The sequence below is a fragment of the Larus michahellis genome, chromosome 3 (genome assembly GCF_964199755.1).
Source record: "Larus michahellis chromosome 3, bLarMic1.1, whole genome shotgun sequence".
Taxonomy (NCBI): Eukaryota; Metazoa; Chordata; class Aves; order Charadriiformes; family Laridae; genus Larus; species Larus michahellis.
Genome location: NC_133898.1, coordinates 27,736,874 through 28,313,589, shown reverse-complemented (window position 1 = coordinate 28,313,589; position 576,716 = coordinate 27,736,874). Strand labels below are relative to the sequence as shown.

Here is a 576,716-nt window from a genome sequence, read left to right as displayed (position 1 = left end):
CATCTTGAACTGATACGTAACAACTGCAGTATTACCTACTGGTGGGGCTGAACTGTAAGCGGCCGTTGCGAAAGCCAGCACATCCTCACCACAGCAAAGCAGGTGAATGCTTTATAAGTGGCATCTTTGCCAGCCTCATCAAATGTTTAAGCAACCATCTCCGAACCTCCCACCATGGTCAGCTTTATGCATGAAGTGCCCTTCTTGAAGAGCTTGATCTCTGCCATCCAAACCTTATTTTGACATGTTAAAACTGCAGTAATGACACAAATTATACAACATCTGACAACAGAATAAATATTTGGTGGTGATCAGGATGTTAATACTTCCTTCTCACTTACACAGTTAGGAAGAAATGGAAAAATAATTAATTGCGTAAGTCAGAGACAGGCCAGACGTGACGCTGTCTGAGCACATATTAAAAACTGTAGAAAGAAGTATGATGATATCCAACAAAGCAAAACTTACCACATCAAATAGATTGTCTTCCAATTTCCTTACCTGGTTTGCACTCATTACACCTTCTCCCCTGACGCTGAGGCAGACAGACACACTGTCCAGAAACTTGGTCACAAACTGTTCCTGCCAATGTGCCCAGAGCGTCACAGTCGCAACGCTGGCAGCCGAGGAGGTTGTTCATGCTGAGGTTGTACGTGTGAAGCATGCACTGACTGCACTGAAGGCCAGTGACACCAGCTTTGCAAGGACACTGTCCTGTTGATTTGTCACAAAGCAGAGAGCCGTTTACTGTACCTGCCTTATCACAGTTACACGGCAGACAAACAAAGGAATGATTTTCCTGTACTTTGTGGTAGCCATCTAGGCATTCGTCGCATTGTCTTCCTCCAATATTTGGTTTACATGGACATTGCCCCGTCTTCGCATCGCACACAGTTCCAGAAAACGACCCTGCAACGTTACATTCACAAGCCTTACAACCAGTTACATCCAGCCCGTAAAAGTTGTCCATGCAGGTGTCGCAGTGAAGCCCCTTCACTCGTTCTTTACAATTGCACTGCCCGGAGAGAGGGTTGCAGAACTGGTTCACTGAGCCGTGGCTGTGGCACCAACAAGGCTCACATCCATCTTCATTAGAATATCTGAGAGCTTTAAATCCAAAATTGCAACTATCACACCTAAGACCTGGAAAGAGAAAAGGTATTAATAAAAAAAGCTGAAAAGCTATTGATTTCAATTTTAAAAAAGGACAAGTATACTACGCTTGGAAAAAAAAAAAAAGAGAAAGGAAAGGACTAATATTCTTCACGAGCATAATTAACAGGAATGACAGCGCTGCAAAAATCAATTGAATAATAGTGGCATCCCAAAAATCTGTTTACTTTTCCAATTTGTTTCAGAAGTGATGTGTTTCTGCTGGCTTCTCAACACAATTTAAGGTATTTCTGCAGGAGATTCTTTGTAACATTTCTAAGACAACACAGAATTAATCTCTTTGTCCCCCAGAACAGGACCTGTTGCACAACCGATGCTTATGTGAACTCTTCACCCTATACTGTAGAAATGCAATATACAGGGAATTGCACTGGGCTCTCAATCTGTTCTGATATCAGATTTATATATTATATTAAAAATATTAAATATACTCTTGGTCAACACAACTCAGACTAATTATGATGAATGATTTACTTAACACTGTACTCCCATTTTAACATTGATCACATTTATGTTAGTGTTTATTGTTAGCCATTACTGAAAGCAGAAAATGTTTCCCACAACCCAAAATGAAATATTTTTATCTAAATGTATGATTTAGTTAAGTCCTGCAGTATATTAAAATCTAAACTGTTTTCTTCATACTTCATCCTGTAGTTTTATTAGCTTAGTTTTCAAAGTCATCGCTTGCTTTATCCCTGCCCCAAGGGATGGCATTTGTATTTTAGTTTATAAAATGTACATTACAAGAAAGCAAACTAGATTATTATATGAAAAATGCAAATTCAGTTATGTGTTTTCCCTTGCAATGGGAAAATCGCTCACTATGAAGCCATCACTTAATTGTTGCATACAGAAAAATACAAATACAGTGTTTTAGCAAAATATTGTCTGCGTTTAAAAAATACAAAACCATATAAAAATACATCTAGCAACTTACATGTAGAAAAATAAAACTAAAAATGGTAGGAAATGCATTATACATATGGATAAAAACTCAAAAACTCCAACAGAAGGCAAGTTCCTTTAACAGTGATGAATGACTCACCTAAGGCATATCATTTAATTTCAATAAGGAAAATAAAAAAGGACCACTATTGCTGCAAATTTTAAAAATAACTGTATTGTTAACAAGAATTATGACTCATTTTGAACTATTAAAATTGGTCTACATGGATTCATATCATATCAGTTTTAAAAATATGCGCAGTGCTTATTTGAATATGCCATACATATTCCTGACAGGTAATCTATTCCTAACGATACTGAGGAAGGCCTACAGGGCATCACATTCAATGTTAACAAGTACAGGGGAGTTAGCACGCTTGGCATTTAATTCACATTCTTCTACCTTTTTATTCTAGATGAATGACCTACTTTAATAAAATTATTGGTGCTAATGTATTTTACTGGTGATAGAATCATTAGTAAGATTTAACAGTTGTGTTAACTCTAACAGTTCATGTTTCATAACACCGCAGTCCATAGTTGCATTTTTCTGTTATCGTGTTTGTTTAAATAGATAAAATGGCAATAGACAGATTGCTCTAAAAACCAATTTAGAAATCCAAAGAGGAAACCTCCTTGTTAAAGTTTGCTGCACACGTTCCAATACACAGAAGCTTACTTAAAATTGGTTTGGGAAACCAAAAAAGAGAATCCATTCTGGAAAGAACTAGGTCTTTAGCCCGCGAATAAACACTTGCATAACTACAGCCCCCCACCATAGTTACAGATAAATTTGCAGAAAGCATACATTTACACATTTTTTGTATTACTACTTCAGTGGAAATAAAAATAATTCTTCTTGTTTTCATCAAAGATGTGAGAACCAGACTGTGCATTTCTCGTATACCAAACTCCCACTGAGTTAAGGTTTTCACAGATGCAAACATGAAATGTAGGCAAAGCATATATAACTAAGAATGCTCTGAAGTCATTTTATCGAATGTACGGTGTGGTTTTAAGATGCACAGAGATTATATTTTACTCCTAGCACCGCTTTTATTGTATAGAAAACATGGGTACTTGGCATTCCACAGGGCGGAGGACAGAAACTGTTCAGGTTTACGTCTGCTTAGAGTCATTTTCATTATTTTTTGTTATTTTGTATTTGCTTTTGGAAATTAGAAGAAAGAAGAAACAAAGACCCACAATATTATAAATAAATCAATATTCACAAGTCAGTGAGACTTGCAAGTTAACATATACTTGAACATCATTAATACAAACCACAACCACGGTTAGCTAAAGAAAAAATGAATTACTAATTGTGTTAATAACAAAGCAGAAAATGATATTTTTTTTTTTTTTGAGACACATGTATAGTCTGAGACATGTACAGTTACCATGCAAGGCTCACTTTATCAGGAAATTCTCCTTGCATAATATTCCCATACATCAACATTTCAAAGTGTATTATATATACTGTGTATTTTGGGCACTTGATAAATTTTGTCCTTATGTGGCTGTGGCTCCCCTCAAATATGCTGGAAGTAATAAATTGCTATAATCAAATCTAATTTCTGAAAAATACCTGTGGGAGTAACAAACAAAAAAGCACGTCTTGTAAAAAAATGATAAATAACACAGAAGGTAGCAGTTTATTATAATCAGCTTGGCATTGAATTACAAAATTAAAATTATGTGGCCCTTGATAACTAACCCTAGCTATGTACATGATCTGTGGAATTATGTTGACTTATTTTGCATTTCATAGGAACAGTTCAAAGAAATATAATAGAAAAAAATGGATAGATTTATCACAAAGGACCCTGTAGCACAGAATATTTTGAGAAAAAAATCCATTTATTTTGGTCTATTAAGAAAACTAGCATGGAAACGATTTGCTTAGAACTCATTAAGTATAAAACATTTTGAAAAAGTGTTAATTTCCTAAAAGAAACATCTATGCAGTAAGCAAATTACATTATTTCTGTGACTTATTAGTGTGGAGCTATGTAGGCTAATGCAGCTATGCCGTAAAGAAACTTCTAAAGGGTTGATTAAACTAAGCTTCAAGCTGTAGAATTATTAAATTAATAATTTTTCAACAGTTAATTTCATTCATTTTTATAGTCTGCCTTCAGCAAAGAAGTTTACTACACTTTTCATTTAGGAAACAACTGTGTTTTATTTCCAGAGATAACAAGAAAAATGGCTCCGAACTCTTGCATTACACATACCAATAACATTTGCTTTGCACTTGCACTGGCCTGAATTTTGGTGACAGGTAATATCTCCATTGACTGTCCCAGAGGTATTACAGTTACAGGGACTGCAGCCATCAGGGTTTGACTGTTGTAGATTGTAGAATCCTTCCTGGCACTGATTGCATTGTCTGCCAGACACATGTCTCTTACAATTACACTGGCCTCCAATCTAGAAAGATACAAAATATTATAGAATGATGAACATATCTATTTTTAGATGATACACTCATTAGCAACAAGAATGGGAGTATGAGTAGGGGAGGAGAAAACTTTAAATGGAACAGAAAAAAATAAGTCTGTGTAACACACTTTTTTCATTTGTTGAGAGAGAGAGAAAAAAAGAAATATTAAACAGAGTAACTATTCAATTTTTAAATAGAGTTTAAAAGTCCTATTTTTTCAAAACAGAAGGAAAAAAGAATTGAGTAAACAATGTAGCAATATTTACCATCCGGACAGAGAAAACTGCAAAGAATAATTACAAAATTGCATTGGATAAACAGGGACTTCTATTAAAACAAGCAGTATTTTTTTTGAATCACAGTAACTGCAAAGCACTTTATCATTTTCAAAGGTCAAATTTTGCTTTTTTTTGTTCAGACCATATGCTTATTTATTTTAGGGAAAATGTTAGTTAAATAAAAACTAAGCAAAGTTGAAACATTTCCTTTATGATTACTCATCCAAGAGTTAATTTTCTCTTCCTTTACAGAAGGACATGACCCAACAGCTCTCCCTCTTTTTTTGGTTCAGCTGGGATCCAAGCATTCCACTTCAGTGGTGGGATATAAAGGTCCTCTCCTACTCCCTAAATGAGTAGCATTGCCATTCAGAAGGAGCTGAGGCATCCTTTGTTGTGCCTGGGCCATGATCTGGGAGTATTTGTCTCACATCTTGAGCAAGATTAAAGGGCTCCTGGGAAGCTACTGCAATTTCAAACCTCTGAAGCCAGAAAAAACCCCAATATCTATATTCATCGCTTTCGCATATGGTGGGAAAACTGACCCCATATGGGGAAAGGGCAAAGGCACAGGGATGAGGAAACGAATGGAAGAGATCAGTCAATACACAACATAGACGAGAAACGGGAGTCAAAGCAACAGAGAGACACAGGAAGTGTGAATTGGCAAAAGGTTTGGGATTCATAATCAAGGAACAAAACCTAACTAATTTTTCTAACTCAAGTGTTCTGGGGAATGCAGAGATGGCAGTAAACAATTAAACTCTGCGTTATAAGTAATTTTTTTAAGGTCGGTATTTTTTTCAGTGCAAATATTTAGCAATATGAAAACGTACAGTGATTCAAAACTAGTTATTCATCTACATAATCAACAACTGTAGTTCAACATAGCCTGCTTTAAATTAGCTACCAGAACAAAAATTTCTCTTAACAGTTGTCTTTTTCATCTTAAACCTATGTGCCAGGCAAAGCTGAATCAGGATAGCCCTGTGGCACTAGAGGCAAAGCTACTTGGAAGTTCCACTTCAAATAAGTGTTATTATCACACCATCCCATCTACAATAAAGCTATAAGCTTTATTAATACAAAATAGAGTATTTCAACATCTAACAGTAAATTCTCAGTGCAGAAAACACTGAATGAAAGTTAGAGAAGCATGTATTCCTACCCCTTCCTCATAAAAGGATTCTGTAGTCCAATAAAACCTCTTCAATATGCTTTCATGATAGATATCTATTACTGATGTATCAGCCACATTTTTCAGGAAGATGAAGATATTAAAAAAACAAGAAAACAATATTTTATAAACAAAAGGAAAGACAACAGCTAGTAAAAAAAAGGTAAGAGTTAAGAGACCATAATAGCAGAAAACAAGGCAACAAGGATTTTCGAGTTATTCCCTTTTAGATTGGATTTGATCTAGATATTTAGTTTATTATAAGAGACCCACTCATGCATCACAGCCATTTATCAGGGAACTCACATGTGAAAAGCAACTCTGAGTTTAATCCTAAATGAAGAAAAATACCTAGTTTAATACATAACTGTAAAAGAAACATTTTGTGTTAGCGATCTTAGCATACTCAGATTACCCAATAGCAAGTATTATATAAAGATACTCCATTAGCACTCAACAAACGCATAACTCATGCCCCAAAAGACTTTAAAGTTACTTCAAAAGCTACAACATGAAGGAAAGCATCACATGCAAAAAGTCATCTTTAGAAAGTGGAAATCAGATCAAAATAAGGAATTTAAATAAGATGGGATAACCACCACCAAATTTTAAAACCAGAATAAGGCAATACAAAAATCAGCTTTTAGCTAGCAACATGCTAAAGGCATGAAGGAAAAAAAATATACTTTTCAAATGTCAGAAACAAAGGAAGACCACCAGAGAATCAGTGAGGTTGATAAATAATTAAGTGGTATGATTAGCAAATTCAGATTGGACATCAGAACTTTTCACTAAGAGGGAAGTGCAGCATCAGTAACAGGATGCCCAGAGGGCACGTGGAATGTCCATCCCCAGAGGTATCAAGACTCATCCAGACAAAATCATGAATGACTGGATCTAGCACCAACAATATTCCTGCTTTGAGCTGGAGCAGACAGCCAACTAATGCTTCTATGATTCTGTGCAGCATTCAGGAAAGACAGAATCACAACAGAGATCGCAAAGAAATTATTTCACAGCTGTTCACTATAAAAGAGGTGTTACCATTCCATATTAGGAATGATTTTCAAGACTGGTTTCAAACCAAAATGTCAGAAGGAAAAGATTTTAGCAAAATCTCATCTGTTGAAAAGTGACTACACACGAGTCAAGAGTTCTAGACGAACTGAAGTATAAAATTACTGAGTTATTAATTGCTTATATTAACCTCAGTAAAAGAGGAATAAAATTATAAAAGTTACGTCAATCTCCTTAAAAGGCTGTAAGGAAGCTCCTAAGATCTACAGACTTTTTCTGTACAGAGCAAATTAATAGAAATGAAAACATGAATTTGATATACTGGAAAAAGACCGGTACTTTTTTTGCAAAGAAAAAAATCACACTTCATGATTCCACTGCATTGCTTTAAGTCAGTAACATCTGGAAATATCACATATACTGAACCAAATGGATGATCAAAAAGTCAAATTAATTTCTACATGAAGAAATACAAACTTAATGCCTGGAGAAAACCAATCCTGACTATATGGAGACAGTGATGAGTCCAAAATTAGATATTATCACTCAAGAAAGGAGCTGTTAAAGCTGCTCCATTCCCCCTAAAAATCATTTGAAAGCTCTGAGGCAGTTAAAAAGGCAATAGGAATTCTGGAATTATTAGGAAAAGAACTGAAAATTATACAGAAAATGTCATTCTGTCATAAAAATCCATTGTGTATCAACATTTTGCACAATTTGTATATCTGGTTACCCTCTCTAAAATAAAAGAGGTTGCAGAGTGAGTAGATAAAGCAAAGATATAAATGAAAAGAGACCCCAAAAAAAATACTTTTCAGTTTGGAAAGAGATGAATAAGATAAAGAGAATACATGTCTATAAAATAATGAATGGCTTACAGAATAAATATTCATTATTTCTCACAGTATAAGGAGAGAACACCCAGGAAATTATCAGAAAGCAACCTTAAAAGAATGAAAAGGTACTTTTTCTATACGCTTCAAGTGTATAGAAAAACACACTGGTTTTTTGAAGTGCATTAAAAAATGAGTTGAATTAATTCCGTATGTGGACACCTAACATGACATTTCAGATGAAACCCCTGAGTTTGGCTCAGGTAGACCCAAAACCATGGATAACTGGTATTAGTTAAAAGTAAAGAAAAGTATATCACAGAAGGACCATGCTTCTTAACATCAGCTTCTGGTAACTACCAGAGAGGATACCGTGCTATATGAAAGTCTCATTTCATCCAGTATGGCTGTTCTTACCATAAATACACGGAAAGCAAAGTCTAATTGTGAGCAGATGGTAGCCATTTCCTGATGCAACAAGTGAAATGTGTAGATTACTGAGTGCTAAGAGAAGCAAAGAGTACCAGTATCTTCAGCAAAATTTTAAGTGTCAAGCTATTACAAGCAGCAGTAATTTCCATCCCATTCAGTTGCAGAAAATGGATGTCCCCAAATTTTCTCTTAATAGGGTAAAAAATTATGCCAGAAAAATAAATATAACTCTTCAGAATGAGGGAGAAATATCTGGCTAATTGAAGAGTATAATATAAGTTTTCTCCAGGAACCAACCAATAAAAACATCTGGAGATCTCCCTCTATAAATTTCCTCCTACCTTGCTGTCATATAGAAAAAAGTTTTCCATCTGTAATCAATACAAGTGGAAACTGGCTTCCTGGTTCTAAGAAGTGTGAAAGTCTTCCATGACAGTCAGAGGAAGGTATAGGAAACTAAAGTTTCTTGTCAGAGAGGGAGGCTTATCATACTGCTTCTTAATACATTGGAAAATAGGTTTCTATGTACCAGATTAGAGGATCTGTAAATAATGCACTGACCTTCTTCCATAACACTGATTTAAAAGTCTTGTGAAAAAAAAAGTCAAGCAGAAAAAAAACATTCTAGAGACAAGACAAAAAGGAGCCTCTGATTGTATTCACAAATGACTACTTTGTTTTTGTCTTAGCTATGTGTGATTAGCTATATGTGACAAGAAACCTTTCCATCCTGCTTCTGTCAATACAGGATATCAAGATGAAATACATCTATTGAAGTTTAGCCTCCGAAATACAGAATAACAAATTCAACTATATAACTCCAGTTTTACCCTGCCTTCTATAGTAAACATGGCATTATAAGAGATATGAGTATCAGATAAGGGAAAGATGCCACTGTGATACAACCCATATTACACAGGTTTTATTCTTCATATACAGCTTACACTTCAAGTAGCTGTGCAGAATTTTAGAGAAGAATACTTGGCCATGTTTCGATGCTGCAGGACTGTGCTTTGTTCGGGGCGGGCACTGCTGTGCTGGGATCACGCTCAGCGGGTTGATTTTCAACATCACTTTCCCTTTTTGCGCAAATATTCTAAGATCAGTAAAGGTGAAGTAAATTCAGAAGTTCAAAACACAACACATAGCATGGAGACAGCAAACGTGAAATAAAGAAAAACTGTGAAGAAACAGTAATACAGAATATAACCTGGAAGTGATACCGGGCCACCACAAAATAAATATGAACAATATGATACTGCTCCAGAAAAGGTAAATGTAATTCTGCTACGTACTAAAAAGGAAACTCATATTTAAGACAAGAGAAGGAAAGGTAAGGCTTCATCTCAACAAGTTGAAGGGTACAACACACAAATTAGAAAAATCACAGTAAAAAGCAATAAAATATAGTTTTAAAGAACTGGATTTTTTGCTAAAAGAGAAAGCAAAATTAAGGTACATACGCACTCCCAAGTTGATATGAAAATTGGCTACTGTGTGAATTTAGGAAAGAAACTGATAATTCAACTTGATTTGGGGAAAATAGAAAAATATCTTTAATTTCTCTGTACAGACAGAGAAGCACCAAAATAATCCATAAACACTGCAAAATGCTTGATAATGGATACTGTTACAAAAAAGTTGTACAAGGTGACAAATGTTTATAATGCTGCAGAAATAGGTGTACTACATGTTATAATACGGAAATCTACATCAAAATAGGTAGAACAAACCATTTCCATAACTACATAAAAATATAAGTGAATTATGAAGCAAAGCGGTGGTTGCTGTCATTACTATTTTTATTTCTGTAAATCTAGCTTACTCTGGTATCAAGAACACTGGTAGCAATTAATATTTAGAGATTTTTATTAACCAGGATTTCACCAATTGTGCACTGGAGATATTACTGAATCTTCCTCTCCTCCACTCGATCCAAACGCTATCTGTCATTTGAAGAAATAGACTTTAATTATACTGATCATAGAAGAGCAGAAATCGACCTGTTTTCCTGTTCCTTATGCCCAACAGGCCTGGTTCTGACCCAAACAGTAAGCGGACAGAAACAGCCTGTCTATTAACATAACCATCTTGGTACTAAATCACTTATGGAAACTATCTGTCTAGACTGTTCACTACAAAAATGAGTCTAGACGGGCATTACTACCAAGTGGTGGTGTATCTTGGGACCTCATAATTACAGTTGTTATTTGATACAGAAAATCATTGATGCTGAGTTAGCACATATCCCTTTTGTCATTTATAATTTCCGTATGAAATACACATTAGTCCCATATCCTTGAATATAAACAGTTACAAGAAGTATGCAAGCAATTTTCTCCTGCACAAATCACAAATATAAAATCATTGTCCTTAATCAGAAAGCAGACTGCTAGAGATTTCCGAATTTTAGATATACCTAGCAGTTCACGCCCCTTTAGACTGTATTCATACAACTCTTTAATTAAGGGACACTAATCTAAATCATCACATCTAGAATCACAAAATGAAAGAGGAGCCTGTTCAGGAACCCTCTCAGTGTCCAGTTAATAAGCTGATATGAGGACCTAAGAAGATATTTAAGTACCCAGGACAAAGGGTGACACGTTCCAAAGAATTGTCTTAATTATTGATTGATGTACAGCTAACTATTTAGCCGTAGCGCTCTTCTAGTGGATAATCAACACGTACTTATCATGGTCTCAGAAATACATCTTCTGACTACTTAAAATCTTGTTGACCATATGTATTCATGAAGTATAAAATGGAATTTCCTAAAAAAAAAAAAAAAAAAAAAAAAAAAAAAGCTGGCCTAAGCCTTTCTGAAAGTTAAAACCATCTTTTTCTCCTTGGATATCCCTATAATTTCAAATAGCTATTCTTTGGCATCTGTAATAAAATAAACATACTGCCAGAAACGTAATCAGAAAGTCTCTACAATTCTGGAGAATAAGTATGAGTTGTGACTTGATGTTACTAAATAAAAAACTAAAGTTGACACTTTCTAAGTTTCTTTTACCAAAGTTAACTTCTGGTTTTGAAGACCAAAACACATGACAAAAAAAACCCCACAAACTTTTGTGATTGTCTGAGTCATGACTAATTTCAATTAATTACTCTTTACCAGGATAGAAGCACCTTCCCTTGACCCGCTGGCAATGCCCTAAAACTCACATTTTAAGACCCATGGGTATATTTAGTTCCTGCATGAAATTCTTTCTGTTCATCCTACCATTGCTGGCTTTGCAACTTATTGGTACTAATCACGATGTTCTGCCTTTTTGATGTAAATGCTAATCATACTCTTCTCACGACCTCCTCACTTGATGCAAATGTGGCAAGGACCCCAGCATCCAGTTGACTGCAACCTCAGGAAATGGGAGGGAGGAGCAAGAGGGTTGAGGACTTGTCTTTTCCTTTTCTTCAGTTCAGGAAATGAGAACTGTAAAATGTGCTGGCTCACACACATAGGTTAATGGTCTGACCACCAAATACCTGAGAGTATTCTCAGTATGTCAGCTTTGGGAACTGAAAATTGAATAAGCAGCAATAGTAACTTTCCTATTCACTCCTTTGCTATCTCTTCTTGTCATCACATATGATGACTTTCAAAAGCCAGTACCTTTCTACCACTTCTACTCAAAATGTAAAATAAACCGTTTACCCTTTGCCCATGACACTCCAAAGCGTAGAAGTGGACCAAATGCCCAAAATAACTGACAAACTATCACAGAAAACCAGCTATGGTACAAAACCCATCAGAAATGAAGCCATGGAATTATTTAACATAAAAAGCTCACTTGCCTTCATTTTAGCAATAAGATTAAAGGCCTTCCATGAAGGAAATCCAGGATTCAGAATACACACAGTGTTTTATAACTCGATTTTATTTACGGACTCCATTATGCACGTGAGCTTTTCATTGACATGTTCGCATCCTTTATATTCCTTATTCTATTTAATATATCTGTTAACTGAAATTCCCTTAATTGACTGCTTTACCTATGTTCTTTCCCTTGTAACACACATTCCAGTTATTTATTTATTGTCAATCAGAATAAGTGGGTTGAAAACTGTGTAGGTGGAAAAATGAGAACAGAGGAATGTTCATTCTAATTTTAGGTCAAAGAATTTATTCACTCAGAAACAAAATTACCAGAAATAAAGATGCTACTTTGGTTTAAAATACATATACATACACAGCTATTAGCTAGCTTTTCCATTCTGCATAAAAAAAAATAAAAATCAAACATTCAAAATTCTGAGGGGAAAAACGAAGAAATTCAAAAGAGCAATATTTAGGGAGTATACAGAAAAGTGAAATCTGAAGCCTATTCAAAAGCTTAGTTGGTAGCACCAGAATCTATGTTTTCATTTGACTCTTCATAGAAACCAGTAACTAACATTTTGTTCGTCTTCATGCCCTAAAAAATTTTCTTGCAACATGAGACAATACAGCCACCACCTTTACAGAAGGCAATTAAGCCTTTGCAACTCTGAACAATATCCTCTGCAGTGAAGTACAGCTTCTTTGCACCAATAAGTATATGATACATATTTATTTGCATGTTAAGAGTAAAATTTTAAAAATCAGCAAAAGCTCAGTAAAGAAAGATGCCCAAATTCACTGAGACCAGAACAGTCCAAAGACTAGATAAAAGCAATAGCAGCACTTTCAGCTTTGCCTAGAAACAGATGCCCTGGAAAAAGAGTGCTTTTTTCCCCACACCATTATATATGGCATATTATAATAGAATCATGAAAGGACTACAAACTGCTGTGCCTGATTGAATATGCAAGCATTTGTAGAGCAGTCTGGGTAAAAAGCTGCACAGGAAAATGAGTCAAGGATTGTGGTATAAGGGCCAGAAGAAATTAATCTCCAGCTTTCCATACAGAGCAAGAATGATCACATCAGCAATATTCTGGCAGAATTTTCTCATGTGTGAATGGTTAGGGAGAAGGGAAGAAGGCAGACAATTCTTCTTTCACTCTCATAAAACTCAGGCCCCTCAAATAATTCATTTGGACTTTCTGGTTGGTTGAAACATTTTGGGACAAACGTTCACAAAGGGGATGCGACCAACGTGTATCTTTTCTACACTGATTAGATGTCAATAAACAGCACAGAAGTGGAAAAATTTTATTAGGCTGTAGCAATTCTCTCTCTCTCTTGTACCCACCAGTCTCAAGGGAAGACCTCTCTCTACAAAAAAAGTCTAATGAAGTGCTCACGGATGCACTGACACACCACTCTTCTAAAATTCCACTCATTATTATACGCCATAAAGTTATAATTTTGACATTTTTAATATTTTAGTTAACACTTTAAAAGATAAATGAAGTTACACAGTGATCTGTAAGTGGGCATGATCTACAGATGTACGAGAACTGAGAACCTATGCAAGTGATAAATGTTACACACCTACATGTATTTATCACCAAGGGTAGAGTGAAACAGGTGAACAGAACAGGCATAAGGTTTTCATGATCAGTCCAAAGAACTGGCTTGGGAGTAACTGTTACAGTAAACTCTTCTACCCATCCTGTAAACGATCTACATTAATAATACTTCATTTGATGGGTAAATATTCTTTCTGTGTGATTCAATAGATTAATTTGTTATTCGATGGATTAATTTTGGAACTCTGTACCTCTTGGAACTCAGTGACAGAACTGGCACTTTGCAGAAAGAAAAAAACACACTTGATGAACTGCAGAAAATGGTAAGTTATGCAGTAAAAGTGTATTCTGCCCCAATTTTGGCATATTTCCTTGAAAATTATCATTGTGACGTGCCAATTAATTTTCATGAGTAGGGTCCTTATTCCTTACGATTCCATCTTCCACAGGTCAAATTTGGAAACGCTTCCTTCAATGATGCCTTCCTATTTCAGGTAATTCATTTCAGCCTTTAGTCCCCAGCCTTATTAATCTGTTCTTTAATGCCTCTTAATCATTTCTCCCTGCTCTGCTTCTACTGCAGCAGTGAATTGATGCTTTATTGAGCAATACGGTCTCCCCCATTTTTCCCGTTTTATCTCCCCACTTATACTTTGATAGCCAAACTTCATCAACATTCTTGTATATTTCACTATAAGGCAGTGATTTCTGTAAACTACTCTTCCTCTGCTTATTAATCACAGCTAAAGCTCTTTTAGGTTAACATTTCGCCACCAACCATAGACGCACAAATCAGCATTTGCTTTCCTTTTCCCTATACCTTAAAAAATAGTCCTATGTGATACCTATTTTTCAATGTTTATCACACAAGTCCTGTGAAGGTGCACTGAGTCAAACTGGGCATGTATTTGTAGCAATACAGAACCAAGGATGAAAATGTAACAGGATCCACAACGGCTTACTGTTAAAGAAAATGCAATGGCAAAAGACATCATATGAAAAATGCTAGAGATTGTTTTATGAAAGAAGTTTGGAAAAAAGAAGAGACAGGAAATGTGGCAACAAGCTGAAGAAGTTATAATCTCAATTCCCTGAAAAACAAATTCTACCTTTAAAATACATTTCAGACAAAGAAGCTATTTCTTCCCTATTCCTAAAAAAATTTGGATTTTGGCAATGGACAGGACATACGTGAATAGAACATGAACCACAATATATTTTTAATATATGTTCAAGACTTCAGTCACTTTTCCTGTTTTTTTTCAATACGCATGTTTTGCAAGTGACAGATAGATTTATTACGGGACTATATGTCTGCATGTCAATGAGGTCCATAGGCTTAAAAAGCATAGCTGATGGTGTTTCTCTTTTCAGCATCACTTTGTAGGTTTCTTTTTTTTTTTTAAATGGACTTTATGAATTAAAAGGGAGATCAATCCTTGCCTTTTTACAGTGAAAACTAGCTTCATTTTAGCTCAATTTCAAGCTCAGCTTATTGCCTGAATTTTCTAAATTTGTTTGTAATTTTAAGACAGTATCAAGACCTTCAAAAACACTTAAATCCTGGATGTTTTAACATTACTGAGTGCACCTGAGTGTACCTGTTAGTATTCCAAAAAACTCCTATTCACTTCTGAAAAATTGTACAGGATCTTTTATGTCTGTTGCTGATCTAGACAAAGAACTCTTCAACAGTACCTCTCAAATTGCTTTCTGTGTTTGCTTGGCTTTCAGTCTGTGATGTAAGTCAATTATCACCTTGAAAAGGCTGAACGTAAGCATTTTTTATAAATTAGTTTACCATCTAAATACACTTTGTACAGTCTTACTACTGTCTACCCAGCTGATTAACATGTTCTGTAATTTTTCTGTATTGAGGCTACTTACATTGTCACACAGGAGGCTCTTATTTTCAGTGCCTGTTGCATAGCATTCACAGGGTTTGCAAACATCGATGGCTGAAAGATCTGCACCTGCTTGTCTGTAATGAAAATCCTTGCACAGCTCACAGTTCTTTCCTGCATGAAAGAAAGGTTATGCATTATGGCTTCCAATTCATTAAAATTAGCTGTATAATTCAAAATTAAAGACTCTATTCCTTTGAGAGAATTCTATAATTTTCAGGACGTCCATTTTAATGCACCTTTCATCTCTACCTGCCAATTTAGTGATCCAGAGCATATGAAACAATGAACCTGTTACAAACTATGTTTTACTCCATTAAACTTCCATCTGTTATATAATACCACACTTATATAAAAGCTGTGCCATGCAAATGCCTATACATTTTTTGGAAAAATTATCGTTGAACCTGAAACTTTTCTTTTTTCCCTTTGCTAGACAAAGCCAAGAAAACTGAAATAGAAGAGAACTGTAAAAAACAGCATGCAAATATAGTACTTACACAGAACAGAAACCTTTACTTAATACGCAGGAAACTGACATTAGAGCAAAAGTTGACAACGTTTTTAATGTGTTATCTGTTAACCTGGTTCAATTAGAAAGATGATATTCTGTATTTAAATGCTCTAGCACATGTAATGGAAACACCTTTGAAAGTATACGTTCTAATTATTTATTAGAATGTGTTTTGCACAGCAGATTTTCTGCAAGATTGGATCAAATTTTAGCAGTTTTTTCCTGTAGCTTAAGTATTGACACAATTGTAATTACTGCACTATCTGATGGTTTAAAAATACATATAACATGAGAATTTATCGGAATGGCAGCCATCGAGCATTACTAATTTCAGCTGACACAACACTTAGTCAAAAAGTGACTGTAAAACAAACAGTCCATTCTCTTTTGTGCGACTTACCGGCGGTGTTGTGTTGACAGTTATCACACACTCCACCGCCTCCTCTGTAGTATTCCTGAGGAAAAGGGTCCATTGCTAAGTCATAGTGGCAGCTTACTGCATGGCTGTAACATTGACAAGGTTTGCAATTATAGGCATGAACTTGGTCACCTGGACGAAAAGGCTTGTCATTGTACAATGGCAAACAGCGATCACACTGAAATAAAAAAGAAGTTAAAAAAAGAGAAAATACTATTTATTTACCTTACAAAAAACAGTATTATACTCTACGTTCATGTTTTGTTCTACATGCCTTCCCCCATTTAAATATTAAAAATATTGGTTTTAGACAAGAAGTGAGAAAGCATATAGGAAAACAACAAAATCACCTTTTTTTTTTTTCTAATCTTTCTAAGCTACTTTAATAAGAGATTAAAATCAAGGAAGGGGAGCAGAAGAATAAAATTTTAAGTATTTAGATACTCAACACAGGCTAATGTTCTGAGATTCAGATTTAGTTGAACCTATAAAGGTGCAAAATGTTGCCTACTTTGTTTGCGGCACAGAAGACATATTCACCTAATGCATCCATTTGGATGCATTTTAAACAATGTCTGTTATTGTGGTTTGTAGTACTGCAGTAACTGTAGTTTGTACAGTTACCATTTGACCCCGTGAGTGAAACAAAAGGCATCCTACGGGCAAATATGTGATGTTGTATCTGAAATATCAGCACTTCTTAATATGCATTTATCTCATGAAACTTTCAAGAAAGAAACTTTAAACAAAAAACGTAAATCTCTACGTATATTCAACTCTGTCAAGTTATATTTTAAATATGACAATGCAATACTAGGATACCAGGTACATTGTTTAAATAAATACCTAAACAAAATATCTTGTTTTCTTCAATTCTTTTCAAATTTATTAGATACAAAGACTAATGATATTCAAGTACTTAATTAGCTTAAATCCAAACCAGTAAAAATATTTTTAAGTAGTTCAGGAGCACCTCATTTTTTATTTTGATGAACTCACAATATTACCTTCTAAGTAGCGCTTTGTGAAGAATGTGAAGTTGGAATAATCTTCGGTTCATAATAGACACTACAAAACTTAAAGGAGAAAATTTATTGTGCCTACTGTTTCATCAAGAACTAAAACCAAATTGGATTTCTTAAAATTAATGAATGGATAGCATTTTGGACAATTACATTCTCTTAATGGTGAACAATCTAACTAGTTTTTATGAAACTGACTCAAAGAATGGCACATGTTGGCACTGGAGAGATATTTGTTTAGAAGAATTTTTTTTATTTAACTGGCATTACACTAAAAGTCCATTCCCAAAATACTGGTGCCTTGCTGGATCTAAGAGACAAAATATGTTGCAATTATAACGTACAATGTCCATCTTTCAGAAGGAATATAAATGCTTAAAAGGAAGTTGCTTCTGTAAAGCACTTGAGCAACTTCTTTCTTAAGTTCCAGAAGTGTGCTCATCTTTTTTCATGTCTATTATTCCAAGCACTATGATAATTATTTAGGCCCAGTGTGCCTACATCACCTATATGCTGATCATTAGGAAACTATACTCAAGTTTCTAAACTGTTTCACAGCTCATGCTGGGAAAGAATCAACTGTGGGTGAAATGAGAAACTGAATAAGAAAACATAAGATTAAGACAGCCCAATAACTGTGGAGCAGTCACAACTCATAACAGAAGCAACTTGGGAGAGAAAAATCAAAGTACAAGAATTTATCTGCTGAAATTTAGTTTTCGTAAATGAAACTAACAGTAAGAGGTAAAATAACAATAACTACTACACCTTTTTGCAATCTGTTACAAACAAAACAACAAAAAACCACACCAGCATGACAGTGAGAGGAAAAGGAGGTTTCAGGCTGAAAATGAGCAGGGTTTCTCTTGAGACCTTGAACTCCGACCTTTGTTTATCAGGAGAATCACTGCCTAACCGTGATTAGCCCAGTTTAAGTACACCAAGGGGAATGCCTTCACCATAACTGTTACACAAGTTACACAACTTAAAAGTTATTTAAGTCTTTCCTTCGTTCACATCCATTTTTCCTCTCTCCAGTCACTCCCTTTGTCTCTACGTGGAGGACAACCAGCATCAGCGTCATGAGACAAGAGGGTTCATTCAGACATTGCACAATTTGGGAAGTGCAAGAGAGAAACCAGAGCTCCCAGTCAAACCATCCCACTGATGCAGCTTCCACCTCTCAGCATGTCTATAGAAATACGTCCTCCTTGAAAGGAAAACAGTACAGGAATCGCTACCAACCTGCCAGCCCTGAATTTCCATTTGTGCATGGCCAGCCATACAGCTGCTGAAAGCATTCATCGTTACATTTCAGATTTAATCTTAGATCATGCACACCTGTGCTTGCACCTATTGTTAAATGACACACATACACTGAAGAGTAAGACAGAAAAAGATGGCATTTGACTTTCAGAACTTTGACAAACTTTTTAAAAGCCTTGGCAAAAAAGTAGTCATTCGAAAGTTGGCAATGACTGAAAAACAATTGCTGTTCTAGTAGTTGTCACACCTGTATGCATTAAAAACGTGTACTGGACCCCCACCTCATCCTGCTGAGTTTGTCACACCTTTATTAGGTTAAGAATTGTGTTTAACTTCCAGACCTGCTGTGTTTAGCTTTCATTTTTGGTAGCATGATGGTGTACATATGGTAATCTTCAGGTCTGTGTTCACCAAATGTAAGCTCTCTATTTGTCCAAAAAGCAACAGTTATGGAGATTTTCAAAGGTATTGAGAGATTCAGGTTTCAATTCTTCGCTACCACATGCAAAATGGATAGGTAAATTCCCAAAAAGCCTTTGACAAATCTGAACAAGGTCTAATGGGTTTACAAAGAATGTTAGTTCTTGACAACACTAGCCTTCCTCCATAACGATAAACCCCACAAACATGGAGATGTCCTTATTCTCAGTTACATCTAGGCTCTTCAGAAAAAATGTTAATTATATGGCTTTCCCTATGGACAATAACAAACATGTCCTCTTGATATATAGTATCTGAACCACCCACCTTCTGTGAAAACAGTTTTCTGAGACAGCATTACATGGAGCCAGAAGGTCAAAATGCCTAGCTCATCTTGGTCCAATTCATTAGTCTAAAATTATGATTAAAAACTTTTTTGCATTAACGAATTCAGGACTTTAATTTACTAAAACTGTTATTAAAAACTTGCCTTCTCAAAATTCATGAATCCTGCAATCTTACAGAAAGATCACCAGTGACTTCAGCCTAAGCCTTTATGTGCCAAGTACCTTACTACTCACCAAGAATGTTGAGGACAGTGCCTCTGAAGAAACAGTCAACAAATATTCAAAGAAATACTTCGGAAGGCAACTGTAACAATACTTTAAGGCTTGCAAGAAGTCATGATCAACTAGAACCTTCTACTCCAACACTTTTAAAATATCCCGCTGCTTGCCTCTGGGTGGCATCCTTTTTTTTTTTTTTAACGTTATGTAGAATATTCTGTTGTTTCTTTTCCTAACCTGTGTAGAAGTTCCCATCTCACACCTGTCAGCCAAAGTTCAGTTGCAACAACCAGTGTACATACACAGTTATGATACATATATTATACATATGCTTCTATAATATACATATCCCATGCCATGAACAGTACAAAGATTTAAATATCTGCTGAAGTGATATCAAGACTAGAGTGCCTCAGGCATTTTGAATGCTCTCTTGTCTTTGAAAAACTCCATATGTGTACCACCCAACCACAATGATTTATGCTGCCCTGTAAGTGTTGACTAGAATAGTATAGTTAATCCCATACAATTTTTTCCTTCCTACAAGATCCCAGTCTGTACCCAAATGGACAGTATGCTTTCACTCCATTTAGCTTCATTCGCCAAATAAATATGGCTTCTAGGCAATATCTATTCCAGTGTAGCTTAGCCCTACTCTGAAGACAGTTGTCTTAATATCCCCATGGCTTTTCCTCAGCACCCTCACTACAGCATTTCACGATCTATCAAGACTGCGTGTTAGCAGAGCTTTGAACCATATCTGTCTCTTGTGAACTCCCCAAAGACCTTTTAAACTCAAAAGCCAGGTTTTATTAGAAAAAAAAAAAGCTAGAGCATTCTAAGTGACTCCAAGTGACTAAGGAAGACAGAATAGAAATGAGGAGTGTCTTACAGAGTTCCATTGTAACACTTCACGTACCTTAAAAGGATGCAACATAATTTTAGAAACTAAGCACAGCCATAACAGGTGATTTACAAATGCCGTATGCCAAATAGCATTCTAAGAAAAGACACTACTGCTGCTTTGCAATGGCAAAGTGACTGGCAAAGAACCTGACTGGCAAGGAACATAAGATCTACCATTCTGAATGCCAGATTCCAACAATGGGACACCACTGAGATCTCAAACACTAGGATAGATGTTGTCAGGCAGCATAAGATATATTTTTACTCAACTTCTCTTTCATTTATGTTTTTTTTGGTGAAGTTATATGAAGCAACACTAAGTCCTAAAAAATCAAAGCGTATGCAACCGCACTAATTCTGACGATCAGGCTGCTCAGTAAAATAATTCACACTTAAATTCTCCAGGATTAAAATTCAAAGACATTTTCAAATCAGGCATCCAATCCATTTTACTCATTTAGACTCCAACCCTGCAGGACTTCTGTAAAATAAAAGAGAGGGAGAAGGTGTGTTTTGCAGCTGATGAGTTTGGCATATGTACTGTTTTACCAAAGCTCTGACTTGCTCAGGATATTAAATTATAAGAGATCTTGTGCTTATTTTTCCCTCTTTCTACCTTGTCTATTTGGAATAAGCCTTTGAATTCCATTCTCCTGTAACATTAGAGAGTGCTGTAGCCACAGTCACCAGGTATTCTATGGTTAATTTCACTCCTCTGGGGAAGTTATTGCATGGGATATTTTTATTTTTTTTTAATAATAGTTTTAGTGGGGTAAATGAAGAAAAAAAAAACAGACTGGCTAATTACTCAGGCACTTACACAGAATATGTGAAAAATCATAGAAATTCAATAAATCTATGTGGCACTATGATTTACAACAGCTACTTACAACAACAGTGAAGTACCAGCCCAGTTGTGTCTCAGGTTTTTTTCCACATTAAATGAAATAAATATCCTGCATAATGCATAAACCTCTGAAAATCATTTTCAGACTGGAACAGCCTTCTTAGTTCCTGAGAGGTAACAATAACAACCATAATGCTAGCTGCCATCTGCCTACATCTTAAGTAAAACTTACAAACTTATCAAATATACTTATACAATTATACAAATAATACTTATCAAAATGTATAAGGGATAATGACCACTTCACAATTCCTTCAGTATGTCATCACCAGTGCAACAAATATGAGGTATCTGAGACTGCAACAAGTTCTTTCAGGATTTCAGCAATGCTTGTACACAAATTGTTTTAGAAGTTTGGATCTTTGAACTGTGAAATTACACCAGTTTTCCAGGGATGGATTCATGGACAAACTTCCACAGACATGTCAAAAGTTACCTACAATTTTCAGGCACGTAAGACTATTGAACTAGGTGCCTTTCTGCTTGCTCTTTCCTAAAACTCCAGTCAACCATCTGCTTGCTTGACTTCCTTTCTTTTTATTCTGATATAAGCAGCTTCCACCCAGGTCTATCCTCTGGACACGCAAATTATGGCACAGAGCTTACCAAAAAGTGCATTTTTTGCCTGCTTGCTTTTGCAAGTTAAAAGTTCTTGAGCAACCACTTACTATAGCTAATATTTACAGCTCCTCAGGTACTATGTATCATAAATTCCACCACCTGACATGATGACACAGATTGACCTTTAACTAACGTTTAGATAGATTCTTCTGTAACAACATAAAACCCCTTATTTATCCAGTTCCTGGTAAATCAACAATGCCATATCTAGTTTTCAGACAGCAGATGTTCAAAACCATTAATTATTTGCATGGAAAACTACAAAGACCTGAAGCCTTTACTGTATCCAGTTATTGTCTCACTTCCATTCATACCCTCTCAAGCATTTATCAGAGTTGCTTTATTTATTTTAAATTCTATTTTTTATTATTATTTCTACAATTATTGCTGTATATTTTGCCATTACCTTTCTATTAGGTTCTGTATGACCAATTTAAAGGAGGCTCTGAGGTGGTACGGTAAGGCTGACCTTGTTTGATTACCTTGTTTTTTCATGGGCTGCTTCCAGTTTTTCATGTGACACTGTGGAAAGTTTTTGGACGTACTAATCTCATGTCTATAAGTTAGTCTTTGCATATAAATGTTACCAAAATCCGGACTCCACTCTTGATGCCTCAGTTTCCATTTGTAGAAGGCAAAGCTATTTCCCAAAGCAAGACACAAGGCATTTACAGCATAAATTTGTAAATTAAGAAGCTGAACGTTTTTTTATAAGATGAGAGACAAGCTCTGTGAGGAATTATTTGCTCTTCTTTCTTAATCTGGCCCCTCAACACCGGCAAGTCATTCTTAAGCATTCCCTTCTTCCCATCATCTCAAATTTCATAGTAACATATTTCTTCATCAAAACAGAACTCAGGAAAAAAAAAAAAAAGGAAAAAGAAATTCCATTTGGTATGTCAAATTTCATAACATGCTGATACAAATAACTAAACTAAGATTTCTATTTGTAAAGAATTATGCAAATTTTTAGTTTCTGCTGTTGCTTTGCTGCGCAACAGCTATCCAGATGTATATGCCAGATAAATTCAAGATGGTAATTTTAGTTGTATTAAGCATAAATGTGACAAGGACATACTCTGCCATACGCTAAGAGCTTGTCAAGGGATCTCTTATTTCTCGTCCAAGATACAAAAAACCGGAAGCCTTCTTATACACCCTCCCTTGTGGTGACTTACTCACTGCTAGCCCATGACAAAAGTTAAAAGAAGAGTTTGCTGACAGTGCAATTTCTTCTCAAAAATACTTGCTCCCTCCCTGCCAAAAAAGTTTATATTTGGAAACTTTCTTCATCAAATGCTTAATTGAATCCCAAATAATAATAACAACAACAACAAAATACCTAATTCACTGGGGTGGGAGCCTGAGAAACATAGGCGTAAGTCTGTAAGACAGAGTTTTATCAATGTCAATGACAGTCAAAAATCAGGATGGATTTTGGTTTTGCCTTACAAAAAAATCAAAACCTTTGGGTTTCATATAAATCCTTGATGAAATTCAAAGTAGTTAGTGATACACTTGCAAATATTAATTCTATTTTATTACTACTTCTATTTTATTTCATATTTAGTAGATACTGACATGGTCATTAAAGAATAAGGAAAAGAATTAAACAACATCCTTACTGTACTCTGAATGAATACGGTTAATTCAAGCATTTCAATTATAGTTACAACGCATATATGCCAAGTCAAAATGTGACACTCACTGGAACAACCCATTAACATTGACAGAAAATATCTGATAAGGCAGATACATCATTAAAATGTATTTGGTTTGTTTTCATAAGGTAGCATAAGTCTTGCAACAGTGCTTGGTGAACTTCCAGATCTTATTAAATATTTATAATTAATCCCTACAAAGTAACATTTCACAATATGTGTTCTAATTAAAGGGACATTGTCAGTTTGAATTTTTTTTTCTAATTTGACCCATCTAAAAACTTCAAATTTCTGTTCAAATCCCATTTAGTCTGCAGACCGTACTCTTCTGCTTAAAAAAAAACTAGAAAACTTAGATCCCCTATGAAATTTTACAAAGATCTTTCAAATGATCATAAGCACAATATCAAATGCTCTCAGGTTAACACTTCTTGCTCTGTTCTAGCAAGCACCAACTGTTTGGAGGGTTTTTGATGTGAGATTAGCCTCCCCTTTGCTACTGCTGTTCCTATTCCATAACCCCTTCTTAATTTTTAGAAAGCCTATTTCCAAAAGGCATAAATGTAGCAAAGAATACAACATGTACTCATGACGGAAATCTAGCATTCAGTGGGACTGCGGGATTCGTTCCTTTGATGCAGCTCATTCTTTCTTAACCTCAATTTCTTTACCTCTTCTTCTTTTTTTTTTTCTTTTTCTATGAGATAAATAATTAATCTAGGGACAGGACATTTTCTCTGAACAAGTTTTCTTAACTCATACATCATGGTTCTGCTTTCCCTAAGTTGTATGTGAAAGCTTCCAAGAAAACCAAAGATTGCATGAAATAAGTGAGAACTGACACCATTACTCTAAGCTCTCCTCTACGTATTTCTCTAGAAGACCATGACTTATACTAAACAACCCCATTTTCATTCTCCTATGGCCAAATAAGAAAATTACACTTTTGCAACATGGTAAGTTTCAACTACACACTACACTTCACAACACCCCTCTTTATTGAGAAATGCTGTTATTAAGAGCAAAGCAAAGATAAAAACATATTTTCTAGACTGTATCTAGATTTTTTTAAAACAGTCTTTGAATTAATTCAAAGAAATTTAACCTTAATATCAACTATCTGAAAATACGGAACAGTAAAAAGTAACGTTAAGTTTGTTCTTTTATTAGAACAATCACGTTGCCACTACAGATAATTTTAAAGATAACCAAGTGTCATATATGATTGTGAAAAGTATGGGAAATTGACATTTACAGGCTGTCCTTAAATAAATAAGTTCAAAGCTCTATTTTCAATGTTTTAAAAAGCCACTACACAAATCACTGGTTTAGGACCCCCGAGAAAATAACTTCCAAATACATATGTATGAGCATGTCTCAGTATCTTCTTAACTGTGCTCATCTATGCAAGAGACACTTAAAATCAAATCCAAAATGTTTTAACTCTTTGTATCTTAAACATATTTTGTAAACAATTGCATTAAAAGATCTCATTCTTAGCTGAAGTCAGAGACCGCAGCCTACAGATGCCCCAAGTATCTACAGATGCTCCAAGTATCAGAAGGTAAACCTATGTTACTGTTTTACCTTGGATTAGACATGCAGTTTTGAAGCAAATCCACAAATTTTCTGCATTTACTGTGCTTTGGTTTACATCATGGAGCTGTCCTGTACCACTTGAACTGTTCTCTTTCGAATGAAACTAAATTAGAAGCTAAACTCCAGGACTGTTGCCTACTGCACTCTGTCTACTGAATGGGTCTGGAGTCCATAGGACCAGACAAACTACAGTAGAGTAAGAAATAAAAAAGAATAAAACAAAACCTCTGAAGCATATCTGCTGTGAACATTGGGTCTTCATTACCTTTTCACTCTACAGATCATTCGCTAATTGCTACAGCGGGGAGATCCATAATCTTTATTAGATGCTGACAATCTAAATTCAGGTTTGCATCTAATGTTTCAAAGTGGCATAATCCTCTAACAAGAAATCAAATCCCTGAACACAGCACTCCTGGTGGTCTGTGGTGGAATGGCTCTTGGCAGGGGGTGGGGGGTAGGGGGTAGTTTTTTCTTTCCTTATTTAATACCAACCCTGCTATGGAAACTTTCCCTGTAAAAGCTAGGACAACACTAACACACGTATGCACACACTCTCCCAAGACTAAAATCCCGATTTTGAGGCTGTTCGTAGGCGATGTAGATAAACCAAGGAGAGACTAACATTATTTCCTTCTGTGTAGCTTTCCTTGACGCACAGGCACTTATATGGTTCCATAGCTGCGTCGCAATTATCAGCATGGCCATGGCAATTACACCTGAAAGAACAATAGGTAGTGAAGAAAAAATTGTAACATGGAAACATATCGGTCCAACAATATATAACATGGTCACAAAGGCAGTTTTGTGTATTACATATTCTAGTTCTTTATTAAGAACTAATAAACACCAAAGAGAATGTTCTTAAGTGCAATAACCTACAAAAGACTATTTTACTCAACATATTTTTTAGTATCAACGATTGCTTTCCAAGAAAATAAAAACCAGCACGTAGTAGAGTTACTGTTACCTTATATAATGTGTAATGAAAACTATATTTCAGTATGTAACATTAATATGTAAAACTTTATTAAATAAATGGCAATTATTCATCAATATTAAGCCTTAGAGTGTGGCTATAGCTTTTCAAGAAATCTTAACCGCATCAAGCATAATTTTCCAGTTTAACCCATTTTGATGTCAGTTAAAATGTTCATTTCTTACTAAAATAAAATCTTTATAGAGTATAAGTTAATAGGCAATAATTATCCCACTCTGCTCTTCTGGAAGCATGGCAGAACTTTGCAAACTACAGCTGAAATAATGTTACTGTTACATAGTCACCAAGATTGTAGCTATTTTAGTAAAAGCATTATCCAAACACATCTAAATCAATAATCAAAACATAGCAGTGTAGAAAATTTTAAGGTAAATAAGACCTCTAATGGGGTGCTTTCTCTCAAAATGAGAACCACCAAAATAATTTCAGGAATAATACTTATTAACAAAAATCTGCACCATATGCTTCTTGGAAACTATTTCATTGCCAAATTTGCATATTATTTACAGGGCATAATTAGTTCTTTCACAAGACAGCAGACTTATCATATGCAATAAAGTTGTCAGTCACAGATAATGTAACACTTTTACTGGCAGCTGCCCAGTTTTAAAAGGAAAACTACAGATAAAACAAAGAATGAGCTCTGCATTAAGACTGTTAAAATTGCCATGTCTGGGAATCTATAATGAAACTTGGAAGAGCTACTGAAGTAAAGCACAAGCCATGGTTTCAATCATAAGCCTTTGCTTAGAGACGTTGGTAATTCCAAGGAAAGGACTCCTTTTGACAGATTTGTGTAATAAGTATAATTAATTTTAAAATAACATGTGAGCAAGTGTTTTAAAAAAAACAGTACACCAGTCATTTCAAACTTGATGCACTGCTTCAGACCAAATTCCCTTCTCATTCATAAATGTAAATGCAGAACAACTTTATTAAATTTTAGGCAGGTCATTATACATTTTGCAAAGCTGTAACAGTCAGGAGGCAGTGATAGGTCAGGGAAGAGTTCCGAAACACCTACCTTCCGCTGACTGTAACTTCATTAATTCCATAGTATCTATGCCTAAAATTTACCCAAGACTCATTAGTATGATATTGGCCGTGGAGATGAATCCTCACTTGTGTAGCTTTTACAAATTCTTGGAGAGATGGACTATTGTAAAAATCATTGTAACCAGGCCGGTGATTTGGTTCCGGGGTAAGAACACTAAAAGTTAGATTACCACGGGAATATGGTGTAAAGCTGTTTAAACAGAGAAGAAGACAAATGAACATGAAAATTTCACATATTTTACAGATTCTATCTCCTAATATCCTTTTTTTCAAAGAGGATCCCCACTTAAGTTTGTGTCTTTGAGAAACATGAACTATGCTTGAACTACATAAGGAAATCATTTAGATGACTAACATGATAATTAACATGCCCATACTGTTAATTATATACCTGCTAAACATATATAAAAACCGTATAAAAACAATTATATTTTGAATTCCAGAGTCACTGGACTGTATCATCTCATTCGATGAGTGCGCAGAGTTAGAAACACATGCCACCTTCCAGTGAGTGAAGTGCAAGAGAATTAAATGGAAAGCAGCAGGATTGAGAGGAAGACTGTACATTTAAGCCCAAGAACAGGAAGAACAGTCCTGAGAATTCAAGGAAAGGCTGAGTAAACAAGTATATATAAATTGCACGTTTGCACAATTTGGTATAAATCATATCTCATGTTAACATATTTACTAGGCAGAGTTTAGCTATGAGGAGAACTTGCCTCCACCAGAACTTCCCCTCCACAGAAAGTTAAATCAAGTATTTTTCCTCCATGACATATAGAGCTGTAATGAAAGTGTTAAGATGGGTACAAATGGCAGATGAATGACACAACTTTGTATGGAAGCAACAGAAGGAACAGCACAAGTACTTTAAGGCTGAAGGTCCCTACATAAGCAGGTCATCAAGATATTAGGGCACACATCTTCTCAGGAAACCAGGGAAACAAAGGAGATCCTAAAACAAGGGGCAGCCAATATTCAGACTAATCAAAGACTCAAGTCTCTGATAAGGAGATAAAGGACAGTGAACAACTCCTAATTTACAGAGGTGATACAGGATGGAGAAACAAAAACCTTAATCACTTTCATCTCCTAAAGGACACAAAAGAGTCAGTTCAGTACTAGCATGTGGTCACCAAACCAAGAACCCTCAAGGCATGGTAAGGTTTTCAAAGGAAAGGTCAATTGCTTTCCATGTCAACCCAAGGACTCCTGGCTAGGCCACCAGGATACAAGCACACTGGTGTCTAAATCCTGGACAGACAATTTGGACATGTCTTGGCATTTACAAGTACATGCCTATGAGAGACAGAGAGAAACCCGTTTTGTTTTACAACAAGCAAAGGTCTCAGCAGTGAGCTCTGCCACACTGCTGACGCAAATCTGGAGCATTGTTCCAACAGTAACTTCTCTTTTAGGTACACAGAATACTCATCGTTACAAGATATATTTCCTGTCTTTAAAACAAAGCTTTCTATACATCTGCTGCACCCAAAATCATTCATTCATATCACTTCGTATCATCATTTACATTGCAATCCAAGGGCAGAAACTACTTACAAAACGTTTATGGAAACGGTTCATACTTAACTCCTCAGTTCTTTTTAGAAAATATATAAATACGTATTTCTGGGATGAAAAGGGCATTACACCTCATTTGGGTTATTTATCCAAAAATGTTTGGCTTACTTAAGAGATTTCCCGTCTCCTCTACCCTGTGCTCCAAGGATTAGCAATAAAGCTCAAAGTCCTTTGCTGAAAACTGGTTTAACTCAGATGACTGTATGCTCCTCTCCTCAGAATACCAAACTCCTGGAGAACAAAGATGCTGACTCTTGAAAAGTCTTAGGAAGGCAGCAAAAGTGAAACAACAAAAAAAGCAAAATGTCTACAGCACCTGGTAGTGTATTTTCTCACTGATTCCCTGTCAAGTACTAAACAAGCCTAATATTGACTTGCATCTGAATTCAGGCAAGAGATAGTGCATTTGAATATATGTAGCGGTATAGATTCAAAAATATGTATATGTACATACATCCATGCGCAGAAAATGATAACGTGTATTAACTACATAAGTTACACGCTGTATTTATGAAACGTATATTGTATATATTATATATTTTTAAATTTGCACATGCTAACTGTCTAGTAAAAAGGCTTGCAAGATGCGTCTAAAAGGTAATGATCCTCCCCCAGTTTTGTTTTGGTTCTTGCTTAGAAAGATTAGAAAGCTTCAAGACACAATTTTCAACTCATTTCTTAAACTTTTTGCATGATTAGTAGTAGGGTTGAAAGATTGGCTTTTGTACTTAAGTTTGGCCTCTCTTCTAACCTTCAGAACAAGTTGCACTCTCAGAGATCAGAAGGTATACTTTCACACTCATTAGATTGTTTAAAACAATCTGTTACATCAGTACCTTCCTCCACTCTTCAATGTTCTGTAATTCCACTGACAATAGTCCCCCAAAACACAAGCATGCAAACTTTCAAAAGTCTAGCTCAGAAATAACAGAGGAATCAACTGTGTCACATTCCTCAATGTCTGAAATCTGATAAAAATGGCAGGTGACCATTTGGCAATCTTCAATCAAAAGGTCAGATTTGGGGTCTTTTACATACTCAGCAGCCCATAACAAACGAGTACATCAAATTAAAAGATTCTATCTCATTGGGACATAGAAATTAATTGTGTCAGGATGTGACCTGTTCAAAGCATCTGTACTATGCAGATAATACCCATTCATACCTAGGAAGCTGGAGACAGTTGACAGAGTCTGGTTTTTCCAGAGATCCATTGTTATCCATTCCAAAAATACTGCAGTTTTTAGCAAAATACTGCCAGTCTTCCCAGTTCAGATCATCTCTTTTTTTCCTTTCAATTCTTATTGCTTCAGGGTGTGGGCTAAAGAACTGCAGTATAATATAGAATACCTACAAGAAGATAACAAATTTATAAACTGATATTAATGCCTAAGTTGTAAAACAATGAGAATGTAAATTTTTGATGTGACAATATAATCTGTTTTACCACTCACAGACAGAAAAAGAACCAATATTTCAGTCCACATACTCCCAATTAAAACCAAAGATAACCTTTTTTGTTAAACAAGCTCTTTGATCTCTCAGACATTATTACACAGCCAAACTGTCGCATCAGAACTCCACTTTTTCTTGAAGAACATTTGAAAATACACTATAAAGTCAAGTCCACGATTTGTTACTGTAATATTATTTTGGCAGAACTGAATGGCATAGCTTTTTATTGCCAAATATTTGATAAGTTCTTTGATAACAGGTGAACTTAATTTATTTTTTTTTTTTAATTAGGAATGTCTCTATTTGTAGCTTGGAATCTCATCAAATACCCCGTGTTGTTTTAAAGACCACTTGACCACTTCCACTAGCATGCTGCTTATGCAGAAATGTGTGTTAAATAAGCCAAGTCTTAAAACTTCACAGGCATTTGAACTAAGTCTTTCTTACATAGCCAAAACCTGTCATCGTATTCTTTCCCTTCTCACCATTAATGACTAAAAAGAATAAAAGATAAGCTAGCAAGAATACATGGAAATTTGGTGGAACCCCTATTATGAATGCAGCCCCACTACTGATCTGTCCCTTCTTCCAAAACATCCTGATACTCTTCAACAGCATACTGAAGCGTTAGGTGCAATCTGGCCCCTTGGGGAACCTTGCCTGCTTATTTTATTCTCCTTCCATATTCCTCAGGAGGCTAAATTACCATCTCCAGAACATCAACAAAACAGAAATCTCATCTGATATGTCAGTGTACCCCAGACATATTAAATTCCATTTGACTGCAGTCAGCCTTCTACCAGAAGGTATAAAACAAGCACCTCAAGTTTTAATAGAAATTAAAATTAAAGTTGAAATTTAAAAAAGTAGACTTAAAAGAGAGCAACCAATTTCTAAATATTGGTGTCTTCACACAGGATATCCACTCTGGTATATCTGTTCTAGATTACTCCTTGTTAGAACAGCTGAGGCACATCAAAAGAGAATGACAAGCACCATAATGCATTCTATTGCCTTTTGCATTGTTTCATGCTGATAAAGGAAATTTTCTTCCTGGTCCTCTAAGGATAACATCTTAAAGCACAAGGTTTGAATTTCCTCAAAATTGTAATAAAATGTCTACAAAAATATTTTCCTAGTTTTGATTTAATAAACACCAAATGTAAGCTTCTCATTACCTGATACTGTCCATTTTGTAAATCTATTGTGATTGAAACACCACGATCCAGACCCACAGTATTAGCAAACACAGATGAAATCCAGGTGGTCCCAATGTCATCATCATTGATGTAATACAAAGGATGGGCTTCTGCATCCAACCTCAGCACTCTGTCATTAGTGGTGTCATCTGCGCCATTAGGGATGCAGTACCGCTGTATCAATGGATGTACCCGAGGATGACTTCCAGGACAGCGGCACTCAGATTGGGTATGCAGATGAGGAAATTTTCCAGAGAATACTTCCAAAATGTCTCTGTCACAGCATATAAAAAAGTAATTACATACATGATAAAAAAGGACAAGTGCCACTTTGTGCCTCTAAGCTCATAGATTAAACAAAATTCAGCTTACATTATAGTAGAAGCCCTAAAGGCCTGGTTTCGTCCCACATAAATGGGGCAATCAGCTAGGAAATCAGGCCTCCCAGGGTCCCTATGTAATCAATGGTAAGCGGCAGGCACCTTCAGAAGGTATCTGTGAAGAAGCACTCTGGAGTTGCTTTCATTGCTCCACAGACATATAGAGAGCCAAGGGAAATGAGGTCCTTGTTGGGGCGTCTAAAGCTGGGTAGGATGAATCGAGCCCTAGATGGAAGGATTTTTCTCCTTTTCTCTTAACGTTTTATTATGGCATCATATCTGATTCCAATCAGTGACCTGGACACTGGTCTTAAGCACACCATAGCGTTGGCACACTGCCTGTAACCACAGATGAGTTGAACGTTTGCACTCAAATCCTCCAAAAAGACCAGCTTGAGCAATATCACACTGCACCTTAGAAAATCTGGATAGAAATATTTTCACTTTTAACTAACTTTAATACAAATGCCCACTTTTTTAGCTGCCCCAGTCTGTGATCACTCTAGTTGCTTCTTACAGCCCACGTCAAAGCCATGGAGTCACTTTAGTTCCCTCTGACATCAGCAACTGAAATAGATACATAGATAGGTAGGCAAGCAGACAGATATATGAATGACACGGGCAGGTTACCTAAACCTTTATCTGCTCATCTCTGGTGTAAAAGAAGGATTTTGTAAACCCAAGAGATATTGGATTTTTAAATTATAAAACCCCTTACTTTTCCCATTTTACTATTTTATCAGGAATAACATAATTTTTGTACACTTATTAAGCAAATAGATACTTGCTAGCTGCCACTACAAATTCCACGGTACCCAAAGTAACAGAACCTTTTAGATAGCCATAGACTTAAATTAATTGATATGTAGGTAAGACTTTCCTTCGTAGTTTATCCCAGATAAACATTTTGGACCAAGTTATTTGTAGATATAAAACTACATCTACAAAGACGTCATTAGGTCACAACACTGTAAAATACCTTGTCTTTCAATTTTTAAACTTTATTAATTTCACTGACTTCAACTGTAGTTCAAAGAATTTGACAAGAATTGCTCTGAAAGAATACAACCAACATGATTTTCCTATAACTTGGAATTCAGATTCATATTTATACTTTAAATTCACAGGAGCTCAGCTCATAGTAATGTCCTGCAGACAGCTGAGCTCCTAGGAAACTGCTCTACATCTTACTGAAAGACTATCATTAAGTAGCCTTAAGGTCTGCAGTCACGAGTGTCATTGCATGTAGCCTACCCAGAAGCACCACACAGACAAATAGGACCTGACTACTTTTGGCCAGCTTGAATTGACTACATAAATCCAGCATGAGCTGGATAACAAAGGTAACATTTCTCTGTAATGCACTAGGAAGGGAGGCTGGAGGGCAACAGAAATTGCAGTGGCAACCGTAATTTGGCCTCAGGAATGGAGGAAGTCAAAGCAATTGCCCAGGGCTACACGGGCTGAGCTCGTGAAATCATTGGCAGCTTATGGTGACAATCTAATATAGAAAGCAATGAACAGTTAAGACAATAGCACCTTGGGGTAGGGGTGTGCGCGTCCATGCGGGGAGCATCAAGAATACCTGACATGGATGTCTGATACCATGGGTAAGCTGAAACCAGAGGAAAAGAACTGCTAAGCAAGGGAGCCAAGCTCACAGCCACGAGGCTGGTAGGCTGACCCATTGGAGTGCCTGTCATCTTAATGTGGATCACTGGTATTTGCATGGTCTAAACTGGACCAGCCTGCTATGCTCCCTTCCTAGCCCTACAGTTTACATGGAGCTCTGGGAAAGCTTGGTAAGTCTCATCCAGCAGGACTAAGTTTATCAACACACATGATTATGTCAGAATTATGATGAGTTGATAACACCTAGACAGTTTATAAGCATTGAAATCTAGCAACTGGATCTACTCTCTGCAAGAACACTTACTAAGTCAGGTTGTAACAGGGACAACAATAACAAGGAAAGCACCCATTTATTACTGAGTGTTGAGTTTTGCTACATATATGCTATATATACTGCTACATATACTATCTATATTTAAGCAACAGTTCAAAAGCAAAACATATTAAGTTGTTGAATTTATTTTAACTCAAGATTTTTTAGATTAAAAATCATCTTTGAAAGGAGTTTCAGTAAACTACATCATCATAAGACATGTGAGAAGGATTCTACTTTGGGAAATAAGCATATTGTTATCTATTGTTTCTTCTCACCACACCCTTAGTTTTTTGCAAAAACGAAGGTTCTTTACCTGTTTGTAAGTGCCACTGGATAAAATCGAAAATCTTGCATTCTTCCAACAAATTGCTCTAAACCTAAGAAAATATACTATAAATAAGTAATCTATTGAGCAGAAGGCAGCTTTGCACTGCATGAGAGCACCTTTAATTCAGCACTGAGAGATCTCTCTTGCACAATTACCCCTCCTGAATGAAACCATCTTGGACCTGGACAAAACTATAGAGGGCAGTGACTTAATTTTTTTGATAAAAAAGAATGATTTATAATAACTTTATAAGAACATTTTGTACCTATCTCTTTTCTGATTAGAGAGGTGGCACAAGGATCGGCTCATTAGACAGAAGTAATGAGCCAGTCCATGTGCCACCTCTAATTAGAGAAGAGATACAGTAGGTACAACTGTACCTATCAATTTATACAATAAAGATAAAAAGCATTTAAAAATATTCCTTTCTTTTAAACATTTATCAGTTATCCAGTATTCAGAACCAAAATCACAACAAAACACATTTCCAAACAGAAGCTTTAAGAAATGGGGCACAGCATGACTTACTTGCCTAAGAGCACAATGAAGTGACATATAGTTATATTTAGAAGTTAACTTCAAATTGTGTGTGTTCCTGAAGAGCAACAGTCAGTGTTCTTACATCTGCAGAGCCAAGAATTTGTGAGGAGCAGCAAAACATCCCCCAGCTGTAATGCAATGATCATGTCATGCTGTAGTACATATAAAATTTGAGATGTATACGAAGAGTAACGCTATCAGGCATTACTAGAGGCTGAGGGATTCTTCATTCTGCTAGTGGTTTACATGAGTATTGATAGAACTGAAGAACATGAACAGCCAGAGGTCTATTCCTGACTCTAGAGAGGAGTGTAGTCTAGTGGCCATGCACAATCCCATTCTGAAACAGTTTCATATATCTACTCAGAAAAACTATGATCATAAATAAATGGAACATGTCACTTTTCATACCTATGTTTTGGAGAATGCAGGAAAACCTACATATATGCAGTAACACATAGAATAAATTATGATGCTACAGGATCATCTTCCAAACATCTATCTTTCAGACAACCTTTTGAGAAAGCTAGTTGTACAACAGGAATTTTCTCCTGCGGGAAGATACTACTTCCCAGCATATAGGTAGCTTAAAATGACACACATGTTCTTTAACCACATTGCGCACATCTTATTTTGAATATTCCAGTGCATTCCACTCAAATACTACAAGATTTACCTGTGAAGCTTTGTCCAATTTGCAATGTACCATCACCATCAGTATCTGCAAGTGTTCCCACAAGAATCCTTGAATCAAAAGGTGTGTTATCATCTTCCCAGCCATTCAAGAAGAAACTAATTCTGCTGTGATGCACCTATAGAATCAATGTAAGCGGACAAACACAAGCTTCATTATGCAATCACTTTGATTTCTCTACATATGGTGTCTATCACGGATTAAATGCTAACATTACTTCAACCTACTTGCTGCGTGTCTTTATTTTCAGTGCCTGCTGAAAATAGTTACCTCTTTCTCCGTCCATCCATTAGCAATCCAGTTAATACGAGCATCACTCAGATGTACAGAGTATAAAATTTCCACCTTGGTTAAATCAAAGAAGAAACTACAGTACAGTGATCTGGCGGGGAGGGGGAAGAGAGGAGAAGGAGAAGGGTCTGTTTCACAAGATACGAGACTGGTTACAGCTACATCACCACTTCAGGCCATGGGCACATGTTACAGCTGTCAGAGCTCTTCTCATACACATCAGCTCATACAGGCCTCAAGGGGTTATCTACCATACTCAGGATAACCAAACGCAGCACGTTTCAGCCAGGCCTCTAACACCCCTCCAAAACGCCTCCCTAACCCCAGCATATTTCTCTCTACAAGAGCTGAAGGGAACGGTATAGGAACTGGCTACATCTGCTTTACACCCAGTGGGTATTTCCCTTACATCAAGGGAACCCTTGGCTAGGAATATGCACTCAGCCAGCACCCCGCAGTACTGTTTTCTGCAAGCATTCCCTTGCCTGCCAATTCATTTTAAATTTGACCTAACGTTCATAGAAATACTTTATGGCATTCTCCCAGCTCCACAAAGTCACAAGATGCTGAGCTTTTACAAAGTACTTTTTTTGCATTAAAAATCGTCATGTTTTGGTTACGTAAATTAGAAAAATTCAATAATATGGGAGTGCCTTTCCGCCTTTCATTTTATGAAATCCAATACTTTCATTTAAAAAACACAGGCACATCCAAAATGAAAACTGGAGGCACTGTGGCTATAGTCAGCTTCCCATTAATGAAGTTAATTATAGAAACTATGTTCAACTTGTTCAAAACTTTGGAACTCTGTTGAACTGTTTACTGAATAAACAGTCAGTCTCGTTTTTTTCAGAAAGTGATTTATTTGCCAAATGGAAATTACTTGAATTTTAGGAATAATTAGCTTGCATAAGGCTTATTTCACACGAGAGCTCGGTAGCCTTCAGATAGTGAAACATCCTTTTGTTGAAATTTACAGAGTGTTATTTTCATTTTGCACATATAGATGCCTGGTGAATCATGTCTGCAGAGGCCAAATAAAACTTGAATGCTTTAGCCTGTCTTGATACCCACGCTAATCAAAACAAAATAAACCTGGAATAATTGCTTCCATAAGAACAATATATATGTGAGGACAACCAGAAGGTTTACAAGCCAGAATAATTTGTTGCAAAGGGGCAAGCCAGAACCTGAAAAAATACCAGTTTGAAAACCACAATATAAGCACTCACAATGCTACTCCACCAATAAAGTCTTTCAAATTTCAGACCAAGATAAACAGACACAATTAGCTATAAATCTGAGCTCAGATGATCAGCACCAGTGCCTCGGGCAACATGAGTCTATCAGTATTTTAAGAAAGAAAATATGAAAGAAGATGGAGAGGTTTGTTTATTGTTTTTGTTTTAGTTGGGGTTTTGGGTTTGGTTTTCCTTTTGTTCTTTTTTTTTTTTTAGGGTTCACACCAAATTGTACAGATGAATTTTTCTCCTTAAACTTCACTTTCAAACATACACATGCACGCTGAGCTTCATTGCCATTTCTAGATTCAGTCAATATTTCCTAAATTTAGATAGGAATTTTTATTGCCCTTCCACTGATGGAAATTTGAAGGCTATTACCATAATTACTAAGCCTTGAGATTTGTTCAAAAAGTTATTGCATATGAGTTTCACTGCTCAAAATACATCTCTCCATTTTAAATTATCTTTTGTGTTGACACATCAATGACCTAAATACAACAGTTTTTTATTTAATTTTAATTCAAAGCCCTCTAAACATCTGATGCCCTATTTGCAAGAGCCTAAGTATATGTGTATATTGGTGGTTACATTGCATTTTTTTTCTGCATCACATTTTTTACAGCCTGTTACTGTCATTTGGTGTTTGACTGTTATCATCATAAAAGATACAGGCTTTTCTACTTTGTTATTTGTAGCATTATCTCATGTTTTACAACATCTTTGCACAACATGCCCGCACATGAAATATAACTAGTGAAAAGTTCTCAGTGGTATTAATGCATAAAAAAGAATGTGGTTCCATCTCTACTGTCTTTACCCAGCCAAAAGCTGATGAACAGCCAATTTTCCTTTATCACATTAGCACAGCCATGAGGGAAACACATTTGTTCTAGTCAGCTACACTAAAGATACTATTACCAATCTAACATATACATGTTTTATATCAGCAGTATTCTCAGAGTATGAAGGAGCCAACAATATATTAACACTAGCATGACAGTTTATTTAAGAAAAGAAAATTGTCTCTGTAGAGGGACAGAAGTTAGAAATGTATGGCTAAAGCTCAGTGTCACTGGTCTAATAAAGGTAATAATTCTTAAGCTTTCTTTATAGCAGGTAACACTCCTGTGGCAGCTCTGTCATATCATTCAAATAAAAATGTTGTCTTTTACAAGTTTAAGAGTACCTTTATTTTTAGTCAGATATGAAGCATGTTTCTGCTTTCCTGTTTTCACTGTAAAACATTTGTAAGTGGAATTCAGAAACGGGTGCACTCACCCCCACCAGCTCCTTGCAAACTTACTACCTCAGCTGCAGCTTCTACAGGACCCAATTCTGCCTCCCCCAATGGTAAGGAGAGTGCTTGCCTTCATGCACCTCCTATCAACATCAGTGGGGCTATTTATGACTTTAAGAGTGACAGAATTGGGCCCTAAATGACCAGGTGTTTTTACTTGTTGAAAATAGGTGACTAATGACAATTTTAAATCTCCCGCCCCCCTCCCCCCCCCAATCTCTTTGTATTAAATAGGATTTAGAATAGTTGGGTTTAATATAGCACATCCCCAAGGTAGCCCTAAGCACTTTACAATGCTGAATTGGATATCAGTAGTGCAGTGACTGTGTAAGGCAAAGGCAGCAGTCATTATGCATTTGGCAGTAGCTCAATGTAATGATCCCCCTGCTGGTTATTAAAGGGGGTATGAATATCTGACATGGGAGGAAAATGTAGGAGGGAAACCATGTGTGGTATAAAAAAATCCCAGCGGCTCTCCACTGTGGGAGGAGAGGAATGTCTCAAAGTTTGGTGTCAGTTTAGACTAAGCTAAATAAGAAGGAAGGCTGGCACCGAATCGGCTGTTTGATGTAGTTATTTAAGGTCTCCTGACCGTTAGCATTAAATTGCATACAATACCACAGCAATAAAAGACGAATTTCCCTCCTGACTAGGACAATAAGATTATTCCCCTGTTGTCTTTATTAATAACGTTCTATAGGAATTTGCCCCAAGAGAGTAACAGAAGATGGGTAGAACGGGCTAGCCTCATGGTTGTGCAGAGCACAGGACCAGAAGCCTAGGACATCAGCGTTCTAATCCCAGCTCTGAAGCCATCTCTCCCTCCTGTGCTTCCCCATCTGTCAAATACTTAGCAAATCACCTCACAGGAAGGTGGCAAGGATTAGTTACTAAGATAAATTCACTCTGCAACCACATTAGCCTCTGCCAATGCAGAGCCTAATACCAATTCCAAGCAATGGAAAATCCATTTGATGGTGAACTGAGATGGTGAAAGATATCCACAATCTTTCCTCTAATAGCATTCTTGTTATGATCCAGAAGAGTTTCAAAGATAAGAGGTGCTGGGCCAATAAGTTGATAGGCAAGTTCCTTCAGTGCATCCCGAATGAAGTTCTTAACAGTCCTCCGACACAAGCAAATTGCCCATCAGAGCCAGAAATACCAAAACCAACCACTGCCCACCTAGGAATAATTCCCTACCCTACGGGCCAGTGTAGTGCAGAATGAAGGACACATTGAAGGATGAACTACCACTTATAAAATGAGATAGGGACAGAAAAGGCATTAACAAACTGTAGTTTCTCACCTAAAGATCCGTACTACTCAGACCCCATCCATGAAGGCATAACCATGAAATTTAACATGAACTTTGCCACTTGGTTTGGATCAGCCACAGCTGTCATGTAAACAAAAGCCAGTATTTTCATGTATTAACTGCTACCAGAAGCTTCCACTATATTGCAGTAACCTGTGTGGCAAAAAAGAAGCATCACAATCGAACACTGTACTTCAGAGCAGTTGTACTGGCTAAGACTGAGCAAAAACTGGCAAAAAGCAGAAACATGAACATGGTAAGCACCTATGACACCGCTCCTGAATAATTTTTGAACCTCAAACCACTTCATCAGCCAGCCATGGTTTCCATATATTTCTATATATTTAATAACTTGCCATGGATTTCTCTTCCACGAATTTGTGTAGCTGCTCCGTGTACGCAAAAACTGATACTTCCCAATGCCATACACCGTATAGACTGATTCAAGAATGTGATGGGGTTTTTCTTTCTCTCTCTCTCTTTTTTCTTTTAAGCCTCTCACTGAAGTGTTATCTATAGGTATAATAGTATAATAAATATGTAATTAAACAGTATAACAGGTATAATAAAAATACTTAACTTTTCAATAAAAAATTATCAGTATGAATTAAAAAAAAAAAAAAAGCCTAATATTCCTCTTCATTAACACAAAGGCAGAAGACATTTGGGGTATCAATTAAAGGAACAGTTATATTGATTGCCCCTTTTGAGATACAATGGCATTTTCCAAGCCAAAGCCAATTTGGGGGACTCCTGAGACCTCAATCTACAAAGTTTTGGCTTTCAGCTAATAACACATGCATATATTACATAGCAACATACACGTGTGATATCTGACACATTTAAGCGACATACACTTTTTCTTCACACATTAATTATCCTGTCATCAAAATGTCCTGTTACATATATATAAAGGCAACTGAGACAATTTTAGTCTCTTCCATATAGAACAGAATTGTGTCATTTCAACAAAATAAACGAAGAAAGTGAATTCTTCTCCAGTGGACGCTATGATCTTTTTGCATCAGCAGATATTATCCACATACCTTGTGCAAAATTATCTCAAATAAGATAGGAAGGAGAGACATGGAAAAAGAATCCTTTCTGTTCCATTAAAAATAATAAAGAATACACAAATATATCATAGCAGAGCTCAAGATCGCTAACCAGAGATTAAAACTCCACTGCACTAAACGAACACAACCAAAAGATGCAGCAGTCTCTTCCCCAAATGTTTTAGAGTTTATAATTATTATATGTTTCAAAGACCCACCTGTTTTTTAATAAGTACAATTGTTCCCTTTAGGTTATTTTTCCTATCCTAATATTTAATCGCATGGGAAAAATATATTAAAATATAATAAAAATATTAAAATATTACAGATAAACTAAGGGGAGTTCTTTCAAGACAACATGAATCTTTTCCACTAGTTAGATCTTTTTACTCTTATTCATCATAGCTTCTAGTAACCATAAAATACAATTTAATCTTTGTATGAAAGTTTCTTTTCATCATCCATTGTTCTAACAGCTAGATCACAGTGTCTGGCAAGACAGATGAAGAAACCAGATGGATTTCTTCCCAGATTTGCAGGCCATAAATGAGGAGTTCCACAATAGAGAGACTCTGGCACCAAAAGTGAAAGAAAAAAATCTTTTCCAATCATTCAAGCCAAATGATACCAACCCTGGCCTATTTAGTTATCCGGACAATTTAGTGATGGCAAACACTTCAACTGTAACTTCAGCTCTTAAGGCTATTTATACCATCAAAGAAAGTCTCAGATGGCAGGGGCAGGAATGACCGACATGTAGGAAACAAGGACAAGGACCAAAAATTCATCTTCAGATAAATACTAGGAAATTGAATACATTCCAAAACACATAATGGACACACACCACTGTTTTCAAACAAGATGAAAAAGCAGCACTTCAGGAATTTAAGATATGGACCAGACACTAAACAAGATTCTTCCAAATATCAGGTATCTGCAAACTAAAATTAAAAAAAAAAAAAGAACAACATTCAAGCTAGTTTTTAAGTTACAGATCCGAATTTTGCTATCTGTAAATGCAAGCTAAATTTAAAAATTAAATAAAAAATAAAACATAAAGCTTATTTCTCAAATATGAGAAAACAAGCACATTCTCTTCCAAATAACTGAACAGAAAATAAGCTGTAAGAAAACTCAAACAAGTCTGCATTAGTTCATCCTTTAAATAAGGTCTATTTGCACAGCAAGAAGTTTCTCAGAAATAGAAATAATAGGAATGATTATTATAAAGAAGGTGACACCCAATATGAAGAATTTTAAAGTGCTTTATGAAAAGCAATTAGGCAGCTATACAATTTACCTGCAAGGCGTAAAAAAAGATGTTCCATTTATTTTCCAGATCAGCAAACTGGCAGAAATGACCCCTCCCCTTAGTTGCTATAAAAGCTAAAGCAACTCCAGAATCAATAAAGTTACACAGGCTTTACAGAGATGTAAATTAAAGCAGAATTTAGCATAAATGATTTGCTTAATCATTCAGAAATAACGAGGAATCAGAGATTATGAGAAATCAGGAGAAGTTGCGATTCACCCAGCTCAAAAATTACTGCACAACGTACCATTACAATTGCTTACAGTCACTTAATTTGGTATGGTTTTTATAAAAGTTGCTACCTAAACATAGCTAGCTATCTGTGAAAATAACCAAGGTTCAGAAAAAAAATCCTTTTTTTCTTCTAAATGTATTGCAGATTTGTTCCATCAGGAACTTTTTCGATGAGCTCAGTCTATAGAAACAGACAGTGTATTAACACATTTTCTCCCAAGGTGAGAAAACAGATTAAGGTTATGACCAAAATGACAGGCCTGTGGCTTCCTTGAATACTTTAATAGAGTCAACAAATCAACAGTGGTCACTGATGACAACAGATGAGGGAAGACAATAGATGGAAGGAGGGGAATTAGCGATGCTGCTGTAATAGTCTAATCAGAAACTTGAGCATAAAAATCTTTTTCACCTTCAACCTGTCTAAATATGCTCTTTTTGCCTGCTCATATAAAGATATACGGCATATTCTACCACTGGGGGACATGTGGGTTCACATCTCTACTCTGGGAAAGCAGGCGTGGAACAGAAGCGGAACAGTTAGTGAAAGATGCAGTAAAGGGCTTTTGCATATCAAAGATGAGACGCACACAGGTATGTATTTTGGTATTTTCTTGCATAATTGCAAATCTTGCTGAAGCTGCAGTTACAAAGGCTTCCACGCAGCCTTTGTAAGTGAATTTCTGTAAAGAAGAAAGGTCAGTGATATGGACTTAAACAACACAAATTGGACAAATGGAATTTTGGTGAAAAAAACAGGATGAATCCACTAGCATGAATCCAAGTTTACTTTCAGCTGTGATTTAAGCAGAGCTAGCAACCAAAAAGCACAATGCTGCATTTTACATATTTTTTAAAAATCTGTCTGTGTGTCCCTAAATTTATGCATCAGAAACAGCAGACAACTTTCTGACACAATTCAAAAACTTCCTTCACTGAATAAATTAAAGAATTTAAACATCTTGAACATCCACCTCAAAGGTTCCTTTCCTACCCCCAGTTCTACCTTATTCCTCTTATTTTGCATTATTCTACCGATTTTTATCTCTCCTTTTTTGTTCTAGTATATTCATATTTAGCTTTTCTTTTTAAATACAAAAATGTAGTGAATACAGGTGGGAGCAGATTTCATGCCCCCAAGGACTATTTATCTCAAACATTAATAAAAACAGGGAACAAAATAATCAGTTTATCCCAAAATTCCTCTACTCTTTCCAAGCCTTCAGGCAACCTTATGACTGCTTCAGAAAATAAAGAGGTGTGGTAGTTTCCACAGCTTAACGTCTGCAGATACGTCAGGATTCCACGCCACACTCAACTACCTCCTACTCCACGCATTACTCATGGCACTGGTGCACAGCCTCTTTGTACAGTCTTATATTGTTTATCTCTCCTTAAAACATACCATGTGCAGCCTAACCCAAATTTAAAACCTTAACTGAATGGATAACTCTGGAATAAGCAGTACCATACGTTTTTGTAGTGTACATTTGTACATTTTGGCAGTGATGACATTATTGCTAGGGATGTTTGGGCAGATGTCTTACATACATCAAAATCCCCTCTGCTCTTTTCTTTTTTTATTATTTTTCCCCGTCTTAGAGACAAAGCTTACAACCCTAAGATAATAAGAGTTCAGTTTTAGTCTTTTGCTCTTCGCATTTTATTTTTTTTATTTGGAATTAAAATTGAGACAACACAGAGGCAACTTGGCAGATCTAAAGCTTGGCAAGAGATAATGAAATTATGTAGCAAACATATGAGAACAAGAATATGTCAGGAGGAATTTGTCTGGGGTCTTGTTCTCAAACAGACCAAAAAAAGATACTAATAACCATGTTAATAGGGACAGGGGGATGGGGGGAGGGAGGGCTGTGGAAATTAAAGAATAAAATCCAGGAGGACAAGCCAGCTCAAATAATTTATCTGCATAACACTTGACAGACAAATGTCACCTTCTATACCAGGAAAAGAACTTCCTGATGATCTTGCTAGTGAGCTTGGTGCTGCTTCAGCTAGAACCCTGTCTTGATTTCAAATGCATTTCTCTTTCTTAGCACGTACAGGAGAAAAGGAATACTACCTTATACAGCCAGTGCAGTTACTTAAAATCTTCAATACTATTTTTAGATTGGTTGCCCATTATCTTAAAGCAAATGCAAAGGCTATAGAAATAATAAAATTTATTTTTCCTGCCATTATTAAATTACTTTTTCACATTTCTAAATTCCTGTGTTTCTATATTCAAATCCTATACTACCCTCACATGGCAAAAAATGAAGTTTTTAAGCTATAAGAACTCTGCATTTCTGAGCAAACTCAAACCTACTACCCACCCCTCTGTATTTCAAGCATTTGAAGCAACTTGGCTGCAAGCTTGAAGGAAAAGAGCACAAGAAGATAGAGGCAAGCTGCAACCCTGGCATCTATGTAGGTTTGGATGTGATGCTTTTCACACATCTTTGTTCTCAGGCTAAAGAGCATTTTACAGGAAGAAAACAAAGAGGTCTTGGGGCATTGCAACCATTGACTTAAGTAACAGCATGATCAGGGACTTTATTATGATGATTTTAAAAAAGAAAGTGCTTATCTTAGCATTCATATCTACCATTCTGTGATTCATGATTAGGGGAGATTCCTTTATTTCCAACTGTTCTGTCATTTTTAAAAGGAAACCATGCAAACGTCATTCTAGGCTGAGATTCATTACCTAACCATAACCAAAAATCTAAAGTCAACTGGCCTCTCACCAAAGCACGCCAGCCTAAATAAAATATGCAAATAAAAGTGTTTTAATTTATTAAGTATTTTATTTTTAGTTCAATCACATCAGAATTCAAGGATGCTGCATTCCTATTCTTCACTGAGAAAAGGAAGTAAAAACTCCAAAATCTTCCTGTGATAGTCTCCTTAGGAGACTCCTATAGGAAAATCACCTTCAGCCTTTAAAAACAGGAACTGAAGTTGTGAGTGAGCGGAAAAGGTATACGCTGAGCTATTTGGCATTAAATCACTGATTTTTTTTCTTCAAAAATCAGGATGCTGCTTTAAGATGACTAGGCACCTGCATGGGGAAATGGTTTGAAATAATTCAGAAGTTTAATTCTTCTTCAGTATGCTCCAAAAGAAGTTTCAATATACATAAGTTCACCGTAAGCAGGATCAACTAACCAAATCAGTGAATTAAACTGTATTTTAACCCAGACTATTTCAGACTGTTACAAGAAAAGACCTGGAAAGATGCCTTTCTTTACAAGATTCATAGGGGATGTGCACACACATCAGTATTTGATGACACTATGCACAATCTTGTTGCAGCATTTAAAGGATTTTAACTTTTACTAATATAACAGGGTAAGAATGCCTGTGTTGAATATATTTTCCATCAGGCCGGCAAACTGGTAGAATACCAGGAAAACATTCCAAAAGGAATAATACTTTTTCATCTTTGGCTTTACCCTCTACTTTTTTCTTTCTTCTACTCTTGTTGTTAGACTTTGACAGACACTTTTCCAGGAGTTCCTGATAATAAAAATCCTCGATTAGATGACTTTTGAAATTGTAACTGCCTAAATGGGAAAAAACACCTTTTTTTAAATACTGAAATTGACTCATCACAACATTCTGTCCAGAGATAACAAGTAGACTGACTAGTACTTCAGCTGTGAATTTATTTAAATGTAGACATACACATGCAGTATTAGGAAGGCAAAAACAGGATATGAAATAAACATAAGGCATCATCTCTAAGCTCACTGTCAAGAGTATACCAAGGCTTCTAACCACAGAGTTCAGCTGAAGGTAACTATCTGTCAAATGTAATCTGTGCAAGTGAATATGCTTAAGCTGGTGCTATGAATCAACCAAAATTGCTTTGGTCTTATTGACATTCAATTGCAAGAAGTTGCAGCTCATCCAGTCCAATAGACATCTGACAACACCAAGAGTGCTTCGGTGACAGAAAGCTTTAAATATAGATGCAACTATCATCACAATACACATGGAACTAAACTTTATGATCCCTCATACCATCTTCAGAAACTGGTCATCAGCTGAGTGCCATAAGACCACACGGTCATCCTCTCTGCCTGTTGCAAATTTCTCCAGCTAACAAATCACTGTGACTTAAAAAAAAAGAAAAAGAGAGAATACAGATTGACTGACAGAAGAAGACCACTTGATCTTTCACCACTGTCCCATTAAATCTCTGTCCGAAATCCACTTTTGCCATTACCATTTTTGTTCACCTTTTAAAAATAAAATGCCAGATCAAAATTTGTTCAAACTGTTTGCTTTAGTTAAGGACCAGATCTTCAGCTACTATAAACTGCCTTCAGCTTCAGCAGTGCCATTTTACACCTGCCGAGATTCAGACCTCATATATGTCAAATTTATTTTCTTCCTCACAGCTGTTCTTTATAGCCTGAAACAAGATGTCAGATAATGGGTGTACGTGGGATGTTGGACAATAAAGCATCTTGCATACTGGGTCCCAAAAGAAGATCTGATTCGTGTCCTAACTTTGCACAAAAGAAATGAACACCACCTGCAACCATCCATGTGCTTGTTTGACCCTTCTCTCTCAGAGAACTCCTGCCATTTCAGTTTTTTCCTGCCATTTTCAGTGCAGCACAGTGCCTTTTTCTAAAAATTTTCATGTAGCCCCACTGTCTACGTGATTTATGTACCCACTTGCTTGGCCCCCCCAGCTCCTGCTGCCTCATTCCTTCCCTCACCATACAGTGAACTGAAATCATCCCTGAGCCACAAACAGATAAAGGAAGTTGGGGAAGAGGAAATATGTTGACTACATACAGCTTGCAACCTTGTTTACAGGGAAGTATTTTGTAAGTATTTTGGAAGTGTTAAGTATTTTGGGGGGGAAGAGAGACTCACACCCATCTTATGAGCACTCTGAACAGTTACGCCCATGCTCTGAGAAATCCAGTGTACAAAAAACAGGCTAGAGGAAGAAACCTCATCGGGGACCACAGTGACAGAACTGTCTTAAAACAGAAGGGCTGGAGAGGATAAAGGGACAGTATAAGAAATGGTAAAGAACAGCGAAGGGGAAAGAAAAAGCGTAAGGTCGGGAGGGGCAAGTTGTCTCTTTGCCTTTCCTTCTCTTGCCTCAGGCCCATATCGGCCTTTCCTTTTCTTGACTTAACTGGGATGAATTTTAATTGCAGCCTCTCTACGTGTTTTATACACTATGTACTCTCTACTTGTGTGGAGTGGATTTCCCATTCATCACAGGATTGCAGGCAAAAATCCCGGGAGCATTTTGCTTTCCTTCAAAGTTAGCTTTGCTAAAATCAATGACTTTAGGGCTGCTTCCTCTGTCTAGCACATACCCCAGCCCCACAACCATTTCAAATTTGGCAATTTTATGATCATTTGATTTCATTTCTTACCTCCAGATTTATATTTGCAATCTTTCCATGATAAGAGGGATAATATTCTATACTGTTTCAGTAACAGAATAAAGGCAACAATCTTACAGCAACAGTGGAAACATGGTCTCATTTGTAGTTTTAACAGTCAATATCCTAACTGATCTCTAACAATCTCTCTTCCTGATCTCTCTTCCTACTGTCTCCTCCTCAACACTCCAGCATTCTTCAAATCAAAGTTCTGTTTTCTTAGGGACCTGTTTTATGTCTTAAAAGTTTTTACTGCTTGGGTTTTTTTTCCAACAACCTACAAGTCTAGTGCAACAGCTAGGAATCACAACTACATTAAATTGTCTTTACCTTGTATGCAAACCACTGAACTTAGGGTTTTTTTTAAAAAAAAAAGGCAAAAAAAAGGGGGCTGGCAGGGGTATGGGAAGCAGGGGTGTTTCCTGCTGCAGATTGTGTATCATCCCTCAGCAATATTGTTACATCGCTTCCAGCTTTATATTAGCTCTGCCTTCACTAAAACTGTGTATCTTGGCATTTTAAATCCCCCTTCATTTTCCTGGTTGTCTCTCTTATTCCAATAATATCTTTCTTATCCTTGAAAACATGTCACTCCAATTCAGCAGTCTTATTACATATGCTCCTAGCATTTGTATAAAAGATATTTAGCTTTTCCTTTTGCCCTCCTTTACTTTTCTTTTTCACTATCTCCTACAATGTTAATCCCTTCTCAACAGGAAATGGTTTTCCTTCAATCTAAGTCTTTCTTTTTGTGCATAGATCCACTAGTTCAGCTTGAATTCCCTGAAGGACAACATAAATTTAACAAAAAAAAAAAAAGAGATGGGGAGGGGGAAAGGGGAAGAAAAACATGGAACCCTGGAGTGATCCTGAAGCAATTAACTCTCTGTTCAAGAACAAACCATGTATTAATACAAATTTGACCCCAAACAGTGAAATCAGAAAGTAACTGGAATTGCAGACCAACCCATAAAGTGGTTTACAGGCTTAAGGCAAACTAATAGCTATTTCATGAATGAAGCCTTCAAGATGTAAAAAAGCAAGTAACAGCACGCAGTAGGATCCAAAATAAAAATCATGTATGTCATTAATTTTTGGACAAGGGTAATTTTAGTACTGTGTTAAAAACTGAGTGATATAACCCACACTGTCAATTATCTGGTAAACAAGGCTGAAGACAGAAAGATCAATGCAAAAAGAGACAGTTTTTGAAATGATCTGTATTTTTGATGAATTAGTATTTAAATAAGTAAACATTGTTTTAAAATAAACAGTTGAATAGGAGATTAGTAATCCTTCAGCCACAGAGTATGCATTCCAATTATGGACTGGCAATTTTCATTTAATCTTTTGTTGGCAAGTACTTTACCCTTATTTCAGTAGTATGAAGTAATATTAAAATGGTTAACTACAGCTCTGCCACTTTCTACCCCAACCAGCACTGTATTCTTTCTTCCTGTGTTCTTTATTGCCTGTGTCAGTAGAGCTCTATCAATCTATTACTGATGCCTCAGACAGAATAAATGTATCTGGGCAGGGGAGTGGCAGAGAGAACCCAAGAATTCAAGATTGTAAATACAGATTCCGTTAAAAACTAAAGTAATTAACAAATAAGCTTTGCTCTAACTACTATTTTAACCATTGATCAATCTCTGTTCTTTTTACATGGAAAGGTTTAACAAGTGACTCTTGTGCTGCAAATGAGTTCCAAACAATAAAACATAATACGAGGATCCTAGTCATCAGATCTGAAAATATATGGAGAACAATTGCTTTCTTGCTGCATAATGACTCTATTTTCCCCAAGTCACAGAACAAATCAGATCCAAGATCCGATGATCACTATAGTAACATGAAAGGAGACAAGTATTAAGGATTCAATGAGCTGCTTTTTAGCAGCTAAAACGGTTACATAAAATAGACTTGCCAAAATTAATTGAAACAAAAGGTCTGAAAGTACATTTTAGATAATGTCATAACAATGCACATTTTCCCTCTGCCCCTCCATTTAAAATACAGCACTACCACTGATTCTGAATTTTCCTGAACTACTTGTAATCATGTAAATTAGGGATGAGATGTAGATGTCAAATGAAACGTCCCTTCTGAATAAAGTCTCTGTTCTTCACTAGTCAAAGAATAAGCAGATACCCACACAAATGAAGGGAGCTGTTACTAATGTACAATTATTAACCCTGTATTACACTATCAGCTGTAGATTAAATTCAAGTCTTTTGAATTGATTACATGTGAAGAATTTTGCAACACTTTGCACTGTTCAGTACTGGGACTTGTAAGTCATTCCCAAATTTAATGCAAGAATACATTGGTTCTACAACAGCTGAACAGCTCTGCTGGGACTAGAAGGCTGAAAATCCATCCCTCTGCCTCTTTTTGTGATGATTTACATAAGAAGAAAGCAATTATTCTTGCCCTCTGAATGCCTCGCCACAACAGTTCCATATATCCAGTTAAGGGATTTTTGCAAATAAAGTCTAATCTTTTCTTTCAAGGCTTAGTTTCTCTTCATGGTCAAGGATTCACAAAATTCTGCCTTTGATTCTTTTCATATTCCTCCCACCAACCTTACTTCAAACCCTTCCCTCCTCCTCTGTGCCCTGCTTTCTTCCTTCCATCACAAAGTCCTTTAGAAACGGTCATTCAACTGTTCCTTTGTACTGTAACTCTCCTACACTCTTTTTGGTGGCAATTCACTGTAAGCTTCAACTTTCATTTGTTAATAATAACTGCTTTTCTCCAGAGTTACTAAGCATCTTACTAGCAAAGCTCAGCAGTAGATCCAAACTGTGCTGTTAACTGAACATAGACCAAATCTGACTTTGGAGGACTGTATTTTAGTAGCTTACCATTGGTAGCTTATTTTTGGAAATGGCTATAGGAAAAAGTTTATGCAGCAGCTCCCTCAACCACATTTTGTTGAAGATGGGCCAGGAGAGGACCAGGGGAGGCTCCTCAGCCTGGTTTCCTGTGCACTTCAGTATACAGACCTTGAGTTAAGGGGCAGACAGGCCAGGGAGATTACTGATAAACAGCAAAGATGAGGACGCCAATAAACACAATTTAAGGAAAAGGATAAAAGCCTTTCAGATATAATAAAATACACTTGGAAGTCCAGCAGGAGAGCAGTAATCCAGTTTACCAACCTGTTACATACATAATTACTTGCATTACAGACGAGAGGTACACACATAAGGCACAAGTAGTAACTTGAAAAGACAGAATATCTACTCAAGCAGGCCACCTAGAGAAGCTCAGAAATGAGATACTTTTTCTGTTGACCAGTCCTGACTCCAAGAACCACAAAAGTCCCATGGGACGTGGTCATCAAGCTAGAAAGAGAAAGGCACATATGTTGAGTACTGAGGATAAATCTTCAGAGTAGGAATTTCAGTGGAAAGAAACAGAAGTTTGCAATTCTGAAATGTCAGACTAGGAGCAATATTGATAGTTTAATCTATGCTGCCACTGAATACCACATGCTGATTTGCCTACAGGTGCAACAGCGATGAACCTCACAAGATACATAGGCCATCTACAATCACAGTCAATAGCAATGGTACACCTAAATACCACCGGAAAGGAGACAGGAGAGGTTCAAGACGAAAATATTTTGGCTTTAATTCAGGAGGCAGAGGATCAAAGCCAGTGCCTTTCTTTGAAATGCTGTCAGTATCACAAAGGGTCAGGCAAGCAAGGTTGCATGATTCTGCACACAACTGAACAAACAGTGCGTAGAAAAAAGACTTAGTTTGGAATTGAGACGCTTTTCTGGAATAGATAGAATCAAAGAAGGGTAAGCTTCTCCTATACCCGAGCAGGGACAGTTCACTTTTTATCAAATTAAGAAAGAAACAAATCAAGTTGTCCTAACTAAACATGCATGTAGACTGTGACAAAATATGCCTGTCTTTAAAATCTAAAGCCTAAGATGTCTGAACCTGAATGTCAGCAATTACACAGGTCACACCACTGAAAAAGTGCTGCTATACCTTAAAGAAAGTTCAAATTTTCATAAAGTAAATGAGCTAACCGTATTAAAACATACTACAGAAGCTGGCATTCCAGCCCGGTTTTTTTTTTAAATAAAAAAGAAAAAGCAGCACCTTCAGATTCAACGGGAGATGAGAAAAGCAGCAGAAATAGAAAATGCAATTTTCAATTAGCTCTGCACAGACCAATGAACAATGCAGAAATTAAAACTATGGACATGACGCGTGACCAGGTCTTGAGTCAATTGTTCTGATAAACCATCAAATCAAGCCTATACAGGGTGAATTGGTTGGAAAAGCACATGGATAAATATTGTATACTGGAAAAGACAAAGTGGCTTTTGTGGGAGGAAATCAAGGTACAACTTAGAGTTCTTTGAAGCAGTTGAGATGCATGTGGATAATGAAAAACTGACCAATATAACGTCCAATATAACACAGACACAAGTTTATCAGTAGGTAACTCTAACAATCTCTGCATTTAACATTTTGTATAGGCTTGAAAACAGTGGTTAGTGAGGTGAAAAAGGATGTAGTTAATACTTCCAGTCAGTAAAAGTCAAAGCTTACTTCAAGGTTACAAAAGGATTTCAAAATGGTTGAGGCAGAGGCAATAAAGTAGCAGACTAAATGTATTAACCACAAGGTCGTAGATATCAGAAAAATGTTCTTAACTATGTAAACATAACATTAAGTTCTGAAGCGTCACTGCTCAGAAAAGGTGGTCTTGGAGTTACTGTAGCCATCCACTAATGAGCAAAGAGCTCAATGGCAAAGAGGAAACACATTCCTTATTGGGGAAGAAATGAAGAACAAAACCACAAAACTTCGTTGTTTAGAAGTTTATGGTGGAAAGTATCTGGAATAACAAGTAGCGTTCTGACCCTTGTATCCCCAAAATTATAATAGTATAACCCCAAAAGTTTCAGAAAAGATCAGTGAGGATGACCAAACTGCAGAATGCCTTCCATGTAAGGAGAGATCCAGTTTATAAACAATTATATCATGTGATCAAGTTCTATAACCAAAATATCAAATAGCACGGGAATGATAGGTAGAAAGCAACCAACAAAAGAAATTTGCAAAAATAAATTAGCAGACAGCAGATTTAAAATAAAGGATGATTTCACATATCCATAGTTGCATGAGGAACTCACTGCCACAAGATAGCAGCAATACCAAAATATAAATTATAAAAAAAGAAATAGACTATTAAACTAAAAACAGGTCAGTCAGTGGCCATTCAATACAGTCTAGCTTAAGAAGCTTCAAAAACACTGATTGTCAGAAAACAGGTCAGTGATGTATCTAAAAGAAAGCTGTTTCTGTGCACCAACTCTTCTTTCATACTCAGAGTATCTAGACAGACTGTCAAGTCAACTCAGCAGTTCCTAAACAATGCAAAAAATTATGGCATTATTGAGCTGAGGTATTGTAACGAGATACATGGACAAGAAGAGTTCTTCCCCCTCTTCCATCCCAGAATTCACAAGTTTCCAGCCAAGCTGATGACTTGTTCAGTGCCAATAAATAGTCTTTGCTTCCATGAGAGAAGGATTCATCAAGACTTACCAGAAGATTCCTCCTGTGGACCAGCACGTAACAGATTTTGCATTGTACACAATCTACACATGTAATTTATGTCACCTTACATTTGCTGCATGCACAGCTAATAACGCAAGATGTACATGAGAGAATTCACACATAAACAATGGAGGTTTCATAGAAGACAATCTGAAAGTTTCATCTTCCATTTCTTGATGAGACTTCTGATTTAAGTCTCTGTCTTTAAGCTACAGAAACCCAAACCAAACAGAGTAAATACTTGTTTTTTAAATAACCAGGAAAAGCAGAAGCTTCTCTATTTGGCTGTACTCATGGAGTTTTTAGACTCTTATCAAAAGAGTGTCAAGTGTCTTGTAAAAACATCTACTGTGCAACTGGCACACCATAAAGAGGGAAGGACAATAGCTCAATATCTGTGCTCCGTCTTTACCAGCAAAGAAGTTCAAACCAGTTGCCAGTTTTCTGCTCACATACTGTGCATGCCAAGAACTACTTGCTGGACGACCTTCTGCCCAAATTACAAATGGTATGCTTTAAACGGTGATACTCCAGTGTACAACTTCAAGCTTGGTCTCCCCAGAAAGGAATCAAACAGGTGTATCAGCAGTGCTCTTTGGTAACACAAGACTCCAAAGAGACAGAAGGCAAACCTGTATCAAAAAGAACTCTACCTGTAAACAAAACTGATAATGTAGATCTACCCTGTGTGTTTTTATGCTTTACACCAACAGCCATATCAAGTACACACAGCTACTTCCAATCTTTCAAAGTTTGCTCTCTACACAACTCAAGGGCACACAAACATACAAATGGAAAAGCAGTCATACAGCTGCAGAAATGTACCTAAAGGTACACTAAGCAATGCAATACATATCTGGTAACCCACTTAAGTGGTGTACATAAACATGCATTTAAGAAATTAGTTCAGAATCAAGGGCTATCTAGTTAAAACAATATTTTTTTGCTTATGTTTCTCCCAGTAGGACTCCAGATTTCTAGCAATCTGAAAATGATTGATTCCAATGACCACAGTTCATTTCACAGGATGCTGTTAAATGGCACACACCTCTTTCTCTCAGTTCTTCCAAACCCAGCTTTGCAATTTTTACCATTATTCTTAACATTGAATTTGAACACTTGAAGAACATCTTTTTTCTCTTCACCTTCCAAAACATTGTCCTCTAAGAAGTACACAAGCTACTTCTGCATGGTATGATATACCTTTTAGATTCATATGCCACCACAATATTAAATAACAATTTTTTCCAACAAAAAATAGGCTTACAAATGATATTTTATGTACTGTAACTACAAATGACAGAAATAGCTGTATCGCATTGGTCACTAGAAGTTTGATTCACAGGTATTAATTATCCTGAAAAAATTATGGTATGCTTAGGAAGAAGACTGAAAGTCATTTTTTAATTTAAAAAAAAAGAAGAGAGAACAAAACCCCCCACCCCCTACAATTCCAGAGTACCACAGATCATTATTCATCTCTCCTTTACACATTTTCATCTAAAAATAAAAATCAAATTAAAATAGAAAAAATGCACCAGATGCCAAAAATACAACCTTAAGAATTGCAGGACATTTAAAGACTTGAGACTAGGGGGAAAAAAAAAAGAAGGCAAATCATTCTTAACATAGTGCTTCCATTATTAAAAATACAATTTAACCGGCTGCCACATATTTTTGTATAAGGAAACAAACTGCTTGTAAAACAAATCGAAACTTGATAGATTTCAGATCTCATCTGAAACTCTCCAGGAAAATCAGGCATAGCTTCTGCAAACCTTCAATACTACCTCTTCCCAGCATTGGTCATACAAAGGCTTAGTTCCATTCCTACTGTATATAATATAGAGTCTGGACAGACTTCAGTGTGATTTGCAATTAAAAAAACATAATTGCAATTACCAGAAGTGTAGTCAAGATGGCATTGACAAAACCTGTATTTTTGACATCCTCTGAAATTAAGACCTCGGCCGAGATGAAGTTACTTGCCTTGTGTTCCCAGGCAGCTGTTATAGACTATAAATCTAAACCTGCAAATATGCAAGAACTTGTCTGAACTCACAGTCAGGCAAGAAAGGAAGTAGTTCAAGAGATCGTATAAGTGAAGAGAAGACAGAGGCATCTAAGAAATATCGCAGTTTTCCAAGGAGCTGAGGTTATAACAACAAAGAGCTTTCAAATCAATGCAAAGTCGGCATCCTTAGTACCCATGGACCAGAAGAGGCAAGCACCACGGTAGGACTTCTGGATGCAGCACAGCAAGTTACTAATATCAAAGAACACAAGGCTGCAAGTTCAACAGCAGTATCTGAATGGCCTGCAACCATAGACGATTAAATGATGAAGCAGTTGCCAAGAAGCTATGCTCATTGTTTCCATGAACAGTTCTCTAAAAAGACACTCAAATACATTCTACAGATTGTGGCACATGTTTTATTTCTGCCGTCTATTGGGAGCACAGCACCAACCATATGGACAGACTGCATTCTCCTAAATATTTTCACCACACAACTGCAATTAATAGGCAAGAAATTCTAATAAGTAGAATTGATGCAAACTCTCCTCTCGCTTCTTAGGACTGACAAAGTACTCCTAACAGATAGTAAGTGATGACTTCAAACAGGAGATCAAAGTGATCTGTTAAATTAAAATGCTTCCTTGCTTTCTCACGTCCTTACAAAACTTAGGGAATATACAGTTTACAATACCTTGTATTTAGCAATACATACACAGAGAGTGTATAGAGTAAATGTTTTCCTCTCTGCTTTTAAGTCTCAGATTCTTTGCTTTTAATATAAATTTTAAAGTATGCAAAAGCTTGTGCAGAAAATAAAAGGATTTCACAAATTGGAAAGGACAAGTTTTCTCTTGATAGTCAAACAGTTATGATGTAAAGCGGTCTCATTAAATCATAAGTACTTTAACCTTTTCTTGAAAGAACTGGAAGATTTAAAGATTTATAAAGAAATTTTGCCTAAACTAGGAAATGACTCATATTTGACATGTATTGAAATGATAATGCTGATTTCAATAGGCACTCTAAGAGCATTTTCCTCCCAGGAGAGTAATTCAGTCATGGTTACCTCTCTGCATTTAGATTTTAAACTTACTTTCTAAAGCTTTTAATGTGCTATAGTCTGCCAAAACATGGCAGAGTTACATCGATATGATCAGGCAAAATAAAGGCTAGTAAAAAGATTATTTTTATAATTCCAGACACTAAATATGAAACAAATACATCAATCTGACATGTTCTCAAAGAATCTCCTGTTTCAGCAGCCTTGGCTGTATCTGAAAATTCCTGTTTAAATTCCACTCTTCTTAATTGCTTAAATAAATTCTGAAATATCAAAAGGAAAGTGAGAGACCCTTAACAGTGAATCTGAAAAAGAAAATAAATAATGGAGCTGTTGTTACTAAGTGGCACGAATTTTATATTGGTATCACTATGCAGAGATAATGAGGTACACAATTGGCCTTAATTATGCATTGCCACGCTTTCAAATTTTTTATTTCTTTAAAAGTTAATTTTTTAAGACACCACTTTTCCTGAGGTTTCACTTCAGTGCATACCAGATTCTGTTAAGTTAAGGCTATCTATCCTTTACTCCACCATGTACCTTCAATCAGAGTCTTTGCTAATATATACCTAAAAAGATACAGTGATAAATTTCATTAAATCAAGATCAAACACACGGAAAGGCTCTAAAACTTTCAGAAGCCTGAAGGACTTGATCCTCACCAACTGAAATTAACTAGAACAGTGGCAGTAATTTCAAGGAAACAGGATCCACACTTTATGGCCTTAAAAAACAAACAAATAGACAAACAAACACAAACTAAACTGAAATTGCAAAACAAAAAGAGTAGTTCATTTACAAAGTGTAAGCAGTGGAAGGCAAAGGCAGACATCATTAGAGAAAAATAAGTCATATTAATTGGAGAGCAGAAAATGATGGTAAAAATCCACTTTTTTTTTGCAAATCCACTGCAACTTACTCAGTGGAACTTTTCAAGGATGACTTTCCTCAAATGCTTATTGGGTATAAAGAGCAAAGAAATGGATAGCCAATAGCTCTGTCAGCAATATACCGCATATTAAGACGGCTGCATAAACTATTAAAAAGTATGAAGTTACTCTTAGACTGATGCTATCTAGTTTCAAGTAGCTTTTTCAACAGTCCATTCCACGACTGTTTGTGACTCATGTCCAACATCCTGCTGGCAGCAGTTGTTAACAGTCATATTGCAGGAAAAGGGGTGGGGGGAGAAAATATCCCACAGTCCACCTACATAAAAATTTATTTATATGAATTCCCATCTTTTCCTGTTGGATGCACTGTATCATATTGCCCTTTTAATGAAGGTTACTGAATTAACATAAAAAACCCCAAACATTTTCGTATTCCCACTATTCTGATCAGAATGCTTTTTCAAAACCACTCTGCTGCAATAGAACAGACTCAGCTTCCAACTTAAATAGTTTCTTCTGTCTGGTGTTTACAATCCAACAGATTTAGGGAAGAAAACTGTATGACTTCCTACTCTTCACTATGGTTAAGTCACAAAAGAAGGTTCTCCAAGTCATCTTCTGTAAGACCTGCATAGAGCCTTTCACTGTCATCATAGGCTTAGTAGCTCCATTCTGAAGTATATTCCTTAAACACGAATGATGGAAGTTGTACCCAGCATTTTCCACGAAATCTCACCAGAGTTTGGAGCAGCAGCAATGATGCTTTCCTCTCACTACTGGGAGTGCCTTTCCTGATACATTTCCCCAATAAATGTCTCTTTTGTAGCCATATCATGCTAGTAACTCATCATTACTACCTGTGACTACTACTTCATCAATTTTCTAACGATTAACTACTTAGCAAAAGATGTTGTGAGGGATTTCAAGTTCATTACTTTGCATTTTGTAACACCAATTCTTTTTTGTGCCAGTTACTCTAGTCCTTTTGATAATGCCATTCTTCCTGTATGACATCTTACTGTTCCTCTGCTGATGATGACTCTCCACATTATGTTACCAGCTAGTATTATCAGTATACGCTTAATATTTCTGCCACGATCATTCATGAAAATATAACACAAAGCTGGTTCAAAAACTAATTCTCAAGGAATTCAATTGCTTTTTTGCCTCCCTCATCCCCCACCCCCAGGATTATAAACAAGTTCCTTTGAGCAGTATCTATTGCCAACCCTCCCCATGAGCAATCCCTTTGACCCTACAACTTCTCACGGGTTGTCACATCAATGTTAAACTGAACTCCAGATAGAGGAAATCTGACACATTTACTTTGCCTGAAAATCAGTTTTCTCATCAAAAAAAAGCTAAGAGGTTAGACAGTGATGAGCTATCTTTAGTAAATCCACACTGCATTTTATCCCCTTTTTCATTTAGCTCCACATCTTTATCTATTCCTTGAAAGATCTTTTCTAAATCCTCATATGCCACTGTGTCAAGACAAATAGGTCTGCATTGCCAAGATGCTTTTTCCTTCCTCTGGCTGTGGCTGGGATGGAGTTTACTTTCTTCACAGCACTCTGTATAGTGCTGTGTTTGGAATTTGTGGCTAAAACAGCATTGACACCACACTAGTATTTTGGCTATTGCTGAAGAGTGCTTGAATAGCAGCACCCACTCCATCCCCCCTTGCCACCTCAGTGGTAAACTAGGGTTGGGCCAAGGCGTTGGGAGGGGACACAGCCAAGACAGCTGACCCAAACTGACCAAAGGAATATTCCATACTGTATGGAATACAGTATGGAACTGTATTGCAACTGTATATGCAAACTAAGCAATAAAAACTGGTGTAAAAGAAGTACTTTGGGGAGACAGGGGTTTACTTTCAAGGTGGCCGCTGCTCGGAGACTGGGTGGGCAGTGGTCTGCTTGTGGGAGGTGGTGAGTGATTGCCTTTGCATCATTTGTTCCCCTCCCACCCCCCTTCCTTCAGCTGTTAAAACCGTCTTCATTTTGACCCATGAGTTTCCTCACTTTTGTTATTGCTGTTCTCTCCCCTGTTTCACTGGCGGGGATGAGGGGGGCCTAGGTACTTGGCTGCTGGCCAGTATGAATGCATGACACTCTTCTTCCTAAATGTAAACATCATAGCTCCTCCTCTGACTTGGTAGATTTGCATAAAATACCTCTTTGTCAAAGGATTTTATGTACCAGTTCTTTCAGAATTTTTGGACAAAGACCATCTGATTGCATCAGCATGTACACAATAAGCTTGCAAATTCATTTTTCTAACTCTTTATGATCATTTCTGTTTCCATACATTCATTTCTGTTACCCAGCTTACTTTTGCTCTGTGACCATTATCATTATTCTTATTGAAAACAGAAGGAAAGTATGTATTTAGTTTGGAGAACATACTCAAGTCATCCTTACTCTCAAGCACACCTTCACTGTACACAGGTCTTGCCTTTTTTACACAAAAAAAAATTCTCAAGAACTTTTTACCATTTAACAGTCATTGCAAAGTCTAATTCAGCTTGACATCTTTACAGCTTTATTTCTATTCCTATGTAGCATTCTCTGTGAATTTTCTTCCCGATTAGCCAGTGCTTGCAGACTCTGCCATCTCTAACTGCAAGATAAGCCTGGGCACTACAGTTCCAATTTTTCTTTGTAAAGGCCAGGCATTCCTCTTAACTCTATTATCTTTATTTTTAATAACCTCCAGGCCTTTTTTCCATTCAATCTCTGGGCTCCACAGTTCATCTTGTTTCATTGAAGTAGTCCTACTTGTTTGCTCTCTTTGAAATCCAAAAGTGTACCTACACAACCAAAGAGCTATTTATTCTTCTATGTCATCTGAATCTAGTTATGAATACGCTGTAATTACACATCTGTAATTACACATCTCTAATAATGTACTCATCACTTAACAAAGCTGGTATCCAGACTTTCTAATTCAGTGACTAGTTGATGAAGAAACCTTTCATGCAGAAAATACAGAAATGTTTGGGCCCTGCTCTTGTTAGTAGAGCTTTAATTTCCCACCTATAAACTGGAGAATAAGTCTCTGCAATGACACAGTTCTTAGTGGTAGTTCTCTCTAATGGATTAGACATCTAAATCCAAACCCAAGGATTTAAATTCCTAGATTACCTCAGTAGAATTCATTTACTAGCCTTCTCTTCCCCTAGAATTATTTTATTCCAAAGAAATTATTTTCAATCTGTGCTGTTCTTTCTTCTTTCTTTCCCTCTTATCATTTAATTACTATTTGGTACTATTCCACCATTTAGCTTTCATTTTTATCATTCCTGAATGGGCATATGCTCCTATACCTGAATTCCAAATGTAGCTGCCATCCTAGCATGTTTCTGTTCTCTCTAAACTCAGTTTCAATCTGCAATCAGTACTTCACACTCATCTGTCATAATGTCTGCTGCCTAAAGTTTATGCACAAATATTTAAGTTTTTTCTACCAACCGCAGCAATTCCCCTGTTTGCAGGCTCCCAGCTCCTACTGACTGCTTGGCTTCAGAGAACTCGAGCCGGAATCAGTCTCATATTAGGCATACCTCTGTTCAGAGATGGACTTGGACCCTAGCTCCTTGCCAGAGTGGCCTCTCTCACGGTCACCGACATCACTCACACACACACACTTTTCACAAACTACAACCAACCTGCTAAAAAACAAACATAAAAATTCACCAATCTGCCATGAACACTTAGCAAAACTGAATCCCACAGTCTCCCTTAGCTATTATTCCTGTCACCGACTTGGCATGCAAAGCCTTGTGCCTCAATCCCCAATTCTTTGGTTGCAGCCACTGGGTGTGCCAGCCAGCTCCCCCCCTCTCCCCCCTGTCCTTTGCCCATGTGCTGTCACAAACAAGATGCATGAAATCCCTGTGAGCCAACCAACAAATATTGCTTTTTTCTCAGGGGTAGGACCCATTAGATACCCCTATTTGCTAATTCTATTAATAAGTGCTAACATTCAGTAAAAAACTTTCGTCCTGAATCAGACTCACCCCAAATTAGACGTATCTGTAATTTGGTCTGCAGTCACTGAGCAACAAGACATCATGCCAAAAACACTTTTTCCTCCTTGTCTACCAGTCAAACATGCAAAACCATGCATGGCTTTGAACAATACTTTGCAGCTCGCTATGGAAAATATCTGGCGAAGTTTATATCAATACAATTTACAACGCAACTATTTTGACTCACTGTTGTCACCAGTGTTTCCTACACAGACCTAAACCACCACAGAATTTAAGAGAAAAGCCACACTGTTAAAAAGCTTTGTAGTCTCAGGGAAAACAAGGACCAAATATGCTTCATCTACCAGAAGTGTCATCCATCTTGAAGGCCAGGGATACTAATTGCAGCATTTAATGCTTCTGACTTAAATTTTTGGGAAACCAAACCAACTGTCAATAGGTTAGATACCCACACCTCTAGCATAAAGTTAAAAAATTTTCGTTTAAAAAAAAAGGAGCTGTTACCACACACATCTTCAGTTACCACTGTTATCTGAATTATATTACCTAAAAACTGTAAAAGTACATACTTTTTTAAAAAAGAATACTAATAGCTTGTGCCTACTATGCTTCATGCATAGAGAACATAATTTCTTTATGTAAAATTTTGTTCAGTATAGCAGCATCGCGTCCTAACTTTCTCCATCTTAAATTCACAGATAAGCTTTTCAGAGGTCCTACAACTCCAAATATGGCAATGCTACTATTTGCTCCTTTTTAAAAAAAAAAATAATAATTACCCTTTTTCCACATATACAAGTTTCATTACGTGCATGAAAATATCCATTGCACATTTTCAACTGTCTTATCAGGAACAGTACTTAGTTAACCCATAAAAGAACATTCAAAACCAGTATTTTCTTTTAGTTCAAAATGCGTATCAGGCAAGTTGTCAAACAAGTCTGAAAAGATTTTTTTTTTTTCATCAGGATATGTCACCCAGCTCTGGCTAGATGCCCAATAAGAGTGCCAAACAATGTTCCAAATTCTGCAAAGTACCTAAAAAAGGTGCTGAATCTACTGTCAGCTTGTGGCTAAACATCACAGCCACATACATGACATTTCACATCCAACAACAATTTGTTTCTGTAGAAGGAGGTTATACAGCAGCTACACTAATAACACCATACCTACTCCAAAACCAGCATGGCTGTAGGATGACTGCAAGCTTTCCTAATTTACTGGCCACTTATCAGCTTGTCTTTGCCAGAAAATAAAGGTTATGCCTGCAACAGTGACACAGAGCTAAGACTGTTAATCCTTTACAGGTATTAGAGGCAGTTTCGCCTCAGGACAGCATGGAAGTAAGTCTACATGGTCTGACTGACTTGGAAAAACTCGAAGTAGTGGTAGACCACGATTGATTGGACTCAGCCCCCTCTGCTGCCTGTACCCCTCTACTGCCAAGTAGCTCAGCTACAGTTCACAGAAGGGTCTCTCCTCCACACTGCAGTGCCCATACCTACCCATAACCTAACCAGAAGGCTGGTTAGGCAGAGAAGTCAAAAGTCATACTTGTGGTAAGATCAGGTGATTCGTACTTTCAGGTGTAAACTCCAGGCTCTCACACTGCCTTTAACTAAAATTACTAATGCCTCCAAATCTACATAGTGCTTTATCTTCAGAAGACTTTTTCATCATCTTAAGAAAAGACCTATATTCAAGTACATATCATCATGATATAGAAAGATCTATTATCACCAAATACTACTACTGTCTAAAGACACAGACACTTTCACATGAATGTTACTTTTGCATATTTTTGTATGGTCTCTGTCATGCTCCTTTTCCATTTATTTCTCCATTTATGGAAAAAAATGCTTTTGGACAGATGTTAAAAAAAACATCAACAAACTTTGCCTGAAACTTCATAGCCAGACCTAGTGCTAAATGGATCATGCTACAGCTGCTATCATCTTTAATGGAAAGTTGAGTCCTACGATACCACGAATCACAGAATGTAAGGTTCTACCCTGAGCTCAGAGACTTGGAAAAGATATTAAGCCTGCAGTCCCTTTAAGAGTCTAGAAGCTACACTTCTTTACTCCTGCTATGCTTTGAACAACTTTCCCCAGAGAAACAAAGGGCCGATCCTACAGAGTGCTTGAGGGTTCTTTGTAATACAATTTAAGATACATGTGTGTATTTAAATCCAGCCCTTTCGCTCTTCATTTTGCTATCCCAGGCTTTTGCAGTTTCTGAGGCTAGAACAAAATGTGGCTGACAGCAGCAGCAGTAATATAGCACCCTTGGAGTGTTTGAAGTGTAAAGTTCATTAGTTCTACCTTAAGGTCACTCTTTTAATCCAACAGCCAAAATCTTATTCGCACTACCATGCTGTTATCCTGGAAAAAAAGAAAACTGCAAAAAAATCAAGACGTCAGCTTAGATACTTCTTACAAGTGACAAGATCAGCACTAAAAATCCAAATCACAGTCAATACCTTTTAGCAAGTTTCAAGAAAGCAGCAAAACTATTCTTGCTTGTGCTTTAAACCAAATGAAATCTAATAGAACGGATAAAGGAAATGAAGGAAGGAGAAGATAAACATTTCAATACCTGATAATTGCGTTTTATAATTATTAGTTGAACTTGGCTTACAAATAGAATTTACTAGAGAGTCTGTTGGGAATTACAAGACATGCAAATAACTGAATTTTAATTTCTTCTGTGTTTGTTTACTGATTTTTGCACATACAGTTTAAATTTTAACAAACTCAATTTTGCTTTATCCTCAGTGGATATTTGTACACTTATTAAAAAGTTATGTCAACAAAAGACCTTTAGAACACAAAGATTGTGTCTTAACAATTCTGAATCATATTTTTAAAATAAGAGGTAATAACTCTGTAACTTACTAGCTTGATTGAACCTCCAAACACTCATACACATTTACTTATGTGCACTGTAAGAAGTTTTTAAGATAAGTATATTAGCATGTATAGATGAGGATGAGATTCTCTTTTTTAGGAAATAATCTTGGAGACCTGAGACTTATTGATAACATTGGAAATAAGTAGCTTTTCTTCATGTCAAATACTTGTGTTCTTAAGGGTGAGAATTTTCAGTCTTGGTTGTTCAGAATGGGCACAGCATTTCTTTCCAGTGCAAAACTAGCAATCTCCTCAAAATAAGCTCCCAAATTAAGATACTTACCTAGAAGACTCAAGAGCTATCATTTACATCCCCCAGTTTACCCTTTTATACAGTTATACTATTCTCACACAAATGTTGTATTTCAACAAATATTAAATGGTTTTTATTTTACTCACCTGCACGCTAAGATGAATCCATTTCTTCACAAGAATTCTCCCCAGTGTCATTACTTTTATTGGCGGCTGCAAACCATTTACTGTGCGATAATAAAACATGGTCTCTTTCTCAGAGATTGTGAGTTTGAACACAGTCTGCCCATCAATAGCCTTTTCTATCACACACCTTTGGAAATAACCAAGAAAAACAACATAAGGTCAGAAGCACACACATATACACATTCTTGCCAAGGTGCTATCCTGTAAAGTGATGCTAACCAGAATGCATTAAAATAAACGTTAAAAATACAGCCCTTGAGAAGATGCTCCGTGACAGTGAAAGTCACAGGATGTACTAAGTGTAAAAGAACTTTAACAAAGATATTTTCTGTCTTATTCTGTGAGATTATTATTTTTTTTTTAATTTACTGCGTGCAACCCCAGTTCACTTGGGAGTGGAAGAGTGGTCCACTTTGCCTCATGTCTTCAGGGTTCCATGACAGAAACCACAGCGGCTCACCAGCACTGCGCCAGTTTCCATTGCACTTTTTGTACAAAGCTGTGCAACATAGTATATCCCGTGGAGGCACTTATTCTTTTCTTACTCTAACAAGACAAATGTAATATAACCACAAAAAACAGTATGAACAACATGTTCTGGAAATTACTCTTCCATCTTTCCACCAAATCTGTCCAGGTGAGGTAGCAACGCCACCAGCTTCCCCTACGCTCTCCCTTTGACGCAGCCTTTCTTTAACCTAAGAGAACCAGAGCAAGGCAAGAAGGCTATCCAGCCACTTGTTAGGGTTTTTTCCCCCCTTGCAAAGACTTCACCTCAGTATCAAATGCAACACAGACATACAAGGTACAAAGAATACCATCCATAGCAAGCCATGTTGCATATCTAGCTGCTGAAATACTTTTGCCAATCCAATCACCATGATGTCAAGGGTCCTGAGAAAGCATAGGCTATATATGCTTGTGAAACAGCTATGTATTTTATTAAGGTAATCATCAGCATGACAAAAATTATAAAGTTCTGCACTCCCATTTCAGCTGCTTGAGAAATCCAGGCCCCTGTTTACTGACCCGTGAAAAGCCAAATATTTTAACAGTTACACCAGACTAAATTAGTGCACTAAGTCACGAGAGAGAAGCATATAAAATTTGTATGAGACCAGGATTTACTTAGACGCACTTCAGAAAAAAAAAACAATGCACCTTATCTACCAATAAGCATCTTCACCTACTATGCATTTAATAAAAGAAAAGTATCAAAAAGGCTGTTCTTTGATACTGCTATTATTCACTAATTCACCTTTAAATCCAAAAGAAAGATTAATTCATTTTAACTGTTACCATTTTAGCCTGCTGGAATAAAACAACTTGCAAAATGCAGACTTCTGTTTTCCAAACCTTACTAAACACAACTTACTAAAAACACACTTCTTAATATATTGTTGACTGGTCTTTTCAATATTTTGTTTGCTTGTAAACATGCTAGTTTTGCTAGATAATAAATGTGAGGGAAGGCTCAGCTAAGTAGCAAAATATTTAGGAACTGGATTTACTGAGTTCCTGGATAAACAATAATTGGATAATCCAGTTTTTTGTTTATTTTAGTTATCTAAAACAAACATCCTCACATTGTTTTTATCCCCAAAGGTACCATGACTTTAAGAAAGGAAGTGACCTTGATGTACATCACTTTGAAAACTGGAAAGAACAAATGTGAATTGTGACTCACTACCGAAGGAGGAAAAATCAAGAGGTAGAAAACAGAGGACAGACATGCAAAAAAAAAAAAAGAAAAAAGAAAAAACCCCAAACTAGTGCTAATATAGGTGAAATAGGCATAAGCATTACTTCTGACTCTGAGCACAATTTTCCATTCCAGACATGATTACAGAGAGAAACCACTGTTCTTTATGAAGTTTCCAACTTCTGATAACCTGCAGTCCCACATTCCTGAGTGTATAATTCTCTGTGTTGGGGCTGGAGAAAAAGCAAACAATACCAGTCTGCTTGGTCAGCTATCAAAAAGAAAAATATTCTAGACAATTTAACACAGCTACATGGTTGATCCCCACACATTAACTGGAGCACTTGCAAATGGGAACATCTACACGAGTTCAAAAATCGGATATATGGTATCTTAAGGAAACTTCCCCTTTCAGTCCAATTCCTGCTGTAAAATATCTGAATGGATATAAAGTAATAGAATATGATTTTAGTCTTTAGATAAATAAAGTTAAAAAAAATACATCTCTACTGCCCACTTCACAATCAGGCCATTCCCCCTGACCCTTTTGCATGTAAACGGCCCTAGCTCATTTCTCTCCCACCACCAACTTCTTCTGCTCATCTAACTTCCAGCTAGCCCAGTTTGTGCTAAATTGATATAAACTGCCGTTAGTAATTACTCATATACGCTAAGCTTCTATTCTTATCCTATTCCATTGCGAAGGGTGATCATACATACAGTTTCCTGTGTTGTGTGCTAAGGCTTACTTACAGGCTACACACAGGCTTACTGAACGCATCTATGTTAACTGATGAGAACATGCAGTAAGAGAGGGAACATGGAGAAAGAAAAAATTCAAGGACAAGAGCTTTGCTCACTTATTGCGCTTACTGCCTAAAGGGAAAGTAAATTTAAAGACTGGAGTACAAAATGTCAGTGTTTTCTCACTATTCTTTTGCTTTTCTTCAAGATTTCCAATATGCAGTGACTTAGAAGCATTCCTACAAATATCTATACCATAAATCTTACAAGAACATTAAGGCTTAAAATAAATCCATAACATGACCTGACTTTCCTCTCTCTTTGTATGAAAGTATATTCTTTCCCAGATTCACATAAGAAAACTCGGTATATGTATGAAATTGATAAAGAAAATCCTCAGTGTCTTTGATTATCCACATATATTTGCTCCCACAGAATGTTACAATTTTTAAAGGGCCTTCAGACTTGGGATCCTCCCATCAGTACCTCGCACTTCAGCCAGCACAGTAACTTCTAGCAAAAATATCCTGCTATTCTCTTACATGGGCACATACCTAACAGAGAAACGTCACAGTCTTTACAAGGAGGCACTGGGATATGATACAGCATCTTTCCGAAGCACTCTCTAACAGCAAGACCATTTAATATTCAGCACAAAGAAAAGCATTAGTATGGCATGTCCAAAGTACAGCATGTCTGCGGTACTTGATGTAAGAGGCACATGTAAGATGTACTTTGCCACTAAGCAAAATACCCAGTTAAACTTTCAATTATTCTACTGGTAAAACGAGCAGCTGGTTCTGGCTCATCTTCCTAGTGTTTTGATGGCAGTGCAAAGACTTTGTTCGAATAAGTCCCAGTTCCATGAAGTCCTTCTGCTGTGATAATGGGGTTTAAAAAGTCTCACAAATGACATCCAACAGGGACAATTCCCCATCAGGGACTGTAAAATGTAGGACATCTGGTAAGTCAAACTCCTTCTGCCAACCTGAAGGACTCACTAAACCAACACAGTAAAAGCAAAAACATCTTAGTTTGCTGTTAAACTATTTCTCTTTTGTAGGATGCCTTCTGAGTTGAGCTTCATTGGCTATTCACATGCAATCACTGTTTCACCAAATCTGGAGCTCTATATTCCTTCTATGAAGAAAGGAAAATTAACACACCTCTTTCTGTGAACACGGGCCGGGGGGGAGGCGGGGGGAGGGAAGTCTGGACAGTGGCATATCATCCTGTCCACTGGAATAACTTTTGTCCAACTTCAGTTTTCAGGACTGGGCTCTAGCATTGTCATTTCTACATGTTGATAACAGCAATCTCACAAGGCAGAAGAATGAAGTTTTCTATTACAAAAATTGAATGAAAACATTTAGATTTTAAAGGGATCTATAAAACCCACTGAACAGGAATATGTACACTGTGTAGTTATTAACACGGTAGCAATTGGAGGCTAATGTTTCACACTAGTCCATGGATAATCAGACATCGGTAGAGTCTGGTTTCCGCACAGCACTTAATCATTTGAAACCAAGGACATACATCTCATTGGTTTAGGCTCCATGCAAGCAAAAGCCTAACCCATTAACAAGAGAGTTTTACAGATCTCACTCAACACATCACTGTAACAGCTTGCTTGGAAATTAGCAGGACATTTCTGCTTCAAGTTAGGCATGTGCTCCGCTGAAGAAGACTCTGGTATGCCCACATGGATGTGGGCAGGAACTCATGGCATAGGACAACCCCAGGAATGGAGTCTCTTGCATTCAAGATTCAAACATACTATAGGAAATGCTGGCTATAAAAGACACTAGGCCAAAACTCCAGAGACAACTTTGCACATACCTTCACCTGAGCTGGTTTAACTTAAGATCAAACTAAAGTCACTTTTGCTCTGCAGATCTCATTTATTTCCCTTCCATAACCACAAATTCTATAGCTAGGTTGATTTTTTTAAAGGTAATTATCCTTGCATAAAGCATACTATAATGTTACATATGTCATTATAATTTTAGACATTTCTATTGTTTCTGATGATTTTCACACCCCTAGACAACTTGCTATTTCACAGCAGCATGCAAAATAAGTATCAAGAATGCTACAACAGATCATTATTTTCATTCTAAGAATAAGTGATGAGTACAAGTACAAAAACATTTGCGACATATACTCTGTAGGAACGTAGTATACTTTTTGTGTGCCTCACTTTAAAGAGGACCTGCACAATCTCTGCATTTGGTGACGGATGAAGGGAACTTTTTTCGCAGGATTTGTGATGCATTTTTTCAAAAAGCAAGTTTTTCATTATAGCGAGGGCCCAGTCAAGCTGAAGGGACACTTATAATGGCAATATTTGCTAAAAATGTGACATGTAGCAAATAAGAGAGGGAGCATGCTCAGCCACATCTATTTTGTGAACAACTAGCAACACTTCACTAGCAGTTTGAATAGTGGAATCTTTTGTTAAAGTAGCAACGCGATCTCTTGTTCACTCAACATGCCCCAGATCTTCCGGAAAAACTATGACCAACCTTCTACAGCTCTGAAGCATTAATTTGGGAAGATCTGGGTGTTTTCCTTGTTTGTTCTTAAGGACTAAACTTGTGGTGGGGGATTCATAAAATTTTAGATAATTTTTTTCCACCATGAAAGCAGCAACAGCACAAACCCCTGACAAGATATTTTTTTTCTAGCAGCTTTTAGAAGAAGGAATATGAATTAGAAATAAAAATTCAGATTTTTAAGAAGACACACACATTATGTATAAATAGTTCCCACTGAAAGCAATTGAACTATCCTCTGAGTCAACACCACTGAAACTGAACCTACTTGTCTTGACATTTGCAAAGACACCAACCTAAATACGTCTTTAAAACGCCACAGTTTCTCACTGTGCCTTTTTAAAATTTTAAATAGCTTGCTAATAAAGACCATGACTACAATGATCAATTTTTTTAAGAGCACCAGGAAAGTAAACACCTTCAATACTACTTACATTACACCTTCTTGCTCAGGTTTCAACCATACAGTTAACGTAAATGAAGCTGCAAGCCTCAGGGAGCGGGGAGTAGAAAAGCAATCCTTGTGATTATGAAAAATAAAACTGGAAGCGTTGCTGAAGGACCCTGGATGCAAGTCCCTTTTGTCCTCTGTGATACAGGTACCGAGGCCTTCTGAAAGAAGCAGTTTGTAGGAAGAAGGCGATGACCTGTATGGACATTCCTGAACACAAAACCTCTGGGTGCAGGACATAATACTTTCAACAGCTACTGAGCTATGACAAAAAGTACTTCGGTCTGGCAGCCCACAAGTAGCTTCAGTTGGCACGATTGACACATTCTTGAAAGCTCCCACATTTTCAAGCCTAGGGAAATGTCCCTGAGAGCTGACCAACACAAAGCAGTCATAATAAGTTAAGATTAATGTTTCAATAGCATGAAACAAGAAACGACACCTCAAGGAAAGAGCCCAGCAATTCATGTTTACAAAAAAGCTCCCCCTGATTAAAGCATCTGTAAATAAATAATGATGTCCATGTCGGTAGCAATGTCCTCAGGTGGTACACTTTAAGAGTTTATGTAGCATTTCATCTTCAACACACTCATACAAGAACTCAGTCGCAGGGGACATCTATGTCTTCTGGCCAGCGAAACACACATGGGTGGCAGCCGGTATCTGCAAACCACAGAAAACAGACACAGTCTGTGGGAGGAACAGGCACTTTTACACCAGATACGATGCCCCGCTAGGGAATTTAGGGGTTCGAATTCTCCTTCCAAATTTCCACCAGCAGGCCCACCTGCACCTTCCCCGCCTATGGCCAAGGCATCTCCCGAAGCACGGGCAAGGGGACTAGGCCGCTCCAGCCCACACACGCTCGCAGCTGAGCCGAGTTTATCCCAGATCTGTTGCGTCACACCAGGCTGACACCAGGCTTTACGTTCGAAGGTAACAAGCACAGGAACTGCTCGCAAACCGTGCCACTTCAGCCTCCGAACCTCTTTCCTGAGGCGTTCAAGCTAGTTGGTCGAATCTCACATTTACAAACCCTCCGGCGCTTACCTCTCAGCGTCACGCCGATACCTAGGAGCTGCTGGGCACCGTCCCCACCGCACTATGTCAGGGTACGCCGAGGGACACCCCCCTGCCCCCAAGGCCCACCAGCTGCCCGTCAGCGGCAGCCTGAGCCCCCCGGCCACCTATCTACCGTCCCCTCAAGTTGACGGCCCCGCTTCGTGCCTTCCCTCCCCGCCGCCCACCTCACGCCGCTCCTTTCAGCGCCCGGCAAAGCCGATTAGAACAACGCTCCCCATCTGTCCCGTGTGGGTCTTTCCCACAGCGAACACGCCTGCGCTGGGGCTCACCGGCAGCCTGGGCAGGGGCCGGCGGCGAACCGCGGGGCGGCAGCCGGTAAATAAGTTGATTTACCGTTATTTACCCCGCCCGGCAGCGGAGCGGAGCGAGGAGAGCGGCGCGGCGCCCGGCGGCTCCCCAAGGCAACGCCGCCCGCCGTCGCCCGGCAACGCCGCGGCCTCCTCCCCGCCCCCGTCGCCTGGGCCCCGCCGGCCCCCGCCCGCCCCGTTTTAAAGCGGTAGCGGCGGTACGGCGCGCACGGCTCCTCCTGTCGTCCCCCCCATGCGGCTTAGTTTTACGCGCGCTCCTGGGGTGAGGAGGGCAGGAAGCCATTTCGCTGCCGCTGAGACCCGCGGTATGAAATATTTAAGGCCGCCCCAGGCAGCCGCCCGCCGCCTCAGGAGGAGCGGAGCGGGCGGCCTGCGGCGGGCCGGCCGCGGCTCTCCTCAGGCCCGGCGTGGTCAGGCTGCCTTTTCCGAGGGGTGCGAGGCCTTCCGCGGGGCGCGTTTGTGGAGGTCTGCCTTGCGAAGCTTCAGAAGCGACGAGTTAGTCAACTCTGGGTCCGATTTTCTCAAGTTTTAGGGCCAGACTCTCCATGGGTAGAGAAAGAGGAATGAATTTCTTTTACGAGCTGCAAGTAGGGTGGGACTCTGAAGTCAGGGGACCGACAGAAGAGCACGAACGAGAGGGGAGAAGTGCCATAGCTACGCTTTCCAGAGCAAGGGGCCGAGGGGAGACCAAAGAAGAAACATTGTCAGGAGCTTCAGCCGTTTTTTTGACATGTACCTCATTTCCCTCTTTGGTCTGACTATGTAAAACAAACACAAGCTGCAAAGTTGTCATCAGTGAGCTGAGCATGAGCTACAATAGGTTGTTTATATGTATTTCTGGGCAGAGAAGCGCCAATTAATACATCCCCTGAGGCTATATAAAGCATCTATAAATTTCATCTTTATTATGGAAGTTGCATGAGCTGCAGCCTGGCTGGTATCTTTCCTGACGATTTTGTTGAAATAGCCTCCAGTAACTTGTCACCTTAGCATGTTTGGACTTTTACTAGCTACATATTGACAAAATTCTTTGGCAACGTATACAATGGCTAAGAAATCAGCTTCTGTCATAACTCTTAATGCATTTTAACAAGCCCTTCCATCCTGCATCAAACATGCTCCTCGACCGTTCCTGGAACATCTCTGCTTTAATACAGATCTCTTTCCTAATGTCACAAAAGATAAATAGTAATTCCTGCTAAAGTGTTATCAGTCACTTTGCAGCGTTTTCATGTTCCAGTAGTCACAAAACCTCATGGCACTCTTGTCAAAATTACCTTCCCGAAAGTATTCAAACGTAAATGTAAAGAACTTTGTTCACCACGGAAGGGATGGGAGGAAAACACTGGTCTGAGGCATGGTGCAACACCACAGCACATAAAGCTTTTCTCGATAAATACGGTTAGACCACGGGCTACCACAGTACCATCAACAGTATGACAGCAAGAGCATTTGCACATCAAGAACAAATTGGGTCTTACAGAACACGATGGAGAGAGAACAGACAGAAAACAACACAGTAATAAAATCCCAGACATTAGCTACCGTCTCAGGACATCAAACAAGATGGGAACAGCAATGAGTCATGGAGCATGCACCTAACAAAAGTGGAACTTACTAAGTGGCCACTGTGACTTGTGTATATTTCTTGGCATTCCTGAAATATTTAAAAAAAACCCAGATTTTGCTCTGTCCCACCTCTTTCTAGCAACCAGCAAGGCCTGCTTCGAGAATCCTTGTGGGTCTAACAGGTATCCGAAAGGAAATTCAGGGCACATTCACCACAAAATGCAATTTCTGTTATATTCTGCAAATAATTGACAGCCTAACCACCTCTCAAGTGCACCATAGCATCTTTCATAGTGCTCAGTTTAGGAAAATGACCCTCACTCATGTTACACCCTCTGTCCCCGAAGATAACCAGCCCAGCAGAAATCACAATTTTTCCCTTTACATATCTCGTCCAAATACACAAGGCAATAGTACAAACCTTGCAAAAACACATTGCAGGCCAACAGCACAATTACCCAGGTCAACGATCACTGTATTTTTCTCAATGACACCATTGTTCATCAGGAGTATAACAAATAAACTACCTGCAGGAGACTGAATAGATGAGGAAAGCATCCAAAGGCCTTTGCAGCCGGGATGCATGCAACATAAGCTGTACCACAAATGAAAAACCTACAGTGATTTTGCAGGGTGTTATGGATCCTGTTCACACAAGTGTTTTGAAGGCTCTCTAATATACACATAAAAAAACCAGGGTATCCTACCAGGCAAGAAAGTGTGCTAGTATTACGCAATGAATTCTCGTGAAGAATTCCTTATGCCTATTTAACGGAATTAGAGTTGCAGCGCAAGGAAAATGACCTAATGCTTTAAGCTTTTAGTTACAACTGTTCATCTCATCAGAAAAGAAAGCCTTTCAATAGCCACACGGATGCCATTGGAGAATCTGACCTGCATCAGAAAGTTGTGACATAACCGGGAGCCTGATCCTAATGATTCAACACCTTATCCATAGCAGACAGCATCATCCAAAAAGCTTTCCGTACAAGCTGTTTTCTTAACCCATGGTTAGCAGAGTCTCAGGACCCACTTACTGCTCTAGAAGGTTGGGGCAGGAAAAGAAACCATAAAGCCTAGTTTGTAATACATCAGTCTGGGCCTTAACTGGAGAATTTTGAAGACTACATGTCTGAAATGTATATGCTCTGAAGCAGGGGTTTGATATGAGAAGACATCTTTCTATAATCAAGTTATAAGCCCTCAAAAATACCAATTTGCACATGCTCAGTGGAGTTCAGTGGAGCATCTTGTTGGAGATGGTAAAACCACAGGGACTAATTGAATTTGCATACAGGGCAAACGTAACACTACCATTTCCAAACTTCAATGTGCTCGACTTTGTAACAATGATAATCTGGTAGGAGACAATAAAGGATGAAGGGGGACAGGGAACGCAGCAGTACACTTACTCAAAACTCCAATAATACAAAACTAATCTGCACAAACAGCATACAATTACATGTGTGTGTTTTATACTTGCACAGCGCAATACCAATTTAAGACTTAAAATAATTCCTTAGAATCATAAATCCTGGAACTATTGAGGTAGAATTTCAGAGAGAATTCATAATTTCTCTCCCCAAAACACCATCAGTGTTCTGCACTGTCACAATTGCTTTTAAATAATATTTTATTTAGTGGTGAGGAAAGTCTTGACAACTAATTTGTTCCTCATTTTTCCTTGTCTTCCGTTCATAAAAAGTTATGAAAAAATTAAGAATTTTGCAATGTATTGAAAGTTTTCATTTGTATCACGTTTTGCAAACACCTTATACCAATATTAGCTTGTATTTGGGCGGTGTTGACTAGTGGCATGCTACTATTTTTGCTATTGCGTGAAGTGACTTATGTCAACTACGCCACGCAGCATGACTTTCAAGGATTAGGCTCAAGTGTACAATTCAAAATTCACTTTCAGTGAATATTCATAAAGACTTGTTTTTATGAGTGCTTTTTCTCGTAAAACTACGCCATTTGAATATTTGCAGGAAATTATCATAAAAGATCCATTTGCATAGCCAAGTCAATATTTATTTCAAATTTAACTGTCTAGCAAAATTATTTTTTCCAATATTTTGCAGGTAATAATAAAACTACAATGCAAGTACATTTTAATAGCTGGAGGGGAGTTGATCATGACAACCCAGGAATAATTAACAACTTATGTTTTAGAGGGGAGGAAATTCTGTATAAGCCAGTGAAATAAATATTAGAGTAAAATTTTCTGAAAGCACAGGAGGAGGCGGCAAGTATTATATAGAGCTGTTAAGAGCCTTTTAACAGCTTTAGAAGTACAGTACATCACATCACTTATTTTAGCACCAAAAACTTTCTTTGTTACTAGAAAGGCAGAAATGAAAAGACTTTTAAGCAACAAGTTCTACAGGCTTCTTTCACTTGAAAATACTGAGCTAGACTGTACATCTCCACATGGTAAATCCAGTGAAAGAAAACCTCTGCAAGGACTTCTTTACACAGATTTTTCTTTTGCATGGCCATGGTAGGCTGTTGTAATGGCCTGTCCAAGCAGGCCATCCTATACAGGGCTCTAACCTTTTCACTCCCTACAGCATCTGTTGTTTCCTCCACACCTTCGCCTACCCCAATCCATCATATGTTTTACTGCCAATTCCCAGCGCAAGACACGTCCAAATAACAGATTCTCTTTTTCTTTATTAGCCCATTCTCGAAAAACCAGCCTCTAATCCATCCTCTGGCCCCCAACTCTTTCAGTACATTATCTGTATTTCATTAATCGATTCTCTGTTTTCATCTGCTGATTATCAACACCTTCTTCAGACTCTTAGTTAAGTGCCTGTCCCTATTCTTCATTTTCATTTAGACCTGCTCCTTTAATCCCCTATTTCATGGCTGCTTAATCCATAGCTGCTTTACCAGGGAACCCCTTCCATCCTCTTCTGCTTTATCATCATTAGGCAACAAGCATCCTACTCAACCTTGAGCATTCAAGCTGATCGCACTTTCCTTTCCCCAAGTCTTCTTTCAGCAAAACATGATTCCGCATCTTCTTCCAACTTTTCATTCCATCCCAAAGGACAATCTTCCAGCTCTGCAGCTGCCTCCTGTTCTCTGTTTGGGTTCAGTTACAGTCCGTGTGTCTTCAGCACGGTCTTCAGGTAACAACAGAGGAGGGGGCTGCTTCCTCCCATGCCAGGAGAAGCAGTCAGCAACCAACCAGCAGAAATTCTGTGAGGAGACTTGCACTTGAGACATTACAGAAAAAGGACAATCCTGATTTGGCATATACATGTAGACAAACTGGAAAGCTACATCAGGATTTGTCCAAATTTCATATTATTAGGAATTTTCTGAAGACAGGTGAACCGGGTATTTGATTGAGGATTGCACCATACAACGTGAGCATAATAATTTCCTCCTGTAAATGTTCAACTTTGCTTTTTTTTCCCTGAAAATTCCTATTTCACGGTTCTCAAAATACTTCGCCTATCTTTATCATGCTCCAGCCCTCTGATCATCCTCCTGGCCCTTCTCTGGACACATTCCAGCACATCCATATCTCTCTTGTAGTAGGGGCTCCAGAATTGGACGCAGTACTCCAGGTGGGGTCTCACGAGAGTGGAGTAGAGGGGGAGAATCACCTCCCTCGACCTGCTGGCCACGCTTCTCCTGATGCAGACCAGGATATGATTGGCTTTCTGGGCTGCTAGTGCACACTGACGGCTCATGTTGAGCCTCTCGTCTACCAGCACCCCCAAGTCCTTTTCTTCAGGGCTGCTCTCAAGCCAGTCACTGCCCAGCCATCATCTCCAAAGCAGAGTCACCCTGCCGTTCTTTCCTGTAGAGGACACATTCAAGGCCTCCCCATGCCAGGAGGAGCAATTAAACCCTTCCCGCTGCACCACCAAGCTCCTACATGAGCAGCAAGACATAGGGGAGGAGCTGCTGCTTTCTCCCCATCTGCTGCCCTCTACGAGGAACTAAGAAGCAACCAAGTTGGGTGTAGGCCTGTTTTCTTCCCTTCCTCCCACACCTTTACAGCTCAGCTGTGCCAGCGCAATGCAGTATTGCCTTCTCAAGTAACAGTTATCTCTTCAAATAATTTCCAGCAACCAGAACCAATTTAGTCCTCCAGCCCTGATAGGACACAGCTGCTTCAGGAGCAAAATGCAGTTGACGTCAGGTCCTCTCTCCACTTCAGACTGATATAGAGCAAGAACTTTACCATCAGTACTGTTTTGCCCCAAAGTTCCGTCGTTATATTATGTGCCATCTTTCAAATGCATGCAGTGCCCGTAGAAGCCACATGCTTTACTTTAAAGTAGTGATTCCTCTGCTCCTGGCACCACTTTTCTTCAAGAATAATTTAAAAAGTGTGTTGCATTTAAAGAGACAGCCATCTCCCTAGAGCCACTGAGTGATTATTCATCATCCTAACTTTGAGATGTTCATTATTCCCAGTTATCTTCAACAAGTATTATATCTGCTGTAACTGCATACACATTTTTGCATAAAGTAATTTTGTGTACCTTATTCTAAACTGTAAATTCTGAGGAGCATTAGCATATACTGTAGGATTTTGTACTTTTCTAGATTTGTAGGATAAGTGTAGGCTAGTTAAAATAAATACACATCCTTCTTGTAATAAAATTCAGATGCTAGATTAAGGGAGGCTACCTGAAGAGGAAACAGAACAGTTAGAAAATCCAAATTCTAATCAGAGCTCAGAAATGAGTAACTGTGCGTGTCTGTGTCTTAGTTTCCTTATCTACAAATCGAGAAGATTGATAGTCACTTTAGCAAAGGGCTATGAGATGCTCAGGAAGGAACAAAATACCAAAGAATTATCAAATGCAGTAAAATTTGTGAGTTTAACTGTCAAATGTCAAAATGAACCCTTTATCTGAAGTTGAAGAAAGTGCTTAACTTAGCAGTAAATCTATTTTCAGTTACTAACAAAAAGATCTACTATTAAAAGCCGAAAAATTGAAATTTTCATATGATGGACGAATGCTTCAACAGGCTGGTCCCGTGATGTGCTAGAGGGCAGTCAATAATTAATATCCTGTGGCAAAAGAAAATTGATAGTTGGACCCTGCATCTTTATAAATCCTTCCTATAGGATCAGCTAAAATAGAAATAGGATCAATAACATGAAAATACAATCTGATAGTCACAGCAAGGAATCATGGATTTGCATCTCTCCTGGAGAAGATGCTCGAAAGGAGAAAGTCCTTCAAAGCGCTGGGTGACAGCAGAGGAGCCTGTAAAGGAAAAAGTCCTTTTGTTTTTCTCCACAAAACTCCCAGTGGAGTAGCTCTTTGAGGAAAGGTTGATTTAACCTCCTTCTAGTTTGGTGATAAATGCAGTTGAGAAAGCATGATAAGCAAGTCCAGTGGGAGATAAGGACACAGCATAGGAAGTGTGTCAGGACAATCAGAGGGAAAGGGTGCTGCTAGAGGTTGCGGCAGAACCAATCTAGCAGCTGACTGCTGCCCAAATGGGCAGTCCCACTCCGCCCAGAGGATTTAGCGGATTGAATCCACTCACCAAGGAGTCAGAGTGGTGCCAGAATTGGGTACAAGGGTATTGGCAAGAACAGGATCACCCGTGCTAAACACAGCAAGCTTTTAAATGGTCTCAATCTGCTTGGAGGAAACGTATCCCAAGTTGGGTATTTATTTGATCCTTAAAGTCTCCTTCCAAGGCCAGAACTAGTAACAGTTTTTGAACCAGTTATGTAGAGTGAGGCACGACTTGCTAGGACATTGTTCTTCCTAGTGTCTTTCTCCTTCTCAGGAGTTTTAGAGGGGAAGAAGTCCCAGAGAATTTTAAGTGTCTACAACAGCACTCAAAAACTACTAGCTAAGTCAAAGAGGGATATCTAAATTAGTTATACCACTGGTGGAAAAGGAGGCAGAACTCAGTCATGATACATTCTCCTTGGCTGTACTCAGCCCACCTGTAATTACAGATATCTCCTTGACAAGGCACAGCACATGATGCCCATGATCTTAACAGATACATCAGAAAACAGGAAGAGGGACAGAGTGTGTGTGTGTAAGAGAAATAGGACATCACTAAAAAGACAAAAGCATAGGAAAATGCGTTCCATTTGTTTTGTGAGAGGCAGAACTACTTAATGCCATTATCACTGCATTTTCATGACCATCCTAATGAATATGCACAAGTGTCAGTGCAATTTTTATCAGGAGTATGCAAGAAATGCAAACAATTTGATACAGCCAAAGACCAATTGACTCCTCTTTGAAATCTCTGAGGAAAGGTAAATCCTAATATCCCAGTTTCCCTAAGGGAAGAGAAATAAACTGTGTGTGCGTCAACATGCTTATACTGTTATAGCTGAAGACTGGAAAATGCACTGCTTTAGCTTTATTAACATTGCTAAAACAAGGCAGCCTATGCAGATATAGATAGTTTAAATAGCAGGCAATGATCCCCTTGCACTTTGCACATAATTTATATTAAATATGATATATGTATATATTTTTAATCAAGCTCATTTGCTTAATACATATTTTATAAATCTCAGAGATTTTTCTTGCAGAGTTGGTCTCAGAGCAATGAAAAAACATTGAGCTCAAGTGAGAGATGCTAAATAGCTAGGGGTTCCTATAGCCTCAGCTACACATCCATAGTCTTGGACAGGGACTGGACAGAGAAGTCTCATCCCATCAGGATTCACTGCAAAGGAGAGTGACAGCTGCATTCCCAGGAAAAGCCTCAAGACCAATGAGGACACATGACTTGGCTTGGGCCCAAGCAACAGTGTCGAGGTTTAAATCCTCTCATTCAAGGACACCTTGACAAAAATCACACAAACGTCTATATTTATGCCTGTCAGCATTTGGATATTTTGGGTAAAGAGAAGTAATTACCATCATCTTCCACACACTTGATGTTAATTTATTATATACATTTCACAAAGTAACACTAAAGATACCAGCATTATATCAGCATAACATGAGTATAACTGAGTATACATGAGAAAGTGGGCTCACATTACAGTTCAGTTTTCAGAGGCAAGATGACTATTAATGAATCATCTTATTTGGATATTTAAAAGGTGTCATTTGCTTCCTAGTCACCAAAAGAGGTTCCAGAAGCTCTTCAAATGCACACAGCTTTTGTTGAAACTAATTTCTAGAAGAATTAAATTATTTTTCAGTTAATCTTTACAAATTATTCAAGAAGTAGTTGTCTACCAAAAAAAAAGAACCCAGAAACATTCACTTTAAGCTTTTTAAAAACTTACTAAAAATTAACTCATATAAATATGACAGATGTATCCTTCATGGTTTGCATTCTAAGCATTTCACTGTACTTTCAGCCTTTTGACAATTCTGTTGTCTACTCCAGAAATTTTCAACAATTGAAATGATTTTCAGTTTTAAAATCATTTTTACTTTTGAAATTTATCCAGTTATCTCCATAGCAATCTAGTGTTCATACAGATGGAAAAATTACCAAGTGTTTGAAGGTTTCATGCATAAGGCACTGTATTTAGAAGAAAGCAAAACCTACTGACTTCAGTAGTCCATCCTAGAAATACATTGGTTATTAGTTACAAATGACTAGTTTCAGTTAGAAATAACAGATTGTTCGAAAAATAGAATTTGATATTCTGGAAACTTTTTCGGATACATTTCAGCTTATAAGCTTGTTCACAAAGATCCATCACAGCTGTAGCTCTGATCTTGCCAGCCTTCCTGGGAGGACTGAACTTTGATCTTCTGTTGAGGCTTATTAACTTTTCAGGAGAGCTAGTAATAGCATCAGGGTTCAGAAGAAGAGATAACAGGTTTGTGGTTCTTCTACCTTTGACAGTTCATTATTTGTGGCCAGAGAGTGCATCATCTAGACCACATCATTGCTATTTTGCTGGGAAAATTTTCTCTTTAAATAAAAAGGAGAAACCTAAGTGATTTGAAAACAGACATGACTTTCCACGATCATTCTTGCAACCAAAATCCCTGTCTATTTAAGGAAAATGCTTTAAAAGTTTCTAACGCCATCAAAATTTGTTGCTGGCTTTTAAGCCCCTTGTACCAGTTGAATTCTTTGTACAATTTCTAACTTGGTTTTACCTAAAATCAAGGCATAAAGCAACGTTAAGTTATTTTTTCCTCTTTTTTTAGTGAATGCAAAGGACAAGAATGTTTTAGAAATACAAAAATATTTATATTTACTCATATTGGTGAAAATATCGGTAAATACTGCAGTTTCTCTGAGGCCCAGCAAAACTAGGACGTCACTATCATCATGAGTGGAGCATTAGATTGCAGTTCTAATGTTATTTGCTCTCTGTGGGACAGACCTAAGGCCACCCCATTTGTAGATATGGCAAGTGCACTTTGAAATCACATTTTTCCATCACGAAATGTGTCCTCAACCTGCTGCACAGGTTGAAGGAGATATCCTATCAATCCATTATGAAGTAGCATACTAAAATAAAGTTCATAGTTAAGATCCATCCTTCTCAGTTTATTTTATACAATAAGGTATTCTTTGCCTGGATATCCAAAAAATGAAATTTGAGACTGAAACGGTTTTGTTCTTCACAATTCAGTATTACAGAAGTGTGTCCCATCTTTCAGCCTTATATGAATAACCTGATTGAAATCTGCAACAAAAGTTATTCAGAAGGGCTGGGGGACATAAATTGGATATGAATATCTGTAGCAGCTCTAAAGAAATTTTAATTTGGAAGTCATGATCCAGGAAGATATGGTTGAACTCAGAGCGGCTGTACAACAGAAGTAGAATCTGGGGAACCCTGAAGCTGACTCAAGCCTTCAAGGTCTTTGGAGGTAGCCCAGGGTATTGACCCAGGACCTCCAGTGTGACTCAAAACAAGACAGCTCAGGTTACCCAGCTTAACTTTTGTTTCTGTTTTGTTCTCTCATTTCAACTGCTGAACTGAAATGTTCTGTGTCAAAGTAAGATTATGTGTGCAGTCTAGGAGATGTATTCTTTCTCTTTTGGCAGATTCTCAAATTAGCGTGACTAAGCCCCTGACAGCATAACTGACCAGATGAGGAAGCCCGCAGTCAGCTGCTGACAAAAGTTCCAGCTTTTTTCCTGGTCAAAATGTAGGATTCTTTCAAACTACCATGTGCTGACTTAAAGGAGACTGGGTTCGTTCCTCTTAGGATACTTTAAATGCAATTTTAGGAATTGTTCTCATCTTCCTTGCTTCCAAGATGTTTTTGTGATACTTTACCTTATGTAAAGATCATACTCAATTTGTAGGACAATTAAAGCAATAAAAATACCACGGACAGTCTTCAAAGGCTTTACTTCCAGGAAAAAAAGCTAATCACAAATAAGTCCAGAAATTAACAAGAAGAGGGAGAAAACATAAATCTGCAATTTGAAATTTATTCCTGCTCTACAATGCTGTAGTGGAGCCTGCTTCTATAAAGCTGATTCATACTCTTTCCTGGGCATCTGTTTAAGGAAAGGGTAACTAAAACTGAATTGGGGTGAAGTGTTCATTCCCCATAATACATGCATTATCATACACATCTTCCTTCATCCAGTACCAGGCTTGGCCTGTCTTCCCTTTGCCTCTGAAGAGAAACATTTCCCATTGCCAGTATTCTTTCCTACTTGAATGAGGTGAAATCTCCTTGTAGGCAAATAGAAGAAAAAGGAAGCTGACAAGATACAGCATCTTGTCTTCCCTCTGCTCCATTGCCCAACTCCCAGTCTTTTTATTTTGAGCATTTTCTATAAAGGCTTTTGTGTGGAAAGTGCCTGCTAGTCTTCAGCATCCGTGACCAATGTGTCAATCTCTTATAATCAAGAACTGGGATTCTTCTCCCTGCCACGTAAAGCTCCCGAGGGTGTCCTGCTGATACATCAGGGAAGCCTGAACTAAAACCACCACCAGCAACACATAAAAAGAGAGCAGAAATAGCATGAGGAGCAGGGACTTAAGGCTGTTTGTTTCACGTGATGCCATGAAGCCAAATACTCCTGGCTATAAAAAGCATATGCGAAACACTACTAGTCTGATAAGTAGGACACATTTTTACAAATTTAAACAAAACACTGAGCATCGCTGAAATCAGCTGGAACCTGTTTGATATGTTAGTCCACAATGACGGCTGGACAGCAGTGATAGGGAACTTCAAAGATGCTGAAAACCTTCCTTTTGAAGCTGCCAGGCTGAACACTACCTTTTTATTACAGAAACTGCCTCCCCTCCCCAAGTGGAGAGGGCTCATTTGACTGGATTGCAGATTAATATAGAAATAAAATATTCATGGCCGGGTTGACAACATACTTTAGCCTGGATGTGGAGGGTTGATCTCTACAGAAATAACTCTGTCCGTGGGTTCTCAGCCTTTTACTCCTCTCTTTAGAAAGGCAACAATGGGAAGAAGTAATAGCAAGTTCTGTGATGAGTAGATCTGCTCAGTGGGAATTGCTTTATTTGGATACTTAGATTGCCTCTCTTCCTGACATAACTTGACTGAGACAAGTTTACCTTTATATAAGCACCACACAATAACTTTGTTGTCATCAAATCAAACGGGACTGAGTTGAACCAGTAGACAAGGAATGAAGTATTTGCATCATCTAATATTAAATTCCAAAAATATATACATAGGAATGAAGTAGTATTCTCATACATTACTTTTTCCACTTGAGCCTTGCTTTAAACGTTAAGCAACCTGACAGCATTTACCAGTACCCTAATTCTTGAGGGGAGAACATTAAGGACTGTGGAATAAGCCTTAACTAAGCAATTGCAGGTAGAATAAGGTAATAAGAGTTTTAAATACACAATGAATAGGTTTATATGCCTTTTGTACTGAGTGCAGATAGAGAGGCTTTTCTCAGGGCTAATTTAGTCCACCTAAATTAGGTTCCTTTGGAGAATAGTTCAAAGGAGGAGCCAAGCCACTGCTTCTGGTCCTGACTGACTCTGAGATTTGTATCTTGATTTCCTCATGTGAATACTAATGTGCCAGAGGTATATCTTAGATATAAGAAATGTTCCAAAACCTTATGGCTGTATGAGATTTCCCTGTTCTCTCAATCAACTGCAAAATTCTTCAGTGTGTTTCATATTTAAATGTTTACTACTGTAACAAATATTAAATAGTTTTCAGCCAACTATTCCAGATCAAAATAGCAAGCAGCTCGTTTATGTCTAATTTGACTATACTGAAGTGATACTTAGCTACATTCAAGGTTTTTGGCTCCACAGTTGAGTCATTTAAGTAATTTGGATTAAACATTGTTAGTATTCATAATTCGAAACAACTTATTTTGCCTAGTTACAGGCCAGTTCTTCAACTAGCATGAAGACAATATAATGCTACTGTTCTCACAACATCACGTAAACCATATCCACTGGCTTTGAAGACTCCTACTGACTCAAATCACAGCTGAAGATGTAGCCCACAATTTAAAATTCACTGGAAAACATTTAAGCCTTCAAACTTAATATTTGCTTGTGTTCATGCTATAAAGCTCAATGACTATAATAGTCATGGAAAATTAACGCTGAAGGGGCACAGACTAATTTAGAATGAATTTGTTTTAAACATGGATGAAGACAATTCATTTGCCTGATTGCCTAGAGAAATGAAGTTTTGGATGATGAAATTGAGGCCAGCTGTTGAGAGAACAGGAAACTCAGAAAAACCTGTAAGAATATGAGGGTGAAGACAGGAGTCAGCAATAAGGAGAAAAATGCCCAATATTTATAGGGAAAACATCAAGAAAGCAGGCAATCTGGAGGTGAACCTAAACACTTATTCTTATGAAGAACTGTAAATTAAGTTATTAGAAATTTTCAGCATAAAAAGCATGAAAAAAATATTTTTAAAATCTAGTTTATGCTTCTGCTTTATAGTTACTTGGGAACCTTTGAAAATAGACTATCACAAAATATTTTCTGGGTAAAAATTATTTTTTCTGCCACGTTTTTAATTTCTGGAGCCAGACCTACTCTGCTGCTGTGTTCTCACCAGTCTCCCGTACGGAGACTCAGTCTCAGCACCCGCACTAGGAGGATGCCATATGCACACGGACTGGTCACGTCATCAGTTCTTTTCTAGACCTAGGACTCCAGCACACATGGATAGGTTCAGGTCTGTGTCAGGCATTTTCAAAACTGGAGTTAGCCGGGCAGCTATCTGCAACAATAGGGGCTGTCTGAGGAACTCAGCTTTCCCTTTGCAGTCTGCATTTACAACAAAACCCATCAAATTGACTGCAGCCATTATGAGCTTCTAATTAAACCTCTCTGAAGACAAGGTCACAGACAATTAAAAGGAGAAAAAAGGTTAGCAAAAAGAGTAACAGGTCAAACTACAGCAACTTTGCTTTTGAAAACCCTCAAATACCACAGAGCTTTTAAAACAAAAGGAGGCACAAGATGCACTGTGCTTAGGGTGGCCTCTTCCAGCTTGGCATAGAAAATACACAGCTTAAGGTCTGTTTCTCCCAAAACAGAAAGCTTGCAAGAGTCTATACCTCTGAGATAGGTGATCGAGTCAATTACATTTTGGTGACTATGTCTTTGGAAGAATACTCTTCCATTAATGTGTCTCAGAATCATGAGGCAGTTGCTTTACACTGTGACAGCCTCATAGTACAAACAATTTATAGAATTCTAGAATGATTTAGGTTGGAAGGGACCTTAAATATCATCTAGTCCCATCCCCCCTGCCGTGGGCAGGGGCACCTTCCACTAGACCAGGCTGCTCAAAGCCCCATCCAGCCTGGCCTTGAACACCTCCAGGGATGGGGCATCCACAACTTCCCTGGGCAACCCGTTCCAGTGTCAGAGTGAAAAATTTCTTCCTAATATCTAAACTAAATCTACCCTCTTCCAGTTTGAAGCCATTACCCCTCGTCCTATCGCTACATGCCTTTGTAAAAAGTCCCTCCCCAGCTTTCTTGAGGCCCCCTTCAGATACCGGAAGGCCACTGCTATTGAAGGAGAAAACACTCAATAATGAGGTTTGCAAGCCAACCTGAAAACACAAAGCCTGGCTTACGTGTGAAACAGTCTGTTAAATCCTTAACAATAACTTAAAGGAATAAAATAACGAAGTAAAACTACGTGGAGGTTAATGCAGCTACCAGATGGGAGACTTAGAGAAATGTCTGCAGTTAGCAGCTTGCGGCATGAGGAAATCTGAAGGCCAGTATGTGCAGACATTATGGCAGAGAAGGTAGTGGAAAGTAATCCTCAGCAATGAGATAATATAGCTTTTTCATATAATTATGATATTTGAAAAATGTAACTTCATTTGAAATATCGACATGTAGTCAGCATAAGCTATAACATTAATAGGCTGAGTAAAGAGAATAAATAGTTTTATCCTATTTAATCATAAATTTGGTTTAATGACCTTTATCTGATTATATGAGCAGCCCAAGCAACAATATTAAATAAATAAATAGAATATTAAAAGATTGTTAGCAGATAAGCTGCTTGCAAATTTCCAAATTAAATGTATTTGGGGGGAGGGAGCTCTGCCATTTAACAGTATATACATTTTCAAAATTAAGATGACTGCACAGGTGCTCCAGCTGAGCCCCAAGCCTGTTGCTGCCCCTGCCCATTGCTGTGAAAAACCTCTCCTTGGCACCCTAGTAGGAACTAAAGTATTTTTCAGGAGAGCTGCTGGTTTGGCCCTTCATCATGTAGAGTTAACTTTGTCTTTTGTTAAAACCTGAAAAACCCTCATAACTAAAAGATATTCTCTTTCTTTTGTTATACACAAACAACAGTTAGTATCTAGTTTTCTAATGGGCTTGACCTTAAGAATTAAAAAAAAATAATGCTAAGTGTGCTCTTAAGATTGTATTAAACACAGGTCACAAGTTTCTGTTCCCAGGTGGACACTGCACTACTTCACACACTTTGTTCCACTTTGCCTCAACAGTCCCATATACATGCCTCAGCAATAGTACCAACATGAAAGAAATCACAGTTCCTCCCTTCCACCACAGTTTTCTCTCCTCTTTAATTTTGTTTACACTCTTCATTTTCCTAGCTTTTTGTGCAGCCAAACCTTGAACTGAATTGGAGAACCTATTCACCTAGAGCAGAATTTTTTACGACATTTTGGTTTTTTTTTCTTTTTTTTTTTTTCTAGGCAAGATCAGTTCCCTAGTCGTGTTTCCAGCATTACCACAGAAAGCTCTGCTGACATACCAGAACAGGCAAAAGATTTAAATCAGTACTTCTGCCAAAGACAGACCTTCACCGTAAGTCAAGGTGCCTGCTAACTTTCTAAACAGGCTTGATTAGTAAAGCAAAAATAATATATTATAAAGAAGTTCTCAAATGCAGGTGTTATCCCAGAATGACACTGGCTGTGTGATCAGGACAGATAATGTTTTATCCTGGCTTATGGATATATTTGCGTCTAGAGATCAAAATGAGAATTTTATCCCATTGACAAGTATAGAATCCATTTTTTAATGGGAAAAGAAAGTTACAACATGGGCCCTATCTTTGTAAAAGATTTATATACATATATATCTCAGACACAGCAGAAAAATAAAATATTGGTGGCAAATAAATGAGCCTTAATATGGGTTGAAACAATACTTTTGTGACTGACATTTTATCCTTGCAAGTTTCCCAAGTCTAAAACACTCTACGGGCAATTCCTCTGCCTTGAGATTTTCTCCAGTCCCCTGAACTTAAATTTCCACTCTTGGAAAGCTACTGACTCAGGTCAAACAGGGAAAGCAACCACTTTCCTCCCCAGCTGGCGATTCCCTAAAGGACGCGCACCACGAAGCGCTGGTCAGAGGTAGCTGCTGGCAGAGCTGGGCTGGGTACCCTCAGCAGCAGCAGCTGCTGTGCTGCCCTAAGTGATGCCACCCCCACACCTCCATCCCCACTGCAAGGCTCATCCTACCCAGCACCCTAAAAGGAGCTCAGCTGAGGTTCATCATTGTCTGTATACAGTTGCTTTTGGTCTTAAATTACGTCCTCAAGTCTGTATAACCGAGTGTATGACAGACACGTGGTATTTTGCTAAAGAATTTTTGCTTTTATTGGGGTGAAACAACATCTATATTGAAGATTCAACCTATACACATCCGTCTCACAAAACAAATTATGTATGCAATAAGAACCAGAAAACATTATGTATTTCATTATATATTTCATCTTGAAATATATATCATATTGAAACTTACAGGTATTCATGTTTGCATAGAGGAATGAAAAAATTAATTCTGATATTCACAGAACAATGAAATCCAGATTTCTATAGAGCTGCATTCCCCTACCCTCCTTCTCACCAATATCCCTGGTTTCCCCTTCCATATCTTTTAAGTCACCCTGACCATACCTTCAGCCACCTTCCCTGACTTTGATGAGAAGTTTCTCTGAAACTTCTCGTGCACCAATTGCCAGTCAAAAAGCCAAAGAGAGTAACACTGATCTTCGAACGTTCTGTCAGAGAAGACATTATTTTGAGCTTCTCCATCTACCTTTCATGAAACTTGTCAGAACTGAATATTCCCCAGATTTTTATCCTCACGTCCTCCCCCTGCCAATTCAGGATGGAATAGGACAGTGGGTTACAGAAGAGAGAGGTGGAAATTGCTACAGCCTAAGCCTTAGAATTTAAGAAAGCAGAAATTCTCCCTTACACAAACTGCAAGAACAAATGCTGAATGCTTTCTAGCCACCTTTGCAGCCTACTGAATGTATTTGTTTGGGAAAATATAAATGACAAATTGACTTTTAGATTAATGGCCACCATATTGGTAATGTACAAATCACTTTTAACAGCCACTATTAACTTGGTAAAGAGAAGCTTGCTAACTGCTCTTTAATTAAGTGCACTTAATGACCTTAAGGGGATTAGTAGTCTTGTCTGATAATCAATAAGCATGGCGAGATTGCTGCCCCATAGACAGGGGCTAGAGAACAAAATTAATCTGTGCAGATTAGTTCTACCTAGTTTGGTTTGTTTGCTAAGACTATTTCAAAATTATTTCTGTTTAATGTATTTAATGGAAGATGTTTTACACAAGATTTTTCCTCATTTAGCGAGCGTTAAAATGGCATATGTGCTTGTTCAGAAAATCCTGTATTCTAAGCAGGAGCTAGCGCGGATTAGTTTAGAAGAAATTAAAAAAAAAGAACGAATACCCATGTTGCAGTCTCTAGAGAAAGCCAGAGACTGAAGGAAAGGACACTGAACACGGTGCCTAGAAGACACAGGGTGAAGCATTGTCCCCATAAAATGATCCCCAGAAGTGGCAGAATTCTTGCCTGCCGCTTCCCAGCCTGTGCCTGCCTGCACCTGGGTTTCCCTTCTTCCTCTTGCTTGGGCCCCGGCCATTCCAGCGGCAGCCGTGGCAGCACTCGATCTCAGTGCATGGTCCCTATTCAACAGCAGCAAGTAGCGAGCTTTTCAGATGAAATGCTGCTTGTTTTCTGTGATAGATGGAGACGCTCCACCCATCCATAAACACATACACCTTCCATAGCCTGGCCTTCCTCAGCTCCTTGGAGACAGCCACTGTCTTCTCCTCCTCCCCCCTTCACTGCCCTGCCTTCCCTCTTCAGCCCTCCGCAAAATTCTTACAAATTCAGGCTGTAGCAACACCAGTTCTGCCCACCTTAACCTATTAAATGCAATTATTCTGTCCATTCCCCAGCAGCTCACCTTTCCATAGCCAGAACTGCCGTCCACAAAAAGGGTGTGAAGGACTCAGAGCACCAGGAACATCCACCCTTGGTAGCCCAGCTCTTCTGCTCAAGGCTGCTCAGAGGGCGTGGTGTCCCCACTCAGGCAGGTCCCTCTACGCAGTGAGTGACCTTGGGCTCTCCTTAGAGGGAGCTGCAAGTGTTGTGCTCTTCCTTCATAACATAAAAGAGTTTGTTTTCTGGTTGTTATTGGGTATAGAAGTTTATCCATACTCAGGGTTTAAGAGAGACGGAGGAGGTGTTCCACACTACTGATCTGTGTGCAGGACGTACTTCAATCCAAGACAAATTTTGGTCCTTTGCATAATGCATGGTAATTTTATTCTTCCCATATGCTTGGCAAATAGGAGGGAGCTTTTCATGAAAGATAGATATGAAGGTACATATTTTTTTTCTCTTATTTTTAAGGTCTCTGTGTCCACCTCAAGATAAATGCCTCATCCCAATACAAAGATTCATCCCTTCAGTTTGAGGGCTGATGTTCGAATGGTTCAGAAGAGAAGTCAGCAAGCTTTGCACTGCAATAACACTCTAAGTGTAAAATGCAGAGAGAAGTCTGAACTGGCAAAAATATTCTCCCTTCCAAATGATCATCTTTCAGGCACAAAAATATACTTACAATTTGCTAAGAATTCATGTGGTAAGAGAAATAAGCAGTTATGCTTAGGAGTAGTTTATGAACGGTGTTGTTGATTCTTCCCTTTTCCCTGAAAATAGAACTCCTCCCCAGCTCTTTCAGTTCAGATGTCATGCCCGCAGTACATCAAGTGGCTTAATTGTAAGAGAAGCCTCTGTAAGACACGTATATGGTATATTGACACTTATGCTACCAGAGCCATAGGGATATTAAAATTGATTTCCAACAAGCTGAGGCCTTCTGCTTTCTAATCCTGTGTCCCACAAATATATATTAACCCGACTCCCTAAACAGGGGTAATTAGCTTCCAAAAATAGCTGTTCATATAGAAGGTAAGACATAGATGTTCATCTTGCCTTCACATAGTTCAGCTTCAGCTGCTGAAGTGCGCGGAACAGTTTGCAGACTGACCAGGATGAAACTTTATTGCTCTCAGCTTATAGGAAAGCCCTCACACTTGATTAAGCACTTGGTACATAGTGACCTGATCAGGATCTTCTCACTGGTATTTGTACCTACACACCATTTTTTTCTTAATTATGTTTTACCTCCCATCCAATACTTTAGTTTTTAAGGTCTTTAGATTAGAAGTATTTTCATTGTACGTGCTGATGGAGTGCTTCATCACCCGCTCAGTCCAAACAACCATAATCCACACAGGCTTCAGGATTCCCAGGCCCATAATCATAGTTAAAACAAACTCCCAACCTGGTGTATTTGAAGTAGCTCCTGCTTATGCCAGCATTCCTTTTGGGCAGTAGCAGGACAGGGAAAAAGCTGTTGCACCCCAGACTGGATCTTGTACACAAGCTCTAAGCTACACCTGACCCAACCTAGCAAAAGACAGGCTTTTTTCTTTCTGCCTTAAATACAGAGGGATTGGGACCACCTGTTCCTCAGGCTCAGGCATCCCAGGGCATCACTCAAAGTGATGGCAGCTGAGAGCCAGTGAGGGTAAAGCACCTGGAAGCCTCGTGCTGGGCACAGGTGTAAGTGAAGACCCAAACAGCCCCATCAGCTCCAGAGAGGAGTCTGGCTCAGACCCCCCTTCGGTCAGGACAGCAGCAAAGGAGGAAACGGGGCAGGGGCAGTACGGTTCTCCACACCCCCTGAATTGTCCTGCTGCCTAAACAAAAGATTGGGTAGATCTGTCACTCCCTACGACAAAATCAAAAAAAGCAGTGTTCTCATTTTTCTGTTAAGATGCCTCTTTATCCCAGTACCTGCTTGCTGCCTCCTTAGCCTTGGGGGCCCAATTCACATTCTGCACTGACTGAATAATAGTAAATGAATATAACTCTTTGGACTCCAAGAGGGGTAGGCTGTGATAAAAAGGACATAACAAAAAGGCAAGCTGGAGTCTTTACCCTCTTTGCTGATGAGTACTCCGTTTCTACATATATTCTTTCTTCCTGTCCACATTTGACTCGCTCCCTCCCCCAGCTGCATTTTCTGTCATTTGTAGGTCTCTCTTCCTTTCTGCGATTTTGCTTCCCTCTTCTAACGTGGACGTGGCCTTTTCATCTTCAGATTCGTCCAAATCCATGGGCGTGCTTGATGAGTACTGTTTGCTACCCCTCCCAGCCACTGTAAATCTCTATATTAACCAACCTCTGCTCCAGAGCCCCCTTGCTGTTGGCATGGGCTGTACATTTTAAATAGATTTTTTATGCATTTGGTAAATCCTTTCTGATACTCATTGCTTTGCAGAAATGAAGTCTATTGAAAGAAGTGCAGTTTGGCTGGGCCACGGTGCCAAATAATTTATCTTCAAGCTGGAACATCTGTTAAGGTCATCTGACTTCATGAACGGCAGTGCTAAACTGCTTCAGCCCAAGAAGTGCGTTGTGCTTCACAGGTGTTGAGTCACAAAGCTCCTGTCACCTGCTTTGCGACACTGATGGAGCGAACAAAGAGGAATAAAGACTCAGAGCCGCCTGTTGTAGGAATTTGGTTACCAGGTACCATTCACTGCAGCGTGACCCAACTTGATCCACAAGTGATACATTTTCTGTGAATCACACAATGGTCAACTACCAGATGTTCTCCCCGTACAAAAATACCAGTAAGCAAATGGAAGTAGGCAGACAAGTTAGCTTTTCTCATATTTAATATCACCTTCCTCTCCCCAGCTGTTTCTATTGTAAATCTATAAAGAAGTGTTACAGTCCTAAAAGGATGTTGTAGACTCCCTTGTTTTTCTTGGGTAGATTTGTGGGTCCTTTTGTTATGCTGCTCTTGTGAAAAGGTTTTGTAGTGTAAAGTGACTGACCTTAATCTTTTCACATTGGGAGCTGAAATTTTTTTTTCCCCTGGATCTTCTGGTTGTAAGGCAGAGTCCATTTATATGTAAGATATAAGAATAGCCTGGCTCAGCAAGTCATTTAGAAAGACATTTGGTCAATGTAAAGGAGCAAGGGAAGGAGGGGGAAGGGATCCCCCTCTCCATTGTACACTTTTGTCATGGTCACCTTGTGAGTGGGTCTCTGTGTCGAGGTGACAAAGGAGCAAGGGAATCAATGTTGGAACTATGTAAAACCTCATATATTGCAAGTATAGGCACGTTTACATCTTACAGCATTATCAAAGCCCATCTTAACAATTTGCCCGAAATCCATCAACGTACCACAATCTCAAATATATCAAAGACAAATTTTTTTTTGTTGCTGTAGTCAGAGGATAAGATATAAATGGGAGAGGACGAAGAGTCACGGAAAGAAATTGAAGAACTTGTTCATTCTGCTCCAATCTGAGATGCAGAATTGGCCTCAAGAAGTGACCTATTCCCTCCCAGAACAGTTTATTTTATCTGTCTGTAAGGAATGGAATATACAGACATAGACAATAGTAGTCCTTGCATACCTACATGGACTGATATTCATTATTTCCCACAGTATTAGTGGGATGCGGGAGCTGATCTCCATCCCGTAGACGGAAAAGAGCCAGTAACCGCATGTCCAAGTTCACATAACCAAAGCAGAGCAAGACAGCAGCTTGTTATTAGGGATTTGCATTCCTTCACCCCATTGCCATCCATTGGAAGACACTCATGGCTGGCTTGCTGGTGCTGCTGTAAGCGATTCACATTGCACTCTGCAGGTTTAAACTCCGCAGAAGCAGCCACTGTTGTACGAGGCTCGTGCCGCAGCTTTTATGGTACCTTGAGCAGAGAAAAGGAACCAACTCGGGATGTTCCAGAATATGGCTGATCCGAGTCTTCTGGAGCAATATATGACTGCCAGGGTAGGCTGACACTGAGCCAGTCACCTGGGAATGGGGAGAAACCGAAAGTGTTGCAGGTCACGGGGAATGGGAGAGTGCCACCCTTTTCGGGAAAGAGCCCTTTCAGAGAAAGCTGATGGCACCCAAGTCACACGAAGACTGCCGTGACAGCCAGACAGAAAGGCTAAAAATACGTGTCTAGTCAGACTATGTTACAGTGTTGTCTTTTTTTTGTCTTTTTTTTTTTTTTCTTTCACAGGGAGGGGAGGGAGAATTTGGTAATGCAGCCTGTAGGTTTTTCTACAGCATAAGACTTGGGTTGTATCAGCCTTTTCCGTTATTAACAAGCAGGACTGCTTTCTGCATTTCTAGAAAGGTTGTAAGAGGTTGTAAATCTAATTTGTAGATTGTAATGCCCGCTCTCAAGCCTGAGATTAGAGCGTCTGTCCACTAAGTACACCCCTATAAACTTTATGCTGCTGCGGTAGGTACTTCTTCCAGGTGAAAACAATGGTGTGGGCTGGGGCTCTGAGCACAGAGCCACAAGCCAAGAGCTGTGCCGGGCAGCAGGCTGGGGAAAGTACACTTTCTGCAAGGAAATTATCATTTACCCTCTCCCCCCTCTCCTTAAATCCAGTGTTTTGGGCCAGCATTAGTAACACAGTGCTGGTCCTGCAGAGAGGAGGAGCAGGAGGAGCCTGGAGAAGGAGAAGCGCGAAGGCTGGGTGGGGGGATTTTCTTTCCTATCACCTCTTTTGTGATCACGGAAAACTGCTGTACTATTACACTGGGGTTTGGCGGCAGAGTGGGAACAACCTGCCGCCAATTAACTAATTAACTGAGGTGGAAACCGTGGGCATGACCTGGGACTCAACCCCTGCTGGAGGAGGTTATTCTATGCCTGCCTCTAAGCCGAACACCTCAGCCTCGGTGGGCTGTAGACATCTGATTCAGTGAGATGTTTTTGTTACGTAGGAAGGGACAAAATACTCAGTGAGGGTTCAGCTGTGGGTAAGGAGGGAGACCTCTGCACCTGGCAAGTCTGTGGGGCAATAAGCTTGTGGGCCCCAGGGAAGCCCGAAGCACTTCAGTGTCAACATATAGAGATGCTCACTGGGATTCAGACCCAGTTTGTTGTTGGTTTTGGTTTGTTTTTTTTTTAAATTTAAATTGGGTTAGCAGTGAAGAAGGAAACTACCGAGGATGTTACTGAGTTTTTCCATTCAGTCCCATCGAGGAACCCTATAGACCCCAAGTTAACCCCAAGATAGCAAATAATACTGGCATTTCTGTGACTCCTTCACAGCCTGGTATGAGAATTGTGCCCTTATTGACTTCCTTTTACTGCCAGTCCCTCACCTTGTGGACATTCCCAATGAAGCTGTGAAATTAGATAGAGCATGGTAGATTGAACTGGAGAGTGTCAGGAGTGTGATCCGTAAAGCTCTTGTGATTTAAAAATATTTTTTTCTTTTAACCCCTTTCACTTGCCGTTCACCCTCTAATTCTCTCTCTAAAAAGCATGCTGAGGGGCTACTGCAGCTGGCTCCCCAGCGCCCAGCCAGGAGAACATCTGCAGTTTGCAAACCTTGCCCGTGTTGCCTGCGAGGAGAACCTGTGGAGACTCCCATCCTCAACCACGCCGGCTCATGGCCCTGGCCGCAGCGGCCCCCGCTCGCTGCCAGTCAGCCCAGGGCTGGTGTGAGCTGCTGGCAGCTTGTGCCAGGGGCTGGGAAAGGCAGTCGAGGGGGGATCACTGCAGGGAAAGCGTAGCCGGCAGTCCTCGCCTCCCCACTAAATGTTCCTCCTTCTTCAGGAGTGTGTTAGCTCCTCTAATAGATGTCTGACATTTCGAAGTGGGGAGATAACCTGCCCTCGCACCGTTAGCTCCCAGGTGGCGTCTTGCCCGTGCTGAGATGCTACTCAAGTGCCTCCCTGGGTAAAGCATCTTTCAGCAAAGCAGGGTATTAAAATCACCCCCTGATCTTGAGATGGAGCAGCTTTTCCCTGGCGTGAGCACTCAGGAGACAGGGAAAAAGGCAAACCAGCAAGCGGACAGCCATGCCAGCCCGCTCCCCGACTTGAGCCCCATGAATGAGAAACGCGGGGTTGGAGCCCGTTTGTAGGGAGACAGAGATGCAAACCCAGAGGACATCGCCTGTCCCCTCCCGGCTCTGGGGGCTGGATCGAACAAGGCAACCCCGGCGCTGCCCGGCAGCTCGTCCGTCCATGGGCAGCAGCGGTGTCATCGGCTGACGAGCGAGGAGAGGCCACGAGGCAGTACAGAAGTAGAGGATTTGTGTTAAGGCTTCGGGACTGTCTTAAATCTCCGACATCTGCCAATTTAAGTACAGCTGAATCGCTGGATAATTCTGCTGGTGGCGCTCCTGGGAACACCCAGCCTGAGCAGAACAATTTTGAAGGAAATTACATGAGCTGGGATTTAGTGTTGTCTCTTTAGCTTGTGGAAGAGATAATCTGGCCCATTTAATGTGGAACAAAATTTGCTCTGTTTCACTGGCGTAAGGAGATAGTTTTGCCTTGAGAAAGCAGCAGTAAATGACTCTGAAGTCCTGCTGTCACTCGTTCGCTGAGCTGCTGTAATATGGAGTGGCAAGGGCTGTTTTCTTGGGCCGCTTTCTACATATAAGTAACGCTCTTTATAAAGAACACCACTTAGTCTTATGACAAAATTCCTCTAGTGTGACACAGAAGAGCATTGACATCATTCTTGAAGGCCGGAGAATTTATGGCACAGTTAATTATTAATTTGGCTGGCATTTGTAAAGTAGAAGGGAGTTCTTGTGCTTTTAGGCCATGCTCTCAGTGTGTAAATCTCTTGTATGGCTGCCATAATAATATTCCTGCAGCTATGTTGTCACCTATTGTAATTTTTCTGCTAATAAGAAAATTTAAACTAACCAGGAATCCTAAATTTGGAGACTAGTTGTTTATTTCAAATATACTCTAGAGAAATAATAATGCAGTTCTGCTCTGAATTTAATTTAAACAGGAACAGGCAAAACAAATCTCTGCGGAGGGCATTTGACAATAATAAAATATTTCTCCCAGCGGGTGAGCTGGTAGCAATTGTATTGTTGCCATCAAAGCTCACGTTTCAGCAGGTCATTACCATCATAACAAGCCCTTGGACCAACTGGCATGGACATGCAACATTGAGCTCCTGATGGGCACATTATTTCAGACCTTTAACTTCATGGAGAACAAGACAAATACTCCTGGGAACGGAGGATTATATTTTGAAATTCCTTTCTTTTCTGTTCTGCTTAATAATAGGAGCCTGCGCGTAATCAATCTACCGCCACTTGCTTTTTTATATTAACGGAGATTGCAAGGAGCCAGGCTTGGCAATCCGAACGCTAAGAAAGAGCGGCCTTTAATCTTACAAAATCCTAATGATTAGCATGGCCGGGATGTGGCAACACCAACGCTCCTAAACACTCCTGAATAAAAATCTTAAAAGCAAATAAATGCACCCATATTCTTTTCTGTGGTTACTTTTTTCCCCCCTTCTTTAATAGCAACCACAAGGAGAAAGTTTATGTTAGAGACACCCTACACACACAGAACCAGCATCTTATCAGCCAGGGAAAACCCACGCCTTGCGATGCAGCTACAGCAGGCAGGCTGGATAACGAAGGGTATAGTAATTAGCAAAGTGCCATGTGAAATCAGAGGCCTACATTACGCAAGACCTATGAAATGCAAAGTAAAGGAAAGGTGCAAGTGAAAAAAGCTGTTAAGGAAAATAAACAAAGGCTGTAGAAAAAAATAAATCAGACAACAGATGGAAGCTGTCCCATTCTTGAGTTTAGTGCAGGAGCCAGGACAGGTAACGTTAAAAAAAATAAGAGGTGTTTTCTGCTGCAAAAGCCTGTACACACAAAAAAAATCTCAGGTGCTTTTGTGTTTAGGGTTTTGCGGTTTTTTCCCCTGTAGGGTACTACCAGGCAATGCTGCAGGAGGACACTTAAAGATGTACAGCACTGGGGCTTGTCCCACTAAGGGCAGTATTTCCGTCCCTGTTCTCTTTCAGAATCAGTCTTTCTTTTGTTTTGTTTTTGGTGGCTTGGTGTGGGTTTTGGTTTTTTTACAAATTTAACCTCTATCAGGATTTCAGCAGCATCAGCATTCCGTGTTGAGAAGCACAGGTAACTGCCTGGGTAATAGCACTGACTGACGCGCAGTAGTCACGCCATTTCTTCCTCTAAGGAAGGGTCAGCTGGAGGGACCACACCGGGCTACTTCCATTGGTGTTTGCCAGACCTTTTCACACTGTGATCTCCTAAGGTCAAAAAAACCAGCCAACCAAACAAACCCACCAAGCGAGGCGATTACTTGGATGTGAAGCTCCAAAGAAAGCTTGGAGCCTATCAGAAATCCCATGCCAATTAGTAGCCAGCTCAGCAAGAGACACATTTTCCTTTTGCATCCATACCGTTGGCATCCGCCAGCTTGCGAGGGGGCACGGGTGCCAGTGGGGCAGTGTGGGAGGCGCGGAGCACTCCACGGCCAGGCTGGCGCGGTGGTAGTGGTAGGAGGCTGTCGAACAAGCAGCTACGGTGGAGACACCGTGCTCTTACATTGGGACGGCTTCCTGTCTTGTGGGGGGGACGTGACTAGGGGCGGGGAAGGGCGATGTGAGCCGTGTCAGTCCAAGTCTAGTTTTGCTGAGCAGAGCCATATCCACAACGGGAAGAGGCTGTCGCGTTGCCATCTCCTTATTTGAGCTGAGTGGGGCTGCGGCAGTAGAGTGCCGTAGCAGGACGTGTTGGTCAAGCTACAAACGCCACCGCCCCAAGACCTTTTTTAATTTTCTTTACAGATTAAGTAGCTATTTTCATAGTTTGAGAGAGATTTGTGCTCCTAGCCAAATCGCCCACAGATACCTACTGAAACCTTTCTGCCCACCGGAATGTTTCTGATGGATTTCTGTGCCTGTCCTGGCTCTACTGCAGAGACAGCGTAGGGAGAAGACAGAAAGAAAAAAAACAGAACAACTCTGCAGAGTTGCATCCCTCAAAGCGTTCCCTGTATTTGCGTTTCTGTGATGCTAAATTTATGATTCTATGGTGCTTCGTGATCTCTCGCGGGAAGTGGTACAGAAATATTAACTATGATTTTTTTACTTGCATGTGAAAACTTTTAACCAGCGAGTAGATACAATCACGCGTTGAGGAAGACTGAGTGCCACTGCTGACAACTGGATTTTTTTGCCTTTGTGTGTGAAAAATTTGTAACGCTACTTGTTTCGCTTTTAAGTTATGGTGCAGTGTTACATTTTCCTTTGAAGAGGTACTTTGCAATAGTTCAAAATCAGAACACTAAAAAAGGCGGGGAAAGCAGTTCTGTGCATGCGTCCGTATGTGCGTATGTATGTATGCCTGCGTACACAGCAGCGGCGGCACCACAAAACCGGGGCTGACCTCCTCTGAAGAGACCGCGCAGGGTTCATCTTCCTATTGTTCTGCCACTCCCTTTACTCAACCCCCGCCATGTCCTAGGACAGTTAAAATACAGGCAGTGCTGGTAGCAGGGAAGAGGCGCCCTCCCGTTCCAAGGCATATTGCTAGTGAGAGTGCGAAGCACAGAAAGCCCCTGGCGCTGCCCCGGTACCTTGGCTGAAACAATTCCCGTCCCTGAGCATCACCGTGCTGTGCAGCAGCCTTTGCGCCATCAGCCAGAATCTCCAGAGAGCGGCCAGCAGCGAAGGTGAGAAATACGTTGGCAAACACAACGACAAAATACTATCAAGATAGGCTAAAAAGCAAGAAAAGCACACATTAGCACTTCTGTGATGGTTCCAGAAGGGTCCAGAGGAAAGGGGCTGACCCCGAGCGAGCGACGGGGGCTGCAGCCTTTCAGAGGTAAAAGGCTGAGAAGCCACTTACTGCCAGTTTGCCTTTAACCCCCCTGGATCTTGACGGCTTATCAGTGCTCTTCGTTAACACCAATCTATATTATTGCTCCAGTGGCTATTTACTTCCATTCAGAAAAGCTGTATCAAATAATACGGATTTTTAATATTTGGTTTTTTTTTTAAGCCAGAACACATAAAAGGAGCCTCCTGCAGTAGGAAAGGAATGATAGACTCGGTTGTTGATGGAGAAAGCAAATAAGTAACTTCTAGATGATATTAATGCGGTCTTAAAATAGTGGGAAAGTTTTCTTTTATGACATTGACGGAGAGGCAATGATTTTGAGTAATGCAAGTTGATGTGAAGATGCTTTAAGATTAAATAAGTGCTATATAAAGGCCTGCCAGCCTGAATTCTAATGTGCTATGAGACATTTTGCATATTTAAGAGTATGCAAAATGTCTTGTACCACACTGGAATTCATTCTGACAAGGCTTTATATAGCATTTATTTACACTCATATTGTACTTTAAGGGAGAAGGGATAACGTTGGCTCCTCTTTGAATGGAAGTAACAAAAGGTAATGCTAATTGCTCCGTTTCCTTCTCCGAAAAAGAAAATAAAACCAAAAAAACCCCACAACACAAAAAATAAAATAAAAGCAATCAAAAGTGGAAGCTTGTTTAATATTGCTCTACCATCATCCTGAAAGGCATAATAATTTGAGTTACACATCTGAACTGATTGGAGTTACAGAATCATATCTCCTTTTTGCATTTAACAATATATACAATATAAAATAAATACATTTACACAAATGGACATTGGTTGGAGCACACGGTATGATACACATCACAAAAATATACAGTTGATTGCTATACAGATGTGAAGCCCATCTACAGCTATAGACATGTTTGTTTTTATTTGTCGTTTTGTTTCATTTTTAACTACTGGCTATTATGCAACTCCTGGATTATTATAAGCAGTTTAATTTCTTTTGTCCTTTTGCGATCTTTGCACGATAAGACTGCCATAAAATGTTTTCCTAGGCAGGTAAACAGAGACGCTTAAATAATTAAAATACAATCACCAACACCCATTTTCTCTTCTATAAGAAAAATAGCAGTTTTAATTTTTTATATCTTTTTATGTTATCATTTAAATGCAAAATAGTGGAATAAATACAACAATCTGATCTGATTGAAACAAATGTGTAACTTCTGGGAGTTACACAATCATATTGCTTTAAATAAGAAAAAATTAAAAAATGAAGCAAAAATAGAAATTAAATCGTTATGGCTAAAACATACACCCTTTGAAATTTTCCCAACACTTCACATTAAGTAAGTGGTCTTGAAAGAACTCTTCTCCAGCAAGGTTTAAGATGAACAGCGTTATAAAGCCCGTGCAGTTCTTTTAGCTATGTTTCAGGTAATGCTTTTACAGTCTTGAGATACTTGTTCTTTTGCAGCTCCAAAAACTTACGGAAAATGAAAACGAAAGTTTGCACCGTGTGCCTTTAACACATCTCCATTTTTTGTGTGTTTTTGTATACTTCTAGTCGATTGGCTTTTGACCCTGAAGCCCAAGTTCTTTAATGTGATACAGCAAAAACAATATTTATATTATATATTTATATATATATAGTGTACTTGAACAGTAGCAACTTAAACCCTGCACAAACTTTCTGGAAAATAAACTTTTTTTTTGCACTCTTACATATATAAATAATCTTATAGAATCAGCACCTTTTTCCCAGGAGTTGTATTTTTTTTTTTTTTGACATTTTTCAAAAGGGATGTGCCAATTTCTGAACTCCTATCACAGCTATAAATTTCAAGTTATTGACCATCTGAATGAATTGCTAATGATGATTTACCTAGAATCACACTACAGTCACTTCTCTACTGAGAAAACACAATCTACAATATAGTCCCATATAGCTAATGATAGATACACAGTTTTTTTTCCTAGCACGAGGCCGATGGAGCATCAGCCCATTGTTATTTTGTTTAAAGCACACAACGTAGCAATAGTTTTGGAAACTTTTCCGCACCAAAAAAGTTTTGCAACAACACAGAGCGAGTTAATAACAACATCTGAGAGATGATTGAATAAAAGCTATATTTACAGCGTTTAAAAATTAGACTTATCTATAATCTTGAAATATTCAAAGTTTTATTTCTAAGCTATACATTGGTATTCTATAATAAACTGTTACAGAAATTATCCCTTGTTTTGAAAATATTATGATTTCAACGTGTATCTGTTCATAACGAGTATTTGTTTGGAGTTTCGATCTCTTAATTATTACTAGGAAGAACCTTATTACCGGTAAGGAATAGAACATACTACTGTAATCTCCTGAGGAATTGTACATCCAATATTGTCTCTAATTCTACCCTGTGTCTATAAGCACACACCACAAGAATCCAAACACCACAAGAAGAACAAGACAACAGTCTTTGAATGCAACATAAAAATTCAGAAAAGCACAGCAAACATGAAACATTGAAAAGCTGAACTACATTTCTTTTGTTTGTTAGGATTACAATTTTAATTACATCTGTGTACATAGAATAAGGATGTTCACATAGTACAGGGAGCAGCTACTAACACTGGTACATTGGTATAGCATTTGATGGAGGTTATTGTTTATTGGTTATTTAGCGACTGTAGTTTTCTGGGGGCATCTAATCGGTTTATACATTAGATTACACCTCGTAACAGTCTTGAAACTGACTGACTTTCATGCTGTGACAATACCGGTTGAAAAGCACGTATACTGGTTTAGCTACTTGTTAAAGACTGCCATTTACAAAGTAAAATCTAAATCAATAAATAAGGTACAGAAGTGTTAAATTCTTCAATTTGGTCAGAACTCTACTACTCTGATTTCTTAATTTTGCAAACGTCGGCGTTTGCCTTATTGCCTCTAAGCTACTACTGGTTCATAGGGTTTTTCTGCGCGTGAGGTTACAATTTTGCAAACAGGCAGTATCTCGTTCATTTGCAACTGAAGCAGTTAGAAATCACGTAGCAACTATACCTTTGTACAGTCGCTGTATCCTAACACCGTTACGGATTGGCATTTGACATGGAGTATTTCTACGTTAGACTACTCGGATATACTGTAGGTGTAATCTAATCCTTTGAGTCAGTGAACATTTAGTTATAAACTGGAGCTCATGTTAAGAAACTGGATGTTTTGGACCAGACTGGCACACAACATAAATTGCATCCGTGATAATATGCACCTTCCCTTCAACTATTGCTTTAGTAAGATAAATTCCCACATTAATAAATGGCTGAAAACTGGTAAAGCTGGTACAAAAAAATCTCCGTTAGTAAGAAGAAACAAAACATTTAAAAAAATCTTCCTTCAGGATTCATTTGTCCTTCATTATTGTTCATCATTGTTCAAGCCAGCACAAAAATGCAGTATTTCTTTCTCTTTAGTATTGCATGAATGAATAAAGCTTAAACTATTCCCTGAAAAAGTTACATCGTAGCTAACCTAAGAAATATCTGGAAGACTTGAAAAAACAATTAAGGAATCAAATGGCTGTAACTGATCTAGATGGAAAATGCAATGATAAGAAGCAGCCGATGCATCGTCGCTTAGTCGTCTAATTAGAGACTGCTCCTATGAAATCTAATACTGCATTCAGTCAGTTCATCGTGTTGTACTGTACTGCTAGGTACGGTGGTTCTCTCTTTGATTCCTTTGTCATTGGGGACATTATGGTTCATAATAAGTTCACTGGCATCCATATTATGGATTTCCATCCTTTGGCAGGCCTGGCTTCCATCTCTCTTCAATTAGAGACCTCTTTTAAAAAGTTCAGCAGCAAAGAAAAAAAGAGAAAAGGAAAAAGGAAAGGAAAGAACAGAAAGGAAAAGAGAGAAAAGGAAAAGGAAAAGAAAAACTGCATCAGAAAGACACAGAAGAAAAAGTTGAAAGCTGCTTCACAGTCTTGCTGCTAAATATCAGTGCAGTCATTTTTTCCTTAATTAAACACTAAGTTTCTTTGCCATTATTATCCTGTTTAGTTTCCCTTTTTTTTTTTTTTTTTTTTTTTTTAAAACGTGCATGATGGGAAAGCCCATGATGCTTTAGTCAGACCTTGGCCTCCAGCATTTCCAAAAAAAGTTTGTGCATGGGGACTTTGCCTTCCAGTTTGATGTTGTAGAAATGCTGCACAGCCTTGGTGGAGGTTTGCCTCAGAAGCGGGAGAGTCATCAACATCTTGCCCGCGCGACGTGGGTCTTCCATGTGCTGCCCGGCCTCGTAATCCTGCAGAGCCTCGTGTAAGACGTCCTGAAGTTTCTGCACTGCCTCAACATCCTCTATGTGCATTGAGTCTGCAAAACAAAGGAGCGACAGGGGGTTTCAGTTTGGTGTGCCGAAAGCCAGGTCACTCTATGGCTGCACGAGGCTTTCACTGGTTCTGTCCATCCTCTTTCACAAAGGGAGATAATTACCCGCTAATTTCTATATTGACCTTCAGGAAAATATCTGAAACCGCGGTGGAACTACAAATGTATAATTAACTCTTGGGTAAGCAATCCTTCTCCTCAACCACCTCAAACTAGTGAAACAGTCGCCCTCGCTGCTCCATAAACCATCTCCTACAGTTACTGCTTTGAAGAAATGATAGTGCCGAAGGGCGGTATGAATGGAGGCCTGCGTTTTATCAGGGAAGCAGGAACGTGCCCTGCTACGGAAAAGCTCGGTAAAATTCCGTGTCAGGCTCCAAGGTTGTGGAGTCGGAAGCCATGGTTGTTACCCACTGCCCAGGGACGCTAATCACGGGACTAGGACCACAGCACCGACACAAGGGAAAAGTGGGTTTGATGTGATTTCCTGATAGGTTTAGCAAATTTTTTCTCCCTCAGGCACATGTAGACAGAGAGGCAACACTTAATACGTTCCCAAACAGCTTTTTCTCTGTGAAGCTAACATCTCCTACAAGGTGTAATCCTCCTCTCTCACCCACTCAGAGGGTGGTTTATCTTGTTATTGTCGGGGTTTTGCATTTTTTCTCAGTCACTCAAAGTAAGCACCTTGCCCTGTACCTTTCCAGGTGAGATGTTTTGGTGGTGTAAGTATTGAGTGACAAGCCTAGACACAATGCACACGAGGAACTAAACTAAACTGCTACGTGACCTGGAAAGATCAAAGCAACGGAAGTGTGAAATAAAAAGAAAAGATCTAACTGAAATAACTGTAAAACCCTCAACAGCAGAGACACAGAAAGGGAAGATGTCCCTGAGAACTCGCAGTTACTGGACCATGCTGAGATGACTTCGGACGAGCAGCCCTAATTCTCTGACTTTTATGTAGTCATAAATGCCAAAAAACCCCTGATGTGGTCCAAAGTGAGGTGAACGCAAGTAAGGAAGAACAGTCATAGGTGAAAGAGGCCACCAAGCAGCTCCTATCAGTGACCAAAATTTGGATAGTCCACAGAATTTACAAAGCCAATAAAACACCCTATGAAAATATAACTGCTGCGAGGGGGTACCAGTCCTAGGGAGAGGCTACACTGTGCAAGCTTAGCTCAGGGTGAAACTGGGACGTGGCACTATTAAAGTATATCCTTCAAAACTCTAGTTACTACAATGCTGCTTTGCATCTTAATTTTCAGTTTTGGAATAAAGCTCCTGTTCCCAGTCAGAATAATGGCTGAGGAGTTGGATGGTGAAGAACCCACTTCCATCATCTTTCCAAGCCCTGTTTTAAGCAGTCTGATGCCCCGGATCAGTATTTTGACAGAGTTTTACCCTGTTGATGATAACAACATCAAATTTTGCACGTGCTTCAAATATCTGAATTACATTCAGAGAATTAAGATGCACCTAAGATTCATTTCTTAAAAGCTGATGTGCAACTGTTTCCTCAGATAATTAGGACAGACAGTAAATACCTCTTTTCAAACACAAACATATTAACTAAAACACAAACCAGTAAGTAAAAGGTTAACAAAAACGTTCCAGCTCCTATTGTCAAAACAAATGTGCAAATTGAAAAGAAAAAAAAAAAAAGTTACAGCTCCTGCTCTAAAACAGACACTTAATTATATACAAGTTTGGATCATTTAGCACGTTTTATTGATTCTGATGACAGTTTATCTGTTAATTACACATAATGGAGTCCTATGGGAATTTTACATGTTTAATAATTCTGAGTCTTAGCGAATACATGCTCTAAGAAGCACGCAGTTAAGACATACGCTGCAGGGATGTGATACTGCACATCAAGGTGCACTGTGCTGAAAGCAGAGCAACGCAAAAATATCTCTCTCAGGGAAAAAGAAGGCTACAACATTTTAAAAATGATGACAGGGAAATCTTACCTCCAGCAAAATTTAGTTCTAATTAACGTTAGACCATTCCCCAAATCCATACATTTTTGATAGTTTTCTAATACGGCAATTCTATTAAATAATTCCGTGTCAGTAAGAGAAAATCCCTGAATTTTGTGTCCTACAAACAGATGTAATAGATACAGACATGCTAACACATTCATAAAAATGTGACTGATGTCTTAAGCATAGTGTCCAGCCACCGGGCTTAATTTGTAATGCAAATTCCAAACAAACTGTCATCTCTGCTCCCTGACTTTTTACCAAGTCCTTGGATATTCACTGTTGTGCTATCGAACACACAACGTGCTACTCCAAATAATGCTTCCATAAACCACGCACAGTTTGTGCAGAAATGACACATCTTTTCCTCCTCTCCCGAGAACCACAGTGCCAGCGACAGATTTGATGGGGATCCAAATAGGAGCATTTTAGCAGCAACGAAGCGCTTGGTGAGTCAAAGAATCTGTTCTTCAGAAAGATTTTTTACCCCATACTGCATAAAGAGGCAGGTCTTTCTTGAGCACCTCAGTTCTTAACCCTGGTCTGATTCTTCCCAGAATCAGCATTTGTAACTGTGACCATGTTTGAGTTTGCAAATAGATGGATGGAGTCCAGACTAACATATTTTTCGCACAGAGATGAAACTTCCCTGAGATCTTTAGCTGTGCAGTTTGGATAGTAGTTTACCCTACAGCATTAGGAATATATACACTCTCTGTTATTTCTTACACAGAAACTGAGTGAGGATGGAAAAGAGGAAGAGAGCACCTGCAGAAAACGCAAGAAGAATCAAAACCTGCCCTCTGATACAGCCATTAGTCTCCACGCTCTCAAACTCTTCCACTGTGTGGACAACATCTTAAAACAAGGGATCTTATCCTCTCCTTGCAGGGGTGATTGTATACCATCCCTCTGGTAAACAGAGCAATTGCTTACGCGGAAAAGTAATAATAGTAAAGCATTTAATGTATTTGTTGCTGTCTTTGAAATCAATTTAGCAGCTGGGAAGAACGTGACCAGCCAGCTCTCCACTGGCCTGACGCAGGCACTCCACTGCCGAACAGCGGCTCCTGGAGCAGGGTCGAGGAAGCCGTGCCTTGGGAAGCGGACTTTGTCACAAGAAATGGGGTAAGAAAAAATAGCAGAGAGAGGGGCACTTCCAAACAGTGATTAAGACTTCAAACTGTTCTTTTAAAATGGCGATTTAACTTGAAAGATTTAAAAATGATTTAATCAAATTACTATGACAATTTAAGTTCCCATTTACAGAAAAGATTCAAACTCATTTCAGCTTTAACCATTCTAGGGTCTGCTAATGTGTAAATGCAAACTCACTAAATCTGTGCTATTTAATTAGACCATGATTCAGCTCGCAGGTTGCTCAGGAAAATATTAATCTCTATACAGATCCTTCTTCAAGTTTTAGCCTTGCAGTCTGGAACTTCCACTTTATTCTCGATATTAAACGAATGTAGATCTTAATCCCTGAGGCGTAAGCCTTTGAAAATAAGGAAAATGGTTGAAAACGCTGAACTAGCCAAGGGGAAAATAGGAGAAAAAACAAAAGAAGAGAGAACTCTTTTCAGTAACTACAGACTGGCAGATGTGAATTCAGAGCAGGTTAACTTATTGCTGATAAACCCAATCCACACTAGTAAGAGAGGGCAATGTCAACAAGAACCACTATAATTTAAGGAAACGCAGAGTCTGTGTGACAATCTAGAAATACAGGAATAATTCCACAGACAATATGAAACTGAATTATAAGTTAGGTACACAGATTTTGAATGTTCTTTCTATAACCAAGAAAAACCCTTTTCTTTTGTTTTTGGGTTGGTTTTTTTTAAGTGGCTTTGTAGACAGTCTGGATAATTTACAATTACCTCCTACACAGGTAATATCCAGAGGAAACTTATACCCACATGTAATACACTTAAAAATCAGTACCTATATAAAGAATAAAATTAAACAGGGTAACTTGAAAGTGGTGTCATTTGAAAGCAAGCAGGATTTGATCGTAAATGCCTTGCAATAAAAGGATCCCAAGCTGGTGAAACTGAAGAGCTCAACAGATAAACACAAGACTTCTTGATACAACGCACAGCCGAGAACATGGGATTTCAGCCTAGAAGGGGGGAAAAGTTGTTCCTGATCAGTGCTGCAATGGGAGAGTGTGAGATGAACAAATGAGGACGTGGACTCCTTGAGCTCTGCTTTGAGAGTCTCGTTTTAGCCTTGCGAATGCTTTGTTTCACCATCACAGGATGGGAAACTTGAATTGTACCTCTTCTGACCAGCCAATTGATTGTATCATTGTGCAGAAATGGGAGAAAACTAAAGTTCTCGTCCAAGAAAAACACCACAAGGTCCGGACAGAAATTCAGATTACAATCTACCTCGCTTAAAATACAAGCATCATCTCAAATGCAGCAAATAAACATCCAGCCACCCAGGAACCATTTACAACACACCAGAAAGGGTGACAGCTAGCTCAAGACTGGGAAGCACCTGATCGGAGGGCAGGGAAACCTCTTGAAATACTTCTCTGAGGGAAGTTAAAGGCTGGTATGTATGTATTTTGTATATAACATCACTAAGAAGCGGTAGAAACCCAAAGGTCTCAAATGAAGTATTTCTTCATGTCAGAAAAGTCAGGAAGCATAAAGGAAGAAACTATTATAGTGAATCAAGCAGCAGGGAGTATGCAGCAGTGAACAGACACACTAAGATGCTGATAAACCACATCAGAGAGGCAAATATCAACAAGTACTTGACTCACAGCAATCGCTGTGACGTTTGTGATTCCATATAGCTGAGCAGTTCACAAACCCAAATCAGATACATCAGTTTAGAAAGTTGTAGGATCCTGGAAAAACTGGCTGGGATGAAGAGTCAGAACAGCAGGCAAAATGGTTTTTGCTTTACGTAAGGACAACAAAATCCTAATCTGGATTATGTCTCGAATAAGAAAGTAAGAGGTATTTATTATCTAGATTGTACTGCCAATCCAAAAACTCCACAAAAAACACCTCAGTGTTTATTGACAAGTGAACTGTTCTCAGAATTCCAGAACCCCTTCCGCTCCTGCCTGTAACGTATGCCCAGATGTACACAGGGAAACTCGCATTTTTGCAAAGTGCTTGCCCACACTGTGTTTCTGTATAATTTTTAGGAGAAACACAACACAGTGACATTTTGAAAAGCACACTGCTTAACATAGAAGCAACCCATGGGAATTGTCCCTCACCCAGCAAGAATTCCCATCCTTTTCCAGTCTAGAATTGAAATTGCCCCAGACACTTACTTTGGTCCTCCCTGAGTAGGGTCAACAAATACACCCAATTATGACCACCTATTTGCCCGTCTTTCCTAAACAGAACTATCTGCTGGCGTCTGCATGGTTAGGCTAAGAGACAAGCACACAGACAAAGGGATTATCTTCCCTTGCAAAAGAGTATGGCAAAAATGGCATGACATCTGGATTATTTTATTGGAAACAGACACTTCAATCGGAATGTATGTTGGAAATGAAAGAGGAAATAAATTAAGAATTCCTTGTCCATAGGAATTATAGGCAGCAGAAACCAAAGAAGTAAACCAAAGGCTTGTATGATTGATTTTAGTGAACAAGGTCTTATTCTGGATGGCACTGGTTTGGCCTGCTTTTAAGGACAGACATAACACTGAAGCCTCAAAACAGTTTTTAAAACACAGCAGGAAATGAAGATGTAGCAAGAAAAGAAATGACTGTACAGAACACACCTATTTATTTCAGGGGCTAACTGGATTAGCAGTGAACTAAAACCACAGGCATAAGGTAAATTAAAGGACAGTAAACCACCTATTTTTTATTCCTGAAATGCCTTACTTTCCACTAGGATAGGAAGTCAGCATAGTGAATAAAGGAATATTCCTGCAATGCAGAACAAATTGCATACTATGAACTGGTCTGAATACCTACTCAACAAGGCTACTAAAACTCTGGAAAAGGAGAATTTGAATGATAGAGCTGGGGTGGGGTAAGATACCAAAGACAAGAAAATATTGAATGAGTGCTTCAAAATCCTTTTTATCCACTACGAGATACGAGTAATTGCCATAATTACCATCGAGAGCCACTAGCTTAGTGCTGTGGAAAAGCAGGATGAATAAGAGCGAACACTAGCAATTGCACTGGTGACACAGCGGTTCATACCGTTGTTTTCCTGCCCAGCAAATCCGCCTGTCCGTACAGAGGTGGCCCGTGGCAGACGCAGCACAGTCCTGCCCCAGCAGTACGGAACCCGGGGCTCCGTCCTCCTGCTGACCACTGGGCTGGCCTCGCTCCTTGCCCTTCGTGAGTCCCAGGCTGCTAACGCATAAATAATATCTACCTATTTCGTAACTAGATAAGGAATATCTCAGACTTATTCAGTTATTAGACTAACTACCAGAAAAAGAAAAAAAAACCCAAAACATTAATTAAATCTGCTACCATTTGCTTAATACTATTATTAAGCAAATGGTAGCAGAGTTATTTGTTTTCTCTAAGAATTGTGGGTGCCATCTATTTGATTACATAAAAATGGAATATGAGGAAGAAACTGTGTTCAAGCAACATGAAAACTCTGGACTGTAGTGGCATCTTCCTTTTCTAAAAACTTGTTTCTATGCTGTACCACTCTCTATACAAAATTACATGAAAGAGTTAACAGACCTTGCTGTTTACATTTGGCAAAATAAACACTGGTAGCACACCAATAACACACAGGTGTGTGTATATTTCATATACCCCTAGTCACCATAGATACATTTTAATCATGAATTCTAACACTAACAAGATTAACTAAATAAATTAAAATTTAAAAAACTGACATTCTTAGAAACTAAATACAGTATGTTATGACATAAGCCACAGTCTATACTGGGACGAAAGATGATGTCCCGTGGAATAAGTGATTTATAGGGTTCCACCAATTAATTTTTATTATGATAACATTATTTAATGGTGATAGCCTAGTGCTCCAAGTACACTCTTTTGGTGGCTGGAAAGCTAAATGAGTTGTAAGAATGAACTAATTTTTTTACCAGGATAAATGATTGTGTAACTTTACTGGCTTCAGTGTTGATCTGCACTTCATTATGCTAAAATGCACGAGGCACTTCTTGGTTCTCACTCCTTCAGTACTGCAAGGGTGCTGGGTTCTTTTTTAGGAGAGTTCATAAGAGAGACCATAAACTGTGATAGCGAGCAGAGGTCCTTTTCTCCTTCTGTGGTACAGGCTAGACAGCTAGAATTAGTGTTTAAGATTAAATTTTCAGCAGTGCATAGGGTTATACTTTTAAGTGCCTAGCATCCACATTTGGGTCAGATTTTTCAAGATGCCAGCAGCCTATTAGGCAGATACACGTGGATCAGATTTGCAAATGTTCTAATGTATTTTGACACTCTAGTTCCTTATGTTAGGTCTCAGATGGGAACTAAGCTTCTCTTCAAAATCTGGTCTCAGTTGTGACTCCGAAGCTCTTCTGCAACATTTGGCCTGAAGGCACAATTTAGTCCTTACTGATTAGGCAATTTCAAAAAAGCTGCTCACCTGCAACTCCCTGTTTAGTATTACCTCATCGATACACGAAAGCATTTTCTAATACAAAAGAGACAAGCAGGTCATCTTTTATGCGTTGGAGTGTGCGTGTGCGCACTTGTGTGCACTTAGAACTTATTTTGTAAATATTTCACCTTCCCTTACGCACAAGGAAATAATTGGTACATGCACGTTTTGGAAAGCATTCCAAGTCGATTTTCTGCGTGGGTAAACAAAGTGCTGATTGGTGCCAGCTTGCTTCATTTGGGCGGCACGAGGTGGAATGCGGGGCAGTTCCACCCTGCAGCTTCAAGGCACCTACTTGCTTTTGTGTGGAGAAGGTAAAGAAAGGAGGAAGGAACTCGTGATACGGACAGGACGAGGACAACGCCGTGGTGAGAGAGACTTCTCCGGAGTTCAAGCACAAAGGCTGTATTAATTACTATTGAATCAACGCGGACGTTTAACCTGATAAATTCCATATTAAGCACTACAAACTAAACGTGACTGTTGAAATCACTCCTGTATAGACTTTAACAGACACGGGACTGAAATGTCTACACAAGATTTCTGCTCTTTTATACGTATTTAAACTTCTCAGATGCTACATGCACTCTGTTTGAAAACAGTGACAATCTACAAGGCTGCTACTTCTTGCATTTCTGGAAATTTATAGAAGCGGTGTGGCATTGGCCAACCCTGCAAAGGGAACATTTGATAACGGCTGTCAGAGAATCTCCCTGAAAAACGGCTCCTCCTCCCCACCCTTCAGAGACCAAATGGCAGGATTATCTCAGATTGCGGACTGCACAAGTAGACTCTGTAGGCCTGAAGAAAAGTTAGCAGTCGGGGTGTTTTAATGCTCATGCTACTGGGATTTGTTGGCCAAAACAAAGCTTGTGGTATTTATTTAAACAAAACACAATCAATATGAAGACAAGCTACAGTTCCTTTTTCTGCTTCTATACACCAGCAGGGAAAGTACTATGACACAGTATCATAAATCACTAACGCAGGTACAGAGCTATAAAACCATCTTTGTCTACTGTTTACCGTAGAGGCAACCTGGGAATCTTTCTAGACAATGTGGATATGGCAAAAATGTCTGAAATGCCTAAAATTTCATATTATACTTCATCCGTTTTCTCTGCAGCTATAAAAAGGCTAATATATTTTAAACCAGAAAAAGAAATAGTGGAAGTTTTAGAAGAAAGCAGATGTAGTGACAAAATATATTAAAAAGTGAATTGCTAACTGATTTGATTTTATAATGGCATTTTATTTCTCTTTTCGGATATAGCTGCATTTACATTAATAAGGTTCACGGTTATGTGAAAATAATCTATTTCTTTTTTTGTCGATAAAAAAAGACAAAAACTTTAATTTTACTTCAATTTTAGCAGCATTTGTAAATTAAAACACCAGGGGTCTGATATTTTTTGATGGGCTGTAATTCTGCAGGTGCTACTTTACACCTACAGGTTAGTGTAGCTACAGCTGATAGAAGTTTGGTATCTGCTGCATGTACAACCTGAAGCTGAAATGTTGAATGTCAACAGTCAAAACATTCTGTTGCAAGAGAAGTCGAATGGCTGGGCTGCTTTTTAACTCCTCCTTGCAATAGTGTTTCATGTTAAAACAGTGATTTTATTTCTTTTTAGATGGGGGAAGGAAACGTTTTCACTTAAATGTGCCCTGAATTCTAGTATGCTGAATTGTATTTATCTCTGACATTATCCTGCTTGTAATTCCCAGCGAAGTTAATGAAGCTACAGATGATTTTCATACACTATATGCACAATGTATGACTAAACTCTTTTTGGCAGCAGTATCTTTTATTATTAGTTCAACACTGCATGTCTTTTTAGGGGGAAAAAAAAAAAAAAGGTTTGAGTGGTATTTACCACCATATCCCTATATTCTAGACCCTTATCCTTTTTATCAAACTATAGAAATAGTTCTAATTCAGCCTTTGAATTACAGAATCAAAATAAATACAAAACCCCCTCTTAATTTAGACTCCTAATTCCAGACAATTTTCTTGCTCTGTTCATTAAGCATGACCAATTCTGAGAAAAATCCTTCTTGTAGCTGCAAAGCATCCTCAAGAGTCTATTTACAATGGTCAAAAATTATAAATAAATCTCCAATTAAAAATAGTTTTGAACTTTGAGCGGCATTTCAGCATTTTGTTTATTCTGGAAATAAGATAATATTCTAAAACTAAGGGCAGAGTTAGTGGGGTGGAGAATATTTTATAAAGAAACTAATAAGCATTTTGGCTTTGCATGTTTTTGAATTATATTTCCAATTAAAAATGCAGAGTGCTAAATCACATTACAAAGACAAATAGGAAAGTACAACTTCATTGTTGAAAACAATTTCCCTCCTATCAATCTGAGGATTCACGCATCAATATTGTAGATGAACTGTTAATTACAAAATCAATTAAAAAATTATTTCTAAAAACAGTCACGCGTCCTGGCTCTCAGGGGGGCAATTTGGGCAGAAGGTCTCATCTCACTAGGACCGCGCCAAATCACAAGTCGTCATCCACAAGTAAGCAAAAGCAATCTGGTTTTTCATTTTTCAGCGCGGCTGAGCCCAGCCTGAGATTGATCGTCACATATGGCCCCAGAAAACAAACTGTCAATACCTTGAATGCTGCAGAATTTGAACAAATAGCCGTCCGCCCATTCAAGCCACTCATTGCATCCCATTTAACAGATTTTATTGACAGTTTCCTTCTTGTAATTAAAGGGAAAACTACTGGCCAGCAACCAAGATAAAGTTCAAAGATAGGGTCAAAACAAAAGCAGATGGAGGGGCACGGTGTGACTGTCAATGGAACATAGCATCAGAGCATGTTATTGACACACAGGTATCTAATGATCGGCACGTCATTAAAGAGGGATCTATCGTGAACTTTATGCAAATGCTAAAAGGGACTTAAGACCACAATAAAGCATTAAGGAGACACAAAAGGAAAAACAACAAAGCACAAACGATTTTTACTTATCTGACAGTATTCACTGCTTCAGCACTTTTAAATTCAAATGCAGAAAAAAAATTCTTTCTGAGATTTTTAACCCTTGCTGCACAGGTAATAATTTTTGTAGGAGCATTCTCATAAATGCAGAGGATCCGTAAGGTAAGGTGTCGTCCTTGTGAGATTAAATAAGAATTTCCTCCCTCCTCCATACCTTGAACTCACCCTATCAAATAAATCAGCAGTTGCCTTTAAAGAGATCATATATAGCATATTCTCATGTACCCTTTCTGTTTGTTTTAATTGCAGTCATTAGACTTGCCTGGATTGTGGAATGGATTTAGGAGAACAGCTATATTCATGTGAAAGGATCTTTGCCTGTAAAATACTCTCCAAATCATACAGTGCAGTATTCCCCACTTCCTTAGGAACTTATTCCACAATTCTTTGAACCGGAAAGCTCTCCTCTTAGTTTGAACTGCTTTCTTTGTTGCCTTTTAGGCTAAGGTCTGATTAACAATCTCTTATTCTAAAACCATGTTTAAAATAAGCATGCAGAAAGTATTGGGGGGGGGGGGGGGGGAGGAGTGATATTAAAAACGTAGCAACCGTCATGCCACTCTGCCAACCTGAATTAGCAAGTGCTATAGCTTTGAGGGTGACAAACTCTTCTTTCTCCAGCTTCATGCTCTTGTATTTCTTTACCAGCTGCAGTATGGCATTGTTAAGGTCAAGAAGGCCTGCCAATTTGGACTGGTCTTCATCCATAATATAATCTTCAGCATATACGAGCTCATCCTCAAAAGAAAGTGACCGGTATACAACACCGAGAATCAAAATCTCCATCCAAGCGCTCTGCAGAAGGCTCATCTGGTCAGCTAGAGACAAAGTGGAGAATCCTGAATAGGAAAAAAACACAGGAAAAATATTAAGCATGTTTGGATTTCTCAGAAATCCGCTCCTCTTTTTGATTTATTTTTACATATATTGTGATAAAACACGTACGTACTCTGTTATTCTCCCTTCTGCTTTTGTGCCTCTCGTCCCCATCATACTACAGGAACGTAAATCAATATAAAATCAAATGTTTTCTAATCAACATACGAAGTTATAAACAACTTGGAATTTCCAGGCTCTTTCTATAAGAATCATATTAATTTGGGGAGTATTGCAGTGATAGTCTGCAATTTGTATGATGTCTTCTTTGTTCTGAAACACTCATGCTTAGTTCTAAAACCTGATGCTGTGAAACAGGGATCTGATGACTCTCTCGTCATTACCATAAACCAAGAAGGATAATTTAGGAGAGAAAACAAAACAAAACAAAACAAAACACAACAACTTTTTTAAAAGGGAAGATTTGATGTTTTCATAGGATTAAGGTGTTTATCACAAAGAGGAAAATTCTCTTTGAACTTTAACCTCAGGGGAAAGAGAAGTAACGCCTACCCTCCTCAGAAGAGATGCTAATTACTCCCGCCTCTACTACACTTGCTGAAATAACAGCGTGGCATATTAAAGTGCCAACTGAATAGCAGTCACACCACCTTTTTTCTGAGGGCAGCTAAAAATTTAATAAATGCCTCTTAACGAATTTAACTTTTGGTCTTTTTTTTTTTTTTTTGCCCTGCTGTCTTTCCTAATGGGATCACTAAGGACAAACATCTTTACTGTCTTACCTTTTCAGACTCTTGTTCACAGTACCTGTTAATTTATTATATCTAACTGCTAATATCCCAATCACATTATGAGCTACGAAACAATACAGGAGAGGAAGTGATTTTCCTGGCCTGTTGGTGAAATGCAGTAGTTTGCCAGTTGGCACCATCAACCACAAGTACTTAATAACATCATCAAAGGGGATTAGTCAAGCTTTTCTTAAAGGGTCTTAAGACATGTCTGAGGCTTTCATTTAGTTGTTTATGGAGCTGCTTACATGTCCTTTGACAGGGTTCCCTGCTGCAAGAACACCCTTTTTGGCGTTCAATTACACTTAAATGCATTTTTCTGTTTTGAAAGTCGAGAGTTGCAGTCAAGCAGGAATATATCATAAACTAGCAAATCTGCAAGGCATCTACTCCAAACAAGATTTTCTCTATAAGCACTAAGCAGCAAAACTAATACAATAAAAAAGAAAACCCCACATCCAAACCACCAGGCATCCATAAAAAATGAAACATAAAACTGGCTGCATGCTCGCTCTCTCTCATTTTTCTCCCCCTCCTTATTTGTTTTCATTTTCTCTTAGTGTCTTTTGAGTCTTGTGATAGAACTGTGGCTCTCTGCCTTCAAAAAAAAAACCAACAAAAACTGAGCCAACAACAACAGGAAACCCTTGAAGAGGTGACAATGGAAAATAACACATCTGCGATTAAAAAAAAATGAGGGAAATGGAGAAGAAATAATCATTTGAAAGGTTATAGGGAGGAATTCATGATTTCAATTAGCTTCAACATTTCTGTTCCTTCCCGTCTTTCAAGAACCAGTTTTTCTGCAGCAGCAGATGGACAGAGAACGTAGCCTGCAGCACCGTCCTGTGACAGCCCCATTCTCCCTCCCAGACACTGCTGTTAGTAAATAGATTTACACATTCTCCAATCTCCACACATCTTTCTGCCGAATAATTAAAAGCAGGATGATTAGTTTATTGAGTGGAAGGAGGAACTTTTTTATTGAGGTCCATCCACGATTTTATCAGGGCCAGCACTTTTACGGTTGTCATGAGGGTGCAGGCATCCAATTTTTCTTATCTGCCTGATTAATACAAACGCTGTTTCAGGACGCATTAATTAACAGATACAAATCTACGTTCTCATGGAAGGATCAATACAGAGAAGAAAAGAGGCATCAATGTGAATTTAGTGCTGATGATGGAGAAGGCACTCTATTGACATTTACGTGCATAGAAACTTTAAAGTTGCAGTGGAGCCCTTTTGTCCCTGTGATTTACAAATTAACAATTTTTCAGGTATAACAATGTTTCACACACTTCTGAGGAGTTTAATTAAGCGAAAAGCAATAAAATCAGTTTTGATTAAAAAAAGTTTAACCTGCAATTTATCTTTTTCTTTTTCTGAAAACTTCCAACTTCCTTCTTTTATTTATGTACCTATTTTAGTACAAGTTTGCTGGGGGTTTTTGTTTGGTTTTTGTTTGGTTGGGTTTTTTTTAATAAATAATGCCATGTTTCAATAACGTTTATTGTGTGCCACAGTCAAAGGAAATTACATATGCCCTGTGAAGGGGAAAAATGGGATGTTGCCTATAATTTATTGTACTGCACTCTCAAAAAATCTGTCTTCTGGTGCAGTAAGTACACTAATTGTTTTTATATGAAACATAAAAAAATCAAAAGATTTTTTTACCTTATAGAAAAACTGGCAAATATAAACCACACTGTTCTGCTCTCCAATAATAAATCAAATAAACACGATTATTTTCTTCCTGATCGAAGTAACTTTCCCTTGAAAACCTGCCCAATGAAAGCATGTTTTAACTTTTAAAGGCATCCCTTGTGGGAATGCAAAGCTGCATCAAGTTGTAATTAATCTGGTTTGGTTTGGTTTTGATTTTTCAGAAAATGTGAAAGCATCCAGCATATCTTTCGTATCACACCAATGCCCTTCTAGTAGCTGTTCAGCAAGTCATAGTTAAAAGAATAGATTACACAGGCATATGTATTTACACACAGAGATTTACCGTTAATTATTTGGAGGAGGTTATACTTATTTCATGCCAAACTGTGCTCTGATTCTCTGGGCTTTTGTTATATGAATCCCCTAGGTCAGCCATGTTCTGTGACAAGTGGGCATGCTGTATTTTAAAACGTAACTATTTAAAAAAAAGTCTCTAAATGAGACATAAATACACTTCCAGCTCTCTGGACCAGTGGCAGCCTTCCCAGTCACAATTGTAAGCTCTTTCCAAAGCGCCCTGAGGTGCTGCATGACAGCGTGGTTTTGAACTTTGTCATGCATTGTGTGGCTCCTTAATCCTTAAGAGTCTTGCAGGTCGTCATTTTAAAACGTAGAAATGCATAATGGCTTTTTAAAATACAATGTTGTGTACCTTTTTCCCCCTTAGCATGTTCCATATTGGTGACAACTTTGATCTCTCTCCATCTCCCTCCCCAAGTCAATGCCATTTAATGTATCTCAGGCGTTTGCTAGCAGAATGACTCTGTACCTTGACCTGCAGTTAAATAGCATGTTTATCTGCGATACAGCGCACTCCAAATAAACCAGATGACAGTTTGCAATAACGTCATTTGGAAGGATTGAAAGGCTTCTCAAGAGTCAGGTACCCCTGAGGTAAGAAGCTTGAAGGAAGCATGTTTTGTGCCAACCCTCCTGCCATCTTCTACTAGACACTCGTGTGCTTGACAATGATGCCATGGGCACTTGTCAAGGGGTTTTTTTGTGTTTTTTTTTTTTCTTTTTCTTTTTGCCTAGCAAACTGATGCACTTTGCAGTCAACTTACAAAAAAGGCTAAGCATTTGAAAGTGTGAAGGGCAAAAAATATCTGACGGCTAGTCTTCAAAAATACACTTTCATTTCAGAAAGCATAAATGTTTATTTCCTGAGCTGAGTGTTGACAGAAATAGGCTGCAGCGCAGGCATATGAATTTAACCCCTGGTAGGCATTCTTTTCAGTGTGCTTTTTATGTGGCTGAATGCAAGCATTGTAAATCTTACAGGGTGTCTCGTAATATCAGTTAACAATAGCATCGATTTACTGGTTACAGATTTTCTTCCTTCCTTTTTTTCTCTCTTTCTCCTCCTTTCAGGGACTGTAGTGTTTCTTCAGCTAAAAATAGATACTTTTCTACAAACAGCGTATCACACTCAAATTGTAATTATGCCGTAATGACTCACTGAGATCACCGAGTGTGGATTGAGAAAAGGTTGATTGAGCAACCGAACATATGCTTGTTTTTTTTTTTCCTTTTGCATACCAGTAAACCCAAAGCTCAAAGGAAGCAGAAATAAATAGGTAAAAAGGCCTTAGCATTTTTATTACAGGAAGAACCGGCCACGAGCTGACCGCGCTCTGCAGCGCTCAGCACTCCAGGTCAGCTCCAAACACAGTTCAGAGTCTCTTAGACGGGGCTGTTTAAACCACAGATCTTTTCAAATACCAGCACATGCACTACTTGCTCTCTGTTTCACATTGCACACAGCTCCATGCTAAACTGGGTAAATCTTTTATATTCCTGAAGACCCTTTCCTCTACTTCATTAAGATGGACTTCATGGACACTAACTCACTAGGGGCCAGAGTGAAGCAGCTGCAGATGGTCAAGTGCCAAAGTAAGATCTGTGCCTCGCACACAACACTCCGAGAACTATTGGACCAAAAAAAGAAAAAAAAAGACAGTGGCTGGACTTATCCCTACCATTATTTTCAGCCTTAAACATTTGACGTGATGCCTAAATCGGGCTACTCTGACTTGAATCCTAGTTTATTTCACTTTGCAGGGAATGAACTTCCCTTCCTCTCTGTTACGTGTTTAGAAATGCGAATATTTGATCAAACCAGGTATGAAATTGCTGGCAAATCTGGGAGTCGCTTGCTTTTTCTGATAATCGGCTCCCATTTATTTTACCAGTTGTTTTTGTGATTGTTAGTTTTATGAGTAAAATATTCCTCTCGCTTCCCCTGGTTTGTACTTCAAATATCTTAATTTACATTTTGTGTAATCAAAGCTGTGCTTGAAAATGACATGTTCACTAGTGTGTTGCAGATTCAATATATTTACACAGTTGAAATATCAGAGTTGGATTTTTAAATTATTTACACTTAATTTTGATAGATTAACTTTCTTCTAAATGTTTTATGGGTACTGATGTTTCCAGTGCAATTTCCCTATTTCAAAAAATGATGTACAGTCACCACTTTCGAAAGAACAAACTGATACGGTAAACACTTTTTAAAAAAACTTTTCTTTTGGCCCAGATTACTTTATTTAAGAGAGTGCGTGGGCTCATGGTCGCACGACAAACAGTGGACCAAAGGCTCGTCCCGGCTGCACGGGAGTGAATGTAAAGAAACTGTGCTGCCTTCCAAGATCAGACCCAGGCCCAGCGCGCTGTCGCTCTGCCCTCCTCTCCCTTCCTGGCACCCCCTCAGCGCTTGCCCCGGATCCATCGTACAACTTCAGCTGGCTTCCAGGAATGTAAACAAAGGCCAGGGAAATTTCAGCAGTGGAATTTCCACTAAGGCTACGTAATGTTTTCTAGGCGTGATCACGGTGTTTGCATGAAGGAAACCTTCATAGCCTGACTGACACAACAGTACCGTCTCAGAAATCCGAGGAAGAGAACGGCAGGATTCATTTTTTTAGGGTACATCTAGAGCTGAATCTCCCACATAGATCTGAATTAAGAGATCCTTTTTACTATATTAATCCAAGAGAAAACGTATTTAATAGCATTTCAAAATACTCTGTAGTCTGTATCAAGACCCACAAACATTTCAGCCGTTATGAAAACCATTAAACAGAAGGAGAGTGCTCTCACTAATCACCAAACATATTTCACAGATTATGGATGAAATTTGGTGAAAGCTGGAACAGAAACAGATACAACTCATTATGCCAGGGCAAACACGTTATTTCTTTTTTTTTTCTTTCTGTTTTTTTTTCATACCCATTTGCTTGTGGAGCCCCTGGTCAAAGGGCTAATAACTGCACGTGATGCCATAGCAAGCTGAAATTTAAGTACGACTGAGGATTTTCATGTGAAAGGTGTCAGCTCAGGAAACAAAAAGCACAGGTATTTGCCCAAACTTGAAAATCACAAATCAAATCCCAAAGCACAATTGACCAGAATTACAGCCAAAGGCTCAACATAGACTATTTGCTGGATTCAGCTGCCAAGATATTTAAAACTGATGTGCTACAATTAAAGTTATGTTTAGAAATCAGCGTCATCCAACAACTTTCACACAGTAAAACCACCGCTTTCTCCAAGTGATGCTTTGCTATATAGCATCTCCTTCTGCCCCTATAGCGGAGCACTGCAAAAGCAGCACCGGGGCTCTGTTGTGAGCGGCGCGCTCTGCGCTGCGAGTTGTGACTGCCATCTGTTAGCGGTGCGGCCACGGGAGAGGGAAGATCAGATTGCATACGCAGAGGTGCCCAAGAATTACTCTGACTCCAGGACAAAAAGCAAAATGCATTTGGAGAGCGCTGGGATGTCTTCAGCCAAGCCTGTGCACTTTGTCAGGTTTTACTTTAGTGTGTTTGTATTCCTGACTCTTGCTGTCCATGTTCTTATAAAATATATATATATATATTTTTTTTATCTTTTATAACACGGAAAAATGCCTACGATAAGCACTTTTTCCACTAACACCTACCAGTAAGATGGGAAATGCCACACAGAGCACTAAGAAACCCAGCGCTTTTATCAAAACGCTATTTTCGTCTCACTGAAACAACAGCAGAGAGATGGCACGGCAATAAAAATGCATTCACACTGCATGTCCCTCTCAATCCATTACGAACAATGGCTTCTCACTAAGCAAATATTCGCTTGTCAGAAGTATTTGCAACACTGGATTCATTCAGCAGGACTAAGTAAGTGAAGTTCACAGCAATTTAAAAGCAGCAAATTAGACATTTACAAACAGTGGAGATGCTGCTTGTCTAGCGTGACCTTTCACTCAAGCTATACAAAAAGGTGTTAATGTAATTTAAATACCACTTAGAAATATTTCTGGTTTGTCTTTTACCCTGTGAAACCTTACACGATAACACTAAACAGGAGCAATTTAAGCTTGTCATTTCTTCCCAGGGTAAGATGCATATAGTGAGATGTAACTCACTACAGTTCAAATTGATTTCAGTACTTAAATCAGACACCCCTCTCTCTATCCACCCAAATATTTCTAGGCAGCTACTTTTACATTTCTTATTTCTAGTTACAGCACGAGTTCTTGTGAGCTGCTTCTTTAGCAGTCATAATGGAAAGGAGCTGGAAAATGTGACTGATTAAGACTGTCTCCCTGACTTCACATAACCGCCTTCAGTTGCCAATACTCTGCAGTGAAACATTAAAGATGAAAAAATCTGGTGAGCCACCCTTGCTTCAGGATAGATTTGGTAAGACCTCCATGTATGGAGTACTTTATAACGGCATTTCTGGAAACATGTGGTTTGAAGTACTGTACTCTTTATTTCCATTAATTTTCATTTCACACTTTATTATTTCAGTATTCATCGAGAAAATAAGACAATAGATTTAAAGAGATTAATCCTCGATTTTCCCTTTGGGCTGGTTTTACCACTGGAACTTCCACAATTTTGAATAGCTTTACTGCGAACTCATAACAACCTTATATGAAAAAGAAGCCAGGCCGAATACATTTTGATTTATCACTAGGTGCTCTGATAAGCAGTAAATTGCTTGCCTTTTTTTTTTTTCTGTACGTTAGACAGTTGGCATTCCTTCTGCATTACGTTCTCTGCAGTGAGATTTTGAATTCTAAGATATGCACAATGAAAAAGTTTTAAAATTTAGACTAGCAGTCCAATATGGCCTAATGTAATTGTAGGTCTCCTGAAGTTCAGCAATATGAACTTGCAGATTCCCGAGTGTGATCTTTTTAATGCACTACATATGCGATCTGATCTGCTTATTTAAAATTAACTCTTGCAGTTCTTTAAATTGCAACCTTTGGACATGGTTTGTTAGACTGTGGGGGTTTTTTTGTCCTCTTACTGAAGATAGCAGAGGCAGATGACATGACATGGTGTGCTCCTAAAACCATCTTTGCCCCTCGACTTGAAAAATCTGCGCCTGGGGTACAGCATTTTATATGAAATCTGCTTTTTAAAATGTCTGGCGTGTTTTGAAGTATCACCTGTGTGCCCAGAAATTCTCACGGGAGAAAATGGAGCAGGACTGTATCCCTGACCGTTTTCTTTCACTGAGCCTATATTAAAAAAAGGCCAATCATATTTTCAACGTAAATATTGATTTCGCACAAATTTTCCTTCAATCTGTTGTGGACTTATGTATTCAAGTATGGGTACACTAAAGCCAGATTTCTGTGTGAAAAAATAAAATATACATTCTGTCACTAATAAAGCGGCTGTAGATGAAAAACAAGTACCATGAATAGGGCTGAATCTCTCTCAAAATCCAATCCAGAAAATGGTAACGCAGTTCAGCTTAGAAGAATCATCGCTATATGTGCATATCCTCTGTGTGCATGCCTTACCTAGATCCTTCAAAGAGTTCAGCTAGCAGAAATGAAACTACGATCTCACATAATTACACAAAATTTAAAAAGACCCAACTACACAAACATGAGAGAGGAACCTAACTAAGCTAATAACATTAATCAGCACTGGGTCAGGTACTACTCACTTCGATCTTTGTACGCGTCAAAGATGCCACCCAACAACTGCGAACACAGACGGGGAATATCAAGAAATTTAGAGTTCAAGCTTTTTTACCCTGGTGCCCATTAGGCTTCAAAAACAAGTTTGTTGGATTATTTTTTATCAGTTGTTTTTCTTCTCAGAAAGGAGGAATTTCTTGTGCATTTAGTATTTGCTGCCTTTTATTAATAACCTCTCCTGGTCTGCTTTGAGAGCGCTTTTCCTCAAAGAGCGCTGGGTCACCGCTGTTTGCCTTTTGCTCCCCTGGGGAAGCCACCAGTCATTTCCTCACTGAGAGCTGTGGCAATCCCTGCTCCCTCCATCTTTCCATCAGGCAAAGTCAGGTTTCCAGGAATTCCCCAATCATGTTAATAATATGAATCCAATACTGGAATGTATTAGCATATGGAGACAACCATGCTTACTATCCAATCAACCTATCTGTGTTAACCCTGTATGTGCTGAGCTAAAATCTCTTCCCATAGACAAACCAAAAACTTCAGGTTGCAAAATTTTGAGTAAATATATCCTTTTTGCCCTCTGGCAGGATAAGAACAGCTCAGAATCCTGTCCTGCACAGCTACCTTCTTCTTCCCAATTTTTAAAACTTTTCTACTGGTTAGTTGATTTTCTTAATGTGCTGCAGATGCCAAAAAATTCGTATGATATTTACAGTCTCCCTTGTTTGGGGAAAGAGAGTTACACATATTCTCCTACATGAATCTGAAATTTCTAGTTTACCTAGTTGAGTGTATATGTACCATTAACATAATCTCTGGAGGCTGTATCTTAAGTCTACAACAGTCCACACACAGAAAAAAAGAAAAAGAGAGAAAAAAGAAATTAAAAAAAAAAGAAAAGGAAGCTGCCTGATTCTAATACACCTAATTAGCCATCGGCAGACTCTTAATTGCATACATTAGGATGATTCCATAGTGGAGATTAATTCTAAATATACCCAAGCAGCTGGTTAAGATGCCATGGATTACAGTGTGGACTGTACTTTTCCACTTAATTAGATATCAAAATTAAGCAGCAACAAGCATTTTGACATAACGGGGATCAAGCCGCCGCTTGGCATCCCAGAGCTGCACTAAAGTGACCGCTAAACAGAGCCGCACAGATGGAGAGATATTAAATGTCGCACTGGAAAGTAATTTCAAATAATAAAATATCAATATTTACATTTTAATTACCCCTACTGAGAGCCGCTCTGTCATTTTCACTATTGCCGACGCAGCAAGGGGTAGTGGAATGACATTGCGGCTCTGACTGCAATGACTATTTTGTTTCCATTAAAGAATGACAAGTGTTTTAGAGGCAGTGACACCCAGTGTGTGAACAAGAATGACAGCAGATCAGAAAATTCCTATTAAGGGAATAAATGACTCAACAAGAGAATTTACTTCAAGCAGCCAGCTCCTCCTTGAAACACATAATCCTTTCTAAATTTTCTGCAGAAAGTTTATTATTAGAGGTGCCTCGGGGAAACCTTAGCTTCTCATAAAATATTTAGAACGATAGGACCTTACATGATGACCGGTCAATTTAAAAACAATAATACTCAATGCTCATCCTATCTAAGAGTTATAGCAAGAGTTTGTATGAATCAAAATAGTTTGAGGGGGAAAAAAAAGGCACGTAGCGAAAAGGAAATTCCTTCCCTTAAGACCTGAAAGTTTTGACGGTGTGTGGAGAACGCCAGAATTATTTTTGCTGTCTTTTCATCAGTTTTACTACCATTGGCACAGTGAGTACTCCACACCCCGTCTGGATCACAATTTGCTGGCCTTCAGAATTACACCCAACGACTGATCACAACAAGCAACGGGTACACGGACAGGTTCAGGCCTCCTGTTTCTCCCTGCGTATTCCCTGCACATATATACATACTTTTTTCTTTCAGTATGTACATCAGAAACCCGTGAGAAACCTTTGCAGCACCTTAGGAATCTAATTACTTCTGATCAGGTCTGAGGTCGATCTCATGGAAAATATTATATTACATCCAACATGCTGCATTTACAAAGAAGAAAAGAAAGGAAGAAAAATATCAAAACAGTAAAGAAAAAAAAAAAGTCTTCCTTGGGGATGTCTGTCAAACTGCAGAGATCTTCAAAGAATTTCAATGGCTTCAGACACGAGAAAGTGCGTAAGAGAAAATCCTTGGTCAGTACACCCCAATACGCAGCTAAGTGACCCTCCTAAGTCATGGCATGCATTTATTTAATAATGTGCAGAGCTCAACTTCTATAAATGTGACAAATGGCTAGAACAGAACACGGGGGAAAAAAGGCATGAAAATTTTTACAGAACAGAAAAGGAACAGCTTTATGGCAGTGACTATCGAAGGAGTTTTAGAACCAGTTTTGACATTAAGAATTAGCAGTAAAGTACAAAAACGTTACTCTGACATTAGCTGCTTAACTAGTTGATCTTCTTTTTCTTGTCTTTTTTCTTCACTTCTTTTTCTTTCCCCCCCTTTTTTTTTTTAAGTACGCAGGAAGTACTTCTTAAGCATCCCTAATGCTTTTAGGACAAGACACTTCCCCATTTCTCAGCCACTAGCACCTTTTAATTTCTGAAAGAGCCACGGTTGAAAATCTTAATTAATTGTTCCATACTGCTTCAGGATCATTATGCAATGTAATAAAGGCCGTGTAATTATGAAATTTTACAGCCATTACCAAGGCTGATGGCTCGTATTTCATCCTCAGCTGGACCCAATGGCTTTTAGCCACTCAGCTCCCCTTTGATGAACTACAGACAGATCTATCAGGCCCAAACAATATCCAGGCAAGGCGGCTATAATAGCTACCTACAGATGAAGCCATAGATAAAGATAAACTATAAATCTACACACAAATGCAGGCACATTGCCTCAGGATGACAGAGGGGAGAGGATGAGACACTTGGGAAAGCTGGCAGCTTGCAGAAAGGCAACCCTCTCTCTCTGTCTCTCTTATTCAGTTTGGAATTTGTTTGGTTTCTTAAAGATGTAAAACCCTCTCATATTTCTCCAAAAAAATTACAAATTTTTTAAGGACTATGCATTTTTCTATGGGGGGCAAGGGGTCACTTTATCCATCTGTTAAATTTGACAAAGGGGATTTGTACGGACAAATCAACTCATCCTCCAAACGAAGAATCGTAGTCAACAAGTTTGCAAATCATATTCTTAAAAGTGAATCCAGGTCACTTGCTTCCGAGACTGAAAAAAGGAAAACATCCCTAAATGCATTACCCTGAGCAGATGAACAGAGGTGAAGTTAGATGATAGGCTTTCACTGGAGGCAGCACCGGAGATGCAATTTCATGCAACATTGTCCTACATCATTTTATTTTCAGTTTGAAAATGAAAATACTTCTCAAAATTCAGGGCAAGTTAAAGGAACAAGGGGATTATATACGATCTCGGCACCTGCATCACCAGAATGTACTTTATAGAGGTGACCTCCATCAACGCCCTCTTTAATTTAAGACAGAGGGCCTTGCAAGTATGTATTGTTAGTCCCTCCAGAGTGAGACGAGGCTGACTAAATGATCTCTAGGTGAGAAAAAGAGATGGAGAGCTGCAGCATCCTGACCAACTCTGAAAGAGTCCAGGGAAGACTGTGAAAACATTAGCTTGAAAACTGCATCGATTAGTACCCCCTTCCAGTAGCCCGAGTTTAGTTGTGAAGCTGATGTCATGCTCATGGCTGAGGCTAAAAACACCTCAGAAGACAAGAAAATTTAAAAGGAAAATATCAACAGTACTCTCCAATATTAACTACACAATGGTTCAGCCCTTTCCAAAGAAAATACGACAGATTTAGAGGAGGTTCAGAGAAAGTAAAGCAGAACAATGTATCTGGGAAAACTGCTATGAAAAGAGACTCAGAAAGCAGGAATTGTTTTCCTCAAAATAATCATAGAATCATAGAATGGTTCGGGTTGGAAGGGACCTTAAAGATCATCTAGTTCCAACCCCCCTGCCATGGGCAGGGACACCTCCCACTAGACCAGGCTGCTCAAAGCCCCATCCAGCCTGGCCTTGAACACTTCCAGGGATGGGGCATTGACAGCTTCCCTGGGCAACCTGTTCCAGTGCCTCGCCACCCTCACAGTAAACAATTTCTTCCTAATATCCAATCTAGATCTACCCTCTTTCAGCTTGAAACAGGAGAATGCAATAAAATTACATATAAATAAATGGTATAAGGAGTCTTTTATTCTCCCTATCTTATGACACAGACGAAGTGCCATTACAGTAAAACGCAGGAAATTCAAAATGGAAGGAAGGAGGGAAACTCTTCATTCACAGAGTAGGTGGACTGGGGAACTCCTTGCTGTAAGATGTCCCTGAAGCCAAGAACTCAGAGAAGGAGCTGATGCTTACATGGGCAGCCAGAATAGCTCCAGGTATAATACTCCAAATACAAATTAAAAGGACAAGGACATTTTTCTTCCTTATTTAGTCTAGTGTCTAAGCATAAGGAATTAGAAAAGGTTTTCCTGAGGCTTCTGCCTACTATGGGGTCCATGTCTCTTTCCCATGCTGATCACTGCTGAAGACAGTAAAGTATATGTTGATGACCTATGGCATTCAGTTCCTAGTTTCCTAAAAACTAAAGCCTCAGAATTTGGGCTGCCGTTCTTTGAGGTGTTTGGAGCATACTCCTACAATTAGAGTTCAGAACAGAAGATCTTAGAGAGAGATGCCCCAGGCAAAAAAATTTAATCACAGCAACTGAGCTCTCACTCTGGAGCTGCTACTGTAGAAAGATGAAAATAATGGATACAGAAGAGCCACAGTGTTATCATATACACAAAAGCAGCCAGGTATACGTATAAGTGTATGTTTGCATAAGCCTGCATTCATTTGTACTAAGCAAACGCAAGGTATCCTAAAAGCTATCAAAATAAGGATCACCTGCTCATTAACTTGTATTCTTCGCTTAATAAAGATGTATTTTTTTTTTAATATAAAAAAAGGTCTTGCTGAAGGACAAAATAATAATGTAATCACCCAGGTCAGATCAGAGAAGTATTTCCTGAAACAGGGAACAGAGTCACAAAGGGTCACTGGTCAACAAAGCTGTAAGTGAAGACGGGCAAGGGAATGTGTGACTCAGGTTCTTCCAGCATAATGCTGAGGATACTTGATATATGTTCTTTTAAGGACCAGTATCTGCTGTTAACATGCTTTATTGAAACTGCACGTATGGCGGGTATTCACTGTACACGGTGTGAATTGATCTATTCCTTGCAGTGTATGTGGAAGCATCATAAACATTCTTAATGGGAAGAAAAAAAAAAAAGCCAAATCCAAATCTAAAGGTTTAAGCATAGACAGTGCATTAGAACACCTAAAATACTAGACTATACAGACACCGCTAGACTGTGATTCCCAGACGGCATTTTAAATTGCCTTCTTATGCTCTAAATAAGTTACCTGAATTCAGTGAAGACCTCAGCTAAAGCATGGACTACGAAAAATTGAGAAGACTGGGTGTAGACAAAAAACCTGGCAGATCTTTTATCTCCTCCACTTCCCATCCAGTTGACTCATATTTACCCAAATTAGCAACAACCTCATGGATAAGCTCTGTAGCTTTACCTCTTTGTATCCTCTCAATCACCCCTGTGAGTAGGATGAAAAGCAGATACAAACATACTCAGCTGGTGCGTTTTTCAGAGCAAAAACTTCCAAGTAAAAAGTAAATGCAAAGATGTTATTTCTCTTTCTATCGGAGGCAGTAATACCAGTTTCCTACATCAGTCTAAAAAAAATAAGGGTAATAATGTGAGAAAACACATATACACCACCCTGGAATTTTTTTTTTCTACAAAATAACTGCATGAATTTTTACTCTATTTGGTAAATTTCCAGTCTGTCAGAGAATGCATATCAGTATTCCATAATGTAAGATTACCACTATGATTTTAATAAAGTACAGCAAAGAATTACGTGCTAGTGAGAAAGTTAGGCTGTTAATTTGTGGTTTACTGCAAACTGGCTTGAAACAGAAATGGCTCAGGCATAGTGAGACAAAGTTTATTTTTACCAAGTATGGATTACTGCAAAGGAAAAGGGAATCAGCATCGTTTATTTTGTGAAAGACTTTCATTCCAGTATTGGGCTTAAACATTTTCCTTCCTCAAAGGTTCCTTTCTTTTTTAATTTAAAAAACAGTTACGTGCAGCTTACATATCAGTATGAAGTGTTTTTAAGAAACCTGTTTTAGAGAACATGTAAAGGAGAGTTTTTGCTAAGTCTCTAAAAAACCTAACTGCAATAAGACCATAGTCGGACATAGAGAAAGATATCAGCATAAGTACAGACTGAAAATGGAAGGGAAATAGGGGTATAATTATATGTTTTCTCTTTCAAGATTCACCAAAGGTGGCAGAAATCTGTAGCTGGTATAATGCATGCCATGCTTTACACTGATTTTCTACACTTGGTATTCCCCAGCTGAATTGTTTCTGAAGTCTATGGTGATTTTTTTCCACAGCAAATCAGCATTTTTCAAGAGGTCTCTGTGCAACCCAGGAGTATGACATTTACTAATGTGTTGAGATTCAGGGATTCTCCTTTGTAGAAGCCAACACTAATAAGAAAGATATGGTTCAGTGTCCTGGGTATTCTTCCCAGTTTTATTAATTAGATGGAAAGCTTCTCCCTCTGGAATACTGCAAGGTATTTATTAACACTTCAGCCCACAAACTAGAGTAAATTTACAGTAGTGGAGGTAATTGTTACATACACCAGCTCTTGTTATCAACTTGGCAGGGATAAGCAAAAAAACACAGAGGTTTAGATTATGATCTTCTTCCTGATATTTTAATTGTGCTTCTTAATCTGCTAAATTAAAAACTATAGTACAATCTTATTCAGATCACTGACAAAAAAGATCATATCAATTTGCAACAAAATGTATGAATGCTCCTATCTCTTTTAATTATACAGAGAATTTAACAGTCATATTCAATATGGCTACAGAGCGACTAAGATACAAACTCTTTCTTTTACAGTTGTGCCGTCTTATCCCTCAGCACCTTCACATTTTATTTCAAGTCTCCCATCTTTTAATGTACGGATACCCTTCCCGAGCTGATCTTTAACATCACCACCTTCTTTCTCTTCCTTCATGTTCAACACGATGAGCTACTCCCACTGCTATGTCTTGCCAATCTGGTGACTGATAATGACCAGGCCGACAGTCAGTAATACCTCTGTTACTTTTGTGCTTCATGCAAGAAGCATTAGGTGTGCTCAGAGGTACTTCACATAACTACCTTTCTCTCACCACTGCTTTCAGCCGTCCCTTTCTTTGCATTCTCCTGTCAGACCCTCTTATTCCTTTTAAGCACCAGTAGGTCAATTTAAAGCGTTACCAGTGATGCCCTGTCCTTAACTGGTGCACACTAATTTACCTACATGTTTTTTTCTCTGTGCAGCTCTCTGGTGCTCTGGAAAGCTTTACCTTGATTACAACATGAGGGTTGGGCTTTCTCTTCTATTCCTTACCCCATGTCCCGTACTCTTGCAACTACAAAGTGTTGGGCTCTACCGTCTGGTATTTGGACACATTTGTCAGTAGTTTTAGAAATGACACAGAAAGCATGGTTGTGCTCTGGGTGGATGTGCCATTAGGAGATCTGAAACGTAATTTTAACGTGCTAATACTGCTAATCATTTTTTGTTTGGCTTGCTTCTTGTCCCACGATTTGCTCTCAAATGCCTGTTTCCTGCTTGATACTTCTATATGGTGACCAGCCACTCACTATGGCCTTCCTTATCTTTATCTACTCTTATCAGTGATATTAGAAGGAAGGAGGTGAGAATTTCCTCGTGTGCTCTATCAAAACATCATGTTTGCTGGGGTCTCGGGCGATGTTGGGTATCAAGGCCAAATCAGCACCAACCCAGTGATGTTTGTGCAAGAATAGCCATGAGAGATGGCTCCAAAAGCTCATTTGTAATAATTCACTGTGGCTGCAATTGGTTTACAAAGCCAATATAGAGCTCCAGTTGAAACATTCTCACTATGTATTTATATTTTCATTCCTTCAGTATCAAAGTAACAATTAGATTGACAACGGATCCCACTTAGCTATCCTGACTGCATGGGGCACACGTCATTTATAGCTGGCACTTGCCAAATACACCCTTGTCAAACAGCTAACTCACTCACTAAAATCAGCAGTTTTCAGGAGCGCGTCATAGATGATGTCGGAGGCATAGACGAAGTGTGAGGTACATGTATACAGAAAGAGTACGAGAAAGACAATTTAGTCTCTCAAATCTACCACTGACTTTCTCTGTGATTCTGCTGTAGTCACTTAATCCCCCTCTGTCTCTCAGCTTTTCTGTGCAAGTTATGAATATATATATTAATTCACAGGTCTGCTGTGCTATTTTATTCATTTACTGTTTGAAAACAACAATGAATATTTTCACCAAAAAAAAGGTCTACGAAGTATATTCAATGTTCTTGAAAAGTATATGAAATGGATGAAGGGATAAACTGGCTAAAATGTTTAGAAAAGGATAGATAAGCTCTAGCCTATAGTATATAAAAGAAATAGGCCAGTGATGCATTGTGCTCACATCTTTCAATCCTAGCACGCTGTGAATCATATTCAATGTTTTAAATCTATAGCTCTCAGAGGACTCCCAAAATTGGAGGTATAAATCATGGTTTCAACATAAGGAAGTGAAATGATTTGCCCAAGGTCATATGGTAAGTCAGTGTCAGAGTCAAGAAAGGGACTTGGCCTTCAGCTTCTAGTGTTGGGCTGCCTCTATGTATTATGGCAGATCTTTATGTCTGGCTTGAACTAAAGCCCTTTGAGGCCCGTGGAAAGAGTCCTGCTCACATCAATAGGCTCCCAATCAAGCCCACATAATGAAACAGTTTCATGTTTTCTCATACTTTACCTGCTAGCCAGGCATCAGAAAAAGACCAAAAGAACATAGAAAAGGAAGTTTAAATTGAGCAGTACAACAGAGTTTGAGAAGGCCTCTACTAAGATGACCAGGTTGGTTTTTTTTCCACGTATTTCTACGGATGCAGGACCATGCCCACAGAATGAATGTGTTTTGCATTGTATTAAGATGAACACAAAGTAAAACTAGGATCTTAACCACATAGTGCTGACTTTATAACACTGAGTAAGAGGGTCAAGTGCACTAGTGTTATAAACTGTAAACAGACATTGATATTACACTGTATGTCTGAAAATGCATAAAATACATTTAATTAACTCTAGGTTGTGACACAGACTGACAATTCAAAACAGAAATTTCAAAGCTATGCCTGACACCTTTCAAGTCATTTTGATCTCTCAGGAAGATACATATTTAGGCCAGATTTCTATACATTTGTATGTATTTTTTTAATATTTGAAAAATGCATATTATTTACCCAATTGCCTGGAATGTCTATTGGAGGAATACATATTTATTTTTAAAAGCAATCCATATATTATTTACTCAGTGGATGAGAATGACTTCAAAAAACCGTTCTGGTCCATCAAATAAATACATATTTATAAATGGTTTTTAAAATGCATATTATTTACCCAATGGACTGTAATGGCTCTGCTAGCGCCATTACATGTAAATACGTAATTAGCCACATAATAAAAAATCCCTACAAAATTTCTCTGAAAAGCATTAAATTTCCATGTGTCAATGTACAATACCTTTTCTATTGTTATTGTTTTGTTTTTAAGCGGCAAAGGTGATTACCCTATGCTAATGACTAAGGCTTTGCCATGTTTTAAAATCCCACTAGCTTTGCAATTATACAGAACATAAAAGTCAAAATCCGCATTTCTTTCTTTTCAAATTAATATTTCATAGTTCTCATCTTGCAGTTGGTGCACCTGGCCCGAATCTTTCTGCCAGCCCCCCGGACGACGACCAGAGTCTGCATAAAGCACGGCTCCGTTCGCAGCAGCAGCACTAAATGAGCCCTGCTGTCGGCGAGGAACCGACAGCACGTGCTACAGTTCTGTGTAGTTCTCACACAAACTTCCTCACACTGCTAGCCAATGCACCTGCAACACTGCTGGACCATCTTGGTGAGGGCCTGCCAATCTTGTACAGTGCCAAACTTTACTTGTTTATTTATTTATTTTCACACGGAGCTATTTTCTACGGAGCACTAAAGATCCTCAAAAATCCCTTTTTCTTGTGGAAGTGAGGGCAGGATTTGAGACACGTAACTCCAGGGACAAAATCTATTTTATTACCTAGTACTGTATGAGTCCTTTGAAAGGATGTAACTTTACAGAAGCAGCCAACCCAAGTGCTTGGGATTTCGCTAAGGAAGAAGCATTGCTAGGCTTTGCCTACGAAAAGAGATACAGACTTGCAAACAGGAGCGAACAGTACCATTTTCAGTAGTGCACGTATGTGCTGGGATAAGCGTCATACATTAAGATGTAAATTTTATTCTCTGAGCTGAATACCAGGTGATTAATTCTGATAGCACAGTGATCAATTGGTACAGATGCTGCACCTGAGTAATGTTTGTTTCTGTACACATTTGTAACAGAGGTGCAGCACTAACACAGGTGTCACTTGCAGAGCTGTGCAACATCTCTGATTTCCTGAAAACACTGACATTGGTAGTTAGGTTCTATGTAGTTCTGCCAATTTTTTCAATTAGACCCATTATTGATTTGATGAAAAAGCAAATTAAACATATCATGGTAGTATGTAAATTGGTTAGACAGAACATAAGGTTCTGGTACTGAGCTTCTTAGGCACATGGCCTCTGCATGCAGCTTTTCCTCACCAAAGTCTCTGGAGATTATGGAAACAGGGGAGACTTTTGCAAGAGACCTAGGCAGCACTACTCTAGCAACTGAGGTATGGAACATCCAGGAATATGTTAATGTAAAGCGATCTTCAGAAAAAAGTGCCAGGAAGCTCAAACTGCGTTAAGGCAACAGAGCTGAAGTTGCTTAGCTGCTTCATTTTAAATCTGGAATAAACCTCTCACTTCCACAAAACTGCTACAGATTTACACTGGTTTGAGGGTAAAAATAGGTAAAAACAGGTAATAACATCTTTTGTTTCAAAATAGCAAGAAGAAATATTTGTTAATTGATGGTACATTTTAAATTGTCTAAATCTCTGGCATGTGGAATCAACACATGTGCAGCTCACGAGTGTTTCTTTGCAATTTTCCCTCACCATAGAACAAGAGTTTTGAGGCCAAGAATGAGTAACGCACAGTGACTGTCCAGGAGTTTACACGTTCATGCTTGCAAAATCACTCTCCCCTTTGTTCCTTAACAGGAGCTCAATACAATGGGGAACCCAAAGCAAGTAGGTGTGCTCACAAGCAAGCTCTTTCCCTAATTTCCATTTAATTAATTTACCAAATCAAATCAAACTGCTACTGTGAAAATTATTTCCTCATGGAGGAGGCTAAAGGATCTCTCCAAGTCACTCCAAAGCGCCTGAGGTTCAGCTTCTCCAGGCGGGTTAGCTGAAACAAACATAACGGACAGGATGCTGCAACAGCAGGTCCACCCAGGGCATACAGCTCGTGGCAAGAAGTTTCTTAAGGTCAAATACAGTAAGCCCACTGTCTGGCTTTGGTGCGCTGGAAACCTACATAAGTCAGCACAAGCCTACAAAATCCTCTTTGCTTATTTCCGCATAGCCGCTTGTGTCGTAGCAGAGAGACAGTATTTTGCACTCTCTCTCTCATGTCACTCAGCACTGTAAGAAGCCTAGTAATATCATTTCCAACAGGTCCAAACTCTTGTTGAAATCAGTGGGCTGTCTGCAGGTCTGTACTTCTAAGGTCTGTACCCTATACCCAACAGTCTGGGTAAACAGCTATGCTGCTTAAGACAAGATTTGGGTTTCTTTTGCCACTGCTGGGATATAAGCTTATGTCTTTTTCTCTCTTGAAAAGCATGTAAATTGTTGTATACAAATAGAGTCATTAATGGAAAGCAAGACATTGTGAGTCAGACAACAGACATATCAATTAATCCCTCAGATGCACGAGGCAATCAATTTTCCCAAATCCCAAATCAATTTAAAAAAAAAATAAAAAATAAGGAAAACCGTTTTGAATTTCCACTCCTTTAAAAAGATGGGGATGGGAGGAGGAGAGAGAGAGAAGCTGGTGTGCCAAAATCCTTCTCACTGTGTGTCTTCATTATGTTCTGAAATTACTAAATGTGAGCTACCTTGCACAAATTGTGAAAAACTTATTCTGTGTCACTAGAAAAACTGAAGTTTCAGATTAAAATGCCTAAAAAGAAGAGAAAGAGAGAGGAAGAATACAGCAAGGGTTAGGAAACTTTTGGATTTCAGTCTTATACATGCTCAAGGTGCCTGCACTGGGAAAAGGGGTAATGTTTCTCTTTCTGTGCCTTTTTGTGCACTGATGGAAGTGATGTCCTACAGCATTTCAAGTCATTTATTGAAGTTTGGTGGTGGTAGTGGGAATGTTGTTAAGGGAAGTAAAAAAAGCAATGTCCATTTGAAGCTTGTCTGTGAACTTTGCATGAACCGCCAGGAATAATGTAGTGTGATGACAAGCCAGTTATACCTTCCACTAAATTTGCTGTCTGGAATGAACTGAAATAGTGTTTGGTTTGTGTAATTACGTCCATCTATCTTTATATTCCAGCGGCATATCGCAAATTGAAAATACTAAAAATTGACTGTTGGTTCTGATATTTAATGATTGCCAAAGACAAGACGATGATTTATTGGTTACTTACCGATGTGACACATTTGCATCTTATTAGACGGAGATTACTATTCCTTAAAATGCGGACGAGGCCTGATCATGTCTGATGGATTGATTTGATTTGCAAATGTAATCAAACTAATAAGAGGGAAAAAATGAGCAATAATGCCTTGTTTTTCAACTGGCAATCACTCCCCTGCCAACAACGCTGATATCCCTGACTAAGCAGCCTTCACACAGTCTTCCTGTCTCCTCAAATAAACAAAGGGATGCAAAGAGCTTGATAAGAGGATAACGAGCCAAGTATGGATGTAACATGGAGCCTGTACCTCAGCACTGTACAAATGTATCAATGGGAGCACCAGGATAGGACTTACTGTGCCTTCCATTCTTAAACAGCAGTGAGCAAAAAGCCAAAGAGCAAAACTCAACAACGAAAAAGCCTTTACTGAGTGAGGGAAAAAAAACTTCATAAGAAAAGAGAAGTGGCTTTAATTTTGGGAGCCCCAGGAGAACGCTCCTCAGCAGTACAGAAGTTACAGAATAAATACCTGGAATTTCTCAACCTGATGGGAAGTTAACTGAGGAGTGTATTTTGGACAATATGATTTGAGCAACTGGAACCACCGTCTGTAGCCACAGCATCAGAGAACCTATTTCAAGAGGCATGCTGGATTGTGTTTTAAAATCCTCCCAAATACTAAATGCAGGCGTTCTGTAGATTTTTATCTGCACCCTATTGATAACATAAACAGTTAAATAATATATTTTGCAACAAACATTCTATCATTCTGGCCAGATGCTGATGTTTCCCTAGGGGCTGAGATACGGACCTAGGTTAGAGCAGACTCTTCTTACAGTAAATAAGCCTAATTCTCCACAGTAGGATTCTCTTCCTTGTTAATAATAATAAAAAAAAAGAGCTTTGTGCAAGGAATTGCACAAAGTCCCCCTCCCCCATTTAGACAAAAGTGGTAAGTCAAACAGAAGGCAAATAGTAAAGATCTGAGGTCCACACAGGTTTCAGATTGTGACCTGCATATTTAGGGCCTGATCCAAAGCACAGCAAAATCAAGGCAAGTCTTTCATTGCCCTAAATGGATTTTCATATAGAGCTTTACTACAGAGGGCGGTTCCAGTGTGAATGTTGACAGCTGAGGAAGTGATCCTACAAATATTTGGGAACACAGAGAAGTCTGCACAATGGAAGTGTCTGTGTAAATAATGTGATTGTACCACTTAGATATTTTCCAGACTGATTGCTAATTTGCTTCACTAAAGGATATTCGATAATGTAAAAAAAAAAAAAAACCAACCCAAAAAACCCAACTTGCTTTAGGGAACAGCTATTATGAAGTGTCAAGTTAAAAACAAAGTTGAATATATAGCTCCAATTACCATGCTCAAAGACCTCAAAATATTTTCATAATTTAAAGTTTTACAGCTCATGTAATTTATATTTATTTTAACAGTGGAAAAGCATCCCGGTCAAATTCCAATTAAATAATTACATTTTGCCTACCTAAAATTCTCACTGCATTTTTAATTGGATAGGACACGCTTCACTGCTTCTCCTAAATTGTTTAGTGTTGCCATTCAATATATAAATAGCCACCACTTTCTACCGTGGAGACAGTACACTTGTCCGCGTAGCTACCGATGGCAAATTCTAGTTCACCCGAGCTGGCTGTAGCACCGGAACTCAGGAGACCCACAGCAGCCTGTGTCCACATCTCCCCCTGTCATAAGCACTTTTTAGGTGCATTTTCTCCCTCCAAGCACGTTCTCGGAAAGATTGTGTGTTTGTCATTGATGCTGGCGGATTACGCTTATGAGTATGCAGATATTCCCCGTCAACACCCTCTTCTCTTGACTATATCTTGAAATGCCCATCTAAGCCTCTTGTCAGACACTGCCCTCTGTAGGTTTATGATACTGATGGAATTATCCTGCAGCCTGCTCGTCCCCAACTCTGCCTGCATTTCCTGCCTGGTGCCTTGCTAAAGCTCCCCGTTTCCCAGTGGCCTTTTGATTACAGACACTATGGCGTGCTTCATATATGAGGATTATAGTACACAGTAATTTAGTCATCACCGTGGAAGTGCTAGGTGCAATCCTGCGATCACTGCGCACTCCAAATTTGTGAATATATTAGGCAGAGCATTCAGCACAAGTCATTAATGGTGTCTGGAAAACGTTCAGTAACTTGAACTGCAAAGAAACTTCAAAATAGACTCCTACCAATTTCACTGAATAAAGATCATCTGGAATTGCACAATGCATATTGCATGTTAAATCTGTAGCTGAAGATTCACCGACACTAAGCAACACGCTCCTGAATCTACACAACGCTTAACTTTATCTCTGTGAAACTTCAAAGTAGTAAAAAGTGAAGAACGGACCACAGACTAGAATGGCTTTCTACAAGCAACCGATATGGGGAAGGACTCAAAATTCTTCTTGCTGCAAATACAGTTAATTAATGAAAGACACAAGGGTCACAGTAACTTCCACATGCTACCAGATATAGCCTGAATCGTAGCAAGTTCAGAGACCGATGCCTGTTCATTAAGGCCAGCACAATGCTATAGCATAGCTATAAGAAAATCTCTGGCTAGAAATACACCCTGCAACCTGCTAACGTCTTCATGTATTTATGCCAGTAAGTGCAGCTTCTTCTTTGAACAAACGTATGAGCAGCTGCCATTACAGGCTAAACCATTGCCCCTAATCTCTCCAACAGCTAGATGCCCGTGAACTGCAGATTTGTGCCCGCCTCTTCTCCACCCTCATCACACCTCTTTGCCACAGCATTCTCACGCGTAACACGTCAGGACCTGGTAAGTTAGCTGTCTCTACTTTTTAAGTGCCATTTCCATTGAACTTGGAGCCCTTCTGTGTCTGTAGTTGGATCTCATTTCAATATTTGATTTCACCTCAACTGTAAATGCAGCTGATTGAAATTGATGGTGCACAACATGGCAGATGAAAACATTTTGGGGAGAAGGTTCAGAGCTATACTGTGAAATTTCCACTTGTCTATAATACGTGCCTCAGGAGTTTGAGGTGGAAAATCCCTTGGGCAGACCGACATACTTTCAGAGAACTTTCTCTTTATAGAACATTTTTTCCAATGAAAGGATTTCTCACATGGAAAATTACCTAAATATGCCTGCCTGATACACAGCATAAAACTCGGAGATAATGAATTAAAATAACATGAAAAACTGACTTAAAAGTTACAGCCAAGTAAGTGTTCCATCTCAGTAATTAAATACAGGAGCATTCAGTACCTGCGCTCTTGGGATTCTTTCTCCACACATACCTGTGTACATATATGTGCGTGCATAAATTCAGCACTGCACAATAAAAAAGCTTACTAGCAGTGAAGACACGAGTTCATAAAGCTCTTGTATGATCCAGCTGATGCAGAGGCGATTACTGCAGACTTATTTTTAAAACGTGCTGATTCTGTTATCAGACCGGATCGAGCCTTGCCATTACAACACAGGTGCTCCCCTGCTATCCCTGTACTACGTATAACCAGGTCCAGGTCACCATGTGCCCTGCCAGAAACGTGCTGACTGGCTAAGGAGGCCTTGCAATTCAGGTAATTAATCCTATTCTAATGTAGGTTAAGCAGGTGTGAAGCCAAACTCATCCAGAGAGAAAGTAGAGGCATCCTTAGAGTTATAGTATTTAATTGGTCTCAGCTGACTTTAGGAAACTGGACCATCCTGTGCCGCTGACCCAGTCATACAGGTGGAGAACTGTCTGCTCCAAATCCAGTCTGAGCAACTGGCTCTTTTTCCCCTCCCTCCTCCCATCCTGGATTTACAGTATCAACACATACGACTGAAAAGTCGCTCTTTTCTTCCCCACCCAGAACAAAGTAAATATATATTTTTTTGGAGGGTAAGTTAGATAAGTAAGTCTCCTGTTTAGTTTAAAATGGATATATGGTTACCATAAGAGGGCTATGTTGCTCTAATTTTACTTCTGCGTTCCCAGCATCTGCTATGATCCTTTCACAGGCCAATTTAAACGATACGTAACATTCATGATATTTCCAACAAAGCCTTCAGGAATTTTAACACTGACCAAAAAAATCTCTTTGTTTGGCTGTTCCTTGAAGTATGAATCTGGCTGAAAAAAGCCTTATTGCTCTAGAGGACAGCAGTCCTGTAAATACAGAAGTGATACATAGTGAACTTAAAATGATAAGCTCAGTTCTGCAGCGTTTGCCTCTTCTGCAAATTCCTCACCTAAGGAATAATGTCAAGATTTGTGCCAACTTTCTTACTGTGTTTCTGAGCAAGGCATCTTCCTGCCTTGCAGCCATGCATTACTTGTAAGAAGTTGGCTGTCCTTGAGGTATCAATTGTACAGTTAGGGCAAGTTTTGGAAAGGACACCCCGTCAAGAATATTTTTGAAGTTTAAATTCTTTCATACAGTATGCTCTTCACTGGCAGTCTTTTAATATGGTTGGTGGTTGAACTAAATCATGTGGGGTGGTGGTGGAATGACTTTAAAGAGATAACATGGCTGAAAGTCTAATGTGCCCAGCTCTCTCCTCTACGGCACTCCAGATGCTGTTCCACTTGCAGAAGGCCATTATTGCTGAAGTCTCAGATTCAGCTTGCTTACAAAAAAAAAAGAGAAGGGAGACTACAGTAAAATTAAAAAGGTTAAGATACATTTAAACTTCCTACCCTCTGGTAATAAGATTAATTCCTTGTTGGCTCAGAAAAAGGAAAACTGTTACCAAGTCATCTGCAATTTACACAGACCTAATCTAGTAAACCCGTTTGTCACACAAGAAGTGGGTACAAAGGTGAGTATTGTTGTCCTCTAAGTGGAAATACCTGCTTAAAGCTTGATTCTGCACATTGCTGCAGAGACTTCGAGGTGGGGTACACACAGGGGACAAAGAAAACTCTCAGCTTCCACTGATACACTGACTATGGACGTGGGTTTACCCCTTCGGGGCCAGATCCTTAAACAACAGAGGCTCGCATAGTACATTTGACTTGTAGACCCATGACAACTGATCCTAACAAAGGCTCTTGCGCTGTCTTAATAGATGAACTGGGCAAAATACCATATGTATTTTCTTTTACAAGTTCCTGTAATGCCTGATCGCTGAATAAGACCAAGTCGCTTCCTATGGTTTTATTTTGCATCTTCTTACCCCTCCCCTTCAAAATACCCTCAGATGGGCTCCTGTAATGGATTAAAATATTTTCATTTCTTCCTCTCATTTCTTCTATTCAGCACCACCTCGGAACACCTTCAAACATGCAATGGTGTATTTTCAGCCTCATGGTACCTCAGTAATACAATGCTTGCAAGTACGGAAGCAGGTTGTGTTAAGTCAGTCTCCAAGTCATCCAGGGTAACACAACACTCTTTATTTTGCTGGAAGAACACTAGAGAATGGCTGCTACATCTTTTTATACGCTTGCATTTAAAAATCAAATAATAGCCAGTTTTGTTTACAGAAAGAAAATGAAAAGCACTGGCATTCGTTACTGTTGATTTGCTCTCTTTTTATTAATCATTCCTTATTTTTAAAGGGCCACAGGAGTGAACAACATAATGCAATGGTAGGAAGATATTTACCAATTTAGCACCTCATTATAAAACTACTCAGAAACCTCTTTGTCTCTCGTTTAACATAATAATTATTAGTGGCAACAAAAGTGGATCCCACACTTGCACTATGATTAGCAAGTGATGAATTTGGGCTGAATATATTGCATTTTGCTAAGTAAACCTTATTATATCCCAAATCCTCAGTCTAAAAAACATCTAATTTTAAGAAAATAATTTCCACTCCTGTTTAAATGCGTGTTTCCAAATTAACTAGTGATATTCTATAGAAAACTGCCTCTTTTATGCTTGAAGTCTCCAGCTGCCACACAATTTATATCTCTTTCCTCCCCTCTTTGTTTTTCAGCCATTTTCCCTGAATGTCAAAGTCAATTTAGTGCATTTCACTTTGCTGAATAAATCAGAGGCGAAATCCTTGCTAAAAGTGAAAATTTGATTTGCTAAAAGGAGCTTAGGGCAACTATTAATCAATATATCCAGAGTGTCAAAGCTAAGGCCATGATAGACATGCATTCATTTGGAGATTGGTTGAGGCAGATAAAGGGGGACATTGGGAAAAAAAAAAGTGCAACAGCCAGACAGTGTAGTGTGTATGTTGGGGGCATGGGTGGAGGGAGAGGACTATTTAAAAAAAAAAAAAGAAAAAGAAAAAAAAAAGAGACAGTCACTGAGAAGGAAGAGGCAAGTACTTGTATATGAATAAAAGGTGAACTTAATAGAGACATAAAGTCACTGTTTAATTCTAATCTTGAGAGAAGCTGATTTTAATGAAGGATTCTCTTTTTTTGGAAGTGAAACGTAAGAATCGAGACAAGTTCTTTTGTTACCTGTGAATGCCATTTTTTGTTTTTTACTTATGGTGATGATTATTAAGAATAACAATATTTTTCAACAAATATTGTTGATTCTAAAGTCAAAACTAGCAAGATGCTTCTGTAAGAGTCTTACTGCACATTCATTTTATACTCATGTATAATTTGCAGGTGATGAGATGTTTATATGCCTGGGCTTATTTCCACCCCCCCCCAATTAATGCTAGTAAAAGACGCCAGAAGTGACTATCCTGGAAACTAAAGTGCTCTTTTTACCCCAGGACATCTATGACTACTACTAGTAGTAACCTCCTCCCCTCTCCATTACTGTCTGCCTCAGCTCTGAACTGGAACCAGTCTGTTCCAATTAGCAGACACACTAACAGTGCGTACACCTCTAGCTGCGCACAGACACTACTCTTTTGTACTGAAATTGGCTAAAATTTTGCCACTGACTTCAGTAACAGATCCATGAAGAAGAGTCTGCCGTCATATCTCAGGTGAACATATCAAATAATTTTAAAATAAACGAATGGACCTTTCGGGAACTACCTTTTACCACACTGCAGATTCCTGTTTTGTTTTGAAAATGCTAAGAGACTGTTGACATGTTTATTCATGCATTTTCCTGGAAATCTCACCTTCTCCCTGCCTTGCAAAAACACTTACACCTTCTCTGTGCTACTATTTTCTAAAAATGAGAAAAAATAAAAAAAGCCACGCTTCCTAGCACTTCAAATGGTATTAAAAATATTGATGCAAGCAGTGGGATAGATGAACTGCTGGCATTGTTGACACCTTGCTGTTCCATTCTGCTCAGGGTAGCTTGAATCAACTTGGTGATCTACACACTGGCAGTGTCGGGGAGTCCATCCATGCTAACGCTCAAAAATAAAACCGACAGTCAATTGCCAATTTCCCATATTGTATAGTTTAGTGACAGAGGTCAAGGAAGTCAGTAGTTTTTGAGAAACCTTTTGGCTGGAATCTCTACCTGTGAGACCTGTAAGTTGGGAGTTCAAGAACATTTCCATCACAGGAAGAGCACGTGTGATTTCCATAATTAGTGCATGTTTGTAGAAAGAGTTAAAAGAACAGACAGTGAGCTTTTGATAAACAGAAGGCAAAGAGAACTTGCAAAGCGTCCAAGATAGCACACTGATAAAGGGCAGGATGTCCTGATTCGCCAGGAGGCTCAAGTTATTATCACTACAAACCTCTTAGTCAGCACGAAACAGCTCATACTCCATTCTATGTTACATGAGCAGTAAACGCCGCATTTACATGTCCACCTGCCTTTGGAGTGACAGGCACCCCGTGACAGGGGGCTCTAAGATAGCTGCAGGAGTCCTCATGTTGTCTGAAATACTCACGAATTCAGCTAGCAGCACAAGCGACTAAAGAAGGCCTCAACCTCAGCAGAAACAATTTTTACAGCAGCAAGCAGCATGGGACAGACAGACAGGAAGACATCTATTCCCCTTGCAGAGCTGAGATTCTGTATTAACTGCCCCAGTAACAATCCAAAGAAGGATTTGGGCATAAACAGGATGCTGGCTATAGATAAAACGTGTGTGATTATATACACCAGGTAGTTCCAATATATGATTTCAGTCTGTCTTCCAAGTCCTACCAACGTGAATACTACCATGAAGTAGCATTCAGCATTTCTTCTCTATCATTTAAACACATGTTGTATGTCCACTAAGATGTAGATTCATAAACAACTAGGCGGATGAGAACAGCTACATATATACCTAATTCATATCTGCATGGATGTACCACATATGTACGCTCTCATGCTTTCTTGAACATTAGCTTTCCAAAGGTGATTATGGTCAACTTTTTCCCCGGACTTTTACCTACATGGGGTAGTATTTCTGAAACAGATGATGAGAAAAAAAGGCATTTTAGAAATGACAACTCTGCGGCAAATCATATTCTTGTTCAGTATTAGAATGCTAAAGTATACCCCCGAGAGCTGCTTTGGAAAGGAAAGCTTAAATATTGTCCTCCACAAAGAGCGTGCCGGAACAATAATGTTTCATAAAACATTAACACTAAAATATTCAAAACATCCTTGGATTTGCTCCATCAACATCGTCATCATGCCCTCTTTTTTTCTTTTTTTTTTCTTTTTTTTTCTTTTTTTTTTTAATACTAGCACCAGTGGCAGTACCAATTTCTGACTATTCCCTTTCTTGAACACCGTTACTGCTAGCAAAACAGGGACACGGCTGAAGACAAGCAGGCTTATTTTACTAAATAATGTAACTAGTTATTTTTGATGTATTACTCTGATTTACTGTTTCCAAACAAATTTTTCATTTTAAGTGCAAAAAGTTGATTTCTATGGTCTGCTTGATGTTTTTTCATGCATGCAAATTTTTTAGAGAACATTTTGTCTTTAGCTTCCTGTTATGCACATTTTTAAAAGCTTAATGTTTCCTGCCTCCACTTAGTATGAAAGAACACTGCACATTTTTGCTGAATGTCAATGAGATAGTTACATTACAGAAATCATGCCTAAATGACTCTGATACTTGTGACTAGGTATCAGCAGAATTCCACCCCATACTGGAAGAGTTTAATTAATGTAATGCAGTCAATATAAAATGGGATCTCCCCAAAATACAATGCAAAGGGTAGAAAACGCAACCACCCTTAAATATTGAATTTAGCAGGGCTCTCTTATTAAAAGACAAATAAAATAAGGTAGAAAAATAAAATAAAATAAAATAAAATAAAATGTCTTGCAGAGGCTTCATAAATATATTTAGAATTTATTTAGCTCAGTTAATATGGGGTTTGTCTCATCAGACAGCACCAGCCTCTCCCTAAGCACCTTCAGTATTTTACTAACAAAGTTACAGTACATCGGAATATTTTAATCTGACATAAAGAACAACAATAGATCTGACTGCTGGGCTGATAATCTTCTTATCACACCCTGTGAAACCTAGCTCTAATATTTGACTGAGCCTCCATTACTCGGCAACACATTCTAAAAAGGCCAACAATGGAGAGAGAATGAAGTGGAGTGTGGAAGTACCTCCATATCTACATAAAAGAGATTAGAGGCGACAGCGTTCCATTTTACAGCTCAATCATATTGTGTTAGCATGCGCTTATCCGAGCGCGGATGAAATTGAAAGAGAAATAAAAAAGAGTCAGGCAGATAGGAACCAGAAAAGCGAGGCATGAGCAATTTCCAAGGATATAAAAGGATGCTAATGGCGGGGCCCTGTCATTCTTAAAAAGGGCTATTAGGGCACCATCATCTGTTCTTGTGCCCTTACGCTCCTCTAACTAAAGTCAAGCATTTCCTAATGCCATTGTGATCTTTTTCTTCTTCAGATAAGACATGGTCATGTTTCATAACAACACACTTTCCATTTATTTGATTTATAAATGCAAGGAGACTAATTCTATTTACTGATAAAGGCTTTCCATATATATTTTTTCTTTCAATATTTCCTTTTGTAGATGGCATAGACTTTTTGTTCAATAAAAGCAACTATTGAAATGTTTCCAATAGCACAAAAATACTAATGATTTTATGAACGCATTTGAACTTTGTATGATTTTAAAACATTTTTTAGTCCATGACTGCAATGGGAAACAGTTGGCCAGAGCAGAACGCACATGGCATTGTTACTTTTTTACAGATAATCTCATTAAAAGACTTCCTGTTAGAATAGCAAAAACATTATTTTGGTTTCTTCCACAAAGACAAATTTTACTTTGAATTACAATGCTTTACAGACGAGATCTTTATTAGTTATTAAGCACCTGATATATAAGAGCCTTTAATTATACTGAACCGTAAGAAATCACTATAGTAAAGAAAGATTTGCTGATTGCTGCTTTGCTGTGCTAGGCACAAATTCACTACTGGTTTAATTAATCGATTCCAAGAGATTTACACCAAGGATTTACTTAGTCTGCTAAGCTACAGTGAACTTTTAAACAATTTGCACCCTTTTTCTAACTCATCCTTTTTCCAATTCTGTTATGTTTCTGCCTACAGTAACATTTGGTAGCCTAGAAAACAGTCGGGTAGCACCAATCCAGGCTCTTCTACAAGTTGTTTCGTGCCAGACATTAGCTGAGCGCAGGCAGTCCAAGTTCAGCAGTACTCCATCAGTCAAAACCAAGCTACAAAAGCTCATCCCATTTGCCCTTTAGCATGTCAAGCCCTTTTGCATTTTGATTTTTGTCATCAAATGCCAGACAACAAGCACAGATTTTATCACTGCCCTCTGTTACCAGAAGGGTTATAAAAAGATTGTCTTTATTTCCTTTTTTTTTTTTTCCCTTCTCATTCCCAAATGGAGTCAGGTGAGTAAACTTAGCTAGTGTGGCTTTGCTACGGCGGGTGTGTTTCTGAGTTTACCTTGTAATAAAAGGCTGCCTCATGGCAGAAGTGTTCCTCAACTGGTTCAGATCGCAGACTTTAAATTTTCAAGGCCAGTTTACAGCATACCTTTTCCACACCAACCAAAGCCATCATTTTAAAGTCTGCTCAGTCTCATCCCTCTGCTCTTCCTACCCCTCCAGTCAAATCAAAGCTACACAACGTATGCACAAATCAAATCGATGAAAGTTCCTCTACAACTACTATAAAGCAAGACTGACTCCTTTGAGAGCTGCTCTATTTTGGTTAAGGTGATCTAGGTATCTTCCGAAGATGAAACTCAAATTCACCTATTTAACTCATTTTGACTTAATTTGGGGTGCTTTATTAGCAACCAGTGTAAGACAAAGTAGCTAGTATAATATAGAGTGATGTTTAAATTAGTTTACAATTTGCTTGAGCTCATCTAGAACTACTCTGAACAAAGCCATTCAGAAATGTCAGCTGTGTTCCTAACCACTGTAACAAATTGTTGCCTGAACGCTGCACACCTAATGACTTCAAATTAGCTTCACTGCGATATTGCCTGACAGTTCGTTACGACTGTTAGCAACATAGCTGGCGTATCATGACCAATAAATTGGTTTCAGTGTGGGCTGGGAAAGGGACTTCCATCAATTTGATTAAAGAAATTACTGTAGCATTCAAAGCATAAAGACAAACTAGTTTAAGGAGACAGAAATAAGTTAACTGTACCAGAAAAACATTGCTTGTGATACAAAAGCTTGTTTATACACCATTTGTGGCACAAGAGAACGACTAAATTTTAACTGTGTCGCATACTGACTATTCTACAGTCTGGAGGTTGTTGGCGCTCATCGGAAGTAAAATAACTTTGCAGAAATGTACAAATTATTTTATTACTATTCTTTGTTAGTGTTTATCTACAGTGGCCCAGAAGCACCTACCAGAAGAATGGAGGCCTTGTGCTGGTTAGCACAAGGGGGGAAAAAAAACCCAGGAAGACTATTTCTTTCTATTTCTTTGCAGTTTTGTTTGATACTAGAAATAAAATTAACTTTGATAAAAAAGCATCTGACTGGATTATTTATTCAAATTTCAAGGTGTTCCCAAATCTAAAATGAGGAACTCTTATTACTTTAAGGAATTAAAAGATACAAATTCTTATGTTCAATAAGGCTCCACTATCAAAATTAGAAAACTAACGAGCTGATGAAAACACACAAACATACTCACTCATCTGCTGGACTAAAAAAAATACTTTAAGAAACAAGAAAAAAAGCTAATCTTTTTTACGTGAATTTACCATTTATGAAAGGTGACAGACTGAGAACTCTAGAAACTCTTTATAAGCTTGTCTGCTAGTCCACTGAGCAAGCATAAATACCTCAGAATTGAGTCAAACGAAAATATACCTCAAATGTTATCTGAAGAAATCGTTAACCTTCTGAGAAACTGCTTCTGATGACCCCCACTTTTGCTGCTAACAAGGGTGCCAGTTAGCTTTTGTAATATCCACTAGTTTACGTGATAAGGACTGTGGTCTACTTCATGCAGACCAAGAAAGTACTAAGCTATGAGAGGAGACCTTTTGGTAGAATTTAGTTCTTTCTACTGAACTGCTGCTACAAACCAGCTCTCACACTAGTTCATTCAATGAAGAGAACAATTCCTCTGTGGCATGCCAAAATATAACTGAATTTTTGAACCTCCTATGGTCAGTGTAAGATAGTGCTGCCTTTATGGAATAGAGAAACTAGACTTAACATTCAGCTATAAGTACAGGTACAGAGGAGAACACTTACACTACCCTTCATACCAGGATACCAGGCTAACGCTTTGTATGGCAAGGCAAGTTTGTCTTATTATTAAGTAAAGCATGAAACAAATTCAGTCACTGAGCAGCACGTAAAACTCGTAGCAGTAACAACACTATTTCCAGGGTAGGATATATTATCATCTAACTTACGTCCTGTGTGAATAATCTGGAGCCTTAAGAAAACTTTATGCACTTTAGTGAGAGAGCAAATCATATTTTTTACCACAATAGAATAACCCATGCGACGATTTCTGCATGTCATATATTTGCAATAAATACTGTATGTACCTGGAATATGCTTAGCCCATCCAATGATCACCACCAGTTCTCTGTCTGCCAGGTCACAAAGAGTGGTAAGCGCTTTGATGTCACTGTCTGGGACAGTGGGGTCAGGCATAGCATAGATCTTCTCTGGTTCAGCCACCAGCAAATGGGAGACAATCTTGTTATCTGTAAAAACGGTCCAGAACAGCACAAGATCACCAGTAGCATCATTTTACTTTTCAAACAGATGGCTCATATTTCAAAGGGCACACGAATTTGTCTTAAGATAATGGGCCTAATTAAACCTTATTGTAACTTCACTGGCTTCTAGAACCAGTTACAGCATAAATAAATCTGATCCATTAGCAATGTTTATCAAGATTGCCATGTATGTTTTGAAGAAAGTAAATTTAATGGAATGTAGAAATACATGATCACCTCCTAATATTGGAATATAAACTTTGTAGAAAAGTATTCATGCTTTATAACATATTTTGGACTGTGCAAATAGAAAAGTTTTGCATTGCTCTAATTACCTGCAACCCTCCCCCATCCCCTCCCTAAAGGCAGGTGTTATTTTTTGAGGGGGTAAATACCACAAGCAATTAGTCAGTCATTGAAATCTCTAACTTCCATCAGTGATTCCAACTACCATTCTTTGTTTTAGATGTCACTGTTGAACTGTTGCAACAGAAAGTCTCGGGACTTTTCTCCGTGCTCATTATCCCACACATCTTATATTATGGGTATCCTGCCGGTTAAAAGGTTAAGAATGAATCTGTACTCCTTGGGGCTTATGCTGTGAGAAAAGTGGCGTGTTGTCATATATTTGCTTTTCAGTGAAACACACAAATTCAGAATCATGTATAAAATTAGCTTCCAGAAGTACAAAAGAGACAGTCAGGAATAGCTACTAAAATCAATGAGAATAAAGAGTGTAAAAGTAAGGGAATTATCAATAGATGCATACCCCCTACCTCAGAAAACTGGTTTTGTGCAAAGAATGATACTTCATTGTATTCACACACTGGTTATTTTTATCTATATAGCGTTTTCATTCATGTGTTTAATATTTACTTTTTCATCCAGATGAACTGTGAAATCTATTTGGAATAATCATTTAAGTTATAAGGAAAAATGGGGAGAAAAAAAAAAGAGTAAAAAAGAAGATGACTTACAATACACTGTTACTATTCTATATCCTATAAGTAGGATAAACATTAAATAAGCACTATATCCACGTGAAGGCACAATGGAAGTATCTTATCTCTATAAAGGAGCCTGATTTGTTACTCTGAGAAGGCAGAACTGAAAAATGGGGAAAGGACTAACTCATTAAGCCTCCTAATACAGGATACATTACTATACTTCTCAATTTATTTACGTTTTATCTTTCATGGTAGGTACCTCTTGTGACCTCAAATGCACCACTAGAATTTAAAGCCCAAACATCACCTTTTAGTGAATGTACACTAATCCGTTCCCTTCCTTGGGATAAAGAGCCAGGGAGCTTCATATAAATGGGATTCCACTGCGAGAAGGTGTGAGTAGTATTTTCTGACTGCAGAGAAAGCTGACACAACTGGTATCATTTTCCCCTTCTGCATGTAAGTCACAGGATGGACCATGCTGTCCTCCTATGGTGGAGCTGCAATGGAAGCTGACAGCGATGTGACTTGTCCAGGAGTGTCAGAGAGGCTCCCTACCAGCCCACGACAGATTTCCATAAAATACTCACTTGATTCAGATTTCTGATACTTTACTGCTCTTTTGTGACATAGACTCCTTGATTCTGATCTACTGTCCCCACGATTTTTGCCTTATTCCAAATTTGTGTGTCAGAAGTTGTGATATATGTTAGCCCTTCATAAAGTAAGTGCAAGAGCCAACTGGAAACCATCACATCAAGCATGTTTTATTACAAGGGGATACATTTATGCTTTATATGAACTATAGGAACCATGCCAACTGAGTAATTCTTGATCTCAATATTCTACTGATTATCAAACTGATTAATGAGGAATTCTATTCTTATTTAAAGATGACAGATGGTATTTTTACCTTAGATTGGCAAACAGCCTTTGCACATCATTTTTTTATTTTTTAACAGTCTTTTCGTATTCTGTTTAATTTCACACAGAAAACATCATCTTTTTCAATGAGAAAAGATAACATTGCTTCTTCTCAAATTTCAAAATTTTTACGTGTATTGAAAAAAAAAATAACTTGGAGTTACTTAGTATCAAAACACATGTAGCTGAGGACTTCAATTTTGTGGTTTTTTAACCAGTGATAAATGAATAAAGAAGCACTCACATCCCCAACTTTATTTTTTTCCCCTGCAAACATAAGAAATGGCCAAAGAATCTTTCATTTTTTTAATAGCTTCCTTGCTTTTTATAGATTATTCAGGAATATTGTATATTTTGACTCAGGATTCATAAAATCTCAAATTCTTTTTATTTTCACAATCAAGATCTACATGCAAGCTATTAGATTCCATGGTGAAGCTGGAAAATCCAATAGAGGCCAGAAGTAGGAAAGATCCTCCAAACACCTGTTCTCTCCCTATAGGGGAAAAAAGCTGTATTGGAGTGTGCATTAGTATAGACCATAGAAAAATTTTGAATGTACTCAGAAAGCTCCATTACTCAGGAGATCGAATAGCCATGAGCACTGTTTCTAGGTAAATCTTATTTAATGTTTCCCTAATTAGAATCAATAGAACCCAATTTTCATTCCTCTGCCTTTGTTATGCACAAACTATCAGTCAGGGTCCAGAAAATCTCCCAGGCTACTTCCACACAAAACCGATTCAATTGTTTCAAGTCTTGACACTTATCTGGCAGAATCTGAAAATTAAGTTTTACAAATGTTTGTTACAAAAATGTTTGTAATTGGACAAGCTAAGGAGAATGAAGGGAGGCACTTAGATAATGAGTAATGACTTATAAGGAGGGAGGTTAGTCTATCTCAGACAAATGGACCTTACAAAAATTGGTGTAGTTATCGTCTTAAAGGTAATGTAATGCACCAATTTGCAGTAATCTTGGGTTTACACACAGATTCTTCTGTTTCAGTACAACACCGTTAACCTCTGTTCATATTAAAGGGCTTGGGGGGGGGGGGTTGGACTGGATTTTATTTTTTTTTTTTTTTTTCCTGTTTGGTTTTGGGTTTTTTGGTATGCTAGGCTGTTAACATTTCTACTCAATGACAATATCAAGTAAATGAAAAACTGACAATCTGTGCACCCAGGAAAACTAAACCTCTAATGAAATTAAGCATTAGAGTTTATTAAATTTTATTGTATTATCAGAAAGTTTTTATTATAATGTGCAAAATCTGCTTAGTGCAGCCCTAGATTGTATTTACAGAACGGTGGGACAGCTTATGGAGGCTGAGTAGAAGATGCCAGATTGGACAATTGAAGGAATATAATCAGCATAATGTTTTTGGAAAGGCAAAAGGAAACTATGCCATATGTTCACTTAAGCCTTAATTTTATGTAAAACTGCCGGTTTTTTCTTTGACACAGCTAAAATGCCCTTTCACTTACAGTTCAAAGACTGTTTATTTGCTCTCCAGATCCCCATATGCTCAAACGTATTGCACACAGCACTGTCCCCTATTGGGGAACACGAATGGAAACAAATTCCATTTGCCGTACAGACAGGTATTTTCAAGAGCCTAAAACTGACACGCGTGTTGTCAGAGGCACAGGGGCAGAGGCAAACAGGAGACAAGGAGGAGCTTGCCCTCCTTATTTCTCTGGCTTATTTCTCTGTTTTAGGAGCAAATTCACCTTCTCGGCAGGAGCAACTGGACGTGTGTATTCTCTTTTGAATTCGGAAGAGTTTACAACAGTGGATGCGGCGTGTATGCCTTTGCAGGGTAATATACTAGCCTCTTGCACTACAGCTATAATGCTATTAAATTTACTTCATGGAATTAGTACAGTCGCTGCTTGAGTTTATATAAGCTGCAAAGCAAAACCCCTAACTATTTTTAGTTAATCGCAAAGAGGATGGAACTTGTATTTTAGCAATGAGATGATCATCTATCTCTCTCTCTTAATTTCAGCCTGGCGAGATACAATCAAGGACATTATTAACACATAACAAAACAACGCAAAAAAATCCATGAGGGTAGTAGAGCCCAAACTACCAATCTATGCTTGTTATTAGTGTGGCATATTGCTGTTTTAATCTAATGCTAGGTAGTGTATTAATCTATAGGTATAAATTAATGAGGCTCTTAATGTATTTTCATTGGGAGGTTGAGCAGTCAAACTCATTTAGTTAGTGAAAACTACAAAAATCACTTTCTTGTGAAATATGAAACTAGAAGCTTCAATGAACTAATGATCACAGTATGAACCATTTTATGTACCACTGAAAATAAAGATAACCTGTAAATGTAAAATTTGCACTGCATAAACCATGCTTTTATACACTTCCACCTGTAAAAATATTCTTTGTTCAACTCCACTTGAGAAAGACGAGCCTATTTAAAACAAAATACGTTAACAGCTAAATGGATATAATATTCATAGTAATATCTTCTGACCAAATCCTTGTCCCAGTCAGAAGGAGCTTAGCGAACGGGGCTAGGAATCAAAACCTTGTATTCAAAGAGAAATTTTGTACATCTCGTGTACTTACATGGCTTTTTTGCTGGCTGAACTAGCTGAGGGTTCAGGTATGGGCTATTTTCTGCATCTATTCTGCGCTTGTACTTCTGGCGACCTCCACGTACTCTGTCTAGGCGGACACCTACATTGGCAAAAATAAGCAAACATGTAATTAAATATATTATGAGGATGCCTTTCAGGTAACAATCTTCTATCTCCTGCCTTCCAGGCCGTATTTGTTTAAAATGCATATTTATTTCAAAAATATTAATTTTGGAAAGCAAGGGAAAGCAACACTACAAGTATTTGCAAGTTGTAGATTTTCACACATATGAGACTATGCATACAACATAATTTCCTGTTTGTTTACAACCATTTGTTCCTTTTTCCATGATATTAAAAACAGCTAACAAGTTTATTTTCCATTTGAAAGAGTCTCATCTTAAGTCATCTTTGCCGGAATCAGAAGTTCAAAGCTGTAATAAACACCATGGATATACAAGGCTAAGATTATGAGTAGAGAAGTACAGAGAATTAGAACTTTAGAAACAAAGAGTGCTGTATACAGTTTAGATAGTCAAAACCTATGCTTTTAATTAACATGGATTAACATGGCCAGAGGATACCAAGTAAGTATCATTAGTAAAATAAGAACATATATGTGGCTTAAAGACCTGAAATGGTTCATGAGGGTTAGAAAGAAATTGTATGGCTGTTCATTTAGATGTCATCAATGATGAATTAACATTTGCGTTCTACCTCCACAATGTTCATTGCTTCAATAAACCATTCTGCTACCTGTTTTGTACGGATATATAGGAGTTTACCTTCCTGAAACAAGCTATAGCTGCTCTCAGGAACAAAATGAAAAAAGGAGGGTGGAAAAAAGATGGTAGGTCTATAAAACAATGAAGTATTTTTATTTCCTTCTGAGTCACCCAGGCAGATTTCCAGACAACCAGGACGAATGTCAGTAGAACCAAGTAGTAACATAACACTGAAGTTGAAAAACTCGGCACATACGCAGGGCAACAGCACGAGTAATACCAAGGGCAAAATTTGTCCCTGATGACATGGATTTAACTAGACAAGAATGCAAGGACAAATTACATACCAATGATCCCTGTGAGCCATGTAATAAAGGGTAGCTCACTTTCTCACTTATCTTTTCATTGTCTATTTTAGCTCTCCTCCCTCTATTTATCTTTTCCATTGCCATTGTTGTACCCTACTCTACTACTTCCCACATCCCTGATCTCTCCCTCACAGGAAATACCTCCAGAACTGGCTTCTGGACTGTAGAGAAGCCACCACCAAAGAAGTTACAGTTCATGTGCAGAGCCAGAAGAATACACCACAGAGTTTACGTACTGCCCATGAACCTGCGCTGGTAGCACAGTCTAGTTACCAGGAAACATCTGCCAGTCCTCTTTCATCCTCAAAAAACAAAGAGGATTGACTGGGTTTTGGTGAAGAAAAGCCATTTTGCCAACTAGCCAGAAACCCAAGGCCAACTCTTGTTGGTTTGTTTTTGCTTCTTCTTCTTTTATATTTCTTGGGGTTTTTTATATTTTTTTCTTTCTCGTACTCTCCAAGCTGGCATGAAACTAACACAGCAGAACACACAATAGCTGACCAAGGAAGACAGCGGTTTACAAATCCTGTTCCGTGCTCTGCTACCAGCAGGGAAGGCTTTGTGTCCATGGGGTTCTCATTCACCCAGATGGACTCTTGGTATCTATAGAGGTTAGTAACACAGGAGATACTTGGCTTAAGGACACAACCAATAATGCAGTGAATTGTACACAACAGTGCTTGATAGTTTTTGCTCACCAGCACAGTGGGTAACGATCACCTCTATTTAGCAGTGAAATTTCACTCAGTTTACTGCAGCAGACTCTCTATTTCACTCCCTCAAACTCAAGAAGTACCTTTCCCATTGCATGTTACCAATTATATTTTTGTGAATCACATTACATAAGTAATAAAACCAATCAACCACATACCCAAACAGGTCAGTGTACAATTATGAATGAAATCTTATTTATGATATTTGCCTATATCGCTGCCAAACTTGTGGCCGATTTGTGGTCTAAGCTATTTGATAAAATTCACAGTGATTCAATGAACAAAACCTGGTTATTTTTCATTTGTTTTTAAAGTTATACTTGGAAATGCATGAACTACAAGGCCACTTTAAAAATCGATAGTTCAAAGCTTTTCAGAGCTAATGATAAGTCAGTGTTCTCTACCCTTGAATCGGGAGTTTGAGCTACACCTGAAGCAAATGACATCCAGGACAATACACTGCCACAAAAACAAATAGCAAAAGACCAAGGTTTGACAGCTGAATATTCAGAAATAGGGAGAGGATTAGAACAAGCCACATGCGATATTGGTGGGATTATAAAAAAGACTGCCCACCATTTGAGGAAAAATAGATAGAAAATGATTTCTGCATAATTCAGATGCCATCCTTCTTTCTGCTTGGGAGCAGATTTCATAGTGATAAAAGATGGATAGCATCAGACAGAAGTATGTTTAATCAAAAAGTAATGGAACTGAAGCTTAAATTAAAATAATATAAATTTACCAAGATGAACAATTTTTTTACCTCCTTTGCATTTGCCGAGATACACATTCAAGCAATTCACATACTCAATGGAAGGAAATCCAGACAAGTATCGAAGTATCGGAATAGCAAAATCATACACAGATCCATGCACCCACCTATTATACGTGGCTATATCTGTGAGTATAGCTACTTTCTTTTTTTAAAAGAAAAACATTATAATTCTAAATAACTGGGGAGTAACGGTATTGCACATTTTAAAATTACCTAAATCTAGAATACAACTAATTCCAATTCTAATGTGAAAACACTTTTGATAACATAATGCCAATAGACTATAAATTAGAGGTTTATAACCCTTTCATTAAAACTGACAGAATTTACCATAATTTTTGCTCCTAAGCTCTCCTTGCTCCTAGTACTATTACAAAGTAGCTATTTTAGAATAAATTTCTGATAATGTAACACACCCTAAGTGGTATTTCACTTCCCAAGAGTCTTTACAGAAGTAAACACAATGCAAGACACCGCTTAAGAAAGTATACCCGTCTGACATTCCATAAAAACTTCGAAGTTTGGTGGGTAGCAAACTGAAATCCAGGGGTTCCTGAGTATATGCATGCTTTTTTCCCTGTAACTCCTATAGCTTGTATGACAGAATTCCTTACATAGATATATTTATCTGCTCTCAAAACAGTAACAGCTGATGCGTTCTTCATTAGAAAAACAAAGGAAAGAAAGAAAACCAATTTTGTCCACAAAGATCTTCATTTGGGGCAGAAGGAGCTTAACATCTTGATCACAGAGGTACTTGCTATAATTCAACATATAGTTTGTACTCCAGCTATTAAGGAGGAGATCACGGTATCTAGCTAGTGTACAGGGAGAAGTTAAGTAGACTTCTGCTTTAGCTCTGCTGTGCACGTGGCTTGCCAGAGTCTTTAGCAACTCAGTTCACTCACCCTACCAGTCCTCATCCGTAACATGAAAAGAAAGATATCCACTCCACCTATATAAACTCACGTCACATGTACGAATGAATTGCACTGGACATATTACCATTACAGTTGTTTAGCGTCAAAACATCTATTAATGACACCGAATAAAGCTCCGCTGAAAACAAGCAAGTTGATTCTCCACATTCTCCGACACTCAGTTTAATTTTAAAATTCTTCAACAGAAAAATAAAAACAAAAGCCCTAATGAGAAAAATAGGGATGATCACAGGGTACAAATAGAAAGAACAGGCTTGCTACTTTCAACAATCAAGTGCAACACATTCACTTTACCTCTTAGGATAAGCACAACTCATAAACTCATCCGTTCAGGAGTAATGGGGAGTGACACATTTTGACATGATTTACACAGCTCAGAAGATAAGGATTAGACTAGAACTGTAATAATATCTGGAGAAATGGAAACTATGTAAATCAATGCAATAGCTATGTTTTTAAAAGAAAATAATTACACATGCTAATACAATATAAGAATTCCTCCAGCTGGCTTTAAGGAAAAAAAAACGGTCTCACAGTCACTATACAAGCTGCTACAAAAAAGGTTTACCTCCTGGTTCTTCACACAACCTTTGCATGATTTCTACCAAATGCTTACCAACGCACAACAAAATTACATTGGGCACTTACTCTAAAGTGAAAATGTCCACATAATCTTGCAGACTAGAGCTGATGTACAAAATGAGCTACCTGCCAGGTCCTTCAGTCTGAACAAACTTAACATAGACAAGCCTGAACCCTCCATTTCCTCTGTATTTCTTCATCTGTTTCTCCCTCACCTCCCCCACTATGACTGGTGCTATGAAATAAAAAAGATTGCCCTTAACCCAAGGTATCATTCTTTTTGCAATTCAGGTCCTGAGTACGATAATCCTATTTAACCGTGTCATCTCATTTTCCATACAGATCCAAGCCATACCTGAAGCCATAGCATTTATTCCTTTATAATCTCCCTCTCTTCTTATTTTCCATCCCCTCTGTCTTACCTTCGCTACAAGTCTCCCGTGTTCGTTTATCCACTCGTCCCACAAACATTCTTGTCCTTTCCATGGAGCTCTGGAAATCCTCAGTCTAACTTGGAAGGCATTAGCCCAATCCTTCAAAATCAAGATCTACTAACACCAGGACTGCCTGTAAGAAATTGCTTACTACTTATAATTGGGGAGAGCTTTTTATTTTGGAAAAAATAAATCTAATTCACTTAAAAATTAACTAATACCTGAATAATCAAAACTCCCTCTCTACCTTCCAGTACATCAGTAAACAACAGGTTTGAGATTAGAATCAAACCTTCAATTTTGACTTCCTATAGGTATTTCAAATTCTGCTCTCTTTCTGTCCCCCCTACATGAGAGATTTATGGGAAGCAGCTATGTTCTACACCGATGCCGCTCTGGCAAGCTCCACCTCTAATGCAGCATTCTTTATATACAAAATATATTCCTATCTCATTTTTTGAGATATGAAATTGGGTAAGAATCCATTTTCTACAGATGTCTGTAAGATTCCCAGCATTGCCTTAAATTTTACAGTGAGACCAGTAAGAATGGATACCCACATAACTGCATCTTGCTGAGCTTTAGAGGAACATTAGTAGCAGAGGCAAAAAAACCCCAGATTAACTGCAAAACTGGAAAGAGCAAAAATAACTTTTAATTGCAGGTTCTGATGTTCTTCTCCTTTTGGGACAACATCTTGATAGAGCGTTCCAGTTCACTCGAACATCCTGTCTGATCTGTACAACTGCTGTGTGAGCCTGGGTGAATATTGTAAACTCTGGGTTTTGCTTTTATTCACATAGAACAGGAAAACCAGTTGATTTTCCACCACGAACACAGACAGAATGTATTTAGATAGAAGAATGCATGGTCATCTAGTTACTCTTCAGACAATTCAGTAATATCTACCGTTTGGGATTAAAGAAGTGCGAGGCCAGTCCATTAATCCTGCAGTCTGAAACACTGGTAGTGGAAAAAATACTTCCACTTTAAGCCACAAAAGGCCTCTCTCAACACAGTAGAAACATGCAGTAAGTAACACAGCATGAAGAAAAAGGATAATATGAACTATCTTTTCATCTGGATCGCATTTGTTTTATGTGCTGAATTATAAGGATGCCAGAGAGCATCTGGAATCAGTTTACAAAATATTTGGGTTATACCATGTGCAGGTAAAAATTGAGCTAGAGATGTAAAATATGTGTCCATTAGGCAGGTAATATTTTGACAACAGAGTCCTAAGTCATCGAAGAAGATAAAAGCTATGACTCAAATTAAATCTTTCCTGATCTACAGCTGAATTAACAATTATCAGGGGAAGGCTTTAATGTTTTGTCTTCTGATAGCTATCTGCACTATTAAATACACTATTTAGTGTAGCATAGGAAGTCTAAAAATCATCCTCCTATTTTACATTCAGTCAGTACCAAAAAGTACTTGTTAATATACGATAAAACTGGCTGTCCTCAAGAGGTGCCTATAAAACAATTGAGTTCAGGAACCTGACCATATAATGGACTGAAAGACAAAACAGTGTTTCTTACTTTAATACCCAACTTGCTTTGTGACTATGAATAAGTTGCTTAATTTATGTATTCCTCTGACAAAGATTTGCAACAAACAGTTTATTATTAAGAATAGTATTGGGCCAATTAAAATATTTAGTGAACTTTTCCAGTTGAAAAATCAAAAGAGAAAAATATTGCTTTTGTAAAACAAGCATTTCAAACCAATGTTTCATTTCAGATTTTGCTCCTGTTTAATAATTAAAAATGTTTCTGGGCAAACAAATGTAAGTAACATTTTGGAAAGTCTGCATTTTTTCCCGGGAGGGGCAGAAAAGAAGGTTGGATTTTGGCAAAGGAATTGAAAAAAAAATTCTCTTTGGTTAAAGCCCAGAAGTGGGTTTTTTTCACTTCAACAAAGAACTGATAAATGTGTTACACAGCTCAGTACTCAACCTCTCTTGAAAGGAACATTAACTTTGCATGAACTAATCATCTACATGCTGAATTTTTGTGCACTGTCATTTATGCATTAAAACATAAAAGAACATGCATAAAATCCACTTAGTTTTCCCATGCAAATGAGATTTTGTGTAAATAAATTCTATTATTTCTTAGCGCAAGTGATTTCCATTGAAGAATGGTCCATAAGCAAAGATGAAGAAAATATGGCATAGAATGTTTAAGAGTACTACCGTTGCTTTACATTTTTAATGGTTCCATATGAAGCTAAGTATCCTAATCTGTGACGCTCACAAATACAAATTAGGTCACACGCAACAAGTGACAAGTTTTAATTGAATGTCTTCTGTCTGCAATTCTGACAAAAGGTGAATGGAAATAAATGAGTCTGGCAAGACAGCCCTGAGCCTTACAATACCCAATATCTCATTATTTTTAAACAGCTATCTATAAACTGATGCTGACAAGCCTTGAACCTTTTATTTCTGTTCAGGAAGAAGTGAATGTGCAGAAAGAAAGAAAAAAAAAAAAGAAAAACAGGACAGCTACTCTGTTGCATTAAACATGCAATACCCATTATTAGCTCTCAAATATTACAAAAGAATACCTTTTGCACTTCACTGAAGAACTTATAAAAAATCTGTTTCCTTTTCCTGAAGAGATACACTCTATGAACTCAGTTTCTAGTGCCCAAATCTCATCTTTTCTAAGTGTCATACTACCAGAACTTCATTAGAATTACGCTAGCCTCATGCTGATTTTGAAGAGACTGAAATGAGGACACCAAATATAGGCTACAGAACCTCCACTTCTTTTCCTTCACTTTTCCGAAGTGAGGAAGAGCCTATGTTGCAGCAAAATGCGCGTATTTGTAAACTGTGAGGGAAAAGCGATGCAGACCTAAGGCTGTGAATATATAAAGCCGTGATGTTTCTGAAATGAAACAGTTACCATCGCATAATGCTTCTCTCCACATCACCTGGATTACTAATATACTAATAACTAGCAAGCTGTGTAAAATACTGCAAAAGCTTTTATGAATAACAAAGAAAATACTGTTGCTAATTGCACCATTAAATTTCACATCAATGTGCTTATATATCATAAGCATACTATGTAATAGTATATGCCTTATTTTTTTAATTATGCATACGACATCCTGGGACAAGGTATAAGAATAAATAAAGGGAATCTTTCACTAACTAAATAACACCATTCTTACCATAATTTATTTAAATATAGTTACACAAGATGCTATCTTGTTTCAGAGTTCAAATTACAACCAATTTAATGAAGTGGAGCTTGCCGGGCTGTAAAGTCATTACTGCATCAATACACTTGAAACCATTATTTTAAGGTGACAAGCGCAGACTGGGAAAGTCAGCTTGGCTGATGATCCAAGGAGAGGGAATGGAACGCCAGGAAACAGAAAGGTCAAAAAGTAAGTTTGAGCAAGGCCATATCAATGCCTGAAGGTCAAAAGCAGGCCTTTATTCTAGATCACATCATCAAAGCTTATAAAGAATTCAAGAGCTATGCTAGTGACAACTCTAATAGAAAAGAAGTCTAACTGAAGTTCTGGACCATTTGCTGGCGACTCTCAAGAGAGATGGGAAGATCGAAATGAAATGCATTATAATAATCGGACTGTGAAGTACCGGTAGCATGAATCAAGATCTCAATACCCTTTTTCAGATACAATAATATGCAATTTCACAATATTTCAGTTAGTGCCTTGGATGGTGTGGGATTCTGGAATTAATCTGAGATCCAGAAGTCACGGGAAAGTTCTTAATAGTGTGAGATGAAACAGATTTTATATATAAAATCATATCAGTTCAACTGAGACCAAATAATAGCTTGCTTAGAATTAGGATTTCTGTCTAGAGGAAATAATTTCATTTTGCTGGAACAGAAGAGAAAACTAAAGGATTGCTCTCATCATAGCAGAGCTTTAAAACACGTGTACAATTCATTGAAATATTAAAAGTTCTTTACCCTAACAAACATACTCCCTAATTTTCGTTGGTTTTTTTTTTCTTCTTTTCTGTTTTATTAGCCTCTTCTATCTTGAGTAGCCAGTCTGTGCTGAAAAGTACAAGAGTAAGATGAGCAGAATTTCCAAATAGCACTCATCTGTCAAAGTGAGAAAGACTTATTTTTTCAGTTAAGGTGGTTTTATACTGCCAGTTAAGTCTAAATTGGCCTTAGTGTAAAAATATGTGTTCTCACAGAATTTTGGAATTTTCCAAGGCTATTAATGGAAACACGATTTTCACATTGTCTTTTCTCTTAGCACATCCATAACAATACTAACTCTCTCTGCAATCTTTCCTCATATTTATGTATTGAGTAATTATGAACTACACTTCTGTTGGTGAAGCACTGTGCAATTCTTCCCTGCTTTTTTTACTCTTTTGAAGAACATGATTTGTGGAACCTCACCAATTTCACGCTTCATCTTTCAAGTTACCTCAAAAGGTATGGCAGAGTTCTGAACTTATTCCCTCTTTCTTCTCCGTGCTATTTTATAGCACCACAAAATCTAGACCAGGTGGCCATGGGAAAACAGCCCAAGAACCTTAAACCAGATCACAGCCTCTGGCTGGGGCTAACACATTTTTAGGAGTATTCTATTTTATCATGATTTATAGTCTAAGTATACTTCATCAATTTTACCTATACAGAAGACTGTATTAGAAACTAGAACATCTAAAATTATTTAATGAGTGCATGCCAGCCTGATGCTAAAAAAACCCCTAAGCATCAACCTTATATGAAAATGTGGTAGATATTCTTACATTTTGGCTTTACTTTTGCAACTAAAATATAAGCATTTTGTCTTTTGTATTGTTATGTTGTTTGCAAATTTTTTTTCACGATTAGATAGGAGTGTCACAAAAGGATTTCATTTGGGGTCTCAAGCGTACTCTTGCAGTACAATTACAGAATAATTCTAACTTCAAGATAAAAGATGTTATATTACTAGTTTCAGGCATATTTCGCAAATGACACAGCTTTTCCATAATTTACTCTTCCTATCCATGTACTGTAACTTTCTGTTTCTTAAAATTCTACCTGCTACAAGGGTAAAGTTCAACAGTGACTTATATGAGTTCATAGTACAGACGGTCACATTTTACGACTCTGAGGAATTTAAAATTCCTGGTTTCTACTCCCTTTCTGACTTCTCTGAGCGGTTGCTTATTTTTGAAAGGAGAATCTTTATCTGCTACTTAGGTAGGAAAAAACCCAGTGATCTAGGTCAGTATGTTCAGACTGGAAGGTACTGACAGACCACATCACAGCATCCCCCTGTGCAGTATTGCTCCTGCCTGCAAATCTCAGATGTAATGCAAACAAATAAATTTAAGGGTTTTTTTTTTTTTGTTTCACTATTTGCAGTGGGTTACATTGATGATTGTTCAACAACAAAACTAAAAGTTCAAAATCAAGTGGCTAGATGGGCATCAAACCAAGACATAGCACAGTAAAAGAAAGAAAATTCTGTACAAACTCAATGTGGTGGAATTGCTTCCTGTTACTGTTATCTTGTAGCATTGTGTTGGAAGGTGGAAACAAAGAAGGAAGATACGTTCTTTGCATATATTATGGTTTCTGAAGGTGGCAGGTAAAAACATTCCAACGTGTGCAGTTTCATGAACACCGGGAAAAAAGCACTCGGGAAGAAAGTATGTGCCTCTTCCCCAAAAAAAGTTGGGTAGTAGCATATCTAATGATGAGTATATAGGTAGGGTCCATAAAAAACCCTGATAATAAAAAACCCTATTAAACCCCCGATAAGTACCTATATTTTATACAAAGTATCAGAGCGTACAAACATTTGCCCCAACACCTTTCCAGAGTACTGAGAATACTGCAGGTGTCAGCGGAAGATCTGGTTGAGAGGATGCTGCCAACTCAATTAAAGCCTTTAGATTTTTAAATATATACTTGTATATTTACATAACACTACCGAAACAAATGTTTTTAAAATGCACTTTTCCTTTGACTTTATATAAACTTTCCTGTGTTATTCCATGAGTACCACTATCAAAGAATTGCGCGTACATGAGAATCAGAAAGTGAAACTGATATACATATTTATAAAAAAAACTAAGATAATATCTGTCTCTACCAGCTAAAACCTGAAAAGAGCATCAGATTAAATTTTTGCAATTCCTATAACAAGTGTAGATGTTCTATGTTTCACCTTGGTAAAGCAACGGAAAAGAAAATGAAACACGAGAAGTTAATGGGTATAGGCAAAGTTCTGTGGACATAAATGAAAAAATCCAAGTAACTCTTTATTTTGAATTTTAAGTATTTTCCTGAACATATTTAACACTTCATTCATGCCCAGAGTGTAACTGATTTATACTTTAGTTCATATATCCTGCTGTCCTCCTAACCTGACATACTGCCTCACACACTGGAGCGACAGCTCATCCTGTTTGCGGCCTCTGCATCTCATCTCAAGGTATTACTTGAGCAATTAATGGAAAGTTTTTTAGTGATACCACTTTATTGATACTACTACTGGCAGCTTTCTGTACAAATGCATAGTGGGTAGCCTGCATATTGACTATTCTTTCACAGTTAGCACTAGGAGTGGATCAGAGTTAATGCAGAAAATCCCAGCTGGAAAACGTAACTACAATGTTCTCGGTGTTTTCCAGCCTTTTTGACTGTCCATAATGTTACGCACAATTAATACTACGAGGTAAATTGATTTCGCTTTCATAAAACACAATAAATTTTGAAACAATTAGACAATATACTCTGATTATAAAATGCCCCTGCTCTAAACCAGAAAACAGTGACAATTTTCTTCTAATCTCATAGGTAATGTTGGGCCTTTGGGAAATGGGTTAATAAATTCTAGTTTTCTAAACCAGGCAGACTGATTTACTGCAAACTTCCCACATTACAGTTATAGTAGATGTCTATCAAATTGCTTATGAGAACAAATTTATGGAAAATATCCAAGAGTGATGTTTTGTTCTTATTAAAATACATGAATATGTATGTAATTTTAGCCAGACTAAATGAACAAAACAAAACAAAAAGAAAGAGGAAAAAGGTCAACAATTGTTGTCACAAGAATTATTCTTTTCCACAAGAAACAACTCCTCCCTGTTAAAAATGCCTTTATATAAAGGATGTTTGTCTGAGGAGAATATTTTTGTTTAAATTGTAATGGCAACTGCTATGAAGAAAGATTGTACGAAGTGTACAAGGGTATGTTAATACAAGTAATTGGGCGACATAATTACATAAACATTATTTAAAAGAGGAAATAAGGCATAAAATTTCCTCATCCCCAGGAATTATTTTCATATAGAACTTTAACAGATGCAGAATTAAAAAAAAAATAAATTATTTTTAAGTCAACAATTCCTGACAAGCACAGTCTATTTAAATTGGTACATGTTTACCCTTCTCAAAGGGTAAACTGGCACATGCTTACCCTGCCTAACCATTCTCAATGGGAATGTTCACAGTGTGCAACGCTAAACACACGCATATTTTATTTTTCTCGGGGCCATGAAAAGAATATTTACCAAACAAGAGACCAAGGTCTTCTCACTCAATGCACTGGAAATCTAGCATCATTCTACTGAGTTCTGTACCTTTCTGCAGTTACTTCTAAGGGCAGGAAAAGCAAACAATTTAGTTTCACGGACTTGTATTTTTTCCAAATACTGCGTTCCTTCCAAAGTTTTGTGCTTTCTCTCATATTTCTCTCCCAAAGTTCTTTTCCTCCCATTAAAAAACATACATTGGAGTCATTCTTTCTTTCAAACATATAACTAGACATTTCTACCTGGATTTCATTCCTACGGACTGTCACATCCAGTTTAAAAGACATTAAGGCTAAAACAAGAGCAGAATTTACTGGGTAAAAAGATGGCAGGTTATGCACAAAATAACCTAATTAAACCCACAAACAGAAACCTAGAGAAATTTCAGGATATTTATAACTAGCACCCAACAAAACACAAATGTGTATAATCAATCTTTAATCAATCTATAATCAATCACAAGGATAGTTTTTGAGCAACTTAACCATGAAGTGTACATACAAGTCAACCCACATCCACTGCAACGTCTAAGACTTACCATACTAGTTCACCATAAAATTCAGTAATAATTGAATTGTATTTCATCTTCATCAGAAACCCAAAATTTCTAGCAGAAAGAGCCTTGGAAATATTATGAAACACCTCTTCCAATGTCCCCCCCATGAATCACATAGTGCCTTTCAGCTGTTGCAGTATATGTTCCTCCTGACATATTTCAACAGGGGATTCTTTTAGCTCCCCCCTTATTTTTCCTTTCTCTTTTTTTTTTTTAGATTGAAACATTAATAATTTTGAATTATTAACAATACTGTTCTTTTGCCCTCAGAAGCAATCATTTCAACAGAAGTTTCCTAACACTGTTTTGCAACTTTAAGTTCACTTTCTGGGTTTCTTCATACCTTTCCTATCTATATAGTCAGAGTATACAGGCTAGTTCATGTAGTATTTTACTTGAAACAGTTATATACATTTGATATGATATTAAAGACATTCAAATTCTTAGGTCAAGAGAGGACAATCACATCTTAAAATATTCATGCAAAGTGGAAATAAAACACATGAAAAATATTTAGTTGACATTATTGCCAAGAGTATCAGAAAAGCTCTCAGCATGATCATCATTTAGTTTTAAGGCTTCTTTAGTTCCTTTGAAAGTCAGATTAAGAAACTATAACGTGTATCTAAAGGAGACATACATAATTTTTTTTTATTACTAATTCATTCTTCTTGATCTGACCAAAGAAAGTACAAAAGAAACAGATGCACATATATCTACGTTCTACCCTCTTAACTGCGTACAAAGGGCAGTCAAGTAGTTCTTGAATACAGATGAGTTCCCTGGGTCCTAGGAGTTCCCCATGAAAAAATGTAGTTGCTGTCACCTCTGTGATTAGGAAAACAGACATAGGCTTACAGAAAAAGGAGGTGACATGATCCATAATGTGCTGCATTGAGTACACTGCTCTTTTTCCAGCAGGAACTCGAGAGAACCACCATCAAAAGCTGGGTGTGCTTTGCACATCACAGTGTAACTTGAACAAATTTCACTGCATTGCTTAATGATTAATAAAAGCTAAGAGTTTGAATTCTTTACTCATTCTTTTATCCTGCCTTACACATGTAATTCTTCTCATACCAAAACAGGAAACTGAACCCAAAGAAGTAAATGTCTTGAGAGCTGTTGGCAAATAAAATCTCTGTGAAGTTCAGTTTTCAGTGTTTAGATTTTGCCATTTTCCTGTACTTCATCTTATTCCCATAAGATCCAAAACTATCCCTAGGACTGTCCTTTAAGCAAAACAAACCTGCCTCTTCCTCTTCCTCTTTTCCCTCTCTTTGACCTTACAGCTTTCTCTTTGGATCAGAACCTCCCTCTGCAATGCACTTTGTTTGTTCTAGGAGGTATTTTGATCCTGAGGTCAAATTTGGATCCATTTTTAGATGTGTTTTTTTTCCTACTAATTTTAATCTGGACTAGATATATTCAGAAGAATGGCATAAAACACGCGGAAAGTTTTGAACAAGAGAGCACTGCTTATTACATTATTATAATGGCATAACAGGAATAAGTTCTTGCCTGTATTTTCAAATGCAACTAATTCAAATGTTTTTCCTCTAAGCCTTAACTTATTCAACCTGCAGAAAAGAAAGGAACTGACCATGCAAGAACACGCCTATAAGTATGCTTATATCCAGAGAAATTGTACGTCAGTTACAGGAAACATCAATATGTCTTCTGGGAATAGTCATCCATATCATTTGTCGGAGAAAATCAAAACAGACGGCACTGAGGATGGATCCTATGAGGACGGTCTTTGGGACTGAATATGGGACCTTTTTTAATCACTGATCTCAATGGTTTTAAGAAATCTGATCTTTTCTGATACTGTTTCTTAAGGTTTTACGTTTCCCATTTGCTGACATGGGAGATTTATGTGAACATCGTACAACTTGGCAATGCTCAGGAGCATTTGTTTCTTGAATTGAAGCAGGTTTTAGAAACTGTAACACAACTCATTTTTTACTGCCTTTCCCCCATTTTACAGAGTTAAGTTATTTTCCACTTGTCATGCAATTGTGTCAGAGACGGTGTGGCATGGTGGATTGATACCTCTTTATTATTCTCTCCAGCTTGTGCCTTTCCTTTTAGATTGCTCAGTGATCTTTTCAAACTATCTACGAAGAGTGGAAGTATAGTAAACTTCTCTACTTTGTGCCAAGTTTGTGTGGGGTCTGTTGTTCTCTCAGTGATGGTACACTCGTATTTCTTGAACTAGGTTAACCTGCAGTTAAGCACTAGATCAAAAGGAAACTTGGCCAGGCACCTCAAAGACATCAACCCAGCAGAGTTTTAGTGATGTCTGGACCTTTAAATTAAGTTTATGAGCAAAAATCAAAAATGATAACATATTGCAAAATTTAAATTGGGAATCTTATCTTTGTCCAGTGCTTTTCACATTCAGAGTGAGTTTTAGTACAACTTCTAATCAAGTTCCACATAAAAAAACCTTACTAAAGTTAAAATAAATTCAGAGCCAGAGTTCTGTGACTTTGACTGGTACTTTCTCTACATCCAGAATGGTGTGGTTCATTTTTTTATTTAAAGCCATTTCCACAAAACAGCGTTAAAATACAGTTAAAAATCCTCCACACAGACTTCTTGATTTTTAAAATTATCTAATTAAAAGATAGGGAAATTATCCTCGTAGCTACATAAATATGTATGATAGAGTAAAAAAGCTTTTCATATGCTTGTTATTTGTTTGTCCCATTCTATTCCATTGTTTCTGCTCCGAGGAATACACTTTAATCTTTGTACTAAACATATAGAGATGCACTCTATGCTTTTCATTTCTTAAGTCATGGAATACACCATGCCACTAAGGTATACAATCCTTGTCAAAACTCCACACAGTTGGGAACTGTCACAGTGAACCAAATGGACTGGGATTTCAAGTGCTGGCTACTGGATTCTATATTAAAGAGCAACTCACCTGAGGACATGCTTAAAGATCAGTGGCAAGCTCCACTGCACAAAGACCTGTTATTAAAATCAGGTGATTTTATACAGTTTCCTTGACGAACAAATGCCTGCAAGTCCTTACTCAGAGAAAACACCGACTGAAACTCCCACGCCACTAAAATCCCAACTGCAGACTTTTTCCATCATGAATAAGATTCAACATACCCGCCTAATTAATGTAAGCAATATTACTGCCATTTGTCTTTCTTTTTCATTGTTTTTTTTTCTCAGTTACTTCTCCAGCAAAATGCACTGTGTTTTATTGTGAATTGTGATAAAAAAAAGAAGTGACCCAAATCAACTACAGTCGTCTGTCACTCTGTACGGTTGAGGTACAACTTTTACTGTTTTAATTAAATGAAGAAATTGGTCTATTGTTTAAAGGCATTAAAGAAGGCAGTTCAAAACTTAATGTAAAGCCTTTTTGGTTTTACTGAGGGGCAGAGAGGCCTGTAAATGCAATGCAGGTCTCTATTTGAATTTCATAGCAGCTGTGAAATTTGTAAGAACCATAGAAACAATTAGCTATCCATTTTTTCTTTTAGCTACAGTACCACTAGTTCTAAAGGATTTGCGTTGTAAAGACACCGTTACTTACAAAACATTGCTGTGACTTTAATCCTGGGCTAGCAAGAAGACAGAATCCTTAATGAAGATGGAAATCTAACAGATGAACAGGATAAAATTCTGAAGTAAATACAACAACAAAAAGCCATACAGGTTGTCGATGACAGAGGGAAGATTAGTGGAATTATACTGTTTATTATCAATATAAAGCTGATCTTTTATATGATGACAGTAAGTTCCAGTCCTACTCCCATGAAAGTCAGCAGTTTTGCCACTGCATTCTACTCTTAGAAAGAGAGCCCCCTGCACTGAAAAAGCCCATCAGGCCGAATTCGGATCAGTTGGTTCACATACAAAGAACAGACAAGTTAAAACTCCTTAAGCCCTTGAGACAGTATTAACACAGCATTTTGAAGTCACAGGAATACATCTTAAAAGGATACGACTAACCCTGGTTATAGACTGTATTTCCAAAGTGGAATCAGCAGTTGCTGAGTGAAGTGGCTTTCAGGAAATCCTTCCCCTATTCATGGATGCACATATACACAGCTCTGAATGTGCACCCCAGTTGTTTCCTGGGCACGCATTGGTTTTTGCAGGCATCAGTCCTAAGTGCCATTTTACCCCCCTCAGTCCTAGTGAACAGGAGCTAAATAACACACGTAGAATACAGGTCCATGCAATACTACTGCCCACTACGCTAAACCACACACCCTTGGCAAAGACTTGAGATGGGCTTTGGGAAATTCATAGTGTTGGTCACTATAGGCTAAGAAGGCATCAGAGGGCTTATCTGCTGGTTGTACAGTACATATGACACGTTACAGTCCCAATCCACAGAAAGAAAAGTGAATGACAAAAATTCCACTAACTTCAATGGGCTCGAGTGATCAGTTATTTGTTGTACAAAGTCTTTTCAACCACTACAAAAAAAATTTGCAACAATAACACAGAGATTTTTTGTAGAAACTGATAGAAAAGTGCAACATCACCTTGAATGCAAAGGAAGTAACTCACTGGAACAAGTTGAAGAAATCAAATGCTTTACTTTCATGATAATTATATTTCATATAGGTTACATATATAAAACTAAGGTATTATCTTAATGTAATATATATTTAGCATCGTAATTATATAAAAAATTATTCTGAGAAACCTGAATTTCAACAACAGAATTATTTGTTGGGGTTTGTCATTGTCAAATGGGATTTGACAAATGTGTGAAACTGGATAAAAGGATTTTCAAAGTCTGTCTCCTAGCAAGCTCTATAGCAGAGGGTTGGCACAACAGGGAACGCCGAATAACTATGAAACTACATAATGATTCATCTTTACTTTTCCTTTTTCTGACTCACTCTTTTTTATGATCAGCAAAGGCTAAAACACCGAACAACGCTGAGACAGTATCCTGTTTACACTGTCCCCTTTTTCACTCCAAACGTCCCTGGGCCACAGGGATCACCAAAGAAGCCAGCCTAAGAACAACATAAAACATTATTACTCTTCTGGTTTTCCCTAAATGCTCTAGGTAGCCATCACTTTATCCTGTGTACACCACGTTCCATTACTGCCCAACCTAATAAAGACTTCTGTCACAGCGATAGCTTTTCATCTTCAGAGCTCCCTTCTCCTCTCCTGATAAGGCTGCCAACTCTACTCTCTGTAAATGAGCTCACGCGAACACTTTATTTTCGGCTTGTGGAAACAAAAAGGGCCACTACTCAGCTTCAGAGCTTGAGGGGGCGGTTTTCTGTCTTCAAAGAGTGATCAAGGCATTTGAAATGGATTAAAATTAAACTGGTAAACTTAGCTTAAATAAGAAACTTGAAACAGGACTATTGCACTCACAAACCCTGCTTTTTCTGTAAAAGCTTCAGAAGTCCCTTAAAAATGGTCATTTAAAGTAATTTTTATTTGTGTACTCTTAAACCTTTGGCTACTGCCTAGATAACGCTGCTAGCCAGTAACCCGTGTTACTATCAATAGCTGCACATAGCTGAGCATCTCACTTACAGGACAGATGGTTTATCCCATCCCAGCGCACTCCGTTCAAAAACATGTGAATTGCAGCCTCAGCTTCCTTATCCAAATAGCAAATAAATTAAAATTTTTTGCAATCAGTGGCATATGTTCGCTTCTGTGTAGAGAATGACTTGGGCCAAACCTGAATTGACGTGTTTCATTCAGTGACATCCTAAGTATTATATGAATGTCCAATTCCTAGCACTGTTTGCTGTGGTATAAGGAGACGTGAAAGAAAAACAAACTTTTACAAAGGCTTCCCCTGCTGTTAGATTTTACACATGAAATTTGTTTCACCAGACAGCCATTTACTATCTAGTGGCTACAAACATTTGTTCCATTTTTAAAAGCTTACATAAAATGTGTCCTTAGGAACAAAACAAATTGACTGTCCACTTCTTAAAATACTTTGCTTCCATATCAGCTGTAGTTGGCCAGGTGGAGAACCAAGTGAGGGGTGGCCCAGGGCACAGGTATTCCTAGTGTATAACATCTGGTTCAAAATACACCCAAATAAAAATTATTTGCTGTACTTGTATTACTGATCTGTCTACATTAGGAATGTACCAGAGAAGTATGCCTTGCTCAGCTCAACATGAAGGCCCAACTAATACAGATGTCTGCAGTTAAATCTTACCAGAAGCATGGGTTTAAAGGAAAGAGATGCGGGAATAAGGAGTGGTCATTTTGCAAAAGTCCTCGAGGAGTTTTAGATACAGAGGTTTCCCTCAAGGTGCTCTCTACATGGAGTCATTCTTCAAGATGCTGGAAATCTAGTCTTACCACCTTATTACCACAGCTATTACTATTTCTAGATTCATCATCCTCAGAGGGCCGGTGTTACTGTCCACTGCTCTACATTGTACATTTTGGGCTGTTCTATGTAGCAAATTCCCCATTACTGCAGAGTTTTAATAACACAGTTTGAAAACAGAGTAAATAACATAGCAGAGGGAAGCAAAACAGCCCTTCCCGACTGGAAAGACTTTAATGTGAAGTATGTAATGGTAATGACTTTTTTAATACTATCATAAGACAAACACTGAAGGTTACCGAGAAACTCCAAATGACCATTGGAGGGCAGAATCTCCATGCCAAAATTACAGCAAATTTCTGTTAAGATATTTTTAAATAAGAAATCCAATGCAACCTTCTCTCTAAGAAACTTCTTGAAGAAAGAAAGAATTACAAATGGCTGTTTCCAAAGATACTACAAACCACTAGAAAGAAAATACAAAGCCGGCTAAGACTGAACACCAAAGGAAACATGAAAAGCAAGCTGGACAGAGATGGGCTTCCTACACCATAAACAGGAAAGGGGGTTTGGGAGATGGTTTGATTAGGTTCAAAAGAACCTACTTTTGAAATCACAGCCAATATCCAAGCCAGCTGCTAGAAACTGCCTCCAGCAAGTAGCAAAGCGCTGTTTAGTAACCAAGCCATTCATGGTTAGCTTGACAAAGTGGGACCTTCTCTCCACACCCAAGTATGCAATCCTTGCCATCTTTTTGCCCCGATCCCAACTTCACACTCCCTGGTGTCTTTCCCCACCACAAGCTATTTGATACTCATGAGTATCAAATACACCAAAGTCCTGGAAATAGCCTGGCTCGGAAACAACTTTATGTAAACACTTGAGACGTTGTCAGGAACCTTACTCACTTATGAGTGTAAGAGTCTGAAGTGGCTCTGATCGTGGGAGGGACCACGACTCTGCAAACATTTTGTAGAGTTGGGGAAAAAGCAGCCATTGTTATAACCAAATCAAGTAGCAAAATTAAAAGTCATGCAGAAACAACAACAAATGATTTCTCAACATGAATGTTTAAAACCTAATTTAAAATTTGAGTGATTTTCATAGAATCACGGAATGTGTTGGGTTGGACTTTTAAGAAGTTCTGGAAATATATTCTATGAGAAATAGCCTCTGCATACCAAAATACACTTCATATTGAAAGAAATACCATTAAACCCAAACAGGTTACACAGGATAGATTTCAAAACAACTTATGGCACAGCATTGGCCTGATCCTGCTTCAGCTACTTATAGCAGTTTTAACAGCCTATTAACTTCCAAGTCACAGGACTATGCTACTGAGATTTAGCAGGTCCCCTTTATACTCTCATAGCATCTACATAATACTATCATAAACCTACTATTCTTAATATAATTAAATGATATTATTAAGAACTGGGGCCTCTGGCCTCTCTGGTCGAGCCATTAATCTGTTCTGATTAGCATGTAGGGTCTATAATGCAGGCTGGATACAAAAACCATTAGTAGTAACTAATTGCAATTGACTAATTGATGACAGGTGACTGATCTTAATCATGTGGAGGGACTTTGGGACCTTCTCTTATTCTATTCTAGAAGAGAAGTACTTTTGCTACTCCTAGAAGAGGCACTTGCTTCACATAGCTCAAAACCAATTAGTACTGCCCAAGAATATTTATACCATGCAGCTGCTATTTTGGATTAACATGCTACACTCTATTCACCTGAGGCTGTTACCTCACTGTGATCCATTACATCATGATGATGTAACTGAAAATGAAACTGTAAGTCAACATTTTTTCTGCTCTGTCTCAAAATAACCATCTTTCAAATACTATTTTGGACATTTTAAAAGTCTGTAGTTATCATCTCTTTAGTTAACATTGTTAGCAGATACGATGTACAAACTCAACTTTTGTGTCTGCCAGGGTTCTGTTTTGGCTGCTGGCATTTGTCCCTTTTTAACGGGAAAGGAAAACTGCACTCGTGCTCCCTGAGGTTTAAATCTTTAAAAGAAAAATACTTCAAGCTTAACCCAAGTTAGATTATTACTTTCTCTCTTCATTTATCATGGAAAGGTATGTCAAAAAAAGAAAGCAACTACAGTCCAGAATCATTTCCATTTCCATGTGACTTTCTGCTCCACCGCAGAAACTTTTCCGCCTTCTCCCTTTGAGAATTCTTCTTTTTAATGTGGCACCCACTCCTGTTTCCCTCTGCAGCTAAAAGTAGTTGAGACTATTCAATATCTTGTTGGACAGGACAGTTAAAAAACACCTACAAGGAAACATCTTGTTGGATAAGACACCTACAATTTCTACCATTCATTCACAATAATGGACTTCGAAATGGTCCTTAACAAGCACATGGCCATTAAAGAAAACCTAAACAGGGTTGTAGTGCTCCATCAAAAATTTTGACCTAAGACCACTAAGTGCTCAGTGTTATGATAATTCTTGAGCAAGAAAATTGGAACACTTGAAGGGAAAAAGTTCTTTCCTATTAAAACGAGCAGGCAGCCCTATCTTCTTGGGGGGGGGAGGGAAAGCGCACTGTTTTAAATAGAAGATTAACAGAAAATAGATGACATTAGGAAACAATGCAAAACAAATTTTGCAGTTAACTGAAATAAACTTGCATGGTAAATCTAGGATGTTGCCTGTCTAGTCCAATCCCTTCTTCTTTGGTTTGTGTTTATAAGAGATTTTGCTGGCTATCTTAATCACTTTGTATCATGCAGTAAACTCCAGAGAAGAAGCAAAGAGAACTCTCTCAAGGCCAGTATCTGGATCTGGGTCAGACTGAAAAAAATGCTTTAGTGGCCTGCACTCCATTTCTACTGAAGTTTTCTACCTGGATGGCTGTACCTCTGCTGAATTACTAAATGTTTCTCTGTCTCAAAAGTCAAGTGGGCATTGCTTGGAATAGCAAACACTGAGCTTTAGGAGAAACATATTGTTTGTAAAAATATAAAGAGCATTTTCTAAAATTGCTATCTATATTCTGTCTCTGTAGTTTTATAAGTCACATGTATATTTAATAAGAGCATTTACTCTATAACTCTTACTTTAATAATGATAGTTCTGAAATATCCCTCCTATGCCTAGCTTCCTTTAAAAAATTACTGCACTTAGCTAGAAAAAAAAACCTTTCTGTTTTTTATTCCTCAACTGCTATAGTTCTCAGTCTTCCATATTTTCAGCTATTATCCCTTTCTTGCAAAGAGCCCACTTAATAACGTTCACTCTAACAACCTCATTTATTTTCCAGAAAATTAACTCAGTTTCAACCCTGATTAATGATTTCATCTAAATGAATCAAATTAAAAATTGAAAATTATATTTCAAAAGCCAAAGAAAAAAAAATTGACCATTTCCAGTTAACAAATGATCCTTTCAAATATTAAAAGATGACCATGAAGAGTGCGTGATAGTAATGAAATCTAACTGGGGCCTACTGCTTATCTGGAGTTCATGAAGGGGGAGAAAAGGGAAAAAAAACCCTTTCTGCATTGTTAACACTGAAGTCTCTTGGGATGCCAATCTGACTTCCACTTAGTCTTTGCCTGTAATCAGCACACCAAAATAATACGAGAATTTCAATGTTAATTAAACTGGTAGGGTTGGAGATGCACCAATACTGAAGAGGGATTAGGAAAGCACACAGTACCAATAACCACATCTGTTAACAAATCCTAATCTGTGAAAGAGCAATTTAACCTTCCCAAAACTGCTAATACCTAGTTACAGCCTGTCTACTAGGGAAGAGAAAGATCTTCTTCTTAAAAAAAAAAAAAAAAAAAAAAAAAGCCAGCTATATTAACTGAAGAAAAACTGGTTATTCCGATCATATATACTGTCTTGTAAGAGAAGAGAGGTCCAACCCATTAGACCCTTCATTTGCTTACAAAAGGAAAAACAAAGTTTTATTTTTCCTTTCTTCTTGTACTCCTACAACTAAATTTGTTCTCACAGAAATGTCTTTTAGAAACAGTGATTATTCTACATATTTTCCCAGTTATGGCGTTTAGCAACTAGTAAAAAGTAGTCACCTTTTCTATTGATAAATGAATAACATTGCATTTTAATTACAGATTTAGTGATGCCATACGAAATGTTCAATGAAAAATTCTAACACATAATATTCATCTTGCAATTGGGCCAAAGCACGGAGACCGATACTACTCCATTTCACCGTGGCAAGGAAGACGCTAGAGAAGTTTCTGCTTACCAGTTTGATTTTACTGAAAGTTCAATGCCTGCATCAAAGTTGTTTCACAGTCATCTTTGTAACCGTATGGAGTAACCGTATAGAAGTGAGTGGCAGAGCAGTATGGTTTTTTGTGCATCAAGCCTCAGTGTGTATCCGTGTGATACAGATGTTTCTTCTTTTTCTGACCCTCAGGAAAGAGACTGTCTCATTCCATTGCTTTGAGCCAGGGACAACTCCAGTAGCAAGGCCAAACACATAGATGTTTCTGAAAATTTAGGAGTTACCTGATGAGACAAACTGGAGGCCAGTCCAAACAGACATTTCACAAGCTTTCCAAACAACCCTGACATACATTTGTAACCAACCTGTAACACGCTGGATAATGAAATCCTGGCACAGATGATGCTGGTATTTCAAGCTATGCCAATCTGGATGCTGGTTTGGTGATGTGGATAGACTCCAAATGCAAGAACTGCAATATTTAATTACCATTATGTAAACCACTGCTGAACCGAGGCTTCCGCTTAAGACAACCAGCAAATTAACCTGGAGTGCAACTAGCCCCTTCTAATACAAAGGCTAATGTTAAAGGAGTAACAACATTTGAGCTGAAAATACACCAAAACAAGCATAGTCATTACAAAATTGAATATTTACACCAATGAAGCTTTACTGAAGTATTTCTCCTTCTCCAGAATTGTTCTGGTAGCTTTCTTTTGTAAATACCAAGAGAACTGTGATGGAATACTACTAATCATTGCTGAGAAGTTGGAAATGGTTGTGTTTTTTGTATAAAACAGTGTTGTAATCAACTTTGGCTTTGCTAGATTGGAATATTTCATGTCAGGTAACTCCAATTCATGATGCTTTTTAGCCCTTTGCATTCTAGCCATTCAGAAATTTGGCTTTCATTAACTCTCATGAAACGAATACCTTGGCTTTCCCTGGTAATTTCAACCTTCGATTACAGTAAACGCAATCTCTCCTTGGTCCCCAAAGATCTCACTAGTATAGAGATCCCTGCTGGTCACTACAGGTGTGCATTAGCAGCTGTATCCATGTACAAAAGTGATTTACATTTTTTTCTATAAAATGAACAGGTTTTTCTAAAGCCGTGGCAACACCTTGAATTTCTGTCTACTGGATGCAATTTTGTACTCTAGTATGTATGCACATATTGGTTTTTGCAGCCTAATCACCGTTTTTGACTTTGGTTTTATCATCAACTTGTAGCCCTTCACAGTTTTCCTACCTGCCATCTCCTTTAGCTGCTTCTTCGTATGCCTATCTTTGGCTGCATAAAGCTTCACTCTTACATTAGGTGTACCTTTAACACTAAAAGCAGATGTGCTAGCCTGCCATGTTAGCCATACCGTTGATGCTCACTATATCAGAAACAATAAAGCCCAGCACTGTGATCTTACAAATGCGAACCAACATCAGCTTTGCAAATAATCCATGGTACAGACCCAAAACTCTTGCAACAGTTGCAAGCATTTTCTTTCAATGCAAGCAGAAAAAAAGCTGCAATACTACATACCTTTAATTTTAAAATGCCCAGAAAAAGGCTTTTCTACACTTTTGTTTCCTACTACAAATAAGTCCCTCATATCCCTTCTGTTGTCCAGGATATGTATGACTGCAATTGTCTCTCTACAGTGGATGACTATGTGGTATTCCTTTAGAAGCCCATCAGTTGACGTTCTTGAATCGTACCGACCAATTCAAGAGTGCCTTTTAATTGTGTTCGGTTGAACGCAAAAAGGATTTAAGCTTATGCAGAAAGTTAAAAAGAGCCTTAAATTTGCTGATTTTTTGCTGAATCTCACATAGAGAGCCACAATATATTTGTTACCAGGAACTCCACTACTAGCAGTCAAAGAGACAAGATGTTGAATGCTTACTCCGACCTGTTTTTCACATAGCAGAAGAGAGCATTAACTTGCTTCAGAACTTGCATCTACATAATGTACTGCTATGCCTTGTTTCAAAAGACAGAGCTGAATCTTAGCTTTTTTTTTTTTCATTTGTTTTGGGTTTGCATTTACTAGGGATCTTCCTGAGGGGTTTGGGGTTATTTTGATCTTTGGAATATTTCCTTTAGTAATTTTATTTGCGTAGCGTCAAGTAGTAAAGTGAACTTTATGCAGTTACCACTCAGATGGCAGCAGAAATAAAACTTAGTTATAACTGAGGGCTCAGACTAAACAGACTCATGTAAGCTACTTCAAGAAATGCAGCTGTAATTCAACATATGTGTACAACAAAAGAAGCCTCAGGAAATAATGATGAATGTTTGAGAAGCTACGAACTTTCTATTGCAAAGTTACTGAACAATTAATTACAGCCTCTTAGAAATGTATTAAATCAGAAATAAAACCTATACAATCACCAGTGAATTAAGAATATCATATATATTAACTATAGTATAAAATGGGCACATTTCTAGGAGACAAAAACAACAGGAAATTATCTGCCATGACATGTCAGGATCAGAAATGCTGAATTTTAAATATAATATAGCTTACGAGTAAATAAATAATATATACATGTTATAGGATATGATATATAGAGATACTCTCTACTGTATATAGACATGTTGTGCATATATATCCTTGGTGCATTAATAGTGATATATATGCTGTGGGAAATAAGGTATATGAGTTTATACTCACTGAACAATATATTCTCGTTCAAAGTCACATTAAATTGGCCAATAGTGTTGGCCAAAGTTGAACTGATTTCTCTGGGGAAAGCAAGAGGCACATGCTTTGACAATCACCAGTCCCCCCGTAATCCCAATTCTTTGCACTAAAGCATGAGGTTTTATTAAAAAAGTCTTTTTTTTTAATTTTTTTTTACTTTTTTACTAAACCTTATTCTTGACAATAGCCAAAACTTAAAAAAAAAAAAAAAAATCAGCTTGAGTAGTATATTTGGGCAGAGCAAATTTTTTCTTAAAACACCTAAAATTTGCCAAAATTTTATTACTAAAAAGACATTGTTACATTGAGAAACATAAAGGACCCTGAAAGACAGTCACTACCAAACCTATATATATCTGCAGCGTCTTTCTGTATGTAATGTACTCCGGACATGCTGCCGTAGTATTTCTGCCTGCATTGGTATCCACTGATGGAACTTGCTTATTATTTTCTTTCCAACTCAAGGGCTCTATGAAAATGTCTCATTTTTAATCTATTAAAACATTGAGAAAATTCTAACCCCCCAAACTATTATAACCAGATTCTCTCTTCCTCTAGAGCAGCTGCATTTCTGAAGTGTCATTGATGAAATTCCTTTAATTCAAAAGGAACAAAATGGTGAAAGAGTAAACAAAAGCCTGCCTCATCCTTTAGAGATGAAAGCAAGAAGACATTCTTAAAGCACTAGAAAGTGCTCAAGTTGTTGCTATCTATGTAATGCTACGAAAGCTCATTTTTGTTTACTTGTTTTTCCTTACTGTTTCCAGATAGTGGTCTTAAGTTAGGAATAAGAAGAGATATAAAGCACCTGAAACCAAATTCACATCAGTAGTATAAAACAAATCGGGGGTAGTAATAAATGTCAAAGCTGTAGCAGCAGAGGCGAGTCGCTGTTTTTTTCTCATACTTAAAGTGAAATACCTAGCTGTTATCTTTGTGCCTGCAGAGCCTCCCTATTGTAGATTCAATAATACAAGAGGCTTCTTATCAGCAGCCCGGGTGACTGATTGGAGCTGTGATATGTTTAGACAATGCACTGTATTTAACTGAATTTACAGATGCCCCAACTCAGACCGGAGTAGTAAACGCCAGAGACTAATAGGAAATTAAACATGTACAATGGACTAACTCCATTTGCTCTCACACACTGTAATGTGTTTAGTTAACTTACTCATAGTCACGCTTTATCTTTTTCTCCACGGATTGTCTAGGATATGTTTCAAATTGGTCAAAGATTAAATCTTCCTTTCAATTTTTTTCACTATTTTATTGCTCCTTTGCCTTATTATTTGCCACTCTTTCTCTTGTGCAGATAAGCTAAACAAGATGACCCCAGGTTTACTCTGCCAACCCAATTATCAGATAGTCACGAAGTAAAGCAAGGGTACAGAAGATTTCATAGTATTAATATTAATATAACATGAGAGGAACAAAATCAGCTATTTATCTGAAAGAAATGGTTTATTTAACTCATTTGAAATTTAAATGGGAATTTTAATGTACCTGGTAAGTAACAAGACGCAAACGAGACAGAGAGTGCATCGTGAACACATGCAGGTACCTAGTTTGTGTAGGTCACTAAAGATACTGTTTAAACTAACGCTTATTCAGTGTTTTCATTAATGAAAACAGTATCAAATACACTGAATAAACCATCTGGAGAAGCAGAGGCTTTACATAATTTCTGAATCTTCTTCCTTGTAACAGAGAGGAGTAACTTCTTTTTAGATAAATTCCAGGACTGATCCATATATCTACTTGGGTCCCTTGGAGAAAAAAACTTTCAAAACCAAATTCTTCATTAATATACCAACCAGATTGTGGCTGCATCACACTTATGAAAACTAAAGAATTTTGACTAATATGGAAAAGGAAAAAATATTGGAAAAAACCCCCATATTCTCACGGCCAGAAACATCTTCAGCCATTATATTCACTATTTCGGTTCTAAAACAAAAACTTAAATTAAAGTTTATATAAAAAATTCTTAGGCCTGAGAAAGAAAAACAGGACATACAAAAGGTTTCCGGACACATATACAAGGAGACAGAAAGAGCACTTGCAGCTTTTTTCCAAGCTACTGCCTGACCTCAACACCTTTTGGGCCGAATTCTGCATTCAAGTAGCCTGACAGATTTAGACTGCTTACAGAAGAAAGGACCAGACTAGGTAGACCAGGTAGGTAAAACAGTGGAATATGCCTTATTAACCTGCCAGAGAATTAAAGAACACTCGGAAAAAATATTTACCCACTCTGCAAATATTATCTGCATAACAAAGTTAATTACTTGAATGCTTGTCTTGAAAGAATCAGTTATTAGGTCTCCAATGGAAACAATGTATCAGAATGACAGACTTCCAACTTGATCAAATAAGGGAAATCCCAGGTTTCTAATTTAGAAAGTGTCACTACAAAAAAATATTTCTAGGCTCTGGGTTTTTTTATTGGATGTTATAAAAAAGGACATAAGATATATTACCATTAGGCTTTACTTAATTTTTGCCTGTTCTATCAAGATCTCTATCTATTTCCATTCCTTGGTGTATATCCATTATCCACATGGAAATTAATTAGTAAAATGGTAGTTTTCTAACAGCTTTCCCCTGGTACAGAATTTGCCATTGTGAAGAGCTGCCTTTTAAAAAGTGAATTCTTATTGATTTTTCTACCAGAAACTAGCTTCTTGAATTCTTGGGCAACACCTCACTAAACAAAGACTAATAAAACTATCATTGTCTGGTAAAGTGGGCTTTGTGGAAAAATTTTTTTCAACTAGTGGTCAGTACGACAAATGTTACTTTTTCTAATCAGGTCTGATAGGTATTTGCAGTACGAGACATGGATAAATCTTTGACCAATCTTTAATTAGTAGCACTGATGAAATATTTATTCTTTTAATATGAATCTAGAAACCCAGTGAAGCTCTGTTTGCATGTTTTATCAATTTAAATAATATCTTGCTTTATCGCTTTTGTCCTAAGAACAGACAGGCTGAAAAATTATTTGTACCCATAATAAATTTCTGGCTGCCATGGTCTATATAGTTATGGTAAATATTTAATACTGCCATTTAGATCATGGAGACCTCCTGAATGTGTAATTCACAACATTCGGTGAGTCGTGTGCAAATACGTGTGTCCACTTTAAAAATCATTTTAAAAAGTATTAGCAAAGAAGTTAAGGGTTTCCCTGATTTTCCAGCTCTAAAATAACTGACCTTTTATACATGGGACTAAACTATCTGACTGATTGAATCCTGTCCTCCGTAACGGTAAGCAACCATAGAAAGAAATACCTGGTTTAAGTGGGTCCACAGAGTGTCTACTCTCTGCTCCAACTCATACCATGGAACAAAAGAGGTCTCCCAATACTATATAACACAGTGCAAAAAGATCAAAAGCTACAGCTGCAAGTGTGCCACGAGTAGACAGCAGGTGGTTTGACCTGTCTATGTGTACATGCACATACAGAATTCAGTATATAATGGTGCCACCACAACCCGCAACGTACACTGAACTACACCCACATTGAAGAAGACTATGTAAACAGATACAAGCCATATACCTCAAGCTGTAAACAAAACACCAAAATATATAAAGAAAAATAAAGATAGAAGTGCTATCATCTATACATTATCACCATATTGCCCTCAGGGTATCGTGGCCATATCCTTCTATTACTGCTTTTGCTCTTTCTGGTGACTGCTGTTCAAAGTGACGCCGACACAGGAGACTGGAAGAGTATGAATGAATGCAAGAACACTCTGGCAAAAATAACACAAACACCACAAATGCAACGCAAATGAATGGACCAGTGAGAGCCTATAAATAACTAGCAAAGCTCTTGAACGGTTTTCTCCCTACTTCTTGGTTGTTACTGCACTTTCCACAAACCTCTCATACGTTGTAAACCATTTGTGTCTTTGCCTTCACTTTCATTACACTACTTAGTCTAAGTAGATACAAGGATATTATCAGGAGGGAGTTATCTGTGTTTGTTGGAGTTTCAAGAGAGGACTGTATTGATAGCAGCATGGTGTGGTTTATATTTGTACTTATCTGACTGCAGTGTAGTGGACTTCGGAATTCCAATAGAAAAGCTAATAAAAAATACCCAAAATAGTAAGAGGAAAAAGGACTGGAGGTATGAAGGGGATACAAAACTAGACTGACATCATCTCTCATAAAGCTGGAATTTAAAAGTCAGACTCATTGGAAATATCTTTCAGGATGTTATGGCTTAGTGCAAAGACGTTCATCCTGTACCCAGTAGCTCAGTGACAGTGTTGCCAGTTGCTGCAATGGGATTAGAAAACGTGCCCTTTGTTTATCAGTAGTCAAAAATGAAGAGCTAATTTATCAGCTCAATTATAAATTCAGTGGGGCAATGCCCCATCATCATGAAGACTCAAATTTGGTAGAAATCTTTTCTCTTTAGGGAAAATAAGTTATTCAAACTTGCAAAATAATTTCATCTCAGATAAAAATTTAGTATGAAAATTAATTTGTCATCTTTTGCTAGTTTAGATTGCTTTTATTTAAATACATTTAAATAAACCTTCCTGGGACTGATTAGATGATAGTTCAGTATAAGGCTGTATGACATTTATTGCTATTTGTGTTATCATTACCTACACACGACTAAAGATAACTGTCACCGTCATTTACACCACGCAGGGTGCATGCGGCTATGCACTTCATTATTCCATCTAAAAATCCGTACAGTTACAAACATTGTATAGCCAACTCCAGATTTGGCCTGCAAAGGCAAGAAGTCAGAAGTTAGAAAATGTCAGGACTGACAACAGTTCAGCCAACCTTAATTTCCGCTTTCTCCTGCATCAGACTTTATACAGAAAATTAGGCAAATAATGCTCAACTTTGCAAATTAATATCCAGTTGCTGTATGCTGTTACTAGCCTGTACACGTATGATATTCCCGATGCATTTTTGAAACTGAGAAAGATAAACCGATTTGTAATATTTGCAAGTATAGGAGTCTTTCTCTTTCACGTGCTTTGTTAGCAACCTTTTAACACTTAAATTTCAGAACGGCACCACTGATTGCTATCAGAGGACCCCTACCACCTTAGTTGTAGCAGAAAACTCATAGACGAGACAAGGGTCAGCTATAGGGCTACAAACAGTCTGGGCCATTTGTCTTCTCTCGGTCTCATGCTGTGTGAGCTGATGCCCCAGGGATCACCAGGCCACTTCTAGAGGCCGATTTTGTGGATAAGTTTTTGATCTGTTCTCTCTCTCCTCCTTTCCTTAAGAAAACGAGTTTGTGGGTTTTAGACCAAACCAGTGCTCTCAAAGTGGTGAGGGCCCAGTTGGACCATAAGCTGAATCTGCTCTGTGAGACAGCAGCCTGGTTCTGTCTCCCTCCCCACTCCAGGGCCACAGCAACTCCGTAATTATTTATTATATTGTCAGCCTGACAAAATTTTCATGAGGAATGAAAGCAAAAGAAGGACAAAGGCAATTTTTCACTATTTGTATTCCAGCATAGGCTGAATAGAACTTTACAAGACAAAGCATAAACACTTCTATATCCCAAGACAGAATCCTTTGCCAAATAAAAAAAAAAAATCCTGCTACAAATAATGGAGATGGAAAACCTTCTCCAATAAAACGTTGCAAGATTGTTCAGTAAATAAAAGATGTTTAGTCCCTCAAAAAGAGGGGGTTCTTCCAAACTCTGGTTTGCGTTCTCTGCTTTCTGAGAAGTCAAGAAAACACACTGCGTTTGTTACTAGGAAGGGAACTTCCCAGTTTTGACATCTGACCACAAAAATATCTTCTCCAAATAGGGAGGTCACAGTCTTGTCTCAGGACCAATGGAAAGATATTCAGAAATCTCACTGGGCAGTTTGTACCTCCAATCCCAATCAAAAAAATTACACTGCAGAGAACATATACAACACTTCGGGTTTGTAAGAATTTTGGGAAGGGTTTGTGAGATTTTGATTTTGATACTGGCAATCCAGAATTTGAACTGGGAGTACAGTCCTTAAAGCCACCATAAGAGAGAAACAGAAGATGGTGCATTTAAAGATTTATGAGGTCAGTCAAGTCACGATTCTTACAGTTGAGGGGTGAGTCTTCCCCTGCTGTGTTTCTTCATAATATTTGAAGATTGAAGGACTGGAAGACCCAGCTTGGATTGACAAGGAGCTAAAGGAGGTGGTCCTTGTCACAAATGGACAACGTCAAAATTATGAATGACATACCTCACGAGAGAGGCCAAGTGCAAAATCTAAGAAAGCACACGGCAGAAAAAGGAAGCTGTAAAGGGCTGGGAAAAGGGGCTGAGAGGGAGAAGCGCAATGTAGAAATCAGGCCTTTTTGCTCACCAGCGACTCTGTAGGAAAACATAATAATGGGAAAGGTTTTGTCCAAATGTTACCATTTTACTTTCAATTGTATTCATTCTGGTTCGTTCTGTGGAAGGGTACAGGATTTCAATTAGTACAGCCAAAAGCAGGATTTGGCTTACCAACCACATTTGACGTGCAAATAACATTAACTTTTTGGCCTTAAACAAAACTTCCAACAACACCAGAAATCTGGGTAAAATTTTCCACTGGAGAAGGGAGGGGTTTTTTGTTTTCTTTTTAAAGATCCTCCCTTTTTCATTTACATTCAATAATGTAACTAAATAACATGCCCAGTATACAGCTAAGAGTTCACAGAATGATCCAGCGTTACCATCAAATAATTTTGCTTATCCTCCTCTCGTAAACAAGGTGATTTAAGGTTCTTCAGAATTTTACAGATGTTCAAGTTATTTAAGGGTAAAGGTTGCTTTTCAATTTTAAATAATATATTATGAATCAGTAACCTCCCCTACGACCCATTTTTTGTAAGAAAAGCTTACGCTATTTCGTATCAATTTACAAAAAGAGCAACTTCTTGCTTTACTACTACAGTGAAATATCACTTACAAGCTTTTCAAGCCCATGTTGTCTATGTTGCACTAAATGTGAAAACTGCCTCCCTGATTCTGCACCATGCTTTACAAAAAAACCACACCGTTTGCAGATCAAAGGGAGACGATTTATGCTTTCATCCCAGCTGACGGACGATTAAATTAAAACAGATCAGCAGTACAGTGCATGGGCAGGTGGCTTTAGCTGCCACTGTCGGCCTCAGAGCGATTAAATTGCGGTGGAGATGGAGGGCCTTCCGCTCTCATTCCCGCACTTACAGATCAAACGGTGACAAATGAGATGTTACTGCTCTTGTAAAGCAAGGCTACAATCTGTCAAAATCCAACATAATTTGTGACCCTACGTGACATCCTCTTTCTCTTTTTTTTGACATTTGAATACAGTGATTGTACTAGAGTCAAGTCCATTTAAGCGAATATAGTCAATTCTATCTAAAGGAATATAGCCTGTTAGCTCCAACATGGTAGCTGAAAATATATCTGGTTAGTACTCCAGCGACCCTTTGTGTTAAGTGCATACCATTAACAATGAATTCTGATTTTTCCAAGTTATATAATTTGATATCTTGACAGCTCAGACACTTAAAGCACCACTATTTGTTTTAAATGGCTTTATTTTATTGTTTAAATGTCAGTATCAAAATAAAGTAAAGCATACAGTCTTGTCAGTTCCAGTGCAGTGGGAAGTATTCCTGTGAGGAAAAAAAGGCCTTGAGAGAGTTTGTTCTAAAAATGGACTAAAAAGTCAATTATGTCTTTTGCTGCATCCTCAAATGACTTGCAAAATTTTATTTACACTGGGTCTTTTGTTTAATGGATGAGCTTATCAAGGTACTGAGAAAGGAAGCACAAAGGGACTGCGGCATCCTACTTTAAAGAAACTGCCATAAATAAAACCTTCATGTAAACATAAAGAAAAAAGTAACTGCATGTGTATTAATTTTTAAGCATTTGTACAAATTGCCATAAATTGGCATAGTATCACTTAGAAGATCAAAAGTACGAACTCGCCCCAAATTGCAAATTAACATTGTCAGTGAAAATCTGATTTGGAGAATATTTGCAAGAATCTACTAAATGCCTATATTCTTGTTCTTCTTTTAAGGAATAAATATGGTTTACAACACAGCAATGTTGTTCAATTTTGCCTGTATCTATTTCCAGTAACTTTGGGGTTAACAAGTTCTTCACCACAGCCAAGAATTTACAGCATTTATCGTTCTCTTAACATTTTAAGGTGGGCAGTTTAGCTATCTACCACAAAGCAGTCAAAGATCTGATCTAGGGGTTCTTTATATTTTCTGTTGACCATTGATCTTTGGGCTGGATAACTATACCCTCCAGGGAATTAAGTTAGAAACAGCTTTATTTACAAAGAATGAAGATGCATACAAAATCTCTCAAGTGAAAATCTTAGGGGAAAACCAGATACGGTACACTGAAAAGTATTTATACTTAAAACATATACAGCACACTCCATTTTTATTCTTCACTCGAAATGTAAACTAAAACTTCTTTCATCATGTTTGCATACGTTCCCTGTTTAGCATATAGTTCCTAAACTGGAAGCGGCAGTAAATTTGCTAATAAATATAGACGGCAGCTAAGGTGCATGCCATGAAGCTACTGTAGATAATCTGCCATGTGCAGAAAATCCCAGCTACTGGCTGGCCCCATATTTGGCAAATTATATACACTAATCCTTCCTTATCGTGATGACCCTCGTGGCCTGTCTAGGCTTCAAGACCTGTCAACACCCTATTGTTACCGATATATAAAAAGGAAGACTCAGCCCATGTGCCACACTCCATCCTTCTAACCTTGCCTATTAAAGGCAGTGTCTCTGCAGCCGTTTGACATGGGTGGGGGGGAGCCAGTCATGTATACAGTTTACATAGGCAGCAAAACGGCACTTCACCCTAACCAGAGCGCTGCGCGGCCCCGGGGTCAGCAGGTCTATTATGTCAGGAGTGCAGAAGAGGCGTCTGCGAGAGCTTCTGCCTACAGCTGTGCTGGGTAATAGTACACGCTCTCGCTAAGGAACGGTACCCTACAGCATGCCAGCACGGATACCATACGTAGGAAAAAGCCCCTATAAAACAGGGGGCTCAGAAATAAAACCATAACGCAACAAAGCAAGAGCAGTGTTTTTCCTCACTGCGCCACTGTTCTTGCTACTAACTAACTATCTAGGGGAATTACTTCAAATTCAGTATTAGGATTAACACTGTAGTACCCAGATGAACAAGGTCAATGCTGTAGGTACTTTGAGCGGAAGAGATCCCAGGCTATCAGCGAGGGGGGAGCACAACAAAACAGGTATCAATACCAGTTACTCCAGAAACTTCCCTGCACTAGAATCTCCAGTTTCTTTTAAACTGCAAGATCACTGGGGCAGGGAGAGTTGCCCAGGGATGAATCCAGTCCACAAGGCTTGAAAGAAACAGCAACAAATGTTTCTCTACTGTTTGTATATATATTAGAAATCATCTGTTGATTTGCAGCAAGATATCCTATTGTAATCACAAACAACCACAACACAGGATTGCCAACTGGCCCATGTTTAGAGGAGATTACTGGCTTTTTATGAGTTCTATCTAGCTCTGGCTTTTGTAAAGGCTTTTCTAGTTTTATAGGCTGTCGCAAACCACAGAGCTGATCTCATTCCACTCTTCTTCCTTCCCTCATCTCTCTGTTTCTGATGTAGATTCTGTACCAGTCACAGGGGATGCAGGGTAGGCTTTCACCTTTGACTGTAAGCATGATAGGAGGGGAGAGAAAGGTGGCAGAAACATTATTAACTTTAAAATATTTCCTGCTCCTCAAAGATGAGAATAAATTGTCCCCACATGACTATGCGGGATAGAGATAAACCCTTCTCCACCCTTTAGGAATCCTCTGCCACTTCAGGGTTTCCCTCCCTAAATAAAACTCTGCGTTGCTTCCCACAAGTAACATTTTTTAATAATTTAAAATATGTTCGGTTTGTTTGGGTCAGGTTTTTCCCCCTCACTGCTTACGATGTTTTTCAGTGACTCCTTCAGATTCTGCACCCAACCCTTATCTGTTGTTTCATTAATGAGGCCAGCTAAGAGTCATATATTTCTATTTAGCTTCCCGGGCAACAAAATGGAAGCACGTGTGTGGGTAATGCTAACACAACCAAAGACCTCCTAGGAATAGAGCGAGAACACAGTGCCTTTGATTTATAAATAGATATCACTATTTATAATGCATAAACAAAATGTTTCATGATTTGTAACACTAAGCCTAGGCAGTTATATTGTTAAAAAAAAAAATCCAAATGCCTACTGTCTACAGAAATAGAAACACTTATTTACGCAAGCATCATGAGGGCACGGACTGGTATTATATGAACTCCTGCCAATTAAATGAGGTACTTGCTAATTACTGTCCCTTATCTTCAAGGACCAAAGAGGTAGAACAGTGCCATGTGAGGCAACGTGGTATCATGTAGCTGAGCTGAACCCAATCCAGGTTAGATTTAATGTTCAGAAATGATCACATACTGTATTACTCAAGTCCAGCAACAACATTTTGAATACAGGAATGCTAAGCTCCTGGTCTTAACCACAGCTAGCACTTGTTGCTACTGAAAGATTAATGTTATCTCTGTATTTAAGTAACCCTCACATACGGCCAAAATTAGACTGTAAAAAGTCCAATGGTCTCAGAGTTAAATTGTTTTTATCAACAGCCTACAAACCCATCGCTTGGGCAAACCATCCGGGTCACAGCTGAATGATGCGTCTACAGCAAAGTGTAAGAATGCCTGTCACAAGTAGTGGCATAATTAGTACCTTGCACATCACTGCAGAAATATTTCAGGAGAGGACAGAACAGTTTCTTAACTTCTACAGGGCAAGGCGAAGCCTTATTATCAAAAGGGATGTGGATGAGCAAAAGGAGGAAATTGAATTTAAGGAGATAATGTCCAATTAGAATATAAGGGCTTGCTTTTTATGTATCTTAAATGCAAACAATGCTATTTCTGTTATTAGTTGTGTAACTAACATTTTCTATTCCTACCGAAACATCTGTATTTGTCACTTATTTTGCCAAATATACTGCTAGCTTACTGCTCCTTTCTTCTATCTGTGGAATGAATAGACACATCTATTTCATTTCTAGTTCACACGTTGCTAGGGTAGCCTATGCTTTCTGATGCTAACCTCAATAAAAACAAACAAACCAAAAATCCAAAGATACCACAGCTCTGTGTGAAAATGCCACTACTCGTACTTGAACAAAATTATACAGCAGTTAAAATTAATCAAAAGAAAAATGTTAGAAAATTTCTCTCTGATTTACCAGGTTCAGCCGTAAAAGTTTCAATTTTAGAGAGTGTTCAATGGATTACAGATCAGGCCTAATTTATAACTAAATTTGCATAGTAAATCAATACTGCTGATTAATGGTATTGATAATTTAGTATTGTGATTTTAACACTAAAATTCACATTGTTAAAACATGATGCAAAAATTAATGTACATATTGTACTGCACCACGAAATAATTCAAGCATGCAGTTATTGTTGTACAAGAGACAACAGCCATTAACATTTGATGGCCAAGTCAGAGTATTATTATTATAATTATAAAAAAGATTAGCTATTACTGTTCTCTTGCTATTTAACCCATCATATAATATGTGTAGCATAGTAAAACTGAGCTTGCATTTAATGTGGGACTAAAATTAAAAATCACTGAAATCAAGCTTCAGGGTTTTGTTTATCAGTATACACTGACAACACAATAGATGAAGTACCCATGCTCATGAAAAATTTAACATCTTAAGAACACTATTGAAGACTTGGTTTCTGCAAAATAGTTTTCTAAGCACAGGACCCTCAACCATGTTGCACAGGGTAGCTTCTTTGCCACACAGATTTGATTTTTAATTCCTCTTTCATTGCTTGCACATAACTATTAATATGCAAACAAATATCTACCTGAAAATTATTCTTTTGAACACTTCTCTTTTACCACAGACTGTCCCTTTGAGAGCCAGGCAGCTCTTACTTAAGACCTACTTCTTCTATTAGTCTATTAGTTTTGCAATTTAAAACTGACTTCTCTCTTCTAACAAGATAATCCTGAGCAGGACTTTCGAGCACTGCAGAGCTAATAAGCCACATGCAATCACATACACAACCCCACAAAACAATATTACAAAATTCAGTGTGTGATGGCATACTTTTACAAAACATCTTTCCAAATTAGGCAGTTTCCACAATCCCATCAGAACATTCAGTCTCATCACCTTTTGAAGTTTTATATTTTCCTCTTTTTAACATTATTCCTATTTTGTTGGAGTTTTTTAACTACTGGTCTAAACTGTTCTTTCACAAAAGTTTTAACACTTAAAAAAAAAACCTCTCCTGAGAACTGCATAGAAACATTTAGAAAACATTTCTCTAAGTAATTGTAGGGAAACATCCTAAACAAGTTCACAGCCTGTATTCCTACAAATCCAAATCGCTTCAACATTTTTTATTTTTTTTTGCTGTCACTGCTTTGTTCATTCTTGATGCTCCGTGCAAAAAAGGAGAATGAACCCCCTTCACCTTCATATCCTGCTAACTTTAACAAAAGTTATTTCGCGAGCACTTGTAAACCAAGGACGCCAGAGTGAGCATTTTCTATACCCCAGTGTACACCTTGGCACGAGATTAAAACATATTCCTCAGTATTGTAGAATAATGTGCGTAAGCTTCCATGTCTTCCTTTACATACTGTAGCAAACACGTACCCTTGCAAAGAACTGAATCTGCCTTATATCATCAGTTGTGACTGAATTTGCAACTTTGTTCTGCAAACTGAGGACAAGACAGAAATTAATTTTACTTAAATTCATTTGCGCTTTCCCAAGCCCGGGTGTGACAAGGCCATCTGCAACCTACTTTATCACACAGTAGACAACGGGTAAAACTCCCCGGTTCAGCAATAAACACTTCAAACTAATAACATAAAAGGGTTATTGCCCTGTTGTTCTTTAGACAAAGAATTCTCTCATTTCTCTAATTTTCCCTCAACACAGACAAAATCTTTTCTTCCCTGCCCAACACAGAGGAAAAAAGAGAGATGAGAGGACTTCACACCCTTTCCACACTCTACCGCCTTCACAAAACCAGTGGTTTACTGAGGACTCAAGCCTGCTACAGCCAATGATCTTTGTAGTTATCTTCAACCCATCCCCAGTGACACCCAGTAGAACTTTCCACTCATGGATCTTACCCCTCTGCGTGCATCGAAACTGTTGAACAGAGAAGAGAAAGGATAAAACTGAGATAAATATTACTTTCCTTCAGACATGCTGAGCATGGACACCTGTATTTCAGTAACATGAGACCAGTCCATGGGCATTCATGGGTTCTGAACAAACGGTGTCCTAGCACAGATGTCCTTGGAAAAGGAGAGACGGCAAAAAGAAATATTTATAAAGAACAGAGTTCAGGCTCACATACTAATTTTTATAACATAAAGAAAAAGGTTCAACACTAGTTGAATAGATTACTTATAGACTATGTGACAAACACCATGCACCAAGATGATTCTTCTTTTAAAAAGCACTTGGACAACTCTCCTGCACAGCTTCTGGCTCGTTTGGAGATCCTGTCCCAACATGACCTCTGAAGGTTTTTGGTGTCTGGCCAACATAGGGAAAAAGAGAAAAGCACTAACTTAAGACTGTATTACACAAAGACCTTTGTGGACTGTAATCGGTGGGCTCATGATGATACATCTTTTAAAGCAAAGCAGAACAGTTTTACAGTTTTAAGAAAAATTGACAACTATCAGCCATTCTGACTAAAATTGACATTTCAGAGAAAATTGATATTCATTCTATACATATTGTACTGATTTAAATTAAACGTGTATGTGAACACTTGCCAGAAATAAAGAAAAAAATCATTTGCTGATGGACAAAAATTAGACTTGTAAGAGGAAAGGGAGAAGGAGAGAGCAGAAGAGGAGAGAGAAAAGACATTTTGTAAAGCAAGAAGTTTAGGCTGTTCTTTTCCCAAAGTGTGTGCATGACTACAAATGTTAACACCTGCTATTTTTGTTGCAACAGCAAATCCCAAAGTATTTCACAAATCAATCACGTCTTGCAAAAAAGAGAATAAGCATGGGGAGAAATCCAGCAGATTGTTTGCAGTGATGTTGTGTAGTAGTTTAGGACAGGAAGTAACAGGAATAAGAATCATTCCCAGAGAAAAAAAAAAACTTCATATTGCACTGCCATAATAAATCAAAACATTGGGGGGGGTGGTTAGAAAAAAAGAAAATATCGTCTCCACTTTTATTCTGTGGGAAGCCTCTCTGTTGTAATTTGAAGAACGCAGCTTCAGATACAAAGAAATATACAGAAGATACTATGGAACTGGACAACTTTTAAATTTATTTATCAAAGTTCCTACAATTCTTTGTTCAAAGAAGGCAAAGCAATCAATATTAAGCAAATAAAGTTCACCTGCATCTATATAAAGCATTTTATTAAACACAAAGCTGAGGGTGAGATACTGCAATTGGTTAATGTCTGAGGCTTTCATCTCTGGAGACCTGGGTTCAAAGCCTTGCTTAAACAAAGCAGCACATTCACAGATGTCAGCAAACCAAATTTGATAGCTGTTTCTCTGAAATACTGACTATATCTTTCCTTGTCTTTGCAAAATATATAACTCCAGCACTAAGAGCAATCTTTCCCATATGCGTTTCCATCAAACAACCACTTCACGTTGGCATAACTGGCTACCCATTTTCATAGAAGACCTGGGACAGAATAAGCAGGGTTTCGGTCACGCCTAAGGTCCACCGGCAGTAGAGACTGGTTCAATTCTGCTATTGGAGCCTTTTCTGCCACGTTCATCAACCTACTTGCTGATATGTTTGCCATCAACATTATGTCACCCCCACATCTTTTAAGTGGATATTAATGTAAGGATTATTTATATGAAAAAGATTGTGATTTTACACCCAAAATCTCCATGTTCTTGATAATTCAGCTAATCCACAAAATAATTAGTAACGACTTCTGGAAAATAACGACTATACACAGATGTTTGCTACTGGCAAAACCAGTTTCCGACAAGTTAAAACTTAAGGGACTTTCAACTGACCAAACTCAGTTGACCTGAATGAAAATATATTTGCAAATACACACGCAGTGCTTGGACTTTTCATATAGTGCACAACTTTAAAGATGTTATCCTTGTAGACTTGTTTATTTAATAGACAATCAGACTCATCCTTCTTTTCACTTTGCTACTTCTCCCTCTTCCTTCAAACAAAGACACATCAAAGTCTAAAAGGGGAGCTTGCATCTCTTTCTTTCCAGCATGCAACCTGAAGGTTTCAGTAAAATTTGCAATTTGGCTTTGCTATAGCTGGATAGAGAGGAATAAAAGAATATCACTCATTTAAAAATATAGCAAGTTATGTTAACGCTAACACTTTGTTCTCTGTAGGGATCACGACTTCAGAATGTTGCAGAAATTAAAAAAAAAAACCTGAAGCACTGCTATCAACATTTCGCAATATTAACCAATATCAAACCATAAAAGAACAAAAAGACCGAATTTTTACATGTTTTTATAGAACATTATCTGCCATGCAATCCTGAATTTTCCATGATTCTAGAAACATTTTTGTCTTTCATAAAAAGACTCCTATTGACAACGAGGCTGGAAGTGACAGCGTAGTTAGAAAAGGTCATCTTACTAGTTTCCAATATCTAATGGGCTTTCAAGTCCTATTTTAAAGGATCAAGAGATTCAGAACAAATGACATGAATTCCAGGATGTTTGAAGAACTTCTTTTCTGTTCTTTCATTTACCTGATTCTCAATCTTATGATTCGTTTCTCTGATTGTCTTATTATTTCATCTTGTTTCTCCACAAAAACAAAAACAAAACCCACCTTTGTTTTGGGAAAGGAAAAAAAAATAATTCTCTTTTCAAGAAAGATCTTTGTTCCCCAAAATTTTCTTATCACCTTTTCTAGAGCAGAGATTAATCCTCATTTTATCACTTACAGAGACCACCAAAGGAGCATTGTAACTTTAATCCACAAATGACCGTAAAGCTAGTTGATTTGCTAGAACTAGGCATTGCAAAAATACTACCATTGCATTTTTCTGGTGTTTTGTCCGAGTCCTGCCACTTTGATGCTCAATTCTGTTTCTTAAAATACCAGACTTAACTCAGTTTTTACACTTCTATTCTGCTCCATCTAGTGGATTATTGATTTTTGCAATGAATGCTGCAACAATAGTATTCTAATACACCATGCTGGGTTAGCTATTAGGGCAAGGGACCACGTTCAAATGATTATTTTTTTGGCTTTAGATGAAACAAATTAAGTCACATTCCTGGATACCTGGATAAGACTATAGGATTCTGGCAGCATGTTCATGCAACATAAATGGGAAAATGGTGTCATTTAATTATATCACCGAAATGAGACTAAGTAAGGGACAGGCCTTGATTATAAGGGACAGGTGGCAAGATTTCTCCTGGTGCTTGCACAATTTACTAGGTCAGTCCTGGGGAAAAAGAATATTCCATGCCTGCACTGTTTCACTAAAACATCGATATCCTCCAGGCTTCATAGCCTAGATTTCAGAGTTTTCTTTCTGCACTTGGTGATAGGCAAAATTAAGTTACACGCTTGATAAGCTGCTTTGTTTGCACTATATGAATAACTTGATTCAACCAGTGTCTCTTCAGTACGTATACAATTTTGGGTGTTTTTTTTTCTGTGCAGCATTGCTTATAATACTCTCTCTAAAGAATGCTGTTTAGGACTTCTGCTAACTTTTCAGAGGGATGTTTAAGATAATGAGAGTTTGATTGGGGAGAGGAAAAATTGTGTAATTAGTCCACCCTCATGTAAAGCTCATTTTAAATCAATGCAGCTTCTAATGGTAAGAATATTTGTTTACTTTTTAAAAGCAAATATAAAAATACTTAGCCAACAAAAACCTCCGCATCAATGAATTAATAATACTTGTTCATACAAGGAATTATCGGAATCGATGATTCAAAGAATGCTATTTACTTGTCTAGTAGGTTAGGTGTAGGATGTGTGTTCTGTGAAGCAATTTACAGCAGAAGAAGAAAATATTAATTCACTCTCCCAAACCACATAAAGTTACTACATTATGCTTGGTTTCAACAATGAATTTAGCTGGGAAAGTATTAAAAAGGGGCCTATCACCATAAAAACTGAAAGTCAATTGAAATATTAAGCCCAGAGTTTTCCAAATAATCGTGGGATTTTCAAATACTTATGATTTGTTTCTACTTTTGGTGGTTTTTTTTTCTGTAACATGATAGGCAGCTCCAGTAGTTAGTTATAATTGGATAAGACTAACTCCAGATTGATTTGCTTTTCAGGATTGTATTGTAATAGTACACAGCCATATAGCACTTTCTATCAAAGAATCTTGAAGTGTTCCATAAATATTAATTCAATAAGCCTCACAACATGCCAGTGAGATAGCTCCACATTATTTTATCTATTAGATTTTTGCTGGAGGCACAAAAAGTAGAAGTGACTTGTTCTGGAATAGAAATTGGTCTTGATTCCAATCCTCTGATTTAACCACAAGAATTACTCTCTCCATGAAAACCTGGCTGCCCCGCATCAACAGCAGCTTTGTCACTGATTTCAATAGAGCCATGATTTCATGAAAAGACAAAAAATTCTTAATAATTTGCAACTGAACACTACTTTTTAGGTTCAACATCCTGCGTCAGTTGATGTATCTTCAATAAGTTTCCTCCTAGAAACAGATGACTGACTTCATCAGAGAAGCAGTAAATGCTTTAAACATTTTAAATATGCATACAATTGACCTGATACAATAGTGCTGGCAATATGACAATATAGTCCTCTGCTCTGCAGTGCTGTAATTCACGACAGTCACAGTTCTGACTGCAAATAGAACTGCAGACTTAATTTTCAGAAGTGACTTCCATTTTTACATTCACAATTTTGCAATCACCGTAGTTGTGAGAACAGTGATATGCATTAAGGTAATTGATTGTGCTTTGAAATCAAGTAATCAAATGAGCATCAATTAAGTCTGCAAATGTTTGAAGCCACTGAACTACAAGGAAAATTATTTTTCCTTGCAAAGCTCTCAGCAAAACACACTGGGCAAAGCCGTGTCTTCTTTCTAGATCAGCCTCACACCAAATATTTAGTGAATATATTGAAGATTGAGACTGTGTGATAAATTAATTTAATACCTAAGGGGTCTACATGTGGTCTTTTTCTATTTCAATATCTCACTTTATACTTGACAACCAAATCCAACAGAAGGATATATACCTCCTACCGACCACAATGCCCAGCTTCTTCCATCTGACCCACCAAACAAAGCTGGAACTTGAACAGAGATCCAGGGTTCCTGTACAGAGCATGGGGGAAGTTAAGCATCTCAGGGCAGAATATAAATGAGCCAATGTACACACATTGCTGCCATCTACATCTAGATTATACGGTCTATTTATACGGAACTTTCAGACCTACCCGTCCAGGCTTCCTGGAAATGCCTTGCTCCATTTCGGATTCACAGCCTCCTATTCCTATTCCTGCAAGAAGGTATTTCACCAAGCAAACTTGGATTTCTTCTCTTACAAAATACAGTAACATCAGCTCCTTCAGGTTTAGAGCACTTACACAGATTTAACACCCTCCTCTGTCTGAAGGAATGAAAAGGTATCCCAGCTCCTGGGAGAAAGCTCTCTCCAACTGTTACGGCAATGCTGTTGGACAAAACAGAGAAACCATCCTGGATGCAGAAACCATATCTCTACCTTCCAAAATCCTAGTCACCTGCCTTAAGTTGCTGAGGCATAGCAGCGGGATCATCAGTATGTTACTGAAGAAAGCAACTGTGGGCGTTTTATTCTCTATCAGTCTGTTGAGGTGTGAAAGTGTGCTCTGAGAATGCCCGCCAGATCAAGTTCTTGGGGGACTCAGAGGAACATCTTCGGTTCTAGACTTAAGCAGAAGATGACTAGTAAGCTGATCAGCCCTGTCAAAACACAGGGGTTTCTGTGTTTGCACCAAACTATGCCACTGTAGATGGCTAAACGGTAGATAGTAAATTTTAAGGGCACTACAGAAACTCCAGCACCTGGGTACATCAGGAAATTCCATGGTTAGAAGATGAGGAGGATTTCACAGGACTGCCACTTTGGATTAAAGTAGATAAATTCCACGTAACTAGAGTATCTTGGTGGAACCTAGCGTCATTTCAAATTGGATTATTACCATATATGCAAAATTCCCTTAATCTCAGGTTATCATTAACATTCCAGATTAATATTAATACAACAATAAAAAAAATCTAGCTATTTTTATGTTACAAAAAAAGAAAAAAAAATGTTCAAGATTGTTTGACTACTCAACCTGAATCTGCAAATACCTACTACTGGGGATAATGTTTGGTGCTTGACTAATTCCAGCGAAACTACCAAGAAAATCCCATCCCATAATAAGTGTTGGCAGTACTGCATCCTGAAATTGTAAACTCCTGAGGCACAAACCTGTCTATAAAACTCTTGGACATCTAAGGTGCCATAAAAATAATAATGCATTCAGCTTTATGCAATTTTCAGCTAAAAATCAGTCAATCCCTCTTCTCTGCCCTGCCTCCTCCACACAGTTACCACAGAAATTTTATTCCGTTAGAGTAATATATATTTTTAATGCAAAATTTCAACAGGAACCATTTTTTATGGTCTACTAATAAACCCTTGAAAACAGGGATTTATAATGGAAACAGTGACGGACCCTTAACTACAGTGTATGCAACTATAATAAAAAGAATTAATGTAGTCAATTTGTACTACTGTTCTCAGAACAAAAAAAACCTCTATTTCAACTGCAATCCTTTCAACAGCTGATTGGCAAGCCTGTCCATTTCTAGTCTGCAGTGTTGTCAGTTGTCTTCAACATGATAATGAGCCTGTCACCATATTCAAATAGCCCTGTGACAGCATGTTTTGTGAGCATGACGTCCACTGCAAAGGGTCTGTCAAAAAGCACCTTTCAGAAAATGAAAAGAGAATGCTTTTCTGATGATAAATCTAATTTCTTCATAGCTAAAAGAGTGAGATTTTTCATCTGATTTTGTCAGTGTTGTGTTGCATTTGTGTCTTCAGATAATCCTGCGTTCTGATGCATAAAATTTTAAAGTTATCTGTAAAGACAAAGTGAGAAATAATAATCTTTTTTGAGTTCACTGGAGGCTTTGCATAAAACTGCGGTGCTGCTGGCTTTCCATCAAATTAAAACTGGAGGGGGGAGGGAATGGCATGGGAGGTTAGCTTGTTACCAGAAGCAAATAAAGCTCAGAGTAAAGATCTCTAAGTCTACACACTTCATTCGTTAGGGTCTTCACTCTTTCCCAAACAGCCTATTAAAAAATCTCCCTTGCTCTGTGTGGTCCTAGTTAAGTATGACCAGGTTGCATGAAATTCTCTGGCTTTCACACCAAGGAGGGGAGAACACAGACACAGCTCCCAAGTACTGTTACGATTCGAGACTGTCGTACAGACTGCAGCACTATGTATTCCACGGCCAGCTGCCACCAGCAGTACTCGTCAGCTGGGGAAATTTTCACCCAGAGGAAAATTTACAATATTTTGGCAACATAGATTCCTTTGCATGTGTCTAAGCATCTTCCATTAATATCAACAGGAAATATACAGGTGCATTGAAACACAGTCCTTTATTTTCCCTGTTGACAAAAGCTGGCCTTAATTTGACATCACCTTTTACGGTTCTTTTCATCCGTAGTTGATTGAGGAATCCACATATAAAGGGAAGCGTTATAAAGAGAAATACAAAACCCAAACCCAACAAGCAATAAAGCTTTCTCTCTCTCAGTCATTGGGTGAGAAAGGGGTGGCAACGGCCGGTCTTTGAAGTCCCAGGCTGAATGACACATTAACCTCGGAGCAGAAGTTCCACTTCTCGCTGTGCCTCTAACACCACATGTGATTTTTACTAAGCAACTCTTGTTCTCTTTGTCTTCGGTTAAATACTGTAAAATGGGAGTATTACTGCCTACATCCCAGGGGTGCTCTAAAACTTAAAATAAATATTCTCTGAAAAAGTTGTTGACAAGTTCATGTCACACGCACTGCAGAAAAATCATGTTGCATAAGCACAATGCTTTTCAAAGTTATTAAACAAGTTTGTTTCCTTAAATATTTGTGAAAAACAGCAAACCTGTAATGTTAAGATACTAAACATGTAGATTTCCTCTGCTAACTACTGACTAGTATTAAAACTAAGTATTTTACTACCTAGCGTTTTTTGGGCAAGTACAAACATGAGGTTGGTGGTCACATAAGGCTACAATCTAAAGGCCGTACCTGCAAGCACCTGGCGGAATTTATTTGAGGTTAGGGACAGACAGATACTACAGGTGCAAAGGTGCAACTTACCTTCATCACCTTCAACATTTGCCTTTCAAAGGACCTACACTGCTTTTGTCTTACAACCAGCATTTTTTTCTTCTGTTTACACACACGAACAAATATATTACCCATATTTATGCCGCCTATAATTCATGATTAAAGTTATGAGTGAATAAGGAATTCGACTAATTCAGGTCTAACAAGCTGAAACAAGACAATTTTACTGACAGTCAATTTTTTTTTTATTAGTAAGAGGAGAACTTTATATAGAGGAGCTGTATTAATTTGGGATATACAACATGGTATTCCACTTGATAGTGTAATCCAATATATCTGTAAGTGAAAAATTGCAAAGGTAGGATTTTTAAACATTTAAGTGAAGGCAAGTAAGCATTATGCTGCTTTAGACAGCACAAATGGACAATCAACATTAAACATGACTGATTTTTAAATTCTTCATTGCTCAGCTGGAGGAAAGTATTACAAGGCCAAAAAAGAGAGCTGTGGACAGCTGGCTTTGTGCAGTACCAGTCCTCTGCCTCAATTTTCAAGCCATTCATTTCTTTGGGGGGAAAAAAAAAAGAAAGGAAGAAAGGGAAAAAAAAGCAAAAAAGAAAAAATCTAAACTAGGCCACACAAACGTACAAAGCAAGCTTGGGTCTCTAGGACTTTCATTGTCTCAGGGAGTCGTCGCCACCCTGAACCCTCATTAAAACCGAAGAGATGCTGGAACGGCATTAAAATGAATGCAAACCATTTGCCGCAATCTTCTGCTCACGCCATCTCCAAATGAAGGCAGGCATTGCATAATCCAGGCAGCTAGAGCTCCTGACAGGTGGATGATTTATGCTCATAGTCGGAAGAATCGGAGAGCCTGCAGAGGACACAGCGTGAGCAAGGTGGTGGCGAGACAGATGCTCTCAGTGGGCTTGCAGAGGCTGGCAGGCTCCAGCTAGCTCAGGTGCAACTTGAACACTTTAGTACTGAACTCATATTGCCTAGATTCCAGCACAGCAAGATACCATTTACAATATTATGTACAGTAGATATACTATCAAACCTATCTGTGTGCTATTTATCTCTCTATATTTGTGTATATATACACACACCAAAAAAAATATTATTTTTTTTTTATTTGCAGTTCAACTTACGGTGTTTATGTTCGCTCTGCGTGTGCATATTCTCCATCGGAAAAGAAAGGGCAGATTAGGACAAATTCTGCATTGTTACAGTCACGCAGCATAAGTAAAACCACCAGAGTTGAACAGATGTAAGTGGGGGAAGAATTTGGCTCTAGCTTTCAGAGAACAGGGATAGATCTGGGATACTGAAAAGCCTTTCAATGTTTTAAGACTGTTTGAAAGCTCGGGAAGAAAACGACCGGAGGAAAGATGAAAACATCCCCAGCTCCAAACGTATCGGGGTATTCTAGTCACTTATGTGTCTGTAAAGCACAGGAAATGTCACAATCATACTGTTCTTCAGAAAATGCATAATATTAGCAAAATATAACGAAAATGACACTCGTGTCATCTACTTTTTGAATCTTTCAATGGAAAGAGTTCTGTGTTATTCTGAGGTATCTAAAAATCCCATCCAAAATTGCAGTATCATTTCCAACCACGTAATTCAGCTTCCTATTCAAAAAGGAAGTATGTGTAATAGATACGGGGCTTTGAACTTTCCCTCCTGTTCTGTAAGCAAGATACTATTTTTTTTTAAAAATAATCACACACACAAACAAGGTATTATATCTGTTTGTGTCACACAACTATACGTTCATTTGTTCTTTAATATAAAAGGTGAAGCCAGAACTAAATTATCTTACCTTAAGCATATCAACAAAATAAACAATTCACTTGCCTCATACCAGGCCCACCACATTTTCCAGTGAAACCTGTCACTTAATTAAGTGTGTAGTTTTCAGAGGCAACCAAAGAGTTAAAGCATTCAAATGTGCACGCTCTAGGTTATCTGGGTTGAATCTGGGACTTTGCTGACTCTCAACTCCTTTCCACTTTAACAGATGGGGTCAAAGGTGGAACTGCAGATGAGAATTAAAGACACATACATCCCTTTAATCAGATAACACATTCAAAGACTTGCAAATTCCCAAGAAGCCACTTTACAGGCACGTGTCATGGGCTATTCCATAAAGGGGGAGGGAACTGTGGAGAGCAGGGAAAGAGGACTTATTTCAGCTAACCAGCATTAAAAAAGGCAGGAAATTAGAGAAAACAAATGGGAACAAAACGGGATGGATTGCTAGCATTCAGAATGCTTTCTGATTGCACGCGTCTCCCTAGAGAGGAACTCCGATGTTTGAAGCCTTCACACTCTGCATCCAAATGCTTTTTCTAACTTCATTAAGCAGCCGTGTTTAAGAATACTTCATAAGAAGTATTTTAATTAGAGATGAGCTGAAGTATCTTGCCAGTATGGATATCTCCAGCAATACCAGGATGCCCAGGAGGAAATACAGTCATTCAGCCAGACTAGTACTCGCAAAATAGTGCAGGTCAGGTAATGAGAACCTCAAGAAATTAATGATTCTCTCTCCCACCTGACCAGAAAAACACTGCCTGGAGGATATGTGCTTGCAGCAACTACTTTCTCATCAGCATTCTTCTGATATGATTGTGGTAGGAAGAGGAAAAAGAATAGAAAATCATGAAAATGAGAGAAGATAAAAAGAGAAGAAAGAAGAATCTTATGCCATCTTAGCTAGTCTGTGGCTTTGTTCTCTGATTACTTCATTCCTTTGCATCTCACACAAGACCAAGCAATGGGGCGTGTGGCATGCTGTCAGATGAAAAGCATCAAAGATACACCTGTACACACCAGACTCCAAAGTGTTCTCACCTCTCTTTTTGACTAGAATACAGTCAGAGATTTGTACTTTGGGGTGATGCTCTTGAGGGCTGTTGAAAAGGAGGAGCCTATTCAGTCCCTTTATAAGATCACTACACTTAGAGCTTCCCTTCTCAGCCCGATCCTTCATCTGAAGTATAAATTAGTCGAAACTTTTCTAGTACATCTTTGAGAGAGAATTCATAAAAGCAATAGATTTAAACTGGTATTTTAGAACAGCTTTCTACTTTTTAAGGTAAACATTAATTTTCCTATTTTGCTATTTAGCAGTCTCACCTGTCTTGAAATTGGACGCTTAAGAACTTTCATTAAGAGTCTGACAAGGAAATCAGCAAGTGGCTTGTGAACTTAAAAATCAGTTCACAGTAAGACCTCTCCTAACACTCAACAATCATGGGCAGGTGCCCTCAATCTGGATCCAAAGTGTATTTATGCCACCTCTTAAGTCATCTCATCTTAACTGATTCCACAAACTATACCCAGAAATGCACTAGTTCTGGTGACTTATGACAAATATGTTCCTCTTCTCATGTTTCAGTGGAAAAGCCTGGGGATTGGCCACGCAATGAAACCTAAGGTGCCTGTTTCTTATAGTTTTCATTGAATTACCGAAAATATGAAAATGTGATAGAACTTAGGAAATGTAGACAACGGACACCATTGCAAAACCCAACTGGCAGGTTGTCACAAAAAGCAACATGTGGCTGTACAACTGTTTAACAAATGATATAAGACTGATCTGTTGATTGATTCAGACCACAAGGAAAGACATGTCCCATCTGGAAAGCCTTTCTTCAGTCAGCCACCCACAGGACTGAAAAGACATATTAGACAGAAACAAAGGGCAATGGTGATGCAATAAATAATTTTGATATGGCTGACTAAAAATGACAAGAACAGCACTGCTGTACGGACTACCTCTTGGCTAGAAAAGGGAAAGAAAAGGAGACAAAAGATGAGGATGATGCTCTTTTACTGTTTGTTGATTCCTAGGGTCTGCATGTGCTCAGCATGCGGCAAGTTACCAACATTCTCTCTTGTTAGTCAAGCAGTTTTGCTGCAAAACATTTGCAGCACACCAACAATTCTGCCACTGAGGGCACAGACTGAAGTTAAGCTGATTGTAGAACAGTATCACGTGGACTTTCTTTTACAAAGTATTTTAATTTTTCTAAATTAACTATTTTAATAATTAACTGTTTTAACGTGGACTGCAATAAGATCCTATACAAGCAAGTTATACAGAGTGTTGATTTGGGATCTGCTGCACTAAAACGGTAAATCAAATTGACATCTGATCTTAGACCTGATGATCCCGAGAACTAAAACCAGATGCTTAAGAAGAGAAAAACAGATAAACATATTAACTTTGTTGGAACAATAAAGCGCAACCAGGAAAATACTGATATTATTCAGTAAATGAATATATTTAACATAGCTTATATTTGACTTTCTCCAGAATCATTAATCTACTAAAAGACTATTGAGGCTTAAAATAAAGCTATGTTTTTTATTTATAAAGATTAATAGTTACATTAAGTCACTATTATGAGGGAAACAGACTCCCACCATAGTTTCCCTTTTTTGTCATATAAATACCCAAATAAAATAGAAAGAAAGAAAAAAGAAAAGGCTGGTTAGATGAGATCTATTACTAGAACAGCTAGTAAGCATGGCAAAATTTGACATAATCACAATTCACTGCTGAAGATGACATTTATTTCAGATTTCAGGCTGTTGACTTTCAACCACAAAAGCCACATTACAAACTGCAAATGAAATAATATTGCAGCCTCACACAGTGACTCAGTGAGTAGAAGTGACAAAGACTCACCACTGGTAAAAACATCTACAGCTTAAAATGGACAACAACTGACCAGAGAGAGGACTGTGGCTTAGTTACATTAACATCCCAATAAACCATGTTGATTCAAACCTTTTTTTTTTTTTTGTAGGACAGCAGAGATTTAGAAGTGTGAAGTATTTGAGGGCTAGCACTATAGGAGGTCAGAGGTAATGACTACAGAGAGCAATATGAGTGCTTCTCAACACAGTCATTGCTTTGGCTGAGTGAAGAGGCCTCAACTTCCAAGCTTTCTGGTGCCAATCCACGCCAAGCAGCAAAAGTCTGCCTGTACATCTGCCACATGGCTTCTACTTAACAACACCTACATCATCGCAGCACTTCACCCCAAGTAATCCTACCATACATCTTGTTGTTTCTACTAAGATTTTACACAGCGGAAGTTTTACTGATGAGACAGGAGTGCTGTCCAAGCAAGGGATAAGTAAAAGATTAAATGGGGTTGGCTCCAAAGCGGCATTTTAGACATATGTGCATATGCATCATGGCTAAACACACCTTCTACCCGAGATGCCAAACCTATTCCCCTCAAGCAGGGGATGTGCAAATATCTGCACTGCAGAAGAATACAAATAACATTAATGACACTTTTTACAACATGACCCCTATTTAATATAGGGCAGGACCCATGTATAAGAATACAAGCACTCTGCAATAAATGGCAGTGCCATATTGATGTATGTGTTTATGGGTGGCAGAGACCAAGAATGTAAGGCAGCTATTTGTCTGGGAGCTCATGGGAAAAGATGCCATATCTTACACAGTCCTACATCCTTCAGACTTGTCTCTACTTTCCCTTATCACTTATATTGCTGTCACTGTACTTTCAGTGCATAAGCAAATGTTCACAGAGGCTAAAGCCACTGAATATCTTTTTTAGAAAATGGAATAATAATTTCTAGAAAATTAGAAAGATACTGCTTCCTTATTTTAGGATCAAAAGAAAAAATATGACAAATGAGGATGTTCAGTTAACAACCTCAGATTGTACTAACATTTTCTCATCATAAAGTGATTAATTTTTAATGGTATTCCAATTTAATGTGAATCTGCAGAACCTATTCTCTCTAATTCTGAGGAAGTAATAGGTAAGGTATGTGCATTAAGAAAAATACCATAGATTTTAATCCCATGCAAAATCTTTCAAACTACTATTTTTAATAACAAAACTACAAAGTAACTATAGGCCAAATGCATTCTTCAACGATGCTTGCCTGGCCCTGCAAACAACTGCAGTCACTGGGATTCTCACCAGCGATGACTGTGGGAGCAGAATGAAGCCTAACATCTAATCCCAAGGAAGCTGCAGATGAGTGGGACAGCAAACAGTTTTGAACCCAGACCTACAGATGCTAACATGAAAAAAAGTACATTCATAAATCTGTGGAAAGCCAAGAAATGTAAATAGTTCTCAAACACAGACATACGCTTTCTCTACATTCACTTCATACCACATCTTTTATGAAAGTGGAGTATCTGTACAAAGGGAGAAGTGCAAAACAAAATTCTATCTGGAAAGAGAGAAATTTTCTTCAAGGACTGAGTCCAGTGACTTGCTGGGACTTCTCTGTTTCATTCTCACTAAGATTATGAGGACCAAAAATGTTCAGAGGCAGAGCATAAGCCAGACTGGCACAACGCTGCAATACAAGCACCGTGAGAACTTCTCAGAAGGCCAACAGCTGGCCTTAGCTGTAGGTACTTTCGCATGATTTCTAAAACCAGAGAGAATATCCACATCTCCAATATTTGCTTTTTCTTGAGTATTTTTTAATGTATGACTAGAAGTGCTAGTTGCTTGAGCTCACTAACCTGCAGTTGAATAGGTTGTCCTTCCTCATCAGTTACAGAGAGTGGATAGTCATGAGCCGTGTTTTAGGGCAGACAAATTGGGCTGTCAGTTCTAATGTGTGAACTGGGCTATCAGGCCACTTTTTGGTTAGGAGGAAAAAGGCCTACTTATGAACACCAACAACACTTAGAGATTAGTTTCTATTGTTTCCAAGGAGATTTAACAGGTCCCAGTATATATTAAACCAAGCACAGGTTGAATGAAAGAAAGAAAAGGAGAGCAAGGGGGAAGGAGGAAAGAAAAGGAAGGAGAAGGGAGAAATTGAAGGTGGGAAGAAAAGGGGGAAAGGGATGGAAAAGGAAAAGTGGGGGGAAAAGAAAGGGGAAAGGAGGGGTAGAAAGGGGGAAAGGAGGGAAGAGATAAGCGACTTCCAAAAAATATTGGCACTAGAAACCAAACTCCCTTATAATACATTGAAACATACAAAAGGGTCGATATTCAGAAGAGACTTCAACAGAAGACACACTGTGTTATCTCTTGATGTTATAACACAGAAGCTTTGTTTAATATCCTGCATTAATGAAGGAGCTCCTTAAGTGTAATATTACAATGGAGAGCATAAGAAATACCGCTGAGGTCAACGCCGTTCTATTAACTGTCATCCTGTACAGAAATATTTTCTTTGAATATCATTAATGCTTTCTCCTTCCCTTTGTTCTAATTTCTGAAGGCAGCAGAAACTAAAACTTCCTCCACAATAATTTCTGCTTTCTTCTTGGCAGACTAATGGTATTAGACTTGTGAGCGAAATTTACCTTGGCAATGTCTTATGCACAGGTCTTTTCAAAGGATATGTTGTTAGGAGGAATCCTATTAAGCAGGCTTTTTTGCTAGCCTCAAAACATAGGTGATAACGCATTTTCAGTTATAAAGAGGATTGCTTAGTTTTATTTATTATTTTGAGAGAGAATCCATTAATCTGCTCCTGTGCGTATCGTGCATCTCTTTACGTAAGAGTAAACTCAAGCTGCCTGTTCTCCTTGCTGTATCGGACTCATTTTCATAGATTGTCAAAACCAGAAAGGATCAATATGATAATTCAATCTGATCTGCTGCTTAACACAAGCCAAAGATGTTCATACTGTAATCTTTGCCTAATAAACTCAGTAATTTATGCTTTAAAATACACATACCTCTTTAACAAAAATGTATTCTTATATTTGAATTAATGAAATCTCTCAAAGCGTGAAGCAAAAATACTTTATAGAACCCCAATTTTAGCATGTGAAGAAGTTTAACTAATCTGTAACAATCTTCTGGTTCATTACAGTACCGTGACCATCTAAAATGCTCAAGCATTTTAAAACCTGTCAGCAACTGCTTTTATTCAGATCAGTGCTGACGGAAAAAAACTTAAAATACAGAATTTCTTTAAACACAAGGCAGATTCTGACTACTGCCTTAACACTGCCCTAGGGATGCTGAAGTCACTTTGAGGGACTGTATGAAACCTTGTAAAAAAACCCAAGCAAACCAATGAATAAGAAGCGTTAAGGGAGTGAGGAGCGTAAGCACAACATACTACCTGTGCTACTATGGTGGGAAGGGTAACACTGAAGTCAGCACTGCCAGATGACGAGCTTGGAGAGTTTCTATTCATTTTTAGAGCCTGAATGACTGCGAACATACTAGCAACAGTAAAGCTTCACAGACACGAAAAGGTATACTGCTGATTTCCCTATAGCACAGATTGCTAAACCTGCCAAACATAGCAATCTAATATAGCTCCACCAGCTTCCATTAATACTATGTGAGGATCTGGCCTCCATTTTTAATAGCTGGACTAATTAAGCTGGAATTCTGTCACTCGGTCTATTCTAACTGGGTACAAAGTGGCTGATGATAATTTGTAAAGGCCATCCATTCATAAGGAAAATAAAAACATACTTACATGAAGGAACCCAAATTTTCTGCCATTTCATTATGGTATAATTTACTTTTCAAGTAAACTTAAATTTGTTTCCTTATGTATCACCCACTTACAAACTACACTTCCTGAAACAACAAGCAACGCAGATCAGCCACTGCAAACCACCCATAAAAGATTCTGAAAACATCCGGTTATCAGATGGGAGATATATGGGAGATGTTTCGGTGTCAACAGTCCTGTAAGAAGTATGAACTAGCACTGCTCAGAACTGTAAGAGCTAAGACAGGATACAGTATTTCAGATGGTCTAAAAGCTGCGTTAGCGCCAATCAATGGGTTCCCCTCTGAACTGTAATTTTTAACCTTGCTACAATGTAGGGACAGATAAAACTTGAGTCTTTGGCTTTGCCTCCATGGAGAAAACTGAAATATATGGGCTATTCTCTTGAAAAAATAGTTATATGAATGCTGCCTCTGAAAGAAAAAAGTAATTTTATTTTGGAATAATTACTCTAGTGGAATTATTTCACGTCAGCAGCTATTCTGAGCAAGATCTGCAGTATAATAAACTTGAACTAAGATCTTCTGTCACAGACACATGTCAGTAAGCAGTCCCACAGATAGTACCAAAAGGCATTTATGTTGTTTCATGTGTTATCGTGAATCTGAGAGAATCCACCAAAACATAAGCACAGTCAAAGAAACTGTATTTCAGAAGAATGAATCGCTATCCCTGAAAATCTGATTTTTCATAATGCTGACACACAGAATTAAAAATAGAAAAATGTAAAATTTTTTCTTTGAGTAAAGTGTATTCTGCTGTGCTGCTAATCACCATTACCTAGGAAAGTAAATGAAAACACGGCACCCTTACGTTTGTCATGTGTTTAAAGGCTGATCAGCATCTGCTGAATGCTTCAATAGGAAGCATAACACATACTCCAAAAACCTTCATACATTTAGACTTATGTTTTCAAGTACAAGTCTATGGGCTAAACCAAAATGAAGTGTTCCTCTGGATCGCCCTGTAGTAACTGTCTTGTGCTACTCAACAGGACACGCAGACAGGAGGCAGGACTTCAATCCCATGCCAGCTCAGCCCAGCTTTACCCTTCCTTCTCTAGCTTCTGGCCCATGACTTATAAAGCTGTTAAGAATCTTGATCTAGGTGGCTATGCTCCATCGACGTCCTTGAGAATACGTGAAGAAAACCCCCTCTCCACCCTGTACTGCATGTAACCAGAGATCCAGTTCCCTCCTGGAGTTTGACCCCAAGACACAGCCCCAAATTTCTAACACAAGGTCTCCCACAGAAACACTGGATGCTGGATGAAAAGCATCATTATCTTCCTACAATAAACAATATAACATGCAGCTGTCATAAAAGAAGCCACTCTATATATTTGCTGTAAGTGGTTTTCAGACCTTGCCCTAAAAGCTAAAATAAAACTCAGGATCTTTTTACAGGCACTGTGATTTCTATCATGAATTTTGTATGACAATTCACAAAATGACAATGTAATATAAAGTCCTTCCAAATGTGAAGGGAAGAGCAATGTCTAGTAATTGTTTCATTTAGGATTACATTTAAAAACTGATTGTTAAGGAAAATTTCTAGAAGAAAACTCCCCACTAACAGGGTAAGATTTCTGGAGAAGATGCACACTGGCAGATGTGTAGAAGTTCTTGTAAGGAATATGATGCTCCTTTCAAAGCTGCTTAAACTTGATTTTATTTCATTTCTGCAACTAAATTTTTTTTGTAAATAGATTTAGGCTGTCAATTTCCAGGCATGCTGTGCCATCAGCATGTAGAGACTGCTGTGACAAACGTGGAGGCTGCAGCAGCAAATTTTATTATAAACTGGTAATTGAATTGAACAGGTTTACATTTGAATAGATTTACTGCAGCATGATCTCCGACATGCTGCATGGGACTGAAATCCTTGTCTGTACGTAAAGAAACATTTAAGACACAATAGGAATTATTTCAGCTCAGTGTAAGTCCATGCTAATTAGTAACTTTACACCACTTTACACATAAAAAAAGTATATTGACTTTCTTCATTTTGCGCATAAAGGACGTGGTCAAATCCAAAGCCACAAACTCGTCTCCAGACATTACCATAGGTAAAACCAACACGACCTGTCTTAAAACCTACCTTCCAAGAAGAACAAAAGAAAAAAAAAATCTCTCTATTCCAAGTACAGTCCTGGAAGTGTACTATGAATCAGTATGGTTTCAGAAGTAAAAGCAGGAAAGAAAACAAAATGCCCTTGTAGGTTCTTTTAGGTTGTCCTATTAGGTGGTAAGTAAGCAATACCTGTAAAGATGGTAAGCTATCTCTCCTCTAGACAAAAAGACTCAGTAATTAAAAATAAGTAGAAATCTTACTGTGTTTTGACAGAAAAACTCACACAATAAGAGTGGAAGAACTATGATGTGCCCAGGAGTGGGGCTAACAAAGGAACCTTCTTTTAAAGGGAGTTTAGTTATTTTGTCATTGTAGAACTTTCAGAAAAAGGTATGTACTTTTAGGGTAGACAATTATTAAATTCTGACTAAGAAAACTTGTGGGACTGATTTGCATCCATAGACAATGATCTTTCATGCAAAAATTCTGATTCACAACCTGCACCTGAATTGTCTAACCAAATTATGTCAGTTACCAAAATCACGTGCAGAAACATAGTAAATCTGCACACAGTTTTGGTAACTGAGATAATTACTAATTTGTAGAAAAGTCACTTAACATCCTCATGCAGCCCCAGAAGCTGCACACAGATTAGATTGTTTAAATATATGTGTTAATGGATGTGCAATGGTGCCCCCAAAATCTAAAAGAAAAGGTCTAAACCAATTCACCTGTATGTATTCTTGGTAGCACTGTTTGATTTCCAAACAAGTTGCTCAATATATCTGTATATTAGGTTACTAGTGATATAGGGTCCTAGCTTACTAGAAAAAGGCGTTAAGAAACAAAGTCCCTTTCAAAAGGTGCCATACTCAGACATTTCCTTTCTTTCTACAGTTTGTCTAAGCATCACAATTTAACTTTTAAGTAACTGCTCCTAGTGCTCAGTTATATGAGGATTTTGGCAAGTAAAGAACCCTCCCACCAACCACTGGAAGAGAGGGTCAAATCCTGCCATTCTTACTGAGGCAAAATCCCCATTGAAGCTGACAGGAGTTTTGCTCAAGTAAGACTAAGGACAGCAGGATTTGGCTCACAGGATCATAGCATCTGCCAAAGCAGTTGCACAGAACAAGGTTTATTCTTAGTAAGTATAATCCAATAAGAATATGTCTGTAGGTGCGTGATAGGCCTAATTTGTCGATCATCTCTCCACTGGTCTCTGTTGCTCTTGGATTTTACCCTGAGAGCTGTATACTTAAACCTGCTTTAAACTACCATCAAACAGTTTGCAAAAATCGGCCATCTATTACAGCTGACTTTTTAAGCACTGACAAAGCAAAATTGCATGCGACTATTTTAAAGTGGTTGCTTAACACAAAGTACTCTACACTGGAGACAATATTTAGAAAACATTACGTTGATTTTATTTTAAAAGGTTATCTAGCCCAGAAGTCCATCACATCTTCTGTTATTCTTTCTTGGTGGTAACAGTGCACTACAATAATAATGTATACAATACATGCACATAAAAGTGTATTTTTGTGTATTCATTAACAGCAACAGAAGTACGTGGCAGCCAACCAAGACTTAAGAAATTGCCTCTTTCGGTAACAATGATGAATTGGGTTCCAGGTGAGACAGTACTCTTTCTTGGAAACATTTTCTTATATTTATTTACCTGTTATTCAATATCTTAAAAATGTAACTGATGAAACTCAACATATACTTAAAAGTAGGGGCAGAGGTTCTCAAACGCTTTGAAAAAAAAAGAAAAAAAAAAAAAGAGGGGTGTATTCTCCTCTTCTGATGTCATTATTTGCTCCAGTGTAGTTACAGTAACTTCAGTAGACATACTCAATATTTGTACTTGTTTAATTGAGAACTGACTCTTTTGTTTGTCCTGATGAAATGAAGACTGAGTAAAAATAAGGAAAAGAAGGCAAAGAGTGTGCTTCTGCCAAAACAGTGACAGCTTAACAGTGGATAAAGAACAGAGGAAAGAAATCTTTGAAAATTCATGATGTTAAAGCGTTAAGGAAAAAGAAAGGATATATTCTGATGATTATTCTATTAGTTACCTACTGAAGGAGACTGGATGCTGGAGTACAATTTTGCTGTACTACACATAGTTAGAAATATTCCACAGAAGATGAAATCTATGTAGATACACCATGATTACATAGCTTAGAAACAGACTGTCAGGAAGAGCAAGTACACATGAAAATTGCCTTTACAATAACTGATGAGAACACTCACCGATCTCTCTTCTCTCCTGATTGCCCTACAATTGTTGCCTGCATTTGCTTGCATATTGACTAGATCGGTCTTACCTTCTTTCAGCATGCCAACTTTTAGACACTTCATGAAGCGGCAGGCTTGGCAGGACTTGCGTCTGCGCTTTGTGATTTCACATTCATTCGTTGCTGGGCAGCTGTATTCTATATTACCTGCAACAGAAAGTCCAGGAAGAGAGAGGTATTCAGAATCACTGACTAACCAACACAACAGATATACGAAGTACTCCTACGATTGCCGTTATATTTAATTTTGGAATATATAAAGACTAAACAGTGCTGTAGAAAAGAAACACCTTTCAAGTAAAAATGAAAAGTCGGATTAAAGGATGAGCTTTTTGACTTTTTTTTTTAAAATCCAGACAGCTATGTGGAAAAAAATAAAATATATACACAAACACACAATTATTGTGAGCCTGTGTCTGGTCCCTAGCAAAACCATTCACATAGGTTATTCCTGCTGGTAGGAGGAGGAAATTTTGTCATTTATTGTGTGTATTGAGCCACATGCTTAGGCTCCTAGCCTGAGCACTCTTCGTTTCCTTTTTTCACTAATTTTATCAGTCTTTCTTTGTCTAGAACACAAAAAGGAGACTGGTGTGTTTTGCTGCACAATCAGCTGTAACAGGTACTACAGAGCTTCACCCTTCCTCTTCCACAACAGCAGGCCCAGCGTATCAGGCAGGGCTCAGCATCATTGCTACCACCCCATCGAGCACGTTCAACAGCTGCCGGGTCAGATCTCTCAGCCAGGACATCTTCCCCTCTCTCTATACTTTAGACAGAGTTCTTGTATTGACAGGTATCAGAAATAGGATCATTCCTACCGAGTTGTCAGAATAACAAAAACTAGGGGAGATGTTTGCCTCGGTCTCTCCCAACTGCCTTTAAGGCCTAGAACAAGCTGCTGGATCGTTAAATGTGAGCCCTCCTGGGCAAAGCAGTGTCTCCTTTTTTTTTTTTTTTGTTACTGCTTAGTACATATTGTTTACCCTCAAAATAAGGAAAAAAAAAAGCCTGAAAATTAATGAGTAAAATACATATGCACAATTTTCTTTACTTTTTTTAAAATCGCATCTTTGGGTATCCAAGTCCAAATGGGAGAATGTCTCTTCTCTTTTGCCCCAGTACCACTGCACTTTTCATAAAAGAGCTTAGCTCAGCTTATTCATCTGCCCAGCCATGCATCCTATTACCCATGACTACATTCAGTATGACAGACTTTGCAGCAGTCAGAAGTTTCACCAGGAAACTGACTTTTAAATAAAGTATCTTCCCCATCAGCCTGTCACATCTTGCTTTAAAGGTATTTCTTTACTTTCTAACCCTTTCCCCCTGTGATTAAGTGCATTAGTATCTTAATGAAAATGCATTCTGTTTATTGCCCTCTTGGGAAGCAAGAGGTCATCACACCAAATGCATAAATTGTCATCAGAGACAGTCCGAGCATAATTGCAATTTTGCTGCTCCATGTTTGCTGCACTCAGGGTCCGTCAAAGTCCCCTGAAACATGTGCAGGTTCTAATAATTAGCATAGAGTCTGCCTGGGACCACAGCATTGATGAAATATTTCAGAGTTAATCACACTTTGTAAACACTGATTTATATTGACTACCTTTCTCCAGACTGATGTCTCCTCATTAAATATCACATTAGTGGATTGCAGGATTGCACAAAGACTCAAATGCTCAGCAACTGCTAATTCAACAGGAAGTAATACTTAAACCACTTACATCTATTGAAATTTGGTTAAGTATTTATGATAAAGGAGGTCTGTGTGGTGTAATGTATATTCTGCCAATACAACCAGCATACTTTGCACAACCTTTTCAGGCCTTTGCGGGCTTTATTTCTCCTGAACTTTGCTGCATGGCTGACTTAGCAATGCTGGCGAGTAAAACAGATCTCAGTACGTCTGAATGCTAATGGTTCTTGTTGACAAAACTCAAACTTCAGTTTAGTTCTGTTCCCCTTCCTTAGCTCCTGAGATGAAAGCTATTTAAGAAACTGAAGGATATGATGCGTGGGAAATTCGGCACAACAGTTCCTGCAAAACTTCTTTCCCATACACATTAATGAAGTTAGGAAATAAAAGTTCTGAAAGGGTATGTAGGAAAGGATGTTAAGGGCAGGCGTAAAAAAAATTCCCATTATCCTTTCACACTCTAACGAGGCATTCTTAGTGCCTTAGTGTGAGGCACAACCACTACACAGGGAAACCTTCAAAGACATTCACAAATTGTATCTAATTAATGTCATCATATTATAGTAATAAACGTATTACCATCCCCATTTAAAAAAAGGAAGCAAGGAATCAGAAATGATTTGCACAAGATCAAAGATATCTTTGCACAAGGTCAGAAATGATCTCGATCAAAAACAAGATCGAGACTACAACACAGAACTTCAGGCAGCAAAGCTCTGTACCAAGGCAAGCTGAGCACTCCCACTATAGCCAGAGCCCTTGTGCGAAGGCACAGAGGACAAAGCTACAGACGTCAACACCAAATAGTAGTACTCAAACCAGGAAAATAGAAGCAAGATTGCTTATTTGCCTAAGTAGACCCTTCTAATCTATATCCTGACATTTCAGTCTCATGCAAAATTCTGTGAAACACAGCAAGGGTCTGTAGTGTGCAGCATATTATGCACAGACAACGTAACTTATTCTTCCTGCAAATTCTTGCCACTTAAAAAATTCTCAAATGAGCTATTATTCTAGTCACTTAGATTCTGGTACTTTAGTTTCTAGTCATTTAGATTCCAGTACTTTAGCTTTGAGGGGGAATCTTCTCCTACCGATTTAGGCTGCTTTACTTTAATGAATTATATTTTACAGCAGATGTTCGATCTTAATTTTTGATGTTAGAAAATAAACTTGGAAGATGTTGGAAAGAGTTCCTCCAATGAACTCAGTGGAGTTAGTAACTGGATTTATTGCTGCAGCAAAGATCCGTATCTTACCAATGGCCATAGCTGGTTCCGCTAAAGTATTTCAGTATTTTAGAATATGGCTAGACCACAGTAAAAGTTCAAGGAAACTAACATTTTGTCACCACTTCACATATGAATGCAGTATTCTATCAAATATCCCCACAGGTAAATTTCATTTCTGTCAGTGAGAAAAAGGCTCATGGAATTTTGCAATGTATATATACCTGGATATATATCATACTCAAAATGCATTTCACCTAGCACTCAAAGTACCAGTGGATATATTTTGGTAAAAAACTAAATTTGCTGCACATTGCATGTTATTAGAGCTCTCATAATTTCTTATTTACTTCTACACACTGAAAATAAAAAAACATACACCATTTTAAGAAGTGTGTGGGAATCTGCACAATTCCATAGGTATGCTACATCCATTCAAGATGCTCAGATCTGCATTTTATTTCAATAAAGAACATTTGGAAGGAGGCTCTACCATTTACTCGTCTACTGCATGATGCTAGAGGCTGAAACTGAGCAGCTACTAAGAGTCCAAGTTGAGTTTGCCCAGTCCTGTCAACAGCTGGAGAGGTAGCTGTGTTATACAGTGAACAAAATCAACATGGCAGCTCTGAGTCTTTAAACTGGACTGACAAGAACAATCGAGCAATTTATAATATCTCCTGGCTGGTTTTCAGAAAGAACTAGGCTCTGATTACTTATTTCAGAGGCTTTTGTACAATTAGTTTGCAGGCAATATAATTTTCTCACTTACTCCTTAATAGAATCGTGCAGCTAGCTGGCTGATAGAATAACAGCGTATATGTAAAACTCCTGCCTCAAGTGCCAGGGGATAATTTGTATATTCCTTTCAGTAGCGTAATGGACTTTTACAGTTTGGCAGTTAAAGGGCTGAGTAATGTAAATTAGTATGACGTTTGAAAATAAAAATATATGTCAAATTCTCACTCCCCAAACACACTGCCCTGTGCTATAATAATACAATGGGATTTATGCCAGCCTGAGCATCTTTTCTCTCCTCATGCACTGAGGAATGTTTATTTTAAAAGAGTTTCTTTTTTCTGCTAATTTTTAAAATTTTATTATCTCAGACAAAAGATGAGAAAATACTTCTAAAACACAGTGCCTATCAAGAGCAGCTGAATCACAAAAAATATGATGCCATTTGATCTTGAGATAGCAGGTGAACTGCTAAAACGCTGCATAACTGGCGCTCTGGTTTTAGATGCTTCAGACTGTCAGATCTTCAGACGCAGCTTGAGCATAAGTGGGCCAAGATACCATTTTTTCAATCCCACAGATGAGGTTTGGAGGTTACCTGAATGAGATGTGGAGTCATAGTACAATTTTAATGGTACAGGGACTTACTTGATGGCTTTACAAGCCGGGCAATCAACTGGACTTAGACAAGATTCTCAAGACCATTTTGGCCATTTCTTGCACAGAAGTAACAGTGACGCTCAAGGTAACAGAAGAGGAGGAGTGAGAACCATGTCAAAGAAGAGGCCACTGAAAGCACTGGGCGTCTTACCCCAAATGAAGTTACTGTCATCAACAGCTACAACTTTAGAACTTCACAGGTCTCAAGAGTGTGAAGTTGGCTGTAGAAACTGGCTCCAGTCTGGGGGACAGGGTGAAACAGGGATCTCTCTTCCAGAAATACTGACAAGAATTGCAGAGAGCAATTCTTAGCAGAACCTTTATTTCCCTTTTCACACTATGATATTTGATATTATAGCACTAAAGATGTAAAAGGATTGCTATGAGCATATGCTCAGAAAATCTTTGGACAAGTAAAAGACATGAGGAAGACTGAGATACAGGGTGAATGTGTGTTTGGGAAGAGTAGCCATGAGGCACTTACAAAAGCAGGAGGAATGCTGAAGACACCAGTACTGAAACTTTTACTGTGTGCAAGTGTAGGTCCAAAAGAAAAAATAAAAACAGAAAAAAAAAAGGCATCAAAACAACAGAAGGGAATTAATTATTCCTTCAATGTAATAATTTTATGCTATAATCAGCTCATGAAACCGCATTTCAGTATCTATTTATATTCAATAATGCCCCATTTTTCTCCCAAACTTTCTCTTTGAGCTTCTGTAACCAAACATCTTTTTTGAAAAACTTGTATTTAAAAAGCAAGTATTCTCATTATTCTTAATAGAATCACTGGATGTAAGTCTTTCTGCAGTAAGATTTACTCCAGGTACCACCTTCATGCTCTGTTTTCTTGGGTGACAGACCCAAAGGAATACACCTGCTTGTCTGTGGACCAGCACGCATGAAAACTGCAAAATGAAGGGTAGCCAGGATTACAGCTAAAGGTCTTCTGGGCATTAATAGAAGAGAAGTCTTAGAAAGAGAGACAGGAGAATCTACGCCAACACAGAGAGTGAACTACAGAAGTGAATTACGAGGTCACACATTGATATGTAATCCAACCAGAACAGAAAATAATAGCTCCTGAGAAACTGAGAAGTAGGTGCTGTTGGAAATAAAGAGTAACAGGGTAACTCAGGAAAAGAAGGATAGAGGAAAAAGTTCCAAATGGACTTAAAAATGCATTTGATGTTTATAGGTCTTAGCAAAGCTGAACTGAGGAAAGTAAAAATATTTTCCCTCAGGTTAAAGTTTCAGTTCTTGCAGACTCTGTTCCCTACTTTGCAGTCAGAACTCAACTGAATTTAAGCATGAGTAAATATTTTCACAAGTAAAAGTACTCTTATCGATAAGGTTTCAGAAATGGGGTCCGGTTGGAATGAGGTTGCATCTGAACCTAACTGAATCCAGTTTTGGCTGACAAATCCTTAGATGGATTCACCTGATACTGTAGAAAGCTCTATGAATTATAGACCTATGAATTCTGCTACATGTCATCTGGAGCTTATTAAGCCTAAAGTTGACTGTATTCATAATTTTTTACCCAGGAGACTTCAGAAATAATACTGCATACACAGAGTTACAGAACATTTTAAGATTTGGTTCCTAAATGTCTCCAATATTTTTTTAAGGGTTATGCTTACATTTCTGTTGCTTGTGCTGCCTCTTCAGTTACAATAAGAAATTCAGGAGAAGCAGCTAGTTTTTAAGTAGTTCTACAGTGTAAGATGGTATTTGACAGAGGGACATGGACAGATTAAAAGTACATTTTAAATGAAACCACTATATTCAGTTGCTTGAAAGAAACCAGTGTACTATGTTACTGAACTGTAATATACTTAGAACTTCCAAAATGCATTTTTAATTTCTTTTTCTTTTATTCCTAGAAAGCAACATGAATGTAGATTGAAAACGAAATGTAAAGGTGATGCTGGTTGGTTCTGACTGCATGACATTTTTGCATCAACCTCTAACTTTACATACATGGGTTTCCAGCATCATAAAAACCACCATAGTTTTCAATATGAGGCTGATATTAGGGGGTGTTGAATGACACCTTTAAGGGCCCAACAACCTCTGATTCCCACTGGAGTCAACCTCTTTATCTTCAATAGAAATGAAGGGTATTTAGGTCATCTTAAGAGAGAATCAACGCTTTGAAGACACAAATAGAACTGATCCCCTGCCACCTGGGAGTCGCTGTAGAGTTGTCCAAGTCAAAGACCGAATTATCTACATTTTGTCCCTACTGGTATTTAATCTAGGTCAATTTTGATACATCCTACCAAGGTAGCATGGAAAATTGCCATTGTTTGTTTATGAGCACACAGAATATCTCAGTCTGTAAAGTTGCAAATCAAATGACTTTCACAGCAGTAAAAAAGTCATTAAAAAAGTTATAGAAACATTAAAATAAATCATTTGCTAACTGAGACTTCGCATGTCTCCAGTTTCAAAATAGACAGAGCTTTATAAGTGAGCTGGAAGCTTTCAAATAGAGATCCAGACCTAATTATAATGGCATTGATACATACCACTGTACTAGTCGTACGATTTGTAAACCACATCTCTTTGTGAGTATTTCTGATGGATTTGAAATAGCCATGCACAAATCAGGATGCTCATCCTTATTCCCTAATAACCAAAATGCAGCATATAATTTACAAGGCTGTAAGGAATGTAGAGGTAGTAAAAAAGACAGAACCATCCGTACACTTTTAAGCTTCTGTCTGGTTCTCAGATTTCAGTGTGTTTATATTTTATTGTCTCATCTTGTTTGGCTTCCATAGTTACACAATGACATTACGACAGGATTAAAAGACATGTTGGAAGGAATTAAAAATACTTGCTCACTGGTCCGGTTTGCCCATAGGCACAGAGAAACCAGGGGAAAAAGGAAGATACCCATCATTGCTTGCTTAAAATATTCTTTGAAAGAAATGCTGATGCACAGACTTTCACTTATGTAAGGAAGGTGAATGCTTTAATCAGGTAATGATGGACTCAGGTGACATTTAGTGTTAGGTTCACTGGAGGGCTGCCATCTTTGCACCAAAGCCAAGGTCCACAGACTACTGCACCAAGATGCAAGCCTCCACCTTATCTGTCTACGAAAAACCTATACTCTTAGCTACCTGTAAAGATGCTGAAAAGCCAGAAAATCTTGCTTAATTTTCTTTCATTTTCTCCACAAAAATGATGTGTAGTATTACAAGAGTAAGTTTTGAGAGATGCAAATTAACCTTTGGAAGCCATTTCAGTCATGTGCAACTTCGAATCAAACTTTACGTTGCCCATTTCAAATGTCACCTTATCTGAATTTACATAGTCAGTTCTAACTTTCCTGAATAAAACTTCCTGATTAGAAAAAAAGTATATATATTTACTATGAAGCATTTGTACATTTACAAATCAAATTGGCGCAGTAATGGGTAAACACTCTAAAGAGGGTTGACAAACCTGAACACTTAAGGGTGAACACCTTTGTTCACCGAACAAAGGACAAAGCAGTTTAATCTAGCTCATAGTTTGGGCAGGCTTTGAAGACCATAGGAACTACATTACTGCAGAACTGTAGAGCTGAAGGCTCTTAGGCGATCAGCATAAAATGAGATGGCAGACTTAGTCTAGTTCATGTAATGACCAAAAAGGTAACAGTATTCCCAGGAGGGAATACTTCTTGTTTGTGTTAAGAGACATGGACAGGCAACAACTTTCAAGGATAAAGCTCTTAAATGAGACAGTGAGGGTATGATTGCAGGGGTTCTTACTACTAGTGCTTTACTCATCCTGCCTATAAACAGAAGATTGCTGTCTCAATACTGTTCATCCAACAGTTTTTCCCTAAAAAAATAAACATATAAACAAACAAAAAAAAAAACCCAAAGCCCAAGAACTACAAGAACCATTGCATGCAAAATATTTTAGCTTTTGTGGCAATAATTCAAATGCTGTCCAAGGAAATAATAAGTAAGCCCTGACACTTTTGCAACAAGCCTTACCAGGAAGGCAACATACCAACACCTAGGCTTTTCAACACTGCCTTTTCATGCAGTTTAAAGAGTCCAAAGATGTCAGTCCTGAAGATTTGGAAGAAAGTTGCAGGCCATTATGTTAGAGAGATGAAGGCTAAAATAAAACAAAATAGTAAACTAACTGTGAATCTGTAAGTCCTATCATCTTTCTACTGAAAGGAAGAATAGCATTTCAAACCACTCGCAGAAATGCTTAAGTTACAGGCACTGAGTAATTACATATTATTAATGCAAAATGTGTACTTACTAGTCTTTATGATAACTGAGCAAATAAAAATTATGAGAAATGTATTTACATTAAATATTCACTACAAAATATCTAGTAAGTGCAAGACCTCTGTGCCAAACACAAGACTTTGCACCCAGCTGACAACTGAAATTTTTTTTTCCTCTCTTTTAATAAAAGCTAGGAGTTTTCAAGATACTACAGTGCACAGCAAAAACTGTGGAGAGACCCTAAAAATCAATGGACCTGGAACTATTTTTAGATGTTGCTATTTTCTGCTGTCCCTGATGTTAAGCCAATTTTGGGGAGATTTGGCTGTGTATGTGTTTCTGTGAGACATTTGCAATCAGCCATCATGTAAATTATCCCAGAAGCAAACTGAGAACTGCAGCTGACTGGGTACTAGGCTGAGCAGAGAGAACATCCAGTTCTCCCATCCCTTGTACATCACAAAAGGGGGCAGAACGTCATTAGATTCTACTATGACTTAAAACGACACCAATTTTACATATTGAGTTGGCTTTTTGGTGAGTTTTGTTTTGTTTTTTTAGGCAAGTGATTTCTTGTTTCTAATTTTTTCTAATATTATTGATTTTTATCATAATCTGTGCATTCCTTACCACAGCCCCAAATGTATTTCTCTGCTAAGTTAAAAATACATATTCAAAAAAGACAAAATTACACCTGCTTACAATTCAAGACAGGGTTCATGTAATTTCTTTACTGTTAAGAAAATCATCAGGGATTGCAAGAGGCAGGAAGAAGATGAGGGGAAATCCTTCAGCCAGGAACAGGCATTTTTTAGACTAAATTGCTGTCATCTGAAAGGGAATGATAATCTCCATTACCCTTAAAAAACAGGTGTATACTCTACGTTAGAGCAAAATTTGCCTCATGTAAGGGGTTACTAGGTATCCTGTGATGCACTTCACGTCTTTCTTACGCAAGACGCTGGTGGTGTCCAGATAACTGCGCTGGCCCTCTGAACAGCTGCCTGTGGCTTTCACCTACTGAGATTTCAAAAGACTCCTTTGAAATGGAAAGAATGGAAAGACTCCCATTGACTTAGTGGAAAGGACATCGGGCCTGACTGGAACACAAGATGTGCTTCATAATCTAACTTTATCAGCTCAACCTCGCTCTCACTGAAGTCAGGGCAGTTTTGCCCATGATTTCATCAGGAGTAGCACTTAGGTTCTACTAGTCTGAGCTAATTTAGTAACTCACGAATGATAAACAAGAAAGGTTTGGGAAGTTAAATATTCTTTTTCACTGAATCTATGATTAAGTAACCCCAATTAAATTAGTAGCAATTAAAGTAAGCAATTCTATAAGCAGCTGGCAGAGGTCTCCTGATCGCTCGCTCTTGTTCTTGTGGGGGACTTCAACTTCCCAGACATCTGCTGGAAATATAACACAGCAGAGAGGGAACAGTCCCGGAGGTTCCTGGAGCGTGCAGAAGACAACTTCCTAACACAGCTGGTGAGGGAGCCAACTAGGGAAAGTGCCCTACTGGACCTGCTGCTTGTTAACAGAGAAGGTCTTGTAGGGGATATAAAGGTTGGAGGTCGTCTTGGGCAGAGTGACCATGAAATGATAGAATTTTCGATTCTTGGTGAAGCAAGGAGGGGAGCCAGCAGAACTGCCACCTTACATTTCTGAAGGGCAAACTTTGACCTGCTTACGAGCATGGTTGAGAGTGTCCCTTGGGGGACAGTCCTGAAGGGCAAAGGTGCCCAGGAAGACTGGTCTTACTTCAAGGAGGAATTCTTAAAAGCTCAGGAGAAGGCCATCCCCAATTCGCAAAAAATGAGCAGATAGGGAAGTAGACCAGCCTGGCTAAATAGAGAGCTTTGGCTGGACCTCGGGAAAAAAGGGAAAGTTTATGATCTTTGGAAAAGAGGGTTGGCTACTTATGAAAACTACCAAGATGTAGCGAAGCTATGCAGGGCGAAAGCTCAACTCATCTTGGCCACCACGGTTAAGGATAACAAGATGAGGTTCTTTCAGTATATCAATAGAAAAAGGAAGACTAGGGAAACTGTAGGCCCACTAACAAATGAGATGGGTGCCCTAGTGGTGGAAGACACAGAAAAGGCAGAGCTACTGAATGCCTTCTTTGCTTCAGTCTTCACTGTTAAAGCTGTCCCTCATGAATCCCAGGCCCTGGAGGCAAGGGGGAAAGTCTGGAGAGAGGAAGAGTTTTCCCCAGTAGAGAAGATCAGGTTAGAGACCACTTGACCAAACTGGACATCCATAAGTCCATGGGCCCTGACGAGATGCACCCGCGAGTGCTGAGAGAGCTGGCAGATGTTATTGCTTGGCCACTCTCCATCATCTTCGAAAGGTCATGGAGAACAGGAGAGGTGCCTGAGGACTGGACAAAGGCCAATATCACTCCAGTCTTCAAAAAGGGCAAGAAGGAGCACCCAGGGAACTACAGACCTGTTAGCCTCACCTCCGTCCCTGGGAAGGTGATGGAGCGACTCGTTCTGGATGTCATATCCAAGCACATTCAGAAGCAGGAAGTTATTGGAAGTGGTCAACATGGATTTACCAAGGGTAAATCATGCCTGACCAACCTCATAGCCTTCTATGATGTTATAACTGGTTGGCTGGATGAGGGCAGAGCAGCAGATGTCACCTACCTTGACTTCAGCAAGGCTTTTGACACTGCCTCTCATAACATCCTCTTTAGGAAACTGAGGAAGTGTGGACTAGACGAGGGGACAGTGAGGTGGACTGAGAGCTGGCTGTGTGATAGGACTCAGAGGACTGTGATTAATGGAGCAGGGTCCAGTTGGAGGCCTGTAACCAGTGGTGTCCCCCAAGGGTCAATACTTGGACCAGTATTGTTTGAAGTATTCATCAACGACCTGGACGAGGGAACAGAGTGTACCCTCAGCAAGTTCGCTGATGATACCAAACTGGGTGGGGTGGCTGACACCCCAGAGGGCCGTGCTGCCATCCAGCGTGACCTAGGCAGGCTGGAGAGCTGGGCAGAGGAGAAGAACCTAATGAGGTTCAACAAGGACAAGTGTAGGGTCCCGCACCTGGGGAGGAAGAATGTCAGGCACTAATATAGGTTAGGGGTGGACCTGCTGGAAAGCAGCTCTGAAGAAAAGGATGTGGGGGTCTTGGTAGACAGTAAACTATCCATGAGCAAGCAATGTGCCCTTGTAGCCAAGAAGGCCAACAGAATTCTGGGCTGCATAGGGAAGAGTGTGGCCAGCAGGTCAAGGGAGGGCATTCTCCCCCTCTACTCTGCACTGGTGAGGCCACAACTGGAATACCATGTCCAGTTCTGGGCTCCCCAGTTCAAGAGAGACAAGGAACTACTGGAGAGAGTCCAGTGTAGGGCAACAAAGATGACTGAGGGATTGGAGCATCTCCCTTATGAGGAAAGGCTGAGAGAGCTTGGACTCTTTAGCCTGGAGAAGAGAAGGCTGAGGGGAGACCTTATTAACATTTACAAGTTACAAGCATCTAAAGGGTGGGTTTAAGGAGGATGGAGCCAGACTCTTTTCAGTGGTTCCCAGTAAAATGAGGAGTAACGGGCACAAGCTGGAACATAGGAAGTTCCAATCAAACATGAGAAAAAACTTCTTTACAGTGAGGGTGACAGAGCATTGGAACAGGCTGCCCAGGGAGGTTGTGGAGCCCCCTTCTCTGGAGACTTTCAAGACCCATCTGGATGCAGTCCTGAGTAATGTGCTCTAGGCAATCCTACTCTGTTCAGGAGTAGGAGCCTAATTAGGGGAGTTGGACTAGATGATCTCTAGAGGTCCCTTCCAACTCTGAAAAATTCCATGATTCCGTGACTCTTTGAGCCAAGACATGTAATCCTCACATAAGCATAGTTACAATATTTGACTCTCCAGGTAGTCTGGTTTACTATTCTGTATAATTTCTTGGTTTTTTTCTGTTTTCCTGTTTTCTTATTTGCAGTTATGCAGTAATCAACTTATTTAAAAATAAGCAGAGAAATAACGTCATATGAACCAGGAAGTGAAATGGTACAGGGAAGAATGACCTATAGGAACACTGGGACTAAATTCTGTCATTTAGAGAAAAAAGAAACCTTGAGGGAATTATTCTTCATGTAAACTTAAAGGTAGAATCTGCCCATTCAATATGGGCATGAGGAGTACCTTTTTCGTATATACTTCTTGTCGCTTACCACAATCCATGGATTGATTCACCAAAGTAAGTAGCTTCTGCTATTTTGGGTAGTATCTGAAAACTCTGAGTAGTTGTGTCAGTTTAGTCAGCACCATTACTGAAGATGCTGCCATGACATTATGATGGCAACATACTTCCTATTCTTAGTTTCTTCATTATTGTTTTTCCATTCGATGCTTGGTTTTGCCTTACTGCATTTTTTTTTTTGTCTTCACAGCACTGTCACCTGCTGATGCAGCTAGCGCTCTAACTGTACTGAGACTTTTGCACAGCTGCCAGTTCTAACTTGAGCTGCGTGGCCAAGTCCAAGTTGCTAATCTGGCGAATGACGTCCCTGTCTTGTGCTTCCATGCCCAGGAACTTGCTGTCTGTGGTGCGGTGTAAAATTGCAGACTACCTACTACTGCCAGAAGTCAACATTTTAGTCAGTTAAAGTTTCCATGGTATTTTTTCATGCTCAAAATACAACTAAAATAATCATGCATCAATTCAGTTCTGCAGGACAGCTATTACATAGCAATTAAATAACATTTATAAAAACAGAGTTGCTAGTTGAAGTTGGTGTTTGAAGTTTAGCAATCACAAAATATGAACTGCTTCAAGGGAAACATTATTTTTTCTTTTAGCTTTTCTGAAAAAGTTCTTGAAGGTCAAGTGAAAACACCTACCTCTTACTTTACTTTTTCAAAACACAAACTTGAAATGAGCATACTGTTTCTTTATAGGCACTCATTTTACATATGAACCCAGGCCACAAGGAATCTTCACAGGTATGTTTGCTTATGGATTGCAAAAATTGTAACACTCAGCTCCATTAGAAGAACTGAAGCCTGATGTTTTTAATTTGTGGCTCAATGGCCATCATAAAACAGGTATTGCACGCTGGTAGAAGGCCCAAATCTCCCAGTAGTAAAATGGATCAGAGAAGAATAAAATGGCTATTGCTTCAGCAAAGGATAAATTAGCTTAATATTCATTATTTCTCCTTATTAATTTTCCATTAAATATGGGAGCACTGTATTTAAGAAATCTTGACCAAATGTTTCAAATTTTGGGTTATGTAAAATTACAAACCGAAACTAACTTTACGGTCCTTATCATAATTAATTTTAAAAAGAAAAGTATACCATCAGTTTGCACTGTCTTCCTGAGAATTCCAGGTGGTCAACATCTATGAAAATCAAGCAGGTTTTATTGAGGAGCTTAAATTTGGACTTAGCAACCTAATTTTAGTCTCTGAAGTTTGAATTTAATTCGATGTGACACTACATTCCTGTACAGGCCAAGCTTGGCCTCGTGTTCTTTAAATAAAGCACCTTCAATTTTACTTGAAAGGACGATACCTAAATCAAAGTAGAAGGTTATTTTGTCGCCATTGGTTATGAAGCTAGAACAAGTGGTCATGCAAATTACCCCATTCATACTAATTTATGCCAAAATATGTGGCATATTTGTAACAGATATCAAGAGCAGATTAGTACAAAGTACTGGGCAGTGACCAAAAGCTGCCAACTTACTCTCCTTAGGATGTGATCTTACGGGTATTTGTTGAACCTGTGTAAGGCCACTGTGTATCATGTGGGTGAAAGACCAGTTATTAATACACTGATATGCACAAAGAACTACACCATTGCATATTGTTCCAATTTGAAATGCATTGGTGCTTTAACAAAAATAAACTGGATTTCTCTAACAATTTAAGTACCGTAGTGGTGTAACTAGGAGCAAAACCCAAGCACAATCCCTGTGTGCAAGAGGCAAGCCACAAGGTGTGTTCAAGAGGCATCCATTGCAACCTTTAGAAAATAATCAGTTTTCTTTGCAACAATCATTAATGGGAATCAATGAGAAACTCATACAGAAAACAAATCTGAACGTGCACTGGATGGCTTTAGTGTTTTTCTATTTTACATAATCAAAATAAACGTGGCAGTGGGCTCAACATGTCAGACAGAACTCCCGAAGAATCCCACAAAGGGGCTTTTTCATGTAACATCTGTAGGACCAAACACTATAAAGAATGAAAAGGTACAGTCAGTCTGAAGTCCTAACAGGATACAGTCAAGGACTGTACTATTCCACTTTGTGCAAAAGAAAGACAAGAAGTTTAAAGAATAACCAACCTTGAATTGTCCTCTTGAAGAAAGCCTTGCAGGCCTCGCAGGAAGCCACTCCATAGTGGTACCCTGATGCAATGTCACCACACACCAAACACAGTCTTTTGGGCATCGAGTTCAGCATATATTCACACTTGGTCTGTGAATCTTCAGCGATGGTACTGGAGCAGTCATCATACCGTTTCCTGACCGGCCCGTTGCCCCCAAGCCCTGTGGCCGAAGGGTAGAGGGGAGGTGAGTCCAGCCCGTTCTGATGTCCATTCATGGTGGAACTGTAGCTCCCGCTGGCGTCTGAGGAGCCACCGGGGCTGTGGTGGTTGATGCTGTCCGTCAGAGAGGCAGGGCTCGACGGTTCCGTCTTGATGTACGACGAACAGCTAGAATCAATGTGTCGATCTTTGCTTGACATTCTGCAGAGAAGCCTGTAGTGGGGAGAGAGAGAGAAAGAAGAATCTGTGTATTAAAGACAGTGCTCTTTAAGACTGCTCTGGAAGGGTTAGGGACTGCACATCATTCATTCATTAGTCAATACCTCTTGTTCTACATGAAGGTAATCAGCATAAGGGCATGACAGAGCTTTGTCAAAGCTCCAGACAGGCAGTAAACAAGAACTTTAAAGAGACCAAATCCGTCTGTTGTCCCCTCCACCTGCCCTCTAGGCTACGTGTCAACTTCATATCAACTCTAAATTCTGAACTTGTCACCTAGCAAGTCAAAAAATTTAAAAAATCCTATTGGGTGACTTGGCTATTAAATGTCTTCCTGTTTCCTTTGGTACTTTCTCTCTGTAAATTCCGTCATTATCAGGAACAAATATTTCCCAGTTTGATCCCATAGATGTTCTGCTCTGTAATTAATATTTGTCAAGACAATTGACTAAAACACGTATCCATCGTCTACTGATCTAATCTAGGAATTGAAGAGCAAGTCTCCCAGAGCCTATTTTTTCATTATTAATATTGCTTTACTATAGATACAGCTATTTAGTAACAGAGTAGCACATCAACTGGGAACTCTAACAAATAACTAAGGTTGGACTCCATCTTCACAAAATCTAAGTGAAATGATTCATCAGCTCTGGCTGCAATTACTTCTAGCCATTATCCTCAGACTAACCAGTAATAACTATGCCACTATCCCATATATCTGCAGCTCTATAGGATCTGACATTTTACGTGTTCCATTCTTGGATTAAAAAAAATATATATTAGAGGAAATTTTAGATAGAAGTTTTGTCTTTCAGAAGATGAGATTCTGTCCTACTTCTCAGTTGTCATATTTTCAGAATTAAGCATCTGAAATAAAACCATATAACATTTGATCTGACAAATTAGTGCTTCCTAGAGGGAAAAAAACCCTGTCTATTCCATCCTCAAGTTTTTTTTTATTATTTTAAAACATATTTTAGGGAGAACAAGGGCCAAAAATAAGAATTAGAAAGCTCCAAATCAGATACCATCTTCATTTTCTACAGCTGTGATTATGAGACCATAATAGCAAATGGCATACACAGCATTTTCCTGACAGTACTCTCAGAAGCTGCCAAAGTACAGATGACAGTTATGAGCATTTCTCTAGAAACATTTTCAGCAGAAAAGCAACTACCCCATAAGGCCACCCACCTGGAGCTATAGATTCATGTTCTCAAAGCAAACAAATGACTCCAGACAATTGGACTGACTTGACTCAACTTTCTAATTTCTAAAGTAATTTTTGAGATCTTGTCTTCAGTTTTTCACCTTTTTGTGTTAAAAAAAAAAAAAATCAATTTCTACTTCAAGATCTGGAATCAAATTCACCAATAGAAAACAGACATAAATCCACAGAGTTGGCTTCCTTTCCAATTAGCGTAGCCGAGATCAAAGCCTGACCCTTCATTAAAATACCTTCTTAGGATGAGATTTACCCTAAAATCAGTGCACACGGATCTTATTTTGGGCCTCTCAATTGTTGTGGTTTTTACTGTAAAATTCTACTGAAAACAAATGACACGTGAATTTGGAAAACAGCCAGACTGATGTGCAGAAATGTTACCCTCCAAACTTAAAATCAGTACTTATTTGGGGCGGTGGAAGGAGCAAGCTATGTGGTGTCAGCAAATAAACCAAGGAAATGGGAAGGTTAAAGCCGTGAAAATATCTTATTACATTGGACCACCTGCTTGTGTTGTCCTTTCCTCAAGAACTGGAGGGGGGGAAATCCCCTTGCCAGCCTGCAGTAGCGTGTGCCTTTTCTTCTGCATCTGCTGCCTTGTAGCCGTCACTGCTAATGAGTGCTATAATTAATAGATAGCTCTCTCTTGTCTCTCTACTTGCACTCTGGGCTAAGCACTTTTCTCAAGTCAACGTTTGAAAGAAAGCGGGTCGGCACTGACTTACAGCAGCTCTGCGAATTCCTTTTAATTTAGAGCACTTACACCACCACTCCACTTATTACCTTATAATTACTGGACCGCTCTCACATACATTATGATCTTAGACTAGAGTTAGAAGTTATTAGGGTACTAAAACATGGTGTCTCTCTGTCTCTCTCCTCTTTCTTTGACACTGAATTTTATACAGCTACAATTAAAAATATCAATTCACTTTCACCTTCTACCAACTTATTTTTTACATTATTTTTCTATACACTAACACTAAGATCCTTTTATTGACTAAACAGGTACTTGGTCTTCCTGTCATCTCCCTGCTGCTGAGACTCCACATGTAAAGTCTCAAAATACAGCAATAGGAGTCTCTGCCTACAGTCTGTCATAACCAGCTTGATGGCATGTTCTTGTCTAAGACTCCCCCTGCCATTTTTTTTTTCCTAATTTGTGCAATAATGAGCTCGAATGTCACCCTTTCCTTCCTAGAAAAACCATTTGCAATTAATTAGTTGTCCAAATGCATGTTGTCTTAGCCAGTGCAAAAGTGGATATCTCCCACTCCAAGCGGTCAGAACCAAAACATGAACTCAGTTCTACAAGCATTAAAATCTCATCACCAGTGTTGCTTAGGCTAAAGCCAGTCTGATGATGCTTCTGAAGTAGTGGTTTCTGGTACTAACCAAGACAGAGCTGCTTTTGGCTACAGCTTAAACAGTATAGACTGGATTGGTGCATGCTGGCAAAGCACAAATGCAGTTAAAACATTAACCATTCCAAGGAAAAGTGAAAACAACAGTGCCCGACTTTGAGAACACAAACTTTCTCAATCCCCTGAAGGCAAACCAGAGACACGGCTGGGTGCTAGCTGCGGGTGGGCAACACATACCTACTGCTTTCACTCCTTCGTTACTGTACCGCATCTGCACAAACGTTAATTCAAGACCCATCTTATACGGATGGCAGGTGGGACCACCATCAAATCATCATGCTGAACATTTGGAATAATGCCTAAGCTAGATCTCTGTAAAATCCCTCCCTCAGTTCCCTCCTAATTACTACTTAGCTCGTTACACTGAAGAATTCCTAGACACCATTGCATTATAGGCTAAAACTACAGTTGGAGCTTAATTCTCTCTTCCTCCCTGTGTCTGAAATTCTACAGCTCTATTATTCAAGCCTGAAATATTCACAACTATCTATAAATTCAATTGTCAGCCAGTGGGTTTTATTCTAGACCTCACTTCAATCTAAAATTAGAGGCACTAAAATTCACATTAACTCTAAGAGGAATGTAGTGAATAAGACTTTATTTCAAAAGAACACCTTTTTGTCAGAAAGAGCTATTTTCAAGATGATGGCTTTATCTGCATTCAAAGAGAATAAGCCCAATTCCACATTGTGCTGTTAATGCAAAATTTTTAGGTCACATTGGATTAATAAAAATCTAAATTTAGTTAAGGTTTATGAATAGAAATAACATGTGTCATATAAAAATGTACAGTATTTATTTTAAAGCCTTGGTGGGGTTGTTTTTTTTCTTTACTAGATTTTAAGTCAAATAAATGGCAGCTCCATTTGTGGTGGGCTGCTCTCGGGTAAGTCTTCTAACAACTGGTTGCTCTCAGGTAAACTTCCCTTTCATAACTTTAGGGTAAGTAATTAATTGGCTCTAGAAACATTTCCATGCCCATATACAACAGAAACTACATAGGGTGCTGCAAGCCTCAAGTAATATGTAGTATATAGCATGACTCTTCACATCTCTACTAAATTTACTTCACAACTTCTTCGTTTAAGAAAGACCTGAAGCCAGTCACTGCTGGTAGAAAGGTACAATGACAGAGCACTTCAATATGCAACTCCTGCTCTAAAATGGTCTTAAACAATAGCGAATAAATTGTAATGCTATGTGCTTATGAAAGGTTGAATATATTAAGAATTTATTAATGCAATCACATTCGTATTTCCATCTACCTGCCACATTAATAATGATATTGACAGTGCTGACACTGGCTAAATCAGTATCAATATACAAGCGGAGTGCAAAAATTAACTGCGTCTGATTACAGTATATAGCCTTAAAAAAAGAAAGCCTTCCTGTTCAAGCCACTGTGAGCTCTTTATATTCCATCCATACACACAACTGGTTCAGAAAGTTCCTTTTCCCTTATGTCCCTTATTACCAACACCTAAAGGAGGTCAAAACAACATGCCAATACTTCATAATCCATTTACATGTTTCATGCTTATTTTTCAAGTAGGAAAAGCTCTGCTTACAGCAACGTTCCCTACTTCAGAGCTGCACTGGTGGTTTCAGTGACAATAATAATTAGTCACAATAATTACAGTGAGCACCTTTATTACAGACCAACACAAAAGTTCACTTTTACCTGCAGACAAAGCTATTCTTTTCTTGAAGAGAGAATTACCCTATTTCCATAAATATCAGAATAGGTTGTTAGCAGTTGACATTTTTAATGACAACTACTATGTGGGAGCATCAGCAAGGCAGGTGTTATTACGCTCACCTAGGTACTTTTTACGCTAACAGTGCAATCCAGCTGATTTTCCTCTGATACATTCCTCTAACTCACATGGATGTTGACCAAAAAGGTCTTAACTTGCTATCCTCATACTTTTAACTGTGAAAACCAATGCATAAAAGAAAGTCTTGGTCTAGCTGACACAGCAAGTCTGTAGCAGAGTCAGGAACGGAAGTCACCTCTTTGCTTTGGCCGTAAAACCCACATTTCCTCTTAAATACTTTGCTTATTTTTGGTATCATTTCAGAGGTCTATACCAAAATCAGTAGACAGAAAACAGTACAGCATGTTCCAGTGATTTCCCGTACTCTCCTTCTCTGAATGTAAGAGGGGAAAAAATGTTTTTGTGGAAAGAAATGAGAATGTTGCCTCTTGCACTGCTGCCCCCAACACCACCTCAAGACTTTCACTGGGTCCTGTTAAAGAGCTGAGTAACAATTTCAGCCAAGCTGCTTTACATTGAGCATTTTTTTTCTGCTTCAGCTAATTGCACTCTAGTAAAGTGGCAAAATGTGAATCACTTAGTAGGAAAATGGGCACCAGCTGCTATTGTCAGAGAATGGAGATGCCGAAGAAAAGGAAAGTGACTGAATGAAGTGTCATGTCAGAAATCAACGGTGCAACGTGTGATTTGAGAAAACATGACTACTTTACAGAGACAGGGTGTCATTATGGCATCACAGTAATACGATGCTTTGACAACTGCTGGGTCTAACATATCATCATTGCATTAAGGTGCACTGGCTTAGTTGGGAGAAGGAAAAGAAAGCATTTCTTCTTTTAATAAGAAATATCGTAAGGCCTGCTTGGTTAACCTAGTGGATGGGATCATTAATTACAAAGTATTGCTAATCTTATCCCATGCACGCACAAACAAAACTGTTATTACACATTAGGTCTTTATTAATGAACACACGTATACGACCCTGTGCAAAACAGAACTACTGTGGGGCATTTTTTTGTTTGAGGGTGGTTTTTTTAAACCAATGTTGAATGTTTCATTGCTTTCTGTAATTTCTTCTTTCTTTCATGTTTTCTTGAAACTTTCATCACTTCACCTTGGTAAGGGAAAGCAAAGCAAGCCAATGACTTCTTCCAGAGCAGCTGTCACAGACACTAGCAGCCGGAACAGAAGATGCAATGCTTGAAGCCATCATGTTGTTACCAGCAGTGGCCCAAGTTAGCTGATGATTGCTGACACAGGATCCAGCTTCCCAAACAGTTATTATTGCTCTGTATGCAATCTACCAAGCTCTGCTAAAGCACTTCCTACACACAAGGCAGTGGAAGACTACACTACTGCCTGGTCACTTTTAGTTTAACAAAACTAGCCATTATCTGAGGCCCTTCACATTTGCATCTAATCTGAGAGGCTGCACTTAGTTTGTTTTCTGCGCCGCTTTTAAAAAGCAGAATTTTCAAGTGGCTCACTTGCAACTACTGCAGACCCTCCAAGATGAGGGGGAATTACTTGAACCTCCCCTCCCTCCCCCCCAGTATATAAATACTCGTTATTGCTTCCCTTTCTATTTCAAGTTGATTCCCTGTGCTTCCTGGTTGATAAACTTTGTTAACAAGAAGGAAATGATCCTGAGATACCCCAATGTGTTGCAAATTATCACTGTTGACAGCTTCTACATTTAAGGATTACATCTGATGCAACAATGCATACTGGTGTCATTTATCTTTAGCTCATTTCCTTGGACCTATTTCAACTGAGGGTGAGCATCTCTTGTTTATAGCTCCAAATACTGTAAGTGAGCAACTGGCAAATCAATAAAACTGTTAAATGCATAATAATACTGTGTAATTACTTACATGATGTTTTGCATAATTAACTGTCTGAGGTGTTCCTTGATATAATGGATACTCAGAATATGGAATAACCTATAAACCTATAAAACACACCCTGTTTACACGAACAGAAATTACGTTTAAAACTCTCATTCTAATAATCCAAATCGGGCTTTGGCACTATACGACAGAAAGCCTTCCCTTCCTGCCAAGTCTAAATCAATTCTTATAGCATTACTTCATAACTAACGTGATATTTCACTGATGATGACTATTACCCTGATTACTTGGAAGTAATGTAGTAATAGCAAAAATACACTTAGATTAAACAAACTACTGCTATTTAATCAATATTATTGAGACAAACTAAGTGTTTTAATAAGTCTGTATAGATGCACTAATGCCGGTTTAATTAAATGTATCCTTAGACACGCACAAGCTCTGCAGCATACAGATCCTATGGTTTGACAGACCGTAACATTACTCTTCTGAATGTAAGAGCTGAAGCACTTATAGCCAACAGAATTGCAAAATGATTATTCTTTACATCAGGTACTCTTTGGGGAACAAAAAGTAAACAGGGAAGAATACTCAAAGACCTTGCACCTTTGAGCCAAAACACCAGACATCTGAAGAGGTGCCAGCCCTCAGTAACACAGTTGTCCAATGCATCCAATATACGTCACTGCAACACACTTAACAAAAATAAACCTTCTACTGAAAGACAAAGATAAAGCAACAAATGTTCTACAAACTGCATTATGCACCACTACTAGCAGCCCATCACCACAGAAAGTTTCCTGCAGAAAAGACTTGCCTACTTCTACAGATTTCATGCATTTCAAGTAGAAAAAGATACTTTCTTCATATGGTCTGATGATTCAGCTTCCAAATACTTAAAAAAAAAAAAAAAAAAAAAGCAAATACTGAAGAGAAGGCTATGCAAGAAGTAGATGTCACTTTGAATGACAATCATTCTGGAATGCCTGAAAGTTACACGTAAAAGAAATGTATGGTTTTGTATTTTGTGTACGTATTATGGTTCTGATATAACTTAAAACTCAGTGAACACTTCATACTCCTACTTATTTCTTCGGTTTCTCTCTTTCTCCCATGTTTCTAACATTTTTACACAATTAGAACATGGCTGTTGTTTAAAGTTACAACCATATCATTAGAATACCTTAGACCTACCTTCTCTCATTTACTGATTTCTAGTCTAACATTACATATTTTTTGTTGCTACAGTACTTAACATGCCTCAAATGGGTCAGCTCTTCAGTGCCTGGAGAGCTGCATAAACTTACATGAAGAGACTTTCCATGCCCAAACAGTTTCAACCGAAAGGCTGTGATGTGACTACTAGAATAACGGCCAAGTTTCATCATATGAAAATCAGTATATTGATCAGGAAGAGTAAGATTTTATTACTGTGTTTTCAAACTGCAGCCTTTTAATTCATATCACGTGTTGAAAGACAGCAAATCTCTGGTTAAGAAGTCACGTATTCTTCTGTGATGGAGCATCATTTTATTTGTGGTTATACTCCAGTGGTATCAGGTGGAGTCCACCTGATGTCTCTAGTCCCCAGAGGACATGGTAAAGTGTCAAGGACTCATCTAATTATTAATTGTGATGATTCTTTTTATTAAATCAATTGAAATAGCAAAAGAAAATAAAATGCTATATTCAACTACTTCAAGGAAGAAAAATACAAAACTACAAAAATAAGTAAAGATTTATTCAAGAACATAACAGGCTTTCTAAAGAAGGATTATTTTGAAATGATTACAGCATCAAAAGCAGTCACTTGCACCAACCAGAAAGCCAGCACTACAGATCAGAGACATAGCTGTCATTCATCACTTTCCAACCAGAAAGAGAAGACAAAAACATGCCTTCAGTCTCAAGACAAAGTTTGCATCATCAGATTTTTCACAACTTCTAGCTGCAATTTCCTTTCATCGCTAAAAGGCAGAGTGTAGGTGTGTGCACACCATGTACCTGTCTCCCCATCCAGCTCTCACTGAACTTCTGCGGATCTGTAACAGACGAATTATAATTTGCCAGCCAAGCTCTGTTAAATTGGAGAAGCGATTAGAAAGAACATACCAGAAATAGTATCACAGAGTGAGCGTCTTAAAAGACTCAAGACTAAAACTTATAAAGCAAGTGATCCTTCCTTCTCCCACCCCCTCACTCAGCTGGCTGCTGAGTGTGTCCTGTCTCCCAGCCGCACGCCACCGGCTTTAAAACCCCCCTACACGTACACCCAGGCACGCGCAACCAAAAAGCTACTTGGTGAGTTGGAAAATGACGTTTTCCTGCAATCAGTGTTTAAGTGAATGTTTGTCCCAGTGTGTTACACCATGCTGTCAGCTAGCAGCAGGGAGTCGTTGAGTTGTTACTACATTTGATTTGACTGCCAGTAGGAAGCTTTATTTCTACCAACTGTTAGTTGCCAGCTCTAAGGATCTTCTCTTACTTTGAGAGTTTCTTTTGTTTTGTTGGGGTTTTTTTAAGATATAGTCCCCTATTTTTCACTCTAAAGACTCTTAGCGTATGGCAGAAGCATCTCCACATCTCCATGCATCACAGCTGCCTTTTCACTTACACTTGCTGCCTTAAGTGCAAAAAAGTAACTGTATTAACGCAAGTATAACTGGGTCCTGACACACATTAGAGAAGTGATTTTTATATCTGGACACCTGAACGAGGGGTGCAAAGATGAATATTTACATAAGCAAACTGAAGTAGAGAAATTTTATTCCGATCTTTTCCGAAAAGTGTGGGATTAAAGACTGGAGGATAGGTATGGAGAGATAAACTGGGTGGATTTTCTTTCCGAGGAAAGCGTTTGCTATCCAGATCCTTATATTCTTCCCAGACAGAGTTTTTAGTAGGGTTTTTTGTTTGCTTGTTTACTATTCATGTATATCCTGAAAGGTTTCTCATCTGTCAAACAAGATCCTATAACTTTAACAGTTGTTTGCAATGCTTCCTCTTCCTACACAATAATGATGATTTTGATAATTAGGATCTAATTATAATGGATCTGACAACAACTTCCAACAACGAAAAGCATCTTTAGAAAAATGAAAGCATATGCGTGAATAGTGCAGGGAGGTGGGGTGGGGGAGAGAAATACATTCCTATGAGACAGCCTGAGAACTCAGGCTGAATGGAAAAGTAATTAACACTAAAGAGCTAAAACTGTAATTAAAGAAAATTTCATTAAAGGGAGGCAGGTGATTCCACTTTCCTAAATATGACAAGGTGCTGTATAAAAATAAAATAGCAGCCGGTTTCAGTGAGTGGAGCAGGGAAGCCATGTCTTTAACCAGATCAAATTCTCGAAATTGGCTGTCAAGACGGGATTGTTGTGATTTATACCCGTCTATCAAGCGCATGAAAGAGAGAGACAGGAGAGGAAAAGAGGCAAGCTGCTGTCGCTTCCATTCGCAAAGCACCTTTAATTTCCACGGCACCATCTGTTACCAAATCTAATTCACATTCCCTCCTAATCTGGTTTAGTTCTGTAATACTAATTCTTCCAGTACTCTTATGAACATCGCTCTCAAGAAAAAGCTTTGGTCCTGGGTTGGTAAAAAATTGAATATTATACAGTTAAGGTTCTGGTGACTTAAGTGAAGCTTGCTGCCCATTAAAATGCACTCCTGGTAAAAGGATTTGTTTCCAGCCAGTGCAGAGATACAGAATCGCTCACATTTGAAAAAAGTCACAGGGGGGAGGAAGGCAGAGGAAAAGACGGGGAGAAAAAGTGGGGGGGGGAGGGAGGAAATCACAGCTGATAATAGGAAAGTAGGCTGTGGACATGAAAGCAGAGGTTGTCATAAAATACAATTGTTGTCAAGTTTAGTCACTTTCAGTACTGGCTATAAAATCACTTTGTCACGGTCTCATATTGAAAGCTTGAAACCGTATTTTTGCTAAGGAAACTAAAAGGAGTGAAATGTAAGATTCTCCGAGGGAGAAAACATTTCTTTCAAATTATGAGATGCAAATGTCCACAAGAAACCAAAAAGTTAGGAACAAAAAATGAAAGTAGTTTAAAACAGTCTCCTGAGTGCCAGCATTTCACCAAGTGCCACAGTCTTAGCTGTGTGATGATCACAAAAACCCCAGTCATTTTTATGGGGCTTGGAAACAAATTAAAGGACCAGGCCTTTCCTGTGGCTAAGTTTTCAGACAGGCAGTCCCTGTCCCTCATCTACTGGCTCTAGGGATGACACAGTTTCTTCCTGGTTCCCGCGCAGGAGTTCTTTGACCAGGTCCTCTTGAAATCGACATAAAAAGGAAAAAAAGAACCTAGACAAATATTACTACTAATAATATTATGGTATTATTTATTAATAATGCTCATCTTTTACTTACTGATTGTAATGCAGATCTTAAACTGCATTTCCAGGGAGTACCACTATCTCCTTCTTACAGACAGGCAAAACAAGACACAGAAAGGCGAAGGTTACCTAACGCTGCTCAGCAGGCCAATGACATGGCATGCAACAGAAACAAGGTCCTGGGGAATCCCAATTTGGTATATTTTGCACTATTTCTTAATATTTTTTTTTTGCCATGGCTTTGATGAAAACATGCCTTGGAAATCTGAACATTTATTTCTAAGAAGGGAACTTGCCTTGAACTTCCAGAAATGAAACCTTTGTTATTTTTAAATACATAGTTTTTTCTAAATGGTAAATTTATTTTAAGGCTAAATTAAATCTCTTCTTATTTTTACATTAAAATGTTTATTTTTCTGTTAAAGTAATCCCAATTTCTTTGTGTGTAGCCTTCCTAAAAATAAAGCCTACGGGAAGAACAGCTTTAGCATGCACAAAGGGTAATGTGTGAGCAACGTGTAGCTGTGAATAGCCCAAGGTTTTTATGTTTGGGTTTTTTTTAAGGATTTGAAATAGAAGAGGCAGACAATACCAGGAAAAAAACTACTTTGACAGAACAGGAATATTCTACAAAATGCAAAAAAGAAGTGCTAGTGAAAGAGAAATCCATCAACAAATTCCTGGCAAAAGAAAAGATTACAAATTTGTAACTGCTGTGAAACATCCAAGAACAGAGATACCAGTTCTAAAGATGAATATGAATTATGAAGAAGTCTCCTCCTCCAATATCACTGCTTGATTCACAAATTACTTAAATCATCTGGGTAATTTTATAAACTGTGTTGGGTTTGTTATTTTAATGGGAAGAGTACATAAAAAAATCAAAATCAAATTTGTTCCAAATACAGCACATCTGCCATTCATTGTGGGTCAAAACCTTGGGTACAGGGGAATAGACCCAGCAACTCAGAAGCTCTGCAAATTTATACTAGTTAATGGTGTTATTCCCCAACCCAGCCTGTGATTTCAGAGGGTCTAAGGTCCTGATATTCTGATACGCAAGATGCAAGTGGATTACCATAACCTACTGCACCCAAGGAAAACCACACTGACATCAAAGGACTTGGAGAGCATAACAGTCTATATATATATATTTTTTTTTTTTTTTTTTTTTTTTTTTTTACACTCAAGCATTTGAGTGATATGAGCCTGGCTGTTAATGCAGCACAACATTTCTATTTCTACACTATAAAGTCCCTTAACGTTTTTAAATGAAAACTGTAAGAAAAAAGAACCTCTACCTTTGAATTCTTATTCTTTCTTTGTTTATCTGTCTTGATTCTGGAAGCACTGGAAACTAAAAATAGGCAGAACAAATGGTTGAATATGTTAGTTGGGCATGGTACTGACATCCCAGTTCATGCTGAGATAAATCAGAGAATGTACAGAAGCAAAACCTATGCAGCTTAAGTCTTTTCTATTCTGTCTTGGATTTTAATGTGTGATTACAGATTTTTACAAATAAATAAATAAACTTTTGGCTTTTCACAGTTCCTTGTTCTTCACATATTACTATGTGTAATTCAAACCTATTTATGCCACTGGGTTTGCATGTCAGAGATTTGCCTCTGGATATAAGCAGCAAAGGTCAGGAAGTAAAGGCTTTCACTTTTAAAATGTTTGCATGACTCGAGCAAGTTTGCAGGATAGGCCTGATATGGTTTCTACTCATTTATCTTTTGCCTTCTATTTTGGTGGGAGTCACAGGGAAGAAAGAAGGAAATTCAGCATATTCCAGAAAAATTGTCTAAAGTAACAAATGTGTACCAGCACAATTATTACATTCAGAACAAGGATGTTGCTACCTGCAATTATAAAGCAATCGTATCAATATGCTGCAATTATTACACACTGAACCTGTAGTCATGTCTTGTGTAAGAACTCTGTGAGAGACATGTCCAAGAAAAGCTTTACATGAACAGATCAGCATTAATTACTCCATATTGCATACTGCAAATTTCAGCTGTATTTTAATGGCAGACTTGCTTCAATTATTTCAGCAGTATAAAATGTGGATCAAATATTTATTTCTTGTAGATCTAAAAGTTCTGCTTAAGTTGCCTGTCCTTGGGTAAGCAACGACAGGAAGACTGGCCCGAAGAAAGAACTGCATTCTACCATAAAAGTATATTAACACACACTTTTGATCCTGAGTTCTGTGCCTCTCTAGTTTCAGCATAAGCTCAGGGTACCAGGCAAACTGCATATCAGCCCTGATCAGTTAATGGGAGTGCATTAAATGATAATTTTACCAGGTTGGGCTTTAAACTTTAAATCATGATAGGACTAAGGTCTGGAACAAAAATCCACCTGCATTTCACTAAGCATCTGCTCTACCTAGAATATACATCAAATCTGCTCCACTCCTTCACTGGTTCTTTACACAGTAGAGGGTCTGACAGCAACTGAGTCTTCACATTACCATTGCTTCACGGAATGAATAGCCTGGAGTTCTGAAAAATAAATTATGAGCAACCAAGATAACACCAATATATTCAAAACTTTAACTGCCCATAGTTGGGAACTTAATAAACCGAGGGTGTTTGTGGAGATCAGCAGGAACATCTAAAAGAGGCCACTCTCATCTACCCCTAGATGGCTGCATCAAACATACTGTCAAATCCAAAACGGGACATCAGCTGAAAAATCAGTCATAGGACAACAAATAATGATAGTCAAATGATGATGTGGGATTGGCTGACTGTACATTATACGGGCATGGTCATCCTACAGGTTGTATTAAATATGAGAGCCTAAGATTTATGTTATGGGTGATAAGGCCAAGAATGCTGTAAAAGTGAAAAAATATGGCAACAGTATGCAGTACATCACTACCAGCATAATTATTTATATAAAAAGTTCCCATTCTTAGACTTCTAACGTGTAGGGATAAAATTCATATATTCAAAGAAGACATAATAATAACCTGTCAGCTTGTGGTGATGGATATGTTTTTAATCCAAATGACCACAGTCTCCAGTCTACCTGTCATAAAGGGACACGAAAAATTGAATTTTCCTTTCATAATTCTTTAAGTTGAAAGGGAAAAACACAGAAGCATGATAAGTGGCTCATTCCAGTGGACAGATGGACAGGCAGTAGTAAAATGTATGAATAAAAGGCACTGTTCCTTCACTAATGCTATTTTCACTTGTTACACACTGCAACCCAGAGACAGGTAAGGTCTCTTTCAAGAATACCCCTATATAATCTAAGTTATATTCCATACAATAAGAGATTGCTATAAAGACTAAGCGTGTTACACTATTTAGCTGTCATTTGAAAGCAATCCTGCACAAACTAGCACAAAAGCACTACTTCACGTGCATCTTACTGACTTGAGGTAATTGCCCACAAAGGTCCCCTATTCTTAAATTCTCTGCTACTGGGAAGGAGTGTCTGACCTGTATATTTTAATTTCTAAAAATTCACTTAATCAAGGAACCCTGTCAGAAATTTAATAAATCTATCAGTCCCTTCTGATGCAGAAGGAAAACTACACAGCCCATTCCTCTGCCCTCCACCCATCACACACACAAACCCACACCACAACTGCCACAAATCTTCCCCAGCCTGCATTCTTCCGGGGGTAAAAATGACAAAGAAATTTAACTAAGTTAATTTTAAGTGCTGAAAATGTAGGCAGACTGCTCAGTTATTTCATTTTAAGAGATCTTCATTTTCCCATCTGTGTTATGGCAATTTTATTACACATTCGGCAAATTTACAGTAACAAGATGCTCCCCTGACAAATTAATCACTTTCCAAGCATTTTATCATATAAATAAAATATCACCTCAAGAGAGAAAATCAGCTCAATCAGTTGATTTAACCCATCTTTCGGGGAACTCGTCTGAAACAGATTGAGCGCATTTTTTCTGAGGAGGGACTGTACACGCATCCTCCTGGACTCCCAGCTCATATGGTGAGGGTTTTCCAAAAGAAAATATTTAAGACTAGCTGATAGGATGCAAGATTCTTACTGCAAGAACTACATTGCTGCAATGACAGACCTCTACCAGGAAGAAACAGAGACTCCCTTAGAAGTTGGTACAGCCTTTAACTGAGGAACTACATCTCCTCTTAACACGACTGAACTACTTCTGCAGCACTTCTCTGGTATTCTGCAACAATCATAATATAAGAATCAAATATATGTATTTTTTTAATAATCCGCTCTAAAGTTTTAAGAATCTCCCAATAAAATAACATAGGTAAAACACAGGCAGCTCATCAAGCCTTTGTGGTTTTGCTTTGCTTTTTAAGATTTACCCGGTGCTCTCTACTCATTTTGGAAAGTAAATTTTCTTTTTACGAAAAATAAGAGAATGGCAACATTTGCGATGCAATATATGACCAGCACAGAAGCGGATTCAATTCAAGTTTTCCCAAACTAATCCTTAAAACAACTCATTGCCTTTCTAGAGAGAATCTGACACTGAAGCAATTTAACCTCTCTGCCATTTAACCTTTCTCCCTCTGCCCAGCTCCCCCCATTCTCCTTTCCATTCAGGGAGTGCCAACAAGTATAAACAACAAGGACTAGCTCTGTTTATGTTACTAGAACCTAAAGTTGTTAAAGCAAAAAAATTGTAGCCAAATCTGTTATTTTTCACCTGGAGTTAGTAGTATCAATACAGGCACTTTGTATTTATTACAACACTTTAAAAAAATACGATAGCAAATCACTCTTTTGCCAGAAGAACCACCCCACCAGACAACACAGATAATTCTTGCCACATAACTATACTCTTCAACGAGATATTTACAATATTCTCAACAACAAAGTTGTGCGTGCCAAGGAAAAGAGAATTCACACATCTAGACAGCCTTTTTATCCCTTTAACCCCTCAGCAAAATACTAACTTTACCTCCCCACATATCAACACATGAAAAATACGTATAACACCACAATTCACTAACTTAATATCAGGAAAACAGCATGCCTTATGGAATGCTATCAAATGCCAACATAAACACTGGTATTTTCTATTTAGCCCATATAATTAATAATGCTGTAAATAGCCATATTAATACTACAAGGTATCAGTACTAAAAGCTGCAAGCTCTGCATGACCTTGAATGGCTTAAGTGTTATCAATAAAGAATGTTTAGATGAAAAATTATCAGTTTACATACAAATACAAAATTCCATTATCCATGTATCTTTTACCTGCTAAAACTTTCCTGGTTTAGGTACTTTTCAAACAAGTTACTCTCAGAGGTCATGAAACACAATGAAGAATTCTGACCATAGGTCAGAGCAACTTCAGAGTTTTAAATAGATGCTGAAAACTTAAAACAAACAAACAAGCAAGCCAATCACAAGACAGTTTATTATAGTATTTTTTAATCTTATTCTTTTTTTTATTGGGAAAATCTAAATATTTGTTATGCAAGATGCAAGTGAACCAGAGCAACTGGAAAGGCTTTGGTTTATTATCCACTGACCCCTTAAGCCAGGAAATTTACTACCTGTATCAAGTGACTTTGCATGCTAGCTTTGCAGGATCAAGTCCCAAAAATTAGTGTTTCATTTAAGGAACAGCTTCTTCAGCTTTCGCTAGAAAAAAGAGCATTCTAAACATGAAGTATGTGTCATGGGATGCTTGCTTCTTTCCTTGAAATGTAAACGATAGAAATGTTTTTTTCCTGTTCTAATTAATGTATATTTTTAAAAGACTTGGGAGCAGCTGGAACCTTAAGTCAATGGAAGATACTCTGTTCTCAGCCAGTACACACAAATCAACCATTTTTGACCTTAACATTAACTGAAAGCAGTGCCTTCCTTGAGCATGAAGTGTAAAGTTCAAACACCGTGATGAGGAAAAAGTACAGGGAAAAGACACTACTTCCTCCTCGCTTACATCTTTAGAACTGAACAAAATTCAGTGAGTTTGAGTGACATCAGAATACAACTTTGAATCCAGCATCCTGCTAGATACTGAAGACCCAGATGCCAGTGCAGCAACTGTGGAAGCAGTCAAATTTGATTCCATGCAGTAAACACACAAGTGCTTTCAAGATTCGGCTCACTTGGTTACAGGGTCTGGCCAGCATGGAATAAAAACTTTTGCAAATCTTCAAACCGAAGCATAACAATACATGGGCATTCACAAAATGAAGGGCAAATCTTGCAGACCCCACATAGGGCAGAAAACTCCAGGATGAGAAGCAACCTCAGACAACGTGGGGTGTTCCCTCCTTAAATCAAATTCCTACTACTATCCATTTATTCTGACAATATTTTATTGAGGCAAAGTGTCTTCATTTGGTACCCCTTTCACAGCCTGCTGGTGGACTTCAAAAATTCCACACATGGCATTTAGATGCTTTGGCCTAAGTGTTTATGATGCATAGAATTCCTTCAGTTGGCCTTTAAATTAAAAATTAAACTCTTCTTTGAAAGTCATGTCCTTGCAGTTCTGAAGTAGCCACTAATCCTTTTATAAACCATAAAATATTTTCATCATTTTTTCCCCTGCAATTGTTTCCTGATTCACCACAGAACATACACTCTACTCCTAAAGTCATTTAATAGTGGAGTCAATTTACAGGGAGAACGAGAACTCGAAGACCTGGAAAGTTAAGAACACAGACTTTAAGTTACTTTTAAAGGTTAAATTAATCTTCATTTAATGGGGGGATCACGTAACTTTGGGGATGACATTTTAGATGGAAAATGGATATTCACACTGACTCAGATGCTTTAAAACAGTCTCCGGGATCTCAACTTTTGCAAACAAAACCTCTTCAATCTGAGGAAGATACAGGACACAGAACCTTTTAATTTGAAAGATGACAAAGTGGATTATTGGTTAGTTACACGTGCCAGTAGGGTGATCCATTACCATGGACGTTCTACTGCAAGTACACGATGTCATCTTAATAGTCGCTAGAGCCTTATTGGCTTAAAAAAAAACGTAAAAAGGGTTTTGCATGTGAATTGAACTTAATAGGTTTGACATGGACTAACCTTAAAGAATCCAATCCACTCAAATCCCTTTGAAGGCTGCAGCTGAATTTCATGCAAATCTTAGAGAAGTAGCCAAGCTGTTGGGATTTCAAGATGCTGTGTCCCTTTCTTCTGCAGATCTAAAACCAGGCAAAACAATGACACAAAACCCTCCCACAGTTTTAAGGATTCCTCTTAAGATGATCCTGGTTTTATTCCTTGGTCCAGGAAAGTCTGACATTTAAAATTTGAAAGTAAGAAGAATCTGCCATCAGGAAACATATCCAAATATGAAGCCAACCTTTTATTTTTTTTAAACACACATTGGGCTAACATTTCATACATTAAAAAAAATAATCTGACACACCACTATATTATTAAAATGTTTACAACAGAATAATGCAAATTAATTTCCTATGCTCAAATCTAGCACTAATGATTTTTATCTTTTCTAAAATTAATTCAATTTTAGCAATAATCCACCATAGTCTAAACCATCTGGTGGTAATTTTGAAATTCAAGCAAGCAACTTTAAAATAAACCTGTTTATTTTTTTCAAGGCCACTGTAACAATTGTTTGTTCACACCCACTAAAAAAATCTAAAAAGATTTAATGTTCTATGTATGTTTATGTAGGTACAAAAACATATATATTTTTGTCTGTATAACAATATATACATTGACAGCTAGAAAAGTATTTATTTGATGACTGGATTTAATCTTAACCTGAAAAACGTGAGGGGAAAAGGGAAAGGAAAAACATTTGTCAACTGCTTTTCCTCTTAGAATAAAGTACAGATGACTACAAATGTAACTATAACCAAATCAAAACCACACAGTGTGTATAAAGCACTGACTATGCAAAGTAGTTATAAATTCTTGGTTAACAAAGGGCACAGAAAGCCCTTAAAGGAAATATTTTATTTCTGCTAAATTAATACCTAAAAGCATTACATTTCATCAGTTTCACTTAGGTTTAAAGTCCCCAAAGATTCTCCTCCTGAAACTGGCTATATTTTATGTGCAAACCAGGCTGAGAGCTATCTAAATCTAGATAAAACTCATTGGCTTGTAATCTTCACAATGATCTATACATCTAAATCTATATGCAAATCAAATGCTCTCATGCATTAACACATTCCAAAGCATCTAGGAGTAAGAAAGTGCTTTCTCCCTCTCACAACCCCCCTCCTTTGCTCCTCTCCCCCTCTCTTTATTTACACTAGCTACCTAAATAATTCACACTGCCTTCTTTTCAGCCTGAATGTTCTTCTGTTGAAGCCCGCAATGAGCTATTGCAGTAACCAGATGGACACATGAATGCAGCAGGTGGGACAGATGGCAGACCGCCCTGTCTGACGCTGGCTGCCTCAGCTTGGACTGCCTTTTCCTTCCAGGTACATTATCATCAGTGTAGCAGAAAGCAGTATGCAGAGGAGAAAAAACCTTTACATACAGTACTATATGAATTAGTTAAATGACCAGATGCTTATTTGCTTTTTAAACCAAAATGCAATTTACTTAGAGTGTATAAGAACCACTTCCCCCCCTCCCTTAAAGGAGAAAAGTCCATCTCTATTCCCCAGCAAGCCCCCGAGCGGCGCGCATAAAACAAAATATGTCTGAAGTCCTATAAAGATCTTAAACTCATTAATTCAAAAAAATTTTTATTCGGCTTCAGTTTCCAAGTCCCTCTACCCTTTCACAGGTAATTGTTCTAATTTTTCTGTATGAATCTGTGTCTTCTCATACGTGGTCAATTTTTAGGTGAAGTCTTAGCAGCTATACAGCATACAGTTTCCATCTGTGTACTACGTTCCTTGACTGATTTTTTTCTGCTTCCAATTTCAGGGGATATATAAAACTAATAGTTTATTACAAAAGATTTGATACTTCTAGGGAAAATGCAAACAAAAGCTGAGGCAATAAGTCTCTCCTTGGCTGAAAAAATTAACATTTTAATATGTTGCTTTCCTCTCTGGAACACTGGGCAAAACATGGTGAAGACGACAGTAAGAAAAAAAACTATAATATGCGTTTTGAGCAAGAACACATGAAACTGAGAAAAAAAATAAATCTAGTGACACATCTGGCAGAGTTTGACTAGCATCAATAGCATTGTACCACAGAAACTACTCTTTTTGTACAAAATGTATTGCTGTCCAAATGAGCAGAAGTGATTAACTTCATACTCTCTTCAAGTCAGCAGGCAACTAATTCAGTGTATGAATTGAAATTACTGTTTCAAGGACATTTTTTAAAAATCATATTGAATAAAGGTGTTAAATGTAAGCGGTCGGTTAGATGCTCTATGCAATTCCCCACTGTCCAGATTCGCCTCTCCGACCTCTTCTCCTGCCCCTTGTGCTACGCCAGCGACAGCAGCCTGCCTTGCTCCCTGGTCTGTCTCCCTTTCACGGGGCTTTTTCACTGTACCTCCTTTTCATTAAATGCACCTTCTCTGAAATGACATAGAGGAAACCACCACCTCTCCCCTCAGATACCAGGTAGATTTCTGCTGATCTACAATAAAACAACCCCCACTTCCTTGTTAGCTTGAAGTTAATACTTTCATTTTAAGTTAAAAATACAAAATTATGCACAAATTTTACTCAACTCTATATGCAGACATACAGAGTATGGCTGCACTGGCCATATTAAAAAGGAAAAGCATGTTGTGCCCTTTTCTGCAGCTTTCATTAATTGCTTGTATTTGTAGCCATCAAAGCTCTTGAATAGGAACTACCTATGTATTTACACATTGTACACCACAGTAGCATGACAGGGGCGTCTATATACTACCACAACAGAAATACTAAATAATAACGGGGTAAATCATACGGTATTGATTTGCAATTACACTCAACTACTGAGTGAAAATATCTTTTTTTTTTTTTTTAAATCAGAATAAGCAATTACACGATGTTGAAGGTAAAAGAAAAAATTCAAGTCGAGACATGTTCTGTGTTAGATTCTGCTCCCTCTGAACATACTGGTATAACTGGAAAAAGAAACTGACTGTAAATAAACCTGTATGGGTAAAGGAGGACTGGTCCAAACTGGCAACTAAAGCCTGAAACAAACAGGAACTTATCTCTTCAGAGATTTAAACACACTGAGTAGGGACTCAAAATAATAATAAACATAATAATACAGCATCTAGTTTCATCCAGCCCAGGGAGAAGACATAGCAGCATTATCAAAAAGTTTATTCTTGTTTATTTCTGACCTGTCAGAAGCCAGGAATTACAGAAAACCTCAAGGGACAGACTGCTTTCATGGCATGCCCAGACTGATTTTGAGGCCAAAGAGGTTAAGCACTTCGGATAAACTTTGGATAAGCAGCACAACTTCTGTATGCTTATGTGTCCTATTTGAAAATCCTGAACTTTAAGGTTTTATATTACCAACTCTCAGAAGAGAAAAAAAAAAAAGTAAAAAAAAGAAAATAAAAGGTGAAAGAATCTAGGGATCATACACGCAAACTGACAAAATTATGCTATAGATTTTGGTACCAGCAACTTCTAGAAATCATGAACTATGCACTACCAGCTTCAGAAAAGCATTTGAAGTTATAGTAACTAGTTTACAACATCACAGAGAGACAGTAAAAACAGCGCACTTTACACTCAGTTTACAAATGCTATCACACAAGTCACGATTTCACTATGATGATATAAGCTGTTTTCTCAACAACAATATACGACCAGAACTCTGAACATGCAGGAACACCCTCTTTAAAAATAAACCTCTGAGCCACTGCCAGGTTGTCACAACAGGAACACACACACTATTGGAGCAGCAACCATAGAACTAAACTTGGACTCAAAAAGTGTATTATATTGGTAAGCTTGTTTCACTACTGGTAGAAAGTTAATACAATGAAAAAATAAGAATTCCTAAGCCTTCTGTTTTCATCAGCAGAACTCATGATTGCAACTGATCACATATTTTCAGCGTTGAAATTGTTTGTGTATTTAACTGTATGTGGGGGAAAAAAATAGGGGAAGAAAGAATTAAATAATTCGTATTCTAAGGCCACAAGACTGATTCTAGGTTGTTTCTGGTTTGGACATATTTGCACACTTTAGTTATTATTTTAAAATAATTTCTTTTAATGGATTTATTAAATCCAGCAATTAACAAGTTGATGTGACTATTAAAGGTATTTTAGAAAATATATTAATTCTTGACTATTTTTTGCTCTCAAACCTATTCAATTTTCTTACACTTCAAATTTAAACTTGGAACGCAATCTTCCTGCTTGTGTAATGCTTGCCATCGCTATGTGGACAACAGGAGTAAGCAAAGCCCTCACCATCTGAAGCTCGAGGTACCCCCTCAAAAATCAGACCTGTACCTCTAAAGAAAAAGTTGCATATGGACATCTAGACAGCAAAAGGAGTTAGCTGAGTTGCACAGGTGCCTGTGAAGACAGGATCTGGACCCTACAAAAGCAGCTATCATTAATAAAGGAATTTCAGTAAAAAATTTGCATGCCTAAATACGTATCCATAATCTGGTAATTTACAAGGAGTTACCGCTGATTAGAGAACACTGAATGATAAAAAAAAAACTTCAATCTGTTCTATGAGGAAAGTAATTGTCAATCTCATCCCATGAGAGCATCATAGGAAAGAAGATATAATTATACTTAAACTGGACTTGATATAAATACCATGAAGTTGATTTTCAAAAGGATCGAATTTTCATTAGAGCTCTGCAAACAGAAGACCTGATGAGTTTTCCTACGGCTGAGGCTGTAGGACATCTGAAAATGCTTCAGGAAAAATGAGTTCTGTTTTTGGTGGATTGCGGTTTTGTTTGGCTTTTTTGGGGGGAGGGAACGGGGGGGGGGAGGGGGTTGTTTTATTTTGCTTGGAGTTTTTTGTTAGTGTTTTTTTTCAAATCAAACTACATATATGTGCAAATGCAGCCTGATAGACCCTAACCTCTTTTCAAAATCTGGTCCAGGAATAATGGGAAAGAGAAAAAAACAAAACAACCAAACAAGTAAAATTACACACAATTTTTACGAAAAATTATGTCACCTTAAACACATCGTTACCTAAAGCATGAAAATTTCTCTGGTCAGGTAATATACTGATAGAGGCAGGGAAAAGGGAGTAGCTTATAAACAATCCTAATATAAAACAACAAGTAAATTCTGCTTCCACTGCAAATGTATCCCCCTAACTTTTAATACAGTGCATAAGTGAGGGCAGAATTTGATGCTGGATGTAATGGATATAATAAATACAAAGCTCCCAAATATGCAAATGCCAAGGAATGGAAAAGATGCCTTTTTAAAGGAAGTGTGTACAGAAGAAATAAGCAGACATTAAACCCTAAATCGTAAAGATGTAATTTCAAAAAGACAATACAATCTACCTGCTCCCCTATGTCAATGACCAAAAAAATTAAACGCAAAATGCTGACATTCCATCCTCCCTTCCCTCTGCAGGAAAAACTGAAGCACTAACTTTGAATACCTTGACAGTTGCCTCTATGCCTCTGCTTTAGCACTAACAGAGGTCTACTCTTAAAGGAGGAAAAAGCATCTTTAAAAATCACAAATACATAGTAATTCTTGCATTTACTTCTCTGCAGCTGAACACTGTTCAGTCCACTGAACACTGTTTAGTAAACATGACAAGAGTGCTTCTATCTTACTGCCCTTGTAAAACCAAGGCAGGGGTTCTGTTTTTAGTGCACACTCTGGTTCAGCGTTAATCCTGTTTTATGTTGTTCACACCTGCTGCTAACCAGCAGCCTGCTGATGGGTTGTGGTTTGTGCTGCTCTGAGACAATCCTCACCAGCTTCAACAAAAAACCAAACCAACCACTAAAGTGGAAACAAAACCCCAACTGCTATGCAAAAAGTGTAAAAGGGAAGAACTGACATGCATGCCTCAATTTTCCTTACTCTGCTAGTAAACCAAAGTTTTAGGCTAGCTGACCAAAAGTTAACACTGGGTTTTAAGTGCACATGCTTATATTCATCTCCTCATGCCTGGCTTTTCTTGGAGTTCTTCTCCAGATAGCAAATCTTAAGAGACAAATGTCACGGACACAACCTTTATAAATATACGCTGTGTAACTCACCTTTTCCTTTGCGCCTAACAAAATAATAGGCTTTCCTCTAGCAGAAATACTGAATCTTGATAAAGCATCCTTTTGAGAACCTTTACAGAAACAGGCTTTTACAGATTTTCCAAGAAACTTCCTTTAACACATTTTCACGTGAAATGCAAATGTTACTGTTCCAGAAACAGCTTTTTTTTTTTTTTAAACAAATCTTAACGCTGATCTACACATTTAAAAAAAAAAAAAAAAGAAAAAAAAGGCTATAAAGTCAGATCTTTCTCCCATTTACCCCAGTGGTAAAATGCACCTATGGCTAAGCTGATCTGTGATTAAAGGAATGGGTCTGGAACTATAAAGTGCTCACATCCAGAGATAATAAGAAAATCACGGAAAGGAAAACTGAATACAATAGAAACCCGTTGTGTGGCAAACACATCAATGCAAATTGTGCATTGAGATCGGGGATAGGAATCACGTGCCATTTTACTGACTCAAAGACTCAGATGTAGGCACTGTTATCTACAACAAATTCTTGCACTAGAGAAGTGCAAAATGGAGGACAGGACATACTACTTTCACACTTACTTTAAGGTACTCCTTATATGACTAGAATAACATAAAGAAGCATCAGAATATTTGGAAAGTGAACTCTCTCCGACTCTTTTATCCTGTTATGCCACCTTGGCCTATTTCCTTCTACAAAAGAGAAAGCAGAAAAATGCTTTCTGTCAAAGAGCCAAGTTCCTATATCTCTTAAACAGTATATGAACCTTTTCATAAATAAAATGTTGGTTGGAGGCCAGTCAAGGCAATTCTCCATCTATTAAAACTTATTTTGCATCTCACGGGGAAAGATGTGCTGAATGTCCATGACCACAACCCTTTGTGACTTTTTAATTCTGCATAGGAACACCAAGGTGCTTCTGCCTATATAGAAACATAATAGGCATCAAGGAGGCATATGCACTCCATGTTACAGCTTTTCATCCAAAATTCATCAGTAGAAACAAACCAAGATCAATCAATCTTTACATAAATTTAACCTCTCCTGCAATTCAGATGTAAAACCAAGGAAAAAAGGGGTCAGTTTCACTTTGTCTTACCATCTCTGTCAGAAGGATTACTACCTCCTCCTCAGTCAACACAACACTGAAGATATTGGCATAATGCCAACACTGCTTTTAAGCTCACACAGAAAATATTATGGGGTAATCTTAGTATTTCCTGGTCACACTCCCTTAGGCAACTCTATACTGGTGCAAATGTCACATCCTGGCAGTGAATCCTTGGACACAGGCTACATTTCTTCATCGATTTCTTTTAAAATACTACCAAATAATTCATTTTTAAAATCAATTATAGAGACTGATCCAAAATCTACCGAAATGAATGGCATTCTTTCCATTTATTTTTGAATCAGGCACTACCAGTAAAAGCAAAAGATTTCTTAAGACAGATGCAAGAGCTTGGCAGCAGGCTGTCCTTCATACCTTGGAAAATCTCTGCTAACTTATCTAACAATGGTAGAAAAAACCCCACAGTAATTTTGTCAAACAGCTGCATCTGCATTATTCCTCTTCCAGCATTACCTAATCTGCAAGTCCCACACATTTTTAAAAAGTAACAGGGGGGAAAAAAAAAGGGTGGGGGCAGGGGGGAAGCCCCGCCGCAGTCATCCAGGCCACTGGTCCTAAGAAATTTAATATATGCTAAAAAGATATAAAAAGACATATAAAGCTTTCAGAAATAAAGTTCTTCAGAAGCTGCATTTTAATATTGCCAGGTGGATTTTCTGCCAGATTACAAAATTGACTTAAGTGCCAGGATACCACATTTCAGAAGCAGTAGCAGCTTACATATTGTCTACTATTAGTGTCTGGAGCGTATTGCTGATTCCAAAGCTAAGCTATCGTTATCTGTGGCGGAGAATAAATAAATAAATTTATTTTTAAAAATTGGCATTCCCTACCAACCTTGCTACCTGCTGCCTTCAAGCGCACTTTTCAAGTATGGCCTCCACAGAAAAAAAGTTAAGACTACTTTATTTTGATTATAGTGCTTTCCCCAGGCAGGAATTTTTATTTCAGTTTGAATCTTTAAACCATTACATTTTCAGTGATGCATTTTTATATTTACAGTTGACATCTTCATAGAAGAATGAAACCTTTGAGCAACAGCTCTAAAGCATGAAGGTTGCCTGCAGTAAGTACTTAAATTATTTTACACCCAAATGGAGCCAGTTGTTTTTAGCTAAAATTTAATAAACCTTAAATCAATGACCTTTCTTCTACTGAAAGCCTGCACTTGGGAAAACTAACTTCCCCAAGAAACATATTTTGGTGAGTAAATGCCAAACAAAGGGCTATTTAAATCAGAACATTTTCTCAATTTATAGCTTGTGAACATTTAGTTCCTAAATTCCCAACTGCTGCCTAATGTATAGAACAGTGGTGCCTCGGTTTAATCACATACCATTGATTTCAGAGTGTCACAGTGATCTCATTGACAGTAATCAATAATAACCCAAAATCAATCAAATCTGCTTTTGCACTATCATTCATCAAATTTGAATATCCCAACATTAATTGTAGGCACGTGAAAGAAAACGAAACTGGAAATCAAAAAAAAAAAAAGACAAAAACAAAAATCTGTAAACTTCGAGAAGATAATAGCGTATCCGAGCATGCTTCATACCTGCTGGGCTAAGTTAATGATGAATCATACCTTGCCTTCCCAGCAAAGACTCCGAGATATATTCTTTTTGGAACACAAAAATACACAGCAAGTGAAGGTGGAGGACATACTAGTAAATGATCAAGCATTATTTTATGAACAGCCATGTTACATGCTGAATTTCAAGTGCGTTGCCAGTATATTACAAAATCCAAAAGTATGTTACACTGAAGAACTGCAGTGTGTAAGTTAGCCACTGCACTTCATAGAGCAAGAAAGGTTGAAATTACTTAAATTCTGTACCAAAAGCATGAATACGTGTAGCCACTTATCAAAAGAGCTGTTATTGTTGCCGAGGACTCCTCTCTCAACACATTCACCTGTAATTTTGTCAAGGTAATAAATCCTTCCATTCATTACAGCACACTCAAAAGCACCCTGCTATTTAATTTAAATGGAAAAAAGGCCCAAAGTGTCTAAAACATTTACTTTTGCTAATGTAAAAGTGCTGGCATTTTACTTCATTCCTGATAAGCCGGTGCCAGTGGATGTGATTATTCTTTTCTTATTCAAAGCATATCAGTAGTTCGAAAGCACTCTCAATCTTATCAGGTGTATGAACAGCACAGTTACTGAAAACAGTTTGTACTGCTCCTCTCTCTTTCTGCCAGGCTATCAGATAAACGCAACTAACTAACTGTATTTACACACAATCAAACACAAGCTGTGTCTTCAATATATTGTGGCTTGTTTCTGGCATGCTACAGGTTTTCTGCTTGACATTAGTTGTAACAAAAACACCAGCAGTGAACTAGCTTACAACAAAAATACAGCCACTGTATAGCACGTAACACAAGAGGGATGCGTGGAGAAAAAAAAAAGGCAGGGGGAGGGCGGGGAAGAAAAAAATTTGGTGACACAAAAATGATCACTTCCATCTCAATATTTCGCAGGTCCTACTTGGAAAAGAGCATGGAAGCAGTCGGATTCAAACGCATTCAAAACATACCTGACACACGACTTAAGAGCAGAGAAATAATTTCTGTTTGCTTTTCTGTTTATTTTATTCTCCTGTCCTTTAGGAACTGTCACCGATTTGCAACGGGCGAGAAAAAGAAAGAAAGGAAGGAAAATGGTTACAGTGTCTGAAGGCATTTAAATGCATTTACTGGTTTTGTCCAGAACAAGATTGTGATTTCTCATGATCCAACCTTCGCCTGGCATTAAAATTAAAAGACCCAACACAAAACCAAAAAACAACACTCCCCCCAAATAAGCCTCTCAGCAACTCTCCTTTTCATTCGGTGCCTTGGATTTTCTGTGCTAGCTACTGAGGAATAATACAAGATCGACTACTTCAGAAGGGCCACAGCTTTGAAGGAAATGGGTGCGGAATCTCCTTTCATTCTTCTCAGAATGACAGCTACAACGGAGTATTTGAAGAGTTAAATTAACCTGGCTGCGCACTGGGCGCTTTCGGCTAGCGAAATGAAAAGTTCTGGAACGCCGGGAGAAATCCTGAGTTTCAGCCCTTGATTAATTACAGCCTTCTTTAGAAGCTGAAGCTTCAGTCCCCGTGCGCAGCACTCCCTTCCCACCGCCCCCACCCACCGACAGCCTTTTGCTGAATACCTCTGATGGAGCAGCAAAGGGCAGGCACGTGCCACCACCTGAGCCCATCTCGTGCTTGGGTCTGGACTCCCGGCGCAGAACCAGCCATCCTCTAGATTTGTAGGAGAACAATGAGCTGAATTAAGCCAAGTGTGCAGTGCCGGGTAATTCAGCCGATTGTTGTTTCTCCATCTGTGACACTGCGGCCTGGTGATTGATGGGACAGGTGTCATTCATACTAATGTCAGCCACCAACAGTGGCTGCTCAGCTCTTTAAATATCACCCAGCACCAACTGGGCCCCAGTCACCTCCTGCTAGAGGAACGATGGGGTGCCCGCGAGCTTTACTCAGTTATTGGGAATCCCATTTTCACCCCTTTAACGCTCATGGGAACAGTTGGTTAAAGACATGGCATTTCATGCCACTTCGAAACATCTAATCTGTCCCACTACGTTAACGGCTGCTATGAGAACATTGCCAGGGAATTCTTTCACTGCTGGAAAAGTGAATATAATTTAGCAGAGGAAATCTTGCATTCACGGAACATTAAACTACCATGGTGAAAAAAATAATAAAACAATCCACTTTTTGCCGTAAGAATTTTACCATTCTCTGAAGATAATTCTGCTAGCAATCCACGTGCATTTGCTTTCGCAAACACACTCTAAATCTGTTTTGTTTTTAAGATGGCACATGAGTTTTAGCTTTTATTTTTACTAGATGCTTTTTCTCCTTTTTTTTTGTTTTTTAAAAAAGGGGGTAAAATAATTATGCTAAAGAAAACCTCACAGACTTTCTGAAATTAATTAATGTGAAAAATATTTTAGCATTGATACTTGTCAACTGAGCATATCGCAGTCAATCTAAGCCAGAAAATACTAACTTCAACATAAAAGGACACCGGCACTCATCCACCGAAAAGACAGGAACCAAATCCTGCAGCCAATCTGAAGACAAAAAAAAATTAAAAGTAAATAAAGAATACATAGAAAATTACTTGATCCTTTCTCTCTGTTGCATTTTCAATAAATGGAGAATTACACAAACTACGAGTAACTAGCTATACTAAGAGCACAGCTACGACTACATAAAGGAGTATGATTTCACCATTTTGTTAACTGTTGTTCTTTACTAGATTTTCCTGTCTTATATTTCCTTAAAAATATTCACATATGACATTAAAAAAAGTGTTTCTTCCAAAAATATCTCTAGGAACAAACCCAGAAATAGGGGGAAAGGGGAAAAAAAGAACGGTATCACCGATAAGGATGGACTGAATAAAACAAGCCACCTCCTCCTCTCCCCACCCGTCCTGGCACCTTTATATGGGAAGGAATTTCAGAAATGTTCAGGAACAAGTTAGCACTACATTTTAAATAGAGTTTTTCATTACACTTGCCAGTATCTCTACATCTGCAGGACTTTCAATTGTTCAATGTCTAGCTGGCGGGGGGTGGGGGGCATTGGCTTAAAATTTTTTAATTATATTTTTACTTTTTTAAAAAAGTTTTTTTCTCCTTTTTTTTTTTCCCTTTTGTTTGGGTTTTTTCTGAGACCATTCAAAACAAGCAACTCCCCATCATCTTCTCATTCTAGCTTGCCAAAGCCATCAATCTCTGATCACACCTATTAGAATCTCGCTGTAGCCAACACTACATTTTGCGACAGCTTGACCAGTTGTTTAAGGGAAGAGTGTGTGATGGAGCAAAGCTAAATCGACACATCTGTGATACTTCTGACACCCCTCAGCATGGCTAATATTAATTTGTTTTCTTTGGCTAGGTAAGTGCTGCCAAAACACATTACATATGGTATGTAGTTCCAATCAAAATGATGAAAAGGAGATGTGCAGGTTTTTTCACTTAGAGCAACATGAAAAGATACAGAGAAGTAAGAGACATCCACGCTAACCTACAGACTAATAACCTAAAAAACATCAAATCACTTCAATCTTAAAGTTTGGTTTCAGAATCTGCCCTCCCACACAAAGACCGCAGCTCAAATCTGCAAATAGGTTTTACTCAGGGAGAGGGAATATAATTTTCAATATATGATAAAAGGATATATTTAGACTATTCTCACATGCATAGAGGTAACTCATCATATTTCAGTAGGTTATCGTATAAATAACTGTCCACAATTCTGTACAGAGATATTATAAATGGCTTGATCAGACCGAGGAAAAGGAACCTCTATTTCCTACACCCTGATATACTATACTAACTTTCTGCAGTATATGGAGACCCTTCTCCAATTTCATGTTTAATGTTCTGTGTTAGCATCATGAAAAATATGAGATTTATATTTCTAATAGTATTTTTTGTTTTACCTTGTAAATTACTTTGATCTAACTCAGAAAATTCCATCTCGATTTCACACAAATTCAGAATGGAGACCCACCGTAAGAATTAGACATTCAGCAGTAAAGAAAAACAGCATATGCTTGTCTCACACTCCATGAAAGTACCTATAGTGCTCTAACTTTCATTAGGATGTTAATAGAGATTTTTACTAGCAAGTCCAGAAAGCTGAAGAAAAAAAGAAAAATTTATTTCAATTTTAAAAGAAATGGGAAATGATGCTCTGATTAAAAAGCTATGCTCCTTAAAAGGGGAAGACAATTAGAAATTAGGCAAGATTCCCTTTAATGCAAACCTGCTATATTAAAGAATAGCAAAGAGAAAAGCCCTTCTTTGTTTGAAAGAAATGTAAATTAATTGAAAAACATTACAAGCATTATGTAAACAAACCCAAGAGATTTAAAGCTTCTGTAACACAGCAAATATATAAATCGTTTCATTAGACATACACGTCAAAAGACAATGTTCTACCTTATCTATCGAAGTTACTCTCCAAAGTGCTACTGAAAAGGCAAACCAGAATCCTTTAAAAATAACAATTAAGTAGTACTATCTGAAATAGCAGTACATAATTCAATCTAATATTTTCTTTAATCTTTCACAGTATTTTTACTTCTGAACAGGCAAACCCTAACAAATAAACTATAGGATTTTTGGTGAGGACTAAGGACCATTACAATGGATTGTGTATTTTATACTTTTGTCTAAAGACATCATGATTTATATTTACGACCATATGTAGGAGGCCTCCCCCCCAAAAAATAATTATATTCTTTAAATGTAAATATAACGGTGTGTCCAAGGACACATGTAGCTGAAAAAACAGTTCTCTCATTGAGAGCCAAAACTTAGAAGAATATGAATAAATATTAGTCATGTAAATTACTTGGAAGAGGAAATTTTTATAAAAAAAATATAGCATCTTTTAAAAGCAAAACTCTGAGTACAAATACAGAAATGCCAGATTACAGGGAGAATCTGATATAAAATCAGGTGCAAATATTTTATCTACATTGCTGCCAGCTCTCTTCTCATGGATAAGAAAAAAATAAACACATAAAAGCAGCAGGTTTTTGACAGGCAACTGCATAGAGGGAAGTTATATAGCTCTGCGTACATTTACTGTATACACATCTGTGTGCGTACACACAATAATAGATGTACATTGCACAAATTGCATAAGGAACACATACACATGCACAGATATACATGCATTTGAACTCAAAACTTGCTGTGCATAAACACAGGATTTCCACATAAAATGCAAATATATAAAAAATAAAACCACACATATACATGCTTCTACAGATATGACTGTATGCACGTACAATTACCTAACTCAATACTAAAAGTAAAAGAGGATACACAAAATGTAAAAGAACATGTAATAAGTGGAATGTCAAGCTGCAGCGACTGTTGGTGTCATCCCTGCGCTATCAAACATACATATGAGTACGATTGGAGACAGAGAGGCTAAATATTTCACTGTCAGAGCATGTCGAGAAATGCAATTCATTTCTCTCTCGTGCTTTAGGACAATGACAATTTAATACAAGGCCAGTGGATGTAAAAGAGATAAAAACTGAACAAACTGGCCTGGCATAATCACAGATTTCCTCTAGAGAGCTTGGTAGCGTGAGGCTCATATGCACTTGTAACGGATCAACATTTTATTGTTTTTTCCCTCCATGAATTTGCTATGAAAAAGAATTCATAGCAAAGCTTATCTTATAGACAGAGGCTTCTTTAAGCTTCAACAGGAGCAAGAGTTCCTCCCTTTTTTTTTTTTCCTACTTATCCTATGCATTTCACTTATGCTAAGGAAAAAAAAATTATTTGAGATACTTCCTTGAAAGGTTCAAGTACGTGTTTGGGGTTTTTTTTTTTCATTCCTACTTACACTTACACAGGGGTACAAGCAACCACCCTGCAGGTCAAGGGCCAGTCCTTTAAAAACACTCCATAAAATGAATAATCATGTCACTTATAAATAATTCATATTTTTATACTATAATTTGTCTATCATAATTTCGCTCTGTAACATACAGAAATAGCAGCATAGCATATAGACTGACATATCTGTAAGAATAGACATATCAGACTTTTTAGCTACTCTAAGCAAAGTAGGCTTCAAGTATTGTTAAATATTATCATAGACAAGTTACCTTCCGTATTTGATGAATAGCACCATGTATTTGAAATTAATTGCAAAAGTAGGGTTGGCTAATGAGGCGGCCCTTATCTTTTCTCAGCAGTGCAAGCACAAGTATTTTTCTGCTGGCTCAATATTTTTTAAATGCCCAAAGTACTATTAAGTAAGTTGAAATCTGATTAAAATATGAACGCTAAAATATTCACAACAGCTAATGTAGAGACAAAAAAAAAAGCTAAGGAAATGCTTATCTCTTCTCTTATCATTAAGCATGTGTTTTGAAAAATAATAATTAAATAAATTATTCCCTACAGATTCTCCCAGTTGTTTTGCTTCCCATTAGCATCTTTGAAAACAGTTTGTTAAAACAATAGTTATTCTTTATTATGGAACTATGGGAATGGTGTCCTTCTACCCGCCTCAGTTTAGAAAGAAATTTGTAGGAAATGTTAAAGCTTAAGGACTGTTAGAAAAAGGACAGCGTGCCTTAGGAAAAAATAGGGGGAAAAAAAGTACAGAAAAAATGATCAGCCATTCAAGAGAATTAATGGATATCCACAAGGGCTTTGCTAATAACACGGGTTAATTACTGCTGCAACGCACCAGGCTCAGTAAATAAAAGAGCACAACCATAAACACATTAAAATGAGCAACCATCACTAAAAGAGGGGCAAGCCCCAGTAAATGAAAAGCTGTCAGACGGGCATTTCAGCACAAACCTTTTATACTTTCTGCAGGATTTAAAAACTTGACAGCAGTCTATCAAAACCAAAAAAGCCAAGACCTGCGACCGGAAACAGAGAGGGAACAAGGGACCAAGGCCTGCCTGCTGCCCAGGGGGAGAACGCAGGCAGGGTCTGTTCACTCACCCACACTTGGGGGCTGGCTTCACAACACAGAGCTGCACACCGGGTACGGAGGCCCGGAGACTTCTGAATTAATATTAACTTTGGGCTTCATTTCTTAAAAATAACTTTAAATAGCTATCTAATAAGACAAATGCATGAGGTTAAAGAAACCGTGGAGCAGAATCAAGTGCTGCTTCCCACTTCACAAAGAAGCGTTCTTCGGTCCACCCCTTTCCTCCCTTTACAAATAAAAGACGCTCCTAAAATAAATTCTTTGGGAATTAGAAGCTATGCCAGAATGTTTTAAGGAGTGAAACTGCCATAAACTCTTCTATGCTTAGTATATAGTCGCCTTCCGCAGGCATATGTATATATTTACGTGTTGATGCATGTGAGTATACACACACGCTTATATTCATCCGTACACAAACAGAACCCAGGCAGACTCCACAGACCATTCCTACAATACAACATGCGAATGGTTAGAAAAATATAAAATGTGTATATCAGCCATCACTGCACTTAAGTATTCAACATGATGTGATGCCTATGTCCACTTTTTAAATGTTACAGCCATCCTAGACAACATTTTTTGTCATCTGTGTATTTTATCTGTTGCACCATAAAATGAAAATCTATGCACGCTGTAACAGCTGAATTTGATTCACATTTAAACGCTGTTGTACATTTTAAAATGGAGAAAACAGGGAAACTGCTAAGGGTTCAAATTAATGAAACACAGTGAGCCACAAAGGGCAAACGTACATAGTGCACAGGAGCTTTCTGGAGTTACAAATCTCCTGTTTTCTATGTTTGGCATTCAGAGATCGTGCTTAAATTTACTAAACTAGTCCCGGTGTCGTGTCATTCCCCTGCCCCCCCCGTTTTTTTGGAGTGTTTCAATTGCCTTTCCTTCTTCCAACAGCTGTGACAACTGTTAAAACAGTCAGTAAAATTAAGTCCGCTCTATAATCCTTTAGTCAACGTTACATTTTAATCAGAGGTTGAAGGAGATTTCACATTATGAACGCATTGATTCATTTAGAATGATTAAACTGACACATATGTCAAAATGAGCAGATATATTTATTGCATCTGTTAGCTTATTAACTATTAGTAATTATTAGTGTTATTGTTATTGCTGAAAAAGCAAAAAGCCAAGGTTGCAGTTGGCGTTAAGTTATTGCATTCTTTAACATGCTCTGCCTTAAAATCAAAGCATAGCTAGTGATGGTCAGACAGATGTCTGTGCACTCCCAAAATGTTCGGACAATTTTTAGCTCGTATCCTCTTTGCCCTCATCCATAACGTAAGAACTGCAGAAACTACTATATTTATTTTGTATGTCCTTATGTTTGTATGTGCATATGCATGTGACAATATATAGTCAAAACAAAATTACTATGAATATTAGTAACATGTAAAACTCTGGGTCTTATTAATTGAGACAGAGAAGCAGATATGTTTCTGAATGTTAGTTATTTCTCTGTGTCCACTCAACCACACGTGCCTCAAACCCTACGCTCGGACAATATATTGGGAGCGTTTTAAGATGACTTTTAATCAAGCCAAAGAGGGAGAAAAAAATTAGTTTGAATCTTGCACCAGAGCCAAAAAGACATGTGCCCCGATTTCATTTAAATGCATCTACTGTAAGAGGCTTATCTAAACTAATCATTCAAATTAGCTGTAAGAAGGTAAATTCAAGCAAGCTCCTTTGGGGGGGGGGGGGGGGCCGGAAGGGGGGTGAACAACCACCAAAAAAGCCCCTCACCCCAACTTATCATCTTTTAATGTATTTTATAAAAAATGTGTCACTGTTAGTGAAAGGTGTGGAAACTGCATTCTTACATTTATGAAGCTATTCTTACACTACACAGCAGCTCACAGTGCACTGACCTATAAACCACATCTGAGAGGACATCCTACCTCTGTTTATTTCCTTTTATTTATCCCGGAACATTACAGTGGGTTTCCCTGCCTCCCCTTCCCAAACTGTATTCCTGCGAGACAGGCTATTTGTTACTTCCCGTATTATTTCACCAATAGGCAATCACCGAAATTCACTTTTCGTCTCTGGCTTAATTACAAATACCAATGCAATATGCAGACAGTAAGGACAGCTAGTGGGCATCTACCTATAATACACTGTCACCTCTCCGTGCAGCCTTTCCACAGACTGCGTCTAGGGCGACGCTGGCCATGAGCTGGGTTGTTTTTTTTTTTCTTCGGTGTTACTGTCACCCTCAGCGTAATACGAAGGCACGGCTACGTAAGTGGCTCGACATAAAGAAAAATGAGTCGGTGACAGCTCCCGTGATATACTAATATTTAATCCCGGCTGTGGGCTGAAATCAAGTTCAGGAGCCACTCGTCAGCCCCAGACCGCCCGGTTTTGTTCGGGCGCCACGCTTTCTGCCGGAGACGCTCCGCCAGGTAGCTCTCAAGTGTCAGCCAAGAACCGCGGCTCGCTAAAAACTATTTTGCTGCCATTTGCAGAGGGGGAGAGAGGAGAGAAAAAAAAAAAAAGAAAAGAAAAAAAAAAAAAAAAGAAGGCAGCAGGAGCAGAGGGCCACTCCGCGCTGCACGGCCCCCTGCAAAAGTACAAAACAACCCCCCTGGTCCCTCAGGCTGCCCGTCCGGAGCGGCGCCCCGCGGCAGGGCGGCCGCTACCTCAGGGCACGGCGGCCGTTACCCTGGGGCAGCGCGGCCGCTCCCAACCGTCGCCCCAGCGCTGCGCGGGCTCCTTCCGTCCCTCCCGCCCGCCCGCCGCCGCCGCCGCCTCACAGCCGGAGGGAGCCGGCAGGGCAGCCGGCGCACCTGTCAGACTGCGAGTGGCGGGGGCCGGGCGCTCGCCCGCCGACAGCACCGCTCCTCGCTGCCGGCCGCCTCCCGCCCGCCCCCTCCGGCGCGCCGCCACCGCGCAGCAGTGCCCCGGGCCGGGGCGGGCCGGGCCCGACGCGCCCGCGACGGCTGACGCCCGCGGCCCCGGCACAGCGTTACCTGCAGCGGCGTCTAGGCGCCTGTCATGTTTTGGGGCAGGCGGCGGTGGTGGTGGTGGGGTGGGGGGCGGGGAGCGGTACCTACTCTTCCTCGTAGTGCAGGGAGAGCGGCTCCGGCAGGCAAAGTTCTACCGAATCCATGTGCGCCCGGCGACCATTCTCCGTGCGCCCCCGCGGTAAAGCAAAGTTTCCCGTGGCCGAGCGCAGCGCACTTGGCACGCCCGCTCTCCGGGCCCGGCGGCGGCGGCAGGCGCGGCCAGTGGGGACCAAAAGCTCGCCCGCCCGCCTAATCAAGGACTTAAAGCCCCGCTCGGAGCTCATGAATATGTAGTAGGGCTTTACATATGCAGTCCCCCCGGCCCGGGGGGACGGCGGATTGGTGGGGCGGCGGCCAATCAGGCGCCAGGGGCGCCGGGGCGGCCCCGGCGCGCGGGCCGCGCGGCAGGTAGAGGGGTGGGGCCGGGGGAGCGGCCTGAGGCGGCGGCGGCAGCGGCCGGGGCAGAGTCCGCAGACATGTCCGCGCTGCCGGCCCGCCCTCCCTGCCCGGGCAGGCCGGCCCGAACTTCCAGCGCAGTTGGGCAGGTACACCTCGGCGAGGCTCCCGGTTAAGGCGGCGAAGGATTGCGCGTAAAGAGGTAGAGGATGAAGTTTGCGCCGCCGTTGCCGGTTGCGGCGTTTGGCCGTGGCGGTTGGGGCCGGCCGGGCTCGGCTCTCGGCGTTCCGCTCCTGACCGCCGCTTCCCTAACCTTTGGAACTGCTCGGCGCCAGGGGAGGAAAAAAAAAATATAATAATAATAATATCATCAAGTGCAGCCTGCCGAAGCTTCTGGGTAACTTAACTTTTCATTGTCGTCCGAGTTGCTGGGGGAGGGAGGAGCGGGGGGCAGGGCGGGCTGGGATTTTATTGTGTATAATATATATAAATATAGATATAGGTTATATAAATACATAAATATATATTTAAATATATAATTATCTATTTAAAAATTAAAAGCCTCATTTTGTGCTTACTAAAAAAGGACATTCCTAACAAAACGAGCAACTCAAATCCATTCCTTAACAGCCTGGGTGGAACTGGAAACGTATACAAGTATATGTGTTCACTTACAGGTTAGCTACATCCTAACATGGCTGTATTTAGTGTATGTCCCTGTGACAATCTTTAGATGTTTAGAGAGATATATATATATATATTTAGATACAGTAAAGAGAAAGAAAAGCTCCAGAACTGATCAATTTCTTCTGTAACTGTGGAGGGATTATAGTGGACAATCTCAGCCTGCTTCATTTTAACAAGATAAGGACTGCACTGTAGTAGGTCTGCATTAGTAAATCTGGGAGTGCACATAGACCTCCACAGTGTTTTGAGATTTGGGCTTTTTAAATTTTACCAAACTAAATGGGAAATATAACACATAGCCCTGCGTGTATGCCTGCATAAGCATCACCAAGCCCAGTTCCAGCAAACCACTGGTTAGAGCCAGCTCAGAGTTGCTCATCTGTGTCGTATGAAAGGTCCCTGATTAAACTTGTTCCAAGAAAATGACCACACTCAAATTTAAAGACATTGTTTGCTCTGGAACACATGCGCACACACCCGGTTTTGAAAGGATCAGTAATGAATTGGAGGTGCCTTTTTTTCCTCTCCAAAGCTACTATTTTTACTTAATATTACAACTAAGACACCATACTTATTTTCCAGGTTCAAAGTGTTTCTGCTTCTACCAGTGAAAACAGATGCAGGCTATTTCTGGCAAGGAAAAAAAAAAAAAAACAACAAACACTGTCAAGACCACAATTTTTTATAATTCAGCTCAACTCTTAGAAAATCTTTTGTGACTGGAGCCCTAACATGATGCAAATTGCAATCTTTTAGATCAAAACAAATCAGTGCACACCCTCAGAATGCATTAACAGTATTCACAAATGGGAACACGAATGCCCTCTCCAAATGTGTTTCACAGCATTTCATGAAATAAATACAGTAACAGAACAGAACCTAACTCCAGAATATGTAAGTTCAATAGATATGTTTATATATATTTACAGCAGAGAGATTCCAATGTAATGTATTTCATCTTATGTGAAGACTGGGCCTGCTTCCTACAAACCTGGTATAAATACATGCAAGTTTAGGAATTGGAAGTCACACAGCAAAACTACAGCTCTGACTACTGTATAAAAGCAGGTAGTAAAAGCTTAATTACCAGTAGCATTATGCTGTCTATATTGTTAAATGTGAACTCTGTAATTAAGATGTAAATTCGCTTGTGAGCAGTGAATTAAAAAGCTCTGAAATGCAGAGTAAAATCCGAGCACTCTTTAGAAACGTCAGAGACAAAAAAAAAATCAGTTTTTATCAAATTTTTAAATGAGAGGCATTTAATCATGTTACAGTATTAGAACGCCCTCTTTAAGTAACAATTTGATAAATGTGGATTTTGGAATCAAATCAGAATGTGATTATGATGTCTTTATGTATAGGTATCTGTATTACTATATAAACCCAAAATACAGTTCCTACAAACTGATTAACGTGCACATTGGCAAAACGTGAAAATACAAATATATTGTTTGTACTGAGTGTTTCCCTGAGTGTCCATTTGTAGATTTATGCCCAAAATTGCTATTTTTCAATATTTTTGTCCTAAAATTCCTTCAAACCATTTCACATGTATGTGTTTTCTTATTTAAAAATCACCCATAATGAATCTCTATACATGAATAATTTGATATGGTCACTTTTCTGTATTATGTTCCCTGGAATACACCTTAAAATACGTCAGCTAACCCATTTTGAAACTTAGCAAAGCACAGGTTAGCTTGATTTCTACTTTTGTTCATTACCTCCTAAGATCATGTATTTATATTCGGGTGCTGAAAACATGATGGTCTTTTTCCTTCTCTCAAGATCTGTCTTCCAGCCCTGCTTTTCATGTTCACATAGTTTTCACTACCTTCTTGGCTTGTTGTCCCCCACCCTCCTCTACACCCCCAAATAATACATTTTTCCTCTCCCTATCAACCATGTTTCATCCAAGCAAGCGGCTTTCTTCCCTGACAGTGCTGCTGCTTGGACAACCAGAAATACAGTGCTGTACTTTGCATGTTGATAAACAAAGCAGTTGGCTTCTTCCCCTGGGACTGAAAGTGTCACCTCCACCAGACTGGGGCCTGGAATTCCAGCTACATTCTTGAACTTGGGTTTCACAGTTACCGATCAGTTTGGGGGAGGGAAAAAAAAAGATAAGAAAGATTACAGCAGCAAATAAACTGGGGCTAAGCATCGCTTCATTTTCTCAAGCTTTTCTGTAGAAATAAATAAAAATAGTAGTAGGGAAAAGGAAAAAAAAGAAAAACAGGTATCAGTTTACTGAATTTTATCAGGGGATACAGAATAAGAACACGCATGTAAACACACATCTACACTAACTTATCAAAACGTACAGTGCAAAATCTTACCACAAGGAGTCCATACAAAACAGTGGTAATGGAATCAGAGAGGGGAAGGAAAAAACCGTCGAGTGCCTGTACCAGTCAAGGGGCATTACTGAGCAGCACCTACATTTCCACATCTCTCTGTGCATATGATTTTTCCTATGTGCTTCTTTAAGCATCTTCACATTTAAATACCTATAGGCATTTCAAGGCATCCAAACAGCCAGATTCTTAAAACACAACTACCTCAAGGCAACCGAAGTAAGATTCAGCGGCACTTCACAGAAACCGCAGAGTGCATTGTGTCAAATGTGTATTTATTTACCAAAAGGAGCGAGAAGCTCAAGCCATCTGGGAAGGAGCAGGAATATGAAAAAGTCTATTAGCTGCTGAGAATTTATTTGAAAACAAATATACTGTTACTTTAGACAGAAGTTGGCCATACACCATGGCACCTTATTCAAAGCTTAACTGTAAAATAGCATTGTTAAGAGTTTGAAATAAATATTGAAGTATCATCAAATACGTGATTTTTCTCTTTATTCACAGTCACTAATTAAAGAAACACAACTCAGATGTGCTATGCTACAGTGAGATCAACATTAGAAGAATATTGTCACTGTCAACTGGTCTTTTGCCTTTTGTGCTTCTCACTGAAAAGCACGTGGTGCATTCCTGGATATACCACTACTGAGTTAGAAAAACAAATGCTACAAAAGTTCCAAATTCTGCTCACCTGTTTGTACATAGTTGGACAAACTGCAGCAGGTTATTACTTTAAAGCCATCTGCTACTTCAGTCTGTATTTAGCATTAATTACTCCTTGTTTTGATTTTAAGGAAAAAAGCTCACATAACACAATCTCCGAATGTTCCTTAGAACTTTTCCACAGTGCATCCACATACACAGAGCAAGGCTTTTAGCTTTTGCCGCTACACTCAGCTCCAGCATATAAAAAACGTCTCCGTGAAATAACAGCAATTGCTTTACCATGTTACCAAAGTACATTCAATTCATCTGGTCTCAAATAAATACTCCATATTCTCCTCATTTTATTTTCAAGGGCATGGGCATGGGTATTTAAATGACTGCCTTCACCAGTACAGCATAGAAACCATTCACATTGCTATAAATGAAAATTATTCTCTTGATGAAACACCTTTTCAAAGCCTCTGACAAAAAGAAAGGGGGGGGGGGAATAAAAAGAAAAAGAAAGGGAGCAGCACGCACGTTGCCTGTCACCCACCAAAAAAGGTCTACTCCCTAAAGATAATTCAGGCACACACTTCAATATGGATATTTCACTATTAGCCCAACCTCTTTTTTTTCGTGTAAGTTTCTACAGAGAAACTGAAGTGCATTACTGTCTCAGACAGCCAAGGATAAGATGACTGAGGGAATTCAGTTGCTCTGTTTAATTAATACAGGATTATTTCACTTTCATTTTGTGAAGCTAATAATATGACTGGTGGAATGTCAGTAAAAATTAAATCATAAACTAGTGCAGTACCAAAGGGAAAACTTACTTTAGTTATGGAGTATTCCCAGCAGAAATCTTGAAAATCTTATACATATTTACACTGATAAAATACCACATGTACTTCATGGGATACTGCAAGCTTTCTACAATCCTTGTGGCATGTATTTACAGAGCAAGAGTTAACATTTTGAGATTATACATTAATAAATGAGTTGCAGTTATATTGTTTCTTGAATGTTAAGCACCACATACTAAACACAGGAACACGTTCAAGGTCAATGTCCTATTTTAGACCTTTTCAGCAGCTGTGATATTATGATAATCACACTTAAAATATTCCTATAGAAAGAGTAAATTAGCCCTTTTCACTAGAAGGATTATTATGATAAACAACAAATCCAAAAGAGAACAAATACAGATTTCTCACCCCTCCACCCCCACCCCCAGTGCAATAAATTGTTGTCCCTTACTGTGATGGCGTTTCTACCCAGGAATTAAAAAAAACAAAACAAAACAAAACAAAAAAAAACCCAACACATTATTCTGCACTTACATTTCGGCTTTTTGGAGGCCTCACCTATGTAAAAATACCTTCCTTAAAAAGCGTTTGTGCTCTCTGTTAAAACCAAAACATTTCCAGTTGACATCCCATTCTATCACCTCCACTGCAGTGAAATGTAATATCCCACTAAACCAGAAGGGAAAGAAGAAAACTTAGCATCAGCAGCTATTCCTAAGCAAGATTAGGGGTTTAGCTCCATCTAATTGAGGGATGAGACGTGTCCCTCAATGGGTCTCTTCCCACTCCCCCACCAGCCCTTCTACCTGACTGCAAGCTCAAGGAGCTAAAAATAGACAAAGAAGAAGATGGAGTGTAAATATTTCCCCAGTGAAAACACCAATAATCTTTACTGTGAGCTGACATGAATTGCTTGTTACACTGCCCTAGGATATCATGGCTTGAAGCAAGAGCACGCATACACACACGCACAGAGCCACCAGCCACCCTCAAAGCTCCCGTAACATGTATCTGTGCGTGTGCATGTCGCAGAGGCTCCTACGACATCTGACTTGGAGCCAGCACACCTGCTCTACAAAACACATTCTCTCTAGCCTGCCTTTCCCCCCCGCCCCCCGCCTCTGACTGTCCCAGCCCATCTTCCATCACTCTTCTTCCTTTTTCACCCCCCTGCTCTCCCTCCACTCCCTTCGTTCTGGCATTTTTATTATTAATGTTATTGCTATTATTACTGTCCAAGCATAAGCTGATCCACAGGGGAGCCTGTGTAATTTAACCCCTCAAGCACTAAATTCCTTCACATGTGCCAAAGACACAGGTTTGTTGTTGCCTCCAGCAATATCCCAGGAAGACGAGTGATGGCGGTGTCATATCATCACACAGCGACTTAATCTATTGCGACACCCAGGGAACGGGTAACTGAAGAGATTTACAGAACATGCTCTCTGACTGAATACAAAACGTTATTCCCTTTACCAACAAACTCAAGTCACACAAAACAGTGAAACAAATTTTACCCTCCTATGGCTCATCGTTTCCATGACTGCTTTATCCAATCCTACCACTGCATCACTTGTCCCACCGTGCATCTAGCTATACAACACCTTTTTCAACATTTTTGTTCTCCCTCCTTTGTTCTTCTGGTGCTTTCTGATTAACAAACAGCCAGATCATGTTGAACTGCCAAGTAACATAGCCTCAGAAATCTTTTATCCATACACTAGATGACTGGAACCATCACTTACATCAGGGTTATCTCTACATGCTGTCTTTATGTTGTCTGACATCTAATGCATCCTTTTTAAAACAATAGATTAAAGGGGTTGCACTTTTTAAAGGTGCAAGGAACACTGAATTAAACACTCGCAGTTTAGCTACAATAAATACTGACAAGCAGGAAAGCATCTATTTTAAGTACCGAAAACCAAAAAACTGATCTGTTTGTCAAACAGGGATTTTCCGCATGGGTATCTGACTTTTGTTATCCATAACTATTAGGGGAGAATTCAACGTAATGTAGAATTATATAACTTCTCTCCAAGATCAAGGTGAGACTTTATCTTCTAACATTTCACTGACCTGGGAAGCAAAAATTTGGCGCAGAATTAATACTGGAGGTAAATGAGACTAATGAAATGTCCTCAGCTCAGGATAACCCAACTGTGCTGGTGAATCAGAGCTTTCACCTTGGGAAATTAATAGCTTTGAAATAGTCAGAAGAAACTGGTAACAAAGGTTGAGTTCACATGCTCAAGAGTAAACAAATCCTCTCTGCCCATAAGGTACTACCTGCCCTGAACTCATCTCTAGACGCCTCAGATCTAAAGCAGGTAGAGACTTCCATAGTGAAGGCCACTGAAATCTGTCCCTATAGTAACATCTAATTTTTCTTTCTGTATATATAGCTTCTTTTAAATGCATGTAACAGCCGACCGACTAAGCCCTTAATATTTTAAACTTTGTATATATGCATATTCAGAATCCAAGTCAAATGATTTCTTGGACACACAAGTATATAAACCAAGTACAGGAAGGTGCTAAGCACATCTTATACTTTCCCCCTGATCGTTAATATGAAGAGACTTAAAATAAAGGTTTTCATCGATATACAGCTCCCAGATGGGCAACTATACGGTTCCGGCACTTCCAAAGAGATGTAGAATTCACTACCAATTACTCTTTTCCCAGGTCCTACAGCTCCATCCCCCTGAACGTCAAAGCTCTGATGGTCTTAAAGGAAGTCTTTAGAGAACATCACAGCGTGCACTGAGATGCTGTTCACCACTCATATTCATTTCCCACTCAGTGGTGGGTGGAAGGCCTAGAATACCACTAAAAAGTGTGCCAGTAATCAGCAATACAAGTGCAACGATCCTGCTATCTCTAGTAGACCCTACGCTAACATTTAACAGGATCATACTAACATCTTTAATACACAAGAATGGCACATTAACAAAAATGCCCGTGTTACAGTATTACAATGAAAACATTTTTTTTCTGACTGTATAAGTAAATATGATTAATAAGACAATATAATCGTAACGACATCCTTCTGCAGCTGAAGCCTTCAATTACCACCTAAATTTCTGTCCTAGAGCAGCTTCAGTCCCATTGACCAGACAGTTAGCCCTATTCAATTATTCAATCTCAAATCAATAGATTTAGCTCCATGTGTAATGGTTAAGGTGTAAATGTTATGTATACGCTCTTCTAGCTTAATTCACGTGGTTGCAAATTTGGATTTCTATTCTAATTTCCATTTTCGGAAACATGCAAAACCCAGTTTTTCTTATTAGTGTTCTTTTCTCCCACCAGTTCTGCCTCCCTTTCAGGTGTTATGTTTCCAGAAGTGTAGTCTAACTTGCCTATGACAGAAATTTGTCTTTCACAGACAAAAAGGAAAAGCAAGAATTGTAATTATTTGATTCAAGTATGCTGAATAAAGCAATAAAATAGCAGTATGACTTTTAAGCAGATTCAGTCAATATTTTCCTGCTAAACCACTCACTCAAGGTGTGAATTGATTCAGAAAGTACAGCCTTTAGTCTTACTGCACTTCTGACACTTGTATCACAAAACATTTGGTTCAATTGCTGTAGATGCACACCTACACCTATACAAACACACACGTAAATGTATTATACTATAGGGTCGTGATTATTTACATAGATTTACACACAAAAGTAATAAAAAAGTAAGCTGAACCAACGTGTGTATGCAAAAGGCTCCACCTTTCATTCTAGTTAGAAGCAACTTCATTAATTTTGTCCCTCCAAAGTCCCTCTTCTTTGCTTAAGGAGCTTCCAGGCGAGCTGATTTGAAAGCACACCAAGTTACAGCATGTTAGGTGCCTTACTTCCCACCTGAGAGCCAGATTTTACATTCCTCTCTTGGACAAACGCACATTACCTTTAGTAGCGCTCCCCCCTCCAATAAAGCACTGTAGAACAGATTCCCCATTACCCACTCCTGAGAGCACATCCATTTTTGTACATCTAGAAAACAGATCTAATACTAGTGTCGTAATACCGTATCTTTACTGACCAGATAACCCAGAAGAATACAGTTACAACTTATCTGAGCACGAGTTCAAACAATACTGCCCAATGAAACACTGATTTCCTGGGGAACACCCCGGCTGTTACCTGCCTTGAAACAGCTGAAGTTTATAAGCATGAGGATGATGGCAGGGAGCTGTTATGATAAGAAAAGCTAAAGCAATTTCTGCATGCAACCATTACACTGTGACTGTTAAGAGACAAGCAAGAATTTCTCTAATATTATCAGCGAAAAAATAGGCTTAAAAAAAATTGGTAAGGCTTTTAGAAATAAAATAGCAAAAGGAAAAGTTGCAACTCAGTCTTCCGACTGACCTGTTTACTCCAGTTTCAGATTATCTGCTCCTGAGGCATTAACATAAACTGCTCCAGTCTTATTAAAGACCATATCTATATTCTTTAGCACTGTTTGCATTTGGTACACATATTTTCAGAATGCTAACGGTCTTTATTCAATAATGAATTTGGCAGCAAAACAAGAATCGGTTCTCTTTTAATGTTATTTTTCTAAATAAATTCTCTAAACCTGATTGAGTTAGATCCTTGAATCATGCCTTGGAAGATGCAACTCGGAGTTTCTGAATAAAAAGTGAAGCACTTAAGCAAATCAGACTTTTATTCTTCATCCACTGAGAAGCCTGAGATTTAAGATGAAAGAGCTGGGCTGCCTTTCTCTTTCCTTATCCTGCCAGGTCCCTTCATTTTCCCTGTTTTCCCAGTAGATTTACTTGTAAATCTGGCGACAGCCACATTTGAAGTCCTGAGGTCTGACTCCTGACCTCAGTTATGTTAGCCCTTCCCTGCAGAAGAACTACCCCTTGGATCACTGACTTGCTATTATTCTATGGTTAATAGACCTGACCTGTGCAATATTTTTTTATCTGGCTACAGTCCTATCTCTAAATTCTCTATTTTGAATGAATACCGATTTTGTGACATGAAGTCTGCTATATAATGAAATGCAAACAATGAAAAGGCTAAATCAGTTTACAAAAAATCTATTTGTCAAACAGTGTGGAGATGCTCCCAATTTAGTCCGGGCAGCGCATGCAGCTCTTGATAAGGGAGTTAAAACCGAGCCGTTCCACTGCATAAAAATAAAAGCATCTGCAAGAGAGATACATTTTCTTTTAGAGAATCTTCCCTGTAACCTGTAGCTAATTATAAAAAAAAAAACCAAGAAGAAATAAAATAACTAAACCCCCCCTTCCTTGGATTCTGCAGGAATTTTCTAACAGCCAGGAGCACTGTTACAGTAGGTAACAGCGAACGCCTCCCCAGTGCAGTCCCCTTATGTCACATTTGCATTTCTATTCAGCTACATTGCCTGACAATGAAGCAAATGGGTCTGCCTTATCTGTACAATTCTGGACAACAGAGATTTCGAAGCCATACAAAGGAACGAGCTTAACATTCAGCACTCAACACCTCCCGGCCCCCCCCCCCCCCCCCCGTCCCCGTCCCCGCCACCGCTGTGGGGAACGCAGCCACACAAACACCTGTCCACACCAAAAACCTGAAACCCCCACACGGCATCCGAAAGGGAACCGGTTAAAAGAATAAAATTCAACTAAAATAAAAAGCTAATGCGGACTTTTTTAAGAGGCTGGCCAGCCTCGAGGAAGAAAATAGTCCCAGCCTTCAAGATTTTCAGGCTTTGTTGTGACCGTAACAGAGAGGTAAAGGAGTGTCCCTGGAATGTAAAAGTAGATAATATCTACTCCACCATTTGCGACTCCCTCTGTCCCTTTTAGGCTGGTATTTAATACAGCAGATGAAATCTAGGGATCCTTTTATCAGGGAAATTTCATATCACCCCAGTTTTCATTAGAAAACCTTTAGCAGCTACTCTGGCTAACTCACGCCATTTCATTGCAGTATGAGGAAATTTCCGGCTAATTCCTTCAAAATTAATATCGTCTCATTTAAAAGTTAGACATGACACAAAAAAACCCGCACAAGCTGAAACCTCCAGATCAAACTTGTGTTATGACAGGACTTAAGCCAGTTATAATACAGGCTAGGGCTTTAAACAGCAAGAAAAAAAATTACAGTGACACAGTTCTAGAGATACTTTGGCTTTAGTCTGGCTTTCCGTGAGAGAGAGACATACATCTACACACTGTCTCTGTCTTCTTGGCCCTTTCCTTCACTCTCAAGTGCTCGGAGTAACAAAATAGGCTTTGTGCACACAATCTGAAATTGAAGAAACTTGGTTGTGGAGGGGGTTATCCACACGTTTATTCACATATACAGAAGTAATCATGGAGACCAGGGTAGGAGGATGTCTGTCTTTTTGTCCTACTTAGTATATCCTAAAGCACAATATACCTTTTACGTAGCATACTGAATTTTACATTGCTAGCTTATACTTTAATTGTCCTGAACTTCCAGGTAAGGTTATTCTTTGCTGTTGAACAAATGCTGAATTTCTCCCCAGAGGTGGTTGCAATGAGTAGTGATTCTCTATCTTTTCCTCACTCACACATTTTTGAAGATTTACAGGCATGAATATCATCACGTTAACATAAAATGTTATTATTATTGCCAAAAAACAAGGCAGTTATGCACAGCGACAGTGAGGAATGCAGAACGCTTACTTGGATTCAAAGGAAACACGAAGCCCCTTAAAGCAGCCCATTGTTTCTAATTTTACTAGTACTGATGCTTCAAAAGCTGCTGACTGTTATTGGTGCCTTTGCGGGAGCTGGAGCAAAAGACTAGGGCACATTCTGCCTCTTCAAGTGCTAGGGAGAGAACAGCCAACTTTTATTATCCTTAGCACTGAAAATGGCTTTATTGCCACAGAGGTATGAAACTACCAATTGTCCTGATATCATACCTCCTAAAGCATTGCAGATCCCTCAAATGCTGTCACAGTGACAGATCACTTTTACCCTCAACCGTGCAGGCACATGAGCGAACTTCATACAAGATATGTGCATGTGGTACAGTGCAGAGCAAAATTTAGTCCTTAAACTTGCTGTGATAAAAATAAAGCATAGAACAAAATAAAATATTTGCTACTAACATGTCAATATTTTAAAACCATTTTCTAGACTGTAGTGTTAGAGATATTATGAGATATCACATACTACTACACTGTTGGAACTACTTGTGTCTGTTGATTTATTAAAAAAACCCAACTAGTACAGATGGAAGAGAGATACGGTAGCTGGATAGTTCAGAAGAAAAGTAACCAAGGAAAACATTTTGCACAGATTGGCCCAAGGTCTGCTTGAATCTCGAGTCAGGTCATCTAATAGGCTTCCGTAGCTATCCAAATGAAAATACCCCCTTACCTCTGCCCCCTCTAAACATGCGAGGACAGAAGTTGTAGAATACACCTTGCTGACTGCATACACAGTTTATGCCTGTGTATTGCATCTTGAAGATACCTATCATGACGGTTTCTACAAGCCTGTCCCTTCTGGAGTAGAGTAAGCAACACAGCTGACCCAGAAGGATTAGATGAGAAATTCAACTAATTAATGAGCCCTGCAGGCAAAACATCATTTCTTCTGCTCTTTGGGGCATTTACAAGGTCAGCTGTTTCGTTTTCTTTTTCCCCAGCATCAGGCCAGACTCCCTTCATCTGTCAACATACACAGGATTTGTAAGACAATAGTGGGCATGTGAAATTCAGTTGTGCCCACTATCAAGCCAAACAACACAGTATATTTTGTCTGATTCCCACAGTAAGGGAAGAAAACTGTTCAGGCCAATACAGCCTTATCAAAAAAAGCTTCTCTAGTGTTACCTTGCTCCTCCATGGGCAACAGTTTAGAATTATGAATGCAGTATTTCCCATTTAAGAAAATATTCTGGAACACAACTTCAAAGATTCTGGAACGCAGCTCTGTTCCCCCATCCTGCTCTGCTGTCTTTCTGATGATCGCTTCTCTGAGAGCGTCACATGGCACAATTTTCTTCCATCTGCCAGGGAAGTTTCCCAAAAAGTATACCAACTTCAAGAAATGAGGAATATGAATAGGAAACACGTTCAGATAGAACTCAGAAAAATGATCGGCTCACCTCATCTGTTTCTCTAGCAATATGTGCACTGTTACTATCCAATGGCCTCTTTGGTAATAAACTTGTCCCACCTCCCATCTGCTCTTCTTGCTGGCCTCCTGCCACTTCAGCCTCAGTCCTTTCCTGTCTTCAAGATGTCATTCAACTTCACTTGCTCCCCTACCCATTTGTTTCTCTTTCCAAGTGAGATCAAGCATACATCTTTCTATGTCCCTCGCTCCAGCCTTTAGCTTCTGCTCCATCTTTTTAGTAAGTGTCTATGTTTCTGCTCCATTTATCATAGTTGGCAGTATGCACTATGCAGGTGTCAAGGAAACCAAGAGAGAGTTCACTATTCATGATATTGCCTTTTCAGCCTTCTTGTGGCTTGCCATTGAGTGTCAGCTCCCTAGCACTAAGCTATATGTTGAGAAGAATGTGTATCAGTTAAAGACAAATTACTTTAAGCCAATACAAGGGCACATAAAGAAACAAGACTGCTTTGAAGTTAGACTTTTTCAGCCTCACTCTGATCTCTTTCTAGATTATTTTTCCTTTTATTTACTCATTACCTGAGTTTTTATGTCATCTCTACAGCATTCTTCCTTACTGGCTAAAAATAAACACACAAGCCATTGCACGATGCTGGACTTAACATGCACACAGGCATGAACGTGAATGCTTGATGCTTGACTTTAGTAAGTGCTGCCTTTTCACATCAATACCGACTTATGTTTCACTGAATGTAATCCAGCCCAGAAAAAGAAATGTCTTGGACTCAGTAGGACAGAAGTCAAAACCAAATCAGAAACACGTAGCTGTCTTTCTGCAAAGACTGAGAACAAAACTCCACCCATCCCCTCCACTGTCTGGAGCAGGGAGGAGGCACAGCACAAGAGACCTGTGTGTCGGCTACCAGTCAAGACCCATTGTTTTTAAGGACAACACTCATTTCCACAAACATATCACGAACGACGAGCCACACTCATATCCTGGAAAACTGGTTTAATTCATCTCGAGAAACTTCCCCCTACATACAATACCTCAACACAATACAGGCCATTAAAAGCAACTGCAGCATTAAATGCTCAACTGCAGTTGCAGCTATTGCTTTAGAATCGGAGACGGAGCGTGGTGTTTTCTTCTTGTTGTTGTTTTGTTTTTTACTTCTTTGAAAATACTCATTCTGGCATTTCAAGTAAGATGAAACATCGCTCCACTGTAAACAGCAGAGTACTAGGTACGACTTCACTGTCGTAACAATCTAGCTTTGCAAAATATCATAAAAATCTATTTTAGCGAAGACAGACAGTTGACTCAAAAATTCACAAAATGCACATATGACAAAGGCCAGACAGTTCTTTAGACAAATGCAGTTTAGAGATATAATGAAAAAAGGGGGAAAATTGACCATTGAGGTACCTACAGGTTGTAGTAGATTCTGTATCACTTAATGTTTTACACTAATGCTTTTTAAAATATATGATGTAGCTTAAATTGTTTTGCATAAAGCCCAGTTCAGAAGTTTCCATATGAAGTTTTTTGACTTGTGATGTACAGTCAATCTTGATAATCACTACAGTCGCATTTAAGCTCAAACTTGACAAACAACTTCCACGTTGGAATTGCACTCATCCAACATCAACACAATTCACTACTTTTTATTCAATGTGGCAAAGAAAAGAGGATAGACACCCCTTATAATCATTAATTTCTAACACTTCTATCCAGGCCACCTTCCTGTTTTTACCCATCATTAGCGTGACAACAATAATAAAGCTAGAATTTTTCCTACAGTAAAACAGACAAGTCTTCAGTTTCTGGCCCAGATAAGCATCATCTAATGCAGAATTTAAACTTTTTTCTTTACCAATACTACGTATTCTTTACAACAAGCCTGCGAAATGGTTCTGTGACTGGCAGAACCCCATCCTTCAACTTTTCTCATCGTATCTGTGGAAGTGAAAAGGACTAGTCATATAAATATAAGTATAAACATAAACATAAATATAAAACTAAGGGCTTTACATGAAAATTTACTTTATCACCTTGCAAAATTTCTCAGGGAAGCAAAGTTTCGTATTTCTCCAATGCAGTAAATATGTTGCAAGCCAAAATTCAAATCGTTTGCTGGAATTTCCGTTTTTTGCTAGAAGGTAAGAAAATCTGTTCTAAACCTCTCATCCACTATATCCCTTCATGTTATTCAGAGATCACTACACAAAGTCCTCACTTAAAGAAAATAGTAGAATATACAATTGCTTTAAATACAGTAACCTATTCGTTGTCTCTGAAAAAAAAAAACCTGAAAAAAATCCATGCCTACAGAAGAAGGTCAACAGCATGGAGTGCGTAAAGGTTACAGCTGGAAAGGGTGAAAAAGTGCAGGATAGCTACACATTGGGAACGGGTAACACAACTTATCGGGCAACACACGTGGCATGTTATGAGCAACGGCAGATTACAATGATATAATAAAGGGATGCCTCTCACACCCTGAAAGACAAGGACAGCACAAGACAATGACCCATCCAATTATCTCTACTCTTATTTTATTCCTCATCCTTCAGTCAACTATCTCAAGGATGGGAAGCACCCTCCTAAATCAGTCCTACATTCATTCCATTTATTCCTTTACAGGTAGGCTCATTTTATTCTGGTCCACTCGGCATCTGGCACGACTGAGAAGAACAAATTAACGTGAGCATAAAAGTCTAGCAGACTCTGTCTGCAAGGAGCTACCACGTATTTTCCTTGTCGCATCCCCTCCCCTTTACCAAAGTGCCATTCCCGAGCCTCTGTGGCAAAAAACCCACCCTATTTAGTACCCAGTGCCGTCATGTGCAATGGGGCAAATCCACACCCTGTTGACCACCACTCCATAGTTGTTTGCCTTGTCTCTCTGGTTGGACAAGTCTGTGCTGATGGCACCTGTTAAAGCTGCTTCAACTAAGCTGTTCTGCATTTGTCTGGCTGGATTTGGACTTCCCGGATCCCTGACTGAATACAAAGTGATTTGAAAAAACGGTGTTTGGCAACAAGCACAGTAGGGAGCACACTGTGTGTTGGTATACAAGAGCACAATGTGTTCTTCATAACATCACTGAGGGAGCATGCTGCTAGAATCTCTCTGCTGTCGAGATCAAAATGGTCTCCTTTGTTGTCAGCTGTTTAATAGCAGCTGTTTAATGTAATTCCAAATGATCTGCTTGAATGAAGTTGTCATTCTTGCAGTTCACTTTAATGTAGTAAAAAAAAAACCCAAAAGCCACAGCTTGGCCATGTTATTTTTCTATTGTTCTTCTGCAAAGTTGAACTCTCTTATATCTCTGCTAGCCTAGCAAAATAATGAAAGTCTGATTTCTTGAAATAAAACATAAATTTGAGGAAAAAAAAAGAGGCAAAGGATCAAATATTTATTTCAAAACACTTTCCTTTCGGACACTTGAGAATGGTTTGATTAAAAATATCTTTGCTACTAAAAAAATTACGCACAGAAAGAAGTGAACTTGTCAGCAGATAAGTGAGCAAAAGGAATATATATTTCTATAGGTATTTCAAAACATTCTCCCCTAATGAGGGTTATAATTTATTTTATTGCATTTCATAAAGCAAAAAAAATTGTAGCAGAATGTTGATATAGTGAGAAGCATATGTACTCTTCTTGATGAAGCAGTTTAGCTTATAGAAATCTTCTTTTATAATATGCGTGGGTTTTGTTAAAATCTGTTCGATACTAAGAGCGATAATAAAGACGATGATCTGTAAAAATATTTGCAGTTCTCTGATGAACAATAGAGGGCACTAATGCTTCTAATCTGGCAAACGCATCACGCGCCAGACAGACAAAATAGCGGTGGTACTTGTAGCACACAAACCACATCATCTATGCTAAATACGTAGATAGTAAAGAGAGGATTTCTGTCTCTCAGAAAAGTTCTTTTTGTCCTTTAAACTTCCTTTTTTTTTTTCTGCCTGCAGAAAGTAGGATGTGATAATAACACGCTAATACTTGCAGCCTTTCAAAGCGTTACTTTCTTTTGTTCACTGAACAAAGCAGATGCAACTTTTCCTCATACAAATCCCTTTTCTGTGTACTTTCTCACCACATTCTTCTCTGTTTACCTATAGCTCTGTACAGGAGTTCAAGGTAAAGCAATTCCACCGACAAATGCAGAAGCCAAAGGTTGTTTAACATGTGCGTTACCTATGTTCCCAGCGAGCTAATGTAGAAATACTGGCTACAAACCCCAGCAAGCGCGAGATACTGGGTTACCAGCTGAAAGCTCTCAGTTAGAAGGGCTCATCGGGGGATCTTACACCACTAAAGCATTTTAAGCAGTTTCACTTAGTTCTCAAAAGATGTGGCTGCTGAAAGTGTTACTTACAATAAAAGGCAGGTGCAGAGCAAGCATTTTAGAAAGGTCCTGCACCTTAAACTACCTGTTCTCTATAAGCATTAAAAACACCCATTTGGAAAACAATTCAGCCTTTTTCCTAGAATAAACCTCAAGAAAATACAAACTTTGTCAGAACCGCTAGTAGCTGGTCACCTTTTTTAAATGCTTACCACTCTCTTTCATTGCTATTCAAAGAAACAGATTTATTTCTCAGCCTTGGAGATTGAAACTTTGGCAAGAGAGACTTAAATACCAAACACCAGCTAACAGATTGTTGCTAACATTGTGGGAAATTGGTAAATGCACTTTGATTAATTCAGAATAACTGTTATCTGGAGAAACATAACAAATACTAATATTCTGGCACAGTAATTTCAGCACATACTTTAAATGAAGAATGAAACATATGTCCCTGTACGTACTGCAGGCTGCAAAGTCTTCATGGACTCTATGGCTTAATTTCCAGCTCCTCAATCTCAGAAGCAATGCATCAGCTTTTCAAAGATATCAAACTCTAGCAGCTCTTACGATATTAGCATCTCGTCCGAGTCAAACGATACAGCTTTAAGGCCACGTTAATAGCTAGCTCAAATCTGAAAGCTGGACTAAAGTTACCTCCACTACAAAGGCAAGATAGACACAATTAGAGGAAATAACTCAAATTTCTGTCCCGAGTCTGAAATACAATGAGTTTCTACCTTCCTATCTGGAACTTTTAAAGACTTCTTGGCCATAAATTTGAGATAGTCAATGCAAGCACTAGACATTCTTTATTTGACTACACTGAAAGGGTCAAAACCCTACACACTATTCATCCAACCCTCACTGGAGACTTCTGACGTCAAAAGATTATTCCCTAACTTCAAAGGGTTTTGTGTTTGCTTTGTTGGGGTTTTTTTCTGTGTTTTTCTTTTTAAATATGACCTTAAAGTAAGCATTCTGCCTTTTTCTATCTTTATTTTTTGTGCCATTCAAGAGAGTGGCCTCCGCATATTTCTCCATTTCTTTCAAGCAGTCATAGGAGACATTGCAAACTAACAGGTAAAATGCAAACTGTGCTATGAGGGATTATCATTCCAATTCAGCATATTATATTAAGTGCTGTCATACTGATGACACTCAATTGTATCTTATTGACTATCTTGAGAGGCAAGTAACAGCCAGACACAAACAGTATCTGTGATGCTACTCAACACAATAGGAAGCATATTCTGTCCATGGAGACAGACAAATTCTTGCTTATTCCTATGCTAAAAGTGTAAACAGCAGACAAAGCCATGCATGCGAAGACATTTTAGTGTAAAAATGCAATGGGCCGACAGGCATAGAAATACACAGATAATACATACGTAGAGTACATGAAAAAGAAGAAACGCTCAAAATCAGGATAGGCAGGAACCTTTGATGGACTATATTTTAAAGAATTATTTTGAGCAACTCAGACTCATTGCTGTTTTATCATAGAAGCTCTATACGAGCACTATATTGCATAAAAATTAAAGTTTTAGCTCTTGTCCATGTATCATAAAATTTCTTTACCTAGCCTTCAGCAATTCATCACTGACCGCTACCTCTATTATCACCCTATATGTCACACTTGGCTGTCTTGCAGTCATTGCTTGGAGCCCTTATCTAGGTCAAAAGCTCTGCTGGTTTTAGCATTCCTCTTTCCCCCTAAGTCGTAAGTATTCTTAAAAAGTAAGTTTTTCATAAAACTACTGTGTACGTAAAACTGTAGCTTCCAAATACTTTGAAAGACACACGGAATGACCCATGTCTGCTACTTGACCCCATCTCTACATTTTCCTCAAGGTGTTGTCCACCATTTCAAAATACTGATTGCCCTGTCTGTCTGTCGTCTCAGTCACTGTCCCAACACTATTTTCCTGTCATTCTCCATGTTGGACAATACTGTGTGCAAAGTGATCCAGGTGCCATCTCAATACAGGTATTAGAATTTAGTGGTTCCTAATCCACGGTTTTTATTTGATGGATACTTATAACTACACTGAGCCAAATTTTATTACTAGTTACATCACTAAATCTGGACTCGAAAGGTTTTACTTCAATAGAGTTAGAATGGACTCATACCAGCACAAAACTAATCTAGAGACTAATGAAATAAGAAAGGACCTTTATCAAACAACGATTCCAGCAAGGTCATTTTTATTCTTTTCCTTTTATTATTGACCTGCCTGGAACAATAACCGACATGGCTTGGAAATGCATTAGGAAATATCTAAGCTACAGTTATGCATAACTGCTTAGACACTAGCAACTTCCAGAAACCATCCAAAGTTCTAGAAAATGTATATATTGCCCACATAATGATTTTTACAGAACTTTTAGGCCATCCTTGTGGAACAAATTCAGATACTTAATCTGGTACAGCCAGATAAAAACATACAGCTATTAAATATTATCGCAGGAAATACTATAGATGACATGCAATTCTTGCATTTTCTTCACATTTGCCCTTCAAATGTTTCTGCAACTAATCATTTGCTCTCTGTCCTGGTTCGTTAGTAAAAGGGACCATGTTAATAACCAATCCGAGATTTAAAAAAGAAATAAAACCAAGATGATGAAAACAGAAGTAAACTCAACAAAACTTCTATAGCCTTAAAACTAGGTGAACACAGGACTTCTCTTACTCCTTATGGCGTGAGAGGTAATTATTCATCCTGAGATTAGTTCTTGCCAAGGATTTTTCCCCCAAAAGAGAAAAGCAGCAAAGCCAGTAGATGTTTGCATCGCAACGGTGCGCCATTAGCTCTCTGTACCAGGGAGACCTGCAGCACTGAATCGGTAAGTGCATTTCACTTTTCATGAATCCCTAAAGCAATATTTTTCAAAACAAGGGGCAAGTTAATCAGTGAATTGCAGAGCGTATCCTTAGAGCCAAAAATGTTCTCCTACTCAGCCTCCCAGTCATTCATGTCAATAATGCAGAATTATTATTTTAAAAATAATTACGTACTCCTGATGCCTAAGCATAAACACAGAAAAGCTGCTCCAACCTCAAAAAATCATGAATATACTTCCTTTCAAGCAGGAACCTATTTCTTAATGGGAAGACATGACTTTGAAGTGGGCTTTCTTTTTTCTTTTCTGTAAGCAATATCCAGAAGTTCAATTATTCACAAGAGGGACTAGTCATGTAAATAAGGTCTGGAAGACTGAGCACCATGTTGCCAAAACACATTTTAAAGCACAAAGGACAATTTTAGCCTAGCCCTTGCTAGGAGGGTGCGATGTCAGGAACCCTGGCTGAAGAAGGCAGGGTTCGTAAATCAGCATTTACACCGTGTGGGGAGACCACTTACAGCAAGTTAGAACATGCAGCATGAAGTTTCACAACAGGAGATTTACAACAGCCAGAGTCGATAACGCAAAAACAAAACCGCAGAGCACCTATCTATCAAACGATAGCCTGAAAAACAAAGCATAACTCTCAAAAATCTAGTCTACGTGAAACAGAAGTTTTGATTCCTCCAGAAAGGCTGAAGTTTGATGCGCAACTATATACAGGGGATTCACTAATTCTCTCCGTATGTCTTCATAAGGAGCATCTCCTGCTCTTTAGAACAGCAATTCTGCCCACTTCAATCAAAAAGGGGGAATGATTTAGTATTTTTGTTGGCTGGTTATTTATAAGAGATCTACTCTAGATTAGTCCTGCTTGAGTGGCATCATAAATGGCTCCATTCCCCAGCAGTAGTCTACTTCAGATGGGAACCTGACAACCTCTACTTAGTGTGTCTTTCATAGTACACAATGAAGTGTAAAAACTGCTGTGAAAAAGCCTGTGTTTCAAAACAAACCATCTTGGTAATAAGCACTTAAAAACACTTTTTATTAATATATTTCTTTGTGTACAAAACAAAAGCTTAATGCTACAACAGGCCTTTGACAATGTTTTTGTTTGTTTTGTTGGGTTTTTCTTTCTCTAAATGAAGTACTGCAACAGCATTTAGAAGGCCCAAAATAAATTATTTGAAATAAAGTGTTAAAGTGAGGCTTATGAAAGGGCTGGTTTTTCCCTCATCACAGCTTAATAACGTGGGGTTTTCAACCAAAAAGCTTAATCAAAATCCAAAGTGGAAATCCTAAATTAGTAAATATTGAATTTAACCACTTTTATATCTCAGGTATTAGCAAATACCTTTGGTCTACAGAGATACAGCCCCTTCTAATCCTTATCTGAATTTGCAATTAAGACTTCAGAGCTACAGATATCTGTACACAGCTCTGTACACAGCTCTGCTCTCTTATTTTTAAATGATTGGACCCAAATCAAATCAGTCTTCAAATACATTGAAAAGTAAATGTCTGATGTCTAATTGAACTAATAGATAACACTCTTTTTAATACTGTTAATTCTTAGTGTGGGCTTCACACAGACAGGAGCGAGGGGAGGGAGAGAGTTGGAAAAAATCGGCACAGAAAACCTTGTCATTATATTATTACCACACAAGCTCCTTGGTATAAAGATAGAGTAAAGCTAATATTTACAAATTATTTGAAAAAAAAATATTTCTAAATATGTTCGGAGTTAGATTCTTCTTCTCTTTCACTAATTGTCACCTCCAATAGGACATTGTAAGAGCCTGAAAATGAAGCACTTATGAGTTTTCTTTTCCAATCTCTTGTGGGCTTCTCTCAGTTTATCGCAAATGAACAATCGTGTTGGAAGGGGCACCGTCTGTTTAATGTCATTAGTGATTGTTTCATAAAACAAACAGCCGCTCCGCCATTCTGCTGCAGTTAATCTTAAATCTAAACGTGGCGGCACTTGGGGAGAGTCTCAAACATGGTTTGTTCTAACCAATGCAGGGCTCTTAATCTATTGCAAGTCAAGGCGCTTATCTCTCTGCTCAGCTCAGAGCAGTGATTTCTTTGTCCAAATATCAAACCAAACCCAGTTAATATCATGCTTCCAGCCTTTTCCCAAAGATTTTTCCTCCTTAAATTGTGGCCAAAGCCTAAGGCATATTTATTTATTGCTTATACCATTTCATGCTTATTTTTCAGTATTAGCAAAGTCAAACTATTTCCAAGTTAGTGCACAAGGGTATTTCAATGAGCTTAATCAGTCAGGTGAACTGATAACTTGGAGATTTACCGAATTGTGCTGGAAAATCATTCATTCCGGATTAAGTCTATAATGGTACACGTGTTTATAACAATTGAGATTTTTAGACAAAGGCTCCATCCAAAGCGGTATTAATCACCTTAAACTTTCATTAATGTTTATGGAAGCAAAGGGTACCCGTCACTTCATGGGATCAAATTTATAGCAGCGGTCATTAAAAAAGAACATGACACAAAACCCCACCAACATCTAAACACAGTGCTGAAGAACATTTCACAGCAGCTTTTCCCAAGTGCCTCATACCACATTCCTCCTTAAGAATGACCCTTAGCTGGTACACAAGGGTAGGAATATTTTGTCAGCTTACATACTTATGAAAATTATAACACATGTTTACAAGGGTATTTGTGAAAACACAGGGATAATATGTATGATGTACATGTATGCAATAGATTTTACCTCTCTTCTCACTTTTTAAATCTGTTTGAGTCTAGCATGAATTTCAAAGTCCTGAATTTGGAACAAACGCATGTGTGTGTTCTTGCACAGTCAGAAGAAGAAGGTTTCTTTTGGACTGGTGGTACTCCAAATGAGTGGGTCTGAGTGACAAGAGAGATACCTCTGATGGCAAGTGCTCACGTGGTGGGGGCTGTTGGAAAAAAGTTCTGCTGCTCTAGGACAGCCTGGAGCATTTTTTTGTCCTTGCTGTTACCAATGTATCATCCCCTAGGCCCTGTGAAGACAAACCTCAACAGTGGAAGAATCCTGAGCATTTGTTCACCAAGAAGAAAGAACAAAAAAAGTCAAGTAGGATCAGCATTCACCTCTGAAAATTCTTAGAGGCAAGCAAAAGTTGTGGCAGGCAAACACTGGTGGGCAGGTATAGCAAAAACATCATCTAAAATGCCACAATACTAATGCTTATATAGTTTATATATATATATATATATTCCATGGTTAAATTTAGCAAGCTGAGCTACAGATACATGTCAATATGGTGAAAGTATGCAAAAATTTTTCTCTCTCTTCATTTAGAAAATATAAAAGAAAACAAAACCAGTGATATATGTAAGCCCCCACTCTTTTGTGGTCTATCCCTCAGCACTTGTATTAAACTCCCCTAATAAACACAACCAATTGCCTTTTTCTTTTCTCTTACAAAAAAAAAAAAAGAAAAAAAAAAGAGGGAGGGAAAAATCAATTCAACTCAGGTTTTTCCACATCTTCATATCACTTCCCATCTCAACTGGCTGGAGTAGAATTTCAATTAACTGGTAGGAGTCCAAGAGAAGCCCGGCTGCCTATGTTCCTCCCGGTCATGCCCCATAATTGTAGAGGGACCTGCATTTTTCAGCCAATGACACGGCTTACAAAAATAGATACACTGAGTTATTTGATAAAGGAACCAAAGCCTGTCACTCCTGTTCAAGTGCCAAACAACATGAGAGTGAGTGAGATTGTGTTCAGATCCCAAACTGGCCAGGCTTATTATTCCACGGAAGTATCTCATGTTGGGGGGAGAAAAGACAAAAAAGAAAAAAAGGAAAAAGAGGGAAAAAAAAACAAACCACCACATCCAAGCCAGCCAGTTTCAAAACCTCCTTTTTCTGGAGGAAAATTAACTGCCATGTTTCCAGCCTGTCACCCCTCCAGAAAGCTCTCTAGTGCAAGGCAGTAGTGGTATTTTATGCATCTCCTACACATCTTTTTTCAGAGAGGAGAAATGTTGGCAGGTATACGTCCCCTCTTGTGTTCAGAAATAATCTTGATTCCCAAGTAAAATTCTTCTGAAGATCAATTGTCAAAGCGCTGCTAAGAAGAAAAAATAACTGCTAACAGCTCTGTGCACCAAAATTTTGGGCAAAGACTCTTATAACTCTATAGTTACAAAACCTAATCTCTAATATACTCTACTGGGCAATTAATTGATCCTTTAACAAAAAGTCCTTTTATCAAAGGGAAGAAGCATGTTCATAACTAAGTGTCTGATAGAGTATCTTTGAATTATAAGAAACAGTTAAATAAATGTTCGTACTTCTATTTACTCGTAGTACCAGCCACCGACATCGATCCCAGCATTTTTCTTCTTTTTTCATTAGATTTATTTCTGAGCAGAGGTATTCAGGTCTATAGCAATTCAAACACAAATACTAAATGCTCCATAATGTTCACTATTTCCTGATTATACGAGTCATATAATATTACAGATCATATTTTCACAGAAATATATTGTGGTGCCTGTCGTATATAGTCCCATACGTGAAGAAGACAAGTGGAGTGAGTACTGTTGTAGCGGTATTTTATGCTTACCATGCTACAAGTGTGCCCCATACTTTAAAGATTAAAAAAACTAGGTCACTGTTTGAAGGTGCCTCTCCTAATGCAGCAACATATTAGGTTAATATTTTCTACTTTATATATGAGAACTTGTACCCAGTTTTAAAGCTCAATATTGAAAGAGTCAGTAAAAATAAAGCCATAATTATCAAGTGCAGACTTTCCACTTTCAATGGCCAATCCAGGTCAGATACAATATATTCTGACAAGAACAAACCCAACCAACAACTCTCCGCAGATTTTGCAGACCTACTCCCAAACTCGGAGCTTATTTAGACTCCCATCAGAAACAAGGACTATTTCCTTCTTTTTTGATATGTCAAATGCTGTCATACAGGCTAACCCCACGCACCCGTCAACTGCCTTTCCCACTGCAGACTTGGATTCATCTTCTCCAGTAGCTATAAATGCTGTTATTCCCCTCTCTCAGCAACGTAAAGACATCCATCAAAACCATGTTACAGGTCAGAACTACAACAAGGAACCAAAGGACAATTCCCAGCAGTAGCAACACAAAAAATTCCTTGATCACCATGAGCTTTAGATTTACTTGTATTTGGATAACAAAACAAATCCTTTCATCCATCCTGGAAAACTTACGCCATGCTCTTCCTTCTCAACAAAAATGTCACCATGCTGTCAAACAAGTAACAATTTAGAGCACTGGGATTAGTAACTCTGCAAATAAAATAATCTCTGCAAATAATCACCTCCCAGTTTCTCTCATCTTCCTTTTCTCAGTTCTTGCTCTCCCTCCTCTTGGTTTCTTTTTTCATTATCTTATTCACATATTAATGCTCCCTACTTTGCACTATTCATTCCTCTCTACCTTTGTGGCTTCCTCTCTGCCTGACCAATAATTTTAATTAAATCTGAATTACAGAAATCTAACTTAAAAAACATTGACCAAATACTCTATTCAGCACCCACTGCCATTTAAAAAGAAACACAACCCCAAACCAAAATGCCACACACAGACATGAACACGTGATGCCACACATACAAACACACAGGTATTTGTGCTGGTTGGAGCTTCAAAGACCTGTGTGCTTTGTTTATTAATAATATGGGTACAAAGCAAAAAGAAACACTCAGGACTACAGCCTAAAAGGCCATCCTGATAGGCTAATCTGAAGGCAATCACCAACACTATTATATTGTTACTTATCAAAAGGCTATTTAAACAATGAGATACAAGCCCTTTAAACAACGTAGACACTTGGACTTTGTAACAGAGGTGGCCATACAGATCAGCCTGGCTTTGATTTCTGAGCACTGTAAATATGGAAAATTTAAGTACAGTCTACCCTTTTAATTGGCACTCTGGGCAGTTTACTTAATCAGGTGAACACCTTCATTGAATGAAATTCCCATAGGAAAAAAGGTTTTATAATCTGTTCACTAGAAGTCCCCATTATTATTGTAAGAAATACTGTTATAAGTATTATAAGAAATGCTCCTCCTTCCTGACTACTACCTTGTCGCTATAACCCCCCAAAACTGTCTGTGCTTAGTCTTGGTATGCTTTAAACTGTCCAGTCTTCAGGCTCTGAATTTAATGGGCTTTTGTCCAAAGACTGGAGTACTCACCCCGTAAACCACAATGCCGTGTCTTTTAAACGGCTATTAAAAATATATATATAGGTTGAATCAGAATGAGATTTATCATCTTTTCTTATTTTTACAGTGCTGTATCTACACTTGCTATGGAGCATCTTCTTTTCGTGGCATGTTCTGCCCGTTTGTCCTCAATTAGCCTCCTGTGTCAAGTTTTATATTCAGACATTTTTCAGGTAACAATACAGATTGGTAATAAAGAAAAAACTAACTTATTTTGCTTGCCTGATTTTGCCAAACACCACAGCACGCTCCAAGACATCTCTACCTGACCCCCTCAAAAGCATCAACAGAGTATCAGGAACTGCATAAAACCAGAACTTTTTTATCCGAATAATGAAAAGGGGCAAGAGGAACTTTAATTTGTAGTTTATTAAAAAAGACTGACTTTTATTTAGAATGGTCATGGATCTCCAGAAAAACCTGGTGGGGGGCAGTGGGGACTTTTTTGTTTGAGAAACAAACTAGTGTGGCTTGAACAGCAGTAGTGCAATAAACTGAGGACTTCAGAAGAACAAATTTAGCTACCTTGAATTTTCAGCAGCCCATAAATGCAGCAGTCTGGGAGAACAGAGTCACCCCACATTGTGGACAGAGCACAAAGGTAAATCCATTGCACTGCAGTCAGTACGAACTCAAAGCCAGTTGGCCAAGAAACAGTTGCAGGCCAGCAAAAACCCCTGGTGGCACCCAAGCTTCTAATAATAATTATCACTATTGTTATTAATAACAACAGCGGTGCAAGCAAGTAATACTAGGAAGGAATATCCACGATTCCATTGCATTAGCGTACACAGTTTTCTCAAGGGCACATTTGTTGTCAACTGCTACCACAGCTCCAGATAAGATCATGGTGGAGGTTTTTCAAATTCATAAATATGAATATAGAAGACTAAACCTGACTTTTATGCTGATTTTACTTTCATGAGATTCTGCTTTCAAACTGTATAGCTGTAGAGCAGTTTCACAGCAAGCATGCAGACAGCAACAATATGGATTTGTCTGCATACAGTAGTTTCATCTCTAACTTCCTAGTGCAATCTACTAGGGAGCAGCACCGTAACAAAAAAAATCAGCCAGTACTTAGAACCCATAATGCTATTATATTTTAATAATGAACCCTGATGACAAACCACAGCTTCTCTTCCATGTTCAGTATCTATGGAAAGCTCCATGTATTCATTTTCAAAGGAGGGGAAGAAAAAAAAAAAAAAAAGAAAATCCTTTGATCCTTTGGTCATGTTGTGGACCCATTTCCAGAACCAGAATGCAGCAGAAAGCTCCTACGCTGTTTGCAGAAAACAACAAGAACACAGGTTTATGTCAGATAGACGGAAAGTTTGATGGGTTCTTACGGGCTGTGTTAACAACCGCGTTTGAGTCTCTCTTGTATATGCCTAAGAATCAAAGCAGTGCAGCAAACTTGCTGTCAATGCAGTTTACTATCTGCACAAAGGAGGGGGCTTGATGGTTAGTATCTCATTAGTTTGCCATAAGGATTGAATAGACTGAACAAACATTCTCCAATTTTTCTCCTTTTTTCTTGGAAGAGCTGAGGTGAAAGAATAAGAAATAAATAAATAAATAAAGGAGTTCAGGTAATAAGCAACAAGTAACTTCTTATATCATAGAGTATCTTCATCTGAGGAGTTCAAGGCACTGAGAGCAATAACCAACTTGCAATAGACCTAATGTATTTTGCATCCCAAATGTGCTCCTCAACCTGGCTAGCTTGGTCTTTAGTTTTAAACACAAATTTAATTTCCGCTAGGGTTGCAGTGAGTTACACTGATCTAATTTAAGCAACAGTGAACTTTATTAACCTCATAGGATTGCTGAGATTTTCAGTGCTTTATTTTGGGACTGGTGCACCGAGTTCCCTTGAAGAATTTTCAACAGCAGGAGGTGGTCATCTCCTTTGAAAAATTTTCAGATGTATGTGGACGTTTGCCCATATATTAGGATACATGGATATATGTGCATATATATCCACGAACTTATACATACCTATGGTTGTGTGTGTGCACACGTAGCCTACAGGCTGCATTTCTATAATCGAGCAATCACTAGATCCTAGTGAAAGGACAAATATTGTAAGGACTATATTCTCCTCTCCAGGGCACACTGTAGTCGTACGGTTAACTGCTACACGTGTATCATGGGAAGGATATAGCCCTAAGAGTTCTCTGAAGGCCAAAGGTAGTTCATTTTCCTTGAATATCTCAAATACTGAGCCGAGATTGTAAAATGGGTCTTGTGTTGCTATGAAGTCCTGCCAGTTTGGGATTACGCAAAAAGTAGCAAACATTATTTTAGTGAGGACCTCAAGGTGGAGTTGGACACTGGTTTCCAAGGGGAAACGTTTTCCTCACTAATATCTTGTCTCCTGCCACAAGCTCTTTCCTGCATAGAGAGAAGAGAGCGTAACAATTACACTAATAAACAATTCCCATATATGATGTATAACTGCTACTACCAGTAGTAATATATTTTTGTAGTTGGGGATGTTTTCTAAATGTTCACATGGGCAGTTACTATTTGTTGTTTGTATTACCACTGTGCCTATAACCGTGCTCATAGACCATGACCCACTGTCTTGTAAATGCTGAAGAAGTTCCAAACAAAAGGACCGTTCATGCCACAAGTAGCTTGCACAATGTAATATGGCTGTAAATTTGAGCTGGCATCAACAGCGGTTGAAATAGCCTGACAATGAAACAACCTGGAACACAGAAACTGCCACATGGGCTCAAATCTAGTTTCATCTAGAACTATAAGCAGAACCTGATGCATCAGCGGAAAATGCAAAAAAAATCCCTCTGCACTACGCAAATCCGGGATAACCCATCCCCCTAGAAAGCGTCCTTGCAATGTCTCCTAGCAATTAGAGTGCAAACTTAAAGCATATCATTTCATATCTCTTTTAGTATTTTTTTTAATAGGTATTAACAACACAGAATATTGTCATTCATATAAATCGCCAGACCTTCTCCTAAAACACATTACATTCCTTAGCAACTTCCCAGAGCAAAGAAGTCCATTACCTAGTTGCACATCAGGTGAAAAATTATTATTTATCAGCCACCTTTCTATAATGTTCCCTTGTTCTCGCATCATGAGATAGAGAGAAATGCCCTCTCTATGCAAAATAATGAATGTTAGAGTCTTATCATGTTCTTTTCTATCCATCTCCTCCCAAAGGTAGCAATCCCAGCCTTTTCAATTTCTCCTTGTGTGAGAGTTTTCCCATGCACCTGATCCTTCTTCTTGCCTTACTCTGAACTCCTGGTAAATCTGTAATACCCTATTTGAGATGGTGTCACCCATTTGATGAGCCGGCACCATTTGTGTAATGGCATTACTGTATTTTCCATATTTTTCTTTATTCTTTCTTCAGGTACCTAAACCCCTCTTTTGACTGAAGCTGTGCACTAAGCAGATGTCTTCAGGTAGCCTCCAATATTGATGGCTAGGTTTCTTTCCTGAGTTGATATCGTTATTTTATCATCCAGTTAGACAAATAGTAAAAATTTTAGGCAGACAATTAGCAAAATTTTTCCAACCCAGTGGTCATTACCTTGCATTTATCATCAATGAATTTCATGTATCATTATGCAGCCAGTTAAGTCCTCTATAAGTTCCTTACAGTCTCTCATATAGGTTTGACAAAATAATTTTACATCTGCCAGTTTTCCCAGAGCTCATTCTTACAGATAAAACAAAACAAACCCCAGACACGCAGCAGATTCTTTATGTTATCAACACCTCTTAACTCTTGCCTAGAAATAAAGCCTTACAGAGGTGAGAAGGTACAGGAGTGCTCATGCCAGTTTCTCTCATGAAAACTACTAACTAGGTGGGAAAAATTTATTACACAGGAAAGAATTATGTATACACAACTGAACCCTTCATGCAGGTATCCACCCCTAAGCCTCCATCAGCTGGAAATCATATTCAGTTGCTACAAACTGTAGCTGAATTAAAACTGATTAGAGGTAAATGCTGCCATATTGTGCAAAAGACTACACTCTACTGAAATCAGAGCGCTGGATTTTTACTGCAATTGCTTTCGTTATTATAACTCAGTACACTGGAATTCTTAAAAATCAAAGTAGTTCCATCCTAGTGGAGGAACATCCACATATGTGAATTTGGTCCCATCTCTCATTACAAACCAGTGCGCCACTTGTTCCCCAGCTTATTCCAGTTTCAGTCAAAAAGCTATTCTCTTAACATTACAGAACAAGTAAGCTATAGGCAGCAATCCAGGGATGAAGTAGGTAGAACGACTTAACCCAAGTCGCACCATCAGTACACGCCACAGACAAGCATCAGGCTATGTTATGTCGGTGTCTGAGCTATGAAGCAGTCATGAAACAGCACTGCTGAATATTAGTTACATTGTATTCGTATAACAGTAATGCCTTATGACTAAAAACCTGAATCAAATAATTTTTGCCATTTATTTTGTGGTTTTTTTCAATGCTTCTATTCTCAGCTAGCTTTTCTCTTTGATACATATGATCCTCACAAATTATCTCTTTGAAACAGGCTCACTTAATTTATTTAACAGCATCAAAGACTGATTTAAAAAAAAGAAAAAAAAAAAAAAAGAAGAAAGTTTCCTACTTCTTAGGATGACCAGTTTCTCTGCATTACTCGGTCCCCGTAGCTTGGCATTTGCCCTGTGGAACCATTAGGTCAACCTGAAAGAAGAACTAGTCTAGGCTACAGCCAAATTCCCAACATTTTTCAAGAAAAGACGCCATGTCGTGGTTTAACCCCAGCCGTCAACAAAACACCATGCAGCCACTTGCTCAGTCCCCCATGGTGGGATGGGGCAGAGAATCGGAAGAGTAAAACTGAGAAAACTCATGGGTTGAGATAAAGACCATTTATAGGTAAAGCAAAAGCCACGCATGCAAGCAAAGCAAAACAAAGAACTCATTCACCACTTCCTATCAGCAGGCAGGAGGTGTTCAGCCATCTCCAGGAAAGCAGAGCTCCATCACATGTAACAGTTACTTGGAAAGACAAATGCCATAACTCTGAACATCCTCCCCCCCACCCCATCTTCTTCCTTCTACTTCCCACAGCTTTATAGAATGAGCATGATGTCACATGGCACAGAATATCCCTTTGGTCAGTTGGGGTCAGCTGTCCTGGCTGTGTCTCCTCCCAGCTTCTTGTGCACTCCCAGCCTACTCACTGGTGGGGTGGTGGGAGGAGCAGAAAAGGCCTTGACTACTTAGCAACAATCAAAAGGACCAGTGCGGTCTCAACACCATCCTCATCCCAAATCCAACACATAGCATCATACCAGCTGCTACTAAAAAAGTCAATGCTATCCCAGCTGAAACTATGACACCCCAAAATCTTCAGTCTTAGTTGTCGTAAGAGACTAACAATTGCTTTGACCTGGTGCCCCAGACGCTTCTTCCAGGAAATCAAATGAAGTGAAGGGCACGAATTCTCCAGGCACCAGGGGGAAGTGTGTACATACTCCACAACACAATTAAATTTGAATATAAAATACAGAAGGGCTGCCAGATTGAGAGAATCTCATATCTTTATTTGTAAATACTTTTTAGGATGTTCACCAGCCCTGGAACTTTGGATAGATTATTCTGAAACAGGTCATTTTGGGTATAAAAATAATTGGAATTATTCTTACTGCTACCAGATCTGCAGACCTCTTAGCATTCAGGTATCAATGCTTTAGAGCCTTTGCCACCTTAGCACTTCCTTGTCTAAATACACTATCAGCGTACCCTACTATAGGTGAATTATTTCCTTTTTTTGGATCAATCCTGTACGTCTTACTCATACAAAACTGCCACAGAAATAATAATAATAAAAAAGACATATAAATTTGCAGCAGTTACTTTATGGATAGGAAAGCCTTCTGGATCCAATATAATAGATTTCTAGGTTAGGTGTGATTCAGAGCCCCTACAGACAGTAGCCAGACATCCAAACAGTCAAGGGATGGAGAAGAGGTCCTCTAGAAGGTTATTCACACGCCCTAATTGGATGTCTATAGCTGGATGCAAAGATCCTCCTTTGCAGTGTGCTTTTATAAACATCCAAAAGTGCAACTGTTCCCGAAGTTCAGGTGAGATACTACAGCAAGGTATTGTAAGGAATCACAATTTACCAGCAACCTGTCTACAGAACAAGGAAACCAGAACAATGCCAGTAGATTACACATTAATCTTACCAGGCCTAGTGAGGAATAATTTATACTGTCCTCTTGAGTTATGACTAAAATATCCACCTGCATCTGGAAAAATTTTATACATCTTTGCTCCTTAAAGCTGAGGGGAGGGGACAGAAAATAGCATTACCTTTAAAAGAGGTGTATTTGGATACCAAAATGCAGTAACATTTTGCATGCTCTGATTTATGGTGAAAACATTCACATACCCCTAGCGGCGATAGCTTTCAATCCTCAACAATAGCTGTGTAAGTGATTAAAAGTAAATTCCTATTTATTTTTTTAGAAAACAAGAACACTTGCACTTGCTACCAGATGACTTAGTAACGCAGAGCTGTGCCACTTATGAGTAACGGCATGGTTGCCTCATTCTTTGACCACTAAGTATCTTGTCTGTGGCTCCCTGTACATATTAACACATGAGCTCCACGCCAGTTATCAAAATATACCTAGTGTTGGCCTGGATAGAAGACGATGATTTTAAATAGCTACGGAGAAATTAACTTTCCAATCAAGATTTCAACTTGTTGACTTACGTGAATCAATACATATCATTTCCAATCTTTGTGTTACTGTGTGTAAAAAAAGTTAGAGCTGAGCTGCAGAATTAGGTCACTTGCATTAGATCTTCTAATTAACCAGTTTTTCCTTTAAAAGAGCACTCGCTCGGCTTTCAAGACTACTCCAGCATTTTGTCAATAGAGTTCAGAACAGGGCTAATGATTACCATTAAAGAAAGCCCAGAGTGATTTTAAGAACTTATCTTTCTGTATTTTGTTCTTTTTATCCAACTGTGGGATCCTGGAGTGAAGTCACTTCAGACAACTGTTAAGGTTTAGGAAAAAAAATTAAAGAGGTCAGGGAGGGAGCAAGAGGAAAATTTTCTGTAAGTGGAAAAGAAGAGCTACTTCAACGCAAAATACTCCCCTCCAATTTACAGGCTGATGATAGAAGAAACAACACATCCCTAGACACACTATTAATATATATATTTTTTTCATGATGGACTAGTCTTTGAGGGGGAAGTATAAGAACATTAATACATAGACACAAATATTTTCCTTATACTATTCTCTTGCTCTGATTCCTGACCTGATTCCACTGTAAAGAAATTATACCTAAATTCTTTGAATATCTGGCCCTTGAGTAACAATACTTGTGCTTTCCTGTGCTTGTGCACATCATTGGCTCAAATGGCCTTTAGCAGACTGCCTCATCTGCTCCTTACAGAAGTGTCTTTAGCCAAACCGATGTCTCCTTTGCCAGTCTGCCTTGATACTTCCCTTAAACTCTTGTGCAAACTTTCTTGCTGAATTTCACCTCTCCAGTTTCTTAAACCCTTCTGAGAGGTGTTCAAACCCAATCCTGGCTGATTTCAAAGAAACTGGATGTGGCCGTGTGCTCTGTATGCATTGCTGTTTTGCATGTGACGCTATTCTGGTTTGCAGCATCCCTTTCTCATTGCTGCTACTGTACCTTTATTTTAAATAGCTAGGTGAAAAAAATACTAGCCTGAGCTGCTTCTAAAGAAACCTGCGTCGCTCAGCCATGCACATCACCACCGGAATAGTGGAAGCTCTGTTTTCCTCAACAGGCTGGGTTTTACCCTGCTGGTCCCCTGTCCCAGCCCCGAGGCAGTTACGCGCCGCGAAGGCAGGGCCTGGATAGCAAGATCCCCAGCACTCCGTGCAATTTCCTGCTGGGAAGCCCAGCTTCAGCACGTATTCCCAGGCTGTCCCCCTGCTGAAGGATGAGAGATCCTTCCTCCTATCGCCAGTGTACGGTGGTAAAGGTTTCAAATCCGTGGGTGCTTTTCACACCCTTTTACGATGTGAAAGGGGGCCTTTGGGTCAAATACAGGACTAGCATGTCCAAAAATATATTGCTTCAGCTTACTGCTCTGCTTAGTGTGCTCAGTTTGTGTTCCAGTAGTTGAGAATTCTCCAGTTAACTACTTTGTTTACTTTTTTAATAAATCTTTTTGAATTCTGTTATCTCCTCATAGCGGTATCTCAGTTACTGAGAGTTTTTTCCTTTACATTTATATAAGGCTACTCCTCCTCCCTGCTGCCTTCCTCTTTGATCTCCTCTCAGGAGTTAGAAATTATTGACCGCACACACGGTGTTGGTTTTCCTGCTTGCCATTTGAATGAATTACCATCATTACGTAATTCCTCTAGAAACAGTAAAGATAGAGGGTGAAGTTTGTCTGGACAGCTGAAGAGCCCCACGACCCCCTTTCACTTTTACCTACTAGGCACCCTTGAATCAAATTTTGCACACGATGGAAAGGTAAATTCCACAAAACTCAAAGGTTGACGATCTGAAACACAATAAGACACTGGGCAAAAGACAATGGGAAACTCCTGCTGTTTTTAACGCCAACCCTTCTTTGCACTTGGGGAGGAATTCCTATATGATTTGGCATTCAGGTTATGTTAGAAAAGGAAGTATTGCTTGATTTACTATAAATTAGTAATGGGCAAAAGTAGACAGCTGGGCTACTTCCATTGATTTCAATGAGCAGGATTTGTCTAAGAGTATCCATTTCCTTGTAGGCACTTTGCTTTTCGTATGACTGAGATCCAAATTTAAAGGAAATTATGTTATCAATATTTTAGTGGATATAGTCCATTTTAATGAGATTTGTAAGATACAGTTTTGGCCCTAGATTAAAAATAAAACATGTCAGTTTGTTATTCCCATTGCTTTTTTGGCCAGTGTTATTTAAAAATAAAAATCACAATAAAGTATATCTTGAATAATTCATTAATCTGTTTTTACATCATTTTGGCTTTTTTTTTTTTTTTAGCTTGCTTTTTTTCCCATATGGACATGGCTGGTTTTGTCAACAAGCAGTAGTCCTCAGCTACTTTCACATTGGATTCCTGTAGATGAGTAGATTATAATTTTCAAAATGTGGTTACTGGGACAGTGTTCCAAGAGGATTTACAAAAAAGGATGCCCAAACTTTGCAAAAGAGGCACCCAGAGAAAGTCCTCTGCCAGATTTTAGTAGCTGCATCTTTTAAAATTATGAGGTTCCTTAAACATATATTTTTAAGCCAGTTTTATGTCAACAGTTTGAGAGCAGTGGAGTACATGAGCAGCAGCTTCTAATGTCTACGTTGTCACGCTGTTTTTAATTTAAAAGCAAAGAGCCACGCTACCCTTTAAGATACAATTAAAACAGCAAATATGATTTGATTTATTAAAAGCTACTAATAAGCAAAGCTAGCCAGCTGGGCTCAATCTACAAGGGGGAGAATGATGGATGAATTGATAGATTCATAGTTCACCTGACAACTAATCCCCGCAGCAGCTACAGCAACAGTTCTGTGGGAAGAGGTGCAATTGGGCACAAATCATCATCATCATCATCGTCGTCGTCATTTGTATGTCTATGGCAGCTTTCAGTCCTCTATCTCGCAGATCTTTGCAGACGCTTAATTAAGCCTCATGATATCCCCTCAAGGGAAGTCAATATTAGTTTACCTATAGGTAAACTGAGATACAGCAATGCGCAACTTGCTCAAGGTCATAGAGTGGGCCAGTGGCAAAGCCATGAATAAAACCCTCTAAATTTGACCCCCGCAGCCTGATTTAATTACGAAATGATGCTCCCCTTCTGTTACCAGTTCCACACTGGAAATAGCAGTGGCAGATGCTTTTGGGAAGGGAGCAAAATGTGGCAAAAGCGAGAGGTAACAGAGCGGTAAAAAAAACCCCCAACAATATAGAACGTACGCTCAAAAAAAATCAATTTGAAAAACTCTCTCTAAATGTAGAAGCAGATCTACTGGGCATCTTTTGTTGAATAAATAAAATAGTTTCCTTTACTGAGTGGGGAATTTCATCATTTTACTTGCTCCCTAAACTACCACTCTCAACAACTAATTAATGTTAGTGGCTAGATAAGTAAACTAAGCCATTGTGGTAGCATTTCTCAGATGTTTTGCATGTATGCAGACAGTGAAAAAAAACAGATGGAGAATACTATAATGAATTGAAATGTTCTATTTAAAAACTGTTTGTCAGCTGTAGTTAAGTTGACACTGTCATCATGGCAACAAATCACAACACTTCACATGTTGTGCCTCTGCGCTCAAGTTTGCTCCTCAGAGCTGAGCCGTTGGAAATTGGAAGTTCTTGAGCAGCCCCATGAGTGGAACAACAAACAAGTGATGGCTACCTCAGGTTTCTAATGCACTTGGACTGGGAGGAGAAAGGTCAATGGAGCACTCGGTTTTATAACAAACTGATGGTTACCTCTACTATGCTGCACCAGATTAAAAAAATAAATAAACCAATCTACATAAGCAAAAACACTTGAAACCATACAAAGCGACTTCGTGGTTCGTGGCGCTGATAACAGGCTAACGTTTTTCAGCTCAAGGTCACCGGCTGAAGTCAGGTTTGCTCTTGATGTTACTCAAAGTCATTACAATCTGCTGTTCAAATCCCAGCCTCTGCAAAACACACCTTTGGTCTCTCTGCCGTCCCTAGTGGACTGGAGCCCACAGATATTTAAAAAACAAACATCATTTCAGCTGGCACTGCTTGGCACCTCTGCTGATGTTCCCAGTGGAGGAGTGAGTGGGCACTGACAACAGCGCCCCCTGAGCACCCCTGGGACAGCTTGCCCAGTTCAGGAGCTGCCTCGGCTGGGCTCCGCTCCGGACACAGCCCACTCTCATTACAGAGTCTCCAGCCCTTAGTGCTGCCGCTTTGATACCCTTCACTAATTTGTTTTGAGGGCTTTTTTTTTTTTTTGCTTTCCGTACATGAAAGGAAAAAAATACACATTTTTTTGTTATATTTTGTATGAAAATACATTTTCATACTCGTAATTTATTGCCCAAACCCAAAGCCAGTGAATCTGTAGCAGAGGAAAGTGCAAGGCATTTTACAAGGTGGCAAAGAATCAGACCCTTGAACCCTTTGTCCGATTAAGCTTCAACCCCTGTGGAAGCCCAAATAGGGATCTCAGCATCATCCATTTGTAATTATGATTACACTACTATATGTTGTAGACAGTAATAACATTTGCCAGGACTGAGATTTCTGTCATCTTCTCACAGGGCTTTTGAAACTAAGTCATGCTGCTAAAATAGCCTGCAATTCTAAACTACTCCAGATTAATTTAAATGGATTTGCATTTACATTTCCTTTACTTGTATTAGTTATGGTTACGCACAGTCAAAAGGACTAATTAATAAAGAGTAAAACACAAAAGCCTGATTTTTCTTTACATCACCAGTAACTGGTTTCAATCGAATAGAAATAATACTTGTGTAAAAGAGTGGAAAATGATAGGCAAATAAGTCTCAAACACTCTACTTGGTCTTAATTATTCCACTTTTTTAGGAGAGGTGAGAAAAATGTCTGCAGAACTGTCTACTCAATAGAGCATGAATAATGAAAATATCTCTACACAGCTTGCAACCTCCGATAATGATGGTTGTAGAAAAAGAGTACGTTATTAAACATTGTGGCAAATGCATAGGGCATTTATATCTCAATTCTTTATTTTGCTAGATTTATGTATTTAGTTAGTTGTGATCAAAATTACTTGCAATACTTCTGGGTGCAGACTTGTTCTTGCTATTGTCTCAGCTTTTACCCATGGAAATATAGATTGTCATGAGGGAAAATCAGACACTGGTTTTAGCAGCAAGGACTTGATTTATTATTGCTTCAAACAAGTTTCATGCATTAAAGATCCCTGTACAGAACATGACATGTTCTTTCTTTAAAAACAGCTACACACTTTAGGACAAGTGACATGATCCAAATGGTCTCGGCTGACGTTGATGGCTATTCTAATGCAGCAGAGGAATGTCTCCCTGACTCAACGTGTTTAACATTTTTTTCAAACAGAGAGGAGAAGAATAAAGGGAAAAAAATACTTAGTTAAAATGAAATCTCCGTTCTGCAAAAATTCGGTTTTCATCTCTCTGTATTGACTGCTATCCCTTAGGCTAAAGAAAGCCTTTTTGCATACATACGCACACACGGCCCCCTTTATTCAGATGTGAATTTCAGCATCTGATAATCATCTGTTGAGGGTCACAACTGAAATCCAGTGATGTGAAGGGAAAACATTCCCTCTTCTTCACTTGCCTTTGGATCAAGTACATACAGATGTGTTAATTATAGGAAATAAATTGCTAAGTAACACCACTGAAGCAAAAACACAAGTAGATATTTTTACTGGGAGAAAGAATGGGGGGAAGAAAGAGGAAGACTGACAGAGCTGAAGAGACACAATGGTATCACAGAGGGTACCGATAACACAGTGTTTTAAACTGCTGTAACACAATTCATCTTGAGAAAATCCTAAAGCACTTCAGATAGAACAGGGAAGCACAATTTTAGTTTCTAATCTAGCTAAAATATTTTACAGTGAAGTACCCCCCAAATGGCAATTAACTATGTACAGATGAAAAAAAAAAAAAGCTAGTTTATACTTTTACTCCCTTGCAGATACAAAACACATGAACCAGTCATTTTCACCATCTGGGTTTTTTTTTTTGTTTTCTTTTTTTTTTCTTTCTCCTCTATATGGAATGATCTTTCCTTTTAAGACATGTTATTCTCCCACTATTATGAGACAGATTTGGTGAAGTTTCTTTTGGAACCCACCAAAACAGCATATGGGTGACACGATGAAAAGTGACCTAAGTATTCCTTTTTCAAGGGACAAAACAACATCAGCCCCAGTTTCATCAGCTCTACTCACACATCAGTATACCATGAAGATGGCAGCAATTAAATTATTCCGGATTTATATGTATGCAACTGGACAGAATGACCCTGCATCTGTGATGTTCCATGGAATTATAGACAAGAAGTCTTTCTTCCTTCATTGTTTGCCAGCTTAACTTCTCTCCTGCTTTCTTCCTACAGTCCCTGTCTTGTTATGACCCTCTCTGATTTCTCTCTGATTTCTCTCCCACCCACACATCAAATCCTTCCACGGACACAACAGGTTCCTCTGCTCTGCTTCCACCCACGCACTCCAGCTACAGAGAAACTGCTCCTTTAAGTCTACCATATCCAATTCTTAACATCCAGAAGAGTAAACTATCTCAAAACACATCAGGCCAGACTGTCAGTGATCATGTAAGAACTGCTAACTCATGTACACCAAACCAAGGAGATGGCTCATTGACCAAAGCAGTCATTTTCAGCACTTGTATCAGCTCTGCAGTGCCCAGGTGACCACTGTGGCAGGGAAACGTGGTCACCTGGCTTGCAAGGGCTGCAAACAAACAACAGGCCCTGAAACATACCCACCCCCTAGTGAAGAAAGTCCAGTGAATTAAGCAATCATGCCAACAAACCCCTCACCATACAAAAGGGCAAGTCACAGCACCCCAGACCATTTAAAACATAGGGGATTTTCACCTTGGTTTTATTCTACCCCCTCACAGACAACCTTTGCTAAGGAACATATCCTAAAAAAGGGCTAATCATAACATAAAAAGTGAAAGCACCTTAACAGCACCTACAGTATTATTAGCAGCTACAGTATTATTAGCACTTACAGTATTATCCCACTATCGCTTTTTTCAAAACAAAACAAACCAAAAAAAAGCCAAACTGCTATTTCCCACTTCTAAGTGATCACTTTTTTTTCACACGACACTGTGATAAAGCTCAATGGAAGAGCTACTATATACTGATATATATATACTATATGCTGCTTAGCATGTTTTCAGTGTTACTCTCGATCTCCATGTAGCAATTGCACATGATTTCCTAAATTGTCCATTTTGCATTATGGCCCATGCCTATTTCTCCCTTGGTTCATCTCTATCTCAAGCTGGGAATGGAAAGAATACCGCTACAAGAAGAGAAGAAATATCAGAGCAACTTATTTTCTTTTAGCATTCCTCCGAATGGATTCTTAAAGTTTTCCCAGCATGTTTTGGGGTGAATGACTGAGTCCAAGATTTATCACATTTACCTGTAGTTTTAAGGAAGAGGAATAAAGACATCATAGATACAGAAGAGCAGTACTTTTGAGAATAAGCTTAAATACCCTGTGTATAACTCCAGTAGATTTTCTACACTTAAACGTGTTTTCATGCAACAGAATTCTGAGACAACAGGTAGAGGTGTGAAAGCAGCTGAGAGCATAACCAAAACTTACTGCCAATCTGCAAGAACCTCAGCGTTTCCCACATACAGCCAGTGATGCCTTCCCAAGCCAAAAATGTGGGTGTCCAAATCCCCTCTAATGTCACAACAGGTGGGTTTCTTCTGAGTAGATGAGTGTGGTGCCACCAAAATTGCTCATCTTTTTAGTATCTCTTTAAAGCTGATCGAGAGAGGCAGGTACTTACAGTGTTGAATTTCTCTCTTCTAAAGTAGCCATCCGAAACAAGGAAGATGAATCCTACCCTAGAAGGCCCCATTTCTCTCCACCAGCTATAAAGAGAGTCGAGGATGGGGAGCTCGGATGTAGAAGTTTACACTAGAGATGTCTAAAGTTAGGTGAAATGAATCTCATCGTAGGAGTTTTTCCAAGGACTTGAAAGAGGAGAGGATTTCATCAAAGGGCTATTTCAAGATAACTGTCATAGTCAAAAAAAAGAAATAATTCACTTAGCTATGGCCAGCTTCAAGTTGGGATCGTTTCTCCTTAGCAAAATTGGTTTAAACATCACATTCAGAGTTATTTCACTCTGTTTGCAACAACACAGTAAATAGGTCAGAACAGAAGATGAATATGAGGATTTTTCCTCTTTGCTCTTGATTTTACAAGTGAGTGAGTCCAGAGTACCGTTCACAGTCCCTTAATCTGTCTGCCTCTCGAGCGGTCTCTTTGTACAAGCAAAGGTAACAGTGTCGCCACGTTTCACTGCGACTTCACCAATTGCACATTTCTAAGTGATCTAGATACCTTGATACAAGGATCATGAATATCACATACTAATATTTGTCTTCTCAGTTTTTCCTTCTGCACCTCCCTGACATACTTCTAACAAGGCTCTAGCTGGACAAACCGACTTTTTCCTTTTCCCACTTTTTTAAAGGAAGGCGGAGGAAAAGGTGATTCCTCAATTTGTATTTATTGTTGCGCCTCATTAAGCTTTAAGGAAACCCTTTTTATTAACCATAGTTTGTCCCCTTTGTTCGGTAAACCTCACTGTGAACGTTAAGTAGAAGGTCTTGCACACAACTGTCCAGGTGCTATTGGTAATTACATAAAACCACAGAGACTGAAGAATAAAGGCACAGAGTAAGGCAAAGTGCTTCAATAAAAATGTAAAGGGTGGGGTTTTTCTTGTAAGAAATGGATTAAACATAGCTGAAGATATTCATACAGGTGTGGCTAGGCTCTAACTACACTGGATTATACTGACATTTATTAATACAATTTAAAGTCTTCAGTTAATAGGCTTGAACTCTCTTGGCTTTACACAGGGTGTGTAAGAGACTGATGTACTGGCACAATAAATACTCTCAACTTCTCCATTTCCTTTCTTGGCATTTCTCTTTGACCACTGTCAGGCTAACATTTGCATCTTCAGAGAAAGAAATAAAAATATCTCATACACGAAAAAGGATCCTCCACTTATTTATATCTTGTTATTCTCTTACTGTTATTCTACCACTGCCATTGTAACGTAGCGGCCAAAGAGGCCGGGCAGGTGCATTTCTGCGTGCAGCTGAAACAACACTTCATGCTGCTAACAAGTTAAGATCAAGATCACAGTCCATACAGTTTAAGGTAGAAGACAGAGACTGGAAAGACAAACTGACCTCTCAGACTTTCTTGCCTGTCCTGGTCCTCTCCCACCTCTCTTCTCATTTCTCTGTCAGATAGGTATGAACACGTCTAATGTAAGGTATATATTTATGAAGGAAGAAGAGGTAGTTATTTGCCACGTATGAGAAGAGAGGAATTAGCTCAACACCTGAGAACAGAATGGCAGAAGAGATGAATAAAGCTACACGAGGAAGGTTAAAAGAAAAAAGAGAAATATCAAAGATAAGGCAAGAGCTCACGTATTAAAAGCAGTAACAGTTCATTACACCAAAGTGAGAATTACTTCACTAGATTAGCATTGTTCTGACAGTGTAAGATGAACCTACACAGGCACATAACCAGCCAAATTAGCTATAGGTTTTTTCTGTCTCATCAGAGTGATGTAGAGTAACCGGAGAAACCAGAAAATCTGACACATCAATTTGATGTAGAAAAAAAAGATTACGTTAATCTACAGCAATACTATCTGAAAAAATGGCCCAAAGCACAACTCAAGGACCACTTCTTGGATGAGTAGATGTTTTGTTTCCTGCATACAGCAGGTAATTTTTAATGACACCCTTTAATAAAGTCTTAGTTTGAGGAATCAACAGAGGTCCAGTAGGCCAGATTTCACTTGCCTTTGCAAAAATCTAAAATAGCCCACTAATATTTAAAAAAAAAAATAAAAATAAAAAGCCTGCAATTTTAAGCAACAGCCGGGTCTAGTCCTCTATTCCAAACATGGAGTGAAATGGAATTGAAAATCAACAACAGTGAATTATATTCAGTATTTATGTCAGCATCCAATAGGGTTTAAAAGTTTTCCATGTCTTTGCCAGCAACAAACCTGTTTCGGATGCATCAGTAGGCTGGGATACTTCACCTAATGTCCAATACTATAGGTGTGAATACTCATGAAAGCGAACATCTGTTTATTCGCAATGCAAAAATTATATAACCATGCCACCGACCTTGGTGGATTCACCTCCCTTCAGGTTTCCAGTGAACTCAGATAAATTGTGCTGTGGCCAAGAATATTGCATCAGCCTTAGCATAAAGTTTTTCTGGTACCTTAGAAACTGTGAAGTCATGGCAGAACAACATCTAGGTGATTTTTTTAATGCGATTTAAGAAAAGTATAATTGAATCTCTGCCTCTTGCTTGCAGACTGCTTACTTGTGAAAATTACAACAACTGACACAGATACAAACTAATACCATGAGAGGGCTAAGTTTTAAGATAGCCAAGCTCATTTAGGAAAATAAGTTGGAGCACTCCCAGGTCCTTAGGAATGAATCTCCTATTCCATGTCTTTATGACATCTTTGAAGTATTCAGTGCTTGGGAAAAAAAAAAAAAAAAAAAAAGGAAGAAGATTAAAAATATTGAAATGTTCTGTGAAGATATTAGCCTTTCATTTCCTTTTGGCCAGCTACAAATTGTCAGACTGTTCAAACCCCAGACACTATACCAATCCCCAATGCCTAAATGACATTCATCAAATAATTTCCTAATGAAATGTATTAGAAACCACTTAGAAAAAAACATATCTGTCTAATTTCCCAGAACAGACTAGAGGCTTAATTTTGTTCTCAGCTACACTGGAGTAATTCTAGAATAACTTAATTGATGACATTGAATTACTCGAAGTCTCATACCAGCATATCTGGAAGGTGAATTTGATTGTGGGGACAACAGATTACGAGGACTCAAGGTGCAAGATTCAAGCCCCAGGTATCCGTCTGATTTAGAGCTGCTGCCTTGCGTGCTCAGCACAGTGCTGGGGTTTGGGCAGTTGCCGCTGAAACAGATTTTCCCTGTAATCTGACGGGTTTGTGGGTATCACGTACAGGTATCCAGCTACAAATGCAGAGTAGCCCCGAAGTTGCTCCAAAGTGCAGCAGTGCTGGGACGGAGGACGAGTCCGTCCAAAGAGTCTCAAAAGACTCCTTGGCAGCTGCTCTCCCAGCAGCAGGAGCGGGGCACAGCTTGCAGCCCAGCCCATGTGTTAAACGAGTTCCCAATGCATTGTCATTGTTATTAGCCAGGGGTAGACGGAAGGCTTCCGAGGTGACAAGCTTCATAATACACTGCTGAATTACAAGACCAGCCTCCAATGAAATAACATTTGCAAAATATCACAGTAACAGAAAATTCCAACAAAAATCGTATCTCCTCTTCCTTGTACAGAGAAAACAAAACCTTCTATATATCATCACCAGACCAGCACTGGTCAGAGACACATTTTTTTAAGGAATCAGAACATTTTCCTTTTAGGAAGAATGGTTATAGATCAGTAAAACCCATGAAAGATGTCTATCAATTGGAAAGGATAAACACATACAGTATAGTTTCTGCTAATCTGTCCAGAAAAGGGAGTGAAAAATAATAGATATATTTAAATTTATATAGGCTTAGACATAATCATTTTTTGTAGCTTGATATAGTCTTTGTCTTTTGAGCACAATGGAAAATGCTGCAAGTCCTGTGTTAAAGGCAGGTTTCACAATAGGGAACTGGCTTTGAATCCAGTCAGTCCTACATTTCATATGCACAATTTGGATCATAAAAATCTCATTTATATGTCCTGTTCCTCTATTCTTGGCCATCTCTCTCTTATAACATGCTGTATAAACTAATATACAAAAGCTATTTGAAAGACCTACGCGAGGATGCACTCTGTTTTTCGTATCTTGTCCTATAGATTTGGAAGTTAAGGTCTTTGTTGTATTCATATAGGTTTTCAGTTTCAGAAGGTCTGTTAACTAAGCACATTTCTAAATCTATTCTACTACTATTTTTAGTGGACCCCACTCTACCATTTTTTAGCCCCATACAGAAGTTCATCAGCTACATCTTTAACTTTGGAGAAGTGCAAGAGCAAATTAGGAAGCATAAAAAAGTCTAATGATTTTCCTTTAAAAGACCCGATAACAGCCATGTTACAGAAACTGCTCCCTTAGAACAAAGGACAGTCTTGGACTGGGTTTACTTGCAGGTAGCGCTAAAATCTGCAACAAATTTTGTCCTGATTTGGAGTGGAATAAAAAGCTAAATTATTGCATAGACATAAGACAAGAAACCAATATGATGTCTCAAAATGCATCAGGTCAGCAAGAAATAACTTGCATTAGAGGAAGTACCAGCAAAATGATCAAGAAAAGCTAGTCTTTATCTTCTTTTTCAGAAGCAGAAGATATTCATTGCTGCAACTAGCACTTAGACACAATACTCTGAGAGGACTCAAGGTGTTCTTCCTAACATATATAACAGTCTAATATGGTGATCACCTTGGGGATGCTTTGCTTCTCTTTTAAAGCCGCACACACTGTTTCTCTTCACTTTCACAATAATAAGGCTGGAGCAGCTAAAGCAAGAGTTCATTTGGAAGAACTTCATTAGGAAATCATGGAGGGTACTGTTATCTACCGTCTCATGCAGCCTAACAGTTGGAAATGAGATTTCCAGCAGCATGATACTGACCAGCTACCCACAGTCCACCTTGCAGAACTTCTGAGATCATATGATGAAAATCCCTGGACAGGTCAGTGCTCTAAGTCTTTTCTATATCTCCTAGATTTCTTGTCTCTCAGGCACATGTACAGGTGGAACTCTCATTTGAAACTCCCATTTTTCTCTCTGTAGTAAAAGTAATAGCTTCCTTTGCACATGCAGGTTATATGTCCACAAAAAAAACCCCACAAACAAAAGTACATCAGGGGATTGCAATAAAGGTATATAAGCAAGCTAATAGAAGCAGTCAGAGCTGGAAAAATAAGGGACACAATGAAACACTTTCTGACACAGGTGCTTGCCCAGCCAGGAACCCATTAGCACCTTGTCACAAAAGCCCCTAAGCACACAAAAATATGATTTTGGAAGTCATAAAAACCAATGGACATACACAATTAAGTGACCAATGAAAACCTGTCGTCTTGTGGAACATAGCCAGAAATGACTGGTGGGAAGGAAAAGATAATTTGGAAATATCTCAACCTCAACTTTTAACGTTTACTGGCGGGGAAAAAAAAACAAACCCCACAACAAAAAAACCAAACAACCCCCCCAAAAAAAACCCCAAAACAACTGACGACACATAGCAAAGGGTGGGAGAGAGAAAAGAGTGCTTTGTGGCAATATCCCCATTAATTTTATGAGACTTAGGAAACCTGAAGCCTGGTAGTCACCGCTGAGTTAGCAGGATCTAGGGCAAATGTACTGAGCATCTCCTGACATTTCCATGCAGAGCAAGTTAGAAAGCAACTGGCAAAGAACGAACATCTCCACCTTCACAGTCTCCCACATCAGTTGTCCCAGCTTCCCCTAGCTCACTTCATCCGCTGCGGCTACAGCTACTGTTGTCTGAGTATGCTTTCTGCGTCTCAGTTTTCCTACTCCTCCAGTCACTCCTCAACAAATCCCGAGTCTCCCACCTTCAAATCCGAAGCTTCACCACAGCATGAAAACTACTTACATCTTGGCTGTCAAACTTGACACGTAGTGAGCTTAAAGCTTTAGTCTAACTAATACGCTCTGCTGGGCTTCTGGAGTCAAACTTCTCTGGTCATGGCTCATAATCTTTGTCTTCAATATCCATTCAAAATCTGTTTAAAACTTGTTTATCCTTTCTAGGATTCTACCAGTAGTCCACCCGTGTGTAACTTCATAACATAAGCCTTTAATTATGAAAAAGAAAAAAGCCTGCATGAGAAATCAACACACCCACTCTTACCAGCACACCTCTCCCCACCCAGTTCGTCTTGATTATACATACTTAGGTGGGAAACTGTTTATTATCGCCAATTATGGAGCAACTCAGAACCCCATCATATTAGACATTGCGTAAGTACTGTAAAATAAGACAGTCCTTGATGTAAAGAGCTTTTGGCAAGTTTGCCCTGGAGAGGATTCTGCTGGTATTTGCTGCCCAAGACACCGCTCTTTGCTGTTCACTGTACAACAAACAGGGGAAAAACACCTCAAGAGAAAATATGCATCTAAGTGTAAATTTCAAACATATTTAGAAACGCTTTTTAACATGGATTTTAAGGCAAAAGTGGGACCATCTTTGTGATTTTCATAGGGTCAACAGTTTCTTCTTCATTGTTCATTGCACAGTCACTGTGAAGCACACAAGGACTTGGAAAACAGATCTGACAGGCACCTGGGAATACCTCTGTTTTCAGGGCTTAAGAGAATTAGGGGTGCCTGACTCTTCCACTAGCACAGATCAGAAATAAATGCAGAGAGTCACCTGACGCTATGGTGCTGTAAAACACGTATGCAGCTGAGATGTTGTGCTTGCTTCAGTGGAATAACTTCAGTAACACATGCCGATTGACATGCAAATAAACCTCTTGAAATTGCACCAAGAGAGGTGGAGAAAGACAATCTTGATTAAAATTTTTTGAAGGACACCACTATGAGGTGCTTAGTTATGATCAGCTCAACATAAATTATCATATAACCCATTTCCAATGAGAATGTGATATGAGCTAAATTTTACACTGATTTATAGCTTATGAAGGCTTCACTGAAAACCCTGGTTGTTTCACAAGTCCAGGTCAGTGTAGAATTTAGGATTGTTTTCTTTCATTAAACATGTACAATTGTGCATTGGGGGTAGAAGGTCATAGCAACAGCAAGAAAAGGACTTTAGAAAAAAAAAGTATCATCCCATGTAAGGAAAAGATTCTTGCCCTTTGCAGATTCCTAAGCCTGTGTTCGGTTTGCCCTGAATCGACTGCAATGACGACATCATTTCAAAGATGATGATGATGATGTAGATTTTGAAAAGAAATGTGACAATGAAAGTTATCTCTGAAGTCTTTCTCTTATATTCACAGATGCTTGATTCCTCTTTCCAGACAAAAAGCCTGTACCCGCATCAAGTCCCCATTTAGCTTGGCAGTCGGCAAAGAGCAGGTGGTGGCCTACCTTAGACAGCAATGAAAAATGCATTTTTCTCTTCCTTTTCTAACCCGCTTCAGAGACACTGGGAAATCTCCCACAGAAAACCCCACAGACCCTAGCAGACTCCACATTCCGGTCACAGTTGCGGCATATAGCCAGAAAAACAGCAGAAACGTTGATATATTTCTACTAGTGTAAGTGAGATCAGAGCTCAGAGCTGAGACCGTATGACAAGACTAGCAACTTGCAAAATTGATTATTAAAAGGCTATCCCATACAAAACAGGAGTCAAACCTGAGGATTCAGATTTTTGAAGGTACTTGGAGTTTGTCCGTAGGTTTGGGTTTTTTTTTAATTATTATTACACATCATTAATCTGTTCAGACGTTATCTCCCTTTAATTTTGCTTGTTTCTTTTAATAGCGTATTTCAAGATATCGGCAAAGTATCTCTCTTCTTTCGCGTTAGCACCACTCACGCAACCCCTAGAGCTCAAAGACTTGTGTGATTAATAGCTCTGCCAGAAATTCCTATTTAAAAACTATTCCTATTTTATCTCTTCTTACCCTGTCCCTGATTTTCCCTTACTCTCCGTGCAGAACGCCCACTGCCAGCATCTTCATGCAAACCAAAACTTGGCAACTTTATTTCTCACTGTTCCTTTTCCACTTTAAGAAGATCCTGTCGATTTTGTTTGACTGAATAATAACCAAGCAACTTAAAAGCTCAATCCTACGAGGAGCTGAGTGCCCGCTATTGGTGTAAGCCCAAACCAGTAATTTAGCACCTTTGCAAGAGCTCAGCACCTTGCAGGATGGTATCAGTGTGTTTCAGCTTGCTAAGCTGTGATTTGCCCGTGCCTCTGTTTCTCACTCGGAAGTCAGCATTACCTTCTAGTCTTGGATTTCAAGAAAACAAAGGTATTTAAACAAGATCACACAGGATCTGTCACCGAGCAGGCAACGCAGGTTCCTTATTGCAAGCCTCCCAAGCGAGCACTGGAAGTGTAAGTTATATTCTCAAAATTATTCTGTCATCCCCGTGACAATTTAATTTTTTTTTTTTTTTATTATTTTTTTTTTTTAATCTAGTGCTTCTCGACTCTGTTTAGGTAGCCACGTCTCCTCAATATCTCATTCAGGTGTAGCACGGAAAAGTCTAACAACCCTGGGCTGGCAGCCAAGCTTGCCGGTGACTGACGCTCGCTTAACTGAGCAAAGATTTGCTCTGCTCCAAGCAGGAACCTGACTACACAAGGACCGGCAGTGACAGCGAGGGTGCAGGCTTGCATCCTAACAACGCCGTTTCCAGCTTGTGCTCAGGCAAGTGGAACCAGCACTTAAGCTGAATGCTAAAAGGCTTCAATCTTCTGCTTCCTTCCAAATTCACCTCCTGTATAAACCCAGGACTTTTTAGTAAGAGCGGCACATTAGGGTAGTTACATCTCTAATCTGGGCATAATTTTAAGCTCAATGAAAGGCGATTTAAATGTTGAAGGAGGAGGAAAGCAAACGGAGGCACAGGAGAGAGGAGGTGGAGAGGAAAGAATTGCTTAGAATACATTTTTAAAACTGTATTCCTGCCAGTAAATGATAGAAATAAATCAGCAGTATGAAGTCACTGGTAGCTGGATTTAAAACAGACTTTATGACCATTTGCTAAGGGGCCAACATAAAGCATAAGCAAAACTAATAAAAATATAGCTTCCATGAGCCATGATAATGTTAAGCTGTTGGAACAAATTCTTTGATTTAAATGAAATTACACTTATCCAAACACAGACTACAGGCAAATTTAACAAAATCTCTGCCCCAAAGGTTTTACTGTCTAACCAGTCAATGATTAGGGGAGGAATGATCGAATGATAGAAAAAAAAAATGTGTAAGTGAAGTCTATGCCCAGCAGAACTATGTGGCTACCTAAATTTCCTTGCCTTGCCTGAAAAAAGAATCTCGTTTTCCATAGAGAGAAACTGAAGAACTACAGCTTTCATGTAAGCAATTCCACGATTATTCACAATTGTGTTGTCCTCCCCCCAGTCTCTCTCTTTCTCTTTTTATTTTTTTACTTTTTTTTTAACTGAGGATACTTTTTGTTGAATAGAGGTAACTAAAAGAGGTAAAATGCTCTGAGGGTACTTCATTTTAAACCCAGGTGGACCAGAGAGGTGTAGAAGAGAAGTCAGAGCTGGCCTCATGCATGTGATTTCGTCAACATTCACATAATGCTGGAATCTCATCTCTGATACTTTTCAGTCTTAGCGAAGGTACTAACTATCACCCCGTTTATCAAACATACTAGCAATGTATTGGCCAAAGAACACACCCTTTACATATTCAGTGGCCCGATGTTGGGTTTGATGTGCACCAAGCCGTGAACAGCAACGAAGTTAGCGTAGCCTGTGGACTGAGATAACCTTTTAAATTTTTCATCTCTTAAAACTTTGGTTTACATTTCAATTAGGTCACAAGCAAAATCCATTTGGTCATGTCAATCTACAGATGACATAGCTTGATCATAAAAATCATCACAGAGCTAAGTACAATTGGTAATCTCAATAGCAGGCAAAGATGCTCTAAATTAGAAACACGTGGGTGGTTTATGCATCTCTACTATCTGTCGTCAGTAATCCATCCGCTAAGTATTATTTTTTATACGTCATTCTTGAGTGAATATAAAAGGGAAAATAAAAATAGCCCAACTAAGGTATACAAAGAAGTAAACATTAGTGGGAATGGGCAGGAAAAGCAAGGGTGGAAGCGAAGCCTTCCCAAAGAAAGGCCTTACAGCCCACAAACATCTGAGAGATCCTGTGGCCAGGTTTCTGCTTTGTCTTTCAGGAGACAGAAAACCAAAGATCACCGAAAACTTTGGCTCCATTAATATTAAAATGGCTTTTTTTTTCCTCCCCCCTTTCTCTCTCTGGTATTTTTGAACCTGGATCTTAGAACTGAAAGCCAGTGGATTAAGCATAACACATCAAACCACTGTTAACACCCAGTCTCCTGCAAGGCTGAATCCTAACAACTCTGTTTTCTGCCTACAGTATGTGCAAGCAAGTGGAACCACCACATGCACTGCATGCTAAAGGCCACAGCCTTTGTCTTCTCCAAGTTCTGTCTATTTCAGAGGCTAACATGCTGCAATTAGTCTAATTAATGTGAAACAATGAGCTGTGTTACCACTTATCAAATTGATTGTTCCCCTATCAAAACAAAACAGGCTGGCTTTTTGATGTAATTTCAAGAGATGATTTGAAATGTCATGTTGCTGCAAGCCAATTACCTTATGACTGGAGTCACGGTCAACAGAATACATAATTAGCATGAGTTTGGGAAGGCTGCTTACTGCTAGTATGCTAATTAACTGTCTTTTGTCATAAAACAAAAAGGTTGTAGCTAGGGTTGTGAAATAGGTCTTTTTTATTTACATTTCTTTGTGCTTATCAATGTGAGGCATGACAATGCAAAAGAATGGAAAATTTTAATTCCACTTCTTCAAATTAATACTGAGCTGCAAGGTCAGACGCAGCGTTGGACTACAAGCAATGCTCAACTCTTGCACGTGCAAGATGCGGGCTGCACCCTCTGCCCGGAGCGCGGTGAAATTAAGCACCAAGCGAATCTCATACCAAAGAGCCACCGAGTAGCACCTATGAAACAACCGACGGCACTCGATGGGTACCAGATGCTCCTTTCCAGGAAGGAGGAGAGCACCCACGGTAGCCCAAGCATGCTGGGTGCCCTCCTGCCAACCCCCAACTGCTCCACCACACTTCCTCAAAAGCACCCTCCAGAAGAGCCTAAACTACAAACAAATGACATTATTACTTCTGCTTCAGCGTGGTGCTCAAAGAATGCTTAACGAGGGCGTGCGGGATAGCAAACGAAGCCTGCCTGTGAGTAAAAAGCTTCATAACTCAACTGCTGCCACCTCCTCTCTGTCGCCTCATTTGTGTGATAAATTTTTTATTCCTCAGGCATTCGTTAAAGAGCCGATCCCGCACAGGGCTGGGTGCCCTCTATACCTATAGGTTTCGGCAGAAGCTGAGGAGCTCATTACTCTGCAGGATAAAGATCTACCAGAGAGAATCCGAACTTAAAAGCCAGCTGTCAGCGACTCCCGCTCTGCCCTCTCTCATCCCGGCTCCGCTCCACGTGCCGCCACGCTGTCACACGAGGGTAACGGAGGGCAGAAATTAGCTTAGTGAATCATCGCTAATTCCTACCAATTTAAATTCTGGTTTTCTTTTTCCTGCGTATAATTCAGCACTTTATCTACGGTTTTGCTTGGCCTGAGCGACTCCTGAGAGCAAGGTCTGGAATCAGTGGAAGTTTTAATGATGTTGTTTCACTAACAGCTGCTGACTTAAGAATCCTCCTATTTGTCGTAAAAACAATTTTGTTTCTCTGTGCATGCTTGGTTTGAACCACTACAGAGATAATTCTTGTGCTTCTTGAAAGCCCTTAAAAGCAAGACAGATGTGTAAATCACTCCCCTATAGAGAGGAGAAATTAAGTGTTCAAAACCTAGATCAAAAAGTTGTCAAGCTTGCCTTTTCTAAAGACTTTGTTTAAATTCAAACACAGTCTACTCCAGGTTCGTATGAAGAATATTAAAGTTTCGAGTCCAGAAATGACAGAGAGTGGATCACCTTTAAAATCATGATATGAAATCAGTAGGCATTCCTAAATTATTTTCCTGATTTCTCTCTTCCAATCTGAGCTGAACTCAAAGTGTAATAAAATTAGGTATGCATGCAGGGAGGCTAAATTTTTATCTTAAATGGTGAAACCTATAACAAACAGGAAAACACTCATTTCTTCTGGTGCTGTCATTTACTAGAATCAACATCATCCTTCCTGTCTTTATTCAGCAGAGAAAACAAAGCTAATCCCAATTTCTAAAGAGCTGGCTAATAAAGGAGTCAAGGGATCATTAGTCTAATTAACTCATTCCTGTTTTCAGTTTACATTTCATTATGCTATTACACTCTTTGAAATGTCAATTTTTAAATACCATAGAAAACTGTTTAACATATAGACATTATGTTCAACAAATCTAGGGACATATAGAACAGTTACTCAATACTAGTAAATTAATAGTATCCAGGTACACAACTAAACATCTCCCAGATAAATCATTATTGTAAACTTCATTTATTGATACACAAATCAGGGGAAAATTTCAGTGACGCTTGGCTCCTTACTTTATGGTGGTGCTTTTGCTACCAGAGTATTTCGTAATGCTCAGATAGATGTCCTTGCATCCACTTTTAGTAATCAGACCATTTTATTCTTAACAAAAATAAATCAGGATACTAAATTGTAACTTCCTGTCAGGTTTCTTTTTTTCTTCTTTTTATTGGGTGTCTTTCTATAGCTTAATATAATGAGTCACTTACTGTACTTTAAGTCAATTCTTAAATTGATTTAATGAGTCATTGAGTCATTTACTGTCTTTTAAGTCAATTTTTAAATAAATGCAACTTCTATTAAATTAACGGTCGCTTCTGTAACCAGCTGTTTGGAAACAAGCAACCTGAGTTAACAGTACAGGCTTGTACTGCTACATTTGTACAGACAAGCACAAGTTTTATAAAACAATTGAATTCTTGATATAGGTAAAATATTATATAATAATATGGGTGTGCACACGAAAGCACATAGGATGAGAGAAAGCCGGTAGGCACGGACACAAAACCACATTTGCCCGTGTGCACTTCTAAACATCTCTCATGCACTGTCTACCTACTTGCTGCGGAGAAAACAGCTTTTGCTTAGCATTTAATCCAGTAAATCACTAAATGTGAGTAACACTACACATGACTTGTCCCCGAGCATCTCTTGGTTTATTCACACGTTTAAATTAGACATCTATCACAAACTGCTGGACCACAGCCTGAAGTATGGAGATGTTTCGCCAACGTGCTTCTTTGTAGTGAAGTGTCGGCAGGAATTTGGGCTACTTGAGCAATGAAGATGGGCACAAGTGGCACTAGATCCTTGGTATCCTCTTTTCCAAATGCCCCATGATGTGATGCCCGCTCCGCCTGCCTGGGCGTCCTCCAAAGTCTTTTCTCCTATGAATTTGCATGGTACATACACTGACTATCATCTCAGTAGTTGACAGAATCAGGCTACGTGTGCCAGAGTACACCCGTAACGTTCCCCCAATGAAAATGTCAGACATCGTGATTCCTTTGTATGTATTTTAAGAGATGCTAATGATTGCTTGCGCTGACTCCAACTCACAGGCAAAATGAAGACAGACACATTGAAACGGGAATGAAGCATGACAGCAGCTCTTACATAAATATGATCCAGGCATCAATTATATCTGCTACAGCATGGGCCTGGTTATTAGTCATGCTGGATAATAAGAGATCTGATCCTTACGTATGTGTGAGTCTTTTCTTGAGTGTCCAAGATTCACCGAAACACTTTTTAATACTTTCTGATGTCATCTGGCCCTTACCTACAGCAAAGAGCTTACTAGTTAATTCCCTGGTTATTTTAATTTCTGAGAACTGGAATTTGGTCTTCTGAATAGCCTGGACCCGGCTGAGACCTCTATGGCATCTCTACAACATCCTCTAACTGTGGCCAGGCACTAACATAATGCAAGTTTAGCTCTTCTGTGCTATAGATGCTACAGAAATGAAGGAAAATTGGTTTAGTATCTACCTGTTCAGTCTATTGCAGGAAAAGAAGTCCCTGCCGATCCCTAGCAAATGGAACGTGTGACTAGATAGCCCTGGCTGAAGGAAACCACGATCGGCATTTTTATGTAGCTGCCCTTGCATTTTGGGAGGCAGGAAGCTTCAGCTTTACGCACCCAAGTTTGGAAAGTTTGTCTGAGAACATGAGCTTATATTGGAAATCTCATACTTGGTGAGACACGTGACTCCACCTCCGGAGGAGATGTGTATTAAGAGATATTTATACAAAATTTGAAGTTATGGGGAAATTTGAACAGTGGCAACTGTTCATGAGCAACCACGTTACAGAATGCATGCAATGTGTTTCTGGGATAATAGTACAGGGACCCCAGAGCTGCAAGACGATACCATTCTGCCTTTTGTCACCACCAATAATACACTCAAGGAAAAGAAGTGCCTTTAAAAAGATGTAAAAGAGAACTGTGAGTGCAGTACATGGATTATTTTTAATGGCTTAACACAGATTAAGCCACATTTATTAATTAATGTATTTTGAGAAGGTTAATGAAAAATAACATTTCTATCTGTTAAAACCGTAATACATATATCTTTAATATCAGTTCTGCTTTAGGAGGTCTGAATCCAGATAGGAATGGTAGCTACAAGGTACCCGATAACGGTCCTGCAATAAGAGGAGAGCATTAGCCCTCATTAATTCATGTTCTTAGTGTTATTCGGCATCACGGGCTGACCCGACGTGATGTAACAGGATGTGGCATACCAGAATGCATCACAACGTGTTCGGAATCGTAAAAGCAAACGAACCCTCAACAACTACAACTTCCCTGCAGCCCCTGGAAGGGAGTTTGGCATTCCTGATCAGACACTGTCTTACCTTTATTATCAACGTGTTATACCTCCCGTTGGCTGTTCAGTGACTATTTTCTCTCATCTGTTTTCTAAACCAGCCAAAGCAGGTCAATGAATCTTCATTTAAAAACAAAAGCACAGAACGCTGCTTAAAGCTTTGACTTACTGGGGTCTTTTATTTTCTTTCCCTCTGCGTGTTTTTACCTGGTATTACCCAAATCTAGCATTGCCAAGAGAAGACCAAGGCGATTAGGAGACACACACTGGTATTTTAGCAAACTCCTTGGGAAAAAAAACAATTATTTGGACTTGAAACAAGCCTGAAACATTAGAGCAAAAGCAACTACAAAAGCAGGAGCTACGGCCCCGTATGCCCCATCTAACAAGGTGTTGAGCACCGAAGCTCAGGGGACTCTTGGTGCTCTCGCTGTGAAGATTAGACAAGAGCACTCGCGCAGGACACAGCAGGAATATGAAGGGACGTGAAGTGAGCAGTCCCAGCAGACAGCCTGTTGAAATGTCAGTCAGGCACTCTGCCTCCACCACCTTTCACAGAGCTAAACATCTCTTTATGTCAGAACAAATTGGGCGATCCTCAAATCTTTTTTTTCCCTCTCCCCTGACTTCAATGCGACGACGAGCGCCAGGAAGGAGAGCGGGAGGGAGCGTGCACAGACAGTTCAGTTCAGTTCACATGAAAGCACCCTGACACGCTACAAGACTGAATACTGATATTGGCAACTCTTACAATCTTATCAGAGAGGCAGGAGCAGCAGCAGCCGGCATGCTACAGACCTTCCCCCTTTCCAATTACGCTGGGTGGCTGTTCCCTTCCCAGGCGTCCTGCAACGTCCTTTGAAAAGAAACTCCTAGGCTTGATCAAAGGCCACAAAAGCAAACATGTCATTTCCCTATTTATGAGCGTATTTACTTTTGTCATCTTTTCCTTGTTTCTACTCCTACCTTCCCTCGTTAGTCCATTAAGGAGCTCTAATTTTAACTGGCGTCTAAGACAGGGCTCAAATGGAGACGGGTGAGTGACCGCAATCTTATTTTAAATGATTTGGTTTCACTTGCGAAATTCAGTACAGGGTGTTTGGTTGGGTTTTTTTGACCATAAAAACATATACAGAAGTTATTTTTGCAGCATAGCAACAATAAAGAAACCTTCCCACTGACTTCTGTGAATGTTAAAGAGGTCTTGGTATGATTATATAGACATACAAGAATTACTTTGATTGATTATTTTTTTTTATTTGATTCAACACACAAAACATTGCCTTAAAAATTATCAGACAATTTTCATTCTTAAAAAGTAAAAAAAGCATCAAAGGAAAACAGAAAACTTAACCCAGCCAAGATGAAGAACTTTGTGAAAGCACTGCACAATCTGCCTCCAAGAACAACAAAATTAAGCTCCTAGTCTACCTTTAGGTTATAAAGGCTGAATAATAAATTTTCTTCTAAAATAAGTATCTGTACAAAAACGCCAAACAGAACAACCTCCCCCCCACCACACAAACACACACATCAAACACCATAAAAAACACCCAACAACAAAATCTGTGGTTTTAAAAAATGCAAAGTGAGTATTCAATAAGACAATATAATTAATCAGTCACTGACATGCCTGGCCACCTACGCTTTAGATTACAGGTTTATTGCAAGCAAGATCATTTGTACAGACAGATTCATTTCTACGACTTTATACCGGATAATATTTTCTAAAAGTTGCCTAAAAGTTCTAATATTAGTTGATTATAGTTAAAGAACAGATGCATTACATTACAATATATAGTTTCTATTTATGACATTCGGGTTGGTAAATGTCTGTGCATATGGCGCAGACATTACCAGACCATTTACTGCCCATTACCGCCAGGAAAAGAAGCCCATACTAGAATAAACTGTGCAGCATTTCTGGCATTCGTTAAAGGAAGAAAGCTTTATAAGAAAAAAGAAATACCACTGATTTTTACAGGTGTTTAATAAAGATAAGCTGAAAAAAGGGTTCCTATTTTAAGCTTGGTGATAGCTAAAAATGCATTCAAATATGTTCAAAAGCAATCTGAAGTCTCCTAAAAATGGGTGTTTAAAAGTATTCAAGAAAACAGTAAAAATGCAAATAATATTTGTCACATTATTGTAGGATATGGGACAAAAATGCTCATAAATTCAAAGAACCCTGCTGAGGCAAACCGCATTTCATTTAAATATGACATTATTTGGGAGTCATTAAAACAGGAATAATGTTTATCGGTTGCGTTGTAAAGGTTAGTACAAAAAAACAGCAAAAGTTTGCCCATAGTAGAATGAGTGGTGCAAGGGACTGTGAGCATAACACCCTTAATTTTAGTTGCTGTAGCTGTGCCATGGGAAATAAAAAGACTGAATGTAATTGATAATTCACTACTGTAGAAATACTGCAGTAAAAATAATTAGGAAGCACCGGTATTTTCAAGAATCTCAGTCCAATATTCTAACATCCCTCATATACACTATAATGAGGCCGATTTAGGGAAAAAAAAAATCACAAACCAAAACACTCAGAAATGTGTTCAATCCCAAGAAAGAAGAAAGTATACAGTGTCTGTGATTGCTACAAAATACATACAACTGCTCTCGCCCTTCCATTCAAACATTTCTCCTGATTATTTTTTAATATGGAGATATAAACCCACCTAATGGGACGCTTAGGCTACACAGAAGTGTAGCTAATATGTCGGTTTTAGTATAAAGAGCCTAACTCTCACTATTAAAAGCATCTAACCTTGTAGAAGAGAGATCTTTTTCTAGTTACAGCCATGAAGAACCTTCTGCAACTGGAGTTGAAAAGCTTTCGTTTACATAGACTTGCCTAAGTCTGCCTACACTCACTTCAAAAAACATAGCAAAACAATGCTAAAAGACCCCCAAAACTCTGGAGTTGCCATTTTGAACCTCAGACTGTTCCCTGCAGTCAACCAGCAGCAGTAATTGCTGGTTATTTGTACATGGAAATCAAGACGTAGACGCACACAGAGACCTTGATTACACAGACATTTAGTCAGTGGCTTTACTGTTGTGAGTAGTTTTTGGAGAAGCAATCAAATTAAGCATCCCATTAAACATCTGATGTAGGTAAATCAGCTCCCACATCTTAAAATTTGATCCATCTTGCCTTCCTCCACCTATTAGATTCATTTGTATTTGTAAAAATCAATCATGCACTTGCCTTAGTCTTGCCTTAATTCTGTTAATGAATTTAAACACATCACATATAGCACTTTTATGTAGTTTAAATCCAGCTATGAAGACCCATTATGGTTTTGATATAAATGAATTAAAACAATTCTGCATCACACCCCACTAAATGGTGGCTTGCCTGGAAGCGATGCCAGTCATCTGGACTGTCCATGAACAGTCTTTTCCCACCCACGTTGTGTTTGTTCCCTTCTGGTATGTATTGAGCCATGCAGTCCCAAGGGACAGGGGCTGGGATCTTAGACTGCCTTTGTTCATTTTGCTCTTACTAACGAGGCAAAAGTCACTCAGACAGGCACGCACTGCTCTCCAAGTCATCGAGGTGACAGATGCCACCTTTGTCAGCAGCTACAGGATTTTAGGGAGGACCCGGCAAAACGCTCGCCAGCCAGGCACGGTTCTCACTTGGCATAGAATCATAGAATCATTTAGGTTGGAAAAGACCCTTGGGATCATCGAGTCCAACCATCAATCTTTGTTCAATCTTTGTTCGCATCTTTGTTCAATGCACAGTGTTACTACCATTCAAAATAAGTTTCTACTAAAGGTCTTTTTTTTTCTTTTTCTGTGGCAGTATGATCTGTACCGCGATGTTTTCCCACCTCTCAGACAAAATGTGTGGCCTTCCCTGAAGTTGTGGGGACTAGAAACCGGACTAACGCCAGCAGGCTTTTGCTGAAGACCTCCACAACTGGCCCGATCTGCATTGCACCACACGGTACGCCGTCTCCCGAAATCTTCATGTGGCCTACACCAATTTGTATTCGCGTTATTTTCTTTGAGCTTGAAACTGATTTGTGATGTTCTCTCCGAAGGCTTGCGATTTACATAATTTGCCATTGTTCCTGCATCACGCACTACTCTATGTCGTGGGCTAAATTCTTCACGACGGAAGCGGTCAGGCGTGGGCTTAACTTTAAGCACAAGAGGTCCTATGAGGCGTCTCTGCTACTGCTCACATGCTACACTTAAGCATCTGCTTATTTATTTTATTGTGCGATAGCCTATACCTAAGATAGCTTCTTGGAGCTATTAAAAGTGGACACAAAAGAACTGCAAGGAGAATCGGGCTTATTGTCTCCACAGATTTGTGCTAATATACCAGTGTCTCAAGACATCATTTCATTTTCATAACAAGGAGGAGATTTAATTTCTGTGGATTTGTGTAAAAAGCAATTTGGAAACTTTGCAACAATGATATTGCTTCCCATAAATGCCAAATTGGTAAAAACATCGCAAGAGGCAAACACAGCACATTCACAACATCATTTTTCCTATCTTAAGTACCAGCATTATTCAAAGACATTATACCGCTAAGTATCCAAATAATTCATTCATTTTAAGGATAGAAAGCGTAATATTATTTTGTTAAATTAAGATCTCTCCTTTCCAAATCCCTCTTTTCTGCTTAAACTGAGGGAATAAAGGCATCTGAAAATGCATCTGCGCGTGAGGCTTTTGTTTTCAGTTTTCAGGGTTTGTTCTGCTCCAGTTGGGGTGTGCGCTTGCCTTCTTGCGGAGTACTAAAACGCAAAAATGTTTGCAATAATAATTGTAGTTCCCTGCTTTGAATCATAAAAAGAGCTTCAGGTATCATCATCTCATTCCTACTTTCCATTGCTGGCAGGAAGGAGGAGGCTGGCGAGGGAAAACATCGCTTACCTTTAACTTACTGGCACCACTGTAATACAGTATCCCCAGTTAAAAAGAAATTCTAATAACCAAAAGTGACCGTTTAAAATGATAGCGAAGATCAAAAGTTCTGACTATGGTAGGCTGGGGGTGGGGGGGGAGACACAGATGGTTTTAAGCGCACCCCATTAATTGATGAACATCAGGACTTTGTGGTCATTTAACACTCCCTATAAATGAAGACTTGATAACAGTTATTGATCTCAGTTTTCCTGGAAGAGGATCCCTGGGCTCAGCAGTGAGCAGTTTTGCTTCTCTCAGTTCATAAATACAAGAATAGAGCTATTGCTCAAATGCCACCCTAACTGCCGAAAATGAAATAAAAGTAAAATTTCCGTGCAGTGTTGAAGCAATACAGGTGTATTTCCATAGGGTTTTTTGAATAGATAGCCCAAGGTTAATATAATCTCAAATTTCCTTATGGGAAATACAGAATTGCCACAGCTGACCCCTGCTATCATTTGAAAATATTTTCTTAGTGAATGTTTACTCAAACCATAGCAGTATATATGTTACTGTTCTTACTTATTTATTGATCTTCCTTGTGTTACCATGGAACTTGAATACCTCTGAACATTAATGAATTCAGCCTAACAACATACGATGTGGGGCCACAAGCATCTCTGATGCCCAGGCAAGAAGCTGAGGCAGGGAATGGGAAGTGCTGGGTTGTTGCACTCCCTCCCCCCCCCAATATTGTCACAAGGAACAGCTATTGTCTCTCCTATCTTATTCTTTTGTCATCCAAAACTTTTCCCCATTTTCCTTCTTTCTAGCTTTTTCTCCCTAAACCTCTGCTATTGGCTGGTCAAATCAAAAGATTCCTAAAACTTTCTGTGATGCTGCCAGAAGCTCCTACATCACTGATATTATCACACAGTTTAAAACAGAGAAAAATCAATCCCCTGTCTCTCTTCCCATCTCCCCTTCCCCAAAATCAGAACAACAATCTCTACATCTCCTAACCCCCAGTTCAGATTAAACCCGGATGTCGAAGAGGAGACCTAGAAAGAGGTGCATGTCCCTTCCAAGGCGGATTTAAGGAGAAGCTACACAAGTAGATGAACTGTTGAACTCGGTCCTCTGTCTTAAAAACACATTTCATTGGGATTGTTAATGCACAATATAAGTACCCAAAAGATGTAACAGAATTCTGAAAAATGAATTAAGGACGTATTGCCATCTCCAGCAAAATAATAAAAGTAGAGAGATTAAGAGGCAAGCATATCTTTTTGAATTGTAAAATAGGTTTATAGGTCTTCTAATAACAACCTTTACTCAAACCTTACATAAATAGGCTTATATGATACAAATATTATGTGGGCTATGTGGAAACTACAAGGTCCCTAATCATGTTTAGGGATTACTTGACAGAACAGAGACATTTCATTCCTATTGGACCTAGGGATTACAGCAAAGAAACATCTAATATTCCATTTTTTAATTTCATGCATTTTTTATTTACCTTTAATGATGCTGTATATATTCATCATCCTGAAATATTAAAACAGTATGAAAAAAGTAATAAATTGGTGGAAAATTTAGGGAATGGGAATGCAACAGCACGCAAATCATACACTATCAAGTGCTTGATACACATTTAAAATTACTGCCTAGTACAGCAAAGCCAAATTCCTGGCAGATTTCTGAAGCGCAAAGTCACAATAAGAAGATCAGCAGAACAGACTGAAATAATAGAATATTCATCCCCCTAATCCATATGCAATTCTTTAGGGCTTTTTTTTAACAATGCATATGAGGTCTGACTGTATTCAGGATTTAAATAAGTTGTCTCTCTCTCTCTCCTCACACACACACACACTCTCACACTGTATTTTTGTTAAAAAAAAAGTATATACAGTTATCATTTCTGCTCTACTGCACCCACATTGACAAGGTTAGCACATCTCCTCACACCTCAGATGAAACAATAGCATTTTAAACAACAAAAGTGTTAAAAGAAATACATTTATTCATACCATTGAAACCTCCTGCAATAGCTTTGTTAGAAGGAGGAGGTCCAGTTTGCTGGGGAAAGGGATTTTTCCTTTAATTTTTTTTTTTTAACTCTTTCCTACTTCATTCTAAATAATTACTGGTTAATTTAAAGCAATTTCACATTTAGTTATTGGCAATAAAATTTTGAAACCAGTATTAAATCTTTGAGATCATGCCTTTCTCTCTAGACAGATGTAATTTTAGATCTAGTATTGTATAAAGGGACAGAGACCTAGAGACGAATAAATCATCACTCAAAAGGCAGATGCTGATGATAATAATGATACATGCAGAAAATGTGCATGAGGATGGGTGATGGGGACGTGTACTATAAAACTTCCATTGCCATGCGTGAGATTACTGAATTACTTTCAAGTAGTGCAAAGCCACAACTGAGTTCCTCCAAACAGGAGTATGAAGAAATTCATACCACATCATACAGACATACAAAGCCTGATCTTGAGATCAAGCGGGTTTTACACAGGTTTAGCTCTATGATTAGGCTGCAGAATATCAACACCACAGATGGGTTAGGTATAAAATGAATGCACCCAAACATAAGACATTTGCAACAGTAGTATACGTGTGGACTTGCTAAGTTAAGGTGCCTACGTATGTTAATTACAGTGACCACATGCAGAAAGTAACTTTCACAACCATCACGACGGTTCTTGTCACAACTCTGTTAGTGAGGCAAAGGAGCACTAGGACAGGTGATGGTACATGGAAAGCCATCTGGTAAGTGAGAAAGAGCAGCCACATCCTGTCAAAACCTGAATACCCAAATATACCTACACGCTATGCGTAGTAACAGGTCTCTTGAGAGATTGCCCACGTGTAGGTTGCTGCAAAGCATTTACCAGGACTTAGGAAGAAATTCTTTACCCTGTGGATAGTGAGGCACTGGAACAGGTTGCCCAGGGAAGCTGTGGGTGCCCCATCCCTGGAAGTGTTCAAGGCCAGGCTGGATGGGGCTTTGAGCAGCCTGGTCTAGTGGGAGGTGTCCCTGCCCGGGGCAGGGGGGTTGGTATTAGATGATCTTTAAGGTCCCTTCCAACCCAAACCATTCTATGACTTGGGGTTTCTACCTGGCGAGGGACGTGTTGATCCAACCCCATTCAAATCCTGCTCGTGTGTTACTAGCCAAACTGTAATGTCAGTTGACATTGCTATTCAAATTGCAAGGTTACAGTTTTAATTTGATACAGGATAAAGAAGCAATGTAAAACATATTTAATGAAAGATTTTCTTTTTGGTAAGGAACCTGCTTTCTTTGGTAAGAACCTGCTGTGATTTATGTAGTCATGATGCCAGTACCTGCCCACATTGTGATACCCATCTACTGAGAGGTTCCAAACTTATTGGTGCTTAATGTTACAGATATCTAATTATTATTGACAGATTGTTGAAAAAAAATAATCATATCCGTACTGAAATTAGTGGGAACAGTCCAGCAACAAAAGAGCTAGAATATATTCATCCTGTTTGTATATTTCGCAGGCACATAAGCAAAGAATAAGCGCTCTTAGAAAGGATTTGATCCGTACTAGTGAGAAAGTTGTTAAGTTGTGTAAGGAAATAAAAGACAAATGAACACCAAACTCCTTCTAGAAAATACAATGAATAAACAGGGTCCCTTTGGAGGGAAAGCCTGAGAGATGCCCTGCAGACCTGCACTGGACCAAATCTGAACCTGAGAGATACAAGCAGCAGCAGCTTTGCTGCAATCATGCCACGGTTTAAAAGACAGGGCAATTAAGTGCAAACTACAATTTCATTTATTTAGGGAGGGGAAAAAAGGGTATAGAAGGATGCAGAGATTTATTAAAAAAAGGAATAAAGAGTACACTCAGTGAAAATTAAGTGCGCTTGAAACATGTTAGTGCTGTTCTTCCTTCTGCTATCCTGTACTTTACAGGACGTAACACATGCCTACACAAGTCTCTATTTCAGTGAGGAAAACAATTGTTTGTGGCAGAGAAGGCTAGAAAACAACAGGAAAGCTTTTGCCCAAATTTCAAAGGTTTGTTCCAAAGCACAGAGCTACTGAAGCTTTTCTACAAGTGTTTGTAAACATGGTAAACACCATATTTTTCATTTTAGTTCCTCGTATTCATTCAAAGAAATGGTTCAACCACCTTCTTTAGAAAGTTTCTAAGCAAGCAATGTGAGACACATATTTGGAATATGAAAGTTTAATCCTACTCATTAAAACATGACAAACTTATAATTAATTGGGAAAGGAGTCAATAACGAGAACATCCTTCAACGTAATGATGATGGTACTATCAGCTTGTAATATGGGGAATACGCTACAGAAAGTGAAGTATAATATGGAAAATTAAAAGTCAGTTAAAAAAAAATAAGCAGTCTGAAAGTTTTGCCTTGGGTCCAATCTTTAAAACACAAATTTTAAATCCTCAAAAGTTACATTTTCTTGGTCATCAAACGAGGTAATATATTATGTTGTTTTCCTGTGATGAGGAATAATTCAAGGTCTTACATTGCCTGATTAATCTCACAACCAATATTTAGAAAAGGTTTCTTTTTGAGCTAATCAAACTTGACAAAAGCAATCTTCAAACTATGCCACATTCACTGATTTGTAAGATCTCTCAAACTTGTGTTTTATTAAATGCAGTTAAAATTAGCAACAGCTCTAAATCCACCTGCTTATGACACCCCCTGAATCTGACAGACAGTACATGAGATTGGTAAAAAGAAAACACATGCCAATCAACATTAAAATTATTAGGATAAGCTTTTTTTTTTTTCCTCTTTTTAAATGAAGGATGACATTTTACTTTTAAGATAGCGCCCAGCTACATCCCTATGCCAACGTTACATTGCATTTTGGGAGGGAGTTGCTGGTAGCATTCAGGTATTTTTTCTTCTGCAGCTAACTGCCTTGACCTCACTGGAGAAGGCATGTCCAGCGTTTCCTCCAAATAATGCTTATTTCTTTGTATATATGAAAGAGGATGTGGCTTGCTGAACCTTCAATATACAAATTTATGAGATTGCTAGGCTTTCAGTATCACAACAGTATCATTAGGTTAACGGACATTACTCCAGAAGAGCAATGTTGGGATAGTACAGCCGTTACCGTGAGGGTAATTGGTAGGGAAGCGCTACAACACTAGCAGGGAACACTGTGGGGAAGCGTGTAAATACCATCCCAGTCTTCACCTTCACTACCAATTACCAATTAGTAGTTTCCTCTCTTTCTGTGAGTGGTCATATGTGTGAGAACAGGATTTTCCCATGGTTTGAGGATGTGTTTAAATTTGGTTGCCTGACTTTCGGCACTAAAAGAGATTCCTGAGTTTGCACAGCTGAGTAAAAGGAAGAAAAATATGGGAGAGGTGTAAGTATTAATTCTCTACTGCAAATATTCCAAAAGGAAAGCGGCCCTCCAGCTTGTTCTTCCTCTCAGGTCACATTTAAGTTCTGGATAAATAAGTTTCTGAGCTACTGACTCCCCTCTACTTCCTCGTGGTTGTGTGCAACACAGAAACTCTACCTCAACATCGGCAATGTCTATGATCAAATAATATTATACAGTACTCCATTAACAAAGACTCACGTGTGCTGTTAGAAGTTACTAGTGCAAGTCTTTTTCAGACCCAATGAAGGATATCCAAATATTGGGTAACACACTCTGACTGGGAAGACTATCAGTGAGTTTCTCTATTTGTTTATATAAATGGGCCAATGCTTTTTAAAGCACTTCAGAGCACTTAACTAAAGCAAACAAGCACTTGAACTTTAAATATCTAGCAAGAGAAGCTATTGACAAGTATGACTTTACTTAGTAAATCCTAATATCTTTGCGACCTTTCATTCATACAGACTCTTCATGAAGAGAAGCACCAGGCTCTTATCTCAACTGCAGCTCCACTGCAAGATACAGTGAGAGGGGTGAGCAATTGCCTAGCCCCCTTTTAATTACCCTTGTTATAGCAGGCTGCTTTATTTTTTCCTATATGGGGATCCTGGGACACAATGGTCTACAGAAAGCAGTTTCTTATTTTGAAATCTTATTCTACCTCTTATTTGGCCTTTAAAGTAGGATTTTTTTCCATCTTATGAACGTCCCTTTCAGCTCCTTGCTATCCACAGGTAGCAAAGCCTTGATTTGGGAATAGAGCGTTCACCAAACACAGTCCTATTAATTCTCAACAGGTGAATAATGCTGTGGGAATAGCTTGGTGTCCTCAGTAAAAGGATGCCTTTGGTAAGTAGTCTCATAACAACACTAGTGTCATGTGCATCTTTTAGGTCTACGTACTGACAAAACACTCCCTAGCTCCTACATTATGTACAATTACACCGGTCATTTCCTGACCTAGACTGGTGTGATCTGATCCACACGTACCTTTCCGCTGAGAAATCTGCATCCAAATGAATAATCAGAAAGATTACTCTGTAGCTTTGGAAAGTGTATTTTTTTGAAACGTCATGACTTCATATGGGTCAAGTAACATGTAACTTCATAGCTGGACTCTGCCAAATCAGGTTTGCTGTATCATAGCAGCTGAGAAACATAAGGATTTATGCACTTTGAGGAAAGGCAATTTTCAGAAGGAGAATGCCACTGATGTATGCCAAGCCAGCTCAAGTGTTAAGTTGGCCCCGAGAACCAAGAAGGTGGTTCATAAGGTACAGCTCATTCCCTAAAATCCTGCAGCACATTCTGATTTTTATTTCTCTCTGAATCTGTTTTGCATGCAGTCTGGTAATACGTCAGAAGAGACGTGACGGAACAGAACTTTAAGCTGGTCATTATTTCCTTTCTCTTAAGATGGTAAAGTATTTTTAAGCCATATTGTGGAGCTCATTAGCCACATTCTGGAGCTCATTAGCCACATTGGGATTTCAGTTCGCTAGTGTTAGGGGACATGTCGCATGTTCTGAAAGAGTTTACAGAACTCTCCATACACCCTGTACAAGTGTGTGTTGGGGGTGGTTTCCTTGTCTGTGTGTGTCTGCATGCCTTTGCACAGTTATGTGCGCATACACATGAATTTGGTGGTACTGGCTGTTTGGGATTCGTACTTGCTAGTCTGGTACTGAACATTCTCCAAACCTTATTTTGTCGTACAAAAACCCAAGAGATGCAGTTGAGAATATGAACTACTTGGTGCTAAAGCCTCAGTCTAGGGACACTTCCTAAAGGAAATAGCTTTGAAAATTCTTCAAAATACTCTGTAAGTTATAATTGGTTTAATGTATAAAACAGCTGAGTAATTTAAATGTTTGGAAAAGAAAAGAGTCTTTCCTAGAGTTTATGAAGTGATAAGTCTATTTCTTAGAATGATTAACTATGAATCCTGATTTCAAACACAAGCATCTACTAGCATATGCTCTCCACAGCTGACACAGTATGATCAGTTTTATCAAATTAATAATCCAAGGCCCAATTCTGATATTAAATCCCCATTTCCTGCTTCCCCCCACCCCCTGCCCCCCCAGTAAGTGCCTTGGTTTCTACAGAAGTATTTTTGCTTCCTACTCTTAAACAAGAAGTCAAATCAGGATTAAGCTTAATTTTTGGGGTGCTCTGCACATGATGCATTTGGGTCTACTGAATGAAACAAGATAGATTTGGATTTACAGCATGCATATCATGACATTCCCACTGGAAACCGAAAAAAAAACCCCAAACAAAAAAAACAAATTCCAAAACAAAAGCAGACAACTAGTAGCATTCAAGGATAATACAATGCACAATTGTTTAAAGAAAAAAAATTAGTAGAAAACGTGTATTAGAAAGACAGATGAAGTACAGCCAGGACAGCACGAAGCGTGATTTTGAGCAAGAATGTCACAAATAACATCCCATTTTAGAACTGTGATAAACCACGACTATGACAAAAGAAATTATAATTCAGTTTTGAACACACTGCAAATAAGTAACAAGATCTAATTATTTAGAAAGCCCTTCAAGATCCCATGGCTTTGGTAGAAATTAATTAAAGGGTGAAATTAAAGAACAGAAGAAAAACTTAGACAAGAAGAACTGAAAGAGAAAGACAGACAAAAGCAGTGAAAAGAAACAGATCCTAGCAAACTACTGGTCTACTTTATTCTAATAATAGAGTCATCAACAGAATATCTGTATGCACTAACACCTAATTTGAGCATCCTGAATTCTGATCCTGATTTCCAGAGATGGCAACTACGTATTAAAAAAAATACTTAAATTGCTCATTACTAGAAATAGATTGATTTGCATGAGAAAGGTGCAGAGTTAGATTCCCATTTCATTTACGAATATTAAGGTCATAAAGTGAAGTCTCAAAGTAAGTCCTAACTCCCAGGTCCACGCTTCCCTCCTGTTGATAACAGCATCATTGCCCCTGGGACCTGGGAAATAACAGTGGCCAGAGGGAAGAGACAGTTTGAGTGAGCCCAGCAAAAACCGAACAAGGGCTTAGGAGACAAACATGAGAACTTGCAATTCTGTTTGGTATTCAAAAACAAACCAACAGAGAAACATCCAAGTGGGAAACACCGTCAACAGTGAAAGGCCGGACTTTAGTTGCCTCCACCCGAGCACCTGACAACACAGGCCAGGGGCAAATAGCTCAACCTGGTCAGAAACTTGGGGCTGTTGGGTAGAGGTGGAAGGATCTGCTCGTGCGGAGCAACTTCCAAAGCTGTGGTCATGCTCAACTCCTCTATTTCTCATTAGCTTTCCTCCCTGCAGCAAAACTTGCTGGTACACGTGGTCAGCTACGTTGTTTATTCTTAAGTATGTGAATGCAAAATGACCACAGAAACATGAATTTACCCTGGTACAGAAGCTAATTGCCAGAGTAATCCAACACAGTATATGCTGGGCACAAGAGACGATTCTGTAGTCAGCACATTTTGAACTGCTTGCTGGTTTTAGGTTTTAAATTGTTTACTAAATGCTAACTTCATCCACGGTTTGGGTTTTTTTGTGGGTGGGGGTGAGTGGGTGGTGTTACATTTAATATAAGCAAATCACCAAGGTATTAGAAAAACGGCAGCTAATTTACCTGCTGATTTAGAGAATAGCTCAGGGATCTAAACCATTGTTTTCCAATACTTCCAGCTCTATGCTAAACATTACATTGTCAAAATTGTCTTCATCCCCCAAACACTACATGTGAAAACTCTTATTTTTGTGTTCTAACACTTCATCAAAGCCCAGTTGTTTCTGTAGTTAAGACCCACCTTAGTGTTCTTCAAAACCATACTGAAGTATGAGATCGCCCTTTGTTTTGTGGGTAAGAGTTTGTTTTACCCCAGACAGCAGCTTGACAACTGCTAGGACCTTCAGGCACTAATCTCTCTCTCTCATCTTTAAGTGTCTAACATGCGTTCTCTTGTTTTAACTTACTGAACAATTACAGCAGCCAAAACACACTTGTTTAACAGAACTAAAACGCTGTCTCTGAACACCCTGGACTCTCGGAAAGTTCAAGAGCAGGACGAAAGTTTGGAAGGTTGGCTTAAAGACAAAGCGCGAGGCATTGCTGTGTCTGAAGCGATAGGCCTCAGGAGGCAAAGCGACCCCCCCGCTGCTGGTTGCTGTCTCCCACCACCCCCGGCTGCTCCTGCGTGCTCGTTCCACCAGACAAATCGCAGAGGAGAGGGAGCGAACCCCCTTCGTGGACTCACCATCCTTTTCTAGTCACATTCACTACGCATTGCATTAGAAAATCGTAACGGTGTTAAAATATTTTGGCAGGATTTGTTATGGCCAGATCACTCACTTCCTTTGGGACACACAAAGCCTCCTCTGGCAATGAAACAGCCCAAATGTCAGCAAATCCTATAGAACAGAAAACGGTCTGTCAATGTAAAGCCTAAATGAATCTCAAATTAAACAAAACAAAACCGTATAACATAAAAATGCACATACAGAGAAAAGAAACAACCGGGAAACGTTCACCTTTTATTAAGGTGTTGGCGTGTTTTTTTTTCCCCACCCTCCAGAAACTTTTTAACAGCATTACAATGTATTCATCACAAGGTGCTATTAGAGCACAAGCTCACTCCAAGTGTTACCAATTCACGGACAGATTAGAGGGCACATTAATAACATAGTTAATATGAAGTGTTTAGAGCCTTTACGTCGGTGACAAATACGACTCAGCCAAATTTCCTGACCATTGAGGCCACGGAGGAACAATTTGGTAGATTTCATCAACAGTTCTAATTATGTTCCTGTCAAGTCGAGAACAAAGTAATCCATAACTGGGGGGCTGCTCGGAGACAGTGCCACGCGAGAGTAATTTATGCCCAAGACACAGGGCCCTCGCTGTAGTTAGTGTGCACAACGCCTGACTAACAAGTGGGTTCACAAAAAAGGAATTTATTAGGGGACGCACAGCCCTCCAGCTCCGAGCGGCTCGTCAGGTGCAGGCTTAGGAGGAGTTGCGAGGCAAAGTCTTGTTGTTTACACCAGCACCCAAAATCCACGCTGGCCTCAGAGAGTTTTAAAATGGGGGAGACCCAGCGCTTTTAAAAAACATTTCAGTCCTTGGGACACCGGCAGCGCCACCTCAGAGGCAGAGCGGAACCGATGCCCTTTTGCCATCCTATAAATAACATGCTAATGAAAGATGCAAAGGGATTATTAGTAACAGTAAACTAAAATGTCACAATACACGACACATTTCATACTGCAGCCTGACCAGGACACAGGCTGAGAAAGGGAAGGAGGGGGGGATAAACGGGGGAGAAGCTGTCATGTAATTTTGAGTCATTTTCCACTGTGATCTATATTGGGATGTGCCTTCTATCCTTTCAAAACAGGATCATTTTATATATGACACTCTTACTGCATTTCACAAAAAGGCAGGAATGTCTCCCTAGTGCTAGGAGAAGTGCAAAGCCTGGTCGTGGCCGCTCAGGGCTGGCTACTCGCACAAGTAGTGAGATGTTAGAGAAAACAAAATGATGCATTTGAAATGTAATTAAGAACCGTACGTATAAGCACAGGCAAAAATAACATTAGCAAAAATTAAATTCTTATGATAAATACAAAATGCTAATGGGTTTTAAAGCACAGTTTTCTGAAGGTAGCCGTGGGCACACACTGCTGTCAGCAGGTTTAGATTTTTATTTAACAAGACAATAACAGCTGAACTTAAAAAAAAAAAAAAAAAAGAAAAGAAAAAGTAATTTTACAACCCTTTCTTTGATAGTGAAGAAACAAGCTTATAAAAGTGTTACTGGCTAATCAAACAGCAGCCTGCTTTAGTGGGCCAAACATCAGCTCAGATAAGGGGAATGCTCAAACTGAGGACCTGTTTCGGAGACTGACTTGCCCTGTGCCCCCAGGAAGGTTGCCGCCTTTGCCCATGTTCCCCAGCAGTGGAAAGGGTGCACCTGTGTGAAGCCAAGGACATTGTCCCCATATGACATATCTTGGATATGTCAATCATATGTCACAAACCAATGGATTTTTGGCTGTACAAAAGTGTTAGTAGCTTCACAGAACTATTGGTTTTACCTCACCTTTTAAATACTAGTTGAAGTCTGGCAGAGTGAATGCGGAGTGCAGTTGTGGAGCACTACATCACAACCCTGAGCTTCTCCTTCCATACCCTACTAAAGTTTCTTATTCAAATTTGCTTGAACCTGTAAATTCTCTCCTGTCAACTTTAGGGAAATTCTCACCACCAACTGAGTGGGAGAGCATTCAGTCCTGCGTGACTGAAGCTTCACAGAATCATGATTACTTGCACCCTTTGCATCCAAGGATAAAAAAAAAAAAAAGAATACACTTTAAAGCATTGGTGGCGTAAGCTTCACAAGAAGGCAAAGAGAAAAGGGAAGGACACTGTCCCATTCTGCAGATGTGAAAAGAGAAACCTCCCTGGCAAATTAGATAGATGGTAATTTGGAAGCCAAGCAATGCCTGGACGTTATAATTCCCAGACTCGTGATTCAGTCACAAGACACGCTTCCTTTCCTGGTGAAATGTCATGCTGCCGCACGCGTCTGTTACAGAACACATCTTAACCAAGTGTAGCAAAAGCATGATGATCCCATTAAGTATCTAACATCTAATACCTTGTGAAAACTAATTTAGTGCTTTATCAAATCTCTAGTTTGTATGTAGAGCATAAACTGGCTACATTTGCTAATAGGGCAGATTGACCCATCCCGTATATTATCAAACCACATCAAAGTCTGCTGGAGGACGTAGCCTTAGCTACTTATTATCCTTTGCATTAACTCTCTCACTAGCTACTCAACCAATACATTTTCCTGTAATACATCTGTCATGATTTTGCAGAGAAATCAGCAATTCTGAACAGTGCAGAGACAGATAACAGGACTAAACCCATCATGGTCGCCTGGCTTTCCAATCTACTGTTAATTGGCACAGACGGAAGCCCTTAGAGCTGGGCTTGCACAGCAGCACGCCACTGCTGGGCCCCAGAGATTCGGCCTCTTAGTTAGTTTTGTATTTTTAGAGCTTTAGTCATTCACATGATTTCTTCACGATTTATTACATACAAGAGAGAAATGAAGTTGAATGCCAACACTTTCAAATTTACAAGGTTGGTGGGGTTTTTTTAGCAGAAAAAAGGGCATCTTATGCAAGAGAACATGTGGCTTAGTAATCAGGAAAAAAGTGCTAGAATATTACTAATAATAATATTTGCAATATTAGATCAAATGAGAACATCTTTCTTGGCTTTGATGCTATGCAATCATATTCCCACCTGTGTTATATTTAGGGTCTTATTTGTGACACTGTAAAATGAATTATATCTCTGAAGCCAGGCTTCTAACTGCCTGGGAAATTGCATATATGGCTAATAGAGGGTTTAGATTGGTTTGGCTGGTGGTTTTGTTTTTAAATCACAGTTGCTACTATTCTCCGTTATAGTGTTTGTCTTTGGACTTGGAAATCCCAAGCCATTGTACATGGGACTCTTACTGACCCTTTCTGATGATTTGACTACTTATCATCACTACAACCCAGAAGCTAGTGCTAGAATATTAAAAAAAAAAAAAAACAACCCAAAAAAACAAACCAAAAAAACCCAACCCCCCAAAAAAAACAACAGAAAAGCCAAAGCACACTCTCTTCAAAAAAGCCCCCAAATCTACTCAATGGAAGTAAAAGATGCCTCTCTCACTTTGCATATGTGATTTTATATAGTTCTGAAATATAATTATATCCTTCATACAACCCTAGTCATTCACATTTAATTCTACGGCTTCATTTGTTTTCTCTTTCTACAGTTTCTTCAGTGCTGTACAGTTTCTCTTCCTCTATAAATGCTGGCCCTCCATATCTTTAGACAGTAATATATACACAAGCAAAAAGCATTTTGGGGTGGATGCGGGGGTATTATTAGGAGTTTTGTAGTTTCTTAGCGATCCCAGATCCCGTTAATGATGGGTCATTTTTAATCCAGAGAATGTTAAAAACTGCGTAGAGCCCAGCTGTGGTTTAGCATCACCAACACAGGCACGCCGATACAGAGAGTCTTCTACCGGGTAAAACTTCTGACAAGTAAACTTCTAGCCAGGGGGAATGAATTACTTTAAAAAAAACAAAAACAAAACCAAACAAACAAAAAAACCCCCACAAACCGCAGACGAGAAACGAAAAAAGTGGGCAGTGAGTTAAAACATCACAATTCTACGTTACTGAATTCAACTGCAATTCTTTGGAGCTTTATCCCACACCCCCTCACCCTTCCCCCTGCCCCCCCCCCCCTTCCTTTCCCTCTGTATTTTTCTTCTTCTGTTTTTATGTTGAAATCACAGGAACTATGCAGCCTAGCAAGGCTGTAATCACTCAGCAGGAACCTGGCACAAGCACAATGCAACCACCAGCCAGGCAGCAGGAAAATGAAGGAAATCTCTCTCTCCCTCCCCCCTAGGTTTCTTAAAAGGGGCTCGGCGTGAATGAATCTTCCCGGTAGCCACCAACAATTTCTTATTCCTTCCGAGCAATCATCAATTTCAGCATCAAGTGGTTTAGTGGCTCTACAACTGGTAGTGGCAGCAGAGTAAGCCCAGCATGCAAACGTTTTGGCTAATTTAAAACCCTTGTGCTGCCGAATCAAACATGACAAGACAACAGTAAAAAGAGAGGCTATTATCCCAAATGAGAGTCCGCGGATGGCTGAAATTGGCTTGAGTGGCAGAGACAAAAGAGGTGGAAGGTGCAGGGACAACCAGGCATGATAATACCAGATCCAGCACACACTTTCTCCCCCACCCCCAGTGCATTCACACAGATCACTACCTGGAGGAAAAAAGGCAACATTTCCGAGTTTCATGGCCAGGCAGAAAAAATACACTTAAGATTCAAAATAAATTAGTACCTGGTAAAGCATCTGCCCCACGGGTATGGAGAAACTCAACTTCCAAGAGACGCAGCTCTTTCAATAGAAACCCTAACACTCCAAAGACTAAAGCTGTCATTTCCTACCTGAATTCATGTCCTGCTGCCCAAAGTTCATTACCGCGAGTTGAGGATTGGAAGCACTGATTTAAGACAGCGTAACCTTAAAATGAGAATAATCTGTGGTGTGGCTGGTGGTGACTCGCTCCTACGCACGCAGAGCTCACCAAGCGCCCAGATCTCAAAGAGCTGCTGGGGAGGAAAAGTGGAGGGCAGAGGAATTAATTTTGCAAGGCATTTGGGAGACCAAAAGTAGACTGATGATGTTCAGAGCCATGAACCCTGGTGATGGCTTGCAGCTCACAGAATGACGACCTGTGGGATCACTGGAGAGCAAGCAAGTTGTCTTTTGCAAGATTAACAATTTAAAAGTGCTGAAATTAATTTTGTTTAATAGCTGTGGGTGCAGACTCCTTACAAAGTAGGTTGCAAGGTCAGCAAGCCTCCTAAAGCCTTTTAAAATGCAGCTTTTTATAGGGACAGTAGATTTAGGGTGGCTTAGGGCTTAAAGATCTAAAAAGCAAAAGAAGTGTAAGAGGTCATTTCCTACCACTTCCAAATCTTGTGTGAAGACACGTTCTCTGTTTCACTTCTCACTCTACAACATACGCTTACTGGTACCTTCAAAGCTACTTAAGGCAGTATGGGTTTCTTGGGGTAGGCAAGGTGAAAAAAGACATTAAAATCAAACACGAGAACCAGATTAACCAGTGCACAGCAGGCTCGTCAGAGTCACACTGGAACGTGCCTACCTGGGTTGCAAAGAGGTGATGGGAGGAAAGAATGTAAATAAATAAATAGGAGAAGGGAGGGGAAAGACAAGGGCAAGGAGAGCGCTCACACCCTTGTCATCATTCAGAAGTAGTTCACCTGTGATTCACATCTGCCTCCTTATATGAGACCATTACGCTCTAAATTACTGTACTACACAGTGTTTCAAGGAGCAGCTGGGCTCAACACTGAAACCCAAATCAACATTTTAAGAGACACTTGCTCAGCTTCACACCCTAGTACGTGTGAGCTATCACTCACAACATATCAAAATAGGGTGCTTAAGTGCTCTCTTATATTACTTTTTTGTCCTACGTTTTTAGGAACAGCATCCAACTAATTGCAGAGGTAAAGCTCACTCCGAGTACCAATTTGGGAAATAGAAACAAAGCACTTGTTTTGCACCACTGTGCAGGATGGTCTGAATCTGCTGAATTAATCAATGTTGCCTTGAAAAGTATTTGCATTCTGTGCAGTTGGGCCTGCATGAAAGGCGGACTCATGAATTCAAAGAACCCAAATCCAACTCCAAAAAACTATGCATCCCCAATACCAAAACCATTCCGTATTTATACATCTCCACCTGGTCTTGCGAACGCATCTTCCCAAGGAACCTAGGAACCCAGGTGAGGATAGGATCATGATGGATATAGCACATGAATTTGTTTCATCCTGCCCCCTTCTTTTAAATTCCGCCCTCCCCCCCCCCAAAAAAAAAAAAAAAAAAAGAAGTAAACACAGGGTTTACTTTCAGAGAAAAAACACAGATTGTAACGTGCCAAGCAGTGGATGTGCAAGCTGTCGACACACAGCCTACCCTGGGACGGGGAAATGTTACTGAACAGAGAAACCCATGCCGCTCGGCCATACAGGCGAGCAGAAACGCCTCAGCCTCTGCCGGCAGCCCGCAGGAGAGAAGCGTGTTGTCCTGCGTCACGAAACTTAGTTGCTATGATCCTGCAGACGGAGGGGGCCATTTCCCTGGCAATGAGGTAACTGACGGTCATTAGTGAGGACAGAATTAATTCCACTGTGAGCCTGTCGCTGACAGTGGCCGAAGCAAACACACCAGCCATTTTTCTCTGCCCCTTCCACAGGGAGTTAGAACAAAGAAAGGAGCCCCTGGGAAATACTTAAGACGCCACTAGAAAATCATTTTAGATGCATGTTAATACTGCCACCGAATACTGTGTGCTTTCAGGCTGACATATGCTGCTGTATGTGGCGGGTTTTTTCCCCTGTTTTGGTCTCAAAGTTGAATTCATATCTTCACGCAGCACTTCAAGTAAAGCCCAGTTCACAGTTCAGCAAGGCACTGCTTAAAAGGCAAGCCTGATGCAGGTCCTTAGGGCATCTCATCCATCCTGCACTTGGATGGCATTCTCCACCAAGGGACCCCATTAGGAAGGAAGGGCAAACTGAAATCCTAACCCAAAGCAGCACCAGCATACTGGTGTAGCAGCGATGGATGAGACTCCATTTGTCTTCAAAACATGGGAAGCCAATATATCTGCTTCATCGCAAACTCAACTTTACTTTCCAACCTTGTAGTGTACTTAAAGCTAAAATGTAGATCAGCTTTCTATCCGGGGATAAAGCAGCAGAGAACTGTCACCCAACACTCCAATTAAACAGGTTGGAAGTGACGCGCTTCCAATGCGACTCCATACATCAAAACACCCTGAGATACACTGTCTGTGTTTAAAATCAATCGCCCAGGAAGGCACAGCCACAAGCTACAAAAGGTTTCCTTTCCCCTCCATGCAGTGGAATAACTCAGAAGCATCTTACGTGAGTACAAAGCTTGCTGGAAAATGCAGTTGCTGTAGGAACGCTATCAGTACCAGAGATATCACAGATCCTACTCTCCCTACAGAAGGTTAGGCCCTTCCAAGCAGGAAGAAACAATATGTTTGTTCTGTGGCCAAAATAATTATAGGCTTACCTATATTGCCTTATATTTCTCCTTTCATAAAAGAGCTTTGTATCAGTGTTGAATGAGCTGAGTTGTGAGACTAATAACTTATCTGGAACTCTCCAAGCTAAACTTAGGTCTGGCCGAAGCACAGCGATACAGCTTCAGTCACTTCAGGAAAGGTGATTCTGTCTATACCAGGTCTGAACATGGCCAAGTGAGCTTCCTTCAACATTGCCTGTTAAAATATTTAAGCTTAAGTAGGTGTAATTCCCTCATAGATAATATATAAGTATACATCTTCGGACTTCTCTTTGTATGTTCATATAGCAAGTCTGTAACGTTACAGCACAAGCTCACATTCTTCATCCATGGGGACAGTTTTAAGGAGAACATAGAGATCCACATACTCTAACGTGAAACATGCTTCGTTGAAAAGTATTACATTTTTGAAAGCTGGTCACCTGCTTAGAGGAGCCTCTAGCCAGGGCTCTTATTTACAGTTCAGAGGTATCTGTTGTTCCAGGTGAGATCCACCTGCGCCAGGAGCTATACCAGTGCAAAGAGAGAATACCACCACGACCAATACATACTGCAATTTAAAGAGACCAGTCAGAGAACTGCTGGGAATTGAATGTGTTTTTCTTGTGCTCCAGCCAGGAGCCTAAACCTAAAGGTTACCCTGTCCTAGCATAGCACCATATCACCTCTAGCGCCAATTAGGCTGACCAGAACTGTATATATCTACCTGCCTATTCAATTCATATCAGGAAGAAAGGAGAAAGTAAAAAGGAGGAAAAAAAGGAGGGGGGAAAAAAGGCAAGGTCAGGCACTTATACATAAGCAACATGCCTTGTATGAGTTCTTTCTCTGAAACACTGAAAAAAGTCCGATTCTGCCAGTGATTTTTGATGTATGTGTAGGTAGCAGGTACTAACTTTACCAAAATCATTGCCATACCCAGGATTACTAAGTTCTGTGAGAAATGTCAAGCCTCGGTCACGAAACCTAAAGTTATGTTGTTGACTTCGTCATCATCACTCCTAACAACCATGAAGCCAAGTAACACCATATCATATAATGGTTCTCCCAAAGCCATGATAAGACTCAAATGAATCTGATGCTTGTTGCAATGGAAGAAAACTGGGAAGCTTACTATTTTAATTGAAAAAAAAAAAAATTCTTTGTCACAGTCGCCTTTGAACTTCTGTCTGTATCACTGGGACAAACGCATTCATTATCGGGAATAGAAGCACTAGGAGGGCTTTTATAATGCAGTATAACAGAAGCGTGGGTGTGGGGGGGAAGGTGTTACAACATGTCCTGTACCTATTCTGGTAAAAAAGTTTTTTTTTTAGATAAAGACACCTTCTGCCAGAAAGAATGTCCCCTATTTTCAACCGGATTTTAGGTCTAGTCCATGCAGAGGATTTCCAGATCGTCTGTTTAGTAGCACCAAAACATGTTAGGAATATTGAGCGAACTAATCAAAGCACCTTGGTTCAGCAAAAAAGAAAAAAAAAATTTTAAAAAAATCAAGAAAACCTGAAGCCCAACATAAAAACAGGGCAGTAAACACTGAAATAATTTTTTTTGTCTCTTTTCACTCAGGCACGTAGAGCAGTCATTAGGGAACAGTCCAAAGGCGCTGAGGAAACTCATTACCAATAAGGCAAAACATGGTCAAGGGGCTGTTTGGGTTTTGTTTTGGTTTTTTTTTTCTGTCTTTCCCTTTCATACAGGGACGAAGCATGAAGAGACTTTTGGGACCTGACCGTGTTACGGAGCGGGAACGACGTGCCTCCAGCCCTGCTCCGCAAACCATTCCATCAGCAAAAGTCTCCGGCAGGTCGGAGACGGACTAACTTTTCCAAGGTATTAAATTAAAAGATGTTGAATTAAGTTAAACGCCCCACATTGAATTGACATTTCCCTTTTTTAATGCAAGCTAAGATTGATGAAAAATACCACTTATCTACATTAAGGGTCAAAATATCCAGCAAAAGAAGCCTCTGGTTCACCGCGTCAGAGCAAAGTCAGTCTTACATAATCCGGGGACCAGAACGCGGATCACATTCTGATGATCCAATTAATGGTGGGATACTTTGCAATCAGCCAGGAAGCAAGGCCCCTAACAGATTGTGGGGCTGTAACATCAATTTCTTAAGTGCATTTAAAGGATTACAAATGTTAGTCCTGGCTTGAGATTGAAACACCTATTGAGGTGCTCTGAACCACATTACAGTAATTGGGTACCTGAATTAATGCCATTTCTTCTGATGGGCAAGTTGAATACATTGGAATTACGAATTTCTTTTGCTGTGTTTCACTTTCAGCCTTTTTTTTTCTCCCTCCTCTGAACACAAATCTGAGGCAGAATATCTCTTTTTATCTAGATAGCTTTAATTACAGCCCCGAGGCACCCAAGTACTGTCCTAATTTTACCTTCTGCATTGTTTGGGTGAGTTTCCTGGTTTGGCGTTTGTTTTTTTTTTTTTTTTTTTTTTGCTTGTTATTTTACCATCCAGTGACATTAAGATAGGAATAAAATTATTTTTTTCTTGAAGCTTTGCAGAGAGGGGGGAGAAGGCTGCTGAGAGATGGAGGAAGAAGAGTCTGTCTTTCCTTCCCATATCCCTCTTCCACTATGTAAACCTTTTTATGCATGCACCAGATAGCATTTGCAGTGTTTTACACCTCTAGAGAGCTAGAACTAGGGCTGCCTCAATTAGTCTTCTATTCCTTCTGAGGTCAGTTCAAGTAAAGGTCTCAATCATATCACATTGGCAGGAATGCTAACTACCTGGGTATTTTGGACCATACCGGGTTCAGCTACAGAGCTTTAAAAACATGTCGCTGGTTTCAAGAGTATTCAGTGAATACACAGCATAAAGTCGTACGTATGTGCCAGAGACTAAATTTACTCACCTGGCGTATGAAATGTTTAAAAAATCTAAAATAGGTTATGGCATAGGTTTGTTTGCAGGGCTTTTCAGCCAGCCAGTGTCTCTGTTAGACTGCAGTTCCCAGCATAAAGGACACGTGCATTTCCCTCTTGTATCATATGAGTTTTGATAATTAGAGTTATGACAGGGAATTCCATCCATTTTTGTCCTCAGCATATGTGGCACTGACATTTCAGCGACCTCGGCAGTGATTTCTCACTTGCAGATAACTGGAATGTACACAACCATGATATAATGCTCATGCTGTGAAAAAAGAGGTGGGAAACAGAGTCTGGTATTCCAAATATTCCAGTACATTTCTTTTATCTGGTTACAACACATCAAGCTTAGATATAATTTTAATTACTCCGTTTTTTGAGGTCTATTAGTAATTGAAGTTATAAATATGCACGCAAGTATACGCACACGCATTTTATATTTCATATACTATATATCCTTTCTGAGGTATTCCAACGTTTTGTCCTATATTCAGGATTCTGTAGGAAACTGTGAAGTTGCAGTGATTCTGCTTTAATTTTGGTTTTGCTTAAGATAACTGTAAACAGCAGAGATACAGGGGCTATTTATCTTCATTGCTGGTTAAGAGGAAATCGTAGCGTATACCTTAGGGGAGCTAAGGAAGCACAATGATTTAACTGGCATATGAAGGAAAGAGACAGCTTCTAATTCAGTAATAGAACTTTCTGACGCTCAGGAAAAAGCAGATTGCATGGTCAGATAGTCTTTTACAGTTAACTGTTTTCTTTTATTTTTTTTATGTATTTCTTACCACATCAGAAACATTAGATTTAGGAGGGGTCACTGGGGGCCGTTCAGCTGTGCTCCTTGTTTCTCTTGAGCGGTTTTCAATGTTCCTTAATTCGCCACCTTCACTAATGCAGGATATTCCTAGAGTTTAGAAATAACCCTCCTGAAACACAATAAAATCTACAAACTATCTCCTCATAAGAGGTGATTAATCAGAGACTAGACATAGCTTCAACGTAAGGGCCATGTGATGAAGCAGGGCATAAGGATTTTCAAAAAGTGTCTTGCAAATCTGAGTTCAAATTTCAGAGCAGCTTTTGACTCATTAGATCACGCTTGCTGAAATGATTTACATACAGATAATGGAAATGCAAACCCCAAGGACTAGTTAGCTGTTTAGCAGTGTATACATTTTATATAACCATTTCCATACATCTAGTTTTAAATTCATTAACAAAAATTAATTGCTACCCAGTGGTCTACAGTGCACAGCACGCAGCTTCAATACTCTTTCTAAATTACCGCTTTCTATCACTCCTCCAGCGATCCCGCAGACAAGTCAAACTTTGCTGCCTTGAAAGCGTTGACTACCAATTTGTAGCAGAGCGCATGTTTATTATAGTCAGTGTGAATCAACAACTGAACTTCAGGAAATATTTATCCTTTTTTTTTTTTTAACATCTCAGGAATACTTTGGAATAACAGAAGGCTTACTCCCTCTCCCCCTTTGGCAAAGACAGCGTGATGCCCTTAGGACTCCGCCACGGAGACACCAGCAATAACAGCTCCAACATGCTCAGAAAGCACTGACCTCACTAACTTTCATTTTGGACCCTATCCAAAGTTTACTGAAGTCATAAGGGGCCTCTGTGTTAGCTTCGGTATTCTGCAGTTCAGGCCTTCCAGTTCTATTCCCCTTTTTTCCCCCCAAACCACTAATTGAGCTTTGCTGTGCGAGCGTTAACTATGTTGTTATTGTTGTGGCACACTGAACGTGAAGTGCCTAGTGATCACGCTGTCCAAATGCCTGCCTGCTTTTTTTATGGCGTGGGTAAGGAGAAAATAAAGTTATTTTTTATAAGCAATTAACAGAAATCAATCTTGGATTTTTACAGAGGAGGAATGATTTGGGACCCGAGGGGGGGCTAAGGTTCCCTTTTTAATAATAACATTTAATGGATAAAAAAATAAAAAAGTCTTTCCACACTCTTTCCATCGTATTTCCCAAATATTTACAGTGTACACCTCGGGTTTGAAATAAGCCAGGGAGAACTAATGCATTGTTTACACTTGGAATCCGAGGTGGCCCAGTCCCAGCAGGGCAGTACAATGCGCTGTATCTTTCCCTTCTCAGTACTTATCTTAATCTTAATAACTAGCCAGACAACTGACTCCAGAGTCCTGGGCTTATCGACTGGAATTCGTCACATGCACACAAGAGAAGACAAGAAATGCATTATATAACAGTGCCATACAAATCATTATCTTTTAATATTTAAAAGTACGTATTCAAAGTCTGATATGAAACCATTTTGGTTGAACTCAATTCCACTGGTTGTTATTAAATTTGATAGCAAATGAACAAAAATACACTTGTAACGTATTTATCTGCAAAAGAGTTTATTTGCAACAGATCAAAAGGCTGCTTCTTACTGCATTTTAGTTACTGCTATCAAATGCAATCTGCTTTTTAAACATGCTTTGATACGGGAAGACTATTTTCAAAACAGGTTAATAGGAAATATATATAATTTTTTTTTTTGAGTTTCTTAAGTACCAGGAAATACTCAAGAGCGTGAAAAGAAAGTCTATTGCGCCCTCACTGTAGGTCTGGAGCATGATTTCTTTGAAACAAGTTTATATAAGCAACAGGAAAGCCATTTCAACTACATCCACCAGGCACTTAAACCAGGCTTTCCAAATTGTCATATAGACCTGAACTGTGGTTCTGGCGTCTCACACTAAATGGCATTTTTCACCAGCAAGAGACACGCGTGAACCACAGCATGGAGGGTACTCCGTGCTGCAGGGCTGGTCTCCTGTGAGGGGGATGGTGTCTTTCTCTGCACCTCCACGGTAAGGATTGCTCGAGTATATAGGCACCATGGCGAAGGCGGGGAGCAAGAGGCACCCGGAGAACGATTAGGAGCCCACTCCTGCAGAAAGAGGGGAGGGACAATGATTTTGAGCACAGACCCTGTCAGCAGTCCCTCTCCCTTTGCCTGCCAAAGGGTAAGGGAGCAAACGGGTACCTCACACACTGACACTGTTAACATGCACTTCAAGTGGGCTTACATGAAATTAGTATGGGGTAACAAAGATGCTGTAAATTCACTCCTCTGCTTACTTCTCTCTAACCCCGCCTATGAAGTGTTACTCATGCTAAGTGTTAACACTCGCAGCAATGGGATTTGTCCGGCGTAAGACGCTGGAGTCACGCTTAAAAAGACTATCACCGCTAGTGCCAGCTTTTCCCAAATTTCTCTTTCACATCAAAAACTTTTGAAGTATGCCCTAGGCCAATCCTTCTGTTAAACCACAAACCACAGTAAATCAATTAGTTAATCAATCCCATCAGGCAATCAATTAACATGAACTAAGAAATCCCTGAGCAGACATATTCTCGTGTGAACAAAGGTCACCCACCGGGGCCTTTCTATGTCTGTTCATATTAGTTTAAGCCCAGGTTTAGAAGGAGAAATTTTCCTGTGATAACAGTTCTTCGTATTGATGTGTCAGCACAGACACCTAGTCTCCGTGTATGTCTGGCAGAGATCGTCTGAATTTTTACTCATGTAATAACTAGAGGCCACTTTCAGAAGAGGGAATCTGAGCTTCGTGCTCCGATGTGGCGAGAGAGGAGAGACCTCTTTCAGTGCCAACGAAAGGACTTTGCACCAGGGTTTGTAACGGTACCCGAACAAAAGAGGTAACCGGGCTCTTTCAAGCGTGCACCTTGAAAATTGCAAGTGCAAGCAAATTCATGATCACCCCCAAATTCTTGACCCACGTTGCAAAATCAATTTTTGAGTCCATTTGCTAGGGTCAGGTTCAGTCTCACTAAGAGCTGTTTTGAACAAGTTTTGAACTTCCAAAGAAACACCTGCTCTGTAACACCTGCAACTCCACTTTCTAATCAGAACTATTACATTCATGAATAATATTTTATAGTTATGTGGTAGTTACCTCTCAGGGATAATCCACAATTCAGTGATAAATCCATTCAGTCACATGTGTAACATCCCTGCAGCCTAAGTAGATGAGGTTACCCCGTACATCAACTGAGGAAACCGAATCTTTGGGCTGGGAGGAAGAAAAATCGCTGGTGCACGCAAGGTCCACATAAAGTTCATAGTAAAGCTGAAGTTTCAGCAGAACCAAACATAGTGGGTAACCTGAATTCTGCGAAAGTGAAATCTTGAGTCAGGCCCGCAGACTTCTGTGTGGTCGCCATCACTACTTTTTATTTGGATATGGTTGCGCTATGGGGTTGCTCATCAGGTAGGTGTAACACTTGTAGATAATTAAGCTGCATAGCACCCAGTTTTATTTGTCTCCAAAATCTGCCGCAAGTTCAGTCTCTGCATCACTCCTACTAAACAAATTGTACATTTAGCAGCAAAAAGGGTATCAAATAAAGGCTGGCATGGCCCTTCTAATCCTAGCCAAAGTCAGGGAGAGAAAGATGCCTGGAACGGTTGAGAATTGGCCTAACTTGGGAAAGGGGGGGAAAAAAATGCAAAGGTATGAAAATGTATTCAACAATGCTCTCGGTGCTCAGATCCAGCGGTGACAGGGCTATAAGCAGATGCATTAGGCTGGAAATATATCAAGGTTAGATTAAGCTGCAGAGTTTCCATTTTATTAATGGTCTTCAATCTGACTCCTTAATAAAATGGAAACCATTTGTAAAATTTTGATCAGAATCCACACTTAGCTTTCAAATGCTTGCAACCTTTGGGTATATTCAGGAACAGATTTGAGAGAGCCCATGCCTAAAAATGAAGGAGAGAAGGGAATGAGAAGGAGAAAACGACTTGAGGTGAATCAGACCTTGAAGTGAATTATTATGTAAACTGTGAGTTAGGTTAAATGAAGAAACCATTGGGACAGCATGTTTTTTTTGCATAGATCGCAGAGATATTAATGCTGGACCACTGCAGCATCTGCCACAGTGGTGTAACTGGAAGAGTAAATATCTAAGACGTCTATATTTAAATATTAGCCTCAATGGCGTATCGGAGCCACTAGAGTGTTGCTTGGAACTGGAAAGGCCAATGGGCTGAAGAAGGGGAGGGAGCTGCAATTAATGCAATGCTGTATCACTATCAATGCATTCAAGTTTCCTCTCACCTGACGGCAGGGAACAGGAGAAAGAAAGGTTTTTACCTACGAGCTACTGGAGAAGGAAGTGTTGTCGGATAAAATAAAGGTGACAGAAAAAGAAAGTTCCTAGAAAAATCACTCCTCGGCTGCATCTCTCCACCAGAAGGTAGCCTGCATAGAAAGAAGTGAAAGTTCAGACTTCTAACTTTAGAAGAAGCTGAAACTCATATTTAGAGCTATGCACCAATTTCATTTAACAGCAAGCCTGCCAGAAGGGGAAAGAAAAATAAAAATCTCACAAGTGCACATGCTGTGCTGCTGCACTTCTGGTATCGGAAACTCGAAGAAGAAATCTTAAAGGGAGCCTTAGTCACATATGGCAGTCTGTGGATGAATTAATACGTTATATACACAGATTCCCAAAATGGCTTCAATGAGGCTTTTTCTCTTGTAAGCGGTTGGAACAAAAGCAAACGGAACGTACTGAAAACACAGCACTCAAGTCCTCCTTTTAGCCTTCAGAGAGGGAGGATCGCATCACACAAGATCTCCAAGCAGGATCAGGATGTTCAAAAAAAACCAAACAAGGAGAAGGGTAGAACATCATCCACAGCGACTTACAACCTTCAGTAAGGAGAACAGTTGCGTTATCCAAGGCCATGGCCTTTGTTAGCAAGCAGAGGCTTCTCCTAACACTTGAACCTGATGACGTCTATACTAATAAAGCTTACATCCATAATGAAGCATGAGCACTTCCTCTGGGAAAGGCCTGGAGCTATCAGGAAGGACAACATGGTACTGTGACAAATTAAGAGTCTGTTTCTCTCCCTTTGACTTTGATATCTACTTGGATGACATTTGCAGCACTGATGGGGACAACGCTACGGAAAGAAGAACCTTGATTAGCCTAGCCAGGAGAAAGTCACCTATTATCCTAGGAGACAAATCTGGAAATTTTTAATAAGACTAGACACTGTCGCTTCACCTCGCCCCTTAGACTCATGGTGACCCCAATAGAAAATACAGAATATATTTATTCGGACTAACAGAACTATTTCTATAGGTGACACCTCCATCTGTTCTTCATAAGGCATTTCTCTGTGTGCTCACAGACTACCTGGTAAATACAACCGAAATGCCAGGTAAGCACAAGTGACTTCTCTATACTGCGTGCCAAATATTTGTTGTTTTGACCTAGGACAAAACAGCTGGGTTAAGACAAAAACCTACATATAGTTACAGAAACACTACTGTTCTATAATCTGTACTCCTAAAAAACTGTTTCCTCATAGTCTACATAAAATGTCCACTTCGCACACATTTGGGCCTTCCTGTTACCATGTATCTTTCAGCATTTTGGCAGCATGAGAACCTAGACAGAGAGAGTGTTTTAGGCTGAGACCTTCTCGAAATCAGATGCACACTAAAAATCAAAGTGTATGAAGGTACCAAGCTCCCATAGGCCTCTATGCAAATCTTTCAACCAGTACTTCTTGAAGTTATGTTGAGTAGTAAGATGGTACATCAAAGCTGATGAATTCAAGTGACGTTCACTTTCCAAGAGGAAAGAAAATCACAGCAACAACCATCTCAGAAAAAAAGTACCCATCTCTGAACTAAACTAGCCAAGCGATTCAATATCTTGAAGCTTTTTTGGGGGACGCCTGCTAGAATTAAAGTGAACGCTTTGTACTGTCCATCTCATACTGAAAGGGAAGGTATTCAGCAAGGTGCTAATCCAATGCAACACACAAACTAGCAGTTTATTTAAAACAAAACTTGATCCTTATTGGGAGCTGAGATATTTGAAGCACACACAAGTAAAACTAATTTAACCTTTGAAAAGTTATCTCCGGAGGGAAGAATAGAAATCCCTTTATAAGATTTTTAAGCACTGCAATTATTGACGAGGACTATATTACTTCAGTTTTCTCTGATCAGAAAAAAAAGCAAAGCCACAGGAGACATCAGCAGCTGTCAGGCTGTTTTCCAACTGCAATGAGGTAGTTTACAGTGGGCTTGTGCCAGTCTCTTAAGACCCAGTTAAGAAGCCTTTTTAAAATGCCTTAAAAAGCCAACTCATACATTAATCAAGTTGAGCCCTCATCCATACTTACTGCAATACATCAATTACCGTGACTTTTTTTTTTATTTTAATAAATTCCAGTTGACAGCAGACACCTTATTAAGGCTCACTAAAATGATACAATAAGTAAAAGGCTATTAATATTGCTTTTTTTCCCTGCTGCTATTGTCTTGCCGCACTGGTCTGCAAACAAATTCAGGCTGCATTACAATTAATGCCAATGGAACTCCTTCTAACGACTTCCAGCTTGCTAATTTTTTACGCTAATAATAAAAAAAAGGCATTGCTATGCAAGAACGGCCCCCTTTTATCATGCTCGCATGGCACACTAGAGAGCTCCTGCCATTGTTCACATGAAAGACAATTAAACCCAGGAACATCAAACCCAAAAATGACAATCTGCTAACCAGCACTGGGTATTGCTGAATTCTTTTCTCTATTTTCTGAGCTGATAGAAAACAATTCTCCAAAGACATTTCCCTCCCCCATGCCCACCCTTTGGAAAAAAAAAAAAGTTTGAAAAATACCCTCACTGATTTATGCATCTCTGCTCAGAATTTATTAACTGTCTGGGGCCAATTTCACTCTTGCACGTCTATTGCCTCCAGGTTCGAATTCTGGACACATTTCAAGAAATGCAACAATAATATTGTTTCGTATTTAAAAATAAACACTTTTTTTTCCTCTCTCCTCTGGTTCATGTTTTCTGAAACACAATACGAAATGCCAACGGCAGGAAGATAAAGCTGGTGTGGTAACAAGTTTATTTCTCCCAGTCGTCTAGGGAAAAAGACAGAGTGAAAGAGATCACAAGGTTTGTTGAAAATTAAGTACATTCACGATGTTAATTTAGAGTAAAAGTAACTTATATTAAAGGTGTATTCATCTACGCCCTCTGTCACAAAGCTTAAGACCCATTTTATAGCAATGTTTCCAAGATTTGCATCTGGAAGATTATTTTTTGTAAAAAAAAAAATTATTATTTTTTTAAAATGAACTGTGTTTTCAAACCACATGCATCTATATAGTGCATCTATAATATTACAGACATGGACAATTTGTACTTCTGTAAATGACTTTTGGCCAAGAGTTTGAAGGCACTTCAGAATTCATTCATTCTTTCTCACAAAATCTTTGAGAAGTAGGGGGGTTTATGTCCGTTTTACAGGTATATAAACTAGGTGACAGAAAGGTTAAGTTATCTAAGACCACGATGCATTAGTGGCAGTAGTACAAGTACAGCCCCAAAAATCCAACTGTCACCATGAAGATGACTCAGAAACTTTGACAAGTCTGGAGCTCAACATAAGGCTGAAGCATATATTTAAGATACATCCTTGTCCAGGATCCTACTTGGCTACCTTCAAGGACGCTCATAAATCCTGCTTGGCTTTCACTCAACTCCAGCTGTCCTGATCAGAGGTACTTCCTTAACCTGAGCCTATATATGTCCCAGCAACTTGGGCCCTGGTCCAGTCATTTTATCCTACACCACGGTACATACGTATTTAATGCAAGAAATTTGAACCACAGTAAATAACTGTTTTATATCCTGAAATATTCACATTACTGGAAAGACAGCAAGCGTACGTATGTGCATGTTACATACATGATGTTAAGAACTAATTCGTAACTTTCTGATTGCTACAGATCTGACACAAGTAATGAGAGGCAAAGCTTCGGCTGGAGGATACAAGTCTTATGAAAAAAGTCCAAATTACATTTAGTACCAAATCATAGAATTATGTATAAACACCAGACCTTATAAACATGCAGGGGTAGAAGGAATTTATGTTTTTAAGGAGAAGCTGGGAAATTCCCATGTCCCTTTTGCCATACAAAGTATTTCCTGTCCCTTCGGCTGAAGGACATCAGGCCTTAAACCTGTCACTTGGGCAGGTCTGCTCACTTCCAGGCCTCTGCTTCAGACCAAAGAAGTTGCGGTAAATTCTGCATTTGGGAGAGAAGAACATTTTTGTGTTGTTGTTTAATAGCCACTGAGAGCTGTGGAGTGTTAAGAACATACCCCAGGAAAGATGGATTAGTAGGAAGTGGCCAAAAGAGGCCATAAAATGTGCATTATAAATGCAATTCATCACATAACTGTGCAATTTGTCAAATGGATATTGTACCTTGCATAGCGTCTTTTGGGACAGAAGCAAAAGAAAAAGGCCTGGGAGATAACGGTTCTATTCCTGGCTCTGCTACTGGTTCTCTTTTTGACCTTGGAGAAGGCTTTTTAGACAAAATATGTAGACCGTTTTCTACTTCTGTCATTGCATGTCCAATTTCATATTGATTAGGCTCATAGTTGCACATCTAAAATCTCAGCGTCCTGAAACAAGAGAACTAGGAGACACTTGACACAGAAATCTGATTTTTCAAGTGTCTTTTAGCCCAGGAGCTGAACCTATATGTCTTTATGCATAAAACAGGGAAGATAACACTAACATCTTAAAAAGATTTCACAAGAATTAATCTGATATTCACACGTATATGATGCAGTAGGTATGGAAGTATTTCATAGTTTGACGAAAAAGATCCTAAAATAATTGCTTCTGAATAGCACAAAGTGGGACCTCGTATAGGTGGTGCAACGCTATGAAGTCGTTGAAATCAGTAACTGCAAGACATAACCCAGTCTGCTAAAACATAGCTATGCAGTCCAAAGCAGCTGTCCAGAACTGCTCTCTATCAGTCAATGGGCTGGATATTTGCTGCGTATGAAACACCTCCTTAGTCATTAACCAGCAGGCTGGACTACGTGACCATCGAGCGCGAGCGATCCTTGGCCTATTACTCCTGGAAACAGAAACTTTTTGTTGTGGCAACACAACGAATAAAGGCTGCAGGTGCTTCCCAAACTGGATGCACCTCAGTGGCTGCAGGAACAAGGACAGAGAAACCTGCTGGAAGCAGCTCTGCTGGATTAAGGTGATGTTGCCCTCCGCTGTTGACCAGCGGTCTCTCAGTGCAGACTGACCAGCCGCTCCAAGAGCACTCCAGTCCACTCAAATATAACCTTCAGCAGCTTCTCTCACTGCGCCCACTCTCAGGGTAGGAAAGCTCACATTATCTTTCCATGAAGACACCAGCCTCTTTGATTGGTCCACAATTGCTTGTTTGGTTATGCTCCGTCCAAACACATACGATTTTGGCCCCAATAAACACAGTTATTATCATCCAACTTGTGTTACTTTTCTGAGGTACCAGCTGGGATGTCCCTTCAACTCAGCATTTGTGATAAGGACAAACACACCTGCCTTAAAGTACATTGGAATGTCCCTTCGCATCTTGATAAGGCCCGTGGAGCAGCCTATGATCTGTCTGTGGGGAAGAAGCGAAGAATCACTGGCAGCATCCTCACCTATGAAAGTCGCTAATTTTCATAGGTGAGGCGGCTGCCGGGCTGATCTGTCCCACTGCGTGCTTAGTGGACAACTTGACCCAGGAGGTAGCTCTGTCCATGTTCCACCTGCACCTACCCCTGTCTGCCAGCTAGGTAGTCAAAGGTCTTTCCTTCTTCTTCTGTAATAGAGACTTCGGCTCTACAGCAGAGTGCAGGCTTTCACTCCGCGTGAGCCAGCTGCTTTACAAATGGCAATTGCGTGCAGGGGCTGCATATAAACCACTGCCGTTCCTCCACACAGCTCACTGGGATTTAAAAAACAATTTTAAAAACACCTGAATTTTGCTGGGATGTGGTGGTTTTGGTTTTTGGGTTTTTTTTGTGTGTGTTGGTTTTGATTTTTTTTTCTTCCTAAAAAGGCAAAACAAATTAAAAGTAGTAAAAACATTTGCTTCTTTTTTGTATGGTCACACGAAAAACATCTGCTTCTTTTTTGTACAGTCACACGTGCACTGGAGTTGGCTCATTTAGACACTGCATCTGAGCCAATTTAGATGTGACATCCGAGACAATTATACAACTCCCCTGAGTCTACAACAAAAAATCAAAGGCAAATATTTTTTTTTTTCACACCATACCTAGTTTGCAGCTGATTTGAGCTCTATAGAAAGTGTAAGATAACACCCCGAATTGATACTCCTGAAATCAGAAGGAAAGTTTCAATTAATATCATCACAAAAGAAAAATAAAGAGAGAAAATTAACAGGTCTGACATCACAGCTAAATTTTAGCATTGCTCAAACCAGTGTCAATCAATAATAAAGCCATAGAGTCACTCTAAATTAATGCAGATGGAAACTGAAAGTAGACAAAACCCATACTGACTGTAATGAAATTGCTTATTGATAGTGCTTCACTTACTGTCCAAATAAAAGCGGAGTATATGACCAAATTGTTTTATACACATTCCTCTCCTTTTAATTACAGTGTGAGAGCAGCAATCGTTATCTCTTCTATCAACTTACTTAGATTTATAATATGGCTTGCTCCCCACACTTAAGACAATATAACCTTACACCAAGGCAATATTATAGTGCCACAGCCTGTATCCTAGCAACGGTTTAGGGCTTGCATTTGATGTCAAAATAATGGGTCCTGCTTAATCTCTTGGTTTTTTGAAGTAGGGGGTCAAACACTGAAATCTAGGAGTTGAGGGGGGGAAAAAATACTGAAGAGCATTCTAAAGGCACACCTATGGGGTACATGCCTATATACACGGGGTACATGGGCACACACTGATGCATATGGGTAAATAGACAACCACATGTGTACACAAAATAGATGGTCTAGGTTTTGTCTTAAAATTGTTTAGGCAGGAGTGAAAGCTGAGAAATAGAATGATACATATCGCTTTCAAGATACCAGAGGCTTTTAACAATCTTCCTCCTGCTTTTATCAGTTCACTGTCTTCTGTAAGTTAACAAGGAAAAAACATCTGACTTATGGTCCCAGTTCTTCTTCATCTAAATTTGGTCCTATCAACATATTAAAAGAAAAAAAATATTCCTGTCTCTAACTTCTTGTGCCTTTCCCATTTCCTTTAAAAGATTTTGTTAAAACATACTGATTAAGTGATCTACCTCCTTGCGACACTCACCAAGCTGACACAGCTGAGACTTATCTGTATTTGACTATTTAAAATATTAATTGTGATGGAAAAATCCAAATGGCTTGGTTTGTAGCAGCACCAAGGATATATGGTGGTAACCAGCAATAGCAACCAAACAGAAGGATATTACCGAGTACCTCTGATTCAGTTCAGAGGCTGGAAAGTACTTTCAAAGAGGAAGATTCAAGTCTGGGTAGTTGTCAGAGAGCCATATATGTATGTCCGTGCGTGTATGTATACTACTTTTGCAAGAGAAAAGATGCAAGACTGAATCTGCAGTTGTAAAGGTTGAGGAAAAGCGAAAAACTGACAGCCACGCCATTATAATCTTCCCCACGTAATCCAATCCTCCTTTCTATATGCACAAGTTTGCAATTCTTATTTTTAATGCCCCTGGGAACACTGCGAGCCAGGTAGGGGATTGGAGCATCAACTGTCCCGCAAGCAACTGGTAAATAGGGCTTTGTTGAACCAGCAGGTTGCTAAACACGGCTGGTATTCAAACATGCCGGGTAAGCTCAGGGTTATTTGCTCTTCTTTGCCCCCAAGGCCTCGACAGAACAGAAGAAACAAAGATTGTTTCAAATTGTGTTTCGTCTTCTCTATGCCTCAGTTAAAAATACACAGGGAAAAAAAAAAATAATCACTCTTTCCTCTTGAAAACTTGCGGTGCGCATACAAGCCAGCAGAAGGTTTTGTATGGCAGTGGCTGTCCGGCCAGCGGCTACGTTAACAAACCTTCAAACGCCCGCAGTACCACAGCTTTGCCTTCCCTCGCTGCACCCCACTAATCCAGCCCCTCGGGAAGAGCCAGATAAAACAGGCAGCCCATGGAGCGCGTCCCCAACGTCAACTAACCCCGGCTCCATGGGACCAGCTGAGCCAGAAGAAATCGGAGGAGCCGCACTTGGGTGCCTGGTACAAAGAGAGATCCACAGCGCAGGAAGAAAAACACTGCTCGCAGGAGAGCGATTCCTTTTTGTTATCCACAATATTTTACTTCTAGCTGCAAACCCGGAGCTTGAAAGGATCCTTGCTAGCTCTGTTTATTTATTTAAACCGATTCTTGCAGCCCTTCTTCTCTCTAAACAATACCGAGGTGAAGAGTTTACAGGAGCATGTTGTCCGGAATTCAACTGTTCGGCGAGCGCTTTGCTCCAGCTCTAACGAAAGCCAGCACCCAACCTGGGAGCCTTCCCCCTCTTTCTCTCTTTAAGGGAACTCTTCACCGCGTGGGTACCCGCACACGGCAATTCACCCCTCTCTGCAATTGTTGTGGCAGTCATTCTCTGACAGATATTATTATCCCCTGAAGACAGTGCGTGGACAAGCCTATCCCCTGCTAGGCTGTCCCAGTTTTATAAACTGCAAATCTGGTCAGCTTACTCTCCGGGAGGAAAGAAAAAAATAAAATAAAAGAATAAAAAAAATGTTTTTTAAAAAGGACAGCTGCCAGTACACTGCTGCATTAATGCAGCCCCAGCAGAGGGAAGGCACCGTCCCTCTTCTACTGCGGGTCCTTCCTTCCTCTTCAGTGACACCACCACCACCAGTGAGGCACCGGGAGCCCGGCCATGGGCTTTACTGGGCAACAAAACAGGGCTCAGCAGCAATTCTTACACAACTACCGCAGCAAATGGGAAGTAGGTTGGGAAGCAGAGTCGAGTCCCTGCATGTCGAAGCTTCCCTCCCAGCCAACGCTATTGCTAAAAAGTGCTCTGAATTTAGGCAATGCTTCAGATTGTGCCAAGTGGCATTAAAGATGAGCGCAGCCTTGCACACCCACCTGAACCGAGCTCAGCCTCAGCACGAGCCTAAGTACTGTCTTGAATGGAAACTCAAAATAACGGAAGAGAGAGAGATGCAAAACAAAGTTTCAATTAAAGTATTTTTTCTTCTCCAGAGCTGTGTGATCCAACAGAGGTTGGCAGTAAACAAAAACCAAAAAACAATGCATTTTTCAACAGGAAGTGTGATCAAATCACCATTGTCGTATGACCATGGGACTTGCAGAAAAAAGCATTTGTGTGTGTGTGTGTTTTCAAAAGAAAAAGAATTTAAAAAACGCCCATCAAACCAAAACCACGTATCTTGCTTCGATACTGATTTTTAACATGGGAAAATTCCCTTCACAATTCCTGGCACTGGAGGCCAAATACTCTCCTTGATCCACGTGCAACAAAAGACTTGAGAATTGGGGAACTAAGCAGGTTTTCCACCCTGGTGTCATACAAGCTCATTTTACATTGCCATTAGACAGGCAAAATTAAAATGAGAGGCAGGTAAAGAGAAAACACAGCTAGTTTGTATAATACCGTGACACGAATATGACTGAAGTAATTAGTCCTTTTTTTTTTCTTTACTTCTTTATTAAAAATAAACCCAGCTAAACCTAAAGTAAAATAAATTTTATTGACCCTGCAACAAATCTATTCCGTATTTTATTGGTTAATTGCCATTAGCCAGACAAAGCGCACTGAAGGGTTTCTCTTCCTTGGCTGCATGACCAAAACTCTGTACACAGGGCGAGAGTATTGAAGAGGCAGTGAAAACCGAAATCTTTAAAGAAGAAACAACAGAGCAGCAAACTACGGGAATTTCAGAAAACCTGTTTTTAAAAATCAGTCTCAGCTGAGTCACTGTGTGGTAGAAACTGTCATTTTGACACGTCTGCATTTTACTTAGAACAAAGGGACAGAAGTCTCTAGTTGCTACCACACTACAAACAACAACACTTCAATATCCTTAAAAAAAAAATAAAAAAATCTCAGGCTACTGTCAGATGACCAGGTCGACGGACATTTCATTTCTTCCAGTTAACATTTACAGTTACAAAAATATAATTGTATGCTGCACTCATAGTCAGATCCCATGTCATCCTCCTTGATTTGCTTCTTTCCCAAAAATTTGTTCTGCTTTTCCAAATCAGCGTGCCACCATATAAAGCATACACCAACACCAGCGTACGGCCAGCATGGGACTTAGCAATTCACTGTACTGCGGCAGCTCATCAAGTACAATTCAAGCCCGTGTTCGCGGGTTAAGTGATTACAAAAGAGACGAGTAATATAAGTTTGCTTTTTAAGTCTTTGCTTGTAGTTTGTGCTACACCAAGAAATTGTGAGTTTTCAGAGTATTAATTTCCTCTCTCGTTGTCATCTGAAGATAGCAGAGCACAGCCTCATTGGCATCCTTACCTATGACCTTGTGCTGACTTGGAATTTAAATGTCAAACCCAGAACACTGGTACCACGTAACCTTCTAAAATTAAGTTGAACACTATTTCCAAAAAATATTGTTCAAGATCAATTTCAGCCCATCAACTAAATCAAAAGGGTTAGAATTTTGGTCAAATTCAGATCATTATTCAAATCATCACCAGCTCCGCCTCTAAAAGTGTCTCTGATCCAACTGGCACTGCAAATGTGAATGCACATCTTACTATCCTGGTCTTTCCCCTAAGGTTTTAGGCTCTTCTGCCTCTAATCATAGCTATAAAACATATGAGAAGTCCCTTTCCCATTACATTGCTGGTAAGACATTGGTAGTGAGAAGATATGCAAAAATGCCACAGAATGTTAAAAAAAAAAAAAAAAGAAAAAAGTGCGGGTTTATTTCTTAGCTAAGAACATAGGTAACCATCAGTAAGCGGTAGACTGCTTAACTTCATTACACAGACACTTTTTATGTTTTGTTTGCGATTATTTGAAATGGATTATTGAAAGCGACAGTCATGCTGACATTACTCCCTGCTAACACACTCTTACTGCTGCTACTCATTATAAGCAAAAAGAGGGAAAAAAGCCTGTGATAGTAATTTGTGACCTTAGGGGAGTCCAGGTGCAAACAAACTTCATAAAAAATAACACGAATAATTTTTTTGCTAGTCTTTTCAAGGAAACACATCTGCGTTGCATCAGATACAGGTACCAGTCTATGAAACACTGGGTAACAGTAAGCAACGCAAATATTCATGACCATCTACTGCAATTCTTTCCATAGAGTGCAAACTCCAGAATGCTAATTTCACTTGACATGCGGACGTATAACTTATCTGGTGGCGTTCATTTTAATATTTATATACAACTATCACATTTTGTAAATGCTTAACAATGCAAATACTCAGCATCTGCCATTCCAAGTGTTCTCTGTCAGTAGAAGGTTTTAAAAGGTTTTGATCTCAACATGCTGAACTGCTGAGCCTAGTAGTCTTGCATTTATGCCAGTGTAAATTAGCAGCAAGTCAATGGAGTTAAAATGGAGAAAAAAAAAAAAAAAGGTGGAAAAGCAGAATTAGATTCTGATATTCACATTTTAATTATCGCAGATATTAGACTTGAAATGCACTGCAGCGAAGTCAAGTAAAAATGCTGTTGCTTGGTAAAATTAATATTTATAAAATAAACTGAATGTAGTTAAGATTACTAATGTTGACTTTGCTTCTTTAAACTGTAACATGAGTTGCTTGACCATTTGTAACAGCTTTTTGTTTTACTCTTTCTTGACATAGTGTAGCACTGAACTAAGTTGATATTTTTCAGGTGTTTTCAAATAGGTTTCCAAAATTGTGAAAAGTAACTGAACACAGTTGTATGTAATGGCAATTTTTGGTTATTCATTTAAACTGAGACTCTGGAAAATATTTCCCTGAGAATAACTTATCCTTAAAGCACATCACTCAGCTTGGTTAACCTTAACACACATGCTTTGATTTGCCAAGTTCAAATATGAAGTATCAGCTGCTAAATAAGAGGCAAGCTCCTCTCGCTAGGGCAGATAAATAGCTCCTGAGGTGAACCTTTAGTCGAGCGATGGGCCAACTGGAGGGAGTTCGTCGTCTATTGGATCTAGGTTACCATTCATTAGGCATGTCTTGCTGCTTATCTGTGAACTCTCTGCAAGACAGGACTCCATTTAACATGTAGGCAGAACAACTAATTAGCAGCTTCCCATCCCCTCCCCGACTAATACAATTCCCTTCTAGTTGCTCCATAAAGAAGATTCAGTGGAACACCTCTGTGAAAGCAGTGGAATTCCAGGTAGTTATGGTGACGAATTTCATTGTGAATGAGGATCAATGTCCCATACTACTTTGAATAGTAATTTCTTAATTCTTATTCAAATCCGGCCAGCAAGATAATATAACTTGAACTGAATTGGCCATGTGATCCTGATGGCATCCCATTAATGGGCTGTTCACTTAATTTATGTAATTTTAAAAAATTAAATAGTCATATTTTAAATCCCTACTGCAGTCCTTCAGATTGAAAGTACATGTTTAAAAGTTATAGTATCTTTATAAATCAGTATGTCTGCACTTCTTAGTTTGTTGACTGAACTTTCCCAAAGTTTTAATTCATCTTCCCTCATCTCTCTCTCTCTCTCCTGCCTGTGGGAACATCGTGAAATCCCAGCATCAAGCTGTTTCATTCTCATATACTGGCCGTGTTATGTGCCACAGAAAAAAAAACAACACACGTTTGTAAATTCTTATTTGAGTTGGGAAATAAACCAAGGTTTTCTATTTGTACAGAGAGAGCATAAAAATCCAGTTATAGGGACACTTTCCCTGATGGTCAAAAGCCTGTCTGTAAGCAAAACGAACACAAAGGTAGTTATTAATAACAAAAGCTTTCGGGTCTAATTCTGCAAGATGCTGAGCCTCCTCCTCCAAGCCAACAGGAACCCAAGGTACTCGGCACCTCCTATACAATATTCGGCAACTGTGGCCTAAAAGGCTCATTGCAGGTACCCCATCATGTCCCAGGAGCGCAGTTGCCCCAGGAAGGACCAGCCAGGAGAGGGCGTGCCACTGGGAAAAGAAACGCTCCGTTGATCTAGGGCTATTTATAAAGCTTGCACTAAACATTTAGAGCCAAGCCCTAACTTGGCTAGATGTCAAGGACCACACTGAAAAAAACCCTATACCCTCATTAAGAAAATGCACGAAGCACCAATTTCTATTTTTGGTCGCAGTTGTAAGCATCGCCAGGGTTACAGCTGCTTTATTGTGGTTTCTCAAGAATTTCCTTGATAAAAAAGGACAACAGAATTAGCTGAGCCTTTTGGAAATAGTCACACAGTCCAGCTGTAAAACAATGTCAAGTAGCTGGCAAAAAACCAAAACAAAACCCCGTAATACAAGAGTAGCTACATGTCTACCAGCAGTGGCACATTTGCCCTCTGAAGTTCTTTATTTGGAACTGGGAGAGGGAGGGGGTGGGAAAGAGGGGCTTGAAATCTTATAAAGCCGCTGCCCAAAGTGGTACAGAAACCTTTTTGGTGGTGGGCTTGTCACAATAACCTGCTGGAGAAAACACTCTCTTTTAGTGAGACCTACGGGTGCTGTGTGTATAGACGTGCTACGTGCACATACAGATAAGGGAGGCTGAAGGAAAGAGTTCAGTGTTCTTTTCTTTCAGAGGTAAAGGCATTAGTGAACAGTGAATTAGGAGCAAGAACTGAAAACAAAGTAATGAAATCTCCAAAGTAATTAGTCTTTCTTATTTTACGCCAAAAGAGTTACAGCCTGGGTCACTTGCTGGGAGAAGGCAGTCAAGATACAGGACTTTGAGTCAAGAGGACTGGATTTATCAAAGACTTGGGCAAGCAGCGCTGGGCTTTCCCTAAAAGATGCCCACTCCTCCAACTTCTGCAGGAATCAAAGATGATCAATGGTTTGTCCCTGATGGAAAGATGAAGATAAACTTGTGTGTATGTACGGGTACATGTCTTTAAGCAGGGAAGGATCGTCCATGCATTATTATATACCTGGAGTTTTAGAACATTAAAACAAATTATTACTGTAGAGGCAATGAAATATCCTGACAAGGACATTATATCACATTGCATATTAATTTCAGTGTTTGTGTTTTTATACTATTCTTCCTGCATTTTTTGATTAGGAAAGAGAAGTTTCCTGTCCCTCCCTCAATTTAAATTTGGAAATGCAGACAAACATGCTGGACAGCCAGAGAAGCTGGCTACCTGGGAAAGTTACAAAGAGCAACAGTTATTTCTCATTACCTATCTTTGTAGGCAAAACTCACAAAAGAAGCAGAAGAAAACTTTTGTGGCTAATAGAGGAAGTGAAGTAAGGTAGCTCACCGTGAACTGTGTACTAATCCTGCTCATCGGGAGCCAGTATCTGTTTAACTTCAGATGTGAAGTTAAGTTTCCACGTAAAAATTTAATACTCCTTCACAGGGAGTATTCTCTCATACATCAGTACTCTTCATAGATATGCTAAGACAGATTACCGTTGTATATAAGCGCAACTATCAACCCCAGAATTATTTCACCTGGGACCTTTCCCATCCCTGCCCGCTTGAGTCCCCTATAAGGTGTCAGTTGTTAGACTGAACACCATGAGTGGTAGGAAACACCTTTAGCTGTAGAGCACGGGACACAATCAAGACCAAACTAGCTTAGCTACTATGCCCCTGGCAGTGTAAGTGCTGAATAATAAAAGTCTTCTCTTAGACCAAGTAGTAACCTAATATCTGTATTTAAAAAAAAAAAAAAAAAAAAAAAATCCCCCACAGAAACAGTGGATTCATTTGTCATGTACAAGTAGAGAAAACAGGGCACTCGTCTGGAACCCAGAAGACAAGAATTACAGGTAATATTTTCAAAATTGTCTAACGTCTAGATAATTAAATTAACTCAGGTATAGCTCACTCAACATCATGGTGCCTGGATTTCTTTTAAACATGAGTTCAAGGTCAATTTTGAGCAATACCTAAAAATCTTTAGCATCCCATATTTTAAGAACTAAAATCCCATTTGGGAGATGATGATGAACATCTCTGAACACCAACAAGGCCAAAGTTAGGCAGGTAAGTGCATTTGCTCTACAGCCTGTACTAACAGTGGTGGAAGAGGACAGTTTGAAGCGCACACTGGGTTTGCCTCCTGGAGGGGCCTACTTCAACACATAACCTGCGCGGGGAGGCTGGAATACTCACCCCACAAATCTCTGCTTTTTTTCATAACTACACTTTTGAGAGAGACTCTCTGAGAGAAACCAAATCCTTAGGAGCCAAGTTCCCCAGCAGCAACGCACTTCAGAAAAATTTCTTGGCTGTCACTGATTTTTTGTGTTTGTCAAACCATGTTCTTCTGCATATCCAATGCTCTGCCTGTTGGTCTCATCTTTTCTTTTTAGATTGTAAATCCTCCTAGCCTGAAGACCACGTGTAAACTGTTCACCTCTTCCCTTGCAGAAGTCAGCATGTGCTTGCCCATCTCAACTCAACAATTAGCACTCAGTGAATTGGCTTGGGATAAGAATGCGATAGCACACCAGGGTCTGTCATTGTCACAGAGCTCTGTGTGCTGCTGCCTGAGTGTTTTAATTTTCCTCAGTTAAGTGTAGTATTTGTACAGATACAAGCATATACGGGGGATCACATCTATCTTTGGATTCTGCAGAAATGTTCTTCACCGAGTTCCTAGTAGCCAAGTTAACTCTTTCCCCAGAAAGAATACGCAGCATCCCAAACACCGAGTGAGTGAATGGAAAGCCAGAAATAGAGCCCTGAAGATCAATAGATTTGACTGAGAAAGCGTTTGCATTCTCAGGGGTAGAGATCATTGTGTTTCTAAGTGGATCAGAGATATGATCCTTGGCCGCTGTGAATGGAATGGAAACTGGATGCCATCAGCGGGAGATACGAGTGCTGATGCGGTGAGGTAATGTGGTAAGGAATAGCAGAGTGGAAGGAATGCAGTGCCACTGCCCTGAGGAATCTTAAAATTAGCTCATTCTGGTATTCAAATGCTGGGTGAGGGGGAAAAAAGGAAAAGAAAACAGAAGCACAGCATTTTTACATGAGAATCATTTCAAAAAAGGAGGAAAGGTGTCACTCCTCATTTCTCTGGGCAATCAGCTTGAGTTACATATAGTATTTAGAGTCTGCGCTCCATGTATGAATGTAACAAGTAGGTGACTGCCAACCTCTTGCCCTCTTGGGGGTCAAAATACCAGCTCCTCACACTGAGACATCTCCAGCGGGGATGGCACGCGTGGGCCAGACAGCCTGGGAGGTTGAACTGGGATGTCTGACCATTGTGCCCAGGAACCACCGCACATAGAAGGCCACCACGCATGGGGCATTCCTCGTGAGCCATCTCTTCTGAAGAGTGGCTGACTGCACTATCAATCAAGACCCATGAGGCATCTTTCAACTGGCAACTTGCTACAAACCTGCCACTGACCTTGCCAGAGCCACAGCCCTGGGAAGGAAAGGTAGAGCTGAAAAATGATGGGTTATTTCCACTGAAACACAAACTAAATTCAATCTCAAAGGGATGACACTTTTACAAGTAAATCTCAAAAGAAAGGTTAAGTTTCTCTGGTAGCTTCTGTATAGGTAATATCAGGAGCCGTGCCTGCTTTGAATGATATCGGTGGTAAGTCTTGCTTTTGTCTCTGATGAGAGTGGGGTTAGCCTGAAAATTAATATAATGAGTCTATCCGAGATGCAGCTTTTTTTATGGGGTTCTTACAGCATTGATTGTCTTCTTTCTAAAGTCAAGATGCTACTGCTTGGTTTATTCAGAGAAGGTAGTTGCCTTTTCTTTCTTCCACATGAAAGATAATACAGCTGTGATACACAATGGTTATTAACCTTTCACAATAATTTGTATTACTGTCAGGAACGCAGAGGATAAAGCATAACTCCAAGCCTACCTCAGGGTTACATTTCATGGGCTAGAGGCAGGAACTGTGAATAAAATATTCACATTGCTGCCTTTATTTTGAAACTGTGTACTATAATGCTTGTAATTATGACTACCCTAATTTTCTCCTATTCAAAATTACAGGGTATTCCTTACCCCTTCTGCAATTTCAAAGTACCATGGCCATAGGACAGTCAGAACCTGCTGGTAGGCAATCAAACTCCTAAGAGAAGTAAATGCACACACCACAGCTGCTTCCCTGTCACCTGCCGTCCCGGCAAAGAAGTTAAGGACTGGAAGTCCAAGTGAAGATGGGATCCAACCGGAGAGCCAACTTGCAGATTTTACTGTTGATAGTTACTTGTTACCTATTCCAAGCTCTAACTGTGGATACTGAGTTGTGTTTTACAGCTTTACAAGCCTTATATTAACATCTCCATTAAAAAAAAAGGGGGGGGCGGGGAGAAGAGAGAAAAGGGAAAATAAAACCTTATTAGGCACAATTCTCAGTGAGCGATATCTGTTTGGCACAGAGCAGGCTGGGTCATGTCAAGGAGATGGGGATGCACCATCCTTACGCCAACCCCAAATACTCTGTATCAGCACTTCTAAATTTTGCTGCTGTTCTACCAACTGCAGGCCTTGGGCAAGCAGAAAAGGCAGAAGTAAAATAAAGCTCTGTCACGTCATCTCCCTGCATCACACACCCCTCAGCAGAAGCACAGAGCCAGAGGTGCAGGTCGAGAATTAAATCAAATAAAAAGGAGAAAAATTCTCATTGCTGCTCCCAAAGGAGCTTCTCTTTCATAGGGGAAAAACCTTGCCAGGACTTCGCAATCAGATGATAGCACCCCCTGCATTGTTCGAGCACTGTCAAGGGGCATTATACTCAGAAGATAATCCGGCCCTTGAACTCCCCAGGTACTGGTTTTAAATACCTCTGATGGGATCCAACTGTATCCTCTCTGGGTATGCCTCAAACATCTAGCATCACATTTGCTCATGTCTACAAAAACGCTAGCTAGGAAGAAAGAGATAATGAAGAATGATTTTAGTCTTTTATTTGAGCAAAAGCTAAACATATGGATCCTGGCACCAAAAGTATGGAATCTGTGATAAAACATACGGATATCCATATGGAAAAAAAAAAAAAAAAAAGCTTCTTGGCCAGAAATTCTGTTTTGCATTTTTATCCCGTATGCACGGTGCACCCCCTTCTCTCTGCAGTGCAACGCTGCCTGCCAATGGATTAGGATGTTATAAATTCACATGCAAATTTCACAAAATGCTCTACTGTTATCAACTTTATTAGATTTACGAATACTGTCCCGCTTATATTTTTTTATTCTCTTAATCCCTTTCATCACTTAATAGCTCAGAAAGTAATGGATTTCGGTAAAAAGGAGAGGCTTATTACAATCAATCCTGTTGCTCTATCTCTGCTCGACGCTCGACTAATGAAACTTATTTTTCTTCAGGACCTCTACAGGAAATCCTTTCCTACAGAAAAAAAATAATGTTTAATATGCTGCTGACTTGTAATACTGCAACTGTATTATTCATCTCCTTTGGGTGTCCATCCAGAGGTTTCTAAGAGCTATTAATCGTACTTTATTCACCAAATTCTAGCCTGTAGTTAAACATGAAGCTACTGAAGCTTATTTAATACGATATGCCAACTTACGGTTCAAACGACTGAGGCCCTCACAGTAACTTTCAACTCTGAAAACTCAAAGATTGATTTTCTTTTTAAGTAGTGAGGGTAACAAGGCCAGAAAGGGCATCTTTATCATAAGGTTTATATCTTAAATAGTCCCACTGCTGAGGATCACAAAGTCTCTGTCACCCAAGTCAGCCTTCTCTAAGATCTTATTTAAAGCATGCCACCTTCTTAAGGGTTTTTTAAAACTTTCTTAAGCCCCTTCCTGTGACATTATTTGAATGAAGAGGCAAAGAAGAAACATAGAAAACACCCTCATTCTTGGTTTTTAAAATTATTTTATTATTGATGTAAATATTTATTTGCTGATTTGTTTTGCTTCTGACCAGGACTGGAAATAGAAGTGTCATGAGGAAAGTTAAAAATATCGCAGGCATCTTTCTGAGAAAGAGGAGATGCTGGATGTATCCTGGGAACAAGAAGCAAAATTCTATTTCCATTTTCCAACTGAATAAAGTCTGCTGTACAATATGGTTTTAGCCTTGTCTAAAGTCAGTTGACAACAACACAAGATTTTCTACACTTCTGCCTATGCTCCGAGGCCAATTCCAGAACCATCCATGAAGGCCACACGACATCACCAGTCGTGCAATACTTAATCAGGAGGCAGTCCTTCCTGACCCAAACTGGTTATTTATGTTCTTAAACACAGGAACGACTTCTCCACCTTTCTGATCATAATTAGTACAGTTACTAAAATTTTAAATACAGTTAAATCCTTTATTTATTATTTTTAATTACATGAGTAAAAGATGCTTTTTGTTACTACAGATCAAAGAAGGGGAATTAGGAAGGCCATGACTACTGTAAAGCTTGATCTTACAAATATCTCACATGGTTAATTTTACTCACATGAGCAGCCTGCTTGCATGAATAAAGTTACTCACGGGAAGAATTGTTTGCAAGACTGAGCCCTAAATCCATTAAATTAATGGTGAAAATATATAATTGATGAACAAGTGAATTAGGATTCTGCTCAAAAGTAGGTAGAAAAGGATTATCACTGGGGCAAGCTCTCTCTCCAGTGGCTGTTCCTGATTGATAGATTTGTATAAGGCTGAGTTTCTGATTAGTTTTGAGATATGAAAGCTTCAAAATGTAGGAGTAAAAAAAAAAAAAAAAGACTTTCTGAAAATGAAATGCAATACCCAATTCAATTAAAAGAAAATGCTATGATCTGGAATTGAACCAAGACTTTGGGATAACGTTATTTATTCTATGCCAAGTTTAGTAGATGTTTTCCAAAATGCCAGTTTACTTGGGTTTTATGGAAAAATTGACCTTTTCACCCAGAACAGAGGCTGCTAATTTCATTAAAGTTGTTAGAGATTTTCTCAGAGTCCATCCATGCCAATTCTAGTATTTCATTTCCCAATTTTCATCTATATTCCGCTTGCATGGAAGTGGCCTGACAAAGCTATAACCATGGCGTTATGTTTCCTGCTCTTGCCGTACCCACTGCCAGCCTATTTCATTATTCGGACTCCAAGAACATTGTGGGGGCATGGAAAAGCAATTGCTGCCCATCCAGAGCAGCCCACTCCCTGATGGCCGGCGGCCGTAAGCCCCTGGGTCAGGTAATCTGCACCGCGAGCATCCCAGAAGAGCCTGAATCAACTCGACCGACAGAAGATGAGCCAAGCCTGTCAATTCATACGGCAGCTTGAGCTCATCATCTGTATTTACATAGTTCCCCAATCAAACTCCTGCGCTCTGTAAACTATGTTTATTACCCTTCGTACAGGCTGATACAGTTTCACGGTTTGCTATCCTTACTGTAGAAGCAGCCGGAGATCTACGCTTGGTAGCTATTTTCTCTCTTAATTCTCTCTTTTAAGAAGGAGGGAGCAGTTAGTACTTGCCAAACCAGCACATGTTCACAGAGAGAGTGCGGTCAAGTGGTCAGGAGCAGAGCTGATGTTAATTAGCAATGAAATGAGGAATGAACCAGCATTAGCCCTGAGACTAATCAATGGGAAAATCACTCCAAGCAGGCAGCTTAATGAAGTACTATACAGCTGTTTATTTTTAGTCTATTTTAGCCTGACAACAAAATCCAGATTAATTTAAATAAAAAAAAAAAAGTCTTTCTAAAACATATTTCCTTGTAGAGCCTTGCTATAGCTCTGATTTGTTTGGCTTTTTTATTGCATTTGTCTATACCTTTTCCTGGCAATTAAAGGCCCAGACAGAAAAATTAAGGCAGGTCAAAAAAGCATGTACCTATCAGTGGCACGTGTTTGTCATTAGCCATAACCTGCCACCTCGCAGGCGGTCCATTCAGGGCCCTTCACAGCACTTAACTCCCTGCCCCTCCACAGCGACAGTGGCTTGAAGGCAGAGCATCCTGGTCCCCAACCTGCTCCCGCCATCCCTGTGTCGGGGATGGGCTGGCAGTGGGAAGGACAAGCCCCGTGGCACAATTTGGGCGAGGCAGCCTCAGTTCCCCTTGCCATCACAGAGCTCCTCCAGGACCCTGGATGAGGACACCAGAGCATGAGTGCCTAAGGACGCTGGAAAAATCTGGGCTTTGCTCTCAGCACGATGCGATTCCTCACACGCAAAACAGATGCAATAGCACTTTCCAAACATTTGCATTGGATGATTGCGAGTGAATCAGACCCTACCTGCCAAATAAGTCCCTAACCAGGACATCTGAGGACAACGGCCAAGCGGCCACTCTGCCGGCTCTTCTTATGGGCATCCCCATACTGCACACCACATGGGATGCTCTCAGGGGATCCCACCAGCATCCTCCCACCCTCTTAACTGCACGTCCCATTCTCAGCCCCTCCAAGCCATGGGCACTGTCTATCCCTGCCATTTTATCGTTGCACAAAGTGCTGCCTGGCACTCTTGGCAGAAGGTCAGGAGGAAGAGGAGAGCCCCGAGGTGGGCAGCCTCCCTGCCAGAGACCCCAGGGCAGGACACCTTCCTGTGCCCAGTGGGTACCCCAAAGCATCTCCCTTCCATCTTGGTCCCATTCCAGGCCCTTCCTCCACACAAACCCCAGCGTTTTCTAACAAAGGAGGATATAACACACTTTGGACATGGTGAAGGTAAATGCTGCCGGTAGTGGAGACTGGGGAAGAAGTTTGGGGTCTGAAGCCTTGCCCCCACAACACTGCACCAGAAGACAGCACCATGATATAATCTCGATTTAACTAAAATAACATCAGTTTAAAATACTGCAACACTGAAAAGCAAAAAAATTTGAGGCTTTGCTTACTTTCTGCCTCTTGAAGACTCCAAATTCACTTTTCAGTGCTTTCCCACACAACAAGAGGACAGAAAATGGCATTTACATGACAGGAAAATTAGTTACAGTTTTGACTTGACATTAAAAGCAGGAGTTCTAACGCCAACAGTAACAAGTTGGAGACGCAGGAGCAGGGCAACCCTCCTTGTCCACAGTCCTCACCCGCCACAGTAGAAACAGACAAAGGTAAAAGGTCAATTGAAACCTGCTTTTATAGGATTTTTTTTTTTTTAAACTGAGCGTATTATACAATTCATTGTTTGTTTGATCAAAGTCCTCTCGTATGCTAACAGAGGCGTGATTTGGGGAGAGGAGTTACTTAATCTTTCCAAATATAATCAATACGCCACCTACGAAACTGTGTCAAAGAAAAAAAAAAAGGGGGGGGGGAACGAAGACAGCCTCATGCAGGTACATTCTCTGAACTAAATGTACATACATGTCTTTAGGGATTTTCCTTGTCTGCCTGTATGTTGCAGTAAGCATCGTTCTGTGATTCTTTAAGCGAGTGCTGCTACCCCGTATCCAGCAGGAGCAGCACAAACCACGCGGACCGCTCTTCCCCAGGAAAAGAAGAAATCTTTAAACTGATATTATCAGCCCCTCTGCGACAGAGACAATTTCTAAGTCAAATTCACCTCCTGAAGATGGAGACATTACAGTAAATGTATTCATTAGATCTCGAGTGACAAGCCTTAATTAAAATGTACTGTGTTTGCAAAACGGGAACCAAAACTGAAGACACTCAAGTACAGTAAATATATCTTTTGCACTGAGCAGAGCAAGACAGACACTAGCTTCCATTTAACACTCAAGAAAATACTCAAAAATGAATACTGTAGCTATATTTCAATAACATACATTGTTAGACACCTTTCAACACAGCATGACACGGGGAGCACACATACTGTAGTATAAATTCAGACAGACACGTCTGCATTCTTAAACGCAAATTAAGTTTCTTAAAGACTCTATTGTATGTGTAAAAAGCAAGCTTTACCAGTTTTTCTTCTTTAGTCATTAAATCTCCAATCCACTGAAATAAATATTGCTAATGCTTTTCACTTCAATAACTCCATTCATGCAAAGATCACAACATTTCACAAGCTTCAGTTAAATAAAGTGCCTTGTGGGAGAGGCAATGGATATAAAAGAACTGACCGACTATTAGGAGGTCGAGGTGGAAGATCATACCTGTTCAACAGCACACAGCTGTACTATAAATTTCTCAGGCTTAGCACACACCAACGAAAAAGCTCTCTTTTTAAGTAAAGCAGACATGAAAATTTAAGTCTTGCTACAAAAACATGACCTGATTCAAAGGATCTACTGCGCTTGCAGTTGATTTCAACTTGTTTATGATCACTTGCAAAGGAAGCGAGGGGGATTATCAAAGCCAGCCAAAGGTATCTACTTGCAAGACTTGATTCCATCCAACCGTAAAGTCTGATTTTCAGAGGCCTGCCCCCCCCCCCCTTTTTTTTTTTTTGGGAAAGAGACACTATGAAACAATTATTTGTTAAAAAGTGCAGACCTGAAAAACAACATCGCCAGCCAGGTAATCCCCTTTATAGGCCGATTTGGTGGCTAAGGGAAAGCTAAACAAAGGCACAATGCTGTGCAACCACAGCAGCTGGGTTGGAAATTGCTGCAGATTGTTAGGAGGAGCTGCAAACTAGAGATAGGCAATGAAAAGGTTAGAAATGATAGTTTAAAAAAAAAAAAAAAAAAGACAAATTACTCCAAAGACCATATTCTTTAAATCGTTGAAGCAAAACATGTTTATTTGATTTGTTTGTATGCCTATTACAAAAATGCTACTTTGGGATTCTAGGAACCCAGTCTGTCAATTTTTCAGCTTCTGCACTTTCATGGTTGCTTAGAGCTGTTTAATGCAAATACACTTCCAATAAGAGATTTCATGCCCCTAAATTACACCCAGTTAAGGGCGAATGAAAATGTAAGGTAAATAACTATAATCAGCCATATTATCTTTCTCTTGGCACCTCTCACTTTACAGGCATATTTAAAGGCATCTCTGGGGTCCTATCCTTTTTAACAAGCGGCAGCGTATTTCCTGGAATATTACTTACGATGCTATGCTGTGAACATTACACAGGTTAAAATGTTACCTAGAGACCTAGAAAGAATTGCATCTGTTGCAGAGCCACGCTTGTTGCCATGTTTAGGAACCTCGGAAAAGATGAAAGAAAATTTTCAACTATGGGATGAAAAAGAGACTAAGACTGCTTAAGTCAAGCTTTCACGTCCGATGCTGTTGATCAACGCTGTTGGGGTGTAGCAATTCAAGGCAAGAAAAATGAGACTACACGCTTCTGGTATTCACCGAGGATGCTCTGGAAAGCACTCAGGATACCAGTTTAAAAAAAAAAAAAAGAGTACAGGAACTTAAAAATGTTTCACCTCCACTGTTATTTTTAAGCTAATAAAACCGTACTTGAGACAGAAAGGTGATATGAGCATAGCTGTTCACAGCCTCACAGTCCCTTGCTGTCTCCATGAAAAAGTATAAAGTGATAAGCAATAATCAAGGAGTAACTAATTACTTGGCAAAGAAAATACAGAAGAACGGGAATCTTCAGAAGGAAATATATCCCTGAAGTCCTTCAAAACACATTTGGATTATTCTGAGCAATCTCGAGCTTGCAGTTGGGCAGGTTTTTTGCTTTGTTTTACAGGAAGATGACTTTAGACTTGTACAAATAAATATTCTTCTGCTTCAACTAAAAATGACCTAGCACTGAGTTAAACCAAAGGAACTCCGTAAGATAACAAACTCCTTCAAACTCAGATCAGTTTAGCTTGTGTCTCACAAACAAGCAAATTGCTGCCATACCTCCGTTTACCAGCTTTTTATTATCCAAGCTATTTCTATGTCATTAGTTTGCAGATCTACTTATGCTGAGGTTCTGTTTTCTCCTAGGAAGCAGCTTCTCCACAAATCAAATTTTGTGCCGTCATTTGTCTTTTGTAAAGCAGCCCCCAAAGTTCTCAACCAATTTATCCCTCCGTGCAGCACCAGCACAAGGTCTCACTTGACAATTTAAAGTGATCCTTTCTTACCTAAGTTGTGCTAGACCCTGTGTAGGGATGAATTTCTTCCCACGTGGTTAAAGAAAGTGTGGAAAAAGTAGCAGTCCGGGAAACAATGCACAGACCCTTGTTTGTGCTACTGGCATGCGAGGTAACCTTTGGAAGTCGTAATTTATCTGAGCCTCAGTTCTCCATCCATAAATGGTTACGGTAACAGCTTCACAGGGTGAAGTCCACTTTTCGTAATCCTCAGATCAAAACTGCTGAAGAGGAACAAACTAGGATAAATAAAGGACCGCCCCAGTTAGGGGGCATCAGGCTGCTAAATACATTAGTCCCTAGGACAGGTGTTTCAATAGTACCATGCTATCACAGAGAAGCAATGCAATAGCCTGCCTGATCTTTCATCAGCTCAGGAGTACCAGAAATGCCTGTTGAGTTGCTGTGAAACACAAGTTGGCACTTCAAGACTGAAAGACGGAAACGTTTGATTTCTGCATTCTGTTACAGGTTCAGGATGAAGGCCATTAATTTATTAATTATAAATAACAGCTACATTTTCAGTGGAGTAGGGATTTGGAACAAAATATCGAAAAACAATACATTTCTCTGAAGATCAGTATGTTTTTTTGGGCAGCCAGACACATACAGACCTACTTTCCCTACTCCCTTCCAACCTGCCAGCTGCCAAGCACCTTCTCTCATCTGTGCAAGGCTGCCGACGCCACTGCCAGAGAGCCACCTCTTCCCCATGCTGGGGACGAACGTACAGCGAGCTCCTGACCCAGCAGCGCTTCACAAAAATGTCATGATGCAAGCTCAGGGGGAAGAAAATGCAGGTGACTGCTCTCCCAAGAGTGACATGGAGTAGTACACCTTGAACAACTTAATTAAACCCACTAAGTAAATGTAAAAGCATCCCCAAACAGCCCCTTCCTCTTCAATGTGTTTTATCTACGATCGTATTCAATGCAGCTGGAAATGTGACTTTCAAATATCCGCGTTTCTGTTATGCACTCACCTAACCCTCATCCCGGCACCTGACAGAAGGAAGCTGTACACAACACTTTGATTTTTCTTTTTGAATTAGAAGACATTAAGCACCCAAACTCTCTCATAAAAGATCTGAGGCATAAGCTACATAACATCCGTGCAAGTAATGTTTTTTCCCACTTAATCCAGACCTTAATGATCAAGAGATATCAGAAAAGTGTCAGAGGAGATAAACCACGTTATCCCTAATAATGCATCTACGTCTCCTCGCCAGCAGTAGCTGATCTGGGAGCTTCATTCCTGCACCGGGAATATACAAAGACCTCAAAACTTAAATGTCAATACAATATGCTTGTTGATTCACTGGGAAAAGTAAGTCATTGTGTACCAAGTTTCTGATACAGTTAGTGATGCTTTGAGGCTCCCAGAATAAACTCTGTAAATAAAGGCACTGCATGACAAAACACAATTCTTTTTCCTTTGTCTGTTCCAAGGCACATTTCCTTTGTTTTCGGAAGGGTGGAACAGCCTACATTTCATGGAAATAGGGATCAAGAAGTGCTAGGGGGTATCACCACATTGTCCCCGGTACCATCACACCGAAGAACAATTACCATCTCTCACATGTTTCTGCTTCTCTCATCCCCCCACAAAGGAAACAGCTTGAGTAGCCTTTTGTTTGCATTGTAAACGGAGACCCGATAGGAAAGGCAAGAATGAAGTCAAACGTGCACTCACGAGACCAGTCATGCGACTGGAAAGTTGTGGGGAAGTCCGAGTAACCATTCCAGACCAGCCCACGTGAAAACCCGCCTGGAGCACAAACCCTGCACTGGCTGTAGAGCGCTGGATTTTGACGGGTTTCAGTTGATAGAACCCCAATAAACCCCAAACGACCAAGACGAACAAACTATTGCTTGAAGTCCCTGCACATTGGTCTGTGACTCCACTAGATTATTTTAGGGAGGGGGAAAAAAAAAAAAAAAGTTAACCTTGTCCGTTGTGCCGGAGGCACAGAGCCACTCGTCACAGTTTTCGTTACAGGACTTTAATAAAGACACCTAAGCAAGGCCCAGCCACAAAGAAACTGAAAGATAAACACCCAGGATTTCAAATGGGACTTAAAACTGCCTGGGAGCCAGGGCAAGATGCTCACGGATACTCACACTGCTGAGGCCTACACACACTCCTCCCTGCTGTATGAACCAAATTAGCCTAAGTGCTACTGGCTTCAGGTCCAGGGACACCAAATGGCTGTGGGCTACAAGACAAAAGGTGCAAATATCTAGGAGGAGGACATTTTTTTTTTCCAGAAGGGAATACAGTCCTCTAATCACCTAGAGATAACGGAGATCATGCTTTGTGGACATCACAACATGAGAGATTTCAAGCAGGCTCCTGAATCGCAGGCTAGAGGGTGTGACTGCCAGCACATATTTTAAGACAAACTGCGATTACCAACTCTTCGTGCAGGTTCCTCCTCTTCACAGTCATCAATGCCATTTTAGAGGATTTCAACCATGAGCTGCTCCTCAGACATCCCTTGATCGGGCAAAGGCAATCAGCCATCTCCCTGGCTGGTACTACGGCCCTCCACAGGAAAGGGCAAGGAGAGAAGTCATCTGCATATCGCAGCAATTTTGCACTTGCATCAACACTGCATTTTCAGTGTATTTAACGTCTATGAGTAACTGGAGAAAAAAAATAATATCAGCTTTTAGGACCTTCCAAGTGAGATGCCTAGGAAAAGGTGTTGCTTCTCTGCTTGGCAGGTGTACCCTTTCTGAAAGAAGCCCACAAGGTGTTCTAGAGCACGTAAAAACTGCCTTTTTCCTTCAGTCCTTTAATGAAACATAGCAGGGAGGGGAAACTTTATCCCATCACAGGTAGAAGTTTTCCCTCTGAATTCAATAGGACACAGATCATCTAAAAAAAAGTGCGCGCTCTTAAAATAACAGTCGGGTAATTCCTACGGTTTCAGAGAAAGCATTAACCCTGTATTCGTGGATATTAACAGCATTTCAACTAACTGAAGGTGTAAGCGTCATCACTGTAGCTAAGTATGATCTCTGCCCTTCCCACTGCTAAACAGTTCAATAAATGGCTCTCTCTTTTTCTGTCTGGCACTGTGTAGCCCACAGCTAGTGTCAGGCCAGAAGGAAAAACACCACATGCCTATGAGACACTTAAGCACGTTATAGCCTTCGGCCCCAAATCTGCAAGCAGTTCTGAGACTCGGTAAAAGTGGGGTTTGAGCTATCCCAACATAAAGAGCTCCAGCAGCTTTGTTTGCCTTATTTTCAGTTAATTTCAGTTTTGTTTCTCCCCAGTCTCACTCAGTTTGGCCTTTAAGAACAGTCCACTTATTTTTCTTGTTGCTTTCTTATTTCCCATTAGTTTTTAATTCCAGGTCAATGGGAAAATTTGGCTGATCGACAATGGAAAAGATTTTTACAGCCAATTATTTTTTAAATGTTAAGATTCACTGAGTTACAAAATCTTAAAAGCTGATGCTTTTGTCAAAACAAAGTTTTAAATAAAATGTTTCACAAACAGCTGCCACTGTTCCTTTAAAGACTAAGCGGGCAGCAGCGGTAAAAGCCTGACATGGCCAGAAATAAAGTCAGCAGGCGTCCTCCCCAGCTCCCTTTTGTGGCAGATAGGCCTCAGCTCCCCGCTAATCATCATTTGTCATTCAATGAATTTTACATCTTTAAGTTGCAAGGCACAGGCTGGAAGCGGGGAAGAGCCGGTGCACACACTAGCAGGGCCCCAGCTCTTCCCGTCTGTTCCCAGGGCTCGGACACTGAAGCTGATAAGAGCAAGCCATGGGCTGGATGTGCTCTCAGGTATCAACACACTAACTTAGCATCCAAGCCCCAACTTCCTTTCTCTGTTTGTTTGGTTCGTGGTTGGTTTTTTGGTTTGAGGGTTGTTTTGGGTGTAGGGTTGGTTTTTTTTTAATCGGTTCGTTTTTTTTGGTTTTCTTTGTTTTGGCTGGTTGGTTCTGTTTTTTTTTTTTTTTTTTGGTTGGTTGGTTTTTGTTTTTAATTCCCACCTCCAATAGCGCCACTACACAGCTTGATAAAGAAAGGAGGCTCTCTATGGGTTTTACACTTGTTCACAGCGTACTTTGCAGACAAGAAATCTCCACTGCTTCACTCTTCATCCTGCTTTCTTAAAAATGTGCCTTTAAATCGATTTTCTGTCCATGTTTGAGGGCTTTCTCTGTACCCTGACCCTTAGGAGGGAGACTTCATGACCACACCAGGTCTGGCGTTCTCTCTCCCGACTCTGCACCCAGCTACCACTAGATGGATACTGCTCTACCAGAAATAGGATTCTTCACACAAGGTCTTGCATTGAAGTCTCTTGGGTCTTCATCTGGTGGCCACCTAGATGACAGTAAAACATTCCACAGCAGTTTTTTTAAAGACATATCTCAGCTTTCCTGGCCACATTTAATTCCCTTCACAGAGGGGATTTTAAGGACATGGGAGCGCTACCATGGAGCACGTAACAAGGTTCTCCTTTTGCCAACACAATCCCCGCACAATCAGCATCTAATTTTCAATGGGTTTTGAAGTCCCCCGAGTAAGGAAAATGCTACATACCACAACCATCTATGTGAGAAATGTAAGCATATGAAAGAGAATACACTGGTGTTGTCTTGGACACAAACCTCCTGCTAGGATTTGAATCCTGGCAGTTATGTACTATTGGCATATTTCATCTTTGTTTTAAAATAAAACTACACCTGTAAAAAAGGAAATTCAGAGAGCAATTGGGATATTAGCTAGGTCACAAATCTAATACACAGGTTTAAGTTTTCGATTTCATAACTAGGAAACATTTCTAAAGAGGAAGTTCGAGAAATCTTCTGCCTTCAGAAGATTATGCTGTTATTTACTTTTGCGTAGACTCAACTTCAAGCCACAAATGCTGATGTTAAATTATTTGTAGGAACTGATCGCAGGTTCACATTATGTTTGCTTTGAAGGTATAAATAATTACTATGATGAAGGACGCCCGTCCCCCCTATAACAGCTATTAAAAAAAAAAAAAAGAAACAAAAATGGAAGAAACACATTTCTGAAGTCCCTGGACTTGTACTTAGTGTTTGTTGATGCAGCTGCAAAACTTTGACAATTTGCATGTTTAAACTTGCATGAATATTTTTGCTTAGCAGTCAAATGCTAAGGAAGAGATCTCCAAGTTGGACGAACAGATAAAGCCAGGAGACTCGCCCTTTAAATCTTTTTTGAGTACATTCTTTTCTACCAAGGTGGAAGGAGGCAGGTGGCTTTAAAATCTGAAATGTTTTGATTATCTAAAAATAGTAATAAGTAGGTATTTAACAAGAATTGTTCACAAGTACTTTAATGAAGCCATAGGGCTAAACTAGCGTGGGCCTGTGCTCACAGGGAACGATTTGTACGAGGTGGGCATGGCTGCAGCCTTCGTGCCACCAGACTGGCCAGCCTGCCATGGGTGGCAGTGCTGGGAAAGTGCTTCGGCAGCAATGCCAGCTTGCTACTTCGAAGGGAAATTTTTCTAATAAACCTAAGTGATTTCGTATCCCAACTGCAATAACAGTTGCGATCCCCATCAGACTCTTCTTAAAGCCAAAGAACTGTGATATTTAAAAAAGCAACTCCCCACACCTGCTAATCATTACCAGAGCTTAGATTTTTTTTTTGTACAATCAGTTTGCAGATACATGATAACTACATGGCTAGTATGCACTTACAGATCCTGAGACTGCATCAGCAGATCGGCTAATTGTGTTAATTAGCTATTTGCATGCGCAATTACCTGATTTGTACAAGCAGTCAAGGTGATCGTACATGTAAATTAGGCATGGATTTGCACAATTTACTCATCTGAAAATCTGTTATTCTACTTATTTTTAAGCACCAGAGATCAACAGCTACGGAAGAGGCTGGTGAGTTACTGTCTTTATGGTTCACACATTTACCACGTTTTATACTCCTTTTGCATCACTTCCGTACGCCACTGTGGGCAAGCACACCTGTGTGCACGGTCACACAAACATCATCATCAAATAAAGTTATAAAAAAAGAACCCGCATCCCCATACAGACAGAAGTTTATTTCTGGTGTCCTAAAGGTCTTATTTTCCCCCTGTTATCTCTTCGGTGCTGGAAACTGCTGAGCTTAACAGAGTAAACTTGGTTTTACTTATCACAACAGGCTCAGGAAGCTCTACAAGGAGCAGAAACCCAAATAACTCTGATGCAAATACTCAGCTTGAAGTCCCGAAGACTGCTTAACATTTAAAACCCCTCTGCTGCCATGCTGACTGGCTGGTTAGGGGGTTTCAAACACAAATGGGTCATCTACATTTAATGTGAAGTTATGCCATAACTTGCTAAACAAATGGATGTTTATGTCATCATGAGGGTGCTCCGGGATCCCAGACTGGAGCACGTAGCTATTATGAAAAGCAAATTCTCTAAAACCTGCATACCTCTCTCCTCCCCTCCCAAGGCAACACCTTTAGCTGAAGAGGGTTTCAGGGTAGTACAATACGGACAGCAAAAGCTCAACAATATAGTGCAATGCAATCTCAAATACAAGTGCATCTCTGCCTGCTTGAAGTGACAAGGTAATAAAAAATGTTCAGTTCACCAGGGACAGAAACCCCACTAGTTCAGCCAAGAAGAAACAAAACCCGTAAGCTGATGAAGGCCAATACCTACACGCTCACATCATTAAAAAAGCCTTGATGCAACATAGTAATGTAGAAGGTTAAAAACAGGTCTGCAGTCCCAAGTGCCATGCATCTCAGCCTCAATAGCTGTGGTCATTTACAGAACTTCCTCAAGGAGAAACAACACTTCTGTTAGAGATGATAAAGTCATCCAAATGACTAGACTTTATAAATACAGAGACTCGCTCTCTACGTCTGTCCCTCAGCACATATTACTGGAACAATTGTTGTGCTGTTGTCTACAGCTTCTTCCCTTCTTAACTGGAAGATGCTCCCCTGGCCTCAGGCAAACTGTCTGCTTTAGATGCGTACAAGGTAGTTCCTTCCACCTCACCTTCCTTCCTCCCCTCACTAGTGGTCACTAAAACAAAAGACTCTTCCAGCCAATGGTCCTGACTGAGACAGAGCTGTTACGGTTTCGTGTACAAAGTTCATGGAGCAACATGACTGTAAAATTTAAAAGACAAATTACTCCTCCATTTTTTCATCAGTGCACTGTGTGGTGCAAGTGTGTGTAATCCAGTAGGGACCTCTGGAAGACCATTAGGGCTCCACTGAACAATTTCTGATGCAACTGCTGATGGCTAACAGCAGTTAGCAGGACAGGACAAGTGCTGCACCTGAATGTCCCAACTGATCCAGAAAGGAGTCTGACTCATTCTCCCGTGGCTGAATATTTATGCAGCCCATTGGCTTTAAGGATGGTACCACTGAAGATGGAGCAAGAAGAACCTTCTTCTGTATCTTTCCAATAAAGTAGTACATTTTTCTTTTGTTACATTAAACAAAGGAGGCATGCTGAATGGTCACTTACTGAAAAGTTCCAAGTACAGTAAATATGTTCAAAATTGGAGTCAAGTTGCAATTCCACATCCAAATATAAGTCTTCGAAACTTTGAGACCTGGGGAATACAGAAAAGCTACCCCCAGCTCAGCCCAACGCTTCTCCCTGGCACCCCCTCCCCGAGTGCGTGTGTTCAAATGTGTTTATCTGCGAAAGCTCAGGTCAGTGCCGTGCTGTAGGAGCATCTCCCGCAGCTGGAACATCCGAGGCAGGTAGCGCTCCATGTTGTAAACTGCTCATGCAGCAGGACTGAGAAAAAGGCATCTCCTGGTCACCGGCTGTTACCGACTACAGGAAAATGAAAATACAGCATCTCCGCACCTGTTCACCTGATGGTGAAGGAAGGAAAAGCCATTACCAAGTGACAGGAGACGAAAAACCAAAATCCACTTCAGCAACTCATCCCAGCACTGGTGATTAATCTCACACTCCCACAGCCTGATGCACATTAACCAGATAATTAATAATTTCTTTAGGGACTCCAGCTCGGCAACTGTTTTATCAACCTGCACAGCATTAGGAGAGAGATGCCGCATTTGCGATCAAACTGCTGGAACTACAGAAACGTTCTGCAGGAACAGTAAAAGCTTTAGAGCAATCTGTGAGCCCAGTTTTACAAGTAACTATAACATATGTGCAGAAATCAAGGCTGCTCCTTTGTCAGTGCAATCACTAGACTCAAAATCTGAGCAAGATCAGCATAATAAGAACAATTAACAGCAACGCTCAACTCCCATCCAGCCCCTATCTTTCCCCAACAGAAGTGCTTTTCAGTATTTTGGGTTTGTTTTTTTTTTTTTTAAATACACTTTACCTGATGCAGTAACATAGCATGTCTGATCATGCACTTTCACTATCCTTGGTATGGACAATAAATCAGATACATTCACCTTAACACCAAAAAGGTTAAGTAACAAAAAAAAAAAAAACACCAACCAAAAAACCACTAAGTGTCACAAGATGTCCAAATTCTGTAAGCCAAAGGCTTTCAAACAATTCAGTGAGGAGCATGGTGACACTTACCATAGCTCTTGCTAGAAACTTTTTGCCATCCTCTGTGCAGTCACAGTCTGTGTTCAAGGACAGAGTCATACAGGATGAGAAACACAATATCAAAGTGCTGGCATCACATTATCTCTCCCAGCACTTAAAAATGGACTGCTGAGAAAAATCATGGTAAGTATTCTTTCAGATATTAAACTCTCCAGTGTGTTAGATATATGTCAGTATCAGGTGATTAAGAATGACTGATAATTAATAAATCACATCCACGGAGAGCAACCAGGTATTATTTCTTTCGGGATCTGAAGAGAGGAACTAGATTCACAGTTCTGCCTAAATAATTTTATCTTTCCAAATGAAAAATCTTGTGTAACTGCTGCTAGCAAGGAGATGCTCCCTTTTCCCAATAGGCTTCAAAAATGGTAAGTTATTTGGGCTGCTTTTCTACCAAGTTTATTATTATCGTTACCATGCAGGTAAGGAAACAGAGGCACATCATGTGCGAACGTCTTGAAGCTTCCCTACCACAAACAGAGTGGGTTTCTAAATGAAGGCTCAACCGGTCCTTTCATCACGCAACTATTCTTCCACCTGAGAGAAAGCTGCAGCTTTTGGCTACGGCTCAGCAGAGTATCTGCCTTCTAAAAGATATTCTGCGCTTAGGACTCCAGTCCTGGAAGCGCGCCCGCACAGAGCTCCAGCAACAGCCATGCACATCTGCCCACGTGAGTGCAACCGCAGGGCTGAGCACGTATCTCTAAGTGCATACTCCATAATGATAAGTTTTCTCAAAATTCTGCTCTAAGACTAGGTTAGTAATAAGGAACGCGTTTTCTTTTAGTACATAACATGGCTTAATTTGTATTTTCCTTTTATACGATATTAACTGAATGACGTAACAACGGGTTTTTAAATCATCTACTTTAGTATTTATATGATTCTGCTCACCATATTATTTGAGCCCTGTCATTTTCATAGTGTCAGTTACCATTATTCCATTAAATTAAATCCTTTTACAAGCATCTTTCTATAAACATGCACTAGAGATAACATAGCCACATGGTGAGGATTCGCAGACTACAGTAAGCAGATTACACCTGTCTTGATTTTCGATGTAGCTGTCGGCAGAGTGTATTCTCCCATCAAACTGCACGCAGATCTCCTCATTAAAGCTACAGGGGAGAATAATTACAGAACAGTACATTGCAGTTTACCAATTGGTCTTGCATACATAATGGCCTATGAAAGAAAAATTGCATCCTCCAACAGCTGGGAAAATCTTTAAATTGTTATTATTATTATTATAAAATAGCCAACATTTTAAACTATCCAATAACTTGCCTCCTGTATGCAAAGCAGACAGAGATAGGTGATCAGGTCCAAAAAGGTCACAGATTCCCAGTCCATAAATATAATTATTTTTCCCTTTGCAAACACTCCATTCCCCAACCTTCTGTTCTACAGTAAAATCTCATCCTTGTGAGAAATTACGCTGATTGCAGAGTAAGCCTTGAAAGCAAACGGGTGGTTTTCTGGATCTCCTAAGCCTTCCTGCTGAGCGTTAAGCATCATATTCCCCCACATCCTCACTCCTCAGTGGGGAAAATGGTGAGTCCGTCGGGTACCCACCATCCTTCTCCCACTAGCCAGGGAAGAGGGGGGTTGCAATGGAATCCTGTTATCTCCAGCCACATCTGAATCTTTCTTCCAGCCCTCAGCACTACCAGCAGGCCTCCTTGCTTGGCAGCTGGCTGCTGCCTACCCCATCCAGATAAATGGGGCTGGGGAGACTGCAAACATCTCCAGATGGTACAGAAGGAAGAAACCCTCTGGTTTTTCTGTCCCTGGCCATTTACACTCCAGGACTGAAGCATCCAGAATATATTGAACCAGTAGTCCTGTGAAGCATTGGGAAGACTGATTTTTCACCCATGTTGGTAGTTAGGACATCTGACCTGCGTTTGTGTTAACAGATAAATCCATTTTGATTTGGGTGCCATCTGCCTTCCAAGATTCCAGTAATTAGGACTCTCAGCTCCACTTAGCATCCAAACCCATCGCTTTTCAGGCACCACTATTCAATACCAGCTCTTACTCCTCACACAACAGATGACAAGAGAAGGACTTGGGGGTGCTGGTGGACAAGAAGCTCAACATGAGCCTGCAATATGCACTTGCAGCCCAGAAAGCCAACCACATCCTGGGCTGTATCAAAAGAAGCATGACCAGCAGGTCGGGGGAGGTGATTCTGCCCCTCTACTCTGCTCTGGTGAGACCCCACCTGGAGTACTGCGTCCAGCTCTGGAGTCCTCAGCACAAGAAGGACATGGACCTGTTGGAGCGGGTCCAGAGGAGGGCCATGAAGACGATCAAAGGGCTGGAGCATCTCTGCTAAGAGGACAGGCTGAGAGAGTTGGGGTTGTTCAGCCTGGAGAAGAGAAGGCTCCAAGGAGACCTTATAGCAGCCTTCCAGTACCTAAAGGAAAGCTGGGGAGGGATTCTTTATCAGGGATTGTAATGATAGGACAGGGGGTAACAGCTTCAAACTGAAAGAGGGTAGATTTAGATTGGAAATCAGGAAGAACTTCTTTCCTGTGAGGGTGGTGAGGCACTGGAACAGGTTGCCCAGGGAAGCTGTGGCTGCCCCATCCCTGGAGGTGTTCAAGGCCAGGCTGGATGGGGCTTTGAGCAGCCTGGTCTGGTGGGAGGTGTCCCTGCCCATGGCAGGGGGGTTGGAACTAGATGATCTTTAAGGTCCCTTCCAACCCGAACCATTCTGTGATTCTGTGACATAAGTGAAAAAGCACAGACACAGGAAACGCCAAATTATTCTGATAGAACGAAGTCAAGTCAGCTTTGCTACCTTTTCTTGCTAGCCAAGGAGAAAAACATCCTAAGCACATATTTGGGCCCCAGCAGGACATCCTGATATGCCCTCCTACTCTGCAAAACCAGAAGCTAAGAGCTGAGGAACTTCAGGGACAAGGGAACATGCTGCTGGACCAGTCCAACATATTCTGGTTCTCCCAAAAGATTGGGATGAAAGACTCCAAAAGAGACCCTTCAGTACAAGCAGCCAACAACCACCTTTTTCCAGCTCTGAGGAACAGTGCACGCAAGCCACCTCACCGTGTAGAGGAACACTTACCGTGTAAACACATCTAATTGCTAGCGGCGTTAAAATCACTGAAGAACAAAATTGCTCTGTGAAAATGCTTTCAGTACCAGCACTGCAAATGACTTGCTGCTGCACTTTACCCAGCTGCACCTCCCAGACGAGCTGGCACGCTTCAGGCTTTCTTCCAGCCTCAATCAGCTCGTTACTTGTAATGGGGACATGCTGGTGACAGAAGCTGAGCGGAAACCCAAACAGAGCAGAGCCTGCTCGAGCGGGCAGCCTGCAGCCAGGCCAGTCACTCCTATGGACCAGGAAATCTTAGGGTTTCTCTTAGACAGCTCCCCATCTGCGAGGCTGCAGGGCAAGGCAGCACCGCATATTCAGGGGTTAATTGGCTGTAGGCTAGAAGAGATCACCCAGTTTGACCTCCTGTGCGAACACTGGCCATTAACTTTCACCCATTTAAACGAGGCTTTGCACTCAGTAACTCCAGCACTTTTTTTAATTAGCGACTTTGGGTAGAGACAATTCCTGGACACCTCAATCACTGCTTACCTTAGAAAAACGGAAGAAAAAAAGAAAATCAGTATAAGCTTTCTTTGTCTCTGCTGCAAGCCTTACAAATTTTGCAAATTAGTTCTTCCAGCTGCAGCAGGGGCTGAAGCCACTCTGGGGTGACCACCAGAGCAAGGGCATCCTCCACCAGGAGCTTAGCAGCAAAGCCCAGCGGTGTCAACACATGGACCCAAAGATATTTTGTTCTGGGCTTTACTCTGAAAAGAGGAGCCCAGTGAGACCTCCTGGGGCTTACTTCCCACTTCAACTCTCCCTCACAGCACAGCCTCACATACAGAAGTCAAAGATAGTTTTGCCATTGATTGCCCCAGTAGCAGAGTTTAGCCCTTCGGGAAAAGTTTCCTTGACTTCACTAGTTCACAAAACATTAATAAAATAAAGCACATCATTAACTAATATAGCTCATATTAAAAACAAACACCTCACAGAAACTGTGCTTTTTAAAGACTAAGTATTAGAGGTCTGTAAAAATCTTTTCCTTCCACTACTGACCACACGTATTCAAATTATCCATTTAGAGGTACTCTGTAACAAAACAATACTTAATTAATTATCAGAATATACTTCCCATTACTTCTTGCAAGAGTTGTGTGTCCTTTGTGTCTTTACAAAATACTGTAATGCCACTTTCCTGTTCTTACTAGAAAAAAGTCAGCCTGGCAAGCAGAGAGAAAACAGGTGTAAGACTACTACTGACTAAGCCGTAACACACAGGATCATCGGGAAATTGCCAAATGGGGAACCTAGTTCTCCTGGATGGAGAGGGAAGGGTGAACCATACCCTCCACACACAAAGGCACTGAAGGGAAAGCAAAAAAAATAATCATATCAGGTGGAGAAACCTGTCACAGATATTTCAGTACATCAGGACCCTGACTACGTATCAGAGAGGAGAAGCCCTGATCAAGTCACATGCCCTTTACTACAGAAGATAAGATCAAAAGGTTTCAAAGGAAACTGATGGTGACAGTTTCTTCATTTGTATGCAATGTGACATACCAGATCCAAACTGTGGGCTACTTTTTGAACTATTTGTCAGGGGAGAGAAATGATTATTTTCTTTTACATCTTACTTTTAAGAACTCTTAGTCATTTGGGGGTTCTTCCCCCTGCTCCATGTCCCACCGCCCTCTTTTTTTCATTTTTCAGCCAGGATTCAAACGTTCACCTTTGATGTAATATTTTTGCTGCACATCAGAATAGCTATGCCAAGCTTCAGAAAGGCAACTGAATACAGAGAATGAAAAGAATGACATCACTTCAAACATGAACTTTTAATAAAATTATCCTCAAGAAACCTCCCTTGTGATTATTTTTTTGACCCTGCATCTTCATTTTACTCTTCCCATGTGTTTGCCGTAATTCAAATTATTGCAAGGCGAGTAGCTGTAGTTGGCTCTGAGCCACAAGTAGAAGTATTGCTCCCTGTTTCTCACCACTTCTGTCAAGAACAGTGTTAAATATAATACAAAAAGTGATTATGTAAGATCAAAAGTTGCTTGATTAGCCAATAGGCTGTATAACAGTTATATTCACATGGCAAATAAAGTAAACGAGGGACTTCTGGCTAGCCCACCTTCTCCGTGGTCAAGACCTAATGGATTTCAGCCCAGAGTTCCCTGTTGGTGTGCGAAATCTGCAGTCGCTCTTGTTATATTTGAAACTTCCTCCAAAATATGCCCTTCTTTCCAAAAAGTATCAAAAGCTTTGTCAAAGTTCATCGGTGATGAAGAAAGGCACTCAGTATTCACGAGCCAGTGATACGTTTAAGGTAATAATATTCTCCCAGAAGTGTTGTGAAACATTCAGAAACTGCAGTAGTTGCAACTACGTAAGGAGCTGCGACCAAGACAGGCAGACATGAAAAAATATGTGGCGGTCTCCTGGGTGAAGGAAAAGGTTCTCAAACCACAGGAAAGCAATACAACACTCACTTGTAGCTCTGGTACAGCCCAATAGATCAAATTTTACAGTTGTATCGTTTGTTTTTAAATGTGAAAAATATATTTTTTAAATGTTTCAAACTCTTACAAAAATCCTTGCAAGTCCTGGAATCACGCTAATAAAGGCTGCTGAATTTAAGGGCTCAAGACTAAGCCCCTTTCAACACAGGGGGAAAAAATAGCTCTTCCAGTAATATTTCTCACTCAGCCCAAATATTTTTGAAGCAAATTGTTTAGAAATACATGGGGTTTGTGTATGAGTCTATTGAGAATTTACACAAGTATGTATAGAGAAGTTACTGCAGTATACAGATTTAGAGTCACTTGGAAAGTCTTAAAAAGCATATGACAATACCTTTAGTGCATAAAGCTGCTGCCAGAAACTCCTGTCAGTGAAGTGTTTTGTTTTTTTTTTTCCATACCATCACCTGCTCAGCCAGCCTAGATCTTCCTCGGGGTTGTTGTAGCATCCCTTGCAGGGCAGCAAGGGGAAGAGAGCTGCACCTTCCCACCAGGCTCACCAGCTCCTCAGCCACCCCCACAGGGCTCCTGCTCCAGCCCCGTTTCTGCTCAGAGCTGCAGCTGCAGTCCACCTGCATCTCCTCCTCCGACACACACCAGAGCGCAGATGAAAGCAAACATACCCATAGTTTCCTTGCTAACATACTGAAGCCTCACATTTCATTTTACTACATTCTTGAAGCAACGCAAAACCTAAAACCTATATGAGGCACAGTTATATTGGTGTGATCGAGCACTCACCTCTCCCAGCTGTGCTGGTATGAAGACCATTGCACCAGCAAATGCCTTTAAACATGATTTTTGTCCCCGGTAAATTCCAACTCTGAATTTCAAAAGCTGCCATTAACAGACAAAAAACTGGGACAAATCCCCCTCCTGGACACACAAACACATACGCATGTGTTCATGACTTGTGAGAAGCCCAAAGAGCTTGCCTACACCCTGCCCACAGGTCACTACCCGGTTGTGTGATGAGACTTCGGTTTGATACACACATCCCCACAACAAGCATCCATGCTTACAAAACACCGGTATGATTAATATTTTAACCAATGTTATCGTGCATGTCCCCGCCAGCACTTCTGGTACCTACTGAGGTTAACCCTAGTACGCACCAAATCAATACAAGAGCTAAACTCTAGGAGAAACATAAATTTAAAATGCAAAACCAAACCCTAGGCCTTAGGGATTATTATGGTTTGAAATCACTGAGACGTTAATGGGGCTATGAAACCTAAAGAACAAGGTGGGGAGATCCTGCAGGCATAGCATCACACAAACAGCATTTTCATCATCCAACTTCTAACACCAAACTTAAATGGCAAAGTTACTCTTCCCAGGCTCTCTCAACAGAGGGGAACAACATGGCAAGAAACCAGCTTTTCTAAGGGTGCTCAAGAGTTAAAGCCTGGGGAAGGCGGCCCCCTGCAGTGGCCACTGACCTGCATTAGGAGTCTGACAGGTATAGGTAGCTCTTCTCACACGCTCAGCAGGCAGCCCGGGCTTGAGCAGACTGAAGTGGATGCCGGTTCACTTGAATACACCGTGCTGCAAGTAACAAACATTCAGCTGCTTGCTGCAACCGGCCCCACTACAGGAACAACAACTTCCAGAGACAGACAGGCTTTCAGGTATCGTTAACTAAGTCAGATATTCAGGATCAACTCACTGCCAGGTACGGATTGGCACCGTCAGGCTTTTACTTACGTGTTAAAAGCCAGGTGAAACTCATCCCCCCTTCCCCAGGTGCTAAACAAATCAGTGTTTTCCTCCTCCCCAGGGCGCAGCACCTGTGGTGCACGGTGGGCTTGTGGCTCCTGCCGAAGAAGAGCTGAGTGGTGACGGTGACGACTGAAACTGGGAAGGACTGGGTATATGGCTGAGTCCCATTGGGAACAAGGGGGTCGTGGATGGCTTGTTTTGTACCCTTCAGTAAGGCCACTGGGTTTTCTCCCCTGCATAGGTGTTGCGTGTTTGTTTAATCACCAGGAGACAGAACAATTAAGAAGTGCTCAATACCCTTCTCCCCCCACACAATGTAACACCTTAGTCATCAAATCGCCCGACTGTGCTGCTCAATACTTTCTATAAGAGCAGGAATATGAGAGTATGTCCAAAGATAGCAATGAACACACAAGGTAATTATTTTTAAGCTTGCTAATCACAATCAATAGTTTCTTAGCAAAACTGATGAGCTGGAGTTGGCTCCTATTTTTAACCAATAAGATATGCAGTCAAGACTTGAATTACACCATCGGGCAAGTCTCCAAACTCCTAATGACTGCCAGCCAAGAGAAAGAAGGGTCCTTGGTGGGTCTTACTCCCTTCCTGAGCATGATATCAAAGTATTTTTTCCTTAGACTGTAAAGGCAGAAGCGTATTGTAACTGTTGCACAATTTCACTGAAAACACCATGCGAGAATTTGACTCCATCCATCAAAAAAGACTTATACAGTTCTAAAAAAGCCAGAGGATGTTTGCTTGATTAATTTGAAGTTTTCTAGCTGTCATGTAAAAGATAAACTCCCTGTAGAACAGTGCCGTGTGCCTTCCAGGGGTGTACAGTTAAGGACAGATGAATGCAAGTTAAAGACTCGTTAGAAAGCTCAGACCCTCTCCCTGTTTCAGTAAGATTTTTCCCTAAAGTAATCTTTCTCATGTTTTGCTATCCCCTGATTTTTTTTTAATTTCAAAAGCCCTGACTTTCCATGTTCCTGTTGGGAAACTCCTCCATTGCCTGCCACTCCGAGGAAGGTGTTTTTCCCCCTAGAAGAGATCCTACATTTGTTCCCACCATGCAGTACTGCAGCAATAATTCCCTCTCAGAAGAGAGAACACGCTTTCGTTTGTTTTGTTTCTTCTATCCACTGATTAAAAGCAACAGCAAGTCCAAAGGAGTAGTACAATACCATCAACTGTAATTGTTGCCTCTCACAACAAACGTGAAGGGATCAGGAAACACACCCATACTTGATTACTGGGAAAATATCAGGGATAAAAGATGTCAGCAGGGGCAAGTAATTCTTTTTATCAGCATACAAAGACTAAGGTAAGAGAGACCAGCACCAGCCCTCCGTTCATTAACTGGATGGAATTACAGTGGTTCGGAGGTTGCATAATTAGACAAGCAATTAACGCTCCCTTGATTTTCCTGTTGTAATCCCTCTAGTTTGGGACATTTTCAACTTTGTTTCCGATGTCTGCTGCTGGATGAAAATGGCTGAGGGATGAAGGTCTCCACAAAGTGTCCAGTTGGGTGAGCAGCTCTCGAAGAGGGACTGCAGGTCAGTAACGCAAGTCAAGCGGCTCGGTGATGCCATCATCTCCAGCCACCTAACATGACCAGTGCTCTCTGTGCTAGAAAGAGTGACACTGCTGTACACGATGCAGGTTTCTGAAGTCTCCCCCAACATTATATGCAGTGTCACTGTTTATTAAAGATAACTAATGCCCTAAGTCTTTATTTACTTCTGTTTATTGCTATTTTAGCAAGAGTCACCAGAGAGCAGCTATGCTTCTGGTCCACCAGGGTTCTTTAATCACTGTTAGTAGGTAAAATCATGTGTGACAACTAATCCAAAAAGCAGATTATATTTATTTTGGCTACAGTGGCTTGCAATTCGTTAAAATCAACAAAGCCTTTTCATTAGCCCCCTGCTGATGTCCTAAAAACAGACATTTCAAGGGTCTCAAAGCACAGAGTTACACATGTGCAGCAAAGCCGCGACTGACAGACTTACCGTTGCCATACTTACCATAAAATCTTATTAAAAACAACAGCAAACTTCTTATTTTCTTTCTTAAAAGGGCTTAATTTATGATCCCAAATTCCAAAATCACAATCTTAGAGGCAGGACTTCTTAAATTTCAAAAAGAGTAAGTAAATCAACAATACAGTTGCCAGTGAAATACTTGCTCCGGGTTTCGTGTTGTAAAAAAAGCTGTTGTAACACTGCAAGGAGTGAGATTAGAGATTCAGCAAGTCTAAATATTAGCCCACATGCTTGCTGAGCCCCCTGCATTCTGGAACCACATTTGAATAATTGAATTTCTAGTTAACAGTCTGATCTTGCAACTCTTATTCTCAGTGATTTCATGATCTCTGGCCATAATCTCCTGACTAAGCTGCCTCAGACCTGCAATCAGGAAAACGTACGACGAGAGTGTTTGCGTGTCAGAGAAGATCCAGACGAAGTTACATGATGTCCTGTAAGTTATGTGATATCCCATCTCCTCACCAACCTCTCTGCTCTTCAAACACCGCCAGGAAGTTCACAAACCCAGAACCAGCCTTACCATAACCACTAAGGGCCACTATTCATCCAAAATAGGAAATGAACACATTAGAAGTCCATGTGTTCACTTATATTAAAAAAAAAAAGACACTGATTTACATAATCCAATCTTTTTCTTTCTCAGTATGAGCTCCCTGAGTAACATACACATTTCGGTCATGGCCCTCACACGCCCCGTCTTGGCCAAGTGACTTAAACAACGCCCTTGTCACTGTGAAGAAAGCCACTCCTGACCTGCATCCTACCACACAAACACATTTATTTCCCACGTCACAGCTGGATGTGGATGGGCTTTGTGAATTTTCATCCCTACTGCTGAAGTGGAGCTCCTTGTTTGTCCCCCAAGCACAATCTTGAACATTGTCAAGGCCGATTACTAGACATCACTTCACACCAGGCTCTTCCAAATATGCAGATCTCCAGCGGTTTAAAGGGAAGCCAAGAGCGGTCCTTTAGTGAGAGGACCGTTCTTAAACACATGAACCAGCACGGTGCCAGGCTGCCCCTGAGACAGGAGGGTCACTTCATCTCCCGCCGGGCCACCGTCCGGCAGCCCCTCCATGATGACACCGTGAGCACAGCAGCTGTCTCTTAAAGCAGAGAATAAAATCCAGCCTGGGAGGGAAACCGAGATACAAAGCTTTTCTCCAATGGCTAATCAGAGTTTTGTCCACAGGGACAACTGAGCCCCATCTGATATACAAGTTATTGTTTTGGATCTCCGTAATTAAAACTATTGTTGCCATGGCAATACAAAGGCTGGTGAAAATACACACAAGGCTCGTGTCATGCCTCTTTGGTGATACAGCTTGTCGTCCCAGTATGGCTTGTGCCAGGATGGAACAAAACGTGACTCTGGGAAATAGTTGACTTGATGAGGGTTGCAATTTAGGAATCAGATGCTGTGTGTGCTGTAAGACCACATTCTCAGACTCCCTAGCATGACCGCTTACACTGGTAAAGTCAATAGGAGTTTTAAAGATAACTTCAGAGAACTGTTCTGATCTTACACTACTGAATTTCTTGAAGCACGGTAAAGAAAGAAAGAAATAAACAAAAAATATACAAAGAATGAAAAAGAATAACAACAACCAATCAGAAGGAATAACATACGTATTCTTAAAAGTAGATACAAAATTAAAATGCAAAAGCCTGATTATAGGTTCAATACCACAAACACCCACAGTTTCATTGGCAGTTATTTATTCATTTGAAACTGTGATCTCTATTGAGCATGTTATAATCAAGCAGGAATTGCAAGTCACCCAGTGACCTCTGAATAGCACAAGTAATCTGTTATTTAGGAGACATCATAAAACGCATCTTTTTCTCTATGGATAACACACCTATATATGCAAAACTCCCATAGACACACCAACAGGTTTTTTATAGGATAGGACAACAATTTTAGGAGTTTTTTGACTTGCAATCCAGTCATTTCTTCCTCCTGTGGAAATCTCTAACAGGATTCCTCAGGCGCACAAGGGTCTACTCACATGGAAAATTTACAGGTGCAACTACTACTTTTTAATAGCTGTACAGGAATATCTGCTACAACAAAAAGGTGAGTTTCAGAGAATCGATTTAATTTAAAATTTTGTTGTTCCCAATGTCCATTGACATCAGCCAGAGTTTTGCTTCCTTCTGCAACAGAAAGCTTCACATACGGGCCAAGCACAAACCAAGGAAGATGGCTGGGGGCTGAAAGGCGAGTAAGTGCCAGGGAGGGGTGAGATCCAGGAGATCCACCAAAGCAAGGAGGCAAGCACTTCTTATTTCACCTGGATTTCTTTGGCTCTTGTACTGCTGCAAAGCAAAATACTTTTTATTATACAAAACCCAGGATGAAGTTTGCGCGCAAGTGCTTCAGCTGCCTTGTGGCCCCTAAAGGATAAATTATAGACAAAGGGACTAATGACAGAAGGTCTCTGGGACTGCCAGGGTTAAGCAGCAGGACAGAGTAGGAGGTGTGGAACAAGAAAGTTCAGCAATGGCATCTGCAGAGAGGGACTAGGAAGACCTGCTTTAGAGAAGTGACACTGCACAGAGAGTCTTTTCCCTGAGAGCAGCAAAATAAATCTGTGCAGTTCCCTGAGGAACAGATCCAGCACCAAAGTCCAAACAGGGTAGTCCAGGGGATGCCTTATAGGCAGAGGGTGCCCAGGGTCATGACGGTGTAGGTGTATATATCACAGCAACATAAAAAACCTCAAAACCTCATGATTCACCTGCACCGTTCTCCCCACAATAAAGAAGAGGAGAAAGGCACAATAGCAGTTGGACACATCGCTTTATACGCTCCTGGAAGGAGCTCAGATACTCTGGTCATTAGCACATGATAAAGCTCTATAAAAAACACATGAGGCTACAAAAAAAGAATGGGAGGAAAAACTAATGGGCCAGAAGAAGAACAATAAACTGACAGATGGGAGGTCCCAGCTCGAGAAGAATTTGAAGGAATGGAGAGATGTATTCTTGGAAGAGGAAGGGTACATCAGGTAGCTGACATATTGAGTTTCCAGGAAAGAGGGTAGAGTATTAATGACAGTGCAGCTGACGGTTTCAGCAGCTACCAACGAAATGATTTGCCCTTCTTTTTCAGCCGAAGAGGTGACAGTGTGGATATGGCAGCTGATTTACATACATCATCATAACTTCCATAGGAATATCAGATTTCTTTATAAGGACTTGTAGTACCAGCTTTGCAGGTCAGTGTCAACGTCTAACAGAGCCGCTGGAGACAAAGGGGAAGATTCAGAGAGGCACCGAGGCGCCTGAAACAGGGCTTAACCTGAATTTAATTGCCTAATTAAAAAAGAGGTTCCAAAATCCCCTGCTTCAGAAACTGTAAATGCATCAGGGCTAGCATTTACAAGCATAAAGACCAATGGAAATCAATTCCTGCTACCCTGGCAGTCGTGTGCCTGTCACCTCTCCAAACCCCACGGTGATCCAGATACAGGTCCCATAGCACAGGTGCCTGTGCTATGAAGGGGCCCAGCCCCAAAGGTGAGCCTGGGCTATTCCTAACACGTGCTACCGGTACCCTCTTTTCTCATCCCTGCTATTTGCCAGTGACTCTCTAATCTAAAATACACAAGTCCTGCCACTAAAGCACGCTGGCTTCTCTGCAAGGCATCTGTCTCTGGCTATCGTGAACTGGCCGGCTGTCTGCACAGGCCAGTGTCATTGCTTTGACTCAGCCTACATCAACAATGTATTGTTTTAAGGGTTACAAGACACTAAACTGGAAGTACTTAATATGCCCAAAGTGACAACTGAATATTGTCACAAAGTTCCATTTCAGTTTATTTGTACAAGCTTATTAAGCATCTTTATTTTGCTGAGTAATGTTTTATGCCATCAGACAGAAGGAGGGAACGTGCTAGCAGAAAAAATCTTCAAGCATCTGATAAAGTAATAATGGAATTACAGCTTGTTTTCCCTGGGTGACGTTAACATACCAAATATAAAACTGTTTACAAGATCCAGCCCAAATTGTCTGCAAAACCTTGCCTAGTACAAGGAACAAAGAACAGGCACCAAGAAAACTGCAGAATACTAGGTTTCCAACTCTAAGCCAGGTTTAGTAATATGTCAAAGCTTTACAGCATATAAAACTATCGAGGGACCAGCATGGTGTTTGAAATTATTTCCACTCTTACTTTAATATGTTCTCACCATTTGCAGATGTCCCGTCTATTTCTGACTTCCTTTATGGCATGTAGGTTTTGCTACAACAAAAATTCAGGTTGTGGATTTTTGCCAGTAACAAGCCGATGTTGCTCAGAGCAGCATTAAAATGCTATCATGCTGTTAGATTAAGTAACCTATTTTCTCTACTAGCACAGACTGTACTTTAGTTTTGCCCTTACACCTACCAAATTGCTGTTTCTTGCAACACTTCCTTTTGAAGGTAGTTTGCCCACCTCCAAACCAATGTTATTTTCACCAAATGAGAGAGGGGTTTGTAAAGGAGTGCAACAAAAGCAGGAGCTGGTCCTCTTTGCGAGAGTCTTTTTATATTTCAAAAATTGTATGTACATATGTACATATATATATATAAAAGGCAGTAAGGCAAAATACCGAGTTATATTTTTTTACTTTTAAGCAGGACTCCCACCTCCCATGAGGTGACTCATAAGATACTGGCACATGTGCTTATATGAAACAGCTTTCATACATTAGGTAGCTATGGTATATACCCCATAGATATACACAGTCCTAAAAATGATGACATAACAACTAAAGCTTTACAAATTTTCTCCCTTTCCCCCTCCTTCCATTTTTTAGGCTTCTTTTGAAGTTCTCTCCTCTCCTCTCCCTTTCCTCTCCTCTCCTCTCCTCTCCTCTCCTCTCCTCTCGATTTTGGGTGTTTCGATCTGTAGTTCTTTAAAGGGAATAGTCTGTGATGGAGACAACGAGAGCAGAAACAAGCAGGTACAGTCAGATGTGAACACAGGCCTTCCAGCTAGGGCACTTCTAGGACATTAAATATAAATAGTAAATAGGCTGGAGAAATAGAAAAAACCCTGCAAAAAGAGACCAAACTCCAAGAAACCAGTTGCATCGATTAGCTGATTAGTTTGCCAGTGAGTGATTAGTCAGAAATCCTGGAATTAGTCAGTGCAGCCCTGCCTCCCATGAATAAAATGCGGGGAGGACACCCGTTCCCACCCTCGGTGACAGATGATATCTGTTTTCTCCTGCGAGTTTGAATTTAAGAGCCACTGAAGCTCAGCAAGAGTATATTCTGGCTCAAATGAGCTGAAAATTGCATTCAATTTGAATTTCAAAACCAGAGGAGAAGGAGGAATGGGGGGAGAGGGAGGGAGGGAGCTCAGCAGGACCCATCAAGGCAGGTCCCTCTTGCAGCAGGTCCGGCTGCGCCCGGCCGGGCTGCGGAGCTGAAACCCAGGGCACGACGCAAAGGAAAGCGCATTGCTGGACAATCGCCCAGCCTGAGTTTAAAAATAAACGTTTCGCCGTCAGGATCAAAGCAAATTCTGCTTTTATGTATATTACAAGCTATATGGTCAGAAGAAAAAGATTCTTCTGGTTACTTGAGGAGAGAGAGAGAGACGCTGCCTTTATGCAGGTAGGGCTGGCCAGCGGGAGGGGGGTGCCAAGCTTTTCCACTGGAAAATCCTCAATAAAAGAGACTAATCTGAAAGTACTTGCCATCCCCTTGAACAGTGCCTGTGTACTAAATGTATGCATTGAACTTGCCTGTACATGAGGTTCATTTAGGGTTACATTTTTTAGCGGGAGGTAACATTTAATTTATGTCTTCGTGGGTGAAGGGATTATTTCCCCTTCCCTTTGTGCATTAAATTTACAGTTATATCTGATGACACTGAAAGAAATGGAGTTACGCCTGCAACCCAAATATATCCTGTAATTTGATGGCATGATAGCAGTTGGTGTCTTTAGTGCAACTGATAATGTCCAATATTCAATATAATAATGATAACATACCAAATCAAGAGATTCTTCAGCAAATTTCTTACCGACTTCGGTGTGCGATTTAACCCAAGGGTTTGCAGTAGTAATAAAATAATTACAATTAATCACGAGTAATAATTAATAACTTAAGGATTAAAATGTGTCCATTTATACATTCAGGATCAGCATTTTCTAGGTACCCCTGAGAGGCTTTTAACTTCCCTTCCTAAACAGAATGCTTGCAATAGCGTTTTATAACCGGAGAGTCCAGCCATCAGAGAAACTGGTTTTACTTTGTCTCAAGAAATTCGTTATATGGCATTACATTCACGGATAAAAGGGTCCCTATTACACCCAATAACACACTCATATCCTCTGATGCAGCTTATATTTCAAAGCCCAATGATGTTATCGCAAGGTTTTCCCCTTTTTTCAACTAAGTGCTTTTTTCATTGATAAATCAGTAAATTGCCAGCTTTATACATGTATGTGGTGTGAGTCAGGATCCAACCCCAAAAGAAAAAAACCAAAATGTGAGGTCAATTTTCCTGGCCATTGCATTTAATAAAAGCTCCCAGGCAACAGAGTTAAGCACACACTAATAGATAGATATACCTTAGTATGCCATGCCTTCAGCAAGTCTTTGATTTCCCTCTATGGCAAAAGACTGTATTAACATGCAAAGTGAGATACTGTGCTGGTTTTAAGCTTTTCCCATCACCAAATGTATTTTTTACCTGTTCTCATGGCGCATAAAGAGGCAAGTTGAATAATCTCTAAATTCTGCTTGCAAACTTTGCGCCACATGGAAAAATGTTTCCAAATATTACGGTCACTCGTATAAAAATGCATATGCATTCACCATCACTTGAAAAACCTCTCACACATTGTCGCACAACCAACGTGCACCACATTGGTCAGAGGAACTGCTCAGAGTACAGGACACCGTAGATAGCCAAATATGCAATTGTATGCCTTGCGCTGGCAGGCATTTTTTTTGGTGTTACTGTTTGAAGCTTCCTTCTTGCATTGTCCTCTTTCTGCCTAGATTGTAACACCTCAGAAACAATGAACTGATGTCTCTATGTTGCCCCCCTAAATGCTACGGTTTTCTTAATAAAGACCACCAGAGATCTGTTTCCAGAGGGGCGGAGGAGAAACACACAGAACTGGCTCCATCACTCCATTTCTCAAAGCAAAATTTTCTTTGAAAATCAGATTATTTGTCATTACAATGCTTACTTTACTGGAGACAATACTCAATTTACGGGAGGTAAGAGAGGACAGTAAATATGCAAATATCTGTCACACTCCTGACAGATCAATCTTCCTACTGGAGCTTCTAGATCCAACGCTACTAATAATACACAATAAGAGTATTAGCCTGATGACAGCCATAGCTCCGTGGCTTCCAAACTAGAGCCAAACCACGTTCAGTCCTCTCCGGTCCATCTGCACCTACTCATGTGGACATGCCCCTGATGGTGCTCTGCTCTCCCAGCTGGAAAGGCCTGGCCTGATCCCGCTCTGGCTGTCGGCACTCAAACTGCTCCGTAGCCTAAGCGCCGTTAGCAGGCGGAGAGGAACACCGAGCGAGCGTGGGTGACACTAGCATGGCATCAGAGGAAATACTTGGCAATTTCTCCAAGGTATTGGACACTAGAGTAGTTCAGCTGAATGGCATGTGTGCCCACGTAACGCTGCAAGGTCAAGAAGACCTTATGTTATTTACTAGGTGAGTGCTGGTTTCATGCATTAAAATATTTTATCAAGAGAAACTGTAGGACTTGCCTGTTTGGGAAAAAAAAAAATTCACAGTTTTTTCTACAGACATCAGCCCCTTTTATAGTGGAGCATCACTTCTGCAACATTGCATAAGTAATGTTATAAAATGTCGATATACCTTACAAAGAAAACCTAAGAGGGACAACAATTTCACACAGAAGCCATCTTCCACCAACTTTCCTTTAGTCCTTTAGCTCGCTGCTATCAAAACTGGGGAGGCATGAAGTCAGGTGGACTGCAAATCAGAGTATGACTGCAAAACTCACTAGATGTGACCTCTTCCACTATTTTCTCATATGCAGTATTTTACACCAAAAATGTTCTTACTGTGGCAATATTTGCTGTAAAGGCAGCAGAAAAAGACCACGCTCCTGCTTCAAGGCTAGCTAAAGTAAGGAGAAAAACATCAAAAAATCACTGCTGGGTTTTGTTATTGTTAATTGAGACCACTCTGGTTTTGAATAATTTAAAGGGCAAATTATAAAGAGTACGTCTTTAAAAATGACATCACAGAGCTTCGACAAATCCGCGCTGTCTAGCGAAAATTACTTATTCCATGGAAACAACACTGCTGTCAGGGGTGGCATGACAAAGCCTGCAAACAACCAACACGATGGAAACCACTGACCCAGGGGTACCCTGAGAAGACCACATCCCCCAGCGAAGAGGAGAACGTATACATGCAAGTCTCCCCAACGCCCTTCTTGGTACCCATTCCAACCGCAGCCTGTTAAAGTCCAACCCTCGTTGTTACGGCACAAGACTGATTATGATTTATTAAGAGCTCTTAGCTCCATCAGACAGTTTACAATTAACAGCTCCCCCTTTTCTTAAATATAAATAAATACATAAATGAAATCAGAGCTGCTAAGTGCTGAGTGTACCCAAAGCTTCAATGACATCATCGGCAACTGCCAGTCACCCAGGCTGCAAAAATAAATAAGGGATGGGGGTGCAGGCAGGGGGGAGGCAGGGTATTTACTCAATCAGGACCTATTTTTGAATTTCCTTCAAGCTGGCTTGGACCAAGAGCCATCAATTATTTAAAAGAAGTAACATGATGCTTCCTTTGTTGAGGCAAATCTGCAAGCAGACCCCAAGAGAGAATAAAAAATGAATTAGGCAGAATTTATTAGTGCGCTTGAAGAAAACAGATTCAGCTATCAGAGCTGACTGTGGTTTTAAAAATAGTGTATTTCTGCCCATGAACAATAGTTTCTCTCTTTCTCCCTTACCCCACTAGATCCTCAATAATCCCGCCTCTTCCCTCTCCTTTTTTTTTTTTTTTTCCTTTTTGAAGAGGGCAAAACGCTGAAAGAGGCATCAATCATTCCTTAAACTTCTTCCTTCTTTTCTGACTTGTCTTGATGTATTGTCTTCATTTAAATTACAAATATACTAATCTAAAACACTGTTTACCAAGCAGCATATTAAATGAAAGATGCAAGAAATTGCATCACTCACATTTTAAAAATGACTTTAGACTCAGGGACACATAAAAACAGCGAGACAGGATGATCTGCCTTGGCTGCTATATTTCAATCCTAGCAAATGAGATTCATGTTTTCTGCTCAGGACACTGCTAACCCCCCAGTCAAACGAACGCTGCCAAGACCAGTGTAAAACCTCTTCCTCGGCGGACTGTCGGTTGGGGTTTCTGCGATGCTCCAGGGATGTGTAGAGCTAATGAGACCAAGGTCCCTGGGTCTGCAACTCGGAAGACTGAGAGTTCGCAACCAAGACAGTCCCTCCAGGGCTGTGAGGAAGGTCCCGGCCGCGCTGGAGGCTGCTGCATGCACAGGGAGCAGTCTGGGGTGGATTTCAACCCAGGTGACAGTACCAGTCTGCAGGAACCGCAACAGCAAAGGGGGCACTCGCAAGACAAAAAAAAAGAAAAAGCACCGCCTTCATTCGAATGTTCCCTACTGCATCCTTCGCACCAGGGAAACGATGCGTTTAGATCATTTCGGGTGACCTTTCGCAGCGTCCAGCGGCGGGAAAGGGCAAATGCCGCGTTAGGAAAACACGGAGCTTGCGTGCGCCTGAGCACGGTGGGGTGGGAAAGGCACGGCCCTCCTCCTGGCGTTGGGCCTCCTTCTCCTCTTCCTCGGGATGGCTGCCAGCTGCCGGGCAGCTCGGCTGAGCCTCCCTCACTCACCCCTCTCCTCCTCGGAGGGGCCGGGAGCAAAGGTTCGGGCAGTCACGGCTCAGCAGGGATGAGCTCCAGGAACTGGGTCACAGCCTGCCTCCTTCTCCCCCTCTTCCAACCCCAAAACAAAGTAAAGGTCATCGCTTACTAGTTCCTGTGCTGGTGGGGCTTGATTAAAAGCGCACTTAGTCCAAAAGCCAAATAAGTTTGATAAGAACTCCGAGCATGGCCTCAAAGAGTTATTTTCTCATATTAAAGGAATCACTGAGACGTTATTTATCAGCACGAGCCTGGAAGAAACTATAAACTTTTGGCGACAGAGACTGTTACTGGCTGGATATATGTGTGTTTCCTCAGATTAGCTCGGAGAAGGGACGTTTTCGCAGATATGGCCGAGTGTCAGGCACAACAACGTGGATGCTGAAGGTCACTAGAAAAGCCGAGCACCTGAATACAGGCCCGCTGGCTGTCACGTTACCCCGTTACGATTAGTAATATAGAGGTGGTGAAAACAATGAGAAATATTTAAACAATTCTGTAGAGGAATTTATTTTTTTTTTAAAGAAAAGATCTATATTTGGTTGCGGGTGGTGCTGACCACAGGGGCAGAGCACTAACCCCAGTTTACTGAACCAGGTACAAGCAGTGGCACTATGGCAGCCCCCATTTCTCCTCAGCCTGGTCTTGCTGGTGTGCAAGTGTTTGCGAAAAAGCAGCTGCTTGTTCCTCAGATGTGGCTGGAACCTGCCATACTAACCCTGGCTCACCCACCATCCGTGCGGTGCTCGCACGCCCCAGCCTTGGGAATGAACAAAGGTGCTACAGGACCTGCTGTTCTCCAAAAGGCATCGCTTTCAGGCTGCTCTCTAAAAATCATAACAATCTTCTATTCCAACCACTTGAGGTCACAAAAACCCCACTGGCTTCTGATTGCACAGATTTATCCAGTACCTCCGTGGGCCTTTTGCTAACCCAAACATGATTATGCCTCATAAGCCTAAATACATTCATGAATTTGCCCTTGAATAAATATTTTAAAGGTAGCATCGAGTTTCACAGTATTCTACTTTCAAACATAGCTGTTTTCCTTTTTAACTTCCACACCAGATGCCTCTCTTAGGCAGAAGAAGAAAGAATTGAGAACACCCAGCTCAAGTGAATGTGAAAGGCAAGCTGACACCGGGAGGTGCCAAGGCAACATCATTCCACTTCTCTTTCTCACCTCTTCCTCTCTGGATGGTAATCGCAAGATCCTGAATGCCAAACTTTGGAAAATATCCTTGCAGAGGTAGCATCTGCTCCCTTGGCATACTTCTTGAGCAGTTGTATTGGCAGCTTTAGGTTTGTCCAAGTCTATCATATGACAAGAGTGCAGATGGGTTGCCTTGGATGCTTTGTCTTCCCGGATGCCATTTTCCTTTTATTAACGCTTTATTCTAAGGAAATATACGTACAAATCTGTACATGTAAGGTTATATATACACACAATTTCACACCAGTGAGGGGCTTTGTCTAGCCTCTGTCTAGATTTTTTACTATCATTTAGCTTGGATTCCTGCAAGGGCTCTGACTTTTATTGAAGTCCGTATGTGGCATCAAGCAGATTAGGTCCTTACTGTGTGGATCTGCATTTCAACCAGCTATTCTTCCACAAGCTCTAACTTTTCCCATCTGTGTTGATCTTTCTTCGCAAATTAACACCTGAGTCCTCAGAATATTAGACACGTAGGAAAGCTGCTCATTTTGAGTTAACTTCTGCTCCCACTGAAATCAGTGGGAGTTTTGCCATTTGTCCATTATTCAGATGAATAAATAACAGAGCTATGACACAGTTGCCATATATACTGGGACCAGTCTTTTTCTCTTGCTTCCTTAATGTTCCCACCTTATTTCCTATACACTAATCACACAGTCAGAAATCTGAATACGTGGGGTTTTTTTAACTGTAAAGAAAACTAGAGTTCAAATTAGACAGTAAATCACAAATTGCTACAGAAAGAAAGCAAAGAATCCTGAGGGAAAAGGAGGAGAAGGCATCTAATTAAACTGAGGAATACAGAACAAAGAAGAAAAAAAAAGAAAACAAAAAATTAATAATAAATAAATCCAAGATAATCTGAAAAGCATATTCCTAACCTTTCTGAAGGATCTTGGTCTTGTTGTGAGAGCATTTGCTCGAATGTTTCGTGAATATAGCACAGAACGGTTTTAAAAGGTATTTCAAATGAACTGTAAAGAAGTGGTGCAGTACTCTAAAATGAGTGTGCATTCTCAGCGCATGTTTTAATACATTAATCTGTTATTTCCTGGGCAGATAAAGGCACAGAGCTACAAAACTACAAGCTATCTTTTGTTTATTGTAACATACTGTTCCAACAAAGCATTAAGTATACTGACTGGTGTCCAAAATAGTCAAAAATCTACCAACCTATAGTCACCTTCTCGGGGAAAAGCTTGAGAGGGCCACAACTTACATCAGGCAAGAGACACCAAACATGGGCTCTGGTGCACCAAAGTGAGAAGTTAATTTCAGAATATAAAGCGCTGAATTAGAAACCCAGAGATCAACAGCTAGAAGCTATGAAAAATCATGAGAACCAACCTCTCCACTGTCATTTTCACCAGGACTGTAGAAAGGGATTGTTTGCTCTAACCTCTCTTTACAATAACAGCTGCTGATCTCCTAATAGAGGTATTGTGAGGAATCAGGCTTGATAAAACTGAGCAGTTATTTACTACTCCTTTACCACTTCTTAAAAAGAAAAAATGCAAAAAGTTTTTAAAGTTTTGGCAAAAGACAGAAGAATGAGATGGTGAACTGGTTAGGATTCAGTGAGACTCCTGGGATTTGGGCACAACTACAGCACATGTGCTCCTAGCCCTGATCTCGCAGCTGTTTCCTGGTCTTTGTGCTGGGTTGCTCATGTTCACCTTCACTATCCTTATCCTGCTCACATGCAGCACCTCCTATGAATCATCGCCGTTGCTCCCCACCTCAAAACGTGCTCTGACAGGAGCAGAAGAGTTTAAAGGCAAGTGCAAGAACCTAAGGAGGTCTACAGAGAGGAGATCCTCCCACCTTTCTTAATCTCAGAGAGACGTAAGCCTCTCAGGTCAACATGGGACATTCAGATCCGTCAATTCTAACTCATAAAACCACTAAGGATCAAAACCTGTTCAAGAAAATCATAAAGTCAGTTTAACATGAGTACTAAATAGTCTACGAGGGCATAATTTGCCTGACATCAGTGAATAGCTTCAACTTCAGTTAAAGAGGACAGGATACCCTTTTAAATGGGAATACTATGGCATGATAGTAATTATCCAAGTAAGGGCACTTCATTTGGTACTCTTCACCATAGTATCGATACATCATAAACCTATATTACATACGTGCTTCTAATACAAAACGTATGCATATGCACACACTCACATCATACACACATAACAGACATATCCACCTTAGATAAAATAGCTTATACTTTTGAGCACCTCTCATGAGGACCACAGTAATCCAAAATATACAATGCTTATGTAAGGAGTCATTAAAGGAAGCAATCGTATTTCATTTAGAAATGGGGAAAACAAGGCAGGAAATAAACTTGTCCATACTTGAACAGTGATTCTCCAGGAGTGCTGAGAATAAAACCTGGAACTCTAAACCACAAAGCATCATCCTTGCCATACTCAGCATGTGTAATATAGCCAAAAATTACATAAATCCTTTTATGCCACAAGCTGCAAGTAAAAATGTCAGCGTGAAAGGCTGTGAGAATAATGCATTTTGCAGTTCAGCAGATAATTTTTTTATAAAGTCGCATGTTGGGTAGATTGTTATACACAATCCCCAGAATTCAGACACACGGTGTGTAGGACCTTCTCTTGAGAATGGAGCTCAAGATCCCTGAGAAAGAAAAAAGAACTGGATTTATGTTTCTGGTGTTCTGAGTGAGTGCTTTCAGATAGTGCTTAAGATGAGGTGACAGTCAATCACAAACTTTTTAAAAGACCTAACCTGTCAGGTCTTGTTCTAAATTAAAAGTATGGGAAATTTGTATTAAGTTTGTTAACACCTTCAGAACAGTCAAAAATCAGGTTTTGGTGAACTGGCAATCCCCGTCCTTGCTCCCCTTTTCTTTGAAAAATTTAGAGAAAGTTACACATACAACAGTTTGACGTCTGTCTTGCAGGAGGAGAGATGAAGCCATAAAGTGGCTCCCTATCACAGACCCTTCAGCTGAAAGGAGGGTTTGGGACGTTGAGTCCTGGTTGCTATTCCCAGATGTTTCACAGATGTGACAAGACCTCTACAAAAATTCAAATGAGGAAAAACAAAGACAAGGTATATAACTCAACAGGAGATGTGTCTTTTCCTAACTCCTGAAAGACCATATCTAGAAACAGATTTCACGTTATACTGTATCTTGAATAGCTTTCATTGAGAATCCAGAAGACCCCGAAAAAATGGGCAAGGAACAAAGTCAAAGACCATCATGAATGATCAGACTCCAACAACGGATAACAGGCATTATGCTTGATGTTCAATATGTTTATGCATACGTTTATTATTAATAATAATACCATGCATCTAGTAATACATGCAAACATCGGTTTTCAAATTGGAATATTTGGCAATGCCACTAAATATTTAAATACTCTTTAGCACAAGGGAACCTCTACAATGAGAGCTGTAAAGTATTATTTGTACTCCCTGGTATGTATAAATACACTGTCAGCTCCCTGCATTTTCATTTAGCATCAGAAACAGCTTTCCAGGGAGTTAGATGCTGCCGCAAGTGTCAATATCAATGTTACTATTTATAGCGCTATAAACTACATTTTGAGTTATATTGGTAAAGTTAAGCTTAGGTAGCACTTCTAGCATTAATACCTTGATACAGAAATATTGCTATAAATGTAGTTTACAGTTTGGAACATAAACACAAATTCAGTGTTACTAATAAATCACCTTCTAGACTGCATGGAAACGCACTGACAAAGTGTATTTTATGCAATACACAATGGAGCAAAATGCAACTATATAGATGTATTTAAATTTCCCATTTTTATACTGTCACTCAAAAACTTTTCTTCTTCCTTTTTTCCCCCCCCCCCGGTTTATCGATCTCACTGTGGTAGCATTTCAGTTGCTTTGCTGAGCCGTTTTTAGCTTTTGCTTCTTTTTTTAAAAGCTAAATCAGGGCTCAAACGATTCAATCAATTTAGCTTTTTCAATTAGAAAAGAAAGTTAAAAGAAAACCCTAGGACATGATAAACCACCAAATTTTAGCCTCTAGGCTTTTTGTTTGTTTGTTTTCTTAATATCAGTAGCATCCTTTTACATAATAATATCCTCGATGTCTACAGTTAGAATTTTATTCATAGGAAGGTGACTCAATTAATTTTTACTAAGAGGCGCAGTGTGAATTTACCAAAGACCATTCATCAGGAAGCAACACACATGGATAGGCAGTAACTCCTTGCACCCTCATAGCTGTGAACTTTGGCAACAGCCTGCAGCAGCTCCGTGACTGCGGTGGGGAAAGGTACGAAATGCATGACCTTTTGCAACACTGCATGATAACAGAAGGTGCCAGACCTTTGTGAGATCCAAAAGACGTCCAATCACAAAAAAGTCCATCACAGTGCCAGGTTGAGACCGATGTCCACTATTTGAACAGATTAAGGCTTTTAAAAGGGTACTTCAAAAAAGCCAGAGGCTGCTCCAAATCAAATCAGCAAGAGTGAGGCACTAGGGGTTTAGATTCAGATCACTTGAATCATGCCTAGGTGTTTAGACTATAGTCTCCAAAAAAATTAGGAACATCTAATTTTCACCATCAGATTTTCCTTCAGGTGATTTGATTAGTCAATAGTTTAGTTGCACTCAAGTGACGCCTGTCATATTGGGTTTAAAAAGATAAGCAGGACCAGGCTGCTACGCAAATTTTGCTGTAAGCACGCTCACCAGTTACATATAAGCTTGGGTGAAGTGAAGTCCGAATATTCACATCCTCCTCTGGCACTTACTTTAAGCATGTCACTTAGCTTTTCCTTAGATACTTCTGGTACTCTGGGGGAAAAGAAAGCCTCCTTACTTTGGGCCAGATAACCTGGGATAGCTAACGAGAGAAAACTGAGAACTGAGACTAGCAGCACGTGCTTCATTTCAGGCTTCTCTTTAGGTTTAACTCCAGTTGTTAATTTGATCAGTCGTCACCCAGATCATAGGATCATATTTAACCTGACTTAGCCACACATTTTGTTTTGAGTGTAGAGGTATACTGCGCTTGAGTGTAGCCAGCTGTAAAATAGGTATAAAAGAATTTGTAAGTTCAAGGGAAATGTTTTGCCCTGATTAATTTAGTCATGCAAGAAGAGTATTTGGAGAATTTGATGGAAGATACTAAAACATGGTTAAAACCTGTTCTTTTAAATGTGAATTTTTTTTATTACCTTTTCCTTCCTTTTCTTCAAATTTAAGCTATACAGATACATTTATTTAGGTCCATAATAGGCAGTCACTGCTAAAACAACTGCTAAGAGGTAATCAGTACACCTGAATAGTTGGGGTCATGGTCTGATTATTTAATCAAAACTGGGTTTAGGCACTTCATTAGGGTTTTAATGGCAAATGGCATCACGCAATTAATTAGAAAAACCTGCAGACACTGGAAATCTTGTCCTGAAATACTTACACCCTGCACACATGCAACCCTTCTGATCACACGCCAAGAGGAAGTGCAGGCTGTTGTTTTCTATTTGTGGCTATGAGGAAGTTCAACCTGCATCATTTCGGAACTGGTGGATCCCATAACTAATTGCCAGGATTGCACGGCGAGTAAGCAGCAGTCACACCCACCCACGACTTAATGTAAATATTCAGGTGATGAATGAGCAGCGTGGTCATGGTCATGGATCTCAGAGTAGTTCTTAACCTTACCATCACATTTTCCTTTCTGTGGAGGGGCTGGTGGGGCGTGGAGTGAGTTTTCAATACCACAGAGACTTATTCTTAGTGCTAGCAATAAGATTTTTGTTAACCTCGTTACTGCTACTACTGTTATTGTAGTAGTAACCGGTAATGGAGACAGAGGTAGGCAGAGACAAGTGAGGCAGTGCGTGAGCCCTTTTTTAACTGCTAAAAAGGAAAAAGATGATAATTCATTTCTGAACAGAAGCCAAAACTAATTTAGGGTATCTTGTATGTGCTTATTTTATTTACTAGGAACTCATTGTGATCCTTATTATAGTCACAGAGATCTGCGTGAATACAAAGATAAAGCAAGGTCTGCAGAAACAGGATAAGGCACTTAGGGTTTGCACCCCCTTAGTCCCCAAAATAACTGTGTCTCACAATTATTCCTCACAATGCTGAGGTTTTGCATTGCGCGTTCTTAGTGCAGGTATGAGCGTCTATTATTATAAACATATATTTTAAGAACAATAAGGAAGTGATGAATTGGCCACTTGCAGTTTTCTTGACAGCAAGGTGAAATGGTAGCTGCGGTGACCAGGGGATGTCCTGGTTCCTCCTTGCAGAAAGGTATTCAGCTCACGTAATAATTATTCATCCATCTCGTTCACACTAAAGGCATCGGCAATGCAATTTTAGCCTGATAATCAAGACCATATGACAAAACCCAAGGCCATTAGGGACCAATTTCAAGTATTCTCTGCAAGACAATGATTTTCCAACTGCACTTACATATGCTGAATAGTTACTTCTGCACGACCGCACCTGCTCTCATTTATGTAACCCTCCATCCTCTCCCCTGTTTTCTACCCCTTCTTTTCTTGTAATGCAAAGAAGGAAAGTTTCAAAGGATTGCTGGATTCTTCCTAGAAACAGATTTGATTTATTTATATTTCTGGCCAGCCACATGCTGTGAGCAAATAAGAATCTGGCAAATGTAAAAGTTAGTTTGTGCTAATGTCAGATCAAATTCTACCCTCAACAGACTTCGTGGGGCTGCATTAATGTAAATGAGAGCAGGATATGGCCCAACACTTTCATTCTCTTCCTATACATATTCAAATTAAATGAATATTTTGGACAATCTCTTCCTCCCTCTACATATACATGCATAATTTTGTCTCAGTTAGATTCTAATCTCAGTTACAGTCATGACTTCATGTGAGCTCTTTTCTGGGTTTATGTTAGTGCTGCCCATCTGAATGAGATGCAACGGGACTATTTGTTCAAGTCAAGCAAGCAGGATATGGCCCTTGGTCTCTGGGTCAAGCCTGCTCTACTGTAATATTTTTGTCCCTTAATTACTTTCTGCTTATTTCTGACTGTACCATTTCAGTACCAGTGACACAATAACATTGCCTTTGAAAAGACTGTGGTGTCACTCTAAAACAGAGTCCCATAAGGTTAAAGGCTTCGGTTGCCAGAGGGGAAAAAATGCCAAAATTATTTCAAAATTATACAGAGTATAATTCAAAGAGTCTAGCATCTTTTAATTTTAATGCTCCTAAGGAAATGAATATACCTTTTCAAGCTTTTTCAGATATAATTCAAATATTAAAAGCAATAATAAGGTCCATTATTAATGATGTAACAACCTCTTCTGGCAGAAGAATAGAACCTATAAAATTAGTGAGTAAGAAGTAGAAAAGCCAAGACTGTATCAGGAAATGACCCTGTAATAACACATCCTAGATCCTCATCCCGTAAACCTTTATTTGCATGAGTGATCCTGTCTCATATAAGAAGTGCCATGGACTTCAATGGGCAATTCGTACAAGTGAAAATTATTCATGAATTTGAATAAAAGAGTACAGGATCAGCTTCTAGCCTTCTCTTCTCTGCCAGTGATCAATCTTCTTGCTACAAGCACCCCCCCTTCAGATTTAAAAATAATAATAATAAAAAAGAATATTACGAAAACTGAAATACAGTTGAATTTCTCAAAGCAAAGATTTAGTCTACTAACTCATTATTAGAATGAGAAGAAATACTGCTGGATCATGTCCTTCCTCATATGTATTCTAGACCTGTTTTTTAGTTGTATCCTATAATAATTTAGGGCAATGACATCAGAAAGATCAATGCAGCTGCATCCTAGTATTGAATTAATCTTGCAGTACTACTGGTGTCTTCTGGAAACTACAGTACTGAATCCAAAGAAGGAGAATGAATACACCTTGCTAGACAAAGTCCTAGTTTTTGATGGATAATTATCATGGCGTCCAGTAAAAATGACTACTTGGTGTTTGAAATAGTTAGCTATTGGCATGTTCTTCTTCTGTGCTGATCGTGCATATTACCCAGGTCCAGGGTCTTGCTAATACTTGGGAATAACACGGGAGCCAAGAAGCAAAAGAAAATTCAAGAGAAGCAATGCTATTGCTATTTTTCATGCCCTATATGAGTCTCCAGACACACAAAAACCCCAGTCATTTCTCAAAGCATCAAAAACCAGAACATAGTGATGATGGTTAAGGCTGAGATCTGGTTTTCCAAATTTCAAAGACTTTACTGAAATGCTTAAAACCCCTCTACCACCCGATTTTAGCCGTGGCTTCAAAATGAAATTTAGGTAGGTGGCATTTTTGCAGTATGTTTCACAGGGACAGTTTTCTACCTCCCAGCAAATACCAATATTGCTTAAACTTCATTTAAATGTCTTAATTCAATTGAACCCAGAGGTCATTGACACCTCAGTAATTTCTATTTAAAACCATTCAGCCAAAAATAAACAAACAAAAACAAAACTGAAGCAGTATCTCCTCTGGAGATTATCCTCATTTTAAAAGAAATTACCCTGCCTGACTTTTTATAAGATAATTATTGCAATTGTTTTGCCTAATGAATATTGTTTGAGTATTATAATGCCATGCTACGCATCTTGAATGAGGAACAATTAACAGAGCTTTGTTCTCTTGACATCCGAGGACACGTCTGAAAGGAAAGCCCGGCCTTAAAGATTTGGGTTTTTTCTGGCTAAACAACATCTTCAACATAGCAGAGGTAGGATTCAAAGACACTACTTGGAACAATTCAAACCAGGGATGTACTGCTGTACTGCTCGTAGAGATCTTAGAGACTGACCTGATGGTTTCATTCCCTAACCATTCCTACAAATCTGAAAGATGCTGGCAAATCAAAGCTTTTCGCTTCCAAAGACTTTAGGGCTTGCTCAGAGAACAAAAGTTTTACATATGTCATTTCCCAGCCTTCAGTGGGATTACTTGGGGTTTACATCAGAGTAAGCAAGAGGAGATCAATTTGCTGATATTTCACTTTTCGCCGAGGTTACAAAATTGGTCTTTATCAGTTTCCATACAGAGTGCTGGGGCAGGGTTCTAATTTCAATTACACTGACATACGCGGGAAGCAACGCGCTTCTCTCCTACTTAAGGATGCACTTATAACAGATAGGAACATCTTACCTTGTTCTTCCTGTATCTCCATCCTTCAGAAACTTCTCCCCTGCTTATGGTCAGAGACAGCCAATTGACCAAGTTAGTAATAAGGACATTTGAAGAACGGAGAACAATCGTGCCCAGAGACACCTACTCTTCCTGAACCTGGATCTCAGGGAGGGTTTGAACATCAAGAGGTAAATAATCTGTGGTACGAGACATGACAGGAATGAAAGAATCTTCCTAAATTATGGAAAGAGCAAAATACGGTGTTTCCCTAAGTCACAAATTGTAATCAGCCCTGGAAGAGATACGCTGTGTTGGAGCAAGAGACTGAAACCACCCACTGATTCTACCATACCTGTGCCTCTCTGCACTGGCGGATCACAGCACCGATCACCAGCACAATCAAGGAAGGGATTGAACCAACTCTGTGAAAAATCAAAATAACACCTTTCCTCTGTAATCATCATCCTCTGAAGTTTGTTACAGCTAAGGACGAGGGTATCCCTCAGCTACACCTCTAAAGCTCAAGCTCATTGCCAGGTCACTGGCATATGGTTTGGGGCACCATGACGCTTTGCAACAAGAACTTTTATCTTCAGGTGTCCTACACTGGAAGGTGAAAGTTCTCAGCCAACAGCAGAGACAGTAGGCCTCTGAAACATCTCCCCTGAAACACAAATTTCACTGCTGGCTGTCCATTTTTACCTTAAATCAAGAATAACGTGATCTTTAGCGAACACGTGGCCTTGGACATGTGTCTCACCTTAATAAAACTTACGACCACAGCACCTTTCAAATTTACTCTTTCTAGTCTAGAAAATAACAGAAAGCTAAGCTTGTCAGTTTGTCACCATTTTCCAACTCTGCATTTGTAAAAGAAATAACATTGGCAGGGAAATAATACAAAAATGTATCACACAGAGGCTGCAGGAAGATATAATGTTCTTTTACATATTTGATATAGAGCCTAAATTAAGCTGCAGAAAAGGGGCCATGAATCTTCACAGCCTCATTATCAAGCCTCCCTAAACCTCAAATACAGGAAAATACATTTCATAAACAAAGACCCAATAGGATTTTAATAGTACAATAAATTTCACTGACGTTCACCACTAATCACATTTCAAAATATATTTTTAAAAACGAAGTTCATTCAGCACAAAACCAGATTTAAAAAAGAAGAGCACCGTGAGCATATATTATACCTATTACGCTTACTTTAGCCCATTTTTGACTGAAATCACTTTTAATGCAGTTGGCTGTAAATCCATAGCAATAAACATAAACGCTCTTCCTTGCCCCTCTTTTGCTTTCTTGGAACATGGGCTCAGACCATGACCCTATTTACAGATACAAATTTTCTTTTTTGCAGTAAACTGAGACAGAAAAGGGGATGAAATCTTCTCTCTCGTCGCTACACAACAAAACTATCTCCATGCTCTTCTTTAGTATTGTCGCTCTTCTCACCAGCATACAGGTGCCGCCTTTCACTTCTGATCACAATCCACTCATTATCCACAGCTGAGAAAACTCCTTTACTCTTTCACGCATCTCCTAACAGAGAAAAAGTTTTAAGTAATTTCAGAGATAGCTAAGTATTTTTAAAAGTGGTGGGTTTTTTCCTGTTTTGAACAACCTTAGAGGTGGTGAACGTATACGGTGTTTCTAAGTTCTTGAGGGAGAGATTTTTTGCTGGGATTTCTTTTTTTTTTTTTTTTTCCAGTTTTGATGTAACTGAAACTTTGCGCAGGTGAAAGGCTGTCGGACAGCCATGAAGGACGGAGTGCTTTGGAAAGAAACTACAAACATCGGTAGAACTCAAGGTTTTGCCATATGCACGGTAACCCCAAACCAACGAACCTTAGTTCGAATCACTTCAAAGACTAGGAACGTAGTTAGGTCTTTATACAAAGCCTCAGTTGCGCCTCGCTAAAGGTACCTTTTCACTGCAACTCTTCCATCTGCTTGAATTGTTGTACTGGCATCTGACATCAGAGTATCTAAGTGCTGTCAAAACTGGAATAAGCTCACCAGCTCATCTGACTAAACCCATCGAGGGCCTTCAGACAGTAATACCATTATTGACCTGGGTTGAATTCAAATGCATTTGGAGCACTTGATATTTATCCAAATTATGCCCATTGAAAAATCCCTGGCAGAATACAGATAACATCAGATTAAAATGTATCATTGTAATTACTTCAAAGAGATGTCTGGTATAGAAATAATTAGGTTAGTAAATATTTTTAATTAAATTATGATTTTTAAATTGTGTTAAAACTGTAACTTGCATCTACGGACATTGCAACAAAACTACAAATCCAAAGAATTCAGGGCCCGAATATGAGTATTTGCATTAATCTAATATAGTTATTATACCATTAACTTCAGTGATGTAATTCCAAATTTACACAAGCATCATTAGAGCCAGATCCAAGATTCAGCAGATCAATACAAATCTTTCCATGGGCTGCAGCAGGCATGATAAGGCCCTGAGAAAAGTGCTGGAGTGCTAGTACCATCCCACCTCATAAGACTTCTCCCAGCTTGATCTTTCCACCCCTAAAATAATGTTTCTGCTAAGAACTGTCAGTCACCTGATAGCGAATATGAAAACACGGGTATGGAACCAAGCAGACATGAGAAAATAATATTAACAAGAGGCATAAATTCTAATGCCTTTGGTCAGAAATATTCAAAGAATTTAAGAGAATCTCCTGAAGTTTTGTACCACTTCTGCCTTTCGCTGAGACTTCATAATAAATTAGCTGTGTAATACAGACAGGGGAAAAAGCAAAAGTAAATAAACAAAATAAATGATGCCATAGCACTGGCTGGAATTTTTAAAACTACAGCTTCCTTGCCGATCAATTGAATGGATTCTTTCTGCTAACGTATGAAAAATAAGAATGTGTTTGAAATACTATACTTCTAAGACTGTAATTTACATTTATAATCCTCTTCTCTTTAAACAGTTTTACACCTTGAACATAAAACTAAGTTTTACAGATGCTCTCCTCTTTTAATTGAAATCACATCTCAGGTCGAGATCACCACTTTCCTTCTGCTTCTCTAACCTCTTCTTGCCCGAAGGCCTGTAACTTGTGAATTATTTAACAATCATATTTGCTGCTGAAAATTGATTTCTGAGAGAATCCATATTGATTGAGATATGTGAGACTAATGAGTTTGAGGTTAAGGTGTTTAGGTATCATTATCTCTGATAGTCCTGAACTAGAATCTTCATATTTTTGTGTCTCTTGTCAATACTCAGTTTTATTTTATATCGCTGCTTCAAGCTGTGTTTATGTATTAAAATAAAGAGCTAGGAAGAATAAACATTTTACGCAGTGTCTGAAGTGTCTATAGTAGTCTCCCAGGTGTGTCTTTCCTGTGAAATGTCACTGCATGAAGGGAACGCAAGCAAAGCTTTGCCAAACTTTTGTTCTAGCTAGCAGCAAAAATAAGTAGCTGGTGCGAACCAATGGCCCCCACTTGAGCAAAAACTGTTTATAGAAGTTGGAGATCTGTCTTGATGGGTGAGACTTCTGCGAGTGTCAGAGTGCTTACGCTGCAGCAGGTAACGTTAAACGAGTCAGCTCAGACCTCACGCTCGTGTCGAGCATCCATGGGATGGGGCACAGCTCTGCTGAGCTGCAGCGAGTGCACGGGGTGCCCTGCTCGGAGCTGCACCTCAGCACGTGGAGCGTGCACATCCAGGGGGAAGCCTCTCCGACAAGCCCCCTTCTTTTCCCCACTTGCACGCAAGGGGTGGCTGGTGAACCCTCGTTGCAGCTCTGCCATTGATCGTGCCGCTCATCCTTCTGCTCCTCAGCCTTTTTTGACATGCTGAGAGAGAAGGAAGCCGTGTGACCTGCACCTGAGCAGCACCCTGGGAGCCTTGCTGCTCGCCTCCAGTCCTCTTTGCTGCCATTGCACAGTGAAAATCACTTCGTCAGCACACTTCTACCCGCACGGGGAAGAGGTCCTTTTTAACTGTCTTGACCCCACAGCTAAATGGAAAATAAAAATAATCTATAGAAACAGAGCATTTCCATGACTTTCAACTATATATATGACCACAAAAACCCCTGAGATACAAGAATATGACCTCAACTGCAGTATCTCCAAAAAGCAAACTTCAGACAGTTTGAAGACCTCTAAATTAATGGCCAAGTGTCTTCATTTTTCCCTCAAAATGAGGTAAAACCTAACTTGCCACACTGTTGACCTGTGATGACCTTTATGATGATGCTATGTTGGGTGCCCAGAGTGTTCCCATTCAGTGCCCAGAGGCCTTTAGGTTTCTTATGCGAGGCCACTAATAACCAACTTTGGATAGTTAGTGCAGTGCCATCAACATAAATGGCCCACACATCTGGATTTCTGTACCAAGTTCAAAACCTATGAGTCAGTGCAGAAGAGACCTCAAAAAGCTGTGACAGGAATCTGCTGGGCTTGGAAGTGACGTGACTGGGATGCACGCGCCCTGCTGCTGGTCACGGCTCGATGAACACACACTTGCATACCTGACTCAAAGACCCAATTCCAGGCTTTATATTTTTGCAAAGCACTCTTCTTCATGCCTGTAACCACTCAAAATCCAAAGCAAGCAAACAACAACAAAAACCTCCAGAGTATTTGACCTTGGAGATAGACCCCCTAGTTTTGGAATCAGCTGTATGTATGATTAAAAAAAAAAAAGACTGTTCTTTAAATGACCCAGCTGGAAAAGGATATTTTTGGTCAATGATCTATTTTTATTTCTGCTCTGCTGTTTCTCATGAAGCCTGATGACAAAGACCTGTCCTTCAAAGCTAGTCTACGGTTTCTGAATTACCATTTTCAATTACTTTCTCTAGGTGCAGTACACTACAGTTTTGTTATCAAGTTTATTTTTGCGAGTGGGGACTCTATTAGAGGGAGTGAAATACCTTCTAGGTTAATTTTGCTTGTTTTTCTATAAGGAGAGAAACACAACACACATTTTCAAAGGTTCTTTTAAAAAAATTATCTACAAGTTAAAATAAGGACTATGAACTGCACTACAGTATTTAAGACACGTGTTTAAACTGTTGACTACATCCATTTTAGTTAACAAATTTATTTTATGTCACTCTTAATCAGTAGAGGTATATTTTTGTTACTATTATTGATTTTGCAGCCATGCCAGTTAATGCTATTATCTTGGATAGTACATTCTGAACAGTTACCCTTACAGACGTTTTAAATAAAAACAAACATCAATTGGGAACTCAAAATGAAATCAGATCACTTTATGAACCTGAAAGAACAACCTTCATACTATACCACATAGTTTTCTCCGAATGACCTGTCTTTTTACCAACTTTGGTGATACATAGAATAAGCGTGACAAGAAGAGGAAGAAGATATACTTGTTTTAAAATGAGATAAAATTGGCATACTGAATTTTCTAATTATTCCTTTTTAAGTGAGGAACTGAAAGTTCTCATGATAGATAGTTACAGACTCTCAGATATCATGATGGGAAACATGATCTTAAGCTAAAGTGGGTATATTTACAGGCTTCACCTATATTAAGATAAACTAGCTATGCCTGGCCTGAACTCAATCATTTTTTCCTCATCAAGATGAAACAATACACAGATCCTCAGACTGAACTTATATTCACTGGAGAGATGTTGAATAACTGATATCATAATAAGTTAGACTTGTGGAAACTCAGGACTAGGCAGGGTCACATTTTTCTGGAGGGTGGGTATTGCCGCGGTTACCTACCTGCACTTTGATGCCATGCCATAAATCCCTAGTTTTCCAGCCCCTCCAAACTGCTTTGTTCTGAACGCAGACTGCCTCTCACAACAAGGTGGTCTACGGTCTTCTCGTGACACACAACATTTAGGCAGTAGGAAAGTCCGTCAGTTCCAGCTCAATCCCCACAACCTGAAGATAGTCTCCAGAGAATAAAACTAACAGAAATTTTGATACTGGGTTAGGCAGTTTTTACCTGACTAGAAAATATCCAAACTATATTTGTTATTCTGGCCGCTTGGAAGGCTTACAAGCATGAGCGATACCCTTTGAAAACCTCTGCTTTCACAGGTCACCACCCCCAAGATACTATAACTTTAAGGTACTTGAGGCACTAGATGTTAGAAGTCTGTTAATTACGGGTTCGGTTAAGAAGCTCACACACAGAAACGTATCAGAAAAAGAATTTATCTCATCTCAATCTGGAAAAGCAACAGTAATTTTGTAGGTGTATCTGCTAGCTACCCAGACACATTTTTAACTCAAGGAATCTTCAGTGCTGCTCTTCAAGAGCGGGCTGAGTTCAAGTTAGTGTTTCTTTCTTCGTTATTATTTCTACATTTTGACCAAAGAAAGAAGAAGAAACCAAAAAATTCTCAGCTCTCAGTCTCCTAGTCTCTTTCTTTCCCTAATATTAGTTTAATCATAGAGGAACACCCTAGGGCAGATCACAGTTCAGTATTCTAGATTTACTCATTTTGTGTGAATATGTATGTGTGTTTGTTCAGAACATTAAATTATTTCTTATACAGAAATAATGCAAATCTGTAAATTAATTCAGAGGCCTTACAAGATAGCCATGCTCTCATAAAGAGCATAAAGAGCGTGTCTTTCTCCTCAGGTCAGAATGCAGGCAATGTCCTGTATTGTAACACAAGGAACGCAGAATTGCTACTTTCTCAGCGCTCACTTCACAGTAGTACGGGACTAATTAATAGATGGGAAAGTGAAAGTAGGCAGTGTTATTTGCAGAGCTAATTAAGATATGTGGCAGAAAAAAACGTGGACAGGCAATTTCTTGATTTTAAAGGTTTGTATAGCTAGACAGTTTTATTAGTCAACACTACACTTTTTTTTTTAGTCATCGGCTACATTTTTGTGAGATACAGACGCCTCAATTAATCTTTCAAAGACTGATTTTGATTTATCTCAGAGGGAGGTTGGGGAAAAAAAGCAGATGTGTATCTTTAAAAAAACAACAGCTTGTTCCCTTTAGTTCTCGGTTACAAAATAAGTGCATTGATTTGATCTTTTAAACATGTTTCTATATCCTCTCCATTTCATCTATTACTGAAGGAGGTGGGGAAGTGAATCTAAATGTCCGTTCCATTTAATTCCCCACAGATTTAAAATGCAAGGAAATTCTCACAAAGAAAAAGCGTTGGTCTAAAAGACTTGTTCAGCAGCACATAGGAAGTCTGTGGCAGGAGCCAAGAATAGAGCCCAGCTCTCCCAAGCTCCCATCCACTGCATTAATCAATGAGCACAACTGTAACAAAACTTACCTACCTTGAAAGACTGGGCTCTGAGGAGACTTTCCTCAATGTTACGAAAGTAATTTCTCAGAGACCATTATTTTCCCAGCCCACCATCACTCGAGTCAGTGTCTTTCCTTCTTCAAGTTCAAGTAGAAATGGTCAGTTTCCCAAGAGAAAGCCTAGGAGATTTTAGTTTGTGGGTTTTTTAAAGAGAGGAGGCATATCTCACATAAAAGCAATGTCGACACTTTTGTGAATTTTGAAGCCAGTAAGTACTACAAATTTTGTTCAAAGGGGTGACAAATTTGGTGAGACAGACTGTTCAAAATCTAGAAAAAAATGTTATTTAAATCCTTTATTTACAAAAATTAATTCATGACCCAAATATCCTAGGAGCCTCTTAGATATCTCAGTCTGTAAACCCTGAACGTGACAAGTATTTCAAGACCTGTACGATATAAATCCTGATGTATATTAAATTTACTCCAATTCTGGTCTTGAAGTACCACCCTGCTTTTTTGCCACGCTCATGCTACCTGTGCTAACACTAGTAAGTACTCCCACCCTCCTACTCCTGGCGCATGACCACACCTGAACCGACCGGCTCATTCCACCGAGACCACAACAACGCCACCTCTCATTACCAGCACACGCTTAATTGCCACTATAGGCCAGTTCTGTGTGTCACTACCAAAAACGCTCCCCCATTGTCATCAGCTGCCCAGGTCTGCCCCACAGCAGGAGCCCAACCATGGTGCCTGGCGTGTGCTCATCCCCTGTGGAGAGGGATGGATTTGGGTACAGGGATGCAAGGTGAAGGAGGGGGACGATCTTGGTCGTCGATGTTAAATAAACAATTTTTTCTTACAACAAACCCTGGCACCTGTTCTCACCATGTCATGGCCCGTGATGACTTACTGTCTACCAAGCATGACCAAGCGATTAGCGGAGCCGTGTCGGTGTATCTCAACAGTAATGGGGGCTCTCTTTCCATTTGCCTTCTATTGAAATCTAAGCGCTCCATTGGCCTGTGCATTTTCAGCTTGATGAATTCATTATTCCCCACCTTTTTTTTTTTTTTTCTTCTTTTCTCAGGCCAGAGCCTTCCCAAAAAGCCAAGTGAGTGTTTCTGTTTCTTCCCCTCTCTATGAGGGATTTTTTTTTTTCCTCTCTTTCTACGCAGATGTCAGAAAATGCCGCACTGACTCATCTGTTTTAAACAGCATTTCAGTATACGTTTAAATCTATGCATATTAGACAGCAAACAATCATGACACTTGGCTTATTTATTTATTTATGGCGAAGAGAAAACATGTAGTTGTCTAACATCCTTCAACTAATGATATCGGGAAAATACATTTTCAAATTCAGAGGCAAGGAAAGAGTTCAATTCATATTCCCCAGCAAACAAATGACACCACATAAATAAAATACAAAACTATTCAACTATCATTAAAAATGTGACAGTCATCCAAAGTAGAAAATTCAACAATATGTGGCTTTTGCATTTTGTCTTTAAATATTTACATGATATGGAGATAGCACTGGACTACCCTAAGTCTGAGTCTTCTTGGAGATGTTCTCTTTCCCTCCTCAAAGGTGTGCCTAGTCAAACAGAAGGGACTTCGGCCATTTGTCTGGCACATCAAGATGTCCAGAGGCCTTTTTTGAGCACACTAGGCCGAATAGTCAGGACAGTTACTGTTATAAATCCCGTAAAGTATTGGAGGCACATTATATATGAATCAAAGCATAAATTGTTTTTAACAGGCACAAATTTAGGAATGTCTCTGTGCTGTGGTCCAGTAGTCAGAGCAGCAAAGCAACATTAAGCCTGGAGTCTAGTTGTACTTGTATGACAGGTTTTACCTTTCTGCCTCCATTTCCTCCATAAAGCAAGGATAACCTTTTTCCATCTTAAAATAAAGCTATCATTATCTGTTTGAACTGTAGAAGAGCCTACAAAAGTCTCTTGGATGAGGTCCCTATTACACTAGATGCTGTACAAACACAGAACCACACGTTATTATAATGTGGGAGTGGTGTGCTATTAATAATACATTAGGAGATTTTGAAACTATTAAGCAGAAGACTTATTTTAAAATTCTTATGCATTTCCTCCATTTAAAAAAGAATGAAATATGAACAAATAGGTAAGGAAGCTATTTGCAGAGTGCCAAAACATCCTTCTGTCTCTGTGAATACACTCATTCTGTGTTGGCTGCTCTGCAGGGTAAAGGAGTAGTAATCAGCGATGCCATATTCTTTTACTGACTCTGCCACTGACTTTACCGCTAACCCTTTTCAGGCCAGTTCATTTCACTGGGGTTCAACTTATTTATCACTCAAGTGGATACAGTATATCATGGGGACATGATATGGTTCAATTAAAGAAGACCCAGCCTAGCGAGATTTTAACTGGTTTTGAGGGCAGGAGTGATTATTGCACTTGATAGACTTGGGAAGTGGGGGGAAATTATAATTTATTATTTATGTGCGAATTCGACATTATTGTTAACATATATTCCCCCAGAGCCTTGGATGGGCATATTTTGGAAAAATCAAATCAATAAGTGATTTAATATCTGTCAAGTGCTTTGGGATCTTTATTTGAAACAAGTGTTAGAAGAGCAATACCTTACTCTCAACTCCTTAATGTGCAAGCATGCCTTCTATTAATACTAGAACCCTTTGGAACCATTAGAGTTTATCAGCTAAATACATATTTTGGCACATTAACTAATTTTTGATTACCCAATTAGACTTTAACAGCTCCATCTATCATGTAAATTTTTCTTAATGTGCAGATTATGGACCCAATAGAACTTAATGGAGCTCCTTACAGTGTTCTGAGTCGATGCAGCTGGCACATGGACACTAAGGAAAGTATTTTCCTCCGAAGTGAGAATTACACACCTATCTTCCCACGTTGTTAATGGGTGTTATGGCCTAAGTCATCCCTGGGCACTGAGACAACACAAGAGACCCAAATGTGATCCAATTTATACCATTTTGTATGTTAGCTCTCAAGCACCTCCACTTCTGCCATTCCATATCAAAAGTATATCTCCTACAGTCAACAGATCAAAAACCAGGGCCATTCAATCTATACCTACCCCACGGGAAACTGCGATACTCATGAAGACAGCCACAAACAGGTTACCTAGTGGATGGCTATAGCTGTGAGAAGCTGCTAGCAAAGCCTACTTCCCTGCGGGTGCCTTTGTTGTGCAGAGATGCGCTGGACCCCGTGCCTCCATCCGGCATGCCACCGGGCACGTTTTCTCCCACCCCACTGTTTCCCAGAAGACAACACAGGGGCTGAACTCAGCACTGGGTCAGGACTTTTCCTCTCCCTCTGGCATAAGTGCTATGCCATTTACCTTGTCGAGCCTTACCCAAATATACTGTCCCAGATCCCATCCCACTCCCCAAGCTCTTTTCCACTGCCTGTCTATGGGATGGAATGAACTACACAATTCCTGATGAAAACACAGACGCGTAAGAACCACTGGAAGGAAGAAGATTACTCAGATCACTGGGACAACAGCTATACAGTAGATAGCCAGAACAAAGCAGTTGGCAGACAGAAAAAAACGTTTAAGTAGCAAATCTGCACCCCTTAGCCCAGAGGCTTAATGCGTGGTATGGATTTAACACTAACCACGTTTGGCACAAGACTGCATACAGAACCTTTACTCCGAACCAGCAAATAAGTCACTGTTCAAAACGAAATGCGGATCTACAGTATACATTCTGGTCTGCTGGCTTTACACCTACATCTGCCAAAATCTCCAGCTATGTCTGTAACAAACGGGGGGTCTCAGAGGGCTGTCTCCTCTGCTGAACACAGATGAAACTACTGCCACTACAAGTAAGGCAGATTAAAACCGAAGAAAAATTTTAAACGGCTGCATCCACACGCACAAAACAAACATTTTCCATGTTGAAGTAAACACTTATAAAGTTATCTAGAGCACCATTAATTAACTGAATTATTTTTTGAATCTCTTATTTCTCCCGGCCTATCCAGGGAAGCTAGTTCAAGCCATTCACAGGTAGTTTCACTTTCTTTCTTTCCTTCTTCCTCACAGGCTGCAAGCACAACACTAGAATGTTTTTATATCAGGAAAATACTTCTGTCAGCATTCCCTTCCTGTGAGAAATTCCTTTTCTATTGCTTCTGAGAGAAGTCATTTTTTAAAATCTTATGTGTTCCCTTACATTACTCCTTTAATAAAGTGTGATTGCGCCTCTTAAGGAAATAAGCTTTCCCTTTCCTGCATGTGGTCTCACCCTGTCAGTGCTTTCATTATTTTCCTGCGCAAAGTCCTTCCCTGATGTCTTACTCGGAGCAGCTCTCATTGCTTACGGGGAGCGGGCGTTCAACCGGTCCTGCCGCTGCCGGCTTCTGTAAGACGATCCCTCTTCTCTGTCTGAAATGGATTTTAGAAGAGATCTACCTTGACCACAGTTTAACGTCACTTAAACCAAACAAACAGACCTACATTGTAAGCACCCCCTGGGAAAGTATTAATATTGCTCCTAAATGCACAGACAGGGTTCATTTGTTTCCATATTCTGCATCCTGCCAGAGAGCCTCTGGACTATCACTCAGAGAAGTAGATTTCTTTTCAGAAGAGACAGTAAGAAATGCCTTCCTTAAGGAAAAGGGAGATTTACCCTGCACAGTGGTTCTCAAATGAGGTCCTTTCCCCTTGAGTACCAAATCTCGTTTCCTGTGACAGAGCTCAGAGAGCACGACACGAATGCAGCCAGTTCCAAAATCAAGAGCTGCCGACCAACCCGCGGAGATCAGAGCCCTGCGTGCTCTGCCTCTCTGAGGAACAGGCCTGAGCAGGCGCTCTGACATCATCAACTGCGTCAGTAGTGCGAGAATAATGTGATTTTTGTGTAAACAATGCTTGTAAAAAGTCATAACAGCAAACGCCACACAGCAGCTACTGTTGAGAGAAGAAAATGAAACCTTTTTTTAATCTATCTACATACTTAGATGGTGTCCTCTGCTGTGATAACTTACCGACTTACTGCTCATTGAATCCTGTGCTGCAGAAGGATCTCATATGTTGAGATCTCACTCTTGGCTTTTTGCTATGAAGTTCACTTTTTTCCCCTCAGTTTCTTACCTAATTTATTTTTCCATCTCATTTCTGGAAGCTGACCTTCCTGGCAGAAACTCCGGATGCCTGAGCAGGTATATCTCTCTTAACTAGGCTTTGGCTGCGTGAGGAAAAACAAATGAAAGTATACATTTTTAATCACACATAGGGACATTTCAGCTATGCCAGCCTGTGTTCCTTTTTTTTTTTTTTTATTTATTTGCACACGTTTCAGGCTGTGCTAAGACCGTCTCTGTTGTTCTTCCAGCTACAATATGCACCCATAAAACGCGCGCCTGTTAACTTAGCCGCCACACAGCGGACCCAGGTCACAGTATCTGTGCCACCAGCCCCTGCTGTGCACAGCTGTCCAGGCAGCCCCAGGGACAACACCAACGTTGGGCTCGCGGTTGTGCCAAACTGCGGGCACCAGTCGTTGGGCACCAGTTGTCCCATGAAAGGGAGGCTCCTCCTGGAAATCCCATCCCTTGGAAATCCACGCTACTGTTACTGTGGCTCGAAGAGCAGCTGAAATACTGTATGTCTGGCATACAGAGCGTGGCTGGAACCAACTTAAAAGATTGCCTGATGCTTTGAGATTTTATATGGGGCGCAAAGTCAACAGGTTAAATGTAGTTACTAAAGTTACTACCTTCTGTGGTAATTATGCCCAATTTACACTATTTCCACTGAACTAATCGGATCGATGCCAAAAAGAACGCACCAAAAATCCACAACTATCATTTCAGTTGCTTAAGAGTGAAACTTTTAGGTTGTAAGCATTACAGTATCTAAGTTTTCAACAGTATTTTTATCGATGAACTCAGAGCACTGTACACCAGGAGCCAGTACCATTATTTTTGTTTTACAGATGGGGAAATGAAACAGAGGAGATGAAATAACTCTCAACATGGATATGATCTTCCACACAGTTATGAGAATCCTAAAATCAAATGTGAATAGACAGCAAGAATCTCTACTTAAAAATAAACTGTATAAAAAGAATTCAGGAATGGAAGAATAATTCCCAGAGAAATGAATGCTCTGTTTTCCCAATGATTCTGCAGGAAACATTTCTAAAATTGCTTTTCCAACCCTTTTGGGAAATCTTTTGATGTTTTTATTTATTTAACATCAGGGAAAATATTAAATGCAGAAGTAGTAGGTAACATTGCTTCATCTAGAGGAGTGCCCAGTGGATTGGAAGGATCTCAGCGTCTCACTGTGACACATGCTCAATTCAAAGGCAATGGCAAAACATAAAAATGCCAAACTTACTCAAAGTAATCCATTACGTATGTTAGCAGCCAAACACTAGCTGCAGAAATTCTGTTTCCCAGGCTCTGCCTTGTAGTGCTAAACCACATTTTGCCTACCAACACCTCAAACAGAGTCCCGTTCAGGGCTGAATTCACCAAAAAGGCGACAGTTCTCTTTTGAGCTTCCTCTAAAGAGAAACATGAGACACCGCTCCCAAAAGATATACGTACAAGTGCTTTAAAAACACCCTCTCTAGCTCCTTGCCTTGGCTGCCCTATGGAGAGGGACACGCGCATCCAGGGGCTCTGCTCTGGCTTGGATGACTCTCACCTGCCTTTGGCCTTAGGGAGCTTGGCTTTCACTTTGGAGGCTCCTGATGCCGCCCTGGGCTTTGCCAGTCTCCTTGGCCTTTGCCTTTTATCAATTTAATGAACATGCACAGAGACACCGCCCAGCTCATTCCTGTTTGTAAAATATTGGCTGTTGAACTTCGCAGCTTTTCAAAAGGAACTTTTCACTCTCCTCCCTTCTCCTTTTATACATACCTTTGATCACACAGATTATTAGCAAGTGTGACAATTAAAGGCTTATGACTGAGTAGGTAAGTAAATGTCCATTTAGATGAAGTGGGGCAGTAAAACTTTTCCAAAAGCACATCCTAGATTGGCGAATTTCACTGCACCAAGTAGCCTAAAATATGCAAAGTCATGGCAATCTGGACCTCTTTGTCATCTTGGGTCTCATGTTACATCACTTAAGTGAAGCTCTAAATTCTTCTGAAGGAGAACTATTGAGGAAAAAGTGGCGGTGTACTACTCCGTGTAGAGACAATATAAGGCCTGGCTGTTGCATGAACATACCACATCTTTGCTGTGAAAAACAGCTGGCTCCACAAAACCGTCTGTTCAAGAGCCCACACTTGATACTGATGATACTCCATACTGATGATAGCTTTGTTCTCATTCAAAAGCATTCAAAAGCACCCACCCCGCAAAATGTAGGATTTGGATGGAGTCAAAGGAAGCATCTATGCACCTAAAAGTTGGAGAAGAATTTATTCACCTGTTATAAACAGTAATCTTGAGAATCTAGCTGCTTCCCAACCCTGAAGATGTCTAAACTCAATATGTTTTTAAATTTCTGACTTGAAGGTCCACAGAACCTTGGAGCTGCATCTCTACTCGCAGCCCAGGTTACCTCTATGCAAAGGACTGGACCACGTAACGTGTGCCAAAACCTATCTAGGAGCCATAAACTACCTATGCCCAAGTCCCTGAGCAGCAATATTCACGGTGTCAGGCTAAAGCGAGCACTCATTAGCAGGGTCAGAATTTGCTCCATGCAAAAAAACCACTCAGTACTGCCAGTGTCCAAAGGCATCCTCTTGTTCCTCCTGCGAGAACTTGTTTCATGTAAAATAGAACTCAGAAGCAGTATCCTTCATCATTTGCTAACCCTTCTCCCCAAGGCAGGAGGGTGCTCCGAGTCAGCACACAGTCTGTTCCTAGATATCTGAGCGCTCCTCTGTGAAATGCCAAATTAGCACATAAATGCTAAGCACCATCACTGGACTGACCTGTAAGGTCTTTACTACCTCTGGAGTCAGGGACTTGGTCTACTATTTCCGCATGGCCCATAATTACTTTTTAAGCCATTCGCTTTACTGTGGCATCTGCTGTACCATTTAAAATAAGTTTATGGGTAAAACACATAGAACATAATTCTGAGCTAGACGTTTTTCTATCTCATTTACATATCTCCCATCTTACCGCATATCGGGTAACACCTTTTATTTCTTGGATTATCATACAAACTTCTCGAGTACTCTACATTTCCTTCACTGTTTTATCACAGTATGCCATGTAGTCTTCAGGACATGAGGTGCTAACTACCGCAGCGTGCACAATCCCAGTCTCTGTGTGGAATGTCTTGCTTTAATAGAGAAATAAAATGATATAAGGTCGTAAGCTAAGACTATCATAAAGTGCATTGCAGGCACCCTATACTTAAATACTCCCATGCTGCCTCTTAACTCCAAGTGAGGCAATTTGCCTAATGCCCATAGAAGTGACACAATTAATTCCCCTCCCTTAAATAATCCTAACCTTTCCTCTCTAATGTGCCTCTGTAAAAAGAATGTTTTCTAAAATGAAACAAGTTTTTAGAAAACCATATCCTTAAAAACCTCAACATTAAAAATACTGGGAGACTAAAAAGAAATTTAGAAAGTCCTTCTTTCATTGTGTTCAGATAACCACCGGAGACCCCCTTCTCTCTGAAATGGAGACCAAACCCCACAGCAGTATAATGAACGCTGTAAATACACTCAGTGGACTGCATGAAAGTGGCCTCAGCCATAAACAGCAACCTCAGCATCTTCCTGTTCATGTTTCCTGCTAAATACTTGCAAAGGAAGCAACAACCTCCAATTTAGTCCTTAAGATTTGAACCTTTCTGTCCCGATAGTGCACTGCTTCTGTGTTACTCATCAGTCTGGCATTTTGCACGCCATTTGATAATAGGCTAGGTGGAAGAAGGGCCAAAAGCATCACCTGTATCTAAAAGGGAGTTATAATTTCAAACAACCTCCGTTTGAAGCATTTCCCAGAGGGAAAGCATCTGCAGGTTTAGGAGTTTCACCTAATGCAACATACTTCCCATGTGCCCAAGAGCATGGTCCTCTTGAAGTACAGTTAGAAAGTTGTAAATACAGTACTTATTCCTCAGTCACATGTTCAAAAAACCACGGGGAACAAAAAACTACGTCTCTCTATTGAATTGTACAAATCCAGCCTAAAAAAACCCACAGTATAATCATCTTTTGCAGGAACAATTTTTGATGTATCAAACAAAATGCTCTCCAACTGCATCATTACCTCTCAGTGTTTACCACAAATGTCAGCTACTGTAGAAATGAAAAGAAAATTTCTCCTAGAAAAAATCAGGATGCATTATAAAAGTTATACTGGTATCTTAATAAGAGATGTTTCAAACACAAAAGAGAGAAAAAAAAATAATCTGAGTTATTTCACCTGAAAACTAAACATGGAGTCCCCTAATCAACAGGTATTGGATAGTAAATACGTTACCTGACATTTTACTCAAAAGAACGAGAAAAGGCAATTAGAGCGTGCTAAGTGTCCCTTCACACTTGCTACTAGATTTAGATACAGGAACTGAATGGTAGTTACAAAGTTAAAGTTAACAGTAGGGTCACAATGAAGAGTTTCAGTAGTTTACCGAACCTGCGTAGATGCTGATCCTTTCCAAGGCCTTTTACCGGACAGAGCTTTTATTTCAGATGAGCAAACCATCTGTTTTTCTTCTGACTGGTAAGCCAACTGGGAACACACCACCTTCTCAGAGTCACGATTCTTAAACAGATCCTCAGGAGATAAGTCACAGCAAACGGGGCTAGGAGTGTTGGTAAGATGTCTTGATGTCTTTTGTCCTCCTCTGTGCCTCCAGGCAGGAGCATCTAGCCTGTTTCTGAAAAATCTCCAGTGAAAGAAACGCCACAACCTCCCTAGTTGCCTTTTTCTGGTGTTTTCTTTTATCTACCTTAGAAGGTCATTCACAATATCTAATCTGAATTTTGTTTGGTTCTGTTTAACAAATTACTTTCCATACCCTCCCATTTCTCACCATAGAGATGGAGCATAAATTACTGACTTCCTTTTCCACCGGTCCTTTGTATTCTTACAGCCTGTTGCCATATTCTCTCTCAGACATCTCTTTTTCAGGCCGAGCACCCCTAATTCTGTCAATATTTCCTGCCAGGTCATGTTTTCTCACCCTCCTATCACTCTCTTTGCTTTTCCTTTGGACTTTCTCCAAGTTCTCTGTATCATATTTGGGGTGTGCTGCCCAGATCTGTGCATAGAGGTATAGCTGAGCTCCTACCAAAGCCGTGAGGAGCAGAAGTCACTCCATACTCCTCTCAGGCTATGTTTTATATTACGTCTTCAGCGCTTGCTATCAAGAAAAAAAATCTTCATTTCAACGTGAACAACACGTCTTCTGCCAGCTTCACAACTATTCTTAATTAACTGGAACCTTTAACATTGTAAGCAGCATTAAATTAGAAGAAGTCATACTTAATTGGTTATCTGCGCTTAGCCTACACCCCAAAATGACAGAACATTTCAGGGTTACTACCGGAAATATGTAAACACAGGCATGCACACACAGCCCAAGTACAATTAACAGAGACTTCATCTAATCTGTATTCAGATGTGGATGTACAGAGATAAATAATCTACAGATATAATATAAACACCCACACATTGAGTAGGTCTGTAACTGAGGGGTTTATCTAGGTGATTAAGAATACCACAACTTTGCCAGTGCCAAAAAGAGGGGGAAAAAAGAAATTAGATAGCTAAATATAACCACAGCTAAAATCCGATTCCCTTCTTTTATAGTCCCGAGTCTAGATAAATGTGTATGTGGAAGAGATCATATCTGCTTTGGCGTGTCACACTGCCTGCTCCTCCTCCACATAAACAGGTTCAACTTCTCTGAAGTTGGTCAAAACACATCTATAATGCAAATATGTGTGTGTGCATGTGTATGTAAAGCCAGGGTAAGCGCGAGTAGAATAAGGCCCCTTGTTGGCTCAGGTCTCACAGGTAGTTGTTATAATAGAAAAATCAAGCAAACTAGTATACTGTAGTTACCTACTATGCAATAATTATAATGTAATTATACTGTAATTACAGTACCTGATTATTGATGTACTGTAAAATAAACTGCTATCAAGTTTTTTTACTGTTCACTTCTATTTACAGTCATCTCTGATAAAGACTAAGCCTCCCCAAAAATGCATGATAAAGCTTCTTATCACAGGTTTTAATGCCTCTAATAACTACTGTAATTCTGTGTGATTTAGTGCTTTGAATAATCCACCAGGATTTTTCTCTAGATCTTTAAAAGGATTGCAATGTGTACAGAGGTGTCGTAGTGATTAAATTTACAGGACACTTACCAAAACAGTGATAAGAAGGCATGTTTAATTAACACATGTACACGTTGTTCAACTGTACTATCATGCAAAAATGGAAAGACCTGAACGAGACCCCTATTTTCCTTTCAAAATGTTAAAAAAAATTAAACAAAGGATTATCCTCACTATACAATGTAGGAGCAGACATTTTGAGGGCAACGGCAAATCCAGGTAGCACCTGAGCGCGGTACCAGCCTAGAGTTGTGTACTGGGTAGAGCCAAGGTCCTGGTATCGCTCGGACACCCCAGAGAGAGAGAAAAAAGTAAGTCATATGTGACAGTACACAGGAATTCACCAGCTGAGTTTGGAGATGTCGTTTCTTTGGCTAGTGGTTAGTTCAAGGACATTGCAGTTCTCTTCAGCTATAACGCCTGAAAATATCAACGCTTTTAGGGCTCATTGATAAAAGTCATTGCAGAAAACCAGCTGAAGGTTACCGTATCAGGTGGTTTTGAACTCCATGTCTCAGAAAGGCACACAGGCGCTCTAGAAAATCCCTTTTCCCTCCATCAGTGGATTTACTTAATGGCCAAGGCTATCCCTTATTTATATAACAGATAAGTAAATTTAAGTTAAGCAATGAAGCGCCCCAGCAGACTAAACCCCAATAGAAAAGAGCAGCAGAGTCAACCATATAGCGGTCGGTGGAAAAGAACTTTACCTCTCTAAGGACGCTTACCACTTTAACTTCTCCTGACATTTTGTCCACTGTGATGCTGACAAAAAAAAAGTGATAGAGAGATCTAAAGGTGTTATCATATACGATCAAAAGACGAAAAAGAAAAGTCAAGAAGCTCATGCAACTCATATTCCCACTGGGGAAATAGCCTTTTTAATATTAGAATTGTTTGTACTTTGAAATGGAAATCCCAACATCTGCAAGTGCGTGCAGCTGAAGCAGAGTTCACTCCTGGATGGGCAAGTGCCAGGTAGCAACAGGGCACAAGAACAGGCTTTGGCTTCATGAACGGAAGCATAAACCTCTCCTCTGCAAAAATGATTCTTAATGATCTCAAACGTCTCCTGGTTTAGTACGGAAGAGGAGTGCCACACTTTTCTTCAGAATGAATCCCACGTATTTTGTATCACAGTCCTGGCACAGGGCTGCAGAGATGAAATCACTCCTTGACCATCACTGTGGGCACGCCTGCTCTGATCCGCATTGCTATGCGGGGGCACACGAATACTGGAAATGGTGTAACTGCATTATTACTGTGCTCCGCACAGGCTTTTATACCCTGGTTCTCAGCAAGACTAATTATTCTAAAAGAAGCCTCATGCTACTGCAATTATCCTGCTCCCAAAACCTGAGTTACATCATTTAGGACACTGTGCTTCGCTCTTCAGGCACATCTGTGCAGCTTTATTTTTTGCAACAAAGACTTTTACTGGAGTAGGGGGGGAGTTAACAGGAACAAGCTCAGAGATCACAAACAAGGCAAGACGACTTAAATATAACAGGAATGGGGAGTAGATGCGGAGGGTGTCAAAAATCACATGCTCCCGAGTCTGACTATTTATTTACCCGGCACACAGGAGTGTTTACCTGCATAGTCCTTTCTATGCAGCAGGTGAAGGCATGGGAACTTCCTTCTTTCTTTGCTGGCAGTATTAACGGGGCAGGGTGGAGAGGGAGACTATGGGAGGAATTTATTTGTCTTCTCCGTCATCAATAAATTACTAAGGCAGCTTTCAGGACTCCTGGAGTGTGTTCGAAACTTATACCCCTTTGGCTGACTACTCTCTGAGTGGGCTAGCATACATGCTGCCCTCTTGCGTAAGTCTTCCTATAGGAGAAGAACTGACTTTTTAAATAAAATATAAAAGTTTCTCCTTGTCATGGTTTGGGCTGGACTGGGCACTGAATTAATGACAGGTGCTCTCTTTAACTTCTCTCCCAAGGGAGAGAAGAATGAGAGAAAGAGACACTTATGGATTGAAAAAAAAACCAACCCTAAACTACTTTAATGAAATATTAATAACATAGCCATATTAATATTAACATATTAATAACAGAACTATTAGTAACACAGCCTCCTATTCCGAGCTCCAAAGAAAGGTAGCACACCATTTTACAGTCCAAAAGGGAAACTGTGGGCATAAGACTCAGAGGTTAATTTTCAAGAACAGGACCCTAATATATTTCTAGTAGTATTATAAGTACAGAGCTTGAAGAGAGAGGCAAAAACTCCCGATTCATCCCCATTACAGTTTGTGCCAAACATCTGAAGTAAACCAGTAATGCATACGAAACCTGCCTGACCATAGGACTGGCAATAAATCTGGAAATCAGTGCAAGTGCATCGAATGTTTGGTACATCATCCAGACCAACTTGTGGGTGAACCTGAAATGGATTTAAATTCAACTCTTCCCTTCCTGGGAAAGAATTTACAGTAGTAAACATTATTTATTGTCCCTACTAAAGAAGACATTGACAAATAAGAAAAAAATAGCATCTACTTAGTGACTAAGAAATTATCAGGGCAGCCTTAGTCGTTTTCACTCTCTCTCAGGAGTTAATCAGACATTTTCCCAACATTTTCATACATGCCTGTTCTTTTCTTCTGTGTCCAGCAAAACTACAAGCTACTCCTGAACATGATGGTTAATCACATTTTTGTTACATTTCAGCATTATATGGAGAACAATTAGATTTGCAGCTGAGAAAAAGGGGAAGGGGGAGGAAAAAATAAAAAAAAGAGAAAGAGAGAAGGAAAGAGAGAGGGAGAGAGAGAGGGAGAGAGAGAGAGAGAGGAGAGAGAGGGAGAAAGAGAGAGAGGGAGAAAGAGAGAGAGGGAGAAAGAGAGAGAGGGAGAAAGAGAGAGAGGGAGAAAGAGAGAGAGAGAGAAAGAGAGAAAGAGAGAGAAAGAGAGAAAGAGAGAAAGAGAGAAAGAGAGAGAAAGAGAGAGAAAGAGAGAGAAAGAGAGAGAAAGAGAGAGAAAGAGAGAGAAAGAGAGAGAAAGAGAGAGAAAGAGAGAGAAAGAGAGAGAAAGAGAGAGAAAGAGAGAGAAAGAGAGAAAGAGAGAGAAAGAGAGAAAGAGAGAGAGAGAGAAAGAGAGAAAAAGAGAGAGAAAGAGAGAGAAAGAGAGAGAAAGAGAGAAAGAGAGAAAGAGAGAAAGAGAGAAAGAGAGAAAGAGAGAAAGAGAGAAAGAGAGAAAGAGAGAAAGAGAGAAAGAGAGAAAGAGAGAAAGAGAGAAAGAGAGAAAGAGAGAAAGAGAGAAAGAGAGAAAGAGAGAAAGAGAGAAAGAGAGAAAGAGAGAAAGAGAGAAAGAAAAGCTGCCGCCTCTTCAGCCAAATGACTCAGAGATGGTATATCATCATCTTCAGACCTCAGAAACAAAATGATTTGTGAAATCTTCAGAAACGTTGATGATGTAGCTAACTGCATGGAGGGTGTTTTTAATCACGGGTAAACCAATCTCGTTTAACTCCCCCTGACTACTAAGTTATCCACCATCTTGAAGTTTATCATTGAAAAAGTCCAATATTTATGTCAGCATCTCCAGCTTGCTTTCCCTTAAAGAAACTTGCCTTACCTTTCTAATTCTCCCTGGTCTTTGCCTCTGTACAGAGACAGATGTCGTAGAAGGCAACTGAGTGTATTTCACCAGGATATGTAGGCCATATCCTTCGTTATTACAGAAACAAAAATACGCTTGTTTTGATCTAACTATGTGTATTTAAAGAGTTACCAACATAACATAAAACGGAGCGGAGAGGTCTATTTAAGGTCTGGGTGTTCCAGCTATTTTTACCGAAGCTGCTACGGATTTCAATGGGAGCGTTGCACGCTGAATGGCGAAAGGAAACGGCTCCCAGACCGGAGTTAACCTGGATTTGCGTACAAAGGAAAAGATGCTCACCCTATGGAAGGCATATGCAAGCAGAATTGCATATGTTAAATTAAAGACATCTGCACTTTGGCAGAATTTGGACAATGACTCACTTATATTTAATTATGTAAAAATTTCAAACGGGGCAAACTCCACTGTAGTGACTCACATTAGTGCTACCACATGATGTTCTGATAACTACATCAGTATATAACTCATGTCTCTGCTGCACAGAGTTTCTACAGAGAGAATGACATATTACCTGACTAGCATTAAAAGGACTCCATGTTCCCAGCAATGACTGGTACATTAAGTAATGCTTCAGAAAGTGGCACATAGTACACCGCCGGTTTTTTTTTTTCCTTTGACACAAAACTACAGATCCTCTAACGACAATAATTCACTGTCATTCAAAAATCAATTTTCTGTTTGTGTTTTATTTCTTTAAATTTATAGAGTTGTGGGGAAAGATTCCAGAAGTAGAAACTTACATCATTTCCTTTTCCCAAGAAGAATTATGGTGCTGCAGACCTCCTTAGGCTTCCAATCCAAGACGCTCCCACTTTGTCCTTTCATGAGGGGCAAAAACACCCTCAGTACCTTCAAGCACAAAACCTTCTGCCTAGGTCTGGCAGTAAGGGCACCACGCAGTTTCTCATGTTTTGTTTAACAGACGTTCTTGGACTTTTCCCTGCTACCTCCTGCACTTTTCAGCATAGGTCTGGTTTGCTTGATGTTGGTGCGAACTATCAGAATGAACTGATTATGCGCCTTGCACCAGGCTAACAGGACTGGTGACCTTGAAATGTCCGCTGTGAAGAAAAGTTATCCTGCATTGTTTGCCTCAGATTTTAAAAAGTATTAAAACGCTGTATTACTTAACTTCAAGGGGGGGTCCTTTGCGGATCTGTGTCAGGTCTCTTTTCTGATCTCTGAGAGCTGCTGCGTTTGTATCCTGGAGTACCACTGCATTACACTCCCATTAAACATTTGAAAAAGGGATGTCCGCTACAAGGCTTTCTAAACACCATTTTCAGGCTTACCGAACACTTACTGATAGGGCCCTTAAGTAACAAAGGGATATACAAAAGGCGTTTTCACTACAAAAGGAATGTATTAACGCAACAAATACAGCCTTTGTTAATGCCAGATGCTGAATATAGGTGTGGATGAGGACTATGATGACTGGCATGATGAGGAGAAAGCAATCTTAATTGTGCAATTAGTTATGTTACCTTTGCGCAATGTTTTGCATAACAATTATAGGCCACTGGTGGACTAGTGATCCAAAATGACAACCTTCCAAAGGAGTTCAAACAGCCAGGAAAGCCACTGTACTTTTTGAGCAACTACTTCAGAAGGCTAATGAAAATGTAAATGATCTCAAGTGGCCTCTGTATGGCTTCAGTGCGATGGATGCGCAAGTGCAGCGTGCTTTCTCCAGCTGAGAGGGGCAGGAAGGAACAAGTGCAGAGGATGCCCCGAGGGAACGCTCCGAGCCAGTGCGGTGCTAAAAGGCCTGGGAGAGAAGTCTGGCCTCTGAGCGACAGAGCTGATAGGAAATGATTGAAGGTGTTGGGACCAGCGTGTGTAATGGGCCGGATCAAAAAACAACGAGCAAGAGGAGAGGAGCCATAGTATGTTCCTTTCCTTTTCATTCCTGGCATCCACCAAAGATAAAAAACCATCCTGATTATTCTATACCCTCTCGTTCCACCTTTCACTTATTCTCTTTTTCAAAGCGCAATTTAACTTTTTTTTTTTTCCTAAGTGTTCACATGAAAGCAAGATTTAAAATTGGAATCCCGATTAAAGCTCACTGTTACAACTGTTCCTAGGGGTAAACTGCCCAAAATGTGATAACAACATGGGTGTTGAGTGATGTTCTGCTCATAATCGACACATCAGAGCACACAAGAGTTCATTTCATCCTCAAGTATCATCCCAGGGATCCACACCAGTCACAGCTGGTGCAGAGAGGTATAAGACATACAGCCCTGTTGGCTCCAAGATTATTCAATTTACGGGTTAGCACTGGTGGGAAGCAGGAGAGATGCCCTCACGTGCCACTCAAAGGTGTTTAATTGGCACATAGTTGCCCTGGTCCTCTTCCTAGAGAAGAACTTGGGTCCTTTGGAACATGCTATCTACCAAGATAAAACTTGCCACTGACATTTGAATCGTAGGCTAACAAACATGAAGGGGAAAAAAAAAAAAAAAAAAAAAGAGTGGAGAGACAAGGTAAGACCTGTGCCCAAACCCTTCTTTACACAAGATACCTTTAGGTCAGACTCTCCTTCGCCTTTTAAATGTGACACAAGAACGCACTGGGAATTCCGTTTTCAAATAGTCCACTCACCCCTTAGTCCAATAAATAGTTACACTCTGCAAGCATATAGTGCTGCTAAGTCAAGCTGTTTAGCAAAGACATTCACTTCTGCAAAGAAACTCAGCCCCTGTGGTGCGGGAGAGCACAGCAGTGTGCTGTGACCCAGCTCCGAGCCAAGGGGATGAAGAACCAAAGAACAGGGCAGACACCATTTTTGCTATACCCCAGCAAAAGCGTCCAGCCAGTTCATTGGCTTTAACGTTTTGACTGGAAGCGGGAATATTTTTTTTAAAGGTTATTTTATCCAGTGAGAGAAGAAAAAGGGTATCACGTGACTTTGCGCCCTAGATGCTGTTTGTAGAGAAGCCTTAAGTCACAGCTGGACTCCTACAAATTATTTACTATTGCAGACTGATATTGAATACACAACTTGAGGCAGAATCACAGAGAGCAGGATTGTATGCACACAGAACTAAGCATCACACTCAGTCGCATCTCTTCCAACTGACTGCAAGCATCTCTACAGTAAATATCCAGGCTCAAACACCCCTTGGAAATTCATTAGCAAGCACAGCAAACAGCGGTCCTGAAAATAGCATCATTCCATTCAGTGCAATGAGACGTACCCCACTATACTGTATGTTCAAAGAGGAAGGGCAATCCTCTTCTAAACCTAGCTTCTCATGAACCTGAGTCCAATCACGCGTTCCCTTTATAACAGCCATCTCTCTCAGTGCTGCTCTACAGAATCTACATCACATCACCACCATCTTAAAGGTCGGCTGTGGTATTTCAATAAATAGAGAAACCGTCGTTTCCTTAAACCACTTGTATTCCTCTTGCTGCAGTCATTTTGGCTCTCTTCTATTGGTCTTGCTTAGCTCACTTTCATATGAATGTCAAATTTTGCATTTGCTGTGTGCTGTCATCTAGACTCCTGCTGTAAAACAGTTTGTTTTTTCCCCCGTTGGTTCACCAGATTAGCATCCCCCCCTCTCCCCACTCCAGAACAGAATGCAATTAAAGACCATGGGAAAATAACACACACACACACTAGTCATAAAGTTAGTGAATTTCAGGTTTCGTTCTGCTTTCCAATTTTACATGCTCCACTTCGCTACTGTATATAAAGAGAAATATAAATGGCTTTGGTCACTGGATATCTATTAACTCCTTGTGCATCAGATCCTGTGAGGCAGAGATGACAGCAAGATCCACAGCAGCTTATGAGCAAGAGCCCATACCTTGCAGAACCACACCTAATTCACTGAAAATGAAGGCTTTTGCCTTCTCTCTCCATGTACTTCGCAATGGTAGTGAAACATAAGCCAGAACTGTCTCCATGTTCATAGTGTCCAGGAAAATGTTTCATGACCTAGGTGGAATTTTTCATCTGAGAAGCCTGCCAGGATGATCGCTTTGATAGCCTTGAAGCAGAAGAACCACTTGGGTCTGCAAAGGCCAGTGCTGGAGGTGCAGTGGCACAGCCGGTTTAAAGCAGAGGTTATTTTGTACGTTCTTACCTCAGCAGCAGCACCTCCACCTCAGGTTTTCTGGTGCTAGGATGGAAACAACTGAGACGTTATTGTCTTTGGCTGCGGGGCCAAATGTCACCAGAAGAGAAATTAACTGCTTCTTAACTAAAAAAAAATAAATGCTTAAACTGCTTCTACAGTTGATAAAAATACCATCAAATTGGCATTTCTCATCACAAGAGTAAGTAAGAGGCAACTGTTGATCTTCAGTGTCTCCTGACAGGTTCTGGAAAGGAAAAAACCCACCAGGTAATCTTCCATAGTGAAGGCAAGTGGCGGTGGGGAGGCAACTCAGGATCCACATCCCAAGGTCTACCACGACTAAATCATATTCCAGTTTGTCTCCTTTTTTAAAAGGAGAGAGAAGGTAACAGAGGCCACTGAGAAAGAGGATGTTCATGCCACATCATTTGACACACAGTATCACACAGACAGAACTCACAACTTGCCCACCCTGCACAACATTGTCTGAGGAGGATTTCAAGGAAATAAAGCCCGATATTGTGATGCTTACTTAACTACAAAATTCCTCCCTCTCCCTCAGATAGGGAAGAAAGTAGATGTTCACCTTTACTGATGTTCTACTGTAATTATTTTTTTATGGCAATTCTCCTCCATTAGTTAGAGGATCATAATGGCATAAACAGAAAAATGAGCTCAAGCCAGAGTATTCTGCATTGTAATCTAAATTAAACTAGTATTACAGATTTGTTTACATATCTTAGTTGAGCTATGCAGTTTCAAAAGTTACTTGCTGAACATAAACATGTCTCCTGATGCTACATTACCAACTACATGCAGTAAAATATATTCTAATGTAATACAATAAAACTGAAAAACCAATAAATGTTCCTATTTATTGAGAAATTGGACAAAAAATAGCTTATTGTCAGTTTTCGAAGACTGAAAATCAATAGATGATGAAAGGTTGTATTTTTTGTTACTATTAGACTGTTGACTCTAGCAATAAGGGAGATATGGATTACAACTGGGGGAGTAAAGAACTTGTGAGATATACAATTTGGAGCTTCTTGGGTTTTTTTAGAAACTTAATTCCCAGTATTTGCACAGCCGCGGCCATCTTGGCACCACTGTAAATGGGCCCCAAGAGCATAGCTCCTCCATGTTGTTAACAAAGCCAGCTTCGAGTATCTTCCTGTCTTTAAGAGCATTTCTAAATCAAGGGGACTTGCATCTGCTAAGAGTCATGAGTAAAAGAGATCCAACTTTCACATACGTTCGCATGCTGCCAATAAAAAAAATAAATAAATCCTTAAACAATGTAATGAAACTCCAGCTACTGCAGTCCTGCCTCTCACGTGTGCCTGGATTGAGTCCACCCAGCTGGGCTGCAGAGTGGGTTCCCCAGGTCCACACAGTCCTCACAAAACAACAAACGCAGCCCAACGCCAGACGGATATTAGGTTAAATCAGATGTTCAGTTCGCAAAGACCTTTAGCTCTCAGGCGTTTCTAAGCCTGCTGCCCTTCCTCACATCTGGAAGGTTTTCAACATCTGGGCCCTGAGTGCAGAGATCCCATTTGAGTCTGTCATCTACACGGGGCTGAGTTTTACCCTAAAGATATGGGTGGAGAGATGTCTGGAAAACACAGATTTTAAGCACCTGTTTTCCCCGTAGAATTTATGCATGGGAGACAGTTTAAAACCTGAATTTCTATATTCATTAAACAAAAAAAGCACACAACTGTGCAGAGGCTGGGAAGGCGTTCTTGTCTCAGGGTGCAAACAGGTTAAAATGGAATACTAAAAAAAAATACACAGTGACAAAAACACTGAGCTAAACATAAACACTGCATCCAGAGTTCTTAAGTAATGATCTATGCCAACGTCTTTCCAAGTGAACCAGTAGGTATGACCATTACATATAAACCCAAATATAGATGTTCTACCCTGACTATATTTCCAAACTCTGGAACAGAATTTGAAAGAATGCCAATTATAATAGGGAGTTAGGGCTGCTTTTGGGATTTATATTCTCATTGAACATTTCATAATCATACAGCGGTTCAAATCTTGCTAGACGGGGGTAATGCAGTAGAAGCCTATACTGCCTTCAGATACGCAAATGTACTTTCCTGTAAAAGCGGACAGTGATCACTGGGCCTGGATGTGACAGAGAACTAGTAAAGCCAGCTGACCTGCTTATGCAGTACCTGACTTTACAAGTCTACAGAAAAAATAAATAAATCCCAAGACCTTGAATGAGCTGACAGTGTGCAGAAGTGGCCGTCCCACTGCTGGCCCTAGTCCTGCACTTCCATCATGCAAAACTTTTGCTTCAAACTAAGGACAGCACAGAGATTACTAATTTTCGTATCATGGTTTCCTTCTGTTTTTCCAGGTAGAAAGCTAGCTATTTCTATAAAAAAAAAGGGGGGGGGGGGTGGGGCTGTTACCACATACATGTAATCACATACCAAAAGAAGATTCATGCTGTTCCTGTAAGCTTTTCTTTAAGTATACCATGGAAAATAACTTTGATGAAATAATTTGCCTAGAGCACTACTTGTCTGGAAGATTTTTATAATCTAACTGCAGTTCTGTAAATAATTTGGTGATAGACAGGCCATCAGCATAATTTGGTGCTAGACCCATGCAACATTAAGGAAATGGCCAGCAGGCCAAAAATTAAATCTCAACTGGGTCTAGTATGTACAATGCACATTAAAAACCAGTCCAAATCTATTCTTTTTTGGAATCTGCTTATACAGTTTAAAGGTAGACATTGAATATTGCTTTGGGAATTAACACAAAGAACTATCATGCTTCCTCTCAGTGACGAAAAGATCGCCCACATATGGTTAATCCTGCATATCTCCATAAAGATGTATTTTTGCATGATAACATCCCAAACTACTGCCACAGCACAATTATATAGCATAGCATTTTGCACTGCTGCTGAACTACCAGTAACTTTCACTAAAGTCTCTCAGCCCTTCTGTGTTGTTACCCTGCAAAATAGCAAAAGCTATTGCCCTGATTTTTAGTCAAGCCTTAACTGAGACTGCAAGATAAGAGGTACAAAATTGTATGCATGGTACATTGCACCTTTAATCATCTACCTACCTGAAATACTCAAGCAAGTAGTTAGACATCTAAATGTTCCAACTACAGGCTTAAAATAAATGACTTTTGTAGTACATGACTGTGTCCACGTTATTTGAAAACTGGCCTTCACACCCCCTCTCAATCTAAGAATCACTTCAGCCCGGATCAGGCAGATCAGAAACTCGAAGTCAGTAGCAGAGCCAAGACCAGGCCTAAGATTTAGTATTTCAGCTGAAAAAGGGGGAGAACCAATGACTGCAGGATGCTTCCCATTCATGCCTCATGTCTGGGTGAGCATTTTTCTATCATCAGAAGTGTCCACAATCAGCATTGCCTTCCTGCATCACCAGATTGTAAATTAAGATATGTTCTGGAGGCCTCCTATGATTTTTACCAAATGAGAAGGAAATGGCAGGGAAAATAACATGCAAAACAAAGCAACAAAGCCAACCCTCTTGGCTCTGCTGAAAAAAGGCCTCAAGAAGCAGACAGATTTATACTTCTTTTTCAACTGAAAAACAGAGAAGGAGGTGAAGTAGATGGGTTAAAAGCCAGCAAAAAGTAGTATAAAAAAAGCCCACCAGGTATTGTTGCAAGAACCTCTAGATAAGCATCTTAAATCAGGGTAAATTACACACCTCATGCTGGTGACTCGGTCATGGGAAATTATGAAGCTACGTGATGTCTCATTTGTTGTGCTGAAAACAAATGTAAATAAATTACTGAGAGAATCTCATTTACATTTAGAAATTCATCCCGATGCATGACATGACTGCTGATGTTTTTTTAAACGACACTTTGAGAAGAAGTGCCACTATTAAAAACAGATCATAGCCACCTTAGCAAGAGCCTGTGCATGTGTGCGTGCACGTGTGTGTGTGGATGTGCACGAGTGTGTAAAGGCAGATGTTCTGAAGAGATCTTTCGGATCATTGGGAAAAAGGCTTTCTTTTACTATTTCAGAACCAAAATGCTGGTGTCAGGAGACAAAACCATCAATCTGTATTCTTCTGTGTGTTTTTCCCCCTCCAGAGTGGGAAACGGAAAGACAGTGTTATGGATTGGCTGCTGCCAGTACAACAGAAAGTGCAAATACTAAAATCGTAGGAACAGAAAATAGTGTGGCATGTCTCTCCATCATCAAGTGTAATAAAACTTCCCCTTAAACACACACACAAAAAGCCTTTCGCTAAGCTTTTATCTCCCCCCTCCAGGTCTTACATTTTAAGCTGTCACTGAAACGATAGAGAAGGATATCCAGGAAGCCGTAAGATGGAGAGCAAGTTGAACCGTGGTTAGCTAAGCAGCATACATTCAGGCAAATATCCAAATGCTTTAGGAGCTGTCATTCTCCATCCCGCGTGGGGAGGCTGCGAAGAGACGGACTTGTTCGTATCATGATTGCTCTTATTATTACAGCAGTGAAAACACTGCATACTAATGGATGTGTTTTCAGAAAGATGACTGTTAGATGGCTTTTTCGACTCTCTGCCTGGCTGTCTGGGCTTCAGCAGCCAATACCTCCTATCCCTTTCTTTGCTTCCCAAACAGAACTCCAAAAAAAAAGTTTGCAACGTGAGGGTGAAATAAAACATATTTCCAAATGGGGACACGACAGTGTTCTACAACCCCACATACGGCAGCATATTTACATAAGCCTGCATAGGTCAGAGAGTTTATTTGTTAAGGGACAAATAAGCAGGCCATGAAATAATTATTTTTCATTGTGCCCTGCCAAACCTATCCAGCCAAAGGCTAAATTGAGCTGCTATTGTGATTATTTGAACTGTGGAGCCAAAAGTCTTCACTGCAAAGCATCCCAGCTGTCCTAAATTTTATTCTGATGGCTAGTTTTCACGCTAGCATGAAACTTGCCAAAAATGCTCCACAAAATAGGCAGGCGGAAGGCTTGCTTTATCCAGACCTACATCAATTACTGATTTAGAGCTGTTCTGAGAACTTGATTATTAACAAATCACTTCCCGAAATTGTTATGACAAGATTCACATATGCAAATGGCAAGCTGCTCATATGTACACAGCTAGCGAAAGAAATTAATACAAAGGTTCCCAGATTTATTTATGGTTATTTCCTATTGTGCTTTACAGCAAATTAGCCACTTAAAATATTAAAAGAAGGGGAAGAGATCCAGCCGCAGCACCACAGCTATGACATATGGCGACATGGGAACACCCAGGCCATAACTGCTCGACGTGCTTCTGCCTTTGCCCACATCCCTGTGGAAAAGGATCTGCCGGTGCCTTCTGGCATCAGAGGAAGCAAAACCACCACGGTAGTTCCCAAGCTGGAAATTTGGTGAGCACAGCAAGGAGCAGGTAGGATTAACCTGAGAACAGCTCAGGTCACAGGCTTGGGAGAATATTGCATACTTTAAACCAGGTTGGTGGTGGAGGAGGGGGAACAACAAATATATTTTATTTTAAACCTCATGCTTCAAAGATTAAATTAATCCCTAATAATGAAAGATTAGGATGAGAACACGTAGAGAGAAGATTATCCCGTGTCTGCCCATTGTGAGGCTCTTACAACTTTCCTTGAGGCGCCTGGGGTTGGCCATTGCTAGAGACAAAACAGGAGGCTAGAAGGATTGCAGGAGCGATTCACATCTTACTTTCTATGTTTCTGTTTAAATAACTGACACAAACGAAAGACAACGAGGCTAATTGCTTTGAAGGCAGCAGACTTATAAATAAATGAAACGCCCATCATTTGGTGTCAGGCTGTACGTACCGCAACCCCGACGAGACAAGTGCACCTCGCTGCAGCTGCCCTCCTTCTCCTCCACACCTCCCACTATTTTTTATCCTGTTTGTAATTTCACTGTAATATCCTCAGGGCAGCAACCACTCCACATTTACACATGAATTAGAACAACACCTCGCACAATGGCATACCAGTCCTGATTGGACCTGGACTGCTCCTGGGAATGCTGCTGGGAATGCTACTATAAAAAGAGCTCATAAATGTATAGAGTACAGCACAGCACCACACACACACACACACACCTTTTATCACAGTTAACATCACCAGAGTGTTAACTCTTCGTCTTCCCAATAAAACTGCAAATGGTTTCATTTATTTCTAAGCTCCAAGATGGCTGCAGGATGCGTAGCCAAGATCCAGCGCAGCTTCACCAACATACTCTGTGAAGTCAGGCCTTTACTATAGATGTCTGTATTTACTATTTAATAAAACGACATAAATGTTACGGAGTCTCATTATAGACATCGAGGCACAAGGTTGAATCTTGCTTAGGATTTGCGTGGAAGCTGATCCAACGACAAGCTGGGGACGTTCAGGATGAGGAACCGAAGGAACCCACATCAGCGTCAGCCACATCAGCCCTGTGCACCCGTTACAGACCTACTGTGTCTTAACCTGATTAGCCCAAATTCCCTTCTAATTTCCTTCCTTCCTTGGGACAGGCTTTTGACCTTTGGCCTAATATTTTAATATATTCTGGAACTTGAAATTTTGCATGTAATAAACTAGTTATTTTCTGGTACTTCAGATATAAAAAACCTACAATACATAATGTTAATGTCACTGATATTCAGTTATTTGATTTTTAACTGAAAATACAACAAATAAAAATATTTGAAAATCTTTATCAACATATTCCTATTTTTCCTAACAATTCTGACACATCAGTTATTTTGTAGGACTTTTTTTCCTGAAGGACTATGAACGGACAATGTGGTTCACAAAGAGCGAAAGGAAGGGAGTAGGTGCAGGTAAGGTGGAAAGTCAATAAATTACTCGAGTACAGGCATAAATTCAGGCACCTGAGCCCCCTTTAAGGTCAAGTTGCATGTTAGAGTCACTCAGTCCAATATTTAATATCTAGAAAAATGGAAGAAATAGCCAAAATGTAAAATATATAAAAAATCTTAACTAGAATATAGAATGGCCACTTTTCCAGGCCTGTATTCTATGTTTGTATGGCATGAGAAGTTCACTTTAAAAATCTACCATACCAACTACATCTCCTAGCAGTCATATTGATCTGTCTCTCTCTGAAAAAAAGTACAAATGACTTTTTATTGGCTGGCAGTTGATGGACCTCTTATTTATTAGACCAAAAACTCTACATGATCAAATTCTATGGGAAGTCCAAGATCACAATTTCTTTTTCTCTGGCTCCTGATGGGTTGGTAGCATTACAGGGCCTTCGTGTGCTTTTCCACAAAACCTTACACTCAGTGCAAGTTTTGTCCATGACATAGACATGGAGAGCTCCTGTCTCTCAGAAACGTGACCCTCCTTGCTGGACATTCTCAGTCTGAGCCCTTCAGCTTCTCTCGTGACTGAACTCTCATTTCTTTTGCTTGAACCACACACAGCTCTAACCAAAGCAAACTCTACCCAATGTCACACTTCCATTCCGAAGGAAAGATCATTCAGGAATGATCTTCTTACTTCTACAAAGATAGTAAGAGACCGTGGTCTATATGGAATAGGCTATTGACAACCCTGCCCACACTCAGTCATAGTCAGATATGTGACAAAGTCCAATGAAATCCTATTAGGGAATAATACAAATGACGGAGCTTAAAGAATACAGTTAACTCCTAATTAAACAGCCCATAAATCTGTTCAGAACTTGCAGAATTTATCATCAGAACAGGAATCTCAAGACCTTTCACAGAGTCTTATTTTAACAGACCTGTTGTCCACTGAACCAACAACTCTGTTGCTTACAGATGAGATGTTTCACCATCTTAAGTACTATTAAAAGATTATTATGCACTGAGCTTTCCTGAAATTGTGTAACATTTGCATGGTATAACACATACTCTTACTTGTTCGCTGCAGTCTGATTCAAAGTGCTATAAATATGTTTGCCCTTTCTGCTAAGCCTGCCTAAGGGATTAGCAACCCCCCAAAAGTTCAGTTGAATATTAACTGCATTAACTTTGCAGACTGTAACATACTGTTACACTCAAACAGCCTACGGTGCAGTATGGATGACTTGCTTAATAAAAAATGTTTTCATGCAAAGCCCTATTGGTAGAAAAAAAGAATCTTGCTCTGTTAAAGGGGGTGACCTCTTCCATTTAACTTCATAAAGCAAACAAATAAAAGGGAGATCTTCACAGGGATGTCCAGAGAAACGCTTAACATTTTGTCTGTCAAACCAGATGGACTTCCTTTGGCAACACAGCACCAGCTCCACTCTACGTTAGAAATTAAGTCAAATCACCATGAAAAAAAAACGTGCAATACAGTAGCAAAGTGTCATCTACCGTAGTAGTGTAAAGTTAAAAACTAGAAAAGAAGTATGACTGTTTGTTTACTTATTTTGTTAGGTAAGTAGTGCTTTGTGTGCCAACTCCCATAAAAAACACATGTGCCAAAAGACTTTCCAATGCAAAGTTATATAGCAGTGAAGAGAAATAAAAAAGAACAGGAAATATTTAAAAGTTGGAAGAGGGAAAGTTGATAGGAGTGTAAAAGGGAGCTGATTTGATAGCTGGTGCTAAAAGTCAAGGAAGAGCAGGTTCTTAAGCCTACTAAGTAAAAAGCTCCCCGGTAGAGGCAGGGTATAACTGGCAGTACCTGATCAAAAGATTAACAAAGAGGAGGAGGAAGAAGAAAACGAGAATGGCTGGGACAAGCTTCTGAAGTTACAAGGTACAAAGTGGGACCAGCGGAGTTGCTTGAAGTATCCAATATATTGTTAAAATACTTCTAAAGATTAAAAAAAAACCTCCTTCATTTAAAATCGCAGTAATATAAAAATGTAGAACATGTCTTTTATCTGTTGAAAACAGAAATTGCATAATACATTTTCTTTGCTTTTATAAAAAAAAATAGATGAAACGAACCTTCTCTATGTTGCTGTGGGAACATGCAACAACTCTCAGAAAGAGCCTGATATCAAATGCCGCAATGAAACCTTTCTCATTCGGTCTTCAAGGATCCCGTATGAACCAATTTGTAAAAAAAGCACTCTCTGATACAAAGAGTCTTGGGTTTAATCAGAAACCAAATAAAAACTTTAAGAATTAGAAACCACATTTCTCCATAATGCTATACACTTACTTGCTTCTTGTCATTCACTCCATTCTGTTGTCTAGAAATAGAGACCAACAATAGATGCTGGCAATTACGCAAGAACTCAAACTGCAGAGAGCTTCAGACCACAGCATTAAACTGGAATTAAAGCTTTACAGGAAAAGCGAAACGTTTCACTCCCTGCAATCGCCTCCCTCCCTTACACGCACACACACACTGCACACCTGCTACCCACCGGCCAGATGGGACTGAATTCTCCTGAATCAGATCTTGGATTTTTAAGCTCAGCTTGAGTTCAACTGGATTTCAAGACATCAAAATATATTATCATTTCACATTTAAAAAGATTACACTGGTGTCCAGGAACTCTTAGTTTCAGTGTTGTTTGCACAATTAGATACGTATTAAAGTGGGATTATCGCCCCAAATGTACTAATACAAATAAATAAGATGCAGCTTTGCAACAACATTTAATTTAATTACATATGCTCGCTTAATGCATGAAAAACAGAAACAAGCTGATTTTATATCATCAGCATATTAAGCGAGATTGGGGATTTAGCTAAGCCGTGGTGACCAGTAGCGTCCATAAAGGCAATTTAACAGCCCAAACTCACTTAAACATTGTAGGAACTGGCCCTTAATGCACAGGTATCATAAAATATTAACATGTGTTAAGAAAAAACTGAGAAGCATTATATTCCCAGAGAATTTGCTAAGCTTGCATAATGTAACATTTATCATCGATAAAGTTTCTTCAGTTAGGAGACCTCTAGCCTGCTCTTCAGAAGGAGGTCTCTGTCTCTCTCTCTGTCTCTCTCTCTCTCAATCTCCACTCCAGCAGCACAGCTCCACCGAGTCCCTGTTTCCTGCACTTCAGTGGGCTGCTCGCAACTGGCAAAGCCACATTTATAACTGGGGCTGGCCTCTGAACTAGTCTTTCTCCGCCTTTTCCATCCGTCCTGAAACCACTTGGAGACTTGCAGGGGGTTAACAAGTCGTCGGCCAGCAGCAAGATGTTCTCCGCAGGGACTGTGGGCATCTGGAAGCTGCTGCCGGTGGTGTTCCGCCAGAGCCGCGTCTGGCAAGCGCCGAGGCGCAGAAATGCGAGTCCTGCTTGCTTGGCCAGCCTTGGACTGACCTTTAGTCGTAACGGGGAACAGGAGTTTTGTTAGTGAACACAGAGTTCTGGTCTACACATTTTTTAAATTGATTATTTTATTGATGTAAAGTGCCCAGGTGCCCTCGTGACAGTCACTAATATAGATTTTGAAAATAAAATTAATTAAGGGCCAGTCTGGACCACCTTTACTGTCATCACGTAGTACCCTTTTCTACAAGTAACAATGCTATCAACCAGCGAGCACAAGTATAGTGTTTGTAGAGTATTTCATTACATCTCAAAACACTTGACTATGGAGGTCAAGATCACCGTCACCTATCTACACGCGCGCACGCACACACACACTCACTCCTCTCTCCTACCTTCCAAAAGGGAAACTGAAGCACAGAAAAGTTAACCGACAAAAGCCCGTGCCGGAGTGCCAACGGCGCCGAACGGGGCTCTGTCCCTTCCAGACCGTGGCGAGAGCATGGCACGGCACGAGCACAAGCGGGAGCAGGCTGGCACACAGGCTAATCTGAATTACACTCATCCAGCCCCTGAAATGGTTCCTCATTAGCTGCGGGTTAATGGAGTCCCAATGAGTAGTGTTATTTTCATCCCCTGCCTACTGAACACAAAATTCATTTGCAAATATCCTGTAAAATACTGCAAAGCAAGCCAAAGAGATATGACAACATAAGAGGCATACTATTTATGGAATGCACTTACCGTCATTTAGAAAAGGAAGCTGACATGAGCAACAGCCTAAATTTAGCAACACATTTAGTTTTTATTCACTAGTCACAATGACAACATTTTAGAAGGCTACCGCACACCTTGTGCGCCGAAAGGTTCCACTGAAATCAAGACAGACTTTGATCTGAAAGGAATTTGGGATCAGCTCCTTAATGAATACAACACTGAGTTAAATTAAGGCAATCACCATCTTGACTTTCTATTCCAAGTAGATATAAAATTACATTGATTGCAGGAAATGGTGGCATTCAAACAATATTGCAATGGCCAAAGCCTGAAAGCTAAATTCATTGTCGAGCTAAACTAGGCTTTCAGAGGGCACCATTTGATTTGAGGGAAAAAAGCATCTACAAACCACATATTTTCAATTAATAGTTTAAAAGGCACAGAGTAAGAAAGGAAAAACACTGGTCAATACGCCACATGCCACTCAAACAAGCAAGAGTCTCTGCGTGTACGTACAGATACTGTGTATATATATATATACACACACACACACACACGGGTGAATGCACGCATGTGGTTTTGGTGGTTTTTTTTTAAGGCAGGCTGTGCTACAAAGGCCAAATTTGAGATCCAGAAAGATGTAATGTATTTCAGAACAGCCTCAGAATGCTCTTTTGTCCATGCTATCTTTAATTCAAAAGTAATTTCAAATCAACAGCGCGCAAAGTTAAACCTAGTTCTCTTGAAAACTCAGAAAAAGAATTAATTCAAACCCTTACCTTTGGCACCTTAAAGACTTTTGGCCATGACTTACCTGTATAAATAGAAAGAACTAATTTACTACAGAAATGCCCATGGGCAAACATGTTCTGGCTAATGAAGTGTTCAGCTTTTGCATGATTAACCAGCTGGTGGGGGTGGTGTAAAAATCACAGGGCATAAAATAATAAGAAAAATTGATTAGCAGCTCTCTTTTAAAGCACTCTATGAGAAATTTCCTTATTTTTGCTCAGCAGTTTGGAAAGTGACTGTACAGAAAAATAAACTCGAACGACTTACCGAGGAGCCAGGCAGAGACTGCACCAGGCACTCACTCCTCCAAGACCTGCATCGCAGAGAGGTTCAAGTGAAAAGCAAGGTACCAACCAGCGCCATGGCTGGATTACTTAAACAACAGGTCCTGCCACTAGTCATAAAGGTAATTTTCTGCTATGTTGCGAAAGACATTATATAAAGTTAAAAAACTATGACTATGCTTTGAGTCAGTTCAGTTTCTTCCCAGCGCCCTACTCTTGAGTACCTCGGCTGGCTACAGCTACCCCTCTGAGCCAGTTTAAGAGGTGCCTCCGCATGAGCCAAGGGATTGATACGCTACTCAGAAATAATGCACAGATTTAGGTGATGCTACATTTTGCACTAACTAGGGACAAAAATCCCCTTGCCTTTCCTACCCTGTACAAGGGGTTGCTTACAAGCTCACGTGCTCTGCCCTCAAAATAGGACCTAATTAGTGTACAAATACTTGGCAGACATGTCACGAAAATAAATTTATCATTAACTGTCCCCTAAACCAAGGCAGGGCATCCTGAAGCAGTTTCATTTCATACATATTTGCTCTAGGTCCCTTCAGTTGCGGTACAACTGGCATTTAACACTTTCTTTAAGAAAGAAAACCGCATATTTTTATAGTGCAGGATTACTCCAGAAATATCAAACATATATGCAAACATCAAGCATATGCACCAGTAAAAAGAAGCTGCCAAAATTTAAGCTACAGATAATTTGCAGTAGGCCACAGTAATAGTCACAGTCCTCTTTACCTTCATTACTTCTGTGGAAAATGCATGTTTTACACCTATTTATGGACTTTTAAAAACTGGTTTATAGCTATGCACTATGGGAGAAGCGGGCAAAGGATCTGCATCTCAGGGATTTGCAACATGTTCCAGCTGTAGGGATGCAGCTGTAACTTTGATGCTGGGACTTCATGGATTGGGAACTTACATTCACTGTCTTTGGCAATATACAAGCAGTCACCTTACATCCATGGTTCATTTCTAAATGCAACCAGGTATTGCCTCCCAGGGCTTCCCCTCTCATGGCATGTGATGGGATATAACATACCTTCGTATGCTCAGCTACCTGGATATGAATTCAATTCTTAAATCACGCTGGTATACCGTGCGTACTGTGGCTGAAACTATTCAATCATATAATGGGATCCTTTGCGAGGAGTAACAATTTTACCTGAAGGGAGAGTTATTGTGAGAAGAACCAAAGCAGAACTCTGAAGCCCTTTCTCCTTCTTTCCACGACTCCTCCATTTATCTTAATTACCACTTTCTGAAGAAGACAATATCCCTTTAAATGCATCAAAAGAGAGATTTTTTCCATGCTGTTTCCCTATAGGAGCCAGGCAGATTACCCTGAGAACAGATCGCTTCATGCATACACCATACACTTCACTTCACCCAAAGATTCAAACCAAAAAACCGGTCAGGCTTATGCAGGTTAGATAACTCTACAAATATTCCATAGAGGTCTTCGTTTCTTATCACGTACATCTGAGAAAGCTTGTCACTAACTTCACAGTCAGACAAGAGTTCTGACATCAAAGAGGTTTTTGCATGTTTTCGAGGCATTGCCGGATAGGTGGATCTTTCTACACTTGCATAGTTCTTGCTTTTGAGCCTCCTCTAACCTTTTGGAAACGTTTCTACAGATTAGCACTTAGGAAAGTGGGCACAGAGCTGACATAAGCAAACAAAAATAGAGGAAAACAGAAAACACTGGCACGAAGTGACATTTCCCTCAGTACATCAGTTGGGAAACTGCTATCTCCAGATAGAATTCACAATAAAATAGAAGTTTGTAGTTAAGCGAGAAACGGTATTAAATTCCACTGGAGTCTAATTTCTATGGTCATATTTGAATCACGAGCAATTTCTAAAATGTCAGGCATTTCTAACTCTGATCAACCGGGCCCCTGGCAACACTGGAGCTTGTAAACTGTGTTTGAAGTTATTTTCAAAGATGGTTACCGCCTAATGCAGTTACAACGTAATTTATTAATTGCAGTTGTACTTGCTAAGAAATTATGCTGTGGACTATCTAAGTAACTTCATAATTTTGGCTAGCCTACTTCTTTAAAAAGTAAATGAAAAAAAAAAAAAATTCCTGTTTGCCATAGAAAGCGAATGCTTGTTAAAATCATATTGCCTTAAAGGAATTCAGAAATACAGCTATGAGGCACAGCTGTTTTACAGAGGGGAAAAAACTAATTCTTCAGACCTGTATGCTGTACTCCAAAACCTTAATTTAATTATGTTTGTTTCCTTATAAGCAATTGCTTTGGAAGAGCCCCTCAGTGAGTATATGCTGTGTGCTCTGCAGTGGGGTCAAGCACAAGATACAGGCTGCAGACTACAGGTTTAACTTCAAAGAACATGCATACACAAAGGTATTCCGGTGCCTAATTCCACTTATATCAACTCTCAGTGAAACTGATAGAGAGTGAGCACCTCCGAGGACACGATCTTTGACATTAACACAGATTCCTCAACTGGACCCAGGTCTGTGCTTTTTCGGAAAACAAAACAGCAGAAAACAAAACCCATTTTGCTCCGCGGCCTCCTTATCCTCTCCTACACTGGAGTTTCTTTAAGCTTGACCATGGTTCCCAGTAGAGGACACAACAGCCAAACAGGCTGGTCTAATTAACTGGAGTTTTTTATACTAATTAGTAACAACAAGAGCATAAAGCAATCAATAGGACACCTTATGCCACTACTGCTTAAGTCTGCTTTGACTACCTCTGGTTCAGCCGTACCCTTGAAGCGTATTTGGAGGGTTCTTCCTGGCACCCTCCCACGCAGCACCAATTTTTCGTGAAGATGATCTTTTCTATCATACTAAAAATTGATAAGCAACATTGTTAACCCATGTGATGCAGCTAAAAATCAGGTGTAAAGAGCATAACAAGGAGCCAAAAGATATTTTTTTTAATGAAGTATTTTGATTACCTCTAACATGATTATATACTTGACCAGTGAGTAGCACAGCATGACATTCACCCTATTGCAAACCAGCTGCACACAGACTTGTGTAACACACATGTCCCACGCAGGCTCGGGGGGAACCATGCTCTCTTGCTTCACTGTATGTTCAGCAACTTACTTTTAATTTTGTATGAAAAAACAACTCAAGGATTTATTCCAAGGCCATTTTAAACTCTTTCTGAATAACTTCTGAAGGACAGCTGGCAAGAAAGTAGTATGTTTAAAAAAGAGATAAATACAGAAAACCTGTAAACCATCTTCTCCAATATAGAGACTGAACTGCTAAAATTAGTTCCTGGAATTTCTCCTTTGGGTGCCAGTCTGAGTCTTGTTCCAAGTGACCACTAACCAACAATCCTGACTTTGAAATATTCCACAACTAGTCAGTAAGACCTATTTGCTGATTAGGTGCATGCAACTCCCTCTCAAAACATCACGTATTTGTAACCTTATTTTAAAAATGCACTTTCATTCCAGTGTCCTGAAACTAACTGTACAAATACAAAGAACTCAGATGCCCTCTCAACCCCCACTGGAAGTGACAAGTGAGTCCTTCTAAAATTGCAGACACACGCTGTCAAGTGCAGGTGTTTGTAAACAAGTTTGGAAATGTTTCTAATTATAAACCATAGGAGTTAAAATTAGAAGTCCAATCCGCTAGCTTTAAAAAAAGAACTTCCAAAAGGGTTCATCTAAATGAGAGCAACCAGTGACAACTAATTTAGTTGCAAGAGTAGAACTTCTGTGCAGAGCAGCATACCGCTCTTCAAACTTTCCACTGAGTTACAATACATTTCATTTAAAAAAAAAAAATTATAAGAATTTTAATTTGGTGTCATACTGCGATACTGTATATTTGAATGTGCAATCTAAAAATACCCTATTCACAGTTCTCCTGCATTTCATATAATTAAAAAGAAGAAAAAAAAATGTTCCCCAAACTTCTGAATCTGTCTTGGCTGCCAACATCAAAGTTCGGCTTTTATGGGGAATTTCCCACGTTGACCTTCTGACAACTCAAACCAAATTCTGCTTGAAGGAGCCTTACTCTTCTAGATGAAGCTCCCCCGATAACCTCACCTACTGCAAAGCTTGGCTTACCCTGCCCTGGCACAAACTGCCAAGGGATGAAACCGGGGAGGGCAAAAGTCATCCCAGAGCTCTGACTGGTGCAGATCTTGGGATGCTGTCACTGAACTGGTTGAGTCTCAGCCTTGCCTTCACCACTCTGGTGTGGAGGTCAGAAATGTAGCTTAAAGAAGTCACATACTTTGACTGACACGTCAGACAGGGGGAGGCCAATCCTGCTGTCCTTGTACACCCCAAACTGCGTTTGTAATGCACTATGATGAGATAGCGCAGGCAAAACAGTGGACTTTACCTCTGCAAAAGGTTTGTGAGAAAGTAGAGGTTTTACCAGACTCAAGGGGACATGGCTCTCTTTTTAGGGGAAAACAGGTTAATACTGGAATCTCTTGATCTTCACTTTATTTCTTAAGGGAAATACAAGAGCACATTTGAGCATGTCAGAATAGCTTTGGCTGATTACAAGTGAGCAAACATGAAATAATTTCAGACAGACTTGACTACAGCCTCGCTTCGAGCAAGGGGTGGTCTCTTGCTGCACTATCCTGAAAAAGCTGGAATGGGAAATGGGCTAAATGGTGAGGACCTGCTCCAGGAACGGGATGGGACCGGCCCTGCTCAGCAGACATCCCTCTGTGAGGGGGCAGGGGACTGACAGCTGCTGCACGGCCAGCCTCCTCCTCCTCTACCAGGATCTTATACGACAGAGGAAAAACCGGAACCCTCAAAAACCAGGACAGTAAGCAAGTTGCTCTTGTCCCATCACACCGAGGGAGCTAGTTCACATCGTAACCACTATCCATCCCTTCCTCCTTCTTTCTTTCCTTTTCTTTTTGGCGTTCTCTGTGTAAAAACAATAGCAGTTTCCACATTTTTTCTGGACAGCATTTTGGAACTCACTGCCTTCAACAAACTCGACCGTACCAGTTTAGTGCCCATCTTGTAGCTAGCAAGCACCGTGCTACATCAGGGTGAAGATACAAATGTGCTTTCAAACCGGGAGCCTTGCAACTGGGGCTTCCTTTGCTGCAAGCCATGGAAAGAACCTGGAATTGCTTACCACTTCAACCAACCCCCTGTTTTTTTGGTGTTACTGACATGAGCAAGGGCTGGAGAAGCTGAGTTCTCCACTTTGGTGAAAGGACCACAGTAAGTGGAAGCAGAGTGAAGGCTCATCTCACCTGCTTCTGACAGCAGCTGGTGGTCGCTCCCCCTCTTTTCCTTGGCTTGGCTACCTGGTCCTCCCCTTTCCTGGCCGGTGCAGTGAGAGCTCCCCCTCCTGTTCCAGCCTAACCAATGTTAGACCTTGTCCTACTGGAAGCGTGACCAGAGTGAAGAGAGCAGGTTCAAAGGCAGTCTCAGTGAGCTAGTTTTCTTGCAAGAAACTAGCACCAAAATTAATTCCCTGAGGAGGAAATAGTATAACCTTCCAATTAAAACCTACGTGAATATAATTCTTTGTTAAACATATATATATACGTGCACATGCACAGGTTTGTATACATACTCTGACACGTATATACTATATATATTGCATATATACATATATATGCGCACACACACACATATAGCACTGCAAATCTTTAATGGTACTAATCTCATCACTATTTTAATTCCAAGTATAAAAGTCATTAGCTTCTACAAGCCCATCTAACTTCTGAAGCATCTAAGCTTCTGCATGTACCTGTACTGTGTTCAGCTGGAACAGTTCGTTTTAGCCTAAATGAATACATTAGAGCGGTGTTTGCAAATTTAAAACAAAACAAGACAAAACAAAACAGGCTTTTCACTGGGTATATAAATATTTTAACTAACAATATGTATGTATTTAGGAGATTCAGCACCAAAGTCTACATCAGATAGGGCAATTAACCCATTACAGTTTTTCTAAGATATTAGATAAAACAAAATACATTTAGGAAATGCTTAATCAGACTTAAATTAAGCATTTGAGTGATAAAATAATCTCAGATAGCGATTTATTTCTAATGTTTTCTGCACGCTCAAAATGAAAGCATGAAGAGCAGCACAATTGCATATATCTTCTACCAAAAATAGCTGAAAAATACTATAGAAGAGTGCCTGCTGGGTTGGTTATAAAAGTAAAGTATAATCCATTAACTGCTAATTAGAAGCATCAGAAGCAGGCTTTGCTGCAATAAGAGCTGGCCCCTAAGTAGATGTTTCTGTAACCATTTAAAGGCACAGCGTTTCTCCAGTTGCTGAGAATGGAGCTTGGATGGTTTCAGCATAAAGGCCATGTGAAAAGAGACTATGGCACTTGGCCATGTTACCCAGCTGTTTTCTAAATATGATGACAGGTGCCATTTTTTCCATTTGATCGTGGAACGTAATACATCTTCAAACAAATTTTCCCCAACTAGTCTGGTACAGTTACATTTCAGAGATTCAAATATAAGAATGTTTTTTTTTCTCTGACAGACACATATTGCAGAGTCTTTGGCAGATACTTCATTATCTGCCTTTTTCTCAAAGCTGATTTTTGTTATGTGTATTATTTTGCGTTTCACTGCTATTGGAGAAGGGAAAGAAAAAGTACTTGGGCAAAGTTTAATTCTGAAGGAATTTTAAAAAAACAAAAAAAAAAGGAAAAAACTACTATTTATAATTAGAATTAAGAAATTAGCCTTGCAATAAGGAAGGATTCTCTTCCTCTTTGTCCACTACTTCCTAAAGGATGAGAAGTACTCCCATAATTTCTCCTGTTCTTTATCTGACTAACTACCTGGTCAAACCAAGCTCCTTTCCAACTACTGAAGGCCAAAAAGGCCTTTTGATCCAATTGCCTATCAAAACGCTTTAAGGGGTCGGGGCAAAAAAAGGTGAAGCCAAAAGAAATGCCAGTACCACAGCTCCCTGCAGAAGCAGCCAAGACCCAGAAAGCAGCAATTATGGACATGAGCAACAAAGAGATGATGATGCCTTGAAATGAATGACAGGCTCCCAAACCCCATCCATGCTGGATGCGGAGCCAAAGGGAGCTCGGCTTCCTCCAGGGCTTGAGTGGCCTCAACCAGTGGATGATGACAGGATACAAGTCAGGCTGCATAACTTGAAGAATCAGGAAAAAAACAAGCAGATAACTAACTTCCCCTGTTAAGAAAAGGCACATAGCTAACATGAGGGGAAACAGCTCAGGTCAACATTTTGGGCTTTTCATCTACATGCATCAACCAGCTAGTAAACAAAGGAAGAAAGTTTGTGTGGGGCAGGAAATGAGGGCATTTAGTTTTTTTTCCTCTCTGCCCTATTTTCATTTACAAACACCGAAGAAACTTGTTTCTTTTAAAATGGTGAAACAGGGTCATCCATTCAGAAAAACTAAGATGTTAAAGAATCCTTTTCTGAAGGTAAACATCTAAGAAACACTAAAACTATGTCTACAGTAGAAATAATAAAATGCAATTTAGCTTAAACCAGCGTCTTAAATATGTGTTAACCCTGGCAGCAGCTGTTACAAGGCAAATGAGTATATCTGTTTTCATTCTGTATGTAAGAAAACAACCATAAAATGCCCCAAAGCCGTGGAGGGAGTCAGTGTCAAAGACATGTTTAGTAGTTCAGAAGTTATCTGATTCGGGTCACATGGTGTTCCAAAAACCATACCTAAATATAGCATGCAAGAGATCCGCACAAAGAGCAATCCCATCATGGGAGCACACTAAACTCTCCACAAAATTAATTAGGGTTATTTTGAGGCAACCAAAGGAAAGCAAGGAGGGAAAAATCAGCCCTTGCCCTGACCAGTTCTGCAAGAGCAGATGTCACTGGTGTGGACAAGCCCCAGTTTGCAGCCCAGGCATGTAGGGAGATGCTTAGGTTCCTGGGGGAAACCCCACATGGCGCTAACATGGAAGGTGGGCGGAGGGCACGGTATGGCTGTATTAAGGAATATAGGTCCTTGGGGAAGAGGATGATCCTGCCGGTAAAGGGCCTGGCAGGTAACGTGGGCGTAAATACCCAGGCAGGAAGCCAATACTTGGGCTGCTGCTTGTAGCTGCTAACGGCATCCCTCTAACAGAGAAAATAAACACCTTTTTGGAAAGGGAAGGTCCATGTAAATGATACCCTCGGTGCAGACCAAGCCTCTGGGAAAAGCTAATGCTTCCCAAGGCAGAATGGAAAGAAAATTCCCTGCTGGAAGTTGTTACCTCTGAAATCCTCCATTAGGACTGCCCCTTACCAAGGAGGTGGATTTTCTCATGAAATGCAGCCTATACAGTTAATTCTAACAGTCTTCCCTACCTTTAGGCATCAGGAGCAATCTTATGGAAAAGCATACAAAACATCCGCAAAAGGCAGCAGGAACAGGAGAAAGGGAGGAGTGTTCCTTGGGCCTCTCACATTTCTCCGTAAAGTGGGAATGCTGTTTCCTACATTTCCTGAACACCGAATTGCCATTTGGTTTCTGACCGCCACTAATTTACAAGCTGATTTCAGCAAGCTGCCCCGGTTCACAATTTGCCTATAAAACCTTTTAAAAAAAATTGTAACAGTCTGCTCATGAATGCCATGGTGAAGGTTTTAGGATGACCACAATGACTGATCACCTTTGCTCCTACGTACGGGGGAAACCCCGTCCTTCACTCAAGCATTAGAACAAGCAGGACCAACATTGATGTGACGTTGAAGGCCAAGGCAAAGCTGAAGCAGGGGCTATGGAGAGCAGGGGAGAGAGGAGGACAAAGCTGAGGAGAGGCGGCATTGTGAGGAGTGCTGCTGTCGGCGCGTAGAGAGCAGGCTCTCAAGCCCAAACTGTGTAGCAGGTGCTCCAGAAGGCAGGTAAGGAACAGTCTGAGCGCGTGTGGGACACAAACTGCACATTTCGGCTTGAACGCTTCGGGCCATTAGCAGGTGCTTCAGGCAGTCATCCAAATCAAAGTAAGAAAGTGGAAAGAGCCAAATGCTGGTTAAAGAGGTTTGCAAACGTGAAAATCCCAGCGTGGGCAGATAAAACGTTTCCCTGGTTGTGAGACAAGGCTAGTAAGAAAAGAAGAAACAAACAAAAAGCATATGCAATTTTTGTAAAAAAGGCAATGTTGGGGATTTTACTATCCTGTACTTAAGCCCCGAGATGCAAATGTGGGCTGGGATGCTGAGATCAGCAGTTACATGGCCTTGGGTGGTTAGAGACAAGACAGAAAAGAGCTGGCATTTGGGGAAAATAGAGGGCCCATTTGATAACGCTTCACTTGAGCGTAAGAGGGTTTCCCCTGTGGGTATTGTCCCAAAGAAAGCTCCAGGCAAGTTTAGACTGGTTCATTACCTGTCACATCCAGAAGGTGAGTCGGTTAATGATTACACTGGCTCCCTTTTGACTTCAGTTTCACGTGTTTTCAATCCGAGAACTGCGCTCTTATCAACTCAAATACCACTCATGACAAACAGAAATATGGAGGGAATCTGCTTTTCGGTTGCTCACAGTACTTCTACAGTTATTTTATTTACCAGGATTTCACTGGCGGTTTGCAAACCATATTTTTGTTAGCTAATACACAGCACTTACAACCCGTGTTGTGGGAGGTGTCACTTTTCTATATAAAAGTATAGGTCAGAGACCTGGCACTTGCTTTATTAGGATTAGTCTCCAAAGGGCACAATATTGGGGCCCTGAAGGTTTCCTTATAAAAGGTGAATATCTCCGTCCTCAAGGGTTAATTCCCGGGGGTCTCCTCAACCTGGAACAACACTACTTGGTTTAAGTTACCTTACACAAACATAACAAATAGGACTGGCTACTACAAACAGTTGTCGGTGCAGGCTAACTATATCGGCCAATGATAGTATATTTAAATCAGATGGTCACTTGAACATTATTGGTAAAGTTCTCCTCGCTGAGGGTTGCATCCTTTGCCAGAGGCTAGCAGGCTTGACAGAAGGAGAGAAACAAATTCCTTTCATCAGAGTAACATGAGTCAATATGTGGAAAGATACTTCCATCTGCTCTGTGTTTCTGGTGACATGACATTACCGTATAATTTGGTATACATTTCTAACAGAATAGATAAAACAAGATGGCTCGGCAAGCATCATTTATGTCCCACATCTATGTGAAGTTCTCTCAAACCATTTTCAACGTATGGCGCTATATGAGCAGCTAAGACTCGCAATGGGAATGCTGGAGGGAAAAACACATTGCTGTGTATTTCAGAGAGTTATGGCACAGACAGACATCTATGGTGCGCTTCTAAAAAGAAACACATTATATTTCTCAAAGCACTCTCTGAAGAGGCACATTTGGTCAGCTACAGAAATCACCAAAGGAACCTGCTGTGTCCAGCAACTTGCAGACACACACAACTTACTAGAGGTAACTCATCAGTAGAGTGGCCTGTGCTGCTTCCGCAATAATTTTGTGTCCCTGTATGTTACCCTGGGCCTTTCATGGTCTGTGGGCAGCAAATCGGCTGAGCCAAAAGGGAAGGTTCCACCTGACTAGGCCAGTAGGAGCTATATTAAGCTTGTCTCAGCTGGAGGTCATTCTGCATATTTTGAAGGCTGCCTTCTTGCTAGTTGGTCAAGCAATCGGTGTCCAGAAATTAAGAACCTAATTCTTATAACACTCATAAGATAGAGAACACTTCTGAAGTCCAGACCCTACATATGTAAATGTTTTAATTTCTAAAATGTTTGACTAAAGCCATTTCTTTCAGGGCCAAGCAGGCTCTTGGGTTTGTTAAGCAGTTGCTTCATGTCTCATTCCTAGTAGGCTGCTGGTATCCCTGCAGCCAAGAATTCATTTTCACAATTCCAAAACATTTTTTGATACTTCCTGACCAAATGGCTTTGCAGTGGAAAATGATTTCTGCCACCATCTGTTGTTACAAAGTTCGGAAGTGCTAGCATTTTCCTTCAAGAGGGAAGAAGTTGGGGAGGATGCATGGCCAATCCCAATGGAACAGATATTCTTTTCCTTACTGTCACTTTATAGGGAAGGCTTGGCCTATTTCTCAGCAGCTGTGAAATTGTCATCAGCAGGATTCTTTACAAAGCTTGGTGGCATATGGAATATATTGCTCACTTCTTAGTACTGTAAAAACAACCTTGCTGCATAACTGAGCTAGGCAAAGAAAGCAGGTGCTTGATAAAAAAATCCATCATGCATCAAGCCTCTACAGACTTTGTAGAAACTCTAGACAAGGATATTTTGGAGACAAGTATGTTTTCAAATTAACTAAATAATATTTTGGAGAAGCTCCTAGGCTTCAGAGGTGGGACAGTCTCTTAAAAACGAGCAGGTGAAATCACCATATCACAGGAAAACAGCATATTCTGCCATTCACAAAGGCAACACTCACATTCCACACTGAAGGGAAGCGTCATGTCCCCTCTGCGAAACACTAAAACTGCAAGGGTCCAGTCTCCATTTCTGATGCAATAGGAGACTATTTATTTAACATCAGTTTTAGGTCATCTCTTTCTGCCACAGCTTGGCCTTATTTTTACAGCTGTGGACTAGCCAAGAAGTAAATTAAACAAAATAATAATAATAAAAAAACTCCAAGGCATTCTGGTGACCATACACACTGAATTACAAATACAGGGCTAGAACTGCAGGAGTTCAAGTTCTCACTACAGAGGACACCCAAAGAGCAACAAGAGAGAAACAAGCTTGTTGAATTTCCTTGACTCTCCAGCACAAAGTATGACAGCATTTTCATACACTGCCAGAAAAAACCTAATAGAAGCTGTCAGAAAAGGGATTATGATGACAAGTAGTTAATGTCCCCACTGCTATATATTCCACGGTGAATCTCCACTCAGCTATCCACACGTATACGAGCACATACATATTCACGGTCATCTATGTCCTGCTGTATCTAGGAGAACAGCCACAGCAGGTGAAACCAAAGGGCCGCTTAGGCTTACTGGCTTGTTCGGGACAGTGGCAAACAGCAGATGCTTAGTGAAGGTCATGGGGCAGGCATATAGTGACAATTCCCCAGACTGCTCTTCCCAACATCCATCTATTTGTGGCTCAGGCTTCCTTTAACACAATACATGTGATTTTTCCACACTAGCAATCCACTTTTAGAAATATTCATTAGCAGTTACAGACACTGTTTCAGAGCAAGGGTCTTCAGCTACACGGGATGCTCCTTGTACTATGCGAGCTACCTCATATCAATATGAAGAAATCAAGCCTGCTGCCCTCATCCCAGAGGAGAAGGCAAAACAAGCGTTTGGGCAGCACGTGCTGCTCCAACTGCTACACAGTTCTTCTGCGCATAGTCCAGCAGAGAAGAGGGGCCTGCTGCAGCCATTACATTGCACAGCAGGAAAGATCCTTCTGTGATGGTGGCGGCTTGAAAGTCTTGCCCTAGAGATTATGTTTTTAAACAGCACACATTCTAATAAAGCCATACATACAGATCTGTCATGGGTGGGGCTCTGCAACTAGCCATCAGTCTCCCGTCACTGTTCAGAGAGGGCAGAGCGGCCTTGTAGCAGAACGGGATAGGGAGCACATTGCAGGACACCGAAGAAGTACCAGCTACGTGGACAATCATGGGACAGCGGGTACCTGTCACCTCCCCCCAGTAATGCACGGAGAGGGACAGTCCTCTTCCAGAGGCATACAAAAAAATAGTTGCGGTTCAGAGTTTGATAAGTTTGCTATTTATGCACCTCCTTATTGCACAAATAGCTGCTGCATCCTTTACCACCCAATAACATGTGATTAAGCCAGAAAAAAGAGGCTGAAGGAAAGAGCCAGCGTGCAAGAACAAAAGGCTCTCCTAGCAGTTTCACACTCTATTCATACAATGCACAAACCAGAACATAATACAGACTAAAGCCTACTGTATAACTAAGCAGACTTAAAAAACACTTAGCTCTTTTATAATGGTTTTCATCCAGAAATCTCAAAATATTTTACAAAGGTGTGCAGACTGGGGAAGTGCCAGAATGCAGCCCACTGCTCTTGACTCCCAGGCCTTTGCTCTTTCCGTTAGCTAGTCTAGCTACTACTACGTGCATAAGTAAAACTCCATGTAAGACGCAATCCTCCTTTCAGTTACAGTAGGAAAGCAGACAATAATCAAACTATAAATGCCTCTTCTCAAAACTTCTATTCTCTTCCACATATAAAGGAAAAAATAGGCTTACCAATCATCAAGACAAAATAAAAATTATGGTGATAGAGGAAAAAAAGAGAAAACGACGAAGAGTTTGCTAGAAATAGGGAAAAGTTAATATTTTCCTCCAAAAGAGACAAGCTTGCAGAAATTATCACAGCAGTAGGGTTTCATAACAAAGTTCAAATGGCCAACATGGAACAAATAAAAATTTGGGAAGCTCAAAGTTTTACTTTCAGTGTGACCCGTCAAAATCAGCATGGAGAGCAAAGTGAGTCAATAAACCATACTGGTGTTCACCTGTATTCTCAAACCAGAAAACTACTCTGTCAACAAACAAGTTTCGATCCTTGCTACAAAAGTAGGAATCCACAGTAACACCTCAAAAGACAGCAGCTAATTCAGCTAAATTCCAGATTTACACCTATGAAGCCACATTTCTGATTTTTAAGTCTTTGTTGAACAAATTGTGTTTAGCATACATCAATGCCTGTTGGCTTCTGAACAAGGGAGGTAGCTAATATAAACTGTATTAAAAAGAATGCATGTCAAAGCTTTTCTTTTTTTCTTTTTTTTTTTTTTAAGGTTTGCAATGGACATAGTATTGTTCAGAACAAAAAGGAAAATATCTACCAAAATTTTATCTCCATTCTCTCCAGTTAGAACTGCTGGCTAATGAGTGAGTTTGTGTAAACACAGTTCAAAGGAGACATAAATAGCATCTTCTTAAGCTAGTGATTTTCACCACAGGCCATCTAAAACAGGAGTTAAGAGTGGCCCTAAAACAGATCCCCTCTGTGTTCACCTAAATCCGTTTATTTTTGTTTTGCTCCATTTTAATGTATGTATACATCCTGCATTTTCAGCTTGTCTTTTCAGCCCACTCCCATCCTCCGCACTCCCGACCTGTCAGCCAGACTCCAGGGACGGGAATTAAAAATGACCACGTTTAAAATCTGTGCCTCTCTGCGTAACAGACTTTACAGAGGCAGAAAGACTAAAAAGCTGAAAAGTTCCCCACGGTCTTTGCCTATTAAAGTCCACAGCTTGCCAACAGCAGGCCATGTTTTAGTGTCAAAGAACAGGGCACCGGCTTGCATTTCTGTGCGGTGGGAAGTGCTGGGGCAATCCTGCCTCTTTACATTTCAGATCACACTGTTCGTGAAGAAAGTCAACAACACTGGGATGCTCAAAACCACCCTGTAGTATTACACGGAGGCTGCAAGATGCTTGCTGAGAAATAGCGCTGACACCAGAATACGGTCGATTCAGCTTGAGCAATAAAAAAAATTATTTTTGGTCAGCTCAGGCAGCATTTGATTAAAATAGGATTAAATCCTCATCACGCTTGCTTAAAAATCATTTTACACCTATCCCATTAGGCTGTATCGTTCCCCGTCTTACAATATTTTCCACCATTAAAAAGAAAGGGGTAAGTTTCTCTTCATCAAATGAGCCAAGAGGCACGCAAAGTCCTTGAAAAGAGTAACGCAAGGAAATAGAAGGAAGGATTCGGTCAACTGGCAACCAAACAGAAGCCTTCTGCTATTTCCCACTGAGAAGTAACAGTATCTGGGCTATAGATATGTTTGTCAAACATATCTATAGCAGGGATAATTAAGTTAGTGCAGCAAACTAGGTGCATGCTTTGAAGTGTTCCTGCAGTTGCTATACTAACCTTTCTTTCACCTGGTAGGTTAAGCTCACCATCTCCTCACACATATTTGCAGACTCGTGACCTATCCTCTGTCCTCATTATCACATCGCTTCTGATAGCTGAACGTCTTGGAAATGATATTCAAAGGTTTTGTTATAAATAAAGGAGACTAACAGAAGCCTAAATACAGACCGCTGTCACAGAAGAATAACCGCCTGGAATTTCTTATGGCTTCTTTCTGTCAAGGAGTTCGCATACTTTACAAACGAACAAATATTCCTAACAAGGTAGGTATTACTATTTTTGCTTCTTCAAGGCCTCTTATGATTACCATCCAAAAGCTTGATCCACAGTTTCCCGTAACTGGAAAAACTGGGGGGAAAAAAAATAATTCTTGCCCTGCTTTGCAAAAAGCCCGGCAGATGTTTAAATTTCTATGCTGGTATTACTCAAAATAACAGAGTCAAAATATAAAATAGAACGCTTTAAACCCCCTGTCTTTGGCAGTATTTTTTCATTCCGTAATATTCCTAGCAGCGATACCTTTCCTGTAAAGATCAAACCTAACGTGATGGTGAGGATTCTGCTGCAGTCTGTACTGGGGTTTCCATCACCAGTGAGGAGAGCACTGCGGGAGTATACAGAATCTACAACGAGAGACAGACTGATTCCCACTGATCTCAGCGAAGCCAACACTTTATCCTGTATGCTTTTCCATACAGCTGGAGCACGATTTCATATGCAAAGATCCTCACTTACCTACATCCTCCTACAAATCGGAGTTCTCCGCTGCCTGTTCTTCACCCAAATCAATCGGGGCCTAGTGCAAGCCTTACTTTTTCTACATTAGGTTTCTACGGCAAAAAAATATTATTACCTTTACTTAAATCGGTGTATTTCTAACTGGGCTAGGACCCTGCACACACAAGACAGTTTCAAGACAGTGACTTGTAGCCCAGTGGACTGGATTGGCACACGCATTCCTGAATTTCACTCCACACAGAAGTAATTGGCATTTACTCCTAAGCCCTCCTCTATTATACAATTTCTACTTATTTTGTTAGAGACACCTGGATTTTGAGTATTTATGGATCTGAGAAATCCTAGTTCAGACATGAGCACTATTGACAGAGCAAGTCACTGCTCTAACTGTCCTTGTAGTGTCCGTCCTGTGGGAACATACGGGCCTTCATTTCCCAGCAACATCAACCAGAGACATACATTTTAACCTATTCACTCAGCAAAATCAGGAAAAACACCCTCTTGCTGCATTTGATTGTTGTACCTTTGCCTTTATTTCCAAGTTAATCCTCAGTTGCAGCTATTGTCCCAGGTATTTAATTTCACAGGATGCTCTCTGACTGGCTGAAGTCATATCTCTATTTTATATGAGGGCAAAAAAATCTCACCTGTAGTCCTTTATCCGTACCCATAAAACAACCCATAAAAATGCCTTAAAAGAGTCAAGCAGCAGACTTACCTCCTGTACCTCAGCTGCTTGCAGAGAGACAAAGCAAATAAGCAGGACAAGGCTCGGAAGGTTGCCCCAAAAACAAGACATCTCGCTTTTACGACGGTTCGTGTCACCAGCGCTGACGTGGTGCCCGCAGCCTGACCGGCAGCCGGGGACCCCAGCGCATGGACCCGCCGTCAGTACCGGGAAGCGATGGTGAGCAAGGAAGACCAAACCTCCTCCTACGTGCAAACTCAAGATTCAATTTTCTGCAAGGTTACCCCCAATAATTAAAAGGTTCTGTAATTTATCCTTAAAAGTTAGTCACGATGGGATCCATTGGAATCGATCTGTTATCTTTTACCTCCACATGTACCGTGCGTGTGCATACCGTATGTAATATGGTTTACCAGCTGAACGCTGGCAACATTTTCCACTAATTGCGAGAGTTACTAAACTGAACCTTAACTAAAATTAAGTTGACTATTAAAAGCTCAATGAGTAACCCAGCAAACGGAAGCGCTGTATATAGGATTTAGCAAGCACGCAAGTGATCTGGCAACCACCAAGGCACAATATTTGCTGAACTTCCTATACCTAAAATTGGTTCCATACAATAGTCATACGTTCATTATGTATGATGATTTAACACTCACGGTACCAGCTCCTTGCTGCAACTGGCCAGCAATGGGTTTCTTTATGTCACCTTACTATGCTATACCTACTTTGTGCTCGGTTTTCTCACTCTGTGTAACATATTAGTGTCCTCATTTAAGTCCAGGAGTAGCTCTTCTGCAATAAAAAGAGGTAAAACAGCAAGACAGGAACACTCACAAGACTACCCCTAACAAGTCTTATGAAACCATTGGTCCTTCAAATGCCACAGTGAGATTATGTGACAAATAATTCAAAAGTACAAATGAAATTATGAACACGTGCTTAGGAGCCATTGTTTGTGTGTATTAAAATGCTAAAATAAATGTGTAATAATTCAAGCATGCTATTCCGAAAGCACAAAGTTAGTGGATTGAAAGTTACAGGTTAATTTATAACATACGCTCTCCATTAAAATAACAGATCTCCCTGTATCAGTTTAAAAATACATGAATAATATTCTTAGCTATTAAGATGTCATTATCATAGATAGTTCTACAAATTTTAGCTACCTCAGTATAAACACAACTGGGCTTTGAAAGAAATACACATAGCACTTGTTATTACATGTTTATTCACTATATATAGACTTTTTATGATTGCAGTTTCTAAATTTTTTTGGTGCTTGTATAGTTTCTAGGCTGCTATACCTCTATACAAATATGTTTTACGTTCTGTATTGTTGTTTTCAGGACTGTACATAAATCAAAAGCAGCAATAAATAATATTAAGGTTGCATGCAGTCCAGCTATCTTTGACAAATTAGAAAACTAGGGATTCCTGGAGAAAAAGTTCTCTTTTTCAGAAGGAAAAATAAATAAATGAATAAATAGACGAAAAACTTTTACCTGTTACTGTGGAGAAAAGGTAAAGGCAAATACCTGACAACTCTGGCATAAAAAGATGGAATGATTCAGGAAAAATTCTAACCGACTTCCTAAATACTGCGCCCTCAAAAAAAAAATCCAATATTTTAAAAAACAGAAGGTCAAAGTGAACATATGCAGAGTTACATGAAAGAGTTAAAGTTATTGATGAAAGACTATTTGCTGATAAGGATGTATCTATTTGAAATAGGATAGCATTTGGGACTACTCGTACAAAAGTCTACAGAAAACTGATAAATCAAGGAACTGAGCAGGATTTAAACAAACAACAGACATGGCTGAGAACACATGAAATGTCACGAGTACAGCTGAGAAATAAGTGATGGCACAGGACCACTTACTCAGCTACTAACAAGACATTATTTGCTTTGGCCTCCGCAGAGCGAGACAGCTATCAATCCAGCCACAGCTCCAGAAATTCTTGAGACTGAAGCCCTAAAAAAGTGATTCTTATTTCTGGGTGCACACACAGAGCACCCCAACAAGCCTGGCTTTCAAAAGCCAAAACATCCACCATGTATCACAGAGTCAGATGAAACCCTAAGTCACTTCTTGCAGAGGAGTTCTTTCCCCCAAAGTGCTTCCCCTCAAAACTACTGTTACAAAACACCAGGGCCTGGATTCTCCAAGAAAACCGCTAGGAGCAATAATAATTTCGCATCCCAGTACCAACGTTCAGGTGCTATGCCCATGCGATGGAACCCTCAGCCCTCTTAGTTAGCCCCGTGCCTTGTGCAGTGCCAGCAAATTCACGAGTGGCCATCACTGAGCAGAGAACAGTCCAAGACTGCCAGTAGGAGACGACGAAGGCCACACACAGCTAGCTGAAGTCCCACTTCTTCTCTAGGACCTATGTGTTTAAGCAGCGATACTCGAATTTCTTAGTTTTGATATCTTTTTCAAGGCTCCCAGGCTGTTCCTGAACCTACTGGAGTGTCCTTTCCTTCAAGGACACAGCTGGAGAAAGTGAGATACATCACACATAGCCACCATTTTGCAAGAGAAGCATGTGCTTTCTGAAGTCTGTTGGGACGTGGGGGGAAAGACAGGAGCAGAGAGGCTCAGCTTTGTCAGGATGGAAGTGCTTGAGAACATCCAAAGCAGATCTTTGGCCACCTGGGAAAGCTGGATATTGAAAACGTAGGCACTCACACAGGTTAGGCAACTTCTAAGGTTAGGTGGCAGTTCAGTAGGGATATTGAGGATCTCAGTTTGGGCTTTCAATGCCTAAATCCCACTTAAGTCCCACCTAAGGCATCTAATCCTTTTGTGGATCTGGGCCTAAAGCCTTGCCAGGAAGGAGAGAGTCTATGCATGCAAAAACTGATGGTCAGTGACAGTCTGGTTCTGTTAAAACTAAAAAAACACAGAGAACGACCTTATTTTGTACAAAGGAATAATGCAGAATAATCAAAGTCGCGTTCTAGTCACCGAAAGTTAATGGAAAGTTAATGCAGCTGATAGAGATCACAGTCCTGTCTTTAGACCTCATGACAGTTTTGCTGACCTGGAGAACATTATAACCCATAAATCATGGGTCTTCAACAGCCCATGGGAAGAAGTACATTTGAAAATCTTCAAAAGACAAAATGACTATAGAAGCCCTCAAAAAAACTTCACATACCAACACCAGCTAAGAGGTAAAACTAGAAAGGAACAGAAATTTATAAAACGCTGTACTGCTTACATAGAGTTAATAATTCAAAGAATAACACTCTGTCATTCAGTGACCAACTAGTTTGCCATGCTCCATGAAATTAAGTAGTTTCAGTCCAGTTCCTGATAGCCAGGAGTCTACCTGACAAAGGTACCGATTTATTTCTCACTTACCTGCAGTGCCGCTGGCTGTCTCAGCGATGAAGCAAAGTGTGAGCAGACCCGGATACTGGTTTACCCTATATTCCCTACACTTAGTACCTTGGGGCTTTTTTTGCCCCGTTTTTTTTTAAAAGGTGCCTGTACTTAAACAACTTGAATTTAGTTGACAGGACTGCCGATATGGTATATTCATATACAAAAAGTATGGTCTTTGCATAAAAGTACTATCATAAATCAACAATCATAAAATACAAGTTTTTGTTATTATTCCATATTACTGTGTTTACAAGAGAGATATCATTAATTATTACTAATTATTTTATGGGTAAATATTTCTGCCGGTCCCCAGGTATGCACTGCAACATTTGCCTGACTGCACACACTGAGATTTCTCCATGGGTAAAACACGGAGGGCTCCATTTTGGGGATTCAAATACACCTTCACAGAGCTCTGCATCAAATGAGAATTCTCGTCTAAGTCTCCTGCAGCTGCCCATCAACCAGCACCTGAACTTCATAAACTGGGAGAGAAACAAGGGGACTTGCCTCCCAGTTCTTCCTATCTGCAGATAAGCAAAGAGTTCTGGCAGCTCACCCACTATCTCCTGCAAGTTTTGCATTGCAAAATACAGGAGAGTAGACAAGCATGTACGTCACAGATCGTAAAGATGCCAAAGGTACTTTGAGCAAAGGAAAATCGCCCATTGTCCCGTGGTGCACTCCTTCCTTCCTGAACAATGCATTAGCTCTCCATAGTGAAACTTGGTTTCTTCTTCTGCCAGGCACAATGTCCCCCATCTGGTTTTCAAGGGATGTGGGAATTACCAATGCTTCATAATGAGCTCATGGTAAGGGGGCCAGTGTGGTTTCCCCAATTTACTTGGATATTGGTTTTGAGTCTCACTGTGGTTTCACCTGCATTTTACTTCCAGTTCTGTATTCTTCCCAGGATATGTACACAAAGTCAAGACATATCTTTTCTGTCCAGCCACATTTGCCCTTTTGGCAAAATGTTAATAAACTTATAAGTCTGATTTACAGGAGTACTTCAATACACTCTTAGCACTGACACAGACAAGCAACAGAAAACATTTTGCAATTTGGCATATTTTTTCCCCAAATACTCCTGTTTAAGTGCTTTCCTTTTACTTCTGGAAAGTATTTATTTTCAGCAGAAGCCAGTCTATTTTTGCCTGCTGTTAATCTATGTATAAGCTAAATCTTACCTTTCCGATTCACACAAGCAATCGCCCCCTCCGTCTGGCAAGGCAGCTCAGAAGAATAGGGAAAGCTGGATTTGTCCTGTAGCTACCTATACATTTTAGTTGCAACCTGTGCGTGACAGAGACTGCTCAGCTGTAACAGATTGATGAGAAATTGTTTGAAATACTTCTGGTTGAAAAATATATAAATCATAATTACTGATAAAACAACATAGATGTATGTGACATCTATGAAATATAGAAATAACCTAGAAATATAGAAATAGCCAAAGTTCCAGTCTAGGAGTCTTATAATCTAATTTTTCCAAATACTGTAAATGTTACACGTAAATACACAAAACAGTAAGTCAGTATACTGCAAGGTGACAATGCCGTCTACAGAACAGTAAGGGTTAATTTTTTTGGAGAGGTTTAGGGGGCCACGGAAGTTGCTAATTTAGATTCACACTGATTTGAATTGTTCCATTAAACAACGCGCAAAGTTATTTTTGTTTGCATTTCTTACTGACTACTATTCCCGTTCCAGGTTCCTCCTTTCAGAGCACAAACAGCACAGGCACAGCAGGGAAGTAGCACCCAGGAACAAATTAAGGAAGAAGCATTAGTGGAATGCAGCAGGCTTGGGGGAGAGACCCATTTACGCAGAGAAAGCGCTTAAGCAGGGACATTTGTGCCTGCGTCTACGTGTGCGTAGAGAGGTTTGGTGAGCGCATGCCCAGGGAGGAGGATTTGGTTATGGTTAGAATTTGTGAGTGACAGCCATGTGACAGCTGGGAGTCAGCAAAGATTTTGTAGGGATGGAAATTCCTGAGATAGGACACACGGCTGCTCATGCGATCTGCATGTGCCTATCATCATGCTGTATTATAAGAGCTGACACTATGGTTTACCAGTTCTCCAAAAGAGAGGCTATAAATTAGGAAGAGGATTTGAGGAATGGTGGATGAGAAATGAAAGTCATAACATTTAAAAATGAAGGGATAAATATAACTTGTTTTCATGTTATTGAAAGAAGCAAATAAAAATCTCTAACTGAGCGACACAACACTACTAAAACTTGCATTTCCATTATTTATCTTTAGTGACAAGTTTGTTATTTCCTTAGAATCTAATTATTTTTTTTTCATACTAACTTACCTAGAAAGGCCTTGATCCTGCAAACACAAATACTTAATTTTAAGAACGTGAATAATCCCACTGGCTAGAGTTATTCCTACATTTTCAGGATCAGGGCCTAAGTCACAACGTGCAATTAAGCAGAGGCATTTCCAAAGAACTGCTTCATTTTCCCTTCTGGGGGTCTTACGCAAACGTGAAGCCAGCGGAGACATGCAATTTAAATCAAACCTGAAAAACTGAAATACTTTCCCTTTAACACTGAATTCAAGCCGATACAGTATCACATGACCTTTACCGTAATTTCTATTAAAATCATTTCATGTCTGGTTGCTTCTGCTATCCTGGCTCATTTGTATTGTTTACAACAAGTCATTGCTCTCGACAGTTAGTGGTGGCTGAATCCATGGTTACCAGTTTTTACATTCACTGGTTAAATGGAATGCAGCTCTTCGGTGGGGTTTCATGGAGAAAGCTCTTAAGAAACCACAATCCAGCTATCAATCAGGCTAACCTGGGAGAAATTAATCCGATAAACAGAGGTATCGCTACGTATGAAAAATTTATTGAAAGGGAGCTCAAGGCTTTTATTAGTTGCAGTCGCAAAAGTGGACACGTTCGGATCAGACTTAGTGCACGGAAGACTTAGGTTATGTGGTCTACATCTGACATTCATCCATGTTGTGCCTTCTCTGGCGCTCACTGCTAATAAAACTATACTGTTTAAGGCTTTAAAAAAAAAATAAATCTCAAACACTTATTTTACCAGAAATGTGTTCAGAATATAAATAGTGCTTAAATACAGGTTTAACCAGACTGCAGTCCCGGCAAAGTAACTTAAACAGACACAGACAAGATAGTAAAACACAAAACAGACAGCCTTGAGTAGAATTCAATTAAGACAAAAACCACCCCAAACAGTGCAATGTTGTTAACGACTAAATTAAGCCTGCAAACAAATATATTTTATTGCTACCTAAGAACAATGCGCATTAATTCCGTTTGCCCTGTTATTTATAGTTTGGCGTAGGGTGGGGTTGCCAAAATCAAAAAGCAAAGCAAAAACTTATTTGCAAGATGGACCCCCAAATGCTTTAAAATGCCTAAAAACATAAGAAAAGTTCTCTATAGTTTGATGGTTACAATAATTGTCCCACAAGCTACATGAGAGCAACAAATAGTTAAATCAAACATATTACTACTAGCTCATCTACTGCAAAGTCACTGTATCAGAAGCCCGAATTGATTTGTTTCCTCAGAACAAATTGAAAATGAATGTAACATAACATCCGAAAAAAAAAAATACAAAAAAATCCCTCCTGCCCTGCTAATCGGATATCGTATAATGGTTGATTGCAGCTTTGCACCGTGCTATTGTTGCCTATATCATACATACTTACAGGTTCTGGGTTCTTCCAAGAGTTTGGTGCAGTTTCAAGGACAAATGTCTTAAGGAAGTCTTTCTACTGTGCAGCAGTGATCCTAGCTCTGATCTCATTACATGAGCAAAGTGCTACAGCTGACAATATAAAGGAAACTTCCTGTGTGAAGAAGAAATCTTGGAAAGTCTCAGGGTTAAAAAGGCTGCTTAAATGTGCTGCTTGATTTGCTCCCTAGTTGTGTATACACAGTAGCAGCTGATCTCTGTTTGCAGCCCTGCAGAAAGAAACCTTTGCTGAAAACCAATGGCATCACATTTCAGTGGAGCTACTGCCAGGCTCTGGAGAGCAAAGCAACCTTTGACAACTTCACCCAGTTCGAATCACCAGCGTTTGCTGCATGTCCTGCAGGACTTTTGAAACCGTGTATTTACTGTATTATTTTTATTAACGCCGCTCTGAAAGCCTGCATCCTAGGCAGTCGTGACACACGCAGGAGTCTCCCGCGCTGCAATAGGAGGCTTTGACTGTGTCACGACTGCGAACTGCAGAATTTGCCACAATGTATTTTGCTTTGTCTTGATTGTGGCGTTTGCAGATGAGAAGCTGTTAGCTGTGCCCAAAAGCATTTTCTGCCTTAGAATTGCTAAATTAAGTGCAATAGGCATCCTGTTTATCCTAAATTCAGCCCGAGCCTGCCTTGCATCAGTCACACACTTCTCAGTGCTTTTTTTTCTGATACAGAGTACAAGTCAAAAGATTTTGGGAGTGGGAGGGGGCTGATTCTTTCATGTAGTATCTTAGCTAGAGCCTTTTAGCATGGTCCCCATTGGGCTAAAACCGTGGAGCGCAACATCCCAAATTCGGCAAAGTTTGGACCAAAGTCCCAGCGTAACTCCAAATATCTGTTAGTGCCCCCTTAGCTCCTGCTTCCGCCCTCCAGAACCAAGCAGGGATGGGCAGAACCTGCATCAGCTTCTGCGGTTCTTACCGCTGTTCAAGTAAACAAATAAGTCAAATAAGACCAGAAAAGCAACATTTAAAAAGAATACCTCTGCTAGCACTATTTCAACTCTTAAACTGGGAGGCAATACTCCAAACACATCCTTACATTTGATGTGAAAAGAATTGTCAATAATTAATTTGGATTTAGTTGTTTCGCCACTTAGCCCAGGGTGATTCTCCAAAGAGTCACTGGGACCATACATTCCCCCGGCACGCGGTCAGAGCGTGACCGTAGAGCTTACACGTTGCTTTCCAAACGGGACCTACTGCTCTCTCCAGTATAACCAGCAAACCTCAGAAACAAAACTTAGAAGAGTCCCTTTTAAAAGTGCACCATTGCAGAGTTTGGTTAGGAGGAGTTAAGGGCTTTTTTCTGGGCATTTGTAAGAGATTATTCACCACCCTCTTTTCCCCTCAGGCGCTCTGACTATTCTAGCTACTAGTATATTGCGTGTTATTTCTTTAATATTTTGAACTTTATTCCAAAGGGCAGAAACCAAAACTGACAGTACATGAAGACAGCATGCTCGATGATTCAAAGAGCAAAATAATTGAGATCCTGTGCATACACAACATCCGAGTGTGCGTACGCACGTTGCACACGCACGCACACACACACTCACGAGCACAAACAAGTATAAGGGTTTGTGGCCTAATTTTCAGAGATACTCATAGTTCACATCCCCACCTCCCTCTGATTAAAAAAAAAGTAACAAAGTAAAACACTAAAAATAATTTTTAGAAAAGGTAGGCACCATTTATAGCAGGGTAACCATACTGATTCAACGTGCACTTCCATCCAAATTTGCCTCTCTCCTTTGGGACACGGATCCTGTCCACCCCTGGACCGTGTCACACCAAGAAATGAAAGCATGTGGTGGCACCAGCAGGATTAATCTTGCTTTCCTCCCTGGAGAGACAATGCAAGGCAGGGAATCGAAATCCTGGCTACGAGGCTGGGCTCACTGACTGCGGGCATTACCTCCGACACATCACCTCACCTTTCCATGCCTAAACTGGTACCATCCCATTTAATGCGTGTTGCAAAAAGCACAGTTTCTGTGCCTCCGTTGCTCAAGCTGTGAGACGGGCATTGCGTGTCGAAGGGTAAAGGACTAAAACCTGAGGTTGTGCGTCCAGCTCCCAGCTGTGCCGTAAGAAGGACCGTGACCTTGGACCGCCTGCTCTCTGTGCTCCAGTGCCCAGCCTGCTGCCCAGACCCTGCATACCTCCCTCTCAACCCTCGTCCACCTGGTCCCTGAAATACGGCAGGAGAGGGTTTTTATCTGTTAGAAATCCAGCAAGAAATCCAGCACCGAGTAAAACAAGCTCTTTTTGTCAGGTGGAAGTCAAGACATTAATTTAAGACAAGTACCCTGTGGAAGCAGGAATTTCAGTGAATGAAGTTTCTTCCTCGAGAGCCTCTAAATACCCAAGTGCCTGCGCAGAAAGGCTGAGACTCCTGAATGCAGCACAAAAGCAGTAATCCAACTGGATTCAGCAGTCCTACCCCACACAGCCCAACTGGCACTTGTCGAGGCTGGAGGACGTCCGCTCTGGGTTAGACTCCACTCCTCCTTACCTCTCCTCTATAGTCGTGTCCCACCCGACACAGCTGGGTCAATACAGATACAGGGACGCAGCTCCTTCAGCTCCCTTCTTTTGTAAAAGCATACACGGATCCCGACCACGGGACACACAGGAATTCCCAAACCTTTCTCTTCCCAGTCTTCCCAGCTATACCTCAACCTGCGACACTCTGTCTTCCCCTTTCTCTCTTTTCTGATATTCTCATTAAATTTTGTTTTTGTTTTCACAGCGTTGTATTCAGCAGGGAGCACAATTCAAAGTCCATTTTCCAACCTTCAGAGGACAGGGTAAAGTGGCCTGGCTACTAACAAGAGGCTGCAAAAAATGCCTGGAGAGGAGGAAGAGCTATGCGAGAAATGAAGAAGGGGAAGGTGACCCTGAGCTTAGGCAATGTCAGAAGCTGTATGTCTCCATCCCTCCTCCACCTGTCCCCAGCGGAAAGGATGACCCTTGGAAACCAACCCCCCTGCCTGCTCTTCTGAAGTCTAAGCTAGTACTGGTGCCCAAGATGGGCCATCCTTTGCCTTCCTGATGTCCATCAGTTGTAACAATTTAGAAAGTTTCTTGTTTAATTCACGGAGGTCTTAAAATTTGAAGACATCATCAAGAGGCTAATACTACAAACAAGTAAAACAGCAAATTCTCAGTTTTAGGATCAGTCTCAGGATATTAGTTGTATATTTTAAAACGCTGTTTCCGGGAGAGACCAGCTTTCTCTTTTAAAAAGAGATTTCTGTCTCTCATAATAAAAGAGGAATGATTGAAACTATCCACATTAAAACAGAAGTCCAGCAGAAGCACAGTGACCCTTTTAAAAGTCACACTTTTTAACTAGTCTCAAAATTTTCAATAAGCAGTATCGGGTTTAATTATCAATCTCTGAACCCGACAGGAATACGGGGAGTAATGAGAGTTACACCTGAAAGCACCTGGAAGGCCAGACTCCCAAGAAACACATCCTACCTGTTTTATTCAGGCACTCAGGCTTTTGCTTAAATATTAAGTCTGAAACTGTTCATTTAGACCTGTCTGATCTCTGCACAGATCCTGAACTTGTCCTATGCCCAGCCTATCCATATACATATTAACTGTGACTACTGGATTTTCTTTTTAGCGTTTTAATGCATTTGGGTCCTCGTCAACGTATGGAACACCTTCCTCATCCTCACATACTGAGCAGTTACGCTTTCCTCATTGAAATTCCTCCATAAAAGTCACTTCTCCCTTTTAATCTATTAAGACTTTAAACCAAAACCAACACAATCATCAAGAAATTTGTATACCTAAGTTAGTTGTTGTTCCCATCAGCAGCTCTGCACTACCTTATCATTGAGGATTCTCTTTCCTAGTGAATTTATTATGCTTACATTTTGTGCAATGTGTTCAATTAAAATTGTTTGGTTTTTCATAAAATTCTTGTCTTTTGTTTGCTCTCTAAAGTATCCAGCACGCTTTGAAACCAATATAGGTGATAATATAGATGTAAATATTGCCATGGCGGCATCACAATAAATTTGATGTTTGGAATAATTCATTCAGGGTGTCTAGATCCAATTTAAATTCTTTCTCAATTTTAACCGAGGCTTCATAACCAGATGAACTTAAACCAAGGTGTACGACTTCATGCTACACTGGTAATCCACCCTAACTAGGAAATAAATTTTCAGTGATTAAGTTGAATTGTTCGTACAAAACGCCAGCTTCAGCTTTTCACCCATACGAAATAGCTTGGAAAATATATACTGCATGTGTTTATTATAGCTACAGTTGCTATGAACATCTATAACTCTCCAACAATTTCTCTGATTTATGTTCAAAAACATACAGGGCATGAAATGATGCCTGCAACCTTACATTTCCCTCAAGAACATTGTGGAGAGAAGATATATTCCAAAACATCATGTTAGGTTCCTTGTTATGTCTCCTTTTTAAAATAAATGTATGATAATCAATTACACATGCTTCAAAGCAACTGCCACTAGATTCCCCAACAGAAAAGCTGTTTGAGAAAAGTTCCATTTTCTTTCCCCTAATGGTTGAGTTATAATAGGAGATCTTGCTCAGATATTAAAGGAAAAAAATTGTATTATAAAGGATAGGCCCTGCTCAACTTGCATATGCATGCGCAGGTTTGTGCTTGCCTAGACTTGACTTAGAACAAGGTTTTCAGAGAAGTAACATCTCCACCGATCAACATGGTAACAAAAGCAGGTGTGTGTGAAGATCTTGCACCTAATCTCCTTGTCATATATGCTTGTAGTAATCCAACTGATGTCAAGAGAATGACACAGATGATAAGTTAATGTATCAGGCTCAACTTTCCTTTCAACCTCAATATGCAAAACATTCATTTAAGAAGTCCACCCAGCTGTAGCTTCCAGCAGAAACAGAAACCTGCAGATGTTTATAGGAATATCAATTAAGCTGAACGGGAGCTCTGCCATTAACGCTGCTGCATGTATGATCGGACTTTGCAGACCTGCCTGAACTCCACGCGGAGACTGAAGTGCATGTTTTCTCCAGGGTATTGAGGCCGATGGGTTATATGCCATTAACAGGCGAGCATAATATGGACAGGGACAAGGGCAGCATCCCCGGGCTGCACCCTTGCCCATGAAGGGGAGACTGGAGCAGCCGGCACCCAGCACAGGAAAGGCCAGGAGCTTTTGTCTCCCCTGCACCAGGTAGTTTGTGCTGCCTGCACCCCAAACAGGGAGCTCCCGGTCCCTGCATCCTGGGCTTTTAATGCCTTGGGTTATGCCGCAAGCTAGACAGCTGGCAAACAAAATAGCAAACGGGACTGGATGGGACGAGGCCCTCTAAGGAGGACTGGCACCTATTGGCACTGAGTTTCAAGCAAACGTGGAGTAAGCTGGATCTGAGACTTGTTTCAAATAAATCGACAGCCCTGTTCATCCCTGCAAGTGTGTGAAATCTGTGTGCCAAATCTAGAAAGAGGAATAAATTCACTCATTCCACCCAGTTGTGGTTTTTTCCTGTCTCCCTTTGAATCAGACCGTCAAAGAATGAAAATTCACAGGAGAGGAAATATTGGATTGCACTCTTTTTGGACTGCAGCGCTATTTTATCTGTTACTAATGAAGCCTTGGAGAAGGAAGGGAGATTACTGGATGTGCGTGCCTATTGCCCATGCAGCCCCAGCTAGATAGCATCAACAGTTGTTCTCCTATTTTCACAGTGGGAAATAAGCAGGTACTAGCTATATAGGAATAATCAGGAGGAATCTAGGTCAGAATCAAAGCAAGACTCTGTCCGTTTGACAAAACTCACATGCAAACACAACACTCACGTAAAAACAAAGAACTTACTTGTAACAGTTCTCTCTCTTAAAGTTGCTAAACAAGTGTGCAAACATTGGCCTACCTTGAGTAAAAGACACTATTCCTTTCCTGTGACTTTTGAAAAGGCATTCGAAATCAATATAAAATTGCAATATTAGGAAATGTTATAATCATTATTTCAAAAAGGCAGACTTGAAAGGGTCTCTTGTTCATGGGTAAATCTTCAGTTAGTTTTTCTAGTACCGGTGGTTCAATCGAAAGCTTCACCAACTGCCCCCTGGAGAAAACTGAAGATCTGCATTTAAATGGAGATATAGTATTTCCAAACGCACGGTACCTGCAAGGCAGATACTGTCAAGGTTTCTTAGTGAGTGGATCTCAAATTGTATTAGGTACATTTCAGTGCTGTAACTATCCCCATTTCGTAGGACTGGGGCTATTTCCATATCATTTTTCTGTGTGCATGCTTTGCAATATTTGTCCTGATAAGCCAAAATTAAACCCCCATCCGCAACAAAGCCCTCACATACCAACAACAAGGAATTACAACCTCATGTATAATTTTCTGATATGCACGATGAAGACTATATTAGATAGCTTGACTAGAAATCTTAAATAATTGAAAACTCTGATGACTTAATAGAGTAGTAAGCTTGGTTTACAATGCAGCCAATTTAGAGCCATAAAAACACTGTGTAAAATTTTTATCTTGTGGTTGACCATTACGTATCCTATTTATTATTCCAAAGTATTTCAACAGCATTTTTCTTCGTCAGTGTGGCTGCTGGCATTTAGCACCCACTCGCTAAACGCACGTGATTTTCCTGGAACAGCTTTAGGAAAAGAAAACAAAAAAATAACACATCGCTACAAAACTGATCCTTGTTACAATATGCATCGTTTCACATTCTGACTTGAACCGACTTCATGTGCTGCAAAATATGTTCAAAACCACCAAGACTTAAATATAATAAATCAAAGCTGTATACGTGAAGTTAAAAAGACTGGTGTAACTACCGATCCCGACACATCAGAGAACCCAAAAAAAAATAAAAATCAAACCTCATGAATACTTTGTTGCTAATGTACTTGAGTTCAAAGAGCAGGGTTCCTCTTAGGAAAACATCTTAATTTTCATATCAGAAAATCGTCCTAACCTTCCAGAAAAGTTTTTGCGAGTATGCAAGGAAGGCAGAGAGAAGGTTTAAAGCGCAAAAGACACTTGTGATGAGTTTCAGACACGCAGGCATTAGTCCAGGCAGCCTCTCACTGAAATTCAGGTTGCAATTGAAACGTCCCTGTAAACAAGGTTACTGCGAACGGCCCAAGATATCCTTCTCAGCAACACCTTCGCCAGGAGCCCTTCAGCTGTCTACTTAGTTTGTTATACCTTATCTCGCAGCCCTGACATCCTAATGCTGATTCAAATTCAGGATTCAAAATGAAAGATGAAATATCTCTAAGATCACTTAATATTGAAATACCGTTGCAGTAATAAGTGGTGCCAGGCTTGAGATAGGGATATAGTACTCTAGTGGTAACCTTTTAATTTCTGACAAAGTACTGTGGAATAACTGTGATACTGCACACACAGTTAATGCAATCAATTTGTTTTCCTTATTTTAATACTGAGCACACTGAATGTCGTGTTTACCTTCTGCCCCTGTCACATTTTGAATTGTAAAGTCCTCTAAAAGGAGACCTGCCAGGTTCCCGTACAGACACGAAACCCCTCACACCACGGACCCTCCCCCTCTCCGGCATGCAGAACCATGGCTACCTTGATGCTCTCAAGACAAGGAAGATCATAACCACATGAGTCGCTTCGTCATTCTAAGTCTTTGGCTATTTTCAGTGGAAATGCAACGCACGCACCATGTATAATCTAATGTAGGTTATATTGTAAACTACTCCGGTTCTGAAAGTGACGGTAGGTATCCTACACCAGAACATTTTGTCCTCTGAAATAAAACAGGGAAGTAATGCCAAAATGTATCGGGCAAGTTTTACACTATGTATTTGAGACAGGGTGGCTAATAAATGCTTGAAACTTTGGTGGTTTTATACAAAGGGCATTCAGATTTTCCTCCCGGCCACAAAAGAAGATAGGTTGAAGTGTGTGGGGGAGGTCATCTGTTTTTCTGTTGGGTTATGTTTGCTGTTAGAGTCTCCTTAATAGTATGAAAAGACAGGATTGGAGGGAGGGGGGTGTTAGAGAGGGGGTGTTGGGGAGGGGAGGAGAATTACGGGAGAGAAACCCAAGCTGCTCAGCGCCTGCCTTCCCACACTACCATTCACCTTCATTTTCCTCTCCTTTATATTCTACTCATTTTTACTTGCCTCCCCCATTATTTAGTCATCTCCTAAATGCAGTCCTCTCTTCTTTGCTGTCACGAGAAACATATTAACTAGACCAAGTCCTCGGAGCACTTCCCCTGCAGCACTTCAAAATATACCTCCAGACCACTCGCTCCTTCATAGCATTAATGCCCAGGGGGAAATAAAAAAAAAAAAAAAAAAAATCAGGAAAACATAAAATTTCCTCACAGCCGGGTCACATCCAGACCCCCACACGCCACCACTTCTCTAACCTCCCCCCCCGGGCCGGAGCTGGGAGGGTGAAGTATCAGGAGGCGCAGACGCTACATCGACTTTCCACACTTTCCTTCGCCCCTCCTGGTTTCGGGTGCGAGCGGCCCCCCTGCCTTTGTGTGTGCGTGTCCCCTCTGCGGGTCCTGACACCGCGGCACAACGCGGAGCAACGCGCGTCCCGCCTGGCACGGCCACGCCGGGGGCGGCGATACGGGGACACCCCGCAGCAGCAATGTGTGTCCCCCCCCTTCCCCGGCCCGGCGTGCGGGGCTCCCGCCGGGCCTGCTCGGCTCCCGCCAGCCGCTCGCAGAAGTGTTTCAGGAAGGAGAGGGCGGCGGGGGAGGAACGGGGGCGAGGACGGACCCCCCCCGCCGGCCTCTCCCCGCTGGGGCGGGCGGGCCCCGCCGCTGCCCGGGCCGCGCCGCAGCCGGGACACTTCGGGGTTCCCGAAAGGGCACCCCGGGGAGAGGCAGGGCGATGCGGGCAGCTGTCGCGATAATCACACGCGCCCCGGCACCGGCTTTGAGAGTCCGCTCCCCCTTGCCCGCTCGCAACCGCCAGAGCCACCCCGGGACCCCGGCCCCAAACTCTTGCTGGCTAAAGCCTCGTCACTTCCCCGGCACTCCTGACCCTGGGCAAGGGGGGGGCCACACAAAACCTGCTGGGGCAGGATCTGTCAGCGGGAAAAAAATAATCATTTTCCCCCTTACCCGTCACCCCCCCACACCCCCCCCCCCGGCCCAATAATTTTAAATAATTGTCCGAGTGACGAGAACCACTAAACCCCGGGTGGCCGTTGCTGTTGTGCGGCTTTTTACGAAGCTGATTTTGCGGGGGCGGAGGGGGGGGAATGACTCTGAGCAAGTGCAATTGGCAAGGTCTGAAGGTGGAATGGGGGGGGGGGGGGAGGGGGGGAAGCGCTTCTGGCAGCGGCTCGTCTCCAAGCAAAAAACATGCCCCCGATGCAATGTCAGCTCGCAGAGGTGCGGGGTGGGGAGGGGGGGGCTCGGCGTTACCTGGTCAGCTCAGAACCGCAGGCAGGTTAATCAGGTGAGTCGTCGGGGATTTTAAAGAAGCCGAAGCCGGTTTCTTTGCTAGGAAAGTCTACAACACCATGCAGGGACATTGCAAAATCTTTACACACGCCTCCTTTAACTGGGCTCCCGCGACCTCCGCCGGCGAGGGGGGAGCCGCCGGCGGGCGGCAGGCCGGGCGGCGGGGCGGCGGCGGGGCGGGGGGCGCGGGGGGCGGCAGCGGCGGCGGGACGGGCCCGGCGGGCGGGCGGCGGCGGCGAGCGGGCGGCCGGCGGGCCCGGGCCCGGCTTCCCCGTCCCCGTCGGCGTCGCCGGGCCTCCCTGCCGCCTTGGTAGCGCCGGTCCGCACTCGGCCTGACCCGGGACGTCACGCCGCCTGTCTGTTTTCTCAATGATAACTTGGCAGGAGAAGGGGGAAGCGGCCGGGTTTTTCCTGGGCTCGTTACCGGGTACGTGCACGTTTCTTTTGCATGCGGGTGGTGGGTTTTATTTTTTTATTTTTTTATCTCTCTCTCTATTTTTTTTTTTTTTTTCCTAAAGCGAAATAATAAAGCGCCGGGACAGGAAATCCGGGGCGCGGCGGGGGCTGCCGCCCCGCGATGGTGGCGGCCGCTCGCCGGCGGGCGCGGGGGAGCGCGGCCGAGGGGAGCAGGCATGCGTTCATCTTTTTGTCTTTCATTTTACCTTCAGGGTGACATTCAGTGCCGGGCGAGCCTCGCCGGTCACCGCCAACTCCCACCTGGAAAGGAAAAAAAAACAAACCAAAAACCAAACAAAACCCCCCAAACCGTAGCGATAAGCGAGGGGAGGCGGGGGGGGTGTGTGTGCCCCCTTCCCCGGCAGCCGGGATGCGGCGGGCGGCCGGGTCCTCCGGCGGCGGACGGGACACCTCGCCCAGGGGACGGCGGGCACACAGACACGCCGCCAGCCGCCAGCAGGCCGTTTGCCGAGCCACGGCGGGGCGGGGGGAAGGACACCACCAAAAAAAAAAAATAAAAAAAATTAAAATTAAAAAAAAAAATGCATCCGGATGCAAGACGGAGGCAGGCGAGGAGTAACGCTGCTGCCGTGCAGGCCCGGCGCCGCGTCCCAACCCCCCAACCCCCAAATCTCCTCCAAGCCCCTGCGGGGGGTGATGGGGGGGCGGTAATGGGGAGGGGGGGGAGCCCCTCACGCAGGGATTCCCGTGGGAGCGGGGTGAATTTGGGGCGCCCCCGGTGCCGGGTAGCGCGGGGCCGGGGGCGGCGCGGCGGTGGTTTGGGGACTCGCGATCACAATGGCGTCGCTGCTGAGGAGAGCCGGGGACGGGCGCAGAGCCTGGCAGGGCTGAACCGCGGGCGTTCGAACCCTCTTCTCTCCCTGCCCCGGCTGCCGGGGTTGCCGGGTGCCGGTTAGTGAAAGCAGGACGGTTTAGGTTACGACAGAGAGGGAGCTTAGGCCCGCAGTCAGCGCCGAGGCCGGCGTGACCACGGTGCAGGCCACGAGCGGCGTTAATGAGTAATGGTAGGGGCTGGCAAGCCACCTGCATCTTCCTTCCTTCATTTTTGTACTTTTAAAAGGCAAATCCTACCTGAATGGCCCCGCTAAATTCAAGGGACCCTCTTACACGTTAGACTTAACCTGCGTGCAAAAAATATTTCCAGAGGTAGGCCTCACTTAAGAAAGAAACTGTCCATAGTGGCTCAGACTTAATCGCTTCTGTAGCTAAAGATCAGTCGTTTCAACCGCGCTGTTCGTATCCCGGGCTGCTGAGGTGCCACACCACCTGCCCAGTGACCACAGAGCGTCCCAGCAGCGCCCGAAGTCAAGCTTACCTCTTCCATGCTGCCTTTCCCACCACCTATTTTAATAACGAGTTACAGCATTGCCGATACACGTGTAACTAGCCGGGTGGAGTTCACGAGGGGACACATGTAGCAGGGCTGAAACTCAATTATTATTTTGCAACTGCCTCAGTTTAGCCTTAATATTAGCATTAAGGCTTTCATTTTCCTCATTTAAATGCAATAAAAAAGGGAAAATTGTCTTTGCTTAATATTGTTACTAATCAGGTTTTGCTATTGCAGTTTCTATAAGGAGATAAAGTCAGGGAGAAGTCGGCATACACCTTTTCCGTTGCTGGACTCTGTGCTCTCGAACAGCACCTTATTTCAAATGGTGAGATCATCTGTTGCAACTGAAAAAAGAGTTGGGGAAAGAAGTCCTTCTCGGAATATAGTGCAGTCCAAGCATCATTTTAAGGAGACTGAAATTCAAAGCTTTGTTTTGTTTTGGGTTTTTTTTTTTTTTTTTTTTTTTCAACCCAAGCTACTCAAGATGCTTTCTGGCTTGACTAGAAAGACAAGTTTGTTTTATGTTTTTGTTTTGGAATTGGTTTGAAATGCTTTTAGACTAAATTCCTACCCGTCTTAAGTGTACTGCCTCAGCAGAGTACAGAGTACATTACTGATAAATTTTTTTGGTAGACTTGAAAAGCACTGTGTACGGCTTGATTGTTGTCTGTATTTCGCCATTCATTTTTAAGTGAGGCCCTTCTGATTGATGTGGGGAATTTGTTTAAATGGATGAAGGGTATGGCATAGCTACCCAAGATGCTACTTGCAATTATTCCATACCTCAGCTAACAGGGAGATTTTTAGTTGTGATTGTTACGCTTTTAAAAGTGAATTAGTTAATCAAATTGCTATTTTTGGAATGCACTTAAAGGAACATTAAAATGCATTAATTTCATTAAAATAAATGAGCAGATAGGCAACAAAACAAGTATTAGTCAAATAAGCAAGATCTCACCTATGGAGCCAAATTCAGCCCTAGTGAAATCAACTGAGTTGTGCTCGTCTACAGCATATTTAATTTGGCCTCCGCCGTCACACAGCTGACACTTTATTTGCTTGTCAAAGGCGTGTACATTAAAAATGTGTGAGCCATGCTTCTCCAACGTGTTTAACCTCTGAAGTTAAATTCACCTGTTTTCCATTTAGCTCAGCTGCACAGCCCTATCGCATATGCAATTTTTGGTATGCGTACACACCAGAAATGCAGAGAGGCTTTCCCAACCCCAGTATTAGTCTAAGGGACGTGAGTTGTATCTGAAGTGAGGGTGTGATGAGGTGGATTTCAGCAGAGGCTGTTCACAACCAACTGCATATATGCTCCAGTTAATAGGCTGTACTGAAGTCTGTGTTACCATCTTTCATTACTGCTGTTAGTCATGCCAGTGAGAGTAAAGGAGAGGTTGGTATGTCTATAATCATGCGTTCATTTGCTATGTAGATATGTCCTAAGAGCCTCTCAGCCCAGGAAAATTATGTTGGAATAAGGTCGGATGTGAATGTAAAGCAGAACTGTGTTCAGATAGCTTATTCATTCTGGAATGACCGAGTTGTTTCCTGGTTTCACTTAGTCCACTTTCAAAGTGGATTAAGATAATTCATGAAAGTGAATTCTTATACTGGCATAAGATTGGTCTATACATGGGTTTAGTCGAGCGTAATTACTGCAGTGTACCCAATAAGTGTTTTGGAATAATTTGGTGTGTAGACAAGTCCAAAGTCCCACAGGAGCAAACAACATAGTTTTTCTATATAATATGAGGTTAATTTAGCCCAATGTATGACCTGCTTCATTCCTTGTGAAGCACATTTAATTCATTTCAGGTTTTTCTCTCTCAACAGAAAACCCCACAACAGCTATGTATTTGTGATCAATTCCAGGATAGCAATGCCACGTGCATTCCACTAAAAATAAGCAATTTAACTAGTGTACGCTCTGAGTAAGTTCTCAACTGCCTTAAAGCAGACAATAGGTTCTTTACTGGAGAAAATACCAGCTTCTCGATCATAAATATTCAGAGCGGGTTGTTAGAAATAAAAGGAAAACCAAAACCAAAGCTCTGCTCTGTCCTCTTAAGCATCCATGGCCCACTTGTACTTTTCACTGCCTACTATTCAAAGCAGTAGCACCCCTTCTAATTCAACAATATTAGTTCCTGAATGGGGAACCTCATAGAAGGGTTTACAGAACAACAGGGCCTTCAGAAGGCACCTTAAGAATAGAGAGATTATTTATAGTTTGCTTACAGAGATCTGAATCAGGAAGAGCCTACCTGAAACTCAGGCAGCTACTCCGCTCTGAATCGGGTGCATTGTATCACTATGGGCATACAGGAAAGTTACCAACAGGATAATGAGAACATACATACAGATTTTTTTGCAACTTTGTGCCAAGCAGAAACTTTGTCAAATGTCGTTTGGTCTCATTCTGTGCCACAGATCTCTCTGGGAAGAGAGGTGACTCTATGACATAAATTAAGACTGCTAAATTTTAAACTCAAGGTTGGTTTTTGTCGTGTTTTTTTAGGGAAAAAAAAATAAGAAAAAAATAGACAAGAAAGAAATTATGTAAGCTCAGCTAGTAAAACAGCCAATTTTTTGAAAGAAGCATAAATATAAAAACTAGATGGTACAAATTGCTGACCCTTTAAACACTGACATGGGAAAAGCCAATAAAAGCTATGAAGGTAAAAAAACCCAACTCCTACTTTATGTGAAAGGCTGTAATGTGGGAAGGCAGAGGGTACCCAGGGGTCTTCCCGTACGCAGATGAAGTAGTCCCACTGCTCCGTGTAACAGGCCACAAATGACGCCATACGTAAGATTCTCGTTCCTAAGCTGGATTTGTGATTACGAGCATGGCTTTGCTCTGCTGTACTGGTCTTGATTGCAGGTATAGGGAATAGATTTCATGTACGATTCCCTAACACCGAACCTGCCTATTTAAGAAGCTTTCTGGTAAGAAAGTAAGCATTGAATAAAGAAGGTAAAACGTGGATAAGCAAAAAACAAGAAATCAAGTTCTTCTTTAATTCTGTTGTGATGGGTAACCTTGACCATGGGCCTACTCTTGATACTAAGGCTCAAAGTGGACTAAGACTGAAGGCAAGGAGAGTTTTGGACCATATAGGAGCATGCTCAATCTGAAATCCCACTTGTATAAACAATTGGATTAGGTTATTCTACACTCTGCTTCCACTGAGAGGTCTGTGAGTGTTGGAGCCACCAGCAGTGGTAGGGTATCCCAGCTATCCCTGGCTCCTGTCATTATAGGGGAATTACTCATCCAGTGGGGAAGGCGTCTCTTAATCTCTGAGACGATGGCACAACACACGCAAGAAGAAATCTCAGCGCACAGCCAATGCAATGGAATGAAGGATCCTCTATGAGAATTGGTTAGTAGCACCAGTGTTTAATATTTGTCATAACAACCACCGACTGTTTTGTTTTTTGTTCTAACAATGTGAATTATGCATTAAACATTAATACAAGTGAGTGTACTTTTCTTTTGATCTTCAAGCATAATCATTTCTAATGAGAGTTTATACATAAGCATTGAAACAAATCCCTGAGTCATGTGAATTTACATTGGTTTTACTCTGTGGGAAAGATATCCCACATGGATTACTCATGTCTGTAAAACATAACATAAATCAGAAGAAAAAAAAACGAGCTTCGATTTGGCTGTTGGAACATAAATATCTATGTAGACATTTGGCTTGTACACTAGTGGTAATGCGATGTTAAAAAGTTAATTTATCAGAGATCAGGATTCAGGGTGGGGCCCTCACCTAATACGAGATCCAAGTCTGCTCAGAATAAGCGAGCTCACCTCTCAGTTTCTGCAGTCTGGCTTCTAACGAGAATCAAGCCTAGCGTCAGAGGAATTTGAACTAACTCCATGAAGTAGTAAAGGGATGAGAATTTGGCTTGCTTGATATAGGCAAAAGTTGCCAAACTGCCATCAGCAAGTAATAATATTGCATATAGGTAGCAGCCAAACTGCACAGTGCTAAATGGCACCTTTCCAGATGCCCTTGACAGCCGGCTGGGGTGCAAGGCTGACCCAGTCCGGACCAACTCTGGAAACTGCTCGGCCGAATCCGATACCTGCTCCTTTCTTTTTAACATCAGTCACAAACGTTGCATTCCATCAAAATATAAACACTCTGGATTGTATAACGGCCAAGACAGTTATTTAAAATACAAACAGAATTGAAGCCCTTTCCCCTTTCACATGCTACACAAATACAAAGATAACTAGCAATTAACAGTCTTCACTTAAGCAACCGTGCTGTGTGTGCAAAGTACGTGCGACATACTGGAGAAAGTGCCGGTACAAAACAGTATGTGATGGGCCTGGTTCTTGAGTATGTGGGTGCTGACTGCAAGATTTCCAAAATGCCTCTTGCCTCTCCAAAACAGATCACTAGGCCAAAGGTTGCAGAAGAGGAATGGCTACCAAGAAGGTATTACGTTTAATGGCAGATAGGCTCTATCTATGATTCAGGTCACAGCTCAGGAATTCTCAGAAGCCTGTGAATGTGTTTTATTCTTAATGTTTACGTGCAAAAGGAGTCCTGGAAGCCAGAGATCCAGGATTACCCCACATAATTCAGTGTTCTCACAGGAGGCTACCATCATGCTCCTTGCTGTTCCTTCTCTATGGCCTGAATAACCTCAAACACTGATGGGTAGAGCTTCAAAAGGAAGAGCGGAAGAAGCCTATGCATAGAATAGCGTATAGACTGGAAGAAGAGGAAACATGAAACCTTTCATCCCTGAACTTGAACTCTCTAACTGCTACGTTTTATATAAAGACAGAGGAACTGATACTATTGCAGTTGAGAAGAAAGCACCTCTTCCGGTGGAATGTGACACTCCATTATGGAAACCCAACAGTGTGTATGAGTTAAGCCTTCTTAAGTTGCAGAACTTCACCTGGCATGTGAAGTCAAAATATGAATAGGTCAGTATTGGATCTTAAACAAATTTGGACTGACGGACCTCAACTATGTCAACTCCATCTAGACCCTGCTTGAAGCACATTGACAGTATCCAGCTTCAAAAGTTCAGTGAGTCTTCTGACTTCTCAAAATCTGTAAGTACATCCCCAAGCACACACAAAAAGTTGTACTTGCAAAGATGTGATAGATACAGGTAAAAAATGGTGTAGGGAAACTTGTAGGAAGGCCTTTCTTAGCATCAGTCAGGGTGACAGAGCCTGCTGGACCCTGGGTTCCCAGGGTGCATTCACAGCCCTGGAATGCCAGCTGGAAACACTTCCCTGTAATTTAGCTCATTTGGTGTGCATTAAAGATACTCGTTTCTAGAGCCCTATGTGAAATGTGCTGATACTAAACCCATCCTTCCTCTTATACCTGCGGGTCTCTAGCAGGTGGCCAAGAAGCTGATGGGAAGGAGAGGACACCAATTTTAACCTAGTTGTTCATGATGGAAAATGATGAGAAAAATGAAAAGATCTTATTCCACAGACCAATGCAATTACTTATGTTTAACTGCTTAATCCCAGTCAGAACCCTGAATTCCATTACTGTATATGAATGTCATGGTATGGTGAAGCCTTATTCGGTAATTAGCTGGTCAGAGCCACAAACTAGAAACCAGATATGCAGCCAATGAAAGCCGGCATAGCTCTCGTGACATCAGTGGAGTCATACCAGTTTATACTACCTGGGGACCTATCTTCAATTTCTAATAAAAAAATGAGAAATTGTGTCTTTTCATGATATTTTGGACACACTATACAGCAATAGCAATAAAATTAAAAGTTATAAATATTTCTATAGCCAAGACAGAAGGAGAACCAATACAAAATCTTTAGCAGTGAAATCCTACGACCACGTTATTATGCATTTCAGCGTTGGAGCCATGTGGATTGCTGCTTAACTTTAGGGCAGCAAGGTAAGCTCATTTTCTTGCCTCTGTCTTCTTGGTTGCCATTAGGGCTGCAACCTTCCCATCCTCCTCATGACCTAATCTCCTGGTACCACCCCCAGGGAGAGGGGGAGAAATTGCACCATAGGTGTTTTTCCATGGGCGGATGTCTAAATGTGAAGGGAAACAATTGAATTTTAATGACAATTTGGGGACTCTGGAAGTTAATTTCTGGGCAGCGTAGAAATTAGTGGGGCTTGCTGCTGCCAGGAGCTGCGTGCTCTCCTCTCCTGCTGACGTCAGCAGGATTACAGGTGCTCAACTTTTTGCAAAAATAAGTCCCCAAATGCCAGGTCCTTCTCTCATGCCACAGAAGGCAGGGTGAGAGACCAGCTGCCATCGGGCCCAACTGAGTTGCCCCGGTGTCAACGCAGAGCAATTTCTACAAAAATTAGGGTAACTGCTCCAGATTTAGGCTCACAGAGATGTGTTCTCATTAGGTGTTTACAGCATAGCATAGCAACATTGTTCGGGGTAAGAAGGTAATTTTGTTAGGTGCCGTACAAAACATTTCATCGGATGAAGTTCCTGTATCCAAAAGCCCTACAAAAACGATTGCGGGGAGAGCACTGCAAACAACAGGATATCCTGGGAAGAAAGTATGCCAGTAATTGCAGCAAAGGCGGCCAGCTACAGAGGCTTTTCCTACGCGCAGGGTGATGATAACTCTGCCAAGGAGGCAAGTTGTTTATTTCCTTTTTAGCTATGATATTTCCATTGCATTGCTGAATCACAGTTCCTTAACAGCTTACAAACATAATGTTTATAAAGCTTTAGAGACCTTGTGATATCTAAGACAATATGTCCCAGTTTATCTAAATATCTATGAAAATATGTAATCTAATAAGTCTGGGGGGTTGTTTTGGGTGGAGGATTTTTGTTGGGTTTTTTTTGTTTTGGTTTGGTTTTTTTTTTTTAATAAGTTTAGTAAAGGAGGGATAATTTTTGGTCTTGTTTTTGGCTTCTTAGAAGATTCAGGAAGGAATATAAAGGATGTCCTCCAAATCTGTATATATTTACCTGTAGATAACGAAATAGAAAATAAAGAGAATAAAAGATGCTTCAAAATAGTGCCAGTCGTTTAATCTGCACTGTAGTTAGATGGCAGAGTTTCAAGCATTTTCACCAAAAGGAGACCCACTGCAGAGTACTGTCTTTTTGATTTGGGGCTTGACAGTCATAGCCCTGAATAGGTCATGAAAGGGATCAGCCTTCCCCGTGTTACCCCTCTGCTCAGATGGCAGCTCGAACCAAAAAAGACAAGAAAAGAGGACAGACATAGACACCTGGCATTGCCTTCTTGCACAGAAAGAAGCAGGCAGGGGAGGAGGGAGCTGGTGGCCAGCCAGGTGTGGCAGAACTCGCAAGCCAGGCTGCTGAGCTGGAGCGCGTCCTCCGAATGAAGAAGCTAACGTTGGGGAGCTGCTTCCCTTGCAAACACCTCTGTATCCCCATTTGCTTTCTCCCATGAGATGGTGAAGCACGCCTCTTATTTGGCTGAAAATTTTCAGCCTGGTGTTGAGTATGTTAGTGTCTGTGTCCACCAGCACACTACAAGACATACGTAAAACATCATTGCTGGACGTGTTCTTGAAGTTCCCTTGCGCTGAAGCCAGTTCTCATGTTAGTTGCAGGAGAATTAAAAGAAACCTCAGGGAGACTGATATTACTGACTCTGTTATCAAACCAGTTTTTCCAAACTGACTAATACTATTCTTTATATATGCTACCCAGAGTTTAGTTGTGTCCATTATTTTCTCTACTCACTTACTTCAATACATGTAATTTTACTTTGGGCAATTTGTTGCCCTGTGCTATTGGATACTGTGGTACGGTTCATTACATTAGAGCAATTTTCCTAGTTAGGAGACCGCCATAATGTTTTGCTACCAAATTTCTGCTGAGAAGTAAAGCCACTAGCTCATGAACACCCCATCCAAGTCCTTCTAGAGCCATCCTGAGAACTCCAGTGATCCCCGTGCTAGGACCCCTGCATTTATCAGGCTTGCACACAACCTGAACAGCCACAGTCTCAGCCCCTGCTCTGAGCCTCTGGGACATGGATGTTCAGATAAGACTGCAGAAAAATAAAAACCATGGCCACAGTCAACAACCAATTATTTTAATAGCTGTTAATATAAAACCATATTCCTAACCCTGACTTGTTACATCCAGATGCGCAGTAGGATACACGGTTTTGCCTGAATCATTTTTTTTTTGCCTCTTTTTTATGAATAATGACTTTTTAAGAGGTTGGTGTATTAATTTCCAGTTGTTAGGAGACTGTTGCTCTACATTCCTACCTGTGCAGATAGGATATCACATTGTGTCTAAGTTACCAGGGCAGTATGTTACCCAGAGTTAACATCCAGAAGCAGTTTCTTCTATTCCAACAGTATATGCTGCTTCTTGGTACAATTCTTTAGGTAGAAGCCCAATGAAAATGGCCCTTCGCTATTTGCCACTACACCTCAGTTTCTCTCTCCAGTCTTTATGCTGCTGCAGAGCACGTACAACATGGGATGCTAGTTTTCCTTCTCGTGGCCTCAGTGCAATAAATTGCTATGCAAGAGCAATTCCCACTGATTTCAGGTAATTCTGCTGTTATACTCACAAATACAGGAGTTAACATTCAAGAAGTTATTTGGGTACTGGAGAGATAAACAGGTCTTCCAATCCTCCTACAGGTGACCACAAGCTACAAGTTTTATAGACATTTGATGTTGCCACTAAATTAAAGTGTGTCACAAAGCTCTTGAGAAAACAGTCGGAACAAAGTTTTAGTAGTTTGTTAAGGCGTCATAAAATGCATGTGCTTTGTGAGGCTACAACCTGTGTGTAGCAGGTGTACGCAGCCTGCTCTGTATTTCTAAATCCATCACCAACATATCATTGGGAACTTGGGCTTCTGAGAGTCACTCTCTCCGTGCCTCAGTTTCCTTATATGAAAGTAAGGGTTATGTCTTTCATACACCTCAGATGAATAGATCAAATTCACTCATTAAATGTCAAGTATTATAATCAATCACAGGTTTACCATGTCTGTTTTAGGCAAACATTTTAAACTATAACATCAAAATAAACCACTCATAAAAAGTTAGGTGTGGTTGCAGAAGCTCCAGACTGTGGAACACAAATCGCAGCAATTTCAATGGATGCGGTGCCAGACTTACAGATCAGATGAACTTCCATGTGATCTAAAGATATTAGCTCTCCAATGACAAGTGGTTTGGGCTTTATCTTCTGCTAGTTTAGGAAAGATCTATGCCAGTCCCATCACAGTCACTCCATTACTTTTCCACTCACTTTGAATATTTTTCTATGAATGTTGCTTGCTACAAAACAATCAATCAAAAAAAAAAAAAAACAACGAAAAACCACAAACAAAAAACACCCCACCAAGCTCCCCAGGATTTAAAGGTTAAAACTATTGCTTGTTTTTCCTCTTAAAGAATTTTGATTTTGCCACATTGACGAAAGTTTATTTGCTAGCTAAGGGGTAGTAAAGGAACAGAGAAATAACTCAGTCACTATGATCACTCTTACATGGGTCTGTTACTGGTGATCCTTCCTTGCATAAATGGAGTTGTGCTTAAGGAAGGTGGGATGCTACAATTTCAATAAGTTCTTCATTCTACCAAGACAGACAGCTTCGGACCCATGAAGTTCCTCTTTTGTGTAGCACTTCCTTTAAAACGAGTTTGATTTCTTGAGTAGATTTTTCCCTGGCTGTAATGTGATATATATATACACACACAGAGAGATATACGCGTGTCATAGATATCTATAGATAGATATCCATCTCACTTGTTCCATTGGACAGATGTTTTACAGATTAGAAAAAGAAAAACAAAAAGCCCAAATTTATCTATTGTGTGTATAAGAAAAGGTAGTATTACCCAAGTTAGAAGTATAAGCTCCGTTTATTTCTATTTTTTCCCCTGAATACACCACCACCACCTACCCCAGAAGTCCCTGATGTCAGTAGCAGTATATGTACGTGTACAGCTGCAAAATCTTTTGATTTCCATGTGTCAGTGGAAACCAACACAGAATTACTGTATTTTTTGTCACACGTAAAAGATTCAATCGGCCTAAAAATATTTAACACTTTCTATTGGTGCAAAGACACCATAAGAAGAGCTCCAAGTATCTTCTGAACACGAAGGAGTCACTACGCTGTATCCTACTAAAATACATACTACTTCCCAAATTTCTCAAGTGGACAATATGAATAGGGAGGGAGGAGGGAAGGAAATTATTCAGGAAAAAATCCAAGTTAGAAACAGAAAAAAGATTTTCTAATTTGTAATTCAGAAGTCTGCACTTTTTTCATTCCTTGTTTAAAGATCTGTATTTTTAATTATAAATTTCAAGTATATTTTAGATGTCTCGCTGTTTTCTTGTGAATAGGAAAATATGAAAGATTAACGTAAAAAAAAGTTAAATAGTGATATAATTTGTTCAGAAAGCATTGACTGATACGCATATGCATGGAATTACCTAGTTCAGTTCTACTCAAACATTTTCCTAACTGGAAGAAAACGGGCAAGTTCCTCACCCATTTTAACAGTCATTATTAATGGATGTTAAAACTAGCAACAATTAATTGGCAGCTTCCCGAGACGGGCACCAATGTAAGGATTTGTATTTGATACATGTGAAAAAAAATATAAAAAAATCATTGCTGACCTGCATTTGGATGAAGGTTTGAAATAGTTAAAGACAAAATACCAAATGCGTCACACATGGACCTGATGACTGTTTCCAGGGCCAGGCAGAGCTGGGGAGGGGGGAGACAATTATATCTATTAATTAGAAGTCTATGAAAAAATTAAGACCTGAAACCATAGCTTTCAACACAGAAAATTATGTTACTTCTATTTATTTATGCGCAACAAAACCAAAATGCCGGCCGGGATTTCTGGGCATTTCCACAACCCAAACAGCAAGAGGAGGCTATTCAAAGTCACAAGAGTTTTGGTGTTAACTGCAATGGAAACAGAACGGAGTTTTAATCAGTTACTTAGAATGAACTTATATTGATTTATCATCTTTTCTCCCCTCTGTGCTCAAAAAGCCAGAGCCATTCATGCATTACTGATGTACGTTCAAAAAAAGACACACATAGGCAATAACATACTATTCTTGCAAGTGTTTTGAGGGAGGGAGATTGCGTGTATTATGCCAGTGCTGCTGCACCTTAGGGTCACGAGTCGCTAAGAAAATACAGAGAAATACTTCTTTTTGTGCTTTGAATAAGTCTTCTTTGGTGACAGAATATAAATATGGGGAAGTAATTTCTAAGATCGTTATTACTACTCTATTAAGAATGACAATTTTTGAAACAGATTAAATACTTAGATGGAAACATGTCATTATCAGCAGGTTTTGCTACAAATGTATTTACTACATTCAATCAACATCCTAAGCATACTTCTATACCTGCTTGATGAAATGAGCTCCGGGTCCTTCATATATGGCATAATAGTAAAAAATAAAAAAGACCTAAATTGCTATTTATTCAGCAGCTGAATCTGAGCCAACATGTACCATTATTTACCGTAGTTAGTGGTAATTTTACACATGTAGTAAGCACATAAGACCCTTGCAACATTTGAAAGCCTGAGGTTTACACTATTCTTAAGATTGTTTTAATTTTAAGTATATACCAATAGAATAAAACATGGGCATTTACAAAGGAAAAAAACCCCACTTTTAATTTTGTTAAGACTGAGATAAAGTAATAAAAGAAAAGAAATACAATATTAAAGTTGTTAACCCTCCGTTCTCAACAGAACCCCTACAGTTATATGCTCTCCTTTCCTTTCTGGCAGGATCTAATTTTCTGCAGGGATATCAAGGGGACCGCTGCTCTCCAGTTTCCTAAAGTGAGCACACCAACATCTGCTAATGCAGTACGACGTGCTGTTTACCTTTCTTGTAAACTTAAGGCTTTTCCATTTAAGAACTGTATAAATGAATCAGTATTCATTCACACCTATGTCTAGAGGTATCTATTATAAAGCAGAGACTACTCATTTTTCATTTCCTGCTTATTCTGATTTCATGCCGTATTCCTTTTCACCGATGCTGTTCAGAACTGCTTAGATATAATAACAACTGCAAGGGAAGTGAAAACGAAAGCAAGGTATTTTTCCCCTCATTTGCTGTAAGTATTTATCAACAGACAAAAGTGATAAAAATTCAGGGGTGAGAGGTCTTGCCGGACATCTCATTTAAACGACTCAGTAGTTTAGCGAACTACTGCAATTCAGTAGCTTTGTCCCCTGCTCCAAAACCCAAGACATCAAAATCCCAAACCGTCTTTATATATTTATATTTGCCCTCTGAAACACAGTGCAATATTTAGTAACTTGTATTCAACCTCAGAGTTTCCAAGGGAAGTAGTAGGGGTTTGTCTGTTGGTTTTTTTGTTTGTTGGTTGGTTTTTTTTTTTTAATAATAAATTTCTCATCTACTGAAAGGAAGTATATGTATGCCAGTAAAAAGTGTGAGCAAAAAGGGAAGATTAATTAACATGTGAATAAATGCAACCACCCTTTCTTCAGTGGATGCGTTTGAGTCAGAAATTATTTTTTCTCACGCTGCAGAAACCCACTATTTGAACAAGTACCCACAAACATCGCTTGGCCCTATAATCGTCGTCACTACCGAGACAGAAGCAACAGTTATTGATCACACACAACATTCTGTAAGACACATTTTTTTCCAATTAAATTTATATTCTCCTTCTTGGATGTCTGTGTTTATTTAGTTTTGAACACAACTGCAGCTTTGTTAACTCCTGTGGCGATAAGTCATTTACAGAAACTGTTGCTCTCAGTAACATTAGCTGTTACTGATTACAGTATTGCTTAAGGCAGATTCCTTGTTGTAAATGGCATTGAACATTTTTATCTGGATATTGCAACAACACATTATGAGCACTGGGATATAAAGAGAATAGTAAGTAATGCGGTTGGCCTCTGGATTTAAGCAATAAACTAGTGGACTTGTGCGTGGAGACACACTCAGCTAGAAAATCAAACTATTGCCAAAGCATCTCATACAACGCCTGTATCTTTCTCTACTTTGCCAGTGACCGATCATCACATTCGACTGTGAACCACAGTCCTAAATAATAAAGGTCAAAAATTTCAAGGACGGCTTCTGGGTTTGAGTTTCCAGCTTGAAATACCTAAAGCTGGATTTTCCAGTTGCGAGGTTCCCAGACTTCTCAGTGGGATTGTATCCCCCTCAATATCAGGAAAAAACAAAGCCAGAACAGGCCCTGCATCACTTCGAATCAAAACCCATTTCATCTGAAAAATTGAACCTGGGGTTTAACATCTCCAGAAGGATGGTATGAGCCCTATTAGCGTACACACGTTAAAAAAACAAAACAACAACCTAAACCATTTCTTTAGTCAAGTCCAATCTTATCTCACCTCATTTCTCAACTTTGTTTTGTTTGATATCAAAGTAATGTATACAAATTTTGGAAATTTGGCTCACCATAATAAACAATTTTAGCCTTTTTAATTAATCCAAAAGTACTGTGAATATAATATTTTAAAAAATAATTTTATAGGATCTCTACATATATAAAAATAGTAAATATTTGTGGTCAGTCTCTTGATCACACGAAATATGAGAATTACATTCAAGCAGCTTTTTGACAAACGCCGAAGTGCTGTGTTTATCCACTATATCCTCAGTTATAAAGGTGGGAGCGTTAACAACGCTGTTAGGGCAGTCTGCTGGAGTTCAGGACTCAAATCTGGCTCCGTCTGTAACCTGTTGTGACCTACTCTAATGCACCATACTAAAACTTTCTTTTACATCAGCTTTCCTAATATGTAACTCACCCAAATAAACTGTTTTCCTGCTTTCATATATCAGGGGGAGAGGGAAGAATCCTGTGATAACTGATATTTGCAGTTATTGGTGATTTCTTAGTGCAAGGTAAAATAAGCTTGTAGTTCTCTAGCATTTAATTATTAGTAAAGACAAGATAAGGCTACACCATTATTGTACTGAATGAAGAGGTTTTCCTTTTCCAAGGAAGTTTTATTATTATTGTCAATACCAAATCATGCTGTGATCTCCCATGAACCGTGCTAAAACTGTCTTTTAAGCTGCAATGTTGCTCTATGAGGATATTCTATCTGCTTTCAAAGTAAGTGCCGATTTGTTTAACTCCTGACAAGGCTTTACCATAGTCCTGTCAAGCAAGCAAGGAGAACACCGAAAAGAAAGCGACAAACCCAAATCCATTCTGGGTTCATGCAACTCAAACCAATATATGTGCCCTAAAATTTAACGTTCAGAAATCCTTCGTCTCTGTGACCTACCACCTCATCTCATTACAGTGCGTTCACCGATTATTATTTCTTTTTCCTTTTCCCCCAGAAAGGACAGCTGCCCACCAGAACGCTTTCAAACGGGGCCCGGTCCCTAAGGGCCGTGCCGCGGCCGTGGGAGCCCCATCTCCCCCCTCTGCCCCAGCATCAGTGCAAGGGCGGCCCGGCTCCAGCGCGACACACCGGTCCCTTGGGCAAGTCAGACAAAGCGGCAGAACTTGGGCAATGGCTCGTAGCCCCGGTAAGGAACCCCCCCGCCGCTTTTCCCTGCTCCGGCATCCACTTATTGTAATTCCTCAGCTTTCAGCAACTTTCCTCCGCACCTCCACCCCTCCTGGAAACTTAGGGCAAACGCCGAGGACGGGGAGAACAAAGGGGCAAAGAACAAAGAGCCGGGGAGGGGAAGGGAGGGGAGGGGAGGGAAGGGGAGCGCTCCCCCCTTTCGTGTCAGCCCGGGGACCCTCCCCGCCCGCCACCGCCCCAGGGGCGGCCCTGCCCGCCCGCCGCGGAGCCCCAGCCGGCTGCCCCAGCGGGGGACGCCCCGGGGTGGCTGTGGGCCCCCTGCCCGGGTTATGAGCCCCCCCACACACACACAGCGAGAGCTTCCTCGGGGTCTGGTTCGTGCCCGACCGCGAAGCGCCCGCTCCTGCCGTGCCCTCAAGAGCAACGATGGAATAACTCGGCGGGGGGCCGCACCGCTCCCCCCGCCACGCAGCCCCTCTCCACCTGCCCCAGCCCTGCCCTGCCCTGCCCGGCCTGGCCCGAGGCCCCGCACCGGGCGCACGGATCATTCCCGGGAGAGCAACACGTGTCTGGCCCCAGAACCGCTGCCGGCACTTCCCGGAGCCGGGGCCGCTCCGCGGGGCGTCTTTCGGGGCTTTCAGGGACCGCAAGAAACCAGCGAGCGAGAGACCAAGGCGAGGGAGCTTTTCGGTTTCGCTGCAGAGGTCCCGTTCGCCTGGCAGCAGCGTTAAACTTTTGTTACAGCGTCACCGAGCACCGTTTTTTAGATGGTCCCCTCCCCCTTGCACACCCCCTTACCGAACGCGATCCTTTTGCAAACCTCCTGCTCCCTCGATTAGCAGCGAAACACCCCTGAAAAGCTGCAGGTGCCCTCGTTACCTGTTGCTACAAGGCCCCTGCCCTCCTACGGGAGGGGGCAATTAATTCTTTTTTTTTTTTTTTTTCTTCCCTTCTCTCACCGTGACCGTGCTGCGCTGGCTGCAGGTGGCCCTGGGCTGGGAGAGCCCAGCCGAGGCGTTAAACCCCGGGTGGCTGCGGGCAGGGACTGAGCGAAGGGGGGGAGGTTTGGGCAGGACGGGCAGCAGCCACGGCAGCCCCCGGAGCGGCGAGCGGTGCCCGGTGCTGCTGGCCAACTTCAGAGCGGAACCGGGGGGGTAGGGAGAGGCCACCAACGGCTGCAAGCGAGCGAGCGGGGGGGGTGTGTGTGTGTCACCGTGTCATCGGGTTGCCAGGGGACCACATGCACTAAATGGCATCCTGCAACTACCTTGTAGAGAAGGACGGGGAATTATCATTCTTCTTCTCGGTCAGGCACTTCCAAATTAAAGAGTTAATTGACGCCGTTCTTCATTTGAGTAATAACCAAAGGGAATCCGAGATTTACCTGAGAAACTTTCAGAAGTCTTTTTTTCCTTTCTTTCTTTCTTTCTTTCTTTCTTTTTAATTTAAGCTAGAAGCGAGCTAACAGAACCTCACTTTCCCGAAGGAGAAATTAATCTAGTCCTTAATCGCGAGAGGAAACAAGCAGCGCGCACGGCACCGGCACAGAGCCGGGATGCGATGCCCACGGGAAGCGGTCCAGAGGCGGTTCCGAGCGTAAACCGGGCTGGGCGCTCCCCGAACCGGCCCCGCGACGGGCCAAACCCCGCGGAGGAAGAGCCGCCTCGTCCCGCGAGCCCCTGCCGTGAGCAACCCTCGTTAGCGAAATCAGAGAAAGGTGGGGAATGAGAGAAACAGTTTAAAAACCTGAGGCTGGCAAAATGAGGAGCTGAGGTACAGCCGTGACACGCGTTTGCGTGAAACGCTGCCTTGGGAACAGGAGTAAAACTTCAGCCCAGCCCGTGCGCTTAGTTAACTAAAGCCAATTACTTGCCTCCATATAAAAGGTTTCGCGTATGGTTACATGTGAGGAAATAAGAGAAGCTCATGAGTCTGTTTTTGTTATGATTTAATCAAATAAATTAAAGGAGAAGGGTAAGGAAACGCCCAATTTGGAACTTCAAAAAAAAAAAAAAGGGAAATAAAAAAAAAGCATTAGTTTTGAGGGACGCTCTCTGTCCAAACCCTTTCCCGCTTGCACAGAGCAAAGCGAGACTCTCGGAGTCCACTCATCTCATTACTGCTGGTTGTTTGGGGTTTCTCTTTTCCTGCTAAAGGAGTAACCTTTCATAAGCGATTGCAATTTCGGGGGGGAAAGGGTGAGTAGGTGCCAAAACAAACTGGGGGTGGGGCAGAATTTTGCGTTTCAAGCAATTTAGCAAACAGCAATTCTGCTTACAGCAGAGAGGTAGGTGGATACTTGAAAACATCTTCCACCGGGGTGTCCTACTTTAGCGATTCTAATTAAAACAAAGTTTAAAAGATGCAAAGAAAGAGCAAGCTTCTTGCTTTATTTCCAATGGGCGTGGGGGATACCGTCAGGCACAAAGTGCTTCCAGCTTGTTCTAACGTGCACCTTTGTTTAAAAGAAAAAAAAAATCAAGATCGTCCTCTGATTTCAACTAATGTATTTTTAACTGGATTTCTTTCCTCTGCTTTGTGTGATCTGATACCCACCGTGTAGCCCTGGCCCACTTTCAGCCCTGCGGGTGCCCTGTATTGTATGCGTGTCTGAAAGAAAAAGGGAAAAGTCTTCCATCTCACACTCTGGTGCCCTATACCTCTGCTTGGGAATTGAATCGTGTCCAAGCTAGGGGTCAGCGAAATACGGATCCCATTCCTCTTCTCCCTGCCTAACCCGAGAGGAGCCGTGACTTTGTAGGTCCAGCCTGGCTGTGACCGTCCGGCACCTTGAATCAATAACGCAGCCACTTTTCTGACGCTTCTTTTCCACGGCTGCTTATTGAAAAGGAGCCTTTACTGCCACCTATAAATAGCGCTGGATCCAAGTCACTTTTTTTTTTTTCCTTCCCCCTACGTAAAGCAGCAAAGTTATAACCAAGATACGGCAAGTTCTTCTTGCTATTTTGGAAGGGCTCGCCGCCGGAGGGGCTGTGCTGGGGGTCCCGGCTCCAAAGGCGGCTGCGCTGCAGCCTTTGAAGGGAGCCAGGGACTCCGGCGGACCCAAACCCAGACAGACACCGGCTGCCTTTGAACTTTGTTCACAGGCGTGTGAGGGAGAGGAACAAATACCGATACTCACCGTGCTCTTTGGCTTTCCAGGTGTAACTCCGTCTCTCCCTCTTCCTTGAGTATAAATGAGCAGAGGTTACATCCCGGGCACACAGTATAATGCCCTGGATAACCCCGGCCCTGTTAATTTAATGCTAGGCTAACCTGAGAGTGTGTGATTGGAGCTCAAGTGTTGTTTTAGAGAAGCGCCTCTCCGCGCCGCAAGCAAATTCGCCTTCTCTGCCCACACCCCGCCTTTCCACGCGAAGTCTCCCAGCCCTGCATTCCTCCACGAACCAGGACACCCACCTTCCCGAGAGCCACGCTGCCTACTACGGACTGCATCCCGCCCCCCCCCGCCCCGCGTCTCGAATCAACTGTGCGATTTCTGAGACCCACGTGCCGTGCCCCTGCCCGCTGCGTGGGGCTTCGGTTTCACGCACGCTGTGCCACGCCGAGCTCTGGGACTGCCCGAAGAGCCCCGAGACCTCGCGTGGGGAAGGAGCCAGGCGGGGGGGGGGGACGGGGGGGGGACGCGCCGCAGCCGCCCTCGCACCTCGCTGCCGGCGGGGAAGGGGCGGCGGGGCCGGGGCGCTCCCCCTCTCTCCTAAATCGCTGCCGGAGCGCTTCCTACCTGCCGGCAGAGCAGGCTGGGAGCTGACGGACCTGCTGTGCGCGGAGCGATCAAACCCCCTTATCCCCCCTCTCTTTTTTTTTTTATTTATTTCCCTTTTCATTCCCCCCAATGGGGTTTGATGAATACAGCTCGTTACTCGCGCTGATACCGGGTAATAATTGTCGGGGGAGGGGGGGGGAGGGGGGGCGGTCTGAGCGCTCCAGGAAAAGAACAGCGGAGAAAGAGGGAGGGATACAACCTCCGTTATCTCCCTGTCGGGAGATTCCCAGCCGGCTCGGACTCAGGGGACAAGGCGATCGCTTAACAAACCCTCCTCCTCCTCCCTCCTCTCCCTCCACCACTCCTTCCTTCCTTCCTCTTCTCCGGCACATTTTCTCCCCCGCGCTCGCCCACGTTTCAGTCCTCCTCTTCGGGAGGCATAAACCGTGCAAACTCAAACTAAAAAGAAAAAAAAAAGAGAAAAAAAAAAAAGAAAGGTGGGTGAAAGGGAGGGAGACAGGAGAGGAATAAAAAAAAAAAAAGAAAGGGGAGGGAGGCAGAAAAGGACAGAAAGTGTCTGTGCCTGATCGCTGACCATCTGTGCAAAAGGTGATCATTGTTAGGTACTCACATGGCTGGTGGCAGAGCAGCTCTTAGCAATTAATAAGTCTCTCAGCTTGAGCTCTTCTTTCCCCTTTTTGATGGTAGCGCGCTCTGTGTGTGTCTCACTCACGCACACACGCACACACACACACAAACGCGATCAGATGCTTCAGGACCGGCCACTTTGCGAGGGGAACAACACGGGAGGGTTTGTATTACTCCAGGTTCGTGTGTGTAGCCTATAAATAGCGAACTTTTTGATGGAATCAGCTAACAAATGAGAGGAGAAGGCGTAATTTTGCGCAGGGAGCCCCCCTTTCTCTTTGCAAGATTAAAACCCCCCAGGCAGCAGACAGAGCTGAAGTTGTGGGTGTGTAGAAAGGATTTTCACTTTATTGTTATTGTGCGCGAGATTTTTGTTTGTTTGTTTATTTGGGGGGTTGTTTTTGTTTCCCTCCCCCTCCCCCCCCCCCAACCTATACGTTACATCCTCCCTCCCTGCCTTCCCAGCCAGGGGCACGAACTGACCCGGATTAGCACCGACTTTAACTCCAAGTTGGAAATACGGTGCGTTTGCGGGGGTTTTTTTGGTTGTTTTTTTTTTTTTTTCTTTCTTTTTTTTTGGGCGGGGGGGGGGACGACACACACACACTCCACGCGATATCGGGTGGAAGTGAAGGAGGCGGGCAGGCAGGCTTTCCTCTGAATGTGCCCTCACTTTGAAAGCAAGTGGGGAATGGAAAGAAAACAGGTCGGAATTATTGGGGGGGGGGGGGGGTTGGGGTGGGTGGAAGCCGTGGTGGTGTTTACTTTGGTAGGGATGAAGCGTTGGCCCGGGGCTTTGCGTTCAGCCACGGAGCGATGGATCCCACTGCTGGGAAAGCCTTGAGGAACAGTTGTCTGCCGCCGCGGGAGGGAAGCGGCGGCGGGGCCGGTCCGACAGCTCGGCCGGGAGAGGTGTCCCGTCCCCCCCCTCCCCCCCCAGGCCGGGACCACGGCGGGGGGAGCCCCCTGCTCCAGCGCCCAGCCTGGCCTTCCTCGGGCAGCCCCTCAGGCTCCTCGGTGCCGGCTCCCCTCTGCCCTCCCCATTTATTGTTAACGGGCTGAGCGGTATCGGCATTTTTGGCCTTCCCTCATCGCGACAGGTACCTGTCTCTGGAGGACATTGATTTGCGGGAAGCTTCAGGCTGGGTCCCTGTCAGCAGAGGAACTGCCGCTGATAAGGATCCTACCGCGGCAACTATGAAGAGGTTCTCTCCCCTGACAGGTACCTGACAGGGCTGGCCGGGGAAGAACTGCTGACCTGTCTAAAGAAATATATCTGTGTCTCCCGGAATGGCAGGACAGATGGTGCCAGTTCGCGCCGCGGCGACTTTTTCTCGCTGGCATACACTGAGCGGAGTTGATGAGTGTTTTGTTTGTGCGGCAGGGAGGTAGCGCTGCCCTCAGACACCCCCTGGCACCGACTTTCTGTGAAATGTCCGCTCCTGTAAAGCCGCCAGTGCCGCCGAGACGCGAACGGCCGGGGCCGGGGGGGGCCCGCGGCAGCGCTCCTCGCTCGCTTCTGCCCCGTCCACGCATACGTGACCTGCCGCAAAAACGCCGAAGAAAGCGGCTTTTAGCGCGTTTGCTAAAGCCGCGTGCGGCGCCGCGACCCCCTCCCGCCCCCCGGAATTGCCCTGAAGGTGGCCCCGCGCTCGCCCCCGCGTCGACCAGCGCCCGGGGGGTGCGGGCAGCGGCGCTGCGGGCAGCGTGTGCAGCGCGGGCAGCCCCTCACGGGTGGAATCGCCCCCCCCCGCCCCGCTTCCTATAGCTCTGCCGGGCACGGACATACAGCGTCCATACGTGCCCCCCGGGCGCGGCGGGGTGCCCCGCATCCCCGGCGAAGGCTCCCGGGAGAAGCGAGGGGCCGCCCGAGCCCCCCGCAGCCCTCCGCGCTCTGTGCCGGGCTCGCTGCAGCCGTTCCTCTGCCCGGCGCCCGGATCCTCTCAAGTGATTTTTAGCCTGGCGCGCCGGTCTATCCATACACATTTCCAATCTCATGGCTCATAAACTATTAGCAAAGGGATTTCATTATTCACCTTCTGTATCCTACGAAGGAGAAAGAAAAAAAAAATATATAATACAGGCTCCTAGTAACAACGAGACCCGCACTGGGTTTAAATCACAGCCCTTGCCGCCGCCGCGGCGCCCAGGGCGGCGGGGCCGAGCGGAGCGGAGCGGCTCGGTTCCGTTCGGCTCGGGGCTGGCGGCCGCGGGGCTTCCCCGCCCGGCGCTGGGCTGCGGCCGCTGCTAATTGTCCCGGAGGGACTGAGGAGGTCAGCCTCGTAAGGAGGCAAAGCGACCCCATGAATTGCTTTTTACTGGGCGCGGAGAAAATATTCCGGAGAAAAGAATAAAATCTTCGGGATGGAAGGAAGGGGGACGGCGGCCTGACGCGGTCTGTTTTCCTTTACCCCTCCGCAATAAATGACATTAGGAGTTGTTTAGTTCTCCATTGAAACCTGACACATGAGACCCCGGGGTGTGAAATGCAGGCTCCCCGGTGCGGTGCGGCGCGGCTCGGGGAATACGTTGCAGCCAGCCAAGGGTCAGAGCCCGGCGACGGCGCGACACTCGGCGGCAGGGACCAGCCGAGCCGGGGGGTTTCAGCGGCAGCAAACCGCCGCACCGAGGCCTGCAAAGAGCGAGCGTCAGGCTAAGCTGCAGGCAGGGCGGGCAGGCGAGCAGGCAGGGGCAAACGCACGCCTCAGCAGGGCAACCAGAGAAACATCGGACCCGATCCAGGCAAAGTTACTGAAAGCCTGGGCTTGAAACAAACAGAAATGTGAATACGGTGACAGCTGAGTTAGTTTCTTTCTTTTTTCCTTTCTTTTTTTTTTTTTTTTCCCTTTCCTTTAAGAAATGGGATGCAAAAAAGTTTCGACCAGGAGGTAATTATAAAAACCAATATAGCGAATTTTAGAGAGAGACCCACTTTGCAATTTTACACCGAGGAGCAAAATATTCCAGCGAAGTCTGGGGTCATCGCCGACAATGGAGCAATGTTCTCTCCCTGTTTAATATACATGGTGTGGGAAATGAAGGGAAAACCTAGCTAGCACCTGTAGTGCCAAAGGAAAAAAAAAATCAAATTACTACATAATATTTTGGGGCTATTTTGCAGGACACTCTTCAAAAATAGACCCATATTTAATTATACCTCTAATGATTTTTCTCTGAGCGACTGCTAGTTAATATTAAGGAGGAAATGGGGTTTCTGCTGAGTTTTTACATTCTGATATCTTAAAATTAAATTCTTTATGTTCTTTATGTGTTAATCGCGCATCTGGGACTGCAAGCCACCAATCTGGACCAACTTTTAATTAACACGTCGACCCGCCAAAGAAGCAAAATCCCTCACAAAAAAAAAAAAAAAGTTATACCTATATATACCTTGCCGGATCGGCATGACCCTGGAAGCCCCAGGGCACTCCTCCCTTCTTTTTTTAGGGGGGAGGTGGTGTCCGAAAGGGGCGAGGAGATGCACAAGTGGCGCTGGGGTTAAGCCCCCGCCCGCCTCCCGGGGCCGCCGCCGCCCGCGCAGCCCCGCGCATCTTGCGCGGGGCTGCGCGGGCGGCGGCGGCCCCGGGGGGCGGCGGGAAGGGGGATGGCCAGAGCTGCTCTTATTTTTTTTTTTCCCTTCCTTTTTAATTTTTTTTTCATTAATTTAATAGGCTTTTTTATTCCAGTACAGACTTCAGGCAGGTTAGATGCGTGACTTGCCCCCCCCTCCTTTTATCCCCCCTCATCCTCCCCCAACGCAGGGACTGAAGTATGTTACTGCCAAGTTGTACTTTAACTTCTCCGCAGGTAATAATTAAAGGGCTTCTTTCTAAACCTCTTCCCCCCACAGAAACACAGGGGCTTGCTTTCGCAATAGATCATTATTGATCACCCACGCGGGCACGCTCTCCTCAGAGCCGCCGCCGCCGATCGTGAGCAGCAGGTAGAGCCGCCTGCGAGCTGCACACACTCTCCTGGGCCTTTCCCCATTTTTTTTTTTTTCTTGAGCTCAAAGGTTTCCGTAGGAATACATTTCTATAAACACTACCAAATCCCCCCAAAGAGGAAGCTCCACATGCAAAAGGGGACTGACGGTCGCTCAGATGCATGTATGGAGGCTTTGGCCATACCTCCAAATTTTGTCCTACAGTCACATTGTGGGTGAGTTTAAAAATAAGATATATTGAGGGAAAAAAGTCACTGACATCAGCAGAGGAGTATCACTGTCGTTGTGGAAGACCTCCAACTTTTTCTAGCGGCGACACTTTCCAAAGAAAACCTTCAGCCTTGTCCTAACAGCCGTACTGAAAGTTTTAGGGGCTCTCAGTTACTTGAGATCATAAATTAATCTCCCAGAGAAGTGCGGCACACACCTGATACCAAGGGAGGGTCAAGAGCTGGCCAGTTCCAGCTCATCCCGCATTTGATTTACTTTGGGCTGTTAAGATGTATGCTGTGGTGTTTTGATAAGAAGAAAGGAGTCAGCAGTTTGATTTGGCAATCCTTTCCTTTTCCTCCCCCCCCCCCCCCCCCCCCCCCTCTGAAGAGGGCAGCAGTTTAAACTAAGGAATTTGTTATTGCTGCTGGGGTGGTTTTTAGCAGAGGTTCTCGGTCTGCATGAGGCTATTAACACTTAACTGTGTTTCTTACTCTCCTAAGTATGCCAGACAGTGGCATGAACTTTTCTTATGCAGCTTGTTTATCTCAGGCTTTTGGCATCTTCACCTTCTGCCTTCGCAGGGGTTCACCCCAGCCAGGGTACTTGGAGCAACGGCAAAGACAGTGGTCATCACCCAACTGATCACAACAGCGAACTGCTCCGTCTCGGCAGAGCCCTACCACAGCCCTCCCCCTCGCACCTCTCTTTTGCGCAGGGCCTTGAGTCTGGGTTGCATCGGGTCCCTCAGAAATATGTGATTTATTTTTTTTTTTATACTGTACAGATGTACTTATACAAGCTGCAGGGCTGTATTGGGAGGCTGCTTGTTCTTAGCTGAATTAAAGTATTATTTGCAGATCTCTCCTGCACCTGCTGTGCCCTCTTGTACAGCCCCCCCAAACTTTCAATGACAGAGAGTTAGAAAATACAAAAGGGATGTTCTCTCTGACGTGAGAGTCTTTATAGTGTAAAGAATACCAGCAGCACTCCAGACTGGAGGACCATCGCACAAATAACACCCCTGCAATGGGTGCACAAATGGTGGACTAAGAATCAGATCAGGATTTTTGGATTCTATCCCTGATTTATTCTCCTTTCCTCCTACTTTAGTTTCTCTGCCTCTAAATTTAGAAAGTAATAGCCACTGACCCTACTGTCTTTCCATGGGGCACTTGATGCCTGAAAAAAACCCCCAGAAATCCTCAGCAGACATAATCTGTGACAATATTCTAAGGTGGATGTGCTGCCATTCCTTGTATTGGGGTTGGCAAACATTTCTCAGCAGAGACCATATTTTCTCTTGCATGTAGCTTTAGAAAAAACATCACCACTTAGGCTGAAAACTGATATGCTGACTGTCTGTACTGGGCAGATTATTTTGAAAATACCTGCCAAAACAATTTGTCCATTTCCAAGAGCAAGGTTATGGAAAAATAAACAGTTTTGCTCATAGTAAAAAAATGGAAACTTTTTCCTTTGAAATGCTCTGCTGCCCTCAGGCTTTGAAGCACAGACTCAAAATGTGACCTTTTTTTTATTTAAAAAGTGCCTTTCCCTCTCTGGAAATTTTTCCAAATATAGCTAACTTGTAAGTATTAGAAATTTTGTGATGAACACACTCTTGGTAATGATTTCTTTTATTCTAGCAGGAAAAAGGAATCGCTGAAGATTGGCCCTTGCTGCAAACAGAAGCTTAAGGATACAGTGGTGAGGCCAGATTTCCCTTTTAATCCCCACCTCCAAATTTTCCCCATGAGCCCGAGCTTTGGCGCAGGATCTGAGAGGCAGGAATCCTATCTCTTCTAAGCTCCGAATGATTTGAAGGTTGTGTCAAGAAGAAAGGTCTCCGCATGAATACGACAGGGAGAAAAAAAAAATATAATAAAAATCCAGCCTGTGACAGAGCAGGCGATAGAAGCAGTCAAGCAGTCCAGAGAGAAAAACTGGGACTGGTGTTTGGAGGCAGGAGCCTGGGACTGATTAGGTAAGGAGACACAGAGGTTGTGCAGAGAAAGCAGAGAGAAACCGTTCGGTTGAGGAGCCTGGAGGGGAGAAAAGGGACTAGCAGGGCAAGGAGAGCAAAACCGACTAACGTTGTCAGCCAAGAGCAAGGATGCGTAATTGCAGGATGTCCAGAGTAGCTGGGCTGAATTTCATTTGCAACATGGTAGAAATTCTGAAAGTCAAAGTGTTTTATTTCAGTATTTTTAACTGATGCAGTCCAGCTGCATCATTATTACGTTTTATTTGGAATAGAATCTGCTTTCTAATGCTAAAAAAGAATTAAATGACCTTCAAGAGAAGCATTTCAGAGCTGATCCAAAACACTTTTTTAATGATTTTTTTTGTGTGTGTGTCACCACCGAACTATGGAAATGTGTTATATATTCAACGCTAGCTGCAACAGCAGGCACTGGGATGTTAAGGAAATGACTAACCTGAGGGTTTCAGAGCACCTCGATTCAGTCTCCGTACATTATGATACAAAACCACACAAGAGTTTATTCCACACATTTCCTGAGGCAGAAACGAAGCCCTGCAAGATACACTCTCTCTGGGGAAAGATCAGAACTTTGTCATTTTTATTCACTAGATTCCTGTCTAATTTGTCACAGAATTGGGTACACTTCATGTACAAGGTAGAGAATGACAAGAAGAGAAAGAAGGGCTTTGTGGCGAGGCGATAGCTGAATTTTGCCTGCTGACTTTGCTTCCGTTCCCCTTTTACCTCAAAGCTTCTACAGTGTGGGGAAAGTTGCCTCTAGAGGTAATGATTAACTGAGATTTTCATATTATGAGGGCCCATCTTGAAATTTTAGGGTCTGGTAGGCTGAAATAAATAACTCACTACCTCAGACAAAGTCCATGGGACTGTGCATTGACAATACCAAGTGATGCAGAATGCCAAATGGGTTGAAAAATCAAGTAGTCACTATCTCTAATCGAATACCCAAAATTAGCAGGCATTTTTTACTTTAATCTCGTTCATTTGGAATACAGATTTATTAAAAAAGACAGGACGATCTCATTCCTTCAAGTTTGGATTGCAAAAGATGTTTGCTAAGCACCCAGATAACATTGCATGGTGCACAGAGGAACAGGAGAAAAACAACAGTGTCGGGTTCGCATTGGGATTTAAGCTGCGTGCCCCAAATAAAACCTACAGAGTCCCTTAACAGCGGAAACTGACTCCTGAAGAAAGCTTTGCCCACGTACTATTCTGAATGTCAAAGGGGTGCTTGTGAAGAAGATCAAGCAGAAAGGTCCCACTGCCCTGTCAAGTTGTATTCATACACCATTGCGCTAAGAACAGATGAAACAAAGGCTTTGTAAAGTTACTCATGAAAAGGGGGGAAGGAGAGGAAGAAAAAAGGAGAGAAACAAGCCCAGGGTATCAGAGAACATGGAAATAAGGTGCTGTGCCAGAAGAGACCAAAGTACATGCCTCTACCGGTGAAAGCACTTGGTATTTGGGACACTTCCATTTCGGGTGCGCACCACAGCAGCTTGACTTCTGGTTACTGCACAGTCACTTTCCCTTTGTTTTTAAAGTCCTCCCAGTTGCTTCAGAACTAACATTTCTCTATTACATGGTCTGAATTTTGAGGAAAACAGTTTTTCCTGGAAGATTCTTGGTCACAGAATCGTAGAATCATTTAGGTTAGAAAAGACCTTTAGTATCATCGAGTCCAACCGTTAACCTAACACTGCCAAGTCCCCCTTTAAGCGCCCTAAGCACCACATCTATACATCTTTTAAATACCTCCAGGGATGGCGACTCACCCACTTCCCTGGGCAGCCCGTTCCAATGCTTGCTAACCCTTTCGGTGAAGAAATTTTTCCTAATGTCCAGTCGAAACCTCCCCTGGCGCAACTTGAGGCTGTTGTCCTATTGCCTGTTACTTGGGAAAAGAGACCGACACCCACCTCGCTACAACCTCCTTTCAGGCCATCTCCAAGTATGTGATAGCGTAATTAAAGGCTGTATGCTAAAGCATCTGCACAAGGGATTGGTACTGAGCAGAGTGATTAGCTTTCATTCTGTCACTTCCTACTGCTTCCTACTGGATTTAAATGTTTATAGAGTCTGTAATGCTCTTTTAATTTGAGTGTGTGTGTGTGTGTGTGTCTGTGTATGTCTAAAATATTACATGGCTATGCAAGATTTATCCCCTACGTAATTTATTGCCGTTCTTTTAAATGTCAATTAAAATACGGGTTTTTTCATCGGTTCCTTGATTTTTCATTCCTTATTGTTTTTCATTCCTCGATTTTTCATTTCATTCAACTCCACTGCAAATTTATGGTTATTAGGGATATCTCACTTATTTTAACAAATGTGTTTTGTTTATTTTTAGGGAGTTGAATGCTTATGAAACACAGCAGGTTGATAGCTTTTAGACAGTGTTTCAGCTCGTCTGCTGATTAGGTACAACACAGGTAACACCTCTGTCCTACCAAAGTTAAGCATAATAGCAAAATGGTGACTGAAATGGAGAGTTCAAGTACCCTCTGACTTTTTTTCTCAATTAGCATATATGTAATTGCTTATTTATTTGATAACACTGGCACCTATCTATTGGAGACTGGACTAAAATCTTCAAATGATTTCAAGTGGGTAGATTTAACATTAACAACCCAGATTTCTCTCCACGGGACTGGATTTGAACAAATGACAGGAAAAAAAAAAGACTCTTAAACATTTAAAATTTTGTTTTACAACACAGAGGAGCTCCAGAATCACTCTTCCTTTTAGTCATAGAGATAGGAAGTGCATGGCATGTGGTCCTGACCTCAGTCCGAGCATCCTTGGCCTGGAGTCAAGCAGTTGCTGCACTCACTGAAACAGCCAAATTAACTGTCTGCTTAGCCATGGATTAAAATTCATCCACCGATCCAAGACAGTAAGTGAGACAATAATTTGCTACTTCTACTTTGCTTCACAGCAGATCCTCATTCAGAATAAACCTGTAGGTCAGCATCAGTTTTTATGCCCAGAAATAACCACAGTGGCATTGTAAAATTGTACCCGTAATAACTTGAACAAATGGGATAAATAAATGCAAATGTAAAAAGAGAAAACTGATCCAGTTTTTAGTAACGCAGAGACTGTACGAGAGCAGAGTATAACGATAGCTTCAGGAGTCCTGATGCGATCAGCAGTCACCATTATTTTGAGTAGTAACTCCTAACAAATAAAGTGCCATTTTCTCTGAGCAAGGGCCTCTTCAGCATCACTTTTACCACCACAGCCTAACTCCTTGCTTCTCGAACAAACCACAGGCTTGTTTGAAATGTTACTGACTAAATTGCTTAATGCTGTCTAGAGACCTCAAATATGTGAAGTACCCGGTGCATAAAAGACAGCTTATTTAAAAAGCAAGCATAACAAAACTGACCTGCTAGAGAAGAGAGCCTCTGTCTTTTTCCCATTGGTATTAGGTGCTGCGCTTGGATTTAGTAACACAGCAACGTATGCTTCCAAGTCCAGCATTTTTATACCAATATACAAGACAGAATAACTAATATAATCTCAATTATGCGATGCAAGGGTGGCCATCTGGCTGCTTAAGAACTGATTTTGACCCAGATAACAGAAAATGTTTTTGCATCAGAGACAAAAGTTTCAGGTGTGACATCCACATCCCTGTTGAGCAACATTAATTAAAAAAAACCCCAAAAATTCAACATGTAGTACAAAAGTCGTGTTGATGGAAAACAATAATTCACGTCTGTATTTATATACCCTACATTATCAGCCTCTTTGCAGAGCTAGATTCCTCTCACCATGGCCAATAACAATACAATAGAATCCCCCCACCACTCTTCTCAGTGAATCTCACCAAGTCAAAGATCTAGTATTCATGTCAATAAAGATTTACTATTGCTTGTGATGATAACCCTATATCATCCCACCCCTGAGGTGACTATATCTCAGTCATGAATGAATAGATCACTATATAAAAGCAGTTACCTACTTTGATATACAGTAATCTGGCTGTATCTCTATGTATCTCAAAAGGCTCCAGAACAACAGTAGGCATCACAATAAATCATTTGAGTATAAGGTTAATGTTCATTGCAATAGCATTGCAATATTTCATAGGTACATGTTCAAAGGCAAAGGTTTTATTCATAAATACACTGATGATATAACTGACTTGGACACTTCTAGCATAAATTTAGAGAGAGGAGTAAAAGAAAAGTTTATTCTAATTTTTCAGGTATAAGGATGCCTTTTCCTACTAGCAGCGGCTGGTCCATCTTTGTCATGCTCGTCATTCAAAAACTCCCCACTCACTCACCCGTATCACCAATAGATAGAAGGTGAAAGGCAGGGTTGTTTGGGGAAGTGAATTTAAGAGGATGAAAATATTTTGGACCTAAGTGTGGCCTCAGTAGTTCACTCCTGGGGGGAAGGTTTGCAAAGGCATAAACAGAAGTTAGGCATCCAGCCTAACTTTGCACAGGCAAGAGTCAGCCTCCCTGAAGGCAGCTGAGCACCTGTCTCTCATGAGTTCATCTTGTCAAGAAGAGCTACATTGTTTAAACTACTTTCATTGGGTGGTTTGTGGTTTTTGTTTTTGTTTGTTTGTTTGTTTTTTATCTCCACATTCACATGAATGAGGAGCATATATAGAGGCTTAGCTGGGACACTTGGCAGAGAGGGGATAAGTGCTTGAGATCTGGCAGACATAATTTGTGACTCTTACCGAGTTTGCAGATTACTTTAGCTCTCCCTTCAAAAGAATAGTTTTTAAACTATGCATCCATGATAAACTGTTTTGACAATAATTAAGGTGGAAATTCTGTATATTTGAACTCTCACTATTGAATAGAAAATACTGTAAAAGCAGGCATTCCATGCATTCACCGCAACAGATATACTAATGTTCTGTCCTATATAGAATATATGGGTGAGGACAACAATGCGTAGAAAGCTCAGTAAGCCTCCATCTTCTGCACGGACAAAATGAGCAACGGTGGTGAAGAATGTAAAGGGTGTAGAATTGCACAGATGGGGCTGACGCTGAAGATTAAACACGCTGATAAGTAAAGGTGCTGGTATGAATAAAAGTTGAAATTACTTCCCAGCCATCATACAAATCCTCAATGCTATCCTATTTTAATGATTTTATTACTGTCATCTACACCTGAAAAATATGTATTTTTTTGAGTAACTACACATTTCTTTCAATACACTTTCCTAATAAATCAACACACCTTGGGTCTTTGCTTCATCAAAAGGCAGGTGAGCTTTTCCTGAATACTGACAATTGTAGAGTTAATGCTAGAGTTTTAATTTAAAAAGCTGAGGAAGAGCATTACGAAAAAATGAATTCTAAAATTAATTAAACTCTTGTTTTATTTAGTGGAAGAATAAAGATCTACAGTGTACATATTTAATTAGAGCCATAAAAGTACCAACATTCTTAAACGTACTAATATTTTTAAACATGTGACTGAATCAAGTAATGGACTGGAACAAAGCGTATTATCAGCAATGCTGTATTCAGAATCTGTTTGAAGATAAGCAGATGGCTAAGTTTAAACTGAGAAAAATAGAATTTTAGCCCAATAAATTTACTTCCAAGAGCCTTTTTTTTACTGTTTGGCAGTATGCTATTGTGGTGGGAGAGCTGCACCTATTAATCTGAAAGTGCAATGGATCGTCTCTTCTGGAATAATTTTTCTTGCCTGCATATTTATACGTTCCCCACCCCTGACTTAGAAACTCTCATTTATCTTGAAACAGATGGATATCAAACCCTACTCTTTCTTCAGATTAGAATCAATTAGGAATTGCTCAGACATATCAGTGCCATAGATAAAAAGAGACTGAGACCTTTTGTACTGTACTTGGCTCCTCCTGAAGAGATGTTACGACCTGTAAGCTCTACAGGTGGTCAGGCTGCTAGGGCTGACTTCCCTACGCTCCACTCTGTAGCTACAGAGTTGTCTTCTCCTGAAGGCAACTTGGGACAAGACTCTTGTCTTAGATGACCTGACTTGTCTTTTGGGGCAATCCCTTTACTCACAGCTTCTGTATCCTCGCACATACTTCTGAGGCACTGACTGTACCATCTATTTAAAGAGGAAACTTTAAAAATGGGAACCACTCAATTGCTGAACAAGCGTTCTCTGTGCTTCAGGCATTTGCATCCAAAATAAACCAAAGCTGACTGCATGAGTGTTCTTTCACAAGACAGCAGAACATTTTCCCCTGCCCAAAAGAAAACGTTTCTTGTTGACCAGGAGATATCATGCTGGATCGTACCAATGGTGCACCTACACCAGTGTGCCACCTCCTGTGCTAACCAGAGTCAGACATATCCAGGAAAAATGTTGGAACTACACTGTAACCAAGTGGAAATTACCTCCTGGTTTCTAAGAGTCAAACAGTGACTCTTGCTTCAGTCAGGGGAAAAGCCAACTTTTGCTTACTGTTGGATCAGAACTGATATATTAATATGAAGGTACTCAGAAAGGGCATTTATAGTGTCAACATCGATTTCAAAGAAGGCAAAACTGTCAAGGCTGTGTGAGCACAAAGGCAGGTTTCTCTTTCAGTTTATTTGTTCTTCCTTATGAAACAACAACTTTCTATAGCAGCAATTAACAACAAGGTGATTTTTACATTCACCTAAAACAAATGCATTTGAAAAGAATAAATGATGGAATTGTGTTTGCTTTAATGCAAAAGATTTTGTTTCTGAGGTCTTTATCATGTTATTCTGCAAAGAAATTAAGAAGATGACATGATTAGCGGGTAGGAAAAATGTCTGTGGAAATGCTAGTTACTATAACTGTTTGATGAACATGACACTTATGGAATAGACAAGGAGCTTTCTGATTCGGCACTTAAAGATTTACAACTTGCAAACACTTCGTGAGTACCATGGATTTAATTGAATCTTGAATGTTGACACTACAAACCAGTGCTAAAAACTCTAAAAGTTCTGCTTGTGGATAGACATTTGATGCCGCTTGCTTTGGGCCAACAGTTAATTTTTAACATTGTGGGGACAAGCCAGTGACCCTGTGTTCTTGCTCAGGAATGTCTGACCATTCAGCAGCTCCCAGTTTCTACTGAACGCCCACTATACTGGAATATTTGGGTGTTTAAAGATGCACACAGTTCAAACTTTTCTGTGTCGCTATCAACTTTTCATCAGATATTGAGCTCTGTGGAATATCGTTGCTTTGGAGCGAAGATGCATTGAGCTGTGAGAAAAGTTTGTTAAAGCTGAGGATCACTCAAAGAGGAATTAAATGGATTTCACTTATAATTTCTTATTAGGTTTAAGAAACTGCTTTAATGAAATCAAGATGGAGCCCTTTGAATGCAGTAAAATGATGAATTTAGCTTACAATAACAACAACAGAAAGATATAAGAATAACTAAATTAGGCCATTGTAGAAATATGATTAAGACCTGTGCAACCAGTAATACCATTGAAAAGAGAGACATACTTATTCCGAGTTTAATTTATTTGTGGCTAGCAAGTTATAATTAAAACAAATTCTATTCCCTGCATATTTACAACTTTATCATACAAGGACCATAAAGTGGAATTATATTGGGTGATTTATTTTGTGGCTGTTTCTTTCTGCTTTTGTGTACACATCGAAATCATGAAGAGAAAATGAGAGCACTAGCAAAATCCAAATACTTTATTTAAAACAAAAAGTGTAATTGTTCAGAAATAGACTATTGACTTTCACTGGGTTAAACAGCTCATGTACTGATTAGGCTTGAAGCTATAATTGTTCTTGTCACCCAAACTCTGCTCAGTCAATATCTTTTTATCATATACATTTTTAATCACATATTAATAAACAAGAAGGTGTGCTTTATTGATGGCTGGATTAGTTTATTGACCAACTCAACAACTCTACATATGGTTTCTGAACACAGAAACAAGGTCAATGTGTAAAGATGAGGAATAGTACATTCACCATCTTTAGTATACTTCATTCTGGTGGTCTGCTTCCTTTCTTAGAAGTGCTGCAATCCATACAGTGTCTCCAATTTTTTTTTTTAGAAATTATTTCATATTTGAAACAATCTCACTGTTCAAGCACATTTTGGGTTGAGCTTCAAGGAAGCATAGACTTCTATGAGCTTCTCTAATTTAACATAATTTTGTCATCTTGACATCAAGCTGCATTATTATTTAAACCTTCATGAATTCAAGTTTTCAGATACTTGTTGATTCTTACCAAGTATCCTTTATTTACTTGTATTTTGGAAAATATTTAGATTTTTCAGATTCTCCTAACAGCTAACTTTGTTCATCCTTCTAATCAGTTCTTTTCATTTTCCTCTGTGAATTGTCACCATGAGCATTCCCCTCGAGTAATTCAGGTTTTGAAAACCACTGTATAAAATTAACAAATAAAACAATAATAGTACCTGGCAATACCTGTGTGTATTCTTTCCTGTCAGACAAAACCTGCGCAGAGGAACTTCCATTCTCCCACCCTTAAATTATTGCTTTTGTTTTTCAAAGGGATAGACAGTGGAATAGAAATAGATCTTTTCGTCAGCATCTCCATTTCTACAAAACACTCTTTTGCGATAGAAAAGTATTCAATTGAAAAATATGTTGATGACCCTGCCTGTCAGGTGCTTATATGATCACCTGAAAACAAAAGTCATGTGGAAAAACAGCTGACTTTCAGCACGCACAGAGGTACACATCAGCCAGAAACAAAGTGTGTTTGCAACCTGAAGTTTATGGTCCCTAAAGCCCTCCAAATTCTTTTCTCCTTACAATACGAGCTTAAAATAGGTCAAAATGATCAATCACTGCAGTATCACAAAACCTCTGATATTACCAATGTCTTGTGACTGAATTGTGTAGGTGATGAGACTTATTAAAAAAAAAAATAATCTGGCTTGACTGTCTCTAAAATCATATGCAGAGGCGCTATTGCTTTGCCTTCTCACTGTGCAGTTCTTCAGACGCATCTCAAATAAGCTCTTTTCCCCCTTACGGGTTACCGCTCACAGTAAAGAGAGGCTGTCTGAAGAGGTCTCTGCATTTCTTTTTCCCCACCAGAGAGCTGCCTTTTGTCTGTGTCTCCCAAGAACAGTATCATCAGCTTCATTTTCCAAACAGATTCACTAATTCATTATCTATTTGCAATAGAAAAATATTCAATTGAAAAATACGTTGATGACCCTGCCTGTCAGGTGTGTTTGCAATTTTTGCATAAATGTGCAAAATTACATTTCTACTTTTTCTAGGTCCCTTTATGCTACTGGTTAAAATTATACTGTTTTTTAGGAAGAGCGAAAAAGTATCTCAGTACCATCCAGTAGTGTTTTTCTACTCTGGAGTTTAAAGATGTACCGATTTGATTCTTTTTTTGTGAGTGCCATTCTACAATCCTCAGGCTGCTGGTCAAGGGAAACGTTTAAGAGCTTATACACTAAGGTATAAAAAATTAGCGTAACAATGAAGAGAAAGTTAGTGTACATAGTTACTAAACACCAATCAATAGCCCCCAGGAACTTCTTAATGGGGAAGTTTGAGAAAGCAAGTGTAGAAGAAAGGATCCTTCACTCCACTAATAACCTTGACATACTGAGAAAGGGGAACTGCTGAGGCAATAGTAGAGGGTTGGGCTGAACTGCACATTACCACAAGACCTTCTGAGGAAACAAAAGGTGATACAGAAACACATCCAAACCAAGTGCAGACTAAAATCCCGCAGATGACTAACATACTGGCGAAACCATTCATATTCACATAAGTATTATCTCTGTAAAAGTGCCAAGTGCACCAAGATGTTGTGTACAAGTTCTGGTCATGTAAGGTAAAGCTTCCCAGAGGCACCCTTTAATTGGTCTAATTTTCCCTGCCAAACATCATTAAAGTTTTAGATGTTCAGGCCAGGTCTTGTCACTTTACTATTTCATCACTTTTTGGATTACCTACTCCCAGCATAAATGTTCTCAAAAATATTTGCTGCCTCTATGTTTCTCTCCCTTTCACATGCACACCTCCTTCCCTAAGAGTCTTATTGAAACCTTGAAAAGTAGAGAAAGGAAAATTATGGAGCGTGAACTACTATTCAACCCCACAAGGTAAACGATTGTCCAGATACAGGAAATCTTCCTAGCACTTTAGGAACACAGTCCCCTCTACTTCCACTTAGTTCCTGGCCCTTTTGAGGAAAAAAAACCCAAAACACAAGAAAAAACAGCAACTATGCAACCCATAGATTCATATGCTACTCCCTATGTAGATGTGTAGGAACTATCTGGAGTTCGGTAAGCAAAAGCATTTCTGGGAAAGTTGTTATTAAAGGGAAGGGAACTGCTAGAGCCAGTTTATGAAAGGATTGAAATGAGTACTACGCGCAATGAATAGACTGATTTCCATAGTAGGAACACACCAAATCATGCCAGCGTGGGCTGACTCACCACAAACGGGTGGGTTTGACTGTTGGCTCTGACATTGACTTATTGCACGGCCTTAGGCAAATCCCTAAACATTTGTTTTTACTTCTCCATTTATATCATTTGGATAATACTTACATACCTGAAGGGGATATTTTAAGGTACAATATGTTTAAGATACTACAAAGATTTTAAATGCTGTAACATAGCTGAGCCTCATTAACACCATCAGGCTAAAATAAATATGGAGATGATTTAGGTAATGCGGTACATGTTCCTGGAACTGGGGAACTTCACTGAACAAAGAGCAAAATCTTCAAAGAGCCAGAGGAATGGGAAGGTACAACCCATTGTAAAGCTGAAGTACTTTGCAAGGGTGGGTGAATTTGTAGAGGAAGAAGAACAAGTTTGTTTAATAGGGAAGAGTTCAGTCTTCATTAATTATTTAAGCGGTTGGGCAGAACTGAAAAGCAACACGTGCTTAGGAGTGGGTGAAGAAAACAAAAACTGTAGGCCTCAGTTACCCACCCGTGTTGAAACTAGGTAGGACTTTGCCAAGGTGAAACCTGAGGGCTTGTTTCTATTTCCTCTATAGTGTGAAAACACGAGTGTCAAAAGAGATCCTCTCCATTTGGACCTTCCTCTCCTATCAGGAAGGGGAGACAGCCTTCTCCTAAAGCGCACGAGGTGCGCTGAGGGCTCCCCAGACCTGGATCACACAAAAAGGAGGATGCTTATCCTGATGAACTTTTCAGCAGGGGACAAGCAGTCCTGGCATGGCGAGAGATGGGTTGGAAATCCCTGTGAAAGAGAAGGGCCCCAGTGAAGTTGCTGGGTAGAGAGCCCATTGTATGTTGACTACATTGAACTCATCTGCAGGGAGGACAGAAATGAGAGGCTCCAGGCCTCTGCCTGGAGGCTGTGGGACTGCCACCAATGTCCTTAAATCCTTGAACCCTACTTATACCAGAAGAAACGCATTTGTGGGCTAACCCAGAGAGAGGCAAATTCAAAACACAGTATATCAGATAAGATTATATAGCAGCATTAGCACTTCTGAGGTTTTCCTCCTTTTTTTTCTTGGCCTTCTTTAATGTATTTTCCACACTTAGGGCCTTAGTGAAAACACACACTCTTAAAAGAAGGGTGGGGGGAAGTCTGGCAGCATAGAGAGTGGTATAACAGGATGTGAAATCAGGTTAACTGCTCTAGAAGTAGGAGGGAGAGGCTGAAAGTGAATGAGGAAGGGGAGAGAAGCTGAAGTGGATGTTCTTAAAGTGAGGGAGATGCAGCCAGAGGGTGGAAATAGAGGGGCTGCTCTTGAGCAGGTGAAACAACAGCAGTCAGGTTTGAAGTACCAAGAAATGAGGATTGGGACAATTAGTGCCGTGGTCTATTTTTTTTTTTCATTGGGTACATTTCTTTTGGCATTATAGTAAACCTGAGAGAACAAGTTGAGTGGCCTAGCTTTAAATGGGTTGTGATCCAGATAGGACCTCCAGCTTTGGGGTTGCCTTAGTCCTTTTTACTGGGTTGACAGGAAAGGAATAATAGTCTGCCCTGCTTCTAGACCAGTTCTACCATCATCCTGCTCTGAATGTCCATTCCTGGTTGGAAAATGTTGCTCTGTCCTGTGGCTTGTATCGCCGAGGTTAGTCCCACAGAAAAGGGTCCTGACTGTCATCTCTGAGACCGCCCAGGGATGTGAACCTAAGTGCAGTAGGTGGAGAAATCAGTGAGACTTGCCTGCAAAGAGCACTTCTGGTCCTAAACAAAGTGCTCTCACCTGTACATTCAAACAGTATAGTACGTACGAATAAGGTAGACTGGACTTGTCTTACATCCCACCGAGACATCAAGGTAATTTTAAAGTTGCTAGCACAGACTGCTCCATGGTAGATGTTACTGAATGGGGTGATTTGTGTACTTCACACATTACATATATTTATCCGTCTTATTTATCACTTATGATGACCCTAAAGATAGGCACTGAACCTAAAACACAGTTTGAGACATTACATATTGCTGGCTATAAAACTGTTTCCCATACTAGAGAAGAAACCAGTTTACAAGCTTAAAATACTTTTGTTAAGTTTTTCATTGACACACATCATTTGAGAGACACAAAATCAAATTCATATTAAACTAACAAAGCTGATACATTTTTACTACATCTACAGACCACAGAACACTTTGCTTTCAGGAAAAGTTGAATAAATCACAGAGCTTTCTTAAGGAGACTTCTCCCCTTGTCTTCAGAAAGTCCTTAATGTGACATCTGTCCCTGCACTGTCACCTCTTTTAAAACTAACAAATGCATGACATATAATACAAGATTTATAAATTAAAGAAATCCACGCCTTTTAAGTAATATTCTTTAAATCTCAGTTTCTGACAGTCCTCCTATTTGCTCAGTAACTGTAATAGGCGTATTTTTCAGAAAATAGTGAATAAAAACTGACAAGCTATCGGGGGAATCTGAATGCATAATTGATGGGGGCATAAATTAATATGATTAGGCCTTTATTGGGTGCCACTGCTGCCAAACCTACAAAAGGGGCATGGAATAAAACATGGCTATGTTCTCAGGGCTGATAGACATCAATATGTAATGCATATTATCTCAAGCCTTCTCATGTAGTCTGCTTATGACAGCACTCAACCTAATTGAAATTTTTATCTTTCTGTTGCATACAGACGGTTTTGACTAGCTGCTTCGAGGGAAAAGAGAGAAATCCAAATGACCCAAACGAAGGATTCCCTGTAGAGGTGTATACCCTTCTTGCAAATCACTTTAAAATGGCTTTCTGGTTTTATAAAGCCATCTTCAGAAAGCTGCATTAAAGACAGCCCAGGACTTGGTTTGCCTCTCTACCTTTTAACTAAGCTTAACAGCGCCTTTCCCTAAAAGAGAAAAAGGAATCAAAAGATTTCTTCATAAAAATCAATATATTGTATGCTTACTTCAACTGAGACTTCATTTTGCCTCAGTTCTTCACGCTGCATATATGCAGGTTAGGAGGGAATCTTTTTTCTATTTATTATGAAATTTTTCACACTATCTCCCTTCAGACACGTGAAGAAAAAGTTAAAATTTAAGAGTGATTTCTTGAACTGACACCCCCCAATGCCTCCAAAAAATGTTGGTCAGGTGATAAAGTTTCATTGAGTTAATTCTAAATTATTTTTAAACTTTTTCTTTCTTTTTCAGTTCTTTTTAACTATGAATTCACACACTGTGAAATGAAAAGCCACAGCAAAAACAGGATAGCGATCAGTTCTACAACATTTCAAACATTTTCTGTAAATGAGAATGTAATCAATATTCACTTTTCATTAAGTGTTTTTGCTTTGATGAGTCAAAGTTGATTAAAAAGTTTCATATTTAATATTTTGCTCTTTATTGAAAAGTACTGTATTGCATGAGTGTTCCTAAGAATGCATGCTACCATTACTAAATATTTTTATTACAGTCGTGCTGGATATTGTACAAATAAGATAAGGAGTCAGTTTCTGCTCTGTTGTTTACAGTCTAGAAGGGGATTATCCCTGGAGTAAGACACATTTAAGCGGTAAAAATCAAAATAGAACACAGAGAGGGGCAGAAATGGGTCCAAAACCCCATTTTGGTTTTACAGAAACTCGCTTCCTCAGATAGAGGAAATAAATCTAGTTTTTTTCTTTCTGAAATATATTTAAAAGTCCATGCATTTACTTTGATAGATAAAAATCATGTTATTGGTTATTTTCATACCGTGACATGAAGACAAAGGCAGTACAGCTAAAAAATTACTTTCTTCTGTTAATGGTCAATTTTTTACTCTTCTAACTCATCACTCCATTATCATAAACTGTAGGGCATCCATAAATATGAAGAGACCACATGTTTTGTAGCTTGAAGAATGACACATTGCGTTCTGAAAGATCCATGCTCTTGCACCTGTTATTTCAAGTAATTTATTTATTTCAGAGGCTATAAAGCACTCCCACTTTCATTTTATACCTGCCCTTGGTGGTTGCAAGTTCAAGATGTGAAACAAACCTGCTATGATTTCCTTTCCATTTACGTATCACAAACAGCGAGCGCAGGGCAGTTGATGGACGACAAGAGATCGTGAACTTTCCCTCGAGCACCATGGAGAAACTCCAAGCCTTCTTTTGCCCTAACGCCAATTTGTCATATGAATTAAGTTTTGACAAAATACATTTTGAGAGCCTACTGCTGCATGATTTTGGTGCTGTTTGTTTTTACTTTAGTGCTCTATTGAAAAGGTATCTTCCTTCCCTTTGCAGGAAACCAGACTGATAACTATATAACTAGAACAGACTCTGTGTATGCTCTGCAGTGTTGTGTGGATTGTCAGGGGGGTAGGAGTGATTTGAGGCTGTAGATTGAAATGTTGGGGGCTTAAGTTGCTTTACTGTTTCGATCCTGTGTAACTTTTCTTGTACTACGTGTGAATGTCGATATTTACAGTTTAGTGTATATTTTCTCCATTTATAGAGAATTTATATTCATAGAAAATTTACACTATTTATAGTCTATTTATAGAAAATATACACTAAATTGTAAATATTGACATTCTCTATTGGTGTATATTTTCTCTATAAATAGACAAAATATAGAATAACAAGAAATCTGCAATCCCACCAAACACATTGGTTAGAAGATGGCGTCAAGGGATGTCTCCTGATCTTGTTTCTTACTTAAAATTATATTTAATTCCTGAAGGGTTTCTCTCATTAGAGCATAGCTTGGACTTGTAATTACTTTGGGAGGTTCTTAAGAAAGGAATTATTACAGCTCAGAAGACTCTCTTAGTAATATGTGATACAGTTTGAATTTATGAGACTGATAGCAGAACAATTTCGCAATAGCACTAAGCATTGCTGGACAATAGTTTAAGGTGAATTTCAGGGGATTGTGTTTTAAAAATAATTTCCCATATTAATCCCCGTTTTCCAAGCGATCTGCTCTTTCTCAGGAGCAAACGAGTTCATCTAGTGGTAGAGCCTGCAGCTCACAACAGTGTTTGAGGCACAGGGTTTCCTTCTCCTCTACCTGATAAATTACTGAGTACTTTTATCCCACCATAATACTTTCTTTCATCCACTTTTTTTTCAAGAGACACTAACTCAGTCCATACGCATGGTGGCTCAGCTTGTTCAGAGAGAGGAATATTACCCAGTGGAGGAGAAGCCTGAAGTGACATCCACTCCAGGCTTTCTCCTTTTTCACCTAGCATCACTGCAGTGGACAACACAGACAGGTACAGTAAGACTGGAGTGCAGAGTGGGGCTGGCTCGCACCACGCAGCACAAATCTTTTGTAGCAGTTATGATGGGAGTGCTGGCACACAGTTGTTTGTATCTCCCGTTTGACCTTATAACCCCATTACTGTCATCTGTAGTCCAGTAGAAGAACAATGTGTTCTTGGTGGCCCACTTCATCCACTGGACGAAAAAAAAAAAAAGGACATTTAAGGTTCTCACTAGTCCTCCATACATGCTCTTGTGACTTTGGAGAAATGGGTGTGCAACAGCCTGAGTAGACAAGGTGAACTCACGACCTTAGTAACTCTGGCCCAGGTTCTCCTACTATGCTGGATAATATCTTATACCACAACGAAGTCCATAGAAGTCAATATAAGTTATGGTTCCATAATATAGCTCTTAGTTAAAAAGCGATATTTCTAATCCAACCATAGGGTACATTTAGACTTCGCTCTCCACAATGCAAGTTCAAAACTGGAATTACAAGTTCTCACCTGAGTCCATGAGCAAAACTAGCACTAGCATGTGAAACAAATATGAAGGCTTGCTGGTAGCCTGAGGAGTAGAGAGGGAGGATCCTGCAGATCTATTTGAGTGCTGCCCTGGGTTTGAATGTGGTTTTAGTCATAGAGGTCCTAGGGTCAAGATGTTGCCAACCTGAGCACTAATATCAGAATGACCTCTCTCAGACAAATGTAAGCTGACCAGGACTTCTATAGAAAAGTGATGGTGGTGGGGGCTAGTTGCTTGCTTTTCCTCAAATAATTCAGATTCTTTGAAATTTTCATAGTATTTTGATAAGCTGTGAAGAAGGATCAAAGTTTTTTTCAATGTCTCAACTTCACATGCTTACTCATGAGAAAACCAAAGCACATGCTATGGCATAGTTTTGGTGCCTCTCTGTGGGCCATGCTTTCTTGCTGTCCTACGTACTTTAGTAAATACCAATCTCTCTGCTTAGCCAAAACAGAATTGAACCGTGTGTGATGGAGGATGCAGTAGATGAACCTAGATGGTAAAGACAGAAATTCTCTGGAGATATTTCCTGCATATCACACCTTTTAAACTCTCCAATAGGGGCTTGAAGGTGCTTGACGATGCAAATCAAGGTTATTACGACGGCCTTGAAACCAGTCAATTAACATAGGCCCAAGAAGTATATTAAATATAGGGCAGAAAAAGAGAGAAGCTAACACCATTTAATAGGTATGAAAGTAAATGACTTCACAGAAACAAAAAGCAACATCTGCAGTGCTATTATAGTAAACCACATGTATTATTAACTATATCTCAGTACCCTTGTTTGGTAGGGATGGGCTACAACTGAGACCCAGGAAACATGGGATACATTTCTGGGGAGGTGAATGGCAGCTGGGGCCTCCAGATCTATTTGTAGTTTTGAGTTCCTTCTCCGCAAAGTGTTTTGCCCAAGGTCAAACAGGGCTTTTAAACAGAGGTTGCAGTCCTAAACCTCCACCAAACCACACTGCAGGATATTGGCAGAAATACTACTGTGCTTACTGCAAACCACTGAAATCTGCCAAATAAGTATGGCTCTTCAAGAGCATAGAACTTGCCTGAAGTTAGCAAAGTAAATCCCGTACGAAATGCTAATATTCCCTCCCCTCACTGCAAAGCCATTTGAGGAATTTCAGCATCGTGACATTTTCAAATTACCAAATTGAAACACTTAACATGTTAGTAAAATGCATTGTGCCGACGATGTTTTAACAAAGATCATTTATCACCTCTGGAAAGCTGCTGAGTAAATCCTTTTGACTTTGTACTATCCCATTCATCCTTGTTTCAAATAATGTAATTCTAACATTGTATTGATATTCTTTTAGATTTTTTCCCCTTCTTTTCCATTTAAAAACTGGTTTCTAAATATATTTGATGCAACTAAGTTTTATATTTGTCTCCTTATGGAAGTATGCAGAAGATGTGCTCAGCTATATTGATCTCTGAGGAAATGTGGATGAGGTAGATAATGCGAAACCTTTTTGTCATTACTAACAGTTATATAGGTTTGGGAAATTTTCTGTGTTTGGCTGACTAGATAAGTGGATGCACTCACATTTATTTGATTGGAAAAGTATGGGGAGTAAACTATCTCCCCAGTTTCTGTATGGAATTGATCTTTTGTGTATTAACACTTTCCTCTTACAGAAAAAGAGTTGGTGATTATGAGAGCAGAAGCACCCCTTTCTTTCTGCTGGAGTCTTTGGTGACCAGTCTTAAAGAAAAGGGACGGGACCTAAACAAGTCAGGAGAGGGGACAATGAAAGGGCACAAGGCAAAGTGGTCAACTTTCCACCTCTAACCTTCAGAACCAGAAGGAGAAAGAAATCACTGCTCTTGACTTTATTAGCTCCTTGCGACTCTCTCACATCTGTGAGAGACCTACCTTTACTCTCCCTGGTCTGGGGTAGCTGCAGGTGTCAGGTAGTTGTTAGGTTCTGGCTCAGTTGCAGGAGCAAAGGCCGGTACTCAGCTTTCCTCTTCTAGCTGGGATGCCAGGTAGAAGGTTATTAATGGTAACACGCAAGTCCCGTGACTTGTTGTATAGGAGTTTGTCTAAAAGGTGAATGAGTAAAAACTTCATGATGTCCTTTCTACTGGGAAACTATCACTTAATTGTTTGGGGTGTTTTGTTTTTTTTTCGCCCGTTCTAATTCCTCTCTAATTGTTCAACATGCCTCAACGCGCCCCCTTTCTCTGAGTTTCCAGACTGTGTTCTATATCTGTCGACTGCAGACACCGAGATGTATACAGACCTCTGCAAACAAGTCCAGGCCACGAAATCCTAATTCTGGATCCAGGCTATACTCCCTTTGGTGATAAAGAGGTCTTTCAGTCCTATTGCGTCACTTACTCCCTCCACACATAGGTTACTGCCTTCTTGTCTGAACCGATTCAACTCTCTGCTTTGTGGAAACAATGAATAATCAAGTTAAAGGATTTTGTTTTTAAAAGTATATCTTTTTCTCAGTCTGGTTTACAGTGTGACCACGAAAAATAGGCTTGAATAGGCCTAAGTGAGGCAGAAATACTTTTTTGGTAAGAGGGAAAGCAGCTGGGAACAGGGGTCATTTAAACTACCATTACTGTTATAAGGCACATGTCTTGTAACACGTATAAGGTTAGGTGCTGGTATGCGGGGTGCATAGGCGAGTAGCAGAAAGACTCTGGTTCTTAATCCCATGGCTTTCAGGACCAGGGCTAACCAGGATCAGATGGTCAGAGACAGCATCCTGTAGAGAGCAGGCAAAAGCAAAGTCTCCCACACGCAGGCCACAGTCCTAGACAGGCAGGTTTTACTGCCGAGACCCATTGTTACTGGGCACAGCCCTTCCACACAACTCTTATGAATGTACTAATATAGACCTGATATGCTGCCTCTTGGCTTGATGCTTTTTCAGCCAGAATCTTCCTTCCTCATCCCCTGTACCCCGACGTGTACTTTTTACGACTCCTCTTTTTTTCTGAGCCCTATGAGCTGGCATGAGATACCTTATCATGAGATCTATTTGCACTTTAAAAAAAAAAAAAGTTTGTTTTTACGTCAGCCTGCCCTGTTTATTAAAATACAAATCCATTAGGTTCATATCCATATGGTCAATCTCCTTTCTAAGTTAGTTCCTGACCTGCAATACAATTCCTGATAATGATGGTGATTGGCATAAAGCTTGTCTAATCACAACAAATCCTGTGCATACTAAGGGCTCTGTCCTGCCCTTGGTGACCCTCTTATGAATTTCAGCTTTTCATATAAATTTAGACTAGTACTTTTTTAATCCAGTCTTATTCAAAATTAAACAAATCTCCGCCATGATTGTTAAAATTGGCAGACAGAAACACAAAAGATCTCAGGCAAAATTTAAAGTGAACAGCTTGTGCAAACAGGCAAAGTGATGCATGGTAGACAGGAGACACAGCCCAGAAAACCTGGAATGGAACCATTGGCTTTAATCAGATGTACCAATTTATGTTGTCCAAGAATCTGGCCAGCTTCTTAAAAAAATGTTTTGGATGTGTTAGAAAAATTGGGTGTATAAATTACAGCTGCCCCTATGACACTTCAACTTGAACGACCAGTACTTATTCAGTCAACTACAATAGGTCTCACTGTCCTTGGCAGGATTACAGGGGTAATATTTTTTAACATGGATGAGCAGCTCTTGAACAATTTCTCCATTGTATTAAGCATGAACGGTCTTTTCTTCAACATCAGGTGTGCATGTCTTCTTCTCACATTTATTTTTCTCCACCACACATATTTATTGTGGCCATTACAGGGGGGGAGAAACATCCCTTCCTATAAATGTTTGTCTTCTCCTCCATCTCTTTTATGGGAACACCACAAACTGATGGAGTGATCTTGTTTCATATGCCTGTCTTGTTTTATTTATTTATATAATCAAAGACGACATTCACTATTGTTAAAGTATATTGCTATGGCTTCTTCATTGCTTGCAGAGGAACTTGTGGGCAAAGATAATGACAGGCTATGATAGATATTCTGTTAAAGATTTTATTCTTGTAGTTTCTTATTGACAAGAAATCTCATTTGTTTAAGAGGAGTTTATAATAAAAAAAAAAAGTAGTAAAATATTGTTGACTTATTCTGCCTTTATAAAAAGTTTTGGGGGCCTTGAAATATCCTCTACTGACAGCTGGACATGAAGGACTTCAAGCTGATGAAATAAGAATATAAATGTCTTCTACATAAGAATGATTGATAGAACAACATGACTGGTACACAGATAGTGCATGTTATCTCAAACTATATCTTAAGGTCTTCATTTTCAGAAAGAGAATTGATACCAGTTAGGGCTAAAAAAGAATATTCAAAAGCTTTAATAGCAAGGTTTTCATCCTTTCATTAAGTATTAATCCATCACCAAAGCAGAAGGTGCTTTTGTTTTTGTCCTGTCCCCTCTCCTTGTTTTCCCTCCTTAACATGCATTTCCTTAGGTATTTATTAATTTATTGGAATATATTCTCCCATATTCATATCATTCCCTTAGGCAACATAGTGGTTGCTTTTATACAAGAGCTATATTAAGAATTTTATGTATTGGTAACTGTCAATCTAACTTTGAAGATGCAAATGAGGAGGTTCCTGTGTAGCATCCAAGTCTACCAAAGATTTAAAGAAAACAAGCCAAGCATGTGCAGGCTGAAGTGGAAATAAAATTCTTTATACCACACACATCCTGAATAAAATTGCATGTTTTTAATTGTATTTTTATTGCCGTTCTCATAGGAAAAGGCACTCTGAGCTTAATCCTGCTGTTTTTCTACAGTTCAGAAATAAGGTCCAGCAATATAAGACATATGGAAAGACTTTGCAAGTCTATGTGAAGTAGTATAGTGAAAGAAAATGCTTAATTTGCTTGGCCAAATTCTCATTTTAATTATTTGAGACTCCAAACTTCCTTTTCCTTTAAGTGATATTCCTTAAAGTATGTCTTCCCAGCTCAAGTGTCAGATCAATTAATTTTTTTCTCTCTTTGTTTGCTCTAGAGGAGACTTCTTTTATTACAAGAAAAGAAAAAAAATGTACATATGTGATAGTAACTTTAATTATTGAAGGTTTTTGACACCACTGATGAAAACGCTTCCCACAAAGTCAGCTTTGAGCATAGCCAGTGACAATGCTGTGAAGGTCAGTGTTCAGATTAACATGCTCACTGTAAAAACATGTGGCAGATTTTTGTACTAATGGAAGTAGTAATGTACTAACTGACTGAAAGAGTGAAAAACTTGTATCCAGACTAACTAGAAGCCTCTGATACTAAGCAACTAAACAAGCTTCCTTGGGAACCATAAACTTAAAATTTACATCCTTGCCTGTTTCATTCTAATCTAAGGTGACTTTGATTCCAAGAAACACTTTTTTTTTTTTTTTTTAAGTTCATGCTGAGACAGTTTCCTGGCAGAATTCAGATTGATTGAACTAGATCCCTGATATCTCCCCTAATATTAAAGACATTACACACTGGCATCCTGATTCCCCTCACCTCTCAGGGTGTAAATCAGGGAACTTTCATGGAAATCAGCAAGTATGAGGCCCAAGAGCTTTCAGTATGTGATAGAATTAATTTTTGGCTGGCATACTCTTACAAAAACTGATTTCTGAAAAAATCAAATCTTTTTAATGACAAGTAAGCCCTCACACACAAGACAGTGGATGGGGAATTGTGCAGTGCTTTGCACCAAAGAAAAATGGTGCTTTGATGGTATCACCATCAGGTACACATTCGAAGCTGATGAGGAGGATGAGTAAAGATAAGCATGTGACTTTCCTAAGACAGCTGAATACATTGAAATACATTGAAAGGAAAAGAAGTTTTGGAGAAGAAATTGCATATTCTGAGAGAACAACATTGCTTCCCCCCCAGAACCCCACAAAAACTGTATGTATGTAAAAGGACTGAAAAAGGAGTTGTAGCTGACAAAAGAGAGAAGTCGGCTGATGTTCCTTGAAACAGAGGATATGGAAACCATTTACTGAAACAGAGAAAAGGTCTTTTAGCAGAATCCTTCTCTTTCCCACTTTGTTCCTCTGTGTTCCAATATGGTCTTTTGACAGATCATTCTCCTGGAGAAGACACAGCTGCACAAATGTTTCCCTTCAACACGAAAGCACAAACTTTAAGTTACACTAAATAAATAAAAAAAATCCATCCGTTACTCATCTAAAACCAGAAAAAAATGAAACAACAGGAATCTAGATATTACTTTTTAATGAACAATTCTACAGAAAACCCCAGATGTCCTACATCTTGGTCACTACATCTAGTTGATTGATGACATGTAACAAAGTGCTATGCGGTGAAGCCTGGTGTGTTTTGCACATCTAGGTTACTCAGAACAGTTTAGTCTTGTGTGGCCAAAAAGCATAGCATAAGGAACAAATAGCATTGGAGGAGGGGGAAAAAAAAAATCTGTCCTTAAGCAGGAATAATTGGATTTGGGGCTCTCTCCAGCACAAATTAACATTTATGGCATCTGGCCCATGGACCAGATGCTATAGTACTTTGGGCGTGTTTGGAAGCGTCCAGTTAATGGCAGCAAATGGCTGTTAAAGAGAAGAATGGTAGACAGAGACCTGTGGCACTTTCCCCAAGCTCCACCTTAGAGTGTGATGGGTTGGTGGGACTTAAGCGATTGCTCGAAGTGGATGGACATAGCACTTTTTCTCTGGAGGACTCAGGAGAAAAAGGAAGCAACTTCTTCTCTAAATGTTTTCATTTATGTAAAGAAAAGCAATTTGGCACTTTCCACATGTGCAGCTAATGTGGTTGAATCAATCCTTGCAAGAAGTGGAAGGATATGTTACCTCTGACATCGGATTAGCTCATTTAAACAGGCTATCCACCATTTAAACCACCCTGCCGTTTCAAGAAATTTTAGATTTTCCTTAAGCTACATGCCAGCTTGGTAGACTAATTCTGGTATGCAGCAAACCAAGAGGGTCCAAAATGCCACTGAACATTTGGCTCCATGAGAAAAGTTAAAGAAGATGGGTGAAGTTTACAATCCAGATCACTCTTTCCGGCTCATAATTCTTTTAAAAACTTTGTTGAATTCTGTGTCTTTAGGAGGCCACAAGCTTGGTGAACTATTACTTTGTAATACTGCATGATTGTGCGTGGACCTTCAAAGCCCATGTGAAAGTTGCATACAAACAGTAGTGCTTTTGGAGTCTTTGTTCATATAATATTCTTTAAAATTTAGATGTCAACATTTACAGCAGATCGACAAAGAAATCCAACAACAGACCCGAATGGTCTAGAATACGTCAGAAACATCAAAGGACAGACAACTGATGTAAAGGAGCGGAGAAATAGAGCCCAATGAATCATAACCAACAAAGTTAAACCAATGAGATTAATAATCATCAGCTTCTTGGTGACACTTTTTATTTTGCCTGCTAGATAGAAGACATGCACAAAGTCTCATTTCAGTTCTACCTTTCCTTCACTTTTGGATTTGCGGATTCATTTGACCAGTCTGTCATCATGACACTAAGTAGCTCTGTTCTGGAAATTTTCCAGCAAAACACAGGCTTTTTTGAACTGGGAAGTGAGATGCTACCACTATCAGAAGCATTTGTGGTGATCTATATACATTATGGCTATAATTTTACCTGGAAAAGTTTTAAAGTTTCCAAAAGGCTGATGAGGGATTGAACATTCCCCTTTCTCCTTCAGCTCTTTCGGCTGTAGCTTTGCTATTTCAGAACCACCCACAGTTTACACATGGAATATTTTCTGGAACATGCAAGACCCAGCTGAGGTCCCTTGGCTGAGCTGGTTGAAAGCTATAACCATCAAACTATTAGCCAGCTAATCTCTTGTATATTCACAACTCTTCACTATAACAAATATTCCAACAGGCGAACACTTAAGACGTAGGAGACACATTTTCAATGGTCTGTTCCAAGAAACATTTATACTCAAACACACACGTATGAATTTATATAGTAGAACAGCTCCAAAGATCAAATGGAGAGAAACTCCAGCACAGCCATTGGTAGCTGGAGAACCATCTGAGACATGAGGGCAGGGACGCCCACGTGGTTTTTCCTCATCTTAAACCATGAGAAGAGCAATGCAAGAGAATGATGAAGCACGGGGTCGGTAAGAAACTACAATAGCAAATGAAGAAGCAACCCAGATGGAGCTAGATGGAACCTGAACTTCATGGTCAGGCAAAGTCTGCCTGCTGGGGTAAAGGGGAGGAGGAGCAGGAATAAAGGGATGGAGGAAATCTCCTTCAGCTTGGACACAGAGCCTCTGTCTCCATGTGAATGGAGTGCTTAGCACTTTGTCAGTACTAACAGCCCGCCTACTTTTTCTTCTGGCCTATGCATTAAGAATGGGGAGTTGAGGGTTTTGAAAAGTGCCTAAATAATTTGGCTGAAAAAATTAAATGGAATTAAAAGCCATCACTTGACATTTAAAATCATTCCGTAATTAAAAGTCATCACTCAGACATTTTCAAAGTCCCCTACTTAAAAAAAAAAAATTAATCTTCAGAGCAAGCTTTAGAATCTTATTTTAATTTTTCTTGAATAAATCTTGTCCGAAATAGAGCTTTCAGAAATAGATGACTTTACCATTATGATTTAATCAACAGCTATTTGAAATGAATATTTCAAACCTTCACATTGTACATGCAACATGAATATATCAGGAGAAAAAAAAGGCACAGAATGCTTTGAAATTATGAAAGTTTGAACACGCGTCATCTCATAATTTCCTCTGTGCCGACCCACTTGTTACAGTCCTGTTGACAAAGAATTGCTTCACAGGCTCCACTTACACACTCAAGTCGGTGATGGGAGGTGGGAGAGGGAAGAAAGGAACGTGTAACCTCAGGAATATCAGCTCTAGTTGGAGTTTATGCATCCCAATTCTTCAGGTGCTGAGGCGCATGGAGCCAAGCAACAACAGAGGTAAGCCATCATAGCAGTCAGAGGAATCAGACACAAAAATGTCAGAGAAAGAGTTTTATAAAAAGTTGATGTTACCGTGAACACATTGTAGGATAAGGCTGGATTTTTTTTTTTCCCAATGTTTCATTAATCAGATGCCTGCAGGACTGATGAAATAGATGCCCACCGATACCTATGAACCTTACTCAAAAAGAAACTTCAGTCATTATTGCCCTTCTCTTCTCTCCCTCGTGAAATGCAAGGCAGTATAATAGATACCCAGGTGATACTTATTTTCCCTACTTCTTAATCTTATTTTTTACGTCCTTTATTCATTGCTGAATTATTGAAGAAGATGGCTGGTAATTTCTACCAGGAATATTTTCAAATATTTTATTCATAGTTTTGCCCTATGACTAGTCAAAGAAAGTGGGTGGATCCTCTATATATTTGAATTAATATGTTTCTCTGTTCGGCATGAAATGCTGCTTGCTTGCTTATCTTTATAAAGAGAAGCTGGAATTATCTTTCATTGTCTTATCACGCATTGCTGACACAAACTGTTCCTAACCATTCACGAGACCAGAACGTACAAACAAGCTTCACTTTTAAAAAAATCTCTTCCTACCTACATGGGAACTTGGAAAGGAAAGGGATAAAAAAAAATTCCATCCTGGTGAAAATCTGATGACCTGTTCAATACATTCAAATTTGCTTAACTAGATTTCTTAATTGAAATTAACCTTGAGAAACTGAAGACAAATAGCTCAGCGTACTTTTTACTTTGCAGTGTGATATTTAAATAGTTTTCATGGTACTCATGTTTCTTGCAAAGGAACACTCAGTCACCCAGTCCACTTCCAAGACAGGCTCCAGGTTTCTCTAAGTGGTACCAGCTCTACGCTTTCCTCAGTTGTTGTTTGCTAGTTGAAACATGTTCTTAAGAGACTAAAAAGAGAAATGTAAAGTGTCGGTAAATTCTATTGTGTGTATTTTTCTCCTTGCTGAGAGACTCACAAGATGACTACAGCTAGGCAGAATTGGGTCAATATGACATTACAAAATTTTAAGAAAAATGTAGCAGCTCCCCCCTCCTCCCACTCCCCGAAGAGCACACCACTAATTGCACTTTCCACTCACCTGATTTTACTTTAAGGCTTTTCAAGAGGATTGTCATTTATAGCCTGCAATTCAAGCCTCTTATTCCCTTTGCAAAAGAATCAGCTATATTGAACTGGAAATCTCACCCTCTAACTATTTATTAATATAGTTTTAAAGGAATTCTCAGATTTTTGTTGCTAACTGTTCACTTGGGTTGAAATGTGATGCACTTGTTGGCAGTGTTGCCCCAGAGGGACCGCAGTGAGACAGACTTACTCAAGCTTCACTTGAACACAGAAATGAAAATCAATAAACAATTTGAACTTCTCAGAAGAGAATTTTTCTCCTCTAATGAATATACAAGCTTGGTTACAGCTTAATTTAAAGATTGAATTTAGTGTGTGTTTTTTCCCTGCACCAGGAGCATGACAAACACAAGCTTCAAGTGACATGTCCCAAAGGGAGACGTATTGTTAAAAAAAAAAAAAAAAAAAAAAGGCAAGCAAAAAAAAAGGCAAGCAAATAAACAAAAAAAAATTCCTGGCTCCATGACAGGGAGCTACATTAAAAATAAGGAAATTAACCTGCAGCTACAAAACAGATCTGCTTTTTAAGTGACTGCACAGACACCTAAACTTTAAGCTTTTGGCGGGGCAAATTTTTTAATGTATGTTTTTTTTTTTTTTTTTGCTTTTAGAAGAGACTGCAAATAGGGTCAGACTACAGCGTAGGGATGTGGTTGTAAATTCGCTAGTAGTTTGTTGATGTTTGAATGCAGAATAAACGTGTGTTTTGTGGGTTATTTTCTCACACACAAAAAATCATACCTATTTATAGCTTTTGCTTTCTGTATTGGAACGTGTTTCTAGTGTCATTTCTGTAGAAATTAATCACATTAATTAAAGAAAGAAAAATACTGCAGAATCAGTGTTTCCAAAGTAAGACACGCTTGCACTCAATGTTAACTGTTAGAAGGGCTAGCGCTGGGATGAGCTGCTGTGGTTTTGTTTTTCAGAATTTCTGCAGGGTTACCAAGCTAAACGGCTTTTGCCATCTGATAGTTTGTCTAGGTAAAGTGATTAGTTGAAAGCCACAAAAGTGGTTGCGTACAGCATTTTATTCTTCAGCTCATCAAGAAATAGATTTGAATTGAAAACTCTGATCTCATCTGTGCAAAATGGAAACCAGATAGATCAGATCTTATACATAAAGGCAAGTCAACTAAGTGACGTAATAAAATGAGAGAGATCTATTTCAAAACCAGTCCTAAAAATAGGGTGTGATTCTGGAAAAAAAAAAATGGCAACGTAGATGTACTGAAATACTGGAAAGTGTAGATTTCAACCAATTCAGTTATCTTGGTCCAGTTGCTATACCGATAAGCCCGTAGAGAATACATTAAGGCATTCATATGGATAATATGTAGCTTGACTTTCCAAACCAAAGCAGTTAAAGCCACATTTTTGTTGCAGTAAAAAAATCCTAAATTTCTTTAGCCCCTGAACTCTTTTTCATGTTTGTAATCTTAACACCCCACTCAAAGGGATCTCTAAAGCTTTTCATTTAAACTACAATTATTCTTTTGTCTACTGGGAACCCAGTGCAAAGATGATGTCCTGTGTGCAAGAAGCAAGCAAGCTGAATATTAATTAATGAACACTACTTAATATGCAGAAGAAGAGGAGCAACAATCAGTCGTGAGCCCTTACATATTAACTGGTAGATCATTGTTATTCTGGGAGGCATCATAAGGCCAAATGCAGGTTACAACTAGTTTAGAAAATCTCTTTAATTAAGAAACATGGAAGTTTAAGTCTCTCATTATAAATATCTTATTGTGACCATAAAAGACATCATTAAATGGTGTGATGGTATAGCACTTTCAATGCAGTCTGAGGTGATGAACCGGACTTGGGCTGTTAATCTGTTTGCAGTGGGATTCAATAAACAAGCAAAGCACTGAGTTTTCTCTATTTTTCCTATGATGCAAAGAAGCAAGTTTTCCTTTTCTTAGGGACCTGGGAAGGCCATATACAAACAAATCTCCATAAAACACCTCTCTACAAGTAGGTTGGTTAGGAGTTTCACAGAAACAGGAGGGTCACAGAAGTGCTCTCCTGTTTGTTGGTTGCCATGACTGTTGGCAGCCTTGCAGAACAGAGAACATACATGTTGTTGTCTAATACTTTTTGCTTTGCTAAATTAACCAGAGCAAAATGATATATCTTTCCTATCAGTGAGTTTCCGGGCACATTGCTAATGGAGACTGGCCTCCTTGTTCCCATTTATCAGATGGGAAAGAAGGTCTGTAAAAAGATGAAGTGTGATCTAAGGATACACATGGAGCCAACATGAGATGAAATGGGTATGGCTTTCCAGACATGGTCTCTCTTCTCATCAATATTGCTTTCCTTTTTAAGGAATTAACCCCCTCCCCCCCACACTATTAGCGAAACCTATAAATATTAAAATCACAAGAATACATTTTTTATAAGATTCCTACTTCAAATCTGGCATGTCCAATGACAGGAGTGTCAGGAGATCTGCAGTTTTTGTTACTGCACGGAACCACGCAACAAATAAAACTAAAATAATCCAGTGCATTCTGATGGAAAGAAAGTGATCCATTTGCAGATCTGCTTTTTTCCCAGTATTCTTGACTGTGAGAAAGAGCAGCTACAGGAAGAATCAAATTCAGTTCTCAACTATATGCAAGGTTAACAACTGATGACTTTTTTTTTTTTTGCAAAGGATGCAGCACTGCACATTGATCCAGCCTTTTATCCTGTATAATGAATTATGTGAGACTTTCCTGCAGTTGCTGTACACAAAATATTTTCCTGATATGCTACACAAAAATACATTTTTGCTTGCCGATGGTAAAAGGCTTCTCTGCCAAATATACAGTTTGTCTCTGAAGCATTATTTAAATAGCTTTTACAGGAACAGTTTGGACAGGCAGTTAGATGTAGCAACATTATACAAGGATGCAATTATAAGCCTTTTTTTTACATTAAGCTACATGAACATGTTTTTATGAACTATGTATGGTAAAAATCCTTATTGTTTTAGACAGTCTGGACAGTTTCAGCACTTGAATTGAGAAATATGACCATTGGCTCGGAAGAAGTGCACATCTCCTTCTTGCTAAGATCCCTTCGCTAGCCTGAAAAAGCAGTAATTCTTGTGGAATACTCATAGGTTTACCTCTCTCAACCTAGAGCAGAGCAATGCCATGAAATCTGACTCAATTAAAGATCTTAGAGTTATTGCTTCATATCAGTTTACAAAGCATTCTGCATTCCTGGAGGTCTTCAAGGCATGATCTGGCCTCGAAGAATCTGAATCAGCCCCCTTTTCTGTTTGTTTGTACAGCTACATACAATTAGCCCAGTGCAATTATACCACTTGCTAGACCAGAAGCCGAATGACGGAAAAAGCAAGACTGGGTAAGAGTAGGAGAAGGGATGGTGTTTACAACGTGTGGAAAAATAATGAGCCAGTACTTCCAAGAGCCTCCTGCAGCAACACAAATGCTTCCACTAAAACTAAACTCCTGTAGACACGAAGAGAGGTGAAGTTGGCCAAGAAGACTTCAAAAGTCTCATTGGTAATGGAAAAATCACCAGGTGGCACTGTTACATATCATCATAAAAGTTTGCACCTGTTCACAGTTTTCTGTTGGGTGGGGAGGTGTTGTCCCTGAGAAGGGACCTGTTCGCTGCTGGCCTGTGCTGTCCCAGACTGCAGCCAGCTCCTGCGGCAGAGCTGCTCCTGGCTGGAGGTGCTGGGAATGCTCTATGCTGCTTTGGACCTCACCTGCTCCAAGACATATTGCTCCCACACCATGCAGGTTCCCGTTGTCCAGATGATCTCCTTAAGCCATAAAGTCATGGCTTGCTAAAAGGATGAACTTATAAACCAGGAAGGAATATATTTTTCTCCGAGAAAAATGAAATTAGAAAAGCTGGACATAGGGGAAAAAACCCAAACACGGGAGAAGGGATGTGGTGACATGCAGGACACAGAAAGCCAGAAGTCATTCTCAGGGTTAGAGATACTGTCAAAGCAGTGGATTAACAAGAATAGGAGAGGAACAGACACGTGAAAATGGGTCAGTCCCGATGCATTGTAGCTCACATCTGATTCCTCCTCTCCCTCACCCCCCACTTTGCAAACTAGCAACATTCAGAGAATCTTCTATTTCTTGCAACTGCTTGGGAAGTTCTGCTGCACTCGTTCACTTACCAAAATAGAAACAAGAAAGAAAAAAAAAAACCTCAAATGTTAGAATGTTTTAAGTCTTTCTGTTTTTTCAAGCTCTATTAGTCCTGTATGGGTGGATAATGGTCTTTAAGAATTATTTAAAATCCCACTCTTTCCATCTACAGAAAAAGATATCCCTGTCAATTATTGTCATACAGATAGAAAACCAGTTAATAGACACAAGTGCTAAGTAGCAAGTTAAGTGTACTTTTCTTAAATTAATTTTATAACAATCTTCTGATTTTCTTACTGTCATGTTCAGAGAGAGTTTTTCATGCCACCTTCTGTCCATTTTTTTTTTTTTGGATTTTGTTATTGTAAGAGAAATAGCAAGCCACAAGAAAGTCAGTCCTTTTTGTCCGGAGATCACAGAGCTTTTCTAAAGATCTGGCATCCCAAAACATACCCCATTTGGTCTCATCATTTTCCTTCTCCTAAACTCAGCATCATACTTCTATTCTCTACACTCAGATGTTTGCGGACTGTGCAGGTTGTCAGGATGCAGCATATATTTAACCGAAAATAGCTTCTCTGAACTTAAAGGCAACATGAGCCATACCAATCACATTAGATTGCCCTTTCCTAATGGGAAAACCTCTCCCTCTCTAGCTTTCCAAATTAATTAATGTCTGAATGGTCTAAATGATGTCAGTAACAGAAGAACGAAGGTAGCCTGTTTACTCTGAGACACCATCTCAAATCCAGTGTGAGGTAAGGCTGCACATCGCAAAGAAAATGTCACTTCCCTCGCTCAGAATAGAAGGCTGTGATTGAATAGATTTCACAATTAACTGATTTCTCATGGCTAGAAAAAGGCTCCCAAATACAAAAGAGAACATACCATGGAGTCACTGCAGCTCTGCATTATGAGAACATATAACACCCTGCATTATAATTGCCTGAAAAACCACTGTATGGGGCTTATCAGTCCTGAAAGCTAAATGCATGATATTTTTTAAGTACTAATTTATAACACTGAAAAGTAATTTTAAAATAAGTCAAGAGCTTCCCTGCTATATAGCCTTGGATCCACTATCTCCAGTAACAGTTAATGTTTACCTGCTTTTACTACATTTGCCTTTTTCTCCTTTAGGTGTTTGAACTGCGTGGTGAGTATCAGCACTTGATTAAAAAAGCATTGCCAAAAATTGCAATTTAGGCACTTTGTGAAAGACTCATAATGTAGCCAATAACCTAGGTGTTACAGGCAGCAGAGTAGCCTGAGGTTCACTCTTTTAATAGAAGAGTTATATTCTATTTAGTAGACAGTCTTAATTTGCCATCTGAACTGAATTAATTCATTAGTTAAATCAGTGCTTAGCACCATTTGTTACCTTTAAGTAACATCACTGAAATTTAAATGAGAAGAACGTGTAAACAGTTAATAAGATGAGAAAATAAGAGTCCCATGAAAGAAGGGGTATATACTTTAGTACCTGATAATGGGGAGGAAAAAACCTCAGCCCCTTCTCAGCAGCTAATATCTCCATCCATGTTATGTTTTCTGTTACATTTCTGACACCTGCCTTTACCTTGCTCTAGCTCTCTTCACCTTTCAGAACATCCTTGAGGACCAGAATCTCAGCTACAAATAATACAGCAAGAATCAAAACAAGAAAAAGAAATAAAGAAAAGGGAAGGGCAGTGTTTTTAATGTAGATATTCCTAAATTGTGTGTGTAAAACAATGAATTAAATAATCTGTGAAGGAATAATTAATATCTCATATGCCCATATCCCATATTTACTTAGCAAGTAATCACTGAAATCCCTACATATTCATGCCAGTTATTACAGAAATTAGACAGAATGCATAGAGAAAATTTCCGAGATACGTTTAGGCTTTTTTCGATAAGATGCACCACAAAGGGAATAAAGAAATTCTTTACCCAAATTAATGGTGAATTATTTTGTCATGAGAATAGAAGTTTATATTCATTTAAATGAAAGCACATAAATTGTTCTTGACAAGAAAAACAAAGCTAGCCTTAGGCAGTATTTTCATTATAGAAAAAGGCACATGTCCATGAATATCTAGTATAATATTAACAAAAACTGTTCAATTAGATATGCATGTGCCATTGTTATGGATATTTATTTGCATCGCAGCTAAGTAACATTGATACCTTTTTTTTCCAGCCTGTTTAGAGATACAAAATGAAGTGAACGTTACTGCTCTGCGGAGAGCAGTAAAACTTCTCCAGAGAGCTGGTCAGACATAACGCTTCCTATTAGGAGAACCTTTTCCACTACTACTTGTTTCATTCTTTTTCACATTGAAAATCTACTCAAGGAATTATAATCCATTTTAAGATAATTTTGATCCAATTGACAGCCCAATATAATCCTTTCTGTAAAGAAAAGTTATTTAGGTAAAGACAACTTAACACATGCGTTCGGTTTTTTTTCTGAAGTCACTTCACTTGAATTGTGTTCTAAATACATAGAGCTCCCCTTTTCACAAAAATTTTTTAAAAATTCAGTTTCTGGTAGAAAGTGTTGCAAAATAGCAACCTTAAAGCAAAGCAAGCTTTACGAGTGTACACATACAAAAATTATTATACTTATCATTGATAGACTTCAGATGGATTTAGAATGGTTGTATCAGTAGGAATATTTACGGTTACCAACTCAGTATTAAGTGTCATGTGACTTATGTCTCCCATTACAAAGAATTTTTGAATATTAAGCACTTGTAATGAACTCTGTGTGAAAAACTGCAGACCAAAGGCCTACTTTGGCAAAAATATGTTCGTGTGATTAAAAATGTTGTTCTATATATGAATAAAGGTGTTAGCTGCAGAACTTGCTGTAGGAGGAATTTCAAATAATGAATCATTAGAATATTACTCACTACTAAAAACTGAAAAAGCAAAATTAATAGAATAAATTTGCCCCATTTGTTTGCCAGAAAAGAAACCTTTAACAAAATGGTTAAGAAAAGATAACACATAGTCTCCTGAAATTTTATTGATCATGGATCTCATTTTAGTTTCCATTCTGCCACCTCAAGAACCTTTTCCAAAATCCACTAATGTCAGCAGGAATCATTTTATGTAGTGGATAAACACTGATCAAAGAAATATTCCAAGTCAGTGATTCTCCACTAAACTTATTTCTGAATGATTGTGGTAAGATCCAGTTCTGTAAACTGTTCTAGAATTTGCCTCTGTTCTTCTCCATGCGTTACATATATTAATAGTATTTTCTTCTCAGCAGCACAATCCCATGAACTACAAGAACATACATATAAAGCAGGTAATCCTTACAGTATGTTTTGAAAGGGAGAGAAATGGTGGCAAGTAAAACGTATGCAACTGTAGTTCTGTTAACAAAGATTAAAAAAGATATCAATTATACATTAAGCTGACTTAAGGAAAACAGACAGGCAAATGTAAAATAAGGACAGCAATAGGTAAGCCTATGGAAGATTATTTTGCGCTCACACAGGTACTGATGATTTCTACATAGGTTCCCTTGATTCCCTTCCAGAGCAAGGCTTAAGTTGATAGCAAGGTACATTTTCTGTAGTTGATCTTGCAAGCATATACAACCCATCCTCCTTGATCAAATACAGCAGTTCTCATAGTAACACCCTGAGAAAGAAAGAATAATAAAATTGTAATAAAAGTATTCCTCTAAGGAAGACTCTGTTTGATTTTAATGTGTCCAGAGTGAAGATACTGAAAAAAGAACATCTTGCAACTGATGAGCTGTGTAGGGAAAAAAGAAAAAAAAAAGGTGGATTTAAGTGATGTGATCTAGATAGCCCTCAAAATTAAAATCCCAACAGATCACAGTTTTGGAGACCACTGCCAAGAAGGATGCATGTTCAAACTTTTGTTATCCGTTAGAACACGAACTGCTTGCCACTTCCACTGCTCTCCCTTTGCATGTGTCACACCAAATGTGTGGCACTACCATCACAAAAGCGATAGGAGTTGTTATTGTAAATAGTATACATTGTGTGCTGGTGATGAAATAGGAAGAGACAAGCACCAGAGTAATTTTGCTGGTAATTTCTTTTGATGAGATACTTGCAAGTATAAAAGCAAGAAAAAGACAAGATAATAAATGATAGGGTTCTGGGAGAGTTAAGAGAAAGAGGCTTCTAGTTAAAGTAGACTTTTTTTCTTTCTGCTTATTTCTGAATACTACATCCACCCAGCCAAATGATGGCGTGGTAGCAAAGCAGTAATGGTAGCTGTGAAAATGTGGCAGCACGGACCTGAGCGTGAACTGTAGAAGCCCTCTGGGGACCTGGCAGAGTGGTGCAGCTGCTGGTCCACAAAGGATCAGTGCCCGCTGCATTTTTGCTGTTACCTGTAGCAGCTAAATTAAAGATAGAGTACACATGCCTGATCATATTATAATCACGCAATCATTTGGCTGTGTAGGCACAGCAATCGGTTAGGTGCTTAGCGCTTGGGTGATGCACGTCACACAATGAGATCAATACATATATTCAAGTGACCAAAACCAGATCCGGGACAGAAAGGCCAAAAGAGATTAGGCCTGAAGGTCAGATGTAGCCCCAGCAAGGGAGCATGGCCAGCGGGGCTAGGCAAGAACCAGCCTGCAGCACTATTCTTTGGAGGACCATGCTCTTGGGGACAGAGGGACTAGTAGCAACAAAGGAGCATTTAGTCTGAATCAGCAACAAGAGTTTTTCATGTAAGGTTACAAAACTTGCCATTTGTGAAGAAAAAGCCTATAAAATGGTGTTTATTTAGTGTGGGAAAGGTTTAAGACCCAATAAAAAAAAAAAAAAAAAAAAAAAAAGAGCTGAGCAGGCAAAGCTCGAGCTTAACCTCAACACTCTGCAGCTTGGAGCTCAGGGGATCTCTGAAGTCACTTTACTTTAACTCATCTTGTCACTGCAGAACAGCAACTGTGTTAGCCCATGAAGGGAAGAGGAGGAAAGGAAGGCTGGAGGAGCTTTTTTTTTTTTTTTTAATATTTTCATTTCTCAAATGATAAAAATCCATTATAAGTTTATTTTTACAACCCCTTAGATGGAAAGACAGGTTCTTGATTTGTTTGTAGTCTACTCGCAGACCCATTCCCTGAGAGCTGCAAAATCCACTTGCTTTTCCCCACTTGTCTACCAGAACTTCAAGCATCTGCCTGGGAATTTCCATCGAAAAGAAAACAATTTCACAACACAATAAAATAGTGTAGGAAGAGATGATCCCACAAAAATTGAATTTAGTGGTATAGAAGTTTGCAGAGCCCACAGGTTTTATAGCTGAAATGCGTTATTTAAGTGTTTTTTAGGTAAAGGCCAAGAAGACACCAGATTGTTTGAAGATGATGAAAATGAGCTTAATTTCTTATCATTGGTGGCTGAGAGGCCCTGTGAGTCACCTTAGAAAATTCTTGTCTTATTGCATAACCTGAACCTGGTCGTTCAGTAGATAGAACCTAGTGTCGAAAGCAGCCCGTGAACCCTGAAGTGGAACGTAAGAGGTGCCCTGAAGCATGGCAGCACCGAGGTTGAAGGGCTTCAACTACAGCTTTCTGGAAGCCTCAAGTATTGCTCAGGATCTTCCAATGCAGTGCCCGACTGAGAGAAAGTACTATGGTAATGATTTGTGCAGTCTGCAGTGAAAGAAACAGCTATAGAGAAAGCTGAGTTGAAAAGAAAAATGAAGAGACATTTATTATGCATGTTAAAATCAAACAGGACACAAGAGAAATCTAACACACCAATCTGGTTTTTGGTATTCAGCTCTCACACAGGGAACCTTTAATCTGATTGAACCTGTGTGGTTACTGTTTGTTTTTCCTGACTGAGAGTGCACATGTGTATGTGATAGTACGATGGCAGCAGTCCAGGCTATTAAATGGAGCAACTACATTCAATAAGAAGCAAACAATGGCATTAAGCCTTCTATCATTTTTGCTATTAGAGTGAATCTGAAGTTTTCAAAAGAGCATAAGTTGCCACTTAAACATTAAAAGACAATATAACTTTAACTTCTAAATACCAAAGTCCTTTTCTTTGTTAGCTTATGAGCCTAAGCCACTTCAAATTTCAGAAAAAAACAAATCTCTGCTGGATTTTTCCCTTTCCCTTCATGCCTTTCATTATAGTCCAATATGTTGAGAGACAAGGGCTGGTTTGAACAACGATTTCCCTAGAAACAAGAACACTGAAATACTTTCAGCATTTGATGCAAAAGAGGAAATTGGACCAGTAGCATCCACCACGAAGAGCCCATTTTATCACAGGCCAGCAGCATCCATCTCAGCTGCTGTCGTTATATTTTCTAGCAGATTTCTGAATGGCCTCAAGGCTGGTCATTCCACTTGGAAAACAAGAGACTTCCCAAACTCTGTGCAGTACTAAAATTATGGCATACATTTAGATGCCATACTCAAGTATAGCAAATGATATCCTATAGAACATACATGATTTCTAGGAGTTGTATAACCTTCACCTTAGGCTTAAACAGTAAGTAATCTGTTCCACACTGCTCTGTCCCACCTTTTTTCCAAAGGAAAAGGAGAACAAATATTTGGACTACCATAATAGCATTAATAAACATGAGAATGCAACAGCTAGTGTTATTCTACAGAAATGAATGAATAAATAAATAGACTATAAGCACTTTATTCTTCTCACATAATTTCTTCTCAGTGACATTATTGAACAGACTGTTGAAAACAAACATCGTTAAATGAGAAAAGAAGAGCAGGAGCCTGTCTAATTCCCCACTGCAACATTTTCCAATGACGAATGCTCCCTAAATGGATTTAGCTTTTTGAAAAGAAGTCAGAGAGAAATTTGATGTGGCCCCCTGACCCCTGGTAAGCACATGTATCTTCACCTGTCACATAACACACTGGCACTTGCTTACTTTTCAGCAAAGACTATTGATTTTGCTTATTGGCTGCAGGCTAGTCCATAAAGAACAAATTACAAAGTCAGAGGTCTACAGTTAGCAATTGCTTGCATGATAACAGGGAACTCAGCACTATTCCCACAACGCAGTATTAACATTCTCACAAATGTGTGCAAACCTAAAACATACAATTCTGCTGTGAAGACCTCTGTATTTTCAATGATATACGGCAAATGCAACACGCAGTACATCCCATACCCTCACCAATGATCTAAAACTACAGGGATTTTTCCCCTGTACCCAATCTACGCTTGTGGTTTAAACGATTTCTTTTTAAAGAACAAAGAGAGAGAGGATTAAGCAATGGTTATATTCTGCTACTGAAAAAGGAAAAATGTTTGACACAACCTGCTGTTATTAAGAATGTCTTCACAACTAAATTTTACACAAGAAGAGCAAACATTGTTGTGACTTTTAAGAAGTGTGTCATTGTGCTACTTCTCGGGTCTCATAATGAAGTTTATCTTTGCCCCTCCCTTAATAGATGACCTTGGGGAAAAATAATTTGATTTTCTGCACCCTGCTTTCATCTTCTGCAAAATGGGATACAATACTGTCCTCCACTGCTGAAGTGCAGTTGAAACCCACTGCCAAGAAGTCCATGCAAAGGACAGTATAGGACAGCTTTTATTACTGAAATGAGACAGGCATAAGATAAGAAGCCCGAGTGAACATCGAAACTGGAGAGCCTGAGTTAGTTTCTGAAACCTCACTTCAATTTTTGAATCTTAAATGATATTTGCACAATATCATAATTGCAGTTGTCTTTTAACACCCAGCCATACCAAATGCAAATATATACTGCTCCTCTGGCACAGATTTTTTCAGTAAAAATCATGAGAACAACACAGAAGAGGCTGATTTTAACACCATTTCAAGCTCAAGAAATTTATAATAACTTCAAGAGGGACATTAATAGTGACAAATAAAAAAAGTGTGTTATTGTTTTAACTCAATTCCCTAGAAAGGGCAGTTTTCTTAAATTTTTAAAATACGTTTTCCATGATAAAGGGCATTGATTCAGCAGGACCAACATACCAACTTTCAGGAACAATTTCCTTTTCTAGAATATTTGAGAGAAAGACTGGAAATTTATAAGGTAGGTTACAGCAGAGCATATTTAAAAATCCTAACTCAGTTCCCTGTTGAAATAAGAGAGTTCAGGAAGAAAGAGCAACAAAAAGCACTTTTGGAAACTCATAGTAAGTGTTGACTTAGTGTATTTCTATTATAGACTGTTTTGCTTCGAGTTAACTCATCACCAATTAACTTGAACTAGTGAGTCTATTTGTAAATGCTAGTGCTGACACTTCCTAAATGTTTCTGGTTTATCCTAGGAGTTAACATGGTAAGAGCCTCGAAGGATAAACTACACAAAAAGCCTGACAGGACAAAATAATCTTGTGGAGCAATTTGTAGGGCAAGCTCAGATCAATGATTTCGCAAGACATGGACCCTCCATTGGGAATGCACAGCCACCTGTGTGGGTCAAGTGACACTCAGAAACAGGCAGCAATAATGCCTCATCAGGTAACAACAGTCACAACATAAACAAAGGCTCAGGCCAATCCTTGAGAGACTTGGTCCCAAGGTTGGTTGGATTTCAGAGGTGGTGGCAAAAAATTTTAAATTGCTAAGAGACAGTTTATGCTGTTTGAGGTACACAAGGACTAGGCATCAGTTTGAAGAAGCATGGGTACCTAAAATTGAACTGGTTGTCTTAATTTGAGCCTGTAATTCAGATCTCTGCTGACTCTCAGCCTTTACCTACATGGGAGACATGCACGTTACAACAGGAATCTCTAGAGCTACTCAGCCCTGCTCTGCTGCTGCCACCCTAGCACCTGGAAACCAAGCAGAAACATGCAGTGCCCCGAAAACAGTAGACAAGCTCATCAATAGACAGGCTCTGATGATTTGTAACACTGGAGAGGGAACACAACTCCCATTGCAAAAGTGTCACCATGAAAGAAAAATAAATAAATAAATAAATCACTGGAGCATGTACTTGAGCCATTTGGTTGTTATGTAGGATGCTCTGAACAAACCTCAAGCTTTTTTGTCTTTAAAGAAAAAAAAAGAGTAAAATCTCTTCAGCCCTTTCTAATTACAGGTGCAAGCTCACGTCCTTCAGAGATTTCAGGTGGTGGACCCTGTTAGCCCTGCTTGTCATCTGTGCTCCAGAAAGGAAGTACAATCTGACACTCCTGTGCTTAACATTTCCTCCAGCATCTCATTTAAGACAGTTTACATGTTACAAAGTTTTTTGCCCATCTCCAAAGGGGAAATCCATCTTTGCATTGTACAGGAATTTCAGGTCTCCTTCTCTGGGTTCAAAGTGAGATCAACCTAAAAGTTACGTCTTGCTGTGCTGAACACTTTTACTGTGCCTAGTCCATAGTGCTAATGGTGACCGTGTTTCTTGAGAGATACTGGCTCTGAGCCTTCCCATAAGAAAAGCCCAGATGAGGGACATGTCACTATCTTCATCAAGGTCTACAGCCAAAACAATTCAGCATCATAGTGAACTCGAGATGGTAAAAAGTGGTTTAGGTAACACCTTGAACACCTAGAGGTAGAGAAGTCTTCAATGAGCATCAGAAATCTACATATTGGAGATGACCTTTCCATTACCAAAAGTTAAACTTCCCTTTCATTTACTTCTTCTCAGCTCACTCACTTTCCCCTTCGATACCACAATCCAGACTCAGACTTCAGTCAAATAATGGGAAAACAATAAGATACTGTGGATTGCATCTCTGTCGCTATTGTATAATTCAAAAAAATTGAACATGAAGGAGCTGGTAAGAGAGAAAGCAAGTCTGCTTACTGAAACGTAATGCAGAAACCAAGAGGCATGCAGCTTCACATGTGAAATTGTTATAGTATTGCCAGTTACAGAGTAAAGCAGCCCAGTGAGTTGCCCAAAACCTTTGATTTAAAAAGTTCTTGAGTTTTTCTGTTGCAGAGGGATTTTAGGGCTCATGTCTTCAAGGGTTTGTGAAATTAAAAAAAAAAAAAAAAAAAGGGAAAAAGGCTTACATTACAAATATTGAAGTTGAGATTATTATTTTCTCAATTGAATACAGATTCTGGGGCTGTAGGAAGACCTACATTATCAGCAGACATGCAATGAAACATCAACATGATGGCCTTCAATCTACCCAAAGGGGATAGGGCTGAAGAGAGAGGAGACCGCTTGATGCCTAAACCCGCTCACCTCCCTGGCAAGGCTTTGAAAGAACCTCTAGCTGCAGTGAGGAGCTCATAGTGCTCAGCAAGGGATGCTTGCAATTTGAAGGAGAAGAGAATAACTATCATGCAGCATGTGTTATTCCTCATTATTTTTTCCCTTTTTAACAAAAATGAGAATGGCTTATCCATTTAAGTCTATAAGAAGGGTAAATTTACAGACACTTAGTAAATGATTTCTGTTCTTTAAATTCATTTTCTTAACTCTAATTCCTTTTGATTTTGTTTAAGGTTAGCTTTTCATAGAAAAATTCTTGCTAATTGCCATAAAGAAACAAGAACATTGCAGCCACAAGGCAGAAGTAATAAAAGGTGAAGTGTACCTGGAAATTATACCTCCCTTTTAGCACTGTCCAAAGGAGCAGGACAAAACATCCTACTTTATCACAGTTATCGGGCTTTTGTGAATGAACAGAGGGAAAAGCTGAAGGATCTCCATGGATGACAGTGAACAAACCTACTGGTCCCACGAGGTACCCCGAGAACTTGGGCTTGAATCTGGGCTGAAAAGCAGATGATACCAGTTTCAGCTCAATGTCATCAAGTATGTAATTACTTTTTCCGCATAAGGCTTTGTCAAATTCAGGTTTAAGACAGAGGTGGGTTTCTCAACTCCTCGTCCTTTCAATTTGTGTAACTGGTACCAAGAGAATTCCAAATCAGAAATTTTTAAAAGTTATTACTATTTGTGTGAGAGGGGGAGGATTCTTGACTGTAAAGAAAAGCTGATACCATTATTCAAACAAGGCATCTTCATTTCACTAGTAAAGTTGAAATATTTTGCTGTCAAATGGCCAAATCCTGTACTCAAGTTACTTTTCATTTTTTGCACACATTGTCTTCAAAATTACTTAAACTTGCATTTTTGACATTTTGTACTTGGTTAGCTCCAATGTATCAGAAAAAAAAAAAAACCAAAAGAATAAGGAAGTCAAGCTCTCTGAACCAAGAGATGACTTACACATTCATATATACATCCACGTGTGCTGACTTTATTGGGTTAGGCCAAAACGGAGTACAAGTCATACCCTTTACGCTAGCTGTCAGGCACAGCTTTTTCAGTTCTGGCCACTTTCATTTAATGACAAACCTCATCCAATCAGACCATGATTTAATGAATAAGATACTGAAATAGTTAATGCTTCTAATATTGTGGAGTTCCCATTTCCATTTCACACTAGTTTCCATAAATCAAAGCATCAAAACTGATATAAGCAACAGGAAGACACACAATATTTTCTAAAGGCCTGTCATAAAACTAGTAAGTAATCCAAACCATATAATTATTTAAAAAATATACTAAAGCTATCACTAACACACTGGGAAATCCTGGGTTTTATTTTCTGAATACTGTTCTTTTGACAATACAAACCTTTTTATAAGCCATTTTTATAAATTAATACTGTTCTGATGTTGAAAGCATTGAGGGCAACTAACACACTTTTGGATTTGCAGTTAACGTTTGAAGAGACAGCATTGCACTAAAATCAACTATTCAGTTTAGCTGTATCATCTAAAAGGAACTTTGATAAATACCTATAGCTACTATAAAATAAATAAAGTTTGACTTTTCCCTCCCCTAACTAAGGCTAAGAAATTTTAAGTAGAGTTGTTATGTGCAAGATGTCTAACTGTATCCTAAAAGCTGTACTTTTAAGGACATTACTAGGAGTTACGAACAGTTATTGAGCCAATTTTTGTTTCAGGTAAAAGGAAAGCATTGCAAATTTATTTCAAACAGTACTACTGTTTAAAATTCATCAAAGAACACTTTGGAAAGACTGCTTATCTATTCAAGCCACACATTTTAAGTGAACTCTTACTAAATTCTCTATGTACAGATCAGGAATACATGTACTCTGAATAAAGAGAACTTCATCCGACAAATTAAATAGTGAGCGAGCGAGAGGGAAAGTACAGGGTGTGCAGCAGAGCCCAAACGTGGAGATCTACTGCGCCTTGTAAAGCCTGACAGTGTAGTATGTCAGGCAGGGAAAGCCTCAGGTGCCACAGCCAAGTTTTGCTTGTTCCCATGATGTGATTTAGTGCCTCAGAACCACGCAGCTTTGCAGCGCGTGGACATCTTACAGCGTCGAGTGAAGGGAACAGATTTGTCATCGCTCGCTGCCAGGAGCCGTCCTGAACAGGGACATTTTCAGTCTTCGACAATGATTGCTGTTACTAACTCTACTGTGAAATGTGCAGAGCATCTGCATGGGGACTTCAGTAAAGTGCTGCCAAAACAGCATTCACTTTATGCTGTTGCTCCTGGTGTCTGGTTAAGGCGACCATGAGACAGATCATATGACTTAAGCCATTGCAAGACCTTATCACTTTTCATGGGAGAGCGGAAAAGTGCTGATTCCGAGGCTTTTATGCTGAGGGAAAGCAGATAAAAATCTGCAGGTGTAACTTAAAAAAATTGGTATGAGAAGCATAAAATAGTGTAAATAAGGCTGATTTTTTTTTTTTTTTTTACAGAAAACAAATAAAGATTAAGCATGTGATGCTTAATCTTAAATAAAAATAAGAATTTAGTGACATAAGCATAGAAGTGTGCATTGTTAATCAAAGTGGATAGCGTTTTGATTTCCAGAGTATCTGTTAGGTTTAAGCTACAACCAATATTGATACAAACAAGCACAAAGATATACGGATGTAACCATTTATTTTTTTTCTTTTTCCAGTGAAAAGGAACTAGTGATAATTGACTGTAACGCTGCCTGGCTCCATCTCTAGAGAGACATAATCATTCTGGATATATGAAAATAGATTGCTCATTCTAATCCACTATTGTTTTATACTCTTTGGGGCCCACTTCTCAGCTGGTGATAATCAATGGTATTAGTCATTGAAACACAGGGAGCTGATTTACTCTATCAAGGGTTCTGGCCTTAAGCAATACTCATATTACCCATTTAATTCTTTTCCTAGCAGCAGCAAACTTAACAACGCTTGAACAAGAAGTTGTCTACTCTCATCCAGTGTGCCAGGGAAAGCTCAGAAACACTATCCGTATATTGCTAAATCATACCAAGAGCAGCCACTAGAAGCCATGCAGTTAAGCTTATGATGCTAGGTCCCCTAAACACTTGAGGTTTCACGATGCGAACTCTTCAAAAGTTCCGTGGAGCTGCTGAGAAACTGCTATTTTAGAGCCAAGGCAAGAACAGTTTGGTTTTGTGCATATCCTCAGCCATTACCAAGATGTTCAGCTTTTTCCGTGCCTTTATTTTCTTGGCCTGAATTATTATGCCTGCCATGAAGAGTCTCATAAAACTATGTGAAGTTTACCTAGGCTTTTCTAATTTGGGCAGCAAAACAACTCAAAGAGAGAATAGCCTTCCCCCCCCCGTGTTAATTGGCCCCATCTTACTTGAATTATCTGTTTGAAAAAAAGAAAATAAATCAGCTGCATTTAAGCGTTAAATAGCATTTTCAATCCAATTCCAAGTCTCTAAAGGAAGCAGGAATGGGGTATGAATTCTGTTATTCAGTCACAATATTATTAGCAGGGGAGGAGCAAGGTTTATCCCTGTTGTCAGCATGATTATACAGCTTTCTCATTTGCCTTACCTCAGAGAACATATACAGCATGGTCTTGATCAGGTTTGTCATCTTCTGAATGCCTTGGCCATGATGACAGTCAAAATGAATGAACAGATCGGCACTTTGAAGTGCTCATTGATATCTTGAGGTCAGATGTTTCTTGCATGTATCTGGACCATTTCCAGACACATGGGAAGCAGCGAGAACAACGGTAGCACAAGCGTCTCTGCCAGGCTGTCTCGACTCTACCCTGCTCCTTCAGTGAATGGCCTGTCTGGTTAACAGGTACCAGAAGTCAATACATAAGATTGCTAGCTTTTTTTTTTTTTAAATTTTCTTCAGGTAACGAAGAGCTATTATATCAAAGCAGTTTGGGGGCATTGCTTAAACTGTCTTGCTGAATCTGAACTAGCTATCAAGTTATTCCTCCCACACAGAGCAGAACAGCTTGGTCCTGCTGTTCAGGGGTCCTTGCCAGCTGCAGAGACAGGAAAGGATTTTTTCTCTTTACTCTCACTTGTTCTGTTTTCTCCTGATCTTTAACTGTGCAAGTTTGATAACATTTGCAGCTTGGAGAAAGTGTAATGCAAAAGAACACTCAAACAAAAGGAACAAAGATTTTAAAAAAAAAATTAAAAAAATCGATACGTATTAGCAAGGCATGTGGACATGCAGGCTCTTGTCAATATGAATATTCAAGATGAACAAACTCTGAAATCCTTAATCTGTTTTGATATTTATTTTTTCTAATTCTTGTTTTTATTCAAGCAAGTATATCCTGAAACTGAAGAATAGCACGCAGAAGAGCTGCAATTGCAAAGATGTCACAGTTTTTGCTTGGAGTAACTCACATTGTTAGGAAAAGAAGTCAATGAGAAACTGCCCAAGGAAAAACCTAGGGAATGTGCTGTGCTGAGATAAAAATTGTTTGTAAAATAATAACAGCTCTAGAACATATGAATCTAGCTGAAGGTTTTAAGTTTTTTTCCCCCCTTAAAAAAAAACAAACCCTTTTCAACTTTAGAGTTGGTAGTTAACATTCTAGGATACACTTTTTTTTCTTCTCCTTGTCATCACAGGCTCTGCAGACCAACATGTAAAACTGCCTCAAACAGCCAGTGAAAGCCAGGGCTGGCACACTTTGGAACGTTCCCTGGGAACCAGCGTGGCTGCAGCAAGAAGTCAAAAGGCAGTGTCATGCCTCAAGAGAAGAGAAAGGTGTGCCACCAGTAAGTAAACACACCCAAAGAATGTTACTAATTAGCAAAGATTTTGTGCTATTTCCATAATGAAACTCCACTGCTGTGAAGAACTTTTCCTCCTCAAAGCCTAGGGGCTAGAATAGGTAAATTATAAATCAAGTCACTGAGAAGCATTGTGTTATGCACACCGTGTGGGTTGTTCTTGCCATCGGTTCTTTTCAGAGACCTCCAGTCCCAGGACAGACGAGTTGCCTTCTGTGAGGTGGATGAGCCTTTCAGCTTTTAGCCAACAGTAGACTGGCTCAATTCAGCAACTCTGGCAACTGAAAATATCTACGAACCATCACGTGTAATGCTGCTTGTCTTCCTAGTCTATTCTAACATCCTGCTGTCAATGCTCTACTCAAATCGTCCATGAAAACAGGTTATATTTAAATGTCCGGTCAAAGATTTAAGGTGACACTGCAAAGACAGATTTCAAAACTCTTCCAAACACTATGAGCCGGTGTACTGCTATCTACTACGTGATTATCCCTATTTACTTGATTAGACCATTTACTCTTATTTACTTAATGAGTCACATGGAATGTTTTTGGATGTATTTACAATAAAATGCAAAAGCCTAACCAAAGCAGCTGTCTAAATTAATCTCACATGAAAGCAGTCTTCAGGTCAATCAGACAAAAAGAGAACATAGTTCTGTACACGTTTTTTGATTTGCAGAAAAAAACTGCCTAAATATCCAGAAGGGCAAAATACATTGAGGAAAGGTATTACACAGACCAACGTAACCTACCATCAATACCTTGTCCTACAGGGTAGGGTTTAAGACATCTCAACTGAAAAATTTCTAGGTAATTTGAATTCTTGAAGCAAAACACAAAAGACAGGTAATTTCAGAGATATACAGGATCCAATCCAGAAATAAATTTGTACATCAAAACTGGCACTTTGAAAGGAACCTGTAAATAAAATGCAAGTCTGAAGCAGGTCAAGATACAATTAAGAAAGCAGGAAGTCACTAACCCATTCCAGGGGGGTCAGGGATACCTCCAAATGAACTGCAAATGAACTTCAAAACCTGGCAGGTGGGGGTTGCAATTTTCACATCCAATAATTGCATTACAAGAACAAAAGAAATTACATTTTCCTGCCCCTTCCCTAATAATGGGGGACTTATAGGTACCCACAGCAGAAACGTGACCATAAAGATACATGATGCCACACTAATATTTTGTACAGACATATGGCATAGTTGAATTATCAACAATATTCATCTCCATGCAGCCTAACTGCATCTTACTCTGTGCCTGGCCCTGTCATATCCCTGTTTCAAACCCCTTCCTGACCCCATTTCCCGGAACAGGACAAGTCAAAATCTTCCTGAAAGACCACCTTGTCCACACCCCCGGCCCCCTCAAAGCAGAAGCAACTATTGCTGACAGATGTATGTCTAAAAATCTCAGTAACAGCATTCAACGATGGAGCTGCCACATGCTGTCTATCCCACTGCCCGACTATCTTTGCCATTAGGCAGCTTTTCTTGAGTCTTATTGCACTTTAACCACTGCCTCTTACCTGTTGCAGACCTGAAAAAAAAACCCCAAATAATTCACAGACTCAACCCTCTGCTGCAGTCTTTCAAATATTTGAAGATTGCTACCATGCCTTGCCCTTGCACCTCCATTTCTTGTTTTCTTTGACACACTAAACCACCCAGCTCTTTCACTTCTGGTATTTAGGCCATATTGATTTTTAAATCCTTTTGTGAGTTGTACTCTTCTCCTTTGGACTGTCTGCAGGTGGTCTCTGAGGGAGAGAAAGAGGCAGAGAAAGGACAAGGGGAGGGAAGAAGTGGGCACAGCCTGGGCTTACACCTCTCAGCATGCTGACAGAAGGACCTGTCTGGGCACAACGGGAACACAGCGATTCACGGGAGATGAGAAGATTTCTACCCCTATAGCAAGGGAGCACCAGAGGAAGAAATGGAAGTCTGAGGTATAATCCAACTTCTCGTCTTCTCACGTGCACTGGCCATCACAGGAACATGACTAAGAGAGGTCTGTCGGGTTGCAAATTCATCCTATGTAGCCAAAGAATAGAGAAACATCTTTAATAGCTGTCTAAAGAGGCTAATAACCAGAGTTATCTACCTTAACACTGAAGTATGTAACTTTTTATACATACAGGGAGTCCGGGGGACATTGCAAGATGGGCTTTGTTTCATTTGCATGCCTGTGGTTTGGAAGATACGTGAACTCTGGGCAGCTGGAAGTGTGGGGTATTTTCATGGAGGAATAACAAGCCAAATAAAAACCCCTTCGAAACCCAGTTCATTCTAGAAGATATCGCAATCTTTGCCCAAAATGTAAGGATCCATATTCTATCTAATCTACAGATGAATCAGTGGCTCAGCAGGCTGCTGCCATTTACTTATTTTACCCGAGTGTGGGTCTATAGACAGGTTAGATTGTCACAGTTGCTAGTTTGGTGGATCCTTGACTGATTAGTCTCAACAGGAGACTTCTCTGCACGTACAACCTGCCCCCCACCAACACACACGCACTTTTTTCCTTTAAACAATTGTTCTTAGTGACATTTGAACATCTACTTTTTCAAAGTTTGTCTGAATCTTTTTCCGCAGAAAGAAAAGTCATCTTGACCATAGGAAGAACTTGTACCAGAGGAATGGTTTTCATCTTCCATAATAAGATATTTTCTCCCATGACTTCACTTTTTCCAGTAAGAAGTAAATAAGCTTATTCTGCTAAAAACATTTCTAGCATTTATAAAACCTTAAAAAAATAAGTAATTTCCATTTCTTGATATGATCACGTGTTTGAATACATGCCTTCCCCCCCCCCGCCCCTTTTCCCCCATAACAGATAGGTTTTCTGCTCTTTTAGAATCTTTGAGTAGGTTTTCAACTTGTATTTTTTGGGGGGTTTTATCCCACACAACCGTACAAATACCGAGCAGAACAAACCAGAATAATCATTCACACATGGGTAGCGAAATATTCCAGGACTTGATTCCCAATTTGTGTGGAATTAGATGCAGTTGCTGAAGAGGCTGTTGTGCTCAGAAAGCTCTTCAGCCACCACTTTTAAGCCTGACAGAGACTGTGAATCAGAGCCCTCGGCTGCGGCAGTTCACAGCCAGGGATATTCATGTAAACTGAAATCAATAATGATTTAAACCAAGGTACCAGGCCCTCAGCTCCGGGCATGCCACCCAGTTGGCTGCCACGACAGAGGAGGGATGAATCACTGGGACAGGAACATCTGACCCCACCTCTCCATGAATCATTGGACCTCTTGAGCCTGCACCCTCGGACATCTGCCTCTTCCTGAGCTGCTCCAATGTAAACATTGTAAAATTAAACCTGAAAGGACCTGCAGCATACCTAAATCGTAGTTCTGCATCTTTTTAAAAAATAGATTTCAACATATGAAATAAAACTTTTACTCTAGAGAGACTGACATTGTGTACATGACTTTTTCTAATAGTTGGTGATTGTTCATACAAAATTAGGATTAGAAAGTCTGACTCAAAGTTCTGAAAACTTTACCCTGGAAGTACTTTATATTAGAAAATCAGTTGAACACATGAATTTGATGTTTGAGAAATTGCTTTAAACAGTTTTAAATAGACTAACTTCTAATAAAATGCCTTTCAACACTTTAAATTGCTACAAATACAAAGTTTAATAACAAAACAAGGTTGGTTAATGGAGTGGAAAGCTTGGTGCATTTCTAGTTGAGATGCGTTACCATTTTTTCCTATGTTGGAAGAATAGTTTACAGGCAAATATGTGTAAAATCTACTGCAGAGTCTGCAGCTGAACTTGTAATTTTTAGCAATTACATTTCTCATTTTGTAGTTGTGAGGACAGCTGAAAGACCATGCAATTGTTTTAGGATTTTTTTTTTCCCCCCCCCTCAAAGTTGTAGACCGTCACCCTAGTGCAAATGTCAAGAAATTTGATTTGGTGAAAGCAACCATTTGAAACAGCCCTTGACCTAAAAAACATAAAAAAAGTCTGGAGTTTGAGATAAGGAGGAAGGTCTTACTTCTTTCTACAGCTTTGGAAGATAAAATTCAAAATCTCAGATAGAAGGTCAAATTAATCTTTTACTCTTATACCTGTCAAAACCATAATTCAGCATCAACAAAGTCAGATTCAACTTTTCTATGAAGTCTTATTACACATATGTGGACGTTACTTTCAAGACAAATATTTCTGCACAATCCAAAGCACATTGTAACTATTGCAGACCTGATTCTGAGGTCACATGGAGGCAATTCATCATTTATTCCGCCAGACTTGTTAGAATTACAGGGAGACAAATGGGCTCATCAGAATTACAGCCCCTTAGCTGCAATAAATAAAAGATATATCTAAATCTGCAAGCACTTCCCTATTACTTAATCTTTCATTTTCATCTCCCCCAAAACTTTACCCAAATAGAAATTAAAGAACTGTGCCTGAAACTGAGAGGTTCACGAGTCCATAAAAGGCGCAAGACTAATGTTCTCTACGTGACGGCAAATTACACTTCTTTGTGCGCATTACAATACTTTTACAAGAGTTGCTATGTAAAAAGAAAATACCGATGATCGTTTAACACAGTAAGAATTCACTTAAATGAAGTGCCAGAAGAACAGAACTCTTAAAATAATTGATTTTTCCCCACATCAGATGAAAAATGCATAACACTGTACAATGAAGTCCGTTTGAGCAAAAGTCATTTTCTGTCCATTAAAAGAAACATAAAATACATTGGGGTACTTAATTAAAAGTCTTAGAAGAACTGATTTGCACACCATAAATTTACAAAATACACACAAATTTAAGTAAAATACCTTAATTAATGATTTTGGCAAATCTAAGGGGCCCCCCACATATTTTATAAGCGTAGAAAATTTACATCCACTACACTTAGAAGAATACCACCATCTCTAAAAAGTAAATTCATAACAGTTGCTGCCTCAGTGTTTCTGCCAGCATGCTGATGCCTCACATTTGCTGAGTGCATGGAGTGATTTGAAAATGACAGCTATCTCATGACAGGCAATACCAGCAGACAGCCTTTGAAAAAAATCTATACTGACCTCACCTCCATCCAACACCTATTGACAGTTGTCACTCAAACTGTGATATCACATAAAGACTTTCCGATCTGCAGCTTAAGTTTCCATAGCAGGGCAAAATCCTGTTAACTTCTGACCCACCTCTCAGACATCCTTTCTGTTGTATTCATGTTTGCAAACCGCTGACAGGTTTTTCGAGGCAGAGCATGTACGGCTTGTACAACACCCGTGCTTCCTGCCCTCTAAATTTCTCTTCTTAAACCCTGGTCAGAAACTTGTTGCTAATCAAACGTAAGGAAATTTGCATCTCAAAAAGACACAGAGCAATCTAGAGAAAAAAACTGGAAGACTGTTTGAGTGTATTCTGTGAGAGACCTGCGGCATTTTCTCCAGCTTCTGTTATAGGTGGATCAGTTTTCCCTGTTACCTGTGTCCTTTAATTTCAATATTGTGGATAGCTGCAAAATGCTGTGATGAAATAACGATGAACCACAAAACCACACTGCGGATATCACCCAGATTATAAAGAGAGATGAGGAAGCATAAAATCATCTATTATTAGGAAACTTAGGACCTCTGTATGAAGGCAGCAGGGAATGAAGCGTTCTTGATGTTATGAAAAGAACGATTTATAGCTGCAGCAAGGAAAAAAAGTCAAGATATTATAGCTGTTGATATAATATCCTAATGAGAGCTTTTAGAAACGTGGAGCATGGGTGTGTGTTTATGACCACATCCATCTGCAAAACTTTTGGTCATTTATAACAAAGTAAGCAAAGGCATACTTCAATCTCTGTCAAACATTTAAAGGAAATACTATCAGTTTCTCTCTCTCCAGCACTTCAGTAACAACTGCTCAAGGCTCAATATTTCAACAAATCTACTGATAATATGGACAGGGTTATACTCAAAGACCATAATGCCTTAATCTAGCCTTTCTTATATACCATCTCCAAGCTAAAAGAGTACGTCTTACTTGAACTAAAAGAGATGGATCCCTTGGCCTACATACAAATTATACCTCTGGATAAGGCCTTTTGCTCCCCAGCCCAAATTGTGGGTGTATTTCCTAGTTACATTCTGAGACTAAATACAAAATACAGAGGAACAACAAGGAACTTCAGCCAGGTTTCTGAAGTAAACAGAAACTTAGTTTTGTAACTGAACTTTTGTAACGCTCGTAATTCACAGGAACTGAGAAATAAGATCTAGCGTTTGTGAAACTGCAGTAGATATGGATCTGGAATGAAAGGCTGTCCTATAAAATTAGACAGAGTTTGGAGATATGGATTTATTCTTAAGGATATATTCCTTCCTGGATGTCAGGTGCCATTTGTCACACCCTGGATTTTGCTGTCCATCAGGATATAGGTGAAAAAAAAAAATTTAAACTGCTTCATACCTCAAGGAATTTAGTCAAGAGACATTTTTATACAATAGAGAAAGAAGTCACTATCCATTAACAAAGAATGAAAGAGCCAGGCAAATCTATATTAGTGTGCATATGTACGGTGGCAGGATGCACAACACCACATTTTTTGAGGAAGCACTGTTGCAGGGTGTGCTGCATCACCGCTAAAAATATCACTTACTTTTGGCCTGCTTAGTTTGATGCAAGGATGCAGAAATGCTTTTTGATTGCAAGAGGGCTAGAGAAAGACATAATAGCGACCTCTGAATCTTTATGTACATTTAGTTCATTAATTCGTTTACTTTGCTTTGCTTTCAGATTTGAAACGACATGAAAGATGTAAAACAATCTTTTTCCAGGCCCTGGTCCTGAAATTGATACCACATGGGCAGACTGCTGCGTCCACACTGAACCCCACAGACTTCACCATGGCTCCAGGCAGAGCATCATCAGTTTGCTTACACGCTGCCGACCGCAAGATCAGAGCTCGAGTTCACTGACATTATGGAGAGATCCCATTAAATAAAACGCACACAAGATTTCCCCCCCCTCCTCCCCTTTTCTCCTAGAATAGCTTAGAAAGAGGGAGAACAGCTGTGCGATGAGACTGTCATAACATCCACTGACCCACTGCTGAGGATCACACCTGACCTTGGGCCACCACCCGCTGCTGGCCTCAGACAGACACATTTCTTTCTTCTCCTTCCACCCGGTGGGCCTCCTGCAGCTAGAAGTGAGAAACTGGTGCCAGTGCACTGCTGTTTTATTGCACGTATTCATAGGCGCCGGGGGACCGAGATCATCCGAACTCATTTCATCTGTGAACTTTCGCATCCATTGTGTCAGGCTGGTTTGCACTCCCCTAAATCCAGTTGGTCTGAGGTGCAAGTACTCGTGTGACTGGAAACACCAAACTACGTTAAGTGCAATGGCCCTTCTTAAAGTTTAAAAAGAAAAATAAGCTTGGCATTTATCTATATTAAGGGTACTCTGGAGATCTGTGCTGGTTGATTAGTACAGCCTTTCTGAAATGTTGATGCTGGGCCATTAAAAAAAATAAAACATAACGGCTGTAGTGACAAATCTACTTCATATGCTGTCTGTTGGCCCAATAGTAGCACTTCTGGACTGATGGCTACTACCACACGGCACCTCCCAAAAATGCAGAGAAGCAGGCATATAACCGAGGTTGTCTAGTGCCATTCTGCGTAAAGGAGGGTCTCTCTTACCAGCGTGTGCAATATTTTCTCTCTGACGCAAAATTATATTTTTCTCCTTCATTTACTAAGAGTCATGAACTACAGGCAGTAATGTAGCGATGTTGAAAAGATAATTTCTAATTTCCTTTATACATGCACACACTTCTATTTTATATATATATAAATAAGAAAAATACACACACACAAATATATATAAAAACTATATATGATATGGGACTTTTTCCAGGAGAATCACAACATTCTGAGTGATTAATTTCAAGACAGTAGAAGCCAAGTGAAGTGACATAGAACATATATCCTATTCCTATTTTCCCTTCACACCCAGTCTGGTGCTGTTAATTTAACTTTCTTAATTTAGTGACGATTACAGATGCAAATCTGACAACTTAAAAAAAAAATCAAAATCAGCAAGCAAATAGTAATGGTTGGGTTGGTACCAACATCAAATGGTGCCTTTAGCATCACATCTGACTTGCAATCCGTGAGGACTGCCTCTACTGGGAGAGGCATTCATAGTCGTCTTTGAAACTCGGATGAAGATTCTCACTATCAGGGAATTTATCTGCTAGAAGTAAATTAACAGCTGAAGTAACTCCTTCCTCAGTATTGCAGGAGCCAGACATGAAATTAGGAGGATATTGTAATGTTAGACCAGGTGCCTCGTGACTCCACAAACCTCTTACTCAGTTTTATACAGCAGGCATATGCTTTGTGGGAATTAAAGGTCTTGGTATGTCTAGTAGAAAGAGAGCGGGGGTGTAAACGAGCAATGTTGCCTAACACATCATTGTTAGTAGACACCAGGGAGACAAAAGAGTTACTTAAGCTGGAGGACAGTGTTCATATATTAAGAAACCGGCGTTGGGGCCAAAACCAAATTTAGTCTGGAAGCCGGAACTAAGTTTCTGAGACTCAGAGATCTAGGAGTCCTGAGCTGTCTTCCAGTAACAGGGCAAGCGACCCAATTGTCTTTCCACCTCAGAGTAGGGTTTTATTTTATTTTTAAACAGAACAATATGAAATAAGTGCCTGCAATAGTATGGGCACTGCTTTAAAAGCCAAGAGCTTTCTTCTAGCCCTATATCCCTATAAAGGGAGAAGAGGGAAGAGGGTAAAATAGTACATGGGTATGACTTACCACAAGGAAACATGATTCTTGTTAAATGGCTTGACAATAATGTCGTGGTTTGGGACACACGAGGGCAGCAAGGGGAAGGGTTGTCGAGGGTCACATTGCTTTGCAGTCCAGGGCATGTGGTGGCCTCAAGCTTTATGAACACTTACTACCATGGGGTCTATTATCTGCCAGGCACCACTGAAGCATGAATTATTGTATTTCAATAAAAGTTGCAGCTTTGGTACTTAAACCAATAACTAGATTGTTGCGTTCCCTTCCCACACTGAATTGGCACTAGCAAAGAAATGGAAAGCACGATAGCTACCCCCATCCTCCCCCCTCAGTAGAGACACTTATATGGCAGCTCTGTGCTCAGACAGCCCAGGGACAGACTAAGTTCAATTGCTGATGAACACTGCCTAAGAATGCACAGCCACAAACCACAGAAATCTCCATGCTAGACACAAAGTACAACTACAATCAGGCTGCATTTTATAGTGGAGAGATAATATCAGGGGGAAGGGAGGGAGGAGTTAATGAACTTCCAGAAATAATAATAATAAAAAAAAATAATCAAAATTTCTCTATAAAATAATGTGTTGTAAAAACCCAGGAAAAAGGAAAAAAACACCAAACCCAAACCACGCTGCTTACAAATGCTTCTATGAATGTAAACTCATTATTCATTTATATATGAAGTGAAAAATATTAAGATAAATGATGCTATTTACTGGCATGATGCACCTAACATCAAAACAGATGTGTATTTTTAATGTTGGGTGCATTAAACACATTATCCAACTTTCAAAATACAATAAGTGATTTATGTTACAGGTTGAATATGCCCAAGCAGCAAGTAAACATAATAATAATAATAAAAAACAAAAAGAAATCTGAGCAGATAAGTGCAGCTAAGAGACAAAGTCAGTAAGAAAGCTCAGAATTAACCAGAAAACTGGAAGCCAAAGCTTAAATATATCCTTGCTTTTGGGAAGGCAAAATCTTAGGCAAAAATAAATTTTTGTTTGTAATTGTTAGCAATGTTTTCCAGGATTTAATCTGTGGTACTGCTGCTCAGAGACACAAGCATCTTTGCCAACCAAGAAAAAAATGTTTACAGTGTTTGTAGTTTGTCAGAGGGTCTAGCACAAGAACATACTTTCTGAACAATGCATTAGCCAACATCTCTGGAACTGAGCAGAGGGTTTTCCAACCTTATATTGTCCATATTAAAACTAAAGCAAAATATCCATCCTCTCACATGTCCAAAAGGAGATACATGTTTCTCCCATACCAGGGTTAGCAAAGAAGACAACCAGTCTTTTTAAAAAGGCTTCCTCAAATTTGACTACAAGATAAAGAGAAAAAAACCTCCAGCCCTTCTCCTTACCTTAATAACCTTGTCAAAATAAAGGCTTGTCGCAACTCAATTAAAGACAGCCTAGGCAGAAGGGGTTGTCTTTGGCACGAAACTAGAAGAACACTTTTATTAGAGACTTACCTGCTTGCAGCAGGGTGGCTCTACCTTGGATGTCTCAATTTGATCAGAAGGGCTTTCCTTGCTCGTTAAAGAGTACAAACTTGCTTTTAATGGGCAGCACCTGACCAGGGTAAAGAAAAGCAGATTGAAGTTTTCATACATTTATCTCCCAATGTTGAAGTGTCTGAAGTGATTCCATTGACACAACCTTAATTTACAGCCACCTGACAGCCAGACCAGTTAGCTGGTACACACACAGTACGCTAAAAATAGAGATGGCCAGGGCCCACATTTAGTGTATGGGCAGAGAATAACCTTAAGGGTGAGCTCCCTCCCCCTGTGAGGGCTGCGCTGGGAGCAGAGCGGTGGGTCTGCTGGGCTCTGCCGTAGGGTTATGCTGGTTGTTACGGGGATAATGGCTGCGGGGTGGGAGGTCTTCGTGCCTGCTTTCTGAGAACTGGGTAGGGAAAGGAATTAGCTTGGAAAGGGCTTAGCCACTGTTTGTACACTCTGTTAAGGGCATTGAGGTAAAAAGGGAGGGGTTTTAAAATGAAATAGGCATTCTTATACTGTGGGGATTTAGGGGAAGCTTATCATGGCATGCAGTAATAGCACCATCAGCTTCAACATGCAAGAGTTGTCCTGAGTTTACGAACTCCGTGCTCAGTGATATTAAAAAGCTGGGTTTGTTTTTAAAATATGAAGCAGAAAGGCTGCCAATATTGAGGAAATCACTCCAAGAACAATTTGCTTCATTAGCCATGGATCTGAGGCCCCCTCTGAGAACATATCATCACCTCAGGGGTAAGGAGAGGCAGACTGGGTGAAAGCCTAGGAATGCTCACCAGCTGGACCACCAAAACAGGCAGCAGGTGGTTGGGAAGTAGCTTGCTGAAGGTGCAGCTGCTTGGCTCTGCCGAATGTGAAGAGCTGGTCCCAAGAAGGCATGCTGGAAAAATGCTCCTGCAGGAGGGCAGCGCTGCATGTGAGAGAGCTTGTAAGCACTGGCCAGGCCTAGGCAATTAGGAGAGGTTGTTATGCTCTTCCTGGAGCAGCTGAGGTGCTGTGTAGTAACTCAGGAGGGCACTGACCACCAGGCACATGAGATATGCCTCCCCGGTCTAGTGGAAGGTGTCCCTGCCTATGGCAGGGGGGTTGGAACTAGATGACCTTTAAGGCCCCTTCCAACCTAAACCATTCTATGCTTCTATGATTCTTGCTTCAGGTGGGAAGAAAACAAAGACCCTCCAGAGGAGGGCTATGAATATTATGAGAGGGCTGGAGCACCTCTCCTATGAAGACAGGCTGAGAGACTTGAGGTTGTTCAGCCTGGAGAAGAGGAGGATCCTGGGAGACCTTATTGTAGCTTTTCAGTACTTAATGTGGGCCTACGGGAAAGGTGGAGAGGGACTCTTTATCAGGGAGTGCAGCAATTGGATGAGAGATAATGGTTTTAAACTGAAAGAGGGGAAATTTAGATATTAGGAAGCAAGTCTTTCCTGTGAGGGTGGTGAGGCACTGGAACAGATTGCCCAGAGAAGCTGTGGATGACCCATCCCTGGAAGTGCTCAAGGCCAGGCTGGATGGGGCTTTGAGCAGCCTGGTCTAGTGGGAGGTGTCCCTGCCCGTGGCAGGGGGTTGGAACTAGATGATCTTTAATGTCCCTTCCAACCCGAACCATTCTATGATTCAGCCCTATATGATGCAATATACTTCCTAATAAGTATTCAATCACTGCTAGGAGGTAGGGTATGAGCTAGCTGCCCCTATGCTCTCGTTTTACCTTGTTTGCAGGAGATTGTGAGGAGAGCTGCGGTTTGTGCAGTGCTGCCCAGTGCTCAAGGAGCGTTTCCCTTGTATGTCTGAAGCAGCTCTTAAAAAGTTGCAGTCCCTTCATGGTGCATTACATTGCTGCACTTTCTGGTCCCAGAGCTGTAGGACACGTGAGAATTTGGGAAACTCAAGATCAGAGTGACCTCTCTCTAGACTGGCTCAGGAGCTGATACTCACAGGTATTTGTTTCGCACTGCTCCTCTGCAGCAGAAATTCCTCTTCTCCTCATGGTATGCCTAAGGCTGAAGGCAAGACAGGGAGCACAAGTGAGCACACAAACCTTTGCTGTCCCATAGAATAAGAAAGAGATTCAGTTTTGTTTGGTCTTCTGGAAATCATGGAGGTAGCTGTGAACTGGGAAGACTTGCTGCTCCTGAGGCTGCTCTTAGCTGAAAGAAAGCAGTGTCCCAGTTGCTGCTTTCATAAACCTGCCAACCAATGTAGGGTCTGGAATTACAGCTGAACTGGTGAAACATTGGTCAATAACATTGGTCAATAAAGTTGACCACAACTTTTGTACAAGTCAGATAAAAAGAGATCTGATTGCTTCCTCATGAGGGTGTTTACACATGCTCCCAACTGTCCCTTTCAGCTCAATTCTCACACAAAAGCATGAGAGGAAAAAACAAACCAAAATTATTCCAGATTCAGATTTTGAAAGGTGGTTTTGTGAGTGTCCTTTCTGATTGTAAACACATGGAGGGCAATCAGTTGTGGGGGTGCTGGAGACCACATGAAATCTTCGGTAGTTACACAGGATCAAGGAAGTCTGAGATAAGCTTATAGGACACAAGACTAGCTAGTGTTATGTGCGGATGTGGCTGCTCAGTGTCAGTTGAAGAGAAGAACATATTTCCATCTCTATAGCCAGCTTTTAATAGTGAATACTCTGCTGGAGCCAGCAGAGAAGATGTGTTGTTAAAATGTTGTTTAAATGTAGAAGCTTAATCTTTTTTATCTGAAGATGTAAAAAAAAAAATTTTCTTGCATCATTTTAAACTCATTCTTTTCTCTTAAAGAGCAGGTTGGGAGTTATATTGCTATAGGCAGAAGGAGGCAGAGGTATTCTTAGCTAGGTACTCTGAAAGTCTGTTGATGGGGGGGAAAGAACCCCAACAAACCCTTAAAATTACTTGACAGCATTCAGACATCATTGTAAGATGCATCTCTCTAAGTAGGCCTTTGAAAACTTGTTGTAATTTTTTTTACTCTTATTCAGAGTATTTCTTTCTATTAAAATCTTTCTGTGTGTGCTAAAACCCACCCCTATCCTTAGCAACATTCAAACAGCCTTAGCTGGGTGTGCAAGTTCACACCTCATTGAGGAATAGGGTGAAACATGGAAAATTTCCATCTTTGCAGCTGCTACAAGCTGACATGGCAGTAAGGCAGGTTGCTATGAGGACAGTGGTACATCTGCTTCCCTGTTTATGGCAACGAACCAGACTCTATCCGTAGTTCCAGTTTCCTTGTGCTGCTCATGTAGTGCAATGGGATGCTAAGAAGTCCCCAAGTACCTCATAAAGAATTAAAATTTTGGAGGGGGAAAAAAAAATTCAACACTCACCTAAGCATGCCAGACTTGAGTTCCCTTCAATGTGGCTCCTACTCTTAGTCATATTAGGTGATGAAAGTTAAATTTTGGGAACAGTGGTGCACTGCTACAACCATGCACTAATGGCCTATTCCAAAATTACAGTTTAGCACAACTTGGTAATTACTGCTATCCAGAGGAGGGAGTGAAATGCCTTTAAAATGGCTCCTAAGAATATATTGAAGGGAGGCCTTGTGCAAGAAAGAATTTAACCTCAAAGCTTTGAAAAGGAAAAAGACAAAACCTTTGATCTTGATCTTTTGCTACGGCCTGAGCTTACAGCTCAGGGCAGAAACATTGGCCTCTGATATCTTCAGAGCCTGGGATGGCTGCATGCCAAGCGAGACCTCTGCAGTCCAAGCATAAGGATGGCTCTAAATAACACCGGCTACCAACAGCCCAGAGGGCAGGAGTGCAAGAGCAAAGAATGAAGTCGGGCAAGCAGTACCGTTGCCATGCATCCTATTTTGGCAGCAAAGAGAGGTGATGATTTTGAGAACACCATCCCTAAGTTGTCTCTTGATATAATATAATCCTCTTGTTTCCTGCTGCATCAGTTTTAAGGTCGCTTTGGTCTTCTGGGGCAGTACAAAGCTGCTGTAGCTCCGTAGGGGGAAATCCTGGCTATTCCTTTTAGAACAAAGCTTGACTGTCTGAGATGTTGTAGAAAGGAACATGAATCTCAGTAACCCTCTGAAAGTGCAGTATACACAAATAATCTTTGCGCCTGCAATTCTCTCCTGGCCTGGATGCTAAGGCAATTTTTAATGAGGATTTGGCTCTGAGTGTGTGTTTCCATGAAATGCTTACAATCTTCTTTTCCAACCCCCACAATAATACCTATGTGCAGACAAATAATGAAGTCCCGTGTACAAATATGCAGAGCCACATGCCAGTTCTTCAGTTTTCCAGCCCTTCGAAGGGCTCCAGCAGAGCGGCATTAAAGAGGGGGCAGGGGGGAGCTAAGATGCTGATACCGCGAGCATGGAGCACGGAAGAACATATTGCACCCCTTTGTCAGGTCAGATCTTTACTCTGGCACTGAAGAGAGAGCTATAGACTGACAGAAAGTGTTTATTACCCGGACAGCAAGAAGGCAACAGTAAAAGGATCAAGGCCTGTTAAAGCAGGATACAGCTGTCCCCAGAGAACTTGATCCCAGCCAACGGGCTTTGGCAAGTAACAGTTCACACGCAATAGCTGTGTTTTGCTGCGGACAATTGCCTAAATCCCAGCTTAAAGTAGTTAAGTGCTCCTTTCCCCCTCACATGATGAGATCTCAGTCAGGTAAGTCTAGGAGAGAGGGATGCAAAAATAAGTAAAAATTAGGTTTTATCTGTGTTTCGAAACACCTATTCTATTTTCATTATGAAAATAAATATATAGGGGAATGGATGGACATGACCTCTTTGCTTCCTTAAGGTTTGAGCAAAATTTTGAGAGATGGTGGGAGGAGAAAAAGGCATGCTGGAATGAGGAAGAGTGGAAAACTACAAAATGTAGATCTTTCATGCTAAAATTAAGATGTGTAATGATTGTAAGAGGAGTACTAAGAGACTGTGCAACATTTCAATAAATAAATGCCATTCTCTGATTTCTCAAAAATTGTCATTATCCTTAAGAAGACAGGAGTAATAACAAATAATTCCGGTAATGCTACAAGGTTTTTCTCTATTTACAAGAAAAATAAAATGATAGAATGTTTCTATGCCGGAAAATACAACCTTGAAAAATGAGTGTTTTTCTCTTGGGGAGATGCAAAACATGAATTAAGAGGATGAGGAAGTGGAAGTGTCCACATCAACAGAACGGACCATGGGATCACAGGGATAAAGCTACCTGGAAGGGTCCAAAAGGCAACTGACTCTGTGCAGCTCAGTCACTTATTGGTGCAAAGTCTCTGTGACCAGAAAGCCCTTTGACACTAAAAATTCTACTGGGCAGTGACAGTGACATCAAGTGGATACATTAGTGAATTAAACAACGGAGTTACTCTGATACAGGAGATACTGTATTTTAATAACGATTCATCTGAAAATTGCTTATACCATAAGACAGATTGAAAAGTGACCTGCCCTTTGAGAGACTTTTTGTGTTCATGCGTACAGCATCCTCTCTCTGCCTCTTCATATGGAGAGTAACTCCCACTTTATTTATTTGAACAGGGGAATGGGGAAGTTTTCCAAAGCAGCTGAGAAAAGAGTAAAAAAATTAGAAGCTTCATCCTTCCAGATACAAATAGCAACAGTTCATGAATGCAGAATTAGTTTGGGAAAACTCAGATGCATAAAATAGGGCTGCCCCAGGCTGTTTTAACTTCTTCACAACAACGCTGTAGTAGCTATTTAGTTATCCAGTAATGCCAAGCAACTGCTGATGACTTCATTATCCACAAAGTATGCATGCATGCACCCAGAATGAGTCCACTGCAAATGTACTCGCATCATTAAATTTAGAGTAAGGCACCAAAGCATTTTTAAAACACACTGGAACTCTTCAGTGAAAAGACTTTTTCTTCCTTATGTGGGTAAAAATATTCAAATGCAAAACCTTTGGCATGCCTTCAATCTAAGAAAAAAGCGTGCCATTTTCACCATGAAAGTGGTGGCAGGGTCTCTTTTATCTTCATCTGCCAACACCCCTGTTTCAACTCTATACTCCCATGTGACCACTACTCCCATTTCAGTGTAAGTACTTGCCACTCACTGGGACTTTTCTATATTTGGACATTTTATTTAAGGGATTGTACTGCTTACTCAGCACTGCTGGAGGAGTGCCTTGCAAGTGATGGCCAAGTATGTAGTGGACTTTATGGGATACCCACACTCTCGTTTGGGAGTTAAAAACATGCTTGCGTTTTGTCTTGATTTTTCGTCAGTGTCAGCCCTCTCACTACGAGTTAAAACTAGGTGTTTTAAACCTAGATGAGCTGGTGACACAACCTTTGATGACATGGCCCAATAAAAGGTAGTCCAGATGTCAGTAAAACTTCTTTTGGACCATCTCCATTGCCTGCAGCTTACCATCACACAGACTGCGTGTCAGAATCACTTTGATCTAAGTGGATGGATGCCTAAAGAAATGCAAAATCTTGCATTAGAGCAAGGTTTCCTCATGTTGCCCCCCACAGGAGGCGTGGCAGTGAGGAGCTGCACTGCTGGGCACCGTCATTCTGCCGGTATTAAACAAACATCTCCAGGGACTCTTGTCTTGCCCAGCTTTTACACAGGAGCCAGGGTGATGTCCATTATCTCCACCTAATACCTACTAGAGCTGTCACTAGGACAAGGTTAATTCTTTTGCAGGCTCTTATCTCTCGTTTTGTTCAGGGCCATGATGGCTTTTTCCCTCAGCTTTCATCCTTAGAAACAGCATTCCCTTAGACTGTGCATCTGCTGTAAAGGAACAAATGTCTGTCTGTGTCCACCTCTGTGTGAGCACCTCAGCGTTGTTCATCCCCTGTCTCCCCAGAGGCCTGGGTTTCTCATCGTAGAGGTGCCAAGCCTTTGCTGAAGCAAAGTGACTAGGCTGAAAATCAATAGTACACCTAAGCACAGTAACACCTCTCTGTGCTTCAGCTTCCAACACCAATCATTTTCAGCTCTCCAATATATGCCGAGAGGAAATCAGAAATATATTTTAAATAAAACCTTTATAACTTATTGTGAATGTAACTTTGCTGTAGATGTATAAGTGGAAGTGGGAATTAGTTTCATTCATCACTTCAGAAAAAACTTTAGAGAAGCTTACAGTAGCTTTTACCTTTAGTGTTGACCAGTACCTTGTAAAGGAACTATTTTTGAAAGGGTTCGGATGAAAAATAGAATACAAATACTGCTGTAAGTAAATCGGAGATTAGTTGCTTTCTAAAGACTTTAGATTTCTGAAAAATAAAATAATATAAAATATAAAAGAGATGAGAAACTCTCTATTTTTCTATAGTAGAAATGTAAACCATTTACTTGAATGCTTTAAAGACCACTGCTAACTTTTCCCTATTCAAATCTAGATGAAAAAGCTTTCTTCCCTGTAAAACCATTGTAATGTACTCAGGCAAGGAAAACGTAGAAAAGCCAAGGCATTTGCATAGCTTCAGTGTAAGTGAAGAATAATTAGTATATAGGTAAATACTAATCCTAAAGAGTGTGCTAATGCAATGTAAACTTGCATGAGATCTGCATTTTGTAGTACAGATTTC

The 576,716-nt window shown here is 39.8% G+C and overlaps 2 protein-coding genes across 54 annotated transcripts in view; both read right to left on the bottom strand.

Annotated features, from left to right (window-relative positions):
- Window positions 1-71,763, bottom strand: part of USH2A (usherin) — a 394,302-nt gene extending 322,539 nt beyond the window's left edge. Inside the window, exons 1-13 of one of the 4 annotated variants that reach the window (XM_074579436.1) lie at window positions 71,652-71,763; window positions 70,219-70,898; window positions 64,742-64,907; window positions 35,675-35,810; window positions 34,444-34,507; window positions 31,782-32,076; window positions 30,314-30,498; window positions 27,536-27,757; window positions 26,137-26,230; window positions 16,526-16,721; window positions 15,595-15,725; window positions 4,359-4,554; window positions 502-1,143 (exon numbers count right to left, since the gene is read on the bottom strand). In XM_074579436.1, the coding sequence (XP_074435537.1) occupies window positions 502-1,143; window positions 4,359-4,554; window positions 15,595-15,725; window positions 16,526-16,721; window positions 26,137-26,230; window positions 27,536-27,757; window positions 30,314-30,498; window positions 31,782-32,076; window positions 34,444-34,507; window positions 35,675-35,810; window positions 64,742-64,907; window positions 70,219-70,703 (2,812 nt within the window). In that variant the 5' untranslated portion in view covers window positions 70,704-70,898; window positions 71,652-71,763. Of the gene's footprint in view, window positions 1-501; window positions 1,144-4,358; window positions 4,555-15,594; window positions 15,726-16,525; window positions 16,722-26,136; window positions 26,231-27,535; window positions 27,758-30,313; window positions 30,499-31,781; window positions 32,077-34,443; window positions 34,508-35,674; window positions 35,811-64,741; window positions 64,908-70,218; window positions 70,899-71,482 lie in introns of those variants that run through there. The other 3 variants (XM_074579435.1, XM_074579437.1, XM_074579439.1) reach the window with 3 other exon arrangements.
- Window positions 71,764-101,754: 29,991 nt separating this feature from the next.
- Window positions 101,755-507,388, bottom strand: ESRRG (estrogen related receptor gamma). Of its 50 annotated transcripts, none has more exons than XM_074579395.1 (10): window positions 486,409-486,539; window positions 453,534-453,579; window positions 453,254-453,288; window positions 336,613-336,766; window positions 229,338-229,753; window positions 214,477-214,593; window positions 154,230-154,340; window positions 149,590-149,751; window positions 115,201-115,470; window positions 101,755-104,012 (listed from the first exon to the last, which is right to left on the bottom strand). In XM_074579395.1, the coding sequence occupies exons 4-10, from the start codon at window positions 336,645-336,647 to the stop codon at window positions 103,768-103,770; spliced, it is 1,356 nt and encodes a 451-aa protein (XP_074435496.1). In that variant the 5' UTR covers window positions 336,648-336,766; window positions 453,254-453,288; window positions 453,534-453,579; window positions 486,409-486,539; the 3' UTR covers window positions 101,755-103,767. The 50 variants fall into 50 exon arrangements, with proteins under 50 accessions (XP_074435496.1, XP_074435519.1, XP_074435493.1 ...); XM_074579418.1 differs by having other exon boundaries at window positions 336,708-336,766; window positions 486,409-486,521; XM_074579392.1 differs by lacking the exons at window positions 453,254-453,288; window positions 453,534-453,579; window positions 486,409-486,539 and adding exons at window positions 358,173-358,233; window positions 474,412-474,541; window positions 476,925-477,170.
- Window positions 507,389-576,716: the final 69,328 nt, after the last annotated feature.

Excerpts from the sequence above, each read along its gene's own strand:
- ESRRG (XM_074579380.1), bottom strand. The coding sequence starts at position 477,022 with ATGAGATCAGAGCTAGGATCACTGCTGCACAGTAGAAAGACTTCCTTA. Across the intron at positions 338,329-476,924 it reads CTTGGAAGAACCCAGAACCT|GTGCACCCTTTCCACTGCTG; the intron begins GTAAGTATGTAT and ends GGCTTCACACAG. Across the intron at positions 115,471-149,589 it reads ATGGGCTAAGCATATTCCAG|GATTCTCCACTTTGTCTCTA; the intron begins GTACATACAGTA and ends TTTCCTATTCAG.